Source organism: Sorex araneus, chromosome 2 (genome assembly GCF_027595985.1).
Source record: "Sorex araneus isolate mSorAra2 chromosome 2, mSorAra2.pri, whole genome shotgun sequence".
In the NCBI taxonomy this organism is placed as follows: domain Eukaryota; kingdom Metazoa; phylum Chordata; class Mammalia; order Eulipotyphla; family Soricidae; genus Sorex; species Sorex araneus.
Genome location: NC_073303.1, coordinates 346,736,384 through 347,313,099, shown reverse-complemented (window position 1 = coordinate 347,313,099; position 576,716 = coordinate 346,736,384). Strand labels below are relative to the sequence as shown.

The 576,716-nt window shown below is 46.1% G+C and overlaps 3 protein-coding genes across 54 annotated transcripts in view; 2 read left to right on the top strand and 1 right to left on the bottom strand.

The window, feature by feature from the left end:
* The window catches only part of CELF4 (CUGBP Elav-like family member 4), a 272,313-nt gene extending 66,697 nt beyond the window's left edge, over positions 1–205,616 (top strand). The window contains exons 2-15 of one of the 50 annotated variants that reach the window (XM_055125365.1): positions 11,031–11,113; positions 140,301–140,379; positions 179,146–179,274; positions 180,019–180,098; positions 180,409–180,567; positions 181,633–181,780; positions 183,830–183,979; positions 187,317–187,379; positions 188,756–188,839; positions 193,736–193,879; positions 194,435–194,534; positions 198,118–198,286; positions 201,225–201,312; positions 203,376–205,616. In XM_055125365.1, the coding sequence (XP_054981340.1) occupies positions 11,031–11,113; positions 140,301–140,379; positions 179,146–179,274; positions 180,019–180,098; positions 180,409–180,567; positions 181,633–181,780; positions 183,830–183,979; positions 187,317–187,379; positions 188,756–188,839; positions 193,736–193,879; positions 194,435–194,534; positions 198,118–198,286; positions 201,225–201,278 (1,442 nt within the window). In that variant the 3' untranslated portion in view covers positions 201,279–201,312; positions 203,376–205,616. Of the gene's footprint in view, positions 1–11,030; positions 11,114–140,300; positions 140,380–179,145; positions 179,275–180,018; positions 180,099–180,408; positions 180,568–181,632; positions 181,781–183,829; positions 183,980–187,316; positions 187,383–188,755; positions 188,840–193,735; positions 193,880–194,434; positions 194,535–197,598; positions 197,678–198,117; positions 198,287–201,224; positions 201,314–203,375 lie in introns of those variants that run through there. The other 49 variants (XM_055125368.1, XM_055125364.1, XM_055125376.1 and 46 more) reach the window with 49 other exon arrangements.
* Positions 205,617–228,538: 22,922 nt separating this feature from the next.
* Positions 228,539–541,192, bottom strand: KIAA1328 (KIAA1328 ortholog). 2 transcript variants are annotated; one of them, XM_055129540.1, is made up of 11 exons: positions 541,059–541,192; positions 532,555–532,590; positions 531,198–531,340; positions 523,750–523,844; positions 506,279–506,394; positions 431,365–431,492; positions 345,209–345,876; positions 337,268–337,375; positions 294,721–294,896; positions 279,420–279,528; positions 228,539–231,641 (listed from the first exon to the last, which is right to left on the bottom strand). In XM_055129540.1, exons 1-11 carry the CDS (start codon positions 541,114–541,116, stop codon positions 231,431–231,433), a joined length of 1,848 nt encoding a protein of 615 aa, XP_054985515.1. In that variant the 5' UTR covers positions 541,117–541,192; the 3' UTR covers positions 228,539–231,430. The 2 variants fall into 2 exon arrangements, with proteins under 2 accessions (XP_054985515.1, XP_004606143.2); XM_004606086.2 differs by lacking the exon at positions 337,268–337,375.
* Positions 541,193–541,317: 125 nt separating this feature from the next.
* On the top strand, positions 541,318–576,415 carry TPGS2 (tubulin polyglutamylase complex subunit 2). Of its 2 annotated transcripts, none has more exons than XM_004606085.3 (7): positions 541,318–541,711; positions 547,358–547,437; positions 560,337–560,424; positions 562,838–562,966; positions 571,123–571,236; positions 573,474–573,634; positions 575,447–576,415. In XM_004606085.3, exons 1-7 carry the CDS (start codon positions 541,624–541,626, stop codon positions 575,684–575,686), a joined length of 900 nt encoding a protein of 299 aa, XP_004606142.2. In that variant the 5' UTR covers positions 541,318–541,623; the 3' UTR covers positions 575,687–576,415. The 2 variants fall into 2 exon arrangements, with proteins under 2 accessions (XP_004606142.2, XP_054985000.1); XM_055129025.1 differs by having other exon boundaries at positions 547,267–547,437.
* Positions 576,416–576,716: the final 301 nt, after the last annotated feature.

Below are 576,716 nucleotides of genomic sequence, written 5' to 3'. Positions count from 1 at the left end.
TGCCAAACCCTTGGCTCTCAATTACAGAACTGAAGTTGCCAAGCAGGAAGTGGGGGGTTGGGAAGGGGATAAAGAGCAAGCTCCAAGTGTCCTTATGTCGTTTGGCTCATAGACATGTTGGTGGTAGTGAAGATACAGTAACTTAGCACATCAAAACCATAAGAAGTCACTGTAACTGGGGCTGGAGCGATAGCACAGTGGGTAGGGTATTTACCTTGCACGCGGCCGACCTGGGTTCGATTCCCAGCATCCCATATGGTTCCCTGAGCACCGCCAGGAGTAATTCCTGAGTGCAGAGCCAGGAGTAACCCCTGTGCATCGCTAGGTGTGCCCCCAAGAAAAAGCCAAAAAAAACACAGTAATTGTAACTACATTACAATGATTTGGGGGTCACATTCGGTAGTGCTCAGGGCTTAGTCCTAGTTCTGCACTCAGGAATCACTCCTGGTGGGAATCACTCCTGCGAGGCACCACATGTGGTGCTGGGTCAGCCACATGCAAATGTCCTGGCACTCTACTTATTTCTCTGCTACAGTGTTTTTTGTTTTTTGTTTTTTTATTTAATGTGACTGAGATCTCTGCCAAGGCTCAGCAGGTGGAGGGAGTAAGTCCCCGAGACCAGCACCCTCCTCATGTCTGCAGACTCCTTCCTGCCACAGCCCTCAGGCTAGATATTGCTAAATGCCTGTGATTGAACTCTCTTATTGATGCTGGGTGAAGCCCCACGCCCGGCCCGCAGAGTGGCTCCAGCAGCCGAGAGCAAGGGACACCCTCCACCGGAGCTGGACCATGGCTGGCCGGGACTGTGTGAGATTGTTTTTCTGCTTTTAAAAAGAAAATCACATTTTCCAAACATTGATCCTGCAATATGGGACTCCTGGCTATTGGTCTTTTCAAATAGCCTGTCTGGGATGCTGAGGTTGGAATTTCTTGGTTGGTGTGCTTCTATTTTGTGTGTGTGCTTTAAGTGAATTAGAGCCTGGTAGAAAGGAGCCGGAGGAGAAAGAGATGCGATTAATTCACCTCCCCTGCCAAGGCCTGGGAGCCCAGGTGTGCGTGCTCCCCTCCTCCCTCTGAGCCTATCACCCAGCACACATGGTAGGGGGAGCAAGAGGAGAGACGGTCTCCAGAACTGTGGTCCCAGAGGTGAGAGTAGCAGGCTAGTGGTGGAGTGAGTGCCTTGTGTGTGTGCAGACACTGGTACCTGGAGGGCTGGCGGGGACGAGAATCAGCATGATCTTGGGCACCGAGGATGACTTGTGGGATGAGGTATAAGATGGGGAGGGGGACAGAAGCAGAGGTGACAGGTACCTGTGTGATGGGGGGGGACTGAGACACGGGGACAGATACAGTTGCTGCCTTTCAACTGTGCTCGCTCCTTCCAGGGGAGAAAGGGGGCCAGATGGATGGACCTCCCTGGGCCTTCAGTAACATTATAAGGGTGAGAGCTGTTTCAGGGGGTCACCAAAGGCCGTATCAAACTGGGGGGCCAAAGAGCTACAGAGTCAATGAGGGGCTCCCCCTGGCTTCCCTCTACAAGTGCCAGAGACTTCTTCCTAAAAGAAAAAAAATCGCCCTGTTTTGATTTAGCGGCTCCAGTCAGGGGGATTCTGTGCAATGCAACAAGGAGTTCCTGTATCCCCCCTGGACCAACCCCAGCAAAGGACGGGACCCTCAGAAACTCAGGTCCTACCTGCGTCATCCCCACGCACAGAGACTGTGAGGATGCACAGTCCCCATCAGGGGGCAAGGGAGAGGCCAGGGTCCGATGGTGCCGGCGCTCAGGGAGGTAGCCTGCTTTCCAGACCGCGGGGACCATGGAGGAGCCCATCCACACACCCTGCCTGCACCCTGTCAATCCGAGCTTCATGACGCGTGGCCCTGTTGGAAGAAATTTAGAAAATAGGAAGCCCTTACTGACCCGCCCAGGCCAGCCGGAAGCACCCGCCGGCTTGTCACCTCTCACCATGTATGGTCCCCCAAGCACAGCCGGGGGTCACTCCCGAGTGCAGAGCCCCAGAGAACCCCGAGCACTGCTGGCCGTGAGTGAATGTCCTCTCACCCCCAAAAATAAGGGGTTCATTTTTCAGTCCTGGGATCCCCTGTGCTACAGAGGCCCCCAGGAACATTTCCAACCCAGTCTCCGCGGCTGTTAACCAATGATAAATCAATAAAACAGAAGACAAAATAAAATCTGTGCTGGAGGCTCAGATCCGGTCTCTGCAGAGGAGCCGGCAGCCAGCTTGGAGGCTGGAGAAGGCACCCCCCCAATGCAGTGGGGCTCAGATGCTTGAGGCCCAGTGGGGACCTCAAGGTCTCAGCAGGCCCCAGCTTGACTGCGCGGGGAGATGAGCTCCCCCCGGCACTCCTCCCCTAGGACACACCATTGGTGGAGGTAGAAGGGGAAGGGGGGTGGTGAGAGGAGCCAAACCCAGCCCATAGGTCTCCGTCCCACCATGGAGGCAGGTCACAGGTTCAGGGCCAGGGCCAGGATATGGAGCTCAGCTGCTCAGAGCCTGGTGCTCGGAGGGTGCAGAGCTGGGGCGTGACAGCCCGTGCCAGGTGAGAGCACCCATGAGAGAGAGGGAGCACTCCCCACTCTCCGGGGCCCCACGAGAGCTGACGGCCCAGAGAAGGGGTGCAGGCCTGATCTCTGGGCTGTCGGAACAGTGGCCAGCCAATGTGCCAACACAGCAGCACGGACCTATCCTGGGCGGGACCTTTTCTGGACCAGTCCTCACCTCCGGAGCCTCACGCAGGCCCCAGCTCCGGCTGGCTGAGGAGGACACTGCACGGGAAGGGGAGAGGCTGTGGCACTATCGGAGATTTCCAGCACCGAGGGTGGAGCCCAGGGGAATGGCAGGGAGAGACCCTTAGTCAAGGCTCCCTCTGGCCCCTCCATCCTCCCAGAAGACCAACTAGGGCCTTTAGACTCCACCTACGGGGCCCTGCCCCATGCCCAGAGTGGGAGACAGAGCAGTGGACGGCTCTCCCCTTTCCTTGGCAGGGCTGGAGAGATGGCACCCCTCCCTTGAGCTCTGGGCATCTTGCCCATGGTCACGGAGGGCAGGGGGCTGAGACAAGGATGAGATATTCATTCCCGTGAGCAGGGTTTGGTCCGCTGCAATCAGGAAATCCAAGTCCCTGGGCACCTGCTCTCCTCTGGCCTTTCCCCTTGTGACAGTGGACGCAGGACGGCAGAGCTGACCCCAGAGAAGGGCTCAGAGGGCCCCATTTATCCATGGTCCCCTCCTGCTGGTAACGCTTCCGACCACACCCCTGCTCCTCTTCTTCGAGGGGGTTCCTGCTGCCGTGGAGGGAATGTACTTCCCCAGGCCCCTCGCTCACTGGACCTCAGTGCACGGTCCTCCAGCTAAGGGCAGAGAACAGTCCAGAAACTCCTGCACTTCATCATGCCAGTCCTAGAGAAGGGGATCCTGCAGGAAGCAGCTCCTGGGGCAGAGCATTTAACGTGGGCAAACGCATAAATGCAAGTAGACAAAGACGCAGGTTCTAACAGCCAGCTGAGAGGACTCAGGGCTTTGAGAGATGTTGGGGGCTGTGCAGTCTGGGAGGACTTTCTGTAAGAGGCAAGACTCCTTCACTTCTTGAAGGATGCATGGACCTCAAATAAGGAAGGCAGGGGCTGGAGAGATAGTACTGTGGGTAGGGCACTTGCCTTATAAGCGGCTATCCCAGGTTTGATCCCCGGCATCCCATAGGATCCCCCAAGCCCACCAGGAGTGATCTCTGAGTGCAGAACTGGGATCAATCCCTGAGCCCTGACCAGTGTGGGCCCCCAGCCCCCCCTAAAAAAAGAGAGATGGGCCCCTGGGGGTGGGATGGGGCCTGCCATCTTCTCCCATTGTGCCCAGGCCCTGCTGTCTTTCTCAGGGATTAGATAGGGAGGCTCAGCTGGGGGTGGACCAGGGGCAGTGGCCACAGAGGGCCTGAGGATGGTGAGATCCTGGTGGCCTTCCCTGAAGGGCAGCTGGGTCATGGAGGTCAGTCTCGGGGCAGGAGGTGCCGCTCCGGGCAGGCCCGATGGTGAGAGATGGCCCAGAAGAGGAGGGCGACGTGCCCGGGCTGACTTCCCACGGGGAGGAGGAGGGCGTCTGCTCCCCCAAGGCCCCAGGGAGGCCTGCCTGCCCGCCCAGTGGGGACGGCGGCTGAATGAGGACACAGAGGTAGCCACAGACCCCTTCCTTTCCAGGGGGCTGGCCACCATCCCCGCACCCCCTTCCTCTCTCTGTCCACTCCCAGGGCCTGGCCCCAGCTCCCCCACGGTGGGACCCACATCTCTTTTGACATCTGCCAAGTGATTTTTTTTTTTTTTGCTTTTTGGGTCACACCCAGCGATGCACAGGGGTTACTCCTGGCTCTGCACTCAGGAATTACTCCTGGTGGTACTCGAGGGACCATATGGGATTCTGGGAATCGAACCCGGGTCGGCCGCGTGCAAGGCAAATGCCCCTACCCGCTGTGCTATCGCTCCAGCCCCTGCCAAGTGATTCTTAGGCGTATCCTGGCATGGAAACCCACGCGACAGAATGATGCTCCGAGGATGCAGCTCCAGGCGCTGTCTCGGCAGAACAACAGGCAGGCTGGGGTACAGGAGGCTCCCCTAAAATCACACTAAGGAGGCCCCGCCTTGGCGCTCAGGGCTGCCAGCTTGCTGGGTTTCCTGCTCCCTTCTCTTGCTTCCCCACCCCGTTCCCATACCCTGACTTCCCCCAGCCTCCTCGGGCCGGCTCCATGCAGGCCTTGAGCAGGGGATGTTTTATTAAGGCCCCGGCCTTCCTATCCTAGGACCCCCTTCCCCTGGCTGGTCCTGTGACCCAGTTAGAAGGAAGCCAAAGGCCGTCAGGGCTGGGAGCAGGGAACCATCAGGGTCTCTGCTCTGTGACAATGACACCCCAGGCTCCAGCACCCTTCCGGGCTGGGCAGAAAATTGCACTTTCTTCACTTCACAGTGACAGGGGCCCTTTATCCCGGCCCACGGGGGCTCCATACATTCCTGCCTTCTCTTCTGTGCAATTAATTCTGTTGTGCTCTGCTTCTCCCCCACCCCCTCCCCGGGAGAGGGGGAGGGCACCCTCCTCCCTCCCCAGGAATCAGCTCCCCACCCCCACCCCCACCCCTTCCAGGGCCGCCTGCCTGCTAAGCAAGGATGCTTGTGCCCGTCTCCACGCCAGCCTGGCTCTGCCCGCTCAGCCTTCCCTCACAGGGCCGTCATCCTGGTCACACCACAAGCCTTCCTTCCCCTCCCCCCCTCCTCCCGTCCCCAGTGCTCCCTGCAATCTCTCCAGGGCCCTAGTTCGTCCTGGTTTCCGTCCCCCACCCACATTAGCACTCGGAGCTTGGCCTTCATCTGAGAAGACAGTCAGCGCCCCCCCACAGTGTCTATTCAGACCGGAAACCGGTGCCTACAAGGGGCACAGAGCCTGGTGGGTGGGAAGGGCCGGATGTCAGTGCCAGGGTGTATGGGCAGGGGCCAGTGTCCAGCGTTCAGTGCAGAACTGAGTGCAGAGGAGAGGCGTGGGGGGGGGGGCCAGGCAATGCCCTGCTGACAGCAACATGCCAGTGTGACCCTCCCCCAAGCATGCCATTGGCCATTGCTCTGTCCCACTCCCACGACCCTTCTGCTCTGCCAGGTCCTGGTCCTCGTGGGCTCAACTGGCCGGTTCAGCAGAGGGGGCCGTGGAAAACGGCGACTCTGCTGGGCACGTGGCTGGAGGGAGCTGAGTTCAGCCCACTCCGAGGCTGTGCTCTCCTGCTCCCCAAGCCGGCCACGTGTCGCCAGCTGAGGAGGCGAACAGGATCCACCAGGGACCATGGGCTCAGGGAAAACTCACCGGGAAACTCACTCCTCAAAAATGGGCTGTGGGCCCGGCCCGCGTCCTCGGGGTTGTTTGGGGTCTTTTGTTCATTTGGTTTGGTTTACGTGGTGTCGGGATGGAACCCAGGTTGGCTCCGGCTCCTGCTTTGGTTTTTGCTTTAAAGATTGTTATTGATCAAACGTGCTGTCGCAGTCATGTTGCGTTATGGCATGGCCAAAGCTGCAGCAGGCGGACCTCATTGGAAACCAACATGCGGCTCAGCCACTTCCACCCCCCCTCCGCCCGCCCCCCCACCCTTGATATCTCACACTCCTCTTTCAGCAAAGATTTTCTTTTCTTTCAAACTCATTGTGAGTACATTCTGGGTCTAACTATGTCAAGCAAAACCCAAAGGAGGTCAAGGAAACGGCGCTAACTCCCAGCCCGCACTGTCCGGGCTCCCTCTTGGCACACAGGGAAAGGGGGGCCCCGCCCCACCTAGACCTTGCCTGTGGTATAAATGCAGGTTGCAGGGCCTGGAGAAGTCGCAGAGTTCATAGCCTGGGGTAGCCTCACGAGGCGCTTTGCACCCCATGTACCTTGGGGACCATTTCATTCTTTTTAATTGCTGCGAATTATTCCATGGGTTAAGAACAAGATCCTGGGTCCATTCCCAGCACTGCGTGTGGACACCTGAGCACTACCCCAGAGCGCAAAGCACGGAGACAACCCTTAGCTCAGCCAGTTTGCCCCCCAGAACCAACCTTCCCCCAAGAACCCAGTAAGTAAACACAATCATCCAGACGCCGAGGAAACTTCAGGTAGCACCTTTGCTCACTCTTCCACTCGGCCAGCCAGGTTAGCTTCGGGAGGGGAGCCTGGGAGACCGTCTCACCTGCTCTGTCCCAGCAACGGCTTCTTTCTGGGACCCTGGCCGGTGAGACTCTCTGCCACGCCCTGCAGCTCCCTGAGAGAATCCCTTCCCAGCCAGACTGTAGGTTCCCTGGGGGCTTCATAGTCTCTAGGGACCCCTCAGCGTATCCTGGGCGAGCAAAACTCGCAGACAAGCCACTGCCAAGCCCAGCCCATTCCCCAGGCGCCCAGGAGCCCAGGAGCGCTCCTCAGGGCTCTGGGGAGAGGAGGTGAGAGCAGCAGGAAGTCAAGGTGCTCTCGTGAGGACCCTGGGGAGAGACGGTGAGCAACAGGAAGTCAAGGCCAGCTTTCCTAAGGGTGGGAGCTGTGTGCAGGACTCTTGCCCTGAACATCAGGATCCAGGGTGAACCCGATGGGTAAGGCTTGGGGACTATCCTCTCCTGACCACCTTGACCCTCACCTCAGTCCCCTGGACTCCACGCTGCCTTCCTCATCCCAGGAGTAGCTGTGTTGCCTTCCTGGAGGAGGTGGCAGAACTACTCCTCTCTCAGAGAGCGCCCCCATACCCAGAGATGGACTGAGACAGGCTGGGGGTGTCCTCTGTCGGCCCCATAGAGGCTGCTCCCTGCCAGCCCTAGGGAATGGCACAGGCGAGAAATGGGTCCTGAGGAAGGCACCCGGAGGCCTGGCAGGGGAGGGTCTGTAGGTAGCGGGCCCCCTCTGGAATGGGACTCTGAGGGAGGGTAATCAATTGACTAGGGAGGGCATGACACTGAGAGAGTGGATCCAGGAGGCCTTGGGGACTAGAGCGTGCGCACACACACACCCGTGCCCTGCCCTGTGCAGAAGCCCAGAGTGCCCCAGTGGCTGCAGGGGGTCGGTCAGATGCCGGCAGGCTCTGAGCACTGGTTTGTGTCTTCCCCGAAGGAGCCAAAGTGTGCGAGTCACAGTCCCTCCCGGATGTGCGCTGGATTCCTGCTCCGGGCCCTGAGAGACCAAGCCCCCAGCTGGCCCCTGAGCTGGTCCAAGAAACAGGTGCCAGAGCAGGCAGGTGGCACGAAGGGACAGAGCACATGCTTTGCACGGAGGGCGGTGGGCAGGGTTCAGTCCCGACACTGTGTGACCCCCCTGCCACACCAGAAGTGGGTCCCCCAGCACCACCTGGTCTTGTTCAAAAGGAAACAATGAAAGTACTGCCGTCATCCTCCACACTTTCAAAAAGTTCCTGATGTCACCTTGCTTTTCTCACACTGGCATTTCCACCTGTGTCCTCAAACGGAAAGAAACCCAAAGCAGATTTCTGCTTCCTGTGGGCTCCCACTCAGCATGTTGGTCTGGGGCCAGCGCTGCACCCTGGCAACAGAGAGGGGGGTCCCCCTGAGTGCTTCCCAAGAAACAGGCTGCGTGTTCAGCAGGCCTCTCCTGCTCTTACGGGCTTGTGTGTGTTCCCTGAGGTTTTCTGGGCTTTGGGTATGACTGCAGGTATTTGGGGGTCTGAGAATGCTCAGAAGAGTTTCCAGCTCCTTGCATAGTGCCTGCATCCTTGCTTTAGGCTAGGTTTAAGTTCAAGCTTTAACTTCAAGTTTACAAAAGATTCAAAAAACAAAACCAAAAAAAAAAGGCTCTATTTCTGGGTGATGGGGGAAAACCTGTATTTAGTATTCCGAAGTCAAGGGTAAGCGGAGCCAGAGAGAACGAACAGCATACAGGACAAGGAGTCAGTGTATGAGTGTCTGGGGGGGGGGGGGGGTGGAGGTGGGGCGCAGTAAATCAGCGTCAGTGAGGGCTACAGTCCCACTTCTGCAGGAACCTGAAGGCAGTGAAACAGGCTGTGGGGCCGGAGGTCTAGCAGAGGAGGCCCCCAGGCAAGGTGCCACCAGCAAGTGAGTTTGAGGAAGCACAGAGAGGGTTGAGGCCACGGTAAAGATGCCAGGGAAGGCACACAGAATCTGGAGGTCTCTGGAAGATTCTGGTTCATGACGGAACAGAGCGAGGAGCCTAAACAACACCAACAGCAGCAAAGCCCGAACTCTCTGAAAGTCCTGGAAGTGCACAAAGCAACCGAGTCGAGTTTCTCCTGGAATCTTTGCTCTGTGCCACGAAATGTACGAGTCCTTTCCCACCCCTCTTTCCTCCTCCCTCCTTCCCCTCCCTTTTCTCCTCCCTCCGCCTCCTCCTTCCTCCTCTTCTTTCTCTCCTCCCCGACCCCTCCCTCTCCTGTTCCCCTTCCTCCCCTTCCTCCCTCTCCTCAGTTCCCTTCCTCCCCCTCCTCCTCCCTCTTCTGCTCCCCTTCCTCCCTCTCCACCTCCTCCCTCTCCTCTGTTCTCCCTCCTCCCCTCCCCTCCCTCTCCTGCTCCCTTTCCTCCCCTTCCTCCCTCTCCTCAGTTCTCTTCCTCCCCCTCCTCCTCCCTCTCCTGCTCCCCTTCCTCCCCTCCTCCTTCCCCCTGTCGCTGCCCTGACCTTGTCCCCAGCTGGCTTGCCTGCGTGCTGCCGAGACAGTGGCTGCCTCCCAGTTGCAGGCACAGGCTGAGGACAAGGCCAAGGGGGGACACAGGGAATGAGGCCCCGAGAGAGGCCGGCGGCAGCACGCTCGAGGACGTCACGGGGCCTCTGGCCGCTCTTCATTTCAGCCCCCCCCACCCCTCCCAGTCTCCATCAATAACCGTCACAGGACCAGGAGGGGTTGAACAGGAAGAGGCCGCTGCGGGGGTCTGGACAGGAGGCAGCAGCTCCTGGGGAAAGGCGGGGGGTCCCCGGGAGCAGAGAGGTTGCTGGGATTTCTGTCTCCCTGGGTTCTCCCCCTTGCTTCCTTCGCTCCACGTTTCTGTTCCCCTCACACACAGCTCCCGGTCCACCTTACTGACAGCAGGGAAAGGGCAGGACCAGGTTCAAAATGGCAAGAGGAGGGAATTTTCACGTGTTGGTGAAGGAGTTGCAGGGGTCACATGGTACCCCGAGAAGGTGGTGCTCAGCCGAAGCCCAGTGCAGGGCTGGTGTGGAAACTAGCTACCTGCCTCCTTCCTGGGCCTCAACCAGACTCAGCCACATAGGCACCACTCAGGAGAGGGCTAGCAAGTGGTCATGAGAATGACCATATGGCTCAGCTGCGGTGGTCAAGGAAGGAGGTGTATTGAGATGGGTCAGTGGAGTCAGGGAGGGCTGCCTGGAGGAGGAGGGGCTTGATTTGATTCTTGACACATGGATGGGGATTGACTGCTGTGGAGTGGGAGAAGCTGCAGGGCAGGTGAAGGCGCTTCTGAAGGAAGGAAGATATTGTGGGGAGGGGTCATGTCAGGTAGTCCAGGACAGAGGGAAGCGAGGAGATAACCAGGCCCCTACGCACTCTGCAGGCTGCTGTCCACTGCTGGGGGCCTCTGCAGGTGACCAGGGGCCCCTGCCCTGTATAGTGAGGACACTCCAGGTCTTTGCCTCAGCAAGTCGCAGGCGGGTGCCTGTGCTGTGCTGCCTTCAAGGGTCACAGAGCGCCTAACGGTCCAGATCTCTCAATGAGAGAACTGAGGTGGGATGGGGGAAGGCACGGCGCCCCAGGGGACTGGGCAGGACGGGGTTCAAACTTTATGGCCATACAGACAATAAAGGCCAGCTTGGCACAAGGGTGGGACAAGTCCCGTGCCTGAAAGGAGTGTCAAGATCGGGGTACACGTGAGCAGACCCTTCACTTTGTGGGGACGGCCTGGATGGGCACACGGAAGGGACCTTTATTCATAGGGTCTCTCCATCACCGCCGCCGGGCCAACCTCAGCCCTCTCTCGGTAGGGGCCAGAGGAAGAAACCTTGGCTAGGGACTGGAGCGATACCACAGCGGATAGGGCGTTTGCCTTGCACGCGGCTGAACCAGGTTTGATTCCCAGCATCCCATATGGTCCCCCGAGCACTGCCAGGAGTAACTCCTGAGTGCATGAGCCAGGAGTAATCCCTGTGCATTGCCGGGTGTGACCCAAAGAGCCAGAAAAAAGAAAAGAAAAAGAAACCTGGGGTGAGGGCCAAGAGCGCTGGGAGGCTGGGGCAGAACCGGGGTGAAGCTCACGTGCCAGGTAGGCGCGGGCAGGGCGGGGTGGGGGACACGAGAACGAGAGGGGGAACCTAAGAGACACGCAGGAGAGGGGACGGGCTGGGATGGGGACTCGGAGTGGGAGAGCATCACCGAAGCAGTCAAGTAGCCTCGGCAGGGACGCGCCCGGGGAGGGCGGCGACGGGGCGCGCACGGGAGGTGGGGCGCAGGGCCCGGGAGCTGGGGAGGAGTGGGGCGCGGCGGGGCGCGGCGGCGGCGGCGGCCGGGGGCGCCCCACTGACCCTTGCGCTTCTTCCCACCCGCAGGCTGCGCCTTCCTCACCTACTGCGAGCGTGAGTCAGCGCTGAAGGCCCAGAGCGCGCTGCACGAGCAGAAGACGCTGCCCGGGGTAAGTGGCGCCCGCCGGGGCGCGAGCGCGCGCCGCGCCGACAGGGGGCGACTCGGGGACGGGCCGGGGACGGGGACCCGCGCGCCCCACCCCGCGGCCACCGCACGCGACAGACGCCCCGGGCGGCCGGGCTGGACGGCGGCTCCGCCTGGCCGCGCAGCCCGCGCCCCGGGAAAGGCGCGCGGGGCCGGGCGGGAGCCGGGAGCAGCCGGTCCCCGTCGGGCTCCCCACCCCTCCGCCCACACCACCACGGCACGGGAGACTCCGCCGGCCGGTCCCGGGGCGCGGGGCGCGCGGGGCAGGACCGAGTGAGCTCAGCCGGGGTTATTTAAGGAGCCAGCCCGGCTCTTTGATAAACTAGCGCGCCTCCCCGGCACCCCCTGCTTTATGGCTCCTGCGCGGGGGAGAAGAGAATAATTTACGGCCCCCCTAACTGGGTGTGATATCAGCCCGGGCTATTATCGAGGCTAGTTCATCACCATAAAATAAGAAGCGTTCCTCGGGTCAAGGGTCTGCGCCGGCTCTCCGGGGGTTCCGAGAGACGGAGGGCGCGGGAGGGGAGGAGAGAGATATACGGCTCCCACGGCACCGAGAGATAAATGGAAAGAGGTGCGAGTTGGTGGGTATCATTTAAAGAACGCCTCCAAGTACCGTGTTGAAGCCTGGACCGTGGGCAGTGCGAGAAAGCACGAGTTTTTGATATGTACGCTCACCCGTGTGGACACACGCATGTTTACCTTCTTACCAAGCCAGCCGTGTGTAAACACGCGCCGCCTGGACGGGGCCCCACGCGGGAAAGGCGAAGCAGGGAGGCAGCAGACAAGAAAAGGTAGCTTTGCATCCGAGATCCGTCTCCAGCTTCGGGGTGGGAAGGACCTTCCATTAGGAAAACCTTTGTATTGCATTTTGAGTATTTGTGATTGCAAGGCGCAGGGCTGAGTCATCTTAATAACAGACCCTCGCATGCAAATGTATGGAAATCAGGTGCCCGCGCGAGGTTTGTGTGGCACTCAGCTCCAGCAAGGTGGCCGTTCCCCAGTTGGTTTTTCAGCGGCGAGATTACATGCACATATATTATAGTAATTACTTTCTGGGTGCCCTCTGTAGGATGGCAGAAATATGCTCCACGTCGCCCCATGCTATGTGTGAAGCATAAAGTCATATTGTAAAATAATCAAAGGCTTCTGAGAAAGGTTTGCGCTGATTAATAAAGTGTTTATGGTACTTTGTTTTGGGGGGAGATTGTGATAGATATTTCAGAGGCACCCAAATGGAATAGAAAATACCACATCGTTATGGGAGGCCCTTCATCAGCCCGAGAGAGATTGCTGGGGAGTTCTATGATAGCGAAGGGCTGGAAATTAAATGGGAAAGCAGCGAGGAGGGGGAGGGAAGGCTGAGAATTTGTGAAGGGGGAGAAGCCTGAGACGGCAGAATTTTAGTATCCAGTGTGGATTGTTCGGGATCTAACATTAACTTGTGGTTGTTTATTTTACATATAATAGAATAGCTAAATGATGGAGTGTATTAGTTCTTTAATAATTTATAGAAATACTTTGATGCTGCAGTAATTACATTAAAGGTCACATATCAAAGGTAATTTGGTTGAGCAGCTGTGATGGTTTCTCAGAAGCAATCAATACCACTGTCCGTGGTGCTGATCTCACCAAGGGGCCTGCCAGATTAAAGAAGGCTTATTACCAGGCAGAAAAGCCCAGGGGAAATCAGTAGCACATTGGAGCAAAGCGCCCGCCCCCCTTCCACCGATAATTAACACTGTTCCCCATAATCTGTGCTAATCCTTCATACTGGGAGATCCAGTGGCATTTTTCTGAAATCACAAAGACAACTTGGGCAAGTTTGGGAAAAGGACAAAAAAAGAAATGTGGCTGTGTGTTTGGGCAGGGGGGAGGGGGGAGGAGAGAGGCCAAGAGCAGGACTGAGGCAGAGCCAGAGTCCCCTCATGGTGCCTGGAACACCAGCCTGTCTTCAAAGGCCTCGCAGGGCAACTCTGAGTCTCAAAGGCCTCCGCTCTTGGGGCAGGCACAGCCCACGGGGGCGGAGAGGGGCAGGGAGAAAAGATGGGATTGTTGATTGAACCTACCAGGGCACGTGGTGCCCGCACACATTCACGGGATAGACAAATGAAACACAAAATGGCCCAATAAAATTCTGCTTTCAAGTGGAGTCATTTGGATTCCAGAAAGCAGAACTGGCATTATTAGTGTGGGCTGGTTCTCTCCTTTGAGAGCCGAGAAAGTGTGCCGCGAGCAAATGTGTGGACAGGACCGAGCAAAATGTTCTCATGCAATCAAATAAGAGCTGCTCCCTGCCAGCGAGGGAAGTGCTGGTGACCACCTCTTGGGTTGAGGTGCGGAGGGGAGTGGGGGGGGGGGTGCAGGGAGGGACCTCTTCTTGTCTGGGGTGACCACAGGATGTGCCCAGGTGAGCACACTCTAAACCTGACTAAAGAGAATGAAATTGAAAGCAGGACCCGGAATACTGGTCTCCTCAGTCATTTAGGCACTTTCCAGATTTCAGAATCCATTCAAATCAATCCATTCAAATCAGCCCCGCACTTTCTCACGGAGAGGGGAGCGGAGAGGGGAGAGGACAGCACAGCCAGCCCGGCTCTGCTTCCAAGTTACAGAGCCAGGGTGCTGGTGCCAGCAGGGAAAACAATCTCGTTGTTGCCTCTCTCCTATACACACACCCCCATGACCACCACCCAGACACCAACAACCAAATGACAGGAGCAGCTGCACCCTCTCACCACCCTTGCTGGGCAACCGAGAACAGGGTTCTGTCGGGATTGGGGGGGCAAGGAGAGGCCAGAGCACAATGCTGTGTGTGGGATCCAGAGGTCAGTGTTCTTGGAAACCAGCCTAACTGGAGTCCTTGGAGGGCCGATGGAGTCATCCCTGGGCCAGTTCACAAATGGATTCTCATTCTGGAGTTTGGCGTGATGGCAAGATGAGATCACTAAACCAGGAAGCCCCACTGGGGTTCTTCAGAGCAGTGTTTTCTGCCAGCCTCCCGGGCAGAGGGCTGCCTTTTTAACCCCTCGCCCCTTTCTCTATCTTTTCCTTTCCTTCTTGGTCCCCCACCTCTCTTTAGCCCACCCCGTCTCTTCTCCCTCTTCTCCTTTGCACCAACTTGAGGCATTTTCTCACTCCAACAAGCATTACCTCTGTCTGAGAGGGCACCATACCAGCCATTCTCAGGTGTAAGAAACACTGTGCCCCCTGCCCTCTTGAAGTTGTCCATCAACTTGGCATCAGAAGTCACACACTGCTCCACGCCAACACCAACGACAGCCCGTTAGTATCACATGGGAGGCCTGTTCTAGTGACAGTGAGTATTTACTACACAGTCGGTATCTGGCGGGCAGGCCCTGAGCATATTACCTTCATTTCTCATTCTGTCTCTACCCTATGAGGAATATGGGATGACATTCCTCCAGAAGAGACCCAAGTGTGGAGAGATTAAGGAGTGTGTCTCAGAGTCACACATTAAAGAAGTGTTCAAACGTGGATAAGCCCTGGACCTGCTCCCCAAACCCAGGGTACCCCCATCTCCTCCTCCCAGCATCACCAGTTGCTTTAGGAGCTTCGAGGGACCAGGATGAGTTGGGTGCAGGAGCTGATCTGAGGTTTTGTTCCATGAGGGGCCAGAGTTGGGAGGAGGCTCGAGGAGGTCAGATGGGAACCGCCTCTGTACCAGACGCTGTGAGGGCCCAACGAGTCTGGCCTGTGCCCCCAGGCCTCTGGGGAGAAGTCTGTTCGCTCATGCAGGCCCTGCTGCTTCTGCCCAGCTCCCCGGGCCTTTGGGATTCGGCTCTGCCAGGAAGAGCCCATCTGCTTCCAAGGTTAGAAAGATGGAGCCTCTGGGACAGGCTCAGGCGAGGGATAACCCAAGCCTAGCCGTGGCCAGCTCTGGGCTTGTCAGGAAGCAGAGAGGCCTCTCCACCTGGGCGGATGCAGAGGTGGGGATGCAGCTAGCAGGAGGTTGGTCCAGGGGCTGGGGAGAATCGGGAGTTGGGAGAACACTGACATTGCAATCCGCTACCCAAAGAGTGGGTTTTCTGGCCTCCCTCTGGCAGGCTGAGAACACAGAGCAAGGCAGCACCCTCTCTGCCTGTCCCCAAGTCCCATCCGCAGGGCCCCTTACATCACTGCCATCACACCTCACCCCTAGGCAACTCCTGAGGGTCCTGTGTGTGAAGAGGCTGCCTGAGCTTCTGGAGGGCCCCGGAAGGAGCATTTCTAAAAGATTTCAGCCCGGAGTGGGTCTTTCTTGGCTTCCTCCTGCTGTCTTTCTCCTCATCACTCCGCCTTCTCTACCTGTCTCTTTCCCTCTTTTCTCTTTACACCCCTTTCTTTCTCTAACTCTTGTCCATCTTATTTCCCTTCTTCTTTCAGTTTTCTCTTGGGCACTTCTTCTCCTCCTTCCGTCTCTCTTCACTCTTTGTCCTTCTGCCCGAACCATCTCTCTGGACCCCCGAGGAGGTGGTGCTGGGGCTTCCAGCCACTTTACTTGGGCCGCTCTGAGGGGTCCATCTCCCTCACTGACAGCCCTGCCGAGGAAGAATCCGTCGAGTTTTATGTACCACTGTAAAGATGAATGATAAGTAGAAAGGATGCAGGCAAGAACAAGATGAATAAATTATAAAGGGCAAATGATGACAAGACAGGGGTCCCCAGAGACAGTGATATGATAACAGAAACTAAAGACGAATTTATGATGGATGTCGTTAGCGTGTACGGAGGCTGTTAATTCTTCGGGGTAGTTTTACAACTTCTCGTGATTGGCGCAATCAGAGCATCTGGTTGCTGCATTTCCGCACTTTTCTGCCGTGAGCACCGTGCAGGTTTGTGCCTCGGCTCAGTGAGTGTGTGCCCCATCCATCCCCAGAGGAATCTCCTCTCCCAGCCTCACCCCAGCCCCGTGTCACCTTCCGGCGCTCTGGTTCAGATAGATGGGGGCGTCGAGTCAACTCCTGCCTACCTTCATTTCTCTGCTTCTTCTTCATGCTGAGGGCTGCATTTCTGTGGCTGTTATTACCGAGCACCCCAAAGTGGGTGACTGAAACCACAGACGCATTGTGTCTTGTGAATCTGGGGCTCTGAAACCCAACACTAAGAAGCCTGCAGGGGGTGGTTGCTTCTGAGGCTGGGGTGGGGAGCAGGAGGGGGGGGTGAGGAGAGGAATGGCTGTCTTTCCTTGTTGCTGGTGGCCTGGAGCTTCCTGCCTGGCAGGTGGTGTGCTCTTGCCTTCCTGCTGTCCTCTGCATGTGCCTTCGTGAGGGTCACTAGTCACAAGGGGCTCAGACCGCTATCATGACCTCATCTTAAGTCTGTTACCCACACAAGTATTTCAAATAAGGTCCCAGTCACAGGTGCTGCAGGTTAGAGGTTCACCATCTTGTGGGAAGAGGAGGGTATAGTTTAGCCCAAAGTCCTGAGAAATGGACACCCCTGGACTCTCACCCAGTGGGAAGCTCTCCAGTGGGTTTGAATCCTGAAGGACGAGTCCCACCACACACCCAGCACTCTCCCCTTCTTCCGGGCCGTTTCCTTCCTCCTGTGGGGAAAGAAAGGCCCCCAATTTCTCCAAGGGGTACTCTTCCTCTGACCTTCATGGCAGTGGCTCCCCACACTTTTCCCTGTCTACATGGTCTGACTCCTTTTCCCTGTCCACACTACCTGCCTGGCTTGGGAAGTATCCTCATTTGGGGCACAAGTGACTGTTGGCACCCAGAAGAACCAGCTGACCTGTACCCAGCAAAGCTCCCGGATGTGTCTGAGGACCTCTGTCCACTCCAAGGCCATCCAGGGAAGGACCAAGGGCTGAGGAGCTAAGAATCTTGCCCCGTATCCTTCCTGACCCTGGCAAGCATGTGGCCATGGGCTAGAGACTGTGCTGGGACCTCCTTGCACCCCATCTTTGGAAGTGTGGCAGGAGGTGATGGACAAAGTGCCTCTGGGAATCTTCTAGCCTGGATGATCTTTCCAATCCTGAGAGTCACAGACTTGGCCTTGCCCTCTGTATTCAGACATGAGATGAGGGGAGACGGTGGCTGCTGCTCTCACTGACCCCAGGGTCCAAGACGTGTCTCCCTACCCAGCCCACTCTGGGAGACCAGAGTGTGGGGAAGATACAGGCATGTTCCGCTTGTCTATCCTTAGCCCCAAACCTCTCTTCTTCCCAGCCTCCGCGCACCTCGTTCCCAGGAAGCTGGGCTGCCTTCTCAGCACTCGCGCTAGCCTGGCTTCAGTCACAGTCACCCCCAAGTCAGCAGCAGCAGCAGCTTTGACAGATAACAGACCCGTACAGAGCTGTCTCGTGGGCCAGGAGTTCCCAACCCCCAACAAGAGTGGGCCCCTCTCAGCCTGCTGATGAAGTTTGGGGGGGGCCAAGCGAGATGCAGAAGGCATCATTAAAGGCCCCCAGGTATTCATGGTGAGTGTCCAGGAGTTCAAATGAGACAAATCTCTTGAAAAAACCCAGGTCTCTTTGGGGAACTTCAGTCCACTCCCCCTTCCCCTCAAAAGCTTCTCACTGGGCCAGGCTTAGGACATAGAGCGGTAATGTTCATACGTCCTTCTCGACATCCCTTCACCTCCTTTCAGCACTCAGTTCTTATCCAGAGTGATCATTGCCAACTAACATTGTCAGGGTGGTCTCTTCTCTGTCTATACATGATAATCTTTCAGTACCTGTATTGCAAACTGGGGGTGGGTGGGTGGGGAAGAGAGAGAGTGAGAGAGAGAGAAAGAGAGAGAGAGAGAGAGAGAGAGAGAGAGAGAGAGAGAGAGAGAGAGAGAAGAGTGCTTGCTATAGAGGCAAGAGAAGGGAAGAGTGGTAGGAGGGAAATGGGGACATTGGTGGTAAGAAATGTCCACTGGTGAAGAGATGGGTATTGAAACATTGTGAACATTGTATGACTCTAACCCAACCATGAACAACTCTGTAACTGTACTTCACAGTGAGTCAATTAAAAAAAGACCTAAAACATAAAAAATTAAAAATAAATAAATAAATAAATAAAACACTGTATTAAAACACACACACACACACACACACACACACACACACACACATACACACACACACACACAAAACCACCAGAAGCCACCAGACTCAGAAAAGCAGCTGTAATTCTGTCATTCCCCCAGTTAGGACCCACGGCCTCCCCTCAGGCTCTGCTTTGCTCCTGTCACTGCTCAGGCTGGGGAGTTTCTGGTCCTTGGCGCTCATCTCCCCCGTATCTATCCTTCCAGTATCTATCCTTCCAGCGCCATTTCCCCCGTATCTATCCTTCCAGTCTGCACAGCATCGTTAACCCCACAGTTTCCTCTGGGGGGGTCCCAGAACCCCGGTCCCGCCGCATTCCAGTGCCTGCTCCTCTGCTTCCAAGGTGCCCTCTTCACTGGCCTCAGCATTTCTCGGGGCCCACCCAGATCGCATCCCCTGCGCCTCCTCTCCCACCAGCTTTCCTCTGTGCCTCCTGGATGTGTCTCGGCCTGTTCTCCCTGTCGGGTGATGCTGAAGATGAGGTCTGTCACTCCTGGCCGGGCTGGCTCAAAGGAGCCCCGTGGAAGGCGGCGTTTTGGCCTGGGCAGCGGGGCTGGCACCCGCGTGGATGTGTCAGGGCTGTGGCGCCTGCAGGGGAAGTTGAGGGGAAGCCCCAGGCGACCGGAGTGACCGTGCCCTGGTGAACCCCTCTGAGGGTCTTCAAGGTGTGAAGGGGCATGAGGCCGGGAAACAGAACACACACGTGAGCTCCTGCTGGTGCGGGAGGAACCATAGAGCAGAGACCCGGGCGTGAGCCTCTGACACAGAATGGGGGTGCTGCAGGGGGGCGTCGGGGATGGACAGCCTCGGGGCGCTGCTGGGGGTGCTCTGAAACTTTGTTCTTTGCTTCTTTACACAAGCACTGCCAAGAGAGAAGCCTGAGGCTCAGAGACGAGGGTTCAGGAGACCGCCACTCCAGGGGTATCTTGCTTCTGTTCAGTTCTTCAGGCGCAGGCACCCCCTCCTCCCTGAGGGTGCGAGGCTCCAGGCTGGGGTGAGCCCGGGTGAGCCCGGGGTGCCCGGCTCAGCCCAGCACAGACGAGGCTGAATGGGGCCCAGTATGCCGCTCCGCCCACGCCCCGTGTTCACAGCCTGGAGGAAGGACACCAACCAGCTGGCCTTTCTGGGCCTGCTTTTTTTTTTGGTTTTTTTTTTTTTTTTAATTCTGTGCTGGAAATGTGATGTGTGAGTCCGTCCCAAACAATCCCGTTTTTGCTGTGAATGTGCTTGTGGATTTGGCCGCCGTCAAACCCAGGGGCTCCGTGTTCACCCCAGGACAGTGCCCATACCCGGTGGTCAGATGTGGAGTTTCCTGCCATGATTGGGGGTGGCCAGAAGGGACTCCAGGGAGGGGTGGTAGGAAACCAGGAGGCGAGGGGACAGGGAGTTGGAGAAGGAGCAGCAAGAGAAAGTCTGAGAAGTCTGAGTTTTCCTCCCAGAGTAGAGGATGTGGCTGGGGATAAAATGGGACTTTCTGCCCTTCTGAAGCTCCCACATGTGGCCTGTAGGCATCTGTCCACTCGCGGGGTATGCACGAGTCACCTCCAGCATCCTGCCCACATCAGAGTGACATCAGATCCCAACAAGCCCTACTTCTCCCCTCCCATCTGCATCAGGGATGAGTGCCAAGCCCACCCCCTCTTCCAGGGAGCCCTTCTAGATGGCAGCCCCTCACTGACCTTTCCCTACAAAGTAATTTCAGCAGCCCTGGCTGGAGGGACAAACCCTGGCTGAAGTACAGGCTGAGAATGTGTGTAGAGAAGGCCACCAAGGACTTGTTAGGAATGCAGGTTTGGGCCCCACCTCCCATTGGCCAAGTCACATCCCTAAAACCATACCCCATTGCATTTTCATAGAATCCTGGAAGATGCAAATCCACAAAAGTCTGATACCCATTAGCCTAGCTTTCAGCTCAAAAAGTATTGCCTTATCTTCATTTTGAGTGTTCCCAGAAACCAACTCTGGACAAGCATTTGAGAGCCGGTTATTCCTCTGGACGGTGACACCTGAAGTCACAAGTGATAGTGAAAGAGAATGAAGGGTGAAGCATGAGAGCATGGTGCTTGGGCAGACCAGCTTCCACAGTGAGCACTGGAATCCCACTCAGAACTCCAGACCCAGTAGAGACCCCATTCCCCAGAGTCAGCCACCAAGGGTGACTGAATGCTTCCCACCAGCCTTGGCTTGAGGCTGTTCCCAGGGATCCTGACTCTTCTACATGGCTGAGCAGGATGGACTTCGTGACCAGATAAAAAACCCAGTGATGTGGGTGCTGGGGATTGCCCCTGCAACTGAGGAAGAGGGGAATGTGGACAGGGCACTGCTATAGATCTCTGGCTCTTGGCTCCCAGCTGGAAAAAAAGGAGGCAGATAATGGAATTCAGTGTCTCTAACCACCATGGCCACTGCCACACACCAAGTACAAACTGGAGCCTTCGCCTGATGCCTCACAAGCTTGCTCTCAGTGGTTGGTCAAGCCCACGACGCACAGTGCAAATGCGTGTGAGCAGAGCTACCTTAGGGATGAAGACCCTGGGGAAGGGCTTGCTCAAGCCTCTGAGCCCAGAGAGAGGGCCAGCTCTGTGCCCATGCTCCGCCCATCACAACCTGTGGGCAGGGAGCTCATCCTCTTCAGTTCCCATCCCCCCAAGGTCAAGACAGGGCTGCGACTCCTTGGAGATGAGGCATGATTGCTCGGCATGATCAGGGTGCCTTAAGAGGAGGTGGGCAGCCTGAGGATTGTTCAAACTTGGGCATGGAACAGAGTGAAACTCCAGCCCCAGCTCTGCTTGGAGCCTTGCAGTGCACCCTGGGAAAGCCACTCGTATCATGCAGGACCCTAGTTCCAGTGGTGACCCCAAAAGCTAAACACACAGGGGGCTGAAGAAATAGTTAAGGAGGTAAGGCACTTGCCTTGAATGTCACCAACCCTGATTCCACTCCTGATACTGCATATGGTCACCTGAACACTGCTGGGGTTCACTCCTGAGCACTGAGGCAGGAATAGCCCCTGAGCACTGCTGGGTGAGACCACAAAACAAAAAAAAACTATATAGACATATGTATACATGTATGTGTGTGTACAGTTATATGTGTACACACACACATTTGGCTGAGGTAACTTCAATATACAAAGCTTTGGTGTTTTGTTTTCCTTAGCTGAATTCTTCTTGGCTTTGGTTTTTTGCATATCACAGAGTATAGATCACCTGTACGCTGGGCAACATAACAATGTCAGCATTAGAGTCCCTTTCCTCAGCGGTATAAACTTGCTGCCCCAGCTCCATGCATCACATCCACAGTCAAGCAGAGAAAATCCAGCTGCTCTGATTTTGGATGATGATCGCCACGGGTTTCCCAGACACTCTGCCCGGTAGTCCTGTGTTTGTCCCATTGGCTGGAACTGGGTCATGTGACTACTGGAGCTGCAAGGGAGCTTGGGAAAGGGAATATCTTACCAAGAGTAAGGCTTGTGTCTGCCATCAACAGTACTGGGCTTCAGTGAGTGAAGATAAGGTCATGACTAACAGGTAGGAGCCATCGAGGCTGCCCCTCACCTCACGGAGATGAGGGGGCTGCCCACCAACTAGCTGGACATAGCAGTTGCCTGGCCCAACGCATGCAGCTGTCTTCTGCCCAGGTGCTGGCCCAGTGTTGCTGTGAGGAGGCTGAGTCCTGCTCTGCGCCAGTTCACATGTGTTCCTGAGATGCCACTTCCTGTGGCTGATTCAGCCGCTTTATTCAGCAATCAACAGGCTTCCCGGCAGGGCACGAAGGCTGCACCTCTGAGCTTCTGACTGTAGCTTTCTGGTGTGCACATGGTCCTGTGTCCCTGCATGTGGCATTGTGGGTGTTTTTGTTTGTTTATTTGCTTTTTCAATCACACCCGGCGATGCACAGGGGTTACTCCTGGCTCTGCACTCAGGAATTACACCTGGCGGTGCTCGGGGGACCATATGGGAAGCTGGAAATTGAACCTGGGTCGGCCGCATGCAAGGCAAATGCCCTTTCTGATGTGCCATTGCCCCAGCCCCGCATGTGGCATTGTTTAGAGGAGTCAGTGGCCACTGTGCCTGCAGACGGTGGCCCCTGCCCCCCATCCCACTGCGGTGCCCCCGCGCTCATTGTCTCACTGCTCCTTGCCCCAGGTGGATGCTTCCTGCAAAGGGCCCGGTTAGTCTGCAGGGGCAGTCAGGGTGACAGTTGACAACATGACCTTGCAGACACAGACATGCAGCCTGGCCTGGCCTGTGGCGAGGGGTGTGGGAAAGCAGGCGTGCCTGCGAGGCTCACCCTCCCCACCTGCTCCCTGTCACAGGGCTTGATTGACAACCCAGAAGGGAAGGGCTGGAGCTGCCGGCCTGAGGGCCTGGGCCGGCTGTGCTGCTCCCCCAGGGCCCGGCTGTCTGGAGACACAGTGAGACCCTTCACAGAGTGTTCCCTTCACAGAGTGTTCCTGCAGCCTGGGAGTCACCTGAGGGTGGGGGGGGGGGAACCACCATGTGGGCAATTCCCACAAAGGAGCAGACACCGGGATCCTGAGATTTTACTATTTTACTTGCTTCTCCAGCAGGGCATTTGCCTTGCATGCGGCTGACCCAGGTTCGATTCCTCCGTCCCTCTCAGAGAGGCCAGCAAGCTACCGAAAGTATCCCACCAACTCAGCAGAGCCTGGCAAGCTACCAGTGGTATATTCGATATGCCAAAAACAGTAACAACAAGTCTCACAACGGAGATGTTACTGGTGCCCGCTTGAGCAAATCGATGAGCAACGGGATGATAGTGTTACAGTGCAATGCTACTTGCTTCTCCATCCAAAAAGCCCCTTACAGACATTCCCTGGGCTCAGCCCTGGCCCCTGGCCTGTAAGGAATTCCCCAGCCTCTCTCCAGGAAAAGATCCTCAGGACACCCCTCTCCCACCCACCCCTCTCCAGCCCACCTTGCCTGTCTCAGACCCTCAGAGCTGAGAACACAAACCCCCTTGGGCCCGCTCTGAGCTGCGGGACTTGGGTGCCTCACTTCTCTGCACTTGGCTTCCCACTCCACCTGGATGCCAGTATCCCCTGGCATAAAAATACCTTTGTCCAGGTCTGCCCATGCCTATTGTGATGCATGCAAAGCGCCGGCCTTCTGGACCCTCTTGGAGGGTGAACTGGAGGGGGGGCGGGTGGGTGATTCTCTGCACGATGCCTGGGTCCCTTTGGAAACACAGTGGAGTCGGGTGCCACCCACAAGGCCTCTTGGCTGCAGAGCCCCGCACAGCTGGCCGCCGGGAGGGTGGCCCATGTATGGGAGCCACGTGTGAGAGTCCCCTGAGGCTAAGGTCCTTTCCCTGCAAGGAACGGCTGTGCTAGGAGAGTATGGTCCAGTGCCTCTGCTCTGCCCCCGAGAAGCCTGCTTCTTCCGTTTGCACATCCCACCCTCCACGCCCCCCCCCACTTACCTTCCTCCCCCAGCCCTGAAAGGGCAGCACTCCTGGAAGGCTGGGGAGGGGAGGCAGAAGATTGAAACCCCTAATCAGTGTGAGCAGAAGCAGGATCATGCCCGGCGCCCACGTGGTTTGAGATGGTCCAGGAGGCCCTTGAAGGCAGGGCGGGCGACCCAGGGATCCAAAATGAATATGCATCGGGCCTCAGCCGGCAGCCCCGACAGCTGGCAGCCAACAGCTGGGACCGCTCGGGTTCTCATTCCATCGCAAAGTGCTTCCTGCGCGCCCACCAGGAGCGCGGCCCTGTGCTAGGTGCTGCTTGGCAGGTGTGAGCCAGGAGAGGCCAAGGACCCCGCGGCCCCTGGGGGCTCTCCCTCCTGCAGAGGAGAGAAGATGTACATGGCAAGCAATTAGAGGACAATGAATTGAAACTTGGGACTGAAATTCGATGGCTGGGGGAATCTCGGCGCTGCAAGCTGCGTTTCCTAAGGTTTGTCCTCCCTACGCCTCCTCTGGGTCAGGGCAGGGGGCGCTGGTCTGGGAAGCACGGGTGGGATGTGACATCTGGCTAACCGCTTTCTGGTGCGTTGACAGCAGGCGCGCAGGAGAGAAGGAAGCCAGGCTGGGAGGGAGGGGGCCCACTGCTTGGTCTGCTCGCTTCAGAGCCTGTTGGGGTCTGGAGTTGGTGGAGGTTTGGGGCTTATGGTGGACAAGACCTTGAGTATTTCCCTGAGCAACGTGGTCTCTCTTCTTTTTATTTTTGTTTTGTTTTGTTTGCAGTTTTGGGGACACCTGGCAGTGCTCAGGACTTACTCCTGGCTCTTGGCAGGCTCAGGGAGCCACTCAAGGGGTGCCGGGGATCAAACTCAGGCCAATGGCATGCAAGGCAAATGCCCTACCCGCTGTACTACCTCTCCAGCCCCATCAACATGGGTCCTTGGAAGCCACTGAACCTCGGGGTGAGAAGCAACGTCAGGAGGGGTGGGTTTGTCAGTGCCCCGAGGGGCCCTGGGAGAGGAGTCGGGAGAGTGGCATCTTCCTCAGCCCCATTCCCAGCTTCTCCGGCCACAGCAGGGTCAGGCCATGGGGCTTCTCACCTGGCCCCCGGGAAATCCTGCGGAGGGATTTAGGGCAGTGTGGCTCCCCTGGGGCCCTAGAGACGTGAGGGAACTTGCTCCCCCACTGACAGCAGCAGCACTTGGAGCCTTCCCACCAGGAGGAGTGCACGGGGGAGCAGCTCACTCACGTGGCTGTACTCTGGACCTTCTAGACATCCAGTGACAGATGCTGAGAGGAAGATAGAGGTGCCTGCGTGAGCGTACACCTGCATGCAAAAATGCGCACACACAGAGACACATGAACATACATGCACATGCACATACATATACACACAGACACATGTATGCACACATAGACACGTGATCATACACAGACGCACTCAGACACATACGCACAGGCACACATGTACACACAGACATACACAGACACATGTGCAGACACATGTGTACACAGACACACATGCACACCCATACACAGACACACATGCATATATACACAGACATACACAAGCACAGACACACACACATGTGCATGTCATCGAGTCCAGGGGTGGCCTAGGAATCCATGTACCCCTTGGTGTGTTTCATTCTCCCACCTCCTTCCAGAACCCCGGTACACCCTTCTTATATCCGTCCAGCTTGGCCAGGATCTCGATACCTCCTCTCAAACCGGGAACTCTTCTCCCCACCACATCTCCTTCTCCAGGTTAGGGACCTCTCAAATCAAAGAGGGGTGGGATCTGAACAAGTCACATTCCCCCACTTTCTGCCGGGGAGATGTGGAAACCCAGAGGACCAGCAGCCTGTGAAACCCAGCCCCCACTGTTTGGGTCCATTCTCATCTGTGATGTGGCCTATACGTCCCAGAGTCCCTGTGACTGGGGGTCTGACACCCACCCTTGCTCCCGGGAGCTGGGGAAGACGCCTGCTCCCATTAGCTCCCATATGGGGGGTGTGCCCAGTGCAATTTCATTACCTTCGAGTAGGCAACCCGACAGTGCTTCCCAGTTAATGTCCTGCCAAGCCCGCTTTAATGAACAGATACAAAGCATGTGTAATTAGCAGGGGGTGGTGTGACTGTGAGTACTCATAAGCCACTTGCAAACACAATTCTCCTCAGTAGACAACAGATTTCTGCAGACGGCGATGCTGTTGACAGGATGTATTTGCTGATCTAAACTTTTTGCACCATAGATTTTACATGGACTGGCTTCTCTCAAAGTCCAAATTACTTTCTATCCTGACTTTACCAAGACGCCCACTGCCTGTGAGAATCCTGAGTGTCGCACAGATGGAAGAACCATGCAGTGGCACCCAGGCCCTCAAAGAAGCCTCCCCTGACACAGCGCCACTCTGCTCTCTAACGCCCCCCCCCCCCCGGGTTTCCTGGCACACTGGTCCTCATGGCGAAGTCCCTGAGAGGATTTCCCGTTGCTCACAGCCCTGTCTCAGACCCTTGTACCTTGGCATTGTCTTCTTTGTTTCATATGTACTGAGTGAGGGTAGGGCTGGGGAAATCCTTCAACTTTTCTAGGTGGGTGGGCAAGAACCTCATCCATCATCTGTCAGTTGCTGGGACACTCCCCGCTCCCCGCCCGCCACCACAGGTTTTAGTACGGCATCTTCGCCCATTCTTATGAAGCGACTTATCTGGGGGAACTTACTATTTTCTTTTAGGATAAACTAAGCTAATGCGATGTGCTTGTTTTAATTTGCGAGGTTAACTGATCTAATTATCTGCGGCGTTGAGTTAAATCCTTGTGCCTGGGCCGGCTGCAGGTGTGGGCTTTGAATCCTGCCAACAGGAAATCTCTTAAAACGAGCTGATCTAACACAGCGGGTCTGCTGGTATGAGGGATTTTTCTAATAATGCATGAATTTATTAACAGCCCAAGATAAACAGAGGGATGTATTTACGTTAAACAAATTCACAGGAATGAAGGAACTGTCTGCTGCTTCTTCCCCACCCCATCTATACATTCCCCAACTCCTGTCACTGTCTTGTCAGCCAGATTGCGTCCAGAACACCCCTACAGAGCCCCCAAGACTATAAGTAGATGCTCCTGCTGTCATGACACAAGCGGGTAGATGATGTTGCCGAAGGAGAGACCTGGAGTTTGGTTCACCCAGACTTCAAATGCCATTTGTTACCCGATCCAAAGAGTTGAGTCTTGGGAGGTGAGTGTGGGAATCCCTGCGAGCGGAATGGGTCATCCTGTCAATCTGGGACAGGAAGATGGTCCCAGAAATAAGTGTTTGGAACTGAGAGCTTCGAATGAGAGCCCCTCTCAATTTCTGGCATCCCCTATGGTCATCAAACACCACCAGGAGTAAGTCCTTAGTGCAGAGCTAGGAGTAACCCCAGAGCATCACTGGGTGTGGCCCAAAAAACCAAATGAGGGCCCCTTTGGGAAGGGGAGAGTGGAAGGGAGTCCAGGAAGGAGTGTCGAAAAGAGAGAAAAACTCTCCCTTCCTCCCTCTGAGGTGATTGGGCCATTGGTAGCACCAGCTTGGTACCAGGAGACAATCGTGGAGCAGGCAGGGGACATATGGGTGCACCATACACAGGGTCAGTCAGGAGGGGCTCCCCGCATTCCTCCTGCCCCTCTGCACTGGGAGCTGCCCCATTCACTGTCCACCTGGGGCTCCAGAGCCTTTCAGAACCGAGACACCAGCAGTGTGGAAGCAGGGAATGCTGACTCCAGCCCTCCCTCAGGGCGGGCAACAAGGCATGATGACATTTCCTTCTCCCTGGTGCTCAGACACCTTGATGACCCTCAGCTCTCAACCCTGACCTGTTTTCCCCAGGCTTTAAACCCTCACCCCTCCCTGTGAATGGTCCTGGGTGAGATCAACCTTGCAAAGGTGTGTATAGAATAAACACTTTAGCCAGTTGTATACACTAATGTACACAGGAGGCTGTACACACATACCGTTCATTCAAACACACAAGCCTGGGTGGCTGCATGCACACCACATACAAACAGCTGTATGCACTCATTATTCAAACACACACACACATACACACCCAGGGTTATGGTTCATGACATATGTCCACAACCAGATGCATGTGTGCACACACACACACACACACACGCACATACACACACAGAGGAAGATGAGTACACATGAGCACCATGTGTGCACACATCTGCATGCAGACACATACACACACAGATAGTTTTTATGCACTCACTATTCAAACACACACACACATTCATACCCCGGGGTTATGGTTCATAAGTCCACAACCAGATGCATGCACACACACAGGAAAATGAGCACACATGATCACCATGTATGCACACACCTGCATGCAGACACACACACACACGTGCACACACACGCACACGCACATGCTCCCACATTCTTTTTCAGGCTCCTTTGAAATGGAAAGAGAATGTGGCTCTGCAGGGACAGCTGAAGAGAGACTCTTGGTCTCTGATTTCCAGAGTAGTTTGGACAAGGTCCTCTGAAATGCATTAAAATGCTAATCACAGCATCTGTCTGAACCCCAGCAGCTGTGTGACTTGGGGGGGATTTGAAACAGAATGAATTCAAAAGCCTGAAGCCCCCCTTGCCTCTCCTCCCTCCTTTGTCTCTCCATGCCCCTCCCTGCTTGCCCTCCCCCACCCCGTCCCTCCCAGTGCAGGTCTCTCGGCTCTCTCTCCAGCCCACTGCAGTGGCTGGACTGTGCCTGACATCCCCCCCACCTCACCCCCTGGTGCCAACACACCATAGCAGAGCCCTTCCTCCAGCCAGCCCAGCCGGCCTCCCCTCAACCTCCCGAAGGGCTGCCCCAGGACCACCACCGTGCCAGGACGGGCAAAGCCAAATGCCAGAGCACCTGAGAAATGGCGTCTCCACTCCCGGACCCCACCGCTTCTTGTTCTGGCCAGGGACACAGGTTGCTGACATCTCCACAAGGGGGAAGGGGGGCAGAGCAGAGACTGTGGGTGCTGTCTCGGGATGCAGGTGAAACGTGTGTTCTGTGTCAGCCCGGGAGTAGGGCAGGCTCTGCTGCAGACCCTACACTCCATGGGACAGGGAACTCGGTCGGGGCAGGACTCCCTTCACTGACGCTCCATATACTCGAGCCAGAGCTGAGGTCCTTCCTCCGTCCCACTCCCAGCCACCAGCCCAGCTCCTGACCACCTCTCCCACCAACACCCGGACCCCAGGACACCCCCAGTGCTCCCTGCTCCATGCCACGGTCTCTGTGCTCTGACTTTCTGTCTTGCCTTCTGGGTGTTTGGTTATTCCACCCTCAGCTCAGACATCACCTCCTCCAGGAAGCCTTCCCCAGGCAGGATAAGGCTGCTCACAAGGTCCTGCTGTCTCCCCAGAAGCTTATGTGCACATGCACTTACCCAAATCCGAACAGTCTCCCAGCCTGTCCTTCACCCTGGAGGATTCGCTATCGGGGCTGGGGCTGTGCCCGTGGACCCAGACAGTGTCCGACCTGGATTGACCTGTTAACGTCTGCGTAGTTCTGACAACACAGATGTGAGGTGGGCGTGGACAGATGCTGTTCTGTGCCCCCCCCCCGCCCCCAGCAGTTATCCATACTGGACACCAGGACTGCGCACGGCCAGGCCCGTGTAAACCAGACCTCACAGGAGGCTCCAGGCGCCCACGCCCTTTCCCCCTCCCACCCTGGGAAGATCCAGGCTTCCTGCATACCACCATGGTCCCATTTTTCCTCTGAAGCATCAAACTGTCATTTCACTAAACACCATCTGGAGACTCCTGGCTCCAGCCCCTCACTTCTCCCAAACTCTTATTAATGTGACGGGTGTTTATTCCTTCTTCCTCCTCTTCCACTTCCTCCAGAACATCTCAGCTCCGTGCCCTACAGACATCCATCTTATCTTCGGGGAGCTCGGCTCCAGCTCCACTGGGGAGGGCGGCCGTCTCAGACTCGCCTTTCAGCCACTGACAGTGATAAAGAGCAGACAGACAGAGCAAGCGTGTGCCGGGCTGGGTCTTCCTCAAGCCCCGACCCAGCCCGCCTGGGAAGGGGCTGGCAGGAGGCAAGCTGGGGAAGGAATCTGCAGAAACTCGGTTGGCAGTGTCCACACTCCACCATGTTGGTGCTCCTGGAGCCCCTCCATCCTCCCTTGCCCCCTCAGGCTCCCCCAGCCCTACACAAATGCGACCTCCTGCCATTGCCTGCCTGTGTCTGCCCAAGCCCCAGAGCACTCCTCTCTTTGGGGTGAAGGGGGATTTGTGTCATGCCCAGGCGTGTGCAGGGATCACTCCTGGCAGTGCTCAGGGGTCTATTTGTGTTCAATCATGGGATTGAAGCTGTGCCTGCTGCGTGCAAGGCAAGTGCATTAACCACTGCACTTTGTCTGGCCCAACAAGGCAGCTCCCTCTTTTGCTCATCTCCCTTTTTCCATGCCTGCGCCCAGGCTGTGACTTCCGCCCATCGAGGCCTCCCATTAGCTGCTGGTGCTCGGAAGCTCAAGCCTTCCTTCTCCATGCAGCCTTCTCTGATTTCTCGGATGACCCTTCCCCTCCCAGCAACCTTCTGTGACTCTTGAGACATGGACCACCTGCCCTGCTCGGCACTCAGGCCCACACTATTTTCACAAATTGCACCTCCCAGGACAGGTATCATTCTCCTGGAGCCCCACCCCCACCCTTACCTGCCCCCCCAGGACCCCAGCCCAACACTGCAAACACCAGGGGACACAGTCGCTCCCTGTCATCTTGAAGCAGAGACTCCTACTGAGACTAACCCCCACTCTTCAGGGCACTCACCTCCCCCAACACTGACGTGGAGAGAGGCCCATCCGGGTCCCCGCCGTGGCTAGGCTGGCACTCCGAGGCCGGCCTGCTTCCCCTGGTAGAGCATTAAGCTAATGCGTGTTGTGTCTCATTAGTGGCGCTCTGTTTGTGCCAGGGCCAGGAAATTTGATGGGTAGTTGATTGGATATTCTGTTTATTTATGGCAGGAAAAGCATTCTTTATTGAGGACTGGGCAGCACATTTGTGTCCCTATGGCACTAAGATCCTCTGGCAATCATGCAATTATAAATTAAGACAAAATAAATAATATATAATAGGCCATAAAGAACGCATGCCTGGCCTTGGTAGAAAGAGCTCCCGAAGGCGGGCTAAGGCGTCTCCCCTGGGCTGGGCCCATAGATCCAGAGCACCCAAAGCTGAGCAGCAGCAGCAGCCAGGCCCCCATCTGGCTCACCAGTGGACCAAGGGGGTGCGTGTCCCCTGAGAGAGGACAGAAGGCACGCTGTGAAGGTGCCTGAGACCCGGCACTGAGAAGCCTGAGGCAGGCAGACAGGGGTCGCCGTGCCCAGCTGGTAGGTGAGGAAATCAGTGAGACCCTCAGAGGTGGACAATTTGCCCAGGCCTATGGCAAGCGCAGCTGTGCCCCAATACCCCATCCTGTGCCCCTCGACCCTTCACAGGATGGTCACGAGGGGGCCACACAGTGAGGCAGCTCCCAGAGACAAGTTGGGTGTTGGCAGCCCCGCCCGGGCGAGCTCAGAGCCAACATGGGGTTCCCTGTGACAACCCAGAGCAAACGCCCAGCCAGCTGCCGCCTTAGCCCCATGCCTGCCGTCCCTCTGGAGCCCCCCAGCCCACCCACCCACGTTTTGGAGTGGAGGCACAGTCTTGACTGGGGGGGAGGTGGCAGAGTGAAACATGCAATGTCACCACCTGTTGAGCTTGGGTGCAGGAGGCACAGAGAGAAGGTGGGGGGTGGCAGGGGGCGGCTCTGGGTGTGGCCTCCGCAGGGGCGGAGCCTGGGACTTACCTGAGCCCATAGGGAACCACCAGGCCCCCGGGAAAGCAGATCTGAGGTGCTCAGACCAAGGTGCTGGTACATTGTCATACTGACTCCACAGGGAACAGGTGCCAGCCAAGGGGGGGTCGTCACATCCCTCCGAACATGGCTGGGTTCGGAGGCCAGGAGCAGCCAGTCTGGTTACTGGCTGGTAAACACTCAGCTCTGCAGTGCTGGCCAGCCAGAATCCTGACTCTCCACATGAGGTAGGGACCAGGAGTCTGCCCAGGCACCCCACCACCTCACTTCAGGCTCCAGAGAACTCAGGCTGAGAGTGTCCAAGGGTGATGAGATTCTCTCAGAGCCTCAGGCTGAGGGCCTGGGGCACCAGAGAGGTACCCCCCACACACACACCCCTCACACATCAGGACATTCACACATGCCACATGCATGTCACCCAGCCACGCCCTTCTGCCGCCCCCTCTTGGCGACTCAGCTCACTCCTCTCTCTTGCCCTGCTCTTCCTCGTCATCCTCAGAAAGAGCTAATTGTCTCCCCCACAGCCCATACTTTCCAGAGGTTTATGCATGAAACTCATTATGCACCGCTAATTTGGAAGCTCCCAGCTTCTCCGTTAACCTTCCTCTGATTTGGGTTGTTCTGCTGAGTGGCATTGCTGTAAATATGCCATGGGGCCCGAGGGCTTATCCAAGAAGAGTACCCTGAGGTTGGGGTCAGGAGGAGGAGCCTACTACAGGAATCGGGGTATTTGGGGTAGCCAAGAGTGTAGGGTTTCCTTGGTGGAGGCTCTAGGGGGTGGGGAGCAAGGGAGGGCCCAGAGGGCCAAAGACCATACAAGGTAGGGAGGTCTCATTAGCACCCCCCCCTGCCCAACTCATGGACCCAAAGGGAAGGGGGGGAAAGATGATGGTAAATGTGGAGCAAGAGGGGAGGAGAAAATGCCAGAGGTTGGGGGAGGGGTGCCTGGGGTACTGGGTGGGTGTGAGCAGTGTGTGGGGCTGGGAAGGGGGCAAACGAGGCACTTCAAGAAGCGTCCTTCAGAGAAGGACCCCAGCCACCACCTGGGAAGAACCCCCCTTGGTAGGCTGCAGGAAAAGGGGGAGGGTCCTTAGTGGGTGTGTTGGCATCTGCTGGGCCAGGGCTCAGAGGTCCCCACACTGGCTTTATTTTCTCAGCCCCAGCTTGAAAACCATAATCACAGGGGACCAGGGGCTCTACTGTAGTCCTCCGTGGCTGCCCTGTAGGGACCCCCACGTCTCACATGACCCATGTTCTCGGGACACCTGTGTGTGTTCATGTCTCCCAGAGGTGAGAGGGACCTCCCCCAAGAGTGTCCAGAGTTCAGGCGCCGTGCCAAGAACAGGGGCTCCTCACATGGTGCGCCCTGTCACGGCATCCTCCCAAGCCTGGCCAGCCTCTCCCTGCTGCCATCTACTCCTTTCTCGGCACAAATATGGGGGCCCCGGCTGCTACCCCAACACGCAGGGGTAGATGTCAGTGCCTGCCTCCTCCACACCTGGGTGCTGGCGGTCCATCTTGGGCAGCTCAGTGGCCTCGGCCATGGCTGGGGTGTGGTCAGATCAGCCGAGAAACCAGAGGGGGCCCTGCACACTAGGCAGTGAGGCTTCCGGGCAAACAGGAGTGGGAGAAGAGAGGTACCCCTCACTCACAGGAATGGGCCTAGCTTTCTGCAGAAAGGGAGATGGGACTGAGTGTCCCAGGGGACCCCAGATACCCAGGAGGTCAGCAACCCTCTGTCCCCCTTTGTCTGCCTTAGACCTATAAGTAGAGGCAGCTCTGTGGGCCCAGGGACACAGACACAGGCAGCCAGTGGCCTGGTCACCCTGCATCCCTCACTCCCCTCCTGGACCCCACTTCCTCTGCAGTGACCGGAGTTCCCGTTTCCCTGTGGCTGGCCTCTCAGTTGCCCCCAGCCCTGCTCCGTGCTGGATGTGCCCATTGGTGACACGGATATACTTATGCTCATCCCCCGACCAGCCTTGGGGCCACATCCCCTCATTGGCTGAGCCTCCAGCTTCTTTCCTGCAACCACACCCAGGAGGAAGCGTCCCTGGGCTGGGGGAAGTACAGCACACACTGGCAGCTGAGCAGAATGATCAGGCCACCGGGGATGCTGCACTTCTCACCTCCTCCAGGGGCTCCTGAACCCCTCCCTGCCGGTGGGTATGGTGGGTGGCTCTTTCCTTCCAAACCACTCACTTCCTTCGAGTTCCACACTCAGGGGTTCTCAGACAGACTGTGGGGAGTGTTCAGGGTGTGCAGAAAATCTTGCACCTTCCTCTCTTGCCCTTCCCTGCACATGATGTGTTGGATTCAGTGGCATTTATTTCCTCCCCCTGCCGGGATCTGATCCATCCCCACCACCAACCTTGGAAGACCCATATCCCACATGGCAGCAACTTAGACTGTTCCTCCGTGTTGACTCAAGTTCTCCATGACTTGTCTAGGCTGCCGGGGAGGCAGGCCTCATGCTGAGCCATATTGACCAGCAAGCTGGGTAACCAATGCTGAGTAATGGTTCTGGTGGTAACCCGCGTTAGCAAATAGTTCCTATGATAATTGCAGCCTAATTTGTGTGTGTGTGCATATGAATTAGCATGCGTCTGTATGCCATTAGCACTCTGAATTATCTCCTGAGCTGCAGCTTTCACTTGTTGCCAGCCCTGTGGACAAAGCCAATAGTGTGACCGACCAAAGCTCGATTTCTTCTGAGAACAAAGAACAGAAAATGAGTTGGGTGAAAGGGAGGAAGCAAAGAATGTGTATCCAGCCTACTCTGCACTACCTCCACAAGCTCAAATGTCTGCCCATCCTCAGACATGGAAGCAGAAGGTCCAGCCCCCCCACTTAGTCATTGGTCCAGTGATTGGTGATGTCTGTGGTGTGGAGTCACCTTGAGCCATTGTGGGAGCTCCTGGAGTTTCTGGGGAAGAAAAGGGACAACTCAGAAGCTCCGGCCGTCAGAGCTCATTTCTTAGTTGATCTGTGGCAAGGAGCCTGTTCCATTTGCAATGTGTGCAGGTGCTGGGGGTGGAGGTGGAGGGGTTTTGAAGAACTGCTTATGTAAAGTAATTGCCTCCTGGTTGGGATTTTGTATCACAGACCAATCGAGAGCAGTCACCCGGAGTATTTAGATCTCTGCATGGATGCACTTGTGTCCAGAACCCGGAGCAGTGGTGAGGCCTAGGAAATTTTCTGCAGAAATGTCAGTGGCATCTAGTTCAGCTCCCTCTCCTCCATCCTGCCTGGCCAACACTGTCTGTCCATTGAGGATATGCACTACTAGGTTTCATAAGAAATACCAGGAACTGCTCTTTCATCTTCCTCCTGGCTTTCTAGGTCTTCCTATGTGAAGGCCAGCAAGGCAGTCAAACCCTGCCTGGTGAGGATGTGTGTATTTTGAAAGCTGTGCCTTCCATAAAACACTCCACTCAACTCAACACAAGGTACTTTTAGGGGAGGGATGGCAGGGCCCCCCAAGCAGTGCTCAGGAGGTTTGCAGACCCCTGATAGTGACTCTCAGCCAACTGGACTGGCTGTTCAATATAAGAACCCCAGGACATGGTGCTACACAGGCTGGAGTACGAGATGCCTAAAGGCAGCAGGATTCATCAGAGTATGTCAACATCAGTTGGGGTAATCTAGTACAATGTGAACCAAGACAGCCATAGTCTTGGTGGGTGCACATAAAACAGATGAAATCTGTCATCTGTCCTTCCAGGCCATGGTCACATGTGCAACTGCTTCCCAGGGCACAGAGTAGGGTTTGTGGGTGTCATCAACACCTTAACTCCACTCCTCATCCTTCCCCTACCAGCATGTCCCTTTCAAGAATTTCATTCATCTCTATGCATGTGGACACATCCTCATAAAGGAGAGACAGTAGACTAAAGCACACAAGATTTTACAGGGCCATCAGAGAAGGGTCTAAGTACCTGGCTGGAAGTTCAAGAGCTCAGCAAAGAAAATGGGACAGTGAGTTATATAGACCAGGACCAATGGGAATGAGGGAACTCAATGCATCTTGACTTTACAGAGGAACCTGATTCCGAGCATTGAGCCTGCCATTCTGAGGCCACACTAGGACTAGAGGGAATGTTGTGGAACCAGAACTCAGATGTCTTCTTGAAGAGATTCCGAAATTCAAACATGAAGGGAAAACAAAGCTTCAGAACCCTTCAGAACCCTTTGGTCTGAGCACCTGTCCTTGAAAATTCACCACTAGGCAGATAATCCAGGTACCAGACGTAGAATCAGACTGTCTCCCAGGGCTCTATCATCAAGGATGAACCCTGCACGCAATGTCAGACTTGCCAATAGCCCCAGGTGCTCCCACCAAGAGGAGCTTAGCAAACAATGAAGGTTCTGCAAGGCGAGCCAAACCCTGCAGACAGCAATAATCTTTGTGGATACTGACATGCTCAGCCTACAAAGCCAGCATCCGCTAAAGACAATATATATTATGCAGTTCCACGGCTAGTGAAGATTCTTCAAGCAAGAACTGACTCTGCAAACTGCAGGATCCACAGAATGCTCTAGGTTCCGCTCAGTTCAAGAAGCCATCATGAGTGTTATCAGGCCCTGTATACCCCAAGAAACTTTACAAGCAGCCGCAAGCTTTGCAGAGTTATGAGCTCTGCCTGCAATGCCCTGCTAGCCACAGACTCGACAAAGACTCTACACACAGCAACAGGCTCTGGAGCCAGTGACGTGCCCTTTAAGAGTCAGCAAACCGCAGCAGGCTTGGCACATGTCGATGGGCATGAGCTCCCCGAGTCATAGCCCGTGCTGCAGACTGCACCAAGCGCTGGGTCTTGGTCTCCAGGAATAGCAGGCTGAAGAAGGTGCCGTCCCCACCGAGAGAGCTCAAGCCTCTCCTGGCCAGGCCACGTGGCTCCTGTGTTGGTTCTCTCTGCAGCGGCGCAAAGCCAGTCTCTGACATGAGGTCACCTGAGTTCTGAGCGGACTCCCAGAGGCAGGGCGATCAGCGTATAATTTGAGAAGTCAGAGGAGGTGTAGCCTAAACTGGGTGTGGTGGTGGCGATCCAGGAGAGCTGCAGACTTCTGTCCCCCAGGGGGAAGCTTGGCCCTGGGGGGGGGGGGGCGGAAAGGACAGAGAAGCTGAGGCACTGTCACAGAGCAATCACCACACTCCATCAACCTTGGTGGTCAATAGGAAGGACCCTTGGCCAAAAGAACTCACTGCCAAGCCTGTCTTTGCTGCTTGAAATCCTACTGGACCACTGGCACTGCTGGGCTCACCGCAGAAAGCCTGTTAAAGTGCTATTGGTACCCACTCCTGCACTGCCTCACTCAGCCCCTTCTGTGTGACTCAGCCCTGGGTCCTCTGCCTGAGTTGGGGATGGAGCAGATGTCCTGGAGCAGAGTTCACGGTGTCCATGCATGCCTGGATCCTTGAGGCATGCAGTTATGCCTGCGAGGGCTGGAGTAGGACAAGAAGACAATTCTGGGTAGGGGTGGCATACAGAAGGGGGAGGATAATGGTGCATAATGCTGCCAGGGACAGAGACCCCAGGAGGGCTGGGGTCAGGCACTGGAACCACCTCCTGCGCATCTCCCAGGCTGATGGGCTGAGTGGAAGAAAGTGGGGTGGGGAGCAGGGCTGCAGGATGTGAGGTCTGCTCCCAGACCTTGTCAATAGCAGGAATCCTTGCTCGGTTAATTAATGAGTTATTCAGGCTGACCCTTGATCTCTGGAGCAAATCAAGGGCTTTATGTGGCTCCCATTAACTCCCGGAGTGTTCAGCAGCTGCCTGGGAGGTGGGTAGGTGAAAGCTTCCTCCCTTCCCCCAGCTCTCTGCCATTTCCTCAGCCCTGGGGATCGGGGTCCCAGAACCCCAGAACATGCCAGCCCCACCCTGGAAGAGACCTTCAGAAGGGGTGGCAGTGCCTTCAGGGAGACTGCTCAGAGGACGCAGGCTGGTGACAGGCAGTCTGAGGGTGGAAAAGAGGCATCTGAGAGCCAGACTCCCAATGCGGAGCCCAAGGAAGGGACTTCTGACTTGCTCTCTCGGCCAAGAGAGGCCACATGGGAGTGGAGCGTGCCTCTCCTCCCCCACTGCACCGGCCGTGTCTCCCCCCAGCAAACCCCAGGGAGAGCCACCCTGAGAGCCTGCCTCTCCTGACTGCATGTCTCCTGCTCACTTGGGTCTCCATATCCCCAAGAGCCTATAAGGGGCTGAGAAGAGACCCCATTTTGCCTTTGATCCAGGAGTCTCCCAGAACCAGAAGCTGGTAGCAGAGGCCCTCGTGACCTGGGAACATCCAGGAACTGAATGCTCACTTTGGTGAGAGGATTGCTGTCGCCTCCGGTTCCCCGTTATATGTGGGGGTGTAGAGTTTCTGGGACATGGCAAGCTGCCCGCCTGGGCCCCCTTGTAGAAAGAGAGAGCCTGACCCAGATACCTCATCCAACATCGCCGCTGCCCCTGGAACCCACCAGTGTTTGCCACTCCTGTCGCAGCTGTTGCCTCTTGAGTCGGTCAAGCTCCATGATGGAGTGTGGGTGTCTGGAGAGAAAGATGGGGGTGAGGTCTCAGAAAGAACCCAAAAGTCCCAGAGAGCTTCTCTGGAGAAGGAGAAGGCCCAGAACAGACCCGTGATGAGGGTGCAGACAGACCAGAAGGGACCAACTCAGAGGTGGAACCGGGTGCCCCAAGATGGTTAGAAGATCTCACTCCAGAGACCTTCAGGAAAAGGGTAAAGGCCTGCAGGGTGGGCACACAGAATCAACCTTCAGCACTCACTCACCACCTTTCACGGCTTTGGAGCTGAATGAGAGCTTCACTCATCAATCTAGGGAGGAGGCAGACTCCAAATAAGGCGGCTGTAAGAGTTGATGCGAAGACACGGTTGACTCTGGTGGGTCAGGGACAGCCTCTGCAAGGAAACAGAGCCATGTGTCCAGCTTGGAGCTGTGATCAGCCACACCATGAGGAGACGCCCCTGGCATCACTGTCTGTGGAGTCTGCATCTGCCCAGAATCCCTAACACTCTGGCACAAGAGGCTTTTGGGTGCTGTCCGTGGTCTTGATTCCTATGGTGCGCTGTCCGTGGTTCTGTTTCCTCTGTCAGAGGCGCTGTCTGCGGTCCTGCACGCTCTCGTAGCTGTCCGTGGTCCTGATTCCTCTGTCAGAGGCGCTGCTCTCGACGCTGTCCGTGGTCCTGATTCCTCTGGCGGAGGCGGCTGCTCCCAGCTGTCTGCTCTCCTCTGGTTCTAAGCACAGGTTCCAAAGGAGCAACAGTACAGTGTATAAAGCATTTGCCTGGCACCCAGAAGACCTGAATTCGATCCCCAGTATCCCACAGGGTCCTGTGAGTCCACCAGGAGTGATTTCTGACCACAGAGCCAGGAGTAAGACCCAAGCACGGCCAAGTGTCACCCCCAAAACAAAAACAGAAAAAGGGGGGCAAGGAAGGGGGAGTCCCAGACCTCACACATGTTCCCTTCTGCCAGGGCTGTGGCACTGGGGACAGTCTGGGTGTGTTAAAAAGGTTCCTTATCCCCCTTTCAAACACAGGGAACAGAAGGACAAGAATGTATGTGCTGGGGACCAGAACAATAGTACAGTGGGTAGGGTATTTGCCTTGCACGTGGCTGACCTGGGTTCAATCCCCAGCATCCCATCTGGTGCCCTAAGCACTGCCAGGAGTAATTCCTAGTGCAGAGCCAGGGTGTGACCCAAAAATCAAACAAACAAACAAACAAAAAGAGTGTATGTGCTGGAGCTGGACTAGAGAGAGGAGGAGGGAGGGAGGGAGAAGCAGCTGGGGGGGGGGGTCGGTGACGAAATTGGAGATCTCGCCCATAAGCACGCTCGGAGAAAATTCAATCCTGTGTCTCCAGACAAAGAAGAGGCAGGTTCGCTGGTGCCAGAATGCGATGCTCCCCCCGCCCCCCAGGTAGGCTTCATCCTTCAGAAGGTGTGAACAGGTAGGCCTGCGAGAGCCGCAGCTCCCCCGCTCCCTTCCCTAAATGCATTCAATCCATAAAACAGAACAAAAGCAGCTGCTGTTTAGGGAAATAAAAGGCTCTCCTATTAAAAATTCCAGAGATTTTGAGTGGAGAGGGAGAGAACTATAGACAAATGTAGATTTTTTTTCCCTCCCAAGTACCACTTAGCAATTCAAACCCTGGGCAGCCTTGGAGAGTTCTCACCCACAGGAGGGGAATGGGATGTATTTGCACAGGGATGGGTGCCTCGAGGGATTGGTTAGAAAACTGAGGCCACTCTCCTTCTTAGGAGCCTTAGCACATCCAGAAGCTGTTCCCTGTGCCTAGTAAAGAGAATATCATGTTGTTGGTTGACTCTTCCATTCCCAGGGCTAACCATGTGTCTTAAATACACACACACACCACCACCACCACCACCACCACTGTATATTTTTTTTTCTTAATTTATTTTGGTTTGGGGCCACACCAGGTGGTGTTCAGAGCTAACTCCTAGCTCTGTGTCAGGGATCATTCCTGGGAGGTGGCAGGGGCACTTGACAGACCATATGTGGTGCTGGGGATCAAACTGGGGAGTTGGAAGCATGGTAAGCAAAAAGCCCTACCTGCTGGACTGTTGCTCCAGCCCTAAAATATTCGTCTTTCACTATGTGACCAGCCTATAGTGGAGACAAATGAAGCCTGGTGCAGAAAGCTCAGGGCCCCTTTTCTGCCTGCACTGCTTTCTCTTGGTGGACAGTGGCACACTGGCTGGTCCACCATGGTGCAGGTAGGTTTACCAACATGACTGTGATGCCTGGCAGCACAGTCCTAGCCAGTACCTCGAGTATTGTGGGGCAAAGCTGGGGTGAAAGCGGGCGAGACTCAGCCACATCCTGCTCACCTCTGCAGGAGGCCTCCTGCCCGAAGACCCTCCCACCCAAGTGGATTGAATCTGCCCACTGGCAGGTGAGCCCTGCAGGTCGAACAGAGGTGCCCTGTTTTGCCCTGCCCCACCCTCTCCCTGCAGGTCTGATGCCTTTCTCGAAAGGGGCTCCCTCTAGTTTTCACCCAGGGTGAAAACTGACCTATGTACACACCAGCTGGAGCAAGAGTACAGCAGGTCAAGCTCTTTGCTAAGGAGGAGTGCTCCTGAGCACAGATCCAGGAGCAAGCCTCTTCTGGCCTGACCATGCTGCATTCCCCTATTTCCAGAACCCAGTAGGCAAATCTTGGCAAAGTTATTTCTGTGTGGATTTTTTTCCTGCCTCATTACCATCCTCCCTGTTGTGGTAGGTTTGTCTGAAGACAAAAGAAATAGGTTTGGCTGAAAAGATAGATGGAGAGGAAAACGGGGTGTGGGGGGTGGGGGGCTAGGGACTCCCAGAGACACTTTCAACCAATTCCAGCTAAGGCAGAGGCCAGCCTGAAGCACTGGGTTCTGGGTTCTGGGTTAGATTGCACAGGGGGTAGAGGTTGGAAGGAAGATGAGGGGGAGGTGTGGGAAGATCGTGATGCCACCTGGAGAAGGAAGATTTTCTATTTTTGTCCTATTTATCATTAGGAGAGAAGGTGGGGCAGAAGCGTGTATGGGCATTTCCTTTTAATAATGACTCTTGTTCTGACCACCCATGCAGGAATCCTTCTCTATTTGTCTGCACCACCCCCACATAAGCCCACCTGCCTCCTGCCCTTGGGACAGTGTTCCACCTCAGGACTCTGGCCCAGGAATGCTCCTCTGAGTGAAATGACCACTCTCTGTCCATCTCCAGTATCAGTCAGTTTTTTCTCTCCCCTGTCTGCAGCCCTAGAAGCCCCAGACTGGGCAGTGCCCCGAAGTCATGGGAAAGGCACTCTCAGGGGCAAGTTCTGGGCACACCACGGGGTCTCTGTAGATATGAGGCTCCTCTTGGCCTGAAGCCTGCCGGGGAATGGCGCGTGTGGGCAAGTGGTCGCCTTGGGCTAAGGGTTAGCTAGACACGGTCCAGCAGCCTGTTTCCTCCCAACTGGCCTTTGGGGTGCAGCCATCCACTCAGCAACTAGCATCCATGCACAGCAGAATGCCGCCGGCTTAGCAGAGGGCAGGAGGAGGCAGCAGAGCAGCGCCAACGAGGAATATTATTTCAGGAACAGAGGACAGGAGGAAGGGCAGCTGGGAGCAGAAGTGCCAGGTGCTGGGACTGCGTAGGAGAAACTGGACAGGGGAGATAGGGGAGGCTGGAGAGGTTGGACCCTCGAAGGGCCCGGAGGGTCTAGAAGAGACGTGCCTCAACATAACAGAGGAGACTTGCAGAGGCGGGAGATGCCAGCCTATGCCAGCCTCTGTGGCTGTGGGGACCTTCTTTGGGCATCTGTTGGGGTCTCAGCAGTGCAGAAGACAATGGGAATCCAGGCTGAGAGTTGCTGCTTTCTCCAGCCTCCACTTCTCTGTCAAAGAGAAGGGCACTTGGGCAGTGTCCAGTGAGCCTGGGGCCCCACCAACAGAGATGGATGCAGAAATCTTCTCCCCGGAACACAAGTGGTGGCCCCGTCACCCCTCAGACTGCATTTGGCCCAGGGAGGAGGTGCTGGAGCCTGGGAGTGGTAGAGCCGGGGCATAGGGCAGACATGTGCGTCTTCATCCTCTGCAGCCCCCCACCTGTGTGGCTCCCGAGAGCAATGGTGTATGTCTGATGGGCAGGTGACCCCCACCCTTTTGTGTGGTCTTCAGACTGGAGCTCAGGGACTGTGAGAACTGGACAGGGGCTCTCCTCGTCATCAGGGGCTGTGACAAGCACCGTGTTACTGGTCTAATGGCACGTGAGACAACAGCTCTTGGGCATGAAGGTGCTCTGGAGCCCAGCCAGAGATGGAGCCGTGGAGGCAGAGTCCCAGACTTGGCACAGGGCGGAAGATGGAGCCCTTCCTTACACAGGTGGCTCAGATGCTGAGGATGCAGGAGAAACCAGAAATTCTGGGACAGAGGGTCTGCGGGTCCTTCTGACCCAGCACACAAGCAGTCCAGTGCGTTTTCCCCTAGATAAGGATAAGGAGGTCTGAGGAACAGGGCTAGCGGCTGGGCTCCCCCGCCTGGTGCCTGATGGCTTCTTGGGGGTGTGCTGACCTGGGTGCTAAGTACAGCTGCCCTCCGGGAGACCCTGTCAAGAAGCACTGAGCTGTGAACACGGCTGCTGACCCAGCTTGGATTCCAGGGGAGAGTTTGGGGAGGAGGAGCTGGAAGCTGGGAAGTGCATGGACACCCCCCACCCCGCGCGCGCACACACACACACACACACACACACACACACACACACACACACACACACACACACACACACTTGCAACATGCATGTGCACATGCCTTCTCCCAGTAGCTGGCTCCCATGCCCATCCACAGAGGGCTCACCATGCCCACCCTGCTTTCAGCTGCAGGGGGCTGGGGGCTGCCTGGTGCTGCCGCCCCGCCCCCTGCAGTCTGGCCCTGGAATCCTTTACTTCCTGTGCCAGTAGCCGCTGCCCAGCTAACATCCTTACCTTGCATCCTGCCCCCACCACCCCTGCAGTGTCACTGTGTGTGAGGGTCCAGGCACAGCGGCGCTCCAGCCTGACCCCTCCTTCCCGACCTCCACCCAAACCCGGACGTTGCTGGTGACCCAGGACAGCTTTGTCTCTGCCTAGAGCTCTGTTTTGCACCCGACTCTGGAATGTCCCAAGGAGTGAGGCTGTACCTCAGGAAGGGTGGGGAGAGGAGAGAAGCAGCAGGGGGCTGAGGGAAGGGGGGCTGGGCCAGCCCCCAGCTCCTGCGTCCAGCCAGGGTTATGCGTGGGGCCAGCTCCCTGGCCAGCAAGGCTGTGCTGCCAGACCCGCCGGGGGAGATCTGGAGGGCAACATTCCAGCCACGGAGATCATCAGGGATCGCCATGGCAACGGGGGTGCAATTAAGGCCCGTTTCAGCTGGGAGCAGCTGTGCGCACTTTATCTGCCTTGAATAAGGAGGAGAAAAAACCTGGGGAGGGAAGGGGGCGGGGAGGCAGCGGGGAATGGCAGCCCTCGCAAGCCTCTTCCTGTGTGGAGAAAAGGGAGAGGGGGGGAGGAGAGGGGGAATCCAAAGGCCGCAGACAGCCGGACAGAGACAGGGACTGCAGGAGACAGAGACAGGGAGAGACAAAGATGGTCACCAGGCACACAGAGGCAGAGCGAGAACTAATTCAAGTCCAGAAAGAAAGAGGTAAGGGGAGACCCTCCCCAGCCCTTCTTAGAGGTGAATTGTTTCCCAGACACAATGAGTCTCTCAACACACATCATCACTCTCACTCACACGCACATACCCTGACACTGTCACACGCACACACATGCATGCATCCCGGCACACTCTTACACAGACTCACATACTTATCTTTACACTCACACAGACTCACACACCCTCTCACACAGACTCACATACGCTTCGCCTCACACACTCTCTCACACACACTGACACACATCACACACATACTCTCACACAGATTCGCACACATCCTAACACTCAGTCTCTCATGCACACATATACACTCACATGGACTTAGACACACCCTCATTCACACTCAAACACAATCTCTCACACATATCCTCACACTCTCACATACACATAAATCTCTCACACAGATTCTCACACACTCATACACATCCTTACACATATACACACAATCTAAAACACACAGCCAGGGCGCATATGCTGCCTGAGCCCATGTGCTGCTTGTGCCATGTGGCTGAGCACATGTGTCGCCCGCATCTCCCCCCTTGAGATGTGTACTTTCATGCTTTCGTGTCCAGTGCTAGGATGTGTGTAGAGCTTCCTCCACCCTTGGAGAAGCCCGCGTTCTCCCTTGAGCGCGTTACTCCTACTGGTTTTTCTTTTCCACTTATCCTTTCCCCCTTCCCTAAGACCTTCTAAATAAAATCTATTTACTTCAAAAAAAATAAAAAATAAAAAAAAATAATAAAAATAAAACACACAGCCAGGCTCTCACACTCACATCCTCACACACGCACGCTTTTTCATACACACACATCTCTCTCACACACATACTCTCACACATAACCTATCTCACACACACACATCTTTCACTCACACAGTCTGACACACTCACACACGCACTCTCTCACCAACACATCCAGAATTCATCCGGCCTCTGAACCGTTGCTTCTCTCTTGCCTACCTCTGTCCACTGCAAAGACGTCCACTCGCTGAGCTCCTGGTGCCTCCACCCCATGCCCAGGCAGCGGCAAACACTGTCCCTTTTACCCTAAAAAATCAGGACACTCCTTGAAATGAAGGACTCAGGGCCTTGCTGGTCCCTTCCTGGCTCAGTATTCAAATTCTTTCTTTACACCTGCTTTTTTGCGACGTGGTCTTCGCTTTTCCTCTCAGGGAGGTAGAGAATCCCACCCACCCTGAGGAGCACTGCAGTTGGCCTGGAGAAGGGGGCTGTTGAGCAGGCCCTGCCTGAGGAGGTGGGCTGAGTGGGCCGAGATGCATTTGGGGGGTGCCTCCAGCCTTGGGTTGTTGGGCTGCTTCCTCCAGCCCGCCCAGCACACGCCTTTGCACTGGCCACCCCCTGCCTAGAGCCTTCTTCTTCCAAGGAGCCCTTTCCCCAAACTTTTCAGTTCTCTCGTGGAGGCCTTCTCTGGGCATGGCATAAGAAATCCTTGTCCCCTGCCCCCTTCCCCACATCCGTTTCCCTGGTGCCCAGATCTGTGTGTCTTCCTCCTCCATGAGAATGTCTGTCCCCTGAGTGCAGAGACCTTGTGCTCTGTCCCTAAAACACATCTAATGCGCGGTCATGAGGGGCCGGGAGTGAGTCCCAGATGACTGAGTGGGTGGGTGGGTGGCCGGATTTCTGCCCCCCACCTGGAGCCACGCAGTCAACCCCCCTGAGAGTAGGAGATGAGCTTCCAGGAACCTCATTCCCCTTTCCTGGGCCCCACTTGGTCACTGCCCACCCTCCCTCCCCCTGTCCTCCCTGAAGCTCTGTCCCAGCCACATTGATTCACTTCGGGACACCCCACAGGGTCAGTACTCCCCAACTTGGCACTGAGCTCATGTCTTTGTTTGGTTTGGGGGTTTGTGCCACACCCAATGGTGCTCAGAGCTTACTCCTGCCTCTGCACTTAGCTACCATCTGGTGGGCTCAGGGGGGTCAGACAGACAGGGTGCTGGGGATAAAACCTGCGTGAGTTGTATGCGGGGCAAGTGCCATGCCACTAGACTACCTCTCTAGCCCTCTCTAGTGGCATTTCTTGACTAAGGGGACTGAATTCACATTCAGTCTCCCGTCTCCCCACTCCCCAGCCATTCCACACAGGCTGACTCAGCGCTGCTGCCCTCAGGAGGCCCGTGTCCCCCCCACCCCTCCCTCCCTCTGTGCGCAGAGAACATCACACATTCTTCCCCATGTCTTGAGATGATCTCCTTCCTCTCCTCTGGGAACTCCAAAAGTTCCAAGGCTCTCCTCCCTGAAACCCCCTTCTCAGCCCTAAACCCACATCTATTCTGTGGTCATTTTGGTGGCAGCTGGCTCAGCGAGCAGCTGTGGGGTGGTGGTCCCAGCCGACCACGTCCTCCCCACTCAGTTTCTTGGCCGCAGAGCAAAGGGGTGAGCTCTGACTAAGGGCTTGTGGGAGACATGACCCTTCCATGGGTCTCGTGAGTTGGGCATTGTCTGGGCATCCAGCAGACTGGTTGACTCTGGGTTTGATGGACTGATCATTGGTTATAGTTTGTGGGCCTCAAGGTGGCAGGCTGACATCCACGGGACAGTGTCACAGCCACGTAGCTGGACACATTCTGCAGAGCCAGTCCGGGCCCCCAGCTGAGCTCTCCACCCTAAGGAGTGGGGTGGCTGGGGCCGAGTGCGAGTGGGGACAGGGCACTCAGAGGCTGCCAGCCCCACACGGACGCTGAGGTGGCCGCATCTATTCCTGGTAGTGCCCTTGAAGGCGGTCAGAGCAGCTTGTGGCAGTTCCCGCCAGCCTCCCAGATGCCAGTGCCCTGCTGGGGTCCAGAGTCTGCTCAGAGCCAGTGCGGGGCAGGACGGGAGGGGACGGTTCCCCAGCCTGCACGGCCAGCCCACAACTTGGCCATCGTCCTGCGTGGGTGCTGACGGCAGAGGGGGGTACAAAGGAGACTCCGGACTTTTAAGGTAACACCAGTGGGAGGCCCAGCTGGGGTAGGCCGGCCTCACTGCAGCAAGGGCTGTGGGCATTCTGAAAGCTTCCGGGGCGGGGGGCTGAAGCCTCTAGCCCATCCAACTCAGCACCACCTGGATGCTGCCAGAGAAATCACCAGTCCTTGAGGCTGTCCCGGCCTTGTGCTCTGATCCCCACAGAGGCCTCACGGCCTCACATGACAGGGCTGGACCCTCTGGGCTGGAGGCGGGATGCAGCTCTGCAGAGATGCCACAGAGATGCTAACACGGAGTTTCTGAGTCAGCGAATGCAGCCCTGGCCCATCCCCAGGATGCCGGGGCCTTCCAGAAGGGCACTAAATCGTCGGGTGCAATTGAGGGGTGGTCTCCGTTGCATTAAAGAAGGGAGATATCCAGAGAGGTGGGGCACTGAGTGGTGCTTTTCCTGAAAAGGAGGTAGCGGTGGCCCTCTGTGGCGTCACCCCTTCTGGCTGCTCTGTGTTCAGCATTACTGCCCCCAACTGCTCTGCAGCGCCAAAATGTGCCAAGACCTGGGCTCTGAGGGAGCTGTTGTCTTACAGCAGGATTTAATGGGGGTTATTCTGGGGTGTTCCAGGGAGTCCCCAGGACTGGGAGGGGAGGTGGATGTACTTGTGTGTGGAAGCAGGAGACAGGGACCCCAAGAGTCCCGGCTTGTGCAGGATGAGTCCAGTGATGGGATGAGAGGTTGCTGAGTGAACAAGTGTCCCCCACCCAAAAAAAAAATGTTGAGTTGAGAAAACTGGTCCCAACATGAACAGCAGCACTGCCACAAATCTAGGAAGGCCACAGCGTAGAAGGAGGAAGGCTGGCAGCAACACCCTCCAGCCACCGTGGAAGCGGGAAGGGACAAACCTGCACAGAGACGAAAGCCATCAACCCAGTCCAAGAGCTGGCAAGGACAGGGGGCGGTGGGACTCACGGGAGCCCTGGGCGTGAGGGGCGGGGCTGCAAGGGGCGGGGCTGCAAGGGGCGGGGCGGGGGGGTTCTGGCCCTGCCCGTTGGCCACGCGGAGCTGTCCAGGCAAGTGGCCATCCTTCCCTGTTCATGTTGACAGAAGCACCTGGGGGTGCTCAGCGCCCACCTGGCTGCCTCACAGGGCTGTGGAGAGGCTCCCCAGCCCCCCACCTGCAGGAGGAAGGTGAGCACCCTGGGGTGGGGAGAGCCCAGGTGGGCGGGTCTGGTGATTGCCTCTGGGCATGTGTATATGCAGCCCCCACCCCAGCCCCAGTCTACCTGGCGTCATTTTCGCAGCCTCCACAGGACTGGCCTCCGCGTGATCACCAGCACCGGGTCTCCCGGCAGGAAGGGGAGTCCCTGTGCAGAAGCTCCTCCCGGGGCCACGCAGGGCTGACGTGACTGCACAGGCCGCAGGGTTCCCAAGGAGAGAGCAGCCCGGCAGCGATGAATGGGCTCGGTCCTGACCCCCAGCCTCACCCTGGTCTGTCCAGCTGGGGCTCCCCGAGTAGAGTCTCCGGGAGAGGGGTTGGGGGGCAGGGAGGAAACTGAGGCCGGCAGAGGGGCAGCGGCCTGCCAGCGATGCCTACATGGGCTGCAGAAAGACCCTGCGGGTGCTTCCCACAGCTTGTCACCTGACCCTCTGGAGGCCGGAGCCTCTCCAAGGCTTTAGGGCCTTTAACCAAGGGGACACAGCTTCCGAGGCACTTTCCCAGGATACACAGCCTCGGGGTACAGGGGACTTCTGTGCTCAGTTTTCCAGCTTGCCCGCATCCTTCTGGGGCAGCAAGCAGCTCTTGGGGGAGGACCCCAAGGGTCGACCTCAGTCACTGGGGACTAGCCCACCTTCCCGCACAGACTGAATGAGGGAGGGGGGACAGGACTCAACCTCCCGTGGGCCTGGGGAGCCGCTGACCTCTCCCGACCCAGCTCGTGGCTGTGTGTGGACATGTTTAGAAGTGACAGATGGCTGTAGTATTTGCATTATCCCTGCCACACACACACACACACACACACACACACACACACACACACACACACACACACATACACACACACTCCTGTCCACCAGGTGCCCAGGGCCTCATAACTTCACCTGGGCTCCTCCCATTCCTGTCTGGAGACTTCCCAGGAACATGACTGTAAATTGGAAGAAGGTGCTCAAAAGTTCTGGGTTCGAATCCCCTCGCCATCTTCTCCTGCCAGTAAATAGCAAGATTAATACCCACTTGGAAGGCTTGTTCCAAGGATGGAAGCCAGTGGAAGCGTGCTGAGGTGCGGGGAGGGAAGGAAAAGCTCCAGGAAGAGGAGGAGGCAGAGGAGGAGGAGGAGGAGGCGGGGGTGGAGGTGAGGATGGTGAGAGGGTGAGGGCGGGAGCGGCAGGCAGAGGCCCTGGGAGCAGAGCATGGAGAGCAGCCAGGTGTCCCGCCACCGCCACTCTCCGCCACTCTCCGTCTTCGAGCACTTTCACTCCCAGAGTGAGTCAGACTCCCCCTCCCACTTCCCTTCTTCCCAAGCGCAGTCCTGTGTGTCACCCCCACACCCTGTCTCTCTGCCCCCCTGGCTGCCCGTCTCCTATGTCTGTCACCCTCCCAGGAGTCTGTGCCCGCTTCTCTCTCCCTCCTCTCCACCCCAGCGCATCCCCAAGTATCTCCTTTGCTTAATCATGATCATCACCATATCCTTGTAACTCAGCCCTGGGCGGTCTAGCGGGAGCTGACCCCACACTCACACACACACACACACACACACACACACACACACACAGAGGCACACGCACGTGTGTGCGCGCGCGTGCGCACAGACACACACACATACACACGCGCCTAGATACCAGCACCGGCACCCCCTTCACTGTAGCCCCCAAACTCACCCGGGAACTGGCCCCCACCCATCCCATCCCTCATAAGCTTTTCCTGGCTCTGTGTGGCAGTGCCTCGGGAACTGGACCACCCAGCCCAGCCCTGCCCAGCTCAGGCTTGCCCTGGGCCCGGCTCAGCCGGTGTGAGAGGCAAGGGAGACTGTCATCCTCCAGGGCTTAGCCTGGCTTCCCAGAGCCTGCTGGTGCTGCCCGGCCTCCTGGCCTCTCCTCTCAGGCCTGTGTGTCTCTCCTAAGAGCCCCCAAGTTGGATTCACGCTGCACCCTCCCCCATTCTCTGGAGGCCAGGCCGGCAGGCTGGGTGTACCCTGCTGGCGCAGCCACCCACAGGGTGTGCCAACAGCGCCCTCTCCTGGAGGCTCGCTGTCTGGGGAAGAGCCCAGCTCTGCTTGCTTTGGGGACCAAACCTGCAGTGTCCAGGGAGGCTGCTGGAAGCCAGGCCGCACGCGGGCTCAGCTCGAGGGGTCCGGCACCGTCGAGGAGTGGGGAGCTGGACCTCGGGGCACAGTGGCACTGTTCGCCCAGCAGCGGCCCCTGGAAGCTCCCTCCTTCTCAGCATCCCCAGGGCAGGGACCCGTGTGCGTGGACTGGCCTTGCCGCCGTCCTACAGAACGGCAGCTTTGTTCACTACAGCCTCACCCGGGCTTCGGGGCTCTTGGGAGCCTGGAGCAAAAGAATGTGATATTCATCAGCAACCTTGCTACCCAGCACCCGGGACTCCCCCAACTCTCGGGGATTCCCTCAGACCCCCGCGTGCCCCGACCCCTGGCTCAGAGCATGCCCACAGCCCCTTCCTGGGCTCCAGCAGCATTCAGGCCGGAGGGGATGCAGGAACTCAAGAATACCTGAGCATAATCGGCTCCGGTCTCAGCCCTGGCCATGTGCTAACTCTCTCACCAGCGCAGTAAGGGGTTCATTTTACAGATGGGAACACTGAGGCAGAGAACAGCCATGGCACGGGCCCCACACCCCACCACCTACCTCCAGGCCACCTAGGGCAGAGCCTGAGGAGACTCAGGGATGTTTGGCAGTGGGTATCGTGGGGTCCACATCCAGCTACATAAATGTCTGCCTTCCAGCGTCTGGTTTAGGGCTTAGTCCTCCAAAAGGGGACTTGGTCTCTGGCTGGGCGAGCTGTGAAAGCTCAGGGGACTCCCATGCAGATGGGAGGCAGAGAACTTGGAATTCTGCCCATAGCCCCCATTCCCAGGCACCCCAGGGTGAGGCCTCACCACTGGCTCCCCACCCCCCTAAGGGACATCCAATCTGCTTTGGGCGGTGGGCCCAGGCCCTTTGTCTGCCCTCCTCGGTGCATTACGTGGGGTAGGGGGCTCCCCCAAATCCCCAAATCTTGCAGCATTTCACAAAAGCCCATTTCTCCCCAGTCCATCGCTTCCGGGCCGGGTTTGGGGTAAGGCGGGACAGGGCAGGGGGTAGTTGGCGGTCCCTCCCCCAACACTCACTGACTCAGGACCCCCCTGCCTGGCCACTTTTCTGCAAGCAGTCGCTTGGCTCCCGGCCGCCTTCCTCCACTTCCAGAAGCTGGAGAGGAGAGGAAGGAAATCCCAGAGGGCCGAGAAGTGGTGACCGCAGGGCCTTGTCTCCGGGGGACCCAAGTGTCCAGTGTGAACCCTCAGAATCCTCAGGGCCCACGTGGAGTGGAGGGTGTCGGGGCCGTCAGGGAACAGGGCTCGGTCTGGGAAGGCCGAGAGCAACGCCCCACGAGTGGGCTGGCCACGGAGGCCGCAGAGCCTGGGGGACCGGGCGGAACCGCAGAGCCTTGCAGGTTGGGGAGGACTGAGGCAGAGCCGCCTCCGAGGGCACAGTGTGCGGGAGCAGGAAAGGGGGCGAGTCTGGCGGCGCTGGGAGGGCGAGTTCTGGGGCCCCGCGGGTGCTCCTGGAGCCTCCATCCCTGGGCACGCAGCCCCCGCCGCCTTCTGCAGTCTGTGCTTCTGGCCGCTCCTCCGCTTCCTAACAAATGTCCACGGCACGATCTGGGATCCGGCTCCCGGGACTTGGATACGCTCCCGTGTCCGCCGACCTAATGCAACCTGGGTCTGCTTTCCTGGTCCCCGGCTTCCCCTCCCCTCCCGTCTCCACGTCGGGATGGGGGGGCGGGGGAGGAGGGCTTCTCCCAGCTCACAGAGGCAGCCAGGTTCCAGCCCCATATCCCGTGACCCTATGACTGGCAGCCAGCCACCACCCTCCCCACCCTTCCTGAGAAAGGTGCCCCCCTTACCCCCCCATTCCTTTCTTCCACCCTAAAGGGGCGCTTGGCCCACCCAGACATTCATTTGCAAATGGGCCATTTTCTGCTTCAAAAGGAAGATGATTTTGTGTTTTTCCCTGAGATCTCAGTTTTTCAGTATTCTCAAATGACCAGACGGAATCAATCTGAGTCTGACGCACGTGGAGTGGAGATTCTCCGCTCCCCCTTTATTTCTTTATGACAGGCCCCAGTGAGCAGAGCAGCGGGTGCAGACGGTGGCCCTGGCCCCAGGGAGGCTGGGCCTCTCCTGCCTTTGTTGTTGTTGTTGCTGTTGTTGTTGTTGTTGTTCCCTTGCCCTGAATGGCCACGCTGGTGTTTATCCCTCACGCCAGCCCCTCTGGTCGGTCACTCTTTCAAAGCCCCCGTGGAACTCCGTCTCTGGTCACAAACCTGACTTGCTGGGCCAGCCGTGTGACCAACCCCATGCTGAGTACGGGTGAGAGAGAAGCTCTGGAGAGAGGGCCCCAAGGAGCCTTTGCAGCTCAGACTTGGAGATCCACGTTCTGAGGAGGAGAACGTGAGTGAGTAGTGTAGCCAGGAGGGCTTCCTGAAGGACGAGGCCTTGCAGAGGCAGAGACTTCAGGGCTATATGTGCAGCAGAGGATGGGGAAAGGATTTGTCCGCCACTCCTTAACCCCCAGGTGAAACATATCCCCATCTGTTGCCTGTGTCCCTGACTTACCCCCAATTGGGTGACCTTATAAGATACAGAATGTTCCCCAAATCAAGCTGGCTCAGGATGACCACATCAGCTGCCCCATCACCCATAGGGGGTGGACCACAGTGCCTAGGCAAAGCCCGAGGCTCCCCCCACCCACCCCCTCCTTCCTAATGGCCCTCTGCCTGCAAATAATATCTTCCCAGCTCAACCATTAGCCATCTTCTTCATTTTTTTTTTTTCTTTTCTGGTTCTGGCCTTCACTAGGAAAACACCAACACGCCTGGCATCTGTGTGTGGTCTCCCAGCCCTCACCTGCCCCCTAATACAGTTTCTGTCCCGCCACCCCACTTGCCTTCCTTCTGCTGCCTTTTGGGAGGTGGGCGGAGCCAGCTCCCCGTTCAGCCTCTGGGACAGAAAAGCTCCACCAGACTGGGCCAGTGCTGTCAGGGGTTTCTTCCAGGACTGCCCCCACCTTCCCAGCCCCAGGGGAAGACCTTTCCTGCTCCGTCCCAAGCTTCCCTCCCGTGCACGTGCAGAATCTGGTCTGAGGGCACAGCGGAAAGCATCCGAATTGAGAAAGGGCAAAGGCAGCTCAGAGGAAGCCCCCACACTCTGGTGCTCCCCTGTCTGGGTGCCACTTTCCAAACCATCTCTGGTCCTGTAAACAAGCTCAGGAGGCCGGCAGGAAAGAAGGCTGGTCTCCCTTTGCAGGCAAAGCCCAGGGGCTTAGCAAGCTCCGCCCGCAGGCCTGGGAGGATCAGTGGGTGAAGAGCTAGCTGGGAGGGTGGGAGTCAGGTGATTCTGTATAGATGGGCTGGGGGGAGGGCAGGGAGGCAGAGGCAGGCGTTATGGGTAGGGGGATAGGTCAGTGGTTTTCATCTGCCAATTTGCCGCCATTTCCTTGGAGGAAAAGTTACTGTAGCCACAACCTGCTGTCCCTCGTGTTCGATGTAGCACGGTCAACGTGGCCTGGCCACACATTTCTGCAGTTGAAAGCCAGCGGAGGGAGGGAGTGGGTAGCTGGTTCTTTAGCGTTAGCCAGGTTGACAAAAGACTAGATGACTTCAGCCAGGGATGATATCCATCTCCTGGCCACTCCGGTAATCACCTGCCCCGTAGGAAGCAGTTAGTTGTATTTTAAATGAAGCCAGCCAGCGCCATTCACTAATTACTCCCTGCGGGTCTCACCTCCTCCCTGCAAGAGGATGGCTTCTCCTCTGTCTCTCCCATCACTCCCCGGCCGCCCCTGTAGCTTTGGAGCCGAAACTCAGGACATCTGTTCTGACAAGGAAGAAGCGCTCCTTCGACGGCGCAGGTGTAGTGAGAGCTGCCCAGGCTGGCGAGGTGAGCCTGGTGGCTGCCCCACGGGGCCCAGGACGATGCAGGCACCCCGCCCCAGCCAGCTCCGGCTGCCCTGGCGCTGTCTGCCCGGGGCCGAGCAGGAGGCAAGGACGCACCTGCCCTCCCTCCTCTGTTCTGGAGGATGTGCCCTCCCTGCTCCAGGGGGAGAGCGTGGCCTGGCCGCCCCTCCTCTCCTCCTGGTTGTTAGTTCCAGCACGTTCCTCCTTACCAAGCCCCCTCCCTCCCCCAGTCAAGGCCGCCCTGGAAACTCCACCGGGAGCATGTGCAGGACACCTTGGGTCTAATGTAAGATTTAATGGCCAGAGCTCCTCGGGTCCCTGCGTTAATACTCAGCCATCTCACTAGTGCTAACTGGACTGCGAGGCCTTGCTCGTGGCGGCCATCAGGACCTTGCTGCAGCTCGGAGTGGCAGGGATGGGTCACGCCCAGGGCCCTAGGTCAGCAGGTGACCGCTGAAGGCGTGATCATAGTAGCTCTTACAAGCCAGGAACCCGAGACAGGCACATAGAGGCAGGCGGCATGGTTCGTGGGGACTGGATGAACGAACAAGGGAACAAGTGAATGGGCCACTGTGGTGAGGGTTCCAGGGTTCTGGGGCATCCTTACTCCACGCTCCGCAAAGACAGAGCCCAGCCCAGCCCAGAGACCGGCTCCTGCAGCCTCCTACCCCAGAGTCTGTCACTCGGACCCCACAGAGGAGCCCTAGGGACTTGGGAATGCGGGTGCTGGGTAGAGAGCTTTCTGGAGAAGCTTGGAAGATGGCTCGAGGCTTACAGGGAGTCCAGCATGGTCTGGCTTCCTCCTCATTCCCAGGCCCATGCACTGGTCAAGAAAAACTTGAAGGGAGAAATTTGCACCACACACAAGAGAACATCAGGCCGGTGGAACATTGGCAGGACTGTGACAAGCAGAAGAAAGTGACACAGGCCTCAGGGGCTCCCAGTCATCTTCATGCACCCTAGGTACAAGTACACACACACACACACACACACACACATGCATAAGCACAGGTGTACACCCAGAGCATGCAAGCATGCGTGTATATACACACAGGTGCACACCCAGAAATGTGTTTACACATTCATATACATGTACATGCCCAGAGCATGTGTGTACACACATAGATATATACTCCAAGCATGTATGTATACATACATGTACAAACACACTCAGGCTTACACTCAGAGCATGCATGTATACATATGCACAAACATCTGCCCTCAGGTGCACAGAGAAGGTGCATGTTTATACCACAGGTGCACAACCAGAGCATGTGTGTTTATGCACACACATGTAGATGTACGCCCAGGGCATGTGTGTTTACATATGCAGATGCACACCCAGAGCATGTGTGTTTGAACACACATGTAGATGCACACACAAGGCATTTGTGTGTGCTCATGTGCCAGCATGCATGCACAGGTACAGGCATCATCAGTACAGGCCCGGGAAATTGCCTTAACATGGTCCTGCCTCAGTCTATGGCACCAAGGGGCAGGAGGAACTGTTCCCTGCCAGCCACGCTCTTCCAGAGGCCATTTTCGCGCCCCCTTCACCCATTGGGGTGAAGCCAAGCTACACTCCCTCTGGTGTTGCCGGCAACTGACCCCAACCAATCTCTGCTGCCTCCAGCCAGCGGCCCAACCTGCCCGAGCCCCTCGGCACCTGGGAGCCTGGGTCTGCTCTTCTGTCAGATGAAGGACAGGCTGGCACGTCCGGCCCCCGGCAGCTCCAGCCTCCAGGCTGCGGGGCTGGGGAGCTCTCAGGTGGAGGCAATTTCCCAGATCACTGAGCCCCACCTGGCCACCATTGTGTGGGGCCTCCCCTGGGCATTAGCCGTCTGGAAACACCGCCATCCATCTTTGTGAATATCTGGTTAAAACACTCACCTAATCCTAACCTAATCCTTTCAATTTGGGGAGAGAATTGAAGAAAAAAACGCAGGCAGTCGGAAGCCTGAATGCTAACAGATGGGTAAAAAGTATGTATAAATTACACCCGCTGCTGTCAATTCAAGCTCTCCAGATAAAGTGATATGAAAGGTGTTTCATTTATAGGGGAAATTAATTGCCAGCTGTATGACTGGATGGTGTGAAGAAACCAGAGCCCCACGACGCGCCCCATATATTTTTCCTGGCTGGATTCAGCACTTCCCAAGCCCGGTTCTCCCACTCCGTTCCAGGCCTAGGGCGGGGGCCAAAGAGGGTGGGTGCCAATCAACTCTCACCCTAACCTAACTGTTCACAAGGGGCATGCAGCCAGGGGACCTTAAGACACGGCAGAGCTAGCAGGTATCGGGAGCTGGGGACGGTCCCCTTGGCCCGAGTCGGCGGCACTGCGGGAAGAGAAGTGGTGGCCTAGCGCCCTGGAGCAAGTTCCCCTTCCTGGGAGGCCGACGTGGCGCTGATCCCATCCTGGGCCCACCCTAGGATCCATCTAACCAGCATCGCCCAACTGCCCCCTCCGAATCATCCCACACAGTAGGGAGGGTGTTAGGGGCCATGCCCTGAGAGTTCCCAGGGGGAGATGGGCATCTGCCAGAGCCCTGCAGCTCTTCCAGGGGTTCTTCATCTGTCCTGCTACAGTGGTGGGGGGAGGGGAGACCTCTGTAGGGGAGGGCCACTGCCAGGAGCCCTCTGGATGACTCCCTAGTCTCCAGCCCGAGCCCCCGGCCTGGGAAATTGCCCCTCGCCTTCCTGCTTTCCAGGCTTACTTGCTTTTCCTTCCTCCCTTATTTCCTTCCTTTTTTCTTCTTTCCTGCCTTCCTCTCTCCTTTCTTTCCTTCTTTCCTTCCTTCCTCCCTCCCTCCCTTCTTCCCTCCCTCCCTATATTCCTCCCTCCCTCCCTCCCTCCCTCCCTCTCTCCCTCCCTCCCTCCCTTCCTTCCTTCCTTCTTCCCTTCTTTCTCTTACCCTTTCCTTTTTCCTTCTTTTTTGTTCAAATTTTTATTCATTTATTCTTTCAGTCTCATTCTCTCTCCCTCCTCTTTTTTGCCTTCTCTTTTCTTTCTGTGCAGCTGCCCGTGTACGTCCAGGGTGTGTGTGTGTGTGTGTGTGTGTGTGTGTGTGTGTGTCGGGGAGGTGGGGGGTATCTCAAAGTGGCCCCAGCCTCGTGGCCTGAGCCCACTCTGCCAGCTGCACCCCAGCCCAGGGAAGGCTGAGTGGGAAGATTTCCATCCGGTCCACCCCCTTCCCAAGCATTTATCAAAACTATTAAGACAATGAGCTAATATTCTATTCAGATTTAAATAATAAATTAATCTACATGCTACTGAGGAGGCCTGAGAGAGACTTAATTATCTGGTGTACTTTAGGGTGGAAATGAAGGTTGGGGCCGTGCTGGGAATAGGCAAAGTGACAGTGTCATGACACCACGGGGGGCAGGTGGAGCCAGGCTCCTGAGCAGCAGGAGGCGGTGGGGAGGGGGGTCCCATCTCTTCGAGCATTCCCCCCTCAGACCCCCACCAGAATGTGACCTTCCCTCCCAGGGCCCTGAAAGCTGTTTCTCAAAACTGGACTTTCACAGCATGGACGATCCTTGGGGTTCCCTGAGGGCTGGGCCCAGTTCTCTCTGTGCCTCAGTGTCCCTGCAGGTAAATCGAGGGTGCCCCCGCCCCCCCCCATGTCCGGAGGGGCTGGAGGAGGAGCAGCAGCGGGAAGCGCCAGTTGAGGGGCTGCAGGGAGCCGGCAAGGAGGGGAGGCCACGGCTCCGCCCCCGCCCAGCCCACAGCGCCGGCCTGGGAGTGGAGCTTTCACACCTGCAGCCGCCGGCCCAGAAGGGACTATTTTCAGCCCAGCCGCTATAGCGACAGAGCTGTGAAGTCACTCCTCCCGCTCCAGCAACCCCTCCCAGCCCATCCCCCCAGCCCCAGACAGCAGCTGGGAGGGTCTCAATGGCCCCCTGCCCCGGCCCAGGGCTCTTCCTCCCATCTCCAGCCCTCTCCTGAGAGGCTGCATCCTCTCCTCTCTGTGCTGGGCCGTGTCCCGGAGATAGGGGTCCTGCTCTTTGGGGACACACCCTGGGATGGGCTAGAGTAGAGGGACAAGAACCAGGCTGTTAACTGGGTGTGTTGGGGGGGATGCCCAGGAGGGGCAGTGGGTGTGGCCGAGACCCCCCACCGAGGAGATCTGGAGCCTTTGTGGAGTTCCAGCCCCCCCCCATGGTGCTGCTAAGGACTTAGGAGTAGAGGGGGCTTCCTGACACCAGGAGAGCACCCCAACACCCACACTCTCACACATACTCACACACTCTCACTGTATACTGTCACACACACACACACACACTCTCTCTCTCTCTCTCTTACAGCTCTATCACACTCACACTCCCATCCCCACTCATATATTCTCACATGCACTGTCACACACTCTCACACTCTTACCATTCTCACACACTCATATACACTCACATGCACTCACACACACACACTTTTTTTTAAATCTATATTTATTTATTTTTTTATTGAATCACCATGAGATACAGTTGCAAAGCTTTCATGTTTGAGTTTCAGTCATACAATGATCGAACACCCATCCCTCCACCAGTGTACATTTTCCACCACCAGTGTCCCCAGTATCCCCCCATCCCACCCCTCCTCCTGCCTCTATGACAGACAGTTTCCCCTATACTCTCTAATTTTGGGCATTATGGTTTGCAATATAGATACTGAGAGGCTATCACGTTTGGTCCTTTATTTACTTTCAGCACACATCTCCCATCTCTAGCGATTTTTCCAACCATTATTGACTTAGTGATCCCTTCTCTATCCCAGCTGCCTTCTCCCACAGCTCATGAGGCAGACTTCCAACTATGGGGCAATATTCCTGACCCTGTCTCTATTGTTCTTGGGTGTCAGCCTCATATTATGTTATTTTATATTCCACAAATGAGTGCAGTCCTTCTATCTGTCCCTCTCTTTCTGACTCACTTCACTTAGCATGATACTCTTCGTGACCATCCACTTATAAGCAAATTTCATGACTTCATCTTTCCTAACTGCTGCATAGTATTCCATTGCATAGATGTACCAAAGTTTCTTTGACCAGTTGTCTGTTCTTAGGCACTCGGGTTGTTTCCAGATTCTGCCTATTGTGAGCAGTGCTGCAATGAACATACAGGTGCAGATGTCATTTCTACTGTGCTTTTTTACATCCTTGGGATATATTTCCAGAAGTGGTATTCCAGGGTCATATGGAAGCTCAATTTCTAGTTTTTGAAGGAATGCCCATATTGTTTTCCAAAAAAGCTGGACCAATCGGCATTCCCACCAACAATGAAAGAGAGTCTCTTTCTCCCCACATCTGCACCAGCAATGGTTGTTCTTGTTCTTTTTGATGTGTCCCAGTCTCTGTGGTGTCACACACACTCTTACCACTCATACACTCATACACACTCTCACACACCTATACACACTCATATACACTCACACACACTGTCACACATACACACACACTCTTACCATTCTCACACTTACACATATATACATACTCACATACTCTCACACATACTGTCACACATTCTCACATACATACTCTTGCAGCTGTCACATGTACACATTCATGTATACTCACACATTCTCACACACATACACTCTTATAGCTCTCACACACTCATAACACTCTTACCCATACACTCACACAGTGTCATACATACCCTCACTCATGTCACACTCTTACAACTGTCACACACACTTATCTACAAACACACTCATATATACCCACATGCACTATCACACATAATCTCACATATACACTCTTACTACTCTCAAATACTCATACACACACTCACATACATATACACGCTCATATACGCTCACACTTACATCACTGTCACACACATTTTCACTCACAGCTACAGCTCTCACCCACTCAAACACACTCACACATACACATTCATAATCTCAAACACTTTCACTCATGTACACATTCTTACAACCATCTCTCATGCAACTTGTACACACACTCTCACTCATACTATCACTCATATACACATTCTTATACACACTGTATCACACACACAAACACATACGCATGTCACTCACACTCTTATACTGTCTCTGTCTCTGTCTCTGTCTCTCTCTGTCTCACACACACATACACACACACTCACACACCCCACCCAGCCCTTGATTTCCTGTGCAAAGTGTGATTCTTATGACTTCCCACGGCTCATATGCTTCTCCTGGAGAAGGTTGTGCTGGCTTAATCCCCTCATCCCAGCTCAGCTACAAAGCATTGTGATTTAGCACCCCCAGAGGGATGCCGAGGGACTGAATCCTACAACTTGGAATGTAGTAAGAAGCAGCCTCCCCCTGGCCACACAAAATGGGGGCTGAGGGAGCCCCTCGTGGTCTTAATGAGGCAACTGGTTTACCACAGTTGTTCACGGCTGAAGGGAAAGAAGCATCATAGAGCAGGAAAATAAGACGGTGGCCCCTGGAAAGAAGCGCCTGCCCCACTGACAATAAAGAGTGCTGGTCTCATGGCCACTTGGGCATCTACGGTGTGGCGGGGAGTGGCATGGGTGGGGGGCAGGTGATGAATAGGGCACAGTCCCGGGAGACCCGAGGATGGAATGGGCCAGGTCTTGGGTCCTTCCCTCCTCTCGCTCACCCAGCCCCCGGTGCAGGGGGTGGGGCTGGTGTTGGAGGCTGGCTGTGCAGAGACGTGGGGGCCGCCTGGAGACACCTGCAGCTATAAAAAGCTACTGCCCCCACATTCAGACCAAGTGAGAGCTGATAGCGCAAGCGCCTGCCAAGATGGGCGTGGGGTAGGGGAGGCACAGACATGCACACACGTGCCCGGGACATCCTAGAGGAGGACGCGCTGAGGCTGACACAGGGTGAGCATCCCGGGTTACCCCAGGATCCTCAGCCAGGCCGCCCCCCCTCCCTGCTGAATCACCCCCACCTGCCCAGAGGGTGCTGGACCAGGCAGGGGTGCAATCCTGGGGGGCACTTTTGTTTGCTTTCTTAAAGAAAGTAGATTTCCAGGGATTCTGAGTAATTTTTATTTTCTGAAGAGGGGACATGGGGCCGAACAAGTGCAGGACCTTCTGTTCTAGATGCGTCCACAGCCTTTCACTTGCAAACCAGGCTAAGAAGCTGCGTTTGCCATCTGGGCTCAGTTGCTCCCTGTGCTGTGGGCTTCTGGCTGGCTTTGGGTTTTGCTTACAGCTCCAGCAGCCCTGAGCTGGCGGTCCTCTGCACACCACCCTCCCAGGCACCGGCCCTCCCACCCCAGGTGTGTGTGTTTGTGTGGGGTGGAGGCTGAGGCGGGGACCCACTGCAACGCTATTACAGTATTTGCATTTATATGAGGCACAGACCCCAAATCTCCGGTCTCTGGGTGCTTTTACAACCCTGTGTATACATAATTTATTTTTGTTGCTATTTAATCAGTCTCGGTGTTGAGATGAAAAGTTTCTGAGGGGCCCCAGGTTATTATGCAACTTTCAGTTCCAGCAGCACGGACCTCTCCAGTGAAGAGGTCCCGGCCACACTCAGTGGCAGAAGTGGGGGACAGGAGCCACAAAACAAGCCCAAGCTGGGGCCCAGGTGGCTGGGAGCAGGGGGCAACACCGAAGTCCAGCTATGAGGGGGTGGCCACGGTGAAAGTGGGGATCATCACATGCCCCCACATAGAACCAGGATATGACTCAGCAGTTGGTGCCTGCTTCGGCCCACCACCAACAATAGAAGAGAAAAGGATGTGGTCCTGGGAGGCCAGAGAGACAGAGCAGGGGCTTCAGTGATTACCTTGCATGTGGCTGACTCGTATTTGATCCCCAACAGCCTATCTGCCCCAGGATGGTCCCTGAGCACAGAGCCAGAATAAGCCGCGAGTACTGCCGGATGTAGCCTCCCCTAGCCCCCACCCCAAGAATGAGGTCTTGGGAGCCAGCAGCTGATGGGGACTGTTGATTTCAGAGTCTGGTGCCAGTGGGCAGGGCACGGGTGATGGATGCTCTGTGAGAGGCAGGAGGGCGAGGGAAGGAGGAGCACGCGTGGTGGCTTCCACAGAGATCAGTCCACAGTGATGAGCTTGTTCTGGCTTCCTGATGGGAGCTGGCCTGAGCGCCTCTGTGCATGGCTAGAGGGGAGCCCCAGGCTAACCCCGATCTCCACCTCCAACCGTTTGTGGAACATAGAGGGTTATAAATAAAGAACCAAACTGAGAGGGGTGAGGTGGAGTTTGGGCCTGTCATCTGGGGCGAGAAGAGAGCAGCCCTGGGAGGGAGGCACTGCCAGCTCAGAAGGGCCAGGGTGCACAGCCAACACACACACACGCGCGCACACACACACACACACACACACACACACACACACCTAATGCACATCTAGAGACAAAGACATACTGACTCATGCATGACTCACCCATATCATCACCAATGACCCAGGTACACATAGATACACACATACATAGGCAGGCACACACACACAAACGCACACACACAGAGTCACTCACACACAACTTTATCCATACAGTCACAGTCACACAATAGTCACATACTCTCACATGCTCTCCCTCACATACAAACACACACTCTCACAGTCACACTCACACATACACACTCATACTCACATGCATTCACACACTCAGATGTGCACACATGCGCGCACGCGCGCACACACACACACACACATACCTAGAGACAAAGACATACTGACTCGTGCACACCCCCCCAGATCACCACCAATGACCCAGGAACACAGATACACACACACACAGGCAGGCACACACACACACATATCGAATCACTCACACACAACCTCACATGTATAGTCAGTCACACAATAGTCACATACTCTCACACGCTCCCACTCACACACAATCACACACTCTCACAGTCACACACACATATGCTCACACTCACATGCACTCACATACTCAGATGCGGGCGCGTACATGCGGGCGCGTGCGTGCGTGCGTGCGCGCACGCACACACACACACACACACACATGCACTCACTCACTTATTCATCAACCTTTCCAGCCTTGGGCTCCCCTTGTGAGACTGGTCATGCCTCTAGAGGGGGTTTTCTTCCACCAGGAGAGGGACAGGAAGGGCAGAGGGGACCCAGGGACTCCCATGAGGGCAGAGTGACATGTCTCCCAGTGCCCAGGGTGTTCGGTGCTCCTCACAGGGCAGCCTGGAGCCCCTTGCGTGTGATGGGATGTGCTGGCACGAGTTTGGGGCTGGTGGTGCCACACACAGAGACACAGGGACTGAGGTCTCAGCAAACGTTTGCCAGGAGCCTCCGCTCTGCCCTGAAGCCCAGGGGACAGACAGGACAGTGGCGCCTGAGCCCTGCCAGCCACTGTCTGTGCTCAGCGTGCAGGTCAGCGGGACAGAAGTGGGAGGGAGAGTCGGCTGAGGCCTGGCCTCCGACATCACAGAGCCGGGAAGCCCAGACACGCTTCCTTCCCCAGTGACGCTGGAAACACAGGTGGAACCTCCCCGGGGGGGGGGTCTCCTTCAAACCCCCGGGCACCCCATAGCCCCCTCCAGCAGATCTTTCCTGGAGTGCAAGGCTAGAAGTTAGCTCAGGGCTCGAGAGGGGTCAAGGCGCTTAGTCTTGTACATGGCTGACCTGGGGTCCTCCGAGCCCCGCCAGGAGTGATCCCTGAGCACCACTGAGTGTGACCCTGTGACACCCTTGGAAACACATCACATACCCCTGGATGCACAGAAAAAAAAAACCCAGGGCCTCCCTGCTATCAGTCTGAGTCCCCCGAAGGACAAGATTCTGCTAGAGGAGGAGCCGGGCAGAGCAGGCCTGGGACAATGCTACCTTCCTTTCCCACCTCTCCCTGCCTTTGGCTCCTGGCCTAAGTGACCGCTGACCAGGTCCAAGTCCCCAGTCGCAGCCCCTCGGTCTGCATCCATGGGGACTCGGCCACTGGCCGTAGCTTTTCCTTTCCTCTCATCACCCTGATTATTCCCTGTTTAATTAAAATTTGTTTCAGCTAATAGGCCTTAAATTAGTATTTTCAAATATTGACATCTACAGGACCCTCATTCATTATTTTCGAAGGCTCTGGGGCTAATTACTTTATCACCCACCAATTAATTACTCATTCACTGGACAGGTAGCCACTGCCCCAGAACATGGATGGACATACACACAGTGGGTGAAGCTGTGCATACAACAGATGCACAGAGACATGTGTGTGCATATGCACATGTGAGCAGAAGCGTACTTGCACACGTGCACGCATACACACACACACACACACACACACACACACACACGGATTTCCCCAGGGCCTGCTGGAGTGTGCGTGTGTGAGTGGGAAGAGGTGAAGTGTCTCACTGTGCGGGCGTAGTGCCCGCCAGTCTGTGACCGGGATAGGGCATCTGCGGGCATGGTGCCCGGGGAGCAGCCACCCTGAGAGGAGATGCCGAGGGCTGAGCAAACCCCAAGGATGGCAGCCGAGAGAAATGGGGCCACAGAGAGAACCACTCAGGACCGGGTGGGGGCCAGGGGAGTACCCAGAGGCTAGAGGAAGGTGTTCAGAGTCAGGTCCACGTTAGCGTCCCTCACCACAGCCAGGGCAACAGGCAAGGCCCTCAGGTCCCCAGAGGAAGCCGGGCGGGGGGTGGGGGTCCGGCAATGGACAGCAGATACCCTGCAGCTGGCAGGCTGCTAGGGAGGCCCCAGGGATGCTCCTCTATCCTCACAAACGTGCCTCCCCACCCTCTCTCCCTCCTGGGCTTCTGGGCCTTTGAAGTAACCGGTGATGTATTGAGAATTCCACCCCCCACCAAGACCCCCCCCAAGCTGGTCCCTGGCAATCCTGGCCAGCGTGTGCAGAGGCTGCTGATGGGACTGAAGCATCACCCCAGTGAGCAGCTTCCGCCCCTTCTGGTCCCTGCTGAGCCCTCAGGGAACCGGTGCATCCGCAGCCACAACGCCAGGGGTTGGTTTGGGGTGTTTGGGTTTTTTTTTTTCTTCTTGTAAACAGTCTGAGTGATTGGGATTAAAGTCTCTGCAAGTTGCTGGTATGGCTTTTCAGGAGAGCTGAGTAATCCTCGGGGATTAAGGAAGCAGCCCTGCCCATTCTCCCACAGATGAATATCTGTCAGAGGCACTGACCTGGTAAAATAATGAATCTAATGTGCAGCAAACCGCGCCCAGCGGCAGGCACCGCCACGCGGCCTGGCGGATTGTTTTGCACGTGCCCTAATGAGACTTTTAAGGAAACAGGTCCCATTGTCTGCCCCCAGCCCCCCACACCTGGAACCTACCCGCTGGGGGTCTGCTCAGATGAAGGAAACGAGGCAGCCTGCCCTACTGGGTCCACTCAGGGAAGCCCCTGTCCCTGGGACCAGAGAGGTAGCTCAGGAGTAAGGCACTTCCCTCGCACGCTGCCAGCGCGGTTCCATCCCCAGCATCATGCCATAGGGAGTGATCCTTGAGCACAGACCCAGATCCAGCCCCCATGTGGTCCCCAAATGCAAGCTTTTGGGCGTGTCAGCAGCTCAGAGCTACATTGTGGCTTTCTCTAGTGCCTTCCTATAATAGCTCAGCCCCAATGCAGCCACTAACAAGGCTCTGAGTGACCCCTAGCCCCATTTCAGGGCTCTGTGACAGTCTGTCTCTCCACGGCCACCCAGCCTTAAGACCAGAGATGGTGTGGGAGGCTGGCATCAGTGTTATTGCACAAAGCACAGCGGGTATGGGTTCTAGAGAGGGTCCTGGTGTATCCTACGTCCACCAGGGGTCCACAGCTCTCAGTTGACTGAGGGTTCACTGCACACAGAGGTCTCCAGTCTTCTGCCTCTTGCCCAGAGGTGGCCACTCCATACTTATGGGGACACCTGGGGACAGGTCTGACAGCCTCGCTCTCAGGGGCTGCCCTCCTGGGGCTGGCAGGGGCAGGGCGGGCCGGATGGGGAGTGCTTCTCCAAGAGGCCAGGAGATGCAGAGCAGAGCAGAGAGACGGCCGAGGGGCTGTACCTCCAGGGCCCTCCCGCCTGCCTTCTACTGGCCACCGTCCCAGGAGGGGCCCTTGCCAGCTCTGGCCCTATATAGTCGAAGCATCAGGAGCGGGAACCAGCACTATGGCCAAGGGGCCCGTCTCTCCCAAGGTGGTGGATGGTGGAGCAGGCAGGAAGAGAAGACAGCTGCCCCCCTTCAGTCTCCCTAACTAGGCCGTGTCGCATGGCCCCTGGCCCCTCGGGGTGCCCCTTCCCGTGCCTTCCTTCTTCTGGCTGGAAGCTGAGACCCTGGTGCTCGAAGACCTCCTCCAGCCCCAGCTCTGGGCTCCAGACGCTTCTCCCCGGCTCTGCCAGGCTCTGCCCCTCTTTTAGAGCCTCATCCTGCCCCCCTAGATTCCCTCACCTCCTCCCCCCTCCCTCCGCTGGCCCCACAGTGCCCTCCCCCTTCCAGGACATTCTCTGCCCGGATGCCCTCATCTGGCCTGGTTGTGGGCTGCAGGATCAGATCCGATGCAGCTCCCGAGACCTGCTCGAGCCCTGCCCATCCCGGGGACCAGAGAAGGCAGGAAGAGCCAGGGGGAGAAACAATGTATCTCACTGCCCGAGCTGGGGCAGCTCCAACTTAGAGCCTTGTCTGTAGGTGAAGTTGGAGATGGAGGCCAGTTTCACTGAAGAATCCCCTCGGGAACCCGGACGGGGCTCTGCGTATGAAGAGCAGCTGCAAACAGCAGATACCCCTTACCCCAGGCTCAACGACGCCCCCACTCCTATGCCCCTACGTGTGCCCCACACAGAGCCTCGCTCCCAGTTGCCGCACCTAAGCACTTCCGCTCCCCCCTTTCCTGGCTGCCGCTGCTCCTTCCTCCAGCCTCCCTGCCCTGCTCCCCCACCTAGTCCTGAGGCTTGCAGGGATGACCTGGCCTTTTGGGTGGTGCACTTGGCGGGTGGAGGAGGGGTGCAGGGAGGGCTCCTCCTCTCTTCTGCTCATACCGTGTTTGATCTCCCTGTGCAGAAGACAGGAGAGTCAGGTGTGTGGGCTCAGGCTTGGCACGGCCTGGCCGCTCCTGCGGGGGTACCGCCCCTCCTCTCCACTCTCCTCGCAGGTGGAGGTGGGGGTGCTCCAAGTGCCCCCCAAGCCAGGGTCCTGCTCCTCACCGTGATCCTGAGGAAACCACCTCTACCCTAGACTCGGTTTCCCCTCCCGTCTGGCAGAGAGCCTCCTTTATGGCCCCGCGCGTGGCAAGTGAGCGTGAGGGATTGGAGTCAGACACGAAGGACCGGCTTTTGCCAATGAGAGCTGCTGAGGGCCAGGATCCAGGAATATCTTTTCTCCGTGTTTGCTCACACTCAGCCACTTACTAAAAAGGCACCAGCGTGGGTGACCGGAGGGAGGTGTGAGGATTGCCTTCCGCGGGGAGAATGGGGCCACGCGGACGGACGGGCGGACGCAACTGGGCGGGCGGGCTGGCATCAGCTGGTTGGCAGCTGGCACTTCCCAGGCTGCCGATGTCTGCCCTGGGCTGCCTGGCACTTCGTTGGCTCCGAGAGCCGGTGTTGGGCAGAGAGAGAGGAGGTCGACCTCTAGCCCCCTCCCGGCTGCTGCGCCTCCAACCCATTGATCACTCAGCTAGTTCCCACTGGGCACGGCCCCCACCCCCCACCCCCGGCCTCCGGAGGAGGGAGCGCACGGCCGGCCGGGCAGCAGGCGGCCAGGTCACTGTCTGGCTGCAGAGACATGACTCAGACGCATGACACCATCGCGAGCAGGGGGCGCCGTGAATCAGAGGAGGAGGGCCCCACGGCTGGCTCAGGCAGAGACGGGGATGGTGAAAGGGAGAAAGGAAGAAAGCTCTGCAGGGGTGTGTCGAGGAGGAGGGGAGCACCCTCTCTCCCCCGCAATTTAGGAAGGTGACAGATTCACGGGCTCTGGCAGCTGCTCCCAGCCCATGGGGGTGGAGAGGAGCACTGGCCTGGAGCCAGACCCCGTGAGCCTGGGTCAGCCCTGCGCTCCGGGCTTCCCGCCCAACCCCTGAGCCTCTCTCAAACTGGGGGTGCAAGGAAATCCCTAGCACCCGTCTACCATTTCTGGCCACTGCAGAGCTCTTGTCAGTCGGGTCAGGGTTGCGGGGAGAGGGCTAGGAAGAGGGGATGAGGTCAGCAGCAAAAGATCCAGCAGACAGATCATGCATTTGGACCGCATGTTGGAAAAAGGGGGTCAAGGAGATCATACAGGGATCAGGCTGTTTGACCCCGATTTGACCCCAGTATCCCATGGCCCCCCCACATGTTCTGGAGGCCTCTGAACATCCCCAGGGTGGCCCTTATTATCTCCAATACCGCAAGCCCTGAGCATTGAAATAACCCACTCCATTTGCCCCCAGGTTCCCTGAGCACTGCATGGAAGATCACCCCCCAAAAACTGTTAGAACAGAAGAGCATGAATCAGAAGGGCGGGAGTGGCCGAGATTGAAAGGGGCTTCCAGTTCCTCCCGCCCTCGTCCCCAGCTCCATGCTGTGCTCACACAGTCCCGCGCACCCACTCTCTCACCACCCTGGGGCTTAGGGACCCCACTGTCCACACGGACCCTCCCCTGAGGAGTGGAGAGTGGGTCTCAAGCCCACTCTGGTTCTCTCCAGTTGGCATGTGGAAGCTTCCTCAGGGTCCTTCTGCTTTAAGTCCTCTCCCCCCACCAGGAAGGGGCGCCTGAGCTGCCTTGCACCCCCCACCTCCCCCCACCAACCATAACCTGCACAGCAACTCAAGCTTCTCCAAGTGGGGCTTCCAGATGCATCTCCCCCAGACCTCCTCCCCAGGAAAGGGGGTTTTGGGGATCCCGCTGCAAAGGGAATGCCTAGGCAGGAGCCCCCAAAGAGCTCCCGGGACCCCAGCTCTCCACCTGCCTTTTCTTCCCAGGCTCGAGCTTGTCCTGACTCACTGTGGAACTGTGTTCCTGGAGGTGAACGCCCCCACCCAACTGGGGCTAGGCCCGCCCCCACCCATCCGTCTTGGCTGCGGCCACAGAGTTACTTCTGGAATCATTTTAAAGCAACGCAGCTTCATCACCAAGAAGTACAATTCATTTGTAAACCCATGTAATCAAACATGGGAAAGCAAAACCAATATTGATTAGCAATTAGCCTGTATGTTCCATCACATTGATTGAGCCCCACCGCCTGGTGCTGGCCTCCACACTAGGTGCTGGGGAAGGAGTGAGGAAGGAATGAGGAAAGTGAGGCTCCTGCATCCCAGGGGCTCACCGCCAGACCCCGGAGCTGCAACTGTGTCCAGGGAATTCCGCCAGCCCCTTCTCTCCACTCCTGTTCCAAGTGAACCAGCTCTCCCCGGATTAGCTTGAATCATACCTTGGGTCCTCCAAAAGGTTGTGTCGCGGCACCTGTCCGTTGCTCAGATAGAAACCCTAGCACTCAGGGAAGCCGCAGACTCACCGTAGGCATCCATTCTGTCTTTTCAAAGCTGTGCAGCATTAACACGTTCCTGAACCTCTCCAGTCCTTGGTTTCCACTCTAGAGACTTCAGTGGCCTTCCTGTCCAAGAAGTGCTTTGTGCTATATGTGTTTTTTTATTTAATTTGTTTCTTTTGGGGTTGCAGGGGTCCCATCTGGTGGCTACTTCCAACTCTGTGCTTTGGGGGCATTCCTGGTGGTTCCCATGGGAGCATGTGATGTTCTGGCTTAAACACGCAAAGCATGTGCTCAGACCTGTGAGCTGATCCGGAGAGCTGTGTCCAGCCCCTGCTTTCTTCCTAATCCTCACAGCAATCCCAGCAGCAGGCTGAATGTGTGTCATGTTCCTATTCGATTCTGGAAATGGGGAACATGCCGAATGAGAGGCTTGGATCGTGAAGTGGAAAGAAAGTGTGGGCGAAATGTCAGGCCTGAGGTGATGTCCTCGCCACCCTTTCCGGGGCTGGCACAGGGGCTCCCCAAGGTCTGTTTCACTTTGACAAGTCTGTGGCTCAAAGGAATTGGGGCTGGGGGTGAGGAAACCAGGTCCAGAAGGCGAGAAGGGGCCCACGGTCCCAGGAAAGAGCCCTGAGGTGCCAGGACAGAGCCGGGAGGCCCGAATGGCCGAGCCACACCGCAGAGTAATTAGATGTTTCGACAAATGTTCCCCCTCTGGTTTATTTATCTAGCAGTAATTACTGCCAGCTGAGCTGGGCTCTGGGTCTGTTCACTTCCCCAGCCACACGGCTGTCCTTCTGCCCTCCTGTCCGTGGGGATGAGATGAGAGAGAGCCCTGAGGGAACACAGCAGCGGGCCTCTGGGCAGACCACCTTGCCTTGAAGGAGAGAAGGGGAGATGAATTTATATCATGCCCCTAGTTGGTGGCCTTGGCAGACTATGGAGCACAGGAAGGGAAGAGTAGGACCCAGCCTTGCAACTGAGCATGGAGATGGAGGCTTTGGGAAGTTGGGCTCAGCCGACCCCCAAACATCCTGCCAACCAACCCCACAATTGCTGAGAGCCGAGAACTTCCCCTAGTCTGTGTGGGCAGGAGAACTTGGCTCTGGGTGGTCTTAGGAAGGGTCCTACTAGGCCCCAAGGGCCTGACTGTTCTCAGGAAATGCATAAGGTGGACTCGGCTGGTCCAAGACGTAGTCTTGGTTAGGGTTGGATTGGCCCCTCTGGCCCCTCTGGGGATGGCATCTGTCACCCCACCAGGGTACCACAAACTCTTCCTCATTTTTTTTTCTGGCGGGCTCTGGAGCTGGTCATTTTCCTGATAGGGGGATCCACCCAGACACTGCAGTGATCCCCTCTCTCACCACAGTGGGTGACTGGGGGCCTACGCACAGGTTACAAAGCGAGTAGACCCTACATGGCCAGTGCCAGCTTTGATTTTGGTCTGCTATACTTGCTGGGCAGGGCACTAGTGGGATTAATGGATGAATATATGGATGGATGGAGTGAAAACGTGTCCCCAGAAGAGTCTGTGAAGTGGGCAGGTGAAAGGGGGCAGAGTTCTGGGCATCTGCACTCGACAGAGTGGACTGCAGGGACAGTGTTCCCCAGACACACTGCTGTCCCTAGCATGCCCACCTAACTCACTTCTGAGCCCACCTGATTTCAGAACCTGCATTTCTACCTCTTCAGTCCCGCTGAGGCACCAGGGATTTGCAGGGTGAGGAGGAAGATGGGGAGGAAGACCAAACCTGATAGCAAGGCTGGGACACACTAAAGTCCCAGAACACTTGTTTCCTGCTGCTGGAGAAGACACAAGGGCCTCCTCGATGGGCTCCACAGTGTCCCCTGGGAGCCCCAGAATCCTCTGCGAAAGGCAGATAGCCAGGTCCGAGGGCGAGCTCCAATTCTTCCTTTTGAAAGAGCAGCCCAGGAGAGACGAAGCAAGTAGCAAGGCGTTCCGAGGACCCCAGGGCTATGGACACTCCCATTAAAACTGCTCGAGTGTGGTCCCACCTTGAGCTCAAGGCCGAGGAGCTCGGGGACAGGAACTGGAAGGCTGGGGAAGCTGATACAGGGAAGGGCTGGGGGTGAAAGGCGGTAGGCGCGTTGAACATGTAGTTTTGGAAGATAAAGCACTTGAACTGGACTTGATGGTTGAGAGGGTTTGCCTGGGAGTCAGAGAAGGGAAGATTTTCAGGCAAGAGCATGTCATTTGAGTCAGCCTAAATGGCAGGCAATACATTGAATGGATGCATGATTGGATGGATGGATGGATGGATGGATGGATGGATGGATGGATGGATGGATGGATGGATGGATGGATAAACAGCTGGCTGGCTGACATCATTTAGCCCCAACAAACCTCAGAAATCTGCAGTTCTCTGGTATGGGGTGTCTATGGTTTCATAATAGGGCTCTGAAGGGAAGTTATACCCTCCCTGTAATGCCCCCACACACACACACTGCCCTGCACCTTTATCTGTCCTTCCACTTTCCAAAAGAGACGGAAGAAATGAAGGTTAAATCTGGCTGCCGCCCCCTCCACGCCCCACCCGGGGCCCCACGTTCAGAGAAGAGTTAAGTGACAGAGCCTCGTTCTCCTGTATGAATTAATAATTGATTCGGTAACAAATCACTAATATTGCAGTAGTCGTGGCGAATAAGATAATGAATGTGTTCTGTCCAGGGACTGTCGTGTTGTGAGGATTCAGCTGAAATTATTCATAAATGTGCTACTTTTCCTCATCTCCAACTGCTGCTAGTTTAGCTCCTCTTTTTAATCTTCCCAACCTGTCACATTCGATGGTGGAAATCGTCAGGCCCTATATACAGCGGAATATTAAGGGGGACCTGCCTAGGAATTATGTCAGATTTCAATAGGTAATAGAAACAAAGTGCTTACAGCTCCCTTTATTCTTCTCTTGAACTTAAAGACAAACAAACTTTCTTCACGGGCTCTGGATCTCACGCTTAGAAAGAAGACTAGAGTTCCAGAGACTTGGATTGTGACTCCTGCTTTATCCCATGCTTGCTGTGCGACATTGGGCTGGACACTCAACCATCCTGGTCTGGACCAAACTACCCCTCTCTGAAAGAGAAGTGATTTCACTCTTGCTCCAGGGATAATGAGAGAGCAATGCCAGGTGGCAGGATCAAAAGTGCTTCATCCTGCCACAGTTTGGTGGAGCTTTCCCATCCTGCGGCCTGCCTACGTGCAGACGGCTCATTTCTCTTCTCTGCACACGCCATCCGGGTGCCCGCTCTGGCCTCTCCTTTTCTCCTTCCTTCTCCGTCTGGCCCATGAGCTACCGCATGCCTCCTGGCACCTTTCTAGAGTCAGCTGTCAATCACGTCCGTTCTTCTTCTAAGGCTTTCCCCACACTGACCTGCACAGCACACCGTCTTCCCTTACACATCATAGGCATCTCAAGAATGAAAATTCTTCTCCATCTTTGAGTCCACTCTGAAAGAAAGACATGGTGGTGGGCTGAATCCATCAGCAGGTGGGTGGAGGGATGGATGGATGAATCAAAGAATGAGAAACTGGACATGGGCATCAGAACATTCCCAACCAATGAGCTGGTAGCATCCCTGCCCTTTACCAGGCCTTTGGTGTTCGTCAGTCCTGCATCAGATTGGGAAGCAGGAGAGGAAGTGTCAAAGGGCTGATGGTGAGAATCCCTGGATCAGGAGTCCAGTGAGCAGATGGGGTTGGAGTGGAAGTAAAAGCATTACAGCTTAAGATGCAGCAATACAGCTTAAGACCCATTAAAATGAGTCTTCTGGGGGCTCCTAGACCTGCAAAAGAAAACTGATGGTACAGAAGTACAGACATTTAGCTCAACTACATGGCCGATTAAGAAGGTCCAGGTTTCAGGACCTCTGGGCCTCCTGACTATTGTTTTTCCACACACTGGAGGTCAACACACCTGGGGAAAGCTGAGCCCCTTTAGAGAGAAGAAGTGAAAGGCTGTGGGACCTGAGTGGGATAAAAAGGACTCATCACTAGGATAGGTGCTGATTCTGCCAAGAGATTGAGGGAAGTGAAAGGCAATCTTCAGAGCAGGCCAACCTCAGCGGGCTGGGAACATTCCTATGAGGGTCTATGGAGGCCATCTGAATTAGGACCCCAGACTAAAGAGAAACCAAGGAAACCTCCAACACAGGGTCAAAAGAGGGAAGAGAGGGACACAGAGAAGTGTAATGGGGACTGTCTCAGTAGCCCAGTTTTGGTCACCTGACTCCAATGCCTTAATCCCCAATGAAACCCCTTCCACACACCCAAAGCACAGGCTGATCCACAAAGCAAGCACACATAGTCCAGAGTCAATGCTGACTCTACCCTCTGACCCAAACACATATGTTCACTGACACAGGTGAGCCTGCAGAAGCACATAGAGCACATGTGTCTACACATGTGTGACGTACGCAAGAGAAGAAACACACCTAGCCCAAGCTTTGGTTCTGAGTAAGTTATTAAAAATGTAGACATCGCAGGCTCCCAGGGTCAATATGTTGTTTTTAAATTTAAACATGAATTTCCATTTCATTGAGCCTCCAGGGCTAACAAGATGTGCTGTGACAGGAGCAGCTAGCTGGAAAAGGCATGATTGAGGAGCGAGCCAATAATGTGTGTGCACAGTGTGGGCTGGGAGGGGAGTCTCCTTTGCCCAACATCCATGGCCTGCTATGAGCCTTGAGAAGGCAGAGTGTTTGTTCCACCCCACGGCACTGAGTGCTGACCCTATTCCAGAACTAAGGGAGTGCAGCATGAGAGGGGAAGTGACGTCAGGCATGGACCCGCCTTCCACGGTCTATGAAAACTCAGCTGACCTGGACTAAGCTTCAGAAGTGACAGCAAGGAGCAGAGTCCTGCCTCTGCCCAGGAAGTCTCCACTCTGAGTTCGGATGTGACTCCGTGCACCAGCCTAGAGGTTGTCTGTAAGCTCCCTCCATCCCTGTGTATCCCCAGACAGTGCCAGCACTCCCACTTCGAGGCACATTGCTTTTGCTCTCCCCTACCAGGCTGTAAGTGCTGTGAGAGAAGGAACATAACCGCCTTGCCCAGCAGTGGACCCCTGTAGGTGCTCAGTGAATGTGAGGGGAATGTGGATGGGAGCGAATTGAAATCAAAAGGCAGACTCGTGTGTCCTTTGTGGCTTTGCCCTTCCCCTCCCCTTGGCAGCCATGCATTTAGTTGGTTGACCAGTTGTCTTAGAATGAATGAATTAAGGCACTACTATGAGCAGCAAAGGAAGGGGGTGCCGGATGGGCAGGATGTGCTCATGGAGAGATAGAGAGGGAAAGGCATTTTTCTCTCGGCATGTCTGGCTGCTGGGCTGTGGAGAATCGGTGGCTGAGAGGGGAAGCCCTGGGCAGAGCCCCCACTGGTGTGAGGCAATGAAACAGCTGATGTGGCCCTGCTGGCTGTGAGCTAGAGCAGCTCCTCCTCCAGTTCCAGCTCTGGGCACCTTGGACCCCAGGGAGAATGCAGCCTCTAGCTAGGCTGTTCTCCCGGGTTTCAGGGAACATTTGGGCTGGGTTTGGCTAGACCTGGAAGGCTGGTGGATGCTCTAAGACCCAGATGGCTTTCCTACCCTAAATGTCAGTAGTTTCCAAAGTTCCTCACTCACCAGGAGGTTGGAATGAGGAGCAGGAAGGACAAGTGGAGGCCTTGTCTTCTGGGGATGGTGTGGCACATTTTGATATGCTAATATACACACTCTCTCACACTCTCATGGATACTCCGACACACACTCTCTCAGACACACACACTCCCACACACATACACTCTCACACACACTCAGGAACCACAGTTAATGTGGAGTAGGTTCTGTCAAACCCACACTCTTACAAATGTAGCCACACACATGGGGCTGGACCGATAGTTCAGCGGGTAGGTCATTTCCTTTGCATGTGGCCAACCCGGGTTCAATCCCCAGCAACCCATATGGTCCCCCCAAGCACCGCCAGGACTAATTCCTGAGTGCAGAGCCAGGAGTATCCCCTGAGCATCGCTGGGTGTGACCCAAAAAAGAAAACAAAACAAGGCAAAAAACACATATGTAGATACACATATATAAATACAAGCATATCTCTCACACTTGGGGAGAATCTTTCCCTCTCTCCTGACCTGATGCTTCCCTGTACACTCGAGCAATTTGGTGTGTGTGTGTGTGTGTGTGTGTGTGTGTGTGTGTGTGTGTGTGTGTGTGTGTGTGTGTGTATCTCACAGAGTGAGACTCCGGGAGCAGAGGGGGCAGCACCCCTGCTGGCCGGCTCCTGTCAGGCCAGAGACCAGCCACTTCCAGGGCCAGTCTACACACGTGTCCGCTGCTCTCTGCCTGCCCGTCCAGGCTAAACTAACTCTGCCCATACACAGTCCCACAGGGAGAATGAATGGCTGGGCACTATGGGGCCCTCACACACCACATCCACCCTGCCCAGGTGCATCAGGCTGGGATCCTCAGCGGGGAGGGTGCAGAGACAGAGCCCCCCTCCCCGGGCCCATGCTGGGGCTCCCACACAGTGCAACCAAGTGCAGCAGCGACCCGGGCCTCTCCTTGGGCTGTTAGTCTAAGGTCCAGGCAGTCCAGATAACGGTGGTAGGGGGCAAGGCCGTTGTCCCAGGCCCCACTCTGTCCCTTTAACCCAGCTCTGATTCCCCGGCGGTGGCAGCCCAGAGGGCACACTTTGCTCCCCTTGTCCGGGGAGTGGGAAGGAGACAGGGGAGAGAGATTAATTGGACCTGGAGCACGAGCCAGGCATTGAGTAAGCCGGGACTGGCAGGCAGGCAGGGCTGGGGGTGGGATGTCCACGGCTCGCCTCTCTTATCTCCTCTCTGTCCTTTCACTGTCACCCTGTCCCCAGCACCTCAGGTACATCTTGTCTTTGCCGGGAGGGGCCTTTCTGACCAGTCGACAAGGGCACGGTGGCCCTGGAGCCGTCTGCCTGTCTCACTCTCCGCCTGTCTCGCCCTCCTAAGCAGCCTGAGAGGAGCTTCCGGCAGAGGTGCGGGGCCTGAGGCAGGGGCCAGACCCCACAGGGCACAACCCACCACCAGGGCTGGACCGTGGCCAGGCCTGCTGTAGACTGAGGCCTGTTCCATCAGCAGGCCCCAGGTGTGGAGCCCGAGTCCCCGCTACCTCTGTCCCTTTGCTGTGCCCTGTTGTACCAGCCCTCCCGAGCTGTAGCCCCTCCCCGGACTTGCTAAATCTCCAGTGCGGATCGGGATGGGCCTCACCCTTGTCACCAGAGCGTCAGCAGGATGAATGGGGGAGAATGAGAGGAATGGGGAGAATCCGCGTGAAGACCTGGATCCCACCTAAGGGGACGGGGGTCTCACACACATGTGTTCTCCCGGGAAGGGACCAGCTGCCCCCCCCCCAAAAGGCCTCAGAGAGGCCCAGATGTCTCTGTTCTGAACTCTAGACTCACTCAGTTGGGCACCCACTGGGAACCAGCACATCCCCCGAGGGGAAGCCCCCACCCAACACCGTCCAGCCCCCAGCCTGACTGAAGGGCATTCAGCCAGGGGGCAATAGAGCCACCATTCAGGCTCTGAGGCACCCTTTTTCAGAGCCCAAGGGAAGGTGTCTGTTCACAGGGGAAATCGCACCCCAGAAAGCCGAGTGGCTCATACAACAGATCTGTGGTCAGCCCCATCCTCCTGCCTGCGCACACCAGGACGTCTGCAGTTCCCCTTCACTCCCCATCAGCCCCTTGGTGCTGTACTGGGGCTGCAGAGGCCGCATGGCACAGCCTTCCCCACCAGTCGTCTAGCCAGGACACGGCCCCTCGGGCTTCAGCAGAGCTTCTTGATCTCCTTCTGTGGCATCACCAGATCCCCCAACCTCTCCCCCATCCTCAGCAGCCAAGAGACAGTGGCCCTCTCTGAGCTGAGCCCAGAACTGGGGGTGCAGAAAAGGGGCCAGAGAGCAGAAAACAGTGTGGACCTGCTCCAAGAAGGGTGGACAGTGGAGCGTCACTAGCAAGGTCTGTGCTGGTCCGGAATGCAGGGGCTGTGTATGCCTGAAATGTTTCACAAGCCTGAATCCAGACTCACGTGGATTCACTCTGGCCCAGGGACTAATGACCTAAGTGTGTCAGCCCAGGTCCTCGGGACCCCTGGTCCTGATGCCCTTCTGAAGTGTCATTGGGAGGGGAGCCGTGAGCCCTATCACGCGGCCTCCCAACAGAGCAGGGGAGCCTGGGAATTCTGAGAAGGGCTCAGGGCGTCTTCCAAACTCTACCTCCACATCAAGAAATTGGGAAAGATTAAAGTGAGCTAGTGCTCCAGATTGCCAACCCTCTCCAGTCTAGCCCCCAGGGGGAGGGGTCCCCTAATCGGCTTTCCATTGGAAATGTGTTTTTCACCTGTGTGGGGAGCGCCAAGCAGCTGTTCTCGTGCTCCTTTGTCCCTGGAGATGTGGGCCCTCACAGCCCTCTGTGGGGCTTTCCTGAGAGAAAAGCGCATGGAAGGAAGTTTCTGGAAGGAAAGGCATTTTCACCGAATTCTTAACCAGGCAGGTGATAGCATTTAAGTGACTAGTCCTGCTTTGCCAGAGAAACAAGAGAGCCACATGTCTCCCGAAACCCACCAGTGTAAGAACTGAAGACGGGCAGCGGGACCTGGGTTCGGTCCCCAGCATCGCATATGGCCCCCTAAGACCCACCGAGAGTGATCCCTGAGTGTAGTGCCAGGAGTCAACACTGAGCACCAGCAGGCGTGGCCCAAAAACCTAAAAGAGAAAGGAAAAAGAACTGCATGAAGGAACTGGAACAAGGAAAGGAGAAAGTGGAGAAGAGGGAAGGGAGGTCAAGAAGCTAATGAACGTGCTGGAAGTCAGTGACTTTTTCAAATTCCACTTCCTGCTGTACCCCACTCACCTTCCCTCACTTCTGCTCCTTTCAGGCTAAATTTTGGCACACAGGTGGGGGTTGCGGGGGGCTCATGACAGTGCAACCAAGCTGGTAAAAACTCTTTTTCCTTGAAATCAATGTAAAAATATTCTGCGGTACAGAGCCGATTTGATTAAAAAGGGAAAAGGTTGCCTGAAATATGCCCAAAAAAAAAAAAATTGAGCTAATGGGAATCTCATTCATTATTTAATCTCCTGCTTATCAGAACAGGACCAAAATGGAATTCAATATGGCATATGCATGGTGTTGTCCTGGAGAGCAGACAGGAGGTAGGGAGCAGGAGGGAAAGATGGATAAAGACGGGCCATTTCGTTTCATATATTAAACGGGCGGCAGACTGGCATCAGATGAATAACCCGAGTGGACCCGTGAATCCCGGTAACCGTGTGCACGCGTGGGTACCCAGACCCACGCCCATGCCTGTGTATGCAGTTATCTGGTGTCCATCCTTCTGCAGAGCACTATGATTCATCAACTGCCCTGCTCCTGGACTGTATTAAATACAAATAAAACGCATCTCCTCAGCAGCAGCCCAGAAACACGGGGCCGGGAACGCCCGGCCACGCTGGGCCTTGCTCATTTGCACTGTGCCAGCAACCCCTGCCTGGTTGGAAAGGGAGCAGACGCCCCGTTACGCCCTCTCTGGAGGGATGTCGGGGGCAGGCTAACATCTGCCAAGACTCCCTCCATCCAGCGAGGGATCTAGCCATGCCTTTTGTCCCTGAGGCAACTCGAAAGACAGTAGCGAAGTCCCCATCAGGCTGGTGGGAGAAACTGAGTCACTAAGCTATGAGGAAACCAGCCTGGGTCCATGAACTCCCAAGGGGCAGACCTAGCCACCCCAAGATTGCTGTTCTTGCCCCTAAAACGCGCACGTTCCCCAAGGTGTATCCATGTGAGACAGACTCACTGCTTTGCCGGGAGGGAGGGCGAGTCAGGGAGGGTGAGTCCCTAGGCCAAATCCAGCGGTGGCGCAGCAGGAGCTCAAATCTGTTTCTTTACTCCCGCCTCTTTCACTAGCGGCCAGGCCACCTCCATCCTCTGCTTCTCCCCTCCCCGCTGTCCTGGCCTGCCCACATAGCCGCACCTTCCACTTCCCCTGTCGGGGCTGTATGCCACCTGCCGAGTATACAGCCTGGGGATCCAGTGGCTTCAGTGGATTCTCCCCCTTTCCTTGCCCCCCCTTCCCAGTCCCTAAGAGGGCACTGGGGCTGGGGGACTGTTCTCTCAACCTGCTCTCTAGCCTGGGGGACAAGATGGATCGGGAAGTTAGAGACAGTTTCCCCGCCAACGGGTACCTTCCAGGCTATGCATGTACGATTTATTTATCATACAGATCTACAAGGGGCCGCTGACCACTGACCCCCACACCTCACTCCCTCCTAGACCTAAAGCACATAACATCCAGCTCAGGTTAGAAGAGGAAGTGCCAAAGGTGGCAAAGAATTCTTCTAAAGGAACATGTAGGGTGTTTTGGTTTTTTACTAATGTGTTTTGGGTTTAGGGCTATACCCAGTGATGCTCAGGGCTTACTCCTGGCTCTGTATTCATGAATCACTCCTGGCAGGACTCGGAGGACCAGATGGGAAACTGGAGATAGAACCCAGGTTGGCTGCATGCAAGGCAAGTGCCTTAACCCACTATATTATCTCTCCAACCCAATGAATGTGTTTTCTTTCTTTTTTGCAAAGATGGTGTTTTGACTTTCAGAATACACCCAGTGATGCTCAGGAGTTATTCCTGGCTCTGCACTCAATAATTACTCCTGGCAGTGCTGGGGGACCATATGGGATGCCGGGGATCAAACCCAGGTTGGCTGCATACGAGGAAAGCGCCCTACCCATTATACTATTGTTCCCATCCAAGGTGTTTTTAATTCTCTTTCCCTTGTCATCATTGTCATCATCTTCATCGTCACTGTCATCATCATTGTCGTCATCTTCTTTGTCATCCTCATCATTGCTATTGTGTTGCACAATACTTGAGTCACAGTGCCTCTGCACTCTTGGTTGTGTGGTGGTACCTATGCACACTTGGTCATGGCACACTGGAGGCTGCACTTTGCTGTTGTACTGGGAGACCCCAATGGCAGTGCAAAAAAAGTTGGACTTTCAGCCTTACGCCAGACGGGCATGCACGGGCACTGGGCACTGAGCCACCACTGGGCCCAGGAATGTGCGTTTCAGTGACCAATCCTGCAATGTACATGCGTGTCTCTCCCCTCCATGCTGGCAGTGCCACCAACCACACCGGACTGGTATGTGGGAGCAGCATTTCAGGGGCTCTTGGGTGGTGACAGAATGGGCCTCGTTGTACCTGCTAACCTCTTCCCTCCCTTAAGGCAGCCAGAGATAGCTGTCATTTACTTGTCTTCTCTGAAATTCAGCTAGAGCTGCAGGAGAGTTTGGGAAGAGGGAAAGAGAGAAAGAGAGAAGGGAGGGAGGCAGGGAAAAAAGGGAAAGAAGGAGGGAAGGAAGGAAGGAGGGAAGGAAGGAAGGAGGGAAGGAAGGAAGGAAGGAAGGAAGGAAGGAAGGAAGGAAGGAAGGAAGGAAGGAAGGAAGGAAGGAAGGAAGGAAGGAAGTGAGAATGGAGGGAGGGAGGGAAGGAAGGAAGGAAGGAAGGAAGGAAGGAAGGAAGGAAGGAAGGAAGGAAGGAAGGAAGGAAGGAAGGAAGGAAGGAAGGAAGGAAGGAAGGAAGGAAGGGAGAATGGAGGGAGGGAGGGAGGGAGGGAGGGAGGGAGAGAGGGAGGGAGGGAGGGAAAAGGGCAACACACCACCTACAAAACAACTCAGCAAGGCTGTTTCTCCAGCAAACCTGAGTCTTATATCTTCTGTGACAAAAAAGATTTATAGCAATTTTTTATTAAAAAAGAGAGTGAGAGCGAGAGCTGCAGATAATCAGATCTGAGACGCAGAAAGGGGAGCGTGGGGGTGTTGTGCGTGTAAGTTATTTTAAAATATATGTTCAGTTCACGATGGATTTTTCCACTCTTGGCTGGAGGGGCAGAGCAGCCCCCCCCCCAACAAACCCCCAAAATACACACACACACACACACACACACACACACCTGAGACTTGGCCTAATGTGACAGAACTGATGTGTGAAGAAGAAAGATAGGATGGAGGGCCCGGCTTCCTGGGGCTCAGTGGGGCCCTCACCTGTCCCACACAGGCTCCGCCAGTCTCTGCCCACAGCCCCTCCTGCAACGCGCAACAACCCCTGCTGTGTTTCAGAGCAGGAGGGAGCATCGGGAGATAGTACAGGAGTCAGGCGCTTGCCTTGCTTGCCACTGACCCGGAAGTACCTCGCGTGGCTTCCCCAGCACCGCCAGGAGCAATCCCCGTGGAAGCATCCGGAGCAATAGAGAGGCTTCCTGCAGAGGCGCCAGAAACCAGGGCCTGCCCCGCCCCAGGTGACACTCTTGACTCCGTGTTCAACTAAGGGTGGTTATAAAGAGGAAGGCTCCGGCGCATTTGGGGATGGGGAGCTGGGCTCCCTCGACTGGGAGGGCGGGGAGAGTGACGCCATGGTCCCAGCTCTTGAGTCTTCTGAGTCTCCTTGCCCCTTGCTGCGTGGGGTAAAGACAGAAGCTGGGAGTAAAGAGATAGTGCAGGGGTGGAGGCACTTGTCCTGCCTGTGATTCCGTATCCAGCACCCCCTGGTCTCCAGTGTACTGCCAGGAGTGACCCCAAACACGGAGCCTGAGCACTGCCAGCTACGACCCCCAAACCACTACCGCCTCCCCCCCCCACCGACACACACACATACACGCAGTGTAGACAGAAATCCGTCTACACTGGTCAGTACCTGGTACGAAAGGGCCTGGGGTGGGCTTCTGGACACCAGCTGGGTGGGCCTGGGGCGGGGGGGGGGTGGGGGTGAGGGATCAGAACGGGCTGCCAGGTGGGCAGGAGTAGGGTGTTAGGTGCGTGGGCTGTGCCCCTACCTCAGAGCCTCTGCTGGGCGGGGGGAGAGGGGCAGCATTGTACGGTTACACCCTTCCCCTGTTCCGGGAAGGCGGCAAGGGACACAGGGGTGCAGGGGAGAGGCGGAGAAAGGGGAGAGAGGTGCGAGGTGCCTGCGGACACTGGTCGAGCGCACGCTGGGGCCTTCTGGGACAGGGGTGTCGAGTCAGGGCGAACAGAAGTGCACACGGTTGAGAGGATGGAGTCCAATAAATAGCTACGCAGCCCCCAGGAAAAGCCTGGTGCAGGGGGTGGGCAAAGGTGAAGCCCCAGATGAAGTGCTGATGGCCTTGTGTCAGCCACAGGGTCAGCGCCCAGGAAGACACGCGCCCGGCTGGCACAGCACTGCTCGGGCACCACCTCCCCAACCTCATTCTCTGTCCTCCAGAGCCACGGTGTGTGGGCTGAGATGGCTGCACCATCCGGGTGTGGAGGGGCGAGGCTGGCGGGGCCTGGACCTCCGGGGGTGAGGTCAGCTCCCACTCTGCCAGGCTCCATCCCTGCCTCTCCTCACCAGGCCCCTGCCCCCCGTCTTGGCCTGTTAATCTGAGGACAGATGCGTGGCTGCAGAGGGGCCCTGCCCAAGCCCCCCTCACCACCACAGCCCCCAGGGAGCTCTCTGGAACAGTGAGGAGTCAGCGGCAGACATTGCTGCTTCTCCCGGGATCCATGGAGCGACCCCTTGGAGCGGGCAGGGGTATGGCGAGGCCACATGGCGGCCCACAAGGTGGTGCCCACGAGATGCAGTGCCCGGCCCTGCCCAGGGGGTACTGGGCAGGAACAAGCCACAGGAGGCCCTGGGGAAGGAACGGGCAGGGTGGACAGTGGCCACAGTGCCACAGGAAAATGTTGGGGGTCTGACGCTGGCACCAAGGGCTCCACACCCGGCGAGGGGCCGTCTCAGAACAAGAAATGCGAATGGGGGCAAGTCTAGGGGACTGGAGCTGAGGCTATCTCAGAGGAGGGGGTGATTCCTCATTCTTTGTTTTGGGGGGGGGGGTGTTGGGGCCACACCTAGCGGTGCTCAGAGGTTACTCCTGGCTCTGCACTCAGGAATTACTATTGGCCATGCTCAAGGGAACATAGAGATGCTGAGGATCAAACTTAGGTCATCCACATGCAAGGCAAATGCCCACCCACTGAATTCTGCGCTGGCCCCAGTGGCCTGATTCTTGAAAGCAGCCCCCATCCTGAGGGCAAATGCTCTTCCATCCTGCTGTCCATCTGGTTGTTACACTCTCTGTCTCTCTCTGTCTCTGTCTCTGTCTCTGTCTCTCTCTCTCTCTCTCTCTCTCTCTCTCTCTCACACACACACACACTGGCACAGACTCACACACACTCACATACACTCTCACTCTCACACTACACACATTTTCTCTCTCACACAGTCTCTCACACACACTCACATACACTCTCTCACTCTCACACATACACACAGTCTCACACACACACTCACACACTCACATACACTCTCACTCTCACACATACTACACACATTTTCTCTCTCACACACAGTCTCTCACACACACTCACATACACTCTCTCACTCTCACACATACAGTCTCTCACACACACTCACACACACTCACTATCACACACTCATACACATTCTCTAACACACAGACACACTCACACACATTCATACACACTCTCACATACTCTCTCATACACATTCTCTCTCTGTCACACACACACACACACACACACACACACACACACACACACTGCGCTGACATGGCTGGAGTGTGTGCTATGGAAATGCCCGCTTGTGTCTCACTGCCCCACACTGCCCATGCCGGGCAGGACGGCGCAGCCTAGCCCCCCTGCCGCCCTGGCCTATGAGGTCCCCCACCAGGCCTGCCTCGGGCACAGGGTCCGGGCCAGCCCTCTTTCTCTCGGGGTCAGAGTCTTACATGGCAGCACGGGCCACGTCCCCTGGGTGAGCTGGGCGGCGGGAGCACTGCCCGGGCCTCTCCGGCCCTTCTCCTGGGCCTTGCAGATGTGGGGGAGGGGTGCGGAGAGCAGCCGGAGAGGGGGTGGCCTCGCCTTCACGGAGGGTGACTCCTTGCGTTATTTTTAAACATTCCGCTCATTTGCTAAATGAGGCTTTCGCTCCGGCTCCCTTTGAAGCCGCGGCTCCTCCCGCGGCGGGGGGCGGGGAGGCGGTGGCCTGACAGATGCTTAAGAAATTATGGGTGAAACTTGCTGACTCAGGCTCGAATTATTTGCTGTCCCGGGACTGTATTTAGTCCAATAAGCACTGCCGGCTGCCTCCCCTTCCTCCCCCTCCCTTCTCCCTCCTCCCTCCTCCCTCACCTTCCTTTTTCTTTGCTCTCTGCCTCCCCCCTCCACCCCTCTCCCTTCAGCTGTCTCAGCCCAAGCCTCTCCCTCCTCCTCCCCGCCCCCCTCGCCCCCCCCCGCCCCTCCCCGGCCCAGTAGCTGGCAAACCTGCCAGGAGAGAGGAGGCAGACGGCATCCCTCATGGCCCCCCTCGATTGGGGAGGGGGCTCCCCTCAGGAGAGGGGACCTGGACCATCCTGGACACTTCCTTGAACTTGGCGGGTGGAGGCAGGCCTCTAAGCTGGGGGGGGGGGGAGGGGGCAGGGGCAGGGTATCCGCCAAACAGGATCCTTTTGAATGCAGATGTTCCCTTTGATTTGAACTTGATCTACTTTCCGACTTATTCGGTGTCTTTTGCGCCTCCCCTCTGCCCACCCAGAGCCCGGGGCGGGCGGATGCTGGAGAGGAGACTAGGAAGGGACCTGCCAAGGGCCGAGACTGGTCCCCACCCGGGCAGCCCCTCCCCATCTTCCAGTTTAGACCCCAAGGTGCTGCGGGAGCCAGGGGTGGAGGGCTGGGGCGCCGGGACGCCCCCCAGGGAGGGGCCGCCAGGGCGGAGAGCCAGGCGTGCCTCCCGAGTGGGCCTGGGGAAGCGCGAGCATCCTGGGGCCCCGGTGCCGCTGCTCCACGTGGGCCACTTTAGACAGGGATGGTAATTAAACTCAGTGCAAATTAGAATGGTTCAAACCAAACACTTAAACACTCACCGTGGCAGCCTCCTCGCTCATTCCCGAGAAATCATTTGTTCCGGGGTCTCAGCACTCGAAGGAGCCGTTGTTTTTTTTTTTTTTCAGGAGGAGTTGCTGAGAAGGGAAAAGGAAGGAAGCCCAGCAACCAGGAGTCCCCAAAAATGGGGAGGTTTGTGGGGGCGGGCGCTGGGCCTGGAGAAGCCCAGTGACCTGCCCCCCCCCCCTCCCAGGGCACCAGCAAAGTTGGCGCTGCTGGTTAGGGATGGCGGGTGGGAGGAGTTTGCTTGGTGGTTGATTGGGAGTTGTTTGCTGGTTGGGTTTCATTTACTTGGTTGTGGTTTAGATGACTGTTGGTTGGTTTATTTCTGGTTTGGTTTTCTGTTCCCTGTTGGTTTTGTCCTCTGGAGCCAGGCAGAGGGAAGGGGCACACTGGGGGCGGGGCAGGGGGGCCTGCAGGTCTCAATTCAGCCACCTCAAAGCTAAGTCCAAGGTGCCTCATTCCTGTGCCCCTCCCAGGCTGGGTTACAGGCTGCAGCCCCTGGGAAGGGAAGGGACAGGCTTTTTCTGCCGCCATCCTTGGGCACGCATGGGTAGTGCCAGGGAACTCCCGGTCCATGGAGTGCCCCATGCTCACTGGGGGACAGGTTCCTGAGCTCTCGATGGCTGCTGTTCTGGGGAACCCGACAGCACTAGGTCTGTGACGAAGGATCAGGCAATGCCAGAGGGTCCGGCACCCGGCACCCTGCCCACCCTTTCCTGAGGCCTCCCCAAACACAGTGCGGGGGGCGGGGGGTCTCTCCCAAGGGGCCGCCCAGGACAGGCTACAGAGAGCTAACCACAGAGAAGGGGTCTCCATGGGTCTTGCAGGTCAGTGTTCAAGGAAAGAATGTTCTGGTAGCACCTTTTCCGTTTCCATCATTTTATTTTCTGTGAGAAGAAAAGTCCCCAAGACCCAACAGCTTCCCTGGGTGACACCCCTCAGACAGTCTGGGCCCAGCGTATACCCTCTGGGAGCCCAGCCGAGGCAGCCGAGAGAGGGTCCCTCTCTCTACCCGGCCCTGCCAGAGCTAGCCCAGGGCCCCGGCCAGGCCAGCACCGTGTCAAGATGGCCCAAGGCCTGCGGAGATCAAGCTGTTCCAACAATGAGACACAAATCAGCCGCCCTCAGCCCTGCCATTTGCCAGAACCAAATTCATGAGCCTCTGATAAATAATTCAGGCTTCTCCATCTGTGGAAAAGTTGGAATTGGCCTAATTTCTCTCATAAACAAAGAACATCATCTGCTCAGAACAGTAAAATAGACACCAGTCAAATTTTCTACAAAATATAGCCCAGCGCGCCTCATCCGTTTGGTGTCTGGAGCCGCCGAGGCCAGGCTGGCTGGGAGAAGTGGGTGCCCTGCGCGCGCGCGCGCCGCGGCGGGCGGATTGCGGGAGCCGGGCAGGTAGGCGGGTGGCGGGGCGGGCGGGAGCACGTGACTTGTGCCGGGCAGCCTGGGCAGAAGCTGCGAGGGCAGGCACCAGCCCCGTCCCTGGAAAGAGCCTGGCGACGGGTGTGCCCAGAACAGCCGGTAGGAGCGCTGTGTTACATGAACGTGACATGTGAATCGGTATTAAAGGCATATACACATGTAGTATCTGTAACTATCTATGGAAATGTATGTGTGTGCATTGTACACAGTAACACAGGTTAAAGTCTACATATGTATATGCACACATGAAATTTATTAGCGTATTTTGAAAGCGTTTCTGTATGCAGACACACATAACATGTATAATTTATATATACTTGAATACATAAGTGTTATGTACATGTACCTATAACATGTATATTATATATGTGTGAATATAGTAATATAAAAGTGAAGGCATATAATGCCTATTATAGTTGTGACTATACTACCTATGACTTATACGTATGTTAAACATGCATATATAATCCATGTGTATATAGTACATGTTCAGGTATCAAATACATACCTGTATTTCACAACGTAATCATTGAAGATTTCAGCCAATTTTTTTGCAAAAAAACTGGAGGATACCATTATATGAATATTTCTTTGAAAAATTATTTTTGTATTACTGAAAATCATTTATTACTAAACTATCTTTGGTACAGTAGTAGATGCATGGACTCCTATTGAAATGTAAGTTCAAAATACAGGCCTATGTAATATAAGTACCTTTATAATATGTGTATGTAAACTATGTATAATGTATTATGCACATGCTGCATAGTATTAGATGTGTGCATACCATATACACCTACACATGTAATAATATATTAACTCCATGCATATACGTAGTATTTAATATAAACAGTAAAATATTTATACCAGAAATTGACTCATGCCCACTGAGGGACTGGGCACCCACCCTGAGGTCCATGAGCGTATTCAGGAACCCCAGGCAGGAGCTGGCTCTCCAGTCTTTTTCTTCCTTCTTCCCTCTTTCTTCCCTCCTTCCCTCCCTCCTTCCCTCCCTCCCTCCCTCCCTCTCTCCCTCCCCCCTCCTTTTCTTTTCTTTTCTTTTCTTGTCTTTTCTTTTCTTTTTCTTTTGGTATCTGAGCCAAAATGGCAATGCTCAGGGCTTACTCTTGGCTCAGGGGACCATGTGGGACGCCTCAGATAGAGATGTGGTGAGCCACGTGCAAGCACTCTGCCCTCTGCCTTCTTTCTGCCCCCCTGCAGTGTTGAGGCAGGGTTGCTGCTTCCTCCAGGAAGCATCTGTTGGGCTTCCCTCCAGGCCAGTCACCAGTGGGAGGCGCAGTCACCTCCTGGTGGCTCGACCTGCACACACCTCCAGATCCCACCCCTCAGAGCAGTGTGCCCGCCCCCCAGCCTGGCATCACACTGGGGATTAGCTGAGTTTCTGAGTGGCAAACCATTCAGTGCAGCACCCCTGGCATCAGGCCAGGGGTGGAGGGGAAATGGGGACCTTCGCACAGGTGGGTCCTGACTGACCCTGACAGAGCACGCACATGTCAACGGTGGGTGTCTGCAGCGCACAGCTGGGACCCCGCTGGTCTCTGTCGCCCCAAAACCACAGTTCTTGGCGGGAACCAGCAGCGTGTGGTCAGGGTGGTGACCGTAAGCACAGGCCTGCTGGCCAGGCCACCGCACCTGGACAACCCCACAGCATGGAGGCGAAGGTCAGGGACAGAGTGTGCTCCCCTGGGACTCATCCTGCCTCTCTGCTCCTCCTGGGACCCGGGAGAGGGGGTGGGGGGCCCTGAGCGCCCGAGGGAAGAGCTGGAGGGAGCTGACGGCAGCCTCAGCAGCAGACCCGCCTGGGAATACCCCACCCCACCCCTGATCACAGCAAACAGCTGCCTCCCACTGACCCAGGCGGCTGCTTCCTCTGCACACGGCTCAGAAGCAGGCACCAGCCACGTGGGGGGCACACAACAGGAGTTCCAGAAGGAAGCATCCCCCAGCCCTGACCAGCCACCCACCCAGGATTCTCACTGGGTTTTTTTCTTGTTTTCTTTTTTTTTTGGGGGGGGGGGTCACTCCAGCGATGCTCAGGGGTTACTCCTGGCTCTGCACTCAGGACTCCTGGTAGTGCTTGAGGGACTATATAGGATGATGGGGATCGAACCCGGGTCAGCTGAGTGCAAGGCAAATGCACTACCTGCTGTACTATCGCTCCGGCCCCTCTCACTGTCCTCCTGGTCCTCTACACCCCAATCTGTGCGAGGAGAAACTTGGCCAGGCCGCTCTGCAGGGGAGAGTGGAGGAGAAGCTGTCCCTACCGCCCAGCGGGGGGCTGCAGCCCCCATCACGGGGCACTCCCTCTTCCCCAAGCTTCTGTCTGGGTGGGGCCCGGGGCCCCTTCACTGCTCCCTGCATGAAGGGCAGAGGCCAGAGGGGGTCTCTGTTTCCCTGCCCGAGCCCACCTTGTGTCAGGACAAAACACCCACCCGCCAGGGCTGTATGGGGTGTGGGGGGGCAGGTCAGATCAGCCCTGCAGGGTCGGAGAGAAAGCTCACGGGGTGCCAGCAGGGTCCCTGTGTACAGACACGGAGGGTGCCCTAAACCAGGACACCTTCTCACCCAGGTCCTGACTGCCTGGCTTGGTGGCAGGGTGGCATGGCCTAGAGAGGAGGTTCAGAGCACAGCCCTCCCTTTCCTGGTCTCGGAGAAGTTTCCAGAGCCCAGGCGGTGGCTTCCATGGGCAAACAGAAACCAAAGCCTGGGGCAGAGAAGCCAAAACCCAGGGCCGGCCCTGCGGCTTAGACGGGTAATTCCGGGGCCCGGGGACCAGGCTTTGCTCACCCCGGCACCGGGTTGGCCCCAGGGCCGGGCAAATCTTCCTCATGGGAGAGAAGGAGGGACCCGCCCAAATGGGGTTCTCCACATGGAGAGGGCGGGGCCTGGGGCTGCGTGCGCGGCTGGGAGCTGAGAGCTCCAGGGACAACCCCCGCCTGAGCTCTGAGCAGCGCTGCCCTGTCCACGGGGAGGGGGGAGGGGGGTGGGAGCGGGGAGGCGGGGTGGGGCCGCCTCACACAGCTCCCCAGCGGCTGCCAGCGCAGGAGTCGCCGGCACAGCTCCGATGAAGACATCCAGACGCAGGGCTGCATGTCCTGCGACGGAATCCTGGCACCGGCGACTTTAATTAAGAAAAACAAAAGGCATGAGCAGGGCGCACGTGCCGGAGACGCCCAGCGCGGGGGCGGGAAGGACGGTGCGCGGGCTCCCTGCAGGAGGGCCGCCTGGAACCTGGCGGGGCTCAACCCCCACTAGGAGAAGAACCCCTTCCCCTGTCCCGGGCTGGGCTGCCCCCAACTGCAGCCGCAGAGTGACCCCCGCCACACCAGCCTCTCCCCTCTAGCTCTCTGAGGGTGGCGGCCTTGGCACCACTGCCTCCCTTTCACCTGCTTCACTGAGCACCTACTAGACCCCGGCTCTGTGCAGAGTCTGGCGGTGCCAGCTTCTCATCTTCCCCCCCCTCGCCCCCCGCTGCGTGCTCCCCCCCCACGCCTGTAGGGGTGACTCACCCCATCCTCCCACGTGATCGTGTTTGTCTCTGGCACGTCCTCCAGCCGCTCACATCCGCCACCCTGAGGCATGGGCACCGCTGCCAACATACCCAGATGGGGAAAGGGCAGCGTCGCTCGGACCAGCACCGAGACTCCCGTCCTGCCTGCGCGCTTAGGGAGCGTTTGTGGAGCCTGGTGGTGAGGGGGGAGGGGGCCGTCTGGGCAGGGGCACCGGCAGGGTGTGCCCTGGAGCAGTGCCCGGCAATGGGAGACCAGTGCGGGGAGTGGAAGGGGGACGAGGAATTTCCAGGCCCACAAATTCTTGGTGCATTTTCCAGTTTAGCCCAATGGGCCGTTGCAGGGTGCCGAGGAAGGGTGTAGGGACCGCGTGACGTGGCTGGGGCGAGGGAAGGTTGGCGTCGCTGTGAACAGCAAGGGGGTCGGTCACCTGGCCTGGACCCACCGAGGCTTGGGCTGGCCCGGACAGATGTCAGGAGTGGAGGTGATCAGCAGGGCTTCTGTGAAGGCTGGACAGGGGCCGAGCCCCCCGCCCCAACCCCCGTGTGGCTCTTCCCTCCCCTCCCCTGGAATCTTGGCCGGGATGGCAAACTAAGTCTGGCCCTGGGGAGTGTCACTTGGGGTCCTTGCCCCCCGGCCCCAGCTGGACACCAGGCAACCCATTCTCTAGACAAATCTCCAGCGAGAGCCTACTGAGCGCCAAGCTGGGCACGGCCACAGGAAGGACTCAGATGCCCACGAGGGCCCCTGTGGGTGTCACCCCCTCCCCCAACGGGGCCCTGGACAGGCTCTGGTCTGGGCCATAGGAGTGCAGGGACGGTGGGAGGGGAGCTCCCCAAACCAGTCCCTGGCCAGACCCCAGGCCTGGGTTTGATCCCCAGCCCCTGCAAAAGAGAAACGTGGGCCGGAGAGATGGCACAGGGCAGAAGGCCTTGCACCCTGCCAACCCAGTGAGAGTCCTTGGCACCCCTGAGGTCATACCAGCACCCCCCAAGATAAAGAACCCCAAATGGAGCAGGAAGACCGCAGGGCGGCAGGAGTGGGCAGAGGAACGACCAGACACCCTCATCTCATTCCCCTGCCCTGGGCACTGCCCCTGCCCGGGAGACAGTGAACAGTCCTGAGATGAGGGGACCCACCAAGGCCGCCCAGAGACAGGAGGTGGGACCCAGACACAGGTGGAAACCCCCACAACATGGGCCTCAGGGGAGGTTGGGTAATCTGGATGACAGGGCGGGGATAGCTGAGCTTGGTCTCAGGCAAACTGAGGCCCTGGGCTGTGGGTCATGCCTGGGACAGTGGGGAAGGACGGAAAGCCTGGGACCAGCGGACAGACTCTGGAGAAGCATTAATGCGGGGGGAGCGGGGTCCCAGCAGGCCCAGAGGCTCCGGGTGAGCCGGGGTGGGGTGGGGACAGGGCCTGGGCTGGGGGCAGTGGACAGGAGATATTGGGGGGCCGGAGTAGAGGGAGTCGGCCAGCCTCTCAGCCCCGTGTCCACAGCGCTGTTGGGGCCGCCCGGCTGGCCGGGGCACCCTGGCAGGGCGTATTAAGACATCTGCGTCTCTAATGAAAAGTTCCGGTAGCAGGGCAAGGGAGAGGCACAAATCATTATGAATCAATTTCGCTCTGGCCGCCATCTGCCCAGCGTGCTCAGGGGGGAGTGGACAGCCCCAGGGGGAGCTGGCTTCTGCCGCTGGCTGGATCCTGGCTGCCCCCCCTCCCCAGGCAGCAGTAGCCCAGGACCCACCCGGCACTGGTCAGTTCCCCACGGGTCCCTGGGGGCAGGCAGGCGGGGGCGAAGGGAGGGCAAGGCTGCGGTGGCACTGAGTCAGAGACGGACAGGTGACCCCATTCCCCGCCCCTGACCCTCACCCCTGCGCGCCGCCCCCACCCGCACCCGCACCCTAGACCGGGCGGCGCAGGGCCCAGCTCCGCAGTGCGGGGACGCCGCCGCCGCCCGCCCGCCCCGTCCAGCCCAGCAGCTGCCGCGGCCGCAGCGGCGGGCCCCGGAGCCCAGCGGCACTTGTCGCGCGCGCCCCGCGGCCCCCGACAAGCTGGCAATTTGTTGTTGTTTGTCGAGTGCTTTTGTCATGCAAATCCCAGAGCCAGCCGCGGGCGCCCGGAGGAGGAGGGGGGGTGCCTTCTTCTTTTTTTTTCCCCTTCCCTTGGCCTTTGCAGTTGCAAATGTTGCTTAAAATTAGAAGGGGTGTGGCGGAGAGGGGGGCGGGGGTTGGGGGGGTTGAGGGGAGCGGGGCAGGGCGGGGGGAGAGAGGAGGAAGCGGCGCCCTTAAAGGAATATCATTAATTTAATATCACCCGCTCTTTCCATGCCTTCGTGGTGGCCAAGTTTGGGGGTGAGGGTGCTGGTTAGGGGGCGACAGATCTGCCTAGAGGGGCCTCCAGACAGACTCAGACTCTCCAAACCAGCCCCTGCAATGGAAGGCCCTTTCTTCCCCGCCCTGCCCCCAAGTCTGATGGGTTGGGGCCAGCTCCAGGAGTGCGGGTCGGGGTGCACCCCAGTTTGTTGGCCAAACCTTCCCTCCATGATCAGTGTCCCCCCAAGTCCAGGCTTGAATACACTGGCCTGAGCCAGGCACCGGTGGCCAGCCCCTGTGTTTGGGGGGGGGGTTGGTCCCCAAAGGGGGATTTTTGTGTCCTCTGATGGACAAGCAGGGGGCTAGTGCCTTCCGGGCGAGGCTGGGCATCCCTGGAAAGTGCCCCTACCCCCATCTTTGTGTAACATTTGGGTCACGTTGAGCTTCGGGGTTCGGAGAAGTCGTCAAAGATGGTGAACTCGGAGCGCCAGCCTCACTGCTCAGCCCGCTCGGATGGGAGTCGCCCCCCCCCCACCCCGGCATCCTGGAGCACAGGCTTTGCGGGCGGCCGGCCGAATTCCACCCTGGCCCCCAAGACAGCCCCAGGAAGGACTTTGAGCACAGAACTAGGAGTAGCCCCTGAAGGGTGTGGCAGGGGAAAGGACTGGAAATCCTTAGCAGGGTTACCTTGGGAGCCTGGCCACCTGCTCTCTGCACCCTCAGCCGAAGGAGAGAGGGGAGCCCTGCGGGCACAGTCCCCTGCGGGGCCCCTCACAGGCTCCTCCCACTCTGCTCTTCCCTTCCCCGAACAGCTTCCCCGGGGAAAGTGCTCAGGGGCGCTGGGTCAGGCAACCTGGGTCTCCTGGCCGCAGAGGCTGTGCATCTGCCGGGGAAGGGGGTGTCAGTGGATGTGTGGGTGTGCGTGCCTGTGTGTGTGTGAGCCTGTGTGTCTGTGCATATGCCTCTGTGTGTGTGCCTGCGAGCCTGTGTGTGCCTGTGTGTGTCTATGTATCCGTGTGTCTGTCTGTGTGTATGTGTGTGACTGTGTACTTATGTGTCTGTGTGTGCTTGTGTGTATGTGTATGTATGTGTGTGCCTATGTGTATTCCTGTGTGTATGCGTATGTGTGTGCCTGTGTGTATGCCTGTGTGTCTGTCTGTATGTGTGCCTGTGTTCCTCTGTGTGCCTGTGAGCCTGTGTGTGTATGTGTGTGAGCACTGCATGTGAGTATGGTGCATCTGTGTACTGTGCATTGTGCATGTGTATGCGTTGCATGTGAGCGTGCGTTGTGTGTGAGAGTGCCTTTCATGTGCGTGTGCGTGTGCATGTGAGTGTGTGTGTGTGTGTGTGTGTGTGTGTGTGTGTGCATGCGCATCCCCAGAGCAGACAGAGTGGGTGTGACTGGTAAATTGCAGGCTGGGCTTTTCATGCGCCTGGGTCCAGCCTTTGGGTACTCGGCGTTTCTGGGCAGTGGTCCCGGAGGGACAGCCTCCAGGTCACACCGGGTCACTTCCCCAGCCAGTGAGCACCAAGGAGCAGCGTGCTCCTGCTGGGAGAGAGGTGGGCCCTGGCCCTGCACCGACTCCCCCCACCCCCCTCTCCCCAGGTGGCTGGGAGGAGGCTGGCATCTGCAGCTGCGGAAAGGGGCAGCTTAGGGGCCAACTGCAGGCCCCAGGCTGACCGGAGGATGGCCGAGGGCCCCTCCCAGCACTCACCTGCGCGTCCCTGGGTGCAGCCAGGACTGGGGCCTGCAGGTCCAGCCATGGAAGCCCACCGAGCTCTGATGGGGAGGGGGCTGCTCTTCCTCCCGCTTGTGCCCCCGCATGGGGGTGGGGGCTGAGCAGACAGAGGCAAGTGAAGCCTCAGCCCCCCACAGAGGTGACCCGGGCTGAAGGGAAAGAGGCGCCCCCGGGGTCCCCTGGATCCCATTTCCGTGACCCAGTTCCAATTCCCTTCCGCTCTCAGTCACGGGGGGGGGGGGGGGGACCCGCCGTGCCCTGGATCTCTGGGTGGGCAGAGACGCCCCCAGCCCGCCCCCTCTCCTGACCCGCACGCCCCTCTCCCCCTCTCCCTGCGCCTGTCCCCATCCCTGTATCCAGGATCCCTCATCTGACAGCTGCAGTGAGGGAGCTCTCAGGTGTCCTGGGGTGGGGGGCAGTGTCTGGGCGAGCACGGGGGTGCCAGGGCCCGGTGGGGAGATGACCCCCTGCAAGTCCTGTCACCCTCACAGTGGGAACAGACATCCTTGGGCCCCCCCAGCTCAAAGGCAGCCAGGCCCCAAGGCCCCCCTGAGCTCCGAGCCAAGGGTTCCAGCAGCGCCCTGAGACCTTCGGATGGGAGAGGGGCGGGTTCACGGGCCGGGCCAGGCCCTGCCTGCAGGTGTGTGTTTCACGTGCCGGGACAGTGAAGGGAAATTTGGGGACCCAGCCCGGTCCCAGCACCTCCTGGAGGTGAGTGTGAATGAAAGCGCCGGGTGGGGGGGAGTCTCAGCCCACAGATGCTCTCCTGCCTCAGGCCCCCTCCCCAACCCACCGTCCCCTGCCCCCGCCTCGTGGCCGCCCAACTGCCTGGAGGAGACCAGACATGCCGGAGGCGGGCAGCCGCTGCAGTCCAGGCGACAGTGACAGCTGACAGAGTTACAAGGACGGGGACGGCAGGGAGGACGGGTGGCCGGCTCCCTCCGGCGGCCGCCCCCCTGCTCCATTCCATTAGGATTGATCAGGCTGGGTCAGGGGTCTGCTGGGCCTGCACCCGGCACCTGGAGCTCTCAGGATGACTGATGGCAGCGCCGCCAGCCTGTGCCCGCCCCGCCCCAGCCCTGTCCCTGTCCCTGTTCCCACTCGCTTCCTCCCAGGTCTCTTGTTCTGCCTCCTTCCTCCTTTCTTCCTCCCTCCCTTCTTCCTCCCTTCCTCCCTTCCTCCCTCCCTTTCTTCCTTCCTTCCTACCTTCCTTCCCTCCCTTCTTCCTCCCTTCCTTCCTTTCTACCTTCCTCCCTCCCTTCTTCCTTCCTTCTCTCCCTCCCTTCTTCCTTCTTCCTTCCTCCCTTCTTCCTTCCTTTTTTCCTTCCTTCCTTCCTCCCTTCTTTCCTTCTTTCTATTCTATCCTTCCCTACCTCCCTCCTTCCTCCTTTCCTTTCCTCTCTCCCTCCTTCCTTCATTCCTTCCTTCTCTCCTCCTTCCTTCCTTCTTTCCCTCATCCATCCATCCTTCCTTCCCTTCCTCCCTCTCTTCCTTCTCTCTATTCTATCCTTCTCTCCCTCTTTTCCTTTCTTCCTTCCTCCCTCCCCCTTCTTTTCCTTCCTTTCTTCCCTCCTTCCCTTCCTCCCACCCTCCCTTTTCTTCTCCCTCCCACTAGCCTTTCTTCCCTCCTCTCTCCCTTCCTCCTTCTCTCTTTCCTTCTTTTCTTTCTTCTCTGTCCATCCTTTCCTCCACTCTTCACTCCTTCCTTCCCTCATTCTTTTCTTTCTCCAGATTTCCTTCCTTCTCCACTCCTTCCTTCGCCTGTCCTTCCTTCCACTCTCCTTCTCCATCCTTTGTTCTTTCCATCCTTCTTTCCTAACTTCCTTTTTTCCCATCCTTCTTAACTTTCTAACTCCCTAACCCCCACCCGCCACCATGCTACCATCCTTCCCTGACTGACCCCATCCCCGCACCCCTGGCACCTAACCAAGGGCCCACCCAGCCTTGGGAGACTGAGCCCCAGGCTTGTACTTCAGAAGCTGCCCTCTAGGTGGCGCGAGAGGCCCTGTCCGAGCAAACCAGGACCAGCGGACTAGGCGGGGTGGGAATGACCGGGTGCTGCCCCACCCCACATCCCAGCTCTCCCCTGGGGTCTCTGTGAGCTGTCACAAGTATTAAAGACTGGGGCAAGGGAGAGTCACAGGGAGAAGCCTAGGCCCCCCAGGAACTGCCCCCCCTGACTTGTGGCGCCCCAGGCTTTGCCATGCAGAGGGTCTGGGGACCTGTCCATGGCCCACTTGGGGATGCCCCCTGGCCAGGAGTGCAGAGCTGGAGGCCTCGGGGCTGGCTGCAAGCCCACCCTGCCAGAGGAACGTACCAGGCACATGGGAGGACCCCCATGGGTCCCCGTGTGACCTCTCTCTCAGCTGCTCAGCATTGGGGTCCCCACGAAGCCATGCCCAGCCCCGGGGCGGATAAGCAGGCGTGATGGGCACACCGAGCACACATGGGCCCCTGAGGGCGGGGTGTCTGTGAGTGACCCGTGACCTGCCCGGAGCCCGGGGTGCGGCGTGCGTCTTTCTGCTGCCTTCTGAGCTCTGTGACGAGGAGAGGACCCAGCCCAGCCCCCTCCACACGCACTTTTAATCAATTTGGTGCTTTCTTGTCAAGAAGACAAGCTATTTGCTTCCTGAGAATCAGATGGTGATGGATGAAATATAGGGAATAATTAAATTAGCAGTGTAATGGTGGTGCAAACCTCAATTAAAAAAATATTTCCATTGTCGTAAAGTCGAGCCATAAATTTCAGAAGCCCCGTGTTCCTGTGGCCAGCGGTGCTCAGCTGCTAGCCTGGCTGCCTGGGGGTGCCCCCCCCCCACATAACCCCTTCGATGTCCCATCACATAGGAGCAGGGCGGCGTCATCCCACTTTTCCATGTATCCCCAAACTGACCATCAGGAGCTTGGGGGGAAGCTCCCCCCTTTCTTGCCAGCTCAGAATCAGGATGCTGAACGGTCCACAGGTGAGGGTGTTTGTGGGGGGTGGGGGTGCTCAAGAAAGTCCCCCACCACCAGAGGAAGCCATAGGCCCCCAGAAAATCCCTGTGCAGGACCATGGAATGGACAGGTGAATGGGTGGATGGTCTTCAGGCCAGGAAGGAGAATCCAGAAGCAGAGGGTGAGAGATGGCCTGGGGCCTATGGAGGCCCTGGGAAGCCCCCTACACCCACCCCCCGACACTACACACACACACATACACACACACACACACACACACACACACACACACACACACACTCTCCAGTAGGGCAGGCTGGCTGTCTCCTCTGACCACTCATGATGGTCTCAGTGTTACTATGATGCTGTGGTCCTATTACTAAGGGATGAGTGCCCCAGCCAGGGAGGAGGGCGGCACAGAGGGCAGGAGAGGAGCTCCTGGAAGAGGAGAGAAGGGAAGGGAGGTGAGATGGGAAGGCCCAAGAAGACAGGGCAAAGGGGGAACCTGCAAGGAGGACAGGGCTGAGCAGCAGCCAGTGGGTGGTCCCTTTGGGTGGGTGATTGCAGCCGCACCCCTACACCTGCCTAAGGCTGACCCAGGAGCCTGGTCCTCCCTCCCCTCCCTCCTCTTCAGCTGCCCCCAGACGAATGATTGCTCTAAGGGACAAGGGCAGTTCTGGCCTGACCCGGGGTGGAGAGGCAGGGGAGGGGTGAGCCGAGGGATCCTGGCTCCCCCCAAACCGGAGAGGCCCACCACCTCCTCACCCGCATCAGGTCTGCGCGATCCATTGTCCGCACTCGGACTGGGGGAGCCGGGCCTAGGGGTGGACGGACAGGTCAGGAGTGGGCCGGAGGGAACGGAGGGATGCCGGGAAAGCCGGGTGCCGAGATGGCGGATGGCGGGGTGCACTGGGCCCTCTGCCGACCCTGCTGGTGGGGGCCACGTCCACCCAGCAGCCCAGGCTTGGTGCTCACACTCCAACGTGGTTCTGAAGTGACTGGATCCCCGCCAGAGACTCCCAGCTCCCAGGTTTCCCCACGGACCCCAGGACCCCGGCAGCCAAAGGAACTTGGGGTTTAGGAAGCAGTTGGCTGAGCCCGGGACTGTGGCTCTGGGGGACTCAGGCTCCAGGAGCGGGGGGGGGGGGGTGTGTCTGAGTGAGGGGTCGGGACAGCCAGGGCTCAGCGGGTGTCTCAGGGACCCTGGCGCGAGGGCAGGAGCAGGCGAGCCCGAGTTTCTACTGAAGAACCTCACACAGCCTGTGGGCATCCGAGGGCACCCCAGGAACTCGGAGCCCCCGATCTCCTCAGGGGCACAAGGACCCGTGCTTGAGTCCGCTGGACTCTGAGATGCCCCAAGACGCCCCACGCCTGCCAGGCCCCCAGCACTGCCCAGCAGGAGGCAGCCGGCCTCTCTCCTGCAAAGAGAATTCCCAGGCCCCAGCGCCATCCACACCCAGAGCCGCCCGAACAACACAGAGAAGGAACGGACAGACGGACAGAGGCAGAAGGACGAAGGGCGGACAGGGCGAGTCCGCAGCAGGGGCGTCTGGGAAACCCCGGAGCGAAGTCGTTTAGGAAGGGAGGCGCTATTAGGCCCATAACAGTTAAAGATTATGGAGAACAGGATGGAATGGTACCTAGGTGGGTGGTTTTTTTTTATTCCTTTATGGGTTTGTTTTATAAGACTTTCCAATCTCCTGTTTAATGGCGCCATGTTCGAGTTAATTTAATTCAATCAAAAGTTCTATTTTGACTTTTTCTAAGGATAATGAGTGGGAAAGCGTGAGTTCTCTCCTGGTTAATGGTGTCATTGGTGACACCACATCAGGAGAGCGCAACGTCACCCATGACGATGCTGCCTCGCTCCCCTCCCCTCTGCACCGACCGGCTCCTCCCACCCGCCCTCCCCACACACCCTGCAGAGCCCCAGACCCGGCTTCCACCCTCGGGGCCAGCAGGTGAGGGCCATGTGTAGGGCTCAGTTAGTCTGGGTTCAGGAACCTTGCCTGCCTTCCTTCTTAGGGGGAGCCAAGTGCCTCCCACCCACAGCCCTGGTCACACACTCCCACACTCTTGCTTTCTCCTCCTGCATTCCCTCTTCCGGCAGTTCCTCCTCTGTGAAGGTGTCTTATCCTCTCTCTCTTGGCTTCCAGACCACTTACTTGGGCCATTTCAGTACATCAATACCTGGATGGTGTTTTTGCCACCTGCCTCATGCATGGGTCAGTCTCACTGAAGCACACATTTTCTTTTGTTTTAGGGGTTGAGGGGGGGAAGGTGGGTCGGTGGTACTTGGAACATGGAGCAGATAAAATAAGGTAGGAAAGTAAGAAAGATAGATAGATGCAGGCAGACCTTGCTTTATTGCACTTCACTTGATTACGCTTTGCAGATACGGCTATTTTGCAAATTGAATGTTTGTGGCAACCCTGCATTGATCGAGTCTTTCAATAGCATTTTTTCCCGAAAAACAGTTGATGATACTTAGCTTCTTTTTTTTTTTTAACAATAGAGTGTTTTTAATTAAGATATAGACATTGTTTTTGAGGCATAATGTTACCACAAGCTTAAGGGACTACAGAGTAAATAAAACTTGTACATGTACTGGAAAACCAAAAAAACTCTTTTGTGACTCATTAGGTTGGGATACTTGCTTTATTACCTGGTCTGGAACCAAACCCACGTTATCTCCAAGGCGTACCTCCAAGTCAGTAATTTACTGTCCGGGGCAAACAGGTCCAAAGTGGAAAGGGCATAGTAAGGCGTATATCACCACCTGGTGGTCATCCTCAGAATTGCAAGTTTAATTTCTTCGGCTTTCCAATGCCAATCCCTTGCGTCGAAATCAGTAAAGGCACAGCACCCCTTACCCTTGAGCCTGCGAGTATATATCTGGAAATAGCTGCCTGGCCATTCCACAGGCTTGTACAGAGGCAAAGGTGTCAACTTTTGGAGATCGCTGAGTATAGGCTGCACCCGGGTCATCTAGTCCTGGAGGGGGTCGTTGAAAGGAGATCTCGTGCAGGTAGAGACTGAAAACCCACCCCTGAAACAGGCCAAGCTTCTGGGGGCTGGCAAAGTGCCAGAGAAAACGCTTTCTGAACCGGAGGAGGGGAGGGCTGGACGCACAGGGCCGGGTTAAAGAACTAGCCCTGTGAGAACACGGCCTATCAGCAGGAAGGGACTGAGGGCGGCGGCGGGGGGGGGGGGGGGAACAGGGGTCACGTAGTTTCCTACCGCTACTGGCCTGTCTGTCCAAGGGGGTGGGCCCCAGCTGAGGCTGGGGAGGCTGCTGACCCTCTCGCTGTGCTGAAACTGCCTGAAACTGCTGAAACCCGTCAGGGTCACCATCCCTGGACTCTGAGTGGGGGGGTCGTGTTACTGTAGCAGAGATCCAGCATCCTGCTGACAAATATACGCAGGGCACAGAGGAAGGTTGGTCTGAAATGGATGGTTCTGGAATTAGCGGCACTGGGGTGGGGGGGGACCAGTCCAAGGCAGGGGACTGTGGGGAGGAGGACAGGGTTAGAACTGCTGCCCCAGGTGTACGGAGATGCTGTGCTCCAGGAGGAAGCGGGTGGGCCTCCAGCTGCTCCAGACAGCGTCAGTGGGAGTCAGCGGTCACTCCGGACAGTACTGTCCACACTGGTTTCCGCCATGGCTCTGCCCCTCCGGCCACCGGCCGCTCTCCGAGCCCAGGCTTCCGCAGCAGCCCTGGGGACCTCAGGACCCACCTTCACCCACACTGAGCGTGCTGAGTCTCCCGGATGCCTCTCAGTGCGTCCTGCGGGCTGGCTGAGGGGCCTCCCTCACCCCCTGGCCACCTGCGCCCACCCGCAGACCCCACTCCCAACCCCAGCACCCCCCTCTTCAGAGCGGAGTCCAGCCTGAAGACAGATATTAATGTGCAAATTAGCGCAACCCGACTGGGTCCAGATTGCCACTTAGAATTTGCATATTAATAAATGTTTTTGTGACAGCATTTAGCAGCTCAGAGAGGACAGAGAATCTCCCCTCCCCCACCCCCGTAAACAAGATAACAAGACTAGGGAAGCCAAACTTGTCCCTCCTCCGCCATCACCCAACCGCAGGGCGCCCTCCGCTCACGCCTCTCAGCATCTATCGCTCCACCCGTTCATCCACCCACCAATCCGTGCATCCATCTCTCTCAACCAACTACCTACCCAATGATCCATCCATGCATTCATCTATCCATGCATTGTCCATCCAACTGTCCGTCTCATTATCCATCTATCCCTACCCTCCATCCGTATCCCTCCATCCATTCATTTATCCCCCCACCCAGCTAGTCATCCTTCCCTCCCCACCCCCCATCCATCCCCCCACCTCTTTCTCTTTCATATCCCACGTGCTGCATCCAACCTTGAGCATCTCTGCTCCCTCTCACAAGTAGCCCAAGAGGAGGCCGGTCAAATGAGGACCCCTGGGAAAGCCTTGAGGTACAGCGGGAAGGAATGTGTCTGGGGACTCTAGTGCAGGAGGGGACAGTGCCCAAGCCCCCCAGACTGCGGGAGTGAGTTCTTTCTAGGGCTTTGCCTTCCTGAGCAGCAAGCAGGGAGGGCAAGCTTAGGAGCCAGCAAGGATGCGGCAGAGCCATGGGCTGGGACCCCCCCCTCCTCTGTGTCCCGGCCATCATTAGGGCTTCTCTGGGCCTGTTTCCTGGTCTCTGAAATATTAGTGCTGATGGTCAGCCCAGCCCTGTCCCGGGAGTATGGCGGGGACCACAGGCCAGAAGGGATGTGGAGTCTTGGAAAGGAAGGAGTAGGAGCAGGTTCCTCGAGGGGCTGTGTGGTACAGGTTTCTGTCTTATACACGGACCATCTGGAAATTACGGATTATGCATCCTGAGTTTTCCGCTGGCTGAGGATTGACTCTTCCTTCCCTACATAGACTGTTGGTTTTTTAAAATGTACTTATTTTGGGGGAGTTTGGGGGCATACCTGGCGATGTTCAGGGGCTATTCCTGTTTCTCTGCTTAGGAATTACACCGCTAGCGGCGGTGCTCAGGGGACCATAAGGGATGCCGAGGATCGAACCCAGGTTGGCTGCGTGCATGGCAAATGCTCTACCCACTGTACACTCCAGCCCCCTAGATCAGGATGTTTAAACTTGCATTCTCAGTACATGCACTACATTTTCTACCACGCATGCCCAATACTGTGCTCCCTTGTCCTTCAGGAAGACCCGAGAGGTCTTCCTCACGACCACAGTCGGCTTTTGGGAAGGTGGGTTGGTTCTGCTCTGCCTCAGGGCCCCCAGAGAGCTGGTCTGCTCTCATGATGGGATCCAGAGTCCCTAAAACCCCATAGTCTGGAGCCTCTGTGTGTGTGTGTGTGTATGTGTGTGTGTGTGTGCGCACGCGCGCGTGCACACCCTGTTTCCACACCAGCCAATGGCAGTGACCTGTCCCAGCGTGCGTGCTTCTGAGCAGGGGGCCAGGAAAAGCCGCGTGTCAGTGTTGTGAGCCAGCAGTGAGAACCCGGAGCTGGCTGCCCGTGAGCTAAGGGCACCGAATTTTCCATATGTGGCCGAACCTGTTTTGCATTTGTCGAGTCAATGAAGGGATTAATAAACCTTAGGGGCCTCCGTGACCTACTTCTTGCTTCTCTTGCATCGTAAGGGGGAGAAGGCTCGCCCGCTAGTGGTTGCTGTGTGTGCACACACACGTGTGTATGTGTGTGTATGTGTGTGCGCGCACGCGTGCTCTGTGTGTGTGCGTGCACGTTCCCCTCCTTTGCTGGGTCAGGAAGGAGCATCCCCGCACGTGCCCCTGCTCCTGTCCCCAGAGGGCCAAGTGGGAGAGCCCCCGACTCCATGACTGCCAGGGGATGAACCCACAGTGGGGCATGACCCCTTGGCGCTGGCGCAGACAAGTCCTCAAAGCCGTCTGTGCCTCGACTTTCCCATCTGTGAAATGAGACAGTAACCACCCGTCACTGTTGTCAATGCATGCCACTCACTTGGAGCTGTCCGTGTTGGCAGAGGACCTGCTCTCAGTGAATGAGGATGTTTTTAACCTGTAACTTTGCTGCCTGGTCGTTTTTAAGGACCCCCCACAATTTAAAGTAAAGAAAGGTTCTTTGGCGCTGTTACCTCTGGACCAAGTCCCTGGCTCCCAAAAGGTGCACCCCTTTCTCCAGGGGTCAGCCCCCACCGGTGATTTTTTTCTTTTATTCAGAATATTAATTTTATTTTAATATTTTATTATTATCCCCCCTTTTTGATTCACCATGAGCTACAGTTACAAAGCTTTCATGTTTGAGCTTCGGTCATACAATCATCAAACACCGATCCCTTCACCAGTGCACACTTTCCACCACCCAAATCCCCAGTTTCCCCCCACCCCCACCCCACCCCCGTCCCAACTCTTCCCCTGCCTGTGTGGCAGACAATTTCCCCCAAACTCTCTCTCTACTGTGGTTACATTCGATGTTCCGACAACCCGCACTGGTGAGCCACCGGGCTGTCTATTTAGAGCAAGAGCCTGGGGATGTGGCGCTGCGGGTCGAAGGGCTGTGCCCGGCCATGCTCAGGGCAAGGGGGCCCTTTTCACACCCCTGCTGGCCACTCGCGCCCCACCAGTGAGTCTCGTGGCCAGCTGGTGTGGCCGGGCGAGAAACTCAGGCCGAGGCTGGGCCGGGACAGAGTCTTCCTGTGAACTTCCTGACGGTTTCTCGACAGTGACGCCAGCAGGAGCGGAGGCCGGGGCCAGCAGGAGACTGAGGCCTCACCCGGCGGGGGTGGGTCAGGCAGGTGGGTCCCTCAAACCAGCAGATCAGCCTCAACACCCACCCCTCGAGCTCAGTTTGAAAATTGCTGTATCTGAGTCCCGGCCTGGCCTGCGGGAGAGACGGGCAGGAATGGGGCCCCCTCGCCTGCTGCTGGAAGACCCCCCATATCTGCCACCGTGTCCTTCGGCAGCCCCTCACTCTGGGGACCAGGGTCGCAGGGGTGCCCGTGGCTGAGGCCTGGAGAGGACTCCCCCATAACCCCCAGTTCATGCCGAGGCAGCAGAGGTCGCCACGGGGGGGTCGGTGAGGCGACAGCGGCAGGACGATGGTGGAGGAAGGCGGGTGGGATGGGGAAGGTGGGGGCGTCTCTCTCCGCACCTCCAGAATCTCTGCACTTCAGCACCACCAGCCCAGCCTCCAACCTGGTTCTGGAATCCAACACCAGCCCAAAGTGTCCTAGTAGTCGAGAGCCAACCTTGGCACATGAGGCTGCGGGTTCGATCCCTGGCACAGCCCTACGGGGGAGGCAACACCGGCTCTCTCGTGTGACCCTCAGTGACCCTCTGTGCGACCCCACCAGCTTCACAGGGAAGGGAGCGTCCAGCACGAGACTGGGCAGCCGAGGGCAGTGCCCCCCACCCCCCGCCCCGCACTGAACAGAACCTTTGCTGTCACTCATCAAAGAGCCCGGGCACGAAGCCTGGGACTCAGCAGCCCTTTGGGAGGGGGCACTGGGGCTCAGGGCTTAGTGCCCCATGAGCTCGCTCACCCCCATCCTCTGCACCCGGCATGGGGAGAGGCAGCCCAGCCCGGCTGTCCAGTGCTGCCCACGTGCCTGCTCTGACTGGGCACCCTCCCACCTTGAACCTTCAGGCCTCTATTTTTTGGTGGGTGGGGGTCACACTCAGCGATGCTCAGGGGTTACTCCTGGCTCTGCACTCAGGAATTGCTCCCTGCCGTGCTCAGGGGACCATATGGAATGCTGGGAATCGAACCCAGGTCGGCCACGTGCAAGGCAAACGCCCTCCCCACTGTGCTATTGCTCCAGCCCCGACCTTCAGGCCCCTTGAGGTCAGTCGTGGGGACACAGGAAGGGCCGAGTGATACTCCGGTGCGTGGGGCGATTGGTCTGCACCACGCCGACCAAGGATCCGTTCCCAGCACCCGTTAGCATCCCGCCCCCCTCGTCTCGTGACTGTTAGAATTTCTGCCGGGTGAGCAGACATTGAGGGTCTCTCCCAGCCACACGGGGATCCCTCGTCTTCCCTCCTGCTCATTCTGGAAGGTCCGTTTTGCCGGCTGGCCTGAGGGACCCTGGGGAGGTGGTGTGGTCTGGGCCGCTGTGGGCACAGCAGCTGCGGGGGGACCAAGAGTGCAGGAGGGCAGAGAGGAGGGAGGCTGACCAGTCCCCGGGGGGGGCCCACATGCCCACTGCCACCGCCGCTCACATCCAGCAGGGAGGTGAGACCGGGAGATCGAGATGGGCGGCAAGAGTGAGCCACAGGGAGGGACACTGAGGCAGATGGAGCCAGGGTGGGTGTAGAGCAGAGAGGAGGCAATGAGGAGGGGTCATAGGGAGGTTTCTCCAGGTTGGCCTCGAAGAATTCAAAGAACTGACTTGGGGACAGCTCCTGGGGTGCTCGCCAGGGGCTCCATGCACCCCCTCCCTCTCCCTCCCTCTCCCTCCCTCTCCCTCTCTCTCTCTCCCTCTCTTTCCCTCTCTCTCTCCCTCTCCCTGCCTCTCTCCCTTCTTACTCTCCCTCTCTCCCTCCCTCCTCTCTCTTCTCTCTCTCTCCTCTCTCTCTCTCTCTCTCTCTCTCTCTCTCTCTCTCTCTCTCTCTCACACACACACACACACACACACACAAAGGATTCATGGATCCTATGATGTCAGGAGTGTGGCGCCCTTTGTCTGACCCCCTGACCACCCCACCCGTGTGTGCTGGGGGCCCTGGCAGTGCCCCCTGTGCGTTCCCTTCCCCGAGAGCTCACAGACCCAATGGCCCTGTACCAGTGGGGTTTCCTAAGACCCTGGAAAGTAAGTGGCTGCCCCCAGTCCCGGTGGTGCTTAGCTGCCACCCTGGGGCTCTCTCTGCCGCGCCCTCCCCCCATTGATCTCCCTGAAATCACAATCAATGACAATCTTTGGGGGTGTGGTTGTGAGTAAGCCCCTTACTGTAGTGGGGACTCAGGGAAACGGGAAAGTCCTGGAATGTGCCCGAGTCCCCCTGGGCTCCCCCCACCGCCCCGAGACTGTGTGGTCACCCCACTGTACCCCCTGGGATCCCAGCAAGGGGTGCCCCATCCCCCCATGCCCCTCACAGGGGACAGCCTGGGTCAGGGTGCAGGGGGCTGGTCTCTAGCTCCTGGGGGTCTGGTGTGGAGAAGCCCCCCACCCCGCCCTGCTGCCGGCTCTCTGCTTGTTTCCTCCTGTCCAGCCCCCCAGCCCACCCCCTCCTCCCTCGCTGCCCCCCCACCACACCTCTCTTAAGCTGGGGAGCCCCTGCCCACGGGCCCTGCAGCCCACCTGCCTCCCCGGAGCCGGCTACACCCGTTTCCTGGGATCTACTCGCCCCTCCACGTGCGAGCCCCCTGTCTGCATCCAGCCACCTGTCCCCACAGACCTGGCTGGTCGGGGCTGCCTTCTACCCAGGAGCCTCTGCTCTCTGAGTTTTCTCTCTTGCCAGGCACCCCCAGGCTGTCCTTGTGCTGGTGACCCTCAGGGCCCCTGGACGGGGTGGGCGTCTGGACCCCAGAGTGCAGTGCTCAGCCCCAAGCCTCAGGGGTGCCAGAGGGCGGGACTGGGGCTTGTCCTGGTGGGCAGGGGGGACCGGGCACCAGGGGTGGCGGAGGAGGACGAACGAAGAGGGCTCTGTGGGCACCTCCTCGTTAAGAAACACCCCCTGCCTGCCCCATCTCTGTTCCCAGCTCACCTGTCCCGGGCTGGGCTCAGTGAAGGAAATTGATTACTTTCCGTTGTAATTAACATCTGGTCCCGGGGTCACATCCTTAGGATAATTTGTTACAGGAAAAGCGAAGGAACTAGCTACCAGGTAATAAGGTTCTTGTGGACCCAATTAAAGAGGCCTGTCCTCCAGACGGGGGGAGGGTGGGCCGAGGAGGCAGGAGGCTGGGCCGGGGACCTGGGGGGCAGGGGTGTGGCCTTGGAGGCAGATGTTTGAGGGGGGGTGGAGAGGGGCCCCTTTCCCTGCACACAGCCTCCCCGGTTCCATCCCCGGTGTCCCCTGAGGATGACCCCTGAGCACAGAGCAGGGAGGGAGCCCTGAGTACTGCCAGGTGGGATCCAAAAAGAGAGAGAAAGGAGGAAGCCACAGTTTCACACTCCACCCAGGTGCGGGCTGCAGTGCTTTGTGCAGCCTGGGGTCTGCATCCCCCCTTCTACCCTGGGCTCCGCCCGTCTGGGCCTCAGCTTCCACTTGCCTGGAGTTAGTGAGAACCAGCTGGGCCTCAGGGTACCACAGCTGGGTACCACAGTTGGGTCTCCGTGGGGAGACGGGAGGCCGGCCCTGAGGTGACCCAGCAGGGCGAGTATCCCGGGCTGACCCTCGAGCCAGCCGTGTTCATCGTGTTCATCCCCCCCTCCCTTGCAGAAGCTTGATCAACGTGCCCCCCCTGCCCTGCTCCCCCCGGAACCTACCGAAGTTATCTTTGCAATTCATTTGTTTGCCAGGCAGGCAGATTGATGGCAGGTATCTGTATAAATATTTACACTCTGCAGCAAGGAGGCTTTGGAGGTCACACATGCACACGCGTGCACGCACGCACGCACACGTGCAGACACACACTCAGCCCCCACCCAGACACAGCCAGCCCCGCCCCGCAGCCACCACTGCGGGGGGCTGTTCCTCTCCAGCAGACACGCAGCCCCGTGTCCCCCTGGGCTGGGTGCCCTGCACCTCCACAGCGGGCACCCACAGCCCCCCCGCTGGCCTGGCCCAAAGCAGCAGAGGGCCGTGAGGTCGGTGCTAGCTCAGCCCCTCTCTGACCGTGTCCCACTTCCTGGCGGGCACCCACCGCCTGCCAGGGGAGAGGGCACAGAGCCGTGGTCAGGAGATTCTCCACCAGGGACAGGTCCCTCCCAAGCACCGGATGCTTCTGGATGGACACCTGGGCATAAAGAGCCCTCTCCTGGGACTGGAGCGATAGCACAGCAGGTAGGGCATTTGGGTTCGATTCCCAGCATCCCATATGGTCCCCGAGCACCGATAGGAGTAATTCCTGAGTGTATGAGCCAGGAGTAACCCCCGTGCATTGCCGGGTGTGACCCAAAAAGCAAAAATAAATAAATAAATAAATAAATAAATAAACAAACAAGAACCCTCTTCTGCAGGGCTACAGGCCCAAGCACCCCTACCCCAGGTAGGCAGGCCCTGAAGGCAGAGATCTTGCCCCAGCCTGCCCTACCTGGCTGAGCAGAGGCTCACAGCCTCACCCCTGCTTTTAGGGGGCCCAGTCACTCTTGCAAGCTCGGGAGTGCCAGCGGCCGTACATTCACAAGGACCCAAGTTTGATCCCCGAGCTAGACCCTCCCCAACACTGGTTAAGGTGGTCCCGGTGCTGAAGCGTCAGGCCTAGGAGACTGGCTGGGTATTGCCGGGAGGGGTCCCTCGGTCCCTTGGGCACTGCCAGGATGCCCTCCCCACAATTAGCTGTTGTCCCTGTATATTATCCCGATAAATGTTAAGCTGGTCATTGATGTGTCGCTTTTAATTGTTTGAGAAAAGAAACGAGTGTTTAAAGAACCAGTCCATCCGTTCAGGCTGTGTGAGGCTACGGCAGGGAAGGGGGTGCCCGGGGTCTGGGCAGAGCTGGGGCTGGGGACTGTGGGGAGGGGGAGGGCCAGTGTCCAGAAGGACATGTCTGTGGCTCTGGGAGGACACACGCTCGCTGCCAGTGGATGCTGCTTCATCCATCCCTGCTCTTAGTGTTCGGTCAAAGCAGCGGCGTAGGTCACCCAGGCTGTCTGCATGCTCACGGCCGCTGTCCTGAGGAAGGGCTGAAGTGAGGACCCCTCACCTGCCCACCCGGGCACCTCACATTCGTCAGCCGGGCAGAGGCTAATGTCCAGCACAGTGCCCTGTGTGGATGGCCAACGGGCATTTCTTTCTCCTGCTCCCATCCCTTGGCCCTGTTCCAGCCCAGTCAGCCTGGGGAGGTGTAGCCACCTGCTGTGCCTCAGTTTACTGGCCTGTAAACTGGCAGCTCTCATCTCCACGCTCCTGAATCTTGGGGGAAATGGAGCAGGTCAATGCAGGGCAGCCCTCATCGGCCACACTGATCGCCCTTGCTATTATTGCAACGTTCTCTGTGCTGCTTCAGTTCCTCGAGGGTCTGTGTGCCCGCTGCCCGCCCCCTCATAGCTCTTCCATATGGTGGCTCAAGGACCGGAATGGGCTGGCTTGCCATCTGTGCATGAGGGGGACATACAGGCTCAGCCCGCCCTGCACGGGGCGGTCACCCACGGTAGTGGCCCGTCTGGGCGTGCCCCCCACCCCCTGTCATGTGGGAGTTTGCCAGGGAAGAGGAGCAGTCCCTGGTGGCCGTCCCTGGGTCGGTCCCCGCTCCGGCCCTCAGCGTGCCTCCCAGCCGCGGGCACACCTGGCCGTAAAGCAAACACTCCTGTCCTGAGCTTCCGGGTTCCACAGCCGGGTTTGGACCAAGCCCCAAAGCACATGGGAGAAGCTGGAGCAATAGCACAGCGGGTAGGGCGTTTGCCTTTCACGCGGCCAACCTGGGTTCAATCCCCAGCATCCCATATGGTCCCCCAAGCACTGCCAGGAGTAATTCCTGAGTACAGAGCCAGGAGCAACCCCTGAGCATCACTGGGTGTGACCCAAAAAGCAAAGGGGAAAGAAAAAAAAAAGCACATGGGAAAAGGAAGAGGAACTGTGTGGGCTGGGGGGGGGGCGGTCAGAACGCCTTCTCTCTGACCCCTAGGCCCTGTTCCTCCAGGGGCCTTGTTTAAGTGTTCCAGGGACCCCCCAGGCCAGCCCAAGCCATGGCACTGCTTGAAAAATCCCACCCCACAGACAGACTCTGTGTGGATTCCATCAGAGCCGACCCTTAGGTGACATCTTGGGGGACAGCAGAGGGTCCCAGTGGCCGTATCTCCCCACAGCCCAGCAGCAGTCATGTGATGCCCACCCTGGGTCACGTGTAGAGCAGCTCTGTGCCAGGTGGTGGGCAGTGCTCTGGGGGCCTGTGAAGGGTTGGCCGTCCCCATCCGGGCAGGTGCAGGCCGAGCTGCCCGCCAGAGACACTGCCCTCCAGTGAGACCCCTACAACCCCCCACTCCCACCCACCCCGACCAGCATCCTGGATGTCCGCTCAGACCCCAGGGTCCCACAGAGCCCCCCGGGACCTCGAGACTCATGCCGATTGAGTCAGCCTTTACGGGGATTTCTGTTTTGTTTCGGTTTGGGGTTTGAGCCACCCCCGGCGGTGCTCAGGGCTGAATCCTGGCTCTGGGCTTGGGATCACTCCAGAGCCCGGGTGGGGGCCAGGAGCGAAGCCACGCCATCAGCCCAGGCAGGGCAAACGCCTCAGCCACTGGGCTATCTTCTCGGCCACCAGTGGCCACGGGGCTGTGGGTTCCCTTGTTGAGGAGTGGCAGCTGACGGGAGTGAGGCCGCGGGGCCGAGGGTCTCCACCAGAGGGACCCCAGCGCCGGAGCAGAGAGGTGCCTCAGCCCCCCAGGGGTCTAGAAGAGACACATGCGAGTGGGAGGTTGGCCACAGTCCCCCAGAAGCCGGGCAGTGTCCTCACTGGCTGGCCCATCTGCATGAGTGGTGTCCTCTGGGGGAGGGGGGACAGAAGGCCCCCCCAGGCTCGGGTGTGATGATGAGACACCCGTTTCTCGGGCCTTCTGGCCCTGAGGTAGAGGCACTATCCTGGGAGCTGGCCCAGCCTCTGTCCTTGGTCCTGCCCACGTCCACTCCCAATTAGACGTGGCTGCCACACCGCGGTCAGGCGGGGCAGATTCTCCGAGGGCAAAGCAGAGCTGTAAAGGGACGGAGTAAGAAGGCGCAGACGCCCTGGGCTTGGGGAGGAGAGGGGCGCCGACCAGCATGGCCGGGTTCAGGCAGGAGAAACACGGGGCCAGCGCCGGGGGCTGAGACTGACTGCCAGCGCGCGCTAGCCGCTCTGTTCAAGGAACCAGCAAGGCGGAGGCCTGGGAGAAGTGACTGAAAAAACCGTCGTCACTCAAGGCCGGGCCAGGGAGACAGCACAGGGGGAGGGGGCCTGCCTGGCGTGAGGCTCGATGCCCAGCACCACCCAGGGCCCCCCAAGCACTGCCGGGAGTCGCCTGCCCGCTGAACAACAGCGGGTGTGGCCAGACCCGGTCAAGGAGCAGGCAGGTGCCCCACCGGAAGCTCCCAAGGCTGCGGGGAGACTGCCCAAGGCGGCTGCAGGGAAAGCTGCAAAGCTGCTCACTCCCGTTGACGGGAAGGGGGGAGCAGGGGGGCTCAGGACAACCTGAAGAGAACTGACCGCCTCCAGCCAGTGGGGTCGGTCAGCAGCTGGGAGGGCCGAGGGGCAGATGCTTGCAGGGGCCTAAGGAAGCTTTGCTAGGCCAGCCTCGCCCGGTCTGCCCTGTCCTTCCTCCCCAATCCAGGAATCTTCTTTGTTGGGGGGGCACACCCCAAAATGCTCAGGGGTTACTCCTGGCTCTGCACTCAGGAATTACTCCTGGCGGTGCTCAGGGGACCATATGGGATGCTGAGTTGGCTACGTGCAAGGCAAACGCCCTACCCGCTGTGCTATTGCTCCAGCCCCCCTGGAACCTTCTTGGGGGGACCAAGCCCCTGTATGGCCCCAGCAGCTGATGCACCGCGCCTGGCAGTGCCCCTGGGTGCCCCGGGCAGAGGGTGCGCCTTGGCCCATACAGGTGTGCAGGGCCAGCAGCGTGGGCCAGGTGGGGGTGGGGCTGTGTCGTGGGTGCAGGTTTGCTCCCTCTACACCAAGAGAGTCCCGACCCCTGGGCTCTGATTGGAAAAATGCCTCGGCTGGCTGAATGGGGTGGGGGGTGGCGGCGGACGGAGAAAGGGGGTGTCTTGTGGCAGAAAATTGGATTTGAAACCCGAGCAGGCCCCCAGGAAGGGAGCTGGACTGGGCAGGGGGAGAGAGGGGTGACCTCGCACCCGAGTGTGGGGCAGGGGGCCAGCCGCAGGGCAAACAGCTGCAGGCCAAGTGTCCGCACACAGGAGCCTCCGGGCTGAGGTCCGGGCAGGGAGGAGGAATGCGGGGACACGTGAAAAAAGGGGTCACGGGACACTGGGGTCTTCTGCAGCCCCCGGGGAAGCTGCACCCTCGCGGGCGGGGCCGAGGGACAGAGACGTGACCCCTGTCCCCCGATGGGCTGATGACGACGCCGCTGTGGCAGGAGCGGTCAGTGTCCCCACGCCCGGGTCGCAGCCTGTCTCTGTGCTCGAGGCGAGGCTAGAATCTCGTGCTCAGAGGCCCCCTCCATCCTTCCAGCCCCCTCTCCCAGCACGCGCCCCCCCGCCCCCCGCCCCCACCCGCTCGGTCTGTCTGGTGGGGCTGTAGGGGGAGCTAACAGCCAATTAACTGGCGTGGTTCGAAGGGCCGGGCGGGGAAGTGCTTGGTGACGCCAGGGCTGGCGTGGGGAGAGATGGATGAACTTTCCCACTTCCCCGGCGCCAGGAGCTGACAGTAAATATCAGAGGTAATGATATTGACTTTAAGGTATTATGGCTCCAAATGTCACTTGTGCTCTCGTTTGCTTTCTCTCTCTTAAGGAAAAAAAAAAGGCTCCCTGATTTGATTTGCATTTTTCCTCCTTCCTCGGCTTCCTCGTTCCTAGAGCAGAGATGAGGGGAACCTTCTAGCAACTCCTGCAGGGCCCCAGCCCCGAACCTGTAGGGAAGAGGCTGCTGTGGGGCCCTGACCTTCTGCACACCCCCCAGCACCCCAGCCCTGCCCCCACTCTGCCGGCTGCCGTGGGCACCCACCACAGGTCACCGCCTCACCCCGTCCCACTGCTTCCTTCCGGCCAGCCTTACCCACCCGCCTCACTGCCTGCACCCCAGCCTGTGACCCCACCCTGTGACTGGCCCCATGGGTGAAGGAGGACCCCAGTCTCCTGCACACCTTCTCTTGTCATGGGCCAGCCCTGAGACTAGAAATTTTGGCTCCAGGGTCCAGGGCGATAGCCTGGCAGGGAGGGCACTTGCCTTGCTCACGGCTGACTCAGGTTGGATCCCTGGAGCCCCTCATGGTCCCCCAGGGCACAGCCAGGAGTGACTCCTGAGTGCAGAGCCAGGAGAATCCTACAGAGGCAGCATTCCTGAATGCAGAGCACTGCCAACCCCTCCCGCCCCCGCCGGCAGGGACCTGAGTGAGCCTGAGTGTTACCTGGTGTGAACAAAACAGAAAGAAGGAAGGAAGGAAGGAAGGAAGGAAGGAAGGAAGGAAGGAAGGAAGGAAGGAAGGAAGGAAGGAAGGAAGGAAGGAAGGAAGGAAGGAAGGAAGGAAGGGAGGGAGGGAGGGAGGGAGGGAGGGAGGGAGGAAGAAGGGAGGGAGGAAGGGAGGGAGGAAGGTAAAAAGGAAGGGAGGAAGGGAGGAAGGAGGAAGGAAGGAAGGAAGGAAGGAAGGAAGGAAGGAAGGAAGGAAGGAAGGAAGGAAGGAAGGAAGGAAGGAAGGAAGGAAGGGAGGGAGGGAGGGAGGGAGGGAGGGAGGAAGGAAGAAGGGAGGGAGGAAGGGAGGGAGGAAGGTAAAAAGGAAGGGAGGAAGGAGGAAGGAAGGAAGGAAGGAAGGAAGGAAGGAAGGAAGGAAGGAAGGAAGGAAGGAAGGAAGGAAGGAAGGAAGGAAGGAAGGAAGGAAGGAAGGAAGGAAGGAAGAAGCTCACGGAGCTCGAGACGCTGCCTACTGTCCTGTCTCTCCACTGCTCACATGGGGTGTCCCAAGGCTTCAGCCCGTGTCCGTGCTGGGGCTGGTTTGAACCGTGTCCCCCCTTCCCGCTGCGCATCTCTGCGGGAACCCTCTCCTCTCTCCCTTGCTGGGCCGCGGCTCAATCACACGGGCCTCACTGTGGAAACAGAGGCAGGGGTGGTTGGGAATGGCCGCGCCAGCCTCCGCCCGCTCTTTATGGGCACTTGAGCCCCCTCCCGCCCCCCGTAACTAACAGCCCTGCTGCTGCTGCCCGAGGGCCAGGCCAGGGAGGGCTCCTGTCTGCCCAGTGCTCGCAGGAGCTGGTGTGGCCAGGAGGAGGCGGGCCAGGCTTCAGGAGGGGGCTGCAGAGTGGGCGCCCCCGGGCCCCAGGCCTCGCTGTCACATGTGCAATGGGCTCCGACAAGGAGAAGACGGCACTGCCTTGAGTCGTTGGCTGGGTCTGGCCTTTGGGTTCAGCTCTTTGGGTGCCAGGGATTGAACCCGAGTCTGCCACATGCTAGTGCCCTGCGGGCTATACTGTGACGCCACAAGCTTTTTGCTTCCTGGTTAGTTTCCCCTCCCCGTCCCTGGGCTGTCCCAGCTCGGGAACCTTCAGGGAATCTCAAGGGTCCCTGCCTGCGCCTCCTCCTCCCCGGGGGCCCTCAGCAGCATCTGCCTCCGCTCAGCTCTGCTTCTCGCCCCCCTGCCTTTCCCAGCAACCCCCCCCCACCCCCAGTCCTGTGGGACCCAGGAGGACCCTGTCCCCACCCGGCCTGTTTCACGGTCTCCCTGGATCCTTCGGCTGAGCCGCCAGGTGAGAGTCCCAGCCCGAACCCAGGCAGCCTTCTTCCTCCTCCTCCTCCTCCTCCTCCTCCTCCTCCTCCTTCCCCCTGGGGGGCTCTGGGGAGGGAGCGCCCAGGGTCGTCAGGGAGAGCTGAGGTGCCCCGGAGGGCTGGAGGCTGTGGGCACACAGGTAGTGCCCGCTGCCCCGTGCTGCCCCCTCCTGGGTCTGTGTGTGTGGGGGGAGGGTGCTCCTTCTCCAGCTGCAGCCCAGACCCTACCAGAGTCAACACTGAGGGTAAACAGTGTCTGTGGGAGCCGGCGGGGGGTCAGAGCAGAGGCTAAGAGGAGGGGTCAGCAGCTCCAGGGGCACCCAGAGTAAGTGTGAAGAAAGAGCCTGGGTCCCGGGCAGCTGCCCAGAACAAAGGAAGCAAGGGCTGAGCCGGACCCTCTCTTCCCTCACTCCCAGAACCGGGTGTCCCGGGATAGGGAGGGGCCAGAGTGCGGGAGGGGCCGAGGCAAGGCGGGGAGTGGCCGAGCAGACTCTGGGAACCTGCGCCTTCCGCCCACCCGGGCGGGCCTCCCTCTGCTGGCGCCCCCAGGCCCAGCCCTGAGCCTGCGCAGACCCACCCTGTGTTCTCTGAGCTGGCCTTGCCTTGCTGGTTTGCTCCCAGCTAGGCCCCGTCTGTCTGTGTCTGTCTGTCTCGTGCGGGTGGGTTCCCCCTTTCTGCCCGCGGGGATCTCCCTCCCCCACGGCCAGGCTGCTAGGGCCAGAATAAGCCCCCCCCCCCCAACTCCCGGCCCAGCCCCCTCAGCAAGCCCCGGAGGGTCTTGGCAGTGCAGGGCAGGGGTGGGCAGGGGGCTGAGACAGGTGGGGAGGAAGGAGCTGTTAGTTCCCCAAAGAGGACCAGAGGAGAGAGAGCAAGGACAGATGGACGGACTGACGATGGACGGATGGACGGACACAGGCTGTGGGAGAGGGGCTGCCCTGTGCTGCCCCCTGCCTGTGTGCCTCCTCCTCCTCCTCCTCCTCCTCCTCCTCCTCCTCCTCCTCCTCCTCCTCCAGTCTCGGGGCAGGAGCGAGTCCTCCAGGCCACCTGAGCCTGGCCAGACGCTGCAGGGCTGCGGCAGAGTGAGTCAGGAGGGCCGGGTGCAGGCAGCTGGGGCTGGCAATGAGCAGGACTCGGAGGGCAGCCGGGGTGCCAGTCCAGGACCTTTGGGGAGCTCAGGCGGCGGCAGGCAGGGCCCAAGAGGAATTTCTGGGGACCTGCAGGACCTTTGGGGTGAGGGGGTCGACGGGGGTGGTGGAGTGGGGGAGGGGGAGAGGGTCAGGACTGAATCCACCCGAGCTGTGACGACCCCAGGCACAGTGTGACTTGGCAGGAGAAGACCAGCTGGACATTCTGCTCTCTGTACCCTGACCACGCCCTGTCCCCCGCCCCCCTCCCCGGGACCTCAGCTCCTTCCCGGAGCCCCGTCTGCAGACTCCCGAAGGCAGGAGCAGGTCGGGCCTGGCCTTGACCCCAGCTGCCTCTGGGGAGCGAGCTCGGGCAACCCTGACTTGATTAACATTTAAATGCCAGGCAGAGGGAGGAGGAGGAGGAGGAGGAGAAGGAGGGGGAGGAGGGGGAGGAGGAGGAGGAAGAGGGGGAGGGGGAGGAGGGGGAGGAGGCGTGGCAGGGTGGAAACAAACAAGCCTAGGAGCTGTGTGAGGGTCCCCCAGATGTGAACTCAAAGATCCATGCAGATCCAGATCGGGGCGGGGAGGTGGGGGCCGAGGTGGCCACGAGGGCCAGAGAGGGTGTGGGTCAGCCTTCTCCCCTCCTCCAGGGCGGTCTCCTTCATTCACTCCCCCGTCCCGGTACCCACCAGACGCACCCTCTGACTCTATCCCCAGGCCCAGGAGGGTCTCCTTGCTCCTGGACTCAGGGTGTGCTCGCAGGCTGCTCGGAACCCCCCTTGGGCTCCCCCCTGCCCCCTGTCTTGGCGCTAATGGGCCCAGCCCCGGGCCAGGCCGAGCATCTCTGTCTCCGAGGGGAGTCCCGCTGAGCCCGCGCTGAGGCTTTAAAAGCCACTTGAGCAGGCCTTGATGAGCAGAGTGCTCTCCTGAGGACAGAGAGCTGGAACCCAGCATGGATCTGGGGGGCAATGGGCACCCACCGGGCGAGGCCGCCTCCCTGCTCGCCCCTCCCTGTACGCCTGACTATGGTGGGGGGTCCCGGTCACAGCTCAGAGCCAAGCAGGGGTACCCGGCAAGCTAAGGGGGCGGGTTGTATGTGCCGGCAGACTTCCTCCACGGCTTGGCGTACTGATGCAGTGGGAGCACTGTCCTGGGGAGTCCTTCCTGCATCCTGGAGGTGAAATATCCCCTGCGGGACGTTCCTGTCGGTTCCTGGGCCCTGCCAGCCCCGCAGAGCTTGACCAGTTTTATGGAACCAGCTTCTCTCTGCAGCTGCCCCAGGTGTGGGGTCTTAGGGCTGCTTCCAATCCCGGGTTGACTATTGTCACCCTGATACCTTCTCTTTGTTCTCGTGGACCTAGGGATCCTAGGCAAAGCCCCAGCCCGGCCCCTTGCACGGGTCCCAACTGAGCACTGGTTAGAGAGTCTGCTTCCACACATCATGGGCAGGGGGTTCCAGCAGCACCGTGCCCAGGGCTCCCGCCGAGGATGGCCGGCTGGCCTCTCGCAGCCACCTGCTCTGCTCCAAGTACTCCTGTTTGTTTGTGCGGCACAGCCAGCATCAGAGGGCGGGGTGAGCTGCTCCCAGGTTTGTGTTCCGGGGACCACGTAGGTGTTGGGGACCAAGCCCTCGGCTCCTGCCCAGCCCCCTCTGAGCATCTCACGGCCGCCCTCTAGTCAAAGTTGTTAAGCATTCTATGTATCTGATACCCCTGTGGTCTGTGTATGCGTGTGCGTGTGCGTGTGTGTGCACGTGTATGCATACATGTACCTCTGTGTGTGTGTGTTGGGGGAAGGGGTGCAGCTAAGTTGCTAATAATAATAACCAGAGCTGTGTGAGCACCAGCTGGGGGAGATTCAGGGCCCCGTGTGCCCTCCGGGTCTCCCCTCCCCCAGGAGGCCGTGTTCTTTGTTCTCCCATTCTGCACCTGGGATTAAGCTGGTGGAAGTGGGGGGGGGGGTGTTTGCTGCCCCCAGCGACAGGCTCAGGGCTGAGGGTCACTGGGCTGCTGTGGCCCAGGACCCACCGGGCAGCCCCAGGACTTACACAGGATCTGTCACCCTCCCCATGCACTTCTCTCTCGGGGCAGGGGGCAGCGGTCCTGGGGGCTGGGGTCTCGCAGTCTCCCAGCTCGCATTGCGGCTCCTCTGGAAAGTTCTGCCACCCCCTTAGGCTTGACTCAAATCCCTGTGACCCCCCCCCCCAGAGACATTTCAACCCAAAAAGTCTTCAAAGGGGCCAGCAAAGACAGCTCTTGGCAGGGACCATAAAGATAGCACAGTGGGTGGGTGTTTGCCTTGCACACAGCTGACCCGGGTTCGATCCCCGGAACCCGACCAGGTCCCCCAAGCCCACCAGCAGCGAGCTCTGAGCACTGCCGAGTGTGCCCGGCTCTCCAGAATATGGTAGCTGTGGGCAAGGCACTGTTCTGGCAGGTATGCCGCCCCGGGTCAGTGGCCAGCACCTCGGAGCAGCCCTCAGCACCCTCAGGATGACCCTGGGGGCCTCCTGCCATAAGCGCCAAGCCCTCAGGCCTCCCCACCAGGCAGAGACCTGCTGGGAATGCCCCCCTGACCGTGGAGGGTGGCCCCTGGTTTAAGAAGACACCAGGGGACCGGGAGATAGTCCTGCAACAGGGCGCTTGTCTTGCACCCCCGCAGATCCTGGTTTGAATCTCCACCAGCGTCACGTGGGGTCCCTGGTGAGCACCGAGCAGGAATCGCCCCTGAGCACTGCCAGGTGTGGCCCAAATACCTCCCCTCAGCCCCCGATGCGTCAGACCCGAGAAGCCGGGGAAAGGGAGGGGGAGCCTGAGTGGGGCCCAGCAACCGTGGAAAAGGTGCAGGACAGGGGGGTGTCCGTGGGGCTGGGGGAGGGGGGCACAAGATGGTGGTCATGCAGGGCGGCTGCAGGGAAGGCCTGAGCGCAGGATTTGTGGGTGGGGTCAGCCGCTGCTGACAGCTGACCCGGCGACCCCCCAGCCGGAGCAGGGGCCTGGCGTGAGCTGGAGGGGCCGGGGCAGAGCAGGCAGGGCAGGCCTCGGGGAGCTGTCCAGGGCCCCCCCCCCCCCCCCCCCCCCGCGCTAGAGCCCACAGCCAGGGTCAGGGGAAACAGGCAGTGAAGGGACCTGGTGGGCGTGGCCGGCCCCCCCCAGCCCCAGGCCCGCCTCCTCCTCCCCGCTGCACCTTTGTTCTGCCCGCAGCCCCCTTCTCTGTTCCATCCCCACCCCCAAATCTCTTTCCCTTCGCTGCCTGTCCCCTTTTGCCACTTTCCTTTCAATTACTCTAATACAGAGTCGAGGAATGCTTTATTATTCGGTGTCTTTATTAAATCAAGTTTTATGTTCCCTGTTTTTCATTTTTAAAGTGGCTGAGTGCCACACTATATTTTCCTATTAAGAAGCAAAATCTAAACAGAGTCGCTCGGCCGGCCCCAAGGTGCTGCTGTGTCCGTCGGTCAGTGTTTCCTCGAGAGAAAAGGGGAAGTCGGGGGCTCTCCTGAGCCTCCAGATGCCCCCAGAGAGCAAGGCAGGGGGTCTCAGGTCACCGGGGAAGAGTTCAGAGAGGCCCTGGGGGGCGGGGACTGAGCTGGCCCTGGACCCTGGTGGAGCTGGTCCCACTCGGGCGAGCTAGAGCAGGGTTGGCCCTGGCAGCCATCCAGCTCAGCTGAGCCTGGCATTTAGCCGTGTCACTTCCACAGGCCCCTGGAGGTCAGCCTCCTTCTGGGTCCCCGCTGGGGGAGGGAGGGTTGGCAGTGAGGGCAGGTTTTAGAAGCCATCTCTACCAGGAAGCCTGCCTGGGCTGACATCACCCACTCAGACTGTCCTTTCAGGCCTGTGTCTTCAGTTTCAGGTGGACAGTTCCTCAGAGGGACTGCGGCCACACACAGGCACAGGAGCCCCGAGGCCTCTGCCTCACATGATCCCGGAGGTCTCTGTCCCATGCACAAGAACATGCGCGTGGACATGAACACACATGCAGACACACGTGAGGGAGGCCTGAGGCCTCTGTCCCATGCACGTGAACATGCACGTGGACACGTGTGATCCCAGAAGCTTCTGTCCCATGCACATGAACATGCATGTGGACACATGTGATCCCAGAGGCCTCTGCACTGTGCATATGAACATGCATGTGGATGTACATGATCCCAGAGGCCTCTGCCCCATGCACATAAACATGCATGTGGACACACGTGATCCCAGAGGCCTCTGTCCCGTGCACCCACAATCTCATCTGAACAAGTGAGCCAGGCATCAGGGAAGCCTAAGGAGCCAGTCATCTTGCACAAGCCCAGCCTCGGGCGTCCTCCACTGAGGCCCCCCCCCCAGCCTCTCCCAGGCCTCTGGGAGGGCCCCGAAGTCTGTCAGGAGAGCCAGGTGGATCACAGCCCGCGTGCTGCCATCTGCCACCGGGACTGAAGTGCGGTGAGTTCCCTGCTCACAGGCCAGAGTGACGCCCTTCACAGAGCTGCACCCGGCACTGCGTCACAGCCCCGTTTGGGACCCTCCAGGCCCGCCACACCCCACCAAGGCCCCCCAAGCCCGATGCAGGTGCACAGCCTTACTCCGCACACCCTGATTCCTCCAGGAAGTGCGCTCAGCACTGGCCCCTCCTGAGCCTGCCCGACAGTGGCCGGTGACACGCCTGACCCCGTGTGAGCGTCTGGGAGGGCAGCGAGAGGGGCGCAGGACTGGGGTTGGCCCCTGCAGCCCCTCCCCAAAGGACGCAGGGCAGAGGGTGCGGGCTGACTCAGGAAAGACGTCTCTCAGGGCCCTGCTGCAAACCCAAACCTCCTCTGAAGCCGCCTTGTGCCAGACGCTGCTGCGTGGTCACAGAGCCCCGCCCTGAGGCGGGTGGCAGCGCCCACTTAGCCCCTGGCCTCGGGAAACACCGCCAGAGCTGCGCCTCGGCCTCTGGTCACTGCCAGAAAACTCGCCGCCCTGAAGTCTGGGCAGAGTGCAAACAGGCTCAGCCCCCTTCCAACCCCAACGTCCCTGATGCTGCCTCGGTGCTGTTGCCGTCACGCCTGGTCATCCCCTTGGATAGCTGCTGGTCACTCCTGCTCCAGTCCACCCACCCTGCCCACCCCTATCTTCTTTCCTTTTTTTTTCTTTTTGGTTTTTGAGTCACACCCAGCAGTGCCTGGAGAGGGAACCCAGACTTCTGCATGCCAAGCACGTGCTCTGCCCACTGAGCCATCTCTCTGGCCCCCAGGGCCCCTGGCAGGGGCTGCCCAGGACTGTCTCACCACAAACCCTCCCAGGAGGAACCTTCATGCTCCCTGCGCCCCCACCCTCCCACCCCCACCCAGGGGGGGCTTCATACCCCCAAGGAGTTTGGCTCTCAGACAGCACGTAACCAGTGTACCCCCGCCTCCCCAAGAATCTCTGACCTTGCTGACCCTGTCCTTGGCCTCATTCAGTCCTCCACAGCGTGATTGAGCCCAGCCCCACCTTTGTGTCCCCACCTCTGTCTTTCCTGGATCCCATGGGTCTCCCGACCCCCCATTCCAGCCATACCTCCTGGCCAGCACCTGCACCTGCCCCCACCCCCTTCTCCCCTGCCCACACCCAGGGTGACCAGGCGTGCCCCAGAGGAGGGCAGGTGTGCGCGGGCCCAGCTCCAGACGGACTCTGGGGATGGGTGGGGAGCTGGCGCCTTGCTTGAGTCACCCACGTCGCTACGGCCGGGCCGGGCAGCTGGAGCCGGAGTCTGCTCCAGGCTGAGGGGTGGGCGAGAGCAGGGGAAAGACCCCCAGGGCTCCTGGAACCCTCAACCCCCATGGCCACACCTGCAGGGCCTTGGGTGGGTCTTGGCTTCCTCCACTCGTCAGACCTGTGCCGCCGGAGGCCTCCCAGAGGATTCTAGAAGCCCTTCCCCACCCCACAGTTCAGGGACCCCCCCAACCCCTTCCAGCAGGGCCAGGGCCCTCCAGGGTGGGCAGTCCTCAGGCGTGTTGGGCACACAGGGACAGACGGGCAGACGGCCCATTCGGAGCCCTGGGCAGGGGCCGCGTGTCGGGGCCTGGGGTCCCAGAGGGAGGAGAGGGGAAGCGGAGGCCGCATGTACATAATGTGTATAAATGTATATAATAATCATTAGCAGCGATTCAGCTGTCTGCCGCTGGTTTGCAAGATAAATTGCATTAATCAACACGATGCCTTCAGAACTTTTGGCGAGCCGTTTCTTATGCTAATTGGGCCACTTAAAGTAGACTGTCATTGCACCAGGATCTCCGCTGTCAAGACAATTACTGGCATGTGCTAGCCCCTCCCCCAGCCCCCTTTCTCTCCCACCATCACCTTTTCTTTTATAAATATAATATTAATGAGACGCGCTATGCTAATTACCTGGCCAAAAATAAAAACCTTCCAAGCACGGGTGGGGTGGATGCGCAGGCGAGGATGTGACCCGGAGGACACGTGGGTCACCCGGAGGCCGCTGGTGAAGCTCCCTGGGCATGGGGGGGGGTGCTCCTGGGAGGAGAAGGGGTCCTGGACCCACCTTCCAGACCTCAGGGGTTCACCATCAACCTTGGAAGTGGAGAGTGCCAGAACCCAGGGCTCGGGCAGAGAAACCCTCCATCCCAGAGCAGACAGACAGAACTTTCTAGACTCTGGGACACCACAGTGCCCTTGAACGGCGACCCGCTTCCAGCCTGTCTCCCTCGCTCAGAGCAGTGACCGCAAGCTCACTACAGGACCGTGGGCAAGGCCACGTCCTCCGCCTGCCTGCCTGCGCCCGTGTCCGTGTCCACAAGGTCGGGGCGCTCCATGGCCCTCGCAGTGTGGGGGCTCTGACGGGCCGGGCAGTGGGGGGAACTGGGCAGTGCGCGGCAGTAAAGGCCGATCATCCGGAACACAGACTTGGGGTTCCCCTACGTGGGCGGGAAGGGGCGTGCCAGGAGCAGGGCAGAGGCAGTGGACAGAGACTTCCTGCGGGAACTCGGGGTCGGGGAGCGTCTCCGGATGAGGGGTGCAGAGAGAGGGGCGGGCACTGGCCCCGAGGAGCCTCATGCTTCCTGGGGCTCCTGCCCTGGGCACCGCACGGAGGGGACAGCTATGGGGGAGGACGGGCCATGGGCCCAGGACCGCTGTCACTTGTGGAGCATTTCCTGGGACACTGGGTCACTGGCATGAAGACAGTCCCCCACCCCGACCTGTTCTGCCACGGGGCCTCTGGCAGCTTGTTGAAGGGGGGGGGGTGTACCCATTGGCCCCTCCCCCCGCCACCCAGACTGGACTCTGTGTCTCTGGACACTGAAGTCTCCCAGCTCCGTCCTCCACGTGCCCCGTGGCCAGGGTCCCACACCAGGACCTGCAGATTCCCCTCCTTCCACCTGCACCCCTCCCCCTCATGGTGAACTCTGGCCCCCACCCCTCGTAGTTTGCCTCTGAGCTGCCCCCACCTCCCTTCCCACTCAGTCCAGGCGCGTGGCCCCGGCTGCTCTCCATCCTGCCTGGTGCATGAAAGGGCCGAGCGTCCATTGGGAAAGGCAGCAGGGGGTTCCTTCCCTGCCCATCCTGGAGGCAGTGGCCACCTCTTGTTCTCTGGCCTGGCCTGACGGATGGGTCCTGTGCAGAGCCCCTGGGCTCCAGGGCCGGGGTCTCCCTGGTCCTTGCCGGAGTCAGGGAGGGTCTCAGCCCCGGAAGTGACCCTGAAAGCCCACCCCCTGAGGCCCCTCCCTGGCTTTGTTCCCTGAAGTGTGTCTCCACACGCTCTCCCCCGGGCTGTGACCCCACCACGGCTCCCTGGTGACCCTCACTCACTGGCCACCTCCTGGTGTGCGAGAGACTCCTCGGGCCAGCGCAGGAGGGCAGGCTGGGTTTTAGGGCGGCCTCCCCATTCCCTGGGGGACCCCTCCCTCCCGGCTGCACGGGGCAGGGTGTGCCTGGGCTTCGCAGGGTGGGGAGTCCCTGCAGAGACGGCGAGGAAGGAGCCAGTGGTGGGTGGGAGACACGGCCGGGCCCAGGTGGGGTACCTGCGGCTGGGGAGGGGGCCAGGGAGGGAGCCACGAAGAGAAGCCAGGCTGCGAGGGGATGGGGAGGTGCTTCATAATTCAGGGCGGTTCATTAGGGTGGTTCCTGTGTCCATGTGTGAATGTGAGTGTGAGAGCATGTGTGTTTCTGCGTCTGTGTGAATGCTGGGTGTGAATGATTCTGTGAACCTGTCTGTGTGTGTGTGACAGTGTGAATGTTTGTGAGTGTGTGTGCACAGGTGTGGATGCCTGGCTGTGTGTAAGAACACGTGTGTGCGCTCCGGGGAATGTCACCTGACCCAGGTGAAGGCTGTCTGACCGTGCAGAGCAGACAAGGACAAGGAGACTGAGGCTTCTGGACTCTCTGAGGCTGGACAGGTCACATGTGTCAGAGGAGAGACGGGGCCCAGACCAAGGGCATGGAGGAAAGGGGGAGACAGGGCATGGGGGGCGCAGGGGTCCCACTTGGACAAGGAGACTTGGGGGGGGACTCCCTGTGGACTCTGCATTTTCCTTTCAGCCTATTTCATCAAGATTCTGCTCTAGCAGGTTCATTCCGCTCCTGCTTACGAGGTGGGTGACACCTATGGTGTCCTCAGATTCCCGTCCCCTCCCTTGGGTTCCCAGATATCCCCCAGGACGGATCCCCAAGGTTCTCAGGCTACTGCAGAGCCAGCCCAGCCCTAGCCGAGCGCTTGCTTCATGCCCCCGTCTGTGAAGCATGGTCCTCACGGGGGGACCCTCCAGCTCACAGCCCCCACAAGGCTCAGGGCAGCTGCTGGTCCCTGCTTGGCCCCTGTCTGCGCTGGGCTCCTGGTCAGCCCTGTCCTCCCTAGGCTCCTGGTCAGCGCCTGCCCACCCTGGGCTCCTAGTGTCCTCGGCCCCTCTCTGGACCCAGGGGTGCCCTGTCTCTGCCTTTTCCAGTATCCGAAGCCTGTTGCTCCTGGAGCAGCTCAGTCTGTACCAGCACACTCAGGGCCCCGGCGTCAGTGTGTACCTGGCCCCTGACCCCCGGGCCTGGCACTCCACCTCCCTGGGTCCTGCTAGAACAGGCTGCATTTCCAGCAAGTCACAGGACCCGCTGTCCCAGGGGATTCGGGGAGGGTGCACCCCAGCAGCACGGCCTGCTGGCTCACAGGCTGGGTAAAGGGGCCGCCCTGCTCGGCCGCCCTCCCCCTGCAGGCTGCGCTGTCTGAGTCCACGGCAGACCTGCGGGAGGGACGGGAAGGCGTTGGGGCGTGGACGGCCCGATGGGGTCTGTTCCAACGCCCGCACCCACCAGCTTGGTGGCACCCCTATGCCAAGGAGTGACGCCCACACACCGATCCACAGCTACACCCAGGTATGGGCCGGGCTCGGCTGTGCGCCGTGCCCTGGTGGCCTTGGCAAAGAGCAGCATCCCTGTGCACAGGCTACGTGGCCCCGCGTCCGTGCACACGCAGCGATACTGAGCCCGCCGTCGCTGCAGGGTCCTTCGTGTGCCTGCGCACTCCCCTGCAGGCACACAAACACGCTTCAGGAGCTGCGGGCCTGGACGGAGCACAAAGCAGAGCCCCGCGGCTGAGAAGCGGCCGCTCGGCTCCTTTAGCCTGCACCCGCGCGCCATCTGGTGGTTACAAGCAGAACTGCACCTTCCGAGGCTTCAGGCTTCTTGGTAGTTTCTGGAGTCACACCCAGAAAAAGACATCCCTGTGTGTGTGTGTGTGTGTGTGTGTGTGTGTGTGTGTGTGTGTGTGTGTGTGTGCGCGCGCGCGCACGCGCGTGACTGTGTCTGTGCCTGTGCCTGTGCCTTTGTCTGTGTGCACGCATGCACACACAAACACACACACACATACACACACACACACACACACGGACCCATGGTTCCTTCTTTAGCCCTGGGAGGAGGCGCCCCGCCGCTGTCTGCCTGGGTTCCCGCGTTCTCAGCGCCCAGGGTCTCTTTCTCCTGCACTCACCCACCCATGCCACACGGCTTCAGGATCTGCTTTCTTGGCTCACACAGACACATGATGCCCTGGGAACCAGGCAGGCAGGGGTCAGGACACGGGGGCCTCTCACATCCTCCGTCCTGTTATTACCCAAGGGGCTTCCAGCACTAATAGAAACCGTCACAGCCAGCCCCCACCCAGCGTGGGTGGGGGGCTCTCAGGTTCCTAGGCAGCTCCCCTGTGACTCCAGGCTGCAGGCGCTGTGACTGCAGAGGTGAGCCCCTCTGGGCTCGGCTGCAGAGATGGGCTCCTCCCTGGCTCCCCCAGGAGGGCTGGGCACCCCACAGGGCAGGGCATGGCAGGGTGGGAAGATGTGTGCCCTCGGTCCTGCCTGCTCTGCCTCTAGCCCACAGGGTTGGGGACAGCTCTGCGAGGAAGAGTCGAGGCAGCCTTCAGGGAGTGGCTAGGGACTTTGGCAGAGGGCAGGACTCAGGGACATGGGGAGGCTACTCTGTGTGTGTGCGTGCGTGTGTATGTGTGTGTGTGCAGGGCTCGGGGACGTGGGGAGGCTGCTCTATGTGCATGTGTGTGTCTGTATGTGTAGGACTCAGGGAGGTGAGGAAGCTGTTGTTTGTGTGTGTGCGTGTATGTGTGTGTGCAGGACTCTAGGACGTGGGGAAGCTACTCTGTGTGTGTGTGTGTGTGTGTGTATGTCTGTATGTGTAGGACTCAGGGAGGTGAGGAAGCTGTTGTTTGTGTGTGTGCGTGTATGTGTATGTGCAGGACTCCATGACGTGGGGAAGCTGCTCTATGTGCATATGTGCGTGTGTGTGTGTCGTCTGTGTGTGTAGGACTCAGGGAGGTGAGGAAGCTGGTGTGTGTGTGTGTGTGTGTGTGTGTGTGTGTGTGTGTATACACGTGTGAAGCATCTGTTCTTCTCTCCTCTCCTGTGTATAGACCTATACGGGGATGGAGAGGTGGCACAGGAGTTAGCATGCCACATGCAGTGGGCCCCCACTACGGCAGGCACTCGGGAAGGACAACCTGAGCCCTGAGGGGCCTGGGCCTGGGCTGCCGACGCCGTGGATGGAGGAGGTACACTCTGCGAGTCTGTCCCTTTTGTTATGGACACACTCTTCCCGATGAGCCATGGTCAGCTGGGCTCTCAGAGAACCTCAGACATCGGAACACCCTGCCCCCACCGGCCCAGGAGTGAATGAGACAGGCGGAGAGGGAGCTGAGCTGACCATGGGATCACTGCCCACCCCGGCATGGCACTGACTGGGCTGGGGAATGCTGCTAGACTGAACAAGGCAGGAGGCTGTTTCTCTGCGGACGCAGCTGCCCGCTGGGAAGCTGACCCACAGAGCCGGGGAATCTGCATCGCCCCCAGGATCTCCCCACTTGCCCTGGCACTACTCAAGAGAGCACGTGGACCCTAGCTCCGCACAAGGGGCTGTCCCCCTCTCAGAGGGTGCCCAGCCCAGCTGGAGAACCAGGTTGAGCACGGAAGGGGTGTACCCAGCAGGGCTGTGGACTGTATCTCCCGAGCCCTGGGCTTGTAGGAAAATGTTGCCAACCTCCACCGTGCCATGCGTGCTGCTCAGGGGGGGCAAATAGTGGGGCACCCAGAAGGCCAAGCCATCTCCACCAAGAGGGCCTTGGGCCCATAGGTGCCCGCACCCTGTCCCCATGCCACCCCCAGGCTGAGCTGGGCGAGCTGGACCTTCTTGACCCCACCCCCTTGCCCAGGCCAACCACACCCAGAGGCTAGACTATAGACCCAGACGCTCACACAGCTCCGTGCCCAGGCACATAGCATGCCCATACATGTCACACACCTGTCCAGCCACAAGGACCCACTATGCCAAGCCCGGAATAGGCAAAGCCCCCCGCCCCTCCAGCAGAGGGGGCGACCAGCACTCCTCCCCGTGCCGAGGGAGTGGCTTGGCCGCAGGGTAAAATTCATCATCATTATCCTAATATCATCTCCAGGCTCGACAGTGGCAGCCGCTAAAGAAAATACCAAGGCTTAACTCGGGGCAGGCGGGAGAGCGCGGCAGCAGATCGGGGGATGATTTATGACGGGAGCCAACGCAGGCATCACGCCGGGCCTGTCAGGTGGGGCTGCGCCTCCCGGGCCCGCCAGCCCCTTCCGCCTGCCTGGCAGACCACGAGGCCACCTGGGGGTATGGCCAGGGTCTCTGCCGGTCCCTGCTGCCAGTGGAGGGGCAGGACGTCCCTGAGAGGAAGTCAGAAGAGACGGTCAGGTTCAGCTCTGCCAAACGGGCTCTTGGGCCCACGGGTGCCTGCGCCCTGTCCTCAGTGCCACCCCCAGGCCAGAGACGTTTCACGTCCCTGAGGCCCAGCCCGAGTGGTCACTTAGCTCACGGTGGCAGGGCAGATGTGGGGGGCCTGGCGTGGGGGTGGAGAGTGCCTTGACTAGCTGGGGGGGAAGGGCCGGGCTTCCCCCGCAGACACACCCCCTGCCTGTTCAGCTCCCTCTACTCCCCCATTAGTGGGCGACTGAAATGAGGTGATGAGGATGCCGGGGTACTGATGGGGACAATCGGGTGATAGCGCCTGCATAGTGACATCAGGGTGGTAATAGTGTTTGGATTTGTTGTTGTTGTTGTTGCTTTGAGTATGGGGGGGCCACACCCAACAGTGTTCAGGGCTCACTCCTGGCTCTGCGCTCAGGAGCTGCTCCTGGCGGGCCTCGGGGGACCATATGGGATGCTGGGGATTGACTCGGGGTCGGCTGCGTGCAGGGCAAGTGCCTTCCCCGTGTGCTCTATCGCTCCCCGCCGCCCTCTCCTGGGGACAGCAGTGAAGGGAGTGTCCCGGACCTGGAACTGGGAGCAGGGTCCAGTACAGACGGGGTGGCGGGGAGTATCGGGGCACACTTTCATCTCCTTCACACCTCCCCTAGAGCTGAGCCGCGTCCAGAGAGCCATCTTCCTCCCTGCAGACGCATCGGGTGGCGTGGGATGGGGTGCGGGATGATACAGGACCGACTTCGAGGTGCCCCTCCAGGTCCTGTGGGTCTGGTGACACAGCAGGAATGGGGCAGGGCAGGGAGAACTCGGCTGTCAGGACACCTCACCTCGGCCCTCTGACAAGAGGAGGGAAGGGCACGGCTGGGGCACGCTGAGCCTGAACTGCCAGCAGCCAGGATCTGCCCGTGGGGGGTCTCAGGGCCCTGCACAGTCTCTGAGCTCGAGGGTCCAGGCAGGCCCTAGGCTGGGGAGAAGGTCTGAGCGGGGATCTGGCGCGCAGGGTACCCAGGGCTGCTCCTGCCTGCCTCCCTGGGGCTCTGCACCCACCCGGAACTGCCTGGAGGGTGGCGCGGTCCTTCTGGCGCTTTGTTCTGTAGGCCAGGCGCCTGGGCCTCCGTCCCTCCCGCGGTCTGGAGCAGGACCCAGCGTGGTGAGGCCCGGGGCAGGAGACGGGATGACGAGGAGACGGAGAGAAATGAATCAGGTCCAGGGCGCAGGGCCGGCCAGCGGGTCGGCCCGGGGGTCCGGGGTGACAGCGCTGGCATTTCGAAGGGCACTCCGGGGGCCAGTGGCCGCCTTGATGAGCCCTCCGGAGCTCGACAGACTTTCCAAACCTAATTAGTGTTTAATGGTCTGGAGAGACGCCACAGCCGCCGTCAGCGGCCGCACCACGCCGCCCGGCCCCGGATTCCTAATTAACCTTTAAGGGGATGATGGGCGGGCGGCCACCCCGGGAGCCCACGGCCAGGCCTGTGCGCATGCGCGAGGCCGAGGGGGGCCCAGAGATGCTCTGCAGGCTCCTTCCCACCCGGGCGCCTGCCCTCCGACCCCACCAGGGCACGGCAGGGTGGGCAGGAAGGAGAGAGCGAGGGAGGGTCATTGGCCTGGGTGGGGACAAGGGCCCCCAGGTGGGGATGGAGCTAAGGCAGGGGAGTCCCTGGGGTGTTTAGGAGCCAGACTGGTGGGGCAGGCTGGGTGTCACACACTGAGCACTGGCGTCGGGGCTGGGGATGAAGCGCAGGACCGTGAGGCCACAGAGAGAGCGAGCACAGAGCGGGCACGGCCCTAGGACAGAGCCCAGGATGCGGAGATGGGGGCGACAGCGGGGAGCGGGGCGGGGGAGAGAAGCAGCAGAGAGTCCTGCCCCCCAACACAGCCCACTCACACGTGCACATACACGCATACACAAACATACACACATGGACTCACAAACGCCCCCCACTCACTCCTGTAGCACAGGCTTCACCCACACGCGACACTCACTCCCGTTCTTGCACACCCAGTAGATGGCACCTGGGCCTGACCCATTCCACAGTGCCCGTGACCCAGAGCCCCCCAGGTCCAGGAGGAGGCCCGGATCGATGCTTATTAATGAAGCAACCCCGGAGATGGCTAATTGATGGCCACGCGCAGCTGCTGTCTGGGGTTTAACCTTATTCGTCATTTAGCCTGTTGGAGGCTGGAGAGCCGTGTTAATTAACGCCAGGAAGACAGACTTGGAGGAGCTGGCCTGGCGCCTCCTATTGGAAAAAAGAGGGGGGGCAGAGAGAGAGAGACAGACAGACAGAAACAGAGACAGAGACTAAGAGAGAGAGAGAGAGACTAAGAGACACAGAGTGAGAGAGAGAGAGAGAGAGAGAGAGAGAGAGAGAGAGAGAGAGAGAGATTAAATCTAAAGCCCACAGACAAAACAAATTCCGAAAAGCAAATGTCGGTGCCATTTCTGGGATGACTCAGGTTTGCGCCCGGCCCGCATAGGCGGCGCTGATGTGGAGATTAAGTGCGATTTCCTCTCGTTTGTCATTTACTTGCTCTGGGCTTTGTTTTTCCTGTGACTTGCCCAGGGACCCCTGTCTGCAGGCCTCAGAGGGAGTCCTGCGAGGGAGGGAGGGAGGTGCCAGGTGGGGCTGGAGGAGGGGGTGGGAAGGGAGCCCCCATTTCCTGGCCCTGAGGAGGGGGTGGGGGGGCTCGAGCTAGCAGAAAAGGGGCAGGGCTGGCAGAACGGGGACGCCAGCAGCCTCACCTGCAGGACCAGGAAGACAAAGGTGGCTGAGGAGTGAGGAGGCTCAGACCTGTGGCAGGCAGCCCCCCCACACCCTCTCTAGCTCCAGACACCCCACAGGCAGCACTGGGAAGGAGGGGGGCTTAGGAGGCAGCTGCCCGGAGGTGACCGAGGGGTACAGGAGGGAGCAGGGAGAGCAGATCCTTCTCTAGGTACCGGAGCGGATTTAGGACACCCCTGCTAGTCCCATGAAGCAAGGGGGAACCCTGAGTGTGTGAGCAGGTACCAAAGAGCACCCCGCAGAGCTGAGGTGCCTTGCCAGGCGCGTGTGACCGGGGCTGAGCCTTCATGCTTCTACATGCGTCAGAGGTGCACCCCTGGGAAAACAGCCTGACCCCCCCCTCTGGTGGTGTGCTGAGCTCCTGGAAAGGAGGAAGGAAGGAAGGAAGGAAGGAAGGAAGGAAGGAAGGAAGGAAGGAAGGAAGGAAGGAAGGAAGGAAGGAAGGAAGGAAGGAAGGAAGGAAGGAAGGAAGGAAGGGAGGGAGGAAAGAAGGGAAGGAGAAGGGAGGGAGGAAGGGAGGAAGGAAGGAAAGAAGGGAAGGAGAAGGGAGGGAGGAGCATGTGAGTAAACTCTGGCTCATGGAAGAGGCTTCAGTAACAGAGTGAGGGGATGGGAGATGAGCCATTTGGTGTCACTTGGGTTCACGGTCCCTGATAAAGGCCCCCCCATCTCCACCCTTTCCTCTTCTCCAGAGGCTGTCCAATGTTTTCATTTGGGAAGAGTCAAAAAAAAAAAAAAAAAAAAACAACCGGGGATTGGGGATACGGTTAGGAAACAATGAGATACAATGATACAATCCGCGGTTGCCCCGTGGGCGGGAGCAAGGCGGGGCGGGGGCGGGGAGCCTCGGGCGCTCCTGGCTGTTCTTTCTTAGGCCTGAGCAGGGTGAGGGGCCCCGCACGGTAGTGCAGGACGCGGAGCTGGGTGCCCCCGTGCAGACCTTCACCAGGCATGTTGTCTGAAGGGGTGAGCCGTCTGGGGGGAGACGGGCAGTCTCTGCCCTGGGTCCCTCTCAGTCGCTCCCCCCTCCCCCTTGTGTTCAGTCCCGCCCACCTCACCTGAAACACCCCTCAGGCCCGTGCCCCTCCCCCCTATTGCAATGGGAGAGAAAATAACAAGAGCCAAGTAGGGGGTCTCTCCCCTCCCCGGAGGATGGAGCAGCTCTGGGAAAGGACACCTCCTTTTGTGTCACAGTAAACTTAGATTCCAGGGAGCGGGCGGGCGGGATGAGTGAGGGGGGGGATGGAGTCTCTCTCTCTCTCTCTCTCTCTCTCTCTCTCTCTCTCTCTCTCTCTCTCTCTCTCTCTCTCTCCCCCCCCTCTCCCTCTTTCTCTCCCCCCCTCCCTCCCTCTTTCTCTCCCCCCCTCCCTCCCTCTTTCTCTCTCCCCCTCCCTCTCTCTCTCCCCATCCCCTCCCTCACTCTCTCCCTCCCTTTCCCCCTCTCTCTCTTTTCTTCCCCCCCCCTCCAGCCCACCAATAGCTCGGCAGGAGAGAACAGCCTGTTGCATAGCAACTGCCAGGGGCCTTTTTGCTGCCGGCCCTGTAAGGCGGCGCCTGCGCCTGCAAAGGGGCTTGGGGCAGGGTCTGCGTGCTGCCCCCTCCTCGCCAGTCCCTCAGCTCCCAGCCACACCGGCCCCTCCAGAGGACCAGCAGAGTCCACTCAGTGCCCCCAATCTACAGTGCCAAGATCTGACCACCCTGGCCCCCACCCCGATTCCAAATGCCCCCTGCATGGGCCTGGGGTGATAGCACAGTGGGTAGGGCAGCGTTTGCCTTGCACGCGACCGACCCGGGTTCGATTCCCAGCATCCCATAGGGGTCCCCTGAGCACCGCCAGGAGCAATTCTTGAGTGCATGAGCCAGGAGTAACTCCTGTGCAACGCCAGGTGTGACCCAAAAAGCCAAAAAAAAAAAAAACCACAAACCACCCCAAATGCCTCCTGCATAACTCTCTGAGTGGGCCTGGGACTGGGGACCCCCCCCCAATCAAGCACCACGCTGTAGACTTCAGTCCGTGGGGTGCCTCCTGGCCTCGGTCTTCCCAGATGGGGAGGACGAGGCCAGGTGCGAGGACAGTGACTGTCAGAAGCGATGGCCTTGGGGCTTCTCTGCCTCGCCCCGCCCCTGCTCATTCTCAACCACCCCAGTGGAATGTCCCTCCTGCCCCAAACTAATGGGCGACTCCAGGTTCAGGTCTCAGGTGCCCCTCCAGCCATGGGGCCCTCCTCAGTTTCCCGCCTGTGCCCTCCTGCCCACGATTCCGCCACAGACACCCTCGCCCCGCCCGCCTGCCCCACCGGTGCGTGCCCACCTGTGCGTGTTTCCTCTGGCTCCTCAGTGTGGGAGAGCGAAAAGACCCGAGGGCCAGGCGTGGAGTGTGGGCTAGGATCCCGGCTGCCCCACCCAGCTGAAGAATGTCCATACCTGCTCGAGTCCAGCTGCAAAGCCTCAGGCCAGGAGATCCCAGACCCTGCAACACAGGGGCTGACCCGAGGCTTTTTCCTACTTGGTTTCCAGAGCTCAGGGCTTACTCTGGGCTTACTCCAGGCGTCACTTCTGTTGGGACTAGGGGACCAAATGTGTGTGGTGCTGGGGTTCAAATCCAGGATGACTGTGTGCATGGCAAGCACCCTACCTCTCTGCTATCTCTCTCGCCTTTCTTTGTATTATTTGGGGGTTTTTCCTTTTTTGAGGGGACCTATGGTGGCAATGGAGTGGCTATTCCTGGCAGTGCTCTGGGAACCACGTTGTTAAGGGGTGATTAAAACAAAGCACCACTCCAGCCCGGTCAGCTGTCTCCCGGGATGGAGTTTTGTTTTTCCTTTGTTTTAGGGTCACACCTGCAGGTGCACAGGGCTGTGCTTGGGGGGTCCACTCCCACTGGAGCTTGGAGGGGCTCTACGATGTGAGGAATCATAGGGTCCTCAAACCCACCAGACTCGTGGCAGGTCGATGGAGGAGGGCCTGGGCACTCTGCGGTGGTCTGAAGGTGACGTCAAAAACTTTGCCTGAAGGGCTGACCTGAGATGTCCACCAGCCCTCTGGGGGCGATTGGCAGCTGGGCGCTGGCCAGTGTGGACGGGGAGTGGGGTGAAGAGCTGGGGGGGGGCTTGCCTCGGCTCCGTGTCCTGACCCAACAAGCATCAGATGGCCTCCCGGAGCGGGGAGTGGGAGCGGAACCAGATTTATTAAAAAATCTTATCTGGAGGGTTTGCATTTCAATGGGCTGTGGATTTGCATATTTTAACAATAACCTCGGCTTCTTCTGTCTGGTCTGCGCACGCTAGTTGGCCGACTGTCTCTCTAAACGATGATCGTGGCTTCAATAAACCTTCCTAATCCGGAGGAGCAACAGCACTTGGCTGCAGGAGGGAGGATTAGGGGCCCAGAAGCGCGCTGTCCGCTCCCTGCTGGTGACCACAAGTCGGGGCTCTGAGGTTCTGTGCCGTAGGGCAGGGAGGGGAGAAATGAATTGTGCATGAAACGAGCTGCCCCTGGGGACCAGAGCCATAGGACAGCTGATGAGGCACATGCCTTGCACAGGGCCGACCAGGGTTCGATCCCCAGCACCCCATATGGTCCCCTGAGCCCCACCAGAAGTGATTCCTGAGCACAGAGCCAGGAGTAAGCCCTGGGCATGACCCCCCACCCCAACAACAGAACCAAAAATAACCAAGCTGACCCTGAGGTGCGGAAGAGCTTTTGTTGGTCCATTTGGACATCTGCGGTACATGCCAGGGGCCATGCTGGATTCCGGGGGTGCCAGGGTGCAGTGGGGATAGAATAGGGGCGGGTGTGCTCTCAGAGAGAAGAGATAAATACTGAGTACATAAGCCCACACATTCGGGGTCACAATGGTCCACAGTAGTGCCAGGCAGGGACGGGCCAATGAAGGAACCGTGGGGAGCTCGGAGGAAGCCTCGTTTCTTTTCTTTCCTTTTTTTTTTTTTTTAATAATGTAGGAGTACTGCTATTTGTTCAGCCATTGATTACGCTGATTGAATTGGGCATGAACTCCCACATTACTTTTTATTTTATTGTATCACCGTGAGATAGAGTTACAAAGCTTTCATGTTTGAGATTCAGCCATACAATGATGGAACACCCATCCCTCCACCAGTGCACGTTTTCCACCACCCACATCCCAGTCCTCACCCTCCCTCTCTGGCAGACAATTTTCCCAGTACTCTCTCTCTAATTTTGGGCATTATGTTTTGCTCGAATTTTCCCTCCGCCATTCAAACCTACCTGCCAGGGGCAGATGCTAGGTAATATATTTTCCATTGCTCATTTTGAATATCATGAGAGCTCTCGTGGTCTCCATTGTAAATGTAAATTTCTAGATTGTATATGGTTGAGTTCCAGAAGGAAGCCTCATTTCTAAGGCAAGGACACAAGGTGGAAGCTAAAGGGGTGGTGGCAGCAGAGAAGGGAGCGAGGAGGTAGCACCCCCAGAAAACCTCCAGGTCTGTCTGGGGGGGTAGCACCTCCAAAAAACCTCCAGGTCAGTCCCTTGAGCCTGGCTGGTTAGGGGACTCCAGCTGGCGTCCCTGCTAACCTCTGGGTGTATCCTGGAGTCAGGACACTTATGGTCACCACAGACAGGACTCCTGCATTTCTACACCCTCCCCATGTCTCTGAACGGAATCATCTGTGATTTATTGGGGAGCTTAAACGGTGAATAGACATGCAGCAAACTCTGAAGAACGTGCTCCTTTGCTGCCCCCAGAGCTGTCTCCTCAGTTCAGTCAGGTGCCTTCTGCCCGAGGGGAGAGGAGTGTTCGCTGGCAGCCGACAGCGCGAGGGCTGGGGACGGAACGGAGTCAGGCCCTGCTCGGTTTTTCATTCCTTTCTTCCTTGTAATGTTGCCGAGAGCGGGGCAGGCGCCGGCAAGGGCAGCGTGACTGGAGAGCCCCCCCACCCCACCGGCCCCCGGGTGGCACTGGAGAACTCGCTGTCACTCTCCCTGCTCCTCCATTCCGGAGTCGGGCTCGCTTCTCTCTCCCGGCCACCTCGGGCACCCCCCAGGCACGAGCCTCAAACACAGAGCAGGAGACTCCCTTCATCCCGCCAGGAGGAGAGCGCCCGGTATTCGCGTTTAAAACTGGCAGCGCACAAAATAAAGATGAATGTTGGATTCTGTGCTAATTATTTAGAATTTCCGTTTGTCTTTACTTAACACAACAACCCGTCGCAAATTGGGGAAACACAAATGCGCGTGCGCAGACACACACACACACACACACACACACACACACAGATACACGTACACCACAGTAGCCTGTCAAGCAGGAGAGTGTGAGAAAGGAGGGGAAGGCCAGGCCCACATACTTTCTGGACCCGGCTTGTCTTGCCTGTCAGACAAGGAGCACTGAACGTTCTGTCTGTCTCTCCAGAATGTTCTGTCTGTCTCTCCAGAATGTTCTGTCTGATTCTCATGAGTGTTCTATCTCTCATGAGTGTTCTGTCTTTCTCTCTGGAACATTCTGTCTCTCTGGAGAGTTCTGTTATGTCTCTGGAATGTTCTGTCCTTCTGGAACTTTCTCTCCGTCTCTCCACAGAGACAGTGTCGCTGTTGCCTGAGCACATACACACCCAGTGTGTGAGACTGGCTGGAGAGACTGCCGTCCGCCTAGGTCCTCAGGGAGGCTATGGACAAATTGCAGGGAGGCCCGGAGGGGTGACGGTGCGGTGTGCAGGAGCGGGAGGTGGAGCAGGGAAGGAGGGGAGGGGGCCCCTCCGGAAACCAGAGGCCGAGGGAAGCCCGGCAGCCCAGCGTCTCCTCACTGCTTCCTGGCTCTGGGGATACCAGGGCCTTCTGGTGAGGGAAACCAGGTATCACTGGGGGCTCCCAACTCCTAGAACACGCTGGAAAGGACCCTTAGCTTAGCACACCCACCCTCCACTCCACTCCCCTCGGGAAGCCCCGACTCCACAGCCATCCGCAGAGGTCACAGGTGACCTCGCTGCCTGCCCACCGTTCTGGCTGGCCCCAGCCCTCCCCCAGGCACTCCTGGGCCAGGGGTCTGAGGGCAACTGAGGGCTTTAGCCCAGAGGCTGCTCGGCCTGTGCCCGGGGTACTTCACCCCCATCCCTGGCCAGAATGGCTCAGGTGTTGTTCGTGGGGTGTCTGAGTTGTCCCGAAAGCTCACGTGCGTCCACTCCAGGGAACTCGGCCCTGAGACGGGGACTGGGGAGGCAGTCCCGACCCGGAATCCAGACCCTGTGCTACTTCCTGGAGAAAGAAGTGTCTGGGCCTGTCGCCTGCCTGTCTGTCTGTCTCAGCGCACAGCCAGAGACACCCCATGTGAGGGGTTGAGGCCCGCGGAGAAGCCACGTTGGAAACAAGTGGGGGTGGAGGGGGTCAGTGAGGAGCGACAGGGACAGGGACCTTTCCCAGGCACTTGATTTCTAGGACAGCTCTGGCTCACTGTGAACCAGCACCCGGGAGCCTGAGGAGGCAGGTGGAGGGGGCCCGTGTGGAAGTGACCGCATGGCCCTCGGGGGCTGCGCTCCCAAGTGGATGTCCCCAGGGCTCTCGCCTGCACTGACTCAGGCAGGTGTCCGACTGGGAGGGACCCGGGACCCGGGGGTGCTCAGCACCCCAAAGTCCTGGCCAGCCGTCAGCACAGTGGGCAGCTGAGCAGCAGTGAAGCAGGTGGGGATGGTCCTGCTCTTGTCTGGGTGCTTAGGGGCCGGTAGCCTCCCTCTGCAAGCCGGTTCCACTCCGGTGGGCTGCTCTTGCCAGCCTGGGGGAGCTGCCCCCTTACAAAGTGACGAGGAGACACCAGACAGGAAAATGACTGTCACATAGACAAGAGCTCCGTGCTCACGAGCAGAATAGGAAGGAGGGGGCTGGGCCTGCGGGGGTTAACGCCATCCTGGGCTGGGGGCGCAGGATGGGGCAGGGGCCAGAAACCTGCAGACACCTGTGTGAGAGAGAAGGGGTCCATGGGAAAAGAGGAGATGGAGACAGGGGGGAAAGGAGCTGAGAGCAGGGCTGGTCCATCTGTCTGTCTGCCTGTCTGTCTGTCTGTCTGTTATCTGTCTGCCTGCTGGCCACAGGCCTCTCCTGGAGGAGCCACACTGGACAGACAGGTGAAGCCTTTGGACCAGCTCAATCATCGTATTTATTCTAATTGTATCGTAATCGTCCCCAAGGAGCCTGGTTCAAATGAGCTTGACATTATTAAAATTTTAATGCCCAGTTTTCATAGCTGAATGAATATTTAAAGGGTATGTCCCAGCTTAAATTATGATGATGAAGAAATTAATGGAATGTCTTGTTTAATGCATGGATATGTGTTGATGCAAAAAGTGGCAGAGATGGGAGGGGGAGGGGAAGGGGAGGCAGTGGCGAGGCGAGGGAAGCCCCCCACTACTGCTCACTGGGTGCAGAGCTGCACCCCCTCTCGAGGGCCAGGACCTGGGCTCCCCCTGCTGGGGCGGGGCTGGAGGCAGAAACAGTCAACAAGAGACAGTGAGAAGCATGATTTCCCCGACCGACGGTGACCCAGAGGTGGCAGGAGCTGCTCCTGACTGGGGAGGCGGCTCTGGGTCCCCAAGGCCTCTGGGGACAGACCCGGCACTGAAGCCCGTGGGCCTCCATGGGGGACCCTCAAAAGGTCAGTCAGCAGGGAGGGGGCTTTCACAGAGTGACGGGGATGATGGATGAGTGGACTGCACCTAAGCTGGACCTAGGGCACAGGGTCACCAGCTCCTGGGGACCCCCACTAGCGAGATTTCATTTGCCTGGTTTAATTTTCCACAGTAAACGGGACCCAGCACATCAGAAACAGCTCTAGACCCCCGCCCGCACCCCACCCCCCAGGCTTTGGCTTCTCCTTCTCTCTTCTATGTGGGAAAGGGAAAATTTTTCTGTGGGGTGTCGGGAAGGGCCCCTGGTGAGGAGCAGAGGCTGGACTGGGCTGTGGCTTCCTTGGCAGGGCGCAGGCCGGCCCGTGTGAGAGCCTGACTTTATCCCTGGCACTGTGTGGCCCCCACAATGATGAGAGCAAATAAAATAAAGACCATGGGGCTGGAGCAATAGCACAGCGGGCAGGGCGTTTGCCTTGCACGTGGCCGACCCGGGTTCCATTCCCAGCATCCCGTAGGGTACCGCCAGGAGTAATTCCTGAGTGCAGAGCCAGGAGTAACCCCTGTGCATTGCCGTATGTGACCCAAAAAGCAAACAAACAAACAAACAAACAAAAAAACCAAAAAGACCAAGCAGAGGCTTGGGCAGGGTACGAGACAGACACAGAAGGGTCTTGGGGGGTAGAAGGGACTGGGTTATGCGGAACAGAGAGTGCGAGGTGGGTATGGAAGAGGTCGTGCTGTTTGGTGCTATCCAAAGACCATGGCCTCAAACTCCCATTGCCAGGTGGACCCTCCCCACTCTGCTTACTCGCTGGCCATGCCTTCCCCTGGAGTCCCGCACGGAAGGGTCACTGACCATCTCGGCCAGCACTTGCCCATGCCTTCCCACCTGGATCCCAGAGCCTGAGCTCAAGCTTCTCGCCCCAGAGTGAGTGTGCACTCCTCGCCTCCTGGGATGCTGACGCCTGCCAGAGAATCAGGCCCCAGAGGGGACCACCAGAAGTGGGTCTGGCCAGCCCCAGGGGCTTGCAGACCACAGAGTGCTGCGGGTTTGAGGCAGTCTTGGAGAAAGGGGTGCTGCAGAGGGAAGGATGGTGGGGGAAGGGGGTTCCACGGGGCTTTGGGGAGCAAGCAAGAGAACCTGGCTCCCGCCTGCAGCCCCTCCCCCACAGCCAGAGGCTCACACGTGTGCCCCCTTAGCCCAAGCACTGGCGTCTGCGAGGCCACCACCCTCTCCTGCCCCTTCCTTCTCTCTGAGCACAGTTCTCCGTAACACAGCATCCTCCGGTCCCAGAGCTTATGGCAAGCACCTTCCGGTGCGTGGGGGGCGCATGGCAAACAGCGGTACCCGGCTGGCCAACCTCCGTGCAGGAGAAATCAGCAACCAAAGGTCATGGGTGCAGAGAAAGTCTGCGCCCGCATTTCCAGGCTCCTCCTGGTGCCCCACCACCTCGCCGGCGTCGTCGTCTCCACCTGCAAAACGGGGCTGCAGCGGCTTGCCCTGCCGGCCCCTCGGGGTCTGCGTTAGCGAGACAAATGCAATTGCAGTAAAGGATAAGGCAGGTGCCTGCCAGGCAGCAGCCCCAGCCGAGACATAAAGAACGGTTCCTTGGTGGGCTTCCTGCCATTCTTATTGCTTGAAATATCGTGGGAGCTGGGGCGGGCTGGCTCCGCCGGCCTCGGAGGACTGAGGCGGGCGCGCGCGGCTCGGAGTGCAGAGACCCCTAGTGGCCCGAAGGGGGCACTGCCACAGGTTGGGCCCAGGCAGCTCTTGGGGAGCCCCAGACCCAGCGGCCCATGCCCATGAGATGCCCCGGGTGCCCAGCCTGCCTGGGCCAATTGTCCTGGGCACCAGGACGAGCCAGAGGGGGTCCTGGGAACCTCTGAGACCCATGTGGCACAGTCTGACCACAGTCTGGGGGTGCCAACCTTGGGGTTTGCTGTTCCACCCCCAGGGAAAGGCCCCAGAAAGTAACAGGGCTTCGGGAGGAGTAAAAGGGCGAGGGGAGGGGGGAGCGTGTGTGGGCGTGGGCGTATCGGAGCCTCTGCCCCTCCCCCCTCTCTGACTCCCCTCTCCTGTGCTCTCTTGCAGATGAACCGGCCTATCCAGGTGAAGCCCGCGGACAGCGAGAGTCGAGGAGGTAGTAGCTGCCTGCGCCAGCCCCCTTCACGTGAGGGCCCAATTGTCTCTGCCCCCGCGTCCCGTCCCCCTCCCCAGCAGCGACCTGCCACGGGCTCTAGGGACAGCCACACATGTCTCCCCTCCCCTCCTCTCCTCTCCCCTCTCTCTCCTCTCCTACCCTCTCCCCTCTTTTTCCCTTCCCCCTTCCTCTATCCTCCTCTCCTCTCTTATCTTCTCCTCTCATCTCTTTTCCCCTCCCCCTCCTCTCCTTTCCCCTCCCTTTTCTCTCTCCTCCCCTCCCTCTCCTCTCCTCTCACCTCCTCTCCCCCCTCCCTTCCCCTCTCCTCTCCCTCTCCTTCTCTCCTCTCTCCTCCCACTACTCTCCTTTTCTCTCCTCTTGCCTCCTCTCCCCCTCTCCTCCCCTATCCTCTCCCTTTCCCTCTCCTTCTCTTCTCCCCTCCCTCTTGCTCTCCTCTCCTCTCCCCTCCATCTTGCTCTCCCCTCCCCTCCTCTCCCCTCCCCTCCCCTTCTCTCCTCTCCCCTTCCCTCCCCTCTCCTCTCCTCTCCTCTCCTCCCCTCCCTTCTCCTTTCCTTACCTCTCCTCTCTCATCCTTCCCCTCCCTCTTCTCTCCCCTGCCCTCCCCACTCTTGCATTCAGGGTGACTGGGGTGGGGGAAGCAGGGAGATCGGGGTGTGCCGGCTGTGGGGTTTGGTCTGTCCTGTGAGTAAGCCTAGTGCCTGTCTGTGTCCCCTCAAAGAGAGCACCCAGCTGTGTCATCGGGAAGCCTCTGCCATGGTGTGATGGGCCAGTTGCCGGGGAAGAGGGAAGGAAAGGGGCACTGCCCGGACGGTGCAGGCAGCAGGGGCTGGTCAGAGTCCTGCAGTGCAGAGGCCACCTGAGACCAAGGGGCTGGAGCGTGTCAGGAAGGGGGTGAGGAAGGGCCTCAGCCCACAAATGCTGCCTGGGGCCGCGCTCCCCGTCCACAGTGAGGAGACACCCCCAGCCACACGGAAGCTCCCTGAGGCCGGCTGTGGGTCCTCTTGCCAATGACACCCACACTGGGTCCTGACCTGACCCCCAGGCTGCCCCCTAGGCCCTCTGTCCCGGACCCTCACGCAGCCTGGCCCTGGGAAATTCCTCTCAGCCACCCCCCAGCCCCCATTGTATCAGAAAATCAACTGTGGAAGCAATTCTGAAATACAGAGTCTCCTGGTGGCTTCGGCGTTGACCCTGGGGCTGAAACAGCAGCTTTGGCTGCAGCAGCCCTGGGTTCAGTCCCCAGGGGGCGCCCTGAGCACTGCAGTGTGAGCACCAAAACAAAACCGAAAAATGAGCCTTACGGGGGGCGGGGTGTTGTAGCGAGCCCACAGTGGCCCTCCAAACCAGCCCCTGCCCTGGGCCCAGCGGGGCCCCACCCGGGAGTCCCCCGAACCCTGGCCTCAGAGCCCCTACTCAGATCCCACCCACAGAAACCCCACCAGAACCCCTTTCCGGAGCCTCTCCATGCCCCCATGCCCCCTCATGCCCCTCCATGCCCCCATGCCCCCTCCATGCCCCTCCATGCCTCCCTCCATGCCTCCCTCCATGCCTCCCTCCAGAGCCTGCTGCTCCCGGGGGCAGCAGGCTGCAGGGACACTTCCCTGGGGCTCTCCAAGTACCTCAGTGGGGATGGTCAGGGGAGGATGGGGAGGGGGTCACCCTGCTGGCCCGCCCCTTTCCAGCTTCCCTGAACCTTTTCTGAGCCAGAAGAGTCTGCCCACCTGGGGCGCCGGACCCACGTCTGAGAGAAGAGAGGGGGCACTGGTCCTCCTCAGCACAGCCAGCCTTGGGGCCCCCGGAGAACACAGCCTGCCTCGCCCGCACCCCTGCACACAGCAGGGCCAAACTGGACAGGCTCGGAGCTCAGACAGTGGGTGACCCTGTCCAAAAGGAGCCCTGCGGGGGCAACCAGAGATCTCAAAGGGACTTGCCGGTGGCCTAGGGGGACAGGAACACGGTGTGTTCCCACAGGGGGACCTGGACCAGGTGGGGGGAGGGGGAGTAGGGAACGTGAGGTTCCTGGGGCTGCGGGCGGGGCACGCGGTCGGACCCAGGGCTTGCTGAGTTCTGGCACCTCCCCGCTGCCTCCTCGCAGTCCTGCTCCTCCCCGTGGCCAACCTCAGCGTCTTTCTCCCATACATCTCCTGCCTTGACACTTGCCCCAAACCAGATTAATCAGCTCTTTTATTCTTCCTGCGGTAGAGGGGGGGGAGGCAAAGAGAGCGAAACCCAAGCATCTATCTATTAATTGCATATTCAATATTAAACACCGAGACCGCCCTGAGTCAGCACCACCGAGCTATTTAAAAAAAGAAAACAACAACAACAACCACCTTAATATCCAGCCAAGGGCCCCCTCCTGGGGGAGGGCTGGGCGGGAGGAGAGAGGGAACTCGGAGGAGAGAGACAGGAAGGCCAGGCGCGCAGGGGGGTTTGGAGAGTTGGAGCCAGAGCAGAGAGAGGGGCCAGGGAGGGAGGGCTGGTGGGCTGGTGAGGGGGCGAGGCAGGAGACATAGGTCACCTCAGAGGAGAGAAGAGGACAGGAAGCACCTGGACAGAGGAGGGCCCTGCAGGCAGAACCCTGATCTGGCGGCTCTGCCTTGCATGGGCTGACCTGGGTACGAGTGGCGGCACCCTACATGGTCCCCAAGCACCGCCGGGGGTGATTCCTGAGTGCAGAGCCAGGAGTAGTCCCAGAGGTTAAGTGTGGCCCTACAACCCTTGTCCCCACCCTTGTCATCAGAAACCACCTGTGGGGCAGATAGCAACAATGAGGAGGAGGATCTGCCTCGGTTCTCATCCAGCTTCTAGAAATCTCACACCCAAGTTACACACATGCCAAAGGCGTCAGCCGCTGTGCAAGTCCTGCCCAGCCCAGAGACACCTGCTGCCTGCTCGGGACCGGGTGCACGTGGGGTGGGCAGACAGGGAGCAGGAGGAGGAACGTTCCACCCCCCTCCCCCGCCTCACCCCAATGAAGGGAAGATATGCAGAGTCTCCTGGGGCTTCTGGAAGCCCCCATCCGCCCTCCCCAGGGGGTGTCCATGGGGGGTCATGTTGGGGCACGCTGGCAGAGGACGGGACAGGATCAGGCCCTGCCCACTCACCCTTCCACCCAGTCAGGCTCCCTCGGGCAAACCAACTGTGGGTCCTGGCAGTAGCCGGAAGGAGTCCAGCTGACTGCCTCCCAGAGGTGCCCTGGAGGACATTGGGTGAAGGGTAACAAACCCAAAGGCCTGAGGTCAGCCTGTAGGAGCAGGGGTGCATGAGAGGCAGGGAGGGGACTGAGACTTGTGTCTGTTCCTGGCCCCCCACCCTCCACCAGATGCCCAGACACACCCAGCTGCCCGCTGGTGGGGGATGGGGCAGTCCTGCCATCAGCCCCTGCCCCCTGAGAGTTTCTCTCCATCAGAAACCACCTGGGGGGCAGATAGTACAGTAGGTAGGGCATTTATTTGCCTTGCACATGACTGACAAGGGTTCGATCCCAGGCATCCCATATGGTCCTCCAAAGACCGCCAGAATGATTCCTGAGTGCAGAGCCAGGAGTAACCCCTGAGCATTGCCGGGTGTGACTCCCCCCCACCAAAACATAGAAGCACCCCTTCCTGCCTTTGAGGAGGCTGAGCTGAGGGGACCTCACCCATGCTGTGTGCCAAGGCGCCCCAAATGCAGTCACTCGTGTTCCTGCCCCAACATTCGCCACACACCACAGCCCCCGGATGAGCTCTCGACTTCATGCATGAGCCCAGACGGTGGTGGAAGAGAGGCAGAGAGGCCCTGCCCCGCCCCCCACCCCCAACCCTGGGAGCATGGGGGGGGCGGGCTGCACCCAGCTTCATTTCATCACCAGGAAATGACAGGAGAGCCCCAGCAAGGTGGCAGATGGGCCTGTTGGAAAAGCCAGAACCCCAGAGAGCTTTGAGGGGGGGCCTGGAACAGGGGCTTCGAGGTTGCTGTGGTGCCACAGGGGTGGGGGACACAGCTGGGACATGAGAGATGACACAGTATTTCTGCAGGACTCCCAGGACCCTCATGCGCCCCGGGGCCTGAGGGTGCAGACCAGGCCTAGCAGGCTCCCGGGGGGTCTTGATGCCCCGGCCGGCCTCCGGCTGGGGTGTGTGAGGCTGAGATGGGGAGAGTCACAGTCCCTCCCCGGCCCACCCAGGACCACACTCCCGAGTGCTCGTCAGGTTGGCAGTGAGGCCGCTGAGGGCCTGGGAGGAGCCGGGCGGAGGCCCCTGAGGCCCCCCCACCATTCCCCCCTGCTCTCCTGCACATCCGCAACCACAGCAGGGTCTGAGGGAGAGCAGAGAGGTGAGGGGAACAGCCTCAGGGAAGTCTCTCCACTGAGCGCCTACCTGGACTTGCCCTGGGAAGCTTCTAGAAGGGGACGGGACGTCTTTGTGAGTGCCCTGTGACCTCCCAGCCTTCCCAAGTCGTTCCTAAGTGCCTGGAACTGAAACTCCGCGGAGCAGGTTCCTTCTGCTCCATCACCCTCAGTTTCCAGGCCTGGGGGGCTGCACATTTGCCCCACCACCAGCTCACATCCCTCCCCCACGGTCTCAGGGAACCTGGAAAAGTCAGAGGCGTGTGCATGCGTGTGCCTGTGTGTATACACATGTGTGCATGTGGTACACATGCATGTGTATATGCATATGCATGTATATGTGCGTGTGTGCATGTGCATACATGCATGTGTATGCATGTGCAGGTATATGTGCATATGTGTGTGTCTGTGTGCACGTGTGTTCATGTGTGACAGTCAGTGAGTCACTCCGCTCCTCCTCGGTCCCCGAGGCAGATGCTGGCCCAGCCACTTAGCCGAGCATTCCCACCGTCCTTCTCTGCTCCCCGAGTTCATTTACCGGCATCGTCAGGGCGCCCGGCCCTTGCTGCGGCCAGCGCGGGTGTGGTGTGCCCGTGGTGTCCCGCTGTGCTGGCTAATGAGGTTGGACACGAGGCCCTGAGAACAGGCCGCGGCCTCCCCGAGGCCACGTTCCCCGCCATAAAGCCCTGGCGGAGCCCCTCCTCCGGGCCCCTCCACCATCTGCAGCTCTGTCGGTTCCTGCGGCTTTTTAAATCCTATTAAGTTGCTCCATTCTCCTCCGAGCATTATTTTATTTCTAAACAGACACAGGCTAAGTGCTAGTGGGGAGACCCTGGGGGGAGGGGCTGATAGAGAGCAGCTGAGTGGGGGGTGTGTGGGGGGCCAAGAACTGCTACGGAGGAGCCAGGAGACCACTGACCACCTCTCCTGACTCATCAGGACCCCCTTCCCGGCCCAGGCAGGCAGGCAGGCAGCTCAGCGAGTTCAGAGATGAGATGGGCATGAGAGCTGGTGTTGGTTTTCAAAAATTCACTGTACAGAGGGGCCCAATTTTTTCTTTTATTTTAGAAGCTAAACAAATGATTCCTCTGCAAAGCGCCTGGGGCCCTAGAAACCTCTGAGGCTTCTGCTGCGGAAGCCCCACACCCAGGCATAAGCGGGGGACGGGGTGGGGGACGGTAGACACAGAAGCTAAAGTCGGGGCTATAGTGCATCGAAGTCATCAGAAATTACACCGAGTCGCTAGGAAACAACGGTTTACAATTCTGTGGCGGGGCTGGAGAGAGCACCGAGGACAGACAGTCTGCCTTAGTCCCGGGCACCATGTAGAGTTCCCCGAGGGCCATCCCTGAGCACTGAGCCAGGAGTAAACCCCGAGCACTGCAAGTATGGCCTGAAAACCAAAACCAACCAGCCAAATGAAACCTCACCACCACCACCACCACCACCACCATGAAGACTCTCTAGAGGCCCAGACACGTGTACGCTCCTGGGGTTCCACACGTCCAGCTGGCCACACCCTCTCTTGGGTCATGCCCAGCCTGGCACCTGCACCTCCACCCTCAGCAAGAGCCCCTCCACCTCCGCCCAGACCCTTATAGGTGTCAGGAAGCTCCCACCTGCCCTCTCAGCTGTGCAGACCCCTCTGGGGGGCCCTGCCTGAGAGTCCCCAGAATAAGGGGTGCTAAACCTCACCTGAGTCCAGAGTGCCGCTTGAGAAGACCCTTTTTCAGACTCCCTAGAGTGGTCACCTGAAAGGGCAGATGGTTCTCCTGCTCGCCCCGGGACCCCTAGAGCTGGGTATCTCCATGGTCCCCTGTTACTGTGTCCGCAGGAATGATGGGAGCGTTTCTCTGTCCCTCTCACTGGCTCCTTTATCCCCCCAGACACAGCTCCCAGGGCCCGCTGTGATCTGGGGGAGCAGGGGGGTCAGAGGCTGGGGTCGGGGTGCAAACTCTTGGTCAGGACCTGGGCACCCCAGCAGCCTCTGTGCCCACCCACTCACCCCTCTTTGTGGCATTCTGAGAAATGCTCGAGCACCCCGAGGCCTCTCTCCCCCTCCTGCTGTAGCGGTACGGAGACCCCATTTCCTCAGCCTGCCCTGTCTTGCTCCCTCTGGAATTTCTGGAGCCGAAGATATTAACATTTTCCCCTTTGAACACCAGCCGAAGCCTAGGCCCCCAAAGGTCTTCCGGGTACTTGAATCCTCGTGTTATCGTAGGCTGATGCTTTAGAAACAACATGGAAGACAGACAGACAGACGGCAGGCAGCAGTGGAGCGCAGGCAGCAGCCTGGACCAGTGGCCCCCTTGGGGAAGGGCTGGGGGGGGGGGCTAGGCGCCTCCTGGTCAGGCCTCTGGGGCTGGGCTTTGGGAAGGACAGGAAGTCCTGCCCCACGTCTGACCACAATCCCTCCCACTTCAAGTTAAGCTTTTCCAACTCTAAGGGTCTCTAGGTCAGGAATTTAAATTTTATTTTCTTTTTATTTGATTTGGGTTTGGTTGCCATACTTGGCTGTACTCGGGACTCTGATCACTCCTGGCAGTGCTCTGGGCTTCCATCTGCCCCATGCAAGGCAAAGCACCTTTACCCCTGTACTACCTCTCCAGTCTTTTAAAAATGCTTTCATCTCTTTATTTATTCTGTTTTTTGTTTGTTTGTTTCTTTGTTTTTTCTTTGTTTCTTTTGGCCACATCCAGTGGTGCTGAGGGCTCATTACTGGCTCTGTGCTCAGGGATCACTCATGGTGGTAATCAGGAGGACCATATACAGTGCCAGGGATAAACACCCCTTCCCGCTCTCGGCCAGGCAAGCACCTCATCCGTTGTAGTATCTCTCAGGGCCTGATCATCATCATCATCATCATCGTGCTTTTAAACCACAGGCTCATGGCCACGAACCGGCCCTCCCCCGTATGAAAAAAGGAAAACTCTCCAGGCTAGATCATGGTGTAAGATTCCCCCAGCCCTGAGACCTTAATCTCCATATCTCTGTTCCTTCTGACTCAGGACTTCAAAGAATATTGTCTCCTTTCTTCCCCGTGCCCTGTAAAAAAAGAAAAAGCAAAAAAAAAAAAAAAAGAATGTTTAAAATCCAGGAAGCCTCGGCTGGTTTAGACAATTGCACCCCACCAGCAGCTGTGAAGATGCTCTTTGTGGTAGGGGGGAGGTGGTGGGATGGATCCCTGGGGAGGCCCCTGCAGGGGCTCATGGGAGTGGGGGGGACAGGCACACATTATAAATACTTCGGTAATCCTGCCATAGGTGCGAAATTATAATTAACTGCAAGCCTGCTGGGTTTAAATGGACTTGGGGTTTTTCAGCTGGGGGAAGGGGTGTTGATTGATCTGCATTTTGTTTTTGAGGGTGTTTTTTTTTTTTTCAAATCCATTCCGCAAGTTAACTTGAGGCTCGAGGCTCCTCGCCAAATTCCCTCTGGCCCCGGCTAATTTAGCAAAGGATTGTTTCAGGGGAAATGGGATATTAATCATTGCAAATGGGCTCCTGGATGATATTTAAAAGCTGCCTCGCGTGTGCCCAGGCTGAAGGGGCTGGTGACAGGAGCAGGAATGACTGAGAGAGGGAGCCGTAACCATCCCGGCACTGTACAGGCGGGAGGGGGACCCCACTTCCTCAGGAGACGGGAGAGGAGAGAGAATATCCCCGGCACTCGTCCTGGGACCAGCCTGATGCCCACATGGGCATGGTGAGACTGTCCTGGGGGAGGGGGCGAGGGCGCGGCTGGGGAGGTGGCACGGAGCCCCCAGAGAGTTCCTTCGGAAGGGGGTTTGGAGAGAGGCAGGCGAGACCACCCCACACGGGAAAATGAGCTGAAGTGGACAAGTGGAGGCTTCCCAGAGGCCAGACTGACGATCTTATTTGTGGCGAGAAAGGCAAGCTAGGGGAGCACTGATTTCCAGAGAGGGCTTCGACCGGATGCATTAGGACAAATGATGACAGCGTCCAAGACTCTGGGGCAGGCAGCCATGGGTTAGACATGGGCCTTTGATGGGCGAGAGCGATAGGACAGCGGGTAGGGTAGCCACTTGCACATCGCTGGCCCAGTTTCAATTCCCGGCATTCCGTATGGTCCCCCCGAGCACAGCCAGGAGAGATTTCTGAGTGCAGAGCCACGTGTAACCCCTGAGTATTGCCACCTGTGGCCCCCAAGCAAAACATAAAAAAGGTGGGGCTTTGGAAATAGGTACTAGGGGTATGCACCAGATGGGGGGAGCATCTGGTCCTGTGGTGGTGCAGTGGGGGACAGGCAGGGTGATCGGCAGGGAGGGCTGAACAGACACTCCGATGCACTGACTCCGAATGCCCTGCACCTCCCTCATGGCTGTCTTGGCTCCTTTGATGGCAAGCCACTTAGTGACTTGTCCTGCAGCTGCCCAGGTCACCCTATTCTTAGGGCCCAATCAAGAGGCCACGGGGGAGGCCCTGAGGACACAGAGGACAAGGTGCAAATAGGCTGGAAGCACAGGATAAGGGGAAGGCACTTACTTGCCTGCCACCCGTCTGGGTTTAGTCTCCCAAACGGTTCCCCCAAGTCCTCTCAAGAGTGATCCCTGAGTGCAAAGCCAGGAGTCAGCCCTGAGCACCACTGGGTGTGGCGAGTAACCACAACCCTGCACCCCCCCCCCCCCGAGGAAAAGTGCAAACAGAAGTCATCTTATTGGGGACCAGAGCTGTACCGGGAATGATGAGGGATGGAAGCAGGAAGACTTCCTGAAGGAGGGGGTTATTGGGAGGCCAAGATTACCAGGAAGCGAGTAGACAGTCTCCCAGCATGGAGGCAGAGGCAGGCCGGGCCATGCTGGGGCGTCTTCGAGGCCATGACAGCGTGTGGAGTGCGTGCGGCTGGAGAGGAGGGGAGGGCGCTGGTCAGGAGGAAGACCAGGTCTGCTTCCCGCTCCGCCCTCGCCCCTCCTGCCTTTCTCTCCTCAGGCTCCAGCCAAGTTCACCTCGGGGACAGTCCAGTCATCTCTGCACTGGGCGGGGCGGGAGAGGCAGGAGCAAAGGAGCGGCGGGGTTGGGGAGAGTCAGGCGGTGTGTGTGCCAGGGGATGACAGGGACTCCTGAGGACTCGAGAGCATCAGGGTGGAGGAGAAGACAGGCTCAGGGGGACCCCCACTGGTTTCCCACTGGGAAGGCCCCGACCCCTCTCCAAGCTCAGGCCTTTTCCTGACCAGAAGTTGCCCCACTGCTATGAGACTGCACAAGGAAACCCGCTTTGGGGAGCACGACCACCCTGCGGCTCCTGGACACAGTCCCCGCCTGCACCCACAGCCCCCCGCCCACCCAGCACCCACCCAGTCTGCCAGAGGGTCCCACCGGACTGCGGCCCGCAGCCTGGCCACGCGTGTCCCCCATGGGAACCTTCCCCAGGGCCCTCTGCCGGCCCACCAGCAGCCTCTCTTCCCTCTCCTCACCCCTCACAAGCGGGGTGGGGGGGCCCAGACAGGGGGCAGAGGTGGGCAGCCAGGTGGGGGCCCCTGACATTGGCATTCTCCTTGCCGCGCGTCTTAATAATTTAATGGCTATTAGCGGGGCGCGGCGGTGGCGGGGGAGGGGCCGCAGGGGGAAGATTTATAGAGAGAATTCACTCCAGGTTGGGGTTTTGTCTTCCTCTGTTTTCCTGGCATTTATCATGCATGTTTTAATTTGGATCGGAGAGTTGCTACCATCTGGCCATTATCGCAAAGAAATATTCATTTTCGCTGAGTGACACGAGCCCCATTCATCACGGGGCGCGCTGATTGCCCCCCGAGTGTGGCTCTGCGCCTTCTCCTTCATTTCTGAGGAACCTTGAGCTTGGGGCAAGTCCGAGGTGTGGGGGGGGCGGACAGGTGGGCAGCTGCCCCTGACCTCCCATGGATGGACAGGGTGGGTGGGGCAGTCCTCTGTGCCTCCACAGCCCGGCCACTTTCCTCCCCTCTCCTGGAGTGGGGGGGGCGGTAATCCCGGGACACCCCTCACCCAAGTCTCTCCCATCAGCTTTGTAAGGGCGACTCCCCTCCCCCCCCCCCCCCGCCTGCTCTGTCCCCGTCTACCCTCGAGCCCTAGAGCCAGACTGCAGTGGCGAGGGTGCCCTTGGCCCTACCCCAGGCTCCTTGTCATCCTGCTCATGGCATGCAGTTCCCAGAGCAGCTTCTTCCCAGACCCTTGCCTGGGCCACCTCAGGTCACAGCCGCGTGGGGTCGGGAAGGGCGTCTGCAGGCTCTGCTCACCTAGGGGGGCCCTCAGGGTGGGGCCGCCAGCAAGAGGTGCATCTGTGCCCCTGGGACACTGGCACCGTGTCACCGCTGCAGCCACCCACGCTCACGGCAGCTCATCGGGGGTATTTGGAGGTCTGGCAGAATAGCGGCCTGGGCCCTCCCTTGCCGGGGTTTTCGTCCACGCGAGAAGCCGGTGGCCAGGGCTGAAGACCAAATCGATTCCACAAATGAGAAAGGGGGCAAGAGCCCTTTGACTCCATTTTCTCTTTATTATTCTCTGGCGTGTGGACCACGCCCGGCGATGCTCAGGGCTGACTCGGGGCTCAGCACTCAGGGTGGCTCAACTTTCCCAGCTGTGCCGTCTCTTCCTCCCTGAGTCCGTCGTAGATGAAGAGTGGGGTCCCCGGGAATGTGTGGGTGCTGGATGGCCACTCCGTGGGGCCAGATGTCCACCTCTGCCCCCATGCTAGACCCTCCCAGGAGAAACGTGGGTGTCAGGGATGGCTCTAGGGGGAGACGCGCACTTTGGCAGGGCGGGAATCAGGAGGCGACTTTTCATCCTCCAACAGCCTCTTCCCAGCCTGGCCAGAATCCTGGGCCGCTAGCTCATTTTTAAGAAAGTTGGGGTCACACTCCGCAGCCCCCACTAGGACCCAGATGGGGCCGACTTAGGCCCTGTAAAGAAAGGAACACCTGGGGGAGCTCCGCTGCTTCTCGCTCCACCAGAGAAGGACACCCACAGTCCCAACACCCGCTGTGTACTCGTCACGCCCCAAAGAATGTGGTGACTCGCACAGTTCTGGGCCACAGGGCTTTGCTGGCCGGGCCCCAGACAAACACAGCCACCAGGAGACGGAAGGAGGGCTCGTGGTGGGGTGTGTTCCAAACCCTAGGTCAGGCAGCGGTGAGCGAGGTTCCTGCTATCCACCTGGTTGAGTCTGGTTGTGGGGGCCAGCCCCCCAGAAGCCACCACTGCATGGTTCTGCACAACTCGTGAGTGCCAGTGTGACAGCTCCTGGTGCGGGTGTGACAGCTCCTGGTGTGGGTGTAGCAGCTCCTGGTATGGGTGTGACAGCTCCTGGTGTGGGTGTAGCAGCTCCTGGTATGGGTGTGACAGCTCCTGGTGTGGGTGTAGCATCTCCTGGTATGGGTGTGACAACTCCTGGTATGGGTGTGACAGCTCCTGGTGTGGGTGTGGCAGCTCCTTGTACGGGTGTGACAGCTCCTGGGTTGGGGTCTGACAGCTCCTGGGTGGGATCTGACAGCTCCTGGGTGGGATCTGACAGCTCCTGGTGCGGGTGTGACAGCTCCTGGTTTGGGGTCTGACAGCTCCTGGTTGGGATCTGACAGCTCCTGGGTGGGTGTGACAGCTCCAGGGTGGGTGTGGTAGCTCCTGGGTTGGGGTCTGGTAGCTCCTGGTTGGGGTCTGACAGCTCCTGGGTGGGTGTGACAGCTCCTGGTGCGGGTGTGACAGCTCCTGGGTTGGGGTCTGGTAGCTCCTGGTTGGGATCTGACAGCTCCTGGTGCGGGTGTGACAGCTCCTGGGTTGGGGTCTGACAGCTCCTGGGTGGGTCTGACAGCTCCTGGTGTGGGTGTGACAGCTCCTGGGTGGGTGTGATAGCTCCTGGGTTGGGGTCTGGTAGCTCCTGGTTGGGGTCTGGTAGCTCCTGGTGTGGGTGTGGCAGCTCCTGGTGCGGGTGTGACAGCTCCTGGTGTGGGTCTGACAGCTCCTGGTTGGGGTCTGGTAGCTCCTGGTGTGGGTGTGGCAGCTCCTGGTACAGGTGTGACAGCTCCTGGGTTGGGGTCTGACAGCTCCTGGTTGGGGTCTGGTAGCTCCTGGTGTGGTGAGGCAGCCAGGGCCGAGGCTGACGTGGTGGGATCACCAGCTTGGGGATGGGGTGTCCCTGGGAAGGAGTCAGAAGTCCAGGTGCCTCGTTGTGGGTCTGGAAAATCCTGAGAGCGTTGAGGAGGAGGTGGCCTTGGTGAGGATGGGAGCCCGGCTTTCTAGGCTGGGGACCCCCCGCCTGGCCGCAGCCCTCCTCCTCCTCTTTGCTGGGTCCTGGCACTTGTCAAGCTAAGTTAGCTTCCTCCTCACCTCCTCCTCCTCCTCCTCCTCCTGCCCACCTTTCCTCCTCCTCCTCCTCCTCCTCCTCCTCCTCCTCCTCCTCCTCCTGCCCCCCCTCCTCCTCTTCCTTCTCCTCCTCTCCCTTCTTCTCCTCTACTTCTCCTCCACTTCTCCCTCCTCCTCTTTCTCCTTTCCCTCCTCCTCTCCTTCTTCCTCTCTCCCTCCTCCTTCTTCTTTTCCTCCTCCTCCGCCTCTTCCTCCTCATCCTCCACATCCTCCTCCTTCCCCTCTCTCTCTTCCTCCTTCTACTTCTCCTTCTCCTTCTCCCCCACCTCCCTTTCTGCAGCCAGGTTGCAGGAGTGGGTCCCACCCCCTAGTAAAAGGCAGGAGAACTGCTGTAGGGATGCCCAGCCCCCTCCCTCCCCCCCTGCGCTGCCCCCCTCTGGGAGCTCATTTGGTGACACCAGCAGCTCTGAAACATCTGCTGCTCCAGCCCAGGCCCACATTTGAATGAATGACCCGATGTGGTGGCAGCCTGTTATTAATGGCTGCAGTTTTATAAGCTGCGTTAGTTTAACAACACCCTCGCCCGCCGCTTCCCAGGATTTTTACATTCCACCTCTTCCCCTCCTGCTGCCTCCCCCCATCCGAAAGAGTTGCCAGGACACTAGCCTCTGGCCAGGCCATGGCCTCAGCCACTGTCTCCCAACACCTGGGACCAGCACACCAGCACACTAGCACCCCTGGCCTGTCCAGGCCTTGCCGCTGGACAATGTCAGCTCTCGGACTCAACCCTAGGGCCTAGGGAGGGAGCTCTGAGGGCTCCTTCCCACGCTGGGGCAGAGGAGCTGAGGGCTGGGGAGGTGTGCAGAACAAGGATCAGACAGATTGTGCTTCCTCACACCGCTGCCTGGACTCTGCTGCTGGACTGGCCACAGCATCAGGCGGCCACATCTTTCATTGCTGTTCTCTCTCTTGGCTTTAAATTCTCGAATGGTCTTTCCAAGCCTCTCCTGGCCCCAACACCTCCTCCGTGAAGCCCTCCCAGATCCCCCCTGGAAGGCTCTCTCTGCTCTTCTCTGCTGTCCTCTGTCACAGAACCCCTGGTGCCTGGTCAGAACTTTTCTGGAACATTCCTGGGTTTATTAACAGTAGCGACTCACTCGGGCAGGCATGTGGCTTCAACAAGTTTGTGTTCCAGAGCCAGGAGGGCTTTCTGCAGAGGAGGGGGGCACGCTGGGAGGGAGGGGGCCAGAGGTGGGGTAGGGTGCTACTTGGGAATAAAGGGTGGAAAAGGTTGAGGCCACTGGGCCAGCACAGAGGGGAGGGCACTTGCCTTGCACACGGCTGACTGGGGTTCGATCCCAGGCATCCCTTGTGATTCCCCGAGCACCACCAGGAGTGATTCCTGAGTGCAGAGCCAGGAATAATCCTTGAGTTCCTCTGGGTGTGGCCCAAAAACCAAAAAGAAAAGAAAAGCAAAAAAGAAAGAGAGAGCAGGAAGGAAGGAAGGAAGGAAGGAAGGAAGGAAGGAAGGAAGGAAGGAAGGAAGGAAGGAAGGAAACGAAAGAAAATATGAGATCTAGTAAGCAGTGTGGTCACCTTCTCAGTCTTGTCCCCAAAATCTAAATCACATTGCAGCTAAGAGGTGCAGAGATGGGGTCAGGATACCCCCAAGGGCTGGAGCGCGTGCTTCGTACGCAGGAAGCTCTGATTCAATCCCTGAGCACTGCCAGGTATGCTTGGTTCATACCCAAAAAGCAACAAAACCCCAAGTGCAAAGATGCAGTCCCTTTGCCAGCTCAGCTGGGAGCAAACCCCACTGGGGAGCGCACTGCCCCCCACCCTCCCTGCAGGAGAGGTGTTGGGAAGGTTTGAGGGACCAGTAGCGGGGAGGGCCCAGGGGGAGAATCCGGAAGAAGAGCCAGGGGTGTGTCGGTGGCTAAAAACTCCAGTCTTGCTGGCGTGAGGCTAGGAGTTGGATCCCTGGGAACCCCCACAGGAGCCGAGCAAGTGTGGAGTTGCTGCTATGGAGTGAGTGTGTGGTCTCCCGGGACGGCTGGCTGAGTGCAAGCCCGTCAGTGCACATGTGTGAGCCCAGGTGAGCACCCCGACCTAGCCACTGTGACCGCAGGTCACCCCGGGGGAAGAGGCAGCAACAGACAGGAAAGGGAGGAGAGTCTCTTGAAGTTGGGGGGGCGCCATGAGAGGGTGAGGGCAGACTCTCAGGCGACCGCTGTCTGGGGGGCCTGAGCCCCGGGAGCCCCGATACTGTATGCCGAGAGAGGTCTTGGGGGACCCTTTCATGCCACACCAAATTGAACTGCTGGATAGTTAGTTCACTGTTCTGGGGACCCAGAGGCCACCCTGAGACTGGATCTAAAGAAAGGATACGCCTCCCCCATCCCCCCACCCCGAGATCCTTGCACTCCCATTAGGGCTGATACGACTGTGGGACTCTGCCTTTGCCGGAGAACCCCACCATTATAACATAATTACTGCTGAAGATGACCTTTAAAATATATTTTAAATTCAAAATGTCTTTAAACCCTTCACTGAGCACCATTTTTCAATTTCAACGACTGTTTTCCCTTTTTGGGAGGGGGCGGGGAAGGAGGAGTAGAAAGCGGAGGAAGGGTACCGGGTATGTACCCATGGCGCCCAGCCTGCGCCCCAGGAGGGGGGAGGAAGGAGATGCCTGAGCCAGAGCAGATCCCTCCTTCCTCACCGTCTCCAGCCTGAGGAGGGGGCAATGGGGGGGGGGTGCGGTGGGGTGGAGCTCTGACTGCCTCCACCCTGCAGTCTGGCTCTCTCTCGGGACGCTGGACTTAGCTCAGAGCTGAGGAAGGCCCCTGCACCTGCCCAGCCAGACTGGCCCGTCCCTCCCCACCGCCCTCAGTCCCCAGAAGGGAGGAGAGACAGCCCGGCAGCTCCCCATCCCTCCCCGCTCTGCTCCCCGACAGCTCTGTGCCTCTCTGGCAGCTCTTGCCGCTCCCGACCCCTCTAGAGGCAGAACAAGGGAAGAGCGGGGCTTGCAGGCGGCCACTGAGGCTGGCCTCCTCTCTTCTATGTCATGCATCCCGTTGTGTGGTCATCTAAAGAGAAGCATGCTCCCCATAATCAAGAAAGTGATGCTTTTGCTTGAACTCAGCAGATCACGTGTCTACCAATGAGGCAATGGGGTTCAAAGGGCCTACATGACTTGCCCACAATCACACCAAACTTAAATGGAAGCAACTGGGTTAAAAGCCGGAAGATTGTCAGTCTGAAGTCTTGGCTCTTAGACCCATCTTTCTCCAAGGTCTTCCCCGCCACAAAGCCCAGATCAAAGCTGCTTCCTCCAGAAGTGCACCCCTGCTTATCCCTGACCCCGCCTGTTCCCAAAATAAGTGTGTGTGCACATGCGTGTGTAAGCATGTGTATATGTATGTTCATGTATGTAGATGCCTGTATGTGTATGTGTGTATAGGTATGTATATGTATATGTATGGGTATATGTACATGCATGGATGTATGTACATGTGTGGGCATATGTACATGTATGGACGTGTGTACATGTGTGGTGTATGTACATGTATGGATGTATGTACATGTGTGGGTGCATGTATGTGGGTGGGTGTATGTACATGTGTGGGTGCATGTACGTGGGTGTATGTACATGTGTGGGTGCATGTATGTGGGTGTGTATATGTATATGTGTGGTATACACATGTATATATGTATGTGCATGTGTGTGTGTGTACGCACACTCCTCAATTAGATCATGAGTTCCAAGGGTCAGAGATAACCTCCCGCACCCACCTCCCTGCAGGTCCTTCCCAGAGGCAGGCGTGGTCAGGGAAAGGGGGAGGGTAACCCCCACTTCCCACACCCGCAGCCCCGCTCCTCCTGCCCCTGCCCGGGGCCTAGCGCCAGTGGGGGCTCTGGTCAGTGGTGTTGAGGGCCTCGGAGCAGCAGAGCAGGCAGACGTGCCCGCCAGAGAGACACCCGCTCCGTGATGTATAGTAATAGGAGAACGCATCATTTCCCACACCGTGTCATAAATATCATATTTATAACATCAATTAAGTGCCGGCGACTTAAATCATTTGTAATAGAGATACAGCCACTCAATGAACCATTAGCAGCGCCAGCAGCGCCTTCTCCCCCCTGGCAGGGACAGCAGAGAGCAGAGGGTCCCCTCCCGGGGCCCCTGGGGAGGGGAGTGCAGGCTAGGGGCACTGCTCCCCGAGGGAGAGCACACCTGGGGCTCCCGGGGGCCCGCCCCCTAGAAACTGCCCTGATGGGTGGAGGCTGTGCCCCCGAGTGGGCTGTGTGGGAAAACTGGGGATCCACAGCTGCAGTAGCAGCAGCGCCTGCGAGGGTGCCTTGCCGTGGGGTCAGGACAGAGCCGAGCACTCAGGCAGGAAGGCGGGTTGTGAGGGCCCAGGCTGGCGGGAGCCCCCGAGGAGAGGGCAAGTCTGCAAGCTTGCTCCTGCACCCCCCAACGTCCAGCTCCCGCTCTGGACCTGAGCTCTGGCCTTTCCACCCCCCACCCCTGCTCCCCGCTGCCTGCCTCTGCAGCCTGGTGTCCCCTTGTCCAGTCCTGCTCCCGGCCCTGCCTCCATCAGCCTCTCCCTCACCCTGGCCCCAGCCCCGAGGCTGCTTCCTTCGCTGGTGGCCCCCACACTGCCACCCCTGCTTACCTAGCGGAGATTCTCAGCATGGCCCCGAGAAGGTGCATCTAGAGGGGAGGACGGGGCCAGAGTGATATAGCATAGCAGGCAGGGCGTTTGCCTTGCACATGGCCAACCCAGGTTGGTCCCTGGCATGCAGCATGGTCCCCTAATCACGGCCCGGAGTAATTCTTGAGTGCAGAGCCAGGGGTCACCCCTGAGCACCACCAAGTGTGTCTAAAAAAGGAAAAAGTATATTTCTTTTTTATTTAAAAAAAAAAAAAAGGGAAGAGGGTATTGGATGGGGAGGTCAAAGGCGCTCAGAAGCACAGGTCTGGCCCGCTTCCAGAAATCCGCCATCGACCAGAGAAACACAGTGGAGGGAACGGAATTGTGAGAGTAACGGGAGCTTCCGTTGCCATGGGAACATATCTGTAAATACTTAACTGCAAACATTAAGTGACACACGAGGCAGGCAGCGAGGGCTGGAGCCACCGAGCCCAGGGGCGCTGCCTTTGCTGGCTGGCCCTTCCCCCTTCCTCCGGCCTCTCTGCCCCCTTCCCCTTTCCAGGGGTGTGTATTGGGGGCGGGGCCACACCCGCAGCACTGGGCGTATTCCTGGCTCTGTGCTCAGGGGTCCCTCCTGTCAGTCCTGGGGGGTCCGTACGTGATACTGGGGATTGAGCCTGGGTTGGACCACATGCAAGTGAAGAGCCCGCCCACCGTGCTCGCTCCAGACACGAACCCCCCCCCCCCCGCCTGTTCACCCCCTCCCTCCCTCCTCTTGGCCACAGGCCACAAAGTGGGCTGAGTGGGCTGGTTCCAAGTGTCTCCAGAGCCCCAGGTTTTGCCTCTGGCCCCTCCCTGGCCCTGTCTGTCCATCCTCTTCCCTCCCCCTCACCACTCCTGAGGGGTCTGTGTGACTAGCCACTGCCCGACACCAGGGGGTCAAGGCTGCAGTCCCTGGTCCTGCCTGACCTCGCCACATGGCTGGGTGTGACCCGCCAGCTCTGAGTCCCACGGAGCCTGAGCAGCGCCAGGCAGGAGCAGGAACTGTGACCTGTTGGCCAAATGTCACCAGGAGCGGGCCCTGGGCTCCCTGGACACTGCTCGGACCCCCCAAACTCACAGGGACCCGGATGTCTGCCTCCAGGCAGCTGTGACCTGGCTTGCCCCTTGCTCTCCGCCGGGCCCCTGCGCTGCCCTTGGTCAGAATGTCCCAGACTGGCCTCTGCCGGGCTCCTAGACAGGCCAGCCTTGGCTGTGGCTCCCTGAGTGTCGGGGGAGGGGGCAAAGGGGGCTGGAAGGGGTCCCCCCAGGCCCCCCCATGTAGCCTGGCACTGTCTCCCGCTCAGGATGGAACCAGGGTGAGCCCCTTAACCTCTCTTCTATTTCCCAGAGATAGGTGGGGGCATGGCCTGGCTGCCATGCAGGGGTGCCAGGACAGATGAGAGGCGACTTGTAGGCAAGGAAGGGTCAGGGGTCAGTGCATGAGGGACGGAGTAAAGCATGTGGCAGGGACCAGCGTGGCGCTGTTCTGGAGGTGACAGAGGGGGCCCTTGTGCCTCCTTGGGCTATTTTACACACATCCTCGGTTGTGCAAAACAGGACCCACACGTGGTCTCCCTGAGTTCCTACCCTCTGGGTCTCTCAGCCTAACTCTAGTGCGGCCCTCCAGTCCCCGGCCTGTGTGTGAAACTAAGTCTAGCAGCCCCCGCCCCTTCCCTGCAGTCCTGGCCCTTTCCCGGCCCCGGAATTCTGGATCCTGACCCTCCAAGGGCCTAGAGAATGGGGTGCTGGTTCAGGAGCCAGGGGCCCCAGGGGCGGGGGTGGCGGGGACAGACCACAGACATTTTGCTGCACGAATGAGTACATTACGTCTGGAGTCCTAGAACCAGCAACTGCAGGAAAGTCAGAACACCGGGTGCTGTGGGGAGGCCGGGAGGCTGCCCACAAAGGGCCGTGAGGGAACCTTCTGGAGAAGAAGCTCTCCTACATCTTGGTCGGGGGTGTAGTGTACAACACATACGTGTTTGCATTGTCAGCATTCGCTAAGCCATGCACTTAAGATGTGTATACATTTCACCGGCGGCCAGTCAGTTTTATGTTAAGGGGAGAGACAGAGACGGCAAGATCTGGGCCGGAGAGAGGGCGGGCACAGGAAGGAAGGCTTGACTTGCATGTGGCTGTGGCAGCCACGACCCAAGTTGGAATCCCCGCCATCACGGATGGTCCCCTTGAGTACCACCCAGGGTTACTTCCAAGCTCAGAATCAAAAATAGCCCCTGAACACTGCTGGGTGTGCAACCCCCCCCCCCAAAAAAAAGGGCCAAAGGAAGAGGATATATCTGAGAAAGAATGGGGGTCGGGGGCTGTGGGGTCAGCAGCGTGAGGTCACCTGCCTTGTAGGGTGTGTGGCCGCAGTAGGTGGGATGGATAAAGCGACGCATTTCTGATTGGGGCAGGCGATTAACAGCTGCAGTGCCTGGTGCGTGGGAGAACTGGGGGTACCCGGGACCAAGCCTGGGGCTCCTGCAGTAAAGCCTGCACTAGGATTAGGGTTAGGGTTAGGGTTAGGGTTAGGGTTTGAGCCACCTTTGAGCCACCTTCCCGGGCCTGATTCTGCATATGTATATATTTTTTTGGTTTGTTTTTCTTCCTTTGGGTTTTGGTTTTGGCCCACACCCAGTGGCTCTCAGGGCTCACTCCTGGCTCTGTGCTCAGGCCTCTCTCCTGGTGGGGCTGGGGGGACCATATGGCATGTCAGGGATGGAATCAAGTGAGCCACTTGCAAAGCAAATGCCATACTGCTGCACTGTCTCTCTGGCCCCGAATTCTGCACTTTGAATAAGAATTCTGCGGCGGGTAATGCTTACCTAGAGTGACAGAGGTGATGGAGGCCTGTTGGTGGGATTCGAGACTCCTTGACAGGCGGTGGGTTCAGGGCACCCAGTGCCCTGGAACCTCTCCTATGGGAATGGGCCAACATGGTGTACTCAGAGAGGAGACAGCGATGATCCTTCCCTCCCAGCTGCACCTGCTCCACCCCCAACTCCGGGCTGCCTGGCCTCTGATCTCCTGGCTCCCGACCCGACCCCCGACCCTCTCGCTGCTGACCTCACCCTCTGGTCCAAGCCAAATTATTGCTGGTTTCATTTTGGTGTTTTTCTGGCCCTGCTTAGCAGAGGCCTTGCAGGAAAGGCGGAGGGATGTCCTGCCCCGTTCTGCGGCCACTGTTTCAAGGTGAGGAGGCTCTTCCCAGATCGCCGGCTTAGCCCTGGAGCCCCAGCCCATCCGTCTCCCAGGAGAAGGGAGAAAGGCTCCCTTGGGGCCACTAGGAGGGCGCAGAGACCAGCCAGCCCCTGGGCAGGGTCTTGGTATAGGTGGACCAGCCCCCAAGGGCTCCCACGGAGGGGGGTCACACCAGCTTTCAGGATGGGGCAAGATGAAGAGCGGTGGCAGGGGAGACAGTTGGAAATGAGGGCACCTTACACCGCCGCGTGCCAGGGCAGCTCAGGGGTTGCCAGTTTTCCTGGATGAATTATTAAGTGCTCCCTTTCCACCGAGCAAAGCTGCCAATTTGGACGCTAAATTATGTCATCACCACAGGAGAAGCAAACAGAAAAGAAAGCTGCGCGGCAAAGCCAAGAGGAGGCATGGGCAGGGGTGGGGGGAGGTGGCTTCTTGCAGGGGCAAGGGGCGTGCAGGGGCTGAGGCTCGGGGAAGGAGCCAGCAGGGAGGAGAGAGACAGAGAGATGGGGCCTGCGGGGGACCCCTGAGCCAAGGGCTTCAGGGCTCCTCATATCCCCACCGTCTCACCAGGCCACTGCTGGATCTTGGTACCACACTTGCATGTCCACATTTTGGTTTTGCTTCATTTGAGACAAACTGTTGAGAATCAAGTCCTGCCCCCCTGCCTGGGAAGCCGTCATGAAGCCCCAAGACACGCAGGCACCCGCGCTGAGAAAGGAGAGGCCAGTGAGCCTTCTCCTTCTGATGCCAGAAGCTGAGAAGCCCAGATACACCCCGATGCTCTGAGGGTCCGCCCTTGGCTCCTCCTTACAACATGGGTAACCTCCTGTTCGTCACTTCCTTCATCTGGACATCACCAAGGCCGTCAGACATCTCTGATGGCGGGTGCATTGCAGGAACCCCACACACAGATGCTGCCCCTTCCCCTCCCTGGAGCACCCCCTGCCCTGCAGGTCCTGGGCCTTCTCGGCTCCGAGCATCTGCTTCCTGTGCCTGTCATGCTTACTGGGTTCCTGGCACGGAGTTCCGGGAGCACTGTTGTCTAGATCACTCCCCGCCCCCAAAGTATGGCCCTTTCAGCCTATTAGCTACCCCATCCCAAACTGGGTTCAGGTGTCTTTGAGAATTTTCAAGTGTAAGGCTGGAGAGACGGTGGGTGCAGCAGTTAAGGTTGTCAGCCTTGCACAGGGCCCAGCCCAGTTTGACCACCCCACATGGGTGTGATGTCTTTTATGGTCTCCTGAGCGCCCCCTGGGGGCAGAGAGCAGTGGGGCTGTCACTGACCATGGCAGGCCACTGGGGAAGCCCTGAAGAAGGTGGGCAAGGGTCCTCCTCCTGGAGCCTCCAAAGAACTCGAGGCCCAGGGAGATGGCTCAGTGTGCCCTGTGCATGCTCTGCACGCGGGAGGTCTGAGTTCATCTCCTGACACTGAATGGTGCCCTGAGCACTGCTGAGAGTGAGCCTTGAGTATCACCAAGTGTGCCCCCCACCAGAAAAGTTTTTTAAAACCACAGCCTTGCGTATGTCTTGATTTTTTTGTGTGGGGGCCACACCTGGCGATGCTCAGGGGTTCCTCCTGCCCTCTTCACTCAGGAATCACTCCAGGTGGTGCTTGGGAGACTGTATGAGATGCCAGGAATCAAACTGTTTGGCTTCGTGCATGGCAAATGCCCTACCTTCTGTACTATTTCTCCAGCCACTGTACAGTGGATTCTTTTGTGTGTGGTGGGGGAGGGGGTCATACCTGGTCATGCTCAGAGGTTACGTCTGGCTTTGCACTCAGGAATTACTCCTGGGTGGTGTTCGGGGGATGCCAGGGATCAAACTCGGGTCAGCCGTGTACAAGGCAGACACCCTCCCTGATGTACTATCACTCCGACCCCTGTTGTGTGCTTTTGTTTTGGAGTCACATCCAGCCATGCTCAGGGCTCACTCTTAGCTCTGGGCTCAGGGGGCCTTATGGGGTGATGGGGATCAAACCCAGGTCACCCACATGCAAGGCAAGTGCCCTAGCTATTATACTATTTCTCTGGCCCCCACACCTTGGTTTTAAGTCTCCATCCTCCAGGACAGGGTGCAGGGGGCGGGATTCGATTTCTGTCTCACTCGATGCCTCGGGTTGTGGACTCTGGTGTGGTGGCCCGGAGGAGTCTGGGACAGAGGGAAACCCTTCCCCTCACCCCATCACACTTCCTGGCTGTCCACCGGAGCTGTCCCGGTTCTGTCTGCGCAAGGGTTAAAGGCCACGTGAAGAGGAGTTAGAAATCCCAGCACATCTATCTTAGTAAGCTTCATTACAGCCCGCCAGTTGAGACTAATGACTAATTTATTGTATAAAATACCAGCCGTATACTTTTTTATTTTGTTAATTAATTATCTCAAACAAAGGTGAAATTTATAAAAAGTGCCCAGATCCGGCACACACTGTAAAATCACCTTGCAGCCGGAGATGGAATTATTACTAATATGGGATCAAATTATTACTGTATTGACTTAGTTACTTTATGACTCTGTAATGGATTTCTTCATTATTTTCTCGGGATTGTGGCATTCATGATTGCATTAAAGTCTGTTAATCTATGCAAATATCATTAGGCACCGCTAATAACCAGGCAACTTCCCTCCATCTCAGGGAATGTTCTAAGTGCTGGGCCTGTGTGGGTCACTTCAGGGAAAAGGTAGTGGGGCCAGGGGGTGACTTTTTCCTGGGGATTTCTCTTTTGCAAACGCAGCCCTGCCCCAGGAAGAAGGGGTGACCATCTGCTGGGGTCATTTAGGACCTCTGGAAGGTCTCTTTGCCCCCCTCCGCACAGTCCCCCTTCTTAGGTGTCCTGCCTTGCAAGCATAAATCCCTGTTTCTTGGAAGTAAGGCCTTCAACCGCACTGCTCAGGTGTTGGGAGATAGAGCAGCGTTAGGGCAATACAAGGCATGCACCTGGCGGGTTCACTCCCTGGCACCACAGACCCTCCCCCCGCGATGATCAGGGGGGAGCCCTAGAGGCTCCTGAGCACCACCCGGTTGCCAGGTTAAAGCTCGGCAGGGTCTGAGCAGCACTGCTTCCACTGGTCCTTGCATCAAACCACCATCCTGGCAGGTCCAGTATTGCCAGGAGTGGCCCCAGGTGCCCTGAGCTCCATTTGGGAACTCTGCTCTACTCTCATTTAAAAAAATCACACTGTTCGGCCCTGGAGCAATAGCACAGCAGGTAGGGTGTTTGTCTTGCACACGGCCGACCCAGGTTCAATTCCCAGCATCCCATATGGTCCCCTGAGCACCGCCAGGGGTAATTCCTGAGCACAGAGCCAGGAGTAACCCCTGTGCATGGCTGGGTGTGACCCAAAAAGCAAAAAAAAAAAAAAAAAATCACACTGTTCAAGGTGTTCAAGGGTTGAGGTCTGCTGGTGGGCCAAGGGGCTGGTCTGTTTGTATAAGGGTTAGGGCAAGGGCTGGGTCTAAAGTGGCTGAGTAGAGTGGGGACGCCCAAGGCCCTGGAGGCATGAGAGGGGTGATGTAGGAGATGTGGAGGAGTAGGAGATATGCCCCTGAGCAGAGAACCCTGGGAAAGCCTCAGTTCCCTCCCAGTGCCCGCAGAGGTGGTGGGAGCAGGGCGAGCCCAGTCCCAGCCCTCATCACGCCCGGGCTCCAGGCCGGCTCCTGCGTCACCTGTGCTGAGAGGAGGCTCCAACCTCGCCCGGTGGGGGCTGCAGAGAGTCCCGCATGTGGCTCCCCTCTCCCCATCAGAGCTGGCAGCCTGAGCCCACCTGCCCCCACATGGGTTACAGTCACTGGGGGACCCCAGCCAGCAGGCCCTGGGCCAGGCACACCCACCAGGCATGCCCACCAGGGAGGAGCCAGGAACCGCCCTTCCAGGCTGACTCACAGCTCCCCTCCGGGGCCGGTGACGTGAGGGCTTGCAGGTGAGGTGGCACCAGCCCCAGGAAGTGCTCTGCAGAGTCCCCTCCAAGCGTCCCCGCTGCCCTCCCAGAAACAGCAGGCCCAGACTTTTCAAGGTTAAGAAGCCGCTTATAACATCAAAAATTCATTAGCGCCACCCACCCCCCCTCCACACACACACACCTTGACAGATGTTTTACTTTGAGTATCCATTGTTTGAGAGAACGCAGAACGGCAATGAGCTGCCTTGGATTCAGCGGAGCTTTTAAATGAATTGGTACTTTTAAAGTCACAACAGCATCGACGCACATTAAGAAAATAGTCACATCTCCCTGGGACTGGAGTGTTTCTGATGCAGTCAGCAGACAAAACTTCTGGGGTCTGGGACCCCAAGGTCAGATGGCAACACTACCCCGAGGTGTAAGGAGGGTAAGGGGCTGGGGGGGGCATGGGGAACTGAGGCTGACAGCCATTATCACCCCCTTCTCCCCCAGTTCCTCTCCCTCCATCAAGGCCCTCTGCCCCTTCTTCCTCATCCTTAAGCCTGGTTTCAGGGCCTCACTCCTTGCTGGGGCTGTCGCACCGCACACTTTCTACGGCTTAAGTCCGCCTGGACCCACTTAGGAAGGGTCAGCATGCTGGAAAGGGTCAGCAGGCAGGAGTCACCTGTCCAACCCAGCCTGCCCCTGTCAGAATTCTCTCCCACCCTCCCACCCTCTTAGTTCTGCCCCTTCCTTTCCTCCTCTGTCTCTCCTTTCCCCTTCTCAGGAACTTCAGTCCAAATGCTGAAATCCCTGTGATCCTTGAGGACATTTTTCAGGCCCAGAGCATTGGTTCTGAAGTGAACAGGACTGCTGCATTTCTAAAGCCTCACTGCAGGGGGCAGTGCTGAGTCCAAGGACTCAGCCCCAACTGATGGGGTCCGGCTCCAGGGCAGGCACCAGGGAAGCGTGTTCCATGAACACACACACACACAGCTGTCAGAGGTTCCTGCTAGCAGCCCAGCCCACTGTATCCTCTCACTGCTCACCAGGCTGAGCCTCTCAGCCTCTCTGAGCTTCAGGTCACCAACTGATCTGTGCAACAAGGACGTGATCTCCCATTGCAGCCTGGTGGTGAGAAGCGGGCAGCGTGGGTGGAAGTGCCCAGTTGGGACCTTGAGAAGGGCAGCTGGCAGCACCCCGTGCAGAACGGGAGCACTGCTGGGGTACTCTAACTAGCAAGCTGGGCATACCTTCATTCCAGCCACACCTGCTCCAGACTGGGGGAGGGGCACCATGCTCCCCTCAAGTGCAGGGGGGCGCTGGGGGGGGGCAGAGGTTTGCTTCTGGTTCTCAGAACCCAGTTCTACACCAAATAGGCGCTTGAGTCGGGGGCACTCTACTTTCTCTCCTCTGCGCCTCTACTTCCGGGTCCCTTCCTAGCTCCGCCCACCCTGCCCATCCCCCAAAGAGGGCGATAGGACAGCTTGTCCCGGGCGGGGGGGGGGGGTGGGGGGCACGGGGTGAACTCTTGGTGCTTCACCGTGGGGTCCCCCTGAGCCCAGGCTGCCCTGCTCTGCCCCTCTCCGGCCACCACCTGGCTGGCTCGTTGCAGGTCCGAGCGTGGGGGCCTCGTCCCGAGCTCAGTCCTCAGCTTTGTGTCTCTGGCGTAGTTCCTCTGCACCCCTTCTGTGCCCCGACCATGCGCCTCGTGGCTGAAGGAGCCCCCAACTGGCAGGTAGCGTCCCCACGCACGAAAGGCCCCCTCTTGGCTGCTTTGCAAACTGAACTTCACCAGACCACATTGTCACTTGGAGAAAGAAGCCCAGGGCACCCACCGGGAGCAGGGCTCTCTGTCCCCAGCCACACCCCAGCCACTCACCTGCTTCCGTCCCCCTGGATCCTTAGTCCTCCCCAGGATTCTGCTGCTCCCCCTGCTCCTGCTCTCATTGGTCCTGAGAAAGAACAAGGTCGTGCAGATTGAGTCGCCCTGGCCACACCCCAGCCCCCCAGAGCTGGGGAATAGTCCGGGGTGGGTGGGGGCTGTGGGGGCCTGCTGCGAGCTGATGCTGAGAGCTAGACTCCCTACTCTGGATGAGCTCTGGGAGCTCCAGTACGTTTCTACTGGCTCTGTGCCTTAGTTTCTGCATCTGTGAAATGGGGGTGACCACGGCACCCACCCCCTCATAAATTAAAGTGGCAAGTGCTCAGAAGGAGTCCACTGGATTGTCCTACCTGACAGAGCATGGATCTTCACACGTCCTCGGGGCTTGACACCTGCCCTCTTAGTGTGAGGGCCAGGTTGGGAGGCAGGAGAAGGGACCACCCTACTCCAAGGATGAGTCTGCTCTGTGGGGCTGGAGGGCACGCACTTGACCTTGGAGGAGTTTGTGGCTGTAGGGGAGATGGGCAGGCAGGAAATCCTCATCACGTAAGGAAGCGTTCAGGAGGTGACCCCAAGTAATCTACAGACTCAGGGAAGCATCCGAGAGAAGAGTCAGGAGTCCATGGAAACCAGTCCTCCCACCACTACATTAGCTACAAACACACAGAGAACAGGAAGTGTCAGAGACCTGAGCTGGAGGAGACACTGGTTGGAAACAGATCTGGAGCAGAGCAGGGGCCCCTGGCTCTTCGGGGAGCCAGCAGCAGCGGGCGGGGTAGCCACAGCTGCTCCTCTGACCCTTGACGTTGAGCCCAGGCTGTCGGGAGTCCTTAAAACATCTTGGCCATCCATCTATCCGTCCATTCACATTTACCGATCCCGGCTTGTGTACCGTCGATCATAAATCTTCTTTCTGCAATCATTTATCTCTCATCTGTGTATCTATCTATCATCCAACATTTAATCTGGATATCTAGCATCTATTAATCATGTCTGCCATCAATCCATCTCTGAGTCTGTCTGTAACCCATTAGCAGTCAAGAGTTAACATGGTGTGTACTTAAGCACGGCCTTCCTGAGTTCCCTGGGAAAGGGGTGAGGACGGGGTGGGTCAGGTAGCAGTGACTCCAGGCGTCCCCGTGCCTAGTGCCAAGGTGGACAGGAAGGAAACTGGGTGGCTGCTGAGAGACACGTGGGACTGTCGTAGAGGGCAGGTACATGATGGGACCCAGGAGGCAGGAGAGGAAGAAGCCTGCTTGTGCTCTTGTAGGGTCCAGCCTCGGCTCTCCCACATGGCTTCCCCAAAGGAGCAGGCCCTCTCTCGGCCGACTCTGAGGGGTGGGGTGCCCACCTCAAGAATGAGGGTAGCGATGGGTGCTACTCCCTGCCCCCTGCCCCCAGACATATGCTCCAGCGGCTCAAAACTCCGCAGGCACGCCAAGGGCCAGAGAAGTTGTGCTGAAGGAGAGAGGACAGGGACATGTGGCCCATTTCCCAGGCCTGCCACCTGCTGCTCTCACCTTGGGAGCTTTCGAGCACAAAAATAGAAGCGCTAATGACTCCAGACCCCCTACATTTCAGGGGCAGGGGCCCCAAGTTTTGTTTTGTTCTATTTTGTTGGCTTTTGGCTCCTATCCGGCAGTGCTCAGGGTTTACTCCTGGCTCTGTGCTCAGCTCTCATTCCTGGCCAGGCTTGGGGACCATACAGGGTGCCGGGGACCTCACCTGCGTTAGCCACGTGCGAGGCCAGCACCCTGCCAGCCCTAGTCTCTCTCCGGCCCAGCCCTCTGCCAGAGCAGAGATGCCATCATTTCTTCCTCCTCCCGTGAAGGTGCTCTGGGAAGAGAGGAACAGCTCTCGGGTCAGGATGAGGCCTTTGAGCAGAAGTGGGCTCCCAGGAAGGTGCATGCAGGCTGCTTTTGCGCCTGGCATGGGGGCTGGGAGGACTCCTACCAGGGTGCTCAGGAAGCGCCTTCCCCACCTGGTCACACCAGGTCTCCACAGCCCCAAGGTCACCAGAGATGGCAACGCAGTGTCTGAGGAGGGGGCAGGGCTGCAGAGTCTCAGCCTTGGGGCTCCAGGGGTCAACCCAGCCCAGGCAGACCCGGTAGCCAGATGCTTGGGTGCTCGCAGTGCCCAGGGAGAGGGACACCAATCCCTGGGCCCAAGGGGCAGGAGGTGGGGGCTGCTCCCTGCAGTGTGGCTCTAGCTGTGGCAGGGAGCGGACACAGGCTGGACCCTGCAGGCCCGCTCTGTCCGTGGGACCGTGTGGCTGGGCCGGGGCTCAAGGTTAAGTAGCAAATGTGGTGGGGGAGCATCTGCGGGCGTGTATACCCTCCAGCCAGGCCGCTCTGCTAACCCGCTCTCACGAAGCATGACTTGCTCCTGGGGACCACCCAGGCCTGCCCACCCCTCACAGAAGCCTCCCCGCCCCGGCTGGAAGAGAGCCCTGCTTTGTCTGTCTCCTTGAGAAGCGAGGACAAACGGGCCATAATTTATGCTCCCACATGATATAAAGGAAAAAAGGCCCCATTATGCTATAAATTATCCTGTGATGGGTGAAATGCTGGCGCGCACACCAGACGCCGGCAGAAACCCCATTAGACAACAGGGCCGGGCCGCCGAGAAGTCCCCACAGAACTCGGCCGTCTGTCGTGCGCCGCGCGCCCGGGCGGGATAATGCACCAGATCAAATGCATAATCAGTTACCTGGAGCGACGCCGCGGCCAGCTCCCACCTCTGCGAAAGGTGACTTCTACCTAGTACGCCCCAGACACCCGCGGGAGGTGTGGGGCCCGCTCGCAGGCCCCACAAGGAAGAGAAGCCGCAGCCGCTGGACTCCGGTCCTGCCCTGCCTCAGCCCCCCTTCCTTCGAGATCCCGGAGCTGGACAGTGAAGGGCCTGAGGGGAGGGGGCCCTCCCCAGGTTCCAGTCCAGCCTCCCAAGCTGATGGTCCCCAGGAAACAGAGGCATGTCGGGCCCCTGGCCAGTTCTGGGAGACAAGGGACTCCACAAGGGGCCCTGCCTTGGGGTCTGGTTTCCAGTGTGAGATGAGCCCGGGTGGATAGTACAGCGGGTATTAGGGCGTCTGCCTTGCGTGCAGCTGACCCAGGTTCGATTCCTGGCACCCCATATGGTTCTCCAAGCACTGCCAGGAGTGATTCCTGGGGGCAGAGCCAGGAGTGACCCCCTGAACATTGTTGGGTGTGGTTCCTCCCCCGCAAAAAAAAAATAACCCCCACAGATTAGCCCAAGGGTGATACCTGCTGTGGTAGACAGAGAGCTTCAGTTCCCTGCACACCTGCAACATAGCCAGGCTTTAGGGAGAGGGAAGAGTCGATTGGGGGGGGGGGCGCTGTGAGGCTCTCTTGGGGTGTTTGGGTGACCCCAGTAATCCACAGAGCCTGTTCCCTCGGGACTGTGCTACATGTGCCCCACCATTTGGAATCAAAGCCCTGGCCCTGGCAGAGCAGTGGCGCAGAGGACAGGTTCGTCACTGCTCTGTGCCTCAGTTTCTTCACCTGTACCTCTGTTAATGTCTGCTAAGGCTAGGCGGGAGGCAGTGTTCGAGAAATGAGAGCCATTCTGATGTTTACTTTTTTCTTGTGCTGGGTGGCACAAGAAACACCCCAGCAGTGTTCAGGGGTTACTCCTGGCTCTGTGCTCAGGGACCACTCCTGATAGTCCTCATGGGACCATATAAGATGCCAGGGATCAAACCCAGGCTGCCCACATGCAAGGCAAATAAATGCCGTACCCGCTGCGCTATTACTCCAGCCCCACTCTTGTGTATCACCCCCAACTGAGTGGGTGTGGTTTGTAGCCACAGACGGGGGTGCTCCAAGGCCTGGGGAGAAAGGGGGTTTGGCAGTGCTGTCTGAAGCCTCGGGGAATACAGAATGTGGTGCTTGGGTTCACAGGCGCTCGTTTCAAAAGCATCAGGTGCCATTGCCACGAGATGGTCCCGGAGTGCATTTGGGCCAGAAGTACCCACAGGGCTGTGCGTGGGGGAGTGAGGCAGAGAGAGGGGAGGGCGTGGTAGGCGGGGAGAGTGGGCCGGACCAGGAGCAAGACCAGGGCTGAATCCAGGAGGGGTTTTAGTTACAGGGATAGGAGGAGGAGAAACCATGTGCGTGTGTATTTAAGTGTGTGTGTATGTGCATGAGTGTGTGAGTGTATGTGTGTGAGCATATGTGTGTGAGAGCATGTGTGTGAGTGTGTATGTATGTGAGCATGTGTGTGAGCGTGTGAGTGTATGTGTGTGTGTGTGTGTGTGTGTGTGGTGTGTATGTGGGCGTGTGCCACACTCATGCACATGATGCTTCTGACCTCGAGTGCCTGTCCCTTACCTTCTGCACCTGGCAGACTCTGCCCATGAATCCTTTCGGACCCACCTTTCAGGGCTCACACCTTTTCCATACCCGACACCCAGTGCCCACAGACAGAGCTCACCCTGCAGCTGTGCACTGTAACTGTGACTGGTGGCCACTCCTCCCAAGGAGACACTCACATTGGGCTTCCTGAGGCTTCTCCGAGGTCAGCAGAGTCTCCCTGTCCCCTCCGGGGGCCAGGCCCACAGGCCCAGCATGGCACCACACCCAGTGCTCACGGAGCAAGAGGGCTCATTCATTCTCATGTCAGCAACTCTTTGCTCAACTTCTCACCACCACAGTCTCTTTTTTTTCACTTTTGGTTCACACCTGGTGGCTTAGAGGACCATGAGTGCCAAGGATCAACCCTCGGGGCACTGCGTGCAAAGTGGGTGTGCACTCATCCCTGGGCCCTCAACCTCCACTACTCTCCCCACCCCCACCTTCCCCAGCGTCAGGCGCTGAGCACTGGGCAGTGAGTGGCCCAGACTCAATCTCGGCAGGCCAGGGTGCTGGCGCTGGGGAACGGAGGCAGAAAACTAGCCAGCAGAGGTGATGATGCACGTCGTGGAAGATGTCACGGAATGCCAAGGCTAAACAGCATGAGGGCAGAGGCCCCTGAGAGTATGACACTGGACGTGAGGCTTGTAGGGGCTGTTGAAAGTTCTGTGTCCATGACTAGCAAGAGCCCTGGGCCAGGTGTGTGTGTGTGTGTGTGTGTGTGTGTGTGTATGTGTGTGTGTGTGTGAGAGAGAGAGAGAGAGAGATGCTCCTGAGGTGGCACAGAGGCGGGTGTATCTGCAGGGCTCAGGGACATGTGAAGTTGTGGACCCCGCACAGGCCACTACAAGACTGGAGGGGTGGAGGCACCCTGTAGGGTTTGATGGACAGGCTCTACCTGGGAGTAGCAGCAGCTGGGTGGGAGGTAAGGGGCCCAGGTGGTGTCAGGATTCAGCCAGAAGGCGGCTCTCAGGATGTGGCCCAGGGTGCAGTGGCTGAGGGGGGCTGGCCATGGTTCTGGGGCGTCAGTCTGGAGAAGAGCTGCAGCTGTCGAGAGGAAGCCCCATCCCGGAGGTCGCCGCCCACCTCTCCCGCAGCAGCCTTGCGTGGGGCTTGAGGTCCCCTTCAGCCTTCTTCCCCGGAGGGGAGCCTGCATCCTGGAACCCGCCGTGATGCTGCGACAGCTTGTGCTCTGGGGACAGATGCTGTCCAGCTCCGGACCGAGCTATTTCACTGGAGACCCTGTAGCCTGCCTGAGTCTTTGGTGGGCAGCAAACCTGCTCACACGAATTGCAGAGGGAGCCAAAGCCAGAACCTGGGTCCTGGGGTGCAGGTGGTGCTGGAGCCAGCCCGTGCTCCCTCCCCCCACCACGGGGAGGGCAGCCGTGGGGTACAGAGACTCCAGCCAGGTTCCTGCTCACGGTTACATGCGAGTTCTCTGGGAGGGGCTCCCCAGCAGGCCAGTTGCTGGAGCTAGGGAGGCCATGTGGTGCCAGGGACCAAGCCCTCACTTGGAAGGCAGGTCTGCGCGCTCTTCCCCCCTAGGGCTGCTCGACCAGGTCTAAAGGGGAGGCAGAGGGGCTGGAGCGATAGCACAGCAGGTAGGGCGTTTGCCTTGCACGCGGCCGACCCGGGTTCAATTCCCAGCATCCCATATGGTCCCCCGAGCACCACCAGAAGTAATTCCTGAGTGCATGAGCCAGGGGTAACCCCTGTGCATCGCCGGGTATGACCCCAAAAGGCAAAATAAATAAATAAACAAACAAACAAACAAATAAATAAATAAACAGGAGGCAGAAGCCGCCTCCCAATTCAGGTTGGGGCCAGCAACCTCAAAAGGAGCATAGATTTAGATCCTCGTGGCCAGTTGGTTCCTACGTAACCCTTAGGGGCCACAGGAAATTGCCAGATCTGAACCCGGAGAGTCTGGGGCATGTTTGTGGGGCTTTTTCACTTTGTGAAAAATGGCTCTCCTTTAGGGTTAATCCAGGTAGACCTCCTCGAGGAGGCCAGAGAGCATCTCGGCATTTCCCCCAAGCTCATGGTCAAGGTGATGCAGAGGAAAGCCTGGTTTCTCACTGCAGCCCAGCAGGCGTGGCTTAGTTATGTCAGGCTCCGTGTCCTCACCACACCCTGGAGTGTGCCCCATCCCACCAGCCAACCAACCAGTGGGTGAGCTGTAGTTATGACCCTTCCCCCTGATGCCCTGGGTGTTTCCCCTTCTACTGTCGGCCCCACTGTCCGAGAGGAAGTGGGACCAAGGGGACATTCTCACTGCATAGGATCGGGGGAACCAAGATCCTCTCTAGGGAGATCAGATGTCATCAGATATCAGATGTCACCGAGCATAGACTGGACAAAGTCCCTTGAGAGTCTCAGAGAGTTTAGCGGGTCACATGGCTCCTGGGGGCTCCAGGCACTGCCAGCAGCACTGGGGCAGGTAACCTGGGAACTCGGGGCTCTAGTTGCCCATCCACAGGTGTTCCAGGGCAGGTGAGAAACCCTCCTGCATCCCTGTGTGTCGGGCATTTCTCCCCAGCCCCATACTGCTCCCCGGCCCTCACTGACCTGGCCTTGCTTCTCCCATGAGCTGCCTCATCACCCCTGGGTCTTTGAACAACGCTTCTGCCCAACCCCACCCCGAGGTCTCCGTGTCATTCACTCCCCATCCTGGCCCCGGGTTCCCCTCTTCCCCGACCCTCCCTCAACAGCTGGAGGGGAAAGCACAGTAAAAGTCTATTGCAGCCATAAAAGGCATTAACCATCTGAGCACGCGGCCACAGTGCCCCAGCAGCCGTCTATCCTTAAGCAGGAAATATTGTTTAATGTCGATGGTAATGAGCGAATCAAATTTTGAAAATTAAACCGGAATTGGAACATTAGTGCCAGGGTGATGGCATTCCGTGAGTCAAGTGGCGGTGGTGCCATCAGCATCCTCCTCCTCCAGGGGCCCATTCACCCCACAAGATGCTTCCTGCCAGCCTTGGGGGTCCCTAAAGGCACTGCTGCCCTCAAGTGTGCCCCATAGGGAACTCAGCGTGCCAGTCCCTCTGGTTTCTGTTTGTCTGAGCTGACAAACATGTTTAAAATGCAGATCTTGGGGTGGGAGCGATAGCACAGCGGGTGGGGTGTTCACCTTGCATGTGGCTGACCCGGGTTCGATTCCCAGCATCCCATATGGTCCTGCACAGCCAGGAGTAACCCCTGTGCATCTCTAGGGTGACCCAAATAGCAATAAATAAATAAAGTCTAATCTCTCATAAAAAAATTTTAAAAAAATAAAATGCAGATCTCTCCTGGGGTTGGTGTGTGTGTGTGTGTGTGTGGTCAGGGCTGATAGATAGCCAGTAAGGTGCTTTTCTTGCATGGGGCAGAGCCCTGTAGAATCCCACACAGAGTTCCCAAGCATAGTTAGTCTGCAGTCTGGAGTGATCCCCAAGCACAGAGCCAAGCCCTAAGCATAGCCGAATGTGACCAGAACAGCAAAGAAACAGACAAACTAAAAAGCACAGCCTAGGCTGGAGAGAGTGCAGGAGAAAAGGCTCTTTTTTTGCATGAGTTCCCTGCACGGATAGGTTATCTGCTTCTATCTCTGGCACTTAACAGGGCCCCCTAAGCACCACCAGGGGTCGCTCCTGAGCACAGAGCCAGGAATAGCCCCTGTGAGCATTGCTTAATTTCCCACCTCCATATAAATAAACAAACAAATAAAGTGCAAGTTCTGCCAGCCAGAACCTCTCGTGGCCCTGAATGAGTAGATGAGTAGAAGAGCCCCTAGTGCTGAGATCAGAGAAAGTGGAAGACACCTGGGGTCTCCCAGAAGGCATCACCCTACCATTGTAATTCCGTGAGCTTGGCCTTAGAGCAAGGTTCTGGGGGCACGCAAAATACTGCCGAGACCTGAGGAGTGGCAGGTGTGTGTGTGGGTGAGGGCACGAGCAGGCAAGAGGCGGCTGGAAACGGCAGTCAGACTCCTCCGGCCCCAGCGCATAAACCACCAGCCGGGGATCTTTCCCGTGCCCCAGCCTTTGCTCAAATCCTGGGGCGGGCCTGGACCCCCACCTGCACCTGTGCCCATCCCATGTGATTCCAGCCCACCTTTTCCCAGAAGCCTTCAGGGTGGCGACCACCTTTCCCTTCTGCCCCCCTTCATAACTTCTACTTGTGACTGCCTGCCTGGCTGTGAGTCTTCTTCCCGGGCTGTCTCGGCCCAGGGTTTGAGGTTCCTCCCGCCTGTACCCCCCATTCAGGACCTGCATGAAGATCAACAATGGAGCCAGGGAGCACTCCCAGTCTCTCCAGCATCCATCCGCTTGCCTCATCCCTCGGGCAGGCAGGCTGTGGTCCGTGGCGATTGGGCCTAGCCCAGGCGGCAGACGCAGCATGGAGGGTTGGTAAACGGAGTCATTCAGTTTCCCCAGCAGTCACATAGTTGTCATCAGATGCAGAACGCCTCCAGTGGTCCCAGCGGTTGCCTCATAAGGCTTGGGGACAGGGAGCCCCCGGAGCAAGCGACACAGGGGGAACACAGGGGAAATTGGTCTACTTCTGCAGCCTGAGACTGATCTACCCCCAAAGAGGGAGGCTGGAGCCAGCCAGCGAGCGAGAACTTGAGGGCTGAGAGCATGCAGGAGGCCAGGGGCAACCCTGAGCACTGCAGGATGGGACCCCCACAGACCAAAAACAAAACACAGCAGGGAAAGGCAGGGGGGGGGGGTGTGCATGGCCAAACCAGAGACTGGCAAACGGAGGGGGAGTGACGATCCCTTGGCCTGGAGAGAGGCCCCGCTTCTGTCGGGCACCTCCATTCCTGGGGCAGGGTTCCATGCAGCAACTCTTGCAAGCCTGGCGCCCACCAGGAAGAGGCGTTAGTGTGTCTCCCAGTGGATGGAGCTGAAAGCAGTTCTAGAGCAGGAAGGCAGCGAGCTGGCTGGGGGAGGAGTCTGCTTGTGACTGCCTGGCTGTCACCTGAAAGGCAAGACCTAGAATTACTCCCCACAGCCAACCAGCAATAAGAGAGAAGGAAGAAACATCCATTCGGGAGGCGGGAGCTGCCTTGAACGCAGAGAGGCAAGCCAGGGAGGGGGTGTCGCTTCCCTGGGGAAACCCAACAGGCAGGAGACAGACCTGGGCCCCTTCGTGTTGGCAACATGCTGCGTGTTTGGGACGTATTTTTGGAAGAACCACGAGCTCAAGACCACCTCGCTGAGAAGTGGGGGTGCCCAGACTTTAGGGGAGGGAGAGACGGCATTAGAAAAAGACCCAGGAAAGGGAAGTGGCTGGAGAGAGAGGAGAGGCACGCGGGGATGAATTTTAATGTAATCAGAAAGCTGTCATGCTAATAAAGGAATATATTCCGACGTCAGGAGAGAAGCTCCGAGCTGCTGTGCCGGCATTTAAATCAGGCTCAGGCGGAGGAGGGGCCTTGTCTTTTCTTCCTTTTTCTCGCCCAGGGAGGAGAACTTTTAAACGGGAGGGCAAGGGATTAGCAGGCAGCCTTTGCTCCTTTGTTTTTCTGCTGGGGGGAGGAAGACCTCCAGGGAGCTGAGTTTCTGTGTCTCCTGGAAGTTGGTCAGAGTTCACCGTGTCCAGGGTAACAAAGTGGTTGCCATTCTGGGAGTGAAGCACAAGGTCCTGCCCGCACCTGCCCTCTCCTGTCCAGCAAAATTCTCTGCTCTTGCCTTCGATTTCTTCCTCCTCCAAGGCCTCCAGCATTTTCCCGCTCTTAGTATCATTCTGGACTGGAGTGATAGCACAGCGGGTAGGGCATTTGCCTTGCCAATCCGCGGCCAACCCGGGTTCGATTCCTCCATCCCTCTCAGAGAGCCCGGCAAGCTACTGAGAGTATCCCGCCCACATGGCAGAGCCTGGCAAACTACCCGTGGCATATTTGATATGCCAAAAATAGTAAGATGTCTCATAATGGAGACGTTACTAGTGCCCGCTAGAGCAAATCGATGAAAAACGGGAGGACAGTGCGACAGTACTACAGTACCTTTCCAGTACCATCTCCTCCTGCTCTCTTTTCCTTCCTCTTGGTTGCCCAGTCTCTGCTCCCCAGTCCAGGGGCGGCCATTGGTGAGCCTGCAGAGGGGGTGAGGGTGTTCCCAGCCTCTCTTGCCGAGGCCAGGATTCCACACTGGACTGTGAGGGCTGGGTAGGTGGTGGGCTGGGCTCCAGGCTCTGGAGCTGGCAGTGAGGTGTGGAAGGGATGAGAGAGTAAAGTCCCTGGGGGCCTGAAGCAATAGCACAATGCTTGTCTTGCACCCGGCCGGTCTGAAATTGATCCCCAGCATCCCATAGGGTTCCCTGAGCGACACCAGGAGTGATTCCTGAGCGCAGGGCCAGGAGTAACCCTGCGCATTGCCAGGTGTGACCCAAAAAAATCAAAACACAAAACAAAAACCAGAGTGGAATCCCAGACAAGCTCATGGTGGAGAATCTGCATAGGTCCTGGCCAGTGGTTCGAGGGGCTCCACAGGGCGATGGGTAGGGTTCCCAAAGGTGAGGACATGGGTGCGGGGGTCTGTGACAGGAGTACAGGATCTGATCTGAGGGGTCCCTTTCCTTTGCTCTAGATGCCAAGAAAACCCCTCAGCTATTGCTGTGAACTCTCTGGCCCTGTGGGAAAGGGTGGGGTATCGCCTGCCCTGGATTCAGAGGAATGTGGTCACCCATGGCCTTCTCTGCAGCCTTGGCTGTGTCATTTCAGTCACCCTGGGTCCTGGTTCCAGCTACAGTGCTGCTGCCTGAACAGTTAGCACCAAACGGAGTGGTGCACAACCACCATTCGTTATGCTTACAGATTCCCTGGTTCGGGAATTTAGACAAGGCGCAGCATGTCTGTGCTCTAGACATGGGCTGGCCTTGGCTGGGGGCCAGAACCCCCAAGGACTCATTCTCTCTCTGGTGCTGCTTGTCAGCTGGGGCTCTGGGTTGTTGTCCATGTGGGCTCTCCGTGGGGGCGTCTTCACCGCATGGTGGTGGCGGTTGGCTTCCCTGTGACAGCATCAAGGGCAGTGCAAGCTGATCATTGCCACCTTGGAAAGCTGGCTGGTGTCTCCCACTCTTGATTGGTTAGAACAGGCAGAAACCCCGCTCATTTTCAAAGCCCTCCCCTGTGGAACCGGTGAGAGTCACAGAGGAATCAAAGTTTGCAGGTTGGGAAATCTTATAGTCACCAGTAAGTGGGTAATAGACTCATACGGCTCAGTGTGACTCCTGTTCCTCTAAACACACAGCTGACTGGGGTCAGCAAACCACCTGGTGCCCAACAAACGTGGCAAAGGCTGCCCAGAAGCCCAATTTCGGTAACAGTCTCCTCCACACTGCCCAGAAATTGAATTTTGCAGCCCGAACAGCAAGAGCAAGAAGAGGGCTGCCAGATAGAGGAATAAACATGAGACAGACAGAAGGTGTGTCGTGGGAATGGCATAAGACACTCATTCTCTGATTCCATAGCTCTCCACTCAGAACCTGCTGTGCTAGGTACTGCTGGTCCAGCAGGGTGACCTGTCTCCCTCCCCTGAGGGGCTAATGGGGAGAGGAGAGCTAGACAGAACTAAATATCCCGGCACAGCAGTAGATCTTTGACAATTATCTTTGACAAACATGAGCCACTGGAATGAGGACCGTGAGAATAAACAAAAGATTAAAAGGTGTGCTTTGTGGAGGAAGCAGCGGAGCCAAGAGAGGGATTCAGTCTGGGGATGTGGTGGGCGGCCCAGGCAGAGCTCAGCCTATGCCAAGGTCCTGTGGCAGACCTGCCCTGAGTGAACTGCTTTTGGCATCAGTGGGTAAAAGTGGCCGAGGACCACTGTGAGTCGGGCAGTGTCGCTGCAGTCCAGCTCCCGCTTGACAAAACCCCTCTCACCTTGCACTCTGGCTTTGCCCTCTCCCGGCCCAAGACCCGCGCCCAGTCGTCCCTACCCCTCTAGAAATGCCCGACTCCATCCCATTCCCGCACCACCCGCTCCCTTCTGGCCCCCAGCGTCTCCACGCCCAGTCTAGCCCAGCTCCTCCCTCTGCCTCTTCCCCCACCCCGTCTGTCCGTCCGTCCACCGGTCTGTCCTCGCGTCGCCCGACCCCCGGCCCCGGTAAGCATCTCCTAATTTTGTTCCAGAAGATAGAAAACTCTTCGTGGGCATGCTCAACAAGCAGCAGTCTGAGGACGACGTGCGCCGCCTCTTCGAAGCCTTTGGAAACATCGAAGAGTGCACCATCCTGCGTGGGCCCGACGGCAACAGCAAGGGTGCGCGGGGCGGGGCGGGGCGGGGCGGGGCGGGGCGAGGCTTGTCGAAGGTCCCGGGCGCGAGGGGAGGGGCTTTCGGGCGGGGCTGCGGGGCGGAGCGTGCGAAAGGGGCGTGGCTGTTAGGTAGGAGGCGGGGCATGCAGCAAGGGGCGGGGATTACAAGGTGGGGCCGCGGGGCGGAAGCACGTGAAGGGGCGTGGCTGTGGGTGAGGGTTGAAGCCTGACGAAGGGGCGGGCTTAAAGGGGCGGGGCTTACACGGAGGGGCGTTCAGGGCCACGGCGGTTGGCTGACAGGCGGGGCCTGCTGACGGGGCGGACTGAAGGGGCGGGGCCGACGGGGCGGGCCGCGCGGCGGAGCGTGTGAGGGGGCGGGGCTATGAGCGGAGGGGCGGGGCCGTCGGCCGCGCGCCAGGCTGCGGGCGGGGTCTAAGGCGGCTGGAAAAGGCCCGACGTCTGAGCCGGGGTCCGATGCTGCCCGGGAGTGAACTGTAGGGCCTGGCGGTAAGAAAAGGCTTTGATTCATACTCAGTCCGGGAAACATAGGGTGCTTTCCAGTCCCCGGCGCCTGTCCTGGTCTTTCTCTGTGTCTCTGTTCTCGGTGTCTCTCTGCCTCACCCGTCCTGCTCTCATCTGGGACGCCTCCTCTCCCCTGGGACCCGCCCGGGCCCTGCGTCGCCGTCCCCGCGCCTTTCTGACCTTGCTCCGGGCCCTCGGGTCGTGGCTGAGCCTCTCCCGTCCCCCCAGGGTGCGCCTTTGTGAAGTACTCCTCCCACGCCGAGGCGCAAGCGGCCATCAACGCTTTGCACGGCAGCCAGACCATGCCGGTGAGTGAGGGAGGCGGGCTGGGATCCCCCCCCCTCCCCACGCCCCTCGCTGGCGCGGGTCCGGCCCGCACTTCCAACCCGGGTCTGCCGGAGAGGCACGCATGCACTCTCCCCCAAAGACATTGAGCCTAGACGTGTCGTGAAACCGGCTCCGGGGTCACCCTGAGCGCCAAGGGCCCTGTGCAGGTGTCAGTGCCCTTCCCCACCCCCATCCCACCCCCCAGAGCGCCCCCATGCAGAGGGAGAGGTCCAGGCGGGCTCGGACAGCTGGGAGCCCTGGCGGCTGGCCCAGGCAGATGTGCCTCACCAGCTGTCGGGGCTGCAGGGAGCTTCATCAAGTCTGGTGGTCAAGTTCGCCGACACTGACAAGGAGCGCACCATGCGGCGAATGCAGCAGATGGCCGGCCAGATGGGCATGTTCAACCCCATGGCCATCCCCTTCGGGGCCTATGGAGCCTACGCACAGGCAGTAAGTGGGGGTAGTAAGTGGGGGCGCAGTGGGGGGGTGGGAGGGGGCACCCACTCCCCTGCTCACTCCCGCACAGAGCAGAAGCACCTAACTGAGGTGAGCCCTGCACCTGACCCAGAAATTACGCTCCTGCCCTGGGCAGCAATGAGATTACAGAGTGGAGGTGAAAGAGGGCTGGGTCAGTCCTGAGGGGGCTGCCAGGAGGAGGTGGGCGATTGGCCCGTAGGCAGGGGAGGGACCTTGAGCATTGCCCCTGCTAGATCCTGGAGAGCACAGGTATCTCGGTATCCAGTTGTCACTCTCCTCTCCTTGCCCCTGCTCAGGGAAGGCTGATGGCAGGCCTTGTGTGCTGTGGCAGGGGCTTTGAGATGCCCCAAGGCCCCAACTCCCACAGGTCAGCAGGCTCACTGATCAGATCTTCCACATCAGCCTGACCTCTTGGTTTACAGCCGTGGACCCCATGGGGACACTGGAACAGGCCAAAGTTCTTTCCTTTTTATTTAGCGTTTGTTTTGTAAAATGCAAGTTCTTTCTCTGCCTTTCTTCAGCGTTGTCCCAACTTGTCAAGGTTTAACAGTCTCCCCAGCTCCCACTCACCCTTGTGAGCTCATGGGAAGTGCTCTGGGTTCTAGTTCCGACTCTCCTGTCTCCTTCTCTGCAAAGCCACCAAACAAAGAGCGTTTGGTACAGAGACCCCTTCGAAGTGGGTTTATAGAGGTCTGTTCACCTGTGTGTCTTTATTAATGACAGGCCTTTCATGAAACCGATTGGCACCCAGGAAACCAGACCCCTTCCCCACCCCCTGCAACAGCTTTTACGTCCCAACAGCCCAATTACCACTTTTGAATAACACAGTTTCCTATACCAGAGTGGAGGGTGGTCTCTGCAAGCAACTGGGGCCTCACGGGGCAGGAGCGGGCCAGGCAGCAGGACTCCCGGGGGTGGGACTGGGAGATAATTCTGAGCTTCCTGGGGCCCAGGGCCTGGGACCGGAGCCCTCTGGTGGTGGTGGGGGGCTGGCCCTTGTGGAGGCGTGTGATATTTTTTCCACTCCCTCTGCCCCAGCTGATGCAGCAGCAAGCGGCACTAATGGCGTCGGTCGCGCAGGGCGGCTACCTGAACCCCATGGCTGCCTTCGCCGCCGCCCAGATGCAGCAGATGGCGGCCCTCAACATGAATGGCCTGGCGGCTGCACCCATGACCCCAACCTCAGGTGAGCCAGGAGCTTCGCACACCAAGGCCTGCTCTCGAAGGAGAGCACCCAGCCTACCAGTGGACTAATCTGTGCATTCGGTTTCTGGTTCCGAGCAGAGACCTGGTTCTTGTCTGGCAGGTTACCTCCAAAATATTCTAATCCCTGGGGCTGGAGAGACAGTACTGGAGGGAAAGCACTTGCCTTGCGCATGGCTGCATTAGCCGCAATCCTGGTTCAAATCCCCAGCACCACTAGAGGTCCCGGTGCCAAGAATAGCCCCTTGAACATCGCAGGATGTGCTACTTCCCCCACTGCAGAATAGAACAAAGCGATGTTCTATTGCTGGAATGTTGAGCCCTGGAAACCCACGGGAAGATGGGAGGGGGTCCCATGCAGTTCCCGTTGGGATTCCAGGGTGGTGAGAAATTCACTCCCTTATATGGTCATGCCATAGATAATTCACCTCAGTCTCTGATAGAACTCTCTGGAAAGAAATCAACATGAAAACATCTTTTGCTGAGGTCCAGGAAGAGAAGAATCTTCTCTATTTTCAACCTCATTTGCTTCCTGGCCCCAGTACAGGAGGGACCCCTTCAGTGAAGCCCCTCTAGACTCACTGGCTCTTTCCAAGATGATTATCCAACAGGCATACTTCTCTTTGATCATTGCAGGGGTCATCGAGTGAAGCGGGGTGGGGGAGTGTGGAAATGGCTGTGCACAAAGCATGGTTTTCATTGGATCGTGACTACTATCTAGTCCAGTGATTCTCAACTGGAGGCAGTGTGACAGCCCTCACCAGAATTCTGACTGTGTCCAGAGACATTTATCTGGCTATGTCCAGTGATAGTCCAGGGAGGGAGGTGCCACTAGGATCTGGTGGGTTCAGGCTCCCTTTAACCCCCCTGCAGTGTCCAAGAGAGCTCCCTACCACAAGGGACTGTCTGACTCCACACCTTTGAGTCTAAGAGTTGAGAAACCCTTGTCCTAGACCACCGGCCCTGTCCCCAAGCTTCCCTAGCTCTCTGCACAGTGCCATAATAGCAGCCTGCCTGACCTCCAGGGTCTATTCTTGGCCAGCTAAGAGCCACACAGAAATGTACCCACAACAAATCTAGATCCAACTTGCATACTACTCCCCAGCTCTCGTGCCTAGTTTAGGGACACTCGTGAACCCACGCGAGTTTTAGGTCCTTGTCCATAGAGAGCATCTGCTTTCTCCGGGAAGACAAAGGGCTGTGGCCACCTCTGTGGCCTCAGTATAGTCCCCAGGCCTGTACACTTGGGTTCTATCCACCTGACTTCAGGAGTAAACGGGGTCTTGTAATCAGGCCTCAGTTTACCTTCCTTCCGGTGGTCACTTCTGCTCAGCTGGAGGTCACTTCTGCTGCTCTCCTAGGGAGGAGTAGGGCTGAGCCTGGACTCCGCAAAGGTTCTTCCTTTTCAGTAAAAGGCAGCGCCGGAGTTAAGACTTTCTCCACCCAACAGGCCAAACTCCTTTGTGAGGAGGCGGTCAGCCTTCAGTGATCCACACAGGAGAGCAGAGCCAGCAGAGGAGCAAACTGTAGGCGGCCCCCAAAGGCCCGTCCATAATGGGAAAGCAAGAACCACTGACACCAATCTGAATAAGGACAAATGTGGTCCAAGTTAAGGGCATAGAGAATAATCTATACCAGCATTTTTTGACCTTTTTTGGGTAGACTTATATACTATATTATTGTCCACAGAATGGCCAGGTTATAACCAAGGCCAGTGTCTTTCAGCCTGACTACACCTGCAGGACAGCACCAGTCTGTGGAGCAGTGGTTTAAGAACACTGGTCTATATATTGTAGATCCAAGGTCAGTTGGACATCCCCATCCCCCTGACCACTGACCTAGGCTTGGCCTCAAGGGTGGGTACTATTGGTAGGTGCAGTTACACTTGCAGGGAGAGTCACGATGCGATGGGTTGGTTTGCCTGTTTTGTGTCAGTCCTGGGGTGCTGGGTCTGACTTTGAGCTTTTGACCTTCCTCACCTTTGTTCTGCTTGCTCCCCTCCTCCTCTACCCTCTTCACCTCTGGAACCAAGGTGGCAGCACCCCTCCGGGCATCACTGCACCAGCCGTGCCTAGCATCCCGTCCCCCATTGGGGTGAACGGCTTCACTGGCCTCCCCCCGCAGGCCAACGGGCAACCTGCTGCGGAAGCTGTGTTTGCCAATGGCATCCACCCCTACCCAGGTAAGCACATGAGGTGGCCCTTCCTCTGTCCATTCTGCTCCTGCCCTCGCTACTTCAGCTGGGAATGTGTAGTGTGGCCCCCTGTGTCTTGGTAGGACCCATAATGAGAGCACAGAGAGCCATCCTCTTGCCCTCCCTGATGCCACAGAGAAGACCAAACTCCCGTCCCTGGGGAGGGGCAAGTCTGCCGGGAGAGAAAGGATCCTTTTCTGCCATTCTGCCGGGAGAGAAAGGGCCAAAAAGAAAAGAAGAGAGCAGTTGTACAACCAGGCAGAGGATAGTAACTACAAGTTAATTTCCTTTTTTCAGTTTTTGGCTTTTAGGGTTACACCCAGCAGTGTAACACCCAGGGGTTGCTCCTGGTTCTGCACTCAGGAATTACTCCTGGCGGTGCTCTGGGGACTGTATAAGATGTAGGGGATTGAACCCAGGTCTGCCGCCTGCAACGCAAACACCCAACCCGATGTACTGTCGCTCTGGTCCCACTGCAAATGAATTGAGTGTGAGTCGGACCCATCACAGGTGAAGGCACTGAAGCTAAAGGGGTAGTCCTGTGGAGAGCTAAGGAGAAAAGACTCAGGAAGAGATGGTCTTTTAGTGGGCAGGAGCCAAGCAGGTCCCTTGGTGACATAGCCTTGTTCAGTACCACGGACAGCTCCAGGGCTTCCTGACTGCCTGAGGAAGCAAGAAGCCTGTTGCTGACTCACCTTGGTTCAGGAAAGTCACGGAGGTAACCCCTGAGCTAGAGCCAGCCCTGATTCACCCCGTTCTCTCGGCGTTAGCCATGCTCTTTGGCGAGGGCGAATCTCTCGTTGGTCTTGAGGAGGAAGGACAGACAGAGCTGTACCTTAGGCCAAAGCCCTTGAGCCAGGGGCTGTGGAGTAAAGCCGCCAAGAAAGCCGTTCTCCTCAGCGGGCACACGGTGCAATGACAGAGTCCCCGTAAGCACGGGGAAGTGCACAGGCTACTGGAGAGCGGACATAAGCTGTGCCCCGGAAGCCAGGGCACACAAGGGCAGGATGTGGACATAAGCTGTGCCCCGGAAGCCAGTGCACACAAGGGCAGGATGCGCGCTAAGAAGGAAGGCTGCCCACAATCAGGCCATTGCAGGGAGGCTAGAGATGCTTGAGGAAGAGCCTCTCAGGAGACTTAGTGGGGAGGCAGCGGAAAGGTGGGTCTGACAGTGGGGGATGGAGCACAGAGGCAAGAGGGGCCTGCCTGGTGGGACAAGGAGGATAAGGAGCTGCCCCCCCCTCAGCCAGAGCTGTGCTCTCCACTGGTGCTTATCGATGTGCACCCAGATTTTGTAAACCACAGGAGTTTGACTTCAGGGTCTCCAGAGAGTCCCAGATGTGAGGAGAACCCCCAAGCCCCCCCAGAAGCAGAGATGCCCAGAGGACAAGTTCCTGATGTTGGTCGTAGGGTGCTGCTTGCCCTTGTCCCTTGCTCACCCCACAGCTCACCCCTCAGAGAGGCCCGGAGCATCTGGGGGTGGAAGGATAAAGCCCTCCAGGGGGGCAGTGGGCACTGGAGGCAGGGGAGGGACTCTCAAGCTGGAGGCGGGGGAGACCCCGGCATTCTCCAGCCCGGGGCTCCTCCCTGCCAGCCTCCTGAGTTGGGAGATAGAGTCCCTGGCACATCTGGGTGGTTTTATCCCCCCTGCACTCCCCGCCCACCCACCCCAGCCCTCTTCTGCCCACAAGCCCATCTGGAGCTCTGGATTTTGACAAACCTGTTCCTTTCCCACCCCCACTAGCATCTGTGAACTATTTCCCTCTCAGAATTTGGAAATGTTTCGCTCCCCCCCCATTTGTAACAATCTGCCACATCCCATAAACAATTCTCTGCCAGAGCAGGAGGGAGGGAGGCAGGGAAGGAGGGAGGGAGGGGAGGAAAGGAGAAAAGTAGTACATTAAAAAAAATTAATTTACCATCTTTAAATGCGGAGTTTGGAGCTGCCGTAATGAGCGAGATCCTTCAAAATGTTCTCTCTCTGGCAGTTACTAATGAGGTCATTAAGCAGGGGTCTCCGAAAGGGTTCTCTCCACTCTCGAGCCCCAGGGAGCTTCTCTCTTCTCTCCCAGGTCCGCAGGACCGGGTCCAGCACACAGTGTGGCCACGAGGGTCACATGGACCCTTGCAGAGATATTCAGGCCACTTACTCCCACAGTCCTGATGGTGCAGTGCTTGCTGGGCACCGTGCTGGGCATGTGGGGACAGTTGGCACCGGGCAGAAGACTATGATACCTTTTTCTGATTTGTGTCAACGCCTGAGATGACTGTGCAGCCAGGAAGGCCAAGAGGGCAGCCGGACAGGGCTCTCCATCTGGTGTGTGATGGTGGAGGCACTAGGAGAGAGGGGTTAGGAGAGAGAGACGCCCCATTCCCTGCTGGGCACCCAGGCTCTTGTCCCGCAGAGTCCAGGCACAAAGGGACCTGCTCCATGGCCAGTGCGTCTGCTCTGCAGTTGCCCACTTGGAGCAGAACCCCTTGGGCCCGTCTTCCCTGCTCGGGTCTGGCTGTCTCGCATCACCTGTGCCTCTCTGCGTTTTCCCTGGCTGCTCTGAGACCCGGGGGCTGTTGTTCGTGGCAGGTTACTGAGAAAGTCCCGGCTGAGCACTCTTGCAGTGTGGGAATTTTTCCTGGTCTCTAAGCCTCCTTGCTTGGCTCTGCAGTGCGCTGGCCCGGCCCGGCCCGGCCCACGAGGCAGATAGACTCTGGCGGTTCTCATTATGCCCTGCTTGTCCAGTTCACCCACCTGTGCCCACAGCAAAGGAGGCAGAAGCCGACTTGCCTGGGCGCCTTCTGTCTCTGGACCTCCCCTTCCTCTCCGGCTCCCCCCCCCCCGCCCCCTCAGGCCTCGCTCTATGGCCAAGGGTGTCGCCAGTATGGCCGAGCTGAATGCAGAAGACCTCATGTCCTGTGCTTTCTCCTTAAGGAGGAAGGGGGTCCTTCTCTTTGAGTAGCTGTGGGTGAGGGGGGCTGTGAGGACCAGCAAGGGCCTTTCTCCCACCCAGTGTGGATCTGTCCCTGATTTCTGGCAATGGGTGAGGGGAAGACCACCCTCCTGCTGCCTCCATTTCCCTGCACCTGAGGCCCTCCCTGCTGTCTTCCCGGCTCTTCCCAGCCTGGGCGAGCTGCACCCCGCACCTCCCATCCAGGGGGACACCTTTCCCCCCTGGCCTGGCTAGAGACGGGGAAGCCCCGGGAGGGTTTGAGCACCTGGAGATGTGGCACCTCAGGTCGTCAGCACGGCAGCCTTTCCGTGGGCACGGTGTCGGGGGAGGGCTGGTTCAGGTGGGCACCACTGACCTCTGCCCCGTTGGCTCCCCCGCAGCGCAGAGCCCCACCGCGGCGGACCCCCTGCAGCAGGCCTACGCTGGAGTGCAGCAGTATGCAGGTCGTTAGTACCCACGGGTCCCGCCCGGACAGGGGACAGGGGACAGAGGGAGGGCCGGGCGGGGGGAGGGGCTCCACCAGCTGCCATCTCTGCAGGCCTCCTGTGCTGAGGCCCTGGGCCCTGGGGGTGGGGGGTGGCCAGCCAGGCGGACTGAGCTCAGAGCTCACCCTGCAGCTCTGCACTTTGAGGCCGGGTTTGCCCTCCCCGGGGCTCCCCCCAGGGCCAGGGTGCATCCCACCACTCACCCGATGGTGCGGTCAGACCTGGGCAGCACAGAAGCCCAGGGTGGGGTGTGGAGGAAACCCAGGAGGGGAAACAGTTTCCCTGCCTGCTCCCCCAGCCACCCACAGGCTGGGGTGATGGGAGCCCGTGGGCGGGGAATGGGGGCAGGAAAGACAGTGTGGAGGCAGCAGATGGCCCTGGTCACAGGGGGAAGAAGGGAGCCCCACAGGCTGTCAGCCACACTGCCGCCCTCTCTTCCCCTGCTAGGAAACACACATCCGTACCGCATGCACACGTGCATAGCTGGGTGGCAGGCACATGTCCATAGATAGGGGACACACAGATATTCACACCAATGCCCATCACGGCCCCGCTGGCCACTGCCATCTCCGTCCTCGCTGTTTGCAAAGGCCATCGATGTCTCCCTGACCCCTGAAGCTGAAGACTGTCCCTCCCCCCCCCCACCCCGCTTATTCCCTAGGGAGCGGGTCAGACCCAGGAGGTGGCCTTGGCCCACTTCTGACCCTTCCCAATTGTACACAGAAAACCTCAGGTGGGTCCAGCTCAGCCCTCTGTCCCTGCAGCCCTCCCTCTGGCAGGGTCCTCGGGACCAGGCCCACCACTTGGTGACTCCCTCCCTCCCACCCTGCACCAGCCAAGTGCCAGTGAGGGCCGGGGAGCCAGGCAGTGAACCTCAGAAGGGAGTGGGGCTTCACAGTGCCGTGGACATCCTGGGCAGGGCAGGGCCACCGATGTTTTTAGTGACCTGGTATTAGTCACACACATGCCCAGCCTGTTGTTTCAGATTAAACACACACACTTATGTATGCACATACACACACATTTTCATTTTCCTTCACTGTTACACACTCACCTCATCTTCACTGGGTGCTTTTCCTTCACTGTTACACACACACACACACACACACACACACACACGCATGCACACGCACACGCACGCACACTGTGTGCCTTTCCTTTACTGCTCCTGAGATGTGGCTTGTGCTGCAGTGCCGGGCGGACCCGTGCCATTGACTGCTCTGCTTTTCCTGCTGCGCACTGACAGTTCTCTCTTTCTTCCTGCCTCTCACCGTGTCTCTCTCCGTGTGGCTGTCGCCGTCTCTCGCTCTTGCCTCTTCTCTTTGGCCCTCCAGCCGCCGCCTACCCTGCTGCCTATGGTCAGATAAGCCAGGCCTTCCCTCAGCCGCCTCCAATGATCCCCCAGCAACAGAGAGAAGGTGAGTCTGCGAGCCGGGGCGCCCACGCCCCTCCCCACCCCCTCTCTCTTCACGGAGCTGCTCTCCTGGGCCTGGGGCGGGCTGTGGCCTTGGGGAAGTGACCACCCTGGTGAGCTGTGCTGAGGGTGAGGAAAGATGGCAGGGTCCTGAGGGGCAGTGCGTTCCTAGCCTGGAGCTCTGCAGAGCAAAGCCGTGGGTGGGCAGGCGGAGGGGCCCGGGAGAGGTGAATCCTGAGGGTTTCCCCCGCTTGCATGGATAAGATTGGCCAATGCAGAGAGAAGGAAGGAGGCATGCTTTGGGCTGGTAGGCAGTTAGACCAGCGGCTTGTGGACAGGAAGACACAGTGGTCCCAGGGCAGGGCTGAGTGCAGGGACTGCCCCAGAGCAGGCCTAGTGGAAGAAGGGCACGCGAAGCCATGGCCAGGGGCCTGCCGTGAATAGGGTAGGGCAGGCCAGTGGGACTCAGGCCAGGGAGGCTCATAAAGGCCTTCATGACGCCCCCAGTCAGACCCCAGAGATCCTCAGGCACTGGCCAGGCCAGCTCACCCTGGGAGACTCATGGTCTGTCCACAGAGAACTTGTTTTGAGGGGCTCCTGTGGTCTCCAGATAGCTATGGCCGACCCTCCGGAGGCAGTGAGGTCATTCAGTTGAGGAGAGACCCTAAGAGGTCAGCTGGCTGGACACGTGCTGAGGGCCCGGCCGAGCAAGTCCTTCCGGGTCCGATGCCTGGGCCTTCTCTTCCCCCAGCCCTGGTGTCCTTGCTTACGAGGTGAGGCCAGTGGCACCTTCCCCAGGAACCTGTGAAGGCCATGCTGGCTCAGGTGTGCCCCTCTGCGTGGATTTCCTGCCATGCGTGTGGCCCTCTCTTTACTAACTGGGCACCTGCCAAAGCTGTCCCAGAGGCTGTCTGGCCCCCTGCGCCTGCACTGGGTAGCTCCTGAGATCTCTACTACCCCATGCCCCGGGGAGGAGCCCGGAAGGGGCGCACAGGCCTGGGATCTGGAGTCTCCAGGAGTCTGTCCTAGGCCCAGATGAGCCATGCCCACAGTCCTTCCTCCTTTCTGGGGGTGGGGTTGCCACTTGCAGTCAGTCCACCCAGTGCCAGGGTTTGAATAGACAGCCCCTACGAGCAATGCCTTGCAGCTGCTGGAGCCTGCCCCCCGACATTCCATTGGGCTTCCGACTGATAACCCTAATTCTGAGCATTCCGAATCACTCAGCCTGTGGGATCAAGGTACTCAGCCCTGATACACACAAAGAAACACACACACACACACAGAGCTCCCCTGTCCCCCCCCCACACACACTCAGAGCTCTTAGCCACACACACACACACACACACACCCACACACACACACACACAAACATACTAAGAGCTCTCAGCCCTGCCACATACATAGACACATACACACAGAGGTCTTAGCCCTGCCACATATGCACACACAAACACACACACATACACTCAGGGCTCTTAGCCCTGCCACACACACACACACACACATATATACACACTCTCAGAGCTCTCAGCCCTGCCACATATACACACACACACACACACTCAAGGCTCTTAAAGCTCTGCCACATACACACACACACACATATACACTCAAGGCTCTTAGCTCTGCCATACACACACTGAGGGTTCTTAGCCCTGTCACACACATATTACACACACACATACTCAGAGCTCTCAGCCCTGCCATGTACACACACACACACATATACACACATACAACTCAGGGCTCTTAGCCCTGCCACACACACACACACACACACATGCACACATACAAACACACTAAGAGCTCTCAGCTCTGCCACACACACCACACACACATACACTCAGAGCTCTCAGTTCTGCCACATACACACACACACACACAAATGCACTCAGAGCTCTCAGTCCTGCCACATACACACACACACACACACAAATGCACTCAGAGCTCTCAGCCCTACCACATACACACACATATGCACACACACACACATACTCAGGGCTCTTAGCCCTCACACACATACACAAACATAGAGCTCCCAGCCTTGCCACATATATCCCACATACACACACACACTCAGAGCTCTCAGCCCTGCCCCCCCGCCCCCACACACACAGGGCTGTCAGCCCTGCCATATACACACAGGCTCTTAGCCCTGCTACACACATCTCTCTCTCTCTCTCTCTCTCTCTCTCTCTCTCTCTCTCTCTCTCTTTCTCTCTCTCTCTCTCTCTCTCTCTCACACACACACACACACACACTGAGGGCCCTTAGCCCTGCCACACACATATCACACCCCCCCCCAGGGCTCTTAGCTCTGACACACACACACACACACACACACACACACACACACACACACACACACACCTCTCTCCAGGCCAGTGCTACTCCAGTGAACACACAAGACTGGCCCTACCAATCGCCTTAAACGCTGCCCCCCATGCTCCTTTTGGCCTCTGAGCTGCTGCAGTCCTTCCCCCCCGCCCCCCACCCTCCACGTGCCCCAAGTCTAGACCAGACCCTGGGAGGTTTCCCACGGGTGCCCCCATGGTCCCTGACTGCAGTGCCCGTGTGGATGCATCACCTGGGGAGGAGAGCTTGGGTGGGGGACCATCGGCTGAGATGCCCACAAAGCCACAGCACACGCAAGGGGGAGGCGAGCTGGCAGGGGTCCCCAGGCAGGCTTGGGGGGCTCTGAAGGAGGAGGTCTCAGCACTTAGAGATGGGGCGATAGGGGTGGCTGGGGGCAGAGCAGAGGCGGGTGCTGTCCAGCAGGAGGTGAACCTGGGCCTGGAGGACTGGCTGAGGGTGGTGGGTGCCTGGCCAAGCTGGGTCCACAGCGTTGCCACGGCACAGCCAAGATGGAAGGCCGGATTCCTGCACCCAGGGCTGGCCGCTGGGCTGGAGAACCTTCTCTGGTCTCTGCGCTGGGCCTAATGGCACGCTACCCCGAAGTCTGCTGTGCCCCTCACAGTGTGGCCCACCTCTCAGACTCCCGAGCCCACTGTCCTTGGTGCCCAGGGAGGCCGCGGGGTGGGGTGGTCACCGAGGCCCCTCTGGGCCTCCAGCTCCCGGTCACCTTCTCTCCGGAGGCTGGGTGGGAGCTGTGGGCTGCAAAGGCAGGGGTGTGGCCGGGCCTTGGGAGCCAGAGGAGACGACACGCAGCCTCCCTCGCTGTTGGGGTGAGGGGGGCAGGTGGTAGGCCAGGGCAGGGACGCCCCTCTTACAGGATGCGGCAGATGCTGCCCTCGGGGCTCTCGTGCCTTCAGAGCAAACCCCATCACGCTGCTCGAAGAACTTGACCTTGGAACAGGGCCCCAGGTTCAAAACAGGATCAGCCTGGGCCAGGCGAGACGGAGGGTGCTGGCCGAGTCTGTCCAGCCCAGCTGGAAATGAAAGCAAGCGCAGAGGAAGCGACTCACACCCAGAGTTTGAGGAGTGGATTCAGGAGCACCCATGGGAGAGGGCCTTAGGAGAATCAAGGCAGAGGGCGGCTTCCTGGCAACCTTAGGGGACGCATCTACTTAGGGTCACGTTCCCAGAGCATGGCCCCGGGGCACCCGGCCGGTTGGAGTGGCCTGGAGAGGGAAGGGTCTCCGGAACTTGGCGGGGTCCAGTAGTGGGGCCCCTGGGAGTGGGTGAGTGAGCGTGCTTGCGCCGGTTCTGAACGCGCCGCCGTCAACTGGCAGTGGGCCTGGACCAGCAAGGGGCAAGTGGCATAGGCCAGCGGAGTCTCGACTGTGGCTGTGAACCCAGGGGTGGAGGTAGAGGTGGCGGAAGGAGGAGAGTAAGGGCCAAGGAGAGGAAAGAAAGGCAGAACGCAGAGCGCGCCCTTTGCTCTGGACCAGGGAGCCGGCAGGGGCCGGCTATGGAAGCCTTAAGGCGCACCGGCCGGCAGCCAGGCCTCCCAGCCGTCCTTCTCGGAGCTCCTTCACCTCCCACAGCCTCTGAGGAGGCATTTCCCCCGGTGGCCCCCCAGACAGAAACCACCACTGGCAGGAACACAGGTCCGAGGCCGTGGGTGCCACAGTCTGAGGTAGCAGGAGAGAGACCTGTGTCTCAGAGAGATTTCCCTCTCAGAGTTGACACGGAGCGTCTCGGTCTTCGGCAAAGAAAAATATCAACATTGGCTCTTGGGAAGCCCAGAAACTCCCAGTCCCCACAGCATTGGGGGTACCGAGGTGATGACAGACTGGTAGAGAGCCGGAGGCAGGTGACCTGGGCCCGTCCCCCGATTTGGTGTGTGACTTTAGGCAGGTGACCTAGCCTCTCTGGGCCTCCGTGTTTTCATCTGTCAAGTGGCGGGTGACAGCCGTCCTGGGCGTCGCACCGTGGGGGGGCTCTCCCGGCCCGGGCTGGCTGCTGTCCTGGCTGATGGCTGTGCCTTCTGCAGAGCCCCTCTTCGGAGGGTGAACCTTGGCGTCTGCCTTCAAGAGCCGGGCCGAGTGTGAGGTTGAGGGCAGGGGAGAGTGAGGCCACAGGGCACCAGATGGGGCTGTAGGCCGGGTGGGGGGAGGGTGGGCCTGGCCTGCTAGGACGCTTCTCACCAGGGGCAGAAGGGGGCCACCTCATTTCCATGGCACCACAGAGCCTGGCTTCCTCCCACCCACTCATCGGCTCCATTCCCAGCGTGGCCAGGCACCCCGTGGCAGGCCCCTTTTGCAGAAAAGGCCCCCGAGGCACAGAGAGGTTCCGTGACTTGCCCCAAGGGCAGGGCTCAGCGGCGCCCACTCTCCCGTGGCTGCCTTGGATCTTGGATGAGGACCCCCCTCCCCTCCTAACCTTGCCCCCCACCCTCCCCTGCTGCTGCTGCCTAACTCGCTCACCTCTCCTCTGTCTCTCTCTTCCCCCTCCCCCCGCCATCCCTCCCCCGCCCCACCCCCTCCCCTCACCGCAGGGCCCGAGGGCTGTAACCTGTTCATCTACCATCTGCCCCAGGAGTTTGGGGACGCTGAGCTGATGCAGATGTTCCTCCCTTTCGGTAATGTCATCTCCTCGAAAGTGTTTGTGGATCGGGCGACTAACCAAAGTAGATGCTTTGGTGGGTAAAGATAACACACCAACTAGCTTCACCTAGGACAGGGCGGATTTGGCACCAGTTTTACCAGTGTCCAGTGTCCAGCTGCTTTTCCTCTGCCCCCTCCCATCGCCCCTGCCCCTTCCCCACCCGGGTGCTCCCGAGGGCCCAGCCTCCTCCTCACCCCTTCTCACTCCCACTGTGCTTTTGGCTTCTTAGCGTTCCCTTTCCACTCCACCTACTCCCCACCCGCCCACCTCGCAGCCCAAGAGTGAGGTTCCTCTCCCCAGAAGGAGAAGGGGGGTGGTGGCCCTGGCAGGGTGGCGGGGGCAGGGAGCAGCTCAGCCACACCCATTCTCCCAGGGCTCTCTTTTCTCCTGAGCGGAGTGATCGCTCCAAGCCCCGCCTGAGCCTGGGTTACGCCCCGCCCAGGCCCCTCCCCCCGCCTGCCCCCTCCCCCCCTCCCCGCTGCTCTGCCCACCTCTCAGCCCTGCCCCTGCCCCCTTCTCTGTCCGCCCCACTCTCTGCTCCCCTCCCGCTGCCATCCAAAGAACCCTCCCTCCCTCTCCACCCCCTCAGGCCACCAGAGTCACCTTGGTGAGGAGTCAGAAAGAGGAAGCCGGTCCTCAGGAAGGCTCAGCCCCAACTCAGCTGCGAAACAAGCTGCCCTGCAGAGCAGGTCTGCCAGGCCCCGAGAGTGAGCGCGAGGGAGGCAGGCGGCCGTGTGGGGACGGGGCAGGAAGGGACAGTGGACAGGGTTAGGGGGGCTGGGGGGAGACAGGCCATGGTCCGCGAATGAGGAGGCAGGAGAGAGGGGAGTCGAGCAGAGCCCAGCGGTGAGGGAGGGTCTGTGCGGGAGGGGCCCCTGAGGACGCCTCTAGGAAGGGAGAGGGGACTAGGGAGCAGCCAAGCGAGCTGTTAGATCCCGTCCCAATCACAGTTGGCTGAGGAGTTCTGCTGAACCGCGGGGGCGTTCCTGGTGTAAGTATGTCCCGAATGTTTCGTGCAAGATTTGGGATATACTCATACTGAAAAGCTGTTCCTTATTTGTCTGAAGTTTCTGTTCCACTGGACCCCTGGGTTCTGGCCGGCCGGAAGCCCACCTCACTTCCCCACCTCTCTCCCACTTCCTCTGAAGTCCCCAGAGAGCCCCAAGGAGACCCTCCCCCCACCTGAATCAGTCAAGCCGTGCAGCACCCCCAGGCACAGAACAGGTGCCTCCTTCACCCAGGTCACCACTGGGAGGTGCTGTAGGGGTGAGGGCTCCAGAGCACTTGTGACGGAGGTTCTGGTTTGCAGAACCACTCTCCAGGACCCTGAGCACCTTCCAGGCAGCAAGTCACCTGAGCCACACCTGTCTCCTTGGGTAGGGGACAGCAAAGCCAAAGGCAGAGCTGTGCCCCGAGCCTAGTTAGCGATGTGTGTGAAAACACAGCACCAGCTGTGTCTGCTCTCTGCAGGGCCCCCGGGTCTTCACCCACACGAGAAGCTGCCTGTACCCCAGCAAACTCCCCTGCCGGCCAGGCTGTGTCCTGCGGCACCCCTGGTGCCCCGGCATAGGAGGCTCCTGAGTTGGCCAGACTCCCCCATCCCTGAGCTCATTTCAGTTCTTGAGTGGGGAAAGGCCTGGCCCGTCTGTTTCTAGAAACCACCCCCTGTTCCCGCCCACTCTGGCTCTTCCAAAACACACGTCTCGTGAGACACCTGCTGGTCCCCCCCAAAGTCAGGCTCCCTGCCTGCCGCCTGGGCCAGCCCCGCTGCTCAGGCCCCCCGGCTTTGTCTCCCAGCATGTTCACACTCCCAGAGGCCTGGTGGTGAAAACCCGCTCCCCCCACTCACTCACGGGCACACTCCAAGCTTCAGTGTCCTTCTGTCAGCCTGAAGTGGGTGCATCAGCTGTCATCCCTCGTTGGAGGGTTGCTGTGGGGGTCACGACAGCTGGTGTTTGTGAGGGACTTGGCCCGAGAGAGCCCTGAGGAGGAAGTGCCATTGTCCCCTTTATTCATGAGAGAACAGGATGCATGGCCATCTACAGGTCCCTGAGTGAAAGGGAACCGCATCTCAGTGTGCTTGCTGAGGTGCCTCTGGGGAGAGTGCTAGGTCGGGGGCTTGCTTACCTTTCTCCAGGGTGGCGTTCCTGGGAAAGGTAAATGTGGGGAGTGACGCCTAGGCGTGGGCCCTCCTCCAGCTACTCGATAGCTGAACAGTGAGGAGGGACAGGGCCCCAGAGCCTGGCATTCTTGCCAGTGCCCAGGGCTTTCTGGAGACTGGACTTGCCCACTTCCTCCTCCAGGCCCGCTCCCCTGCACCCTGCATGGTATCTGGTGCCCTTTCTTCCTCACACACAGTGCCTCTAGCTCCTTTTCTTTTCACCCACCCCCTCAGTAAGTGGTGTTTCCTGTCAGACACAGGCTTAGCAGGAAGAGAGCCTAGTTCAGCCCCTCACCTTCCTCTGGGGAGACCAGTGTAACGGACACATGGTTCCCCTATCTGGAAACCCCCTTTGCTCTGCCACTGCCTGTGAACTTGATCCAGGGAAAAGAGGGGCCAGGAGGGGTTGAGAGGGGATGGAAGGATGACCCGTGCACATCTGTCTCTCTCCCAGGGACAGTTCCACCTCTCCCTCCCCCGCAGTGTGGCACCTGATTAGTATAGATGCAGGGCTTGTGTGCCCTGGCCTGGGAGCTTTGCTCCTGTACTGGCCTCGGAGGAAAGAGGCCCAGAGCCAGAGGGAGGCAATGGCTGAGCTGCAGGGCAGGTGCGGTCATTTGGCAAACAGACACCACATGGGGAGAGTGAGGAACAGGGCACATGACAGTTGACCAAGAAAACAGCTTCTACTTTCCTGGAGTCTGTACGTCTGTCCCTTGTGTATTATTGGCCATTTGGGGGACAAACACTGCAAATAAGGCTTGTTTGCAGGATGGCCCCGGGAACCGCGCCAAGCTTAGTTTTGTGTCTTTTGCAGGAGTTCACACCATTTTACAGGAGGAAAGGGGCTCCCAAGTCAGATGAATTCCAGGAAAGTCTAGGTTAAACAAAACTTAAAGATTTGTCTACTGAAGAACCTGGGGGGGGGGCGCATTTTTTTTGTGAGATTGTGGTTTTAGCCGTGGGAGTGGGTTGGCCCTACCCCTGTTACCCCTGCGTGACCACAGAAACCCCCTCTTCACGGAGCAGTTGAGGAACCACTGGTGTGAGGGTCAGCCTCTGCAAGGAGAGGCAGTCCAAGTTCCCAAATCCCGTCAGGGGAACCTGACCCTTCCCTGGGAGCGTGTTCCCAGCTCCCACCGAATCCACCTCAGCGTTAGACTGGAAGGACTTAGAAGAGGGAGAGCCAGTCAGATTTGCTGCGAGGCTGGGATGCTGCCAGAGCTCGGGGCAAAAGGAAGGGCGCGCTTGCTGCTGTCCATGGTACTTGGAGAAGGCGCTCGCCGCGTGCATGGGTTTTGCAGCGTGCTGCGCGCTGAGTGCGGCCCCTGAGCCTGGCATTCCAGCGCAGCGCTGGGGAGGGGCTCCGGGGACTGGGGTTCCTGCGAGTGGGGGTGGGGTGGGGGCGGGGGCTGGGGTTCCTGCGAGTCTTTCTGGATTGGCGCCTCCACCCGGGGCCTGGCTGGAGGGGGGCGGAGGGGCCGCGAGGTCGGGGACAGTGGGGGGGTGGCCGGCGGCAACAGGCGGCGGCGGCGTTTCTCCGTGGGGCCTCCCCTCCCGCCCCCTCGCATTCCTCTCTCTCCCCTCCCCAGGCCGGCACCCCGTGCCCTCGCGCTGCCAGGCCCCCTCCTGTCAGGGAGGACAGTGTCCAATAAACTCCTCCGCCCGCAGGTGTGTCCGCCCGCTCCCGCCCAGGAGAGGGCCTCGGTGCCGGGGCCGGCCGGGGTGGGGGGGCGGGCGCCGCTCGGAGCCCCGCTGGGGGACTTGGCGCCGCCTCAAGCCGAGGTGTAGCCGGGCAGCAGGGGAGGCCCGGCGGGTGGGCGCGGCGCCGGAGCCTCCGCCACGTCCCCGCCCGGGAGGGGCGCGCGGGCGGGCCGGGGGGCGGGGCGTGCGGCCGGGGCGGGGCCCGAGGGGAGGAGCCTCGGGCCCCGCCCCCGCCTGGAGGCGAGGCCGGGGGCGGGGCCAGACGGGGTGGAGCCTCGAGGCCCCGCCCCCGCCCGGAGGCGCGGCGGGCGCGCGGGGCGGGGCCTCGCTGCGCCCCGCCCCCGGCCTGCTCCCCGCCGGGGCGGCCCCGTGGAAACCCAGGCCCGCGTCCCCTCGTGTCTCGCCAGGCTTCGTGAGCTTCGACAACCCGGCCAGCGCGCAGACCGCCATCCAGGCCATGAACGGCTTCCAGATCGGCATGAAGAGGCTCAAGGTGCAGCTGAAGCGGCCCAAAGACGCCAATCGCCCGTACTGAGCGCCGGGGGTGTCCCCCGGGGGAGACCAGGACTCACACAGGTAACGAGGGTTGACGGGGCTTGGGTACGGGGAGGTGGTCGGGGGCCGGGGCGACGTTGGGGGCGAGGACGCTGGACGGACCCGCCGCCGCCTCCTCCTTCCCGGGGCACCCTGGTCTAGACCCTCACTAGTGTCCTGGACCCGCTGGGCTGGGCTCCACCAGCTCCTTTCGTCCAGGGCTGGGCCAGGGCCAGGCGCAAAGCTGTGGTCCTGGGGCTAGGGGAGTGAGGGATCCGTGGCTCTGGGCCTGTGCCTCCTGGTCTGCACTGTTGGCCCGTTGGCCAGAAAGCCCTGGGGTGAGCAGATGGCCAGTGCTGGGGGCGGAGGCGAGCTGTAAGCCACGGACAGGGGCCTATTCCCCAGCACCCCTCACCGCCTGCAGGTCCCCTGCGGTCCAGAGACCCCACGCACCTCTTTAGAACCCCGCCACCCCTCCAGCTCCCCGTAGCTCAGTCTGGTGAGGAGGGACAGGATTTTTTTTGTTTAAACTTTGGCACAATTGCTGCGATTTCTTTAGCCACGGCCCAATATGAGGCACCGGAGGCATGCGCAGGCGCCAAGGCAAGGGAACCTTCTGGGGAAGGAAAAGGGAAGGGAGGGCAGCAGGAGGTGTAGAGGAGTCAGAAGTAGAACCCGGGGGCGTTAGAAGCTGGGGAGACACAGGCATCTTGGGCCTTTTCCAGCTGGCCGAGTCCCAGCATCCCTGGCCCTGGTGCTCTGGAGTGATCATGCTTCAGCATCCGGTGGGGCAGGGACCAGGCGAGGCCGGGAGGGGGTGTTTCAGGGGCACCTCAGTGGCTGGAGGGGGCAGGGGTATGGCCTGGTGGGAGTGAGCGGCTCCTCCTGCAGGACCTGGGCTCTGGGCAATTTGTGTATCTCGAGGATCGCAGCCCTCACGGCCTACCTGGCCCTGAGGTCTGGTGTGGGGACCACATGTGCCCATGAGGTGTGAGGGGTCTGAGACCAGGAAGAGCTTGAGAGGAGGGGAGGGGGCTAAGAGAAGGGGGGCTTTGCAAGCCAGTCCCAGGGAATGTCTTGAGAAGTGGAGGCTGTTGGGCCTGCAGCAGAGGAGGAGATGGGCAGCAGGGATAATCCCCGCCCCCCCCCCCCGAAAGGGTGTGGGCTGGGAGAAGGGGGGAGAGTGGCACGGTGGGCGCTGCCCCTCTGCCACTGGCAGGGACCCAGCAGCACCTCCAGGCCCTTGGGGTGAGATCCTGAGAGTCTGGGGGCACGGGCGAGCATGTGGGTGAGAGGAGGGTCCTTCCCCAGACAGCTTTCAGGAGGGGTCTGTGACGGTGCACCTAGTGCCCAGAGTGATGCCAAGTCGGGAGTGGATCAAGGTGCCCAGTTGGGGTGCAGTGGGTGCTTGTGGGGTGCTGGGATTGGGGCAGAAGGGCCCTCGGTCGCAGTTGCTGTTGGCACTGCCCTCATTCTTAGGCCTTTACTTGAAGTGCTCCCCTGTCCCTAGTGCCTGTCCTGGCTTGAAAATGCGGGCGGGGTCTGTCTGGCCTTATGAGTCTGTGCCTGGCAGGGTATGGGTGAGGGCAGATGCTGTCGGCAGCACAGAAACCCCAGCTGGGACAGGTGGGGCAGAAGGGCAGAGGCAGAGCTGCAGGCTGGGTCGGGCAGTGGCTCCAGTGTCTGCCCGCAGGCCTCCTGCCGGGCTCCCCGAAGGAGACAGCTGGGGGGCAAGGGAGCATGGGCACTGGTGCTCCAGGGGAGCAAGGCTGGGGCACCCCCAAATCCCAAGGGTTGGGCCAAAGACACGGCAGGAGGAGGTGCACTGAGAGCGACTCTAAGTGGACTAGCCATGACTGCATGTGGCCACTGCCACTCAGAGAGGGGTGTGGGGCTGAAGGCAGAGCAGAAGTGACCCAGGGTGGCCGAGGTCAGGGACCTAGGGCCTTTGCAGAGTGGCCTCTAGGGCACCCCAGAGCGGCCCCCAGAGCGGCCGGACATTCTTGAGGCTTCACTACAGGCTCCCTCGGGAGCAAAGTCGGGGGTTGTGTGGCAGGAGCCCCTTCCTTTGGAGTTCCTGACCTTGGTGCCCCTGACCCAATTGGAATTTGGAAGCTGTTAGTGTTACATGGCTCCAGGGAAGGAGGGGTGAGGCCCAGTGGAAGGATCTGGTGGGTGCTCCCAGGAGGGCAGCAGGGAGGGGGCGGAGGGGAGTGGTGCCATGAGAGGGGAGCATTTTCTGGGTTCACCCATGGAGATAGCGGTCACCTTAGCTGCCTCGTGCCACCCCAGTAGGTACTATCACCCCCTGCCCGAACCACAGCAGGCCGGGGAGGTGAGGAGAGCTGGGGTGGGGGCAGAGGGCAGGGGTCAGGGATGGGGGCAGAGACAGAAGGAATCCAGGGTGGCGGAAAGCAGAGTGCCCGCTCCCAGGTCAGCGTGCAGCCCTGGTGGTCTCGAGGGCTGCTTGTATTTTTCCGGCCCCCCTGCCAGACTTCCCGTGCCCCTCCCCTTCCCAACGCATGATGGATGCCCTTAGTGGCCCCGCGCGAGGTTCTGCTGTTCACAGTGTAGTGCGTGTCTGCATAAACAGCCGTGTGCGTATGTGTGTGCGTGTTCTGTGCCCACGTCCGTTGTCCGCCGGCTTCTTCCATCCTTGAGTTCCTTTTCAGTTCTCTTATGATTTCACTGCTGTTCTCCCATCAGAGCTTTTAGACTGATGCTGTGGTCTGGTGCTGTATAACGATTTTTCCTTTTTTAATTTTGTTTTTAACTTCTGCCTTGTCCTTCTTCACCCTGCACCCGACTCTCCCTGCCCACCCCCCTCCCCACACTCCCTGACCCCTCCCCCCACGTGCCCTGCCCCTTCCTCCCCACCCCCCACACTCTCTTTCTCTCTCTCTCTCTCTACATATATAAATATATATATATAAATCTTTTCTTCTTTTGTCATTCAATCAAATTCCAACAACCCAACCAGGGCCAGTCAAATCCACCACAGTCTCGCGCTGAGCTAGGAATAAAGTTCACGTAATCACATGAGAGTGGAGAAAACAGTCCCCCCATCCGTAAGTTCAAATCAACTCAAAGTTCACAGTGTGACATGATGGCGTCATGTAACAAGGCTAAGAATCGGTTGCATGACAATTGCCGTCAAGTTTCGTGGAGGTGCTGTGATTGGAGCGTTTTTCTTGGATGTTGTATCAGTTGATGATCGGCCAGTCATGATCACACGTGCATTTTCTTGACTTTTGTGCTGCCACGATCTTTTTTGCTGTGCTCATTTTCGTTTCGTTCTTGGTGCTTGCAGTGGTTTTACTTTCTGTTGTTTGGTTTTTCTTGTTCAGCGTTTTTTTTTTTTTTAAATGCTTCTCTAGATGTCACGTAGAGAAAAAAAAAAAGAACAAAAAATTAGTAAAAATAAAAAAAAAATGAATTCCTGAATTAACCGAACCTGGGATCATGTAACTGTACAAAACATTATTGTTTTTTCTTAAAAAATAAGGAAAATCTCTTAAAAATATCTATGCGTGGTTGATTTTACTTGCACTTAAAATATTGTGATTTTATTTTTTTCTAGAAATTTGGGGGCCTTTTTCAATTGACACTTTTCTAGGTCTGGTCTTTTTCCAGTTAGGCTATTTTAAATCTCACTTTAAAAGGAAAAAACAAAACCAAAAAAAAAAATCAAATTTCTTACAGTAAAGAGAATGATTTTTTAAAAATTCTAAATAAAAAAAAAATACAGAATACAAAGCCAGAGGCCTCTGCAAGAGAGCCCAGTAGCAATTATAAGGTTTGTATCATATCCACTTCTGCTAAATTGAATGTGGGGTGGGCAGACGGGGGGCTGGGGGTTTGGGAGGGCTTTTTGGTTGGTTTGGGGAAAACAAAAAACAAAACAGTTCTGAAAAAAGCAAAATGCACCTTTTTGTTTACAACTGAAAAAGGGTCCTTGACAAGTGTTTTTTTTTTTTTTAATTTTATTATGATTTTCTTTGGTGTTGTAATTGTTTAGACTGCTGTGTACGGTTTGCTGTTTGTTGAATCAACAGTGTGAAAAACCTGCCAGCATGGATTGAAACGCATGACGTGGTCCCCGCCAGCCAGGGGCTTTTGCAGTTCTAACTCTCTTGATGTAATCAGTCACCCCCATGTATAAGTGGAAGCTGCTTGCAAGAATGGAGATGAGTCTCATTTGTTAATTCACAATGATTAAGCATTCTCCTTCTGATTCTAGTCAGATCATGATTTTTTTTTCCTTAAAAACAAAACACCAACCCCCCTCCCCCCAAAAAAACAAACAAAAGAACCCCAACCCCACCCACCATTCAAAACAAAAATCTAGAACTGAGTTAATTTCTGTTTGACGATGAAACCCATTCTAACTTCTTTTAGGTTCTCCTATCCAGTACCTCGAAGTTCTGAATTTCCTCTAAAATTCCCTGGCATGTATGAGAAAACTATGTGTGTGTGTGTGTATGTGTGTATCTATGCATATACATACACACATATCCATGTATATCCACATATGTGCAGGTGAATCTATTCTACACATATATCCAGATATACATATATATACATAGCCTCGCAAATAGTTATTGACCCCGGGGAAGAAGCGGGTGGCTGGGAACGGGGCGAGAATTTTGCAAAATTCCTGTCTTGGCTCTGTGGTCCTTTTTTTTTTTTCCTCCAGCTGGGGGAGGGGTGGGTGGGGCTGGTCGATTATCCCCTATCCTGTTTGCTAGGCTTCTGTATACATATTGTATCTGGGCTAGCTCCCTGAGAGATCAGTTTAATGATCAGCCCACGGTCCCAAATTCTTCCCTGAACTCCGAAGGCGCCCTTGCCCACAAGCCTCTGCCCCACAGCTTGGCCTCAGCCCAGCCACCACACGAGAGCTCCCCGTGGCTTCCCAATGCGGAGTAGAAGAGCCGATGTCCTTTTTGACACATCATGATCATGACTAATTCTCATGCTGGTCTCTCCCCTCCCTCCCACCATCCCCCAGAGATTCTCCCACCCCCCCCACCCCCCCAGCGCCCCCGCCCGAGGCAGGTGCCTTTTGGTGTTTGGATGCATTTCATGTTTCCTCTCTTGGCTTAATCTACCCTGATTTTCTTCATTTTAGGGCAGGATGCTGAATGGGCTACATTAAAAAATCAAACCTCTCTCTCTCTCTATTTATAAATGAGAACTGTTGGATGACACCTTTGACATATCAGCCAATATCAATCAAGCTGAAGACTCCAGACACTCTCTGTGACTGTAACATTTCTTGAAGGAAAGTATAGCGTCTGCGGAGTTCAGAGGGCACGTGTTTGGGGGGAAAAATACATATGACATAAAGAAGAAGAAGAAGATGATGATGATGATGATGATGATGATGATGATGATGATGATGAAGAAAAACAAAACAACACAACACACAAAAGGCAACTTTTAAACAAAATAACTTGCGACCAGATGGGGAGGCTGACGGACTGGGAGCTGGGAAGAGACGCTGCTTACCGATCCCTGGGGCTCTGCAGCCCATGGGCGCCTGCGGCAGGCTGGGGCAAGCGGTGTGACGGGGCCTGGTCCCCAGGGGGCGGCTGGGAGGCCGCCGGGAGCATCTCTATCTGTCATTCCTTTAGCTATTTAGGGACCAAAGGACCAAACTTTTTATTGCAGATGTGTAGCTCTATGTCAAATAGAGGGGGGACGGAGGAGAACCTCCTTCCTGCCTTATGGCTGTTCCTGGAACAGCTTAGAGCGATTCTATGAAAATAAAATGTAATTAAAAAAATTAAAAAAAAAACAAAAAAATACAAAAACGAAAAAAGGGAAAAAAAATAATGCTTCAATGCTTTTAAAACAGCAAGATAATAGTTCTTTGATACTTTGAGAGGCGCTTTGATTACCCTCACTCAAGTCTATGACACTTTCCTATGGTTTTCTGTATTATATGTCTGGATGGAGCTGTTGGATGAACAAATTGGTGGATATTTGGGGAAAGCAACAAAAATATTACAACTCACTAACCGTGAAGTGGGAGGAAAACAGGAGGGGAACAAAAGGACTTCTGAGGCAAGATGATTGTTGTGAAAAGTCTGTAAATGCTTCTCTTTCCCCCTCTTAAAATCATAATAGTTGTACAGAATTTTAAAAAGGAAAAGTTTAAAATACCTATATCATAGAAGAAAAATTAGAGGAAAGCAAAAAATAAAAAAATAAAAAATAAAAAGGAAAAAAAAAAACTATAGAAGTTAGCGTTACTGCTAAAATCCCAGATGTTGTAGGACTGTACTTTTGTAGAGTTTAGACTGAGCATCAATCCCTTCTCCCTGCGAGTGTTGTCGGACGCCGTCGTCCCCGAGGGCCAGGCTGGACTGGCCGCCCCTGCCTGGTAAGGCCGCGCCGTCTGTCCGTCCGTCTGTCCAGCCGCAGGAAGGGCCACCGCCTCCACCCTCGCTTCGCTCCGGGAGCTGCGCCCGCCCTGCAAGCCCTGACACCTTCGCTTCTCTCGCCTTCCGCGCTTGCTCCAGAGACTTTCCGGGCAAGGGAGACCTGGGAACTTTCATCTCAAAACAACACACACACACACAAAAACCTTAAACAAGAGAGAGAAACAAACAAACAATCTTTGAAGAATTTCTGAAACTGTTTACAAGGAATTTTGAAAAACAGGGATGTTTAAATGATGCCGGCTCTGTTTTTCTGTAAATAAATTTGCATATTTTGTAGGACTTTTAATTGTAATGATAGAGAAAAAAAAACAAGGAAAACTATTTAATGAAAGCACGATATTTATCTTTGGTAAATGACTTTAGAGCAGTTAAAAAAAAAGACATTGCTTAAAAAAACTCAGAATCAGAAAAAAAACACTGACTTATTTAAGAACACATATATTTTAAAGTATAACATATTTATTATAATTTATCCTCACCGTTGGGAAGACTTGCTTTGGCGTTCGGCCGATGCCCACTCACGGACGTCATTTCATCTGGAGGCTGGGACACTCGGGCCATCTTTATCTTTTTTGCTTCTCAAGAAAAACTCTCGACTTCCTCTCAGGCCTCCTGACTTGCCTTTCTTTCTATTTTGTTTCGGTTTGATATATGGTTTTTTTTTTTTGGTTCATTATTACTTTTTAAATTTTCATTTTCTTTTCTCTTGGCTCCTCCTTTTAGGATGTCCAGATGTTGTAAAAAAAAAAAAAACAAAAAACAAAAAAAACAAAAAACAAAACACCAAGACGCCACCACAAAGCTGCAGTTCAGTCTGACTGCTCTTTTCACACTCAACTCCCTAAAACTCCTTGTAACCTGTAACTATTGGATGACGCTTTCTCCAGCTTAGCCCTAAATAAAGCACAGTTTAAAACAAACAAGCACACACACAGGCCTCTTCTTCAGGGCTGTGTGCTGCTCGGGCATGTGTTGTGTAGAATGTTGCGCGTACCTGGGGGGTAGGGGGGGGGTGGGCAGGGCACTGTATGTCCGGAAGTAACTTTGGCCTTTCCCTGGGGGTGGGGGGGATACTCTTGCTTGGCAATCTGGGCCCCCCTGCTCCCAAGCAAAATTTGTGGAGCACTGCCCAGGAGGTGACAGTGTTATGCTGATCATAATGAGATAGCCAGGACACTGAAGAGGAGTGGGACAGAAGTGGACTTCATGGCAGTGGACCCAGGGATTGTGTTGGATAGTGGGCTTCTAACCCATTGCACCCCTGATGGTAACACTGACGTTGCATTTGTACTCTAAAACAGCATTCAGAAGCAACAGATGTCAATGCCAAGTGTAGCAACTGCTGGTTACGTTATCTATAGTTTAAACACAGCATCTTTGCCCGCACTTTCTGGTAAAATACAAGAAAACAGGACCTGGTTGCAGCCTTGTATCAAGCAGGCAGCAGTGTGTTTTCATAGCTCCGGGTTAGGGTCTACCTAGCCTGTTGTTTAGTGCCGAGCCCATGGTCCGTACGGATAATCCAGACATCCTGGGAACTTGATGCTTCTCAGCCTTAGCCTTTTACTGGCCCCGCCACATGTGGCTTTTGCTTCTAAGTAATCTAATCACTTTCTATTGCAATTGGCACATAAGAGGAGAGTATGAGGAAGGCCCGTTCCACGCGAGATGGCTCCTCAAGGCCAGTACTGGGCAAAGGCTTCGGTGCAGGCCCATAGTTTGAGTTCCCGGGCAGGATGGGCCCATGTTCCCCCTTTTCAGAGCAGAAACCAAGGCTTCCTGAGCTGAGCTGGGGTGGGGGTGAGGTGCTGCAAATTCACAAGGAGCAAGGGAGGGAGGGAGCGGCAGCGGGAACCCCAGTAGTGGAAGAAGCGTGAGGACATAGCCCCCCATACGGGCCACCCTTTGCCCTGCGCCTTCTGCTGTGTTGAGTGGAAGGGAGAAATGTGCAGGTGACGCCCTCAGAGCCGGGGGTCTGGTGCATGGGGAGGAAAGGGCCCAGCCTGGGCAGTGTGGTTCACCCCTTCATGCCTCCCTCCCGGCTGAAATCTTGCGGACCAGAGGAGAGGAAGGGCCTGGATGGCGTGAGGAGGGCCATGGCCTTGAGGCGAGAGTCCAGACAGAAGCACACCAGCCACTGGTCCCCTCAGTCCTCTCTCTCTTCCCCCCTCCGGCCCACAGTCTCATTTAAGAACCAGCCTTAGAATGTTCGCTATTTTTATCGAGTATTTGGATTTTTTTAATTCCCCTATTTAATGATCTTTACGATCCTGTAACTTATAGAAGCTCCCCTGTTCTTTCATTTACTCTAGTAGAACATCTGGAGCGATAGCACAGCAGGTAAGGTGTTTGCCTTGCATGTAGCCGACCCAGGTTCGATTCCCCCACCCCACTTGGAGAGCCCGGCAAGCTACCGAGAGTATCCCGTCCGCACGGCAGAGACTGGCAAGCTACCCGTGGCATATTGGATATGCCATAAACAGTAACAACAAGTCTCACAACGGAGATGTTACTGGTGCCTGCTCGAGCAAATCGATGAACAATTGAATGACGGGGGGGCGGGGGGTGGCGAGGAGCCATAGTATAGAGGGTAGGGCGTTTGCCTTGCACCCTGGATCCCAGGCATCCCATAGGGTCCCCTGAGCACCGCCAGGAGGGATTCCTGAGTGCAGAGCCAGAAGGAACCCCTGAGCATCACCGGATGTGACCAAAAAAGAAAAAAAAAATTAGATTCCCAGAAGGGTTTTCATCCCCCTCCAGAAGAGAAGAGTGCAGGTAGGGGCAGAGACGCTGTGGGGGTTCAGGCCCCGGTCATGGGGACAGGGGCCTTGTTCTGACTGTGCCACCTCCTCCAGCAGAGTAGGGGGGTCACCTGGGCCCTCACTGGTCTCTGAGGCAGGAGTGACGCAGAACACAGGCCCCATTTAGTGGGATGCCTGCACCCCACCGCCCCTCCAGTTCCCCCACATCTCTGCAGGTCAGGGGCTGCTTCCAGGTCAGTGTCTCCCTGCGGGAAGGAGTGCTGGGCCTCAGACTCTGACCCAGATAAGACCCGCCTTGTCCCCTAGAGGAACCTGCCCTGAGTAGTCTGAGGAAAGGAAAGGTGTTTTTGAACGAATTCTCTGGGGGCCATTCAAAGCCACAGCTTCTGGTGGAGATTTGCAACCAAAAGCCACTGAGTCCAGCCTCAGCCTTTCTGCGTGCCACTAGCCCGCCCAGCCTCCCCGGCTCACCCCAGCCCCATCTCCCCCACCGTGCACGGTGCACCCACCCCAGCCACGAGCTCTGGCACACGCTTTAGGCGCTGGGAGCTGCCCCAAGGAGCTGGGCTCTGAGGTGCGTGGGTCAGTTTTGCCCGTCCAGGCTGGGTCCTGCCTTTCTCAGTAACCATGGCCTGGAGGTGTCTCTGCCTGACTCTACAACAGGCCTTCCCTGTAAAGCACTCAGCAGCCCACTAAGGGGTGGTCTGCACGTTAGAGAGAGAGGAAGACTTGTTGGTTGAGGGGTCCTGCCTCCCATCCATCACCCCCTGGTTTTGAAGCCCTGCTCTGCATTGATACTTAAGAAAACCCAGGGCACAATTTGCACTCATTCCTGCTTCTACCTCCTGTTAGTGTTCTACGGGCAGAGCTTGAATCCTGCTCAGCACCTCTAGTGCCAGGACACTTCAGTTTGACAAAGGCTCTTCGACCGATGGCCCCAGGTACTTCCCCACCCACCAGCCTGGATTTCAGTGACGCTCTTTGGAACTCACCTCTGTGATTGGCGCCAGCATTTCCCTCAGTGGGTGGGGTGTGGACAGGCAGTGTGCAGTGTGGATATCTGTGGCTGCCCTCGGTCCCCTTCCTGTGAGACCGGAGTCGGCCTCTCCCAGCCCCCCAGTCACTAGCAGCGCTTTCTGCACTTTATCCGTGCCCCCCCCACCGCCCGGACTCCTGCCTTTCCTCATGTCCTTTGCTCTTCCCTCCTTCCTGTGTGCAGCTCAGGTGGAAAGAGTCTGTGGACCGAAACATTTCAGATAAGACCTTCCTTCCTTCCTGGTTCTTAGGAAGACGCTTTCCTGACTCGGCCTATTCGGCACCGGGTTTCACCCCCTCCCACACACCCAAGCACCAGGAAGTGAGGCACTGACACCCCAGTGTCTCCAGCCCTGCACTAGGGCCTCTCAGTCCTGCACACACAACACACACACGCATAACACACACCACACACAACACATATACAACACACACATCACACTCAATACACATCACACAACACACACATACACAACACACACATACCCAACACACACACATACACACAACACATATACCGTGCACACCGCACACATACACACAACATAACACAACACATACACAACACAGACACAACACAGACCACACACCACACGTGCACACCACACAACACACATATACACACAACACACAGAAACACATACAACACACATCACATACAACACATACACACATCACACACATACACAACACGCACATACACACAACACATATACAACACACAAACACACAACACACAGCACACAGACAAACATATACAACACATATACCACATACAGCTACACACAACACACACACTACACACATACACAATACATGTACACACAACACATATACCACACACCACCACACACACAAACATACAACACACACAAACACACACAACACATATACCACACCATAACACAATACATACAACACACACATACACACCACACACATATACACACCAAATACACAAAACACACACACCGCACATAACACACACCCCAGTACTTCCCAGCAGGTCATCTGCAGGGCCAGTCTGGATTCCAGGGCCCCAAGCACAGAGCTTCCCCGCCACAGTGAGCCAGCTAGGAGACATCTGGACAGCGGGCTGAGGTGACAGCCTCACGCTTGGCTGTGAATTTGTCTGTCTCCTGAAATAGAATCCACCCCCAGCTGAGAATTATTAGCTACCATCGGTGTCCCAGCTTCAACAGCTGCTCGTCCCAGCCGGGGTAGCCAGGCAGTGTGGAGTCTGCCTGCACGAGTGAATGAGTGAAAAGGAAGGAAGGTAAAAAACAAGCGGGCAGACACCCGGAGACTCGTTCCAAAGAAGTAGGTGTATTAGAAAAGCGTTTAAGTAATAATAGCACGTTTGGAACAAGTGTCGAGCCAACACCCCCTCTCTCTGAGAGGAGGGTTTGTAAGTATAAATGTCCTTCTAGCTTCCCCTGCTGCCCTCGTGACGCCCTTCCTTATTCCCACAAAGCCACCTCTGGTGACAGTCGCACAGGTGCCTTGGTCTCTGGATTCAGACACTCGCAGATATCCCAGGGATTTGCTAGTGAGGGCCACACTCTCCCCCCCCCTAACCCCGTACCCTGCCCGCAGGCAAACTAACTCATCTCCGAAGGCCTGAAGCATTAAGTGCCTGTCGGCGCTCAACCCTTGGTGCAGGCTGATGGACGGAGGGTCTAGTGCATCACATGGAAAAGGCAGGGACTTCCGCTTTGGCCAGGGAATGCGAACTCCACTTTCTTCAGTGCCTGTGTCCTTTTAGGAAGGTTCCTTAACTTCTCTGGGCCTTAATTGATTTGGCCCCAGTATGGGGATGATGACGCAGCACTCTTATGTGAAGTGGGGAGTAAGGAGGGCCCAGTCATGCACGGCCTCATGCCGCCACAAGGAGTCCAAGATGCCTCTCGAATGCACCGTCCGTCCGAGAGAAGAGTCGGCCCTGTGCCTGTCCTCTGCCCGTTGCTTTGTTCCAGCTCGAGCTTGACATCAGATCACAGACCTGGCGCTGACAGCTTAGGGCTCTCGCTGCTCACGTTTTCCCAGGGCCCCTAAAGAGCTGAAGCCCCTTTCCCCTCCTCCCAAGAGCATTCCCGGTCTGGCCTTCGCAATGCTCTGCTGCCCTCCGGCACCTGATTCTCATGGCCTCAGGCTGCCCCTAAATTTAGTCCCTGTGATCAAACATGGCAGCTGGCGTTGGGAACAGGCAACTTCCTCACATCTCAAAATTCGACGAATACAAAAAATTCTCTCTTGAGAAATCTCCCTCTGACCCCTGAATCCACAGGCTAGTACTTACTCTAGAGACTGGCCATTTGGTCAGTTCTTGCTGACCCTGTTCTTGTGTAGGGGTGGGGTGGGCGGGCATCAGGAACTCAGCCCTCTTCTCATTTTTCAATGGGGAGAACCCATACCAGGTCGGCCTGTTAAGACCCTCAAGAGAAGATCAGAACCTGGGGGGTTGAACTCAGGACCCCACTGGCCGGAGAGAGCTTGAGGTCCCTCTCAAGGCAGCTCCTGCCTCGGACTCTTGTCATTTCTGAGGTAACTGCTCTGTGAAGAGCGGCTTCCTTTGTCCTCTTCCCTTGTTCTGACATTCCTGATCCAGGGATAGCCAGGGCTGCTGTGCAGAGGGGAGAAGGGCTTTCGGGCTGGGGGTTGGGGGGTCCTTGCAGAGATGCCCCGGGGCTGTGTGCAAAGTGTGGTCCTGGTCTCTTGCTGTGTGTCTCCCTGTTGTGAGAACCCCGCTCAGCCTCTGCCCGCTCTCACACTCTTCCTTCCTCCTCCCACAGCCGAATGGTAGCACTGTAGCACTGTCATCCCCATTGTTCATCAATTTGCTCAAGCAGGCACCAGTAATGTCTCCATTGTGAGACTTGTTGTTATTGTTTTTGGCATATTAAATACGCCACAGGTAGCTTGCCAGGCTCTGCCGTGTGGACGGGATACTCTTGGTAGCTTGCCGGGCTCTCCAAGAGGGACGGAGGAATCTAACCCAGGTCGGCTGCATGCTAGGCAAACACCCTATCCTCTGTGCTATCACTCCAGCACAGCTGAATGGTATCTGTGAGAAATAACCTCATCAAAGACACAGTGGTTGCGATCCCCTCTCTTGGCCCCTCCTCTGCTAGCTAGAACGGGGCCCTTCCAGGCAAATGGCTGGTGTATGCCCCAGCACTGCTAGTGAGTTTATGATTCTTCGCCTACAAGCAAGCGCAGGTCCTGGCCACAGGAGCGAGGGCAGAGAGAGAGAGAGAGAGAGAGAGAGAGAGAGAGAGAGAGAGAGAGAGAGAGAGAGAGAGAGAGAGAGAGAGAGAGAGAGAGAGAGAGAGAGAGTGAACATAGCCCAAGTAAGCTTTCACTATAACCAGGACTGGAAGTGGACATACAAATGATTGCACATCTTAGCTGCCACGCCCAGTCCTGAAAGTGGCAGGTCTCTCTTGCCCGGGACCTCCTAAGTGAGCCTGGAGGTCGCTCTACGCTGCTTCTCCATGACTCCGTGAAAGGAAATGTGAGGCTCATGGGCATGTGCTTAGCATGCTGGAAGCCCGGTTTGGTCCCTGGCACCACCTGGTGCTCCGAATGCCACAGGGCCCTGGTCCCTTCAGCAACACCCTGGGGTTGTCTCCGTGCTTCGCTGGGTGTGACCCAACACTGGGAACAAAAGGGAGTACACGGGGCGTGCCCCACTAGCTGGGGTATGGAGACCCCTCTGGTGCCAGGTCTCCGTGTGTGTTGTCTTTGCCTTCTGCTCCTTCTCCTCTTGGGGCGCAGCACTGGAGGCCTGTGGGCTTGGGGGTCAAGTGGAGGCAGAGAGGTCAGTGGACTTGGGTGCTGCCAGATCTGTCTCCCTCCCACTCTCCCCTGGGGGTCCAGAGAAGGGCTTCCGCTGTGGAAGGAGCCACTGCAGGTGAGAGAGGTGGGCTCCGGCTGGGGAGGGAAGGCCAGAGGCCTTGGCCGGAAGGAGGAGAACCTTGCACTGAGGGCTGGAGAGCAAGCAGGGCTTCCGGAGGCCCAGGGGGTGGGCGCAGAGGAACAGAGGACAGACCCAGGGTCTGGAGGATGGCAAGGGGCAGGAAGTAGGAAGGAGGAGGCACAGCTCTGTGTGTGTGTGTGTGTGTGTGTGTGTGTGTGTGTGCGCGCGTGCGCGTGCGTGTGGGTGGGAGGGGGGGCGCTGTCCATTCACTGTCATTCAGATATGCCCTGTGCTTCCCAGACCCAGCCCAGCTCGCCTGCCCCACAGCCCAGACTTATAGACAGGCTCGTGGGGTATCCTAAAGGCACGCAGAGAGTGGCAGAGGTGGGGGCTGGCAGTGTGACCCGCGTGGTGTCAAGTTCATCCTTGGACTCCGTGTCGTCTCCCCAGGCCTCAAGCAAGGACCCGGTGAGAACACAGAGGAACGGCCGGGGCTGTCCAGAGAGCTCCTCTCCCAGGCAGCCGGCAGGGGCGGCTTAGGAGGTGGCCAATCGGAGGAGGGGGCGGCGGGCAGAGGGGGCGCCGTGAGTGTTGGGCGCGTGAGAACCACGCCGTGCCACCTGGTGTACTCCGCTTCACCTGCAGGGGGCGCTCTCGCTGCCGTGCCCTGCAGACGGGGCGCCGTCAGGGGCAGCTGGCCCAAGGCACTTCAGGGAGGTGTGCAGTGCCCGAGCGCTGAATGTTCTTCCTGGCACAGAGACGCTGCTCGACAACGCGGGACGGGGTGGAATGAACCAGAAGAGGGGCCGGGTGGGAGGGTGGGAGGGGCGGTGGGCCCCCCAAGCTTGGCCCAAGCTCTGACCAGGGTGGGCAAAGCCAGGTGGTGACGTCCTCCACGTCCCCGGGAAGGCCCCGGGAAGACTGGCATTCGCTCAGGGTCGCCCGGGCGCGTCCTAACTCGGATCACCTTAGTCCAGGCCCCTGTGGCCTCGGCGTGTCCCTGGTGTGGCTGAGCGTGCACCTGCCTTCGGGCTTTAGCGAGACTGGGCAGCTGGCTTCGGCCTCCTGCTGATGTTCACTGCAGAGAGAGTGAGCGCTGTGGGGGCCCCCCGGCCCCGTGCTGAGTCTCATGACTCCCTACCTTGCTGGTGGCCTGGCGACAGAAATGAGTCTCTCCTTTCCCAGTCTCTGTCAGCTTGGGTCAGAGAGGGCGGGCTCTGCCCAGCTCGAGACCAGTGACTTACATGGTACATGCGGGAGAATTGGCGATTGAGGCTAAAGCTAGTGGTAAAAGGCAACAAGAAATTATATTTACCATCGTACACCACCTCCCCACCCAAGGCACGGACACATTACCAGGGGGTTGTGAAAATTCTCCCCGTATCAGGAAACCAAACCTTTTTGTTTTCTCTCCCTCTCATTTCTTCTCTTCCTCCTTCTCATTGACTTCCTCTAAGAATTCTCTTCTTCCTTCTGTTTGTCTTTTTCCTTCCTTCTCTCCTTCTCTTCCGCTTTCTTTTCTTCCTTCCTTTCATCCTCCCTCCTCATTTTCTGCTCTTCCTTCCTTTTTTCTCTGCTTCTCTTTCTCTTCCTTCTTCCTCCTCTTCCCTCGCCCTCCTCCTCCTTCCTTCTGTTATCCAATAATTAATAGAATACAGCCATACAAAACCAGCCCTTCCCCCTCTCCCATTAGCCCTGCTCAACCTCCCTGATTGAGGACATGGGTCTGGGGGAGAAGTTAATGCCACAGGAAGGAAATGAAAAGTGACTCAGAAAGATACGCCTCCAAAGAAAGAGAAATAAACTCAACCCCCTCCTATCCGCTCTGTCAAGGGTCCGTTCTGTTCCCCAACTGCCCGGGAGCAAAGCAAATGTGGTCGTTGTGTCTGCCTATTCTCTCAGAGTTGGTCTGGAATCACACCGTGAGGCTGCAGGGTGCTGGGGGTGAAGAACCACCGAGGAATTAATTGCTCCAGGAACCAAAGAAAAAACTGTCGTGGGGCCCCTGGCTCGATGCACTGCCAGCTAAAGGGTACCACGTGAATGTAATTCTAAGCAAAACTCAGACACATCCTGATTGGGGGAAATTCTACCAAGTAAACAGCCTGCGCTCAGGTAAGCAGACAGGGAACCTAAACAGAACTTGTGCTCTTGATTGGATCCTGGGCCTGAATGGTGTTTCCTTTGTCAAAAAAAGAATCTCAGGGGCTGGAGTGATAGCACAGCAGGTAGAGCATTTGCCTTGCACGTGGCTGACCTGGGTTCGAATCCCAGCATCCCATATGGTCCCCTGAGCACCGCCAGGAGTAATTCCTGAGTGCATGAGCCAGAAGTGACCCCTGAGCATCGCCAGGTGTGACCCAAAAAGCAATAAATAAATAAATAAATAAAATAAAAAAAAAGAATCTCAGAAGAAAGGAAAGTTAGGAGTGTTCGTGAGGCAAAGTTTATACCAGGGTGTGGATTTTCCAGGATGAGGCCCCGTTTCTGTTAATTTCCCGAGTTTGGTCCTGGTGCTGTGGGTTTTTCGGATATGCAAGCCAAGCTCCTTGGGGAGAGGAGAGTATGTCTGCGATTTACTCTCAAATACCTCAGCAGACCAGTAATAAGTGTTTGCATCTGTGTGAGAAAGTGGATGATGAAGCAAATGGTTTGAAACACTGACATCTGGGCAGTGTGGTGGAGGCCATGCAGGATTTGGGTGGGTGTTATTTCTACAATGCTTTTGTAAGTCTGGCTTCAAAATAAAACTTTCCGGCAAAAAAAAGTACCACGTGTGAGCATCAGCTGGGTAAACCAGGGGGCTGCCAGCCCCCCACAGGGGCACTGCCAGGCTTGGCTGCCCGCTCTCTCCCCTCTCCCATTATCCCCCCCCCCAAAAAAAAGTGCTGGGTAACCTTCAAGGAGAAACTCTCAGACATGGACACGGGTGTGACATCTTCTTGCTGGGAACCCGTGTGTTCTGTCCCCTGATGCCTGGGGGCACGTGTCCCTGTACCTTCTCTCCTGTACTTCCCGGGGGGCAACCTGTCTGGTGAAATGAGACCACCGCCACCTCCAGTTCTGAAGAGAAAGGCGATATTGGAGAATAGCGGGGAGTGGAGATGGGGGAGGTAGAGAAGGAAAGTGGACCCCGACTCAGGGGCCCCCCACGTGGCGATGGCTCTAGACTCTGTCTGCTTCCGATGAGCTCCAAGTTGGGGGTGAAGAGTCAGGACCATGGGACAATGAGTGCGATGGTGGCCTGGGCTAAGAAGGGAGCATCTGACAGGGTCCCCACTGTTGGGGGGAGGCAGCCAGGATGTGGGAAACACACTGAGGCTGCCGGGAGAGGCGGGGAGCAGGGCTGAGGTGCTGAGGGCTGCGGTCAGCAGCAGGGGCTAGTGACAGAGCTGCCCACAGTGCCCAGTTTCCTCACCCCTAGGCTCCAGGCCCTGGGCCAGCCTTCAGATGTGATGGGAGCACCAGGATGTGTGCCCGCTGGGCACAGATGTCCCTTCCTAGCCCCCAAGAGATGGCGGGGCCTGGTGGATCTGTGGCCATCCTGACTGCATTCCCGGTGCTGGCAAGGGCCTCAAACAGCTGTGGTGGGGGACCAAGACTTGGGTTCCGGTCTCTGGAGAGCATGTGGCCACTGTGGACTTCTGCTGGACTTCGGAATGTGAGCAGGATCCGTCCGGGGTGCGGCCGCCCTGCTCTCCCTGTGCTACGGCTCCCTTCCAACACCAGGCCAGTGTCCCTGCTGATGGACGGGTCACTCTGCCGCCCCTCCCTGCTGCTCCCCAGGCGTCTGTTGTCCTGGCAGTTCAGGAAGGTCTCCTGGCCTTGACCAGCACTGTGTGCACTGCCAGAATTGCTCCCGGGGCTGGAGAGACAGTCCAGCAGGGAGGACACTTGCCTCGCATGCAGCCAATGCAGGTTCGATCCCCGCCACTACTTACGGTTCCCGGAGCACTGCCAGGGGTGATCCTTCAGCAAAGAGTAAGGAAGAAGCCCTGAGTACCACTGGGTGTGGCCCCCAAACTAACAGGGGGCGGTGCGCAGGGGCATGTGCCTGGTCAGGGGGAGGCCCTGAGTGTGATGGGCACCACATCCTGTCCCTGCCCTCATGCCAGCCGACAAGGATGAGCACCCTGAGCCTGGCATAGGGCCCTGTCCTGATGCTTCAGCGTCCACTGGAAACCAGTGAGCCCTGGGCTGCCTGGATTTTAGCCTTGAGTCACTTGTGCAGTGAGGGGGGAGCTGCAGGCCCACAGATGCTTGATTACCTCCTGGGAACCACTTTTCATTCTCAATGGAGCCCCCTGGCCCCCAACCCCAGTTCCCAGCCTCCCCAGAACAGGGCAAAGGGGGATGATGCAGCTGCTATTCGCCAAAGACACACAGTCTGGATCGAATCACAGGGAGACATCAACAAGCACAAACTGGGGGAGAGTCCCCCAAACGAGTGGTCTGCTCTGAGCGAAGAGGAGAGGGGGTCCCGGGCCCTGGAGGTGCTTCTTTGGTTTGGATGGATCCTAGAGAATAGGAAGCTCAGGGTGGCCTGTCCCCAGGAAATGTGGGTTCGGGTTTCTATTGTGTTATGTGGAAGGCCACGAGCATCCCTGGCCCCATCTCTGCTTTGAGGTGCCGGGAGATTTGGGGGACACCCTCCCAGTCAGACTTCCTCTGCTGTGGTGGCACACTCAGCACCTCTCTTTGGGGGAGGAGTTCTGGGTGGGGGCTCCCCTTCTCCACCCCCCCCCACCCCTCAGCCCTGATAAACGTGATGCATCTCCTCTGATGATTCTCCCGGTTGATAGAGTAAGTCGTGTCACTCGGAGAAGAAATACATAATGGTGTATTAGAGGACTCGTGGATCTCCTCATTCATGCTTAGAAAAAAATTTATTACATTGTAAGAAAGTCTGAATAGCACGCATTTATTATAATGATTTAACACTTCTGCACTTGAGTTAAAAATGCCCCACTATAAATAACTGTCCCTGGAAAACATAGCAAATTTACGCAGTTTACCATTTCCCAGTGTTATATAAATCCAACAGGCTTAAATCAACTCCTGCTGGAAGGAGGCGGCAGGGCACCGGGGCTGTGAGGCTGAGGGGACAGTGACAGTGGCTGGAGCAGAGGCACCAGCAAGACCCACCTTAGATGGGGCGGCGTGAAGCAGCGGACCAGGAGGGGGACACAACTGCTGAGGATAGGAGACCTCACCACGGGCAGTGGGCAGGACTGGGACATGGGCTGTGTCCTGGTGCCAACGGGTGCCAGCCACGCCTACAGACAGGAGGGGGCGGGCGCCGGCCTGGTCTCCCCGCCGCCAGGCACCCCTTGTCCTTTCTCACAAAGGCCAGTGCTGCTTTTCTGGGTTCTCTCAGCTCCTCCTCTGCTCCACTGGCCTCTCGCCAAGCCTCCCACTCGGGGACAAGCCGGCTTCCCCCTTCCTGCGCCCTGGATTAGATCAGAGTCGCAGGCACCAGACCTGTGGGGGAGGAAGGAATTCTCACCTCCTTGCTCATCCATCACCTAGTAGATGGGGGTCTCTGAGGCTCAGGGGCCAGAAGCAACTCCCCTCGATGTGTACAGCTCACGGTGGCCACCTGGGTGGCTTCCAGGGTGTCCACATGTCATCCCACTCACCATTGGGTGCAAGACGGTGGCCCGCAGAGCACTGGGCCAGGACTCCCCAGAGAAAGGCTGGAGTGCAGAGAGGCCGTGGGGGTGCGGGGTGAGGGGGGGCTGAGGACAGCAGGGAAGGGCACAGGGGAGATGTCAGGAAACGTTAGGAAGCCGTGAAAGCAGGGACAGGCTGAGAGCCGGCTTGGGAAAACCCACTCGAAAGATAAAGAGAGGCAGGACAAGGCAGAGAAGAGAAGGGTGGGTAAGAGGAGGAGGAGGAGAGGGGGTGTGGGAGACGCCAAGTGAGACCCAGGTACTACTGACATTTGGGATTGTTCCTCTCCCCTCCCTCTATGACAACAAAGATTAACAAGTGGAAAGGAGGGGAGGTAAGGGGGGAGGGAGGTTAGATGCTGAGGTCTGTGTGTCCCTTGTACTCTAAGTACAGTGAACATCTTAGGACATTGCTGTCTTTGTGAGAAAGGGATTGCAGAGGGAAGCATGGCAGCCTTCCCAAGCCCCAGTGTCCCCAAAGCCCCCCAGGGCTGGGAGAGAGCTGCAGGCAGCCTTGGGTAGCCCCGAGGACTGGCATCTGAGCATGGGGGTGCTTCACTTCCCCCCACCTCCCAGTTTAATGGCTAAACAGCCTCACCCGAGGCAGGACGATCTGGTGCCCCCCACTCCACCGGGCTGAGGCTCCAGCTCCTAGGACACACCACCAGGCACCGTCGGCCAGTTTTACATCAGAACTGAGATTTACTCGAGAGCTGGATCGTCTTAGCCTTTCTGAGTCTGAAGGAGAAACCGAACCTTTCTCCAGCACCTGACAGTGCCACAGAAAATGCTGGTTTTTCAAGCCAGACCATGAGCGGGTGGCCACAGAGGGCGGGATGGCCTCACTTGCCTGCAGAATGTGTGACTGTTGTGGCCCCGGATGCTCTCGCTGTGTACATAAAACTGCTGTGAAATGACAAAAGCAAAAAACTAAAAAAAAAACAACCAAAAAAACCAAAAACCCTGCCCGTCTTCACCTGGTAATAGTGACAGCTGGTCTCCACTGTGCCGGGACTCATGCTAAGCTCTGGGGCATTAGTGTTGAGTGAGACTCACCCTCCTCTAGCCTCTGGTCTAGGCAGGGCTCAGATAAAAATGTGAGATGGTGGGTATACTGGGGCTTTTGGTGGTGGAAAATGTGCACCGGTGAAGGGACGGGTGGTTTCATCATTGTATGACCGAGACTTAAACCCGAAAGCTTTCTAACTGTTCTCACGGCGATTCAATAAATAAATTTATTTAAAAAAATGTTTCCAGAGGCTAGATCAATAATAGTACAGCAGGTAGGGCACTGAATTTGCAAACAGTCAACCTGGGTTCAATCCCCAGCATCTCATATCCTGAGCACTGCCAGGAGTGATTCCTAAGTACAGAGTCAGGGGTAAGCCCTGAGCACTGTTGGGTGTGGCACCCCTAAATGTTTTCACTGACAATATGTAGAATAAAGTAAGTTTTTATTTAAAAAAAAAGGCAACCCTAGTGCAGTGAGAACTGGGATAAAGGATGCACAAAGGACCAAGAAGGCTCACGGGAAGGTCAGGAGCATTCACACTTCTCCAGCGACTCACGGGGGCTCATAGAGGAATGAAGACAGAGTTGGAAAGAGCAAAGAGCAGGTGCTAGGGACCTAAAGCCTGCAGTGAGCCCAATCATAAGAACCTTGGACACTATGGAAGCCTAGAGTCTGGCTAAAGGGCATGGGGACCCGATCTCCTTAATCCGGTGTGACCCACAAGAGCTCCCTGCATGCAAAACAACAACAACGGCAGGTCACCTCACTGAGTGCTGATTCATTTCATGTGGATCACTCCAGGGGCATGAGTGCGGTAACCTTCATAATCCCCAGCGCCATGGGCTCTGTTTTGATCCCCGTTTAAAGACAAGCATGAGGCAGAGGCAGAGTGCCAAGGGCAAACCCGGTCCACCTGGCAGGAAGCCCATCAGGAGCCTGGAGAGGTACAGGAGTGGGAGTGGCAGAGAAGTGGGCAGGTGGAGAAACAGCAGGACTGGACGCCACCTGGAGCCTGCAAGGGAAGGAATAAATGTTGGTCCTCCTAGCTCCGGTTTCTGAGTCTGAATTCATTACTCGCTAGCAGATGTTCTGTTATGTCTTATTGAGCTCATTTTCATTACTGGTGCAAAAGATAACACCATTGAATTTTAGGTGAGCATAGATGGATGCCCTGCTTCATTCCATAAAGATCTGAGCTATCTTACAAGGAAGACCCATATGATGAAATGATTCTTTTTTTAAGCATGAAAAGAGATTCCATCTCATAAGGAATGAGTAAGATGGCACAAAGCCCAGCAGAGGGTGAGGTACACATAATGCGCAGGAATATTTTGGTTTCCTGGTGCCTACTAGTAAACCACTCCACACTCCCATCTCTTCCTCCCTCCTTCCCTTACGTCTATTGTTGTGTGTGTGTGTGTGTGTGTGTGTGGTGGGGGGCTGAACCCAGGGTCTCACAAGCCAAGTGCACTACCACTGAGTTACATCCCTGTCCCCAAGCCCACACTCTGTAGCTCCTCTTTCAGGACAGGGTCTGAAAGGGTTTCCACCCTTTTTTCCCCAGCTATCACGCCAGGCTGTACCTCATGATGACATTACTTTTGACTTCCCTCTCGATTTCTTCCTGTCCATGAATTTGTCCTCTGATGTTAACAGCAACCCCCCTGACTTCTGCATCCCAAGAAGCTTTGTCGAGACTCCATGTTGCAAAAATTCATATAACTATGTTCTTGTATAGATTTACCTGCCCAGTCTTATGAAGCACAGATTTGTTGTGTAAGAAAATATACTAACAACCTGCGGTGACCCTCCTGCAATGACCAAAATGATCACAACTTGATATAGAGATTTCCAGTTCAAGAGAAAGAAGTACTACTGCAGTTGGCCTGTGCCAGTTTTCTCTACAGATGAGTACAATTTCCATCAGTTTTTTTTAAATGAAATCATAAAAATGGCTCACAACTTACTAGTAATACCCTAGGGACCTCTGCTGGAAATGAAGAGTCTTTAATCAAGTGTGGAGCTTTCTAATCAGAAAAAGGGAATGCTTTGTAGTTAGTTTGGCCTTTGCCTCTCCTCTGAGATCCTGGTCTTTTTCCTTTCACAGATTTCTGAAAGAAACAGTTCTGTTCACTCTCTTCCAGGCTCCCAGAAGCTGGCTTTGGGACACACTTTGCATCACCTGAGTCTCCATCATTCCTTAGCCAGTCTAGCAACCAGGGCCCGTGGCTACCTTTTCTTCTTTCAGAGCACTTTTATGAGGCTTAACTCACAGAGTACTCAATACACCATTTTAAAGTGTACAGCTCAGTGTTTGTTCTTAGATACCCACAATTATGCTTCCATTGCGACAACAACTTTTAGGACTTCTCTCTTCAACCCCGAGAAACCCCATACCATTTGGGGTCACCTTCCACTGCCCCCAGCATACTCCAGTTCCTACTCTCCCACACCCTGGCCTATCTGGGCAACTGTTAATTCATGGACCTTTGTCTCTACTGATCTGCTTATCTAGAACAGAATTCTGAAGCCTCTCGGTGGACTGGCAGGTGGCTGAAAGCCAGAGCTCTAGACATTTCATGTATAGGATGACACCGTATGTGATCTTTTGTGATTGGGTTCTTTCATTTAGAAGAATGCTCCGCTTTATCTAGGCATCATAGAATGTGCTTCATTCCTTTTGGTTGCCATATAATCTTCCGTGGTGTGTGTGTGTGTGTGTGTGTGTGTGTGTGTGTGTGTGTGTGTGTGCGCGCGCGCGCTACCTTTTATCCATTAGATGTTAGGTCATTTGGAGCACTTTCACTTTTTAAAATTATCATTAATAATGCTGCTTATCCTTTTGGGGATGTGAGCAACTATTTTTGATTTCTCTTGGGTCTACAACTATAGGGGTAGAGTTTTTGGGTAATAAGGTCACTAGTTTGGGACAAGCTAAAACAGCAGCACCATTTTATTCTCACCAGTAGTAGAGGCATTCATGACACGTGCCTCAAAAATCTTCCCTCTTGTTAATCATTTTTATGATAGTCACTTACGTTACATATGTGTATGTGTGCATCTGGCACATCACCCTCTTAACTCTCCCCACTCCTCCTTCATATCTCCTTCCTCACCTCTTGCTCATTTATTTATTCCCCCAATGTCTTACTACTTATCTTTACAATTAGTGGCAATTCTATTTATGGTGCCTATTCTCTAATTTGGACTGGAGCGATAGCACAGCAGGTAGGGTGTTTGCCTTGCACGTGGCCGACCCGGGTTCGATTCCTCCGTTCCTCATGGAGAGCCCAGCAAGCTACTGAGAGTATCCCTCCCACACGGCAGAGCCTGGCAAGCTACCCGTGGTGTATTCAATATGCCAAAAACAGTAACATGTCTCACAGTGGAGACGTTACTGGTGCCTGCTTGAGCAAATTGATGAACAACAGGACGACAGTGCTATTCTTAATGAGAGGCTCATGTAAGTGATGCATTTGAGGGTTTTCTTTCTGTCAATCTCTTTTGAAAAAATGGAGGGGGGGCACTGCTAGTGATACCTGGGGCCCATAAGATGCCAGGGATTGAACCTCAGCCTCCCACATACAAACTGGGCTCCAGCCCTTGAAATCAGCTTATTGGTCCCTCCACCTGAGTATCTATCTGAGGTGAGAAAGATTCTAGGTGCATCCAACTCTTCTTCAGATGTGTCATCACCTGAGTCACACTTGGCAGGAAGTTAGAAAGTTTGATGGCAGCAACATAGCAATGCTCTACTTCTATTCGGTAAGAGTTGTAAAGACAACACAAGAGGTGACAAGTGGAGTGTGGTGACAAATGTCAGCATCTCATCTGCCCTGTGGCAACAGCTTTATAGCAGTTGGTGTCACTGTATAAAATGTTACCTTCTGAAATCAGCATGAGAAGGTCTTATAGTGTTGACTGGTCAAGATCGAGACAGCACTAGTTCCAGATGCACTCACCAGCCACCTCATTTAGTGGGCTGAGACACACTTAACCATCCTAAGATCTCTTATCAATAATATGGAGATTCTGTCATTTTTTTAAAATCAGGTGCTCATTTTTCAGTAAAGAACTGATTTACAAAGTTATTGACAGCTGCATTTTAGACACAAGAGTATTTCAACACCAATCCTATCACCAGTGTCAACTTCCTTCCACCAGTGTTCCCATATTTCCTCCCCACCCCACCCCACTCCCACCTCATTCCCTATCTGTCAATTTGAGAGGCATGTTACAAAGCTTCAGTGGGTGCAGCTTTAGATCGCATATGTTTTCAGTTTTGTTGAGGCTGTGCTTTGGATATATGGCTATATTACTCTTCCAAACACCAGTATAACTGAAGTCCTGGTATCTGTTGACCCATTACTTCCTGTTTCCTTCCACAACCCCCTTGGTTTCTTTCTTTATCTGTCCCCTCTCTGAACACTGGACACAAGGGTGATCTCAGCATCCCCCTTTTACTGTAGTACATTTTCTCATCCTGTATTCTGTATACCACAGGTAAGAGATCATCCTGTCTGTCTTTCTTCTTCTGGCTTACCTTACTCAACATGATACCTTCTAGGTCTAACCACAGACTGCAGCAAATTGCATGATTTCATCATTCCTTGCAGCTGCATAGTATTCCACTGTGTATAAATACCACCTCTTCATAATTCATTCATCTGTTGTTGTACACCTGGGTTGATTCCATATCTTAGCTATTGTACTGAGTCTAGTAATCAATAATGATCTGCATGTGTCCTTTTGAGAGTGTTTTTATGTCCTGGGTGTGGCCCAAAAGCAAACACAATTCTGGCACATAATTGTTTATGTGCTCCTGAAAGAGAGCAATGCAGAGTCTCTCTAGCCTGCTCGCCTGGCTGTCTTTCCTCGGGCTCCTCGGAGGGGGTGGGCTTTAGTTTCCCTCCCTGCCCCTAGCAGAGTGGCTGAAGACTTCCAGAGCCTAGCCACAGCCATGCTCAAGGCCCTTCTCCACACATTCGGACGAGCCTCATGCATGAAGGAACCGGCAGAGGAACCCAGGTGTGTGGGACCCGGGGCTGAGACCTCCAAGCCTGCTCAGATTGGGACTGGGCCTTTTCCACCCAGATTCTCCATCTTCCAGTAGCTAGGCAGTCACACCTAGGGACTGCCACCGGCGCCATGTAATCCCACCAACGGCCAACATCTAGAGACTATAAAACCAAGCTCCTAGATGCAGGCGGCCACTTCACAGCTGTGCGACATCTGATAGCCTAGTTCTCCCTCTGGGAGAGCCTGGCAAGCTATCGAGAGTTTCCTGCCCATATGGGAGAGCCTCGAAAACTCCCCATACCGTATTTATATGCCAAAACAAGTAACAATGATGGGTATCATTCCCCTGACCCCGAAAGAGCCTCCAATGTGACACCATTGGAAAGGACGAGTAAAGAGAGGCTTCTAAAATCTCAGGGCTAGGCTAAGGAATGGAGACGTTACTGAGACTGATCGAGAAATTCGACGATCAATGGGATGATGATGATGATGATAACTGTTTAAGGTTGCTGTGTGTATTAATGTATCTACAGATGAACTTAACTCTTAGTAGGAACTCAACACATACTTTTCTACCCTTCCTTATTCCATCCCCTCTAATGGGCCTGATACAATGACTAGGAAGGTATTTCTAAACAAGTGATTTCAAAATAGTTTGCTGTTTTTTAATTGCCTAAACTTCCTGACATTTAATCTTTTTAATAGTTTGGTCCCAACTTCTCTCAGACTATTTCCCCGTTTTCTTCTACAGCACCTCAGCTATTAGCCTGTCCCCGCTCACCATCCTTTCAAAACACATCTGACCATTTTTTTTTTTGTTAAGGAACACTCGAGTCCTGCCCTCTTCCATCCTCCAGTCCCTTGCACACTCTGCTTTACTCTTTCAAAGCTTTCTTTTCTCCTCTCAGAAAGGCTAAAGAAATACAGGCTAGAAATTTACTATTATGAAACCAGAGCACTTACAGCCTGCTACTAATAATTAGAAATTTTACTGTGATGGCTCAGTAAATTTATTATTTAAAAATTATTAATTTTGCTTTGGGGCCATACTTGGCAGTACTCAAGGATCACTTCTGGTTGTACTCAGATGTGAGTTCAAAATGTGGATGTGCAAAGCATGGTACATTCGGTGGCCGAGAACTGCCTCCCTGGCCTCCCCAGCAGAGGAACAAAGGGATGGGGGGACCACAGACTGGTCAAAATGGCCCATTCAGTGCAGAGCTATTAGCATACTTATAGCACATCTGAGAGGGTTCGAGTTATAGAACTGCACGAAGGTGTGATCGATCATTTACAGAGGTAAAGCATTTCGGCAGAGGAGATTTTCTTGGGGGAATTAACTCCTCAAGGAGACATTGTCTCCCAGGGACATCTATATTGCTTTTCTCTTTCCCTTTAGTTGTACATATTAAACAACTAAGTTTACTTCTTATTAATACTTGCAGTTATTTGGATAAATACAGTTAAGAGATATAGATTTCAAAACTTAGATCTCTGGGCACTGAGGGCAAGCCCTCTGGGGTTTACTATAAATCCCAGACTAGGTCCTCAGGCCGATTCAGCTTGTCCTTCCCACAGAGGTCCTGTCTCTTAAGTCATAAGAGCGTGCATCCAGACTGTGCTTATACGCTTTCTAGACTGTCCCATTTTGATGCCAGGATAGCTTTGCTGCTCGTTCCGGGTCCATCCAAGTCCTGTGGTAAGACCCCCCTTTTTGGGGTGTTAGGAACTACTGCAACTGAAGCCTGAGTCAAGTAATTATGACAGATACTTAGGAGTAGATATATTTGAGTTAAACAGCTCCCAAATATTAGGAGCACAGCATTAACTCTCTGTGTTTAAGCAAAGAACACTGCTCTTTAGTAAAATATGCAAAGTTATAGAGGAAATAGAAAAGTAATAAATTCCCTTCAAATACAAAGTACAGAGTCACCTAAGTAACCAAGCTTGTCTTGGGGAATTGGAAAGCACAAAGGAAAGGTTAAAGATAAACTTGGGGTATTAGGGATGCTCATAAGAGCATTGTAAACTTATCTGGAAGGAGGAAAAGGGGCAATTCACTGATGAAGCCTAGAGCACTTAGGGTTAATATCCAACACTCAGAGGACTATATGCAGTGTCAGGGACCAAATGTGTGTTGTTCCCATGCAAGGCAAGCATTTCTTTGGCTCCTACCAATTTTTTTTAAAAGCATGAATCTTTGTCACCTATTCAGTATTTTAAGTTCTCTGAGGAGTAATGATAGCTATCAACAGTTGAGTACCTTGTAGGGGCTGGAGCAATAGCACAGCAGGTAGGGCGTTTGCCTTGCACGCGGCCGACTTGGGTTCGAATCCCAGCATCCCATATGGTCCCCTGAGCACCGCCAGGGGTAATTCCTGAGTGCAAAGCCAGGAGTAACCCCTGTGCATCGTCAGGTGTGACCCAAAAAGCAAAAAAAAAAAATAGTTGAGTACCTTGTATACGTACCAGATATTGCCCCAAGGTCCTTCACAAACCATCTCATTGAATTTTATGCTACAACCATCCTAGGAGAGATCCATTATCATCTCCACAGACTAAGAAACTTAGGTTCAGGGTGATTGAGATAATTCAGCTTGTAAGCAGTATAACGGAGATATTTCCCAAGGTCTATATGGTTCCATAGCTCATGCTATAAACTGTTTCCCTAATGGTATCAGCATCTAACACAATGCTAAGGCCAAGGGAGGCACCAATGGGCTAAGAGCACAGATGGAGTCTGAGGACAAGTTTTAGCTCTTAGCAAGTTATGGGAAAAGTAGTTGGCAATACGTGGTTTATTCCTACTGGACTCCAAGAACCAATCAACAAGCTTTACCAGTTTATCTACCCCCTTCCCTACCCAGTTGAAGATAGGCATCACCCTCTTTGAACACTGTATTTTCAGAAGTATTAACTCTAGCAGTCTTTATTTCGAGAACACAGTCACATCTACTGCGCCAAGGGTGAGACTGGTTTCTTTCCCCCAGCGATAACCTTCCCATGGCTTTCTCCTCCATGGGCACAAATAAATTCCGGAGGGTGACATCTATCATGGAGCTCCCTGATCTAAGTACTAAGCCCTTAGGAGAGAATATGTTGCATTTTTGCTCATCTTGGCTAAGGTCCTCTGTGAAAGCTCATCTCTGACAGATGGTGGTAGAAAATTCAATTCTAGTTGATATTCTTAAAAATGTCCACTGTGGGGCCAGAGACATAGTACAGTGGGTAAGGCACTTATGTTGCAAGTGGCTAACCCATGTTTGATCTCCAACTTTACATGTGGTCCCTGAACCCACCAGAAGTGATCCCTGAACACAGAGCCAAAAGTAATTCCTGAGCACAGTTGGGTGTGGTCCGACACTGCCCACTCCTCCCCAAAATGATTCAAGATAAGTACTGTAGTGGATAAGGGACATGTGCTAGCCAGACCTGACACTGAAGGCACAAGGGAGCTCAGATAAGTGGCTCCAAAATCCATCCCAACCCCAGAATTCTGTGCTCTGAAAGGTGGTGGTGGTGGTGGTGGTGTGTGTGGGGCAGTGGATAAGTGGGAAAGGAGAGAAAAGTTCAGAAGCATTTTCTTTAGGTGTTTATGTGTGTGAGATGCACAGGAAGAAAACAATAGCCATGAAGTCATGAGTTTGTGAGATCAAAGGTCATGCTTGTGACTGCAGTGATGGAAACTTAGGGCTGAGGAACTACTTCTTGACAAGTAGCTGGTTACTTGTTTATGAAACTGGTTCTCCAGAAGCCCGGCCATTCCTCCCCTAAGTAGTGCCCCACTCATTTTCAGCCTTGTTCCTGGGTGCCAGGGTAACCTTAGGAGAGCTGAGGGGGAACTTAAGTCATTCCAGTTTTAACTTGAGAGCTGGTTGAATGATACTTCTCTCTCTGAGGGGCAGCTGCAGAATCTCCTCAGATGGAGGTGCCAGGTGGGCTGGCACACAGGAAGGCAGAACAGGGTCTCCAATCTTAGACGCATCTCCAGGTGTGATGTCAGAATTGGGCATTTCCAGAACTCAAGGTCTCACTGTCCATAATCCCCGTGATAACAGCATGTGACGGTCAATAGCAGGGCCATCTTGACTGCTGTGATATTCCTTCCTGGCTGAGCAGTTTTGAGGAGGCACATGAAGAGGACTCAGAAAAATGAACTCTCATACCAGTCACCTAGTGGGCATTCCATCTTGACAAAGCTGTGTGTGTGTGTGTGTGTGTGTGGAGGGAGCTGGAGTCAATCAAGGAAAACAAGCAGAATGCAGCCTGCCATTTGCTTCCTTCCAGTGAGCCCCAAGCACCTACTGCTTTAACAAGTTCTGAGGGAAAGAACATTTCGATGAGCCAGGGCTCCACTTTGGCCTTCATGCTGTGCCCCACTGATCAGATGAGGGGGTTCAAAAGACAATTTTATATCCAAACCACACGGGGGAAATCAGTCATAATTTATTAGCTGAAAATCTCACATGCGCACATGTAATGACAGTTGGCCACATGACTAATCCTACCCAGTGAGATGAGGCTGACACATGAGCTCAGAGGAATACACGGGAGCTGCTATCTCCCCAAAACTGTGAGTCACGTGACCTGCCCCAGCTCTGAGCAGAAATCTCTCCCATGAACCATGGTGCTGGGAGCAGGGCTCAGTAGAAGGAGTGGTTTTGCAGGAGAGAGCCCCGTGTGCCACAGGGCATATGGAGCACCCTAGGATGTTCCACCCTGGAAGTCACTTTGAAATAAACACAAGTGTGGCTCCAGGAGGGTGTCTCAGCAAATGTCACTCCTTGGTCAACTTTGCCTTTCTAATTTAAGCTCTTTGGGCCCTACATGGGGAGCTTTAGTGGGCATCGTTTGTCCCTTTCCATTTTTGTACACACTGATTGTTATACTCCCTCTACCACTGAGAGAACGCTGTATGGCAGGGTGGGTCATGCAGCACTATCACTGGTATTCCCCATATGTGTGTAGAGTTGCTGCCGCTGGCCAGGCAAACCCTCACCAGTGCTAGGAGGATCAGCACAAAGTCCTTTTCTTAGGAAGTTCAATGACAATGAGGTGAAGTCTGCAGACTACAATAGCTTCAAGGCATGGGAATATATATATATATATATATATATATGTATATATATGTATATGTTCATATATGTGAATATGTAGATTCAAGTAAGAAATAGATTAAAATAGATTAGAAATAGATTTTAAAAAATTAACATACATTGTTCAATTCATAACCAAAACAATAGATGGTGCACAAACTCACTTCGTATTGCTCTGCTGAAAACCTCTCTTTACCCTTTCAACTGCTCATTCAGGCGGAAGGAAAAAAGTAGTCAAATTCCATTCTGAGGCATAGAAGCCTCCAGTAATCTTTCCCTAAGCCCCATTTACTCCTTGAAAGGCAAACAAGCCTCCTGAGAGATCATCATCATCATCTTCTTGTCTTCCTGTGGGAAGTGAGGGTACTGGGCGAGGGTGGAGGACGGGGATGGTCCAAGGGAGCAGGATGCTTTTCAGGTAATAATGATACAGGAAGCAAGGAAAAGTGGGTTTCAGAAACCCAACTTCAAAATGACCCATTTTAACGACATCAAAGAAACCTTTACTTTCCTGAGAAATGGGATTGAACTGATCCAGTTTCTTTCACAAGGATAAGCTTTAAAAAGAAATTGTAATGATTTTCCAACTATTAAGTGAACACATACAACTAGTTAGGTCTGGCATTACATCTGTATTTCCCAGAGGAAGAATGTGGCATTAGCAGGCTCCTTCCTCTCTCCTCCAAAGAACGAAAAGAGCAAAGTGAAGGGAGATTGGATAGAGGAAGAAGGACATCAGCTTGAAGAGATAATGCTGAGATTTAGCCAGACAATGAAGCTCTGTGGGAAGGCATCTGACAGCTGAAATAAATTAGTAAAGAAAAAATAAATAAAAAAATAAAAATAAATTGGTAAAGAATTCAGGAAAACCACGCAGCTTACTAAGTACAGGCTGCCCTGGGTTGTCTTGACGTTGTCTACTGACAGTCTTGACCACATTTGAAACCTAGGGTTGGTGGAAGAGAGACATGAAACAAGCAACACCCTCCAGATCAAAATCATGGGAATTCCATGTCTGGAAATTCCCTGGCTTCTGTGGACCGGGGCTCCAAGAGCACACAGTATGTTGAAGGGACCATCTCAAGAGCACTTTGGGAGGAAAGAGAGAGCATGAGGCCTCCAGCGAGCTTCCCTCACAGGCTTCCTGTGATGGCACCAAGTGAGGTCCTGTGGGAAAGTAGGGGTGCAGGGGCGGACGCTTGGCAGCAGCCGGGCATAATCTGGCAAGCGGAGGTGGTTCTTTGGGGTAATGAGTCAGTGGCCCTGGGCAGACCACATGCGAGGCCTGGCCAGTCCAGGGTCTGTCTTCCTCCTGGGGTCTAAGTGGGGATCGGGAAGGGCTCCCAGCTCATAGCAGCTGGATGCTCCTTTCCTAGTGCTCGGACTCAATTAGGGGGCATTCCCCGGGGTGAATAAAATAGACATGTGGGTCAACAAAAACACTGAGCATTGGCTTTTATTCATCCCCAGGTACACAAGGGAGTGTGGGAACAGCATTTCAGCCTTGTTCCTCCACTGTTTCTCTCTATGGAAACCCCTCTCCTGTGCTAGTTACTGCTGGTTCCAGGGCTCGGTAGTGCTCCCTCTCTAGCTCACTGCACCCTCAGTTAAGGGACCCGCCGCTGCCAGGCTGACTCACAGATGGCTGGCAGCGTCAGCTGTGAAGGCAGGGCACTTCGGTGACTCCAGCATTGACAATTATACTGCGATCATCATTACAACTAGAGGGCAGAGGTGTGAGCAGCGTGAAAGAAGGGTTTATCTCCTTGAAACTACTTGTTATAAAGAGACTATGTTTAAATTAAGAGGATCTTTCGGTGGAAAGTTTTTCTCGGGTACAAGAGAGAATCAACTTTTCCCAACAAAAGAATGAGAAGGAAAACACTCTCGAAATGAGGGTGGAGATCCAATGCTCACTGCTTTGCAGGGGGAAAAGTGTGTCCTCTGTCTGCTGTGTCCGTTTTCTACACCCTGCTTGGCTACAAAAGATACTGGTTCTACACCCACTACCTTTAAAATGGAATTCACTGATTGGTCTGTTTAAACACACCCTGGGTGGTAGAATGATTTTATATTCAATGTATAACAGGATGCTAGTGAGCTAGGTTCCTGTACAGGAGAGAGAAATCCTCTATAATCAAATAATTTAAAATACTAGATCAGTATATTAAAAAGAAACAAAACATATTTCTGATGGAAGTTTTGCAGCATACGCTTCAGTGTCAAATAAAAAAAATGTCTTTCAGAATTTGGTTCTCCTCCAGGTCTTCAGAGGTCCTGATGGTCCCCCTCTTGCTCCAGGATGATTTCACAGGGCTGAGTTGGCAGGTGCTGCGATGCCAGGCCCCGGCTTCTCTGGAGGGACGCGGCTGGAGTTTGGCGGCAGGTGTTGGGCTCAGAGACTGAACCAAATCCAACAGAGACGTCTCATACCTGCAAGACACACAGCATAGACTGATTGATGAGGTCAGGGGGACAGCAGGCTGCAAGGAACACAGGAAGAGGGTTGCTCGGGGTAGGGGTCCGTTCATGAATCATAACAGGTGCCAGAGGACCTTTTAGTGGAAACATCAGAGTCTAAGTCACTTGCTGTGAATCCTCTTTTTTTAAAACTATTTTTTTTGGGACCACCCCTAGCAGTGCTCAGGGCTTACTCTTGGCTCTGCACTCAGGGATCATTCCTGTTGGACTCAGGAAACCATACGAAGTGATGAGGATCCAACCTTGTTCACTTGTGTGCAGGGCAAGTGCGCCTTACTGCTACGCTATTGTCTGGCTCATCTCTCTTTTGACCTCTGGAAGGGGCACAGTAATGATAATAGCAAAGATTGAAATGAGTAGCAGCAAACTGACTTCAGGCTTACTGTCAGGCATTGTTATGGTTTGTTGTTTGTTTGGGGGCTGCATCTGGCAGTGCTCAAGGCTTAGTCCTGACTCTGAGCTCAGGGATCACTTCTGGTGGGGTTAGGGGGACCATACGGAGTGCTGGGGATCAAATCCAGGTTGACTATGTGCAAGGTAAGAGCTCTTCCTGCTGTACTATCTCTCTGGCCCCCTGTTCTTATGGTTTATATATATCTAACCCTTTAAATGAGTGGTTTTCAACGTCTGGTCCACAGACTATAGCTGCTCTGAAGGACTGAAAAACTATTCTCCAATAACCCTCGAAGGCTGGTGCTCTACCACTCTCATTCTATCATCCCCTCTTCTTCCCCTCCTCCCCCACACCCAGCAGTGTTCAGGGCTTACTCCTGTGTGGTGCTCAGGGAGACTATTTGCAGTGCTAGGAGTTGAACTGGCATTAGCAGTGTGCCACACAAGTGCCTGAACTCTCACACCGTCTCTCCTGCTCCTCATTCCATTCTATCATAAACATGAGGAAACCGACACCATCTGACACAAAGTTAATTACATGGCAGAGTCAGGATTTGAACCCAGATAGTCTGTCGCCAGCACTATTATCCAGGATACTAAAATGGTCTTTTGATGTGTGCAGCTAGAAATACTAGGTTTGAATCTCTACTCAAGCACTTGCAAGCTGTGTGATACTGGGAAAATTATTCAATATCTCGGTTCAGTTTCTCATACATAAGGATCTAACAGAACTCTTGTTAAATTAAAGGAATCAGTTGGCATAAATTTACATAATAAATATTCAATTAATGCTAGTTCCTTCCTGCTCTCTTACTCCCACTTTCTCTAGAATCTGGGAGAAATCCTCATCTGAATCTATAAAGAGATTCTCTCCAAAGAGAGACTGCCTTGGTGTCTAGCATTTTTATCAAAAAGAGTACGCTTGGAACAGCTTTCAGAGAAACTAATTAAGGTCTACAACTACCTCAGTTCCATGGCCCATTTGATGCGTTTCCAGGATGGAAAGCCAAAGGCGGACATGTATCTGCCTCCAAATCCATTCTTAAGGGATCGACTTATTTCCACACTTCCATCATGAAGCCTTAAGCAGCATATGCAGCTTGTGTACAGGCATAGGGCACTGCATTTGGTTTAACGTCAATTGTCAGCATCTCAAAATTCATAATGGTCTTACCTGTGACCTTGGGTTTTGTATGTAAAGTCTGGTGAGACATCGGAGCCAGACACTGAGCAAGAGCAGAGGGAGCCATGCAGGGCAGTATGTGTGGATGCAAAGCTGTTTGCTTTCCTAGTGGACGTGCTTATGCCAGAAGCAGTCTTAGGGTGCTTCTGGGAGTTGGAAGGGGAGGGCAAGTTGGCGGACCAGGGACCTAGGTTCAGATTGGTGATGGTGAAGGTGGCAGTTGTACTGTAAAAAGCTGTGAGGAGGGTTCTGGGAGGCTGACTTCATTATCTTCCCAGAGACCATTTTCAAAGCAAAAATAATACTCCTTTTGCCTGAGCACTAGAATGTGAACCACTAATGTTTAGGCAGTAAATGTTAGTAAATTATTACAAAATAAAAGCAGACACACGGATACTGCAATAAGGCATTAATTAAAGAGATATTAGAATTTTCCAGAGTTTTTAAATCTTGGATTTTAAAACTGCAATATTGCAAAGCAAATATCTACAGTAAAAGAAATAAAAATAAAGTGTAAGGATTATTGTGATTGATGGCTGATAATATTTTCATAAGCACCTTCAAATGAAGCAGTTAATGAAGAATACAGTTTCTAAAATAAAGCTTAAAGTTCCTTTAAAGTTTAAAAATTAATTTTTTGTTACTGAAGATACAGCAATAAAAATCAAAACCAGGCATCTGGAATCACATGCAATCATGAAGTGCTTCTTGGTTTTATGTAGGATTGCTGTAAGCTACAAGACATCCCAGAGAAACATTAATGTGATGCTGTATAAATTCATATTTAAAATGAAATTCTGGGAATAAGGGATTTACCTGACTTGTAGCTCATGAAATGGACTATGGTTTCCTGAGTACCGCTAGGAATGAACCCTGAGCACAGACAGAGTCAGAAGTAAGTCCTGAGTATAGCTAGGATGGCTCAAATCTCACTCACCCAAAGTCAAAAAACAACAAAGTGTTGCTGACCGCATAAAGAAGAAAAAAACCTGTAGCTTAAGTGGGAATATAATTGAATGCACTGCTATGAAAAACAGTATGAAGGTTCCTGAAAAAATTAAGAACAGAAATAACTTATAATCCAGCTATTTCACGACAGGCTACTTATTTGAAGAAGACAGAAACACAAGTATTAATATACACTATTATACCATGTTCATCAAAGCATTATTTCTAAGAGACTAATGTGGAAAACAACCTAAGTGACTACTGAGGGTAAAATGAATAGAGAGGATGTGGCAAATAAAGAATGGGTTATTACTCCACTATTAAAAAGGATAACATTTTGCCCTCAAGGTCCAACATGGATGGACCTTGAGGGTGTTACATTAAATACGTCAGATGGGGGGCCGGAGCGATAGCACAGCGGGTAGGGCGTTTGCCTTGCACGCGGCCGACCCGGGTTCGATCCCCGGCATCCCATATGGTCCCCCAAGCACCGCCAGGAGTAATTCCTGAGTGTAAAGCCAGGAGTAACCCCTGAGCATCGCTGGGTTGTGACCCAAAAAGCAAAAAAAAAAAAAAAAAAAAAAGTCAGATGGGAAAAGACAAGCCGGTATGGACTATGAGGAAACAAAATGAACACACAAAATCAAACCAAGCAGAATCAGAGGGAGATTGGTGGTTACTAGAGAGGAAGAGGGCTAGTGGGTGAAATGAGTAGAAAGAGTCAACTGTGTGGCGATGAAACTAGTCGTTTCAGTTTTTAAAACCCATGATAGTAAAATATAATGAAAAGTATGAACTCGGAGGTACACCCTGTTTCCAAACATAAATTAAGAATTAAAATGAAAACAGCCGCAGTCTGCTAATCTGCTTAAAAAGGCACAGATTGTTGGAAACTAGGCTTCTGGTGGTGATGATGATGCATGCAGTGCAGACGACGTTAAATCATAGTGCTGTGCACCTGCCACTTATAAACCAATGCCACCGCAATACAAATTTATTAAAAACTCTATCACAATGTTGTCAAAACCTAGAAAAAATTCCTAACAGCTCCAGTGTCACTTGCATCAGCAAATTCTTCTTAAAATTAAAAATTACCCAAAATTATGCACGATCTTTCATTTGCCAAGAGTGACTGATTTCCTTTTAATTATATCACTTAAAGTTGCTAGAAGTATACGTTTTGATGATCTAATAAATGAATTTGGAGAAAAGTGAAGCAGAAAGATCAAGTTGTTACTTACTAGCTTGGTAACTTTAAAAAGTATTATTTATTACACACAATTATAACATACAATTTTTTCTATCTCTAGGCTTATTACTCACTGTCACTATTCTTGGTTATGTTTCACAAGTGTCTTCTTAGAGAAAAATGCTTTTGTGTATTTCAGTGCCTTTCATGTAGTTTTTCATCCAATATTTTGAACACTTTCTGCACATTTTCATTTTGCGCACGTTTTTCAAGTTATGTCACTGGCTCTGCCCTCAAGTTCTAGCAAGGTTAGATGATTATCTCAGGTATGCTTAATACTGTATTACACTAGGTATAAGAATTGAAGGTCTGTGGTGGGCAAGACCTCAGATTTCAGTGGCACCTCATAGTTAATTTCATTCAATAAGATGATTAATAGAACAAACTATAATGAGAATTAATAGTGAAGACAAAATCATTTACAAACATATTAATGAATGGATCTGTTTTTGCACTTTCTTCCAAAAGCAGTTGTTTACTTTTTGGCTCTGGGCCACACCCGGTGGTGCTTAGGGCTTACTGCTGGCTCTGTGCTCAGGGTGTTGTGAATCAAACCTAGCCCTACTGCATGAAAGGCGTACTATCTCTCAGTAGTACACATCTGTCTAGTGTACCATCTCTCCACTGCACCAGTTTCTTAAAAATGTATTTTGAATAGCTAGTAATTAAAAAATTTCTAATATATCTCAAATATTTTTCAAAATATTATGCATTCACATATTTTTATTCCCCTTCAACAGGAGGATCGCTATTCATATTCCTTTGAGTCTATATTTTAATTATTCGTTTGGTGCTAAAGATCAAACTCAAGACCTCATACATACGAAGCATGAATTCTACCACTAAGCTACATATCTGGCATAGTTGTATAAAATACTGTTTTTTTTGTTTGATTTTGGGCCACATACAGCTGTGCTTGGAGGTTACTCCTGGCTCTGCACTGAGATCACTTCTTGTGGTAATCGGGGGAACTCTATGGGGTTTTGGGAGCAAACGTGGGTTGGAGTGTGCAAGGCAAATACCCTACCTGCTGTACAACCTCTCTTAAATATTTTCTTTTGGGGCTAAAAAATAGTACAGTAAAGTGCTTGCATGCTGCTGACAAAGGTTCAGTCATCAGCAACGCATGTGGCCCCCTGAGGAAGTAGTGGATGTGATTCCTGAGCACAGCCAGGTGGGTCCAAAAAAACCAAAACCAAAACCAAACCCCCCTAAAAAAAACCAATCCCTTACTTTTTTTTGGGGGGGGGGGGTTCACACCCGGTGATGCACAGGCTCATGCACTCAGGAATTACTTCTGGCGGTGCTTGGGGAACCATATGGGATGCTGGGAATTGAACCCGGGTCACCCACGTGCAAGGCAAATGCCCTACCCACTGTGCCATCACACCAGCCCCAAAAACAATCCTTTAAAACTTTCTATTTCACTTAATACACTGGGGTATTTTTCTATACAGACTGTTATATTTCTTTAAATGGTTTCTTAATTCTTTGCCTCTTGGATGCGCTCTAATTTGTTTAGACAATCCCCTATTAAAGAATAGATAAGGTTCAAGGTCTTTTGAGATGAAATAAACTCTTGTCTATTATTTCTTTCTTCTTTCCATTCAATGATCAAAGAGTATTCCCTGCCTCAATCCATTACAGGTTGGCAACAATACTACTGTCTTGATTATAGTCTCTGGTTTCTGTCTCTTTACGCCCAGTCCTCTCCCTGTTCCCACTCCCTGCACATCTATCTGAAGCTCCTGCTCTGTTCTATTTGAGTCCTGTACGTCCTTTATCTTCTATTTTAACTGAAATTTGGCTTCCTCTACATTCTTCTCAGTAGGGATTCTTTTGTTTTGTTTTGGAGGGGGGGTCACACCCAGCAATGCTCAGGGGTTACTCCTGTCTCTGTGCTCAGGAATCACATTCCTGGTGGGCACTGGGGGACCATAGGATGCTGGGGAGCGAACATGGGTCAGCTGTGTGCAAGGCAAACACCTCACCTGCTGTACTTTCTCTCCAGCCTTCAGTAGGAACTGTTTATAATATCAACATATTTCTAAACATTTCAGGTTCAAGATACTTCCATTCTGGACATCTGACTATTATTCCCTTAGTGTTTCATTAAATCCCTCTTGTTTTGAGCACCCTGACATCTATATTAACAATCCTTACACCATCTCTTAATTAACTCACCTGCAATCACTACGAGAGTAACACTTGATTCTTCCCCTTCAATTAAACTCTTACCATCACTGATACCAATGTTAATGTCACATAAATGGCACTCAACCGACACAAACTTCTGTTCTTTTTATTACTGATATTATTACTTTATTGAAGTTACATTGGTTTATAAGTATAAATGTTTGCAGTTGAAGGTATAATGTTACCACATCAGTCACCCAAAATATCAATATTCCTTCTCTATAGTTCATCAGACCTTCTCTACCCTTTCAAAAATAACCTTAGTTCTGCAGTTATAGTTTAAGGATTTGTTTTCAATGGACTATTACTCTCTTGCTTTGTACTTGACATACCACACACAAATGAGATCATGTGGTATTTTTCTCCTGATTTATTTCTCATAACATGATACACTCCAGTTTCATGCATGTTGTAGCAGAAGATAAGATTTCATCTTTTCTGAAATATTGTAGTTACCTGCAACTTGGATAGAATTGGATGAATCTTGTTAAAGTGAGTTGGAAGGAAGAGGACAAGTATTGGATCTTCTCGTTCATATGAGTGTTTCAAGAATGAAAGCCAGGGAAAACAAACCCTGAGATTCTACCTAGAGAATATGATATAGGCAGGTAGACAGGGAAAGGCCCTTGGCAATGAAACTTAGGTCAATGGAACTTCTGGGAGAAAAATCTTAAGACTGATCCACACCATGGATATAGAAAACAGACCTGATAAGACCTTCAGCCGACCCTGAGGAGGTTGGACCCTTCCCTATGAAGTTCCTCAAATCCTTGGACCTCTCCTTTAATCTGATTAAAATGTGATCCAGCCCCAAGAAGACTCTAGAACTTCTGGATCAAGAAAACCTGATAAGAGCCTATAAAAGACACCTTGAATAAAGGAAGGGCGAGCATGTGCTGCCTGAGCCCATATGCTGCTTGTGCCCGCGTGGCCGAGCACATGTGATGCCTGAGCACATGTGTTGCCCGAATCTCCCCTCTTGAGATGTGTACTTTCATGCTTTCCTTTCCAATGCTGGGATGTGTAGGGGCTCTCTCTGCCCTTGGAGAAGCCTAGGTTCTCTCTTGAGCTTGTTAGCGCGTTACTCACTCACTCTCTCTCTCTCTCTCTCTCTCTCTCTCTCTCTCTCTCTCTCTCTCTTTCCCTCCACACTCTCAAAAAAACCCTCCAAGTAAAATCTGTTTTACTTCACTGCTTGTCTACTCCTGAAACTCTTTTCTATGAGTGAGACAAGAACCCAGTAACCCTGGGTCCTGGGTGGCAGAGGCGGATCGGGAGAAAGTGACCGTCTTTCTTCTCCCGATTTAAGTGAGCCACCCATGGGGTCCACCTACGTCAAATTGTGTCTGCTAAGTGGAGTGGGGGAGAGCAAAGGGGAAGCAAGAACAACCTAGGGACAATGGTGGAAGGATACTAGTGAAGTGGTGGTGGCTATGCCTCAGTAATACAGATATATTTGGGGGGCCACAGCCAGCTGTGCTCAGGGGTCACTCCTAGCTCTTCATTTAGGGATCACTCCTGGTGGTGCTCAGGGGATGATGCTGGGGATTGACCCTGGGTTGGTCACATTAAGACAAATGCACTACCTGCTATACTATTGCTCTGACCTATACAAATTAGTAATATTGTATGTCTAAAACAGTAGTAATACCATTATAAATCATGATCATGGTATCACTGTCATCCTGTTGATCATCGATTTGCTCGAGCAGGTGCCAGTAATGTCTTCAATCGTCCTACTCCTGAGATTTTAGCAGCCTCTCTTTACTCGTTCTTCCCAGTGGTGCCGGATTGAAGGCTCTTTCAGGGTAAGGGGAGTGAGACCCATCATTGTTACTGGTTTTGTCATAGTGAATATGCCATGGGGAGCTTGACAGGCTCTGCTGTGTGGGCAGGATACTCTTGGTAGCTTGCCGGGTTTTCTGAGAGGGAGAACTAGGCTATAAGCGGTCACACAGCTGCGTGCTTCTGGGGCCTTAGTTTTATTAGTCTCTGAATCTTGGCTGTTGATGGGATTACATGGGGGTGGGGGCTGGGGGGAGTTTGTGGGTGTGGCTGCCAAGCTACTGGAAAATGGGGGATCTGGGTGGAGGAGGCCCAGTCTCCATCTGAACAGGCTTGGAGATCTCAGCCCTGGGTCCTGCACACCTGGGCTCATCTTCATGAGTGAGGCTCATCTGAATGTGTGGAGAGTGACCTTGAGCACAACTGTGGCTGGGTTCCGGAGGTTTGGCTGCTGGGACTCTGCTCGGGGTGGGGAGGGAAACTCAACTCGGCCCCCTCCGAGGAGCCCCGGTGAAGACAGCCAGATATAAGGGCAAGAGACTCTGACATAAAACATGATAACTCATTTTTTTCTTTTTTAAATAGGTGAATAGTATTTCATTGTATATTTACATCACATCTCTATCTACTCCATTATGGATTGTTTTCAAGTCTTGGCTGTTGTTGGATAACACTGGGTTGTCCTTACTACTCCCACTGGGAGTTAAAGGTTTATTGAGCCACTCCCACACAGTGTAACTAAGGCACACCCAGTTCCATCAAGCACTAATAATCCTGTATTGCTTTTCTCTTTTCTTTATGTCATTTGCATGGTTTACTTAATAATGTCCCTTTTGTATAGACACAGGAAGACAGTTCATGCTATGCTTTGTAACATGGGAATTAACTGACTCCAAAATAAATTTACTCTTGGGCATCCATATTTACTTAACTTAAACCTCAGCTGCCCTTAGTTCCTAGCACTGCAGAAGAAGTATCCCGACGAGGGACTGGATGGACCCAGCACGTAATACTTAACTATAAGTTAAGAGCATGGCCATGGAGAAACTCTGTCAGGACCCAAAAAGAAGTAACTCAATAAAGACCCTGCTGGTCTTTATTCAGTTAGGAAAGACTAACCTAACTGGCCTGAGGGCTATGGTCTGGAATATATAGTGAGATGTCCCTAGGAAGAGCCAAACTTTAAGCTTAATATATCTCTTACCGTGTTCATACAAAATGACATTGCTAGAAATATTATAAGAAGTAAATTTACTGTGACTGTCTAAATGGATTACTAGCTGAGGAAAAAAGAAAGCAATACATCCTGGATGGAATCCTGCCCTTGAGCAGATCTCCTAGTATCTGGAGTGTTGAATCCTCCATGAGATTTTGTCCTTGAGTTAATCTCCTGAAGGAGAGGCTTTACATCTCTTTGTTGTTATGATAATGTTCAACTCCACCTTTGTATCCCCACCCTTCACAATTTCTATATAACTATGCTGTAAGGGGTGAGAGGGAAGGAGATGTAGAATACACTGAAGCCTAGACATTGGGGGACCAGATGCTGAGGACTAGATTCTGAAGACAAAACGCTGAGGACAAGAAGGTTGATGTCTAGACGTTGAAAACTAGAAGAGAATGGAGAGTTTGGGACTTTAAGGTCTTCGAGGACTAGGAGAACCAGATGATGACGATAACTGGAAGTAGAGGACTATGAGACTATGATGATACGAGGAAGAAGACATAACGAGGGAGAGGACTTTGAGGTCTATGAGGAGACTAGGATAACGGAACTCTGATGACTGGGACTATGACCAAAACTACAACTACGACTGTGCCATAAAGGGAGAGATGGGATGATGCCGGGGATGAGAGAGAAATAAACCGACTACTGACCAGCCTGTGGCCTGGTTCCTGTTTCTCCGTTCCCCCGTCCTTGCCCGTAGTCTGGCCTGGGGAGGCGGCTCTCCACCACCGAACTCTAGAGTTCCCTATACGGGCCCACTGCACCTTTTTTCTTTATTTGGAAACTTATAGGCTGTTGTAAATAGTTGCAATGAACATAGGTACACATGTTTCTTTATGGAATAGTGGTTTTATTTGAATAGATACATAGGAGTGGAATAGCTGGATCATATGGTAAATCTATTTTGAAGTTTTTGAGAAATTCCTTTAATTTTTTTTTCTTTTCCAATTCCTGTGGCTATAAATTCCAATGCAACATGGAAAAATAGTGATGAGAGTCGTTTTCCTTGTCCAACACCACTTTTCCTTTCTCAATTTAATGCTCGTGGCTCCTCTGACTTTAATTCCTTGCCTTCTCATGTCACAGATTTTCTCAACCAGCTTTTCCCATAGTGATATTCTTTGATTTACAGTAGCACTGTAGCACTGTTGTCCCGTTGTTCATCGATTTGCTCGAGCAGGCACCAGTAACGTCTCCATTGTGAGACTTGTTATTGCTGTTTTTGGCATATCTAATACACCACGGGTAGCTTACCAGGCTCTTCCGTTTGGGTGGGATACTCTCGGTAGCTTGCCGGGCTCTCCGAGAGGGACGGAGGAATCAAACCCAGGTCGGCTGTGTGCAAGGCAAATGCCTTACCCGCAGTTAAAATGCTTTTTTTCCAAATTAAAATCATTCAAACATCCCACACTTCCTGATCCCTATATCTTCCTCAGGGTCTATGCTCAGGGTCACTCCTTGGTGGTGCTTGAGGGACCATGCTATGCCAGGGGATCAAACCTGGGCCTCCAGCTCGCACAGCATGCACTCAGCCTGCTGAACTCTCTCTGGTTCCAGTTTCTCCTTTTATGTGGAAAGGAACCAATTAAAGAAAAGCTGTAGGATACAAAGTTAATATGCGAAAGCCAATTGCAATTATCTGCAATTAAAAAGTGGAATTTGAACTGAAAACAAATACCATTTATGTTGGTACCCCCATAGAATGAAAGAGTTCTTAATCTAAGGCAATACTTGCATCTGTAAAAGAGGATAAATATAAATCTCTGATAAATGACGCTGAAGGAAATTAATGATGGAGAGATGCTGCATGCTCATGGATTAGGAGACTCCATCTAATCAACTTTTCTTCCCAATTTCATCTATTCAAGGCAATACCAATAAAAAGATTCAATGCAATGCCAGTAAAAAATACTGTGGATATCAGCAAAACTATTCTAAGCTTAAACTGAGATAAAATAGCCAATGCAACATTGAAGGAAATGAACACAACTGGAGTGCTGATATTGCCCTGGCAGAAATGGAAAACAGTATGGAATATAAAAAGAGGACAGAATAGAGATCCCAGAAATAGATGTACATAAAGACAATTAACTCACTTTTGACAAAGAAAACGCAATGGAATAAAGTTTTTATTTCCTTAAGACAAAAACAATGAAAATTGTTTATTTGTAAGAGGAGTCCAGTTTGTGCCATCTTAATATATATAGCACAGGAGTAGAAAAGAGTCATTCAGTCTAAGACAGAGCTCACCACCTCCTAGATAGTAAGCCCGTCTCCACATCCAGAGACATCACAACCAATCTCCATTATATTGTGGAGAAATAAACAGTATCACCTGAGTAACATTCTTAAAGAACAATTAAACTTTCACTTAAAGAAACCTCTAGATCGAATTGTTGATTCACACAAAATACTACATACAGAGAAATGAGTTATGTTAAATTACATAAATTATGTAATATTCATCCAAGTCCTAGAATATGTGAAAATATGTAATACAAATGACTTAGCTACTTCAAAAAATAATTGACATTACAGAAGAAGGGAAAAAGATGGTTGCTTTTCCCTCCCACCCTGAGCAGAGCCTTGACAGTTGAGGACCTCTGGAACCCAGCCATGACCATGCTCAGGGCCACTCTCCACACGTTCGGACAAGCTTCACGCATGGGGGAGCTGGTGGAGGAACCCAGGTGTGCGGGACCCAGGGCCGAGATCTCCAAGGCTGCTCGGATTGGGAGTGGATCTCTTCCACCCAGATCCCCCATTTTCCAGTAGCTAGGAAGTCACACCCAGAGACTGGCCCCGGTGCTGTGTAATCCCATCAACAGCCAACATCCAGAGACTATAAAGCCAAGTTCCTGGAAGCGCACGGCCGCACTCGACATCTAATAGCTTAGTTCTCCCTCTTGGAGAACCTGACAAACTACTGAGAGTCTATTGCCCACTTGGGAGAGCCTGGCAAGCTCCCCGTGGCGTATTCATATCCAAAATACAGTAACAGATATATACATCTCTCTTGGAGAGCCCAGCAAGCTACCAAGAGTACCCCGCCCACACGGTAGAGCCTGGCAAGTTACTTGTGGCGTATTCGATATGCCAAAAATGTTAACAATAGGTCTCATTCCCCTGACCCTGAAAGATCCTCCAATCGTTGGGAAAGACGAGTAAGGAGAGGCTGCTAAAATCTCAGGGCTGAGTGTAACAGAGATGTTACTGGTGCCCGCTCGAGTCAATCGACGAACAACGGGATGACAGTGATACAAAAGAGGGGAAACCTGCTGGAGACTAAAAAGATTTAGCAGATGACCAACTGAATGAAGTATATAGGTTTAAACTGAATAATGTTTTGAAAATACCAATGATATGTGTGTGTATATCTGAAATAAACTAGGAGAACTGAACATGGATGGAAGGATAAGATAACATTAAGGAACTGTGCTTTTTCTGGGTATAATAATGGTACTGAGGTTATGTTTTATCAGAAACAGTTACATATGGGTAAAATGACAAGATGTCTGAGGTTGAGGAAGAGGCGGAGGGAACAATGAAGATCGCTGAAACTTGGTAAACCATGTGTCTTTTACATAGCCTCTACTTTTTTTTTCTTTTGTTTTTTTAGGTCACATCCAGTGATGCTCAGGGGTTACTCCTGGCTCTGTGCTCAGGAATTACTCCTGGTGGTGCTTGGGGCACTGTATGGGCTGCAGGGGATTGAACCCAAGTCGGCTGCATGCAAGGCAAACACCTTACCTACTGTACTATCACTCCGCCCTAACACTGCCTCTACTTTTGTGGGTATTTGAAAACAGTATAAAATTGAAAAGAAACCCTGCTTTGACCCAAACCCCCTTTATGTTTCTTTCTGCAGCAGGGGTTTGAAACTGTAGGAATCACTCCTTCTCCAAGTCCTTCCTTCTCATTCCATGTGCAATTTCTTCTTGCTTAAGATGACCAAATCCATTTTGGCAAATCTAGTGGACATTTCAATTCTTTCGGCCTTGAAGGCTCATCGTACAGGCCTGACCTTCCAGAAACGCTTTTCTCTCTGTTCTTGGCTTCCATGATATCCCAGCCTCTGATGTTTCTCCTCGTCACTCCTTAGTAGAACTGGCTTTTTTCTCTCTTATTTGGCTTCAAAAGAATGGCATTCTTTAGTATTTAGGCCAGAAGTCTCTTCTCTCATCAGCATTTCTCCTCTTACTTTTCATTACTTTGAGGTGATCTTAGTTATCTAATAATTCTGTGAAAATTCTCAAATGTATTGTTCTTAGACCAAATTCCCAAATCCAGTCCTCTATTAGGCGCCTCCATTTTGCTGTTTGGTAGCAGCTTAAATTTCACTTTCCCTAAAGTTTTCATCTTTTGTGTATAGTAACCCCCCCCCCCACCTTAAATCTAATCCTTCCTCCTGCTTTCGCTTTTCAACAGCTCCTTTATTGACTCTATTGCCAAAGGTAAAAATTTCAGAGTTATCCGTGATGCTGTTCTCTCTTCACTACCTCTCTCCTACAGATCTTAATTTTACTTCCTAAACATATTATGGTTTTGATTGTTCCTATTTCATTCCAACCCTGGGCTATCAGGTATAACCCTTCCTCATTTGTGTTACCGCAACTGCAATTTTTCAATCATTTCCCAATTTTCTTCTCTCTTCCTCACATAATCAGAATGAAATTTTACAAACTCTAAATGAATCATCAATCCCATTCAGGGACATCCCCTTGCACTTATTGTACAAAAGAGCTAACAAGGGCGGTGTGATGGTTAATTCTGTCAAATTAGCTGGGGATATACTGTGTAGTTGTTAGGACAAACACTAGTCTATGTATTGCTGTGAAAATGTTCTTTGGATGTGATTAACATTTATAATCAGTTGATGCAAAGAGAGCAAATTATCCCTTAATGTATGTGGGCTTTCATAATAAAGACCGAAGTTTTCTAAGGGAGAGGAATTTTGCCTTTAGACTGCAACATAGATATTCTGCCTGAGTTCCACTCTGCCAGCACCCACAAATCATGAGCCAGTTCCTTAATCTCCCTTCACCTCCATAGCTTCATGCCTATTTTCCTCCAGGATAACCATATACAAAAACCTACAACAATTTGACAGAACCCTGAGAAATACTGCCCACAATACAATGAATGTCCTGCCCACTGCCTGACTCTCTTCTTTCATGTGATTTGGTTTCATTCATGGCAATTCATTTACTATGGTCTTTCTGGTTTTGGAAGGGAAAGTTATTTCCTGCATAAAAACTTCGTATTTGCTATTTCCTTGCCTCTTTCCTCAATTTCTTTCTCTTTCTTACCATTCTTCCATCTCTCTCTCTCTCATCTTCACTTTTTACTATATAAGAGAAAATATGGTATTTACACATAATTTAGAATAATACAATAAATACTTGAGTATCAAACATGCCTACTTTTTTTTTCTGGATAACTACCATTTATCCTTCTAGAGAGCAACTGAAACAATGTTATTTCAAAACAGCCTTCCGTAGCCTTACTATCTAAATTGCTTGCCCCATTATTTTTTCTAATAATCTGCCCTATTCCTTCATAGTTTTTAATCACAACTTGTAATTACTTATTTGGAGGGTTTGTTTAATGCCTCTCTCCTTCATGCCACTAGATATAATACAGAACAAAAAAGTGCAGCCTTAATGTTAATTACTCAATATCCATAAAGTTGAATATTATTTTTAAAATAGTTTCTATACGAACAATATTACTTAGCAAATAAAGCTATTTTGAACAATCATGTAGATTAAAGTGTTGCAATTGTTCAAAGAGGTCTATATTCATTATAAAAATTCAAGCACACAGAATTATACAAAGAAAATTTAATGTGTCTTCAATAGTTTCTTATCCAAATCTATCCATTACTGTTACCTGCATAGCTATTAGCAGTTTAGTATATTACTAAAAAGAGTCTAAATATTTTTAGTATAATTATTATATGTACAAATGTACACATACAAGTACATATACATAAACACATGTATTAAAGAACTTATGACCCAGGATCCAAGCTCAAGTATCTAGTGTCTGTTTTTGATGCCAAGAACTGAACCCAGGGCCACACACATGGAAGGTAAGTAACTCTACTACTGTATGCTGCCCCCTAAAAAGTTAAATTGAGTCATTCTTATGTAACATATCTATGATCTGCTTTTTCACTTAAGAAGTCTTTGGATATTGTTCCACAATGGTGTGTAAAGAGCTATCTGATTCCTGTAAACACAGCAGTGTTCTAGTTTATAGATGTGCCACTGCTCTAATTTTAAAGAATCTCCATAGTGTTTATTGTCTTATTCTAGCTAAATTTTGTATTTTAGCATTTCTGTTCTGTTATCTTAAGGTAAAAATCAACATTTGGTCATTAGTGTTGATTTAAGGGCAATTTTCTTCAAAACATTTCCTTTAAAGTATGCTTTTCTTGAACTTCCTTTGTAACACATTCACAAAAGATAATGTCAACGTAACTTGCTTCAATGAGCAGAAATAAAACACAAGACACAGTGAAGGGTTCAGGAAATCTCAGATAACATAGTTCAAATAGGTTTTCTTTTTACCATGCCATAATCTAGCCAGGTTCAGAAAGATTTTCCTTTCTAAGATATTGAATTTAGATAGGCATCAGTGATCACCATATGATAGCACTAATTTTCTCACATCCTTGCCAACCATCCTGGAGAGCTCAAGTATCATTTTGACACAAGGAGCAGAGAAGTGAGGAGCAACAGATTCTCCTCTGACTTTGTACTGCTATTCATTTGGTACTTCCAGTGATTGGCTGTGATTCTTTTGTTTTCACCTTTGGGAAACTCTAAAGTTAGTAATGTACTGGGTTGGGACTACAGCAAGATCCCAGGGCCAGAGAGATAGTACAGAGGATAGGGAATTTGTCTTGCAAGAGGTGTAACTCGATTAGATTCTGTAGGCTCTATGATCCTCTGAGCCTGGCCAGGAGTGATTCCTGAGTGCTGAGTCAAAAGCAAGTCCTTACAGATGTGCTAGGGTGTGGCTCTCAACCAACCAACCAACCAACCAACCAACCAACCAACCAACCAACCAACACAAAAAGAAAAGGAAAGTGGATTCCTCTCAGTCTGCTGCTGCCCCACATGCAGGCTTGGGGACCCACCAGTTACTGTCGATTTAAATTCCTACAATCCAGGTACACAGATTGGACCTGGAATCCACCCTCTCTGCCTTGTGCTGCCTGGGAAAAGTTAGCTCCAGCCTCCGAGGACCAAGTGGGCAATTATTATTGCTATTGTACTGCACTCAGCTGACACACTTTTAAGAGTAGGTGGAAAACCACAGGGTCTTATTTTGGTGCCACCAAATATCTTATTTTGGACATCCCCATAAAAATCCTGGCAACTGGGGCTGGAGTAATAGTATAGTGGGAAGGGTATTTGCCTTGCAGGCGGCTGACCTGAGTTCAACCCCAGCATTCCTATAGTCTCCCAAGCACTGCCAGGAGTAGTGCAGAGACAGGAGTAACCCCTGAGCATTGCTAGGTGTGACCCAAACAGAAAAAAAAATCCTGGAAACTAAAAGGGAGGAAATAAATCTATATCTTGCTGTGCCAAGAAATACTTTTACAAGGTAATAGAAATAGTCTGAATAACAAGGGCATAAACAGTAGCCTGCGAGAGTAAAACAGTGACTTAGGTCAGTACTCAAGATAATCAGGGTCTAGAGCTCTCTGTTAGGACCCATAAAATCCTAAGAACAATCGGAAAGCCAAGGAATTCAGCTGCATTGGCACAGAGGGACAGAAATCCAAGTAAGTTCTCAAATTCCTCAAACTTCTCAAACCTGGACAAGGATGACCTCAAACCAACATTCCATGTAATGACAACGGAAATTAAGCACTCTCTGGAAGAGAAATACAATGAATTCAAAGAAGAACTCATTCTGAAAAATTGATTTTAAGGATGAAAGAATCCTTGCACAAAAACTGAAGGAGCTAAAGAACATAACAGCAAGCCACTGCAACTGAATTCTGAATGCAGAGAGTTGTACCCAGTCTCTGGAGGAAGGCTTCTGTACAGATTCAAGAGGCCCAAAGAGTAGAACTGTAGCACTGTCACTGTAGCACTGTCATCCCGTTGTTCATCGATTTGCTTGAGCGGGCACCAGTAATGTCTCCATTGTGAGACTTGCTGTTACTGTTTTTGGCATATCAAATATGCCACAGGTAGCTTGCCAGGCTCTGCCGTGCAGGTGGTATATTCTCAGTAGCTTGATGGGCTCTCGGAGAGGGACGGAGGAATTGAACCCGGGTTTGCCACATGCAAGGAAAATGCCCTATCCGCAAAAGTACCAAATAAAAAAGATTCAAACAGAGCAACACCAGGATCCTCATTCACTGCTGGTGGGAGTGTTGACTGGTCCAGCCTTTTGGGAAGACAATATGGACATCTCTCAAAAAACTTAGGAATTCAGTTTCCACATGATCTGGCAATTCCTGGGAACAGTCCAAAAGACTATTAGTCCAAAAGACATGCAGAAGACTCCTGCACCCCTGCACTCCTATGTTCATTGCAGCATTGTTCACAATAGCCAGAATCTGGAGAAAACCCAAGTGCCCAAGACCGATGACTGCATACAGAAATTATGGTACATACACACAATGGACTACTTGGCAATAAGAAAAGATGAAGTCATGCAGTTTGCTGCTACATAGATGGATCTGGAGAAAATAATGCTGAGTGGAATGAGTCAGAAGAAGAGGGACAGACATAGAATGATCTCACTCATATGTGGGATAAAAAAAATACAGTAAGGGATTAGCTAATGCTCAAGTTTGATTCACAGCATTATACAATCTCCCAAGCACTCCATAGTGTGACCCACAAACAAAAAAAATGGTGACTCAGTAAATTTTATAGGGCTCACCAGAACTCTACCAAGTATTTATTATAATAGGTTCAATTAGTATTATTCACAAAAATTACACTGCAAATAAGCCAAACACCACTCACTGGCTACTACATTAAGGTAAATCCCAAAAGTAGGACACCACAGTGACTTAAATCACACGCAGTTCTACAGTGCACACAGTTATATACATACCCAACACTACACAGCATAATTAGCTTTGAAAAGATACAGAAGCTAGTTGTGGTTACATGAAAGGGGGGTATCTGGTTACTGTTTATAGAGATTATTGGATTATAAATAAAATTTAAAAATAAAATAATAAAATCTGACCCTAGCTGACAGATAAGGGGTTATTTACACGTATTTATTCCATTTAATGTGAACAATCATACATTATGCTAAATGTATCATACTATCTTTTAAAAATTATGAATTCTGATGAAGAGAATTTTTTCATGTGCCTTTTAGCCATTTGTATTTCTTCCTTGAGAAAGTTTCTGTTCATTTTTTCACCCCATTTTCTGATGGGGTTGGATGTTTGCTTCTTGTAGAGTTCAACCAGTGCCTTATATACCCTTGATATCAATCCCTTCTCAGATGGGTATTGGGTGAATATTCTTTCCCATTCTGTAGATTGCCTTTGTATTCTGGTCACTGTATCTTTTGCAGTGCAGAACCTTTTTAGTTTAATATGGTCCCATTTGTTTATCTCTGTTTCCACTTGGCTGCTCAGTTGTGTGTCATCTTTGAAGATACCGTTAGCTTCAATATCATGGAGCGTTTTGCTGATCTTGTCTTCAATGTACCTTATGGATTGTGGTCTAATGTTGAGGTCTTTAATCCATTTTGATCTGACTTTTGTGCATGGTGTTAGGTCGAGGTCTAAGCCCATTTTTTTTGCATGTATTGTCCCGTTATGCCAGCACCATTTGTTAAAGAGGCTTTCCTTGCTCTGCTTCACATTTCTTGCTCCCTTATCAAAGATTAGATGATCATACATTTGGGGTTGTATGCAGGGATATTCCACCCTGTTCCATTGGTCTGCAGCTCTGCCTTTGTTCCAGTACCAAGCTGTTTTAATTGTTACCGCTTTGTAGTAGAGTTTGAGGTTGGGGACGGTGATGCCTCCCATTGTCTTTTCCCCAAGAATTGCTTTAGTTATTCATGGACGTTTATTGTTCCATATGAATTTCAGGAGTATCTGATTCATTTCTTTGAAGAATTTCATGGGTATCCTTATAGGGATCACATGGAATCTGTATAGTATAGTGCTTTGGGGAGTATTGCCATTTTGACAATGCTAAGTCTTCCTATCCATCAGCAGGGAATATGTTTCCATTTCCTCATGTCCTCTTATTTCTTCATCACTAATCATCAGGGAGATGCAGATCACCTCACACCACACAGAGACTGGCTCACATCCAAAAGAACAAAAGCAACCGCTACTGGCGTGGATGTGAGGAGAAAGGGATCTTCCTACACTGCTAGTAGGAATGCCGACTGGTTCAGCTCTTTTGGAAAACAATATGGTCACTTCTCAAAAAATTAGAAATTGAGCTCCCATTTAACCCAGCAATATCACTTCTGGGAATATATCCTGGAGAGGCAAAAAGTATAGTCGAAATGACATCTGCACTTGTATGTTCATTGCAGCACTGTTTACAATAGCCAGAATCTGGAAAAAACCCAAATGCCCAAGAACAGATGACTAGTTAAAGAAACTTTGGTACATCTACACAATGGAATACTATGCAGCTGTCAGAAAACATGAAGTCATGCACTTTGATATAAGTGGATCAACATGGAAAGTATCATGCTATGTGAAATGAGTCAGAAAGAAAGAGACAGACATAGAAAAATTGCACTAATTTGTAGAATATAAAACAACAGAAAGGGAGACTAACACCCAAGGATAGTAGAGATAAGTACCAGGAGGTTTGCTCCATGGCTTGGAAGCCAGCCTCACATGCTGGGGGAAAAGGCAGCTCAGATAGAGAAGGGAACACCAACTAAAGTGTGGTGGAGGATCCGCTCGGGATGGGAGAGGCAGGCTGAAAGCAGACTTTAGACTGAACATAATAGCCACCCAGTATCTCCATTGCAAACCACAACACCCAAAAGGAGAGAGAGAACAAAAGGGAATGCCCTGCTACAGGGGTGGGGTGGGGCGGGGGGGATGGGGGGTGGGAGGGATGCTGGGGCCATTGGTGGAGGAGAATGGGCACTGGTGGAGGGATGGGTACTCAAGCATTGTATGACTGTAACACAAGCATGAAAATCTGTAACTATACCCTCACGGTGACTCATTAATAAAAAAATTAAAAATTAAAAAAATTATGAATTCTGAAAAACACTTGGCTCCAACAGGGAGGGACTGTAGATCTGCATCAATTTCCCTCCTGGCCACTAGTTCTGAAGGAAATTGTCATACAAAGGTATTCCCATTAATAGAAACAGCTTTCTGAGTAAATATTACTCAGTCTTCAACAATGTCCACCAATCAAGGTGGTTGGACTTTGGGAAGTTATGCGAAAGACTATTATCATGTAAAATATGCAGTAGATCTTAGAGATTTTTATATGAGAATAAAATCTGATAATTTGTGCAACTATAAGAATTACAAGAATTTCTTTTGTCACTGTAGCATGGATTACATATAAATTAAGAAAATTTACCACCCCTGAACCCCATGTCTGGACTTTTAAGTAATTGAAAAATTGAGATATCAATTATTTTCTAGCATCTGAACCATTTTGTAAAATTATTATGTTAGATAATGGCCACTTAATAAAATGAGCACTTTTCTGTGGAATTATAAGTTAGTACTAATTATGAATTAAAGCCTAATTTTATATGGCTGGAGGCTAGCACGCCAAGTGAAATTTATGGATCCCAATCTTGGTTATCTTGAGAGAAAAGCACTGTTAGACAGCCTGCAGTCAAAGGTGGTTACCTGCTAAGAACCAGCAGAAAAAGCAGTAAGCTGACTGCCAGAGAACATAATGGAAACTTGAGAATGTATAACCCAAACCAAAAGAAGTGCTTGTCTTGTAAATTCAACTAGACCGCAACGATGTGAGGTTACCCTGTTTATCAGCGTGCACTTTAGAAAGTTCAGGGCAAGTATAGATATGCATTCATTCCATTTTATGCTACACATTATTGAAAACACGTTTTTATAACATAAATAATTCATTGGTGCACTGTTTGAAATTTAAGATTACGAAACTGAGTGGTAGTGTTTTATTTTATGACTGTTTGTACTTTCAAAGAGAAGCACAATATAGATAGATGGACTTTATAACCTTTATATGAACCTATTAGGGAGAACAATCCAGGAGGAAAGAACCCTCCACTCTCCCCACACATACTCAATTTCCCTGTGTGCGCACCAGAGGCTGTTTGACTTGGGCTCAAGAGGAAAACCAGGTGCTGCGGGGAGAGGCTCTGGAGGCCAAGTGGTTCCGCTTGCTCTCAGCGCCTTAGCTGAAACTCAGAACAGAACTGATTGAAGTTCTTTGGAAAGAAGAGGCATACGTTCTTCCTATTTAAGAAAGCAGATTACACCCCTTCATTTTCTGCTTAATAAAGTAATAAAAGCCAGCCCTTTGGATCCGGCTGCGGAGCGAGCATGATGGAAGAGCCCAAGGGAGCGCCCTTGGACTTCAGGCAGCCCACTGAACTAATTCCGGCATGGGACCAGAGACCCCACAGTGCGCTGAAACGGTGGGACTCGGGCATCCCCCAATTCTCTTAACCTGTCTCTCTCTCTCAACTCCTCCCTCCTGAACACAGCGCAGGACTTCTCCATCTTATGAGCACCATAAAAGGGTAAAAGTTTGTAGTGATGTTATTTCTGGTTGTACTTTCCCTGGACTTTATACAGAAACCCAAAACTGCGCGGCCGCTGCCGCGGCCGTGCAACCTAAGGTCATCTTAGCATCAGCAATATGTAATGGTTCGCTTTTAATGGGTCGGACTTTTGTGGGAGATCCTAACAAGAATAGTAAGTCTGTTGCTGAAATATTGAAGGCAATCAAAACGGTAGCCATCTCTCTAGACTAAACTAAGCTATATCCCCACGCCAGCTGAGAAGAAATTTTCTTCTTTCTCGGGAAGAAACGTGGCGTGTCGTCAAAGCAAACAGACCTGGTGGCGTGGGAATGGGATATAAGGGGAAAAATAATGTACATGGAACAGTGGGACGCTGGTGGAGTCTCGAGCCGGAGCCGATACCAGCGCAAGACCTTCGGTTCCAGAAACTGCTTCCAGACACTCTACTAGTCTATCAACTAAGCCAGAGCCCCACGTCTGCTGATGACGGGAAATAACCATCCTTTCCGTTTTTTTTTTTTTCCCCTTGTCAGGCAGCGTGGTGATTACTAAACAGGCGTCAACTCGGTGGCGTGGGGCAAGGGGGAAAAAGAAAAGTTATGCAACAAACAGCGGGACTTAATATCTCTATATTCTTAGCAGTGGAGAACTATCAAATGCCTCCTTGGCAATAGGACTGCTTTTCTTTTTTGGGGGAAACCCCAACAACGGTAGTGAGTTGTGTGTTGAAACATGGAATGTAATCGAGATAAGGCATAAACGAAGTGAAACTTATCAAGTACAAGGGTGGGGACTGGGGAGGTGGGAGGGGGCGGCAGGTATATTGGGGGGGTTGGTGATGGAGGATGGGCACTGGTGAAGGGAAGGGTGTTTGAGAATTGTATAACCGACATAATCCTGAGAACTATGTAACCCTCCACATGGTGATTCAATAAAATTTAAAAAAAAATAAATAAAAATAAAAATAAAAAAAATAATAATTAACTATAAAAAAAATAAAGTAATAAAAGCCAGAAAGAGAGCAAAACTCATCAAAATACAGAAACTACTGGTTGTGCAGTTAAAGAGCCCCAGCAGCCCCAAACCTCCAAAACCCAATTGCTGCCATGCTCATGGCCCATCTTCACAGGATCAGGATGAGCATGAGAATTAATCTGCTGAAAAACTCCGGTATGCAGGTTTTGTGACCAAAATCTCTAGGCACGCATGGAATCAGGAATGGGCAACCTCCCCCTATCTCCCTGGTCTTCTGGGAGCCTGGCAGTCATGCCCAGGAACTGCTTCTGGGCACCATATAAGCTCATTAATGGCCATGATCCAGAGACTCACAGATAAATCTCAGAAGAGAGCCACAAGCTGCAGAGATGCCTCCGGACCCCAAAGTCACCATCCAAGTTAAAAACTGAACTCCAGCTGTATCACCCTATTTAAAATTTTGGAATTCCTGAAGCAGCATCTCATACTCTATGCCACTGATGTACCAAGAGTAGCACACCACATCTGGTGGGATATGGGGTGTAAAGCAGAAGGCAACAGATCTCGATTCTATATATATATATATATATATATATATATATATATATGTATATATGTGTGTGTGTGTGTATACACACATATACATATATACATATATTAGCACACAAGATTAAACCTGCAACATATACAATGTCCCAGAGTGAGATAAAACAATCTTCATATCTTTTTGGATCATTTTTAGCAGATTATTCATAGCAAGCAATACAAAATAAATTATTTAGGATCTGCCTTTAGGGCAGGCTTGGGTTGTGGTAGGAAAATTTGAAATAATGGTGGTGGTAATGGTGGTGGGATTGGTGTTAGAATATTGAATGCAATAAATTATTGTGAATAACCTTATAAAAATTAAAAAAAGGAATCTCAATTGACAACAGTCTATGGCAATTTGGACGAAAATTAGAGATGGGGGAACATTTTGCCTTTGGGGGGAATAAAGCTAACAATAAAGAACATGTATTCTGAAAACTGCAACTCACCATCTCTCCTATTAAATGCAAAGTGGAATACCTCTGAAGTGACTAATATGTATCAAATGCAGGCCATATCAAATTGGTATTACAGAAACCAGGATGTTCTCCCAATGACTATGCCTCTGATATAGATCATAGTAAAAACCATGATCAGAGAAAACAAATGTTCTCCCTTTGATACTGGGAGGAAGGGATAAGGGGGAAAAATGTTAAAACTGTATCAGATTTACTGGTCTTACTTTCTTTAATAGGTTTTAGTGATGCTAGGAAACTTAGAATAATTAAATAGACAGGGATAAAATTTCAGAAGGGAAGTAAAAAGTTGAAAAAAACATTTAGCTAAATAGAGTGGAAATATTTCATTCATAAACATTGTAGAATAAAAAAACAGAAATTGATGGGGAAAGACACCAGAGTTTTAACATTACCAAGATGAGGAACCCACTAGAGTTTCTCCCATTGTTTTGGTAGTAAGGAACACCCCAATAGATCAAATATCTATCCCAACTTGGAAGGTTTTAGAAAATAAAATGACAAAGAAAACATTAATGAATTGGTTACTGAAACACAAGAGGGGTCAATAAGAAAGAATGAATTTAATGCAAACTGATGGGGATGCAGGTTCTCCTGACTCACTGCAGCTGGTATTGAGCCACCTAGTAAACTAGTAATTGAACCTGACATCTCTGGTTTAGGTAAAAACCAATGCCATATGGAAGTGGTAAAAAAGTAAATAAATGGGGGCATGGAAAGTTAAAAACCAAATATTGTTTTGGTGTTTTGAGAGAGGCTCAAAGCAAGAAAATAATATTCTCTGTTCCTTCCAGGCTCAAAATCTCGATGTCTAGAAGGTAAACAACATAGTTGTTAGAGCTGCCTCTGCTTCTGAAAACGGACAGAGTCCAACGGCAACCAGCAAATCTCAGAGGCCTCTTCCAGAAAACACCTTTATCCTAAATTACTCCGAAGGAGGAAGATTCCATTTGACCACTCTTTCTCTACAAAAAAAAATGTTCTGATGATATGATTTAATGTCAGTACTAACGTTCTCTTTGTTGTCAGTAATGGTGTTTTTTTTTTAAAAAGTGATCTTGGGGGACTGGGAAGAAAGCTCAAAGGGCGGGAGCTATGTACGTGGAGTGCCGGGTCTGGTCTTGGGCACTGCACTGCCCTACATCATCAGCACAGCACCACACTGCAGTTCGGAGCGCTGAATCCTCAGGCCTGCAGAGCTGGCACAAGTACTGCCGGGAGAGACTATGCCTCGGATATAGATCATAGTAAAAGACATGATCAGAGTACACTTAAATGTTCTCCCTTTGTTACTCTGACACTGGGAGGAAGGGATAAGGGGAAAATTTTTAAAAATGTCAAAAACTATATCTGATTTACTGGTCTTCCTTTCTTTAATAGGATTTAGTGATGCTAGGAAATTTAGAATTAACTGCTGGGGAGCCCGAGCTCAATACCCTGGCCCCAGTCTTATTGCTTTTTTTTTTTTTTAATATTCAAACACTGAAAGATGCCCTGTGTCTAAACCAGAAGATTCATGTTAATCTTAACTAATGAAACAGAACTAAGAACAATGTTAACTAGGGGTCTTTCCCTCTTTTTTTTTTATCTTTTTCTCTCTTTATAAGCTCTACATCTCCATGTAGAAAACTGTTAGCTGGAAATAATTTTTATTTTCCTTTAATATCAGCTTTTTTGCCAAGTCATTTTTTAAAAAAATCTAAATCAAACATAACAGGGATTTTACTTTTTTTTTTTTTAATGAGACAGCAGGAGTGGAGAAAGCACCAGACACTGTGATATCTGCAGGGTGTAAAATGAAAATTTTCACGTTGACACAAAAGATGCCCACAAATAAGGATACAAGACTACAGCCCTAGCAGGAAACTTTATTGTCTGAATAAAAGTCAATGCCATGTAATCTACAGGGTTTTGAGGGGCGGTGGTGGTGGGTGGGGCACACCTGACAATGCTCAAGGGTTACTCCTGTCTCTGCACCAGAAGTAACTGCATTCTGCACTTTTTCCTGGTGATATCTGGGGGACCAAATGAGATACTGGGGATTGAACCTGGGTCAACCGCCGACCCGCTGTACTATCAGGCCCCATGACCTACAATTTATATGCCAGTAGAAACAATTTGCTGTTTACAAAGTATTTCTATCCACAGGGAGATGATAAAGAATTGGGGCAAGCTGTGGTGAAGCATAAACTTGCTGAAGGGGGCAGGTCTGGTAAAGGTGCTGGATGCCAGGCAGGGGTCACTGCGGCTCTGGCTGGGGCGGGTCATCTCCCAGGCCCACAGCTGCCCCACAGACTAACTTTCCCCTGTCCAGCACACCCATGGCGCCTACTGGTTCCAGGACCAGTACGGGTGGTACACACAGGCTTAGTGCTGCCACTAATTTGGTCCTTTGTAAATCTGTGTTAATATCCACCCCGACGATGAAAGAACACCAGAACATTAACCATAATCTGATTCTCAGCATCCCATATGGTCCCCCGAACATTGCCAGGAGTATTTCCTGAGTGCTAATCCTTGAGCACTGCCATGTGTGCCTCAAAAGCAAAATGAGAGAGTGAGAGGAAGAGAGAGAGATAGACTGAGAGAGAGAGAGAGAGAGAGGGAGGGAGGGAGAGAGAGAGAGAGGGAGAGCGAGAAGAAAGAAGCTAAGTCCTGGTGGAGAGATAGTACATTGCTCTTGCATGCATCTGTCAGTCAGGTTTGATCTGCTTCCTGAGCACAGGGTCAGAAATAAGCCCTGAAATAAATTAAAACAAAAAAAAGGAGGACTTGAGAGTCAGTACAGCAGATAGGGCACTTTATACATATCCTGCCCATGGCCAGCCTGAGTTCAATCCCTGGCACCCCATATGGCGCCCCTGAGTCCTGATAGGAGTGATCCTTGAGCAGAGAGCCAGGAGTAAGCCCTGAGCACAGCTGGGTGTGGGGGGATGAAGGAAGAGGGAAAAGACAAGGTGATGGGAGGAAAGGGGAGAAGATTGGAGAGGGGGAGGGGGAGGAGGAGAAGGAAGAGGAGAGGATGATGACAATAGGCCTAATATTCCTTCCTCAGCATCTCTGGTTTCTATATTGGTGCTTATAACTGCCCCAGCTGAGTTACCTGGAACCCCAGCAAGAAGAAAACCCCAAGGTACAAGTCCTAGCATCCTTTATTTACTTACTGCACTACATTAAAAGAGACAATCCTACCAGCAAGGAATTCCCTTATCTTTCCTATTATGTAGTATTATTTAATATGACTATTTATTCAGCATATTTTTTAACTTCTAAAATCTAGAAAAAAAATCTTTATCAATGTTAAGAAGCAATATTAAAAAGTCTTCTGTAAAATGCAATTGTAGACAAAATTTGTTTGCATTTTCCTTTATAACTGGGGTATACCTAATTCTTTTGGCTCTATTAACTGCCTCTGATTTTTAAGAACAAGTTCTGTGACAGATAGTTTCCTTGAAATCGGGTCCCTATTTAATTTAATTAATTTATATATTTTTGATTTGGGGCTATATATTTTCCCCAAGAAAATATGTGACCAAGAAATGGCCTCTCAAGTGTAAAAGTATGGATGACTATCCCCGTGCCACCCAGGGGTTTTCAGCCAACCAAATTAATCATCTTTTAAGATTTGGAGATGAGTGCCAAGCACGATGAGCTTTCAATCTCAGTAGTATCATACTTTGATATGTACTCACAACAGAAAGAAAATCAATAAAAGGCTTGACAAGTAAACGGGTAATGCACTGACCAATTACTCTTGAACTTTAAGATGAACTTAAAATCTTCCTTTCATGGGGAACATTAGGATATATACATCAAGTGATTCATTCATATTCTTAAAAAATCACAGAAAAGACATTTTGTGGTAACATGGGTCCAAAAGTCTTAAGGAAAATGAAAAGAACAAAATGAGTTTATTTCCTTCCACTATTTATAAATAACTTTTAAATGTGTGTCTCCTACTTTTTTAAGGGAGGGTAAACTGATAAAAAGCTACAGAGAATACAAAAAGTTAAAGTGAATCGCAAATGAGAAATAAAGACAAAGTTGGCTGAAAGAAATAAAAAAGAACTAATCTTTTAGAGGGGAGGGCAAGAGCCATTAGTATGAAAAGCAAATCATGAAAAATGTTAGTTTATTAAAAGTTGTATATGCAAATATATTTAAAAATATATACAGTGTACAAACATATCCAGTTGAGCTGAAAATACACTTGTCAATGACCAATAATTATATTATTATTAGCCTTATCCACTGCAGGTGTTCTTGCTGAGAAAAATCTTTGATTTATTCAGTGAATTCTCGGTATCATCAAGCATAATACTGACACAGGGAAAAATTAGAAACTTTTTCAATGTGGGGGAAAAACTCAAGAGTTTTATCTTTTTTGTTGTTGTTTGTTTTGGTAGGGGGGAGGCACAGTCAGCCGGCAGTGCTCAGGGCTTGCTCCTGGCTCTGTGCTCAGTGATCACTACTGGTGGGCTTGGGGGACCACAGAGGATTCGGGGATTGAACCCGGATCAGTCATACCCACTTGTACAAAGCAAGTGCCCTACCCACTGTGCTATCTCTCCAGCTCCAAGAGTTTTAGCTTTTTCTCTTTAATTTGATGTTCTCCCTAAAGTGAAACTTGATGGTTCCAGACAGGATTTCATTTGGACATTAAAAATGTAAAAGACCTTCAGCTAACACTTGTTGCAGAGCAGAATCTCAGAAGGTGTAAATTGTACCTGGTCTTTGTTGACTGGAGGTCAGAGGGTGGCAAGGAGTTACTCCCTACTGTGATGTGGATGGCATGGTTCTACATGTGCTCACTCACCCAACATTTCTAAGCTACTGCGCAACACCCACAAGCAGACAATTTAAACCAGCTGATTCTAATATCAGTAATTTATTTTTAGCAGACACTCTGTTTTGGTGGTGGTGGGGAACACCCAGTGGTGCTCAGGAGTTATTCCTAACTATGCACTCAGGAATTACTACTGGCCATGCTAGTGAACATACAATTCCCAGTATGGGATGCTGGGAATTGAAGCCAGGTTGCCAGGCAAGTGCCCTATCAACTGCCTATCTCTCTGGGCCCCGCTACCCCAGTAATTTATTATAAAAAATTCAGTTTTCATTATTTTATTTCCCAAAGATGTAAGCTACTCTTAAAATGAACATATGTATGTTCACTTTTCCTATCTATAAGGTAAGGATAGGCAGAATATGGAAGGCTGGAAAACTACAAGGCCAAGTGATCATGAAACTTTGCTTTGCTACCAGTAAGCTGCAGACAGGATGTCTCCGGGGTCTCTATTATAATCCTAATGCCCTTTTCTCAAAGTCACGTATCTTGTGCCAGGATTTTAATTTGAGAAAGCCAAAATGACAAATCAGTTACAGTCCAGACCAGAGGTTTTAGAAGTTCTCTGATAAGGCTGCACATGAGATAATGGAATGATAAGGGAAGACAATTGTGAGACATTATCTAAGTAATCAAATTTCAATGCAAAGGACATGTAGAAACTGCTCACAAGTTTAGATTCTGGTGTTATCCCACCTGGAAATCTTCTGCAAGCCTTTAGCATTTCTTATAAAAAAAAAACATTTAAAAGAAATGTTTTCCAGTTATTACAAAATGTGCAAAATCTTCAAGATGATAAAAAGGTAAGGATATTTTGTGAAGTAATAGGAGCATAACTAAATATATAATCTTGTAACAAACTACTGTCATTGTAGATTTGGAGAAGACAATAATGGAAAGTAGTTGTCCACAGAATGCCATGAACTAGTGAATTTAAAAGGAAACTTTGTGATCATTCATTCATTCATATATATTTATCAATTACAATGAGCCAAGCCCTGATTAAGACAGGAAATAGCCATGGGTATAATAGAAAAAAATATCCTTGTCCTTTTGATGCCAAAGGAATGGAGGTAGAGTCTTGGGAACTTTGGTGGTGGGGTACAGTAATTTTGTACATCAAAATCATAAATATTAACTGTTATAACCATGTTACCCAAACTATTAAAAAATAACCTCACAAGAAGACATTTTGAGAAAAACCTCCTTGCTCTTCCTCTCATTTATATTCTGTGAGGTTCAAGAGGTTAGAATGATAGATAATAAATCATGGGTCAATATTAGCACTTAATATGTGATAATAAGCATTGAATAAACTTTCATCAACAATATGTCTTAGTGAATAGTCCCCAGTTTTGATAATTCAGATTAGTAATTGGAGTTCTTCATGAGCTTCTAATAATTTTTACATTGTAAGATTATTGATTCAGTTAGATAATTACATGGGAAGAGTGTGACAATGGCTGAAAGAAAACTGAAAATTGAAAATTGAAAAATTGAAAATTGAAGGAAAATTAGAAAGAAAATTGGAAATATGGGAGGGGGGAAGAGAAGGGGAGATATTGCATTACCTGATTCAGATTATACTAAAAACGATTATAATCAAACATATAAAGACAGACTTTTAAACCAATGGGATAGAAATAATGATTGAGATAAATTCTCAGATCTGTGGACAGTGAATCTATGACAAAAGGAGTATAATCTATGAAGTGGAACAAGAAAAGCCTGAAAAAATAGTGCTGGAAAAACTGAATCATTACATTGCAAAATAAAACAAAAACAAAAACTTGAACCATATGTCAAACCATTAAAAAGTTAACTTAAGAGTGGATGATAGACCTGGAGATTAAGTCAGATTCCATAAGATCCACAAATTAAAAAAAGAAAACAGGGACTGGAGTGATAGCACAGCGGGTAGGGTGTTTGCTTGCACACGGCTGACCCAGGTTCTCGACCCATATGGTCTCTCAAGTACTGCCAGGAGTAATTCCTGAGGGCAGAGTCAGCAATAACCCCTGTGTATCTCTGGGTGTGACCCAAAAAGAAAAAAAAAAGAAAACATAGGCATAAGTCCCCAAAATATGGTTATCAGAGATGCATTCAAATGATGACTCTAGAATGAAAAACAGAAAATTCAAAACAGACAAACAGGTCTACATCAAATTAAAAAGCTTTTAAATGGCAAAAGAAACTGGCTAAAGTAAAAAATACCCCATTGAGTGGTAGAGAAGGTAGAGATGTAAAATAAAAGGCAAATATTCAAGATATATAAAACATTCAAAAAGCTTAATTGCAAGAAACCAACAGTTTCATCAAAAATAGGAAGAGGAGCTGGAGTGATAGTACAGGAGTATAGAATACTTGCCTTACATGTAGGAGAACTGGGTTTGAGCTCTGGAATCCCAGACAGATGGTCCTCACTGCTGGCCAGGAGTGATCCTTGAGCACAGAGGCAGGACCAAGCCCTGAGTACCAGGAGATGTGATCTAACCCCTCCTTGCCCAACAACCCCTCCCCTAAAAGAGGGGAGAGTGATGAACAGACACGTTCCCAAAGACAGACAGACAGAGGGACAATGGAGAGTGGGCATCCAAAAGTGTTGTCACTTATTATCAGAGAAATGCAAGTCAAATCAAGGAGATATTATCTCACACTATTGAGAATAGCATATATCAAAAAGACTAGGAACAACCAATGTTGGCAGGGAGATGGTGAAACAGGAACTCTCATTTACTGTCGGTGGGAATGTTGTGTGTTAAGCCTTTTAGGAAAACAGTATGGAGAGTCTTCGAACAAGAATAGGACTCCATTATAACCTAGTTATTCCAGAAGATATGTGAACACCTTTGTTCACTGCAGCACTTAGTGTAATAGACCAGTACTGCAGCACTTAGTTCAATGACAGAGGAATGGGTAAAGAAGTTGTGGTATAGAGACATAACGGAATACTGTACAGGGGTAAGATGGATAAAACATGCGATTTGATACAATGTGGACTGAACCTGAGGGTATAGTGTTGGGTAAAATATGGGGGAACAGGACAAAGACTGGATGATCTAATCACCTTTATTATAGAGAGACAAAACAAGGAGTTAGTATAGAAAAATGACAAACCCTTAGTCTTGGACTATAAACCTCAGATTACTAAGCAGTCGGGGGAAGTGTGTGGTGGGGGTAATGAAGAGGTGGGCCAGAAGTAATGAAAATATGCTGGTGGAGGGTCTTGGATCCTCTGGTGGTGGTTGGGTGCAGCAAGTCTGCATTTTAATACCATAAATGTTAACACGTTGTAACCATGAAACCTGCCACATAATAACAGAAAGGTAAAAAGAAAATTCCCAAGGGAAAGGAAAAGGCCTGGGGAAGGAAGATTGTGTGTGCGGGTTAGGGCTGGGAGGGGTGCAGCTCCAGTCCAGGGGCTTCCAGTGGGGTTTCTTAGCCCCTGTCCAGCAGAGTCGACTGGAAAGGTACCAAAGCCATTGCGGCTGCCCATCCCTGGCAACTCTGATTCTATTAATCTGGGGTGACGCCTACAAATAGGCATTTCCACAGATTCATCAGTGATGGCCGTTTGCAGACTGACTTCTTTTTTAAAAAAATTAATTATTTTTTTAATTTTAATTTTTTTAATTAGTGAATCACTGTAAGACAAAGTTACAAACTTACAGGTTTTCATGCTTACTTTTCAGTCATACAATGATCAAGTACCCATCTCTCCACCAGTGCCCATTTTCCACCACCAATGATCCCAGCATCCTGCCCACCATCCCCACCCTGTCCCCTTCACCCCACCCTGCTTCTGTGGCAGGGCATTCCTATTTGCCCACTCTCTCTTTTTGGGTGTTGTGGTTTGCTACAAAGGTATTAAGTAGGCAAGGTATTAAGTTCAGGTATTAAGTTCAGTCTATAGGCAGACTGACTTCTGAGCCACTGCTCTGAAGGGAATAAAAATCTTTCAGAATTTTTACAAAGGGTTAATAATGAGGAAGAGAGCCATTACTGACAATCTGTGAGGTCTGGGGGGAGAAGCAAGTCCTGCGAACACCTAACTCTTTCATCTAGCCCAGAATTTTCACTTTCCATCCTCCTCTACTACTAAGAACAAAAAATGGAGGGAACATCCCAGGAGATGGGTTAGAAGATGCTGAGAACACGGTGTTAGGAGACTTGCTAACCGCGGGGCTACTGACCTTGGTAGAGCACTGTCATGGGGTGCCTTGGCAAAGGGGTCAGTACTGTGCACTTGCACTGTTTGAGGTGCCCAAACCAGACAGACTCACTATTCAGATCAAAGGAGGGGGTTAACATTGAGTGCACAATACAGCACTAAATTCAGCACTTTAATCCCCTCAGAAAATTTGCCAGATAATTATTAATGTCGGCATTTTCACAGGAGGATCAGGTGTAGAGAGACACAGTAACAGGCATGGGTGCCAATAGGCTGACATGGTGGATCTGAACTTCCCCATGGCCTGTCTGTAACCTTTTGTCAGGGAACACATAGAGTAGAGTATTATAATCGCAAGGTCCAAGTCTTAGTTCTGTTCCTTACTGTATGTGTGGCCTGAGAAGTTCTATGTGGCAATCATTCCTTGGTCTTAGACCAGTGCTATGCTAAGAACTTTATGTTAACTATCTCGTGTAATCATCCTGAGGTATATTATCTCCACATTAAAGAATAAGTAAAATGATTCATTCCAAACCACACAGCTAGTATTCAAACTTAGGTCTCCAAACCCAGGTATTATAAAGATTACACCCAGGCCCTGTCTGTTCTATAATTGCCACTTAAGCTTCAGTTTTTCATAACTGTGGGGATTGCATTAGGTAACACATGTAATGGAATTTTTATAAAGGCATTAAGGTGCCTAGAACAGTAAATGACATTCAACATATGTTTTTTTAATATTGAAGTTAAGAAATTTGGTGAGTTAGAACAAACAAGTCTAAAATAGTTCATGAGGTTAAAACCATGAATTGATGATAGCAGGAACCGGCATGACTAAACAGCTATCACTAGTCATAATATTTTTCAGTGTTCTGAAAATACCTTTCAGAACAAATAAATAACATTCATATCATATGTTCCCAGGGTAAATGGGTTTTTTGCAAGTACCTGGATCTATAGAATGTAAACATTTAAAATGGGTTTACCTCCTGTAAATATGTTCTTTTTGTAAGCTTGTGTTTTAAAATTTATGTAAGTAATACATTTTTATAGAAATACAGTATGAATGACTAAATAGCTATGTTCTTGTATCTAGAATTTAAGAAAAATTTCCTGAAGCAATGGACTAGAAATCAATGTGACAACATACATTTTGCCCACGCAGTATTTTTTTTTCTCTGCAGTAGAATGTCTTGACAAGCATCTCAAGTTGAATTCAATTCCTGGAATTATGCTCTCTTTATTATTTCTACTTTTTCTTATATACTAATACTATGTATGCAAGAAGGATGGATGATAATATGTGATGTGGCTTTTAACAGTGAGAATTACGGAACAGTTAAATATCATGAGTTAATTAACAGCAACATCTTTTCATCAAACACATAAGAGTTTTCACACATTCAACTATTCTTGGCAGTAATGTATCTGCAAAAAGGGAATTCTAAGTTATCAACTGCAATGGCTGGCTTTTCACCCTCTTGCCCGCCTGATTAAATATTAAAGACACAGTCACAATTAAATGCACACAAATAAATGCACACAATTACTTCCCCCCCTTCTGGGAGCCTCTCAGGTGGTGCTCTGGGGGCCCAGGTCACTACGGGCAACTCCTGGCCAAGCTGGCCAGGGTTTCAGTGTGAGTCTGAGGATCGGGTTTCTCATCCCTGTGGTTCTGGGATTACCTGGGCTATGCTGGGGGTGCCCAGGGCTTGCAGGACCATACTGTGGGTATGGTCTGGGAATTACAGGGATGCACCCAGAGATGTTTGGGGGACTACGCAGTTCTGGGGATTGAAATGAGGTCAGTCCACAGCCATACCTCCCCGAGCGAATGCGCTTGATCTCATCTGAAATGAGGTCAATGCATGCAAGGTCTGGGGCTTGACCTCAGTTTTATTTTTCCAGGTCACATATTCATATTTTACTTTGCATATTCAACATGTTCTTTTCTGAAATATTCAGATTATTCCTTGATGTCAACATTTGGTGTGCATCATTTTATTAGGTCTTGCTTTGTTAATTATGATACTCTCATAATAAAATTTTGTATGCCTGTAAACTAATGATGATGCAAGCTATTCAGTCAGTGACCCATAGTTTAGGAAGTTGCTATGAAAAAAACTATGAAGAAATCCCATAAAATATTTTGAAACTCAGGTTTTCTTTTCAAAATATTGGTTCTGTTGTTTTGCTTGTTTTGCTTTTGGGTCACATCCAGCAGTGTTCAGTGCTGGCTTACTTCTAGCTCTGTGCTCAGGGATCAGTTTTGGCAGTGCACAGGAGACTATATGTGGAGCCAGGAATTGAACCTTGGTGGGCCACATGCAAGGTAAGAGTCTTATCTGCTGTCATGTCTTTCCAGCTCTTGAAACTCAGCTTTAATAGTGATTTTTAAAAAGCTTTATAGAATGTGCATAAACATACATTATAAATGGATATCTTTGTGCTACACAACATGCCTGGCACACCTGAATAATGGGCCTGTAGTGACGGGAGCCTGCACTGTCATATATGAGGAGAGTCATGTCTGCTACTTAAATGTTCTGCACAGATTCCAGTAGTGTCTGTGGCTTCCAGTTTAAGGACTGGGTTTTTTTGTTTGTTTTTGGGCCACTCCTGATTGTGTTCAGGGCTTAGTCCTGGCTCTGAAGGTCTGCTCCTGGTGGGGTTGGGGAGGGGGGTCTATATGGGATAACAGGGATCGAACCCAGGTCAGCTGCATGCAGATGGGGCAAAGGAAATGCCCCATCTGCTGTACTACTACTTTGACCTCTATGATGGGGCTTTTAGTTGGGAAAACAACACATTGTTATGTGTTAAGTATGGAAGGGAACATAGCAGAGTACCTAAATATTTGTGTGATTGAATAGGAGAGAGAAAAATCTGATCCACAAAAAGATTTTGCTATAGTTAGAATTTGGGGCATAAATGTAACAAAGTGTTGCAGTTCGGCTGTTGTGAGTAATGAACCATAGTTCCTTCCCCTTCTCTGTATGACCATGTTTTCTTCCTGTCAGGTTATAAATGCCAACTGTAAAATTTGTCTGCTTCCTACTTTAAATCAGAACTGTATGGGTTTGGTGCGTGTACCACAGAACGAAATCCAACTTTCAGGCAGTGTGAGAAAAAGCAAAGCGCTGAAACTTGTTGATTGGAAGAGTTCCACTCAGGTTGACTTTTCTGCTCCTTACTGGGTGAGCTTCTACAGTGTCAGTTCTCTCCATATCAAAACAGGGCTCGGGTGCGATTCAAAGAAGATAAAGGACATTAAGAGGCAGTCTGTCAACTCTCAAGTACAAGGCTAAGTATTGTGAATGAGTAATTACAAATTTCAGCATTTTCGTTTTGTTATTGGTAAAATAGAAACAGGTTTTCTGTTTAGGTTTTGAGTCCCCTGCTACTGTCTGTCAGTCCAGAATATTGTGACTGGAGATGCAGCTGATATCTACTACAAACTAGGGATAGCGTATTTATACAATGTTCCCATCTCTGCAATCTAAATGGGTTACTGGTAATGTGATGAGGTAAACTGAAATAGTGCCTGAATTGCCAGAGTTTGGATAAAGACTTATTTTACAACTCCAGAGAATAAGAGGGACAAAATATAGAAAACTTGGCCTTTTTCATGGCACAGCAAAAGATCAAGATACCATGATCAGTTGCGCTAGTACTTTAAAGGTTCTGCCATCATCTCAGAAGCTTGAAACAAGTGGACTGTCATATCAAAGTATTTAAGGTAAAAATGAAGATTACACGCAATGTCCTTTAAAAAAACATGCGTAAGTGTAGAGTATGATGTTTTTATATACACAAAGTGAAATTACTGGTCAAACTACTTGATACAGCCATCTCTAAATAGTTGGAATTTTTTGGTGGTGACAGCACCTGACATCTACTCTCTTAGCGAATTTTCAACAGTCAATCTAGCATAACTATAATTTATATAGTCATCATCATTCTGAACATCAGTCCCTAGACTTACTCATCTTACATAATGTCAACTTTGTATCCCTGGAACACTTCCCTCTGCACTCCTTCTACCTACCACCCAAGATGTTTCTTGTTTTGTTTTTATATTTTGGCTAAATAATATCCCATAATTTACTCATATTTCATGGACTTAGGCTGCTCTTATATCATAGTTAATGTGAATAATGCTGCAGTGAATGTGGGAATGAGCACATATTATGTCTTTAAGATACCGATTTAATTTCCTTTGGGTAGTCTCAAAAGGTGGAATTTTGCCGAATCACATGGTAATTTTACTTTTAATTAATAAAAAAACTCCACACCATTTTATATAATACTACTTAATATTCATACCAATAATGTATAAGTATTCTCTTGTCTTTACTTCCTTGGCAACACTTCTTACCTTTTATCTTTTTGGTAATAATCAGCTTAACAAGAGTGAGGGAATATCTAATTGTGGTTTGGATTTGCATTTTCCCTAGTGATTAATGGTGTTAAATACTTTTTATGTAATTACTGACCACCTTATTGTCTTTATTTATTTTTTTTGGACACTGTTGGACATTTATTCATGATAAAGATTTCAACAAAATATTACGGAAAGAAGTTCTCTCAACACAATAAAGGCCACGCATATAAAGCCCACATAAAGACAATTCATAAGACATTAAAATCATGATCAATGGGGGAAAAAGCCCTTAAAGTTTCTGCCTAGGTATCAGGAGGAGGTAAGGACGACCAATTTCACCACTTCCATTCAACAAAGTTAACTGGATCTGCAAGCAATAAAACAGAAAGAAAAACAAAACAAAACAAAAGCATGCAAATTAAGGAAGAAGTAATGGTATTTCTGAGAATGACTTAATTATTTATGTACATGACCCTAATGAAACCCACCAAAAACTGTTTCAACTAATGAATGAATTCAGTAAAATTTCAGGTACATAATCAACATACAAAACTCAATTGTGTATCTTTATGACAATAGACATGTCTGACAATGATCATTGGAAATGATCACTCTGGACAAGAACTGAGTGATGAAAGTAGTAAAAGGGTGTACATGATAATATTTCAGTACCTGTATCATAGTGGTCCCCAAGGGGAGGCTATATGAATAAGAGGGAGGAAGGGAGAAAAGAGCCTGCCATAGAGTCAGGCTGGCAGGAGAGGGGGTAGGGGGGGAAATTGAACACATAGTGGTGGAAAATATACACTAGTGAAGGCATGGGTGTTCAAACATTGAATGACTAATATCCAATCAAGAACAACTTTGTAACTATGTATCTCACAGTGATTCATTATAAAAACAAACAACTGTCAAAAAAGAAAATTAAGGAAAATAATCTTATTTACAACAGCATAAAAATTAAATACTTAGAAATAAATCTAGGGCTGGAGCGATAGCACAGTGGGTAGGGCGTTTGCCTTGCACGTGGCCGACCCAGGTTCGAATCCCAGCATCCCATATGGTTCCCTGAGCACCGCCAGGAGTAACTCCCAGGTGTGTCCCAAGAAGCAAAATTAAAAAAACAAAAAACAAACAAACTAAAAAAAAAAGAAATAAATCTAACCAAGGAGGTGAAAGAACTGTATAGTGAAAACTTATAAAAATTGATAGAAAAATTAAAGATACAACCAAAGAAACTATTCAGTGTGCATGGATTAGAAAAATCAGTATTATTAAAATGTCCATATTTGCTGAAAATAAATATGGATATATTATATAATAGGATATACAAATTCAACAAATCACATTACCATAATTCCAATAGTTTGTTTTTTTTTTTTTTTTTTTTTGCTTTTTGGATCACACCCGGCGATGCTCAGGGTTTTTACTCCTGGCTCTGCACTCAGGAATTACTCCTGGCGGTGCTCAGGGGACCATATGGGATGCTGAGAATTGAACCCGGGTCCACCGCGTGCAAGGCAAACGCCCTACCTGCTGTGCTATTACTCCAGCCCCCCCAATAGCATTATTTATTTATTTTAATTTTGATTTCTATATTTTATTAATTTTTTTATTAGTTTATTTTTAATTAGAGAGTCATCGTGAGGGTACAGTTACAGATCCATACATCTTTGTGCTCATGTTTCCCCCATACAAAGTTCGATAACCCATCCCTTCACCAGTGCCCATTCTCCACCACCAGTAAACCCAACATCCCTCCCCCCTCCCGAGTCCCGTCTCCCCCCACCCCACCCTGCCACTATGGCAGGGTATTCCCTTTTGTTCTCTCTCTCTGATTAGGTGTTGTGGTTTGCAATAAAGGTGTTGAGTGGCCATTGTGTTCAGTCTCTAGTCTGTATTCGGCCCACATCACCCTTCCCCCACATGACCTCCAACCACATTTTACTTGGTGGTCCCTTCCCTGAGTTACCCAGAATGAGAGACCAGCCTCCAAGCCATGGAGACAACCTCCTGGTACTTATTTCTACTATTCTTGGGCGTTAGTCTCCTACTCTGCTATTCTATATTCCACAGATGAGTGCAATCTTTCTATGTCTGTCTCTCTCTTTCTGACTCATTTCACTTAGCATGATACTTTCCATGTTGATCCACTTATATGCAAACGTCATGACCTCATTTTTTCTAACAGCTGCATAGTATTCCATTGTATAGATGTACCAGAGTTTCTTCAACCAGTCATCTGTTCTAGGGCACTCGGGTTTTTTCCAGATTCTGGCTATTGTAAACAGTGCTGCGGTGAATATATAAGTGCATATGTCTCTTCGACTATACTTTTTGGCTTTTCTGGGATATAATCCCAGCAGTGGTATTGCTGGGTCAAAAGGGAGCTCAACCTCTAGTTTTTTGAGAATCGTCCATACTGTTTTCCAAAAGGGCTGAACTAGCCGGCATTCCCACCAGCAGTGTAGAAGGGTCCCTTTCTCCCCACATCCTCTCCAACAGCGGTTGCTTTTGTTCTTTTGGATGTGTGCTAGTCTCTGTGGTGTGAGGTGGTATGTCATGGTTGTTTTGATCTGCATCTCTCTGACGATTAGTGATGTAGAGCACTTTTTCATGTGCCTTTTGGCCATTCGTATCTCTTCCTTGGTAAAGTTTCTGTTCATTTCTTCGCCCCATTTTTTGATGGGGTTGGATGTTTTCTTCTTGTAGAGTTCAACCAGTGCTTTATAATACCATTGATATTAACCCCTTATCTGATCGGTATTGTGTAAATATCCTTTCCCATTCTGTGGATAGTCTTTGTATTCTGGTCACTGTATCTTTTGCGGTGCAGAAGCTTTTTAGTTTAATGTAGTCCCATTTGTTGATCTCTGTTTTTACTAGATTGTTTAGTTCCGTGTCATCTTTGAAGATACCTTTATCTTCAATATCGTAGAGGGTTTTGCCGAACTTGTCTTCAATGTACCTTATGGTTTGTGGTCTGATGTTGAGGTCTTTAATCCATTTTGATCTGACTTTTGTGCATGGTATCAGGTCGAGTTCTAAGCCCATTTTTTTGCATGTGGTTGTCCAGTTGTGCCAGCACCATTTGTTAAAGAGGCTTTCCTTGCTCCACTTCACATCTCTTGCTCCTTTATCAAAGATTAGATGATCATACATTTGAGGTTGTGTGTGGGGATATTCCACCCTGTTCCATTGGTCTACAGCTCTGCCTTTGTTCCAGTACCATGCTGTTTTAATTGTTACCGCTTTGTAGTAGAGTTTAAGGTTGGGGAGGGTGATGCCTCCCATCATCTTTTTCCCAAGAATTGTTTTAGCTATCCATGGGCGTTTATTGTTCCATATAAATTTCAGGATTGCTTGCTCCGCTTCTTTGAAGAATGCCATGGGTATCCCTATAGGGATCGCGTTAAATCTGTATAATGCTTTTGGGAGTCCAATAGCATTTTTTAAACAGTGATTAAAAACATCTTAAAATTTGTGTGAAAAATATTCTAGATAACCAAACTAATTTTTTTCTTTTTGGGTCACACCCGGAAATGTAAAGGGGTTACTCCTGGCTCTGCACTCAGGAATTACCCCTGGCTGTGCTCAGGGGACCATATAGGATGCTGGGAATTGAACTTGGGTCTGCCGTGTACCCTGTACTATCGCTCCAGCCTCACCAAACTAATTTTGAGGAAGAACGAAATTGTAGGTATCTCAGTTTCTAATTACAAACAATTACAATTCTATAGTAATTAAAATAGTACATTATTGGAACCAAACTAATGGAATGAAATGGAGAGTCCAGAAATAAAGTTAAACATAAATGGTCAAGTAATATTTAATAGAGCAATACACTATAGGGAAGACTAAGAACTTCAATAAATGGCTTTTTGAAAATTGAAGAGTCACTTCAAAAGTACAGGACTGGATCCTAATACAATGAACAAAAATCAACTAAAAATGAATTACAGACTGACCTTTAAATCATAACCTGTAAAACTCCTATAAGAAAGCACAAGGGAAAAACACTTAAATTTGGCCTGTGAAATGAATTTTTGAATGAAACACCCAAAGTTCAGGTAGCAGATGCCAAAATAACTTGTATTACATTAAACCAAAATGCTTCTACACAGCAAAGGAAACAATATAAAGAAAAGGCTGTTGAAGAAAAGCAATAAATATCTGGAAATCACATATCTGATAAAGGGTTAATATCCAAAAGTATATGACACCCTCATAGCTTATGAGCAAAAAAAGTCAAAAAAAAACAATTAAAAACTGGGTGAAATATTCAAAGCAGACAGTTCCTCTGAACAGAAAAATGCTATCCTTGAGGCTGAGAGACAGTACAGGAGGTTGCTTGCTTTGCTTGAGGCCAAACCAATTTGAATCCACAGGACTGCATCTGGGTCTCTAGAGCATGGACAAGAAATACCCCTGAGCACAGAGCCAGGAATATCTCCTTTGTACTGCTAGTTGTGGCCCCAAACCAAAGCAAACCAACCAACCAACTAAGCGAACAAAAAATACTGACTCCAAGAAAGAGAAATTTAAGCAAGGTACTTGGATGCTTTCAAGGTCTGGCAGAGTGTGTTGTCAGGGGTTCAACATTCTAAACCCCTTCAATTTCAGCATCACTGAGTGTTGTTGGGAAGTGGGCTTCCAAAGCTTCCTTCAAGCTGTGCAAGTTCCTACTTGTTTGGGAGCACAACTGGACACAGGTAACTGCACTCCAAGCTCAGCAAGATGTACACTTAAAGGAATAAGGCCTTAAAGCATAAATTTAACTTCAAAAAAGAAAATCCCTCAAATATGCTATGAAGCCCTCCAGAGCATATCCTTAAATGTTTTCATCCCCTCACCTCCAACAACAATAAAGCTCTATGAAATCACACAGTCCAAATCACCTAAAAAAAATCATGCCGAACTCAATTATGTGCTGCAGTATAAAAACTGAGTCTCTTTGAAATAAAGCTAGAGAGGTGAGTAGTAACTCTGTAGCACTGACGTCCCATTGTTCATCGATTTGCTTGAGCGGGTACCAGGAACGTCTCCATTGTGGGACTTGTTGTTACTGTTTTTGGCATATCGAATATGCCACGGGTAGCTTGCCAGGCTCTGCCGTGCAGGCGGGTTACTCTGGGTAGCTTGCTGGGCTCTCTGAGAGGGATGAAGGAATTGAGCCCGGGTCGGCTGTGTGCAAGGCAAACACCCTACCCGCTGCGCTATCGCTCCAGTCCAGAGAGGTGAGTAGTACTGCTCAGAAATAGACCAACTCCAGTTTTAGTTGCAAAAAATTTACTAATTGGGTCTGATCTAGTGAGATCTGACCTTCTCTTTTCAGCTGTCGCATACAAAAAGAGGGTTACAGTATTCTACGACTTCTTATGAATTATGGCAAAAGAGAGAGGCGGGTCTAAGAAACAGTTTACTTCAGGAACCAAGAATGCATGGTATTTTGCTCTGTATCAGTTTGGAATAATCATCAATATGTTGTCATATGGCTGAAATATAGAAATAAATCTGACTAATATTTAAAAAGTGACAAGACTTCTATTTGATTAAACAATTCAAGAAAATCTTTTCTTCATTTTAATATAAAATGTGTTAGATCTATATACCCCATAGAAAGATAGCAACATACACAAGGATATAGAGTTGTAATGAACCCTTTTCTACGCAAAATCTGAAATAAAAGATTTGAAGATCCAAAGCAACATTAATGCAAATATCTGCCTATTGCAAGTATACTTTTTGATTAAATTGGCATACATCAAGTACAATTAGAAAGGTTATTTATAACGAAGAAATACATAATTCTGCATCTTAATGGGGATGACAATTACAGCTGATGCTTGCTAATTAACATTACTTCTTTTGCTTTGGGTATCAGATACTTCCTGTATGACTGTTATTGTTGGCATGGACTTAATTCTGGAAGACACAAAAGGGTTAATTCTCATTCACTCTAGTGCTCCTAACGGATTCATTGGTAACCTCTGGCTTCCTGTTGGAGAGCAGCCGATTAGGCAGAATCACTTAACTCTGACTCAGTGTCCTGACAGGAAAAGGATTTGTTCACTTTTTGAGCAAAGATGCCCCTACCCACCAAATATCCAGAATGACAGGGAGAAAAGCTCCTTTAGTTCTCTCCAGGTGGTATGATCTGTGGGGACAGTGACTGTTCCAGCCAGAAAGAAATCTATGACACCACTTAGTTCAGAGGAGCTACTGGCCACAGGACTACTGTTCTACTCTCGTGGAGGCTCAGGGATGTGTGAAAAATGCTGGAAGTCAGAAGTGAGATGGAGAAAAAGTAGTATTGCAGCTCTAAGCACAGAAAGCTACAAAGTTCTCCTTGCTTATGCTGTAAATGACGTATTTATTTTGTTAGCATGAGATAGAAGGATATTTTACATACAAAGGTGCCCAGCTAAAATCAGGATAAGTGATATTAATGTCCTATGGTCAGTATTATTGAACCTCGAAAGCAATAAACTTTATGAGTCAATAAATATTACATTTGCAACATAGTTAACATTCCTTTACTGTCTCTAGCACTTATTACATATTGTAACCGCAAGTCTACAATACATTATTCATATTTGGGGTGTCACCAAGTGATGGATTGCTGTAGGAGAGGCTGTCCTTTAAATAAATCAACAAATAAAAATGCAAATGTTAACATTTTCAGCCACAACTTTTTCCATCTTGAATGGGGAATGAAAATTCCACACTATATTGACAGGCAGCAGAGAGTACAATTAACAACCCTCACTGTGAATGAGAAAGATGACTTTGCCACGCCTGGTTTTATCACTTGCACTGGAATGAGCCAGGACTCTTCTAGGTGGTAGCACTTTCCAGAGAACAAAGGAAATCCTGTCCCCCATAGGCATCTGCCCCACCCTAGTCCTCCTTCGAAAATCTTGGAAATTCTTGAGATTTAGGAGGCAGGAAAAGGGTTGCCCTGGTGTTCAAAGGTTTATTGGAATAAAGAACTGACTTTTTTTTTTCTCCTTGAGATTTTTTTTCCTCCCTAGGGGTTGTGTGCAATTAAAAAGTGGTCTATAAATATGCCTTTTTTGACATGTTGAAATAAAAATAATACAAATAATCCTGATTCCAAATTCTGGAAAGTGAACACCATGCCTTCCTGATAAGCATTTTCATACTGTTATTTTGCTATTTTTTACTTTAACGCTGCACTTTATTAACAGGCCTCTACTATGCTTTAGTGCATTTCTAAGGGTAAAAATCTGATGTTCTACAAATTGCTTTATTGAGCAAAGTGCTCATTATTTAAAAAGCTTCTGATAATTTCTATTTAGCTGATCTGCAATATTGAAAATGAACAGATAAAGAATAATTTTTTAAAGGCCTATAAATATGAGTCTTCACAGCAATTTTAGCTTAACCTTGTAAAACTATGAAGTTGATATGGTCCATCGAAAAAATGTGTGCTGAGGCTGTTCTACTAAACCCTGACTGAGGAAACATTTTCTTTTTATTTTTTTTTTCATGCTTTTCTCTGAATTGAAATTACAATCATCAAAAACACATTAAGGTAGCAGTAAAGATCTTATTTTAATCTTCAACAATAGGAAAATTCATTAAGATAAAGAATTCGTCTTTCCATGTGACTCCTCTAAAGAAATCACTTCTGGAGTGTGAGGATGGATCCTCTGGCCCATCAGTTCTTCAGAAAAACTATTCATTGTGGGTTGCAACATGGAATGAAGTAAACTAGTTAAAATTTGTTTTGACTGAAAGGGACCTCTGAAATAGGAAGGCCGTCAAGGCCGGATACTACAGTTTTTAGGGTTACGGACACTGGAGTTTACAGTGCGACTTTACCTCTTACTAGCTATGTGGCTTTAGACAGGACAACCTCTCTGAGCCTTCTTGCCCGAATTTTTGAAACGAGGAAAGTAGTATCAACTTGCATGGCTGTACGTTTTACAATTAGTAAATTTTAAACGAAATTTAAAAAATCAGTATAGGTAGTATCTCACAAGGCTGTGACAAAGCTCACACAATGCATCAAAGGGGCACGGCACTGTGCTGGGCTCACCCCAGATGCTTGATGGATGACAGCCATTATTATTCTCTCTGCTAGAGTCAATTCCCAACTGTTCTTGAAACTTACGCAAAAAACCCCCCACAACTATATTCATTTCATAAACAGCAAGCAATTTTATTTATGTATTTAACTAATTAATTTAGGAGGTCTTGGGGAGGTTGCACCTGAGGTGCTCGGGGCTTGCTCGTGGCTCTGTGCTTAAGGATCACTGCTGGCAGTGCTCCGAGGACCATATTCTGTGCTGGGGACTGAAGAACGGTCAGCTGTATGTAGGTAAGGCAAGTGCATTAACCCCTGTGTCATCTCTCCGGCCCTCCTTCTAGATGTCTATTTCCCTATGGTTGGCAAATCTTGTTTAAAAAACAGTTTATGTGTGTGTTTGTGCTGGGAATCAAACTTAGGGTCTCCTACATGTGAAGCATGTGCTCTAATGTTGAGCCACACCCCAGGTTCTTACTTTATTTCCACATGGCATTTCTTTTTTTTAAAAAAAATCTGTTATACTTTAGGAAGTTACAATAATGTTAAAATGTACAGTACTGATACACAAAAATGATTACACCTCACCACCACCAGGTGCCCACAGCTCTCTACCATGTCCCTATTTCTCTTCTAGTCTGCTCGTCTTTTCTCCGTCTCTCCACTGTTTGGTAATTGGTCCTGTATTCTAATGTCAAGGGTTTGTTCAATTTCTTCTAAGTTCTTAATTTGACTCTATATTCCACAGACGAGTGAGATCTTGACATCTCTCCTCCCTCTTACTTACTTTGCTTAATAAGATACCCTCCTATTCCATCCAGTTGCAGCAAACTACATGACTTCATCTTTTCTTTACAGCTGCATCTATTCCAGTTGTACATACATTACAGTTCTTGGTCCATTCAACTTTTGGATTGCTTCCTTATTCTGGCGATTGCATTAAGTGCTATAATGAACTTAGGTATGCATGTATCTTTTGAAATTAATGCTTTTGCTGAGATTTGAAACCACAAAGTGAAATTGTTGAGTCATAGAAGAGTTCAAGTCTTACATTTTTGAAAAATCTCCACACTTCTATATAAGCTGACCCAGACAACAATGCCACATTGCCACTGACCGTGAAAGGTGGTTCCTTCTACCACATCTTTGCTATCACTGGTTGTTTTCAATATTTTTGGTATGTCTCATTCTCATTACTGAGATTACACCTTACTGTTTCTCCATTTCCCTAAAAATGAGAGACAATGAACACTTTTTCATACGCCTACTAGCCATGAGTATGTCTTCGAGGAAGTGTCTGTTCTTATACTCTTACCCACTTTCTGATGGAGTTATTAGATTTTCTGCTGTTAATCTTTGTGAGAAGCAGCTGGTCATTTATGAGTTTAAATAATAAGATCCCAAAGAAAATATAAATCAAGCCCTTTGATGGTGTTAATATATTCATCCTAAAACTATAATACAGGAATTGGATAGGAGAATTTTTTGTTGCCGTGGAGGGGACACTCAGTAGTGGGTCATTCAGTGCCAGGGATCAAACCCAGGGCCTCACACACAAAAGATACGTGCTCTACCAATGAAGCCACATCTCTAGCCCCTAGAAGTAAGACACTTTAGCAATATGTATTCTTTTGACTCCAGACAAGTTTTTGTTTGTTTTGGTTTCTAGGCCATACTCAGTTTTTCTCAGGGCTCACTCCCGGCTTTGTGCTCAGGGATCACTCACTCCTGGCAGTACCCTGGAGACCATATGCCATGTTGGGGATCTCCACTGGGTTGGCCAATTTCAAGGCAAGTGCTGCACTATTCTGTAGGCCTCAGACTCCTTAGAGGGTGATTAAACTGCTGACTCTTTTAAGTACTGAAGAGATAGTTCCAAGAGCTGGAGTGCAGGCTTTGTGTGAAGGAGGCCTGGGTTTGATCCCTGGCACTGCATGGTCCCTGAGCACTGCCATGAGAAACCCTCTAGTACAGAGCTGGGAGTGGCTCTGGAGCACTGCTGGGTGAGGACCCAAACAAATCAACAAGGTGTATTAACTTTTTAAATGTTAATAAGAGCATGTTGAGAGCCCATGAACTGTAGTAAGGGGTTAAGGCACTTACCGTCCATGCAACTATCCCTGGTTCTATCCCTGGCACAGAAACAGGGTCCCCCAAGCACTGCCAGGAGGGATCTCTGAGCACAGAGCCAGGATTAAGCCCTGAATATTGTAGGTTATGGCCCCCCAAAACCCTAAAAACTATGATACAAAACCCACTGTAATTTTAATATATTGATTAATTTCTGTTAAATTTATGGCATACACATATAAGCATTCTGTGATAAATTAGGAAGGACCAACTGCTGAGTAGATTTTCTCATTATATATTTTAACCGGACCAAATCTAGATACTTCCACGTAAGGGTCTCTCCCCTGAGTAAGATCCATTAAGAATTGTCATGTTTTTACCATTTTTAATTAAACAAAGTTCAGTAAATGCTTTTCTCTGGAGAATGTGAAGCAAAGAACCCCCGAGGCTTACCTGGCGGTGTCCGGTTTGAATGATGATGTGGTTGTGGTTACAAATTCCTTTTGGCTTCCTGTTCTTATAGGAGACGTGGACGCATCTTTTCTAACTCCTATCATTGTCTCTGTAGGAACAACAAAGGAAGTAATTTGGGCATTCCAGAAAAAGAAAATAAAAAAAAATTCCAGACTGAGTAACATATTAGATATTTTAGGAATCCCCAAGAATAAAAGAACTGAAACAATGGCAGATGGAAAGCTCAGTGAATTGGTGTGGTTGTGTAAACATCAGCAATTACAAAGGCTTTATGTTTAAAGTATGCTTTTAAAAGTAATTTGTGTAATAGCAGGCTAACCAGAGATTCTGTTTTCAAACCTGATGGCCTGTCATACTCCTGCTGGTTTTGTTTACTGTAAAACTGCCCAAGGAAGTAAGCGAGATAGTATAGGGGTCCAGGCAGAGATGCCATGCATGCAGCTAATCCTGGTTTGATCACCAGCATCAAGAGTTCTCCTGAGCACCATTTTGGAGGCTCCCCTCCCACTCCCTGCAGCCTGTCCCCCCTCCCAAGTCAATTATTTAATTTTGTGTTTTGTCCTGGGGTCATACCTGCCGGTGCTCAGAGCTCATTCCTAGCTCTAGCTTCAGGGATCATTCCTGGCAGGGCTCAGGGGATCATATATGTATGGCGCTGGAGATCAAATTTGGGTCATCTGCATGCAAGGGAAGCACCATCCCCACTGTGCTGTCTCTCTAACCCCTATTATGTTTATTCTCTTTATCTATCATGATTTTTCTCCTCCTTGACAGATTAGAAAATTCCACCATATTCCGTCCACAAATCTCCTAAACTAATTTTTCTCCCCAAATTTTCAAGGCAGAGATCTTAAATACTTATCTTTTCTCTTTTCCTTCATTTCTCCTCCACACCCTCTCATCCCTCTTCTTTTTTCTTTCCTGTGTGCTATGGCTTATGGCACATAGAAAAGGCTCCGCTCATGCAGGTCATGAGCAACATCCAAACCCCTGGATTTTTTTTTCACTTGCTCCTTTTTGTTTTAAAAACTCTACACCAGGCTAAAACAAATGTGTCATTGGGGGTGAGGGGGTGGTAGGAGGGAAACTGAGGATTTGGTGGTGGGAAATATACACTGGTTAAAGGGATGGGTGTTGGAACACTGTTTGACTGAAACCCAATCATGAATAGCTTTGTGATGGTCTATCTTATTGTGATTCAATTAAAACAAAAAGGTCTCATAGAATTGGAAAAGATCCTTAACTAACCATTTATTCTAGGACTGATTTGGTCTCTGCTCTTTTCCTACAGTGTTTAGTTGATATTAACTTTTTTGAATAAAAAGATGTGGAAAAGTTATTTACCTAATACCCATCTGATAAGGGGTTATAATCAGACACATATAAGGCACTGGCAGAACTTTACAAAAAGAAAATATCCAACCCCATCAAAAAATGGGGAGAAGAAATGAGCAGAAACTTCTTCAAGAAAGAAATATAAATGGCCAAAAGGCACATGAAAAATGTTCTACATTGCTAATCCTCAGGGAGATGCAAATCAAAACAACAATCAGATATCATCTCACACCACAGAGACTAGCACACATCCAAAAGAACAAGAACAACCAGTGCTGGCATGGATGCAGGGAGAAAGGACTCTCATTCATTGTTGGTGGGAATGCGGACTGTTACAGCCTTTCTGGAAAACAATATAGTCATTTCTCAAAAAACTACAAATTGAGTTCCTACTTGACTGAGTAATACCACTTCTGGGAATATACCCTGGGGGCCCAAAAACACACAGCAGAAACACCATCTGCACTCCTATGTTCATTGCAGCACTATTCACCATAGCCAAAATCTGGAAACAACCTGAGTGCCTGAGAACAGACAAGTGGATAAAGAAACTATGGTGTATCTACACAATGGGGTACTACACAGCCAACAGGAAAAAAATCATAGTCATGAAACTTGCTTATAAATGGATGGACATGCAGAGTATCATGCTGGGTGAAATGAGTCAAGAGGAGAGAGACAGACATAGAATGATTGCACGCATTCATAGGACATAAAAAAGTGTAATATGAGACTAATACCCACAGAGAGTAGAAACAAGGGCCAGGAGAACTGGTTGGAAGGAACCAGTTCCATGGATGGAAGCTTGCCACAAGTGGAAGGGGTGGGGGAGGGCAGTTAGATTAGAGAAGGGACCACTATGACAGTGATAGTTGGAAATGATCACTCTAGACAAGAACTGAGGGATATACATGATTTCCTTTCAGCACCTGACTTGCAAACCAGAAGGAGACAGAGAGAGAGAGAGAGAGAGAGAGAGAGAGAGAGAGAGAGAGAGAGAGAGAGAGAATGCCTGCCATAGAAGCAGGCTGAGGCAGGTGTGGAGACAGTTGGGGAATGTGGCAAAGAGAAACTGGGGACATTGGTGGTGGAAAATGTACAGTGGTGAAGGGATGGGTATTGGAATAGTCTATGATAACTGTGTATCTCTTGTTGATTAAAAAACCCCACAAAAATTAAAAAACTTTTAAACATGATATGAAGGAACATATGATTGTTTATAATGGCAATGTACTGAAATCCTTGCCTGTCTTTTTGGGGAAGAGAATAGGGATTTAAAAAAAAAAAAGATGTGGATGCATCTTTTCCGGACAGAAAAATATTATAGTTTTGCTTTCCAATGATTTCTAATAACAATGTTCTCATTTTTAATATTATTTTCAAAACAACACAACATATCCCTATCTTTTTCTTAGAAAACTATAAAAATTATATTCACAATTTTATTCTGGAAATTGTGGTTCCTGGAAAACTGTTCCGTAGGCAGTTTAAATAGGTTATTTGGAAAGATTCACTATTTCTTTGAAAAAATGGTAAATATTCAAGTCACATGAATAGGGCTTTGGCATACTGTGATACCAGACTTTTAAAAATGCTAACATTACAGTATGTTAACTCTAGACATGGCACAATTTAGGTATGACCAGAGAAAATTAGGCCTAGAGAAGATAAGACTTTAGACTGTATAAATTAGCATAAGAACAATCAAAATTATGGAATAAAAACAATCCATGGTATTCAAATATATATCACATCAATATTATTGATCATTATATCGACTGATATATCATTATATTAATATTATATCACTCTCTATTATTTATTAATTTTTATTTATTTTTTTGCTTTTTGGGTCACACCTGGCAATGCACAGGGGTTACTCCTGGCTTTGCACTCAGGAATTACTCCTGGCAGTGCTCAGGGCACCATATGGGATGCTGGGAATCGACCCTGGGTCGGTCGCGTGCAAGGCAAACCTACCCGCTGTGCTATCTCTCCAGCCCCATTCTCTATTATTTAAAGACGTAAAGCTGGTAATCTAAATGTACAACTCAGTCCTATTTATATATACAGCTTTGGAAGCATCAACCCAAACAATGAAAAGTTTGAAAGGACTGAGGGAGATAAAGACAATGAGATATTCTGAACAAGCTGGTAAAGAATCATAAATAGCCCAGGTGGCATAAGAAATAATACAATTAACAGAAAAAGTATACTTAGTAAGTGCCTGCTACTGTTGGATACCTTTCCCAACTATCATATATTCTTTAACAGTTTTGCAACAGCTTCATTGAGATGTGATTTGAATCCCATAAAATTCACCCAACTTAAGGGTACAGTTTGACAAATAGTAGTAAATTCATAGTTATGAAAGCATGTTACAATCTAGTAAATTACCTCCCCCTCATTACTTCCTTCTTTATTTTCAATGTCCAATCTCAGAATAGTTCCTCAGTGCACAGTTTCTTTATGCCCGTTTGGAGTCAATCCCTTCCCCCAGTTGGGTCGGCCCCATTTCCCTCTAGCTGTTTCTATAGTTTTGCTTCTTTAAAGAAATTAGTTATATCTGGTCTCATAAAAACCCTCTGCAATAGATAATGTTTTTCATGTTTAATTTACAGATAAGAAAAACAAAACCCATAAAGGGATTTATACCTTTCCCAGGGTTACACCACTTTAAGTGATGGAGTCAGAATTCAGGTTCATACATTCTGATTCCAGAATTTTCACCATTATGCTCTATTGTCCTAATAAATAACATGAAAAATCTGAGGAATTAAGAAATGGAAACGATCACATCTGTCTATAGGATTAGAGAAGATATGATTCGGGAGATAGAATTTTGATAGCAAGAAATAAGGAAAGTAGAATTAGCTAAAGCATGAAATTAACTCCTCCCCAAGGCTAAATAGTTAATGCATCCAGGAAATATTTATTGAGAATCACTATGTCCTTATATCCTTCAAATCACTTTTCATGCATTGTCTCATTAATCCTTATGGCAGTCCTTAAATTGTACTATTGTCCTCATTTTAGAGATAAGGAAGTGGGAACTCTGAAAAGGTCAAGCAGCATGTCCAGTATCACATGGTTAGGAAGAACAAGGCTAGGTTCTGAATGCAATAAAGGTCTATTTGAGTCTTACTGTAAAATATTCAACCGCATTTTAGCAGGCCTCAAATATAATACAAAATAGCAACAACAATAATCAAAAATAAAAAAGCATATTGGCCTTTGGAGCGATGACTCTTGTGGCAGAATTTAGAACAGAGTAAACAGAGAGAGTAGAGGCCGATAACACAGATCACTAATATTGCCATGGTCAGGAGAGTCCTGGGTATTAAAAGGGGAAATGAAAATGGATCTAAAAGCAGCTAAGGGTGAGTTGAGAGGGAAGAAGAAATGTCTGTAAGATTAAATGCAAATGTCTGTTTATTCATTATCACTGAAAATACAAATATTAGTGTTTTTTTTTTCCTGTTTTGATGCTTCTGTCTAAAGACTGGTTGAAGCAACTGACATTTAAAGGGGTACTTCAAGGAAGACATTTTATCAGAGGTTCCAGGAACTATTCTATCCAGGATGTAATGCAGGAACATTTTTAGTCCTTTAAAATTGTAGGCACAAATTTGTGTGCATAAGTGCTCGTTCATTTTTCTAGATAAAAGGGTGATACTTTTCATCAAACTCTGAAAGGCTATGAAACACCACCTACGGTTAAGAATGATTACTCTAGGAGCCAAATATTCAAACCACAGAGTCAACAGCATTGAAACCAAGAGACCTGAACTTTTAACAACCAAACTTAGAGAGATGCCTGTCAAAGGGGCAGGCTGTGGGGGTCGGGAGGGGTAGGGATCCTGGGAACACTGGTGGGGAGGAACATTGGTGGTGTGATCAATGTGTCATATGCCAAAAAAATCAAATATGAATATATGTGCATATGTAAATCACAGTGCTTTAATAAAAAAAAGTGGAAAGAAAATCTAAAAAATGACTACTCTTTAGAGTAAGTTTCTTTTTATGTAACCTCAATTCTCTAAGTTCTATTATGTATTAAAATTCCAGAATTTTACATACCATCTTCTAACATCTATAAAACTTTGTTTAACATTAAATATACCAACAATTGCATAGGTCATAGTTATGCATATCACAAAGCTAAATGTCCCCCCCCCACACACAGAGTCATACACATATTTTAAAAATACAAGTCCTGGTAAATATTATCCACTAGGGAGAGAAAATTCATGAACAGGTATGTAATTCTCTATTTTTTCTGTTTTGTTTTTGGGCCACACCCAGCAGTGTTCAGAGATCACTCCTGGCTCTGTGCTCAGGGATCACTCCTGGAGAAGGTCAGGAGCCGTATGTGGTACCATGAATTGAACCACTGTAGGCCACGTGCAAGGCAAGCACCCTACCTGCTATGCCACCTATCTGGTCCTTTAAAAAAATTTAGGGGGCTTTCCAACTGGTATTTAGGGGGCTTGGGGGCACCTCCCAATGGTTTTCCAATACCTGAACTGATAGTTCAATGCGAGGGTCTAGGATGCAGCTCTGCTCAGGTCCTGAAGTGCCAGGTATTACCTGGGCCTCCCCAGTAGTGCTTGGAGACATCCGGGGCCACCCCTGGAAGTGCTTTGGGGCCTCTATGACTGTACCTGGTGGCACCCAGGGGACCTGGGCATAGACCTGCTGAGAACAGAACTGAGATTGGCTCCATGTAAAGCATGTGCCTTAACCCTGTGTCTCTGGCCCCAAATATATGTTTATGAATATATCATAGGGGCATATATATGTGTCTAAATACAATTACGTGTACAAATGGTTTTACATACATAAATTAAACTAACATAATGGATTTTATTATATTTACATATCTGGATTTTATAAAACATAGATCTATATATGTTCTGTAGAGGTTCTACAGCCATTCAAAAATCAGTATCTTGGGATAAAGGTAACTTCTCAGTGTTCAGTGTTTAAGAAAACTTTGTTTCTGAGTTCTCTGATTTATTTTGCAACTTAAAAATAGCCGAGTTAGGGGCCAGAGAGATAGTAAAGGACGTAAGGCGCCTGCCTTGCCTGGAGCCAACCCCTGCTCGAATCCCAAGCAGTACTACATGCATACGGTTCCCAGAGCAATGCCTGGAGTGACCCTAAGTGCAGAGCCAGGAGTAAGCCCCGAGCACTAGCAGGTGAACACCACCAACCCCACTTCCTACCCCTCCCCTAAAGATGAACTCTATGATAACTTTAATTTTATGAATAAACGATAAATTCCAGTATCAAAAACTCTTTCCCAAAACGAGAAACATCAGTAATATTGACCACTATCATTCCTGATTGCCATTTCTTCTCACCTCAAGGAGGCAGTTACTCTCATGATCATTCCCTTTTTATTCCTTATAGCTTGTAACAAAAAAAAAAACGGTCTGGTTTTGCTGCTTTTGAACTTTTATAAAAATAGAAACATATATTCATTTGGAGACCTTTTTTGGCTCAATATTGTACCTGTAAGATTTATCTGCAGGCATTTATAAAGCAAGTTTGTTTTGATATACTGTATTAGACAGTATACTAGCATTTAGAATTTTAGTCTTTTTCTTGAGTTAAAAATGATTCCCCCTGGGGCTGGAGCAATAGTACAGTGGGTAGGGTGTCTGTCTTGCATTTGGCTGACCTGAGTTCGATTCCTGGCATCCCATATGTCCCCTGAGTACCGTCAGAAGTAATTCCTGAGTGCAGAGCCAGAAGTAGCCCTTGAGTATTGCCGGATGTGACTCAAACAAACAAACAAAATTCCCCATTCTTTTTTGGTAGCTGTGCTGACTAGAGGTCACATACCCTGGCTGGTGGTACTGGCACTGGCTCGTGCTGGAGACGGTGCACTTTTACTGTGTTTTGAATGTGGTTGGGGTAGCACTTCCCAGGGGTTGAGGATGTACACGTTGGACGCATGCACACTTCGTGGTGCTATGCTGGACACTGCATACCTGTGGCGCTGGGGACCCCAACAGCAGCGCTGCTGAGAATAGAGCTCGTGGCCTACCTGGCCTCAGGTGGGAAGCTGAGCTGTGCTTTTGGCCCCTGAGCTGCCATGGGTAGACATTTCGAGGGCTTCTAAATGGGGCTGCAATTCATTAGACTTGAGCTGTAAGGACAAAATGCTGTGGTGGCAGAGGGTGCTAGTTATCCACCCAAATCCACTGTCCTCACTTTCCGAGAGGTACACAGCTACATTTTAATTCCCAGTCTCCTGCATACTTGTGTGTTTTCACAAAACTAGTGGACATTCTATGTGTCACACTTCAGCCTATAAAAGCCTATGTGAAGTACGACTCCATACCTGCAATAATGTGACTTATTAATATCATTGTCATTTAGATGATCAAAGTGTATTTCTCATACATATTGAGTCTTCATCCTCACTTCCCCTGCTCAGGCTCACGGTTTCCAAAAGATCTCGAATTGAATTGTTCTGACTCTTTAAAGTGTCTATTGTTATGTTAATGAAGATAACTTTGGGAAAACACCTGAGGATGGTGGCAACGGACCAACTAATTAGAAAGGGGAGAACTGTCAAAGAAGAGAGACTGGAAGTTGAGTTCTGTTGCCAAATGGCCAATGACTTAATCCATCACTCTTTGTCCTGACACCCACATAAAATCCCAAGGAAATATGACCACAGTGTTTTTGGGTACTTTGGAGATCTGGGCAGAATGGATTGCTTGGGAGGGTAGAGCAACTCTCTACCTACTTCCCATATGTCATCCTATGCATCTCTTCCAACGGGCTGTTTTGATTTATATGTTTAGTAAATTCTTTGTAACAGATCAGTGACCTCGTGATTGAATGGGTTTCCTGAGTTGCGTGAGTTGGCCTAGCAAATTAAATCACAGCTGAGGAGGAGGTTGTGAGAATCTCACTTCAGAGCGGGTCAGGAGCAGTCTGAGGAGGGGGCAGTTTGCAGCTGAAGCAGAGGGCTGTTTTTGAGAGACAGACTGACGACAGAGAGATTCTGAGGAATTGGTGTGAGAATTAAGCTGATTTCTTGGGTATCCTGCTAGTGTGGGGGAAATATACCTACAACTGTTAGAATTTGGTTTACGCATCCTAGAGCATTATCTCCTCACTCTTTCCTGAGTTGCTACAGCAGGCCCAGCAAGTAGTTTCCTGTGAAGTGTCAGAGTGAAAGAACAAAGGCTTTGTGGATCATCCAGCAACTGCCACAGCTATTCAACATGGCGTTTGGAGCCTGGAAGGAGGCATAGACCAGTTGTGTAAAAACAGAGGTGGTTGTATTTCAATGCAACTTTGTTTTTAAAAACAAACAGTGGGTTGAATTTGGCCAGGGGCCAAGTTTGTCATCCTTCAAGGTGATCTTGAAAGGCAGAATATGGCAGAGCCATCATTCTTGGGAGTAGAGCCAGGGTCAAGCTGAACCCTTACCACTGGATCATTACAGAAAGAAGAAACATGTTTTAAGCCAGGTTTCCCTTTAATCAGTCAAACTGTTACTATATTTTAGCCTATCCGAACTGGATACAACTGTATGAATGGTTTTGTAGGTTAATCACAGTGAGTCTGAAATCCTCTCTAAACATTCTGAAATTGCTGGGATACAGAGTATTTGTTCTTTGTGTTCAGTAATGGATCACAAACTGCTTCTAAAGTGATTATGTGATTTTTCACTTTGACCAGCACACACACATTCCTGGTATTTTAGCCTTACTAACACAAGAATGGTAACGAAAACACAAGTTATCACAATTTGTGGAAGGAAGCAAAGCAATGTTTAGACCAGTGTTTCTCAAAATGGACAATACTGCGCCCCCCACGGCCCCCGGCCAGGAAGCCCTCCCCTGGGAGCCAGAGCTGCGGTTGCAGGCTTTGACTTAAGATTAAAAATAAAAGGCCAAATTAGTACAAAATAAATAAGAATAAGAAAACAAAAATAATGACAATAATTAAAGGTTGTAGAAATCCTTGTATGTGTGAATTGTTTTTCACTATGGTTTTGGATTTGAATTTCTCTAATGATTAGTATGCTGTACATAATTTCAAGTACCTATTAATCATTGTGTACCTTCTTAAGAGACATATAAATTCATTTGCCCAGTTTTAATTGGATTGTTTGACTTTTGTTATTGAGTTGCAAGTTCTTATATATTCTGGATATATGCTACATGATTTGTAAATGTTTATCATGTTTTTTTGGGTTGTCTCTTCATACTACTGATAGTGCTCTTTCATACATATAACAAAAATCTTTAATTTTCAAGAAGTTCTATTGATTTTTGCTTGTAGTGTAATATCTAAAAACCATTGCCTAATCCAAGATTATGAGGTCATGAGGATATACACAAACACATACTTAATATAATTGTGAGCAGAAATTTATATTTATATGAATGCATATGTTTATACAGAAAAATACATATATATTTTCCATTATATATATCTATAGGCCAGTACCCCACAGTTTTGATTACTATTGCTTTGTAGTACACTTTGATGTAAAATATGACTATCTGGGAACAGGGTAGCACTATAGCACTGTCGTCCCATGTCCCATTGTTCATCAGTTTGCTCGAGAGCGGGCACTAGTAACTCTCTCCATTGTGAGACTTTTTGTTACTGTTTTTGGCATATCGAATACACCACACGTAGCTTGCCAGGTTCTGCCGTGAGGGCGGGATACTCTTGGTAGCTTGCTGGGCTTCCAGTTGCTCCAATAGGATCACCAGAGAATATTATTTCTGTTGTTTTTTGATTTTTTTGCCACACCCAGTGTTGCTCAGGGATTGCTCCTGATGGGACTCAGGGGACCATATACAAGCATCCTACTTCAAAAAAAAAATAGCAAGCATTTTACCTGTTGCATTATTGCTCTGACCCTAATTTGGAGACAGGGTCTTTAAAGAAATGATAAGAATTAGACAAGGTCACATGATAGGCTGTAATCTAATATGACTCTTTCCTTATAAGAGAGGGAGGCATACTGGAGATACATTTTATCATGAAACAGTCATTGTGATGACAGTACAATAGCAGCTCTTCGTAAGTCAACGTTAAAGAGTCTGGTGGGGACTGAGCAGAAAGGAACACGAGGGTACTTTCATGAATATAGCAAAGTACCATATTTTAATTAGGTGATAGTCACAGGAATAAATGTAAACTTTACATATATCAAAGTTTATCAAACTGTACATGAAGAGCTGTCCAATTTTATGGTAGCACTGTAGCACTGTTGTCCCGTTGTTCATCGATTTGGCGAGTGGGCACCAGTAACGTCTCACAATGGAGACAATTTTATGGTACATAAAATTAATCTCAAGTAGAAAAAAGAAAACAAATGAACCCCCACAGTCATCTTGACTTGCAAGGCAGTGCCGTTTTTAAGAGCACACTCATACTGATTTGACATTACCAATGAGTCACCACAAGGACTTTGAATGTCGTGCACACACATCTCTTACATCACTAAATCACTGCAGATAATAAGGTACAAAGGTTTGATTAGATGTAGAAAAATGGGGCAAGGACATACAAACAAAAATTAATCCATTCAACCAAATATATAATGAGGTGCATCATAGGAGATGTTGCAGGCAGAGAGACTGGGGGACCTTGGGAAAAACATTGTCTGGAACCTAAACTAATCCAGAGGTATGAAGACCTTTGAGACCCAGGACCCATTTGAGGAGACCACCTGAAAGATGCAGAATTCCAGGCCCAGCGCGTGGCTGGAGCTCCAGGGGGAGAGACTCCACTGCTGACAGAAAGGCCAAGCTAAGAATCACAAAAGAAGTCCACAGCTCTAAGCTCTCACCCTTAGCAAGCACCTTAGCAACATTTTTGGGGTCGGGGAGGCATTTTCTCATTCTGGGGAAATGGCCCACATTCCTGCTGCCTGAGTACTTTAGGGTGCATTTCCCCATTCTAAGGAAACAGCCCCATCTACTTGCTTCTCCAAGCCGGAGAAGCCTGTATTGTGTTTTTTCTCCCTTGAACATGGATCCCCCTCATTCTTTCCTTTCACAGTTCTCCAAGCAAATTTCCCTAATAAACTCAATTTACTTCACTATTTGTCTCTTTCTGAAATTCTGATGTGAGGTAAGGGGGCCTGGAAAAACCTGGGTAGAACTAGGGGTTGACTTTCCTGCAAAGAGCAAGTCATCGCTCACGCCTGGGTTCCATGGCTCCCTGAGAAATCAGGAGGAACTCAGCACAAGTGGACCCAGGTGTGGTCTGACATCCACCTCGTGGGGCTGGTGAGACGTAGAATTTGCACTGTTGGGGGCTCATCACAGACTCACCAGTCCTAGGTTCCCCACACACGTCCCTGGGTGAGCAAAGTAGATAGACAGGGGAGATCAGTAGGTTCCTTTTTCTGCTGTCACATCCTCCCACCCCCAATTCACATCCCCCAACCCTGGTTCCTAGGCGCTGAGTCAGCTCTCCCATAGATCACCTATGTACTTGTGGGTTATAAAGGGCACTCTTGTGATTCTAAGCATAGGTTCACTTAAAGGAATCAGAAAATTTTTCTTTCACTTCCGATGACTCCATAATAATCTTCCAGTGAAAGAAAAATGTGTTTGGCAACCCCCTCCCCTGGGGAGCCTCAAGTAAGAAATAGTTGTGATAAATGATATAACTTAAAAAAAGAACAAACCCCAAAGCAGAATGAAGGGCACGGTGAATACTATCAGGCAAATCCAATTTTTTTAGGGTGAGTTTCTTGCAAACTACATTTTTTTTGGGGACAAAGGTTGATGGAAAAGGAAAAAAACATGGGAAGGATACACTGGTGGAGGAGAATGGGCACTGGTGGAGGGATGGGTAAACGATCACTGTATGACTGAAACGCAAACACGGAAGTTCGTAAGTTTGTAACTGTACCTCAAGGTGATTCACTAATAAAAATTTTTTTATAAAGAAAAGAAAAGAAAAGAAACAAATTGAAAATAGTTCTAAATGCGGTAGGGGATGCTAGAATGCCTCAGTGGTCACCGTACTTAGGAATCGGCATTGCCAACCCCCTGAGATCTAACATTTCAGTTCTGTAACATGTGCTCAGTGGCCTGAAAGCTTCTGTTAGCCAGTCAGCACAACAACAACAACAAAATGCCTTATCTGTGAGGGGTCTTATAAAAAAGTAATCAATGATTGCTTCTTTGGAAGAAGGAAGGGTTCTTGCAAGCAAGGTGCATGTGACGAAAAACACCATCATGCAGGGAGGAGAAAGAGGAATAGAGACAGAGTATTTCCTGATTTATGTTCTTGACTCAAATTTAGATTTTCTTAAGCCATGTCCTCCTTGTTCCACTAAGCTAATGAAAGCAACTAAAATAGAACACCTTCAGCACTGATGAGTGAAGAATAATTTCGAGTGTAATTCTGACTGCACAGATGTTTTGTGATCATGAGGCTGTTTCTTGAGACAGAAATCAGGTCTTTTGTGTATGTGTAGTATAGAAACTGATAGTATGGCAAGGAGGGCAGAGAAGGCAAAGAAGGACTGGGTCTGCAGTCAATGTCCTACGTGGGTGGTCCTCAATGATTCACGGACAATGGAAGAATAGAAGAATGTAAAATGCAAGTGAAAATATTTACACGTGCAAAAGGTGAGGGGAAGCACATAGGAGGCACAAAATGAAGACGTGCCACTTAGTTAGGTAATGAGTACTAGTACCCTGGCTTTATGATAAACAGGATGCCACGCATACTTTGCAAAGTCTGTCTCCCACAGGGTTGGGTGTCACAGCAAATGCCAATGCAGTCACTGCCCAGAGTTGTCATCTGCAGCTCTCTAATAAGCAGAGAGACTCAGAGAGGCAACCAACATGGTGTTTCATAACCCCTCTGGTTCCTTTGTAACATGGTTTTCCAATGGCTTCACCACAAAAGAAAATACAAGAGAACCTTTCTAATGAGCTGGAGATATTCACAGGAATATCTTAACTCTTTTCTTAAAACTTCTTTAAAAAGTCCCATTTTTCCCCACTGCAAAGCTTCAACTTCCCCTGCTACCAGCACCCACCCTCTTGCCCCCATCCCCCACCCCCAGAAGGAAGGACAAAAAAACTAAAGAAAAAAATAAAAACCATGAGTGAAAACTGTTCCTGAAAACTTTGCAGAACTGTAACAGCTTTCTCTCGGTTAAATTGATTGGTATAGCAACATTATAAAATGACTATTAGGATTCATTGTGCACAACAGAAAGTGCTGAAATGTCAGCAGACTATACAGCAGAAAGTAATGGGTTCTGAACCCCTGTTAGTCAAAAATGATTTTGCTTCAAATTAGAAATTGATTTTTTTTGGACACAAGCCCTTTCCAGGCTTCCGGCTTCTGTAGCTTGGCCTGGGAGAGATTAACCTCCACCATTGCAAGGGCTGGCCTGATGATACCTTCCTCAAAGTGCCTTTTCAATTGCAGCTTTCTAATGTGGGCTGTGGTCTTAACCAATAACACAAGTTATTTGTCCCTCTGCTATTACACCGTATTTTTCTCATTTTGCCATTTTATTTTTGTGCTGACACACAACACAAATTTGTTGACAAGTAAGAGAAGACTATGTTATGCCTTGCAATGTATCCCCCATACCAATTTTGGCTGGTTCTTCGCTCTCAAAATGCAATGACTAGGAAGAAAGGAGCCAAGTAAGAGTTCCCTGTGACTAAAGGACTAACAGACAATCACAAAGATTCGGTCACACAAGTCTCCACCAACTGTTTTGTTTCTGCTCCAGAAACAAAGAGATGTTCAACAAAGAAAACAATTAAGTAATATAATGATTAAGCTTTACATTGTCCTGAAATAATGAAGGGCTGCAGAACTTTATGTTGAACAAAACGAATTTTTCATTTTGTTTCAAAATGTGGATAGTCTCCCTTATGACATTTGGACAAATTATCCTCTCTCAATTAAACAATTTCCAAGAGAAAATTTCTAGATTAATAACAATTAATCCCAAAACCAAGAAGCTGGCAACTGATGAGGAAAGGCATGGAGATTATTCTTAGATACTTGCTAGGTAATCTCATAAGGAACCGCCAATTCTCAAATAAGTAAATCTTTTTAGAGTGTCTAGAGAGATTATGACAAATAATACCCAAAGCAGAGAGGTGGTAGCCCATTTCAAAAAGAAACAAGTAACATGGAAATCAGGGCAAGTAGTTATAAGCAGAAAAGTGCTTGGAAAGAGTGTGAACAGAAGGGTACCCAGACTATTTTTGTCCTTTGTAGCTGGTACACATCTTCTGTCTAACTCAGCTTCAATGTCCTTCCCCTTAATGATTCCAGGAGACATTAAGCCAAAAGCCACTTCAGAAACAAAAGGGAAACACAATGAAATTCCACAGTGAAATGTGACTGTTTAACTTAACATTTTACAGTTATTTATAATTGATTTCTTTTAAAATACCACTGGCATATAAAATATGAAGGATTACTGACACTTAAAAGACTGCTAGGCAACATGCTGCAGACTTATGACATTTTGTTTTAGCAAAAATGTACAATTAACCATGACTTTCCCATCCATCCCATACTTTCAATTAATTGAGAATTAATTGGAGTTGTTAGAGTTTACTTTCCCATAGAGATTTATGTTCAGTTTCTTGTCTTCCTTACTTACTCTGAATGTTATTTTCTGTCTATGATCATACTTACTGCTGAAAAATTCTTAGTTTGCTCCCTGCAAAAAGAAGAACAAGTGGAATAGCTTCTCATAATATTCTAAGGAAAAAAATGATGTATTTCATTGATCTACTAGATGTGCCACCTATGGCCTGGTGAGCACATGTTCGTTTGCAACACTTACCTTTAGCTAATAGTTGGGGGAAATCACCAGAATTCATGACTGAGGCTACCAATAAAGACCTGCCCTCTACTAGATACTAATTTTGCCTCTTGCAGATACTAGATTTACCTCTTTGAGGTTGATCTTTTTTTGGACATGTCCACGAGGCATCATCTTCTACTTGTGACTGAAACCCAACGGTCTTCTTTTCCTTTTTACTGTCTCCGCTGTTTATGGAGTCTTGGTACTTCCTGATAGATGGTGATGTTCCAAGAAGCCAGTCATCATTTTTTGAAGTCAGTAAGCTGAAAAGAACAAACATGAATGGGCTTAGAGAGCACAGAAGGAGATGCCAAAAGCATACAAATTAAATGTGAATCAAATGTAATATATGACAAAAATTAGTAAATAAAAATAAAACCAACGACTAATCCTTTTTTTCCTTATTTTTCACTGGAGTATAATTTAAATAAAAATTTGCTGAAAGTTTAATTTGTGTTCCATCATAACAATTTTGGAGAAGAAATTTTCTTTTCCTCAAAAATCTTTTATTTGAAGTTGTGGAAATGAGGCTTAGACATACAAAACCTTTAATAGTCATAGAGTATGACTAAGAACCAGAATATCTGTAGAAATAAAAGGTAAGCTAAAATAAGATTTACAGAACAAAAATGTTCCCAAGTACTAAAAATGAATGGTAGGAATTAAAACATCACCTGTTTGCTTTAAAATGTGTTTCTTCTTCTCAATTTTTGTAGCATTTTTTTTAATGTATACAAAGCATGTGGAAGAAATAACCTATGTCCTCATAATATTTCATTATTGTCAATAAAGCAAATATAGAGTAAAAGACATTTTTATTTATTTATTTTTTTTTTTGCTTTTTTTTTTTTTTTTTGCCTTTTGGGTCACACCTGGCGATGCACAGGGGTTACTCCTGGCTCTGCACTCAGGAATTACCCCTGGCGGTGCTCAGGGGACCATATGGGATGCTGGGAATCAAAGCCGGGTCGGCCTCGTGCAAGGCAAACGCCCTACCCGCTGTGCTATTGCTCCAGCCCCCAGAGTAAAAGACATTTTAATTAAAATAAACATCTCTCTCTCTTTGTGGCTTTTGGGCCCTACCCGGCAGTACTCAGAGCTTACTCCTGGCTGTGCATGAGGGATCATTTGGGGTGCTAGGTTCCAGGTTGGCTTTGTGCAAGGCAAGTGCCCTATCCATTGTACTATTGCTCTGAACCCTAACACATTTTCTCACATAACACTTTATTTAGATAAAGGTGTTACGCTACATACCCCAAAATATTTCACCATCTCTCTGTTTCTGTTTAAATTCACCACAGACTCATGACAATTTGGTTATGTTCCCCATGTCTATCAACAATATGAAAATTAAAGTGAAGAATAAGCGGTTATTCAAAAGTATGATTCTAAAAAAAAATCAAGTTAGATGTCTCACACATCCCCAGGAGCAAAGATGGTCTCTGTCCAGGAATAAGTTGAAAGAGAATTACTAGATTTGTTAATAAATCTCAGGTGGCCCTTACCATGGTTCAAATCACATAAACTAATGGCACTAGGCTTCTAGTCGGACCTGATGAGAATATTCAGTAATGTTTACTCACACCATGTAGGATTACATAGCCTCAGGTAGTTTAGGTTTATTGGGTTACTCCCGTTACAGTGCTCCCATTCCTCTTTGTTTATTTGTAACTTCTTTCTTAGTGTTCGGTTGATTTGTAAATATTGTTTTTCTCTTCTCCTTGAGTCCTTTGCATAGTTTATTCAGAGCCATGTCCTTTTTGTATGGACACAGGAAGACTTAGCAAATGCCATGCTTTTGTAAACTGGGAGTCATTTGACTCTACATCATATTTTCCTCTGGGCATCTGTTCTCTCGACCTAAGCCTCAGCTGCCCTTACTTCCTAGCACCCCCAAAAGCAGGGTCCTGCTGAGGGACGAGACGGACCCAGGGCAAGAGGTGAGTTGTGTGCTACCCTGGCATCGAGATGGGCCTGGCCAAAGTGCCTAATGCTTAAGTATAAGTTAAGAGCTTGATCATGACAACATTATACATTATTAACAAAAATGAACAATTAAATGACCATTCAGGGTGCTGTAAAGAAACAAAATTATTACGGGTATGGCTTTAGATGGGCATAATATAATGTATTAAGTTGATACTCTTGGAAACAATGATTTCTCAGGACCCAAGGGTCAGTTTCCCATGTGTACTCCCTAGTGAAGTGTATTTTCACTTTTCTGTCATAATTTCTATTGAGGGTACAGAAAAATAAGAAGAAAACTATTTCACTGTGAGTAAAAGATAAATCTCCTTATTCTGAATCTTTTGAACCAAGGCAAATACAATAACTATATTTCTTCTTGTTATTGTTGAAAAGTTAATGTGACCGAAACTTTAGGCTTTCCTAAAATGTTCTCATTCTCCACTCAATTAAGCTCCTAACATAAGCTAATATTCATTATTCCTAACACCAATTGTTTGAGATTCTTTATTCAATTTTACATAAAGGCTTTTCTGTACCTTTATTATAACCCCCACTATATTATAACCCCCACTCCTATAAAAACAGATTTCTCACTTCCCTACAATAAAGATGATTACATAAAAATTGCTTTGCATTTATTTCTATGCTTACCTTTCACTATTCCTTTAGTAATGTCTCAAAGAAAACCACATTTTCTTATGTTATGCTCAATATAATTCTGACTCATGTCATCTTTGACTATGGTTTATCTATCACACATCTTTGTGTGATTTACAAACTATCTCTCAACTAGATTTTCCCGTGAGGTATGCAAATAATATAAGAAGTTCTATTAAAAAAAATCAAACCCTAAACCTAAAGTCAAAACCTTTTCATATAATTGGAAAATATAATATTCAGTGTCAGTGAAGGTATGGGTACAGTAGCATTTAAGATTTAAAATTAGCAGAACTGGAGAGTAGTAGTTGAATGTGAACGAGGCAGAAAAAGATTTAGAGAATTGTTGGAAGAATTCTGTGTAGATAAAGGATCAATGGAGGGAAAAATAAATATAATTTGAGGTATCTGAAAAGTGTCTAGAAAGATATTTCAAGAAATCAAAGGGTTTAATTGCTAAGAAGCTTCTATGCTAGGTGCTGACCGACCAGTCTTGCGGGGTGACAGACAGAACTGAGGAAATGTTTTCTTGATGGAGGAGGTGGTAAATTTCTGTGAATTAAAAAATGGATACTCAGGAGCGAGGTGAAGGTCTAGAAAAATTCACTGATGAATTTTTTACACTGATGAAAGTGCAACAATGAAACTTAGAAATAGGGGCTGGGGAGATGGCTCAAAGTGTTGGAGCACATGTGTTACATGAGCAAGCCCCCATAGAAGTTCAATATTTAATCGCGGGCACTCCATGGTATCCTGAACATACAAAGCCAAAATGAAGGAACAAAAAGACCAAGACCAAGAAAAATTACTGTTCTGCAATATTGAGGGCCTACTAGGATTGGAAATCATACATTTTTTATTAGGGTCAGGTATATGTATGTAGAAGCAGATAAGGCAAGGCCAGCATTTTATTGGGAGAACAAAGCAGGTGTACCCGGCCCATCTTCCTGTCTTCCACTCCCCCAACCTTCCAAAAGAACAAAGAGAGGATGAAGGAAATAAAGCGAAATAAAGCGTACTGATAATAGAAGAGTTAAGGTCAACTACTTCATTAGAATGTAGGTGTACAAGAAAATGGACGTCGGGGGGGTGGGTGATGGGGAGAGGATTGACTGGCTGACAGATAAAATGAGAAGTGAAGGATTTAGATGACTCTTTAGGATAAAATAAGAACAAAATAAGGGCCAGAGCACAATAGTACAGCAGGTAGGGTGCTTGCCTTGCAATTGGCAGCCCCAGGTTCAATCCCCCAACCTGCCAGGAGTGATCCCTGTGCCAAGAGTAAGTCCTGAGTACAGCCAGGTGTGGCTCCAAAACAAACAAACAAACAATAACAACAAAAATAGACGAAACAAGACATAAAATTTCTTTAACAAATCCATATAGTAGAATGAGGATATGAACAAGCTGTAGGGGAAGATGCTGGACAACAGAGATAGGATCAAGGATTTTGCTCATCGCAGTAGGTGACAGAGAGCAAGTTCCATATGGGCACAGGATAATGTTGCTGAAGAGAATTGGAGGGAACTGTGCAAGAGAAACACTCTATCCATGGTAATGCACAGACCAACCACATGGATATTGGAATCCTGAAGAGACAAGGGCACATGGTGTCTTGAGGAAAAGTAGGTGACTCTGAGTGGAAATCAAATTCCCAGTGGGTTAATAATGGAAGACAAGAAAGGAAGGGATGGATTTCAGTACGACTGATTATACTGAAAGTCACATAAAGAAGTTAAGCCAGAGAGTAGATAGAGGTTAGAATGAGAAGAAAAGTCTGGCACTGAATTTCTGTTCTTTACTAGATATGATAGAATGAATAGTCTTTACAATAGTCCTGTCAGAAAACATGGCAATTTGGGGGAGGGAATTTTTTTTTATGTGTAACAGAAAATCTAAACTTGTTTATTTTTGCCATTATGAACAGAAAATTACTTAAAAGCATCTGAAAATTTACATGCTTCATTACAATTTATTTTACAGACTTACAAACTTGCATAATTATGTTTCAGTCATACAATGTTCAAGTACCGATTCCTCCACCCATGCCCATTCTCCACCACCAATGTTTCCAGTATCCATCCCGCCACCTCGACCCCTTCGCCCCCACCCTCCTGCCTCTGTGGCAGGCACATTCTCTCTTACTCTCTCCCTTCTTTTGGGTGTTTTGGTTTGCAAAAGATACTAAGTGGTCATCATGTTTGGTCCATAGTCTACTTTCAGGACGCATGTACCATCCCAAGTGAGCCCTCTAACCATCATTTACTTAGTGGTCCCTTCAGCTGGGAATTTTGGAGAGATATTCTGACCTGTTCACATATCAAAATTAACTGGGAAGTTTAAAAAAGCAACAAATTTAGTCTCACCTGTAGAAGATGAATTAATCAGCCCTCCATCACTATGCTGCACTCATCTCAGTCTCTTTCTTCCTTTTGATTTTTTTAAAACTCAGGATGTGATTCCTCTGAGGATGGCAAGAGAAAACACACATACATACACACATATACATGTATACGGTATATGTATATGTGTGTGTGTATATATCACTGTGTCACTGTCATCTTGTTGCTCACTGATTTGCTCGAGCAGGCACCAGTAACATCTCCATTGTGAGACTTGTTACTGTTTTTTGCATATCGAATACACCACGGGTAGCTTGCCAGGCTCTGCCACGTGGGTGAGATACTCTGGGAAGCTTGCCGGGCTCTCCGATAGGGATGGAGGAATCGAACCCTGGTCTGCTGCGTGCAAGGCAAACGCCCTACCACTGTATTATCGCTCCAGCCCATATATATATATATGTATGTATATACACACATATATTCATATCCACATCTTGGAAAAAAAGAACTTATGTTACTATCTCCAATTCCAACACGGTTCCAACCAAATCAACATGGTTCATTTTAATTTTCTCCTGTTCTATATGTCTCTCCAGTCCAACAGTGAAAAATAAAGTGACTATCACTTTCCTTAATGTAGTTTTTACTTAGTCCTCTTGTATGGAAATAATATTCTCTAATCGCTGTTATCATCTTTACTTTCACCATCATGATCAAATAACTACCATCATCTGCAGCTCTAGGGTATTTCTGCCAATATATACCCATCTGAACTCTCTCCCCACTCACTAGGCCCGGGCCAGGCTATGTCTGCTGTAAGGACCCTCTCATTCCTTTCTGGCTGCATGATTGCCTGTGGAGTGACCACGTGCTACCCTTTCTCATCTTTTTAAAATCCTAATTTCTTTTCAATAGCTACTGCCCCAACAACACAAGCTCTGAAATTTTTTTTCTTTTTTGGGTCACAGATGCTGAGGGTCCTTATGTTCCTGGAGTGAGCAGACGCCATTGGGCTACACTAGCACATGATAGGGACAAATGAAGACATTACCGGTGCCTACTCGAACAATCTGATGAACAAGGGGATAACAGTGAAACAGTGATACAGTGAACATGTTAGAATTTGAGTCTTGTGTACTAAGATATATATATGTATATACATATACATATATGATATATAATTGTATAATGTATATATATTTATGTGGACTGGAGCTATAGTACAGTGGGTAGGGCGTTTGCCTTGTACGCAGCCAACCCAGGTTCGATTCCTCCGTCCCTCTCAGAGAGCCTGGCAAGCTACCGAGAGTATCGCACCCACACGGCAGAGCCTGGCAAGCTACCCATAGCATATTCAATATGCCAAAAACAGTAACAACAAGTCTCACAATGAGACATTACTGGTACCTACTAGAGCAAATGGATGAACAATGGGACGACGGTGCTATGGTACCTGGCGATGCACAGGGGTTACTTCTGGCTCATGCACTCAGGAATTACTCCTGGTGGTGCTCAGGGGACCATATGGGATGCTATAAATTGAACCCGGGTCGGCTGTGTGCAAGGCAAATGCCCTACCCACTGTGCTATCTCTCCAGCTCCCAAGCTCTGAAACTTCTTGCCATGGCATTTCCATTATGAATCAAGCTCTAGTACCCCATAATAAAATTAGTTTGGGGATTAAATAGGTTGAGAACAAAGGTTAGTTTTTTTTTTCTTGTCTATGTCTAGTATATCCACCATTATTTGTTTAAAAGACTTTCCTTTCTACCCAAGTGTTTGGCATCTTTGTTAAAAAGCAATTAAATATGAGCGAGGAGGGCTATTTCTGGACTGTTCTATTGATCTACTTATCCATCTTTTTTTTTAAGATCTAAGATCAAACCTAAGTATTTATTCATCTTAACATGAATACCAATGTGTATTGATTTCATAACCTTACTTGTGAATTTCAGGATGGAAAGAAGTAAATGCTACATAGATAGCCAACAAGGTACCCTTAAGTGGTTATAAAATGTCAAATAAGAGATATATTATGAAAAAAAATGCCATAGATGAAGAAATGTTTGTTGCAATTAAAGTGGTATATTACCTAAGATAATGTAAATTTCAAATACATATGCATCTAAAAATATATGCAAAAAAAACAGATAAAAGTAAAGGAAAAGTTGGAAGTTTACAATTATATCTCCAGGTTTTAGCATCTCTTCATTACCAATTGATAGGAAAAAAGAAAAATTTAGTAGGCTACAAAAATGAAATATACTGCTAATCAATTTAATTGACATATATAAAACATTATACTTAACAACAAGTTTACACTTTTAAAAGTGCACATGGAATACTAACCACGATAGACAGTATAAAATTGTGCCATAAACCAAATTTTATTTCTAAAGAATGAAAGCTTACAGAATATATAATCATATTGGTGGGTTATTTAAAAAATAAATAAGATACTTAAAAATATCAAGCATTTGGAAATTATGTAATATACTTTTAAATAATTCATAGGTTCAAAATATCTCAAGAAAAACTGTTACACTAAAATAATGAGACAAAAGACAACACAACAAAAAGTTGAGGAATATAGAAGTAGTGTTTAAAGGGAAAATGATTTAAATACTTCTAACTGAAAATTTTAAAATCAATGATACATTTCACCTTATGAAATGAGAAAAACAGGAACAAAGGAAGGAAACAAACAAAGGAGAAATCTGAGAATTAAGGAAATGATACAAACTCATAGGTAGGCCCATTTATAAAAGGGAAAACTCAATTGACAAGTCACAGGAATCAGAGAGTATCCCCACAGATCTGAGGTAGTGAAAGAACATTATGGCTATTTCCTGAACAACTGCATGCCATTGTAGTCAATCACCGAGTGTGTGAATGAGATATATATGCTTTTTAAAACTATAATTTGGTAAAGCTGACTCAAGAAGTCACATGAACAGAAATAGCCCCATGTCTATTAAAGAAATTGGTTTTATAATAAAACATCACATAAAGAAAGTAAACTAGATATTTTAACTGGTAAATTTTATCATATTTTAAAAATATTACAAATTTCATTCAAAATTTTACCCCATGAAAGAAGGAATACTTCTCATGTTATTGTGGTGATACCCAAACCCAACTATTTTTACAATAATAAAATATTACAAACTAATACTCTTCATTAACATTAATATAAGAATCCTCAACAAGGTGTTAGAAAATCAATCTAGCAATCACAATATAAAAGATACTATATTGTGAGGCTGGAGAGAGAGTATGATGGCTAAGGTGCTTGCTTTGCAGTGTCTGACCTAGGCTTGACCACAAATGGTTCCTGGGTCCGTTAGAAATGGTTCCTAAGCACAGAGTCAGTAGTAAACTCTGAGCACAGGTGGCTGTAACCCCAAACCCTGAAAGATAAAATAGATACTATATCACGGTCAAATGGGTATTTTTCCAAAATGAAAAGCTTAATATTAAAAAAAATCCATATCCATCATCACATTGAAAGAATAAATGTATCGATACATTAAAATTGAATGTATCAATACATTTGATTGTATGGATAAATGCAGAAAAAATATTGACAAAAGTCTGATTACAAAACTCAGTAAACTAGAAATAAAGGTGAATTTACTTCAATATGATAAAAGGTATCCTACCAAAATCTATTTTAAAATTAGATTTATTGGTGACTTACTAAATGTCTTTTCCTTGAGAACAAAGCAAGGCTGTCTTATTCAACCACCTCTGAGCAATAAGACAAGAAAGAGAAACAAAGGAGTCAAGCTTAGGGAGGCAAAAGCTGTTATTATTCAGAAGGTGTGTGTGAACTTGAAATCCTAAGGAATCTGTAGAAATAAATCTTTTTAGAAGAAATGCTTTTAGCAAGAGTGAACTTTACAAGACATTAAAAAAATGAACGCTTTGTAATCCAACAGTTATACATTGACAATAGAGTCAATACAAATTATATAAGATAGTTACACTGAAAACTACATATTGTTACTGAGGCAAATTTTATATAGGGGTACCTATATAAAAATGTAGATATACCATATTCAATGATTACAAAGCAGTATTAGTAAGAAAATCAATTCTCAAACTGATCTAGTCATAATACCACTTTCCTAATAGAAAGTGATGAACTTAACACCGAATATAAAAAGAAAAAAAAACCCTTGGATAACGAAAAGAATTTTAAAAAGAAAAACAGTCATAATCCTGCTTTTAAGATTTACTATAAAGTTGCAAAATTAAAAGTGAATCACATTGACTTGAGTGGGTATACAGACAAAAGGATAGAGATAAATATGTGCATATGCAGGTCTGTATGTGGGTTCACATCCTAGTAACATCTGAAGATGTATCAAGCAATTTAATGATGAAAATGCTTATAATGAAGGTCTGTATCCAAAATAAACAAATAATTCTACATGGAGTAATTGGGTTATTTAGCCAATTAAAGTTGGTTAAAGGATTTAACTTTTATTAATATGTACATGAATATATAATAAAATTGAAAAAAAATTGCTCATCATGATTAGTACTCAAGTCAGACAACCACAAGCTTTTCAGGATTGTTTTCTAACGACACCCTGTAGAGTATTTTGAGCCAAGTGCAATGAAGGTCCCAGGGGCTGGAAAGATCTTGCCCTTTTTCACTCTTCCTTTAATCAAATAAGAAGTGATCATTTCTCAAGCTCTTGTTCTTTTCCTAATCAAAGAAGCAATCACTGTACCCTTTCCTGGCCTAGAAGAAAGCTGTTCGGAAATGTGTAACTTTGTAAATATGTCCTCTCTATCTCAGAATCTTTTCTGTACTAAGAACAGAGACCATCCCTGCTTCTTGTTATGTGAAAACTCTTCTTCCTCTATCCGTAACACTGTGGCCCTCAATGACAGATTTACAAACCTTGTCTTTTTTTTTTTAATTTTGTTTTTTGCAGAATTTGGGATATACATAATCATGGCTACCTGGGGAAATAAATTGAAAGTTTTTTTTTCTTTTCCTAACCTGATGTTATTTTGATTACTTGTCCAGCCAGACAAGAACACAGAGGGGTGGGTATATTTCCTAGGACCTCAACATTAGTCACCAGAGAGCTTTAAAATAAAACGAAGATACCAGTTCATGTCAACCAAAATAGTTTAAAAAATAATCTTAACAATAGTAATCCTTTGCTTGCAGTTATGTGAAACAAACACAACTCTGATACTTTACTAGTGGGGTTGTAAAATAGAGCTTTAGGAAATGATTTGAAGTTTCACAAATAGTTAAAAGTAAATATAGTAGTGCATGATGCAGTCATTTCACTCCTAGATATTGAAGAAGAAGAAAACAGTGCCAGATAGAATCATAGAGTGGGTAGGGCACTTGACCTTCATACAGTTGACCTGGGTTTCATCCCCAGCACCCCATATGGTCCACCGAGCCCTGCCAGGAGTGATCCCTGAGCTCGTTCAGAGCCAGGAGTAAGTTCTGAATACCACTGGGTGTGACCACAAAAACAAAAACAGAAACAGAAGCAGAAAAAGAAAACATGTCTACTAAAAGATTTATACACAAATGTGTACAGTATTCTTTTTTCCCTGGGTCCATTTTACCCGTGGAAAAAATTTAAATGTCCATTCACAAGTTAACCGATAATCTAATCATGGTACATACAATGAATAATTTTTGGGAATAAAAAATGAGCAGACTAATGAAACATATAGTGACATGCATAAACAACAGGTGAGTAAATAAAGAAATTGTGATATATATATACATTAATGAGGTTCACTTAGTTTTAAGATCTGAAATCATGCAGTCTGTCTCTATGTGGACAGAATCGGAGGGTATCATGCTGAGTGAAATCAGAAGGTACGGACAAATACAGATTGATCTATTTCATATATAAAGAAAAAAGGAAGCAAATGACATACGGCCATTGGTAACAGACTTAGAGTGTTGGCTTACAGAACTGAGTTTGCCAAAGGGTAAGGCCAGATAGGGTGAGAGGGGAGGGATTTTGAGACATACGTGATGGGTAATGGTGGTGGATGTAGTGCTAGAACATTATATGCCTGAAAGTTTATTATTAACAGTACAGCAAATTACAGTGCCTAAGCTAAAATTGAAAAAAAAATCTCAAAACATTAGTAAGCAAAATATACCAGTTACATGCATAAAATATAATACTTATATAAAGATTCAGAATAAGCAAAATTATCTTAAATAATAGAAATTAGATCATCTATTGCCTGATTCACTGGGATATGTGGGAAATTCAAGGTGGCACAGTGTATTTTCTGGGGTGATGAGAATTTTATCAGTTGGAGTATTATTTTGTTAAAATGTCAAGTTTGTGTGCATTTTACTAAATATAAATTATATTTCAATAGAGCTATTAAAAGCAAAGTGGAAAATACAAAAAGTAATAAACTTTTAAATATGAAATGCAATGAACTTAGATGTAGAAATAATTTCAAAATTATATTGACCCATTCACTGACTTTGTATCCAATCATTCACTGTATAAGGCACCAGAAACTCAAAACCTAATTAACTGGCAGATGACCAATGTTTATCACTTAATACAGCCCAGGTAAAATGTGCACAAAATTCTTTGCAGGATTACAACTAATGTAGAACACCATTCACTGGTAACATAAAATTATTAGGAATAGTTTCAATGATTCTCATTTAGCATCTGTTGGAGCTGTCAAAGTGATGGTAAATGATCAAAAATCAAGATATCAGAAGAGGCTAAAACTCATGGTATTTTGGGCTGCCATGCTGTGTAAGTCACTTAAGTCATAGGTAAGTTATGAAGTTTTATTGAGCTCTATCTCTATAAATTAACACCATAAAATACTAGAGATGAAGCACTGAGCAGGATGGGAAAAGGAAAAACACTCAATTCTTCAAGCACAATAAAATTCTAATAAGTCAAAGCCCTCTGAACTTTTCAATTTTGTTCAAATCTTCTATCGCGATAGTCTTTCTGAGAGCTTGAATGGCAAATTTTAAATGTCATTCAAGACCAACTGAATACCACTTGTATTTGCATTCCTTAAAAAGTAGAAAAACATTAACCTTTTGTTTTATTGAATTAAAATGCCATGGAAATGCTGATGTAGTCTTGGGAGACTGGAATACTTTTACAAAGAAGAATAGCTGTCATTTATTAAACACAAAGAACAATTACTTGATAGGATGCCTTCTGACAAAAAGCAGATTGGTATTCTCCTCATAGAAAAGGCATTATAAAAAAATCTAGCCCAGACCTCTGAGATTTGAATAATTTAAAGCTGCATTTGGTGCAATTTGAATTTTTCTTTAGGGAGGCAAAGTTAAATACCTTTAATTTGTTCTAATTATTTCAAATTTGCAAGTTAATTATGGCTGATCATTAAATAACAAAAAGGACTATCGTCTCCACAGAGTTTTACCTCCTACCCTCTGCATTACTTAAGCTAGATTTTAGTATGCATGAATTAACTTTCTAAATAATCACACGGTTTGACTAAATGGCTCAGTAAAATGAGCTCTGATCCTCAGAATAAGCATTAATGGACATTAGAAATGCTATTGGGACTCATGTTACTTACATTATAAGTATTTTTAATGGGGCCTTATTTACTAATCTTTATGTACTGCTCAAGTTAGAACACCATATAGATACATTATTCTGCTTTAGTGCAGGAAAAGTCCAATCTCGGAGACAATAAAAATAAATGTCCATTTAACACCAACTAAATTCATTTTGAAATTAATGCAGGGATGTGATGATGGATTTTAATTTGGTTTATCCGTTCATCACAATGAATCAATCTAGCAAAAATAGTCTGCTTGATCTGTAAATGGAATATTATGGATCTGCTGATGTGCTTAGTTATTCAAGTAGCAAAAGGAGGTCCAATGAGCTAACATTTAAATTCCACCTGCTACTTTGAAAGAAAGAAATCATGATTTCTTGTGTTGTGAGTTTCTAGATATTTCTGCACATACTTGGCTACCAATAAATATGAAGCCAGATGGCACATAACCTCACTGCTTAGAACTCAACCACTTTTTAAAACATCCATTAAATTTTCATATCCCCAGAAATAAACCTGTCACTGAACAAAATACTGCAAAACCAAAGAATCTGAAGAGTAAGATTCCAATAAGTCTATATACTGTCATATCTATCAATATAAAATTTATTTATAGATATCCAATAAATATCACCTGAGCATATGCTATTTGTCAGTTCTGTGTTGTGGCATGAAGATACAGAAAGAGATTATCTTTATAGTGATCTTTAAATGTTTACAGGTAAATAAGAAGAGAACAGCTCAACAATAAATACATATGTAGAGATAGTATGATACAGTACATAAAAAGTGCTCTAGAAGGCTGATGAATGTAACAGAAAATTTGCAGGGAAAGGGAGGGATTCATAGCAGAATTCCTCAAAATGTTCATAACAGGGTCTCCAAGATATATCATTTTGACATGTGTATTATTTGATGTCAGATCAACAAATACCTGTAGGTTCCCTAGAAACTTTTTCAATTTTCCATAGCCACCTAGAACACTAAGGCAAGGCAAATATCTATCTACAAAGTATCTGGTCTTCAGCATAAATCTCCCTTCTCTTTCCTAGAAGTCTGAGACACCTATCCCAATATATATAATACATTTTTCTCAGTAGCTTTGGAATCTTCATTTCCATGACAATTATGCATGCGTACATAATGAGGTATTTTAAAAAAATCTCCCATTAATATATCTGATGCTAATTTAATACATACATCAGTCCTAGAAGAACCTAGATAGATAATGGGGAAATTTTTCTCTTCCACCCATGAAAGGGTAAGGTTAAAAAAAGATATAGGAGGTCTGGAGAAGGAGAGTACAAGAGGTAAGGCACTTGGCTTGCATGCCTCCACTTTGGCCGACCCTGGTTTGATCCTGGGCAGCACATATGGTCACCAGCACTGCATGCTGTTTTCTGGGTGCCACCAGGGGTCATTCCTGAGTACAGAGCCAGGTACAGTTCCTGAACACTGCTGAGTGTGACTTTTCCATCTCCAATAAAGGAACGATGGTTGATTTTTTGCACAATGCAAAACACATCATGTGGTTCGCAAAACCAAAGAATTTGAAGGTAAGATTCCAATAAGTCCATATACTGCCATATCTATCAATACAAAATTTATTTCCAGATATCCAAAAAATATTATCTGAGCACATGTTATTTGTCAGCTGTGTTGTGGCATGAAGATACAGAAAGAGAATAATGTATCTATATGGTATTCTAACTTGAGCAGTACATAAGGATGTTCCAAAGAGAAGGTGTTTATTATAGCCTAGTAAGGTGTTTAGTTATGGGACCACGTTAAATCCCTTGGAAGTCCTGGAGAGAATAATGGTCTCTAGAAGACCATAGAGACATAAATAACATAGAAATCTATGATGTAAGAAGGAGTGGAGTCTGACCTTAAGGGGGAGTTAAGACAATATAATAGTTTAGAAATCAGCTTTGGTGTCAGCAAAACTAGGTACTTTATAGCTATTTTTAAGCTCTGACAGATGTGACTTTTATTTTATTGTTATATGTAGATAGTGTGGTTATGACAGCTACATTTATGGTTTGGATGCTCATAATTGCTGCACATTCCCACCACAAAACTGAAATGTGACTTCTTAAGCAAGCTGCTGATCCTCTTTGGTTCATTTTCTCAATAAAATTGTTTTTCAGTAATAAAATGCAACTCAGGGGGGTCTGTTGTGAGGATTAAATAAAATAAATACAATATGCAAAAGAATGCCTTAGCATAAAATCACTACCTAAATGCTAGCTTCTATTATAATAATTTTACTTTACTATTACATGAAATACTATTAAAGACAGCATCATATCTAATGCATAGTAAGTATTCAATATTTACTATAGTCTAGCTGACTTGATGGATGGTATAATTGCTTAGAATTGTAAAGAACAAATAGGTTACTGGGGTAAGGGAAAAGATAACTGGTCTGCAGCTGAAAACCTTGAATTTGAGAGACCTGTATGCAAATCATTTGGAGTCGACAATACCATAATGTGTTTACAAGAACAGGTTTAGAACTCAGGAGAGAAAAGCTGGGGTCTGAGATAAGATTCTACAGCTATCAGCACAGAGATATAATCTGGTCACGAAAATGAACTAAATTCCTACAAAGAGATTTCTATTGGGAAAACAGGATGGAACTGCCAATATTTAAATAGTAGGTAGAAGCAAAGGAAACAGTAAAATCCTCTGGGGTGGGGGGAAACAAAAGTCAACAGGGAGTTATCTCCAGCAGAGAGATAAATAGAGAATGAGTAGTGTCCAAAAATCCCCAGAGAAATGATAGATATTAAAAAGATTAGCTTGTCACTTGCTATTGAGAAGTCAAGCAAAATGAAGATTAAAAAGAAGCAAAAAGATTTGGGAATTAGGATATTTGTGGCTGTGGAGAACATGGTTTTAGTTGAGTAAGACAGCAGAAAAGGAATAAATAGAAGATCAGGAAGTGAAAGCAAAGAAAATACATTATGTTCTCTGGAGAACTTTGGAGAGGAAGGGAGGGAGTGACTCAATGACAAGGTTTTGTTGTTTTAAGGAGAAGGTGATTAAAAGAGGTACTGATGCACTGAAATTATTGGAAAACTGGAAGACAATGCGAAATAGAAGACATTTGGTATCTCTGGGACTTCAAAGCAATCAAGTCTGTCAGGCACCTCAAAATAAAAATTATGGAGAGAGGCCAGGGTGTCACATAAAGATGTGTCATCCACCAAATAAAAATTAGGAACCTCATTTTTAGTAAAGATGTCATTTAATCTTAATTTTCTCCTTCATCAAATGGAATGTAGTCAGAATTTCATTCATCAAACCTTTACTTTTTAATTTTAATTTTTCCCAGAAGTAACTAAGGAAGAAATTAGAGAATGATGACAAAGCTAAGCTACATAAAATCTTGTTCTGTAGTCATTACTAAACCACCTAAGTAAGAGTTCTGTTGCTCAAATCCTAGAAATGACTTCAGAATTCTCTATGGTCTTCATTAAGAATAGCTTTCTAAGTCAACTAATACATATTCAATGTAAAATAAGAAAATGTGAATTTCAAAATGTAAGAAAATGTTATCAGTCCAAAAGATGAAAATATCAGTTCAATATAAGCAGCACAGGCATAAACAAAATAAAAAGATTATTCACAAGACCATCAATTTTCTAAATGTAAAGAACATGCCCTACTTTTTTCTTAATCTCCAGAAATGCTTTCCACAGGGATGTAAACAGAGAAGAGGTCCAACATACACACACCGAAAAAAAATTATTTTAGTTCAGAAGGCATTTGTGGGAATAAAATAGAATTCTGACCGAGTGAACTGTTACCGCTTTGCTATATTATGGACATACACGATCATTCTTAAATCTATAATCTCCATTTGAATTTTATCAAATCCTAGGTTTATAATGCCTTAAAAATGTGATATGAGATAGTATGAGAATATATTTATGGTATATCCAAAAGCATCTTCAAATATAAGTAACATGTATATTGTTTTACTGTTTGTTTGTTTAGGGATTCCAGGAATCAAACTCATGGCCGTACACAAGCAAGTCATGTGTTCTTTCACTTGCACCACATCACTGGACCATGAAGCATGCATGTAGTATAAAATTTTAGAACCATGCTTAATACAATCCATGACACCAGAGACCTACAAATTTCTTGGCCAAAAGTCCTAATAGTGGGGCTGGAATGATAGCACAGCAGGTAGGGCGTTTGCCATGCATGTGGCTGACCCTGGTTCAATTCCCAGCATCCTATATGGTCCCCTGAGCACTGCCAGGAGTAATTTCTGAGTTCATAAGCCAGGAATAACCCCTGTGCATTGCAGGGGTTAAAAAGAAAAAAAATCTTAATAGTGGTCACAGGCTGTTGTTGAAAATCTCCTTAAAGAAAATTAAGTCTAATGGCCAATCAACGTACAGGTAGAGAGTTACATAAGATTCAAGGTGAGAAACAGCCCATGTTTCTGCTCTCTCTAAAGCAAGGATTCTGTGGTGACGTGCAAGGGTGTAAGAAATATTTTCTTAATAATGTAAAGATACGGGGGCTGGAGTAATAGCACAGCGGGTAGGGCGCTTGCCTTGCACGCGGCCGACCCGGGTTCGATTCCCAGCATCCCATATGGTCCCCTGAGCACCGCCAGGAGTGATTCCTGAGTGCAGAGCCAGGAGCAACCCCTGTGCATCGCCAGGTGTGACCCAAAAAGCAAAAAAAAAAAAATGCAAAGATGCTAGTTGTCTAGTTTACTTTTGTTATTCTCATTATTATACAGTGACATTTTTCCATGAGGTACATATGTGTTACCACAGCAAATTGAACACAAATATTAGTATTCAGCTGTCTTCCATTAATCTGATATTAGAGATATTTTGAAATGCAAACCAACAATACTCTTCCTCACTGAATATTTTTTGCTTTGGAAACTAGCTTTTCCTACAAATGTATTTATATAAAAATAGATACAAAATAGTTTCATCACCCTAAAAAATCCTTCCTTTAGTAATCCTATGTAGTCACATCTGTGGCCATCCGTAATCTCTATCAACAACTTTTATATTCTCTATCATTATAGCTTTGTTTTTTCCTGAAATCCATATAAATACAGCCAAACATGATGCAATTATTTTTTTTACACTGCCTTCTTTACCTCTAAGTTGCTGCATGTATCAAGGGTTCTTCTTTCTGAGTAGTAGTCCATAATATGCATTTTCATTTATTTATCCACTCACCCACATTCCAGATTTTGACTACTGAAAATCAAGTTACTGTGAATAGTCCAGTATTAAAGGAAATTCCTAAATTTGAGCCAGAGAGAGATAAATTACATCTTCGTTCTTCTACTTTAATGGTATGTTTGAAGACTCAGCCAATTTCTGCATCTCAACAAAAGTTTCTGTGACCACTTTAAAAAAATATATATTACCCAGACCTTTTTCCTCTCTGGGGGAGACCAGATATATTCTCTCTTGAACATAGCAATTTTTTATTCTCTCTGTCTCTCTCTCTGTGTCTCTCTCTGTCCCTCCACTTTTCTCTAAGTAACATTTCTCTTTATTTAATAAAAACAACTTTATTAAAGGGGCGGAGTGATAGTACAGTTGAAGGGTGCTAGCTCCTGGTTTGATCCCTGGCACCACATATTCTATCCCCCAGGCCTGCCAGGAGTGATTCCTGAGTGCAAAGCTAGGAATAAACTCAAAGTACAGCTGGTTTTGGCCCCCAAACAAAACAAAACAAAACAAAAAGAAAGTGACTATTACTCCACTAAAAATAGTAAAAACAAAAATAAATTAAAATGATCCAAAGGTCTTAGGAGCAGACTGTACTATTCACATGGAAGAATACTTATTCCCCAGTTAGTGAAGAAGAGTCAATGTAGCCTTCAAATGGACTTGGGAATTTATGAGGTTGCATTTCAACAAGGCATTTTCCCTCTCTCTATTCGGAGGCTCATATTAATCTCATATGATCAACAAGCGTCACTAAAGCAACATTCTCATTCACTGGCATTAACCGAATTATGTGCTGGCTGAGTAAAACGAATGACATCAAGGGGACATCAAGGAGCTTCCTATTCTTGAATCAACTCAAAGACTCGCCCTCTTGTGCTTTGATTATTAAACAGGGTAAGGACAACCAAGCTGCTGAAAGTAAGACAGAGTCAATAAGACTTCTATGAAGATCCTGGGCATACCAGCATGCCCACTGGATCTTTCATGTTTCCATACACCCAATCTAACCATAAATATACACACTCACCATTCTCTACTGCAAGTCCTGGCTCACAGCCATTGACTGCAGACAGCTTTGGGCAAATGAATAGCAATTCTGAAAGTCAGTTTTTTTAATCTAGTGGACTCTATTCACAGAACCATCATACACCGAAATAAATGGGAATGTAAAAGAAAAGTGGGCAAAAAGAAGAGAAAGTATTTTAGAGGGATTAAAAAAAAAACAAAAACACCCACTTAGCAGGACCCATAATTAGAGCAGCCAGCTTTGAGTTATAAAATCATGTATTTCCTAATTATTTACATGAGCCATGCTCTGGCACCCATTTGACCCACAACCTGCCAACAGTATGAAAAGCCCCAGTGTATAAAGATAAAATGCAACCCTAAAATACCCCAGTGTGACTTGTTTAAAGGAAATTAATCATGCTACCTTAAAGTTTACAGTTATATATGAGTAACACAAAGACAGTCCTTTGTTTTTTTCTTTCTCAAATAATGTTTGTTGCTATTGGCATTACTGTATAGTTACTAAAAGAACCACAGTTTTTCAGTTTTTCAAAATGGATCTCTTGTTGAGTTGTGCTTTTTGGGGAAGGTTCTGTGCCTGTGTACACAGTGCCATGCTGGGCTGCTGTGGAGAAAAGTAAGAGGCAGGAGCAAGGAACTGCTAAGTGTGAGTGGATAATAACCACTCAGCCATGGAAAACAAATCACGACAACACAGGATGTCTATTCCGTTCGTTCATTTAGAGGTGCAAATTTCTCCCATACTGCTCAAAGGCTCTGCAAATAAAGAGTCAAAAGATCAGCAACCACGGTTCAAAAGGTTGGCTTTAGACAGCCGGACTTAGACATCTTTGGCACATACCTGCTCTGGAAAGAGCAATTTTGACACTACTTTGTATCTCCAGTGGCCATAAGAATATTCAAAAACCTATTTGCTAAAGATAAGGACAGCATAATTATCATAAAATGTTTACTGAACATCAGTTACAACAGTTCATGTAAAGAATTCATGTAAATTAATTCATACAATAAGCACAATTTAAGCATAAAAAGGATTTTGTTTAGATGGTCTCAAACTAGATAGTAATAGAACCTTCAGCGAGCATCCTGAAAATACAGATTGTTAGGCCCCATCATAGCAACTGTGATTTAAAGGTTTGGGTAATATGTCCTACATTTCTTTTTTTAAAATTTCTTCTGTAACACAGATCCAATTTACATAAGAGGATTAGATAATATCTATAGATACCCTTTAGACTTGTTGTTACTGTTTTTGGCATATCGAATATAAGTCTCACAATGGAGATGCTACTGGTGCCCACTCGAGCAAATTGATGAGCAACGGGATCACAGTGACAGTGACAGTGACCCTTTAGACACTTTTAGTTGCAAGTTACAATGTGTGTATATGTGTGTATGATTCCCAAGTAATTCTCAAAGGGTCACTCTGACTCTTAGTTAACTGAGCTGGTGACCTGGTTCAATGCTAGGGCATAAGGATGACATGCTGCCATGGTCTTTTAGTGTCACCAGGATCAAACCAGAGGTTATTGGGGGCCATGAAGACCATACTTGTACATTCTCAGGGGGCTACATGGTGTCAGAGATTGAAGGAGGGTTAGGTATACCCAAGGCATGCGCCCTAATCTCTGTTCTATATACCAGGCCCCTATTTTCATTTTTAACTATAGAGTCACCTTCCTCTACAAGATAATTCATATTTTCACCAGCTATGTAGTTTTTCATTTTTCCTTGTAGCTCAATCAATATGGGTGTTACCACTCTTTAATTCTGCCAATACGAAAGATGAGAAGTGATAGTTGACTGCAGTTTCCTTGATGAATATGAAGCCAGTTAGCTAAGCATCTAGAGATAGATTATTCTAGGTAGAGGAAGCCAAATATAAAAGCACTAAAATGCAAACAAACTTAGCACATTCAAGGAATCAAAAGTTCACATTGTTCTTTGGATATCCTGAGCAATGAGACAGCAGCATATAATGAGGTCAGAGACATATGCAAGGATCATATACTTAAGGAGATGTATATAAAAACTGGAGTTTAGATTTGTATTTTAAGTTGGAAGTTATTGAAGAATGTTAAACAGAAGTTTTATATAAATTTTGACACACCTTTAAAATGTTACTACTTCTGTCAAGGACAAATTATAGGAATTTTAAACGGATACAAGTAGCAGGTAAATGCAATAATCTGGATGGAAATGGTGATGATACCACTAGAATGATATTAATGGATTGAAGAGAAGATGACAGAAAGTGTTTAGTTTTGGAAGTAGGGTCAAGAAGACTTATGAGTGGACTGAATATGAAGGGTGAAGGAAGGTTTCTGCAATATTTGTCAAGTGACATGGTGTAAATTTATTTGAGATAGGTAGTAAGAAATGTAAAAACTAGGTTTTTCAAACATTCATCTTTATTACTTTAGTGGCAATTTTAGGAGAAATTAGTAATCACTATTACTAATCTTCTTTCTTGTCTTATAAATTATCTTATAATTAAAAATCATGTCTGGAATTAATATCTAGTTTATTGGCATATAAAAGTCATTTCTGTTTTTATTTTAAATTAATCCATACAGTTTTGGCCTCTTTAGCCTACACTGTTTTCACAATCTTTGAGGTTACTACAAAAGCTTTACTAGTCTGATCCACTGAAACTTTTACAATGCTGATAGAATTAAATTTATACATCTTTATAATATGCTTATATGAAATAATATATAATATATATTTATATATAATATTATACATAATATAAAACAATATGATATATAATATATTGTGCTTACGGTCGGAGCAATAGCACAGCGGGTAGGGAGTTCGCCTTGCACACGGCTAACCAGGGTTTGATTCCTCTGTCCCTCTCGGAGAGCCCAGAAAGCTCCTGAGAGTATCCCACCCATATGGCAGAGCCTGGCAAGCTACCTGTGGTGTATTCAATATTTCATAAACAGTAACAACAAGTCTCACAATGGAGATGTTACTGGTGGCTGCTCGAGCAAATCAATGAACAACGGGATGACAGTGCTACAATAATAACTAGTTTTATATAATACTATTGAAGCTACAGAACATCTGGGAGAAGAATTACCATCATCCAAGGACTTCACATCTATCTTGGGGGAAAGAATGCATTTTCAATGACATGTGGGACAGTTGTATCATATTAGGCAGAATTATGATTTATTCATTATTTGGAAATTATTAGTTAAGGAGATTTATATGAATGCCAAGTTGACATGGTGGTGGTCTGTCATGTCAACTTGGTTTCACTACAGTTCTCAGTTAATCAAACAATAACCTCAGTGCTACTATTGAAGATGTATTACAAACATGATTACAAATCCAGAGATCCTTAGGTAATTTGGATGGGCTGATTCAATTTCCTTCCTCTCCCTCCCTCCCTCCCTCCCTCTCTCCCTCCCTCCCTCCCTCCCTCCCTCCCTCTCTTTCTCTCTTTCTTTCTCCTTCCCTCCTTCCCTCCCTTCTTTCTCTTTCCTTCCTTCTTTCTCCTTCCTTCCTTCCTTCCTTCCTTCCTTCCTTCCTTCCTTCCTTCCTTCCTTCCTTCCTTCCTTCCTTCCTTCCTTCCTTCTTTCTTTCTTTCTTTCTTTCTTTCTTTCTTTCTTTCTTTCTTTCTTTCTTTCTTTCTTTCTTTCTTTCTTTCTTTCTTTCTTCACATCTGGCAGTGCTTATGCCTAACTCTAGTTCTGTGCTCAGGGATCACTCCTAGAGGGGCTTGGCGGACAATACATGGTGCCAGGGGTCAAATCCAAGTCAGAGGTATGCAAGTCAAGTGCCCTATCCATTGTATTATTGCTCCGGCTTCCAATTCAATTTTTTGAAAAGTCTTGAAAGAACTGAAGTTTCTCCAAAAAAAAAAAAAAGATGAAAGACCCTATTACTGATTGCAGCTTCAGATGGTACCAGCTCTTTAATTCAGTCTACTTAATGGTCTTCAGACAGCCTCATGGAAGCCAATTCTCTGCAATGTCTCACAGTAAATATTCCCCACTGGTTCTGTTTCTCTAGTTGACCCTGACTAATACAATCCTTTACCATGCCATGCGATATAAAGAAGAAAAACTCTCTTTCTATCAAAAAGCCCAGGACTCAGGCTCAAAGATTAAGAATTAAAGCTTGCACACACTTAACTAAAGGAGAGAATGCCAAAGAGCAAAGTTTTGCAGAAATCAATCTTCTTTATTACAGGAGCAATGTGCAAAACAAATGAGCTAAGTTCAATATAAATTTCCCTGTAGATTATCAACATTAGTGCTGTTTCATATATGATAGTTTTTTTGAGACCGGTATCCACCTCCAACAAACCAACATGGGCTAATCAAGATCACAACCACATTCTCAGATACTCTATGATCAAACAGTATGCTCAGAAAGTCATTATTTCTATCCATCTTATTTTCAAGGAAACCTCCAGTAATCCTCTCTACCAGGAAGTCCATACAATCATATTTATAATAAATTAAAAAACTTAGTTTTTAAACTTGTGTTTAAGAGATTTATTTTTTCTCCATGTATTCAACTGCTATAAATCAAAGTTCATTTTTAGCTATATCCAAGCTGTTATGAAAGCCAACTGAACCTGTTGCTAAATAAAAATAAAAACCTATTATGACATCTAAAATTTTTATATTCTTTCAGAGAAAAATATAAGGATGTCTGATAATAAGAATAAAGAAACTAGCATAATAATCACTAGACTTAACCTTGCTGTCTCCATTCTTTTATAGGCCTATAGAAACATTAGGTGCCAATGTGATGTTTTTACTAGTAAGATTTTTGGCTTTCATCTAGTCTGTCTTAGATCTTCTCCCCACTGCAAAACAACTTATGTACAAATACCTCAGTTGAATAAATGAAACACAGCAATATATTAACAAATTCTTTTCACAGAAAAACCTTATGGAATTGTACAAAGAAAAAAGGAACTACAATATGGGATATTTTATCAATTAGATCAAAATATTTGTAGCAATATCTGTTGAATCCAAAGGATTCAACCAAAGATTTGATGTGACAAGTTAGTAGTTGTAGTTGTAAGAGTAAGTGTAACCTCTATTTATTGGAGTTTGCAAAACAATGCTAGAAAAGAAAAACAGAAATCCATTTAAGACTACTATTTCTCTCCTGGAAACAAGGTCTACTACAGAAGATACCACCTCTTTTCCAAACTTCGACAAGAACCCACATGTTTCAGACTGCAACAGGACATGAAGCCATTATTGAAAAACAAATAAATTTTGCTTTCACTCCAAATAAATCTGGGAATGAGGTTAACAAAGCAAGCTGACTCAGTGTCAAAGAAATGTCCAATTTTCCAAGTCCACTGACATTGTTGGCTCGGGAGAAAATCATCTTCACAAAGATTTGTGAAAGTGCATTAAGAGCAAAGGTGAAAACCATCACTCTCTACCCACTTGTGTGAGAGAGAAGAAGCATAAACATTTATATAATTTATCATTTAGCTTCTTGTATTCAGCCAATGGTAGAAGTGCTATCCTTCAGGAAATTTCTCTGATTTCTATGGATAATGTTCTCTGACTAATACCCTCTTACACATAAATCAAACACTGGGAAAATGCTATGCAGCTAAATAATCTAATATCCATCCATGCACTGCCATTTTATAAAATATTTATCTTGTAAATTCATTGTGTACTAAGATGACAAATCTAATTTAAAAATTATCCAGAGCCAAGAACATGTAGCATTACACATAATGAAGTTAATTATTAAAGTATCCTATGCCATATACAAGGGAATGGTACCCATTTAAATGGACTTGTAACTAGTTTACAGTTGTGCAATCTTCATGAAAATCTAATTGCAAAATAGTCCCAACATCCTTAAAAGAAACTTCCTGATGATTTGTAGTTGCTGTTCATTTCTAGACCAGATAATCACCAATTTACTTCTTTTAACTACACATATGCCTCTTGCTGGACAACCCGTTTAAATGGAAAGGCATGTCATCTTTCATGATGACTTTTCAGTTAGTATGTTTTGAAAATTCATCCTTGTTGCTGCATATATTAATGGTTTTTTTTTTTTTGGTTTTGGAATCACACCTGCTATTGTAGGGGAGTCATTCCAAACTCTGCTCAGAGGTCACTCACTGTGATGCTCAGGTAATCATATGGTGTGGGATTGAATCTCAGCTCCCACAGGTAAACCAAGTACTCCAGTCCTCTGAGTCACCTATTTGGCCTCTGCTTTTCTTCCCCCTCCCAATATTTCATTGTATGACATTTTATTAACACATTCACTAATTGTATGACATTCTGTTTATCCATTTGCTACTTACTATACATTTTTGTTGTTTATATTTTTTGGCTACCATAAGTATGCTGCTATTAACAATCTTCATGTGAATGCATGTTATCTACAAGTAGAACTGCTGGCTCATATGGTTATTTTATACTTATGTGATGATTTTACTATCTATCAAAGGATAAAGGATCTAAAAACATTTATTTATTGGTTTAGCTTTTTGGGTCACACCTGGAGATGCTCAAGGGTTACAACTGGCTCTGCATTCAGGAATTACTCATGGCGGTGCTGGGGGGAGCATATGGGATGCTGGGAATTGAACCCGGGCTGACCGAGTGCAAGGCAAATATTTAAATGTGAGAAAGTACTAAGGACCAAACAGCTTTCTATATGACAGCTTAAAAGAACTTGGGGGAGAAGACTAGGAAAATCAACATCCAATTCCTGAAAATTTTTTCTCTTTTGACTATTTAACATTAGATAACATTTTTCTCATTTTACTTTAGTTTTTTTTTTTTAATTCTAAAATGTTTTTGAATCCAGTTTTACCAAAGATTTCAGTCTGTAGACAATAGTGATCCCTGCAGCAGAAGAAAATGTTCTTTAAAGAAATGCACGGGTTACCCTTTAGTTTAAAAGGTCATCTATGGGTTAGAAGGAGACAGAAATGAAGTTAGAAGGTAGGTGGAGTTAATCTTCAAGGGAGTTGTTGGGCCACTTACCATTGATCGTGAAAAATAGCTGTAAAGTGATGTCACCAAATGACCAACAAAGTGAGTCTAGCAGTTTACATTCCTGTCAGCAGTGTATTAACGTTTTTAATTTGCTACAATTTATTAATTTCAAATGCTTTATTTTTGTTTTAATTATCTGAATCAACTGGCAAGATTTTTACATATGAATTGGTTCTCTGGGTTCACTCTTCTGAGAATTCCCTATTACGAGAACTTTACATTATCAATTTTAGGAAATTTCCATATTATGGATATAATACTTCTTTTTTTTTCTTTAAAATTTTTTAAATTTTATTGAATCACCGTGAGATAGTTACAAGCTTCCATGTTTGATTACAATCTCACAATGACCGAACACCCAACCCTCCACCAGTGCACATTCCCCACCACCAATATTCCCTGTATCCCCCTCTTTCCCACCCTTCGCCTGCCTATATGGCAGACAATATTCCCCATACTCTCTCTCTACTTTTGAGCATTATAGCTTGCAACACAGACACTGAGAGGTCATCATGTTTGGTCCATTATCTACTTTCAGCATGCATCTCCCATCCCAACTGTTTCCTCCAGCCATCATTTTCTTAGTAATCCCTTCTCTAGTCCATTTGCCTTCTCCCCTCTGCTCATGAAGCAGTCTTCCAGCTATGGAGGAATCCCCTGGCCCTTGTATCTACTGTTCTTGGGGTCAGCCTCATGTGATGCTACCCTACACTCCACAAATGAGTGAAGTCCCTCTATGTCTGTCCCTCTCTTTGACTCATTTCACTTAGCATGATACTCTCCATGTTTAAGTCCTGGCCATAGCAGTTAGACAAGAAAAAGATATCAAGGGCATACAGATAGGAAAGGAAGAGATCAAGTTATTACTATTTGCAGATGGCAGATGATATGATACTATACTTGGAAAACCCTAAAGACTCTACAGAAAAGCTCCTAGAAACAATAAGTCGATATAGTAAAGTGGCAGGCTACAAAATCAACACCTAGAAGTCAATGGCTTTCTTATATACAAATAATGAAAGAGAAGATATAATACTTCTTTTTATCAACATTTAATAACTTCTCCTATACCTCCCCACAAATCACAACCCTACTTGATATATTACCTCCCTTCATACTTTACGAAGGAGACTGAGGTTTCAAACATTTGCTATGCTGACAGAGAGACAGCCCAATGGATTGAGCACAAAGCCAGGAATAGCCCTGAGCCCACCAGGAGTGCTGCCTGTCACATCGCTCAAGCTGGGAGTAAACACCAGTACTGTCAGGGGTAGGCTATCCCAAAACAAATAAAACTATTACACAAATATTTTAGAGCCTATTACATGCTGAAGATATAATTTCCATAACTTATAGATGATACAATATATCATATAAAATTAAACAATTATGATTCTTGCACTCATGAAATTCAAAGCTGTGTAGTAGTTTATGGGAGTTCAGACTACTGAATGAAGAGAGATATGCTTATCGAAAGCAAAGTTCTTTCAGGAAGAATATATAACTTCTCATTGAAGGAAGGTAATATGAGGGGAGAACAGGATTAAGAGTGTTAACAGCAGCTATAATATGATGTACGCATTTTAGAAGCTAAAGATGATCAAAGACAATCTAGCTGGAATACAGGATGAGGGAAGAGAATTAAAATCAAACCAGGAGAACAGAAAGGCACTAAATGTTAGGGTTAAAAACGCTTAAATTTTAAGTAAAATGGAGGAAGGGGTCACTTAATATTTAAGAAGAAAGGTGGTATTACATGAGATGTCTTTATTATTTTTTTTTTAATTTTGGGACACACCTGGTGGTGCTCAGGGTTTACTCCTGGCTCTATGCTTAGAGATCACTCCTAGCAGGACTCAGGGGACCATGGGGTGCAGGGGATTGAACCTGGGTCAGGGTGTGATAGGAAAGTGCCCTACCCACTGCACTATCTCTCCAGCCCTGTTTATTCTTCTGGTCAAACTAAAGCATATTGTACTTACTGCTGTATTCCATACATACTTTACTAAGTCTCTTTTCTTCTCCCATCTAAAACAAACATACACACACACACACACACACACACACACACAGAAAAAATTCTTAGCCTATCAAAATTCTATTCTCTCCAATAAGACTTTTTCTAAAACCCTTTGTTTTCTTTAATAACCTCTGTGTTCAACAGAGATGATGAATATTGTATGTTTGCATTTTACCATTATTAAAATACCTAAGGGAGCTCTAGTGGTACAGAATGTGTAGGTGTGAGGACCTAAGTTCAGTCTCTGACACTGCAAAGCATCCTCTCTCACTGGGCAACTCCTTCCTTTGTGATACAGGAGCATGTATCATGAGACTGAGCACCAAACCACTGGAAGATCTCAGAGAGTGGTCTTGGCTCCTGGCACCCTTCTCATTCCAGTTAAGTGTTTGAAGAAAGGGGCTTCTCTATACCTCTTGTTCTACTAAGCAAGGTACACACACACACACACACACACACACACACACACATATATACGTATATATATACGTGTGTGTATATATTTATATTTAACATTTTCAAAATGACTTAGTATAAGGTGAAAATACAAAAATGGTCAGATTTTTAGAAATCTGCAGAATTATGAAAGTAATGTTAATTTGTGAGGGTCATCTTTGCATAGCCAACAGAAATGTTGAACTAAAAAATAAGCTCGAGAACCTATAAGCAATCAAAGTTGCTTGTGACTTTTTAAGTCATTACCATCTTTCATGTGATAATTATCTTCCAATGGTTTAGCTCAGCTGTGCCCTACTATTTGCTCTTATTTGTCATTAAAGCCACACATATTATTTATTCTCATTCCATAGCACTTGTGCAGGAAAGCAGCAATGTAAGCTCCCTTGCCTGTGATTCTTCCCACAGATAATAGAAAATAAATTGCAATTAGATTTTGGTAATTGTATATAATTAACTCAAAACGAGCTGTTAATTATAAAAAATATGTTTTTCACTTCCTCATTATCTCACTTATTTTAGTTCCAAATTCTTAATGCCTCACTTGAGTAAGTTTAATATTTTAAAAACACAGAGTATTTTTAATACTAGGATAATTTAAATTTCTAAATAAACAAAATTTAACTTAAAATTAAATTTTATCTTGGGAATTTACTGGCAAAATCAAAAAGTCTGCAAGGCAGAAAGAAGGTCATTTCCTACAACAGTTTTTTTTTTTAAATCATATTTTCTATAAGCAGAAGGCATTCTATTTAAATAATTTTACAAAGTCTGCTCAAGGTTGTGCAGTAGTCTCTTAATCCATCTCTACTTATTCCTGGGGTTAGTGGAGAAAAGATAATTTCCATAGCCAAATGTATCAAAGAGGAAAATGAACCTGTTGCCTTTACTTCTTTTTATTTCACATTAGATTACGTATTTTAAGGACTATTGAATGAGAATTCTTTATTTTCCAATTTTTGTCAGACTTTGAAAGCTGTTACCAGTTTCTTCAAACTCACAAAATGTTAATATTTTGAAAGATCTATGGTCTTATCAAAGGCATATTAGGAATTTGTGTGTGTGTGTGTGTGTGTGTGTGTCTGTGTATATATGTGTATGTGTGGGTGTGTTTAAAGAAGTGCATAGCCTAACCTTACTTTTGTTATATCTACTCAAATTTAGGACATGCATTCTAGATGCATGTAAGCTTTAAAAATATGTTTAATATATCTTAGGCTAGAGCACTAGTTTCCAAAGCATTAACTATACCTATCTGAATAGCAGCGATGAAAACTTCTAGAAACCACAAGTGGGAGTACGAATTGTTACAAAACTGTAAAGAAAACTGGCATGCAATATCAGTACTTACAATGATAAATTATATCAAGATATCCTTATGTAAAATTAGTGCTGACCTACCAATTTTATTCTTTGAAATACATTCTAGAAAACAAAAACATAGAGATAAAAATTATAGTGCACAGATAAAACAAGCTTAGGGTTCTTATAGAAGAAAAGGACATATTAGAAAGAATATGCTTTCAGAAATTCTAACACTAAAACTTCAAAAGGTTGGGTGGGAGGGACCCTGGGGCCATCGGTGGAGGAGAATGGACAAGTGGTGTAGGGATGGGTACTCGAGTACTGTATGACTGTACCACAAGCATGAAACTCTGTAACTGTACCCTCACGGTGACTTCTTAATAAAAAAAAATTAAAAAAAACTTCAAAGGGTTAAAAACTTTAAGAAATATCTAGAAATGACAAAATGAGGGCCAGGGAGATAGTACAGAAGAGGGTGCTTATTTTTTAGGAAGTTGACCTGGCTTTGATCCCTGCCACTGGATAAGGTTCACCAAGTGCCCCCAGGAGTGGTGTACAGAACCAGGAGTAGGATCTGAGAACAACTGGGTATGCCACTAAAAGAAAGAAAAAAATATATGAATAAGAAAAGAAATAATAGAAATACAGGTCATTCCAAAAGATTAAAATATAATTAAATTCTGGGGAAATTCTTTTTTGCTTGTTTTGTGACCATACCCAGTAATATTTTGTTTGTTTGGGGGCCATATTTAGGGTTGACTCCTGGTGGTGCTTAAGGGACCATGCATTGGCAGGGATGAAACTCGGATGGACTATATGCAAGACAAACACATGCCCCCTGTATTATCTCTCTCTTGTCCCTCTCAAAAGTAATTAAAAAAATGGTTACAAAGATAATTTTCCAAAATTGAAGGAAGTTTCTCAATTGAAAAAACTCACTAACTAATAAGTAGTGTATCACTGTATCACTGTCATCCCATTGCTTATCAATTAGTATTAGTACATGAAGAATTGGTCACATAAAAAAGATAGAAACTAGAGCTGGAGTGATAGTACAGTTGGTAAGGTGCTTGCCTTTCACGAGGATAACTGAGTTTGATCCCTGGCACCACATATGGTGCCCAAGCCCAGCCAGGAGGGATCCCTGAGTACAGATCCAGAAATAAGTCCTGAACACTTCTGGGTATGGCCCAAAAACTAACAAAAAAGAATAAAGACCCTTGCCACAGAACTAAACTTAATGGCCACACCAGAAAACTAGAAGAAAATAAAGCCTTGATGAGGAAAAAATTAACAACCAAGAATTCTATATCTAGCTAAACTATGTGTCAAATGTAAAGAGAAATTTTCCAGAGGCTCAAGTCTCAAAATAATAGGTCATTAATCTATTCAAAGAGCTAATTCACAATGAATAAAAAACTAATTGGGGATAATATGTGTTTCAGAAAAATGAAATATAACTCAGAGGTGTAAATGAAATTAACAAGATAGCAGATAAGGAAAATTTCAGAATGAACTTTATAGACTAACCACTATTCCATGAATTAATGCTGGTCCACAGAAATTTCCTGCCAAACTGAAAAAAGCTACTGCCACTTAATACATGGTATATCTGGATAAAATTTTATTTTTATTATAGCATATTTAAAAACTAGAGGTAAGGGAGATGGCATAAAAGGATGGAGTGGAGACTGAACAACTAAACTAGAAGTGATACAAGGATTCAGTGGAGGATCTTCCGCACTTTGGATGTAGCAACTGTGTACCTCAAAATATGAATGTTAAAACTATTGTAACTATGTTACCTAAACTAGAGTAATACTTAATATTTTTAAAAAGGGGATAAAAGACTTCATGATATTTTCCTCAATGATTCAACTTTAAAAACAATGATAGGGGCTGGAGAAATAGCATAGTGGGTAGGGCATTTGCCTTGCATGCAGCCAACCAGAATTTGCTCCCAGCATCCCATATGGTCCCCAGCACCGCCAGGAGTAATTCCTGAGTGCATGAGCCAGGACTATCCCCTATGCATTGCCAGGTGTGACCCAAAGAGCAAACAAAAATAAAAAGGTAAATAAGAGAAAAAATAAACAATTACATTAAATTAAATAACTGAGACTAAAAATATATTAAAATAAAATTCTGTATCACTGTACTACTGTCATCCCATTGTTCACCGATTTGCTCGAGTGGGCACCAGTAATATCTCCATTGTGAGACTTGTTACTGCTTTTGGCATATCGAGTACGCCACGGGTAGCTTGCCAGGCTCTGCCGTGCAGGCAGGATACTCTTGGTAGCTTGCCAGGCTCTCCAAGGGGGACGGAGGAATCAAACACGGGTTGGCCGTATGCAAAGCAAATGCCCTACCTGCTGTGCTGTTGCTCCAGCACAACAAGAAACAAAAATACATTAAACTAAAAAGTTCTGCACTACAAAAGAAACTATCACTAATACAATAATATAATCTACTGAATGGAGAAAATTTTGCACTCCATACATCAAAAAGATATAGAAAGAACTCATAAAACTCAACAACAACAGCAACAACCAATCTCGTTTAAAAATGGGGCAATGAAGCACATTAATGGCCATGATTCAGATGCACAAATGAATCTTAGAAGAGAGCAGCATGCTGCAGAGATGTCTCCCCACCCTGTGCCAGCCTGATTTCACCGGGGCACCTTGGTGGTGGGCAGGTGTGTTCTTCCACTTACCCCAAAAGAATCCTGGCAGCCTCAAACCTCCAGAGCCAATTGCTGCCATGCTCATGGCCGAACTTCACAAGCTCACCCCCAGCCCGCCAAGCATGAGACTGAATCGCTCAAACACCCAGGTATGTGGGACTTGTAACTGAAATCTCCAGGCTTCTGGAGTAGGGAATGGGCCACCACCTCCCATCTCACTGTGCTTCTGCTTTCCTGGCAGTCACACCCATGAACTGCCTCTGGTCGCCATTTAAGTGCATTAACGGCCATGATCCAGGCAAACACATGGATCTTACAAATGACTCTCGGAAGAGAGCAGCATACTGCAGAGATGCCTCTGGACCCCCAAATCACCATCCAGTTAAAAAAAAAACTCCAATTCTAACACCCTATTGAAAATTTTTAGAATTATAAAAGTATGGGTCTGTGAAGGTGGCCAAGTGACATCTCATACAATTATGCTACTGATATACCCAGAGTAGCACACCACATTTGATGAGGTGTAAGGCAGAAGACAACCAATCTTATATATACATTAGCTCACAAGACTCAAACATGCTAATGATCTCTAATACAGGGGCTTAATGGCTCCAAGCTGAGACACAACAATTTTCACACGCTTTCCTCTAAGGAAACCTTTTTGGATCCTTTTTAGTTAATTATTCATAACAAGCAATACAAAATAAATTATTTAGCATCTGCCTTTGGGGCAGGCTTGGGCAGTGGTGGGAAAACTTGAAATAATGGTAGTGAGAAGGTGTAATGATGGTGGGACTGGTGCTGAAATATTGAATGTAATCAATTACTGTAAACAACACTTTGAAAATTAAAAAAAATGGGGCAAACTGGTTGGAGAAATAGTTATAAAGGTGAAGCACTTGCCTTGTTTGTGACCAACACTAATTCTATTGCTGGCATCGCATACTGTCTCCTGAACACTGCCAGGAGTCACTTTTGAGCACAGAGCCAAGAATAGCCCCTGAGCACAACCATTTGTGTGCCCTTGTCACACCCTGTAGGTGGGAAGAAGAGTTGAAAGATCATTCTTCAAAGAAGATAACAGCTTACAGGCACATAAAAATGCTCATCATCAATGATTTGGGATATGTAAATAAAAAAGTATATTGGTAATCAAAAAAATGTTAGACATAACATGTCCTGGAGAGGACTATAAAAAGGAATGTGATCTTAATTATGATTTTTAATTTTAAAAAGAACCCTCACTTAGTGGAAATATAAAGTGGCCTGTTCTCATGGGAAACAGTATAGGAATTTCTCAAAATATAAAAAAAGAGCTACCATATGATCCAGCAATTCTATTCCAAGCTATCTATCCAACATCCATAAAAACACTGATTTAAATATACAGGTGCACTCCTATGTTAACTGGAATACTATTGTCATGATGGAAATTTATGATATATATCTTTGATTGTGTAATTGGTTTATAGCATGTACTCTTCTAAAGAGATGATTTTGCTTGTGGGTGGAAAGTTTTAAAAGATGCCCACCCTGTCTACACTTAGGATGAATTTCCCTGTTCCAAGGTACGAAAAAGTTGATATTAGGAAACTCCCTGTGCCCATACTGTTAAGGTGCCATGAGGTGGGTATACGCCTACATTGCTTGAGCATGAAGTAAAGTGTAGGATAACATAGCCTCAGTAGTTTAGGTTTATTGGGTTACTCCCGTTACAGTGCTCCTATTCCTCTTTGTTTATTTGTAGCTTCTTTCTTAGTGTTCTGTTGACTTGTAAATAATGTTTTTCTCTTCTCCTTGAGTCCTTTGCATAGTTTATTCATAGCAAGTCCTTTTTGTATGGACACAGGAAGACTTAAATGTTATGCTTTTGTAACCTGGGAGTCATTTGACTCTACATGATATTTTCCTCCAGGGCATCTGTTCTCTTGACCTAAGCCTCAGCTGCCCTTACTTCCTAGCATCCCCAAAGCAGGGTTCCCGACCTGGGACCAGAAGGACCCAGGGCAAGCAGTGAGTTGTGTGCTACCCTGGCATCGAGATGGGCCTGGCCAAAGTGCCTAATGCTTAACTATAAGTTAAGAGCTTGATCATGGACAAATGCTGTCATGATCCAAACAGTGATAACTAGATTTGGACCCTGCTAGGGTGAGGAATGATTAATCTGGCCTTAGTGCTGTGGTCTGAGCCTGTGGCAAGATGTTGCCAGGAGAACTGCCTTGCAAGCCTCAATGTATCCCTTGCTATGTCCATACAAAAATAACTAGTATTAAGATGTTAATAAGTTCCTGGACTAAGGAAAAGAAAAAAACCTTAAGAGTGAGGAAGGGCTTTGGAGTGCCCTGCCCTCAGGAAGGGCTTTCTTATGTTGATTTTGCTACCTGGCTGGTTGTAGCCTAGAGGGCAAGGTGGGAGAGACAAGGAGGAGGAGAGAGAGAAGCGAGGAAGAAGCGGCAGTTGATCCAGAGAGAGGCCGGAGCTGGGAGTGCGGGAGATGAGAAAGATGGAAGATTGAATAAACGGTAACTAATCAGCAACCAGCTTGGTCCTCGTTCTTCCTTGGCCTGTCCTTGACCACCGGCCATCCCGATCCAGTACACACACTGTGGTTCCAGGGCACCGAACGCGGGCGGTGAGACAGAGCCGCCGGGAGAGCCCGCGAGTGCACTCGCCTCTTGGCGAGCTTTAGTTTTTTACAGTAAAGTATTGATAGGCTTGCAGTAATGCCCTATAAAAATATATGTTTGGACCAATATATGTCTAAGGTTTCAGGTGGTTACTTAGTGTAGACCCACCATTCTGATCAACCAGTGTAAGGAAAGATTTCCTTGCTCTTCCGTCATAGACTGTCACCATGTGCTTGATTAAGTGAACACATGTTATGACACTATATACAATAGCCACAATCTGGAAACAATCCAAGTGGCCAATGACAGAGAAGTAGATAAAGACTTGGTATAAATATTTAATGAAATACTACTCAATTTTAAGATTAGGGGTTGGGGCAACAGTATAGCGGGGAGGGTGCTTGCTTTGCTTGCGGCTGACCCAGGTTCAATCCCTGGTATCCCATATAGTCCCCTGAGAACCGCCAGGAGTAATTCTGAGTGCAGAACCAGGAGTAGCCCCTGAGTATCGCTGGGTGTGATCCCCACCACAGCCACACCGCAAAAAAGAAAAGACTGAATCTTTTCTTTTACCATGTCATGTGTTAAACTGCAGGACTTCATGATAAGCAAAGTAAGTCTGAGGAAAAAGAGACACACCAGATGATCCTACTCATAGGTAGCATATAAAGAAACCAAGAAAGGGAAGTGAAAATATCTAATTTTCTAAGTATATAAAAATCTAAGTGAAAACAACGCTGTGGACTCTGGTCACAGAACTGAGGTCACTTAGCCTGAAAGGGATCAATTGACCACAATGGAGCCGTGCTGACACGGGGGTGGTAGGGAGGTATAGTTAACATTATACCCCTAAGATCATATTTGCTTTTTACATTCTTGGAAACCAGTGCTATCTCAAAAAGATTTTACAGACAAAAGGAAAACAAACAAAAATCTAGAGTATGGGAGCCTCTGGTTTGATCCCTGGATCAACTCTGGGAGGTAAAAAAAACACAAATTAACAAAATCTAATACACAAAACGCCATTCCAAAAAAAAAAAAAGGCTTTTATTCTGCCCTAGCTCCTATAAAGTATTTTTATTTTAACCAGTTCACAGACATGAAAAGGTTGAAAACTATTGTTCTAGATGGCAATATCAGAGTATATGGATTTCGTTTTAGAGAAATGCTAAGGAGGAATTCAGGATGTATGTTTTCTTTTTTTATATTATTGTTTTTGTTTTGGGGCCCAAAGTGGCTGTGCTCGGAGCATTTTCCTGGCTCTGAGCTCAGGGATTTCCTAGTGGTACATGGGGGACCCTATGTGGTACTGCGGATTTAACCTGTGTCAGTTGTATGAAGGGAAGCAAGTGCCTTTCCCAGTTTACTATTTCTCCAGTCCAGAATAAAAATCTTAAAAAATGTAAAATGAGGAGCTGGCGAAATGGTATGATAGGTAAAGTACTTGTCTTGCATGAAGCTGAATCAGATTCAATCCCCAGCACCCCAAATGGTCCCTGGAGTCCTGCCAGGAATAATCCTTGAGTGCAGAGCTAAGAGTAAGCCCTGAGTACAGCCAGTTTCGGGCAGGGATTAAAAAAAAAAAAAGAAATTAAAAAAAAAATAAATGAAGGGAAAAAACCAACAAATGAAAATAAAGAGACACAGAATAGCTGACATCCTGAATAAATTATCCTTTTTGGATAAGTTTGTGATTATTAAGGCAGAAGAACTTAAATTTCAGGGCCAGAGTAATAGTACAGTGGGGAGGGCATTTGCCTTGCATGTTTGCATTGCACATGGCTGACCTGGGTTCAATTCCCAGCATCCGATATGGTCCCCCAAGCAATACCAGGAGTAATTCCTGAGTGCAGAGCCAGGAGTAATCTGAGAATTACCAGGTGTGACCCAAAAAGCAAAACAACAACAACAACAAAAAACACTTGAATTTCATTAGGCTGTAAATTTCTTGTTTTGTTTAAAAATTTTTAAAAGTTGTTCACATAATTGACTACATTCAGTATTACAATATTCAATATTGCAATACCAATCCCATGTTTCAAGCATGCAACATTCCAACATTCTAATCCCGCCAATATTACAACTTACCACCACTATTTTGAATTTTCCCACCACCACCAAGGCTGTCCCAAAGGCAGATTATAAATAATTTACTTTGTACTGCTGGTTATGAATAATCCACTAAAAATGATCCCAAAAGTTTCTTCAGAGGAAAGTATGTGAAGATTGCTGTATCTCACCCTAAAGCCATTAAGCTCTTGTATAAGAGAGTACTAACATGTTGTTACTGGTTGAGCCTTGAATGCTAATATATGTATGCTATATATGCTGGCAAGCTACCTGTGGTGTATTCATTATGCCAAAAACAGTAACAAGTCTCACCATGGAGACATTACTGGTGCCCGCTCGAGCAAATCGATGAACAACAGGATGACAGTGCTACAGTGCACATATGCTATATATGCTTGAGATTGGTTGTCTTCTATTTATATCCCATCAAATGTGGTGTGTTACTCTTGTTAGTCAGTGTGTAGAGTATGAAATATCATTGCCATGTGCTCCAGGAATTCAAAAATTTTAAATAGGGTGATACAGCTGGAATTAAATTTTTAACTGGATGATGACTTAGGGTCCAGAGGCATCTCTGCAGCTTGTTGCTCTCTTTTAAATTCTCAAATTAAACATTCGAGTTAATTAGGGCTGGAGCCATAGTATAATGGATGGGGCACTTGCTTTGCATGTGGCCTACCCAGGTTCAATCCCTGGCATCCTATATTATTCCCTGAGCACCACCAGGCATGATCCCTAAGCACAGAGCCAGGAGTAAGCCTTGAGCACTGCCAGATGTGGCTACACCCCCCAAAAAAAACTAAAAAATATTTGTGTGAATTAACAAATGAATGAGTAAACAGAAAATTAAAGGAGGAATTTCTAGATAAAGTAGTTACATACACATTAAATTTTAAAATTACACAATAAGATGACCTAACTATGCACAATTATCTAACACAGGTAGATAATAACAGATTACGTGGGTCTGTACTGAACTGTAATGCATGCTTGACTACAGTAGAAACAAAGCACAAAGATAAATAGTAGCAAGTCAGAAAATGACAGATATTATATGTTTTCACTTAATATGAGGTATGTAGAAAAAACAGGCTTACACAGAAAGTTGAATGGCAGCTGCCAGGAGCTGGGAGGAAGGGGAAGTGCAGAGCAGGTATCTAGTTAGAGTCTCAGTTTTGCAGGGACAATGTCAAAACTGTGATGTGAGCATATTTATTTATTTATTTATTTATTTTGCTTTTTGGGTCACACCCTGCGATGCACAGGGGTCACTCCTGGCTCATGCACTCAGGAATCACCCCGGCAGTGCTCAGGGGACCATATGGGATGCTGGGATTTGAACCCGGGTTGGCCGAGTGCAAGGCAAACGCCCTACCCAACTGTGCTATTGCTCCAGCCCCCCATGATGTGAGCATATTTAATACGATTGAACTGTACACTAAAAATAAAGTTGAGAGGGAGATTATGTTTTTCACCATAATGGTGTCGAAGTCAGAATTCTCTTTGGTCACACCTGGTGGTGCTCAGGACTTACTCCTGGCTCTGCTCTCAGTGATCACTCCTGGCTGGCTGAGGGGACCATATAAGATGCCAGGGATCAAACCTGTGTTGGTCACATGCAAAGCAAGTGTCTTACTTGCCGGACTATCTCTCTGGTTCCTGAAGTTGGAATTTTTTAATTAAAAAAATGAATTTTAGGCACTGAGATTACATACATTTTACCATTATTTTAAGATAAATTATGATGAAATGGTGCCGAAGACAGAATTTGTTTTTTTTTTAATTTTAGGTACTGTGATTTACAATCATGCTAACACTAGAGTTTCAAGCATGCAACATTCCAAAGCCAAACCCACCACCAGAGTATCCCCCTCCCTCGATCAACCCCCTGCCAACCCTCAACCATGGTAATGTACCAGTTCTTTCGACTCTGCTGTCTTTGGCCATCTGACTCTCTACATTCCACTTTTGAGAAAGGTTATTCTGCATCTGTCTCCTTCTGACTTACTGAGTTAGAACTCTTGGGTTCTGTTTCTGATAATGAATTAGTAGCTCCAACAGGACCAACCCTGATTCCAGTAACAACCATTAATTCAGAGAAAAGAAAACCTTTAATATAATGAAGCATAGTCCAAAATAGGCAGAAGAGGCAAAAGGTTAAGAGCATTTGAAAGAAAATAAAGGTGGCAGTGTTCTCTTTTATTACTATTTTAATAAATAATTTTGTTAAAATTATTATTTTATTAATAGTTTTTAGCTTATGGGAAGATTTAAACAGAGGATAAAATTTAGGTTGGTTAAAGCACTTGAAAATGGAAAGAAAGGGCTGGAGCAAAAGCACAGCAGGTAGGGCATTTGCCTTGCAAGCGGCCAACCCAGGTTTGATTCCCAGCATCCCATATGGTCCCCTGAGCACCGCCAGGAGTAATTCCTGAGTACAGAGCCAGGAGTAAAGGAGTAACCCCTGTGCATCACCGGGTGTGACCCAAAATGAAAAAAAAAACAAACAAACCAGAAAAACAAAAACGAAAATGGAAAGAAATCCAGCAATAAGAGGAAGAGGATATTACAAGTTCTATGTAATATCCCTGTCCTTTTATAGCTAACACAACACATTAACCGTGCAGACTCATACATGAGAGTTAACAATATAAAACTAGTAGTCATTTTCATGACTGCCTATTCCAAAACAATGAAGAGCTTGGAGTTTGCTAATCCAAAATATTAACACTGATCAGAGGACTGTATTTCTCAATTCCAGAGTTATCACAATAACCAGAATACAACACAAAATTACCTGACATAGAAGGAAACATATTATACTAAAAATTGTTCATCAGTGGATGAACCCTAAAATTATCCCTGTGTTAGAACTAGCACATAAGTATTTTAAAGAAAAAAATGCCTATAAAAATATGATAGTGCAGGAAAGCAATTTCCCATCCCAAAACATATCGTTGGCAAAAGAATAATTTCAAGAAAGGGGACCTATACGCATACTTAAAATTGCCTTTGAAAGAGATATTTACATTGTAAACATCTTTTTTAAAAGCCTTACTTTACCTCTGAATCAGGATTTAAATGAGCATACTTTTGTTTTATTGCACCTTCTTTGGTAACTTTCTTAACAGATCTTTAGTTGCTTCTTTCCAGTGTTTTCCACATTAGCTAAATTTACTTCAAGTTTGCTTCTGGAGACTTGTGGCCTCTTCTATGAATAGGGGAGGTATATCATATATATGAATTTACCCCTGCTATTACTCATTAACTATTCTGGTTCTTGTTTGACTTATTGCCTAGCCGCTGAAGAAGGGTATAGTATAATTTCTTCCACAGCTTTACAATAGTAAACTTAAACAGAGAAACAAACAATGGAGATTAAAGTGGAGATTACAGAACTAAAAAAAAAATCTAGCATACATAAGAAAACAATTGGACTTAACAGCTAATTAGAAACAGGAGAGATGATAAAACACGAAGGCAAATTAGTTGAAATGTTCAAAATAAAGGGTTTTATTTGAACAGAATCTGGAAATTGTGGGATAATAGTTAAGGGTCTAATATGCTAATATGTATCATTAACCCTAAGGGAGAGTAGAGAGAAAATACTGGAAAAAAATAATGGTGAGAAACACTGAAAACTCTTGAAAATCAAGCAGAGAGGTTGATAGGGGGAACTTGGCAACGAGTTTCTTGGGAAGTCCTCAAACCAAGATGTCCTCTAAAGGAGTTACTGTCATCAGGCCATAAAGTAGACAGAAGTATGAAGGATGGCCTCTTTTTGAGGCTGTGGAAACTAAGGCCTGATAAGACTCTAACAGGTCCCAGCCCAGGTAAGGCTGAATGCTCTGGGAAGAGAAATTACAGCAGGAATGAGCAGCTGTGATAAGAATATGAAAGATCACCAAAACTTCAAAGCCCTGTTACAATATCCTGATAATTCTATGTGTGAATGAGAATTCCAGGCTACGGCAATTTCGAGAACATCCATATATAACCACTTACCAAAAGCTACTCAGGGCTTTCTCCCCTCTAGGGAAGCCTGAATGAGTTACACTCTTTCTTGCTCTCTCCTCTGAGTTTCTAAATAAAAATATTTTACTTACTATTCATCTCCTTGTGAGTTTCTTTTTCCCTGTGAGGGTAAATGATGAACCTGTGCAACCTCCGCAGAGGTTAAGATTGACTGACTCTGCCATCCTTACTCCAGCCTGAGTCACAGCTCCCTGAAAAGCAGCTGGTGGCAAACAAATGTCCCAAGGTGGAGCTTGATGGTCACTGAATGAGGTTGGTGCGGGGCACTAGTGTCCAGGCCATGCAGGTGCTTATGTCAGACTAACCCCTCCACACATATCCCCACAAGACCTTCTTCTCCCTCTCCAGAAGTAGGTAAAGATCAAGTAAAAACATTAACTACAGAAATATTCCGTAAGCCATATTTTATCATTTCTAAGCCCTGTATTATCCAACAGCAGACAAATAAATATTTCATAGTTGTTATACAGTATTTGTTGAATCAATTTAATATAAAGCATTTGATGGCATCAGAATTTATACCATAAAAAAGGCAACAAGCAAATTTCTCCCTAAGTATAATTCCTATTACTCAATATAGAAAATCTTAGTATAAAAGAGTGAAAGGAGGAAAAGACTCAAAGAATTGTCTGTGAATGGCAGGATTATAAATGATTTTTACTTCTTAATACTTTTCTATATTTTTTAAAATGTTGTAATTATGAGGTAGGCAAGACATGTAGAGTACCCCTTGGTGGTAAATTTCAGAGTTCTATAAAGCCAAGAAATGTGGGAGGAGATAAAAAATCATGACACCAAGAAGTGTTTGAATAGATGACATATACTGCTAAAAGGAATATCTTACTGCTATTTCAGGACAAAGATCAGACCTTGTCAAGGAGATCACCAGGGCTGAAAGTCTTTACATGTCCCTAGCCATGACCCTTAGTCCAAGCTGAGGCAAACTGGGAAAAAACAAAAAACAAAAAACAACCCTGTATCATGAGTTTTGGAAAGCAACTTGAGCCTTTCATTCTGGAGTCCCCCAGACTTCTCGGCACTCTATTCTATTCTCACATCCCAACAGGAACTCTTATACTTTGGAGATGCTTCTGCCTTGTTTTAGCATGTTAGATTCCGTTCCCTTTGAGGCTCTTTCTTTCTTTGGAAAAAACCCACATTCTCCTTAGAATTAGTGTCCTTTCTCAATAAAAACCATTTAACTTCACTTCTACTACCCTGGACATTCTTTTCTGCAATATAGACCAAGAACTGAAAACTGGAACAGACTGATTCTCTTGTGAAAAGCATGATCTGACTTCAGTCCGTGCACCACAGATCCTGGCCTAAAAATGTACATGGCAGGAACCAGTTTTCAGTGTGAAGGTCAAGTGGGTTTCAGGTGTAGCTTGAAGGCAGCCTTGGTGAGCTGGTGGTATGAGCATACTGTGTGCAAGCTTGCACAGACATACCAGTCTCATTTCCCAGGGCACACACCCCACTGACTACCAGCAAGAGTGTATTTACACAATCAGAAAAAGGGATCCACTCATATGGAGCTACAAACATAAGTCAAGTGTGTCTGCAGTGTCTATACCACACATATTCTTGCCTTAGCTCGGTTACCTTCGTCCAGAGTCACTCCCATTCATATTCATATTGAGCTCCCGAGGCTTAGTGAACTCTTTCTCAGCAACCTGATCTCTTGGCTTGTAAGCAGTCTGTGTTCTTAACCTGGAAAAAGAAATTTTTAAAATACCGAATACTGTGAAACTTAAGAAGTGGATCGGTAACCCTTGGGAGATCATGCTTTCCCAACTAGGTTCCCAGTTATGCCACAAACGTTAAGGAAAATCAATACAAATCAACTTAACAGGAAGTCCAATCATTAATAGAGAAGTGGGGGAAAAACTGAGCCGACTAGAATACCATTTCTAATCTCAATACTATAGATGATCTAGAGGGTTTTTAAGTCTCTAGAAATTTAAATCTTCTCCTTATCGCCTATGAAGCAAGTGTTATTTTGTTCACGAGCTTACGCGTGACCTTCCCTCTGGTGCTGGAGGACACCAGGGCTGGAGAGGCGGGCATGGGCTTGGGTCTCTGAAGCTATCTCCGCAGCCCTCATCAAGTGTGTTCTGATGACTAGAGTCCATTCTAGTAACAAGGACCACTATACCTGCCCAACATATCCATGAGAGGGTGACACCAACTTCTTACACTGATTCTCAAATAGTGGGGCAACATCTCGCTGAAAAGCAGAGTTTCTCTAGGCTACAGGTACAACCCATTGTCCAGCAAAGAACTGGAATACATTCTATTCAGAAATACTAATGTCGTCCACCCTCAATTTTCTAAGAGTGTAAGAAAGTTAAGAAGTTAGGTGACTTCCGGGAGCCTGGCAATTGTGCCCAAGATCTGCCTCTGGTGCCATATAAGGTCACTGACTGGCCATGATCCAGAGACTAATAACTCTCGGAAGAAACCAATAAGCTGCAGAGATGCCTCCGACCCCAAAGTCACCATCCAGTTAACAATCCAGCTATATCACCCGATTTAAAATTTTAGAATTCCTGGAGCACTCAGCGGCACAACATCTCATCGTCTATACCATCGATATACCAAAGCAGCACACAGTGGATAGGGTGTAATATTAGGTAGGAGGCAACCAATTTCAATTAAAAAAATACTAGCACACAAGTTTCAACCTATAACAACATATCAGTAATCTCTTGAGTAATCATTAATCAGTAATCTCAAGAGCTCAATGGCTATAGGGTGAGAAACAACAATCTTTACACTTTCTTCTAAGGAAACCCTTTTTGATAATTTTTAAAGATTTATAACTGTCACTGTCACTATCCATCCCGTTGCTCATCGATTTGCTCGAGCGGGCACCAGTAACGTCTCCATTTTGAGACTTGTTACTGTTTTTGGCATATCAAATATGCCACGGGTAGCTTGCCAGGCTCTGCCATGTGGGCGAGACACTCTCGGTAGTTTGCCAGGCTCTCCGAGAGGGGTGGAGAAATTGAACCCAGGTTGGCCGCGTGCAAGGCAAATGCCCTACCACTGTGCTATCACTCCAGCCCAAACAATTCAAAATAAATTATTTAGGGCCTGCTAGTTGGGGCAGGCCTGGGAGGTGGTTGGGAAAACCCAAAATAATGGTGTTGGTAAGGTATAATGGTGGTTGGGATTGGTGTTGGAATATGTAATATAATAAGTTATTGTGACCAACCTTATAAAAATAAATTAAATAAAAAAATGAAAACTTAACTGTTTTATATTTAGATAGTGACAGACCTAGGATTGAAATCCAGGAAATTTATCAAAGAGCTACTGTTCCAAATAGTCTTGACAGTTCATATCAGTTATTTTATTTTAGTTTTTGGTTTTGGGCCACACCTGGCAGTGCTCAGAGGTTGCCTCTGCACTCAGGGATTGTTCCTAGCAATGTGAAGGGGACCATATAGGGTGCCAGGGATTGTACCTGCTGTACTCTCTCTGACCCCCATATGAGTTATGATACACTACTGATATTTCCATTGTTTCAAGATTTAAAATATGCCATTATGCATGAGGAAATAAAAACATAAAAATTGAAAAAAAAGAAGTTAGGTGAAGTTCTTTTTACTAGGTTTAGATGGAAAATTAATCACTGCTATTAAACAGGTGGCCCTTATTACCCATTTTCTCAGTTCATTAGATTTGTTTTCCGATTCACTTTTAGAAATAAAGGGTAAAAGTCTATTCTATAGCTATGAAATAAACCATGAAGATGTGTAAACATGCCATTAAACCAGTACTATTATTTATATCATTATCAAAAGACATTCTTCACAACTGGAACTAAACATGCACAATGACAGAGAGAAGTATGTAGATTGATTGCCCTCTAGGAATTGGAAGTTTGAGAATATGTGGTGGTCATATTTAACAGGTAGGTAAATGCAGATGTAACCAAGAGATTATGAAACGAGAATGAGAAAACAACAGTGACAGTCATGGCAGCAGGAGCCTTTGCAGCAGCACTGGCAATGACAGCAGCTATCACTGAACAAATAAAATCTCTTTATACATACTATCTCACTGATCCTTATAATGTGTACACACACACACACACACACACACACACACACCTCACATTTTAAATAGCGATGACAGGATTTTTAAACCCAATGAAGGATAAAGTACACGTATCACAGCAAATTCTAAGGGTGGAAGACAAAAGAGAATATAATTAGCTAGGACTTTTAGTCATCGTATATATACTCCTTTGCTCTATAAAGGAGTTAAGGTCATCCTTAACACCATCAGATAAAGTATTTCTAAATAAGTCCTCTTTGATCAATCTGGAAAGGATCAACAGAAGTAATATCCATTTGAATGTCTAGCTTTTATCGGCTATTATATAACAGCAAGATGGCAGAATGAATGATTAATTTCAATTGAAATAAATCTTAGGATCATGTCAAATTCATTCCAAAATGACAGACCACTCTCAAAGTCTAAATAAGTAACTCTGAGCTACTCATTTGGATATCATTTATAGATTGCCTTTACACTATTTCTCCTGAACATCCTGAGCACTATAAAAATTCCTTGTACGTAGCAGATATTAACTCATTAATTTAATTGAAGTGGGATTCCTCAAGACATTAAAATTGACAAGTACAATAAAGAGATACAGAAGCTTAAATTACATATAAATTGGAGCAAGATTATATATAATAAACTTGTGATATGATTAACTGTTTTTTATTAATAATTCCATAAAGGTTTTGTACAGAGTCGGATGCTTAATAAATGTTAGCTGAAACAAAAACTACATTGAATTACAGAGATTACACATTAAACAAACAATATGGTATTTATTTTGCATATTCTTAATAACCAGAAATTGGGTGATAAAGACTTGGATATAAAAACTTTAAGCACTGAGAGTTGAACTACACTGTAATGAAATATAAGAAGTAAATAAATAGTGAAGAGGAACAGAGATCTTTAAAATTTGAAGAAAACACATCTAGAATAAAAGAACAATGACTGGTATACTGGGAAAATCTCCAGGAGACAAACTTGCCTTTCGGAAAGAATGATTATTTGAGAGCAAAAAGGAAGAAATGAATAGAGATTCCACATTACAAAAAAAGACAGAAATGACCCCAACAATACAAACGCTTTGAAAAACTGAATGAGAAAACAAAATCTACTGAGAACTTAGTTGTTACTTTGTTTACCATTTTTTGGTTTGAGATTGTGTGGTGGGAATCTAACCCAGGGAACTCAGACATGCAAGCTGGGCCCTGTTTGGAGCCATACCACACCCTGCTTTTATTATTAGTTTTTAAAATTCAGAAGTGGCACAGTAAACACAGATCATATGATTCACTTGAAATAGATATTCTTTGTCTATGACAATGAAATTTTAATGTGCAGAAGGTTGAATTTCAGATAACTCTAAGTAATAAAATTATACATGGGTAAGTAAACATTCCAGCACACCAAAATCTGTATGACACAGTGAAATAATGTTTGGAAAGAAAAAGAGATAGTACTAAATACTTACAGAAGACAGGAAGAAAAGTCTCAAATCAATAATCTAAGTCCCAACCTTGAGAAATTCAGAAAACGGAGAGATAAATCTAAAGCTAGCAGGAGCCGAAAAAGAAATGAATGAAACAAATGAGACCAAAACCAGATGAAGACAGCACACACACACACACACACACACACACACACACACACACACACACACACCCCACTACAAATCAATACTGATGCAAAAATTAAAAATGTTCGTAAATAGATCTTAGCAATATATAAAATGGTTTATACACTATGTAAATTACATAAAGAGCTCTTAATTTACCTAAAAGGATTGACAGAAGAAAAATACGTCATTAGGTTCAACATCACTAGCAATTAAGGAAGTATTAAGTAGACCACAATGAAATATTACTTCACACAAACCGAAACAAGTAAAATAAATATCTGTGACAATACCAAGTGCTGATGAGGATGTGGAGTGCTGGGAGCCATGTATTTTTAATGACATGTAGGTCAGCTACATATGTATTTAGATTTCTTAAATGCAAATGATACACCAAATATGCACCTTCCATATGATCCAGCAACCATAATACTTTTTTGGGCGAGGGGCTCTCCAGTGGTGTTCAGGAATCTGAGGAGCCCCACTGCCAAATCCAGACCTACTGAGTCAATGTTTCAATGCAAGGTTCCTACATGCTGGGGATTATATGAGCACCTGTTGGAGCTGGGGCCTTCCAGATCCTCACTGAGCAGGACTCTGATGCCTGGTGATGCTCAGGGGTCCACATCGTAGACAGGATTGTTCTATATATCTGCTATAGCTGTCTCCCAACCTCATTATTTTCATTTGTTGGAATTAAAAACTCAGTCCAGAGAAAAGCTTATACAGTATGGGGTGCTGCAGGGGTCAACTGGGGGAACAGCTGGGGTCGCAGATGAACTCCCGTGCCTACCCTGCCAGAGGCCCCTTGATTTCCCAGTGGTGACTCCCCTCAATACATCCTCAAACGGTGGACACAACGTCCAGTCACTGTCAAAAACAATACTTCGGGGACCATTGAGCAAGCTAATTGACAGCCAGAACACCTTGTTTGACTGCCTGTGGGCTTGTGCTTGTCCTCCTGGAAGGTGTTCATCCATTGCTCTCCTTTCTTTCTTAAGGAATAGAAACCTAAACCAGATTGCAATAAATGAATCTCCCTGCAGAGGGTCCTCGAGCCATTGATGGTCTTTGTCTGTCTTGTCTTGGTCTTATCGTTTGTCTTATCTTTTCATACAGGCTCTGACTACTCATCCTCCTTCTAAGGGCTCTCCTCCTTCCCTTTCTGTGCCAACAGGTGGGGTTGTCTGGCTCTCTTGCTGGTTCTGTGGATCCAACATGTCAGAATGACAATATGGAAAAATATACACAGCATTTTTATTTATAAAAGACAAAAAACTGTAAAAAAAACTAGCTTCCAAAAGATGAATGTGATACAATTTATCATATATGTCTACATCACAGAATCCTACTCAGCAATCTAATCGCATAGTATATGCAACCGTCTAAATAGATCTCAACAACATTATACTGAGCGAAAAAAAAAATCAAAAGCTTAAATTCGCTTATACACTATTAAAATGACAAAATTATAGAAATAGGCCAAGGACTAATTATTGGTTCCAGGGCTTACTGAGGCCAGAAGATGGTGGCAAATATCCAAGAGGGAAGTGGAAAGGAAATAGTGGTGGTGATGAAACAGGTCTATATTTTATTGTGCTGGTGGTTTCACAAATCTACATATATGACAAAATGGCACAGAACAAAACACATATGACCAATGTTAATTTATTGGTTTTGATATTGATTATAGTTATCTAAGATACAGGCATGGTGGAAACTGGGCGAAGGGTATATGGGAGCTCGCTATGCTATTTTTGTAGCTTCCTGATAATTTATAAATGAATCTATTAGCAATTAACATTGTTAGTCTGGTGTTACTCTTTTAACAATTATTTTTATTTATTTATTTTAACAATTATTTTTAAATAAAAAGTTTAAAATAATCTCTGTGAATATAGGCATGTATATCTAGAAATTAAACATATGCAAAACTTACTTAAAATTTGTGTTTCATATAAGATAGGATGATGAAGAGAACAATACTTCGTAATCATTAGGTAGCATTATTTGAATATAAAACGTTCATGAACATGACACTTTGTCCTAATCCTAAAATTATCCATTTTCTCCTGTAGTCTATGCTTTCTTTAAAGACATATTTTATTCATTTTTATATTCTACAAACCTAAAACTATTCTTCCCACATGATGGGCATTCAGTAAAAGCTTGCTGAATGAAGTCCTTAAGTGGGACAACAAATTAATGATTTGGGTCATAAAATGGAAGTAACATTTTGGCTTTTGATCACAATTTTGTAAGAGTCTTTATTTTCAGTTATTTTAGCAGCCTATAGGTGTTGGCAGTGAAACCACGGGATGGTTTGATCACAAAGGCAGAGGAAATGGAAGACTACTTCTCATCCAAAAGAATTACACTGAAGGAAAAAATGCCCAGGTGAAACTTTCAAGGATATCATTTTTTTTTATTGAGTCATTGTGAGATAGAATTACAAAATTGTTCTGCACTGTGTTTCAGTCATATAATGTTCCAACACCCTTCCTTCCACCAGTGTAATTTCTCACCACCAGTGTCCCCAGTTTCCCTTCCACCCCTTCAAGCCACCTCCGACCCCAACCTGCCTCTATGACAATCACCTTTCTTACCTCTCTTTCTCTTTCTCTAATTTTAGGCATTATAGTTGGCTTTACAGATTCTAAAAGGTTATTGTGTAGGATATCAGATTTTTAAAAATATTAGGCAGATCTGCAAGTGAAAGAAAACTAACACCAAGAAATGAAAGTACTTAACATAGTATTACATATCTTTATAAGATGCATGTAACTAACAAAAATGTGTAAATGACAGAAATGATAAATTTTTTTCAAGGAGGAAATAGTAGAAATGCATATGTATATACATATAAATTAGTACTAAATGCTTGAATAAATCAAGATAACAAACTAAATGAAATTTCATAAAAACTGACTATGGAAGGGGCCAGAGAGCTAGTCCAGGGGTTAAAGCATATGCTTTTCAGATGCCCCCGGTTTGCTCCTTGGTACCACAACGTCCCCCATCCATCTCTGGGTGTAGTCCCGGAAGTCCCCAGGCACAGTCAGTTATTACCCTGGGGCTCCTGAGCACTGTGGCTTGTGGAGAAGCTGGGAAGGGGGGATGACTTCTTAAGCACAACTTTGGAAACTGCCTCCACCACCACCCTGCAAGTTGGTTATCAAACAAGTCATGATTCATGATCAAGAGATTTTTTTCTTTTTGGAAGGGGGTTTGGGCCACACCTGGCAATGCTCAGGGTTTACTCTTGGGCTGTCAATCAGGGATCACTCCTGGCAGTGTTTGGGGGACCTTATGCGGTACTGGGGATCGAACCTGGGTCAACTGCATGCAAGGCAAAGGCCTACTGACTGTACTATCTCTTTGACCCCCAGAAGAGATTATTTAAACTTAGAAGGCTCCAGATTTTTTTTGACATTTTACATTATCGTTGAGAGATATAAATACAGACTGATAGCAGCTAATTGCAGTTCATCACATTTTCATTCCACATCCCGAAATCCCAAGGTTTACTTTTATTCTCTATGATGACATGAAACAGCAAGGGATTTTGTGTAACGGTAATACCAACTAAAATATTGTCCTGGGAATCTTACAAAAATTACACTGAACTGAAAAGAAGTAGATGTTACAAGCTCGGATTTTGGAAAATTAGGTAAACTATCAGGACTTCGAAAGGCAACAACAGAATTTATGTGTAACTACAGCTATGATCCTGAGCCAGCTGAGATCCCAGGAAACCTCTGTTTCTACACATCTGTTACAGTAACAAAAACAATCATTTACACTGTGTTCTGCAAGGTATGGGCATGGCTCAAAGAACAGACAGGACTCACCAATTGTAATCAAGTCGAGACTGATAAAGCTGCTGCTGCTTCAGGAGGAGTTTTGTCTCCTGTTGAGATAACAAATGCTGAAGGCGCTCCTTTTCGATTTCCAGCTCCATTTTCTGAAGCATAAGTTGGTGTCTCCTATCTTCTGAGAGCTGCTTCTTTACATCTGTTTCATGACTCTGGAGTGCCTCTTGGCCACGCATCAGAAATTTCCAAGAAAGCCCACAAGAAGTGCATAAATCCAGATGTGTCTTGGAATATGGAGAAGCGGTATCGGTAGGATGGCTCTCAAGGACATGATCTGCAGTTTCAGAAAATTTATGACCATAGCACTGATTAGAAAGAGTATGCTTAAGGTGTGGGCCGTCCTTCATTACCAATTCTTCTGGTGAATCCTTCTCTGTGAGGGCTTCATCTGTTTTTTTCACCCGGGCCCCATAACTACATGTCCTGGTCTCTGATGGCACCCTGGCTAGCTTCTCTTTGGGACAATGAAGGATTGATGGTTTCACAGAACTATTCCTCAACTCCATAAGGGTTTCTGAAGATGAGTCCTGGTTTGCAGACTTGGGCCTCTGCTGGTTTTGGTAGATCTGTGGTTTGGCAACACTCAAGTAGGAACTATTCAGTTCCAAGGATGTAGATTGGAGAGTACTTTTCCTACTGGATACCTAAAAGGAACCAAAAGATCATTTTGTCAAGTAAGAGTACAAAGAATTGAGTTGACCCCTTATCTTTTTAGAAATTAATGACCTGCTTAACAAAATGAAGCTGCTGTTTTATCTTCTTTAATAATAAAGATACTTTACCCATAGTTAAGCAGGTATGCAACACAAAGCAAATTCATTTTCAATGTATAATATACATGTCAGGAAATCCGTAAGAATGAGTAAAAAGAGTGTTGCTATGTGTTGCTTATGTAAAATTTTAAGAGGTCCTGGGTGAGTACTGGTAGATGAAAGTGGTAACTCCTGTGGTAGATGTGCTACTGGGATGATGTATGCATGAAACTATCATTACAAAGTATTAGAAATCATGGTGCCTTAATGAAAATGAAAAAAATAAAAGATTTCAACTGTCTTGTAAAAGAGGTTTACATAAAACCAAGTTTGAAAAGAGGCAATAGCATTAAATGCTTTTATCTTAAAATATTTACTTTTGAATGCTGAGCCAAGAAATCCATTCAGTCACCTAAAATATCCTTTGATTGCCCATTACACAGCATGAGATTTGATATAAAACATTTCACCTAATAGTGAATAGGATGTTAGTTACTACTAGAAATCTGATGAGTTTTTATAAAGATCTTTACAGCACACAGATAAAAACAACCATTTTCAACAAAATATGATTCTAATCAAAGGCAGTTATTTAAATACAGAATGTATTTAATTTTAGCTACAAACATAAGTGATTTTTCAATTAAGTGTTCAAGTGGTTATAGTCTGACAGAACTCAGGAAGAAACGGTTGTGAATCACCCTGAACAGCCCAATAGAATGAGCTTTCCTCAAGTTTCTGTCTCGAGCTGTTTTTCCATCAGAGAGCAAATTTATTTTCTATCAGTGATTCTCAAACCTTAGCATGTATCAGAAGCATCTGTAGGACTGGTGGAATATAAACTTTTGGGTTTCAACCTCAGAGTTTCCAATCAAGTAAGTCTGGAGCAGAGTCAGAGAATCTGCATTTTAAACAAGCTCTCGCTGATGCTGACGTGCTCATCCGAATCACATTATCAGAGCAACTGCTCTTACCATGGAATATCTGACATTCTCCCATGTCTTTTTTTTCTTTTCAGATGTGGGAAGTACACCTAGCAGTGCTCAGGACTTACTCCTGGCTCTGCATGCAGGGATCACACTTGGCGGTGCTCAGGGTACTATAGGGGGTGCCAGGGATAGAACTGGGGTGGCCAAAAGCCCTACCTGTTGTGCTATTACTCCAGCCCTCTCCTGTGTTCTTGTAAGGACTATTTTGATTACCATTTGAGTTGGTAAAACTGGATAATCTCATCTCAAGTTCCTTAATCGTATCTGCAGGGTCTCCTGTCAGGTAAAGTTCCCTGTGTCAAATGTAAGTGGCAAACACAGGTTCTAGGAAGTAGGACACAAACATATTTGGAGGCTCCATCAGTCAACCACACATTCTTTTACTCTTCAAAATTCTCATCCACCCCTGAGGAGTTTGAAATGCTTACCTCACCCACCCTTACATTCTTTTAAAGAACTAATTCTTAAATAGTTGTGATGGCTGTCAACTCTAGAAATAGAAAGGATAACTGAGATTCCAAGGAAGTGTGGAAAATCCAAATAATTTACTTTGTAATAGTTGAAAATGATGGACTGGTGAAAAGTGTCAGCAGAAATAGAAGTGTCATGTTTATTTTGTGATGATTAAAGAATGTTATTACAGTGATTACTGAGATATGAACCAAGTTTCGAAAGCAATATTAAAGAATTTCCATTTAAATGATGTCACATCTGGAGACAATACTTGGTCACCTTCAAAGACGACGTGCAATGCTGTGTACTGATGGGATTCTGCACAGGTGACACTAAACAGATGACGGGTTACAGAAAAGAAAGATCCAATGGCAAAATACACATAATGAATTACCTACACCTAGAAGAAAACTCTACATCAATTTACCCTACTCTTAACTTCCACAGCACTTACTGTCAACACTTAATATTTATTAAGGTTTTTATGGCAGACTATCATTTTATAGAATTATAATTTTTTGTTTTGTTTTTTGTTTTCTTTTTTGCTTTTTGGGTCACACCCGGCTATGCTCAGGGGTTACTCCTGGCTCTGCACTCAGGAATTACTCCTGGCGGTGCTTGGGGGACCATATGGGATGCTGGGAATCAAACCCAGGTCGGCCGCGTGCAAGGCAAACGCCCTACCCACTGTGCTATTACTCCAGCCCCCTAGAATTATAATTTTTAAATGGTGCAAAAATGAAGGCCTAGAAACACACACTGTAATATCTTTTCATAAAATAAAACTAAAAAAAATAAAACTAAACCAAATAGAAAAATTAAAATTTAATTTAAAATACCAAACCAACTCAAATTCAGAAAATTAAATCAAAACTTGTTTTACATGATTTTGAATCAGTGTTATTACTAGCATAACAATAGAAAGAATGCCTATTTTATTTTACATTCTCATTTTGGTTCCTTGACATCATTTATATAGTGGGATAGGATATGGTAATTAAAAATTTAATTTTATTATAGTTCAGGTAACATGGTTACAGTAACATTAACATTTCTGGTACTGGTTTACAAATTTACCTCACCTCACCACCACTATTGTGCTAAAGATCTTGCAATGATGTCCTTTGTTATTTCTAGTCCACTTTTTAATTTTCTGCATCCCTGCATCCCACTCCCCACCCTTCCCTCTTATCTGGTATTATGAATTATATAATCCAGAGACAAGACTTTGTCATCATTTGATACTGTATATTCCACTTTTTGTATCTCTACAGACCATAGATAAGTGAGATCATCTAGCATTTGTCCTTTTTCCTCTTACTTCATTTAACTTGGTGCCAGCCAGTTTCACCCAATCTGCTGCAAAATATGTGTCCAACAGGCATATGAAAAATTGTTCATTGTCACCAGTATCAGGGAAATGCAAATTAAAATGACATTTTATAAAAATGAGAAGAACATATAACAAAAAGATTGGCTACAACCAGAATTGGCAGGAATGTGATTAAAAAAAAGGCGTCCCCATTCACTGTTGGTGGAAACGTTGTCTGGTTCAGTCTCTGTGGAAAATCATATGGAGATTGTCTTTAAAAAATTAAGAATCGAGCTTTTTCTTTTTTCTTTTTTAGATCATATCCGGTGATGCACAGGGAATACTCCTGGCAGTGCTTGGGGGACCACCTGGGATGCTGGATATTGAATCCAGGTCAGCTTTGTGCAAGGCAAATGCCCTACCAGCTGTGCTATTGCTCCAGCCCCAGAATTGAGCTTCTTATGAGCTGGTGATTCCACTTCTTAGCATTTAACCAACAAACACAAAAGCATTAATTTGAAAAGCTACAGGCACACCTTTGCAGAAATGAGCACAATAGGCAAAATTTGGAAACAACCCAGAATGTTCAATGATAGAGGAATGGATAAAGGAGTTGTCATATACACAACACAATGGAATACTATGTAGCCATACAGATACACTAACTTAAATGAAAGCGAGTATTAAAGTACTCACAAATATCAGGGGTTTATAGTACTTGTAAATTATTTTTTGGTAGCTAACTTTTGATGTTTTTAATTTTTTTAAATGATTTTGAGAAGTAGAACAACTGATTTTGATGCATTCTTTGCTCAAAGAGAACACTATCAGGTAGAATTCTATGATGGTCTTTAAGATTCCCATATCCCTATACTCATCTTTGTTTGATCTCGTCTCAAGAGTGGCTTGTACCAGTGAGTATTAAGGCATATCAATCCTGTGACTATAAGGTAAAGGGAACTTTACAGCTGTAACTAACATTTCTACTCAACTGACACTGAGTTAATGAAATGGAAGAATACTTTGAGTGGTTCATGCCTAGGCAGTCAAACCCTTTAGAACACCTGATGCTCTCTCTCTCCAAGGTCAAAAATTCTCCTGCTGACCTTGAATAAAAGAGGAGTCATACTTGGGGAGGCCAACAGAGGGAGTAATGTGGCAAATATCTCGATATGACAAGTAGCTCTGGATACTTGCCACCAATCTCCAACCAAGAGTTACCAAGAAAATAGCATATCAATTATTTAGATGCATGAAGTGACACTGTACCAACAAACACACAAGCATGGATAAGGATCCAGAACCCCAGATTAAAACAACAACTTGCCAGCCCAGCTGGCACCTTGACTACAACCTTCTCAGGACCCTGAAAAAAATTAAAATTTGTGACACTTATGATTCATCTGTGACATAGTAAATGTGTGCTGCTTTTGTCTATTTGTTTTGTTTTTTCAGTCACACCCTGCAGTATTCAGAGGTCATAAACTGGAGGTGCTTAGGAGATCATGTGGTACTGGGGCAAGAAGCCAGGCTTCCAGCATGCAACACATGCACACTTTCTCTCCTTATGTCATCACCAGACACCATAAATGTTTGCTCTTGCAATTGTGGTAAGTTTGTAGTAATTTATTACACAGCGATGAAAAACTAACTGCACATTATTCAATTTACCAGAGCCTCAAGTTGATCATTAGTAAAACAGGAATAGGTGGTAAGATAGTGAACAGTTACTGAAGTTCTCAAAAATGCTAATTTTAATAGGGGCTGGAACAATTACACAGCGGCTAGGGCATTTCCCTTGCACGCGGCCGACCCAGGTTCGATTCCCAGCATCCCATATGGTCCCCTAAGTACCGCCAGGGGTAATTCCTGAGTGCATGAGCCAGGAGTAACCCCTGTGCATCGCCGGGTATGATCCAAAAAGAAAAAAAAATGCTAATTTTAAGTGTTCTAATTACAAGGAAAAAAACATTTACCCAAATTTCTTTCTAGTATAAAGGAAATTTATGCATGTGTGTGTGCATATGTGATTCTCAAGGGCTGTTGAGTCACTATAGATTATGGGTGAGTGTGACTCTCAAGGGTGGCTGAGTTACAACAGGTTCTCTCAAAACTATGTTCTAAAGAGAATGATTTCAAATATCTACCTTTATTTTTCTACAGTGAGGTTTACAAGTTGGGTCAGAGCGTAGTTATTTGAGATAAAAGATTCCTCATTTTCCCCCTTTATATGCAAAATGTCAGTCTTAGGGGCAAGAGAGAGAGAGAGAGTACAGCAGGTATGGTGGCTGCTTTGCTTGAAGCCAACTTAGGTTTGCATTGCACAGGGCCCCCTGAGCACCACCAGGAGTAATCTCTGAGCACAGAGCCAGCCAACAGTAAGTCCTGAGCACTACTGGTGTGACCCCCCAAAACAAGCAAATGAGATGATGTTGTTCTTACACTAATATCCTACACTGTCTCTTATGATTGTGATGATTAAATAAAAATTCATACAAACTGTCTTAGATAGTGTTTAATATTAAGTTTGCATGCATAATGTTTCCTAATTACCATTAACACTTTCTTTGATAAGTCTTTGACATTTTTTTTTAAAGTCTAGAGCATGTTTATTTCTCTAAATGGATAGCAGTAAATTTTTGCTCATAGAACATTCTCAGTAATTATGAGATGACTGCATACATTTGGTAGCACTGTAGCACTGTCATCCTGTTGTTCATTGATTTGCTCGAGCGGGCACCAGTAACGTCTCCATTGTGAGACTTGTTGTTACTGTTTTTGGCATATCAAATATGCCACGGGTAGCTTGCCAGGCTCTACATGTGGTAGAAAAATTAAATTGTGTTATAGGATCTAGTAACTAATGAAAAAAGAATCTATGATAAGGATGAATCACATGTTACTGAAAGAAAGAGACGAAATGGAAAACAGTTTTTAAGAGTCTAATATAAGAAATTAAGTTATTGTGTAAGTGGAGTTAAAACAAATACTGCCTTTGGGACAGATGGAAGTCACAATGGATGTGAAAGAAACATATGTGTTTTTCTTTATAGAGCTGCTTCATAATTCTATGTGATATTTACAAATATAACTTCTCCTAATTAATGTTTAAACTAACAACAAACCCCAAGCTGCTGCTTCTGACATATGGGCCCAATATAATTTTTTAGATATACTACACTAACTGAGAAACCAAAAGTTATTTAAAAATGGAGGCATACTATATATGTAAGAAAACGCACAGATCTAAGTGTATACCTTGATGAATTTTACATATGCATATATCGATGTAATCATCATGCAGATGATTAAAGAACAGTTCCATTATGACAGAAAGACTCCAGGTGCTCCCTCTCATCAATACTACCTTCTCATGCTCCTGGGTAACCACTACTCTAACTTCTTTGGCAACATACTTATGTTGCCTATTTTGAACTTCATTGAAATGGAATCACACAGTATGCTCACATAACATGTCCTATTTTTTGCATTTATTTTTTTAGTGTTTTAATAAAAAACAATTTATTATTATTATCTTTTAATTTATTGATTTTTTAATTAGCGAGTCACAGTGAGGGTACAGTTACAGATTCACACATTTTCGTGCTTTTTTAACCCTCAATTTTTGCATTTATTTTTAAATCTTAGCATATGGGCTTCAATTTCTTTTTATGTTAATCAATAACTCACTATTTTGTATTGCTGCATAGTACTTTATTTTATCAATACAACAAGATTTTTAAAAAGTTCATTGTCTTATTGCATTAGGGCTATTCTGGTACAATTTTAAAAAACATGTAGACATTTATTTCTGTTGGGCAAAGGATAGGAATGTGTTCGGTTTTATTTGAAACAGCTGATCAGATCTCCAAAGTGAATCTTCTATTTTAGACTCCAACCAGCAAAGGAAAAGAGTCATATTCACATTAACACTTGATAGCGTAAATATTTTTAATTTTAGTTCATTCTGACATATGAGTAGTTAAAGATTAGCTATAATTTTAAATTCCCTGGTATATAATTATGCTGCACATGTTTATTGGACATTTGTATTTCTTTTTTTGTGAAGTGATTGTTGAAATTATTACCTTAGAAAAATCCTATTTTTCAAATTTATATTTCATTTAAAAATATTTATTTTTAAAATTTAATTTTTTTTGTTTTGAGATCATACCCAGCTGTTCTCAGGCTTATCTGTGCACTCTGTGCCCCAGAGTTCCTCCTGGCAGCGTTGACAGTGCTGTCTGTCGTGCTGGGGACAGAATACAGACTGGCCTAACATAAGCCAAGTGCCTTACCTGCTGTAAGCCCCCAAAACTTTCACAGGACTCAAGAAATTAAAGATGTAGGTAAGAGGATCCCTCTTATATTTTTGATAATTATTTTTGATGAATCTACTTCTAAAAGGTCACCTTCATTGACCACTGAACATCTTGTAACTGACTATTTTGAACTAAAAGTTTATTACATACTAAGTTAACAGTACTATGTTTTTAAACTAATTTGTAACAACTCTGTACTGTAGCTACCTGTTGCGATATGCCAAAAACAGTAACAAGTCTCATGGGTGCCCACTCGAGCAAACTGATGAACAACAGGATGACAGTGCTACTAATTTACAGATGAGAAAATGAACTTAAAAAAATCATGGAACTTGTCTCACACTTATACTGCAGATATTCATTACTGCATGCTATAGCCTTTCTTTAAAACTGTATTCATTGTGGTTGGAGAGATAATACAGCAGACAGTTTGCTTTGCATGTGGCTGGACTGTTCAATGCCCAAGACCCCATATAACCCCCTGAGTAACACAAAGTGATCACTGAGCGTAGAGCCAGGAGTAAGCCAGGTGTGGTCCAGCGATCCAAAGAAACAAAAACTCAGCAATAACAAAAAACGTATGCATTATGAGACACATTCAATGTAGAAAACTGCACAACACAAGTCTCATCAACACAGTGAAGAGTCACAAATGCCCACCAGATCAGCATCAGCATCTAGGAGACAGAGCATACTACCTCGACACAGAAAACAACTCATGGACTATGCAAACATTACTTTCTCTATTCTCCTGCCAGGGGAAAAGCCCATCCTTAATTTTATGGGAATCACTTCTTTGCTTTACCTTTTCCCTGATAAAATATTTGTACTAGAATTCAGTTGAACCTGCTTTTTTAAAGGTATAAATCAAATCATTGCATACAACATTTCGTATGACTTCTTTCAAGTCAGTGTTTGTTAAGTGGCAATGAATGTGGATGTAATTTATTCACTTTAAATAGGTAATAGTGAGGCCAGTAATGATTTATTTGAAAGATCAGTTAGTAAAATGTCGAACTTTGCTGTCCATATGGTTTCTGACATGCATAATTAGGTAGTTTTGCTTTTGTAGTATGAAAGCAAGACTAAATAAATGAATATTCCAGTAAAATCTTCATGAACAAAGAAATGTGAATCACATAATTTTCCCATTCCATAAATATTCTTTTTTCTTAATATTTAAAAAGGTTAAAAACTATTTTTAGCTCATGGATTGTACAAAACCATGCAATGACTAAATTGAGTTTGCCAACTGAATTTGACGACTATGTTGAGTGTGCTTCCAATTAAGAATTCTATGAATATGCTAAGATGTGCTCGAAACCCAATAAGCAAACTGAACAATATGACTTGCGTTATGGTATCTATTTACATACTGTCTGTGTGATGGAAATGAGTTGGCTGGAATGCTTGATCATAAATGAATAGAACACTAGCACAAAAGCATGCAGAAGAATGCACTTAGGCAGGAAAAACTACATTTTGCAAACTAAAATAATTAGACAATCTAAGAATCTTATCAGGAAAATTGAGTTATAAATGGTAGCATATTAGGGTTTATTTTCTACAAAAGGCATCATATAATAATTGACTACACCTTTTTTGTACTGGTCTCTGTCTGTTTTTGTGCCATACTTGGTTGTGCTCAAAGCTTGCTCCTGGCTCTGTGATTAAAGATCACTTCTGGCATAGACTGGAGAACATATATGGTGTTGGAGATCAAACATGGGTCAGCTATGTTCAGGGCAAGAGACCCACTGTCTGTACTATCTCCCTGTCCCTCTTGTCTACATCCTAGAACTACAAAGTGAGGAAATAAAGCCAACAACTTTGTATGGTATGTCATGGATTGCCATGGGATTTATAGTATGAAAGGAATATAAGAAAAAATGCAGGTATTTTTGGTTTGACAGAGTTAGAACATAAAATTTGTTAACTTGGCTTGACAGGCTTAATGAATAGATTGTAAAATAACACAAGTGAGAAAAGAATAAGTTTTAAAATTGTGGGATTTCACTTAGCTCCATGGAAGAATTTTCTAATATTTTAGGTTGATAAATCTCTGGTTTTCTAGGTTTTCTGAATCTTTAAGATACTTTGTAAAAATAATCTTTTAAAAAAGAGTTCAGGGGCTGGAGTGATAGCACAGCGGGCAGGGCATTTGCCTTGCACACAGCCAACCCGGGTTCGACCCCCAGCATTCCATATGGTCCCTGGAGCACCGCCAGGAGTCATTCCTGAGTGCGAAGCCAGGAGTAACCCCTGTGCATCGCCAGGTTTGACCCCAAAAAGAAAAAAAGATTTCATAGAAAATAAAGATGCCTTTGATATAAACATGAATGATATAACTAATCTTTTGGTTATTGTTTTTTGGGCCATACCTAATGATGCTCAGGAGTTACTCCTGGCTCTGCACTAGGATCACTCCTGGTAGGAAAACAGGGACCATATATGGTGCTGGGGGCTGAATCTGGGTCAACTGTGTGCGAAGTAACTGCCCTATCCACTATACTATCATTCTGGCCCATAGTGTTGTAAACATGTATGCATGCAAATACACATTATGTAAAATACATTTATCAATAAACACTCAAAAGATCACATTCTCCTCCAAGGCTAGTCCAGAGCGCTCCTGTATTTTCACACATTAAAAAGATAAGTGCAGTACTGCTTTGTGAAAAACCGTAACAAGTAAACAATGATAATTTATAAGTTTCTGCAGCTTATCATTTTTACATAAGGCCTAGCCAATTTCTGCTATAGACCATAAGAAAAGAGGTGAACTAAATTATAGCAATTATTTCTTGCAATGAGCTGTTATTTACTTTGCAAGATGAGGAAGCAATTACTCACAATGCATTTATGAGTTGTTAACCACAGTTGTCAATACTACCAATAGGTTTTACTGGTATTCATTTCTCTGGTGGTAAATAATAATTTACTACTCTGGCAAGCACCCTATTAACAATTTTTATATTTCTGTTGATATACTTGTACGAATAAAATCTCAGCTTTATAACACCAAAATATTCCCCTCTGTTCTTTTGAGAAGTCACAATAAAAGCCTAGATAAGTAATTCTAAGTCCAAACCACTGTATTGGGGGCAGGTCACTACATTACCCCAAATGTTTGGAGTTAATGTGTAATAAGGCAGAGAAAGAGATGTTGAATTTTTGTGTCTGAACTCACACAGACCAGTTGTCAAAATGATAGAATCTAGGTAATGCAACAGCTGCACTGTATGGTCTGCCAAATTCTCATCCCAAATAAATGTTCAATCTCCCTAGTGCAATTAACTCTCCTATACTGGCAGATTTTGCTAGAAGATCATCAAGGTAGATTACTTTCCGGCATTATGAACTAAATACTTACAGGTGTGATATCATCAGTTATAACTTACAAACTTTTGCATTTAGCAAGACATGCAGGCAAATGAATCATCTAATTTATGAATTATTTATAAGAAATTCACAGCATGCTCCTGGCGTCATCCATGGCCTTTTCCAGGTCATATGACACCAATTAGAGCTGAATTTTAAATTATTCAATAACCTGAACTCTCTTGTCATTTAACATATAGATATCAATGCGGTAAACAAGTTAAATCTAATGGGCCCTAGAGGTTTAGGCTTCTCCACTACTCAGCAGTTGAAGCTGTAGGCTATCAATGGAAGAGAAAAATAACTAATCTGAACAGTCAAATGCATTTGCAAGATTCTAATAACCTATTCTAGTTCCTGTAGGGAGTATAGCACAATTTAGAAATATTGAATCTAAAAGACATTAAAGTAAATAATTATGAGATTTAAAAGACTATAGGTACATAATAATGCCGAAATGATGGGATGCTAGCAACAGATACAAAAAGGCCATACCAACTATTAAAATATGTAAACCACAGGCCTGTCAGATTTTTTAATAGTAACTCACAGGCTTGGAAAAAGGCTAACCCCCTTTAACCGAGACAGTATCTCCTGAAAGTTGAAATAAACTGGGTTGCTCTAAAAATGAAAAGAGCATGAAATAATTGACAGTATATGTGACTTGAGGTCAAAAGACCTTGATTAGAATTCCAATACTGCTATTTGGGAGTCTAGGGTTTTGTTTTTTTACAAGACACTTTATCTCTTAGAGAGTTAAGATAGTTTTATAACAAGGGGGTTGGAGTTGACGATCCCTATAGTTTATGCTATCTTTAAAAGCTGAAAATCCCAATGATTGGATTGTTGTACCTTAGAAAATGAAAGGAATGAGTTAGACAAAAAAATTATACAGATCAGTAAACTTTCAGCTATTAGCGAACAGTTCTATTGCAAAATTATGAAATATCCTTTGGTTCTGTTTCTGCTGGCAAATTCTATATTGTAATAAAAATACAGCCTTATACTGAATAAACAAATTAGCATCTTAATTTTTGTATCTGGTCACTAAATCTGAAAAGAGATGCAAATGACGACTGATTCAGATAAATATATTGTGAGAATAATCCTAAATATTTTGATGGGTTTTGAAAGGAAAATCACTCACCACAGAAATACATAACAGTGGCACTGATTCAAATTGCTTTCAACCAGGGCCAGAGTGATAGTAACAAAGAGTAAGACACTTGCCTTGCACTCAGCCACCCAGTTCAATTCCTGGCACCCCAAATTGGTCCCTTGAGTCCCACCAGATGTGATCCCTGAGTGTAGAGCCAGAAGTAAGCACTAAGCACCGCTGGGTACGGCCTCAAAACAACAGAAAAACTGGTTTGACAGATGAATGTAGTAGCTAAAATAAGCAAAGCAAAACAAAAAACCATCTTTATGTAGTCTTCTAAATCCATCAGAACAAATAGACAAATAAGACTAGGTTTTAATTATCTAATAAGACTCAGCATCGAATCCCAGATGATAGCAGCTCGCCGGAGATTTCTTCAGACCCACGCCAAGCCAGTTTCACCAGGGCACCTCAGATGGAGCGGGTGTCCCAGCTCCGCCCACTCCAGATGAACCCCCAGCAGCCACAAACTCCCAGAAGAAAATCCCAGGTACACAAACTCCAGGCCACATGGCGGCAGCAGGGAAGGGCTGTCCCTTCTCATACCCTGGTCCCCTCCAGGTCCTGGCTGTCACAACCACGAACTGCCACTGGACCATATTTAAGCCTGTCACTGGCCTTCATTAGAGACTCCCAAAAAAATCTCAAAATGGATTAGCCCGCTACAGAGATGTCTCTGGATCCCAATCATTTACAATTTTAAAATTCCAGGAGCACACTGCTGCTTTTGCGGCTCTGTGACCTCTCATGATATTCCTAATAAGCGATCACTGTATCATTATCAATCTGTTGTTTATTGATTTACTCGAGCAGGCACTGGTAACGTCTCTATTTCACTCAACCCTGAGATTTTAGCAGCCTCTCTTAACTCGGCTTTCCCAACGATTGGAGGCTCTTTCAGGGTCAGGGGAATGAGACCTATCATTACTGCTTTTGGCATATCGAATATGCCATTGGCAGCTTGCCAGGCTCTGCCGTGCGGGCGGGATACTCTCAGTAGCTTGCTGGGCTCCCCGAGAGGGATGTATATATCTGTTACTGTATTTGGAATATGAATATGCGATGAGGAGCTTGCCAGGCTCTCCGAGTGGGCAACAGATTATCCAAGAGGGAGAACTAGGCTATTAGATGTCATGCGGCTGTGATGCTTCTGGGAGCTTGGTTTTATAGTCTCTGGATGTTGGCTGTTGATGGGATTACATGGCACCGGGGGCAGTTTCTGGGTGTGACCACCTAGCTACTGGAAAATGGGGGATCTGGGTAGAAGAGGCCCAGTCCCAACCCGAGCAGCCTTGGAGATCTCGGCCCCGGATCCTGCACACCTGGGTTCCTCTGCTGGTTCCTTCATGCGTGAGGCTCATCCGAACGTGTGGAGAGTGGCCTTGAGCATGGCCGTGGCTGGGTTCCGGAGGTCTTTAACTATTAATAAGTAATAGAAAACAAGTTATCTAGCATCTGCTTTGGCAGATGGTGGGAAAATTCAAAATAATGGTGGTGGCAAGGTGTCATGGTGGTGAGATTGGTATTGAAATATTGAATGTAATTAATGAATGTTAACAACCTTATGAAAATAAAATTTAAAAATTTAAAATATAGAAAAATTAAAATATTAATATATTTATTTGATGTTGTTATTTAATAAAATATAAATAATAATATTGAAATATTAAAATAAATAAACTTAAAAATTAATGACAATATAGACAATTCTCAAAAAATTAGAAATTGATCTCCCATTTGACGCAGCAATACCACTCCTGGGAATATATCCTGGAGATGCAAAAAAGTAGAAATGACATCTGCATTTGTATGTTCATTGCAGCACTGTTTACAATACCCAAAATCTGGAAAAAAACAGAGTGCCCAAACACAGAGGACTAGTTAAAGAAACTTTGGTACATCTACACAATAGAATACTATGCAGCTGTTAGAAAAGATGAAGTCATGAAATTTGCATATAAGTGGATCAACATGGAAAGTATAGTGTTAAGTGAAATGAGTCAGAAAGAGACAGACATAGAAAGATCACACTCATCTGTGGAATATAAAATAACAGAGTGGGAGACTAACGCCCAAGAATTGTAGAGATAAGAATCAGGAGGTCTGGCCCACAGGTTGGAAACTGGCCTCACATGCTGGGGGAAAAGGCAGCTCAGATAGAGAAGGGAACACCAAGTAGAGGATGTTGGGAAGACCCATTCGGGTTGGAAGATGTGAACTAAAAGTAGACTACACACCGAATATGAAGGCCACTCAATACTTCTATTGCAAACTACAACACCCTAAAGGAGAAATAACAAAAGGGAATGCTCTGCCACAGAGGCGGGATAGGGTGGGGGTGGTGGGGGATGGGGTGAGGGTGGTGAGAGGGATACTGGGATCATTGGTGGAGGTGAATGGGCACTGGTGGAGGGATGGGTAAACGATAACTGTATGACTAAAATGCAAACACAAAATTTCATAAGTTTGTAACTATATCACAGTGATTCTCTAATAAAAAATTTTAAAAAAATTAATGAATTATCTAATAATAATTAGGAAGGTGAAATAACACTATAGGGAAAATGAGATAAAGACAAACTACAAATGATGAGGATAATATACATGGATACAAAATGGAAATAAAAATACTGAATAACAAAGCTAATTGACACTTGGTTTTAAGGATGTAGCAAAAAAATGATTGATAGGAGTAGCACAGTGGTAAGGGGTTTGCCTTGCACGTGGCCAACCCGGGTTCGATTCCTTCACCCCTCTCGGAGAGCCTGGCAATCTACTGAGAGTATCTTGCTCAAATAGCAGAGCCTGGCAAGCTACCCGTGGTGTATTCAATATACCAAAAAATAAAGTAACAAGTCTCAAAATGGAGACATTACTGGTACCTGCTCAAGCAAATCGATGAGCAACAGGATGACAGTGTGATACAGTGATGCAGTCACCTTCGTGTCACTCTCTTCAGTTTACGTTTTCTAAGCATATCCTAGGGCTCTAAAAGAGATCTCATTGCCAGATCAATGCTCACTCTTCTCTGTCCCTCTAGGAATATTCTGGTTAAGATGGGTGGATGTTTCAGTACAACCAAAAGTAGAGAAGAAAACTTGCTGTGTGAAACCAGGAACATTTTAATACAGAATTCTTAATATATATTCTAGAAAACTTAAATGTTAATACTATTTGAATGTGACCAACTTTCCCTAAAGGGTAGATGAGTATTTAGAATGCATTTATGTAGCTGAGTGATGGGGAAAAGGATTTATGTTGTACTTTCCAAACTAGGCTGTGAAAATTTTAAAAAAAGTGTCTTGCAAAAAGCATTTAAGAAATGCCAAGAAGGATAAGCTAGAGTCAACTTGCAGAGAAATAGGAAAAAGGAAAACCAAAGTATTGCTTATTATAAGATTTCCTAAAATAAATCATTGCACTTTTACTAAAGATTAGAATTCTGTTTTGTTTTGGGGCCACACCTGGTGGTGTACAGGGCTTAATCCTGGCTCTGTGCTCAGGGTCCATTCCTGGTGGGCTTGTGAGACGAAATAAGAAGGCTGGGCAAGTGCCCTGCCCACTGTACTATCTCTCTGGCCCAAAGCCTTGAGTTTTCTATATTAGCTTTTCCCTACATAACTGGCTGCAGGCCAGAAACATAATATGGAGGAAGCCTAATGAGAAGCATTTCTGAAAGCTCAGGGAACTACCAAATCAGAGATTGAAAGCGACCTTCGGAGGGATAAGCCCTTCCTCAGTTGCTCAAGACTTTTTAGAACTCCTAATCCCTGAGTTATATAGTGAAAATCCTGACTTTTAAATTTAACAGTTGCTTATTAGCTAGTTTATTGTCGAAAAAAACTCTGAGCAGTTCATTTAGAAATTAATTAAAGGGGCTGGACAGTGAGTAGAGCATTTGCCTTGCATGCAGCCAACCCAGGTTTGATCCCTGGCATCCCATACGGTCCCCCGAACAATGCCAGGAGTAATTCCTGAGTGCAGAGCCAGGAGTAATCCCTGAACATCACTGGTGTCACCCAAAAAGCAAAAAAAATAATAATAATAACAATTAATTTAAAATAAAAGAAGTGCTGCAATTTCCTTGCAATGAAATGTTCTTTCTACTCTTCACTGTCCTGCTTCCATGTGTCGACTAGCTACCACCATTTCCTCCCACTGAGGGTTCCACACTCACCCTGCTCAAAATAGCTTCACCCAAGAAGAATCTCAGGATACTTCCATCTTTTTCATTTCACGGAGCGATAGCACAGCGGTAGGGCATTTGCCTTGCACATGGCCGATCTGGGTTCAATTTCTCCATCCCTCTCGGAGAGCACAGCAAGCTACCAAGAGTATCCTGTCCACAGGGCAGAGCCTGGCAAGCTACCGGTGGTGATATGCCAAAAACAGTAACAAGTCTCACAATGGAGATGTTACTGGTGCCCACTTGAGCAAATCGATTAACAAGGGGACAACAGTGCTACAGTGCTAATCCATAATAAACTAGTTTCATATCTCCAGGTGCACATAATTACTCTATTAGAAACTGCAAACTCATCGAGGTCAGACACCACCGAAGTGATCATGACTCTTGATCACTGCTAAATTTCACACAGTAAATATTAGGTTTCCACTAAATAATAATTTCACATAGTTTGGTCCGTCATCAGTACACTGTTTAAACCTGAGGGCAGGGGCAATATTACCTTCAACTTCATATTTCTGTGATACCTGTATTTCTTAATATAAAGTTTCTTAATTCAGTAAAGATCTGTTGAAAGTACTAAAGTGCTGAAAGCAAGAGCTTAGACAGCTGCACAGTCTAACTTGCATCTTAAAGAATTTAATAGTAAACCAAAGTATATTTTACTTTTTTGCAGGATTTACTTTTTCTATAAGAGGCTTTGACAAATTGGTATTTAAAAGTTAATTAAAAAACTCTTTAAATGCAGAGAAAATTTTATTGCACAGGAGCAATAAAAATAGGGATCAAGATGCTTATTTAGCCTGGACATGTGAAATGGTAAATTGAAGGATGATTTTTTGCTCTGAGATGTTAATTTAAAGCAGATCATTTATTATTTTCTAAAATGTTCAATGCAAAGGTTGTAAAAAAGAAACTCTATTTAAAAACTTGAAAACATATGCACTATATCAATCTGGAGTAGGGATAAGCAAACAGATTATAAGATGTAATTCCTGAATAAAAGGCAACTATTTCAGTGTAGTTTAGAAAGTCCGTATCTGAGTTGTCTTGAATACTGTCGGTTTTAACACTATCTTGAAAAGGTGGATTTTATTCAGTGTGAGTAAAAGAGATGAGGCTTAACATCACGCATTTCATTTTTGCTTATGCACTGTTATTTTCCTAAAACATAATGCTCCATAATATCACACACATATGCATAAAAAGTTGCACTGAGCTGAACTGAGCCAGGCAGGAATTTACAAAAAGCACATCCCTGAAATAAGCTCCCCACATGCGCCATACTCAAAGCTGTGTTTTTTTTTTTAATCCTTTCACACTGTGACCTTTTCAAAATGAGGAAATGTCCAATCAACATTCGCCAAATATTGCTAAGCATCCTGCTTCAAAAATATCAAGAGGTATATGCAGAAGGGAAATTTCCAGTTCTGAAGAGAAGTTTGAAATAAAGTCTTTTGAAACAAACAAATGAATGTGCTATCTCTTGAACAATCAGTATAAAGGAATGTTGAGGACCATCAAAGACAATATGCAAAAATGAAGAGTCTATGTTTAACATAATTTCAAGTGTGGCTAAGTCGATAAGAACATGGACGAAAGAAATAAAATAAATGGAAAGACTGACCAGAATTTGGATTTAACACCAAACAGCAAAATAGCAGGCATCAGTCTTTTCACAATCAACAAGAAAGCACTACAAAAACCTTAAATGTAAATCAGCAAAAACTGCAAGAGAGGCTCACTTCTAGACAGAGAAGGCTGGCTGAGTGTTTTTGAACATTCCTTCACTGTGTGGCAAGACAGAGAATGAGGATGAGAAGTTACAAAAGAATGCTAGCACTTATAAGATAACTGACGGCTACAATTAAAATTTCAATTTTGATGCATACCTCAAAAGATATACTTCAAATGTAGGAAATATGGGACTTAAGAACAAAAGATTACTTATACTGAAAGCTACAATTAAAATATCAATTTTGATGCATGCTTCAAAAGATATATATTTCAAATGTAGGAAATATGGGAATCATAACAAAAGATTCCTTAAGTGAATATCTAGTGCCAGTTCTCAACTCAGGTTACTGACCACACCTAGACCTATCTGGCTACAACTTTTGCATTTCAGATAACCCCATTTCTGCCACTTAATAATTCACAAGCTGCATTCTTAAAATACACATTCCAAGTAAAATTAGGCTCTGTTTCAACATGATCTAGCATATTTATTGTATTATCTATGTAGTCCCTTTAAAAAATTTGATGCACCATGATTTACATACTATTCATATAACATTTCACCACCACACCCTCCATTGGTGTCCACTCTCCTACCACTGTCTCAGGGTTCCCTCCCAACCAACCTCTCCCTTACACCTACCACCTTGGTAAGCTTACCAAGCTTAAGTCTGTTAAACTTGATAAGTTTAACTCTGTAAACTAGTTCTCAGGTTCTGCCATCTTCGACCATTTCTTATTTTCATACTGTATTTGTTTATATCCTGTATTTACTTATTGTATTTGTAAAGAGCAGCAGTGTTGGCCGATGTGGCAGAAGCTGGGAAAAGTATTTGCAATGCTCGTCTGTCCTTCGCCAACTACAAGACCAAGATGATTGCCCTCCGACGTCCTGATGGATCTATCACACCTTCCAAAGGGCAATGGAGAGGATTATTCATGACTTCTACTCGGATCTCTTCGATAGCCACATCCACCTGCCCACATACCAAATTCCACAGGATGGATATGTCCTTCTCAACGTCCTCCCTTCCGAAATCCGACACGTCATTTCGTCAGCATCAGGTCTAGACAAGGTCAGACCTGAACACCTGAAGAATCTGCTGCCAGTACTCATCAATACACTGGCTCGGCTCTTCACATGCTACCTGTCCAAATGAAAGGTTCTGTCCCCGTGGAAAACCAGCAGGACTGTTCTGCTGTACAAGAGGGAGACATCCGAGGTATCGCCAACTATCGCCCAATCTGCCTGTTGTCTGTCGTCTACAAGTTGTTCACTCGAGTCATCTTGAATAGAATAGGTAGAATATTCTACGAAGACGAAGGAGAACCATGCAAGCAAGCCGGGTTCCAAAAAGGATTCAGCACGATCCACAATATCCACATGGTGACCAAGCTCATTGAGGTTTCACGAGAGTTCAAGATGCCGCTCTGTCATTGATTTAAAGAAGGCCTTTGATTCTCTTGAGACTGAAGCGGTCATTGAAGCCCTCACCAAACACAGGGCATTCAAACTCATTACATCAGGATCCTCTGCGAGCTGTATTATGGATTCACCACCAGGATCTCACCATTCTACAAGGAAGTAATCATCGCCAGAAAGAGAGGGGTTTGGCAGGGTGATACATTTCACTGAAACTCTTCAGTCCCACCCTCAAGAATGTCATGCAATGACTGGAATGGGAAGAAATGGGAGTGAAGATAGACAGTCGGCAACTACACCAACCCTGCTTCACTGATGATATCGTTCTAGTAACACCAAACATTAGCCAAGCGGCACAAATACTGGTCAACTTCGACCAAGAGTGTGGAAAGGTCGAATTGCAGCTGAACCTCAATAAGACGATATTCATGAAAAACAAACAAGTCCCTGATGTTCCATTTGCTCTCAATGGAGTGAACATCTCCTAAAGCAGCAGCTACGTGTACCTGGGTCGAGAACTCAACATGAGGAATGACTTGTGCCAGAACTGCGCAGGAGGAAGAGAGCAGCGTGGAACGCCTTCAAGAGCATTGAAGAAGTTGTTAAGAGGACAAAGAACCTCTGACTCCAGGCACATCTTTTCAACTCTATCGTTCTTCCTGCACTAACATACACCTCAAAGACCTGGGCCCTATGAAAACAGGATGAGAACGCTATTTGGGTATCCCAAAGAGGAATCAAAAGAGCTATGCTTGGGAATATCACATTTTACTCAAGTGAGAGAAAGAATCCAGAGTTCCAATCTCTGTCGACGATCATGAATCAGGGATGCTATGTTGTTTGCCAAGGTGTCGAAAATCAGATGGGCTGGACACGTAATGCAATTTAGAGATGACCGCTGGACTGTTACTGACTGAATTCCACAGGATGTCAAAAGACTGCGTGGCTGCCCACCTATGACATGGTCAGACTTTGTCAAAACCCTGAATGAATGATTTAAGGCTCTTCGTGTTCCTGGAATGAGCAGATACTATTGGGCTACACTAGCACACGAGAGGGATGAATGGAGATGTTATTGGCACCCGCAAGAGCAAATTTTTACATCCTGTATTTACATACTGTATTTGTTTACATGATATGGACCATTCTATATCTGTCCCTCCCCTTTTTGTTGACTTCACTCAACATGATGCTCTCCAGTTCCATGCATGTAGAGTCAAAATGCAAGACTGTTATTTCTTAGTAGTGGTAGTACCCCATTATGTATATATAACCACACTTTCTTTATGCTGTCACCTATTCTTAGACACTCAGTTGCTTCTAGATTTTGGTTATTGTTAAGAGTGGACACAGGACACAGGAGAGCAAATACATTTACAAAATAGTGATTTGGTGTAGATGCTGAAAGAACTCCTGGGCTGTATGGAACTTCAATTCTTAGTTTTTGGAGAAGAGTGCATATTTGTTTATTTATTTATTTATTTTGCTTTTTGGGTCACACCTGGCGATGCACAGGGGTTACTCCTGGCTCTGCACTCAGGAATTACCACTGGCCGTGCTCAGGGGACCATATGGGATGCTAGGATTTGAACCGGGGTCGGCCGCGTGCAAGGCAAATGCCCTACCCGCTGTGCTATCTCTCCAGCCACTGCATATTGTTTTTGAGTGGCTAAGCCAGTTCACACTCCCACTAACAGTGGATGAGATGAGGCTCTGGAGAAATAGGACAGTGGTCAGGATGTTTGCTTTACAGTGGCCAACCTGCTGGGTTCAATCCCCGGTAGCCCATATGGTCCTCTGAGTCCCCACCAGGAACGATCCCTGAGTACAGAGTCAGGAGTAAGTCCTGAGCCCTGCTGGGTATGGCCTAAAACCCTTTTAATAACAAGAACTCAAAAAAAAACCCCTCACTGGACAAGGATTCTTTTTCCCCATCTAGGTACTCATTTTCACCATTTAACTTGTATACATCTATGCTACTAATTTTAATAGGGTTTTTTTGGGAAGTGTTTTATGTTTTCATGTGCTATATTATTGAATTCCATTTTCCTTCATATAATAAAAGTACACACTCTTCTTGCTCATGCAACACAGGTACATCATTCTTTTAAATTATCTCTGGCCCAGAGAATTCTCATTTGACTAATAGCCAAGAATACCCTCAAGCTGACCAGAGGGAATTTATACTCAGATCCTATAAGGCCCAGAAGTTCTAAACAAAAACCCAAGCAGATGCACCAAGACTAATAAAAATGGCAAAAAAAATTCAAAAGATCAGGCTGAAACCTAAAAGAGGCAGTAGAAAAGCAGAGTCATATGTACGAGAACTCCCATAAGATTACAAACAGTTTCCTCTCTCAGGTCAGAATAGAGTAGCTTGATATATGTAAAGTGCAGAAAGAAAAAAACCTCCAAAAGAGAATATGCTGAGCATTTTTTGACAACTCCTAAAGGAAATCATTGCCAGTAAACTGGCTCCAAGTTTTCTAACAAAAAATTAAACACCACTTGAAAGTAGTACGATACCTTTAAAAACAATAAAATATGGAAATAGTAAAATAACTTTAAAAATAATATTGGAGATAATAGTAATGGACCTTTATTCTCAAGTTCACAAATTATTTTCTTTCTTGCTCCAGTTTAGGGAATTTAAAATTTCAAATATAGCATTTTTAAAATTTCTAAAATGTATATTTGGCTCCTTAAAAATTATTTGTCTGTTAAAATACATTTTTACACATTTCAGGTTACCTATTTTCTCTAAGTTAAGTTTCATAGCTTATATAGATTTCAAGGGATAGGTTAATCTCATCCAAGTTTTTGAATTTATGCTCATGTGGTTACTTACGATCCTTTAATACTGATAGAGGGGAACAGTGAGATCTTCATTTGCATTTGTGATATTGATAACTTTACTCATTTTCTTTGTTTCCTTTTTTATCAAGCTTACTGGGCATATAAAAGTTGTTTTACTGATTTCCTCTTTTGTGTTTTCAATTTTGTTGATTTTTGCTCCTGAATGTTCGATTTTATTCTTCTGCCTAAAATGGGGATTACAGTATCCTTCCTTCCTAGATCCTTGAGGTAGAATCTTAAAAATTTTTAATTATATATTCCTAATTTTATTCTTATTATATTTAACATAGAATTATATTGAGAAGAGACAGTCATAGGGAAAAATAATTTTAAGAGCAATACAGTCAGTCCCTCAAGTAATTTTTTTTTAGTTGAATCACCATAAGATACATAGTCAAGTTCTTCATTATTGGATTTCAGTCATACAATGTTCCAACACCCATACCTTCACCAGTGTTCATTTTCCACCATTAATGTCCCCAGTTTTCCTCCTGCCAACACTCTCTTCCCTTTCTCCATATCCCCACCAGTCTACTTCTACAGCGGGCACTTTGCTTCTCTCTCTCTCTCACTCTCTCTCTCTCTCTCTCTCTCTCTCAAAATGGATTTTAAAACATATAAGCATGACACTATCTATTTTTTCCTAAAAACTTTGTACAAGATATTTTAAAATATTTTCTAATTCCTTTTAGAAACATTTTTCCTCTTTTATCCACTGAAAAGAAAAGAAGTATGTTGTTTAATATCTAGTCAGAAAATTCTGTTACTTTTGTCATTAATTGGCAGATTAACTCTTTAAACAGCTGAAGAATTTACTTTGTATTAATTGAATTCTTTAAAAAAAAAGCCATAGGGACTTTGGCTTCACAGTTAACCACAGTTTTAAGATTTCACAAATATTAAGGACTAATAGGATTTAGGTGTTTTAGTCTATTAATAATCTGGAGAAGGAAGAAATATGGGTCTAGACAAACAAGATATACACACAAAAAACATAAGTATAGGACACAGTAGGACTGGAGCAATAGCACAGCTGGTAGGGCGTTTGCCTTGCATGTGGCTGACACGGGTTTGATTCCTCCGTCCGCTTGGAGAGCCCGGCAAGCTACCGAGAGTATCCCACCTGCACAGCAGAGCCTGGCAAGCTCCCTGTGGCATATTTGATATGCCAAAAACAGTATCAACAAGTCTCACAATGGAGACATTATTGGTGCTCACTTGAGCAAATTGATGAACAATGGGACGACAGTGCTACAGTGCATAGGACACAGTACATATATAAATTTCAACTTTTTTTTTGTAACCTGTACAGTGTCAAATCCACAGAATTATACAGCATATGTGGGCTAGGTCCCCACCTATAGGCCTTCCCTTTTATAAAATGCAATGTGATCTTTCTAAAAATGGATAGAAATCAAAACTGTCCTTCCCAATAGGCAGAATAATTTAAGAAATTTTATTTTTAAACAAAAGCACATTGCATAACTTTAAATCGATTAGTTGTTGCCACAGAGGTCATCAAATGTACAAAGCAATTTAAAAGCACTTGTACAATTTTTATTATTTTTTGTGATTGTCACAGTTTGGGCTATACTTGTGGTGCTTAAGGCTTATTCTCTGTGCTTAGAGGTCACTCCTGGCAGTGCTCAGGAAATCATATGTGTCTGGGGTTAACACCAGTCATCAGCATGTATGGCAAGAGCTTTATCACTGGCTATCTCGCTGGACTAATTACTTAAGTTTTATTGGATTACACTACATTTGTAGCTTTAAATTAAAAAAATATGTGTATATATATATATATATATATATATATAGTTTTAGCAAACTAACATGGCTTGGAAATGAGATTTTAATAATATAATGTCCCTTTCCTCCTATAGTGGTTCTTGAATGTTTTACTGTTACAAGTTCATAGGAAAAGTACTTAGTTCCTGATGTAGGAATACGAAAGACCTGTGAGTAGGCATTCTGATAAAACACAAAGATCCATCCATATGCATCCTATCCGTAATAGACACACTTTCGATTCACACAGACAACTTAAAGGGAAAAAAATACCATACAAATAGTAAGTATGAGAGAACTGAAGTGGCAATATCATATTTTAAGCCACATCTGTTACTGGAGATGAAGAGAAACACCTCATAATGGCACAGTGGTCAATACATAAGAAAAAGTATTGATTAAGTATATAGTAATTTTATAATGAGGACTTAAGACCCATCAATCAAAAACTCACAAAACTGAAGGCAAAACAGAAAATTCAATATTAACAAGTAGGAGGCTTTAATATCCTATTTTCGATGTTTGATGGAGCAACTAAACAAAAAAAAAATCAAGAAAGACATTTAGAAAACTTCACAGTATCAACCAACTTGACCTGTTATCTATGGAACACTCCATTTAATGAGAATTGTGTATATATTCTTATTAAGAACACATGAAATATTCTTAAGGGCAATAAAAAAATCTGAGTAAACTTCAGTTTTAGACTGAAATCACATCGCTTCTCGGCCTTTTGGCTAAGATCAAGTGTAGACTGAAATCACATAAAATACAGTTCTCATATACAATAAATTTAAAACATAAAAAAATTGGGAATTGTTTTGGAATTTACATATTTGAAGATCAATAGCCATGTCAAAATCATGAATCAAAAAACATATCGATACATATTATTACCATAATTATGTTGTTATATGGCAAAAGAAAAGATAATTTGGAAAGGCCTAGCCTAATAATGAGAGTATTTTATAAGGAAAGATTACCTCCAGTAGAAGGGATATTAAAAAGATCTAAAAAATGAGAACAATCTAATATACTCTTTCTGCCTTGAAGATGTAAAAAGTTGGCCTACCAATGACTTATTAAAATGATATGCAATTTAAAAATCCTCCACAATCAGCTAGAAAGTGGGTTCTCTCCTGAGCAACCCAGTAAGAATTCACCTCAGTAGACACCTTTACTTGTGGAACGCTGAGCATAGAACCAAATCAAGCTCAACAAAAGACTTCTGAGATAATAAAGAAGTATCTTAAGGCACTGAATTTATATTAGTTTGTTATATAACAATAAAAGCTAATGGAGTCCATAACAAATAAACTGAAAACTAATTTCACAAAGAAAAAGTCAGGCACAGATGGCTTCACTGTTAATACTATCAAATGTTAAAAAGTAAACACAACACACACATTTCCAGAAAACATAGGGAATGCTTATTAATACATTCTGTGAAATTAGCACTATTACAAACACTAGACAAAATGTCACAAGAAAATCTTGGGCCAGTCTTCCTAGGAATTTACACCTAAAAATCATCAGCAAAAGATTAGTAAATCAAATCTCAACATAAGATTATTCATATGACAAAGCAAGATTTACTCTAAAGGTTAGTTTACATTAAAAGTCAATTTACTTAATGTAACTTATTAGTAAAATGAAGAACAAAAAGCCAGAACTACAAGATCATCTCAGCAGAAGCTTATGAAGCAATCAAGAAAATTCAACATCATTCACAAAAAAAGATGCACAACAACAGGGGAAGAAATTTTCTCAACTTATTTAAGAGTCATTAAAATTTTACACCTTCAGGTTTCACTTAATAGATTTAATGGTATTAAATGAATATTTTCCCTTAAGATCAAAAACAAGAATGTCATTCACTTTAATGTTTTACTAAAACTTCTAGTTAAAACAGCAAGAGCAAGAGAGAGAGAGAGAGAGAGAGAGAGAGAGAGAGAGAGAGAGAGAGAGAAGAGGAGAGGGAGTACAGAGACAGAGATAGGAAAACATATGAAAAGAAAATAAAAGTGCTCATAATTCATGGATGCCATGATCCTTTGCTTTCCAAGTACTAAGGAATCTATTAAAAAAACCCAGAAAACTACTGGAGTAATAAGCTCATCAAAGTCACAAGATACAAGTCAATACACAAACATCTGCATTTCCATATACTAGCAATAAACAATCTAAAAATGAAATTAAGAAGACAATTACATATATAGTAGCATCGAAAACAACACATTTTGTAATAAATTTGAAGCACAGATATGCACTGAAAATTACAAACACTAATGAGAAAAATTTTATAACATCTGAGATTATAGTCAGACAATTCCATGTCCATGAATTATAGAACTCAGTTTCATTGGTAATTCTCTAATCTAAGATTCAGAGCAGTCCTTAAAAAAAAAAAATCTGAGCAGATTCTGACAGGGAAAACAAGTCATGCTTAAATTTTATGTAGAAATTTGTCAAGGTCCTCAAGGAGTCAAAAAAAAAAACTATGAGGAATGATTCCAGTTGGATAATTTACACTTTTTTTAAAAAAATTGAAATTTATAGTCAGATAGCCATTCATTATCAGTTAGTACTCAACAAAAATGCTAAGTAATCTTACTAAGCATTTGGAGGAATGATTAGTCCTTGCAGTAATTTTTGCCACTTACTAGATACAAACAAAAAAGAAAAAGAACGAATGCCTTCACCACATAATGCACACAAAAATTACTCCCTAATAGAACAGAATCTAAATATAAGAGCTAAAACTAGGGACAGGAGTGATAGCACAACGGGTAGGGCTTTTGCCTTGCACGAGTCTGACCCGGGTTCGATTCCCAGCATCCCATATGGTTCCCCAAGCACTGCCAGGAGTAATTCCTGAGTGCAGAGCCAGGAGTAACCCCTGTGCATTGCCGGGTGTGACCCAAAAAACAAAACAAAACAAAACAAAAAAAGAAATAAATAAAATAAAATAAAATAAAAAGAGCTAGATCTATTAAAGTTCATTAGATATCTAGAAGGAAATGTAGGTGAAAATCTTTCTCTGTGAGTTTGGTAAATATTTTTAAGATATTACTTAAAAAGTATTTTATTGCAGTTTATAAATTTTAGTTCAGGGGCTTGAGTGATAATACAGGGGATAGGGCATCTGCCTTGCATGAGACTGACTTGGGTTTGATTCCCGGCATCCCAGATGGTTCCCTGAGTACCACCAGGAGTAATTCCTGAGTTCAAAGCCAGGAGTAAGCCCTAAGCATCGCTGGGTGTGACACAACAACAACAACAACAACAACAACAACAACAAAATATATATAGAGAGAGAGAAGAGAGAGAGAGAAATTTTAGTTCACCTAAATAAAAACTATATTTTAAAAAAAGGATAAGGTACAGGCTAGGAGAAATTATAAGCCAATCATTTTTCTGATAAAATACTAAATTTAAATACACACACACACACACACACACACACACACATATATATATATATATATATAACTTGTAATAATTAACCCAATAGAAAAAAAAGTTCAATACTTGGGAAAAAATATAGGCATTTTACTAATGAAGATGAATGGATAATGAACATATGAAAAGATGTTTATCATCATTAGTCATTAGGAAGATTAAGGTGATTAGCATTTTAAACAAAAAAGCACTTTACACCTACTTATAATGGTGACAGTAAAACATACTGATAAAAGTAGATTTAAAGAAACTATCATTTATATACACAGCTGGTGGGAATGTTAAATGGTGTATCTTTCTTTGAAAGAGTTCGGCAATTTCTTTAAACATTAAACTTATCACACAGACTAATAATTTCTCTCTTGGTACCTGATCAAAGGAAAAATGAAAACATATGTATATACAAACACTAGCACACAAATCTTCATAGCAACATTATTTATAACAGTCTCAAACTGGAGAAAAGTATCGATTGCCTGGTGTATTTTTAAACAAATGATGGCTTATTAATAAAAAGGAATACTCAGCAAAAAGGAGATGTACGTGTTATAACAAAAATGAAACTTTAAAATGATGCTAAGGGAAAAATATAAAATGACTAATTTATGTGAAATATCAAAAAAAGACAAAAAGGTTATTAATGGTTATTGAGACCAAAAGGATATTAATGGTTATCTAGGGTTGAGGATAGGAATTAGGGATGATTGTAACCGAACATGTGTGAACCTTCCTGGGTAATCAAAGTGTTTTAAAACTGGGTTGTGGGATTGTTGCACAAACCTAGAAGTTTCTAAAATCTCAATGATTTGTACAAGTAATATAGGTAAATTTTATAATAAAATAACATCGATTCATTAAGAGTTAGATAGTGAATTCCACACATGAAGAGTCATCAGTGAATGTTAAGAATCTGTTCCAAAGATAACCCATATTGTAATGGGAAAAGAAAAGTAAATAAATTATATGATTATTTCTAAGGAGTATATGGACAATAAAAGTACAGCTATTTGAGATGAAAAATGGGGTGAATGACAGAGCTAAGTAAACCCTTAGAGCACTGGATTAAATTCTCAGGGTTTCAGCCCTCATTGTAAGATCCCTTCTGCTTTGGTAGACAACCTGCCATTAGGAAGGGGAATTCTGTTTCATCTTATTATGGATGGAACTTCAGAGCCAATCTAGCTGAGCATCCATTAATCTTGGAGGAGATTTACTGCACAAAGTACTATGCACCCAGGACAATATATAAACAGTCTGTGGAAAACAGCTGGAAACAGATAAACACAAGTAATCCAAATGAGTTAGATTTTTTTTTTTTACCATTGAGGGTGAGTGATAATGAAAATTCAAATGAAAAATTACTGTAACAATATTTATATGACTTCTTTCTTGGGGGGAGGGGAGAGGAGCGCCAAGTATCCTTAGGCATCTTGGGCATCACTCCTGGCTTTACTTGGCCAGACAGGCTGGGTGGCTGAATGCCAGACCCTTGTAGTCCAGCACAAACTATTTCTCATTGTTTTATTCCCCCCTACACCTTGTACTTCTCTCCTCTCCTTATTGAGTCATTAATGGGATTTCAGCATTTTAAACAAAGAAAGCACTTTATTTTAAACTTCTGATATTACTTCAGATAAAACTGTCTACTTGTTCTACTTTTTGTATTCCAGTTAATTTCACTCAGTGTATTCTTTATACCCAGCATCTGTGATGAAAGAACATTTTGTGCTCTCTGAGCTCTTTTGGATCTCTTCCCCTGTTTTTAAGTTTTGTTAGGATGGCTCTTCTCGGTTCTTTGTGTATGTGGATTTCCCCCTTCAACTGCATATCTTTAAATTTGTTTGCAGAATTTTTTTGCTCATGCATCTGGGATTGCTTCTTTTCCTTTCCTGAATGTGGTACCATAGCGTGAATGTACTAGTTTTTGATGTGCTTTTAATGGCTGTAACAAGGGACGGGTACAGGGGAGTGAAGGCTGAAGTCTGATTTATCACCAATGCTATTAGTGGTGGAAGAGGAACAGCCCAGTGGGAGAATTTCATGTAGCCTCTCTACCTCGATGATTGCTAAGGACTGTTAGTATCCTACATGTCTGTTTTACAGTTCTCAGGCTCCAGTCTAAGACCTGATTGTTACATCATTCTCTAAAGTTTGGTCTAACTGTTGCTAGATTAAGACACTAACTTTATTTTTTTTTTTTTTTGCTTTGTTTTGATTCTTGCTTCCTTTTAGAGTGGGTGCCTGCAAGCTCAGTTTCAGCCCACAGCACAGGTTTTCACTCTTTTCTAGAAGGTCACTGGAGTTTTATTTACACAATTTTTGTTTTTCCCAGGTGGGTCAGATCTGTCAAGAGAAATGACAGTTCGTGCATGCTGCTTTATATTAATTTTTCTGGTCAGTACTCCCTTGTGGGCACAACCACCCATCTTCAGATAAATGGATGCATGTACTTCTTGGGAAAACTGGGGTGAGAGCTGAAGTTTTTCTGAAAATAAAGATTTCCTTTACTTTAGAAGGGATCTTTTCTTGCCAATAGCTATTCTATTATTTCCCCAGAAGTCTCTCTTGGTCAACTTCATGCTGCCATTTATAACAAATTATGGTCAAATTCTTTGAAATAATAGAGAACAAAACTTGACTAAAAACAGGAGAGAATCTTAATACTTCTCTGGCAATGAAAGAACTTAAAGTAGTAAAAATGACACATTATCACAAAAAATTCCATTCTACATTAATTCAGCAAGAAATTATGTGAATCACTATATAAATATATGAAACTGGGAAACAGGAAAAAAATTGATTTCTTTTATTAAGCCTGAACTATTCTAAGAACAAAACCAGATCAATTACTAGAAAAAGAAAATAATTGATAAATATCCCTCATAAACATAGAAAGAAGACAAGAAAGAAGCAAAAAAGAGAATGAGGTAAATGATCAGTTGGTTTTTTGTCAGAATCCGCTGCCAGTTGCCACAATCATGGTAGCTATAGTTAATTGAACTCAATGAGGTTCACTGGTTAATTATAGACAAACCCAAAAGGAATATTCCTTCAGAAATGTATTTAAAGACACTGAAGCAGGGCTAAAAAAGATAGAACTAGAATTGTTTACTGCTATCTTATGCTTCTCTTCGATGTAGATTTTAAGCAGTTTCCAATTGGTACAAAAGATGAGAATCACCTGCATTTAAATTGCAAGGAGAAAAATTTTAAAATTGCAAAGATAGTATGAATGTTTATAAAGTGTTAACTATGGTGTTCAACAGTAATTAAGAATTCATATATTTACTACTGAAATACAGTACTGAAGTAACATGCTTAAAATTTTGTCCTGATGAGCAAATGAGGTAAAACGAAAACTTCACCTTGAGCCAACAGAATATACATGGTTTAGACTTTCACAGACACCCTTCCACTATAACTCATAGTCCAACAACTTAATAATTGAGTGAAAGCAAAAACAGTAAGGCAACATCTCTATTTCTTACATGGGAAGATCAAAGTTTCAAAGTGTCAGAAGTAAATAAAAGAGTAATCTTATGTCTCTGGAAGGTCTCCAATTCCTTAAATTCAAGTCAGGAAATAGCTTTTTAAAGTCAGACATTAGAATGACTGCACTATTTGTGGAATATAAAATAATACACTATGACACTAACACCCAAGGACAGTAGAGACAAGGGCTAGGAAGATTGCTCCATGGTTGGAAACCTGACTCATGAACTGGGGGAGAAGGCAGCTGGAATAGAGAAGGGATCACTAAGTTAATGATGGTTGGACAAATCGATCAGGATGGGAGATGTGTGTTGAAAGTAGATAAAGGACAAAATGTGATAGCCTCTCAGTATCTGAATTGAAAACCATAATGTCCAAAAGTAGAGAGAGAGTATGGGGGAAATTGTCTGCCACAGAGGCAGGGAGAGGGTTAGGATTGGGGGAGGGGGATACTGGGAACACTGGTGGTGGAAAATGTGCACTGGTGGAGGGATGGAATGGGTGTTCAATCATTGTATGACTGAAACTCAAACATTAAAGCTTTGTAACTGTAGCTCATGGTGATTCAATTTAAAAAAGTTAGAAAGATAGCTTTTTAAGAAAAAATATCTATAAGGTTCTTTAAAAAATTTTTTTCACTGAAAAACATATGCAAGTCAACATCCAAAGTACATTAATCACTGCACTGTGTTATGACTAGCAGTCTTCTTCTAAGGCACGTCGCTATGTGAAAAGGAAGAAAAAATGACTTGCCAGCCTATTCAGTGGATCTCCTAAAACTGCAGTGCTAACCTGAGACTTAAGTCACCTTTGATTTCAAAGCCATCATTCTAAAATTCAATAAAAAGTATGGTAGGTGGCTGAGGGTCTAAATTAATAGTCTAATACCAGTAAATTCTCATTATATGAGTTTTGAGACATTAAAATCTATAGCTTCCTCATCTCAGTATTGCTATTTTTAAAAATTCTCTACTCATTTGAAATATTACATTAAGAAACTTTTTTTTACTTTGCTTTTTGGGTCACACCCGGCGATGCACAGAGATCACTCCTGGCTCTGCACTCAGGAATCACCCCTGGCGGTGCTCAGGGGACCATATAGGATGCTGGGAATCGAACCCAGGTTGGCCAAGTGCAAGGCAAATGCCCTATCTGCTGTGCTATCACTTCAACCCCACATTAAGAAACTTCACCATCAGATGATAAGCTGGCAATTCTTACACTCTTCATCAACAGTGTCATCAACAGCTTAGTCCTTAAAAAGTCCTTCCTGAAGCAGATGGAATAGAGAAGGGATCACTAAGAAAATGATGGCTAGAAGAATCAATTGGGATGGGAGATGCATGCTGAAAGTGGATAATGGACCAAACATGATGACCTCTCAGTGTCTGTGTTGCAAGCTATAATGCCCCAAAGTAGAGAGAGAGTATGGGGAATATTGTCTGCCTTAGAGGCAGGGGTAGGGTGGGAAAGGGGGGTATACCCAGGATACTGGTGGTGGGGAATGTGCACTGGTGGAGGGATGGGTGTTTGATCACTGTAAGACTGTAACCCAAACATGAAAGCTTGTAACTATCTCATGGTGATTCAACAAAATTTAAAAAATTAAAAAAAAATCCTTCCTGATCTCAATTACATGAGCTCACACGCATGGGGGCTCCTACCAAGTCAAGTGATAACTAAATTTTCAACTGAGAAAAATCTTTACAGGGACTGGGGAGACAGTACAGTGGGTAGGGTGCAGGTTTGATTCCTGACATCCATATAGTCCCTGAGCCCACCAGAAACTGATTCCTGAACACAGAGCCAGAAGTAATAGGGTACTTGCCCTGCATACAGCCAATTGGGTTTGATCCCGGCACAGTGTATGGTCCCTTAAGTGGTACCAGAAGTGATCAGTGAGCAAAATCCAGGAGTAAGCTTTGAGAACGAGGTATAGCTCCCTCACTCCCCCAACCCTAAAAATAAAACCAGAAAGGAAGACAGGAAGGGAGGGAGGGAGGGACGGAAGGAGAGGAAGGAAGGAAGGAAGGAAGGAAGGAAGGAAGGAAGGAAGGAAGGAAGGAAGGAAGGAAGGAAGGAAGGAAGGAAGGAAGGAAGGAAAGAAGGAATAGAGGGAGGGAAGGAGGGAGAGAGGGAGGGAGGGAGGGAGGGAGAGAAGGAAGGAAGGAAGGGTGGGTGGGTTTTAGGAAGATTGGGAGATGTGGCTCAGAAGAGCACAGGTTTTGCATGAGAGGAAACATGTTAAATGCACAACAATGGTAAAAAAACAAAACATGTTTCTTTTAAGTAACATTCATTCTGACAACTAGAGCTGGTGACTTACAAAAAACTATCTTCTTAACATCACAACAAAGAACTCCCACTGAAAAGTCCTTAGGAGCTGTGAAATACCATCTCTAGAGTCAGAACTAGGTAGTTGTGCCAAGGACATTTTTCCTCCTTAAAAAGAAAAGTTTCTCATACAATAGGTTTCATTACTGGAATGTATTGATTGAAACTGGTTTCATTGCCACTAATGTTCTGCTTAATTTTAAAGATAACATAATATTGAACAGAATAATGTGTTCTATTAATAACATTTTATTGAAATAGTAAACTGATTTATTGCATTTGTTTGTCCAAATAAGCATCCAGATCATTTGCTATAAATCTTCTTGAGTCTAAACAGAAGGCTGAGATGCAAGTTGATAAAAATAAAAAGTTATCATAAAACATAATGAAAAATCCAATTAGAAAATCAAATAGTGCAGTGCCCAGCTTCATGCTTTGTTTAGGGTCTGAAGCTTGCAATGAAGATGAAAGAGCTGCTCTAGTTTACTTAAAATGGCTACTGTGAGTCTTCATTTGGGAGAACTATAAAAATAATTAAAATCTGTTAAAGGAAATCTAGTCATTTAGATTCTGGGGCAAATGACTCTAATCTACTGCTTGTATACTTCAAAACAAAAGACTCATATTTTTAATTTAAAAATACCTTTTAAATGGGACCTGATTTTGTGGGGATGAGAGAAGGCATCACTTAACACAGAGTAGTTTTCCTGAAACTCTGCTCGCTGAACTGCATCTGATTACACCTCAAAAAATAAGCCAAACGGGGGGAAAATAAGAAGTAAAGAAAAAAGAAAGATATATATTCATAACCAAACAAAAATCTGCCCCAGTTTTTTCATTAAATCTACTCAAACCCCCCTTTTTGGGTTTGATTTGGGCTACTACATCCCTACAGTGAGTAAGGATCACTCCTGGCTCTGTGCTCAGAGATCGTGCCTGGCAGGGGTTGGGGGTATTGGAGATCAAACAAGGATCAGCTGAGTGCAAGGCAAGAGCCCTGCCCACTGAACTATCTCTCCAGCTCCCAGACCCATTTTTGTATATATTTTTATAGTTAGAGTAGTATGGTTATACATCAACTATTTTTCTGTAGCTGATACCTAAAACAATATCATTACACTAATTCTTTACGATGATCCATTTATAAATGTGAAACAATGTGAAGTGGAGCAAGGAAAACCTCTTTAACAAATGGTGCTGGCACAACTGGACAACCACATGCAAAAGAATGGGCTTAGATCTTGACCTGACACCATGCACAAAAGTCAGATCAAAATGGATTAAAGACCTCAACATTAGACCACAATCCATAAGGTACATTGAAGACAAGGTTGGCAAAACCCTCCACGATATTGAAGTTAACGGTATCTTCAAAGATGACATGCAACTGATCAACCAAGTGGAAACAGAGATAAACAAATGGGACTATATTAAACTAAGATGCTTCTGTACTGCAAAAGACACAGTGACCAGAATACAAAGACAATCTACAGAATGGGAAAGGATATTCGCCCAATACCCCTCTAATAAGGGGTTGATATCAAGGGTATATAAAGCACTGGTTGAACTCTACAAGAAGAAAACATCCAACCCAATCAGAAAATGGGGCGAAGAAACGAACAGAAACTTTTCCAAAGAAGAGATACGAATGGCCAAAAGGCACATGAAAAAATGCTCTGCATCACTAATCATCAGAGAGATGCAGATCAAAACAACTATGAGATACCACCTCACACCACAGAGACTGGCACACATCCAAAAGAACAAAAGCAACCGCTGTTGGAGGGGATGTGGGGAGAAAGGGACCCTTCTACACTGCTGCTGGGAATGCCGACTGGTTCAGCCCTTTTGGAAAACAATATGGACGATTCTCAAAAAATTAGAAATTGAGCTCCCATTCGACCCAGCAATACCACTTCTGAGAATATATCCCGGAGAGGCAAAAAGTATAGTCGAAATGACATCTGCACATGTATGTTCATCACAGCACTGTTTACAATAGCCAGAACCTGGAAAAAACCCGAGTGCCCAAGAACAGATGACTGGTTAAAGAAACTTTGGTAAATCTATACAATGGAATACTATGCAGCTGTTAGAAAAGATGAAGTCATGAATTTTGCATATAAGTGGATCAACATGGAAAGTAAGTGAAATGAGTCAGAAAGAGAGAGACAGACATAGAAAGATTGTGCTCATCTGTGGAATGTAAAATAACAGAGTAGGAGACTAACACCCAAGAATAGTAGAAATAAGTACCAAAAGGTTGGCTCCATGGCTTGGAAACTGGCCTCACATGCTGGGGGTAAAGGCAGTTCAGATAGAGGAGGGAAGATCAAGTAAGCTCTGGTTGGAGGACCTGCTCAGGAGGGGAGATGCATGCTGAAAGTAGACTATAGATCGAACACTATGGCCACTCAATACCCCTATTGCGGACCACAACACCCAAAAGGAGAGAGAGAGAGAGAACAAAAGGGAATGCCCTGCCACAGAGGCAGGTAGGGAGGTGTGGGGGGAGGGGGGCTGGGATTGGGAGGTGCGAGGGTTACTGGGTTCACTGGTGGTAGAGAATGGACACTGGTAGAGGAAGGGGTGCTCGAACATTGTATGAGGGAAACACAAGTATGAAAATGTGAAAATCTGTTACTGTACCCTCATGGTGACTCACTAATAAATAAATAAATAAATAAATTAATTAATTAAAGAAAAAGAATCATACTAAAAAAAAAACAGAGCAAAAACTAGAGAATCTTTGCACACGTCTGAAAATTGTGATTCCTTTATCTTTCTGCTTTGTGTCAGCTAAGCTTATTAGGAATATTTAATATTTTGGTCATAGAAGTGAATTATATATTTATTATAATATTCCCAGATTAAAACTTGAAAAAAATGTAAATGGAAATTCAAAAATTGTAGAGGTTTCAAAATTTTCTGCTGAAAGAGGAATTTATTTGCAAGGTACCCACATCCCACTGCTCTTGGTAGACTCTTCATTGCTATGTTGAGAGAAATTGGAAATCTTTGACTCTCCATCCTCTAGAACCCCCTTGCGCTTTTTGTGTGTGTGTGTGTGTGTGTGTGTGTGTGTGTATTACTTGAAATTATACAGCATTTAAGTTTGTTTTGATTTCTTTATATATTTCATAAATAAATTTGCAATTGCAGTGTAAAAAAAACCGTGAAACAATATTTGGACTTTATAGTCAAGGTATGAAGTTATTTGTGACTATTTCCATATAAACTTTATTACTTATTTGTAGTTAAGTTGCTTCAAAATGAAAAATGCCAAACATTTCTGAATACTTTAGAAAAATTTTTGCTTCCTTAACCTCAATCTGTGATCTGGTTAAAATTCTGTAGACTTCCTTTCTAGAAAGTCAAACAAATATATATGAAATCGGGGCTGGAGTGATAGCACAGCGGGTAGGGCATTTGCCTTACACTTGGCCGACCCGGGTTCAAATCCCAGTATCTCATATGGTCCCCTTAGCACCGCCAGGAGTAATTCCGGGTGTGACCCTAAAAGCAAAAAAAAAAAAAAAAAAAAAAAAAAACAACCAACAAATATATATGAAATCTATTGAGACTGATCTTTTTCACTTTGTATAGTGCATTTGAGATCCATGGATTTAGTATGTTTCTTCTTTCTCCTTTCATTGAGAAGCGCCATTTGGATTTTCTGTTTTTAGTAATATGAATAAAGCCACTAAAAGAAATTCATATGTAGGTTTTTCATATGAATATAGGTTTTATTTAACTTGAGTAAAAAATTCCACTTTGACATAGGTAAGAATGGGCACAGTGAAGGTAGTAATAAATAGCAGGAGTCAGAATGTACTTAAAAGGAAGAAAAGATTAGACTTGGTGATAAACTGAATCTGAGGATGAGAGAGAGATCTATCGATTATGATTCCAAAGACTTTTCACCCCCCTCATCCTCCCTAGAAACAGAAAAACCAGTAAATGTACACATTTACTGAACAGACAGATAAGGGAGCTTGAGAGAGTTAGCAAGGAGATCAAGAGTTCAATTTCAATCATGCTACATTTGTGTTAGTGGATAGATCAAGAATATGTTTACAGTTAGCTTCTGTTTACTTGATTGAAGTCTTTAGGTTGGAATTTATAGTTTTACTACTGTAAAATTACCAGTAATAGTAAGGAGCCATAATAGAGGGTTTTGATGGTATTTTCATCCAAAAAATTCTTAGTGAGAATCAAGCTGCTATAGGTATCAGTGAATCCCATATTCTTACGTCCCATAAATGGCTATTTTGGTGTCTGAATAATTTAGGTGCATATGGCATTGTTCTATGACAACTAGAACAAGCATGTTTATAGCAAAGAAATACAATTTTCTTGAGAGCATGAGACAATTTCATAGACTTTTTAGGTTGACTTTTCTTTCTTTTAAAAAATTCCGTTAATTATTGTTATGTCTCCATCCTCATCTCAGAACAACTTTCATTTCTTAACTCTCAGTGTGATATATTAGCAGTCAAACTATCATTTTAATTGAGTTCCAAGGATGGACAATTGAGATCTAAGGCTAGACATGGTGTTTTAGCGATGATGTTGCCATATAATAAGAAAAGGAACCCAGAGAGCTCAACATTATCTTTCATTCCTTTACAGTGTATACACTTCTTGCCTCCATCAACTTTCCTTTAGTGGATCCACAACCCCAGGCAATATAGACATAATACAGATAAATTCCCAAGTGATTCACACAAACTGCATTTATAATGGAAATTGAAGGGACCAAATTCTAGCACCAGAATGAAATATATTGTCAGTGACTGAAAAGTGCCTCATTAAAGAATCTTACAAAATGGTATAAACTCCTTTTAAGATACTCCTAGTCCCTCAAGAACTATTGAAAGGCAAATATAGGCCAGTAACCCAATTATGATGGTTTGCTAGTATTTGTATTCCTCTGCTTACCAAGTATACTTCTTTCAAAACACTTCCTTGCCCAGATTATATCATGGCAAGCTTCTCCTTATTCTTTCACTGTGCTATACATCTTCATAAATATATTTTAGCTGTACTAATCTTTGTGACTACTTCTAAACAAATACCATTGATTAGGACATGTATAGAGGAAGAGAAATCCATGAGTATACACAAATTAGGTGTTTTTTTCTTTTTTTAAAAAATTTATTCATTTTTAATTAGTGAATCACCTTGAGGGTACAGTTACAGATTTATACACTTTTGTGCTTATACTTCCCTCATACAAAGTTCGGGAACCCATCCCTTCACCAGTGCCCATTCTCCACCACCAGTAAACCCAGCATCCCTCCCAGGGTACCCTCCCCAATCCCATCTCCCCCCACCCCACCCTGCCACTGTGGCAGGGCATTCCCTTCTGTTCTCTCTCTCTATTTAGCTGCTACGGCCCGCAATAAAGGTGTTGAGTGGCCACTGTGCTCAGTCTCTGGCCCTCATTCAGCCCACAACTCCCTTCCCCCGCATGGCCTTCGACTACATTATATTTGGTGATCCCTTCTCTGAGTTGCCCTTTCCCCAGAATGTGAGGCCAGCCTCCACGCCATGGAGTCAACCTCCTGGTATTTATTTCTATAGTTCTTGGGTGTTAGTCTCCCACTCTGTTATTCTATATACCATAGATGAGTGCAATCTTTCTATGTCTGTCTCTCTCTTTCTGACTCATTTCACTCAGCATGAAACTTTTCATGCCGATCCACTTAAATACAAAATTCATGACCTCCTTTTTTCTAACAGCTGCATAGTATTCCATTGTATAGATGTACCAAAGTTTCCTCAACCAGTCATCCGTTCTGGGGCATTCGGGTTTTTTCCAGATTCTGGCTATTGTAAACAGTGCTGCGATGAACATACATGTGCAGATGTCATTTCAACTATACTTTTTTGCCTCTCTGGGATATATTCCCAGCAGTGGTATTGCTGGGTCAAATGGGAGTTCAATATCTAATTTTTTGAGAATCGTCCATATTGTTTTCCAAAAGGGCTGAACCAGTCGGCATTCCCACCAGCAGTGTAGAAGGGTCCCTTTCTCCCCACATCCCCTCCAACAGCGGTTGCTTTTGTTCTTTTGGATGTGTGCTAGTCTCTGTGGTGTGAGGTGGTATCTCGTGCTTGTGTTGATCTGCATCTCTCTGATGATTAGTGATGTAGAGCACTTTTTCATGTGCCTTTTGGCCATTCATATTTCTTCATTGGTAAAGTTTCTGTTCATTTCTTCGCCCCATTTTTTGATGGGGTTGGATGTGTTTTTCTTGTAGAGTTCAACCAGTGCTTTATATACCATTGATATCAACCCCTTATCTGATGGGTATTGTGTAAATATTCTTTCCCATTCTGTGGATAGTCTTTGTATTCTGGTCACTGTATCTTTTGCGGTGCAGAAGCTTTTTAGTTTAATGTAGTCCCATTTGTTGATCTCTGTTTTTACTAGATTGCTTAGTTCCGTGTCATCTTTGAAGATACCTTTATCTTTAATATCGTGGAGGGTTTTGCCGACCTTGTCTTCAATGTACCTTATGGTTTGTGGTCTAATGTTGAGGTCTTTAATCCATTTTGATCTGACTTTTGTGCATGGTGTTAGGTCAAGGTCTAAACCCATTTTTTTGCATGTGGTTGTCCAGTTGTGCCAGCACCATTTGTTAAAGAGGCTTTCCTTGCTCCACTTCACATCTCTTGCTCCCTTATCAAAGATTAGATGATCATACATTTGGGGTTGTGTGTAGGGATATTCCACCCTGTTCCATTGGTCTACAGCTCTGCCTTTGTTCCAGTACCATGCTGTTTTAATTGTTACTGCTTTGTAGTAAAGTTTGAGGTTGGGGAGGGTGATGCCTCCCATTGTCTTTTTCCCAAGAATTGTTTTAGCTATCCTTGGACGTTTGTTGTTCCTTATGAATTTTAGGATTGCTTGATCCATTTCTTTGAAGAATGTCATGGGTATCCTTATAGGGATCGCGTTGAATCTGTATAATGCTTTGGGGAGTATTGCCATTTTGACAACATTGATTCTCCCTATCCACGAGCAGGGTATATGTTTCCATTTCCTCATGTCCTCTTTGATTTCATGGAGTAGCGTTTTGTAGTTTTCTTTGTAGAGGTCTTTTACTTCCTTGGTTAAGCTGATTCCGAGGTACTTGATTTTCTGGGGCACGATTGTGAATGGGATTGCTTTTTTCATGTCCCTTTCCTCTGCCTCATTGCTTGCATATATGAAGGCCATGGATTTTTGGGTATTGATTTTGTAGCCTGCAACTTTATTGTATAAGTCTATTGTTTCTAAGACTTTCTTAGTAGAGGCTTTAGGCTTCTCTAGATATAGTATCATATCGTCTACAAATAGAGTTTGATTTCTTCCTTTCCTATCTGGATGCCCTTAATCTCTTTTTCTTGTCTAATAGCTATCGCAAGTACTTCCAGTACTATATTGAAGAGGAGTGGTGAGAGTGGGCATCCTTGTCTTGTGCCCGATCTCAGAGGAAAGGCCCTTAGTTTTTCCCCGTTGAGGATAATGCTTGCCGTAGGCTTGTGATAGATGGCTTCGACTATCTTGAGGAAAGTTCCTCCAAACCCCATTTTGGCGAGGGTTTTCATCATGAAAGGATGTTGGATCTTGTCAAATGCTTTCTCTGCATCTATTGATATGATCATATGGTTTTTTTCTTTACTTTTGTTGATATGCTAGATTATGTTGATTGATTTCCGAATGTTAAACCATCCTTGCATCCCCGGGATGAATCCCACTTGGTCATGGTGTATGATCTTTTTGATGAGTTGTTGGATCCTATTTGCTAGTATTTTGTTGAGGATCTTCGCATCGGTGTTCATCACGTATATTGGTCTGTAATTTTCTTTCTTAGTGGTGTCTTTGTTTGCTTTTGGTATTAGGGAGATATGTGTTTCATAGAAACTGGGAGAGTTCCTGTTTTTTCAATTTCCTGGAAAAGTTTGAGGAAAACAGGCAACAGGTCTTCTTTAAATGTTTGGAAGAATTCGCCAGTGAAACCATCTGGGCCTGGGCTTTTGTTTTTGGGGAGGTTTTTGATTACAGTTTCAATTTCCTTAACATTGATGGGTCTATTCAGGTATTCCAAGTCTTCTTTCTTCAGTGTTGGGAGATTGTAGGAATCAAGGAATCCATCCATTTCTTTTAGGTTCTCCTTTTTTGTGGCGTATAGACCTTCATAGTAGTCTCTAATGATCTTTTGAATCTCACTGGTTTCTGTTATGATGTCCCCCTTTTCATTTCTGATTCGATTTATTAGAGTTTTCTCTCTTTCTTTCTTTGTGAGTCTTGCTAGCGGTTTATCAATCTTATTTATTTTCTCAAAGAACCAGCTCTTTGTTTCATTGATCTTTCGGATTGTTTTTTTGGTTTCGATGTCATTAATTTCTGCTCTAATTTTTATTATTTCTTTCCTTCGGTCTGGTTTGGGTTCCTTTTCTAAGGTCTTGAGTCGTGAAGTCAAGCTATCTATGTGGGCCCTTTCTTCCTTCCTGAGGAATGCTTGGAGAGCTATAAATTTTCCCCTTAACACGGCTTTAGCTGCGTCCCATAGGTTTTGGTAGCTCGTGTCTTCATTCTCATTTGTTTCTAAGTATTTTTTGATTTCTTCCTTGATTTCCTTCCTGACCCACTCATTGTTCAACATTGAATTGTTTAATTTCCAGGTGTTTGATTTGATTTTCCGTATTTGTGAGTGGTTAGCTTCTATCTTCAGCGTATCGTGATCTGAAAAGATGGTTGATACAATTTCTATTTTTCCGATTCTATTGAGGTATGTTTTGGGGCCCAGTACATGGTCTATTTTAGAAAAAGTTCCGTGTGCACTAGAAAAGAATGTGTATTCTTTCTTTTGGGGGTGTAAAGCCCTATATAGGTCTATTAGGCCTCTCTCTTCAATCTCTTCTTTCAGAGTCAGTGTTTCCTTGTTGAGTTTTGTTCTTGTCGATCTATCTAGAGGTGATAAGGCTGTATTGAAGTCTCCAACTACTATTGTGCTGTTAGTGATGTCCTCTTTGAAGTCTGTTAGGAGTTGTTTTAAATATTTAGCCGATCATTCATTAGGAACATATACGTTTAAGAGTATGATTTCTTCCTGCTGTACATATCCCTTGATAAACAGAAAATGACCTTCGCTGTCCCTTTTGATCTTTTTCATCCTGAAATCTATGTTGTCGGATACCAGGATGGCCACTCCAGCTTTTTTAAGGGGGTTGTTTGCTTGCAGGATTGTTTTCCATCCTTTGACTTTGAGTCTATGTTTACTCTGTTGTTCAGGTGTTTCTTGCAGGCAGCAGAATGTTGGGTTTAATTTCCGGATCCATTTTGCCACTCTGTGTCTCTTGATAGGTGCATTTAGGCCATTGACACTGAGAGAGATTATTGTGATGGGGTTTTGTGTCATCTTTCTGTGGGATTTGTTGTTCTTATAGGGCTCCTCCTTGTCTTACAGTAGCCCCTTTAGACCTTCTTTCAAGATTGGTTTTGAGTCTATGAAGTTCCTGAGCTGTTGTTTATCCGAGAAATAGTGTATGGTTCCTTTGAGTTTGAGTGAGAGTTTAGCTGGATAAAGTATTCTTGGTGAGGCATTCATTTCGTTGAGTTTTTTCACTATGTCCCACCATTGTCTCCGGGCTCGGAGGGTTTCTTCTGACAGGTCAGCTGTAAATCTGAGGGGTGCTCCTTTGTATGTGATTTCCTTCTTTGACCTTGCTGCTTGCAGAATTGTGTCTCTATCCATGGCATCCATCATTCTGACTATGATATGCCTTGGAGTCTTTTTATTCGGGTCTCTTTTTGCTGGTACTCTTCGGACTCCTTGTATCTGGATGCCTGCCTTCTCCAGCTCTGGGAATTTCTTAGCAATGATGTCTTTGACTGTGTTTTTTTCATTGGGGTTACTTCCCTGTGGTTCTGGTACTCCAATGATTCTTATGTTGTTCCTCTTGAAGTCATCCCCCAGGGCTCTGATTCGCTCTATAGCCATTTTGAGGTCTTTGGTCATGATTTGTTGTTGTCTATAAGCTTTGTGCAGAGGTCTTCCAGGTCGCTGATTCTGTCTTCGGCTGTAGTCATTCTACTGTTGAGGGCATCTAGTGAGATTTTTATTTCATCTACCGATTCCTTTATTTGTGAGACTTCCGTTCGTAGGTTTGAAATTTCTGCTCTCATTTCTTCCTGGATTTTCTTGGTAGACCGTTCCAGCACTTCATTCATCTCCTCCCTTAATTTATTGGATGTCTGTTCCATATTTGCTTGGAGGAGGTCGACTCTCCTGCAGATTTCCTCTCTGAATTGTTTATCTGAGAGGTCGTAGATGTGAGTAGCCCCTGTTGATGTTTCTGGTATCTTTTCTTCCCCCTCTTTTTGCGGAGGGGATTTTCGCTGCTTCATATTGTTACGGAAGTATAGAGTTGGAACTTTGTAGTTATTTATTCCTTTTCCTTCTTGTGGAAAGAAGGGGCTCCGATTGTGCTAAACTTCCCTTATTCACTAACAGCTTTTATAGTGTCAGACTAAGCTAATGGCTATTTTGCGTAAGTGTTTGAGATCGCAAAAGTGAATTTTCAAAGAAATACACAGTACCGATTGAGCTGAGGTACCAAAGAATAACTGCAGCCGCGTTAGCAGACGCCGCTCTGACAGCAGGCCACGCCCACTTTGAGACCACGCCCACTAAGACACAGGCCACGCCCCCAGTGTCTTCCTGTTGAAGGGGGGGACGGGAGGGCATGGCCGAGGGATGGTCCTCGTACCTGATGGACGTGCGCAGTTACAAAGCCGGTTTGGGAGACGGGGTGCGCAGGGCGCGCGGGGAGCGGTTTTCTTTTTCTTATATTGAGTCAACTGGAGGGACGTGCCTTGAGGATTTTATAGCAGCAAGCAGCCATTGGAGACTTCAGTATTTCTCTCTTTTCGTTTAAATATATACTTCCTAGCATTCACTAAAAAAGTGGTTACCCACTGGTGAAGGGATGGGTTCTTGAACTTTGTATGGGGAAAACATGAGCACAAAAATGTATAAATCTGTAACTGTACCCTCACGGTGATTCACTAATTAAAAATAAATAAATTATATATAAAAAGGTGGTTACCAACCTCTAGTATCAGATCTGTTGACTTCTTGACCTTTGACCTTGGGACTAGATGATCTTATTAAAGCATTAACCAGATGATTCTTTGAATACAGTGTCAAAGAAACATCCAGTAAAAGTGAGACACAAGCTGTACTCTATTGATCCAAGTATCAAACTCTAGACTTTTTTCTCGTGAAAATCTGCCAATATTCAACTACTTATATACATGACTTTAGACTTACTTCTCAATTCACTTTTTTGTAAAATGATAAAGACAGGGGCCAAAGAAATAATACAGGGGTTAAGGCATTTGCCCTGCATGTGATTAATCCCGGTTTGATCTTTTATCCTCTATGCATCACCAGGTACCATAGGGTCCAAAAATGCTTTGTCGGGCTGGAGAGAGCACAGCGGGTAGGGCATTTGCCTTGCATGCAGCTGACCCGGGTTCGATTCCCAGCATCCCATATGGTCCCCTGAGCACCACCAGGAGTAATTCCTGAGTGCATTAGCCAGGAGTAACCCCTGAGCATCGCCAGGTGTGACCCAAAAAGCAAAAATAAAATAGTGCTTTGTTCTTGAGCTTTTGCACTGAATTTCTGATTATGTGGGTGCTCAAAGAAATGGGTTCTTGACTAAGCAAAACTTGGGACCCTGACACACACACACACACACAAATACATACATGCACACACACACACGCACACACACAACCCCTAAAAATTAGAAAGTCAGTATCCATAAGCCTTTCTATATCTATGTCTCCTCTATACTACCCAATGAACCTTTCCAGCAGTCTGGGGATCATCAAGGCTACACCAGAGATACCCTGGACGCCATGGGGGTGCCAAGGATTGAACATGGAGCGACAGGGCTGTCATTCCAGATATGTGCTCTAAACTTGTGAACTACCTCCTCTGTCCTCAGGGTTCATTTTTAAAGAACTACATTACCCTTTTCATAGTCTCAAAGTTATAGCATTTGCATTCTTCTCAGAAACTGAGATAGTGTATTAAATTCTTTGTTTATAGAGTTATTCTGAAGAAAATCTACAATCATATAAGTATGTAATTGCCAAAGCAATGTGGAGTTGAAAAGTAAGATGTCAAGCTTTCTTTCAGTTACTAAACCAAATATCTGAAAGCGAATATCCTGAGCCTAAATGCCAATGGCATAGGCTTTCCAACACTCAACCCCTCAGAATCAGGTCTCATGGTTCATTTTGAACCATGGCTCTGTCTGTCTGTCTGCCTGTCTGTCTCTCTCTCTCTCTGTGTATGTTCAGCTTTTCATTTTTACTATGTTCTGTTACTTCTTTTTTCCAGCTGATAGAAATACTTGCTGCTCCCTCCATCAGGCATTCACACCCAGCTTCTCACGTCGCTGATTTCTGTTATTTGAGGCCCCAGCTCAAGTGTTAACTCCTCACTGAAGAATCACAACTCTCTAATCATTTTATTTGTAGAAACTTAACAGTTAAACACTGATTTCATCCTAAGTAGCTTCTTTTCCAGAACTGTTGCATCGCTATACACCCACCAAAATAAAGAGTTGAGGAAAGAGAAAGCATACAACACTTAGGAAACAGTGGAAATAAGCCAAAGGTAAAGTGTGAGGAAAGGCTGCAAACAGCCACAACTCCATCTGAACCACTGCCTCACACCAATCCCCAGTGTAAGCCTAGATGAATTGTAAACCTGCATGTGAAAGAATAAATTACAAAACATGTATAAGACCGGAGACAAAGCTCAGCATTTGTGTACGAGAAGTAACCCTATGGTAGTTATACCAGTGACCCCTGAAACAACTAGTCTTCCTCCAATAGTCATCTCTGCTTGAAACTAATTTGGAGCAATAACTTTAATCCACAACTTTATCACGTGTAGGTCAAATCTGAAAGAAACTTGGCAACTTCATTCTTAAACCTTTGCCTCCAAGTCAGATGCCTACCTACTTAGGGCCAGGGAAACAGTTTAAGCGGTAGCGCATTCTTAGTGAGGGGGAGACCGAGTTTGATCCCACCACGATACGTCACTCCCACACCAAAACCATGAGGTGTGGCCCAGCACTTCAGGGCATGAGCATTCAATGGCTAGGTCTTGCCAACCCTGACCTACGTATAAAAAGTCTAGCTAGATAATCCCAGGGACAAGCTGCATGAGAAGCCCTGAGTCAGCATGGAAAATCAGAGATAGGGCTTGTCACCACCTCCGTAGTTAACTTGTCCATTACAAGCATACCTGTGAATGCCCAGACGGAAGATAACCATCCAGCTGCACTCACATAGCTTGTCGGTTGCTTTAAGTTTTGTGGTTTAAGCAGTAAAAGGTGTTTGATACTGAACATTACTGCTATCACCTGAACATTATTGCATATTACAATGCAAAGGTAGCAAAGGTAGTCACTGTCATCATCAAAATCATTATAAGATTTTCTTTCAACATTCATACACCTGAAATTTGCCAATATCTACCACTTATAATTCTTTTACTATTCTTTGTGCACTCATGTCCACTTAGAGAATTTACACTTAAAGAAACATATGTGTATGGATTCCACATACATGTATTTTTATATAATACATATAGTATACATAATATATATGGATTTCATTGCAGAATTCTTTGTAACAGGAAAAAAGAAAAGAAATCAAATATGTATTAAGAAATCGACTGAAGAAATTATGGAATTTTCACAAGCTAACACAGTACATATAAAGGGTGCTATTAAGATGACAAGGATTCTCCTAGAAAGTACCAGGTACATATTACTAATAAAAAATATATGTGATGCACTCAGCAGTGAAGAATCCTGGCCGGCAGGCACCACAATGCCGGAGAATGCTCCAGACCCCAGACCAAGCCGATTACACCAGGATGCCCCAACTGGAGCAGGTGTAGTCTCCCACCTTCTCCAGATGGAATCCCAGCGACCATGAGCTTCTACAAACATGGGTCCAGTATGTGGGGACAAGGACTATTTCTCCAAACCATGCTGCTGCTTATGCCGCCGCGTGACCTTTCCTGATACACAAAAAACCACGCAGGAATGGCTCCTCCGCCCCTGAATGGCCATGATCCCTGAGGCACAAAGACTAATCTCGGAATGCAGTAGCTGCTGACAGAGATACTTATGGACTGTGAACTAAGCTGCGGCCTGGTGCCGCCCTGGGAGGGGAAAGGTTCTTGTTCCTTGGCATTTTCCCCTTTACGGCAGCATGGTGACTGCCATCTTTCAGAGCCAACTGGATAGAGAGGTAGGAGTTTGCAGCGATGAGGCACATTGGAAATCTCACAATGGGTGGGGGGGGGGTGGAACCGGCCCTGCTCCCCACCCAGATGAGACCCTGAGTGGCAGCTCACAAACAGCTCCTCTGCTCCTGAACGGCCAATCCCAGAGGCACACAAAACAATCTTGGAACGCAGCAGCTGCTGGCAATAATACCTCTGGACTTAATTACTAAAATACCAGAATTCCAAAACCGCACGGCCGCTACATCATATGCTCTTCATTATTAGCAATAGAAAACAAATTATCTAATGATGCCTTTTCAGCAGGTCTGATTGTTGGGGGAAAATTCCAAATAATAATAGTGGGTTTTCTGTCGAAAATGGAATGTAATCAAAGTAAAGAGAGAGTAAAGTGAAAATCATCTGCCACACAGGAAGGGTGGGATGTGGGAGGCGGGTCATACTGTGGTTCTTGGTGGTAGAACATGTGCACTGGTGAAGGGATGGGTGTTTGATCATTGTATGACTGAGACTTAAACCTGAAAGCTTTGTAACTGTTCTCATGATGATTCAATTAAAAAAAGAAAAGAAAAGAAAAAAAGTATATGCAGTAATAACCCCACTCTAAAGCATTATATTTTGTCTGGAGAGATCAGGAGATACCTCAAAGGGGTGGAGCATTTGCACAATGCTTTACACAAACACAGCCCCAAGCTGGATCCTCATCTCCCTTCCCCCACACTCAGCGGCTTTAGCCCTCCCCTGGCCTCCAAGCACCCATCACCGGCCTAAGCACTGAACTGTGAGTACCATACTGCCAGGCCCAATATCACAGGCTCTGATACAGGATTCCTGAGCACTGCTGTGACTCCTGCCACCCCCCCCCCAAAAAAAATAATAATGAATCTATAGAGAAAACTCTGTAGTCTAGAGCTAACTAGCTGCTTCTGAAGGTGAACACAGAGAACTTTGAATTAATATGGCACTTATTTTTTAATCGTTTGAGTATTACAAGACCATTATTAGTTTAAAATAAAAACAAACAATAAACCACCCTTAAAAGTGTTAAGCTAACAACCAGACATCTTCTAAAAATATAGCCCTGTCTACCCCGGCTGGTGTTCACAATGACTTAATACTAATCACCCCAGCTACTCTGGGAGTTCCTGGGGCTGAACTTCTCTTCTTAATGACTTTAAAAAAGCAAAGAGCCATGTTTCGATGGGAATAAAAGCCAAACATTTCTGAAAAACAATTGGGGTGGAGGCTTCTGTTAGTTCCTCTAGATTTAGTCATGATCGTCCCCCAGGGCCCTATCTAAGAGCGAAGATGGACCATATCTCAACTTAGGCAGCACTTCTCATGAATCCAAATAACTGCTGAACACGCGATTCATTTTATAAACAGCTGCTTTTCCTTGTTGTTCGACCATCTAAACAGGGGTGGTGACAAAAAAAATTTCTTCTTTGGAAATGAAAAAGCCCATTTGCCAATATTAACTTTGGTGTCAAAGCACTCAATTCTCATAAATATACTACATACCTCAGGACTGACAGAAATAAAAACCGAGGTGATGATAGCTAACTTGGAATGGCAGTTCAGGCTGAATGTTACAATCACAAATAATAAATAACACAACAAACATAAGGGCATTCCCAAACTTTCTTTTTGGAAGGGTTACATCAGAATTTTCTACACAATTTTGATAAATATCAATTAAATCAATAACAACAATTGGGAAGCTGCCATATGGTAGTATATATGTTTGTACAAACATGTGTATACATATATACATATATAAGGTATAGTTCTGTTTGTTTTATATTTATGAATTTTTAAATTTGGGGCCATACCTGGTGGTGTTTGGCTCTTCACTCAGAGATAATTCTTGGTAGGATTGGGAGACCGTATGAGGTGCTGGGGACTGAACCCAGTTTTGCAATATGCAAGGCACATGACCTACCAGCTGTACTATGCTTGGCCCCCATTTTACATTTATGAATTCATTCCTGAAAGATACGCTGAGGCATATTTATTACAGTTCTTCCTTTTGCAGATGAAGTAACTGAGGCTCACCTATACCTCACTGTGAGACTGACCAAGGTAACAATAAGTGGTAGAATTTAGTGCATAGGAATGCAAGCATTATGGTTGTAAAAATTCATGTTAAGACTTATATTTCAGAAGAAATTTTTGAGAATAATAAATAGAAAATAACATTGCCTGCCACAACTCCATCAGGGTTGGAAAAGCCAAACTCTTTATCAAACTCATGATATAAATTTAGATTTCTAGAGGCAATGCTTGAGAGTTTCAATTTTTTCACATCTCCAGCAGGGTAAGTTTAAATTATGACCAATAGTCAAATTTTCTAATTACCATGTGGTAATATATTATTGTGGGTTTTAATGTTTTTTCCTTGATAATTAATGACACTGAGCAAATAAGCATGTGTTTGCCATCTGTACATCTTTTCTTCTGAAATATTTTGTTCAAATCATTTTTAATATTGCATTAATTCAATAATTTGGATTCTGAGTTTTGCAAATTCTCACATGTTCTGGATAAATCATTTATCATATATTCATATTCCCATTTTTTCTCAATAATATCTTTTCATTCTTTTAACAGAGTTTTTAGGTAAAATAACAAATTTTATTTAATTTCTGAAATTTTTTTTTCTCCTTTGTTGCCCTTTTGTTGCTGTAGCTTAGAACTTTAAAACTAATACAAGATTACAAGATTTTCTTTTTTTTTCTTCCAGAAGTTTCATAGTCTGAGATAGTTACATAAAACTATATCACAGTTATATTACACCATATAGTTATATTATATCAGAACTATGTTGCATATGTAGTTCTTTTAAATCTATGATTTTTTTTTTTTTGCATTTGTGGGCAGAGGTATAGTTCCAAGGTCATTTCATTTGCCTTAGGGTTTGCAACTATGAAATGAACTTTGTGAGTATCCACTGTTGAACAGACTATTCTTCTTATAGCTAGTGCCCTTTGTACCTCTGCCAAAACAGCATACATATTTGTTTGGGTCCACCACTATAGATTCTCTATTCTATTTCATTGATCAATTTGTTTACCTTTAGCCAATACTGGAATGTAGGGTTATAATAAAACTTACAAGCAGAGAGAGTCAGAGAGAGTTAGCCTTCTGAGTGTCTTCTTTTCAACATTGCTCTGACTATTCCAGGGCTTAATATTTTTGATATGAATTTTACAATCAACTTACTGATTTATTTTTAAAAAATTCTTGCTAGGATTCTAACTGGATGACATAGAATCATTATGTAGCTTTGGAGTACTGCTAACTTTATTAAGTCTTTTGACCCATACACATGAACTGCTATTTTATTTTTTGGATGTTTTAAATTTCACTCAGCAATAATTTGAAGTTTTCAGAATGTAGTACTTCTGATATTGTCACGTTACATTCTACATATCATATTTTAAAAATTGTATTTAAACATTTTAATTTACAATTGGACCAGAGCGATAGCACAGCGGGTAGGGCGTTTTGCCTTGCACGCGGCTGACCCAGGTTCCATTCTTCCATCCCTCTCAGAGAACCCAGCAAGATACTGAGAGTATCCCGCCCGCACGGCAGAGCCTGGCAATACCCGTGGTGTATTCGATATGCCAAAAACAGTAACAACAAGTCTCACAATGGAGAATTTACTGGTGCCTGCTCAAGCAAATCAATGAACAACGGGAAGACAATGCTACAGTGCTATATTGAAATTGCATCCTGCAACTTTGTGAAACCCACTTATTAATTCAAATAGCATTTTTGGCAGATTCTAGTAGACTGATATAAATGACCATGCTTCTTAGGAATACAGACAATTTTACCATTTCCTGCCTGATTTATGTCTTTTTTCTTTCAGTAGTCTAAATATGATGTTGAATAGATGTGATAAGGTGGCACATCACTGTATTATTCCAAGTCTTAGGATTTTCACAGATGTTCTGTATTAGTTTGAGAAAACACCTTAAAATTTTCAAATTGTGGGGCTGGAGCGATAGTACAGCGGGTAGGACATTCGCCTTGCATGTGGCTGACCCAGGTTTGAGTCTCAGCATCCCATGTGGCCCCCTGAGCACTGCCAGGAGTAATTCCCAAGTGCAAAGCCAGGAGTAACCCCTGTGCACTGCTGGTTGCTTTTTTGCAAAAAGCAAAAACAAAACAAAACAAAACAAAAAACCCACAAAAATTTCAAATTGTTGACAATTTTACCAAGTATAGGTGTGTTAAATTTTGTACAAAAAAAAAAAATTACAACTACTGAGATTCTATACCTGTATTCTTAGGATGAACTCCAGTAAAAAGGAAATATTGTATCATAAAATTTTTTTAATTTGTTAAAATTGCGCTCAGAATTTTTGTATTTATTAATGTTTGTTTAGTAGGGATATTCAAAGGATATAATTAATATTAATATCAGGGTAATGGTGGTTATATAGAATGAGTTGGAAATCATTCTGTTTGCACTGATTTTCTGGATGACTTTATAAAGAATTAGTAGCACCGTAGCACTGTCATCCTGTTGTTTATCCATTTGCTCGAGCGGGCACCAGTAATGTCTCCATTGTGAGATTTGTTGTTACTGTTTTTGGCATATCGAATACACCACGGGTATTGCCAGGCTCTGCTGTGCGGGCAGGATACTCTCGGTATCTTGCTGGGCTCTCGGAGAGGGACGGAGGAATGGAACCTGGGTCGGCCGAGTGCAAGGCAAATGCCCTACCCGCTGTACTATCGCTCCAGTGAAGATATTCAACCAAAGAAATCTGTTGAATGTTCTGCAGGCCTGATTTCTTTGATTTCTCTTTTTAAATTCTGAATTCACTTCACAGTGGTGCTTATTTTAGAAAAAAAAGTTTATAACTTACTTTGAGAATTATAAACATTGTGTAAGATATACAGTAAACAGAGTGATAAATTTATGAATCTGAGCATTAAAAAACTATTGGAGCCAGAGAGATAGCTTGCTGGATTGAGTGAATGGCTTTGTATATGGGAGGCCTGGATTTGGATCCCAGCACCCCATGGTTATCTGAACACCAATGGAAGTGACCCCTAAGAAGAAAGTTGGGAGTAGCCTCTGAGAATCACTGGATACGGCCCAAACACAAGCAAACAAGCCAGTACCTTCACTGATCTTGAAGAATAAAAGCTACCAACACACTGACCTAACCAGATAGCACAGTGTTATAACAATGACAGACTTTACTGATATACAGTGAAAGAAAAAAGAATGGCACTTTAGGGCTAAATGCTGCTGCATTTGGGGAAGCACACAGTTGATTTTTACGATTGTGTTTCCTTCTAACCTATTCTGAACCTTAGATGTTGCTGCCATCGCTAGTACATTTATATCTGACTGGTTAAACACCACCACTATCACTCTTTTAAAAAAGCTATTAAAGTAACTGGGAAGGTACCATACTCCAGAGGAGTATTTATCAGAGTTTCCTTTTAATCAATAGGCCATTTGAAATAAAATAAATTTACTTAGCTAGGCAGAAATAATTCAGATGGCCTGGGAGATTAAGATCATATAACAACACAAGTCAAGCATTGAGCTCCAAATCCTAAATTAGTCTGACTTCTCACCTCTGAGATTTGGCCCTGCTCACTATTAAGATTTGGCAATCACAAAAGTTAGAGCTGGAAGGAACCTTCAATAATATCAAGTCTATTCACATGTTTGAAAAGAGACTTAATATACTCTCCTGTGACATTTAAAATAGAGTATCTTGCATTATTTTCTTATCCATCCAACTGTCTTTCTTCTCCACTCCATTATCTCCACTGTTTTTATGTTAAAATAAATCATTAAAAGAGAAGCCATATCTTAATCAGAGGAACTCATTAGAAAAGGAAATCCTGCATATACTTTTGAGTTTGGTGGCTAATATCATTAAATCTATCAAATTAATATTGCAATAATTATAAGTTTACATTGCTATGGGAAAATTTACTGGGTTTGATTTATTACTATCAACATTAAAATGATAATAGAAAGGCAATAATACATGCAACACATAACAGATTCTTTCTGAAAAGGACAGATTTTACTCAGAGCTTGTCAAACCTAGTTCATCTCTTTAATTAGTCAACTTAAAGATTATGGAAATTTATAAACATCTCATATCCAGGCCATTAATCCAGGCCACAATTCCAGAACTGCATTGTCCAAAGTGGTGGTCACGTGCTAACTACGACTATGAAAGTGTATTCAGTTTATCAGTCATATTTCATCACAGGTAGTTATACTGAATAGAACTGTAGGATAACAGTTGGTTTGCCCTTCCTCCCTGGCCGCTGGGAGCTTGTGTTTATTGATTGCCCTCCAGCCTGTCAATTACCTTTGTCTCCTGATCAGACTCTGACTTGTAAATATTGTCTTTCTCTTCTCCTTAATGTCCTTTGCATGGTTATTATTTCAGAGCAGTTGCTTTTTGTATAGTTACAGAAAGACAGTTAAAAAGACAAGCCTGTGGCTTGGGAGTTGATTGACTCCAGATAATATACCTCCTGGACATCTGCTCTCTTAAGTCTCAGTTGCCCTAACTTCCTAGATTCCCAAAATCAGGTTCCCGATGAGGGACTGGATGGACCCAGGGCAAGTGGTGAGCGATGAGCTACCCTGACATTGAAATGGGCCTGGCCAAAGTGCCCTAATGCTTACTATAAGTTAAGAGCTTGGTCATGGACAAATTCTGTCATGAACCAAAAGTACTAATTAGATTTGGACCCTACTGGGGTTAGGAATGATTGATCCAGCCTGAGCACTGTAGTCTGAGTCTGTGATAAGATGTCCCCAGGAGAGTCATCCTACAATCCTAAAAGTATCTATTACTATGTCCGTACGGAATGGTAAATATTAGGAGAATTAAAGATGCTAATTAAGTTGCAGGTCTAAGAAAAGGAGAAACAGACCTAAAGGCTGTTCTGCCCTTGTGGGCTGCAGGTGGCTGAGAAGTCTGGAAAAATAATTTTGATCACGCTTCCTGTGGGGAGGCATGGAGAGAGGATAAAAAAGAGTGGCTGTGGGGAGAAAGGGGAATTGTTAGAAGAAAGGAATTGTTAAAAGAAAAGGATTAATGGATGGATGGACTGATGGATTGATTGAAGCAGACAGAGATAGAGGAGACAGATACAGCATGAAGAAAAAATTGCATGGTTAGACAGAAACACACACACACACACACACGGGGTGTGTGTGGCTGGAGATAGACAAGAGACTGAATAAATGGCAACTAATAAGCAACCAGCTTGGCCCTCAATCTTCCTTCGTCGGTCCAAGACTACAGCCTTCCTGGGTGGAGAAGAGGCTCATGAGCACCGAATGCCGGCGGCGAGAGAGTCGCCCAGAGAGCCCGCGAACATCCTTTAACGTGTAATCCCCACGCTCATGAGGGGCTTATACAGCCCTGTGGCACGAGCACGGCATTTGTTTTTACATAGAGCTGTTCTAGATGTTTTGATAATAGGGTAATTTGATTCACAACTGCTAGAGCGATAGCACAGTGGTAGGGCGTTTGCCTTGCATGCAGCTGACCCGGGTTCGATTCTCCGCCCCTCTCAGAGAGCCCAAAAAGCTACCAAGAGTATCTTGTCCTCATGGCAGAGCCTGGCAAACTACCAATGGCGTATTCGATATGCCAAAAACAGTAACAACAAGTCTCACAATGGAGATGTTACTGGTGCCCGCTCGAGCAAATCGATGAGCAACGGGATGACAGTGACAGTGACAGTGATTCACAACAGATTGCTCAGGCTCTTTCTGTTTTGCATATATTTTATGATATGCCTAATACGGAAGCTTTATTAGAAGAGAGAGAATAAACATGAATTAAATCAGTATATAAAAATTATAGGCGTAGGGGCTGGAGTGATAGAACAGCGGGTAGGGCATTTCCATGTATGTGGCCAACCCAAGTTCGATCTCTGGCATCCCATATGGTCCACCAAGCACCCAGGAGTAATTCCTGAGTGCAGAGCCAGGAGTAACACCTGAGCATTGCTGGGTGTGACCCAAAAAGCAAAAAAAAAAAAAAAAAAATTCTAGGCATAAAAAGAAAACAGAATATTTAAATTAGCCACATGACCCCAAAATTTAATATTTCTCTAAAAGAATCAAGCCCATTAAGTCTATATGAAGGAGATAAAAATATTTTTTAAGTTTCTTTATTCCTTTAATTTGGAAACTATCAAAGAATTGAGTAAAGGTGTTTCAAAGGTGTAAACATGGACTGGAGCACAGGCTTTGCATGCAACAATTGCTGATTCAATAGGGCCCCCTACCCACACCACCAAGAGCAAGTCCTGAACACACACCCAGGAATACCTGCACACTGCCAGATATGGCCCCAAACAAAAACAACAAAAGATATTAACCCTTTCAGTTAAAAGATAAAGTTTTGAGTTTGTAATGTACAATATGGTGACTATAGGTATCATTTCTGTATTAAATAATTGAAGGGACTGGAGCGATAGCACAGCGGGTAGGGCTTTTGCCTTGCACGCAGCCGACCCGGGTTCGATTCCCAGTATCCCATTTGGTCCCCCAAGCACTGCCAGGAGTAATTCCTGAGTGCATGAGCCAGGAATAACCCCTGTGCATTGCTGGATGTGAACCAAAAAAAATTAAATAAATTAAAAAATAATAATAAATAATTGAAAGCTGCTAAGAGTAGGGACTTTAAAAACAAATGACTGTAGAGTCTCGGGCCGGGGCCGATATGGCTCATGCTTGGCTGAGATTCGACCCGGGTGGCCACTGTTTTGTGTGGCCGCTTTGCTGCTGATCGACCAAGATCCTGAGGCCAGCTAGACTACTTTTGGTCTCAGCAAGTGCTTGCAGCCATGTCTCTAGACTGAAGCAAGCCATAGTCTCTGCCGGCTGAGGAGGGAAAATATCCTTCTTTCTCAATTTTTTTTTTCGCTTTTCTGGGAGAAGTGGCATGGCGTCCACCATATTATGAGGACTATTAAGCAGGTATGAACTTGGTGGTACGGGAAGGAGGGAAAAAAATAGTGTTATGAACTTGAAACAGTGGGACTCTTGGGCAGTCTCGGGCCGGGGCCGATACCAACTCGTGCTCCACCGAGACTCGACCTGGGTGGCCGTGCTTTTGTGCGGGCCCTTTGCTGCTTATTGACCAAGATCCGGAGGCCAGCTACACTACTTTTGGTCCCAGCAGTGCTTGCAGCTATGTCTCTAGACAGTGAACTAAGCCATTGCCCCATGCTGCCCCAGGAAGGGAAATGATGCAATTTCTAATATAAATCTCCCTGGACTTAATTACTGAAAACTAAAATACAGAAATCCTATATCTCTTCATTCTCAGCAATGGAAAACTAATTATCAAATGCTTCCTTCTCAGTAGGGCTGTTTTTTTTTTGGGGGGGGACTCCAACAACAACAGTGAGTTTTGTGTTGAAATATGGAATGTAATCAAGGTAAAGAGAAAATGAAGTGAAATTTATCAGTTATGCAGAGGGGTGTGGGGGTGGGGGTGAGAGGTATACTGGGGTTTTTGGTGGTGGAATATGGGCACTGGTGAAGGGACGGGTGTTTGAGCATTGTATAACTGAGACATAAGCCTGAGAACTCTGTAACTTTCCACATGGTGATTCAATTAAAAAAAAAAAAGACTGTATTAAGGAAAATGAGAGGATGGAGCAAAAAGAGCCCAGTAAAGAAATCACATCCAGAATATAAATGCAGGAGACCCTAGAATAGAGTAGCTAAGAAAAGACGATCTTTAAAGGTCTCATTATAAGAGAAAAAGTACTATGTGATGTGGAAGGCTTCAACTAAACTTACTGTAATACATTATTTCATAACATACTCTAGTCATCATGATATACACCTTAAACCTGCAATATTCTGTCAGCTGTAATTCAATAAATTGGAGGAAAATGAGCAATGAAGAAAAAAGAAAATGAGCAAGAGAAAACAAAAATTAAACAATGTGGTTATAAAAGCTAAAGCTAAGTATATATATATATATATATATATATATATATATATATATTTGCTTTTTGGGTCACACCCAGCAATGCACAGGGGTCACTCCTGGCTCATGCACTCAGGAGTCACCCCTGGCAGTGCTCAGGGTACCATATGGAATGCTGGGATTTGAACCCGGGTCGGCCACGTGCAAGGCAAACGCCCTACCCGCTGTGCTATCACTCTAGCCCCAAAAGCTAAGTATATTAACACTCATATGCCCTTTACCCAGATACAAGTCTTTCATAATATATACCATTTTATTTTTTGTTATTACTTTTTTGGTGGCAACTTTTTATCAACTTATCTACATATAGGTCAATCAATAAAGTCTTCAGGCTCAAAATACTTGAGCCCAATATCTGCCATGGGTAATTCTTAAGAAGCCAGTTGTTTTTTTTTAATTAACAGAAGTAATAAAAATCTGAATCAAGATTCCTGTGACTATTTTATGATCTGCACATTTAGGCATTGGCACACATGCATAAGTTGGAAAACAACTGAGAGAATCTTTTCCAAGGTTTCAAAATTAATTTGCAACTTTACTTTACCAGATGATCTTTTGTAAGTAAGACTCTCCTTTCTCTTCCACTTACCCATAAGTGTGTTATGTTATGTATACATGCATCTATCACTAATGCAGACTCATGGATTTTCATTCTTCCCCATAATGTGAAATCTGTTAATGTTCTTATTAGCTTTTTAAAATGTGAGTTCCCAGTTATTTAGTATAAAGTAAGTTCTTATTAAGATATTTCCGAGTGATAGCACAGCGGTAGGGCGTTCGCCTTTCACGGGGCTGACCTGGGTTCCATTCCTCCGCCCCTCTCAGAGAGCCCGGCAAGGTACAGAGAGTATCAAGCCCCCACGGCAGAGCCTGGCAAGCTACCCGTGGCGTATTGGATATGCCAAAAACAGTAACAATAAGTCTCACAATGAGAGACGTTACCGGTGTCCGCTCAAACAAATCAAAGAGCAACGAAATGACAGTGACAGTGACAGTGACATTATTTAAAAATAAAGTGATGACTGGCTAAAAAATAACTGGTTGAATATGATAAAAAGTGGAGAAAGGGAAGAAAAGAACGAGGGGAACATACAGACTTTAGGATACAGACAACATGGCCATCAGACTTATGAAAGAAAAGTGCCAGGAATGAAAAGAGTCACAGGATTTCCAGGTACGACTGCTAACCACAAGTGGAAACATGATGTTTTATACTTTGCCTTTACTGTTCCTGTTACTTCCACCTCCACCAACATTACAACTAATTACGACTACTATTTGGAAAGTTCTGGCAACTAAACCCAGGGTCTCAAACATACAAGGCAAGTTTCCTACTACTGAGCCGTATCTCTGGCCATGTTATTATACTGATTGTACCAGGGATCAAACTGAGGTCCTCAAGCACATAAGGCAAGCATTTTACTGCTGAGTTATATACTCAGCTCTAACTTTATTTTTTGAATAATGATCTTAATTTGAGAAAATATACAACTAATGAATTAAGCTTCTGCACATGAAAATTTCTGAGAAACCAAGATACAAATAAAAGTGGGACTAAAATAAATGGAAAAGATTGACAAAAATGGCATCATTGGCTGAACACTGATAAAATTAAGACTATAGTTCAATATAAACAGTTGATTATATCTTCTTTTATAAATTACTAACTCCACAATGACCTATTTTTTTCCTCACAAAGTGAAAAACTCACCCTCTCACTTCTAATAGCCAGAGTTGTAAAGGTGATATCTCAACAGTTGATTTAAAACTGCAGAAAAGGGCAAATTTGTCATTAAATAACTCCCCTTCTGAAAGATAAAGAAAAGAATGAGAAGACAACAGCTTAAGCATGTAAAAATTGAGAAATATTTTCCAGCTGCATATGTTGAAGATAACAATCACAGAAATTAATTTGTTTCAGAATATGGAATCTTTTAGTCAGAAAGATTTTTATAGCAAAAAACAAACTTACTCAAAAATCTTCTGAAGGGGTTTGTGAGGTACATGTATAACTTAAGACAAATGTCATATAACAAATCTTGAGACAGAAGGACTTTGTTGGTGGTAAAAGAGGGAGAGAAAAAGGTTGGGGAAGCAGCAGGAGGACGAATGGAAAAATAACAAGTTAGAATTGAAAATATCTTAGAGTTTTTCTCTTTCAAGTTCTCTCTTTTCTAATTCTTTAGAAATTAAATGGTTTTCCCGTGTGAATTAGAGAAAGAGTGAAAATTAGATCCATAAATTTGATTTCCACCAAGTATTTGAAATATAATAGAGTGGTGACCCATGATTACAAACAAAGGTCAGGTCTGAGTCTTTACTGCCACTGGCTTATTTTATTGATATAGACAAAAGTCACGCAATTTCACAAACACTTTGAAATAAATTCATTGGCAGTGTAAGAAAAATGGGTAACAGATTTCTATGAGTAGATACTAGAGTAGCATTAGCAGCTATAAGGGAATGTTAAAAAGTTCCCCCCAAAGAATCCCAAAATAAAAAAGGCAAAATATATAGAACCAGTGAGAACTTATTAATTAATTGCATACAAGAAATAAAATTATAAATAGTGCTGGTGCTAAATATAAAAATATCCCTTTTTTAGGTGTTAGGAAAGTTTTCGTTATAGTCTAGGTATGATGGTCACAACTGTGTTAAAATCAATGGTACTGATGTTATTACACCCCATCACTACTAAGGTGGCCCCACTCTCCACTGCCATCCCTATGTCACCACTGATCCCATCTTCATTCCCTATCTCTTTGTATAAACTGCAGAGCTCATCACAACATCAGGGTTATGGAAACTACTCATGTGATCAATGACAGGTGAGAAGATTAATAAGTTGTGGTATCTAGACCATAGATTTTTGTTTCAAGCTATTAATGCCTTGCTATTGTCTCATACATTCAGCCCATCCTGCTTCCTAAAGGCATCTGTCCCGAGGACGTAGGATCTTGCACTTTTCCTCTAAAAGCTGAGCAGTTTGTGGTTTGACCTTTCTTCTACCTATCTTTTATCACCTTTTCCAATGACAAAGACATAGCATGAGCAGTCTGATTCCCCCCCGCCCCGGTTTTTGGAATTGAACCCAGAGCCTTGCAAGGCAAGTGCTCAACCACCAAGCTAGCTTTTGTTAGCTTTTAACCAGAGAAGCTTAGAAACCAAACAGTCTAGAATTGTAGGTAAACTCAGTTTTTCTCCTTTATATTGAATTTTAAAAGTTTCTCACAAATTCTGGAGAAAAGTTTAAATATAAATAGGTGATTTATATTTTCCCAGAAATTATTTTTCACTTTGAATTTTCAATCAGCTGTAACTCTAGAAGATTAGTTCTAATGAAATACTTCTTGATGAAGTGCAATTTATTAATTTTTAGTTTATGAATCATATTTTGGGCATTAGTATTAGGAAATGCTTGCTTAACTAGAAATCTTTTTTTAATAAGTGTTTTTTGGAGTGCCTAAAATTTTTCACCTAGGAATCAACTTAACAAAGGAGGTTGAAGATTCATTTAGTGAAAAGTTGAATTCTCTACTGAAAGAAATAAAAGAAGACACAAGGAAATGGAATGACATTCCTTCTTCATGGATTGGAAGAATCAATATTGTTAAAATGACTATCATACCTAAAGTGTTTTATAAACTCTATGCAATCCCCATCCAGATTCCTCAGAAATTCTTCAAGGTTATTGAACAAACACTTCTAAAATTTGTATGAAATATGAAAGTCCCAGAACAGTCAAAGAAATCCTGAGAAAGATAGGAGGCATTGACTACCAGACTTTAACCTAACCTGAAAAGATACAGTAATGAAAACTGGATGGTACTGGAATGAAGACTAACAGAGCAATAAAACAGAATTGAGAATCCAGACATAAACTCTCAGATATGGACAGTTCATCTACAATAAAAGGGAAAAATGCACGAAGACATTCCAAAACTGCTACTGGCAAATATCATCCAGGAGTTATGAAGATTAGTTTAATAAACAGTTATTACTGGCTACACATGACCACAATCTCCAGTCCCTGTCACAAACTGTGGTGCCACATCAACAACACAACACTGAAACTGAACCCTGGGCTAGAGATGGGCCCGCTAGACCTTGATGGATAAACTAATCCTACATGGATTAGTCATTAGACCATGCTGTCATTCAGGTGCACACATACCAGAACCACATGCACCAGTCCAATTTTGCAAATATTTAAGAAAATCTCACAAGGCATCTGTGACTGCCAGAAATTTAGCAGCCTGATATCCCAAATAGGAGCACTTGGAACCTGACACTCCATGCTGAGCTCCCTCCCACAAAGCACCAGGAATAACACAAAAGTGAAGAAATTCAGTTGTGTGAGTAAATGTGGACAGAAATCCAGGAAAGACCTCAGGAATATCAAAACTCTGTATGCTTCAGAGCAACAATTCTCTTGATGTTCACTGAACTGAGGAAATCACTAGAAAAGAAATTGAGCAAACTCAAAGATTAAGACTGATGGAAAAATCACTCACACATAAGCTAAATAATATAGTAAATAGTAAATAGTATAGTAAATATAGTAAACAGCTAAAGAATATAGTAGCTGGGCTCAATAGCAGAATGGAAGAAGCAAAAAACTGAATCAATGATCCTGAAGACGAGGCACACAACATCATCAGTAAAGAAGAAGTGATATAAAAGACATTAAGGAAAAAAATTAAAAATTAAGATATTTAAGGAACAATAGCAAGAGGAATGACCTTTGAACCACAGGAATTCCAGAAGGAAAGCAAAGAAAGAAGAGGAAAGAATATGGCTGGTGGGAGAATAGCTGAGAATCTCCCTGGACTGAGAAGTGAAACTTGTACAGAAACAAGAGTGAGAAAAACAAAATATTCCCAAACAGACCACCCAGACACACTGAAACCAGGAGACAAGCAAAGCCTGAAAGAAGCAACATAACAGTCACATCGGATGTCTTAACTGAAACTCTAAGTGAGAAGGAAACAAAATGATGTATTCAAATTACAAGCTGAAGTGAACCTCCAACCAAGAATCTTGCAGGATTATTACTCCGATTTACGGAGATACAAACATTATCAGACAAACAACAGCTGAAGACATTTGTTGTATCTAAACCATTTCTGCAAGGAATACTGAACGGTATCCTATGAAAAAATAAATGTTCAAAGGCAAAAACCATCAAAATCTTCATAAAAAATTGGCAACAAATTATTCATTGCAGTAATTTTCTCTAAATAAAAAATGAACTGAATTCTATTAAAAGGCACAGATGGTTGTATGGATTAGAAAACAAAATCTGACTTCTTGCTGCTTATAAGAGATACACTTGAATTCTAATGATAAATGCTAGCTCAGAGTGAAAGGTTGAAAGTCAATAATATAAGCTAGTGGTAGACTGAAAGAGCAGAGGCAACCATACCAGTATTAGACCAAACAACATTCAAGTTAAAGAAAGTAGTATGAAACAAAATGGAAATTACAAACTGAAGAGATCAATAGGTAAACAGGATTTATAGCAATCAAAAAGAAGAGGCAGAATCCAAAAATACATTGAGGAAAACGTAAGTAGAATGTTCTAGGATATGCACTTTAGAGGTGTTCAATGATCTGTTTTGGCAAAGAAAACAGAAATAAAAATAAACAAATCAGACTACACCAACCTAACAAATGTTTGCTTAGCAGGGGAACTTGGGCTAAAATCAAAGGTGGCAAGGTGAGTACATCAAAGCCATAAATGTTAACACTACAATAACCATGTTAAATGATAATGGAGGCCAAGATGTGATCCCGGGGACCACACGTGTGCGGCCTCCCCGCAGCTGTACAAGCATGATTCCAGAGGCCAACTAAATTACTTTTGGTACTGGCAGCTCCTTGTAGAATGTCTCCAGACTGAGAACTAAGCCGAGGCCCCATGCCTGCCCAGGAGGGGAAAGGTTTTTCTCTCTCGCCTTTTTCCTTGGGGAGGGGGGAGGCGTGGCGACCGCCATATTATGAGAACCACTAATGAGAGATACAAGGTTGCAATGATCCAATTTCTGGAAGAAATTTCCCTAGACTTAGTTGCTAAAATACAGAAACCCAAAACCTCATTTCTCTTCACAGCTGGTCTGACTCTAGTGGGGAAATCCTAACAATAATAGTGAGTTTTTTTAATCACTGTATCACTGTCATCCCGTTGCTCATTGGGACAGTGGTAGCAGGTTACTAATACTCTGGTTCTGAGGGTAGTAAGTAGCAACGTAACCATAAAACAATCACTTATCACTGTATCACTGTCATCCCGTTGCTCATTGATTTGTTCGAGCGGGCACCAGTAACATCTCCATTGTGAGACTTGTCGTTACTGTTTTTGGCATATCGAATATGCCACGGGTAGCTTGCCAGGCTCTGCCATGTGAGCGGGATATTCTCGGTAGCTTTCTGGGCTATCCAAGAGGAATGGAAGAATGGAACCCGGGTTGGCCGTGTGCAAGGCAAATGTCCTACCCACTGTGCTATCGCTCTAGCCCATAAACAAAATAAATAAGTGTGTTCTTCTGAAGGTTCATGGCTTACAGGTTTAGGTTTTATGTTTCAATTTAGGTATAACTTACTATATGAGTAGGTCTAATCTGGGTTGTAATATTCATTCTACTCCGCTGGTATACTTGTTTAACTTCACCACTGTCTTGATAACTACTGCTCTAAGTGTTTTTTATATAATCCTTTGCATTCAACCTAAACTTCAGAATTAGTAGTCACTTTTTAAAAGTTTGTTAAAATTTTACTTTCGTGTTGAATCACTAGGTCAATTTTGGTAAAATATATGAACGCTATTGGTTTTCTGATGCATAAATTCTATCACCATGTACTTATGTGTTTACTAAACTTTTTTGCAGAATATTTGTCTAGGCAGAGGTATCATTTATCCCTAAGTATTCCATGTATTTTAATACTATTACAGAACTGCATGTAGCAGTGAAAAATTTTGTTGCAATATTTTATACAATACTTGCTTTATATTTTTATTTTACAAAATTTACCAAACTAACCATCTTTTAAAATTATTTATTTTACTAAGGTAACGGGCTGGAGCGATAGCACAGCGGTTGGGCGTTCGCCTTTCACGCAGCTGACCCGACCCATGTTCGATTGCTCCGCCCCTCTCGGAGAGCCCCGGCAAGCTAGCGAGAGTATGGAGCCTGCACGGCAGAGCCTGGCAAGCTACCCGTGCGTATTGGATATGCCAAAAACAGTAACAATAAGTCTCTCAATGAGAGACGTTACTGGTGCCCGCTCAAACATATCGATGAGCAACGGGATGACAGTGATACTAAGGTAACACTGGCTTACAAGAGTAGAAATTTTTATATAGTTTAGGGATTACCTACCCCTGCACCACATTTTAGGTGTAATGTTTTTTAAGTAATGCTGTGTAACCATCCTAATAAAACTGGCTTTTTTCCCCTGGAAATACTCGTTGCTCTATAATATGTTTAGTTTTAAATAACGACTGATATTCCTTGATAGATAAATTTTCCTCCATTTTATTTTTGTGCTTTTCATTCACTAATCTGCTTATATCCATGGTTTACAATTTTAACTATTAGAAAAATCAAGAATAATAGTCTTCTATTTGTTTTCCTAAACACATTTGGAAACTTCAGCTTTGTATATTTGGCGGGGGGTTGGGGGGTCACACCCAGCGATGCTCAGGGGTTTCTGGCTCTGCACTCAGGAGTTACTCCTGGCGGTGTTCAGGGGATCACACAGGATACCGAGGATTGAATTCGGGTTGGCCGAGTGCAAGGTAAACACCCTACCCGCTGTACTATCGCTCCGACCCCTCAGCTACGTATTTGACATAAAAGTTACGTTCAGGGAACAGAGAAAAATGATACTAATGAAAGAGACCGTAATGAGCCTGCCACTACTGTAACACTGAAATTCATACTGATAAGGCTTCACTAAGGTGACTGATGAGCTGGGTGAATCCTAGCAGGAATTCCTGTGCCTTTCCCACAATCTCTCTTCCTCAAGTTCTGCGATAATCTCCTGAACTAAACTCTGTGACATTAGTTAAACCTGTCTCACAACCTACTCATGTTCCTTTCCTCTTTCTGGCTTATTCTGTCTTTCATACCATGTATCTTTGCTGTTTTAAAAATAAATTTTAATATTCTTCTTGGACCGCATTTTCTTCTTCCTGGCTTTTTTCTTCTTTCATACCATGTATCCTGCTATCTTTAGTATAATTTTTTTTTCTTGGACTACACTGGGCAGTGTTTAGGAGTTACTCCCGGCTCTGTGCTCACTGTTAGAAATTGTACTCTAATATTATTAGTGGATTCAGCCATGAGTCTTCACAATTGCTTTATCACAAAGCACCTGTAATTATTTGAAACTTGAAAAAATTTCATTTACTTTATTAGGTAGTCTATTAGATTGCCTATTAGACAACCTCAAGAGATTGTTAAATCTACCTGGGCAGGATCTGTACACACGACACTCAGAACAGCGAACACATAATGTGCTCAATAAACATTTGTAAAATAAATAATTCCATCTTTACTTATGTGTGCCAATTATCTTTCTCCCCTATTATATAATAACTCATTAGTCAGTGAAATAAATATCAAAATTCCTATCAGTAGACATTATTTATTATTACTCTAACAATGGGATCAATAAAATAATGTATGAAACTCAAAATGACATTAATTTGCAAACAACAAATGAGCCAGCAAAGATTCAAACAAAATGTTAACAATTATGTGAAGAAATAATTTAGTGTTTATTGTTTTCTCAGGCATGACCTATCAAATTTTCGGTAGTATCTAATACAAACATGTCTATATTTCTACCCAAAGGGAAGGGAAAGTATTAAGACTTAAGTTTGATCAATGGTTCTGTTTAGAAAGAATCCTGGTGGATGCCAGATTAATATAAATATAGGACAGAAGAGGTGCCTGTCTCCCTTTTGCACTTAGACTTCCTGCTGCAATGTGTTGACCTTAACTCTGCCTAGCCCAGTATTATGACTAATGCAGCTATTTATATTCATTGCAATCAATAGAACTGGTCCTAGTTCTACTCTGCTAGGAATTGGAGGGGAGAGAGAGAGGAAGGGGAGGGAGAGGGAGGGAGAGGGAGAGAGGGAGAGAATAAAAAAGGGAGAGGAGAAGGAGAGGGAGGGGGAGAGAAGGAAAGAGGAAGAAGGAGAGGGAGAGGAAGAAGGGTAGGAAGAGGGGGGAGAGAGGAGGGAGGGAAGGAAAGTGCCTGCCATAGAGGCAGGCTGGGAGGAGGGCAGCAGGAGGGAAACTGGGATCATTGGTGGTGGGAAATGTACACTGACGGAGGGATGGGTGTTGGATCACTGTGTACCTCACAGTGACTCAATTAAAAAACAACAAAAAATTTTAAAAAATTAAAAAGTAAATATTCTTGCACAGTGGGGGTGTGGGGAAAGAAAGAGCTGGTCCTAGTTCAATAATTAGTGACTCAAGAGTAAAAATTATCAATAATTTGATGAATACAATCTGTTTCTTTTTAATTATGGTCAAAGCCCAAACAAAATTTACCACCTTAACCACAGTATTAGCTAAATGCACATTTTAAACAAAACTCTGAACTATTGCACCTTGCAAAATAAAAATTATTCCTCCATTAAAAAATAATGTTTCCCGGTCCCTAATCCCCAAATCATTGCAACCTCCATTCTATTAGCTGTTTCTAAAAGTTTGACTGTTAATATACCTCATCTGAGTGGAATCATGAATGGAATAATGGAGTGTTGAGGCAATCTGCTTAGTAGTATTTTCTTTGCTATCATATTATCCTTACAACAGATGGCGCAATTTTTAGAGCCAGAGTTCACTTGTTTAAATCAGCAAAATACACAACCTTTGGGTCTAGGATTAAATACCAAGGTCAAACAGTAGATAGATGAACAAAAAAATCTAGACTTAAAATAGTGGCTATTGTATCCCAACCAAATCTAAAATAGAGGACTTTTACATAGAGTCTCTGGTTTGAAAAATATTTGTGGAATTTCTAAGTATAGAAATCTAATTTACCTAATCACCTTAAAACAATGTATGAAGAAAATAAATACCTATAACACTATTTCAGTTTTCAACTCTTGTAAGATTTGCAATACATCACCAAATACAACTATTGTTCAACTCAGTCTGATTTAAGAATCCGGTGAAAGTATGTATCACTTTCAGCTAAAATGTAAAGAGACTTATTTAAAAATTTTTTTATTTAGCTTTTTTATTAGGGAATTATCATGAGATACAGTTACAGACTTATGAACTTTCGTGTTTGCATTTCAGTCATACAGTTATCGTTTACCCATCCCTCCACCAGTGCCCATTCTCCTCCACCAATGTTCCCAGTATCCCTCTCACCACCCCGACCCCATCCCCTACCACCCCACCCTGCAACCTCAGCAGGGCATTCCCTTTTGTTCTCTCTCCTTTTGGGTGTTGTAGTTTGCAAAAGAGGTACTGAGTAGCCTTCAATGTTCGGTCTATAATCTACTTTCGGCACACATCTTTCAACCCGAATGGGTCCTCCCAACATCCTCTACTTGGTGTTCCCTTCCCTACCTCAGCTGCCTTTTCCCCCAGCATGTGAGGCCAGTTTCCAAGCTGTGGGGCAGACTTCCTGGTCCTAATCTCTACTACCCTTGGGTGTTAGTCTCCCACTCTATTACTTTATATTCCACAGATGAGTGCGATCTTTCTATGTCTGTCTCTCTCTTTCTAACTCATTTCACTTAACATGATACTTTCCATGTTGATCCACTTATATGCAAATTTCATTACTTCATCTTTCTGACAGCTGCATAGTATTCCATTGTGTAGATGTACCAAAGTTTCTTTAACCTGTCATCTGTTTTTGGGCACTCCATTTTTTCACAGATTTTGGCTATTGTAAACAGTGCTGCAATGAACATACAAATGCAGATGTCATTTCTACTGTACCTTTTTGCCCTTTTTGCCTCTCCGGGATATATTCCCAGGAGTTGTATTGCTGGGTCAAATGGGAGCTCAATTTCTAATTTTTTGAGAATCGTCCATATTGTTTTCCAAAACAATATGAACCAGACGAACCAGTCTCCATTCCCACCAGCAGTGAAGGAGAGTCCCTTTCTCCCCACATCTGAGCCAACACTAGTTGCTTTTGTTCTTTTGGATGTGGGCCAAGGAGACTTATTTTTTCTCTTATACTGGTAATAACTGATCTACAATAATTTGTGTAGTTTTATAAAGTAAGAGGTCATAAACAATAAGATAACATAAAAATCATATTTGAAAAGTAAAATACTGCATTATTGGTGATAATAGTAATAACCCTTTCTGGGAGCAGGGAGATAGCTTTAAATAAGCAGGAACCTTAAGTTGATCCTTGGCACATGGCCCAATGGGCACCACAGGATATATCCCAGGGCCCGCAGCAACAAATAGTGTTATGTGCTGCACGCAACCCAGGTATGAACACACAATTCTTATTTATTCGTTGTATTCTCTTGAATGGTTTCCCCAATTTTTGGACATCTTCCATTAGTATAGAGTATTTGTTATATGGATTAATCACTACCAGTGCATTACTAATTAAATTCTATAAAATTGATAGTTCACATTAGCGTTCACTCTCTGTATCTTTGTGTATCCAGTCTCAAGGGTTTTAACAAATACTCTACCTATTCATCCTATTTCCCTTCTCCTTGATACTGGCAACCACTGACCTTTTTACTTTGGGTATAGTTTTGCCTTTGCCCTATAACTTGACTTATAATCTCTTGCGGTAAAATAATTTAGCTTTTCCAGACAAGATAACACATTGAGTTGAAATCAGTGAATGTGACCAAGTATTCGGGCTTTTCATGTTCTTTATTAGATTTACCTTCAATTAGATGCCAGATAAGTTTCTGTTCTAATAAATAGTATTCTCAATAGTAGTATCTCTCAAGGATGTATTCTTTATATGTGTCTTCCTGCAATAATAGTTTAAATTATGTCACTCTGAACTTACTTTTAAAGTAAGACAACAGTTGAGAAGCAAAATTTGATGTACTGATCTCAATTATTTGATTGATCATGTTGGTGGTGGTGGCTGATAGAGGAAGGCATACAACTACCCTTCTGATTTAACTTATAGTTCACAGTGCACAAAAATTCAATAGACAGCCATCTTATTATTCAAAATTTATCCCATCCTATATGCTATCAATAGAAGTTTGCCTGGATCCTAGAATCTAATCATTATGATTCATACCATTGTTCCACACTCCAAATAAATCTATGTCAAAACAAATCCTACAAACACTTTGAATATTAATTATATATAGAATCTTTGTGATATACTTGATATATTACACCACATGTATAAAGTTCACCCATCTGTCAAGCATACCTGTTCCTATGCTATTTTCCTTAGCTATTAAAAGCATATATTTCACTTGACTATTTTACATTTATGATTATAATTTTTTCTATCATGGCACAAGAACCATACAAACTAGAGCAATACAAACTATATAGTCTAGACAGATTTTGTACAGGGAAACATCAGAGGTTTCCAAGGGCAAAGCTTCTCTTATCATTAGAGAAGCATTATCCTCCCAAGCGCTGAAGTTGACAGTATAATAGTACAGTCAACCAGAGGAGCACAATGAGCTTTAGAGTTTGGGTTTTTATTGATTTCCTTTGGACAGTGGTGTCCATCATCATATGCATATACACATACATATACACTTTATATAAACATACATATTCATAAATTTTACTTATCTTTTGGTTGAGTACTTATTTATAACATTGTGAAAGTACTAGTTTATAACATTATGTACACAACATTAAGTAACATTATAAATCAACATCTGTATGCGACATTGTTTGCCAGCAAATGTCTAGTGTCTATCCTACAAATGTCTAGTATCTAGTTGTCTATCCTACAAATGACCCATTTTGCCTAAATTACTTCCTCCTTTTTCCATTCCTTCTGGTAAGTATATTTTGTGTTTGAAGACTAAGTTTTTTTTTTTCAGGGGGGTGGGTCACACAGGTTGTTCTCAGGGCTTACTCCTAGCTCTGTGCTCTGGGGGAGCTTAGGGGACTATATGCAGTGCTGGGGATTTAAACTGGGTCAGAAGTGAGGAGGGCTTCTGACCCATTGAACTATTTCTTTTTAGGTTGACTGTTCATTTATCTTCCACATGAGGAAAATCACCTGTTTTCTATCTCCCACTTATTTTACTAAGTATAATATTGTCCATCTCTTCTGTGTCACTGCAAATAGCAGGTTTCTTCTTTTTTAAAATAGTGTTTCATTACATATGTTTGTATATATATGTATACATACAGATATATGTATATACACACATCTTCATCTGATTTTCTGCTGATGAGCACTTAGGTTATTTGTATTATGAATAATGATGGCATAAACACATGGATGAAATAAGTTTACAAATTAGTGTTTCTGTATTTTGGGGAAAGGGCTTTCAAGCAATGTGGAAGGGGCTTAGGAGGAATTTCCAGTGCTACCTGGCCTCGTTGTATGGGCATAATGGGCTTGAAGATACAGTGCTTCTCTATCTCAGTGGTGCTGGGGGCCACTACAGCCACCCCCAGCAGTGTTCAGGGGACATGATGACCATACTGGTGGTGACAAGGGGGTCATGTAGTTCTAAGGATCAAATCTGAAACCTCACACATGCAGGACATGCACCCCAGTCTTACAAGATTTTTTAAACAAATCTTCATAAATGTATACAATTTACTTGTTTACTGCGGGTACAGCTAAAATAGATATTATTAAAATAGATATAGGAAGCAACAGACATGAAATTTACCAGATTATTTAGAATGGTTTCAATATGGCTTCAAAAAATAAAGTTTCTAGCACCCTTCCAAAATAACTATTTGTAGTTATTGAGCCTTGGAATTTTTAGAAATTTTTTTCTTTATTAAGGATTAATTTTTTCCCATTAAAGTAAAATTTCCAAGCACTGCTGGGGTGGCCCTGATGTCCAGCACCACACAGACCAGCTCTACATCCTCTGCCCCTAGCACTGAACTGCTGACCCGGGTGACTGCTTGGGAGGTCTAACCCCCCTACCCGCACCCCAAACCCGTTATCTTCTTTATGTGAATGCAATACTGGTTACACTTATTTTCAATAAGGGTAAATGATACACTGTGATAAGTGTTCAAGTTCAGGTGACCTCTGAAATAGGGATTAAAAAAAAGCCAAACAGACAAGGTGGTAAGGCAGTACTTGCCTTGCATGTGGTTGACTCCAGTTCAATCCCAGGCACCACATATGCACCCTGATCACCACTAAGACTGATCCCTGAACACAGATCCAGGAGTAAGACCTGAGCACTGCAGAGGTCAAAAGTGGGGAGAATAAAAAAACACCTTATCTATTGAAAAAAAAACTGGTGTTAATAGAGATCATTACCTAAAATCAGATCTCATAAAATGTGATGGATGTTGAAATCAAGTTTTAATTTAATTATTTTGCATGGTATAAAAGGTCTAAAATTATCTATTTGTGCAAATATCCACCAATACTATTAATGCTTATTAAAACATTATTCTTTTTTCCTTGAACTGCCTTAACACTTTGTTGAAAATCAATTGGCCATAATTGTTAGATTCATTTCTGAATTCACAATTCAGTTTCATTGATCTATATGTCCATCATTATGGCAGGGTAACATTGTCTTGAATATTATACGTATTAGGTTTTTATTTCTGTAGAACAAATAAAGTGTTATGGTTTAAAATTACTCAGACTCCTTAGCCCATTATTTCTGTAGGTAAGAAATCCAAGCAGCCTGGCAGGTTCTCTGCTTAGTTTCTCACAAGCCTGAAATCAAGTTGTCAACTGGACTGGGCTCTAATATGGAATATCTCGAGAAGGGTCCTGCTTCCAAGTCATTTAGGTTGTTGACACAATACCACTCCTCATGGTTTTTGTACTGACATTTCTGTTTTCTTGCTTTTGGTAAAGATTATTCTTAGTAACTGTACCCCTTTATTTTCAAAGCCTTCCTGGGTTTCAAATCTCTCTCTTCCACTTTTGTTCTCTGTTTTGCTCATGTAATTAGGTTAGGCACACCTAGATGATCACATGGCTCTCCACATTCAAGGGTATGTAGGGTTCAAAAAATCACAAATAAAAAAATACTATGTAGTGGGGCCTCTGATGATGTAATCTATAATAAACATGTACATGTACTGGGATCTTTACCCCCCATCATTATTTCCTGGACAGCAACTATATCAGTATTAAAATATTAGATATTATAAATAAACTAGAAATAATTTGGAAGGATCTGAATCGATTATACATATATCATGCCATGTTATATGAGATGTGTATCTGTAGATTTTGACCCGGGAGAAAGGACTTAGGAATCAACCCCCTGCAGATACAACTGTACATCAGTTAAAGAGTGAAACCATCCACAAGGGGATAAAGGTCATGGGTGCCCTGTTAAAATTCTACTATTAAACTGTAACTTTATTTTTTTCTTTTTTTTTCCTTTTTGGGTCACACCTGGTGATGCACAGGGGTTACTCCTGGCTCTGCATTCAGAAATTACCCCTGGCAGTGCTCAGGGGACCATATGGGATGCTGGGATTCGAACTCGGGTTGGCCGAGTGCAAGGCAAACACCCTACCCGCTGTGGTACTGCTCCAGCCCCTAAACTTTAACTTTAGAGTCAACTTTAAATTAGAAAATTTCACTTTTTGGGAAGTCTGTTCTTATTCTTTTGCATTTCCAAATAAATTTCAGGATCAACTTACCAGTTTTTTTGCAAAAAAAATGGTTAAAACATGCTGGAAATATGATGGAATGCATCCAATCCTTATAAGATCAATTTTAAAAAGAACTGCCATTTAAACAATACTGCTTCATGTAATCCATGACATTTGAATGTGTTTCCATTTATTTAGATGATTACTTATATCAACCATGCTTGGCATTTTCAGTGTGCAAATTTTGAACTACTTTTCTTAAATATGTTCATTTTTAATTATTCTTTAGCAGTAGACAGAAATCAAATTGATTTTCCGCTATTGATACTATACTCATACTCTGAATCTTTGCTTCTTATCATTTCTATTAATTTGAATTTTTTTGGCCATACCCAGCAGTGCTCAGGGCTTACTCCTGCCTCTGTGCTCAGGGATCACCCCTAGGGATGCTCAGGGGGCCAGATATGGTGTTAAGAACATAACTGGGATCCGCCACATTCATAAGACTTGAACTGCTGTATTATCTCTTTGGCCCTGTTACCACTTCTCTGTGTATGTGTGTACAAATCCCTTAGGGTTTTCTGCATAGATGGTCATATAATTTGCAAATAACAGTTTCAGTCAAATAATTTACAACTGGTTCCAAAGTGTAACTCCATTTTCTCCTTCTTCCTGTGTAAACATATATACAGAAATGTACATACATATATATAAACATAGCATCCTATGTTTTATAAGCTCATCAGTAGTTTTATATTGTTTACTTTTTTCTAAATTAAAATATTTTTCTAAATTATTTTAAAATGTGAAATATACAACTGCCTTTAACATGTCTATTTCTTTTGGGGGAGTTAGCCTCTCATGGGATGTTCAGGAGTCTCAGGTCAAAGTCACAGCAAATCTCAGCTAGCCGGATCTGAGGTTCATTGCAAGGGCCTGAGAATGCAGAGCTGCTCAGGTGGGGAGGGAACCAGGATTGGCCATCCGCAAGACACACACCTTCATCCCTGTGCTATTTCTCCATGGCCACAACAACTCTACTTGTGTGAATCTGAGTCATTGTCTTGTATCATTTTTTGTGTTTAAAGACACAAGACGTGTTGTTAATGAACAGATCTGCATTAATATTTACTGTGAGGTAGGTGTGCTAGCAATAAATTCAGTCTTTATCTAGAAGTGTCTTGGTGTCACCTACGTTTCTGAGGAATAATTCTGAGTGCAGGGTTGGTTTGATTTTCAGTCTCTATCAATATGCTGTCTTTTTTCATTGTTTCTGATGAGACGTTGGAAGGTAATCACATTCTATCAATACACACTGTATACCATGAGGATCTTAGTAGTATATTTGAGCTAGGTATTTTATTATCACTATCCAAAGAGCACTGTTTTTGGCATACAGAATACACCACGGGTAGCTTGCTAGGCTCTGCTGTGCAGGAGGGATACTCTCGGTAGCTTGCTGGGCTCTCTGAGAGGGGCAGAGGAATCAAACCTGGGTTGGTCAAGTGCAAGGCAAACACCCTGCCCACTGTGCTATCGCTCCAACAGTACAACAAGTCTCACAATGGAGACATTACTGGTGCCCGCTCGAGCAAATAGGTGAGCAATGGAATGACAGTGATACAGTGACAGTGATCCAAAGAGCACAAAATCATTTTTGATTTTTTTTTGTCAGTTAGAAATATGTGACCTTTCTGGATCTGGACTGCCAATAAAGTCTGGGTAAAGTTGTTTCTTCTTACAACAATCTCAAAGACAGTTTTTTTTTTTTTAGGCATGCTAAAATTAGAGTAAAAATAGTAAGGAGCATCATTATGATGTGACTGCATGTTAAATTAAAAACCTGACCAAAAGAATACATGCAAGTAGAGAATAGCAAGTCATCCCAAGACAGTGTGGCCCTATGCACTCCATAATGTTTTTTATAAAACAAAAGTATAAACACAATAACAACAGAAATCACCAGTACAAATTAAGCATGTGCTCAACAATAATCTTTAATGCGCTTAAGATTCCTGCCCAGTTCTCATTAAGACATTACTTATCCCAGGATACACAATCACAAGAAAAAGAAAAGGTTTCTCTTCCTCTGCTTTTTGGCTTCCTAAAGTGATGCCCAGGGAATCCAGAATGCACTCCTGGTTATACTTAGCCAACCGGGCTTGCAATTCAACACAAGGGTCCAAGAATGTGGTAGTGTTGGGCTCTGCTGTGCTGGGGACTACCACAGCCACCCAGGTCACCCCAGACCACGTCCAGCAGTGCCGGAGGCCCCAGAGCTACACCCAGAGATACTCAAGAAGTCAAGGATCAAATCTGGGTGAGGTGCATGCCAGGCCTATGCCCTAACTGCCGTACTATCTCCCAGACCCTGAAAAAGTTTCTTTAAAAGACAGCTTACCAGATCAGAACATTAGGGATTCAATAATACTAAGTGCCTGTGGCTAAAGTAAGATGGCTTTTATCTGTTTTACAGCAAATGGAGAAATCTCAAGAAGTTACCAGTTTCATCTTTTTTTATATTTACATGCCAAAAAGTGAAGCATTAAGTCAAATAGTAAGGTATGTTTAAAAGCAACATTTTCATACTACAGTGGGAAATGCTATTCAAAATGTAGCTTGGAGTCTTTTTTTTTTATTTTATAAAAAGGATACTGAGCAAATACTGTAACATTTCTAAAAAGAGATAATCTATTAAAAAATACTAAATAGAAACAAGTTGAAATTCAGATTCCCACAAAAATCACTCAATTGTGATAAGAAAAGCACTCAAACAGGGTTATAGATTCTCTCATACTCAAGAACAAGGTTGAACTGTGGAATGAATGAACAGATTCTTTTCTTCTGTGGTGCCAGGGAATTGGGGTGGGGGAAGATTTGCAAGTGCAAAGCATTGATTCTCCCACAGAGCTACAGCTTCAAGACTAAAAGAACTGTGTATGTTAAGAAACTGGAATAACAGACAGACACCAGTGAAATATCTCAATCTAAATAGAGCAAGAGAAGAGCCCTTCTAGAATTCACAATGGAGAACTTATAATGCTGAATGAATTACAAATTGAATGTAGAATGCATTCATCTTTAAGGGAAAGCAAGAAAGAGAAGGGGGTGGAAAACAGAGGGAAATTTTACCTTGTAAATGGAGCAATTTCCTTTCAAGGAAATGGCAGAAGTTGAAAGAGCTAGTGTTCTGAAGATCAGGGAATTTAAAAATACTATAAGCAAAACCTATAATATGCAGTTTGAGCCATATGGCAACCAACATAAAGAAACTGAACGAGTCTCTCAAAGTCAAATGAATGCCTCATAAAAAATGAACTGCTGCCATCTTCAACAAAATCTGGAGATGAGTTTTTAAAAATACTTATTCTGAAAGCTTGGAAGTTTTATGTTTACCTTACACTGTGGCTACTCAAAGGAAAAGAAAAAGATTTTTCATTATTTCTAGTATAACTGTGCTCCTGTCTCCAAAAACCTGTGTGTCAGAAGAACCAAATTGGGTTAGTCATAGAAATAAGAACATATAAAGCAAAATTTAAAAATTCTTAGCCACCTTAAGCTTTTCCTGTCTCTTTTTTCCCCAATAAACTAGGGAGCCAGAATGTGTTCATATTTGATTTGCCAACTTGCTAGCTGCATGAACTGCGTAAGTCACTGATTTTCTTTGTCTAAGGTTCCTTTTCTAAAACAGAGGTAATAGCCTCACTGGGTTATTGTGATGACTAAATGATTTAATGTATCCTTAGAGCTGAAAACAGTACCTGGCATACTGCATGTATTACATAACATTAAATAATTGTTATTATTAAGCCTATTTTAGACTGACTTTATAAAGTATAATACAACTGTCTTTTTAAAGAAGCTGGAAAGGGTCAGGAGAAAAATACCATGATTAGGATGCATAAGCCTAACCTAATTTGATTCCTGGTACCACCTGGTCCCTCAGCATTGTGTGCATGAAGGCTCTGGAGCAGAGCCAGAAATGAGTCTAGGGTCCCCAGCATCACGGGGTGGCCCCAAGCAACTCTGACACCTCAAGGTCTTACACTGAATTGCAAGTTGGGGTCAGACTTGGTAGGGCCAGGGCTTCCTAAGCACCACTTGGGAACTCCCAACTCCCCTAAAATATTTTTTAAAAAATAAAAAAAGGGCTTGATTAGGTTGACAGATGAATACATAATAATTATACAAGAATAAGATGGTGGTAAGACAGAGATGACTACAGAAAGAGTTTTCATTGTGAGCATATAAATATGACACTTAAGTTTACTAATCTTCCTATCCTCCTTTAGAATCTGTCAGTATTCACACTGACAGGAAGAAAATGTTAGTTAACCCCCCTCAAAAAAAAACCAAAAGAAAAAACCCAAAAAAATAGATTTACTCAACCCCCATGAGAAAAGAAGAGGTTCTGACTTGACTCAGCTAAGAGAAGCCTGTTACAAAGAACAAACCAAGTAACACAAAAACAATGTCCACTTGGTTTTCAAGAAGAAACTTATTTTCTCTCTTGAGGTTCAAATGGCAGAGTCTATAAGTGGCCTTTAATTTTCAATTGCATTTTCACTGGCTCTAAGACATAATTTAAAATTCGATCACCAGGTATTTCCTGAAAACACGGCTAAAATTTTTTCTGAAGTCAAAATGAAAACTCCAAAGTATCTTATATTCTGAGAGTATATTCTCTTCATACACTTGACCAACAGTTTTATTCTAGCACTTACATTTTTTAAAATTAATGCCTCTGATTATTATGGTTAAGGAATATAATGTTAACTATGATTAGTCCCATGTGGACCCTTCAAAAATACTAGCTTAAACATAAAACACTGTAGAATAACATTGGTTTGTCTTTTCTGCCTTGCTGCAGGGTGCTTATGTTTATTGGGTTACTCTTATCACAGTGCTCCCATTCCTCTGTTTATTTGTAACTTCTTTCTCTGTGCTCTGTTGACTTGTAAATAGTGTTTTTCTCTTCTTCTTAAGTCCTTTGTACAGTTAATTCAGAGCAATGTCCTTTTTGTATGGACACAGGAAGACAGTTAATGCTATGCTATTGTAACTTGGGAGTTAATGGACTCTCAATGATATTTACCTCCTGGGCATCTGTTCTATTGATTTATGCCTCAGTTTCCCTAACTTCCTAGCACCCCCAAAAGCGGGGTCCCGATGAGGGACTGGACGGACCAAGGGCAAGCAGTGAGCTATGTGCTACCCTGGCATCGAGATCGGCCTGGCCAAAGTGCCATAATGCTTAACTATAAGTTAAGAGCATGGTCATGAACAAATTCTGTCATGATCCAAACAATTAATAACTAGATTCGGAACCTGCTAGAGTTAGGAATGATTAATCTGGCCTGAGCACTGTAGTCTGAGTTTGAGGCAAGATGTTCCCAGGAGAGCTGCCCTACAAGCCTCAATGTATCTCTTACTGTATCCATACAAAAATCACTAATATTGGGCCGGCACGCCGACCCCAAGTGCTGCAGCTGTTCTGTCTTCCGGCCCAGGTGTGTGACGTCCCCTCGACCCGCCCTTCCGCGACCCAGCCTGCTCCTCAGCCCCAAGCATCCCAGGCTTCCCTCCCCTCCAGACTGCTGGCCAAGGGCCGGCAGGGTGACCCCAAGTACCGCAGCTGTTCTGTCTTCCGGCCCAGGTGTGTGATGTCCCCTCGACCTGCCCTTCCGCGACCCAGCCTGCTCCTCGGCCCCGAACACCCCAGGCTTCCCTCCCTTCCGGACTGCCAGCCGAAGTGCCTGGCACACCATCCCCAACCCCTTGACCTGCTGTCGGGTTGTGGGAAAGGGGTGTGGCCTAATCATCAGGGGGTGTGGCCTAATCGTAAGGGGCGTGGTCTAGGCAAAGTGGGCGTGGCCTTTTTCTGGCTTTGAAGGAAGAAATAGAAGAGAGAGGGCTAATAGATCTATACAGGGCTTTATATCCCTCAAAAAAGGAATACACATTCTTTTCCAGTGCACATGGAACATTTTCCACAATAGACCATGCGCTGGGCACACAGCATACCTCAGCAGAATCAACAAGATAGACACTGTACCTGCTATCTTTTCAGACCATGATGTGCTGAAGATAGAAGTTAATCATGGACAGATGCAGAAAACCAAATCAAACACCTGGAAATTAAATAGCTCGATGTTGAACAATGAGTGGGTCAGGAAAGAAATCAAGGAAGAAATCAAAAGGTACCTGGAAACAAATGAGAATGAAGACACGGGCTACCAGAACCTGTGGGACGCAGCTAAAGCCATATTAAGGGGAAAATTTATAGCTCTGCAAGCATATCTCAGGAAGGAAGAAAGGGCCCACATAAATAACTTGACTTCACAGCTCAAGACCTTAGAAAAGGGCCAACAAAAGGAGCCCAAACCAGGCAGAAGGAAAGAGATAATAAAACTTAGAGCAGAAATTAACGACATGGAAACCCAAAAGACAATCCGAAAGATCAATGAAACCAAGAGCTGGTTCTTCGAGAAAATAAACAAGATTGATAAATCACTAGCAAGACTCACAAAGAAAGAGAGAGAGGGAACCCTTATGAGCCGAATCAGAAATGAAAAGGGGGACATCCCAACAGAAACCAATGAAATTCAAAAGATCATCAGAGACTACTTTGAAAATCTGTATGCTACGAAACAAGAGAACCTAGAAGAAATGGATAAATTCCTTTACTCCTATAATCTCCCAAGGCTGAACCAAGAAGACCTGGAGTACCTGAATAGTCCAATTAACATGAAGGAAATTGAAATGGTAATCAAAAGTCTTCCCAAAAACAAAAGCCCAGATGCAGAAGGATTCACTATCGAGTTCTTCCAAACATTTAAAGAGGACTTATTGCCAGTCCTTCTCAAGCATTTCCAGGAAATTGAAGAAACAGAAACCCTCCCAAACAGTTTCTATGAGGCTCATATCTCCCTAATATCAAAAGCAAACAAAGACACCACAAAAAAAGAAAACTACAGGCCAATATCCCTGATGAACACAGATGCGAAGATTCTCAACAAAATATTAGCAAATAGAATTTAACAACTCATCAAAAAGATCATACACCATGACCAAGTGGGATTCATCCCAGGGATGCAAGGATGGTTTAACATCCGGAAATCAATCAATATAATCCATCATAGCAACAAAAGAAAAGATAAAAATCATATAATCATATTAATAGATGCAGAGAAAGCATTTGACAAGATCCAGCACCCGTTTATGATGAAAACGCTCGCCAAAATGGGTATAGAAGGGACCTTCCTCAATACAGTCAAAGCCGTTTATCACAAGCCTAAGGCAAGCATCGTCCTCAATGGGGAAAAACTAAGAGCCTTCCCTCTGAAAACAGAGATGAGACAAGGATGCCCACTCTCTCCACTTCTGTTCAATATAGTACTGGAAGTACTTGCAATAGCGATTAGGTAAGAAAAAGATATTAAGGGCATTCAGGTAGGAAAGGAAGAAATCAAGCTCTCACTATTTGCAGATGATATGATACTATACCTAGAGAACCCTAAAACCGCTAGAAACAATAGACTCATATAGTAAAGTTGCAGGCTATAGAATCAATATCCAAAAGTCCATGGCTTTCCTATATGCAAATAATGAGAGAGAAGAAAGTGACATGAGAAAAGCAATCCCGTTCACAATTGCGCCTCAAAAAATCAAGTACCTCGGAATAAGCTAAACAAAGGAGATAAAGGACTTGTATAATGAAAACTACAAAATGCTACTTTAGGAAATAAAAGAGGACACGAGGAAATGGAAAGACATCCCCTGCTCATGGATTGGAAGAATTAATATTGTCAAAATGGCAATTCTCCCCAAAGCATTGTACGAATTCAATGTGATCCCTATAGGGATACCCTTGACATTCTTCAAAGAAATGGAGCAAGCGCTCCTGAAATTCATATGAAACAATAAGCCCCCACGAATAGCTAAAGCAATTCTTGGGAAAAAGAAAATGGGAGGAACCAACCTCCCCAACTTCCAACTCTACTACAAAGCAGTAGTCATTAAAACAGCATGGTACTGGAACAAAGGCAGACCTGCAGACCAATGGAACAGGGTGGAATACTCTGACACACCCCCCAAATATATGATCATCTAATCTTTGATAAGGGAGCAAGAAATGTGAAGTGGAGCAAGGAAAGCATGTTTAACAAATTGTGCTGGCAAAACTGGACAGCTACATGCAAAAAAATGGGCTTAGACCTCCACCTATCACCATGTACAAAAGTCTGATCAAAATGGATTAAAGACCTCAACATCAGACCAGAATCCCTAAGGTACATTGAAGACAAGGTCGGCAAAACCCTCCACAAGATCGAAGACAACGATATCTTCAAAGTGGACACGCCACTGGCCAAGCAAGTGAAAACAGAGATAAATAAATGGGACTATCTCAAACTAAGAAGCTTCTGCACCTCAACAGAAACAGTGACCAAAATACAAAGACAATCTACAAAACGGGAAAGGATATTTACGCAGTACCCATCCGATAAAGGGTTGATAACAAGGATATACAATGCACTGGTTGAACTCCACAAGAAGAAAACTGCCAACCCGATCAAAAAATGGGGTGATGAAATGAACAGAAACTTTCCCAAAGAAGAAATCCAAATGGCTGAGAGGCACATGGGAAAATGTTCAACATCACTAATCATCAGGGATATGCAGATCAACAATGAGATATCATCTCACTCCACAGAGACTGGCCCACATCCCAAAAAACAAAAGCAACCGGTGTTGGCGTGGATGTGGGGAGAAAGGGACTCTCCTTCCCTGCTGGTGGGAATGCCGACTGGTTCAGCTCTTTTGGAAAACAATATGGACGATTCTCAAAAAGTTAGAAACTGAGCTTCCATTTGACCCAGCAATATATCCCGGAGAGGCAAAAAGGTAGAGTAGAGATGACATCTGCACTTCTATGTTCATAGCCATAATATGGAAAAAAAAAAACCAGAGTGCCCAAAAACAGATGACTGGCTAAAGAAACTCTGGTATATCTACACAATGGAATACTACGTAGCTGTCAGAAAACATGAAGTCATGAAATTTGCATATAAGTGGATCAACATGGAAAGTATCATGCTGAGTGAAATGAGTCAGAAAAAAAGAGACAGACATAGAAAGATTGCACTCATATGTGGAATATAAAATAGCTGAGAGGTACAAGCTTACAATGTTGCAATTTCTGGCAGATATTTCTCTGGACTTCGTTACTAAAATACTAAAATACAGAAATCCAAAACCGTGCGGCTGCTAGTGCAGACTCTTGACCTCATATCTCTTCATTCTCAGCAATGGAAAACAAATTATCAAATGCTTTCTTTTCAGCAGGCCGACTTTAGGGGGGAGAAACTCCAAATCAATAATAGTGAGTTTTTTGTTGAAATATTGAATGTAATCAAAGTAAAGTGAAAGTAAAGTGAAATTTACCAGTTACACAGGCGGGGTGGGGGGCTGGGGAGGTGGGGGGGTATACTGTGATTCTTGGTGGTGGAATATGTGCACTGGTGAAGGGATGGGTGTTCGAGCATTGTATAACTGAGACTTAAACCTGAAAGATTTGTAACTTTCCACATGGTGATTCAATAAAATAATAAATTTTTTAAAATCACTAATATTAAGATGTTAATTAAGATATAGAAGAAAAAAAATAACCCTAAGTGGTGTTTCTCCCCATGAGCCTCATGGGCAGTCAGGAAGAGCTTTCTTATGTTGATTTTGCTACCAGGTAGAGTGTTGTCCCAGAGTGTGAGGGTGGAGAGACAAGGCATGGAGAGAGAGAGAGTTGGAGGAGTTGGGAGAGAGAGCAGGGAACAAGATGAAGTGCAGAGAGATTAGTGGGAGTCAGGAGACGGGAATGAGGAGCAGTGTGAGGCTAGAATGGGGGGCTCAGAGAGACTGGAACAGGCGTGTGGGGAGAATGGGATAAACAGCATCTGATCAACCAACTGGCTTGGCCCTTGTTTCCTCCTCCATCTGCCCCATGGCACGGGCCACCCTTGCTGGGCAAGCAGCGAGGGGGAGAGCCATCGGGGCTTCCCTGGCCGCCCTGGAGATTATACCTGAGATAGCTTATTTTTCTCACTGTTTCAGATGCAGGATGACAAAGGGTTAGGCCTCTAAATTAATTAAATGTTTTAGTGTCTGCTAGTGATTATTTCTTGGGTCTTAGTCCACATCCTTTAAGATTGGCCATTGAAAGGCCTCTTCCCTCCCATATCCTTGGCCAAATGAGTTGTTCTTCATTTTTGCCCTCTAACACACTATGTCATAGAGGGGAAGAAAGGAAATGCAAAAATCAAAGGCTAGCAGTCTAACCCCTCTGTTACATTTTTCTCTAGTTTGCACAAGAAAAAAAAAACAGGTAATAGGTACCTTAAAATCCACCCAGCACTATTATGAGTAGCAGGGAATATTCATACAATGAAGATTAGATGCTACCTTCCTCAGCCTCATTTTATAGCCTAGGTTTTCAGAAAACAAAGACACAAAAGAAAATATTTCAAATTAGAGTGCAAGCAAACCATTGATACTTTGGCCATTTTATATAAATGCTATGACTTCAAAGAAAAAATAATTTGATCAATTTCAGTTATATATTCTAGCACATTTCTAATTAAAAAAATTTCTTTTAACTTTTCCATATGTCAAAGCCATAGATTCATAATTGAACATTTCTTAGCCAAAACTCTTAACCTATCTGAGAATGTTGTCCCTAGGTTATATAAGTGTTTTGTTTGTTTCTTTCTTTTTGGGGCCATACCCAGCGATGCACAGGGGTTACTCCTGGCTCTGCACTCAGGAATTATCCCTTATGGTGCTCAGGGGACCATATGGGATGCTGGGAATTGAACCCAGGTCGGTCACGTGCAAGGCAAACACCCCCCCTACCCACTGTGCTGTCACTCCAGCCCCAACTGTGGTGTTTTATAAGTGTTGCAACAAAACTTTAAGGTTTGATCCATTAGGATCCCATACTACAAAAAGCAGGAAGATAATACTTTAGAACATTATCCAGGCCTTAATATTTAATATGAATGGCTCAAATCCTATAGCCTGGTTTTGGTTTCTTTTTCACTTTCTTCCTTTCTCCTTCCTTCCTTCCTCCCTTGTTTTCTCCCTCTCAGTGTTTTAATATTTAAGGCTTATCTTCAGCCATTTGAAAATTTAAATGCATGGGGCAAAATGAGCAAAAAGGTATGTCTTTAGAACTTTACAACTCTGTATAACAACAGAGTTCTGAACACACAATTATACAATGTCATTTGATCATATGTATATAAATGTTTATATACAATATTACATATATATTTATATAATTATTACATAATCTCCTCATCAGCAACCCTCCAGAACTCACAGCTGCTTCTCCCAAAAGGGGGCATAAAATGAGGCCCCTATAACCATATGCCACCAGACTCCATACCAGGCTGTTTTCACTTGCGGCTCCCTAGAGGAGGGGTGGGTGAGAATTCTCCCTGCCCCAAGGGACCCAGCCTCAGCAGCCGACCTCCACTACTCAACCGTCGCCACACTCCAGGCCGCTTTCCACATGCCCGGGCCAAGCCTCACATGAGTGAACATACTGCTTTGTGGCCGCGCAATACATCATCATAGAGGAAAATAAATGTATATTCCTCTTGGAGAGCCTGGCAAGCTACCGAGAGTATCCTGCCTGCACAGCAGAGCCTGGCAAGCTCCTAGTGGTGTAATCAATATGCCCCAAACAGTAACAATAACAGGTCTCATTCCCCTGAACCTGAAAGAAACCTCCAATCGTTGGGAAAGACAAGTAAGGAGAGGCTGCTAAAATCTCAGGCCTGCTGCCAATGGAGACGTTACTGGTGCCCGCTCGAGTAAATCGAATAACAATGGGATGACAGTGATACAGTGATTACATATATGCAAACATAAAATCATGCAAAATATTACAATTCTTTCCAACTGTACCTTATAAGTTGTCAAGTTACACCTACTATTTGGAAGTGTAAATATTACATAGGAAATGCTTAAGAACATTTTCCATAAAAACAATGAGTAACAAACATCCCAGTTGATCTTCATTAAGCAACAGAGCTGTAAGTTTTTTTTATGATTCCTGCTGTGTTTTTATATAATCGGGAGCTTCCTCACTGACCCACAGTCTGCTCCAAGTAATCATTCCTAACCTCAGGACCTCAGGAGAAGAATAAAAGAAAAGAGGGAAGCTGAAGACACCAACTCAAAACACACGCTTTTTTCACATATAAGACAAATTATATACTTTCACAAAATAAAGGCAAAAGACTTGTGACATATTTCTGGTCCATTGAAGAGAAGAAAAGGTTAGAATAAAGATGCTTACCTGTTGTTCCTGCACTCTTGCAGTACCAAGTTCGGAGAGAGACATGGTGAGTTTCTCCTGCTGTTCTGATAGATATTTCTGATACAGGCTCAGAAGTTCTTGGCATTCTATATATTGTAGCTGAAGAGGTACGATTGCAAATTAAGGGAAAAAAACTAATAAGTTGATTCAACCTACATCCATTAGTTCTGTTTTTCCAGCAAACAAAATAAAGGCAAATAAGGCAACAATATTTGGTCATAATGTAGCTAAGTGTAATCTTCAGATGGATATAGTATATGTATCCCTCTTCCAATGATTATTTAATTTAAAAAATAGCAACATTATCCCTTTAAAAGAGAAATTTCTCTCAAATATTTGACTGAATAAAGAAAAACAAAGTTTATTACACAGATACAGATATATGCAAGAGTTTGCAATCAAACCTCTACCTCACACCACACCAATTCAAAATGGATCATTGACTTAATCATAAGATCTAAAAATGAAACTCATAAATCTTTTTTTGTGTGCATGTTTTTGTTCTTATTTGGGGCAACCAGAAGAACTCAGGGCTTATTCCTGGCTCTATCCTCAGGGTGGAGAGATTGAATCCAGATAAGCCATGTGCAAGGGAAGCACCCTACCAGCTGTCCTATCGCTCCTGTCCCATAAAAGAAAATCTTTGTGAACCCCAGCAGGATTGGTAATTAAACAGTACATGTCAAAAATCCAAGTATGAATATCTTTGTAACTCATGGTGCTTTAATTAAGTAAAATTTTTGGGGAAAAGTGAATCTGTGAATTTGTTTTTGTGCTACACACCTGGCAATACTCATATGATATTCTTGGCTCTGCACTCAGTAACTTTTTTCTGGTGGTGCTCAGGGGACTATATTGGACACCAGTAACTGAACCCAGATCAGTTGCATACAAGGTTAGTGCCCTACCTGCTGTATTATTTCTCTAAAGCCAAATCTTCGTGAACTTGGATTAGGCCATGGTTACCTACAAGCCAGCATTCAAAGAATAAGTAAATAAAATGGACCTTAAAAAGAAAAACTTTATACTTCAAGGAACATTAAGTAATTGAAAACAACCTTCAGAAGGAAAAAATCTGCAAATCATACATATAAGAAAATATATTTGTGAAATTATGCGATCAGACGCCCCTACCCAGGACTCAATGATTAAAAAACTAATATATTTAGTAAAAATGAACAACGGACTTGAATAGATGTTTCCAAAAGAAATTACAAAGAGAAGCGGGAAAGAGAGGCAGGGGTTAAGGCCTTTAGATGTGCACACAGTCAACCCTTGTTTGATCCCTGGCACCACAAAAGGTCCTCAGAGCAGCAGCAGGAGTGATCTCTGAGAAGTCATGAGTTATAGTTTTGCATTTACTGGGATGCCTATAATAAAAACAGCAATGACAAAGATGCAGAGAAATTAGAACCATCTTAATTGGTGCCTATATAAAATTTACGGTATTAAGAAAAAAAAGACAAAGCTCAAAACACACAACTATATATATGAACAAAAGAATAAAAAATTTATGTCCACACAAAAACTTATATGCATGTTTGGAGATTACACATAACAATGAGAAAGTGAAAATAACCCAACTCACAATTAGTGCCTCAGGAAAGCACCTGGGAATGAGCATAATAGACAAAGTAAAAGACTTATACAAAGAAAACTATAAATCACTACTAAAAGAGGACACAAAAAAGGACCAAAGAGGACATGAGGACATGTAAATACGTTACCTGCTCCTGTACTAGAAGGATTAAATTTACATGGTCAAAATGACAATCTTGCCAAAGCACTATACAGATTAAGTGCAGTTCCAATAAAAATACTCATAACTTTTTTTTTTAAAAGACACTGATAAAAAGCTGCTGAAATTTATATGGAATAGTACTCCACCCCTCCCCACCCAGTAGACAGAGCAACTCTAGGTAATAAGAAGATGGTAGTCATTTTTTTCCCCAACTGTACTATAAGCTGTAGTAATCAAAACAGTGGGCTACTGGAGTAAGAAAAGATTTTCAGACCAATGGGGTAAAAGGGAGAGTCCAGAGACAAATCCTTGGGGATATGGACAGTTAATCTTCAATAAAGGAGCAAAACATGAAGTGGACCAAGAAAAGCCTCATCAACAAATGGTGCTGGGAAAACTCGTCAGTCACATGTGAAAAAATGAATCCAGACCTCTTTCTAACACCATGCACAAAAGTCAAGTCAAAATAATTGAAATCTGATGTTAGACCTGAATCCATAAAATGAGAAGTCTATGAGAAGTCTATGAGAAGTCTAAAACATATGTATATAGAGAGATTACTCATAACAATGAAAAAAGTGAAAACCACAATCTAATTCACAATTGTGAAATTTGAAGAAATTTGAGAAGTTAAGTAGAGCACTCCAAGACATTGAAGCTGGAGGTATCTTCAATGATCTATTGGCCAAGTAAATGGAAGCAAAGATAAACTAAAGGAAGCATATCAAACTAAGAAACTTCTGCACTGCAAAAGAAACAACTAGAATATAAAGAAACCTCACAAACTGGAGAAAATATTTATCCATAACTCAACTGAGAAAGGGTTAATATCCAAGATATAAAAAGCACTGGGAAAATTTTACAAGGAAAAATAAACATCAAAACATGGCAGAAAGAGATGAACAGAATCTTCCTTATGGAAGATATACAGATGGTTGAAAGATTTATGAAAAAAATGCACTGCATTACTTATCAGGGAAATGTAAGTCAAAACATAATGAGGTATCATCTCACACCGGTGATATTGGCACACATTACAATAAAAACAACCACTGCTGGTGGGAATGTGGGGGAAAAAAGAGACTGTCATTCACTGCTGGTGGGAATGTCAACTGGCCCAGCTCTCTGGGAAAACAATATGGATTTCTGGGCATCTACACCAAGAGCAGAAAATTCTATTCACAAAAGACATTTGCAATTCTATGTTCACTGTAGCATTATTCCCAATAGCCTAAATCTGAAAACAACCCAAATATAGAGAACAGATGACTGGATAAGAAAATATGGTACATACACACAATGGAATACTACTCAGCTATAAGAAAACATGAGATAAAGCAATTTGCTCGTATGTGTATAGATTTGGAGAGCATCACTCTGAGTGAAGTGAGTCAAAAGGAGACGCAGAGACACAGAATGATCTTTCTCGTACGTGTGATATGAAGAAACAAAGCAGGAGATAAGGCAACAGAAATGAAAAACTGATCTTTAGTAGGAAGCTCACCATAAGGAAAGGAAAGGAAAGGAAAGGAAAGGAAAGGAAAGGAAAGGAAAGGAAAGGAAAGGAAAGGAGGGAAGAGAATGGGGGGAGGGGCAGCACTAGGACAATGGTGGAGCAAAGTGTATACTCTGGGGCAGAGTGTGGTGTTGGATTCTGTTGTGCATGCAACCCTATTATTAAAACAGTATTGTAAGCCACGATGTCCAAAATAAAAAACCCATTTTAAAACAACCAAATGTACAACAAGTAAACTAATAAATAAAATATGGTATATCTGAGGCCAGCAAGATAGAATAGGTAGCAAAGCATTTGTTGTACACGGTGCTTCAGTAGCAATGACCCTGTTCAAATCCCCAGCACAACCTATGGTCTCCTGAGTACCACCAGTGCTCACTCCTGAGCAGAGCCAAGAATAGACCCTGAGCATCACTGTGTGTGACTCAAACACCCTTCTTCACCCCAGTCCCCTGCCAAACATCAAATTGACTGTTTATCAGAATCTTAATAAAAAATAGTCTTCACAAAATAAAATTAAATGTAGTACATTTACTAATATATTATCACTTGCTGATAAAAAGTCAAACTACTGCAATACTTTACACTATGAACAGACTTTGAATACATTATGCTAAAGGTAGCAGAAAAAAATCTACATTATATAATTCATAAAACTGTTATTTCTTGTTTTTCAAATAATCATACCTACCTGGATCAGGAAAGACAATACAATGGGGAAGGTGCTTGTTTTGCATGGGGCTGACCCAGGTTCAATCCCTAGCACCCTATATGGTCCCCCAAAATGCTCAGGGGTGATCCCAGGGCACAGATCCAGGAGTAAGCCCTAAACAGAGCTAATCAGAGCCCCAGTCAAAACCAAAACAAACAGCAAACATAAATAACCACATCTACCAATAAACTAGGAGAGAGACAGTTAGAAGTATAACAGAGAACATGTAAGAGTAACATTCATCCATATCTACTTTCTGGTGTAGTCTTCAGTATTCTGAAGCACATATTACATTAGAAAACCTCAACGAAAAATGTCCAGAATAGCAAATGCATACATATAGAACACACATTAAAAGTGGTTGTCAAGAGCTGGGGCAGGGATATATGAAGCCAATGTTATGGGTATGGGTTTTGGGGTAAGATAATGAATATGTATTGGGAATTAGATATTTGTACTTACAGAATCTGTAGTATGCTCAAAAGCATTTAACAGTATACCTGAAAAGGGTGAATTTCATAATATGTGAATGTCTTAATGAAACTGTTATCAAAAAGAGCAAAGTAGAGATGAAGATAATGTGCCAATAAAATGAATGAATAATTTACATATTAAAATTAACTATTAAACGCAAAAGATTATAATTATATTTTGGTTGTTTGATCTGTTCTGCTAAATGGGAAACTGATGACTCATCAATGAAAGTACCATCAAAAAATTCTCTTCCCCTATTCCTCCTGACATTTCGTACAGTCCACTATGAAGAACTTAGCAGCCTAACTTGTGTACTTTCCTACAGATTCTCAAAACTTTCAAAGAAGCTGGAAAGGTCACCAAGTTGTGTAGGTTAGGTATCTATCAGACAAGGAAATCTATCAGAGTTCTGTCCTTTCTTATCATGGTGGCAATTTCTTCTGTTTTTTGTTTGTCTGTTTTTAACTTGGGGGCCATACCCACCAGTGCCTAGTACTAACCCCTAGTTCTGCACTCTGGGATCTTGGAGAGGATCAGGGCACCATAAATGGTGCCATAAGTGGAACCATATGATGGCCACAAGCAAGGCAAGCGCCTACCTATGCTACCTTCTTTCTGGCCCCTCGGGTTCACTTTTTCGGATCATTTTTTAAGTATCGCTATTACACTGCATTTGCCATACCACTGGCATAAAAATTACTATCCAGTGAGATTATTCTGTAAAAACACTTTTACAACAGGTCATCATGATTAAGGGTGGGAACAGAATTTCTTAAATGTCAGAAGTGGTGATTGGTTTCAGTATTCCTTAACATTTTCACAACCTAATCATTGCTTCTGGGCAGATTCCTGTTCTAATAACTTTTGCCAATCATGACTGCATAAATAACTGATTACTTCATTATTCTCATTATTAACCTTTAATAAAAAAAAAGGAGTCAGAGATGGCTTATAAAAGAGGAGCTTGTTCAAAATAAAAGGATGGGTGGCTAAGCTCAGAGAACACATTAATTAGAAGAGCTTGTTGAATACTCAGCATCTTAAAGAGAACAACAGTGACAACAATAGAATGAACAGAGGTCCTAATAAGCTAATGTGTTTTCAAAGTCACTATGTATCAGATCAGGATGGTTTTACATTTTCATGCTTTTTGTCAGTGAACTCCAGAAACTGAATTGATTTGTGGTGGCCCCCAAAGCATCTGCCAGCTGTAAAGTATATTAAAAAATATTTTAAATTTATTTCTAGCTGTTACCATAGGCAGTAATGTTTGTCGTAGGTGAACATATTAGCCTGAACACAAAATATAAATTTTGCTCTGGAAAAAGTCAGAACAATTATACAGCCTAAGAGTTAAATGTCAGGATTTGAAGGCAAATTATAGGCAAATCCATTTAAATACATGCTACGTGACAAAATATTAAAAACAGTCAGTCCAATTCTTTATACATTTTTTATATGTCTTGATTTACAATAGTTTTGAAATTTCCCTATTTTGCTCAAAAATTTGGAATATACACCCCCACAAAATAGCCATTTCCTTTATTTGCCTTATATAGAAAAGACATCAGTCCTGTATCCGGAGAAAAACTACTTTATGTTAAGAAAACGTTGCTCAAATACCCTCTTATTTGGAGAAAAGCATAATGAGAAAGAAGCCATATTTAACTCAATCCTAGCCAAAAGACACAAAAGAATGCAACAAATACAGAAAATCAAACTTAGTGTGTATGTCAAACCATTACGTGACTCTTAAGACAATGTACTCCAAATATCATTTAAGAACTGAAATAGCAGTCATCACAACCTCATCAAAGAAAGAAAATCTTTAAAACATAAACACAAATTGGTATTAAGCAGATCACATCAAAACCTAAACATCAAATTAATGAACTGAAATGGCTGCTGAAAATGGTAATTTTGCAAAGCTTAAAACCTTGACTCCAAAACGCATTAATAAAACTAATGATGATCAAAGCAGAATGAAGATGGAGATGAAAGAATAAAAATTCCATGTGGAGGTAGAAGGAGAAGATTAGAGACAGGATTCACTGCTAATAGGATACCAAAGTAGAAAAAACTTGTTGTAAACTGAAAAAACTCCCCTGGCACACCAGATACCACCCCATCACCCCTCTCCACCCTTACCTCAAATAACTGGGGCATGTGGATCTGGCACTTAGTAATCCTCATCTAATACAGAACCAAAGTGGGGGAGTCTCTGGAAGCCGAGAAAAGGGAGAATCAGTATTCTTTTAAATTTTCTTTTTTATTTTTTCAGCCATGATTCCTTGAAAATGGCTGCTTCTCATTCTTAGGAAAAATACAAAGTGAGTTTGTAGTATCATACTATGCTATAAAAAGAAAAAAAGCAGTATTCAATGTCAAATTGATGAAGACTGTAAAAAGAAACATGAGCTAGCTTGAAGGGGACTCGAGGCACCTCTGATAAAATCTGAGAATGAAAACAGCAAATTAAATCAAAATCCCCACTAGCTCATAGTGATACTTCAAAAGGAGAGAAAAGAGTAGGAGGTAAAAAGAGAAGACTTCTTTATGCAAAAAATGTTACCAATGTTTAGAAAGAAGATCAATTGTCTTCTGCAGGGAGAGGGCTTTAGGTTACTCCTGGCAGTGCTCAGGTGTTACTCCTAGTTCTGTGCTCAGGAATCACCTGGCAGTGCTTGGGGGACCGTATAGGGGGGCTTGGTTTTTTTTTTTTTTTTGCTTTTTGGGTCACACCCGGCGATGCACAGGGGTTACTCCTGGCTCTGCACTCAGGAATTATCCCTGGCGGTGCTCAGGGGACCATATGGGATGCTGGGAGTCGAACCTGGGTCAGCCGCGTGCAAGGCAGACACCCTACCCGCTGTGCTATTGCTCCAGCCCCGGGGTGCTTGGTTTTGAGTCTATGAAGTTCCTGAGTTGTTTATCTGCAAAACAGTGTATCTTTCCTTCGAGTTTGAATGAGAGTTTGGCTGGATAAAGTATTCTTGGTGAAGCGTTCATTTCATTGAGTTTTTTCACTATATCCCACCACTGCCTTCGGGCGTGGAGGGTTTCCTCCGATAGGTCTGCTGTGAATCTAAGGGGTGCTCCTTTGAATGTGATTTCCTTCTTCGACTTTGCTGCTTGCAGTATTGTGTCTCTATCCATGATGTCCATCATCCTAACTATGATATGTCTTAGAGTTTTTGGATAGCTAGAATGATACTCAGGGACATAGGTGATAAACACTGGGATGTAACAAGAAATTGCTTGGTATTTGGAAAATATCTGCGGCCGCTGGCTCAAAAGAAGGCCACGCCCTTTTGTTGAGGCCACGCCCACTGCTGGGATGTGACTGGGTGCCCAGCAGGAAGGAGCAAACCAGAGCAGCAGCGGAGCTGGTGGGTGGCGAAGGGGTAGATGGGTGGTGCTCAGGCAGGGTGGGAGTCAGGGAGTCTAGGGGTGCTTGGGATCAAACCCAGTTAGCCACATGTCAGACAAGTACCCTGCCTGCTACACAATCATTTTGGGACCAAGGAATAATCAATTATTTTTTTAATCACCAGGTAAGAATGAAATGATCTCCAATGTAAAAATAACTAATTCAGAAAAGGATCATTAAAAAATACTGAAAGCAGTAGGTGAAAGATTAATAAAATATCTTTAATAATATTCCCATAAAACATCAAGATTACTTCAGCAAAAATGAAAATTTACCTTTATATTTTGAAATTTGGCACTGATCATCAACAAAATTAATCTATGATTAATGGTGAAAATCCAGAAATTATGTATCTCTAAACATGTGAGGTAGGCAACATTTCCTATAAAATATTCTTGCCAAACCACAACAGCTAACTAGAGAGAGAGAACAGAAGGGAATGCCCTGCCACAGTGGCAGGGCGGGGTGGGGGGAGATGGGATCGGGGAGGGTGGGAGGGATGCTGGGTTTACTGGTGGTGGAGAATGGGCACTGGTGAAGGGATGGGTTCCCGAACTTTGTATGAGGGAAGCATAAGCACAAAAGTGTATAAATCTGTAACTGTACCCTCACGGTGATTCACTAATTAAAAATAAATAAATTAAAAAAATATTCTTGCCAAATATTATTAACCAGATTCAAATTAAATCTGTAGACTGAACTCCCACTCAAAAGGAATTAGAATAAAAGAACAAGTTAAATTATGCCATGATGAAACAATCAGATAAATCTAGGATGTTCAAAAGTATGCAAAGCACTTAGCCTGAACTGTTCAAAATTTGAGTGCTATATACCAAAGGAATGGAGTAAAAGCCTATCAAAGATCAAGAAATCAAAGAAATAACAAAATGCAACATAGGAAATATGACTGACACTAGAGTTCAGAGTGAGTAAAAGCTGGGAATTTAATATATTCCTGGGACAAATGAAAATATATTCAAAACACTGACAGTGTGGAATGACTGAAAAATTTCATAGGTATCACTAAAGGAAAATATCCTTATTTATAGGAAACGAGTCTGATATACATCGGCAGGGCAGATGACACCTTCCACTTAAAATGGCTCAGAAGTAGAGATGGTTTTATAAAATTGAGTAAACTCATATAAATAGATTCACATATAAATTCCTTTTATAAATCTACTTCCTTTTATAAATTTATATAAAAAGGAAATTTATGGTTGTAGATATAACTTGGTGACAGAGTGCTCATCCTGCATGTGTGATGCCCTAAATTTGATGCCTATCCAGCACAGCAAACAACAAAAACCCCAACATATTTATGACTAGATATATTTATACACAAATATATATGAATTATATATAAGTGATTTAGATATGTATATATATATATATGAGGAGCAAAGCTAATAGAGCAAATTATCAACAATTATGCAATCTAGGTAGCAGGCAGATGATGGCTTACTGTAGTACTCTTCAAATTTTGTAAATATTTAAAAATCTGTCATAATAAGCAGTTATACGTTTTAAAAAATTTTGTTTGTGGCTTCTGTGTTTCTTTCTTTCTACTAATAGTCTTGTCTTCCTAGTCCCACTGCAAGTTATTCTATAAAAAACAGAACCCTAACACATCATATTAAGTTTCTAAGAGTTCTGTACACTTTCATATGTCCACAGTCACCAAATCAGGAGACAAACTTTTAGTATTATCTGATAATATACTAATTAGAATTTTCCTTAGTGTCAGGAATAAGCACATCAAGGAATTTAAAAAGACCAATTAAATAAAAGTCCTGTCAAGGTTTCTTTGAGCTAAACACCATATAAGCATAAGCAGTAAGACTGCAATGATAGGAGTAAATAAAAAGCACAGATGTAGACAGCAGCCTACATCTCAGCCTCTTGAATGAGATCTTTATTCTGGTGCTTTGCAAGGATGTGAGGCTGGACAAGTAACTTTGCTGCTATTCTCAGCTGTGGACAATAAAATCTATCTCGCCAACTATGAAAAAACTGAGATAATAAATGAGAACTTAGCATAGTGCATTGCACAAGGCATATACTCAACAGAAGTTTAAAACAGACATTAAAGAGATGAGAGAAGATTCCGTGTGAATGTGGAGTAAGGGCAACATGTACATGCTCGTAGTGGGAACACTCCAGCAGCCATACTCGTGTACTCACGCACACTAAAGAAACACAGCAGGAAGGCTCCTAAAAAATAAAAATGGAACCACCACATGATTTGGCAAGCAATTCTACTACTTTCAGAACCCATCCCATACCGAAGGAAATAAAATTACTCCCCTGTTGAGATATCTACACCCCCACATTGACCGCTGCATTCTTTATAGTTACTAAACAGGGAAACACACTACCATCAGAAGAATGGGTTTAAAAAGTCATAGACACACAGCAGAATAATATTCAGACTTTAGAAAAGGTAGAGAGAGGGCTGGAGAGGCAGTGCAGTGGGGATGGAGTTTGCCTTGCTTAAGGCCAACCTGGATTTGATCTCTGACATCCTACGTGCTACCCTGAGCTTTGTCAGGAATGATCCCTTAAAGAAGAGCCAGGAGTAAGCCCTGAGCACTATCAGTGTGACCCAAAAACTTAAAATAAAATCCCAAGTTTTGAGACGTGGGTTTGTGTAGCATAACATGGGGTTTGTTCTTTTAGCCTTGCTGCAGGGAACTTAGTTTACCTTAAAGCAATGTCCTTTCTGTATGGACACAGGAAGACAGTTAATAATATGCTTTGTAACTTGGGAGCTGATTGACTCTAATAATATTTACTCCCGGGCATCTGCTTACTCAACTCAGTTGCCCTTAGTTCCTAGTACCCCAAAAGCAGGGTTGCGACAAGGGACAGAATGGACCCATGGCAAGCTGTGAGCTACCCTGGCATCAAAATGGGCCAGGCCAAAGTGCTACAATACTCAACTATAAGTTGAGAGCATGGTCATAGACAAATGCTGTCAAGATCCAAAAGTAACGATGAGACTAGAACCCTGCTGGGGTTAGGAAGACTAACCTGGCCTGAGGACTCTGGTCTGGAATATATAGTGAATGTCCTCAGGAAGAACCAAACTGATATATCAGTTTGGTTCTTCCTGAGGACATTCACTATCTATATCAGACTGATATATAACCAGATATATATATATCTGGTTATATATATATCTATATCTATATATATATGGTTATATATATATCTGGTTATATATATCAGTCTGATATATATATCAGACTGATATATATATCAGACTGATATATAACCAGTCTGATATATCTCTTACTGTGCTCATACAGAATGACATTGCTAGAAATATTAAAAGTAATTTACTATAACTATTTAAGCAGATTACTAGCTGAGGAAGGAAGGGACACACCCTGATACATCCTTGTTTGGACCCCACCCTTGAACAGATCTCCTAGTAATCTCCTTAGATGAGGTTTTGTTAATCTCTTCCAGAAATGGTCTTACCCTTCTTTGTTGATTTGTTAATGTTAAACCCACCTTTGTATTACTGCTCTATGTAATTTGCTACATAAACTAAGACTGTGGGGAAGATGGGGAGACAGAAGAAGAAGACGAGAGACAGAAGAAGGCAGGGGAGACAGAAGAAGACAACAAGGGAGACAGAAGAAGAAGACAGAAGACACAGACAGAAGAAGACACAGAAAGGTCGGAAGAGACCAGAGGAGAGACTACAGAGACACAGAAGAGAGCACAGCGGCAGACACAGAAGCAGTGCACAAGGAGGAGCCATCCCGATCCATCCGGTACACACACAGTGGCACGAGGACACTGAACTCGAGCGAGGACACTGAACTCGAGCAGCGCATGTGAGAGAGAGCTGCCCCAAGTGTCCTCGGACAACAGAACAACACCACACATCATTGCGTCTCCCCTTCCCTCGGGTGCCGCCCTTCTGATTTTTTACAGGTTTGGATTAGAGATAGGCTCAGGAAGTAGGGCAGAGTTTTCAGAGAGGAGTATGGGGTTCGGGTTTGTGTATCACCCCCAACTTAAAGTTGAGGGGGATATAAAGGGCAAAGTGGAACACTGAATGGTAAAAGACAGACTAAACTCTTAGCAGTAAGTTTAATGGCCTACAATAAAATGCTGATTTTCTATGATGAATACCTGAAACATATAACACTGTAATATAATACTCAATGAATATCTTTTTTTCTTTTGGGGCTACATCTGGCAGTGCTATGGGCTTACTTTTGGCTCTGCCATCACGGAGCAGTTCTGGTAGGCTCAGGAGATAATATGGGGTGCCAGGGATCAAACCTGGGTCAGCCCCATGTAAAGAAGCTGCTGTAATATTGCTCTGTTTCTGAAAAAATCAGTCTTTAAAACAGAGAAGGGCTCCCATATGCAATCACATGCAATGAAATTTGATGCTAAGTGAAGGAAACATCTTCTAAGGAAGACAAATACAGCATTATCTCATTTAGTTATGAATGTAAAACATCTGACTGGTGCCATAGATATACTATAGGACACTTGTCTTGCATGCAGCCAACATTGGTTCGATTGTAGGCACTGCTTACAGTCCCAAAGTCCAACCAGAAACGATCCCTGAGTACAGAGCCAGGTGTAATACCCAAGAACCAGTTGGTGTGCCCCAAATACCCAAACACAAAATAAGCTAGAAACAAGTAATACCTGATAGAAACAGTACACTGATGGTTGCTAGTGGCTTGAAATGTGGGAAATGGGTGATGGTGATCAAAGGATACAGACTCCCAGTTCTGAGATGAGTAAGCTCTAGGGACCTTCATGAAAGCACTGTTTTATAGTTAATGGTACCACACCATATACTTGAAATACTTGGAAATAGCCAACAGCAATTTATGAAGAAAAATAGTTTTTTTATTCAAACTTATTTAGAAAGATATGAGGGGAGAGAGAAAGAACAGAGACCTTTCCAGAGTGGAAACAGTCAAGCAAAGAAACACTGAGACAAACAAGCAAGATACGTGTTCAAGGGAGAACATGGGTTTGAAGAGCTAGCGCCAAGCGAGAGCTTCAATAGTTTCATCACACATACACACACTCACACACACTCACGTACACTCACACACACACAATCATGTGAGCTAAAGGATATTTTTAACTAATCTCATTTTAGTAATCATTTTAAATATATATCAGCTTACCATGTTTTACATCTTAAATTTACACATTTTATGTCATATACATCTCAACTGAAAATATGACAATACAGGTCTTAAAATGATTTAAATAAATGAAGATAACATGTTCTAGGAAAGACTTTTATTCACAGGCTACAGTGGATATTTTTAAGTTGGGTAGACCACATATGACCACAGGGGAGAGTCAGGAAGAATTTCAGAGAGGATGTAATCCTGAAAATAAATTCTGAAAAACAAGTAAATAGATGTGCTACTATGTAGAGTGAGGAATGCTCCCGGCCGAGGAAATCATCAGGAGCTAAGTTAAAAGACAACAACAACAACAACAACAACATAGACAATAAGCAAACTGCTAAGACGTTGGCTGGATGGTTAATTAGCCATAAGTAGGTGCGGTAGGGGGGAGTATGAGTGAACAGCTTGCAGAAATAAATCAGACCATATATCGAATGTTTGGATTTTACTTCTATATATTTCACTGATGTTTTATGGTCAATACACATTTTATGAAGATACCTCTGGTAAGGAGGTAAAGACAGACCAGAGTGTTCAGGATTTCAATCAATGAGACCAGTTACAAGAGATAGGATCTGACTTTCCACATGGTGAATTAATAAAAGAATTAAAAAAAAAACACAAAAAAAAACAAGAGATAGGATCTGAACTGAAGTAATATTTATAAGAATTAAGAGGGTTTGGCAGTTCAAAAAGGGAAATTTATGACAATTAGGCATCCTTTATATTTCTAGCATACAACATATACTTCAAATATGCTGTAGTAGTGAATAAAGAAATAGAAAGGGGCATTTATTGAGTTCATATTTGCCTTAGGCTTGGAGCACACACAAAAAGAGCACACACAAAAAAGCAATAACAAGAAGACCCTGTGGTCTTTAAATCAACCAACAGGAAAACCAAAATCTTTATTAAAAATTCTAAATTGTGGGGGTGGAGTGATAGCACAGCGAGTAGGGCATTTGCCTTGCACGCGGCCGACCTGGGTTTGATTCCCAACATCCCATTTGGTCGCCTGAGCACAGCCAGGGGTAATTCCTGAGTGCAGAGCCAGGAGTGACCCCTGAGCATCGTTGGGTGTGACCCAAAAAGCAAAAAAAAAAAATTCTAAATTGTATAATCCTCCTAAGATTTTCCCACCATGAAGTAAATATACTTTCTGACCATGTCATTCACTTACCTTACAATCATTCCCTTTTCTCCCCATTTCAAAAGAAAGTATATACTATTTTGAGATAAACACTGAGGCCCAAAATTATATACCTAATTTGGTATTCAATGATAATAACTTCAATTGAAAACTGTTGGTAAAGAAAAACCAAGATAAAGAATCAGTAGAACTAGAAATTAATTTCTTATGAATGCTTATACCCTTTTATTAAATTGTGATCTATGCTAGAGTACAATCCATTGATACAAGACAAAATTTTCTATCTAATTAAAAAAGAAATTTATGGCAAACAATGCTACGAAAAATGCTTTCAATTTCTTGATGACAGTAATCTGTTAGGGAACAAACAAATCTCTAAAACAAGCACGGGAGGGGGCTGGAGCGATAGCACAGCGGGTAGGGCGTTTGCCTTGCACACGGGTGACCCGGGTTAGATTCTGAGCATCCCACATGGTTCCCCAAGCACTGCCAGGAGTTATTCCTGAGTGCAGAGCCAGGAGTTAACCCCTGTGCATTGCCGGGTGTGACCCAAAAAGCAAAAACACAAACAAAAACAAAAAAACAAGTATGGGAAAACCAAAGTCCTGGACACTTACAAAGGGGAAGAAGAAACAAGTACTTTACCTAGTCTTTTCTGGATCCTGCAACCAAGACAAAATATATGAACCATGAAAAGATACCAATTAGACTATTTAACTGAGTTTATAAAGAGTTTTCTAAGCATTATCGTCCCTACCTTACTTCTTGCAGTCACTAAATAAAATAGAGTAGAAAAATAGACTTATAGTTGAAATGCCTTGGATTCTACCTTATGTTCAGGTCATCAGCCCCTAAGATTTTTCAGAAAACTAGCCAGGGACTCTCCAGCCTATTTCTTTAAAATTTAAAATGAAGGATACTAACTTCAAATTTTTAAATATAGATATCCTTAAAATCATGCTATCAACATGCCAGATTGTTGGGAATTTTTATTTCTCTATATTTGTCACATATTATTCTATAGATAACACTTGCAAGCATTTGTGGCATATAATTAAAGATCAGGTTGTTCAAACACTTCTATTGAAGGTTAAGCATGTTCTTTTGCTTCTAACCTGCTGACAAATTTATTGTTTGTTTCAAAGTTGTGCATTGCAGCTAAACACAAAGGAGAAGCATAGGGAAGATGCTTTAGATCAGTCCAGCCTTTTTGTGAATTACAGGAGTTACTCAAGAATTGCAGAAGAGGCAGTTACAACGTCTCCCCCACTCGAAATTAATTTATAAAGTGAACTGTAACAACAAATAACCGTGGAAATTTTCCAATTTCTAAAAGGGTCATTCTTGGGGCTGGAGCAATATCACAGTGGGTAGGGCGTTTGCCTTGCACCTGGCCAACCCAAGTTCGATTTCCAGAATCCCATATGGTCCCCTGAGCACCACCAGGGTTTAGTTCCTGAGTGAAGAGCCAGGAGTAGCCCCTGTGCATCGCCGGGTGTGACCCAAAAAGGAAAAAAAAAAGGTCATTCCTAACAACAGAGTCCTAAACACGGCCTGCAGCTCTCTGGCCTGTGAGTTCTGTGCCTAACACTTCATGAAACAGAGCTAAATGCTAGGCTGCAGTCTACTAGCTCAAGCCATGAAGAATTTGATAAAAATGTCTTAGAAAGAAGTCTTCTCATTCTGTTCCCTATCTTCAAGGAGAAGTGTTTACCTATTTAAATTACCCTCCATGAACCATAAGTATCAATATATATGATACTCTTCTCTCTTCATACTTTCATAATTGTCTACTTGAACCAGTTTCGTTGCTAAGTGAGACCATTCATTTCAGAGTGGAAATGTAAACTCATTAAGAAGTACATTAATTTTCTCTTTATGAAATTAAATAATCTAGTGATTTTTTTTTCACATAGTTCATCTTTCAGCTCACCAAATTTTGCACTTGCCACTTTTTCCCTTTAAGAAAGTCCTCAACAGAATTCTTTTTTCTGAGTCAGATATCACCACCACGTCGCAAAATTAAATGTTTTTTTAACCAGGACCTGGTAGTAGAATTGAAATATTTAAAGATGCAATGGTTACTAATCTCCACTAGGTAAAAGGGCAATCTGAGTGCTTGATACTATCGTATTACTATCATCAAAAGAGAAAAAACTTGGAGCTCTATTATGAGTCTCATATAAAAATATGTTTGTGTTTGCTCAGGGATCTCTCCTGAATCCATATGTAGCACTGGGATCAAACTTAGGTGGGTGGCATGCAAGGCAAGTGCCTCAACCCCAATACTCTCTCTGGCCCTACAAATAATTTTGTAGCACAGAATGGAAAACAAGTTACCTTAGGTTACTCTGCTAAGTGAGCTGAGATTTGGTTAAAGTCCTAGAACCACTAGTCCACTATCTTAAAAAGTAATATGTACAGGGGCCGGAGCGATAGCACATCAGGTAGGGCATTTGCCTTGCACATGGCCGACCCGGGTTCGATCCCCGGCATCCCATATGGTCCCCCAAGCACTGCCAGGAGTAATTCCTGAGTGCAAAACCAGGAGTAACCCTTGAGCATCGCTGGGTGTGACCCAAAAAGCAAAAAAAAAAAGTAATATGTACAGAAATTACTGTGAGTCTTATTAGAAGACTTGAAAGCAATCACCTCTCAAAATTAATTAATTAATTAATCAAAATTAATCCAAGTAACCATATGTTATATATTATTTTAAAACACTTTCCTTCCAGGGGCAGAAAGTTAGCACAGTGGGTGGAGCACTTGCCTTGACAGCTGACCCAGGGCTCAATCCAGATGGTCCACTGAGCACTACAATGAGTGATTCCTGAGTGAAGAGCCAGGAATAATCTCTGAGAATCACCAGGTATGGCCCCAAAACAAAACAAAGCAAAACAAAACCGAAAAACTTTCCTTCCAGGGGTTGGAGCGATAGCTTAGAGGGTAGGGCGTTTGCCTTGCATGTGGCCGACCTGGGTTCAATTTCCAGTATCTCATATGGTCCCCTAAGCACCTCTAGGAGTGCAGAGTGCAGGAGTAACCCCTGAGTGCAGAGCCAGAAGTAACCCCTGAGCATTGCCAGATATGACCCAAAAAGCAGGACCCAAAATAACTTTCCTTCCTGGGTACCAGTAGGAGGAAGCCCACCTCCTTCCTTCATGAGGAAGTGTAATACATGATCTGATTCCTGTACCTCCCCTGCCACTTTTTGTTGTTTTTGGACCACAAGCAGTCGTTGTCAGGGATCACTCTCAGCTCTGTCCTGAGGGATCGCTCCTTTCCGTGCTCAAGAGACCACAAGTGAGACTGAATTGCGGTTGAATGCATGCAAAGCAAGCAACCAAATCCCTGTGCTATCTCTCTGGCTCACTCCCCTTTTAATTTATTCTTACAGTATGATGTTGAGTACAGTATTCTTAGAGTATGAGGTTTTTCTCATTTTAGTTAAATTTTTCTTTTTTGTTTTGGAAAAAAGCACATAGAAAATAAAATATGACAGATGAAATAGCCCATTTTTTCCTTTGCAAGAAAGAAGCAGTCTAGATTTAAAAGCAGTATAATGTCTATTGTGGCAGACTACTGAAGTAGTAACAATTAGCAATTACCGGTAGGACTTGAGAATTCATACTGGGAAAAGACCTTATGGGAAAAGATAAACCACAAACCACACTTTTTTTTTCTTTTCTAGTTCCAAAGAGATATCCATCCTCTCTCTACCTGGCCTAAGCATACTTTGAGATTTGAGTTTACAGTATAATTTCTGAATTCAGTTTAACAATGCCAGACCATTTGCTATGGGAATGGGGAACATCACGCTCACCAGAACTGCATTCACGTTTAAATAAAGTATGAAGATATGATCTAACATAGTAATTCTATGTAAAGATCAAGCACTTTCCATAAAATAGTGTTCATTACTAAAGTGTAAAAGGAGAATTCTTATAGAATGGAATCACATCTAACATTTTAAGGTTAAATTGGAAAATAGTACTAGGAATATCTATTTCCTGTCTCTTTGAAATGACTGAGGCTGCTACTCAGAAATGTAAATTATTGCTAAGAGAAAAATTAAGTAACTTCCATGTGCAGGTTTATTATCTAAATTCAGCAAAGTGCTGCAAAGACTGAACATAATAAAGCATTTTATGAATAATTTTACTTCAATAGTTCCAAATGTAATTGAACTTATGTAGAATGTTTAGCAGAATATTCTAAAACTTAGTAAAGAACCAGACTATTTGCTTGACCCTCCACTAGAGAAATGTCCAGAACATTCAAGAAAATGGTTTCAAAGAATCATTAAAATCAAAGAGTTAGATCTAGCCATACTATTTTAACGTTTAACATTCTTGGCTACTAGATAAATTAATCCAAGCAGTCATACTTAAAAGGCCAATCCCTGGGGTCTATAGCCATATTTACACCTATATGTGCTGCAAAGAGATTCTGAACCATAGTAAAATTCAATAAAAATCATCTAAATAGGTAAAATCAATAATTTATATTTTATTTTTGATGATTATGGTTGAAAGCAATTTTTTTAGAAAGAAGTGTTTTATATGTAGTTCTATTTAGTGGAGACTTTCTTGAAAAGTCAGTTTTAAATCAATTCACCCATGTCTACACTAGAAAAGGGAAAATACCTTCTTTTGGACAAAGATAGATATATAAAAACAGTAGGTTGTAATCAGTAAGTAATGTTAATGTCAGAAAAAAATTTAAAAAGAAACAAGTGAAATAAGTATAGCAGTATTTCTGATCCCAGATAAGATAGGATCAGAAATATAATTTTTCATATTACACTAAATATGAATTTTGTTTTTATATAACCAGCTTAAAACACTGGTTATATTAAAACAAAAATAAGAAAATAGAAAGATAGAGAAAGTGGTAGACTGGTTAATGACCTTAGAACCTGGGGTCTATCCAACAGTGACTTGCTATGCTTACCTAGTATATATGGTTTAAGCCTCATACGGAAGCAGTACCTGGGCTGAGTGTCAGATTAGTAACCAACGAAGAAATGTCAATGAACACAAACAAAAACCAATCAACCAATGAAACACAGACACACAAAGAACAACAAACAATTCAAACCCAAATTAAGTAATTTTTCACTTACAGAAAGGAAAAAGGAAGGCAAAGGAAAGAAAAAGCCTAGCAAGGCAGCAAATTTTTAGACAAGAACCAGCTATTTCAGTCAAACACCACTGAAACCTCACCCCATCAGGAAAGGCTAAGTGAGGCGCCTAGGCTTACTGGTGTCCTTCTACCTGGCCTCTCTTGACTGGTACTGGTATCAGAAAAAAGAGGAGAAAGGTTTCCAAGACTTTAATTTTGGGGACTATACCTGTTGGTATAGACTTACTCCTGGCTCTGTGCTCAGGGATCACTCCTGGGGGGCTCAGGCGACCACATGGGGTACCAGGGCTCAAACTCCCCCATGTGACCTATCTGCTGTACTATCACTCCAGTCCATGGGAGTGGAGACTTGAACCTCTATCTGAAGGTAATGACTTCCCTCTCTGCTCCTTCCCCTAATAACTACTAGAAACAAGCTTCATAGGGAGCCTGGACTTCCATTCCCATCCAGCTTTACTAAAGTATCCAACCCTGAAGAATTTCATGACCTCTCAACAGTAATTAGAGAAGGCCCTGCCCCATTCAAGCAGAGCTGTGTCAGTTGTTTTTGAGGGAGCTTAGTTACTACCCCGACCCACAACTTACAAGGTGCCCACCTCCCCTCTTATTGTCACAGGAGAAGCAGGAATACTGAAATTCCATTCCCACGTAGAAGCGGCGAGGCAGAACCTCTTGCTTCCATACTGGTGTTTTCAAAAAAAGATCAACTAAAAGATATTATTTCAGTAAGATTGCATACCATAATACTCAACGTGTCTAAAATAAAATTAAAAATCACTTGCCAATCCAAGAGCTAGGACTATCTCATTTTAAGAAAAATAAACAGATGTCAATGCGTAAATGACACAGATGTTGAAATTATAAGAATTTTAAAGCAACCATCATGAATTGCTTCAATAAGCAATTATAAACATGCTTTAGAAAAATAAATAGAATCTCAGCAAAGAAATAGAAAACATAAAAAAGTTTCAAACAGAAATTTCAGAACTAAAAAACAGAATAACCAGAAGAAAAGGTTCAGTGGAAACAGAAAACATAGGAAAGAATTGATGAAAGTGGATATAGAGCATACATACAACCTAAACAACAAAGAAAAAATAGACTGACAAAGAAAATGAACCAAGTTAGGGACCTGTGCACCATAATAAAAAATTCAGCAATCACATCACTGGAGTTCCAGAAACAGCAGAAAAACTAACAAAAGCAAATGGCCAAAACGTCCCCAAATTTGGCACAAGACACAAATCTATAGATTTAAGAAGATAAGCAATCTTCAAACAGAATCAACCCAAATAATTTCATGAAAAGAAATATTATAAACTGGAAACTAGACAAAAATCTGAACTAGAGAGTAGTAGTTTAAAGTGATTTATTTGGGGCCGGAATGATAGTACAGTGGGGAGGGCTTTTTCTTTGCACGAAGCTGACCAGGGTTTAATACCTGGCATCCCATATGCTCTTACCCTGCCTCCCCAAAGCATCGAGAAATTCCTGAGTGCAGTCTGAAGTAACCCTTGAGCATGACTGGGTGTGACTCAAAAAGCAAAAAATAAATAAATAAAACTTTTTAAAAAAATTAAGTGACTTATTTGAAGAAAGTAGGGAGTGTGAATTCAGACTAGATTTTCATCAGAAAAGATGGGGTCCTAAAGAAGTGGCACATTTCTCTAAGCTGAAAAGAAAGAACTGTAATCCTGTGAATTCTACATCCAGTAAAAATACCCTTGAGAAGTGAAAAAATAAAGAAGATCTCAAATAAAGGTCAGAGAAGAGAAATTACCGCTGTTGCTAAAAATCTATCTAAAAGAATGGTGAAAGATTCGCTAAGTAGGAAGGAAATGATGAAGGGAAGAATTTGGAATACTGAGAAGGAAGAACAGAAAGAATACATATTTGGAAAAACAGACTTCCTCCATGAATTTTCATAGTTGAAAATATAAGTTGTCTGATACAAGTTAAGAAAAAATGCACAACGAAACAATGAGAAAGTAATGGCTTAAGCAACTGCATCTGAAAGTAAAAATTTCCTCATTTTGAAGGCTAGCCTATTTCAATGAAAAGGCAGATGATCACAAGAACTTGTTAAATATCCCCAGCTTTCTCACAATTTTCATTTCAACACATCATTCCCTCAGGTCTTGGCAATCAATAAATGTTGAATGAATGTGTGAAGAATGGATCCTTTCTAACACAAACTTCCCCATCTGTGTTCCTGAGTTCATCCTCATCTATATCATTCAGGACAATGTCTTATAAATTATTCTTTCTCATATCTTAATAGCTTTTGGCTCTTTACCATAAGCCTTCAACCAAGGGCTCTTATGAAAAGGCTTCCTCAAATAACTTTCTTCTTAAGCTGCCAACATCTCTTTCTGTTCCCCATCATTATCAAAACTTGAAAAGATTAATCTATATTCATTTTCTCTACTTCATCACTTCCATTTAATTTCTGGCTCAATACAATATTGAGTCACTTTATTTATACTGTATACTTGACAACTATCCTCTATTTTAATAGTAATAGCTAAATATACCAACCTGATTTGGGGCTTTATTCTCCTTATTGACCACTTTCTCATTCTTTAAAAGGATCTCTGCTCCAGCTTTCTGAGTAACTGCTCCATTCTGCTTTTCCTTACTGATTACTCTTTTTAAAACTTCTTTCATTTCCCTTCCTACCCACCATTAAGTGCAGATATTCCCTGAGATATTATCCTAGAACCTTTTATTCCCAAAGCTTCACTGACATATATGTACTGGTTATCTACTTTTTACTCCACCTCCCTTTTTCTTTTGGTTTGTTTTTGAGCCACACCCAGCTATGCTCAAAGTTTACTCCTGGCTCTGTATTGAGGGAATCCCTCCTGGCAGAGGTTGGGGGACCCAATGTGGTGCCAAGGACCACCCAGGTTTGGTAATGTGCAAGCCAAGTGCCCTACTTGCTGAAGGATCTCTCTGGCCCCCAACCTCCTTTACTGTTTAGAAAAGCAATCAGAGGTTCCTTAGCAAGTTTGTGTTACAAATGTAATTATTACCCATATTATCCACAGAGTATGTGCATATGTGGTTCAAAAACATAAAACAATTGCTAGACATCCAATTGCTCCACTAGCTTGCAGTACTTTCAAACCATAATGTTGGGATTTTACATTTTAAATAATGAAACTTAATGCTCAAAAAATGTTGCAATTTCCCATTGTTTAGAGGATCATCAGAATGCTGAATGATGTCACTTTATTGCTAAGAAAGTGCTAATAATACATGACAGTTTCGTTCAAAGGAAACATATAATTTACTTTACTAGAAATTAGTTCTTGACTTGATTACCCTTTGAAGTGACTCCAAAATGACATAGGTATAAAACAAATGTATTAAGTTAGGGTTACTGATATACAATACAAAATATATTCAAACTGAATAAAATTAAGGTCTATGCTAACCATGTAAAGAAAGTTCTTGAAGGCAACAAACAGAATGTGAGAACTGGTCTACAGAACTGAGCTTACCACAGCAGTGGGATGGGGGTAGGAGTGAGGGGACATACAGATAAAGGTGAAGAGAGAGGACACTCTGGTGGACAGGATGGTGTTGGGGCACTGGATGCAAAAAAAGTATCCTTTACAGTACGGTGAATCACGTTGCTTCTGCTACAATTTTTTTAAAAATCTAAGTGTAATATGAGGAGGGAGAATTAAGAACCTGTAATATCAAGATGAATTAAGTATTAAAAAGAAAAACAAAGAAAATGTCTTTTTCTCCAATTAGCATCAAGATTATAGTAATATCCCTTTTTAAACACTCAAATGAATTATTTTCCATTTATATTATGCTGATTGTATAATTACTTTTAATTATAAAATGACTTAAAAGCAATGAAAACTAAATAACTACTGATACTTATAATGACATATTTATACTATAAGAATAAAGATTACAAGCACTACATTACCAAATTTAACATTTTCTATGATAAAAGAGGTTATTTATCTCTTCCTCCCAATTCAGGTAATCGCTCTGAAATACAGACACCATGTAGGATGATAAACTATGTTTAAAATTATGCTGATCACCACCTGAGTAGGTATTAATGTTGAGCCAGGAAATATCTAAAAGGGCTTCATAATAAAATCACCGGATACTTACAGAAATATTATCAAAAAAATTTTAGTCCCTCTATTCAGGCTAAACAATTCCTTTTAGCAAATAAACCTAAATTTTTAGGTTAGGCAAGGTACTATTTATTGAACACTCCCTTTGAACTTGTGAAGGCCAAAGAAACAGTAGTAGGGAGTAAGAGGCAAGCTTCAGGGGGCCTGAGCCTGGGACGGTCCCCGACCAGCATGGTGTGCTGTGGAGGCGCCTGAGCACGCGCAGGGCGCAGGCACCCGGCACCCCCCGGCGCTGCAGAGCCCAAGCAGCCCATCGTCATCATCTGATCCTCACCCTGGCCTGCAGCCCTAGGGATGGAGCCGTGGGCCCTCTCGCGCTGCCCGTACGGCTCCCAGAGCAAATGAAGCCGGTGTCCTGCACAACTTTTTCTTGGTACATGGTCATCTCCTTCTGTTCAAGGGATTTTGTAAGAATGCCAATGGCTCAAGGACACCTGTGAGTAGTGAGTGGTCTGTGCTGCGCTGTCCCAAATCCTGAGGAGGTTCTGGGAAGCGAATCTACTTCGATATCATTTTTCAGGATGCCTCCTGAAACAAAATTTGGGAATTTTCTGTCTTAAGGAAATGGCATGAAATTTTAAAATTTATGTACTTGTCAATCCAAGTGTCAGTGAAATCTCCCTTTTTAATAAGCAGTGGGCGTCATGATAATAAAGCTGAAAACATTCACTTTCCAGAATACAGATATAATCTGTCAGTTATATCTGTCCAATTTCTATTATGCACAAGAGATCGATTAAAAATATAATACAAGCTCCACTGGGTGGCACAAGACTAAGCTACAGGAAGGGTTACTCCTACTAAAAATTACTCTGAATTTTGTTTTCTCATTTAAAAATATATTTAGATTACTGAATTAAAACAAATAAAAGTAACACTGCATAATTTAGCTGTCGTTTTGTACCAAATTGCTTATAACTGTAACCATAAAATGATAATAATCTGCCATATGTGCAGCTGCGAAACTAAGAAAAGCACTGGTCAGTGTTGCTGTGAAATGTGAACCTACAACTCCCCCTGGTGTCCATGGAGCTGAATTGCAGTAAAATAAAAAGTTCAGTTAGCTGCTAAAACGTTAGGTTTAAAAATATATTCCTTTCAGTGCATTTAATGTGTCCAGAAATAAGTTGAGCATAATGTGACTACTTTACATGAGAAATACCAGATTTAGTAAAAATGGCACCTATCTTTCCCAAGACAAGTAGGAATATGTAAAATCCATGCCCACACTCCTTACCTCAAATATCTACCAGTTACTTTGTGACCAGTTTACCCTCCATTATAGCTACCCTGACCCACATAAGTATTAAAACTTTCTAATATTATAACATTCCTTCCTTCACCATTTTACTATTCATAAGCCATGATGCCTTTAGTGTTGGTTTTCACAAGCATATTTGGGGTTCTTTCAAGGTAGTGTCCTATTGACTATAGTATTTATGCATTTCTTACTTAATACGTGTCAGTCAAGTTTTGTCAGCCTTATTAGTTTACTTTCTAAAAAAGTTTCACAGACACAGTTTGAGTGGTGTGGACTTAATACGTGTCAGTCAAGTTTTGTCAGCCTTATTAGTTTACTTTCTAAAAAAGTTTCACAGACACAGTTTGAGTGGTGTGGCTCCTAAGCCTGCTTTCCAGGAACTCTCACCGGTTTTGAGGGACATGGCTTGAGGAAAGCATCCTGTATCTCTCTCTAACAGAACTGGGGGTTTGGGTGACAGTTCAAGAGCTGGAGCACGAGCTGTGTATGGCCCCGAGGACCCAGCACTGATGGGACACAGCAGCACCCACTGCTGGCCCAGCACTGAGCTTTCAGGCCTGCACTGTAGGCCATGTACCTCCAAGTGGCCCCAGGCCCTGAGTAACACTGGGAAATTTGTATTAAAAATATGAACACTTGTACATATATACCAGTGTGTGTGTAAGCCAAATTTAATGCCTCTACTAAATTTGTATATATAACATAAGCAATTATAAACAAATATCTAAATTTTGCAGTGTTAAAACTTTTATTTATTCCCATGGCAGTGTTACTATAACTACATTTTTCTATCTCCTTTTAGAAAGATTCTCTTTTCAGTTATAAATCTTTAAAGAATTTAGGAGTGAAAATTATACATACTTACATAGCCACTTTTCCCAGACAGCAATAATCACATCAAATAGTTTGTGCATCTGCTCTAATTTGACAACAAAATTCTTAACAGATGTCTGAGGTAAGAAAAGGTCCAACTGGTGTTTAGAAAAAAAGTCAGGATGAGTTCCTGTTTTGTGGTAACATGTCATTCCAAACTCGAGTTAGTCAAAAAGTTGTGTAAGAAAAATAAGAGTTGATCTTAACAATGTCAAACGCAGTTTCTTATAGCCTTTTTTTTCTGAAAATTGTCCTCATTACATAAAGAAATAAAACATTGAGAATTCATAATCTTTCACTTAGTTACCTTAATCTACTATATCACAATCAAGAAGCTTTGTCAAATATATACCTATGTTATTAGAGTACAATGCAGTGTTAAACAATTTATCTGCACTGGGTTTAACCTTTCCACACTCTGAACTTACTATATGTAGAAAAGTACTTGCTGCCAGGCAGGAAGACTAGAAATGTGGCCCATGGACAATAGTGCTGATTTCATCTGGGGATGTGTAAGAAATGCAAAATCCTAGGACCTCGTTCTCCAGTTGAGTGCAAGCCAACATTTTATTTTACTTAATGGGTTTTGGGGCCATATCAAGAGATTATTCCTGGCTCTGGTGCCCTTGGCAGTGCTCAGGGGAGCATACATGCAATGCCAGGGATCAAGTCAGGCTTGGCCACAGGAAAGCAAATGCCCTTACTCCTGTACTATTTCTGTGGGTCCCTCCAGTCTGTTTATCAAGCAGCCCAGTGATGATGTGCATATTAAAGGCTGAAAGTACTGGTTTAAAATATTATGATGAATTTCAAACCCACTTTTGCCCTTCATATATTTCTATGAAAGTTCAGAAAAACTGCTTTCCTGCCGCTAAATTAATAGCTCTCTTATTGACGGATTAACTGCAAAATTTTTTAAATGTTTGTTGTTATGTTGTCAGTCTTTCTAACTAACCTTCTTTCAACACAATCTCTTTGAATCAAAATGGGAAAGAATGGATCACAAGCCATATCTGGGATAAAATTAATTAATACAACCAGCTACTAATTCTAACAGAGACAGCATTTTATATACAGTTATATATAAAATGTAAGAAAAGTTTTCCATACATAAAAGCTAAACGTGGGGCTGGAGTGATAGCACAGTGTGTAGGGCGTTTGCCTTGCATGAGGCCGACCTGGGTTCGATTCCCAGCATCCCATGTGGTCTCCTGAACACCGCCAAGGGTGATTCCTGAGTGTAAAACCAGGAGTAACCCCTGTGCATCGCCGGGTGTGACCCAAAAAGCAAAAAATAAATAATAAATAAATAAATAAATAAATAAATGCACAAACAAAAAATAAAAGCCAAACATACATTTGTACAATGAGAGCCTAGCAATTCGTGCTTATACTCACTTGCATTGGACATATTTCATTAAATTATCAACTTAAAAAACAGTTAATGTTTCCTTCCCCAATTGTATATACAAATATCAAATTGAGTGTGCTGATTACAATGAATTAAAACCTATAAAGTAAGAAGTTTAACAATAGTACATTTGGTGTACTGTAACTAAATTTAATTGAAAATATTAATATTATTACTACATGCCAATTTCTATGCAATCTGAAATATCAAGAACCTAGGAATTACCTGGAAAAAATAATCCCTGTTCTCCCAAGTCTCTGACCTCCTAATATGCACACACATGGTTCACACATGACAAGGTTAGCTGTGAGGGCTCATTAAATGGAGGAAATGCTGAGAGATATATCCTTCCTTATCCTTTCTTCGGGACTACTGATCTTTTTTTACTGAAAGATTTTTAAACATTATGTAAATTTAAGATATGCAAGCAGCACGCTGATTTGACACATGTATATATTGTAATATGCTAACCATTATGGCAATAGTCAGTTTTAGATATTTAGCTCCTCTATCATGTCACATAATGATTATTTCCTTATTGTGAGAACAATTTAAAGTGTGTTAGGAAGTTTCATAATTATAATAAAATATCGTCACATTTATACTGTGCGTTAGATCCCCAGGACCAAGTTACTACTAATAGGAAGTTTTCCTTTCTTCAATTTTTATGGAGGCACCATGAATCTACAGTACTGTTAATGATAGAGTTTCATACATATAATGTTGTATTATCAGAGCTTTCAAGAAACTGAATTTAGAGGCATCTTCCTAAATCCATGAATGTATATGCTGAAGAATACTTAGGATGAATCTCCACTTAAACATAGAGAGTAAAACAAGAACAAGAAAACACTAACAGCAAATCGAAACATATCTAAGATATCCAACAACCAACTACATGGCTATTAAAAACAAACAGCAGTGCAAAAATTCCAAAAAGTAATTTTTTCCTAACTGGGAGGACCACTATGCTTTTACTTTACTTACAAAGATGTAAAATCTTGAACTGAAATGTTGTAATTCTGAAACTGGTATTAAAGACCAGAATCAGAAGACAGCATGCTAAATAATCAAGCTGCCAAGTGGATAAAGACCAAAAAGGATAACCAATCGAGACCCGTTTGGTTAGATGATTCGTACCTAACATCAGCAAACATTTTGTACGGAGGGTCATATGTGATTTCAAGTTTTGTGTAACTCTTATGGTGTCCCAGAACTAAACACTCTGCAGCTGAGCGTGTAAGCGGTCCCAGACCAATCACGACCATTTATCACAATTTTATTTATAATTCTGCGACTAGAGTGCATAAGTAGCCACAGGTAATCATGGCTTTGGACCATTTTGGTTCAATTTATTCCTAGGATTTCATTTTTCTAACACAATTGTAAGTATACTGTTTTCTTAATTTTCCTTTATGATAGTTTGCTATTCATGTATATAAGGGCAATTGAGTTTTGAGTTACTGATTTTTTTTTATTTTTATTTATTTTATTTATTATGCATTTTGGGTCACACCCAGCAATGCACAGGGGATACTCCTGGCTCATGCACTCAGGAGTTACTCCTGGCAGTGCTCGGAGGACCATATGAGATGCTGGGAATCGAACCCCTGTCGGCCGCGTGCAAGGCAAATGCCCTATCCGCTGTGCTATTGCTCCAGCCCGAGTTACTGATTTTGTATCCTTCAACTTTACTGTAATTACTTATTCGTTCTAATAGGATTTGGGTGGACTCTGTAATCATTTCTATATACAGTGATATTCTATGTGCAAACTGATAAATTTTACTTTTTTTTCAATCTGGATTATTTATTTATTTATTGGCTAATTGTCAGACTAGGTCTTCCAGTAGAAAATTATTTCTTAATTTTGCGAACTATTCAAAGTTCTGAAGGACAACTCTTGGGAAAAGAAGAGGCTAAAATAATACATTCTGTACTCAATAAGTACTTTAATAATTGGCCTAACTTGGTTTTCAAGAGTTAAACTCTCTTAAAACCAGTCCCAGTGATCTTAAAGACCACTTATTGACAGAGACCAAGTGATTCTCATTAATCTTTGCCTCTCTCTCTCTCTCTCTCTCTCTATATATATATATATATACCCACACATATATATGTTATATATTCTATATTTATAGACATATGTGTGTACATATATATAACATATTTATGTGTGTATATATATATATATAAAACTTCAAGATGGTTACAGCCATAACCTTTCTTATTCTTGGCTGAGCAGCTATGGAAGCTGGCAAACTATTCAGGTCAAATTTGACTATAGGTCAATCCAGGCTACTTCCTATATTTGTAAAAAAAGTTGAATCAAAATTTTGATAAGGGATTAAGAACAAAAAAAAGCAAATGGATAATATCTTCAACAAATGGTTGAAGGGCAATGGACAGCCATATGAAAATGAGTGAAATTGGACTCTTTAGTGGAGAGGGTGCAGGGTTTGATCTCCAGTGCTGCATGTGGCCTCTTGAGCCCCACCAGGAGTGATCCCTGAGTGCAGAGCCTGGAGAAGCCCTGAGTACAGTCAGATATGCTCCTCCAATGAAACAACAACAAAAACCAAAGCAAAATAGATTAAAGACTTGAACATAAGACCAAAAACCGCAAAACTGCTAGAAGAAAATATAGGATAGGCTCCCTGATGCTGGTTTTAACCATAATTTTTTAGACTTCACACCAAATGTTCTCACAGACATACACTCAAAGATGAGGTGATTGGAAGTACAGGGAATTCTCTCATAAAGTATGCACATGTTAAATGTCTTAAACTGATTCATTATGCCTAAGTAAAGCTGGAAAAAAAACAATGTGCTAAATATCTTACAATTTATTTATTATGCCTCAGTAAAGCTGGGGGAAAAAAGCCAACAATTTCCTTTCAAAAGGTAAAAATTACTCTCACAAAGATGATCTGAAGGAAGCACTGAAAGAAACTGTCAATTAAGAGACTCAAACAGAGGAAATAACAGAAGAAAAAAGAGGGGAGGATGTGAGGTGTGAATAAGAGAAAGATAAAACGAGATATTTCAAGAAACAGATCTTCAGTCCATTATCTATTTTCTTTAGAAAGTGAGTCAGTCAGCTGTGAATGGGATTTAGGCTGATTTCATGCTTTGCCTATTGGGAACAATACAGCACATCATTAGTCCTATATGTGAGATGGATGCAAATATAATTAGAGATAAAGGTAACAAAAACATTGGGAGAAAAAGAGTCTCTCCTCCTCCGGGTGACTCTAGTTCAAAGCTTGAAAACAAACCAGCCACTTTAAAAAACCATTTTAGAACAAATATTTGTAAATTGTTACTTAAATATCATTTCGTTTGACTCCTTGTCTCCAAATTCTAAATTTTCTTGTAGTCTCTACCTTGGAAGACAACCACTGCCTATCATGATCAGCTGATAGATTTGGTTAACAATCCTTATGGAGGATGAGGAGGAAGACTCACTCTTCCGGGTCATTCCACTCAATTTTAAACATAGCAGTGAGAGATCTATCCTACCAACTGGTAGGGAGATAAAACAGATCTTGAAGTGTTTCAGAAAGCTCCTATAGGGTTGAACCATGAGATTTTGGGCTGTATTAGCATAGTTTTTTTTCCCTTTGGATCTTTGGTAAAGCTAGGAAAAATGATTCTTCATTGTGGGTAGAAACATGACTATCAATGGAAAAGAGGGTTAGAATTCCAATTAAAAAATGTCTTTCTCAAACAGAAATGAGTAAAAACAGCAATTAGGAAAATCTTGTAAAGGCTGAACAAAAAAGGAATAAGGACAATTTATTCATTCATTTTATCACCAATCTAGAAGGTAAACAAAAGTGGCCAAATGAAAGAATCTCTACTTTTTGTTTGTACTTATTTTTAAATCTTCCAATTTTGATTAAATTCCAGATGCTCTATTATTGATTCAGAAGTCTGTCCTTATAATGACAAAAAGACCTAAGCATGAAAAGTATAGCATATATAGGCTAAATGCTAGAAAGCTGAAAATTCAATAGTAAGTGTACCTGCATCAGTTTATATTGATAAAATTCAAGTCTAACTTCAATATTATAATGTTTTCATCTTCTTTTTTTAAAATTTATTTATTTTTAATTAGTGAATCACCGTGAGGGTACAGTTACAGATTTATACATTTTTGTGCTCATGTTTCCCTCATACAAAGTTCGAGAACCCATCCCTTCACCAGTGCCCACTCTCCACCACCAGTAAACCCAGCATCCCTCCCACCTCCCCAGTCCCATCTCCCCCCACCCCACCCTACCACTGTGGCAGGGTATTACCTTTTGTTCTCTCTCTCTAATTAGGTGTTGTGGTCTGCAATAAGGGTGTTGAGTAGCCATTGTGTTTGGTCTCTAGTCTACATTCAGCACGCATCACCCTTCCCCTGCATGGCCTCTGACCACTTTTTACTTGGTGTTCCCTTCTCTGAGTTGCCCTCTCCCCAGAATGTGAGGCCAGCCTCCAAGCCATGGAATCAAGCTCCTGGAATTTATTTCTACCATTCTTGGGTGTTAGCCTCCTACTCTGTTATTCTATATCCCACAGATGAGTGCAATCTTTCTATGTCAGTGTCTCTCTCTTTCTGACTCATTTCACTTAGCATGATACTTTCCATGCTGATCCACTTATATGCAAAATTCATGACCTCATTTTTCCTAACAGCTGCATAGTATTCCATTGTATAGATGTACCAAAGTTTCTTCAACCAGTCATCTGTTCTAGGGCACTCGGGTTTTTTCCAGATTCTGGCTACTGTAAACAGTGCTGCGATGAACATATAAGTGCAGATGTCATTTCTACTATACTTTTTTGCTTCTCTGGGATATGTTCCCAGAAGTGGTATTGCTGGGTCAAATGGGAGTTCAACTTCTAATTTCTTGAGAATCGTCCATATTGTTTTCCAAAAGGGCCGAACCAGTCGGCATTCCCACCAGCAGTGTAGAAGGGTCCCTTTCTCCCCACATCCTCTCCAGCAGTGGTTGCTTTTGTTCTTTTGGATGTGTGCTAGTCTCTGTGGTGTGAGGTGGTATCTCATGGTTGTTTTGATCTGCATCTCCCTGATGATTAGTGATGTAGAGCACTTTTTCATGTGCCTTTTGGCCTGTTTTCATCTTCTATTCTGTATGCAGGAGCAGGCAGTTCAGAGCAACTTAGGTTCCTTTCTTAGAGAAAATGCTTCAGAATATGTTACAAAGTTATTTTCCCATGTTCACAGTTTAGTGTCCCCATTTTAGAGCTTTAGGTAATTGTATAAATTAATTAAAGAACATCAGCAAAATCTGAAATTTTTTCCTATACAAGTTTTTTCTATATAAATCTAAGTATTGACTGTTGGAAATGTTTATGGTTAGCTGTGTCATAAGAACATCAGAAACTTACTTTCAATAAAACTTATTGATATCATATGTACATAGGTGTTCACGTACCTTTTCAAATTAATGTTTTGTTTTTGTTTCTGTTTTTTTAATTTAAGGGGTATGTGCCAAGATGGCCTTCACGGCCATGAGACCTCTTATAGCCTAGTTCTCCCTCTCAGAGAACCTGGCAAGGTACCGAGAGCATCCTGCCCGAAAGGCAGAGCCTGGCAAGCTCTCCATGGTGTAGCCAATATGCCAAAAGTAGCAACAATGATGGGTCTCATTCCCTTTACCCTGAAAGTGCCTCCAATGCGGCACCGCTGGGAAGAACAAGTAAAGAGAGGCTGCCAAATCTCAGGGCTAGGACAAATGAAGACATTACTGGCACCCACTCGAGCAAATCGATGATTGAGGGAATTACAGTGATACTTTCCTTAATTTCTCTTGAAGGTATGAAAAAACACTAATAGGGTCAGCCAGATAATGAATATAAAGTAGAAAACGCATTATATTTTAGTGCATATGGTTTAATTATTTTATTGCTGATGTTTCTACAGTATGAATAAGTTTTCTGCAATATAATATGTAATGTGGAAGTCTGTAAAGCAAAAAATTCTTGGGGACCATATAAATGCATAAATGAACTGTTAAATGCTAAAGCAAAGACAGCTCAAAAAATGAAGTTAAGCAACCTTCAAAAGTTTCCATCAAAAATAAGAGCAAAATGAATTATTGATCACTTTAGTTCAGATTAAAATAAAAGTTGGAGAATTAATAATTCAAACTTTTAAAAGTCAGGGGAAAATAAATCCTTGACTACTACAGGGCTAAGCTACCTCAAGAGTGAGGTAAATCAGAAGTAGTCTTTTTACTACTTGCAAAGAAAAAGGTCAGGAAATAGTCTTAACAAATCCAAACCCCAGTCAAAGGGCTTCATTATTTAGGTTTTTTTTTTTTTTTTTCAATCCATTTGTTTCACTGCACTGAAGTTAAAAGAAATGGTGACAGTCTCCATGACTGCCCTGTTTCAGGAAATACTCAACTAATGAAAGAATAGACTGAATGACATACAGACATTACTTGATAGCAAAAATTGGACAGGATTATGAAGTTTAGGGCACAAATTTTGAAAAGAAAGCTTTCTTCTTTAAATACAATTTATGAGAGTTGCCAGGGAATTGTGTAAAATTACTGATAACAATCAAGCTATACTATAGTGTGTTCATTTTTAGTGGCATATGGTTTATTCATCTTATGTTTAAAATAGAAAGAAAAATTAAGGCAAAATGAGCAACCATTGCTTTTGTATGATTTAATCAAACAGTAGAACACTAATTATGGAGTGGATTCTATACATGCAGAGCACGGTAGGGAGTCCTGTCTCTTCTAACACTACAGAATCAAAGCATCTTCATGAACAACTAATCTCATTATACAGCACACTGTATAGCATCATTCTGTGGTACTCAAAAGAATTATCATGCTCCTAAATCCTTGATTTAACATTCCTACTACTATTAGTAAAATTATTGGGGGGGGGCGTGTTGAGAGATAATTCAAAGGCTGGAGTACATGCTTTGTAAGCAGGAGGCTTAGGTTGGATCTCCAGCTCTGCATGGACCATGGACCTCCAAGCACTTCTGGTGTTGACCCCTTGTACTGATTCAGGAGCAGGCCCCGAGCAGCATCCCCCTAGTCCCCGCAAATGTTTTTTGTATTAAGGCTATTTTATTTGGAAAAATATAAAGGGAGAGAGAAAATGTTGCAGATTGTGATGCAGGCAGCAAAGACTGCACCAAAAATACTTATATTTTGAGAGGCCCAAAGACATGGCTCATAGAGAGCACCTACTTACATGGTCGAGCACTAGGCTTTGAGTCAATACCTAGCAGTGCCCCACATCATTTAGTGTGATCCCCAGCACCACAATGGAGTGTTCAAGTCTCACACAGCAGTATGAACTTAAAAACTATTACTACTATCACACTCAAAATTAGAAAATGTTATTCTAAATTATTGCTTCTCTGCATGAACTTTTAAATTGTGTGTAAAGATATATCACAATTAGAAAAAAGATGGTCTCAAGAGCAAATTACTCCCACACTAAGAATGAAGAGCGAGATAATGTGTGGAATATGTTTTGGGAAGTCCATTATTATTCAAGTCACATGACAATCAGGTAAGCTGAATTCCAAAGGGTGACAGTTCTCTCTAAAGAGGTGAAGACACAGAACCCAGAAGTAGATTTTAAAAACAAAGGAAGGAAGAAAGGGGGGAGGGGGATCAACAGGTGAGATTTTGGACCTGATTCAAGTCTGAGTGTGGGTGTGTGTGCATCTTACACATCCCAAGAGCTCCAGGCAGAGAAGAGTTTGCTTTTACTCACTGAACTTCTTCCCCAGGCCCCAACCAGGGGCTTTTAAGAAATAATGGGGACAAAACAAGAGGCCTAAGAAAGTCGTGTCTGTGGTGCCTGTGCACAGAATCACCAGAACTCCTGAATATCTCTCCCACTGCAAGCAAAAGCTGCAAGAAGTCCAGGGAGATCCCTGCCCTGCGTATTCCCAGAGACTACATGTGATACATATTAACTGCAAACCAAACCTGCGAGCATTCTGGAACGCACTCTAAGTACAAGATAGCAGAAAACTTCCTACCAGAAAGAGAGTAAAGTCTAGTGCACTGAAGATGTCTAAACAATGGAAGCAGAATCAAATTCAACTCTAGACTAGAATGAGCCAAAGCAAGCAGTAGCTGGCTGAAGAGGCGCTTGACTCTAGGATGAACGCCGAGCTCAGCTGCTTCTTGTTCTTAACCACATGATATGCCTGTTAGTACATAAAAACAGTTTTAAAATCACTCTTTTGGCAACTTCAATGGTAGCAGAATAGATATAGCAGGAAATAAAGAACTTGAAAATAAGGCAACAGAAATTATCCAAAATGAAACTAAAAAAAAATTTTTAAATGGGACATCTCATATCTCTGGTAGCATATAAAACTTGCATAACCAGAGTCCCAGGGAGATGATAAAGAAGGGCAGAAGGAATATCGGGATGTTTAAAAAAATTTTTCCAAAATTAATAAAATACAGTAAGACTAAGCTCAAAGAACTTCAGAGCGAGTTCTCATTCTTTCCTCTCCCTCTCCCTCTATTCTTATTCTCTAATTCTGTCTTTGTCTTCTTTTGGGGTGCAGGGTGAATAGGATGAAATAAAAAGAAAAATGGGTGATCCCCAATTCCTACTAAAACCACAAATATGCCTGGTACACTATGTGCCATCCGAAATCTTATCTCTAGAGGCCAAGGAAACAGATATGCCAAAGTAAGAATTTTCAAATCTATCTGGGTTCGACTATAATTTCTCATTCTCAGATAAGTTTTTCTTTGTCTAATAAGCTAGATCCCAGAAAACTCTATTTTTGAATAAGGAGCTTACCTCAAAGTAAAATGAACATAAGAATTCCTAGGAAACCCCAAACCCAGATGACCTACACTCAGAATCTATTAAAGCTAAAGGTTAAGACAATGACAAAAACAGTCATTTTAAGAGGGGGAAAAACTCAGAGAACCTCTACAATAATAAAGATCTATCAAAGACTTCATACTTTAATAATCACCAGAAGCATATATTCAGTCCTGAATTTTATTCTGGAGACTCATAATTGAGTCTGTTTTCAAGTGCTCAAAATGAAAGTCAGTTTTTTTTTCTCTTTTTTTAAAACCCGATTTTCTTCCTGTAGGTTCTATCCCATCTACTGATATTCCCTGCTCAGAAATCAGGGTGAACCAGATTGTCCGTTCCCACAACAAATCTACACATTTATTCTAACTCTAAATAACTGTCAAGTCTGTTGCCTTTTAATTCTGCCTCTGGCTTAGTTCAGTCCATTGTACCTTTTTCATTTAGACTGATTTGTTAAAGTGTTTCTAAATAATAATTATAATAATAATTTTACCCTTTCAATCTTGTACTGTGCTGCCAGAAAGACTTTAAAGACAGAATTTAGATCAACTCACTAGCCCCTTCCTTCAATAATCAAAACCAAACTTTCTCCTTTTTCTATTCCAACTGATATCCTACATGTAAGTCCAAACACCTTTCTCATCCAAGATACTCAAAAGTATTAACTCTTACCGTTTCAATATCATTTCCTTCCACCATACCCTTGCAATTTCCATCTCACTACTTCAATTTAACTTACAGGACATCACACTCCTGATAATTCCGAAACACATTATGACAATTCTATCCAACAGAACTCTGTGGAACAATATAAAGCTCCATAACCATTCTCTATGGCAACAGTCACATGAGAGTAATTTGAAACTAAAAATATGGATGTGATTAGGAATTAAATATGTATTTACTGTTTTCAATTCTAATTGTCATATGTAGCTAGAGCTTACCATATTAAATATCTCTTTATGTGTCTAGAATGGGGGCTGGAGCAATAGCACAGCGGATAGGACGTTTGCCTTGAATGGGGCTGACCCGGGTTTGATTCTTCCACCCCTCTTGGAGAGCCCAGCAAACTACCAAGAGTATCTCGCCCTCACAGCAAAGCCTGGCAAGCTACCCATAGTGTATTCGATATGCCAAAAACAGTAACAACAAGTCTCACAATGGAGACATTACTGGTGCCCGCTCGAGCAAATTGATGAGCAATGGGATGAGAATGATATAGTGACAGTGTCTAGAATATTTCCTTCTTTCAACCTTTACTTGCTGATGGGGTCATTTTCTTTTTGGTATTTTTTTTTTCTTGGCGAATGGGGCCACCGGCAGTGCTATGAAATGCAAGGGACTGAAGCCAGGTGGCCACATCCAAGGCAAGTGCCCTCCCTCCTCATGCTATTTCTCCAAGCCCCCAGGTAATTTTCTATTTATCTTTCAAGTCTCATTTCACTCAGTTGTCCTATACAAAGTCTTCTTTGTCCCTATTAAATCCTACAACTTGTGGTTAAAATGTCCATTTATCATATTGCCATGATTATAATTTTATTTATTTTTTGAGACACATTTGGCAGTGCTCAAGACTGATTCCTGGCTCTCTACTTAGGATCTTCCTGGCAGTGCTCAGGAACCATATGTGGTGCAGAGAATCAAACCTGAGTTGGCCATGTGAAAAGTAAGTGTCCTATCCACTGTACTATCTCTCTGGCCCCCATAGTGTAATCATTTATTCAATATTTACTACATGTGTTAAATACTATGTAAGGCAATGGTTCAAAAATTACAATTTTGCACTAGGAAATGAATTGCTTATTAAGACAAAGAACTATAAAATGGTGCCAGAGGTACTGTACTTAAAGTATCTTCCAATACTATTTTCTGAACAATGCCATGCTCATTGGTATCTGTGCTTTTTCACATGCTTTTCTTTTGTCTGGCATTCTCTTTTATCTACTATAAGTTGACTAATTCCTTTGAGCTTTATTATTTAGATTAAGAGTCAATTCCTCTGGAAAGTCTCCTTGATCCCTAGTTAATCTTTCCTCTGCTCTCCGTAATCTTACACTGCAAATATCTCTATCATAGACTTAGCACTATATTACAATATCTTTACTTGTTTATTTCCCCTATACAGTGCTTAAGACGATCTGTAGTACTAGACACTCAAACACTTTGCAAACTATGTGGCTACATATAAAGAGATTAACAACATTATTCCTACCTTCACTTCTGCTGATAACATATATCGCACTAAATTTTCACCTGAGACATATAGACAAATTTTCATTTACTTCTTTAAGCATAAAAAGATAGATTATGTAAGACCTGCATGCAATTAAACTGGTCACATTTGAAGTTTATTGATTATATCCAAAAAACTACCTGAGCCTTGTCCCGAGTCCCTGCCTCTTCAGGGGACCAAAACCTACAAGGAAAAAAAGTTTTTAAGCATTCTGAATCCAAGTTCAAGAAATGTCATATATGGTACACTGATACCAGTACAATTACCTAGCACTATTTTAATCTTGCACTGCCTCTCTTCACATCAAAATAGATAATGATTATTTCAGTACGCATTTTATAACTTTGGCTACATATGCTCAGAGGGTCTTAAATATTTTTCAGAGTCTCACAGAGTAAAACCAAAGTTACTCAAAAACGAATAAAATGCTATCTCCTCTTATTCTACTCTCCACAAGTCATATTTAAATATGTAATAAGATAAAACAACAGAAAAAGTCCACAAGGTTAATAAGTGTACCAACAGGAAAAATATTTGTTGCAAGAATCATAAATCAATTTATTATCCTCTAACATGCTGAGGAGATTCTTTCCTACTTATGGCTGGCATTGACATTTGTAAAGAAGGAATGTTGAATTTTGTCACCTGATTTTTCCTTCATCTAATTTTTTTGGTTTTGGCAAATTTGGTGAATTACACAGCAATTTTCTTCCCTGTCCCATTCTGCCTTCTCTTCCTTTTGTTGCCATTGTTCCCGGATGACCAGGGAGGCAAACATTTGGATGTGATGTTTTGGGGGGCTCCACACTTCAGGTGCATTGCTTGTGCACACCAGACTGTGAGCTAAAGACCAGCAAGGCCTAACTGTGGTACCCGAGGTCTCAGCAATTATAGGGATGGGGCTTGGTTTGTGGGTGGGTTGGAAGGCAGGGATGGAACTTTCCAGTCTCATACCTGCAAGGCTGGTGCTTTCATCTACTGAGTCCTTCGGCCTCTCATTGATTTCCAAGTGTTAAACTGGTCTTGGAGTCTAGAAGAACACTGGTCATTATATATTATTTTCCACATCTTTTAAATTTTGTTCACAAATATCCTATTGAAAATTATTGTTTATATTAACACATGGATATCTGATACTTGATATTCATTTTTTTAAATACTGAATAGCTCCAGGTGTGTATGAGTGTGTGCCTCTGTGTGTATGGTATATATGAGCTTTGAATTCAGGCTATTTGCATGTGAGGATGCACACCACCACCGAGCCATAGCCTCAGCCAGGGCAGTCAGGTTTACGGGGAACCCTCTTCAATTTTTAGAAAGTAGTCTGAGTAGGATTGTGGGCAGATTTTAGAGTGTTTTGCTCTGATCACGCCCATTCCCAGAAGGAATTTGGTGACTGATAATTTTTTTTTCTTCCCTAAAATAAATGTTTTGATAAAAAAAAAAACACCTTTCTGAATGGTTAAAAGCCCTAAGCCGCATCATATTGGTTTCTGCTTGTCACATTCAGTGTCCCCTAATTAATTCTGCCAATTTTCCTTTTCTCCCTTGCACCTAAAACTGCTATGCATCCTTCACCTATTTCTAGTTCCCTCCAGGTGGGGGGTGCGGGGGCCGGGGGCGGTGCTGCCCACTCTGAGAAACGGAATTTCTAAAAGATGATTTTATTTTTAGAGCAAGTTTAGATTTATAGAAAAATTGACCAGGAAATACAGCTACTACATGGAATGCCTTCCCCCTCCCCAGATAGTCTCCCATATTATTCACGTCTTGAATTAGGGTTTATTAGTTTATTATCTGGGTTATAATAAAAGCAAAATGTCATATATCCATCATTAGATCACAATATCACAAAGAAAGTTTCCACTGCCCTAAAAAAATCCTCTCTGCTCCACTTAATCATCCCACCATCTTCTCCTACCACCCTAGATTCCTGGCAACCACTGATATTTTACCTGCTTCTGTAGTTTTGTTTCAGAACATCATGTACTTGGAACTGTACAGTATCTACTTTTTTCAGATTGACTTCTTTCACTTAGCAATGTGTAGTTAAAGTTCCATGACGCCTCTTATGGGGCTTAATAGTTAAATTCTTTTATCACTAAATAATATTTCGTTGTATGGGTATACCACAATCTGTTAACTTGTTTACTTATTGAGACATATCTTGGCAGCTTTCAAGTTCTCGCAAATGAATACAACTGGTATGAGCTTTTGTGTACAGGTTTATGTGTGGATATGTTTTCAATTCATTTGGCTAACTGGCAAGGAGTGTGACTGCTGAATCATATTTTAAGCTATGCTCAGTTTTATAAAAAACTACCAAACTTTTTTGCAAGTGACTCTTGTGAAAACCCTCTTGAAGAGGTTTTAATTTTTTTTAAATACAGTTTTTTTCTTTCGTAGTTTATAATTTCCATTTTGTATCTTAAAACTTATCAAATCCTAGGCTATCTAGATTTTCCCTCCATTTTTTACATAAATTCATAATTTTGGAATTTTATATTTAAGTCTATGTCCACTTCTAGTTCATTTTTACCCAAAAAAAAGCAGTCTATAGTTAAATGAATGTCTTTGCATGTGGATGCTGTGGACACTCAGACTGAAAGAGACAAAAAAGAAATGTGCAAATAGATCAGGTGAGGATTTTATTCCAGGAAGTAGGGTTACAGACGGGACATGCCAAGGGAATGGTTATCCAAAATAAGTTACATATACCAAAATTTAAAAAGCAAGCTAAATATGCAATAATCAATTGTTAAGTATTTTGAGGTACATCTATATATTGAATGCTAGAGGCGCAAGACTCCTGCTCTTGGAGCAGTCTGTAAAATATCTCCCAAATAATTTCAAGAAAAACACTTCCAAACTAAATAGAGGATAAAACCCTAGAGTACTCAGGTTCTCTTTCACCCAATATCCGGATTTTCAATGAAATATAACCAACCTATCTCACTAAATTGCTACTGACATCCAAAAAGCATTTCCTTTTATAAAGCCACTCAAAAGCACAAGAAATTCTTTCTGAAAGTCCCAAATTACACATTTTTAGTTATAGCCAATTCATTCATAGGCCAACTTATTTGATTTCAAGCAATCAAAAAAGCATCTAAGTGTTAGCGTCAGGATTATTACTGCAATTACTTTTTATTGCCCGTTGTCATTTGTGGAGAATCAGTGCAGGGGTCCTTTACAAACTGGGCATAGTTCCTAACCCTGTGGCTTCGGCCCACAGTCAGGAAGCCAAAAACAGGCCTTCCAACCCCAGGTTATTTCCCTCTCCCCCGTAGGGTGAGAAACAGGACAGAGATTTCTTAAACTGTAAGTTTTCTCGCCCTGATTTGTCTTACAAGGTGCCATGCTGAGACCACAGGTCACAGCCTGGACCATCCTCAGCACCAGAAATCTAAAGGCCACCTGCAGAGTAGCCATTCCGAAGAACTGGCCTTGATGTCCTCTCTCTTGGTCGGGGTTTATTTCCCTACAGATATGAAGGTATCTGTCACATGATGGTTTCTTCATGACTGATTTCCCAAGATTTCAAGGATGATGCTAACCCCAAATTAGCATCATCACTGCATCACTGTCATCCCATTGTTCGTTGATTTACTCAACTGGGCCAGTAACATCTCTATTCCTCCCAGCCCTGAGATTTTAGCAGCCTCTCCTTACTTGTCTTTTCCAACGATTGGTGGCTCTTTTAGGGTCAAGGGGAATGAAACCTATCATTACTGTTTTTTTTGGCATATCAAATATGCCTACTAGCTTGCCAGGCTCTGCCCATGCGGGATTAAAATAAAAAATGATACAGAAGAAATATTTCAGACTTTGCATCTCTGAAAATGTGTTCTCAATCACCTTAACAAGTGACTGGGAGCCTTATAAAGGGAGCACTGGGTAGGAAACCATGATCTTCAGACAATTAGGGGAATTGTCCTACCATCCATCCACTGTTCTTCAAAACATACTTTAGTTTCTTTTATTACTCTGAGGATACCAATTATACATAGTGCTTTCAAAGTCTCTTGCACATTGGAATCTCTCAGGATCTCCTATATTTCCATATTCCCATCACTCCTTGTTGTCTGTTTTTTTCCTTAAATACCTGTTCATATGTTTGTCCAATAATAATTAATGAAAAAAATAAAATGCTGACTGAAACCCTAACATAGATGAGTGTACTCTGTTGACTTCAGGAATCCAGAAGATCCAGGTATTTATTTAGGAGAAGTCAAATGCAGACTCTACTAAGATCAGATGGGACTCTAACTTAAAAACTGTGACTAAAGATAAGACTTACTGGGCCAACAGATAGTACAGCAAGTAAAGCACATTATACATCTTAAACTAATCTAACGTTACATGTTAATTACCTCTCAATAATTCTAGAACTATAATTACCCATACCTCTGGAAGGTATTACCCATACCTCTGGAAGGTATAAATATGGTTTTCAGAATATCGAGAAGTCAAAATAACTGAGAAAAGATGTAAAAAGGGTAAAAGAGAAAGGAAATTTGGGATTGAAACTAAACTTGTTCCAGTTTAGCAGAGTGATGACGATCTTCAACATTCACTTATTTCAGTTACATATTTTTTTCTTTTTTGAGGAGGAACTCTTTAGGGAGTGCTCTCAGGACTCTAGCACCAACTTCCCGAATACTGAGTCAGATAATCAGTGCTAGGGACCCTCAATGCAGCAATATCCAGAGACCTTAAGAATTACACAAAGCCGGACTGGGGAACGGGAGGAAAAGGCAGTGGCGGGGATTCAACTCAAGTCCTCAGGTCCTTGTTCTGAGAAGGCCTCCCTAGCCCATGAGTCATCTCCCATCCAACTTTCAGTTCTTTGTAACAGCTTTGAATATAATAAATAAAAATTTTGATGCATAAAGAGTTCAACTTCTAGATTTCCTCATATAGTGCTCTTTGGCTTATAAATTTATCAATAATGTCTTAGAACTGGAGCTGTAAGTCCAACAGGGCTTTTCCTTCATTCTCTTAAGAAATGGTCACTACTAGGGAAATACAATTTTAAAAAATCTTTTTGCTGACCCAAAAAAGCAACATGGAAACTTATCATTCATCCAGGACTTCGGGAGAGGGAAGAAGAAGAATGAACAAGTGGAAAATGCTAAAAACATCAAGTGAATGCCAGATTCTATTGTGGCTTACAAAATTATACTACCCACAAGGTGGTGGACTCCCAAACCATGAAGTTAATATAAAGCCTGGTCCAAAGCCACTGAAATGTTACCACTGTCACTGTACCACTGTCATCCCGTTATTCATTGATTTCTGCTTGAGCGGGCACCAGTAATGTCTCCACTGTGAGACTTGTTGTTACTGTTTTGGGCATATGGAATAAACCACGGGTAGCTTGCCAGGCTTTGATGCATAGGCGGGATACTCTTGGTAGCTTGTCGGGCTCTCCAAGAGAGACACTGAAATGTTAATGGCCTTAAATACTTGAAGCTGCTGAGTGAGAGCAAGAGAAAGAGAGAGCGAGAGAAAAGAGAGACAGAGACAGAGAGACAGAGACAGAGAGAATGTGTATTCAGAATGGAACTGAAAATGGGAATTTAATTAAAAATTATACATAAAAACAATTTTTAAAAGAAATAAAGCCTCAAATATTAAAAATTTAAATTACTGATAAAAACAGCACATCAACTCCATGTTTGGCTGAAGGAGGCAGGCTGGCAGACAACTTAAATATGGAATTCGGTGATGGTATCTGTGACCATATGGAGGGTGAAAAGAAAAGAAAGCCATGCCTGTCCACTAAAGAATCATATGATCAGGAGGTACCATATAGCAGACAAACATTTAAGACACAGCAAACAAAGACAACTGGACAAAATCTAAGAATGGTGTCAGATACCACCTATCTTACTAAAATCTATGCAATCTTATACCTCTGAAATATGCTAATAATAAGCATTTTGATAAAAATGCTAATAAAGGAAAATGAGTACTAGGAGTCTCAGAATATAAATGCAAGTATAACCTGGGATCCTATAAAAATCCTGTAAGAAAAGGATCCTGGAAGATTTTGAAAAAGGAAAGAATTGAACAGTCAAGTCACACAAAAGTTCTAAGTTGTACCTGAAAGTACAAATATACCTAGAATTTCACTCAACCTGAATCACCAAGAAACTCTTTTAAAACCATAAAAAGAAAAAATTGTCTTTTTCAGGAGCTTCTACTTTATCCCCTGAAGAATGACTGGGACAAAAACTTCTCTCCTCAGAGAGAGATAGAGAACAAATTGGAATGCCCTGCCACAGAGGTGGGGTGGGGTGGGGAGGTGGGACGGGGGGGGGGGTGGGAAGAACACTGGGTTCATTGGTGGTAGAGAATGGACACTGGTGGAGGGATGGGCTCTCGAACATTGCATGAGGGAAAACAAGCATGAAAAGGTGTGAATCTGTAACTGTACCCTCACTGTGACTCACTAATTAAAAAACAAATAAATTATTAAAAAAACTTCTCTCCTGATTTATAATTGCAAATAATTATGAAGTGAACAAAATAACTGTTCAGGTGATGAACTAAAAAACAACTTAAGATTATACTAGGAGAGAAAAGTTTACAAAGTTAGGTCAGCCCTACTGTGCCCAGCCTACTGTTTAAATGAAATTGCCAAGACACAGTACACTAAGAGGAAATCCAAACAGCACTTAGAACCTGTTTTTTTTTTTTTTTGGGGGGGGGGTCACACCTGGCGATGCACAGGGGTTATTCCTGGCTCTGCACTCAGGAATCACTCCTGGCAGTACTCAGGGGACCATATGGGATGCTGGGAATCGAACCCGGGGTGGCCGTGTGCAAGGCAAATGCCCTATCCGCTGTGCTATTGCTCCAGCCCCAGAACCTGGCATTTTATATCATGTAGAAATTAACCTAAAGGGAAAGCCAGGAAGGAAAGTACCAGAGAAGACACTTAACAGAGAAAGCTCTGGGGATTTAACAAGGTATAGAGCCTTTAGCTGAATGCTAACCTGCATATTTATGAAGTGAAAACATATAGTCAGTGAAGGAATCGCTGAAAACAGAACAATGAGGAGTTGCCAGATGTGTTTGTATAGAGATGAAAATGGGCAGCACTCTCTCCAGAATTAAGTAATAATACACATGGTATTGGATAGACATACTCAGAGATATACTTAATGTTTAAAAAAAAAAAGACTAACAGCAATAGGGATGTGCTCTAATAGAACTAACAGCAATAGGGCTTACAGGGATGTGCTCTAATAAAGATACAAAGTGTAATTCAAAAGTACACATTGATTTCAGATAACGTATTAGTTTCTGAACAAAGAACAAAACTCTTTAAAATCTACATAAAGTAAAATATTAGATCAAGGCTCACAAGGTAGAGTATAAATGTCATTGTACAAGTTGAACCACATTAAGTAGGCCTTCATATTTTGAAGTAAACACTATACTCCCAAGACTACAGCCACCATTAAACAATAATGTAAAGCAGTAGAGCTAAAATTCCTGGAAAGAAACTAGGTTAAGGGAAGTGAACCAAAAAGAAAAAAAGACAAAATACCGGATGATCTCACATATACACAGAGTTTAACAAAAGAAAGCAAAGAATGAAACACAAAATACCTGATGATCTCACGCATACATGGAGTTTAACAAAAGAAAGCAGGGGATGAGAAATTCCCCAATGAAAATAAACCCTAGGTATGGCCAAGAGAACTGTGATGAGAAAATGCTAAGGGGAGCCAGACAGGAAGGACATCCTCGGGATAATGGAGAAGAGATCTCAGCAGGGTGGTGGAGGGCATGGTGTAGCAGCACTAAAAGTACAAAGTAGTATTGGTACTATAGTAAAAACAATAAAATTTTTAAATAAATAAAATTACAATAGAGGAATTAATATGCTTACTATTCTACACAAGTCAGAAGGCCTCTCAAAGTCAAAATACAAAATACAATGGAATGCAAGATATAAATCCAACTAGATCAATTAAATAAATGTAATGGACTAATAGCACTCGTGATTAAAATACAGAAATTCTCAGACTGTATGAAGATACAATATCCAACTATATTACTATACTTAAAGAGACACACTAGAAATAAAAGTAATGATAGATTTCAATTATGAAGGAAAAATAGGACTGGAGCAGTGGATAGGGCGTTTGTCGACCAGGTTTGATTCCTCCATCCCTCTCAGAGAGCCTGGCAAGCTACTGAGAATATCTTGCCCACATGGCAGAGCCTGGCAAGCTACCCATGGCATATTCGATATGCCAAAAACAGTAACAAGTCTCACAATGGAGACGTTACTGGTGTCCACTCGAGCAAATCGATGAGCAACGGGATGACAGTGATACACTGAGATAGGGCACATCATATAAAGAGTAAGCATGAGAGAATTGTGACTTATATTAGTATCAAATCAGACAGATTTTCAGATAAATGTTACTATGCTTATACATGGAAATTTTACAATACTAAAAACCATGCATACACAAAACATTAAAATATATATATATATATCTAGTAACAGTTTCAAATGACACCAAATACTTTGATCCAACTGACATTTAGAAGACTATTCCAAGGATTGTATAAACATACATTCTTTTAAAGTATATGGTCCCCTGAGCACCGCCAGGAGTGGTTCCTGAGTGCAGAGCCAGGAGTAACCCCTGTGCATCACCAGGTGTGACCCCCCAAAATAAATAAATAAATAAATAAATAAAGTAACATAGAATGTTCATCAAGATAAATAACATTAAAGCTACAAGTCTTATTAATTTTAAAAGACTAGAATTATACAGTATGTTCTCAAAGTAAAACGGAATTAAGTTAGAAATCAATAACATACTTCTAAATTGTGTCAAAATATAAAAGCATATTTTGAAATTAATAACACAAATAAAATATTTCACAATATGTAGAATGCCCAGATCCCCTATTTTCCAATAGCTAGGCGGTCACACCCCAAAACTGACACCGCCCCCCGCCCCACCCACAATCCCATTAACGGCCAATATCCAGAGACTATAAAACCAAGCTTCTGGAAGAGAGCGACGTAGAGTCTCTTGCACCCATGCCTGGCTGTCTACACCGGGGCTCCTCCAAGGGAGTGGGTTGAGTTTCCCTCCCCGCTTTGCAGCCGCATGACATCTTATAGCCTAATTCTCCCCTTAAAGAACCTGGCAAGCTACTGAGAGTTTCGTGCCCAAATGGGAGAGCCTGGCAAGTTCCCCATGGTGTTTTAATATGCCAAAACCAGTAACAATGGTGGGTTTCATTCCCCTGTCCCTGAAAGAGCCTCCAATGCAGCACCTTTGGGAAGGATGAGTAAAGAGAGGCTTCTAAAATCTCAGGGCTAGGACAAATGGAGACGTTACTGAGACCACTTGAGAAAATCGACGATCAATGGGATGATGATGATGATGATGATGATGATGATGATGATGATTATGATGATGATGATGATGCTGTAGAATGCCAGTGCCAGATAAGCTCCTCATTGGCCACTGTCCAGAAAGCATGACTGCTTCTCCCAGAAGGGAGCATAAAATGAGGCCCCATAATCATGCCACCGGACTCTGTGCCAGAGTGTTTTTACTCGGGTCACCCCAGAGGGGGGCAGGTAAGAGCCTTCCCCACCCCAACGGACCCAGACCCAGCAGCTGACCTCCATAACCCAACTGCCTCCACACTCCAGGCCGCTTTCCACATGCTCAGGCCAAGCTTCACGAATGAGTAAACATATTCCTAGACTGACACATCATAAGACACTCCCTACTCATTTTCCATAATTACCACATCATATTTGATTGGAGGCAAGATGGTGCTGATGCCGCCTGAACCCCTCGCACTCTCCCGAACTCAGCTCACCATCTCGCCTTAGACAATACGCGGCTCAGCATGTCAGGCATGGAACTCTACACGTGATCCCTGCTGGAACTCTACACGTGATTCCTGATGGACATCACTGGATGTTTTGCAAGATTCGGACAGAATGGTGTCGGCAGGGCATGGAAAAACCATGGCAGTGGCCACAGCGTCGCTGCCTGTCCTGGCCAGCCGAGTTGCAGTGCAATCAGACATAGAGACGTGGCAGCAGTACGCACAGTGGCTCATTCACTGTGGGGTGCTGTCAGCCAACCACGGGGTCACCTGGGACTTGGTGCAGGTGTTTGACCTGGCACAGGCCCTCCATGATAGGGTCTGCTTTGCCAGTTGCTCAACAACCTCCGGGCGCACTCCATCAACCTTAAGGAGATCAACCTGAGGCCTCAGATGTCCCAGTGCTGCCCAGAGACATAGGCAGGTGCTTGCTTGTCAGTGTGTAGATCACTGCAACATGCCAGTTGACCAAAAGCTTACATTCGGTAGACTGGAAACAACTGTAAAAGCGATGAGAGGCATCCCCAAAAGCCTCCATCCCTCTTGAAGAGCCTGACAAGCTACTGAGAGTATCCCGCCCGAATGGCAGAGCCTGGCAAGCTACCCGTGGCGTACTCATTAAGCCAAAAACAGTAACGATGACGGTCCTCATTCCCCTGATTCTGAAAGAGCCTCCAATACGCCATCAGGCCACACTAGCATGTGGCAGGGATGAATGAAGACGTTACTGGTGCCCGCTTGAGCAAATCGATGAACAATGGGATGGCAGTGATACAGTGATACAGTGATGTAGAATGCAGCTAAATCAAAGCTTAGAGGAATACTTCTTTTTTTTTTTTTTTTTTTTTTTGCTTTTTGGGTCACACCCGGCGATGCACAGGGGTTACTCCTGGCTTTACACTCAGGAATCACCCTTGGCGGTGCTCAGGAGACCATATGGGATGCTGGGAATCGAACCCGGGTCGGCCGCGTGCAAGGCAAACGCCCTACCCGCTGTGCTATCACTCCAGCCCCTTAGAGGAATACTTCTAAGTGCTTAAGTTTGAATGAAGAAAAGTTTAAAAATTGATTAGTTGATTAAGCCTAAAGTATTGAAGAAAGAGAAATAAAGACAGAAATCAAGACTATAGACTACTGAGGCTGGAGCAACACTGCAGCAAATAGGGCACTTGCCTAGTATTTGGCTGGCCCAGGTCTGATTCCTGGCAATCCCCTATAGTCCCCTGAGTGTCTCCAGGAGCAATCCTTGAGCAATGAGCCAAGAGTAAGCCCTAAGCAATGCCAGGTGTGGCCCCAACACAAACAATATAGAAAACTGATAGGAAGGAAAATTTAAACTGTCCCCCAAACGTTTGCTTTTTAAATATTTAAATTGTCACTGTCACTGTCATCCCATTGTTCGTCAATTTACTCAAGCGGGCACCAGTAACGTCTCTATTCCTCTCAGCCCTGAGATTTTATTTATTTTTTATTTTTTTGCTTTTTGGGTCACACCCAGCAATGCACAGGGGTCACTCCTGGCTCTGCACTCAGGAATCACCCCTGGCGGTGCTCAGGGGACCATATGGGATGCTGGGGATCGAACCCGGGTCGGCCGCGTGCAAGGCAAACGTCCTACCCGCTGTTCTATCACTCCAGCCCAAGCCCTGAGATTTTAATAGCCTCTCATTACTCGTCTTTCCCAACAATTGGAGGCTCTTTCAGGGTCAGGGGAATGAGACCTATCGTTACTGTTTTTTGCATATCGAATACGCCACGAGTAGCTTGCCAGGTTCTGTCTGTGATTTAAATTGATAATACTAAAAACAGTAACAAGTCTCACAATGGATATGTTACTGGTGCCCACTCGAGCAAATCGATGAACAAAGGGACAACAGTGCTACAGTGCTACAATACTTTTGAAAGATAAACAGAAAAGAAATGCACTAGTTACAATAAAAAATAAAATAAAAAGAATAGCCATTGTAAATGTTATTCAAGTTAACAAGAAAATAAGAATTTCACATCCTAAATAAGTGAGATTGTTTGGGACACACTTCTAAGTGTACATAATAATTTAAACCAAGTTATAAAAACTCTAGGTAGACAGATACTAAAAATATCAAGATACTTGAAGTTAACAAAATAGGAGGGATGTTACCAATTAGAAGAGGGACTACGGATTGAAATTCCTGTTCTTATAGATTTTTACTGAGCAGAAAAATAATTATTTTTTGTTAAATCAAAGAATAGAATGCAGATAATAATAGATGTAAAAAAACTAAGATCACCATCTACCGAGCTCATCCAGACTCCTCCCTGGCAGTGAGGTGGGGACACTGATAGAGAACTGGAGGGATACACCTCCAGACTACCACAGCATCACAGGGAAACAGCACAGATCCCCACCAAGAGGAGTGGATAAAGAAAAGAGCCCTGAGATCTCAATGAGGGATATACACATACATAATTTCTCTGATAAAGAACTCAGAGATGAAATGAGAGGGTGGTTAATGAACTCAAACAGTGGAACAGATATCCAATAAAATACAGGAGACTATGAAAGAAACAGTGGATTGGACAATAAAATACAAGAGGAAGTGAGAGTAGAAATAAGAAAATTACAAAGAGAAATGTCAATAATAAAAAAAATTGGGTAGATGAAATAAAAAAACAAAACAAACCTCAGTGGGTTCCTTCAACAGTAGAATGACAATAGCCAAAGACAGAATCAGTGAGCTTGAAGATGTACTGCAGAAAGCATACTGGCAACAACAGGAGATGGAAAAAGACCTCAAAACAGCACAAGGGTGGGTAAGAGACATAAAGGATGAATTCAAGAGGAACAATATAAGATTCATTAGAGTCCCAGAGGGATAGAAAGGCAACCCCGATGTAGTAAAAGCTAAAGACATTATTGACGAGAAATTCCCAGAGCTAGAGAATGCAGGCATCCAGATCTAAGAAGCCCGAAGGGTACCAGCTAAATGAGATCCTAATAAAAAGACTCTGAAACCTATCATAATCAGAATGATGAATACCACAGAGAAACAATACTGCAAGCAGCAAGATCAAAGAACAAAATCACATACAAAGGGACATCCTTTAGATTTACAGCAGACTTAGCAAAAAAACCCTCCCGGCCCGAAGACAGTGGTGGGTATAGTGAAAAAACTCACTGTCATCCCGTTGCTCATCGATTTGTTCGAGCGGGCACCAGTAACGTCTCTCATGGAGAGACTTATTGTCACTGTTTTTGGCATATCCAATATGCACGGGTAGCTTGCCATGCTCTGTCGTGTGGGCGAGATACTCTCGGTAGCTTGCCGGGCTCTCCGAGAGGGGTGGAGGAATCGAACACGGGTCGGCCGAGTGAAAGGCAAAAGCCCAACCGCTGTGCTATCACTCCAGCCCTAGTGAAAAAACTCACCTCAATAAAATAAAAAAGATAGAAATTGCATCAACTACCTTTTCAGACCACGATGCACTGAAAATATAAGTTAAATACACAGAGAAACGGAGAATCAAACCACACAACTGGAAATTAAACAGCTCATTGCTGAAAAACCAGTGGGTTAGAGAGGAAATCAAAGAAGAAATCAGAAGATTCCTGGAAACAAATGAGAATGAGGACATGTGCTACCTGAAATTGTGAGACACAGTTAATGCAGTGTTAGGAGGAAAGTTCGTATCTCTGCAAGAGTTCAACAGGAAGAAAGGAAGTTCCTGACTTCACAGCTCTTAGAAAAAGACCAACAAAAAGAGCCCAAAAGAGGCAGAAGAAAAGAAATAATAAAACTTAAACTTAAAGCAGAATCAAAAAGCTGGAGTTCCAAAAAACAATCGAAAAGATCAATGAAACCAAGAGCTGTTTCTTTGAAAAAATAAACAAGATCAATAAACCACTAGCAAGACAGACAAAGAAAGAGACACAGAGAGAACCCTAATAAACCAAATCAGAAATGAAAAGGGGGCATCACAATAGAAACCACAGAAATTCAAAAGACCATCAAAGCTTACTTTGACAGTCTGTATGACACAAAGCAAGAAAATCTAGAAGAATGGATAAATTTCTGGATTCCTATAACCTCCCAAGACTGAACTAAGAAGACTTGGAATACCCAAAAAGACCCAAAACTATCAAGAAAATTGAAATGGTAATCAGGTCTTCCCAAAAACAAAGCCCAGGTCTAGATGGACTCTCTAGTGAATTCTTCCAGTCCATTTCAAGCTTTTTCAGGAAACTGAAGAGTCAGAAACACTCCTAAACAGTTTCTATGAGGCACATATCACCCTGACACCAAAAGCAGGCAAAGACCACAAAACAAAAAGAAAATTACAGGTTGATATCCCTGAAGAATACAGATGCAAACATCCTCAGCAAAATATTAGCAAATAGAATCTAACACCTCATCAAAAAGACCATACACCACGACCATTGATCCTATTTCATATTGTAAAATTAGATTTTCATTAGAATATTTAGGAATCTTGAAAAACATTCATAAGGGACTTAAAAGATACCTGTGTTTTCCATGATACGCAGGTGGGATTCATCACAGGGATGCAAGGGTAGTTAACATTTGCAGTCAATCAACATAATTCATCATATCAATAAAAGAAAAGATAAAAACCATATGATCATATCAATAGATGCAGAGAAAGCATTTGACAAGATTCAGTACCTGTTCATGATCAAAATTCTAAACAAAATGGAAGTTGAAGGAACTTTTCCTCAAAATAATCAAAGCCATCTACCACAAGCCCACAGCAACTATTATTCTCATTGGGGAAAAACTAAAAGCCTTCCCTTTAAGATCAGGGACAAGACAAGGCTGCCTACTCTTGCCACTTCTACTCAAACAGTACTGGAAGTACTTGCCATAATAGTCAGGAAAGAAAAAGACATAACATTTAGAAAAGAAAGAGAAATAAGGGCATCCAGATAGGAAAGGAAGAAATCAAGCTCTCATTATTTGCAGATGACATGACACTATATTTAGAGAACCTTAAAGCTTCTACCAAAAAGCTCCTAGAAACAATAGATCTGTATAGTAAAGTGGCAGGTTACAAAATCAATACCCAAAAGTCCATGACTTTCCTATACTCAAATAATGAAAGGGAAGAAAGTGGCATGAAAAAAAAACAATCCTGTTCACAATCATAGCTCAGAAAATCAAGTATCTCAGAATCAGGTTAACAAGGAGGTAAAGGATCTGTACAAAGAAAACTACAAAATACTACTTCAGGAAATAAAAGAGAACCTTAAGAAATGGAGATACATTCCCTGCTCATGGATTGGGAGAATTAACATTGTCAAAATGGCAATACTCGTAAAAGCATTATACAGATTCAATGCAGTCCCTATAAGGATACCCATGACATTTTTCAAAGAAATTTATCAAACACTCCCGAAATTCATATGGAGCAGTAAAACCCCATGAATTGTTAAGGCAATCTTTGGAAAAAAGAAGATGGGAGGCATCACTTTCCCCAATTTCAAACTGTACTACAAAGTAGTAGTAATTAAAACAGCATGGTATTGGAATAAAGACAGACCTACAGACCAATGGGATACAGTGACATATACCCTCAAATATATGGTCACTTAATCTTTGATAAAGGAGCAAGAAATCTGAAGTGGAGCAACGAAAGCTTCTTTAACAAGTGGTGCTGGGAAAACTGACAGCTGCATACAAAAAAAAAAAAAAGGAGTCAGACCTATCTAACACCACCCGAAAAAGTCAAATAAAAATGGATTAAAGACCTCAACATTAGACCTGAATCCATAAGGTATATGGAAAAAATGTAGGCAAAACCCTTTCACAATACTGAAACCAAAGGTACCTTCAAAGAGGAGACATCACTGACCAAGCAAGTGGAAGCAAAGGTAAACAAATGGAATTACATTAAACTAAGAAACTTCTGCACCTCAAAGAAACAGTGACCAAGATACAAAGATGGCCCACAAAATGGGAAAGGTTATTCACCCAATGCCCTTCTGATAAGGGGTTAATATAAAAGATATACAAAACACTGGCAGAACTTTACAAGAAAAAAAAAATCCAACCCCATCAAAAAATGGGGAGAAGAGATAAAGAGAAACTTCCTCAAGGAAGAAATGCAAATGGCCAAAAGGTACATGAAAAAATGCTCATTATCCCTAATACTCAGGGAGATGCAAATAAAAAACAATGAGATATCATCTCACACACTGGCACACATCAAAATGACAAAAACAACCAGTGCTGGTGTAGATGTGGGGAGAAAGGGACTCTCCTTCATTGTTGTTGGGAATGCCAACTGATTCAGCCTTTTGGGAAAACAATATAGACATTCCTCAAAAAATAGAAATTGAGAGAACTGGAGCAATAGCACAGCAGGTGGGGCATTTGCCATGCATGTGACCAACCCAGGTTCGATTCCCAGCATCCCATATGGTCCCCTGAGCATTGCCAGGAGTGATTCCTGAGTGCAGAGACAGGATTAACCCCTGAGCATCACTGGGTATGACCCAAAAAGCAGAAAAAAAACTTAGAAAGTGAGCTCCCATTTGACCCAGCAATACTACTTCTGAAAATATACTCAGGGAACCCAAAAAAAAAACACAGCAAAACACCATCTGCACTCCTATGTTCATTGCAACACTATTCACAACAGCCAGAATCTGGAAGCAGCCTGAATACCTGAGAATAAATAAATGGATAAAGAAACTATGGCATATCTACACAATGGAATATTACGCAGCAGTTAGGATAAATGAAGTCATAAAATTTGTTTATAAATGGACATGGAGAATATCACGCTGAGTGAAATGAATCAGGAGAGGACAGATACAGAATGACTGTATTCATTTGTGGTATATAAAAATATATATTAGAAGAATATTCAAGGCCAGGTAAAACAAGGGCTAGGAGAACTGGTCAATAGTTGAAATCTATCACAAGCATGTGTGAAGCAGAGGGTAGGTAAGATAGAGAAGAGACCAGTATAATAATAGTGGGAAATGATAACACTGTACAAGAACTGACTGTCAAAAGTAGGTAAGCAATATATACAACAACCTTTCAGTAACTGTACTGCAAACCACAATGCCAGAAGAGGGGCAGGTGGGGGGGAGAGAGAGAGAGACAGAGAGAGAGACACAGAGAGGAGAGGCCTGCCGTAGAGGCAAGCTAGAGGGGAGGAGGTGATAGGAGGGAAACTGGGGACAATGGTGCTGGGAAATGCACACTGGTGAAGGGATGGGTGTTAGAACACTGTATGACTGAAACTAATCATGAACAGCTTTGTAAGGGAAAAAAGAAATAGATATAGAGTAGAAATAAATTGTACAGAGCATAAAAAACCAAAAATCAAACAAAAAACTAATTAGATAATGGTAGATGTGAAAAAGACTTGGAAAGAGTATTCTAGGAAGGAGGAGAAAAATTAAAAATTGAAACAAAGATTTCTACTACTGTATAATCTTGGAAAAACGTGTGCTGTTTGAATTTAGTCAAAATGAAGTTCTAAGCTCCTTAAAGGAATATAAAAGGGTATAAACTATCTACAATGTATTACTCACAGTATACAAGAAATAATCCAAAATTATAAAAAGCATTATTCAAAAAGACACCATGTGGAAAGTTACAAAGCTTTCAGGTTTAAGTCTCAGTTATACAATGCTCAAACAACCATCCCTTCACCAGTGCACATATTCCACCACCAAGAATCACGATATACCTCCCCCCTTCCCCCCACCTCCCCAGCCCCCCACCCCGCATGTGTAACTGGTAAATTTCACTTTACTTTCACTTTACTTTGATTACATTCAATATTTCAACAAAAAATTCACTATTATTGATTTGGAGTTTCTCCCCCCTAAAGTCGATCTGCTGAAAAGAAAGCATTTGGTAATTTGTTTTCCATTGCTGAGAATGAAGAGATATGAGATCAGGAGGCCGCACTAGCAGCAGCATAGTTTTGGATGTATTCTTACTATGCAAAGATGGCATCAGTTGGTTATATTTAATCAGAAAAACCCAAATGGCATATATATTAAATTGTAATTATATTCCTGCTGATATTAATAATTACATACCCTTCCTTATGTTACTGAATTTTTAACCCTCAAAAACATTTATTATTTGCCATTAATAATTTCACTTCATTTTTAGGTGAGCTTAAATATCAACACAATAAAAATCACAACTTTAAACAAATGTGATGTAAATAGATATGTGACAGGAGGTATAAATGTTGTATAAACACTAAAGAAACAAATAGTTGAAGCATTTGCTCTGTATTTCAGGAAAAATTCCATTTCCTATCTCAAAAAAATAAAGGGGCTGGAGTGATAGCACAGCGGGTAGGGCGTTTGCCTTGCACGCGGCCGACCCAGGTTCGAATCCCAGCATCCCATATGGTCCCCTGAGCACCGCCAGGGGTGATTCCTGAGTGCATGAGCCAGGAGTGACCCCTGTGCATCGCCGGGTGTGACCCAAAAAGCAAAAAAAAAAAAAATCAAAAAAATAAAAGACATCCTATTCATCAAAAAAAAAAGAAAAAGACAAGAATGATCCTAAAGCAAACCATGTATCAGAACTAACTTAGAGATTAATATAGCTATTCAGCAATGTTCAAATGAACAAATAGATAAATATGCACTTATTTTTGTATACAAAAGTTACAAAATTGGAGGGCCTGATATAGTACAGGGATTAAGACATTTGCCTTGCATGTGGCTAAAGTCAATTCAATGCCCAGCACTGCTTACAGTTCTCTGAGTACCACCAAGAGTGATCCCTGAGCACATAAAAGAGTAAGCCCTGAGCATGGTCAGCTGTGCCTAAACAACCACCCTCCATTACAAAATAGGTATTTTATTTTTTCCTGCCCTCCCCTAAAATGGTTATTTTAGAATGAAAAACTTCAATATCTGAAATGAAGCAGAGAGTCTCTTGCCTGCATGCCTGGCTGTCTTCCCCGAGGCCCCTCAAAGGGGATGGGCTCCAGCTTCCCTCCCCACCCCAAGCAGAGCTCCCGGCGGCCAAAAACCGCCAGAACCTAGCTACAGCCATGCTTGAGGCCCCTCTCCATATGTTTGGACGGGCCTCATGCATGAAGGTACCGGCAGAGGAACCCAGGTGTGTGTAATCCCATCAATGGCCAACATCCAGAGACTTAAAAGCCCAGAAGCAAAGCGGCCGCGCATTTCTTGTAGCCTACTTCTCCCTCAGGGAGAAACTGGCAAGCTTCTGAGAGTTTCCTGCCCACATGGGACAGCCTTGCAAGCTTCCCATGGTGTATTCATATGCTAACTCCAGTAACAAGCTGGATCCCATTCCCCTGACCCTGAAAGAGTCTCCAGTGCGAGATCATTGGGAGGGCCGAGTTGAGAAAGACTTCTAAGATCTCAGGGAAAAGACGAATGGAGAGATTACTGAGCCTGCTCGAGAAATCGATGATTACGGGATTTCGTGATCGTGATCTGAAATGAAATATTCACTTTATTTTAAAAAGGGCTGGTGCACAGCAGATAGGGATTTCATGCAACCAACCCGGGTTCGATTCCTCCATCCCTCTTGGAGAGCCCGGCAAGCTACTGAGAGTATCCGGCCTCTATGGCAAAGCCTGGCAAGTTACCCATGGCATATTGGATATGCCAAAATTAGTAACAAGTCTCACAATGGAGACGCTGCTGGTTCCCGCTGAAGCAAATCAATGAGCAATGGAATGGCAGTGACAGTGATACAGTGATTTTAAAAAGCATGTCAGAGATATCAGAAGAATTAAATCAAGAATTACATATTGATGTAACAGTTAATATGAGCAGAAAAAAAACAGATTTTTAATGATTGAGAGTCAATGAATCCTAAAATAGTAGGAGGCAAACATATATGCAAGATTGAAGTCATAGATGTAAATAGTGAAAGGTTAGAAAACTAAAAACAAAAAGTCTAACGTTTTCCGAATAGTTGAAAAATATCAGTGCATATGTCAGAAAACCTGTTGAACCCCAGAAGAAAAGGAAATCACACCCAGATATATCAAACTTCTTTGGGAAAAAAGCACAAGGAAAATAACAGTACATTGCAAGTAACAAATGGTATGAAAAACTTGAAGACTGGAAGAAAGTATCACTGTATCACTGTCATCCCATTGCTCACTGATTTGCTTGAGCGGGCACCAGTAATGTTTCCATTGTGAGACTTGTTGTTACTGTTTTTGGCATATCGAATATGCCACGGGTAGCTTGCCAGGCTCTGCCATGTGGGTGAGATGCTCTCAGTAGCTTGCCGGGCTCTTCGAGAGAGACGAAGGAATCAAATCCGGGTCAGCGTCGTGCAAGGCAAACTCCCTACCTGCTATGCTATCGCTCCAGCAGGATAACATATTTTAAACACTGAAAAAAAAAAAAGAAATACAACATATTACTCTTGACAAACTCTCTGGCAACACAGATCAAGAAGAAACTCCTTGAAAAAGCACAACAAAAACTGAAACAAGGCAAATAAGAAAATACAAATAGCCTTTAATCTATCAAAGAAAGCTTCACTGATAAATTCTAAGATGAAAGGAATAGAGCCAGAGCAATAGCATATACGGCCGAGCCTGGCAAGCTACCCATGGCATATTTGATATGCCAAAAACAGTAACAACAAGTCTCACAATGGAGACGTTACTGGTGCCCGCTCGAGTAAATCGATGAACAACGGGACAACAGTGCAGTTATTTAATCAGTAAACATGCTGAATATCTTCACTTTTTTAATGCTTTCCTTCCATTTATATGCTCTTTCCTAGAGATCTGTAAGATTTAGGATAGGTAACTTTATAATATGGTACCTTAGCTTCCGAACATTTCAAGATAAAGGAAAATGTGCTCCAGATTATGATGGTAGGACTTTTCTGAATTTTTTCTGAAGTAGGATATAGAATTCAGGTACAAAAGGTAGTTTCCCTGAACCCAGAGAAAAGCTCATTCTTAACAAAGCTCCCCGTAGCATATTCAATATGCCAAAAACAGTAACAAGCCTCACAATGGAGACGTTACTGGTGCCCGCTCAAGCAAATTGATGAGCAATGGGATAACAGTGACAACAGTGATACAGTGAAATCTTATGACCCCAAAATATGATACTGACAATATGTATTCTGGAAAGCAGTAGAATTAATGTGTTCTGTGGGTAAAGAATAAAAACATTAGCTTTAGAGTTTTGATAAATATGTATGTGAAAACATATATGTGGGTAACAAGTTAAAAAACACAAAAAATACAGAGCTTTTCTCAGGCAAAAAATATTTAAAAATACATACCACATACTGTGTATGTATAAGAAATTAATAAAAAATTTTAAAGTAACAGGAATATCTCCCAATAGTGAGTTGAGGAAGATTAATTTCTTTTGTTTGCAGTGATGATAATGAAAACTATGGTAGCATGGAAAACTGACAACAGCATGAATAAATAAAAGGGAAGAAAATGCTTGAACTAAAGAGGAGACCTGATTTAGGCTAAGATGACTATATAATATGGAGTTGGCTGAAATAAAGACAAATCCAGGGCTGAAATAAATTTTTAAAAGCCAATGAGCTATTTCAAACTGAAAAATTATTTTTATACTCTTTACAATATTGTGTACCTTTTATGTATCTAATGGAAATATTCTAACACATAGCTGCCAATATGTTAAATACTACCACTTAAACATTAATATTTGCAGGAATACTTGGTATTTAGAAGCAATTACCTAAAGCAAGAAAGTACTTGTTTGTATATACATACAATTAGCAAATTATCTTATATTTAAGCAAATTATCTAAAGAAAATACATGTATGTGTATATATGTTCACGTAATGATATAATGCAAAAAATATGTAATCTTTAAAAAAATTTTCATCTGTAAAACAACTACATCTTTTGTATGAAAGGGCAGGACAAACCAGAAAGAGGCTGAGTTTTAGAGACAAATAACTGATCCAAATCCATGACTCTATACCAAATTTGACTGTCCTTGAAAAAGTTACAGAAACTGTTTTTTTCTGAGCTGTAACCATGAAGCGATATATAGAGACACTATTCTTTTCCATCAAATTCTTTCCCACCTAATTTATTCTTATTACTGTAGTTAATCTTGCTACAAGGCTATAAAAGAGCCATACTACACTTCCCCCTCCCTTCAAAGTCACATCATAAAAATAACTAAATATATTAGTATCAATCCAGGAGTATTACACAGCATTTACAATCCTCTTAGAGACAAATAAATTGTATACCAATTCAGTGTATACAAAATTAAAAAGATTTTTTTTAAGTTTGTAAAAGATAAAATGCTTCCAAAAGATGAAATAACTGGAGAGATATCACCTTATTGTGCTCCTTAAAAACGGTCAGAGCTCCCACCCAAATCATTTCAGTGAACATACACTGTATCACTATCATCCCATTGTTCGTTGATTTACTTGAGCAGGCACCAGTAACATCTCTATTCCTCTCAGCCCTAATTTAGCAGCCTCTCCTTACTCATCTTTCCCAACGATTGGAGGCTCTTTCAGGGTCAGGGGAATGAGACTTATGATTACTGTTTTTGGCATATCGAATATGCCATGGGTAGCTTTCCAGGCTCTGCCCGTGTAGGCGGATACTCGTGGTAGCTCACCGGGCTTTCCAAAAGGTATGTATATATTGTCATCTCATTGATCAATGATTTATGATTGAGCAAATCATTGATCAACAGGATGATTGATTTATGATTTGAACATACACTACTAAATAAAAATTTAGTTTTTATTTACCACTTCAAAGAAGATTAAAGGAAAAATGCATTAGATACACAAAAGGTATTAAGTGTTAGCATGCATTTCATTGTTGGCAAAACAATGTAAAAACCTTTGAGAGGAAAATTTCTACAAATTTCTCATGCTGATAACCAGTGATAAAGTTTAAAAAAAGGAAAAAATATGCACTAGAATATGCTAGAGTTTTACAAAGTAAGACTGATTTGAAGACACCAATTGAAAGCTTCAGAATACATAGTGCTGTTTTTTGTTTCAAGCATATCATAAAATTTTAGAAAATAATATTAGATGAAGATTAGATAAATTAATACAGATTTCAAACAAGATATAAAAATGTAAGTTTATCAATCAGAATTTATTCTGCTGAGTATAGCACTAGATAAAGCAGAAAGTTAAAGAGAACATATTTTAAATGAGTTTGAACTCCAGAGCCTCAATGTAGTTTAATAAATAACATGCACTGTAAATAACATACACTACTTCAGATAATGTACATTCATGTATAAATGCCATAAAATATTTGCCAAAGAAATATAACCCTTGACTTAGATTAGAAGTATAGATGGGCAGGGGAAGCCATTTCCAAGGTGTTAAAAACAAATATAAATTGTGCAAAAACTCAACATAATGACCAAAATATATTTGTCTTGCTGAATAACACTCACAACATGATTTTACTGCAAATACACACGTACATATAAGTGCTTGTGTGTATGAATGAATACATATTATTTGATTTATATTTGGAACTTAAAAAACTGAAAGATGAACAATATTTTGGTTGGCCTAGTATAGTGCCATTACTTCAATGAAATATTTTCTATTACTACAGAATAGTCCATAATATTCATGTATCATTTTCTAAATAATGAAAAATAGATTTAAGATTTTTAAGTGAACAAGACCCTAATTATCAAGAATTTTCCAGGCTCCTTCTAGGTCCTCAAGTCCCAGCAAAAATCATGATTTGAGGAAAGGTTAGCAAGTACATAATTGCATTTATCTCCAGAGACTGGAGAATTTTAAGAGTAATTACTGTCCTAACAAGCAATGGAAATATGCAGTGAAAAAAATCAAAGAACCTAAATGAAAAGTTTCCTTGAACAGATGAGAAGCAGTGAATGTCACAGTCTCTGGGGCTTTGTGAAACAGGTGGTGTTCGGACATTACCCAGTGCATGGGATTCATTCTTTAGACCTTTCATCATTTTGAAAAAGGAGTTGGATATTTCCCATGGATGTCCAAATAAACATGACAAATAGATACTATGCTCCCAATTTGTTGCACTGTATAAAAAAGTCTAGGATTTTTAACTTTATATTTAAAAAGAAACTTCTAAAACCTAATAGAGAATTATTTTACCCTAGTAAGTCCAAAACTTGTAAACAAGTCACTTCCACACCTCCTTTGCTGTCTTGAAGATAGCTAATAAAATTCTATAGCAACAGCAGAGATACTTAGGGGCAAGTTTCTGGATTAAATATCTTGACACTGTAAGAGGAAACAGGCAGTGTACAAGGGTACAGTGGGTAGGGCTCTTGGCTTGAATATGGCCAACCCAGGTTGATCCCCGGCTCCCCATATGATTTTGCAAGCCTGAATCAATTGTGATCCCCCCAAATACAAAAGACTGAACAAGCAGATAAAATTCCCTTTTACCCTAAGCCTCTTTCTAATAAAGGAAGAAACTTTAAAGGGAGGGAGAAATTAAGTGCTATTTTTTGGTGACAAGGGAATCTGTTTCTAATTCTGCAGTAAAATGCACCCACCAAAAATTGTTGCTGATAAATTTAATCATAGTTTTATAAACTGCCGGATTACTGATTTGCCTATAATTATTATTGAGGCTGTATTTTCAGAACTTTAAGACATTTTTTATGCATAGTATCTGGCAACAATATATCGAAAAAGACATTCTCTCTAGATGTAAGGGCATGACCAGTTCAGAGATCCCACCACTATAAAAAGTACTTTGCATAGAGAAAATTCATATGGGTAAAATGAAACTTCTTTATGATATTTCTTTCCTAGTAATTACCTAAAGAGCAAGATAAATATTCACAAAAATTTCAGTTGCCTCCTACCTGTTAAGCCAAATAGCATTTTCTATCCAGGTAATTCTTTATACCATATTTACATCTGTAAATCTAACCCTATTTTGGTAAGGAATATGGGGCAAGAACCCCTCTTAAAGCTGCTTCATTACCCTTTTGTGCCTTTTTACCAATCTTGTATTTAGAATTTGGCAGAGTAAACTCTGGAACTTGTTTAGAGTTAAGAGTAAGTCAATGTTACCTTGAGCAATATCTGAGTTATTCATATGCTGATATGAAAAGGTCACCACTAAAGACCACAAGACAGTGGCTTCATTGGTGGATACTAAAGAAACCTGAATCAGCTCTCACAACAATTCTTCAATTAGCTGCTCTTGGTTAAGTTTTTTGACACCTGATTAGCAACATTGACAAAAGCATCCACAAATGCATTCAGTAAAATATTACCAGAGGTTCTCAAACCTGTTTGGCCTACCTTTTTTAAAGAAAAAAAATAATACTCAGCAAATCCTTGAAAATCCTCTGAAAATCCATCTTTTATAAGCAAACAGAAAGATAACCCCGACTGCACCTTAGCCTAATCACCACTCTGAACCATTTCTGGATTCAGAGAGGTAAGGGGTGGAGGGTCCGGGGGGTAGAGGACTGTATCAGTCAATTGGGGAAAAACTAAGTTTTGCAATAGGTGCTAGGTACATACAGATAAACAAAAGGCAGAGTTTCCACTAAACCTGTCCCTCCATATTTGTTACACTTCCCTCACTTGACATGTTCTTGGCCTCACATCACCTACCCAGTACTCATTCCACAGCGAATATTTTCCAAATGCATATAGGAAACCTAGAGCATCAATATAACAGCTTCTTCCACAAGGTATTACAACCCAGGTTAAGATACTAAAGGAAGAACATATAGAGAATACTTTCTGGACCAATACTGGGGACTGACAGGTTCAACTGTACTGAAAAACTTGGATCCAAGAACAATATTTAAGAATATAAGCAGCAAGATCTGTAGTAAGGCTCAACTCTTTCAAGACAACAAAACCAACCCTAGTCAGGTAGATGGCTATTTATAATGAAGTATTTTGAAGAGGAAATCAGATTATAATATTTAACCCTGGAAGTTTTAATTCATAAACCTCTTTATATGGAAACAGACTCTATATCTAAAAGTGCAGTTGTTTTTTTTATTTCCTTTGCCATTTGGGGGATGGAAAAGCAACCCTGATTTGTATATTAAAGCACAAGCATCTGTCCTACTGATGATATTCTAGGGAAGCACATTAGCATAAAATTTAACGATGTCAAATAAGTGGATGTGAAATAGGGACTGCGTAAAGACACTATTTCCAAGGCTGACAGAAACATCACTGTTTAGAAATGCAAATGAAACCATTATGTTCAATAATTATATGAAAATATGAACAGTTCAGCATGTTTTCCAGCCCTGATGGCGGTTAATGGGATGTACGCTTATGTAAATAACTACTATTAAAGCTAATGCTGAAAAAAACTAATAAATTCATACTAAAGCAACTGATTTAGTATGCTTTTAAACCCCAGCAGTGCTCACTTATTAGAAAAGAGTGCATTATTATGTTTAGAACTCATTACTGCTACAAGTCACTGCAACTCCATCAATTACCATGCATTAATGAAAATGGGACACATACAAAAAAATTATTGCCTCTCAGCAGTTTTCTTTAAAGACAAAATCTAGGGGTATTACCATCTTGGGGCCTTGTAGGGAACTTACCAACGCTATAATCTTTATTACTAAAACAGTACTCCCAGAACTATCACCTTAGGGTATTTTGATCATAAGGAAAGCTGATCTTTATATAAAAACATCAACACTTTACAAGATTGACCATTTAGCATCAATGAAAAAAATTTTAACACTTTAACAGCATTAAAAAAATACTCTATGAACATATATGTAGCATTGGTTTTTTTTTTAAAGGGACATTAAAAAATGAAAATATACAGTATAATCATAGTAGTATAAAGGATAAATGATTTCATTTTAAGATATTGACATAAGGTAAATTCTATCCAGTTCTACATATCTATCTTAATAATTTCTCTAGAACTAAGAAAGATTTTAAAGAATAAACCTGAAATTTTTTTCTTGGCTGTAAGACAAACTTTATGATATATTAAATATTTAGTAGAAGATATTAGCAGCTACAAAATTCTTGTTGTTTAAAATTCAAGTTTAGCTAGCATCTAGCATCCAGGAATTGCTGACAAAGTAAGAATGCAAATATAGAAATGCCTTTGCTCTCACCCTACTTATGTCAACTTTCACAATTTATTCTGTTTCTCTAACATATGTAATTAAACTGATCCTTCATCCTTTCTTAGCATGCAGGAAAATAGAAAAAACACTTCAGCACCTACAAAATATGAAAAATATTTGCCAACAATCATGCATGCTCTTGTTTTGTTTTACATACACACATTTTCTATACATTATGACCATGTGTTTATTTTAAATAATTATTTGTGACATCACTTCAATCATTTGCAGTTTTACCTCTCAAATATTTACTCATATCCCAAGAACCTTCTCCTGCAATTCTGATATACTATCACTAGGTGGTGATGAAGTGTGATGATGGTGCAGTTCTGATCAAGCAACTGGGGCTCATTCATCTAAAAGGTATACTCTGACTACATACTCAGTAAAGTATTGGATTATAAGTGTACAACAGAATATAAGACAAAAATTATCCTGTAAGAAAAACATACAATAAATACATAATGTAATGCCAAGTGTTATGAACAATCACTGCTCATTTAAACAAAAAAATTCTCTTTGTAAACTAGAAATAAAAGAGAAAACTGCATTTCGTAAGACATACCTGTCAAAAACCTAGCATAAAGTACATATTTTACCCTAAGATAAAGATAAGACAAAGATGCTTTTGCTCATATCTACTACACAATAAGTATCTAACTGGTTACTATTATAATAAGACAAGAAAAATAAGACATAATAATTAGAAAGAACTTTAATTGTTTTTATTTGCAGATGACATACTTTCACACAAGAATCTGATACTTAAAACAACTAGTAAAATTAAGAGAGAATTTAGCAAGGTTAAAAGATATAAAATCAGTATGTCAAAGCTGATCTCATTTCCAAATTCAACTACTGAAAACTGGAATTAAAACTAAATTGAGACTTCCCACTTCGCCGCGCCCGCCGCTCCAGTATGACCGAGGAGGACAAGGGAGCTGCTTTGGACACCAGAAGCCCACTGAACAACTTGCAGTATGTGAACTGAGCGTTTCCGCTAGTCCGCCCCTGCGGGGGCCCAGTATTTCTCTAGGTTTTCCCATCTTATGAGCACCATAAAAGGGTAAAAGATTGTAGCGATAGAATTTCAGGCAGAATTTTCCCTGGACTTTATACAGAAACCCAAAACCGCGCGGCCACTGCCGTGGCAGCGCGACCTAATATCATCTAATCATCAGCAATATGAAATGGTTCCTTTATAACGGGTCGGACTTTGGTGGGAAACCCTAACAAGAATAGTAAGTTTTTTGTTGAAATATTGAAGGCAACCAAAGTGGTAGCCATCTCTCTAGATTGAGCTAAGCCATATACCCATGCCAGCTGAGAAGAAATATCCTTCTTTCTTGGGAAGAAACGCGGCGTGGCGTTAACCATAGTATGATGTCCATTAAGTTGACACGGACCTGGTGGCATGGGAATGGGATACAAGGGAATAAAGTATTATGTACATGGAACAGCGGGACGCTGGTGGAATCTCGAGCCGGGGCCGATACCAGCGCACTACTTTTGGTTCCAGAAACTGCAGACTTTCTACCTGACTATCAACTAAGCCAGAGCCCCACGCTGGCTGATGACGGGAAATAACCATCTTTTTCGGTGTTTTTTCCCTTAGACAGCGTGGTGAATACTAAACAGGCGTGAACTTGGTGGCGCGGGACGAGGGGGAAAAAAATAGAAAAGTTATGTAACAAACAGCGGGACTTAATATCTCTACATTCTCAGCAATGGAGAACTATCAAATGATTCCTTGACAATAGGACTGTCTTTTTCTTTTTGGGGGGAAACCCCAGCAACAATAGCGAGTTATGTGTTGAAACATAGAATGTAACCAAGATAAAGCGTAAACGAAGTGAAACTTATCACTTACAAGGGCGGGGACGGGGGGGGGCGGGAGAGGACGGGAGGTATACTGGGGTGGTTGGTGATGGAATAGGGGCACTGGTGAAGGGAAGGGTGTTTGAGTATTGTATAACTGACATAATCCCGAGAACTATGTAACCCTCCACATGGTGATACAATAAAATTTAAAAAAATTAAAATAAAATAAAATAAAAATAGAATTCTACAGCATTTTAATTATCCTTTTACATTATTATGTAGAACATATAATAAAAACAGTTATAAATTTCACTCATATAAAAAAAAAACCTAAATTGAGATAAGATATTTTTAAATGAACAGACTCCTTTCGACTTACAATGTGCACAAGATGGCTGACACCTGCAATGCCAGGACAGAAAAAGTCTGGCTTCCTAACAGGTATGGAGTCATGGGGCCACTGTGATAGTACAGTGGGCAGGGCGCTTGCTTTGCACAGAGCCAACACGAGTTCCATCCTTGGCTCCTAATATAGTTAGTACCTGAGTCTGCCAGGAGTAACTCTGAGCACAGAGGATTCAGCCCTAAACATTGCCAGGTGTGGCCCAAAAACCAGTAATGAGGGGGAAAGAAAAAAAAAGCTATGAGTCATATCTTTCACACGAAAAAGAAGTCCACAGTGGTTAGGGCATTTGCCTTGCACGCGGCCAACCTGTGTTCGATTCTTTCGCCCCTCTCGGAGAGTCTGGCAAGCTACTGAGAGTATGGAGCCTGCACGGCAGAGCCTGGCAAGCTACCCGTGCATATTGGATATTGGATATGCCAAAAACAGTAACAATAAGTCTTTCAATGAGAGACATTACTGGTGCCCACTCGATGAGCAATGGGATCCCTCTAGGAGAGCCCTGCAAGCTACTGAGAGTATCTTGCCCATATGGCAGAGCCTGGCAAGCTACCCGTGGCCTATTCGATATGCCAAAGCAGTAACAACAAGTCTCACAATGGAGACATTACTGTTGCCCGCTCGAGCAAATCGATGAAAACAGGACAACAGTGCTACAGTGCTATTTTAATTAGTTCTACGTTAGCATTTCTTGTTAAATTATCAGGCGCCGACTCATACAGCATTGGCGACCAGCTTCTTGGCTCTGCTTCCAGGTATCTGCCTTGAGTTCTGAGTTTTGCCCAAGCAGCACAGGATGTGCAGATTCCTCAGCACTCCCCACCTAGTTTCTCTTCGCAACAAGTTCTATGAAAACTGGCTTAACATTCCCCCCCCCTCCACAAAGACTCTTCCTCTTACAATCAAAACATATCCTTTTCCAAAAACTATGCTAAAACATAGTTACTGTTTATGTAACAGAAGCATAAGTGAAGACTAAAGATAAAAGAAAATCTTCAAACAGACGATGGCTTCTGATATAAAACATTTGGAAGTTCATCACATTATCTACAGATATTGTACACTATAATTTAAAAATGAAACCATATAGTTTTTTCAGAACTTCATAGTTAAAAAAATTTCATTTTAACTGATTTGACCACCTTATATATTAAATAGTTCAGATAGTAACATTTTTATATAGGCTGAAGTGAAAGGTCATTATTTAATTTAAAGGCCGAATTAAACCAAGATTTCATATTTTATGACTATAATACTTTTTCAATAATGTTGCAATATTCTTGTTATATCACACATTGAGATGACATCTATGAGATATCCAATTTCCAATTAATTAAAAATTTACAAAAAGAATTTTTCATATGATTAGCTTTTTGGTTTAGTAAGGACAAAATGGTTGCCTTAGCAGCATAAAACACTTCATTGCCATCTTGAATTACTATATAGCATTACATGAATATACTTTAAATGCTGTGATTTTTCTAAATGATTACACTTACCATCATACTAAAACCTCCTCTCTTCTAATGACTCTAGACTGAATAACTAGTCCTTGTGCTTTTAGCACACTTACGTGTTAGATTACTAATGTGAGATAAAAATGGCTATTTGACAACTCTTAACTGCATTCAACTAATAACAATTCTCTTTTGTCACCATATCAAAGGCTCTCTTCTCTATTGGCAAATTTTCTACAGTATATTTCTCAATAGGTAAATTGATGCTTCAAACTTCCTTTCTGTTCACTTTAGCCCTCTTATCTTTGCTCCTTCTTGCAACTTTAATTGCGATTGTCAGTTTTTATATAGAGAAATATCTTAAAGGAACAGTCAAAAAATAAAACACACACCATTTAATCATTTGAAAACAGGACTATCTGAAACAAAATTAGTTTTATCTTTAGATACTTTTTAATTTTAGATATAGTAATTTAGAAAACCAAGTATTGATGAAGATAGTTTTGAAACAAGAAAATCTCTAGAATATTCTACATATACATATACATATATACATGCACAATATATAAATGTTACATTTTTTATTGTATTAGGGGAGCCACACCCTGTAGGGGCAATCCCCTCTGTGCTCAAGGGTGATCCTGATGGTACTCAGGACGATATGTGGTGCCAGGGTTTTGAACTAGGCCTGGCCACAGCATATCTCTGACCCTACATATTTACAGTATTCTTTAAACTAATTCTGAATAAAAGCACTTTACAGTATAAAATGTTTAAAACTCTGCAGACCAAATTTACGTTCCATATAACAGAGATAAATTTTAATTATAAGGCTAGAAAAATAAGTGCCGTTCACTGTTGCAGAAATAACATATAGAAATACATTTGGTATCAAAAGATTTCACCGTTAAATTTGTAATGGGCTATATATATTACTTCACACTTATATTTATTTGTATTATAATGGAGAAGAAAATCTGCCTTGGGGATAGAGTAATAGTTCAAATGGCTGTGTGCTGAGAGTAGCCCTGGTTTGATCCCTGAGCACTATTAAGACTGACCCAGAGCACAGAGCTAGGAGTAGCCCCTGAGCATCTCTGGGTGTTATTTGAAAAATAAAAGCAAACAAAAATTAAAAGAATATCTGCCTCACAGAACCAAGTACTGTGAAGAATGTTAAGTAAAAGTATTCAGTAAATTGGTGACCAATAAATAAATTAAAATGCCTTAATAGTATAAGTACTAAAAACTATGGTAAAAGTAATTCAATATTACCTATCATCATTATAAATGTTAGCTATTAAACTCATTTAATAGAGGATATTCTTCAGATATATCTACATTAATAAAATTTTAGGCTGCTCTGCATTTTCAGTTCTGTAATTTTTAATAACTTGCCTGTCAATTCTCCCCTTTTGGTTTCAGTATTCTCACAGCGGTCCTGTGCCCAACTTTTAATTTTTATGCTTCTAATGTGCAAGAAACTTACACACTAGTCACCATATTATGAGGGTTTTTTTTTTCTGATACGATAGCCTCAGCAATTCTCATGTGAGAAAAGTGCATATATACAGGAGAAAGACGCAGGTAGAGTCTAGGTTCATCAAACTTCCTGCCATTGTAAATGGTATACCTATTAACACAGTTTAATTCTCTTGGGGGGAAAAGCCTTCTTTATTCAAAGACTAAAAATTACCAAGAAATTTTATGTTTTAATAATAAGTTCTCTATTTACTGCAAGAACAAATCTTTCAAAAACCTAATAAAAACATGTAAAATATAATTTTTATTACTAAAAACTGGCAAATGTGCACATAGTTGATCAATAAATCAAGTTACTAAAACTTACAGAACAAAAACCTTATCAAGTTAGTACAGCATATCTTTAAAATGCCAAGTATCATAATTAATGTACTTCCTCACAGAAATATTAAAATGAACCTAAATGATATGATTCATGATTATGAAAATTCAAATCATTAATTTATGATACAGAAGTGTAGCAGTAGTTAAAATTATATTATTTTAAATTATAGTTTTGCTTTACATTTCTAAGTTTTATAAAATTTTATGTGCTATATAATCAAGTATATTACCTTTTGGCAGGTTTATGCTGGTAAATGAAATTTATACCTTAAGAATTCTACTTGGAATAAAAAAAATCATATAGGTCACTGTTTTGTAATTCTGACTTCTTTTCTCCCTTATTTGACAAATTTCATAAATAATATCTATCTTTTGGTGATTCTGGGAAAATTATTATAACTAAACCAATTATTTAATTAATACTAAACAATTTTGTTATTATATAATCTAATATTTTTTACAATCTTCTTCAAAATTATAAAATAAATAATTAAGTCAAATCCTATCATACCACATCTAAATTAGGTATAACTATGCCAAGTCCAGGATCTGTAAACTTTTTCAACAGATGGTCAAGTTGTAAATATTTCAATTGATCCATACCGAAGTCTATTTGTTTTATCTACTCAACCAGCAGTTGTAGTGCAAAAGCATGCATATGCAGAAATTAATGGGATGGCAGGATGTAGCTGACACCTTACTGGATTTGGCCCATGGTTCTATTTCTCTGATCCCCAGCAAAATCACAGGGGAAACAGGAAAACCTGTGTTAATATAATGGTCCAAAGCATTTTAATATTTAACTTGGTAGAAGAAACCATTTGCAGACAAGCTGAATTTAGACTACATTATATATTCAATTCAATACTATATAAAATTACTTTTGACCCGGGGAATAGTAACTATAATAATCCTCTGAAATTTGATTTCACCTTTCCAGGTAACACATTTTATTCCAGCATATCGTCAAGTGAACTGTGGTTAGGCTTTCTAATTGTCTGCTTCCTCCCTTTTTCACCTTACTTTCTCAGATCATCTAAACTTTCTCAGCTCATAACACAGCAGGTTCTTGAATAACTCATACTGTTTAACAATGTTTCCTTAGAACTCAGATAAAGGGGCTGGAGAGATAGTACAGGGGTAGGGCACTTGCACATAGCTGACCTGAGTCCAATCCCTGGTACCCAACGTGGTACCCTGAGCCCACCAGGAATGATCCTGGAGCTCAGAGCCAGGAGTAAACCCTGAGCACAACTGAATGTGATATAAAAAATTTTAAATGAAACAAACAAGAAACTCAGATAAAAAGCTCCAGCCCACAGTGAACAAAACAAAGTTATTCAAAGACCTACTTTTGCTTAGTCATAATGTCTAAGAACTTATTGTTGAGGTATTAGATTCAATACCACCCCCACCCCCATACCTGCCCCAGCCAAAAAAACAAGGGGGGGCGCTAAAGTATCATTACATCCTTCCTCTGTAAGGATGATTTTCATTTTTCCATTTCTGCTATAAGCAGAGTTGGAGGCCTGCTTAATCTGCAGTCCCTTCTTCCTGCTGCGTTTGTCAGCCTTTCTGCAGCTTAGCACTGTCACGTAATAAAGTTTGGACATTGGCTATCTTAGACTGTTGAAAGGGAGATGCCCTGTGAAATATTTTATTATTTTTAGAGAAAAAATAGTCATCACTGACAGGACAGGAGCTTTCCTTTCCCTTACCACTCTATTTTAATGCAATTTTGAGTATTAGAACTGGAACAACCATTTTGCAGCCTAAATTTCTGCCACCATTGGAAAATGCAAAGAAAACTATAGACAAGCCAGCACTCAAAAACTTAAAGCCAATGGACAGATGCCAGAGATTTCATACATGAAGTCACACACTGTGCATTTTTGTCACAAATAAAATCATTCTTGGGCTATTGATGTAGCTCAGTGGTGGAGCACTTGCCTATGTATATGATCTAGATATGATCATCCCCAGTACCAAAGTAAAAAAAAATTTTTAAAAACTCTTAGGCCCCACAAGCAGCAATTTAAAAAATATGCTCACAGACTCCACTCCCACCTCACTGAACATTATAGGACCCCATTACCCGTAGCCCTCACTTCAGCCTAGTTTCACCAGTCACCTTGTTGCTTCCCCAACAGAGCAGGGGCAGACCTGCCCCAAGTCTTTGCACTGGCTCCTAACAAAAACATTCCTAACTTTTCTCTTTTTTTTGGCCTTTTTTGGGGTCACACCTGACGATGCACAGGGGTTACTCCTGGCTCTGCACTCAGGAATTACCCCTGGCAGAGCTGAGAGGACCATATGGGATGCTGGGAATTGAATCCGGGTCAGCCGCATGCAAGGCAATAGCCCTACTTGCTGTACTATCACTATTCCTAATTGTTCTTGAAAGGAACTAGGGTCCTTAATCGCTAATCCTTGTAAGAAGTGAAAAAACAAAATTGGGTGGTTCAATTTGCTGTGAATTCAGACTAGCAGAGTACTACTTTAACCCAGAGAAAATATTAGAAAGAAAATCACAAAAGAGAGTCTAGCTTGAAAGCTGACAATCCAAGGCAATGAAGTCAAAGGCAGCAGACAAGACACAAGATGAGTATTTAAATGCTAAAGAAATATAGAGGGGGTAAACTTGAAAAACTACTACTTCACAACTATGGGGCAAATAAGTCTTAGGAATATTCTGCTCAGCAAATCAAGTATGAGAATTTCAAGTATGTGAATTTCTAATCAGGCACTTCCTGTGTTTGAAAAAAGTTCAGAACTCATTTTTTACAGTTGTATTTCTGTCCCTTTTGTTTCCAAGAAAATTAACTTGTCTTTAAAATTCTATTTCCCTGGTATTCACAAAGATATAATTAGTGGCAAAATAGGATCTTTTTTCTGAAATAGTTTTATTTATGGAATATTGGGAGGGAGAGATAAGGAGAGAGAGACAGAGACAGAGAGAGAGAAAGAGAGACAGAGAGAGAGAAAGAAAGAGACAGAGAGACAGAGAGAGCGTGCACAAAATGTGCTCAAGAGAGAATGTGGGTTTCTCCAGAAGGGAGAGTTGAGAGAGCCCATGATGTTAAAGAAATAAATTATACTCCCCAAGTTAAGATGTGGGCAACCCTGCAATGGAGATGTGCCAATACATGATCATTTTTAAAACCTGAAGAATCCAAAACAATTATTAACAACTGACGTTACAAACAATGGCTACTTCAACAATTCACATTCTAGTTTAACAGATTCATCACTCTAACTTGGAGATAGTCACTGCTCTTTTGCATCAATACCACTGCCAAAAATACAAGTAATTTTACATATCCAAAATATGCCTCAGAAACATGCTCATTTTAACTCATTAAAGTAAAATTCTTTAAGTTAAAACACCAGTTTTTATTTTACTTTCTTTAAAAATATTAACATATGCACATATAGCCATGAATATGCATCCCAGCATGCATATACTACACATACACACACACACACACACACCACACCACACCACCACCCCCCTCCCCATTCTAGTTATGAACCCAGAAGTGTTCTTTTCCAAGAGAATAGCTTTATTTTTTAGGCTATAGTATATACACCTATCAATTATAACAACAACAAAACAGAATGGATTTCTCCCCCTAATTAACATTTCAGAGTAGAATTTATTAGAAGTGTCAAAATTTTAGCTAGAAAGAATTCAGAGAGTAGTGCCAGGGTAGTATCTGCAGTGATTCCGAGGGGCATACGGTATACCCTGTACACCATTAACAGACTGAGTACTAAACCTTCAGGCCCCTAGCACTTTGCCGAGTCAGGCCTGGAGCGCATGAACCCCTAAAAACTGCTAGGAAGGCACTTAACGTAAAAAAAACAAATAACAGAGTTTTCAGCTGAATTAAAGTAGTAGGACAGAGTTTAATAAAGTTCCAACACTACATCATTAAAGCTCAAATTTCTGTCTTTTTTAGTTGACAAATATAGGATCTGCAGTATAATAGCAGCAGAACAGCTGGGTGGCCGTATCAAGCACAAAGCAAGCAATAGCACATGCTGTTTCATGTTGTTTTGATTGCCTACAAAATGGAAGCCCATGCAGATTTATTCCGTTGTAAATTAGAAAAATTATTTCTCTGAAGTTTACATCTCAGAGTAAAACTTTCTGCATGTTACAAAAGAGGACTTTTAAAAAAAGGATATCTTCCCTTTCTTTGATGATCAGTTCATTCTGTTCTTCCAACTGCCTTATCTTCTTCTCAAATGATTCCTGTTCAGCTTTGAGTCGTTCTTCTGTCACTTCCTTTTCCTCACTCACTCTGCAAGCACAAAAAATGGCAAAGGAAATGTCTATTAAGATAAAGTAAAAAGTATGCTGACTTCAGGGAACTGCTTTATTTTTGGTTTTGTATTTAGGGTCATACCCAGTGGTGCTCAGGGCTTACTCCATCTCTGTAATCAGAGCTCACTCCTGGATGATCTCAGCACCATATGAGTGCTGGGATCAAACCCAAATCGACTGCGTGAAAGTCAAATGCCCTAACCACTGTATTAACACTTCAGTCCTGTTTTATTTTTAAAACAACACTTCTTAAGGCATCTTTCTAATAGCACATGCACGTTGATTTTATATCAACAATGCTTCTAATCATCACAAATACCTTAAGCATGGACATAGTTAGCTTCTCAACTGTAATCCAGGTAAGAAAAAAAATTTTTTAGAGGGATAGCTTTTTTGTTTTGTCTTGGGGCACACCAGGCTGGGCTCAGGGTTTACTACCGGCTCTGCCCACAAGGACCTCTCCTGCCAGGGTGTGAGGGACCACATGGGGTGCCAGGATTGAGCCCAGGTTTGCCATGTCCAAGGGTAATGCCCTACCTGCTGTATTATTGCTCCAGCTCCCGAGAGAGCATTTTTGAGGCATGATCATTTTATATATCTCATCTTTTTCACTAAATATAAGCAATTTTATTCCTTTTTTTGCTACAGATGTCCTGCATTCTCATAATCATATAATTAAGTAGATCAGAATAGAAAGATGGCATTAACACAATAAGGGTTTTCATTACATTTATTTTTAGACAACCCCCCCAAATTTCTAAGGTTCTAAATATCTTTAATGTTCAACTCATTTCTACTATAAAGAATAGCTTTTTTTTTTTTTTTTTTTTTTTTTGCTTTTCAGGTCACAACCGGCAATGCTCAGGGGTTACTCCTGGCTCTGCACTCAGGAATCACTCTTGGAGGTGCTCAGGGGGCCATATGGGATGCTGGGAATCAAACCCGGATCGGCTGCATGCAAGGCAAATGCACTACCCGCTGTGCTATCACTCCAGCCCCCAAAATAGCTTATCTTTAGTGTTTAACTCTGAAGCGTATTCCAACCCCCTTTCTATTAAAAAGAATCATTTCTGAAGAGAAAAAAAATCTCAAAAATGATTTCTGACCAAGTAAAATAATCCTCAAAAATAAACACAAATAATGTCACAACTTAAAATGACAGCATGTATTTATTTATATAAGTTTTAGGGCCAAACTCAATGGAGCTTAGAGACCCTTAAATGGTACTGGGGATCAAACTGTAGTCAACCAAGTGTGAGGCAAGTGTCTTAACCCATCTCTGACTATCTCTCTGACCCCATAATACTTACTTTAATGTTAGATGTTAGTCTGTGAACAAAAGAGTTATCGCTGAATTTCTGTTATTGGTATTTATCTAAAAGGTCACATTACAGCATCCTACAAGGTCAGTTACCCTGTAAGTGAAATCCACAGGAAATCCAAAATTTCTTGAGCTCCCAAATTTACTTTCCCACAGTTCCCAATTCGGAATAATATGAATTCTACAGCCTTTCTTTTGTTGCTACCACTGATGGGGGGCGTTAAAATCAACACAATTAAAGAATGAGTAGTAGAACTGTTCATTCTTAAGAGTTGATTATACACTGCCTTTGAAATAATTTAAGTGCAAGTGCATGGCATATAGTATTGTTCAAAAAATTAATATATTTCTTCTTACTCATCATGACAGTCACATTAACCCCTATCAGGTTTATGAATAAACCAAGGGTCTTCTAAGAGGATAATCTCTAAAACTGATACAATTATAAGGAACTCAGGAAAATGAACAAAGAATAAATATGTATATCTTAAGAGGACAGTCTGATAAATATTATCCTGCTTTCCTTACTGCCATCTCTTTATAGTATCGTCTCTTTTCTTCTTGTTACTCAATCACACTTGTACTAATATCCTTCACAGCAATTCCTCGCAGCCTCTACTTTTATTTTTAAATCATCAGTAACTTGAGCAATTATTTACACTAATTGCTCAGCTTCAGATTTTATTTCTGAATTATTTGTCAAGAATATGTTCCAGAATAAGTAACGTGCCCCCGCCCCCCCCCCATTGTAAATCAAAAGGCCTTATAAAGCTGCTGATGTTTGCAAAGTCTGCTTTTATTGGTCATCACTACTCAACACCTATTGAAAAAAAAAAAAAAGGTGAGATCATTTAAAAAGTGACCAAAAGATTATTTCTCAGCCTTTTTTGGTACGATAAACTGCAGTACCTGTTCTTAACCGTTGAAAGTGTTCTTTTCAACTCAAGTTCTATAATTCAGCTCAAGTTCTATAATTCTTTTCAGCTCAAGTTCTGTAATTTATATCATTATACCAGATTATCATGATACTGCATGTACATACTTTATACTACATAAATAAGAAGTTATCAAATATTTAGTCAAGCTAAAGTTATAATATTCTTTTCTCTGCAAAAGTTATTGCCCTATTATGCCCCCGAGTAAATGTTAATAATAAGAGAAATAGGGCTGGAGCGATAGCACAGTGGTAGGGCATTTGCCTTGCACGCGGCTGACCCGGGTTCGATTCCTCCGCCCTTCTCAGAGAGCCCGGCAAGCTACGAAGAGTTATCTTGCCCCATAGTAGAGCCTGACAAGCTACCCGTGGCATATGTGATATGTCAAAAACAGTAACAAGTCTCAAGATGGAGAAGTTACTGGTACCCGCTCGAGCAAATTGATAAGCAACGGGATGACAGTGATACAGTGAATAAGAGAAATATAAAAGATGCAAAACGTAAAGCTTAGGAATGCAGCTCTTCGCATGCATAAGTGAGGCCTTGGATTCATACTCTGGCACTACACACACACACACACACACACACACACACACACACACACACTCAAATAAAATTTAACTGCTTCTAAAAAGATGCGAAATTTAGCTTCAGGATGGATAGTGCAAAATGTCTGAAGTAATAAATTTAGGGGTTTTCATAAAATAAACACTGCTATTATGAACCTTGAGAAAATAAAAACTATTCGAGTGATGAAATATATAACTGAAAGCCTTTATGTATGTTTGTTTGTCTTTTATTTGCTTTTTGGGTCACACCTGGTGATACTCAGGGCTGACTCCTGGCTCTGCACTCAAGAATCACTCCTAGCAGTGCTCGGGTGACCATGTGGGATGCTGGGAATCGAACCCGGGTTGGCCGCATGCAAGGCAAATGCCCTGCCTGCTGTACAATCGCTCCAACCCCAAAAGCCTTTATGGTTTGATAGCTAAATCTTAAGACAAAAAGAAGGGAATCCACAAGTAGATAAGGCAAAATTTATTTTCCTATGCCCATTAAAAGTATTTCTTGAATGCTAAATATAGGAAAAAATATCACACTAACTAGACTTAGTTATAGAATATTTAAAAGGAACCTAAGAATGGATGTCGATGGTTTCAGTCACATTCATTTAAGTAATAAAATATAAGGAATTGTCGTTTCAACAACTAATGCTCCAAACTCATAAAATGACAAACTTACCTTAACATTAAATCCAAATACAAAGATCATTTCTAGTCTACCAGCTCAGAACACAGTTACTAACAATACTGCCTTTGTCGAACTTGAAAGAGATCCATGAAAATACCAGGCATCACTCAAGATAAACCAAAATCTACAGTGATCTTTCCTTTAGTCTTACACTGTTCTGTGTAGAAAACAAAACCCATTCTTTTCAAAATTTAGTTTCTGGGGAATGTTTTAAAAATCTGTTGCTACATTATTCAAGCAATGTTTTGTAAAAAAAAATCTTTTCTTTATATTGCTATAATTAGACTACCCTTGAGCAATTATTATACTCTAGGAAGCTATAAAATTAACGAGCTATATTAGGCACAAAGGGCAACATTTCTTCTACAGGCATATCTAAAGCCATGCATGGCTTCTTTGTGGCCTATTAGTTATAGCTAATATGAGCAAGTATATTAATGTAGCCATTAAATGCAGAGGCCCTTCATTAAAACCACCTTAAGATTTGATGTTCACTCTGAAGTCTGTCTTCTTTTTAAATTTATGTTCCATATTATTTCCCAAAAGGCATATGTACAAGAAAATATCTGGTATCATGATTCATATTTTTCATCAAAACAGTTCTTATGCCACAAAGTAATAATATTAATTAAAAAAAGACCTAATCCTCTATCTCATTTAGCAAATAGCAACAAGTTAATTAACAAAATGAGAAACTAAAGACAGAAAAGAGAAACACTTAACTGATAGGATAAAAAACAGCTAAAACTCTCAATGAGAGTCCCAGCATGGGCTTGTGAATTATACACAAGGATAGCCTGTTGGTAAAGAAATCAGCATTATCATTATTTATTTAATGTTTCAGAATACTTCTTTAAAAATTCCTCAATGGGCTGGAGAAAAATCTGAGCAGGCTAAGCTAATACTCTGCATGCAGGACAGTCAGGTTCCATCCCTGGCACTGGATGGCAACCCCCAGCACCCTGAATACCAAGCAGCAGAGTAGCTTCTAAGTACTGCCAGGAGTAGTCCAACGAAATGAAACAAAACAAATCCTCACAGTGTTGGCCAAGGAAAGATGTCACAAAACTGGGTGCAGGAGCTTTCCATGCAGGAATCCCTTTCACATGCCACAATCCCTGGAATTTCATGATCTTCCTATGTACTGATGGAAACTACCCCTGAGCACCAAGCCATAGGATGTTTCAAAAAAAAAATCCTCAAATTGTACTCCCCTATGACAACAAAATAGAACCTATAATCTCAGAGCTGGATAACTGGAACAAAAACGGTGCTGGAAGTACTAAATCTCTTTTATTTCATCTTTTAAGTATTTCTACTAGTTCCATTTAATGTTTCTATAAACAAAACTTTTACTGCATAAAACTTTCCCAAACACATCTAAATTTGTTAGTAAAACTTACATGTGTCCCAAATATTTACTTCCTGACTTTACAAGCCTCTGTTCTTCCAGACTTGAATGGATAATTTTACACTAATGTGAAAATTAAAGTCAAGCCAGGAAGGTTTCTATTCCAAAATCATTTTACAAATTACAGCGACCCAATCGTCAACATCAATTTCTTTCCACATATTTATACTGCATTTGAGATTAGATAAACTAGTTGCATTTCATGTCATGGGCTTTGTGGGTAAGATCTAGAGAAGGAAGATACAGATTTCATACTATCTAACAAACATAAATGTAGATACTGTTTTTAAGAAATGCATGGTGAAAAAGAAGGCTTTCATAAGCAAATATTTCAGCGAAGTCATATCCATGCTCTCCATAATCTTAACATTTAGCTATTTTAAAATAGTGTCCAAAGAAACTATTTAAAGAACACAAGTATTTTAAGAAGTCTTTCATAGGAATCTATCAAAAGATCGCTAAAAACTACAGATAAAATATCTTCAACAAATCTATAGCAAGCAGAGTTCAGGAACATAAAAAGGTGTCATATACCATGAGCAACAGGAATTTGTTCCAGGAATAAAAAGTTAATTCAACAAGGGAGGGGGGAAGAGAGAAAAAAAATTAGAGAGAGAGAGAGAGAGAAGAGCAGGTAGAGAATTTACCTTGCACTTAGCTGAATCTGTTTCAATCCCTCACACCCCGTTATAAGTGATCCATGAGCACAGAGGCAGGAGTAAGCCCTGAGCATCACTGGGCATGGCCCAGATGTTTTAAAAACATGTTGGTTCAACAGTCCACAAATCAAATAATGTTATAAACTGTACTAGTAAAATAAAGAACAAAAAGTCACATGATCATCTAAACCATTGTTCCCTAAAATAAATGATACTGCCTCTTAGGAGGTACTGACCAATGAGGGGGCTGGGAGTGGGGAGGGGTTGGAGGCTCAGATGCAATTGGACAGTGTTTCATTACTGTTTATTTAGATTGTTTAGAATGTTCTAAAATTGTGAAGCTGAACGCCCAGGTTTATAAACTTATTTTAAAAAATTAAACTGTGTACTATATTCCTACGAAGGAATGACTATCTTTCCCTTGAATAAAAGTCTGAGTCTCAGTGAAATAAATTTAAATAAAGGGAGGATCCAATAGGTCATACCCACATCGCTGGGTGTGATCCAAATCACCACATCCATTATGTGATTTCCTTCATGCTAAGTAATTAAGATATCAAAAATGAATACATGAGGTAAAATTAGATATACAGTGAAGTGATGAAAAGTTTTAAAGAACCCTAAAACTAAAACATGTTTCCCTAAGGAAAAAGTGTAAGAGGTAGTATAATATATGTTGTCTTTTACTTTCTTATTTCAATTAACGTAATCAATCACCTCACATTTTATCAGTTTTTTCTCAAATGGCACAATTTTATCTTATTTTTTCTTTTTTCTTTTTTTTTGGTTTTGGGACCAGACCCAGCAATGCTCAGGAATTACTTCTGGTTCTGCATTCAGGGATCACTCCTGCTAGGCTTTGTGGATTATATGCAATGCTGGGGATCAGGTTGGCAGCATGAAAGGCAAATGCCCTACCTGCTGCACAATCACTTCCAGCCCCACAATTTTAAGTTTTTAATGAAAAGAAATGTATTCCATTGAGTATATATAATATAGCTTCTTTAGTCACTATTCTTTTAACATTAGTACCACAATTCCAAGAATTACACTATCATTCATTTTGTTAAAATTGGTCGAGCTTTGACAGCTGAGAAGAAATGTTTGAAAAAATATATCATTAAAAGATAATCTGAAGCATACTACACCTGAAAGAGTTCAAAAAGAAGTAGTTTGGGACTCCCCATGAAGAGCTCTACATATGGGAGTGACTTACAAAGAGAAGATAAAATTAAAGCAATGACAATTATTTCCTTAAGTGTAGCTTACTTACAAAAGTTTAGGTGTTTGTGACTAGCTAACCTATGTTTTGTTTGGGAGCACACCTGGATCTTAGTGCTCAGGGGGCCACATCTGGTAATGCTTGAGGTACCTATATGCAATGCCGACATTTAAACCAGGATCATAACAGTTGCATGCCAGTACCTTAACCTTTGAACTATCTCTCTGGCCCTTAAGTTATGGGGTATTTGTGTGTGTGTGTGTGTGTGTGTGTAAAAGGGAGGGGGAAGAGAGAGGGGGGAGAGAGAGATGGGGGAGAGAGAGAGGAGAAAGAGAGAGAAAGAGAGAGAGAGAGAGACAGAGTATAGGAAAGAGGAAAAAGAGGAATCAGGGCTGTACCTGGCTGTACTCAGGGCTTACTCCTGGCTCTGCACTGAGGGATCACTCCTGACAGGGCTATAACCAGGGTATGTGGGGACCACAATGCAGTTCTAAGGATCAAGCCAGAGTTTGTTCATGAAAAGCAAGCATCTTACCCTCTACTATCCCTCTGGTCCTAAGTTATGATTTTTAAAACTATTTTAAATTTATTGAGGTAACAACGGTTATAGATACATTTTAGGGGCTATAGTGATACAATGCTGTACTCCCTAAAGTGTCAAGAAACCTCTGCCACTACAAGATTCCTCCCTTATACTCAAGCCTCCTCAGGTAAATTCAGTTTCGACTCTTAAGAGTCTTAAGGATTTGTTTTTAGTGAACACTGCCTATTCCCTTGTGTTTTTTTCGTATACTACCTATTTGTGAGAACACCCAGGATTTGACTCTCCTTCTGACTCTCCTTCTGACTGTCCATGACACCCTGAAGTTTTAGTCATATTACAGCAAAATTCAAGACTTCTTCTCTCATAGTTGAGCGGTACTCCATTATGATTATAAGCACAACTTACTTATTCATTAATCTGTTGCTGGACTTGATTGTTTTCAGATCTAGGCTATGGTAAATAATGCTGCAAAAAACACTCTGAGGTAGAACAGAGGGTGTCAGCAGGTTTTAATAATAGCTTTAATATTTGCATAATTGCAAGTACATGAAAATTATGAGGAAATATATAAGGTGGACAAAGATATGATTTCTAGTCTGCACAAGAACAAAAGTAAAGCACCACTCAATATTAGAATTACCTTTGCTGTCTTGGATTAATCAATTCATTTTAAAACCACCAAATAAAAAATTGGCACAACATATTATCACAAAAAAATAAGATCACTTGGCAAAAAAGATCATAACAATCAAAACTGAAAATTAGTATAATGAGCATAAACACTTCTAGTTATAAAGAATTAACTTATGAATACTTAAATCTCAAATGTGGCATTTCATGCCAAACTTTCAACTTTGAGGCAACAACCCAAAATATTTAGCCTTAAAAAATTTCTGTTAATCTCTGTTCTGCACTCTTCCTTTTGCTCACTGACTCTTTCTATAGAATCTAGGTTGAAAAGTTAAAGAAATTTGAATCCATTAGCATGAGAGGCATATGAAAAACAAAAACAAGAAAGCCCAAACAGTAATGAGGTGCCAGAGAGATGGCTTAAGGACTGAGATGCAACTCACAGAACCACATCGTCCAAGAACATCTAGTATAACCCCTCCAGCATATTAAAATTTTATGAAAGTAACAAATACATATCAGAACCCAGGGATTAAAAAGTAAAACCTGTATAAAAAAAAATCTTTATTAAATGCTACATCTGTGGACTTTCAACTTTTTCATAACCAAAATGTGGCCTTGCCTTAATTCTGAGGAGAACCAGCAGAGCTTTAAGAGATTACTGCATTCATGTGTTACTGTGCAGTTTCCAGAGGTCATGCATAAGAAAAATGCTATGGGAGAATTAACCTGTTTTATTTATTTATTTATTTTTGTACTTTTTGGGTCACACCCAGCGATGCTCAGGGGTTACTCCTGGCGGTGCTTGGGGAACCATATGGGATGCCGGGGATCGAACCCGGGTCGGCCACGTGAAAGGCGAATGCCCTACCCGCTGTGCTATCGCTCCAGCCTCAGAATTAACCTGTTACAGGAAGTAGAGATGATCTGTCCAGAATTAAGAACTGTTGAGTGAACTCACCCAAAACACAATAATTGAATGTAGATCTTAGACTAGACACCCTGAAAATGAATTTTGGTTTGCCAGTGTCAAATTACCATTAAAGTCCAGAGAATATCTTTTCTACTTATAACAAGTTATAATAACCCTTATCTTTTTGGGGTCAGGGAGAGAGCTCAAAGGGCTAGCATGCATGCTTTTATGTAGAAGGCCTGGGTTGGATCTCTGACACTACATGGTCTTCCAAGCACTGATAATAGTGATGTTTGGTGGGAGTGGCTGGGGGAGCCCCAAAACAAACAAAAATTTCCTTATCTTATCTTAAAATTTCCATATAACCCATCATTTAAAATGCACATCCCTCAAAATTCACAAGTGAAAAAAACTGTCATAAAAAAAGTAAAGTCTAATTCTCATGTTGTACTACAATGTACATTTAATCATGACAAGAAAGTCACAACTGGTTTTTAAAAAGACCAGAATAAATATAAAAGAATCATGATCTACTCATTTTATAATGTGGAACTAATGATACTACATCTTCTATTTCTCTTCTGATAAATGTCAAGTAGGAACAGCAAAATGTCCTCTGGGAAAAATCAGAGTATCTGAGCCTAAAAACGAACCCTATCCTCAAATGAATTAGTACACACTGATTCACTGGGGAAGCATGCATAATATGACAATAGAGGAATAGGATGTAAAATATAAAATAGTTGCTTTCTCTAAAGGTTGCTTGGAATATAGCTCAAATACATCAAAAGCTGCAATTGTGGCCAAGATCATGTTAAGGCTTTTTCCCTTTTAAGACTAAGTTATAGAATAGTTTGTTCACCGGGCTGTGATACTTCTCTTGAAAACCCTCTGTGGAAAAAAAGTGCATACATTAAGGACTGACACCATTTTTCAGCACAAATTACAATATTTGGCAAAGTCACTCATTTTTCAAGTTCCCATAAATGACACCACATTTTCCCATTTATGTAAACAATTCATTACTTTTCCTGTAAAAGACTTCCTAAGGTCACTTAATTCAGCAGTCTTGAACAACAATAAAATCTCTCTATCCTAATAGCATCAAGAAAGATTAATCAATATTCCCCATATTCTTCTGCAAATAAAAAGCAATGTCAGATACCTAATATCAAGTCATCTCTTAACACTCTTTCCTACAAGCTAAATAACTCATAATGCTCCTAATCTATCTTTGGGGTAGCTATTCTTAATTAGCCTGCATATTTTTTTCTTCTTTTATTTTTTGAAGCCACACCTGGCAGTACTCAGATTTACTCATGGCTCTGCTCAGGGATCACGCCACAGGGGATCATATGTGATGCCAGGGATTAAAACTAGGCCAGCCACGTGCAAGGCAGGTCCATTGGACTATCACTCTGCCCTTTATATCGAATTTCCAATGAACAGGTTCATAAACCAAGAGAACTCTTAAAACCAGTAATATTTAATAATATTCTATTAATGTATCTTTCATTATTCTCCATTTATTCAAAAGTCTATTAGCTTTTAAAAACTCATATATCAGGCAAGTGAAGCAAAACACAAAAACATCACTTTAGTGTTATTTTATATCTGATGAATTGGAAAGTATTTATAATTATAACATAATGTGTTTATTCATGAAAAAGTACATATAAATATCCTTTACTCAAGGAGAGTAAATTAACTTTCATCTTCTAAAATGGAAGTTGCGGTGGCAAACTACAATAGGGAATTAAAGTTCCCACCTCGGTCCTTATAGGGTAAGGACTCTCTGCAATTAAAGAACAGCAGCAGAAATGGGCAATTTGTTATATACAGGTTACGGAAAACAGACATAATAAGAAAAGTAGAAACCAAGTTGATCCATGCAGTCAAGAGCTCTACTTTTAGGGCTAGGGAGACAGCCTGCTGCCCAGACCCAAGCAGTACTAGGGGCAGCCCTGGTCCTGAGCCACACAGCATTACTCAGTTCAACCACAGAACCAGCAGGTCAACCTGAGCATTGCTGGGACTGAGCTCAACCAACCATGTACTGCTAGGGAGTGCCCTGCCCAAAACTAGAGTTACAATTATAAACAGTTTTTCACAAACACTCGTAAAACATTTAACTAAGATCAACTATAACTTTAGCCATAAAACAAACCTCACAATAATTCTAAAAACTGTCCTCTGAATACAAAGGAAACAAACTAGAAATCAGTACTTGAAAGATAAAAGTGTTTCAAAATACCTGGAAAGTATACAAGATACTTTTACATGATCGATAGTAAAGAAGTTTCAAAGAAAAAATTTAAATACTGAATGAAAATTAAAATAAATATGTGGAATGTATTTAAAATTAAGAGATGAGAAGGGTATATATAGCACTGTGCTTACATTAAGAGGTATGGTCTCTAAATTCATACTTAAAAAACAAAATGGAATAAAATAAATAAAATGGAATAAAACAAAAAAGAGGAAGGGCATAACAGAGATTAGGCAAAAATCAATGAAGCTGAAATTAGGAAAAATGGGGGGAAATCAATGTTTATAGAAAACGGGTTCTTAGAAAAAAATTAAAATCAATAGATTAGGAAGACTAGTAAAGATTTTTTAAAAAGGAAGTTAAAAATCGCATGTCAAAAATAAAATCGTAGTCTGTAAAAGACTAAGAAAATAATGAACAACTTTGTGTTCATGTTACAAGTTAGAATAGAACAATTCTCAAAACCCAAAAGGTTTTAAATCTGAAATATGACTTGAGATTTCAAAAATTTCAATTAATCTTGTAGCCATTAAATAGAGTTCATTGAATTGAAGCCTTTTATAAATAAATTGAAGCCCTCTAATTGAAGCCCTTTATAAATAAATTTTCAGTGATTTCACCATATAATTCTATCAAATAATTTTAAAATAACACCAATTTTAATAATTTCTTCCAGAAACCAGTGCCATTATTAAAATATTGTCACTGTCACTGTCATCCCGTTGCTCATCAATTTGTTTGAGGGGGCACCAGTAACGTCTCTCATTGAGAGACTTATTGTTACTGTTTTTGGCATATCCAATATCCAATACACATGGGTAGCTTGCCAGGCTCTGCCGCGTGGGCTCGATACTCTCAATAGCTTGCCGGGCTCTCCGAGAGGGGCAGCAGTTGGGCATTCGCCTTTCATGTGGCCAACTGGAGTTTGATTAAAATATTATAATAATTATACTATATATTTACATACATATTATATAATATTGTAAGGCTAATATTAGAGTAACATTAAAGAGTAAAAAACAAAAATATAGGCCAACACCTCTCATAAACCAAAAATTTTTGCCTTTTTTATAATAAAGAACTGTGATATTTCTAATAAAGAGATGGGTATTGAACATTCTATGACTGAAACCTAATATTGAACAACTTTGTAACTGTGTATCTCATGGTGACTGAATTTTTTTTAAAGTTCAAAATAAATAAAGAACTGTGATTTACAAAGTTATTGATAGTTGAGTTTTAGGCATATAATATCTCAGTACCAATCCCACCACCAGTGTTAATTTCCCTCCACTACTGTTCCCATATTCCTTCCCCACCCCAACCTCCGTCCCTTCCCCACCTGTCAACTTAACAGGAACATTACAAAGTTTCAGTGGCTGCAGCTTAGATCTCATATTTTCAGTTTCAACATAAAAATTTTTATAAAAATGATATAAAATAAAATGTAAAATGATATAAAATAAAGTATAGCAATGTAAAAGCAATTATAATAAGCAAGATTCATTACAGGAAGCAAGGCAGGTTGAACATTCAAAGATCAACAAAAGTGGTAGTCTACCATATCAACAACTAAAGAAAACTCATAGGATCATATTAATACACATTAAAATGACAAAATTTAGCATATAATCCATCTGCTTTTTGTAACAGCTCCTAAAACTTTAGTGAGAAATTACCAAAATATCTATAGCTAATACGTAATTATGATAGGAAGTATGCTTACTATTAAAATAATGAGAATAGTAAAGTATACTTTACTTTAGGATTCTCTCAACCTTTCTATTTACAAACAAGGCAAAATAAACAGAGCGCTTTACAAATAAACATTGTAAAGAAAATAATAAAATTGTCCCTAGTTTTGCAAATAATATGACTGTCATTATCCCAGAGAATCAATAGTAAAGCTCCTAAAATTAGTGAATTCAGTTAAGGTTGCAGGAATCAAGAGTAACATACAAATTCCAATTATATTTCTATACCTAAAAACAAACATAAAACCTAAAATTGAGGGGTCAGAATCAATAGAACAATGGGTAGGGTGTTTGTCTTGCACGCAGTTGATTCAGATTTGATCCCCAGCACTGCAGGTGGTCCCACAAGCCCACCAGGAGTGATCCCTAAGCACAAAGACAGGAGTAAGCCCTTTGTACGACCAAAGACCAAATGTGCCCTTCTGACCACCCCCCCCCACACACAAAAAAAACCCAAACCCAAAATTAAAAATAAAATGCCAGGCTGAAGCGATAGCACAGCAGGTAAGGTGTTTGCCTTGCACTTGGCCATTCCGGGTTCAATACAGCCATGTCCTAAAACAATTACCTTCAATCAAGAAACTACTCAGAAGCTATCGTTTTGCTAGAAAGCAGATTCTTAGAAACAAAATAATATACTAAAATATTTCAAATTTGAGGTATTCTCAAAGTCTGGAAACTGAAATAAGAATAGATAAGTCTGGACAATAATAGCAAATTAATATAAGTGCTAATAATATATTCTAAATGACATTAAAATATGTGATAAAGATAACAAAAGTCATCTGTGTGGTAAAAGACAACCTCTAGAGAAAAACAGTACTGAGTATAATAAATGTTTCCCTAATAAAGAACACATTTTTATTTTTTTATTTTTTTTTAATAATTTATTTATTTTTAATTAGAGAATCACCGTGAGGGTACAGTTACAGATTTATACACTTTTGTGCTTATACTTCCCTCATACAAAGTTTGGGAACCCATCCCTTCACCAGTGCCCATTCTCCACCACCCGTAAACCCGGCGTCCCTCCCACCCTCCCCAATCCCATCTCCCCCCCACCCCACCCTGCCACTGTGGCAGGGCATTCCCTTCTGTTCTCTCTCTCGAATTAACTGTTGTGGTTTGCAATAAAGGTGTTGAGTGGCCTCTGTGCTCAGTCTCTAGCCCTCATTCAGCCCGCAACTCCCTTCCCCCACATGGCCTTCAACTACAATGTAGTTGGTGATCGCTTCTCTGAGTTGCCCTTTCCCCGGAACGTGAGGCCAGCCGTGAAGCCATGGGGTCAACCTCCTGGTACTTATTTCTACAGTTCTTGGGTATTAGTCTCCCACTCTGATATTCTATATACCATAGATGAGTGCAGTCTTTCTATGTCTGTCTCTCTCTTTCTGACTCATTTCACTCAGCATGAAACTTTTCATGCCCATCCACTTAACTACAAAATTCTTGACTTCCTTTTTTCTAACAGCTGCATAGTATTCCATTGTATAGATGTACCAAAGTTTCCTCAACCAGTCATCCGTTTTGGGGCATTCGGGTTTTTTCCAGATTCTGGCTATTGTAAACAGTGCTGCGATGAACATACATGTGCAGATGTTGTTTCGATTGTACTTTTTTGCCTCTCTGGGATATATTCCCAGCAGTGGTATTGCTGGGTCAAATGGGAGCTCAACCTCTAGTTTTCTGAGAATCGTCCAAATTGTTTTCCAGAAGGGCTGAGCCAGTCGGCATTCCCACCAGCAGTGTAGAAGGGTCCCTTTCTCCCCACATCCTCTCCAACAGCGGTTGCTTTTGTTCTTTTGGATGTGTGCCAGTCTCTGTGGTGTGAGGTGGTATCTCATGGTTGTTTTGATCTGCATCTCTCTGATGATTAGTGATGCAGAGCACTTTTTCATGTGCCTTTTGGCCATTCGTATTTCTTCCTTGGTAAAGTTTCTGTTCAGTTCTTCGCCCCATTTTTTGATGGGGTTGGATGTTTTCTTTTTGTAGAGTTCAACCAGTGCTTTATATACCATTGATATCAACCCCTTATCTGATGGGTATTGTGTAAATATCCTTTCCCATTCTGTGGATAGTCTTTGTATTCTGGTCACTGTATATCTTGCGGTGCAGAAGCTTTTTAGTTTAATGTAGTCCCATTTGTTGATCTCTGTTTTTACTAGATTGCTTAGTTCCGTGTCACGTTTGAAGATACCTTTATCTTCAATATCGTGGAGGGTTTCGCCGACCTTGTCTTCAATGTACCTTATGGTTTGTGGTCTAATGTTGAGGTCTTTAATCCATTTTGATCTGACTTTTGTGCATGGTGTCAGGTCAAGGTCTAAACCCATTTTTTTGCATGTGGTTGTCCAGTTGTGCCAGCACCATTTGTTAAAGAGGCTTTCCTTGCTCCACTTCACATCTCTTGCTCCCTTATCAAAGATTAGATGATCATACATTTGGGGTTGTGTGTAGGGATATTCCACCCTGTTCCATTGGTCTACGGCTCTGCCTTTGTTCCAGTACCATGCTGTTTTAATTGTTACTGCTTTGTAGTAAAGATTGAGGTTGGGGAGGGTGATGCCTCCCATCATCTTTTTCCCAAGAATTGTTTTAGCTATCCTTGGACGTTTGTTATTCCATATGAATTTTAGGATTGCTTGATCCATTTCTTTGAAGAATGTCATGGGTATACTTATAGGGATCGTATTGAATCTGTATAATGCTTTAGGGAGTATTGCCATTTTGACAACATTGATTCTCCCTATCCACGAGCAGGGTATATGTTTCCATTTCCTCATGTCCTCTTTGATTTCATGGAGTAGCGTTTTGCAGTTTTCTTTGTAAAGGTCTTTTACTTCCTTGGTTAAGCTGATTCCGAGGTACTTGATTTTCTGGGGCACGATTGTGAATGGGATTGCTTTTTTCATGTTCCTTTCCTCTGCCTCATTGTTTGCATATATGAAGGCCATGGATTTTGGGGTATTGATTTTGTAGCCTGCAACTTTACTGTATAAGTCTATTGTTTCTAAGAGTTTCTTAGTAGAGGTTTTAGGCTTCTCTAGATATAGTATCATGTCGTCTGCAAATAGTGAGAGTTTGATTTCTTCCTTTCCTATCTGGATGCCCTTAATCTCTTTTTCTTGTCTAATAGCTATCGCAAGTACTTCCAGTACTATATTGAAGAGGAGTGGTGAGAGTGGGCATCCTTGTCTTGTGCCCGATCTCAGAGGAAAGGCCCTTAGTTTTTCCCCGTTGAGGATAATGCTTGCCGTAGGCTTGTGATAGATGGCTTCGACTATCTTGAGGAAAGTTCCTCCAAACCCCATTTTGGCGAGGGTTTTCATCATGAAAGGATGTTGGATCTTGTCGAATGCTTTCTCTGCATCTATTGATATGATCATATGGTTTTTGTCTTTACTTTTGTTGATATGCTGGATTATGTTGATTGATTTCCGAATGTTAAACCATCCTTGCATCCCTGGGATGAATCCCACTTGGTCGTGATGTATGATCTTTTTGATGAGTTGTTGGATCCTATTTGCTAGTATTTTGTTGAGGATCTTCGCATCGGTGAGAACACATTTTTAAATTAATGTATGCATGCTGCATATGAGAGTCCCAGGTTCAGGTTCAGTCCTTGGCATTTCATGGTTCCCCCATCACCAGCATCATGAGCAACGCCCAAGCACCAAGCTGGCAGCAGTTCTCAGGCACTGCGAGATATGGCCCCCAGATTTACACGTGCGTGTGTATTTATATGTGTGTATATATGTATATATATTTGTGTGTTTTTATGTGATATATGACATATATAGATTATGCTACATATTATATATTAATGCTTATACTAACAAAGAAATTATACATTAGATATGCATCATACATATCACTAATAAATTGAAATAGTACACCCAAATGTCTAAGAACTGTAATTTCCCCCAAATTCAAAATCCCTTATTTGAAAGCATCTAGAAGAAAACAGTATGTGACATTATTGTGATAGAGTATAATAAAATGTTTTCTGTTAAGCTACTAAAGCAAACAAATGCTAGCAGTAACTCTTATCTATAACATCAACCTACATCAACAGCTAAGTTTCAAATTTTTCTCTCTTCATAGATGACTACTTTAAATATTAGCAGAAGATACTGAAAACCTTTGCAATGCAATAGCACCAAAAACGTGGGAGATCAATTACATATGAAAATAAAAATGTATACAGGAGAATGGTTTGTTCTTATATTTACTTCATCATCATCATCACTATTATTATTTTGCTTCTTTTTAGAACTACAAAATATATTTTTTCTAAACGTCCTTGATTTCATAAAATCAATTATATCAAAACATATTTATAATTTTCTAGTTTGAAAAAGTTGCCTTTCATACCAGCCCAGATTTCCTTTTTCTTTTCTTTTCCTTTTTTTTTCTGTCTCACCTGGCCAGTTCTTTAATTAAGTTTGCAATGCGTCTTTTGTCTTCAAGACATAAATCCTTCAGTGATGCACTCTTTATTCCTCTCCTGCAAAAATTCTACAAGAAACAGACAAAAACACCATTTGGTCAACTTATACTAAACATGTTTTAAGATCTTTTAAGTTCTCTTAAAGTAAGCACAGGAGGTAAGGTATCTTAGTTACCTTTGTTCTAGTGGATCATTTTACCTGTTTCATTCAAACCTACTGATAATATCCATAAACTACTAAGGAAATTATTCTGTCCACAGGAGCCCTTATAGGATTTACACAGAACAACACATAAAATAAATTCAGGCAAGGAATTCCCTTTCATCACTATCAAGAAATATTAAAGATAAAACTTTCCCTTGTGGAATATCATAGAAAAAAAGTCCTACAGGAACAAGAAAGTTTTCTAACATAACAGCTACCACATATAAAACTATACTATGCTGACAGCAGAGGTACCAACTTTTTAGTTTTTAATATATTCTGAGGTTTATTTCAAAGGCTACCAGATAGAAAAAATAATAGATAGCTAAAACAAACATCTAGTGCTTACTACATGACAGAAATATTACAAGTTGCTTACTTTAATCCAGTTTAGTTTCACAACATTACTATGGTGGTTATTACTTCTAGTTTACAGTGAGGATACATATATTGGCTGAATTATACAATGAAGTAGTAGAATTATACAAAGTAGAATTATACAAAGAAGTAGAAGATTGAAATAAAGGTTTCTGTCTCTTGTACTATAAAAAAACGTTCCCCTAGTATATGAATGCGGCTGGAGCGATAGCACAGCAGGTAGGGTGTTTGCCTTTCATGCAGTCGACCTGGGTTCAATTCCTCCATCCCTCTCGGAGAGCCTGGCAAGCTACTGAGAGTATCTCGCCCGCACGGCAGAGCCTGGCAAGCTACCCGCGGTGTATCTGATATGCCAAAAACAGTAACAAGTCTCACAATGGAGACGTTACTGGGTTACTGGTGCCCGCTTGAGCAAATTGATGAGCAATGGGATGACAGTGATACAGTATATGAATATTATTAAGAAAGGTCTTGAGAGCTATGGAATTCAACGAGCTATATGGTACATGCAACATGGAGAAGAATGTTTCCTTGCATATATCCAAGTCTCTGTGCAAGCACAGACTAAATCCTTAGCATTTGTACAACTACAGAAAACCCAGGCCCGTTAATTCAGGTAACCAAGAAAAATCCAGAACCCTGAAAATACTTACAATCAAAGACAGGAAAGAGAACAGAGAAAATTAACTAGGAAAAGGGAGCTAGAAGAAAAGTTTGGCTTTAAAAATGAAAGAAAAGTTTGGTGTTAGATAAGAAAAGATGTCTGAAAGATATTCAAGCAAAAATGTTGTAGTAAGGGGCTGGAGCAATAGCACAGCGGGTAGGGCATTTGTCTTGCACGAGGCCGACCCGGGTTCGATTCCTAGCATCCCATATGGTCCCCTGAGCACCGCCAGGAGTGAATCCTGAGTGCAGAGCCAGGAGCAACCCCTGTGCATCGCCAGGTGTGACCAAAAAGCCAAAAAAAAAAATTGTTGTAGCAAGTAGCTGGAAATATGAGTCTGACTCAGAAAACAGGCAAAACCATAAAATTTAGCCATACTGTATTACAGATGAGACATGAGGATATTTCGTTTTTTGTTAAATTAACTAAAACTAGTTAAAGAAAATAATTTTTGAATTATTTTTTACAATAGCACAAATGTTATTATTTCATACTTGCAGTGTTACTGTGCCATACTCTTCACCAGAGTGCCAAGATCCCTCCATCATTATCCCAATGTCTCTTAACTTGGCATCCCCAAACCAGTTATATTGGCGATATCTCAGAGTTGGTTTCCACTGGGGATTTTTCTAATCCCTTGCTTTTTCTATACAAATGAATGAGATTTGTCTTTTTCTGACTCATTTCCTCTTAGCATGACTTCTAATTACATCTAATTTGTAGCAAGGTACAACATTTCATCTTTTCTCAAATCTGAGTAGTACTCTATTGCGTAAATATACAATTCCTTTATCTACTGAACTGTCCAAGGGCATATGGATTGTTTCCAAATCTTGGTTATTGTGAGTAATACAGCACTGAATGTAGGCATGCATATGTTCTTTGGAATTAATGTTTTGTTCTTGAATGGGATAGATGCTCAGGAATGAAATTTCAGGAACTGTACTTTATAGTACAGTGTAATCCCATTTATTTCTGCTTTTGTTTTGTCAATGAGATCATATCATTAAAAATTACACTGAGAGAGAAACTGAAACTGGGGGCACTGGTGGGGGGATAGGTGTTGGAAATCTGTATTCCTGAAACCTAATCATGAACAGCTTTGTAAGCAGTAATTTAATTTAAAAAAATTCTTAAAAAAAGAAAGAAAGAAAAGAAAATCACTCTAAGGTCAAGATCTTAGAAAGTCCTGCCTATGTTTTCTTCAATGTAAAGACAAGTTTAATGTCAAAGTCTTTCAGCCATTTTAAATTGCCTTTATATACAGTAAGAAATAGGAGTCCAATTTCATTTTTTTAATGTGGCTATCCTGTTTTTCCAGTACCAGTTGTAGAAGTGGGTACTCTTCTTGCTCCACTTCACACACCTAGCTTTAATCATAAATTAGCTATCTATATATCTGAGAGTATCTCTGAGTTCTCAATTCTAGACTATTGATCTGACAGACTTTGTCCTAGTACCATGTTGTTTGAATTATTATGGCTGTGTTAAAGTCTGGATACAAGGCCTTCCAACTTCTTAGAACTGCTTTGGGTTACTCTGGGAGTGTTATGGTTCCATACCAATGTTACAAGAATTTGTCTATGTCCTTGAAAAATGCCATGGGAATTGCATCGCATCAGTATATTACCTTTGGCTAAGATGATCACTTGATTGATGTTGATGTTGATTCTTCCAGTCCATGAATAAGAACTATCTTTACAGGGGCTGGAGCGATAGCACAGCGGGTAGGGTGTTTGCCTTGGACGTGGCCTACCCTAGTTCGATTCCCAGCATCCCATATGGCCCTCCCAGCACTGCCAGGAGTAATATCTGAGTGCAAAACCAGGAGTAACCCCTGAGCATTGCCAGGTGTGACCCAAAAAGCAAAAAGAAAAAGAAGTATCTTTCCATTTCCTTCTATCTCTTTTTATTCAGAACTACTTCACAAATTTCAATATATTTTCACCTCCTATTAATTTTTTCTAGATATTTAAGTTTATATTCTATTATACATAGAAGTTTTTTAAAAATTTCTTTATCTTCTGCATTGTAGTTTACAAAAAGAATTAATTTCCATGCACTGATTTTGTAGTCTGCTCCTTTCTGTATATTTATTGTTTCTAGGAGCTTTTTATGGAGTCTTTATGGTATTCTATTTACAGTGCCATGTCATCTAAAAATAGTGAGAGACTGATTTCTTTAGCAGTGTGAGTTCCTTTGATTTCTCTTTCCTACTTGGTTATAAAGATTTCCAAGACTACATTGAATAGCAGCAGTAAAACTAATCATTTTGTCTTGTCTGACCTTAAAAAAGGTTTTCAGTTTGACTCATTAAGAACAATGTTAGCCATAGGTAGATTGCATATAACCTTTACAATATTGAGATACATTCCTTCAATCCCATTTTGTTGGGGGTTTCATTGTAAAGAGGTGTTAAATTTTGTCCAATGCTTTTCATGAATCTACTGAGATAACATGATTTTTGCTTTCCCTTTCATTAATGTGGTATATCACATTAATCAATTTATATATACCAAATTATCTTTGTTACCTGGAGACAAATTCCACTAAATCATTGTGTATGGAGTGTTTACATATACTAATCACTATATTTGACATGCTAGGATTTTGCTAAGAATCTTGCATTAATTTTTATCAGGATTTCCTCTGAAGTTTGCTTTTTTTAGTAATGTCCCTTTCAGCTTTTGAAATCAATATCTCTCTCAGCTTTTGAAATGAGTTTCATAAAAAAACTGTTGGGGAGATTCTTGCTTCTTCCTGGAAGAGCTTGAAAAGGATGGCTCATATAATTCTCTTTGAAGGTTTGGAAGAACTCATTAGTGAACCCAGCTAGCCCTGGGTTTTTGTTCTTAAGATCTCTGATAGCTCTCAACCTCCTTGTTAGTAAAAGGTCTGTCCAAGAATTCTATTTCCTCCTGACTCTAGAAATCTAACAATTCCTAGTTTCACCAACTCACTGGTGTAAAGTTGTTCAAAGTAATCTCACATGACAGAAATGTCTGTTGTAATTTCTCCCTTTTCATTCCTGATCCAATTTATATGCATATCTCTATTTTCCTTTTGTGAGTCCAGCCCATGGCATGCCAATTTTACTAATTTTTTTTTCAAAAAGCCAACTCTTAGGTTTCACTTGAGTTTTTGTACTGTTTTTATTGATATATGTTCAGATTTGTGCTTCCTTCATGGTTCTTTTCCTGGTTTCTTCAGGTATGAGGGTAGGAAAACAATCTGCACCTGTTCTTGTTTTCTGACAGACACTTATAGTGCTATGAACTATAGTTCAGAAAGACACCTATAGCGCTATGAATCTCATATTATGGTTTTTGCTGTGTCCCATAAATACCTGTAGTTTATGTTTTCATTCTCATTTGTATCTTTGAGTTCTATTCTTACTTCCTCTTTGACCCAAGTGTTGTAGCTTTTCCCAGACTTCTCTTTGTTGTTTTTAACTCTGAAGTTAATCTGAGAGGACACCTGCTTTTAAAGGACCACATTAATCTGAGAGGACACTTAATAATGATTTCCATTTTCTTTATATGATGGAGACTTGCTTTGTGTCTCAGCATATGGTCTATCCTAGACAATTATCCATGAATACTGAGATGTTTACTCAGCTTTGGGGGATGTTGTCTATTAAGGTCTATTTCTTTCTCTAAGACTATTTTATGAGGTTGATCTACCCACGGCTGAGACCTCCAAGTCTGCTTGGATCGGGATTGGGCCTCTTCCACCCAGATTCCCCATCTTCCAATAGCTAGGAGGTCACACCCAGGAACTGCCCTGCACCGTGTAATCCCACCAAATGGCCAACATCCAGAGACTATAAAGCCAAGCTCACAGAAAACATCTTATGGCCTAGTTCTCCCTCTGGGAGAGCCTGACAAGCTACTGAGAATTTCCTGCCCACGTGGGAGAGCCCTGCAAACTCCCCATGGCGTATTCATATGCCAAAACCAGTAACAATGATGGGTCTCATTCCCCTGACCCTGAAAGAGCCTCCAATGCGGCACCATTGGAAAGAACGAGTAAAGAGAGGCTTCTAAAATCTCAGGACTAGGACGAATGCAGACATTACTGAGACCGCTTGAGAAATTCGACAATCAACAGGATGATGATGATGATGATGATGATCTACCCAATGGCAAGTGTATAGTATTAAAATCTCCTACTAGCATTGTATTACTGTAGATAATTTTCTTCAGGCTCACTAATACCTTTTTTAACATATTTTGCTGCTCCTTTGTTTGGTGCATTATGTCAGTGAGTTAAGTTTTCTTGGTGGATCATTCCTGTCTTTTCTTATCTTCTTCAAACTGAAGATGTACTGTTACTGTTGTTACTGTTTTTGGCATATCAAATACGCCACAGGTAGCTTGCCAGGCTCTGCCATTTGGGCAGGATACTCTTGGTAGCTTGCCGGGCTCTCTGAGAGGGGTGGAGGAATTGAACCCAGGTCGGCCGCTTGCAAGGCAAATGCCCTACCTGCTACACTATTGCTCCAGCCCATCCAAAGATGAATTTGTTTAGTATAAGAATGGTCATCCTCATTTTTTTTTAGCTTGTTATCCTATATGACTTCTCTAGTCTTTTACTTTTGAGTCTGTGTTATGAGGGTTCGAGGGCATCATACATAAGCAGCAGAAGGTTGGGTTCATTTTTCTGATCCATCCAGTCACTCTGTGCCTTCTGACTGGCAAAGTTCAGGTCAATGACATTAAACAAAAATATTAAAATTTTTTAAAAATTGTTATCTTTCTGTATGGATTCTGGACATTTGTGGAGTCTTTTGTTTCTTTGACCTTTCATATGAGACCATTTAGTAGATCTGGCTTCACCAAGTTAGTGACCAAGAATTTCTTTAGCTGTCAGTGAAGGTTTTACTGCACAATCAAATTTTGAATATTAATGTCACTGAAAGAAATATTCTTGTTCCTTAAGTGTGCTGGATATATCATAACATTCTCTTCTACCCTGCAGAGTCCCATTTGAAAGATATACTGTGATTTTTATGGGGCTCCTTTAGAGGTAATTTTTTGGTTTATTCTTGCTGCTTTCCAGATAATATATCTTTAGGATATTTCCATTTGATGTTTTATTTTTCGGTTTTTTGGTTGAGAATTTCTACATCTATAACATTGGGCATGTTGGCCTGCAGTTGTTTTTAGTATGTGATGTTCTTGATATAAAGTTAATATTGGTCTCATAGAACATATTAGGAAATATATCTTTTCTGACTTTTTAAAAAGACTCAGGTAACAGATGCCAAACCCAAACTTAAATTCTAACTGTGAAGACAAAATATTAAAAGAGTAAAATAAGTGGTGAGAGAAAATATGTGCTAAAGTTACTAACTTTTCAGAGTAATTTTACTCATTACTCATTAGATTATGGTCTTTATGGTATCTTCTAAGTAATTAATTTATTTTAATAGAATGTCTTGCTTATGATTAACAAAAGTCACATAAAGAAATAATGAAGCCAACAGTCATTATGATTCACTAACTCTATACAAATAAAAATGTGTACTTTTCCCTGTCTTTTTATTGCTTTTGTTTTTGGAATATACTTGGTGGTACTCAGTGGCTTCTCCTCGTTCTGCACTCAGCAATCACTCCTGACAGGCTCAGGGGATCATATGGGATATTAGGAACTAAACCCAGATGGACTATATGCAAGGCAAGAGACTGACCCACTGTACTATCTCTCTGGCCCCAAATAACATTTTCTTAACTAATGTTTAAAGCGAGGTACTTTAAAGTAAAAACTGAGTAATTTAGATACTTTCTATTTAGACAAGCATCAACAAAGCACCCTAGAGGTCTCTGTAATTTTTAAGAATACTTGTGATCATCTGACATTTTTTCAGTGGATTTTTTTTTTTTTTTTTTTGGTTTTTGGGTCACACCTGGCGATGCACAGGGGTTACTCCTGGCTCTGCACTCAGGAATCACCCCCGGCGGTGCTCAGGGGACCATATGGGATGCTGGGATTTGAACCCGGGTCGGCCGCGTGCAAGGCAAACGCCCTACCCGCTATGCTATCACTCCAGCCCCTTTCAGTAGATTTTTTACCTTAAACGACAAATACCAGTTATCTGTCAGCACAGAAAAATCAGTTATTGATCAGATTATAAAAATTTAAATATAAGAAAGAAACAAAGAGATTACTAACCTGTTCATCTACTGAATCACCTGCACCTTTTAAAGATTCCGTGGAGACGGAAGCAGCAGTCACCCCAGAACTCTTAACTTTAACATTAGCTTTTGGACTCATCGACTTGTGCCTTGACTTGATGTTTCCCTCTGTAGAAATTCCTAAGGATTTCCACCAAAAAATATTTCAAAATTGTATCTTCTTATTTTCTTAGGCCCTGTCCTCTCCCATTATTTTTCTTTCTAGACATCTTATGGTTTATGGACTATAACAGAGAAAACTATAAATTTCATTTAGGCTCTCAGTAAATAATCATAAAAAAGATCGTTCTGACAACATTAAAGATTCAACTTAAATATTTCTGAAAGGTACGTTGTAACTATTCACAAGTCTAATTAAAATAAATAAATTAAAACATGCCTTTTTTATTTTAACTTAGGAGTAATATCTTATTTTTCACATAATTATGGTACCCAAAGGGTTCCGATTTTCTTCTCTAGTAACAACTAGTAATCCTTAACAAGTCTATGACCTTACCAAGAAATTTCCATACCTTATTAATTATATTATTATAATTATTAAATTATTCAGAATAAAAATTTAATAATTTAATAATTATTAAATTATTCAGAATAAAAATAAGACTTTTCTGTTTTGTTTGGAAACCACACCTGACAGAGCTCAGGGGTTACTCCTGCCTCCATGCTCAGGGATCACTCCCACCAGTGCTCAAAGGACCACATGCAGTGCCAGAATGAAAGTAATGTTGACCATGTGCAAAGCAAGCACTTAACCCCTGTACTATCTCTCTGGCTCGTTGGTTCTTTATAGATAAATAAAGTATTCTCCAATGTCAGCAAAAGTTGACTTACCCAGCCAGTCCCTAGGGTAAGGTAGTATTTCTATTTAAAATGTTATTATAGTTTAACAGATTACAAGTGTTCAACTTTATGATATTGATGTACAAAGTTTCTGTACACCACCCCACTGAAGTGCCCACAATATTTTCCCCTCTCCCAATGTCAACTCTGTTCTGATCTTTCTTCCTCTCCACCCATCCCTCATTATTTGCTAACTGGCAAAATGGTTTTGTGGCATGCTATTACCTCCTTTAGCCATCCCCACGTATTTCAGACCTGTACCTATGCCTTCTCTTTACTTCCAAACAGCCTACTTATTCTCCACACCTAGCTTCCCAAACTGGCACTCATATCTATAATCATGTGTAGTAATTCAAATATTAAAGGGTCATGACAAATATTTTATGAAGTTAGGTTCTACTAACCATTATACCTAGAAATTTGTCCCAAGGATTTTTTTCTCCTTACATTTAAATGAAAAGGAAGCTTACAAAAGTAACATCAAAATATCATACCTGGAACATATACTATTGATTGTTCTTCATCAGAAACTATGTAGAAATACATGAAGGAAAATACTAGAAAAGAATGTTCAATATTCAGTACTTACTACAATAGTCAAGATAAGGAAACAATCAAATGTCCAACTACAAATGAATGGATCAAGAAGTTGGGGTATATTTACACAACTGTAAATGTAAGTTGTAAGAAAGGGTGAAATCATGCAGTTTGGCCCTACATAGATGGAACTAATGGGTATCATGCTGGGAAAAGGACAGATACAGAATGATGATCTCATATATAAAGAAACACATTACATGATCAAATGATCAATAAATGGCCAAAGGAAACAGATCTGGAGAGTTGGGCCATAGAATCGAGTCTGGAAAAGTATGGGAGGGTCCTTTCACTGGCGGAAGGAAGCAGGGGGCACTCTGGTAGTGAGTTTGGTGTTGAAAGTATTGTGTATGAAGCTATCAGTAACAGTATTTTATATATAGTACTTCAATAAAATAAAAATCTTACCCCCAAAATGTCCAATATTCAAATGCTATTTCTATCCTGCACTTCTGTAATTCATAATTTTGTCTAACCCAAAATTTACATTAGCCTTTTAAAACAAAATTAGAAAAACAATTCAATTGAATAAAATTAATCACTGTATTACTGTCATCCCATTGTTCATCGATTTACTCGAGCGGGCACCAGTAACATCTCCATTTGTCCCAGCCCCGAGAGTTTAGCAGACTCTCCTTACTCATTTTTCCCAACTATTGGAGGCTCTTTTCAGGGTCAGGGGAATGAGACCTGTTATTGTTACTGTATTTGGCATATCGAATACGCCATGGGGAGCTTGCCAGGCTTCCGTGTGGGAGGGATACTCTCAGTAACTTGCCGGGCTCTCAGATATATATATATATATATATATATATATATATATATATATATCCCTTTATGCTGATGTGTCCAGGAATATGTTCACTCATGTGTGAGGCTCGGCCTGATCGTGTGGAAAGCTGCCTGGAGCATGGCAGCGATGGGGTAGTGGAGGTCAGCTTCTGGGGCTGGGTCCCTTAGGGCGAGGAGGGCTCTTACCCTATAAATAAAATTAATATTTTTTAAAAATTCATCTTACATTTTATGTATCTTAAATTTTTTTCTATTTAGGCACTGATATTGCCAATATTGATTTACAATATTGGTAATGGCAGGATTTTATGCAAAAACCATTCCAACAACACACTCTCCACCAGAGTGTCAGCTTTCCTCCGCCATCTCCCAATGTGTCCCCCACCTCCAAATCCCTTACTCCCCTGCTACTGTAATATACTTCCGGTAAAAGAGCAACAATTATATTTTTTGTGAAAAGTTTTGAATACTTTGTTTCATAAAATTACTATCCATGCCTATTTCCAAGGCAGACTGTTAGGTTCCTTTCACTGATTTTCATTTTGTAAGTAAAGAGGTACATACTCTTGTTTGCTTACTACTGAAAAACTGACACATTATTTTTGGCATAAATAATTTTTAAATGAGCTTTAGCTTTGAAAAACAAATTATCTGAGGGTAAATCAATCATATAAACACAAAAGCAATTTTTAATCTTCGGCAGTGCATTCATAAAATGTCTCAGATTCCCACTATTTAAGAAGCAGAGGAAATCTAAAGAAATATTCTAAATTTCAAAAGGAAAAGTGATAAAAAGGCTAAAATCATATTACTATTGAACCTGTATCGCAAAACCATACTGCCCATAAAGAAGAGAGAGAGTGTGAGAAAGTGAGAAAAGAGTCTGCATGGAGAAAGGCTGGGGTGGTGGGGAAAGTGGTGGTGGGAAATATGACTGACTGCACTCATCTGTGGAATACAAAATAGCATAATATGAGACTAACACAGAAAAACAGTAGAGATAAGGGCCAGGAAGATCACACCGTGGTTTGGAAGCCGACCCCACAAGCTGGGGGAAAAGACTGTTAGAATGGAGAAGGAAGCATTAAGTAAATGATGATTGGAAGGATCGCCCACGATAGGAGATGTGCGCTGAAAATAGACCAAGGACCAAACACAATGACCTCTTAGTATCTGTATTGCAAATCATAATGTCCAAAATTAGAGAGAAAGAAAGACTGTACCTGCCAGAGTGGCAAGGAGTGGGGTAGGGTGGGGGTCATGGGTGGAACACTCGGAACAATGGTGGTGGGAAATGTGCACTGATGGAGGAATGGGTGCTCCAGCATTGTTTGATTGTAAAGCAATCTTGCAAGTCTGTAACCATCTCAGTGTGATCCAATAAAACTTCTTAAAAAAAAAACACACAATCATGAACAACTTTGCAACTGTGTATCTCATGGTGATTCAATTTAAAAAAAAGGGGGGGCTCTCAGACCCCTCAGACCTGTGTGCACCTTTAGATCTAGAGTCACTGCTAGGGCTGGGACCCGCTGTTGTTGAGAGCATTTAAGAAAATTTAAGTGTTTACATAATTATGTATCTAACTTTACATTTAGTAATTAAATGTTTTGGGACTCAAAAAATTTTTTTAAAAAATAAATAAGGGGGGGGTGGCTGGAGCAATAGCATAGCAGGTAGGACATTTGCCTTGCACGAGGCAGACCCGGTTCGATTCCCATTATCCCATATAGTCCCCTGAGCACCACCAGGTGTAATTCCTGAGTGCAGAGCCAGAAGTAACCCCTGTGCATTGCCAGGTGTGACCCAAAAAAAGCAAAAACAAAACAAAACAAAAACCTACTACTGAAAGAAAAACAATAAAATAGCAAAACTTTTTATCCAGGAACAAAATTTTATTGAGAACTATATCTATATCCAGACTAGCTTACAACTCTCTAGAACACTTACAGAAAGGATGAATCTATAAATAATTTTATCCAAAGATCCAGAAAGTTCCAAAATTTTCTATTTATTTATAAAACAATTTTTCCCCAAAGTTTCTAGACTGTTTCTCAACTACTTCCTTGCTAAGAAATACAGGTTAAAAATGATTTTAATAACATTCTAAAAGTCCATTTCAGGGGTCTGGAGTACAGAAGGTAGGCATACTTGCCTGACATGTGGCTGACCCAGGTTAGATAGATCCCTGGCACCCCATATGGCATATGAGTCCTTCTGAGTTCTGTCAGGTCTGATCCCTGAGAGGAATGTCAGAAGAAAACCCTTAACACTACTCAATGTGGCTCCATAAAACAAAATTAAAAAAAAAATCTATTTCAGCTTAGGATCTACTCTTGTTATGTGTTTTCAGAGAATGTTGATTGGAAATTTAAAATCTCTTAAACATTGAGGTTCAAAATTAGAAAATTTTTAAAAGCATACATTATAAGTAAACAAAAGTATTAGGTTCCACAACTGCAAAGAAAATGATATACACTTGAAAGACTCCAAGTTCCCTGTTAAAACAATCTAAATTTAAACAAAAAAAGCAAAACAAAACCTTCCCCAGCGTGAGTGACTGGAAATTCCATTCCCCACCTGCCCAGGCCAAAAGCATGGGAGTTCTTTTTTTATTCCTATTTTCATCATAATTCATACTCTGAAAAATCTTACTGACTCCACCTTTAAAATATATCTGCAGTCCAACCACTTATCAATGGTATCATCAACACTATTACTTTGATCCGGGTCACCTTTTCCTTTCACCAGGATTACTACAATAACCTTGAACTGATCTCTTATTTAGGGGGCATGAGCCTTGAATATCTCATTCTGTACACAATAGTAAAAATTATCTTTTCCTTTTTTTTTCTTTTTTTTCTTTTTAGGATACCACTCGGCAATGCTCAGGGGTTACTCCTGGCTCTGCACTCAGGAATTATTCCTAGCGGTGCTCAGGGGGCCATATGGGATGCTGGGGATCAAACCCAGGTCAGCTGCATGCAAGGCAAATGCCCTCCCCGCTGTACTACTTCTCTGGCTCTGATCTTTTTTCTTTTAAGAAAGAAAACCAAAAAAACTGATTTGACTTTATTTTTGTGGTATACCCTGCAGTGCTCACAGTTTATTCCTAACTTTGTGCTCAGGGATCACTCCTGGTGGGATCAGGGGACACATGGGGTGCCAGGTACTGAACCTGAGTCAGTTGCATGCAAGCACCCTATCCACCATACTTTAGCACTAGCTCCTCAAAATAATCTTTTAAAAACACGTCGTTTCTAATTTATGTGACAAGTCAAAGTATTTACAGGGGGGCCGGAGCGATAGTACAGGGGGTAGGGCATTTGCCTTGCACGCGGCCGACCCGGGTTCGATCCCCGGCATCCCATATGGTCCCCCAAGCACCGCCTGGAGTAATTCCTGAGTGCAAAGCCAGGAGTAACCCTGAGCATCGCTGGGTGTGACCCAAAAAGCAAAAAAAAAAAAAAAGTATTTACAGGGATCTAAAATGCTTGAGATCTTGTCTTTCCACTCTAAAAAAGACATGTTTCCACTCTGACCTCATATCCTATTATTTACCTCATGTATTCCTGGCTTCTTTACCATGGCTTATGAGTTATACACAAGCTCCTTATCAGAGTTTTGGCATTTATAAATTCTTTCACCCAAGTACCTTCACGAATCACTCCTTTACATCCTTTATGATGATGATCTTATGTCACCCTCCAATGGAGGTAGAATTCTCCCTTTCCTTCCTGCAACTATCCATACTCTCAATACCTTACCCCCCCCCCACACACACACAATACACACCCCATCATAATGGATATCCTTTTCATGTCTTACTTTTCTCCAAAGAACCTAAAATATTAAAACAGGTATGATATATCCTATTTACTTTTGACTTCATCTCATTTCACTAAAATACTGAGAGGAATATTTTAAGTACGGGGAGGGTTTTTTTCTTGTTTTGGTCAATGACGTATTGCCAAGCATCCAAGAATCTCTTATAGAAAACCATCTGTGATATAGTTAATTTGACATTCACTTAATTTTGTGTATCACTGTCTAACAACTTTCATTGTTGCCTTTCTCCTTTTATTCTATTAAAATATACAGGCAAATAGGGACACAGTAATATCAGGAAGTGATTCTTGAGCATAGAGCCAGGGTAAGATGAGCACTATCAGGTGTGCCAAAAACTTAAATACACACACACACACACACACACACACACACACACACACACACACACACACTCTCAAACACACATGGTGAGAGTCTAAGCTCATTTGTAACACCCATGTTAAATTTCTTTTCAAAGTGAAAAAAGCCACCAAAAAATATTAGTAACACTGACCTCAATAAAAGTTTGAAAAATATCTGAAATTACCTCGATCCAATGTAAAAGATTTTTTGTAATCTATCTTTATCACATTATCTTAAGAATATAAATATTTAATTCCTTCGAATAGAGATTTCTAACAATCATGTATTTCATGAGAAAGTCAAGAGATATCACTATATATATTAATATATATAACAATATATATCAAACATATTTGAACTTTGTATCAGGTTATATGAACCACCTTAGTTCTACTTTGGTTTCGTAGGCTGCACCTCAATAATGCAAATGCACCACATTACAAAAGGATCCTCAATCATTAATGATAGTACCAATCTATTCAAATACCCAGAATAAAATAAAGGACAAAAAACGTAGGGAAAAAACTATACCTACCCAGTATAAAGAAAAAAAAAAACCCAAATGAGTACTAGATACTCTAAATTTTTGAGACACCAGCAATAAGTGTATATAATTATTGACTACAATGACTTTCCTAGAGAGTATTTTAATATCAACATAAAGTCTATTTTAATTGAATATTCAATGGCAGAGGTTACAGTTATTTAATGCTTTCTCATTTGCTTGATTTTGGAGTCACACCTGGCAGAGTTCAGGTCTTATTTCTGCTCAGGGAACACTCTATGCAGTGGCAAGAATTGATCACAGGTTGCCCAAGTGCAAAATAAGTGCCTACCTGCTGAACTAGCTCTCCAATCCTACTTAATGTTGGCACTAGGTCCCTTATAGTTTATATTTTATTCATATTTGTTTATATTGGTTAATATCAAGTTACCATTACTATTAAGGATCACATACTTGACAGCATTTAAGCAATCAAATGTAGATACTGCAGAAATACTAACTTTCGATAGTACCAGGAACTATAATGAAAAAAAGTAGTTTACAAAAGGGATATGTCACTCGCATATATATGTATATATATATGTATGTGTGTATATGTGTACATAAAACTCCACACATGACAACATGGTACACTGTTTACACACTAGGTACAAAGACATACCTTGTGTAAAACAGTACTGCTGAATCACTATGTAGAGGAGATGTGAAACTCATAAGAACAACAGTTTAAAAAGAAAGGTCACATTCTTCAGATACAAATGATCTGTCTTCACATGATGAAAATTTAGACACTGGGAAATTCCTTAACCACTTCTCTATTTAAGAAGAACAAAGCAATGACACTTTTTTAATAGTGTGAAAAGAATGCCAGATAATAAATACTACAGCTTATCTGTTAAAAGTTCTATTGAAAAAGCTTTTGGGTAGTTTGGTAAATCATCTATATGATGAGAAAAAAAATCAAGAGTCAAAGACACATGATTACATCAATGATTACTATCTTTGTGCTTTTTAGTAAAGATTGGTAACAGAGTTACATTGACACGGTTTATTTATACATTCTTCTGAGGGTGGATGTTAATTCTTCTTGTGGACTACGCTGGGCAACCAGGTGACTCTACTAACCCTGTAAATCTTTTTACACATCTGAATTTCTATAACATATAGTCCACATTTTCCCCATAAACTTTTAGTTCACTTTCAAGTGGAAGGTGCGTATTTTATATTAATTTTAAGAGTGAGGGAGAGTGCACAAGAAAAGGAAAGATACGGGATTTCTACTTTAAGAACGGTATGAGAAGACTGCAGGAATAAATGAGCAAAGGCCTGTAAGACTAAGAATTAGGTCCAGTTCACACATACACCTGAAAATTTATTAATTCCACTACAACAAAATGCCCCTTCCCCAGCATAACATCCTCTTTTACTGTACATCAGAACAAAATCTCATCGGTCCTAAGGAAAGTTAAGGAATTGTAACCAAAACTACATAGGTAGTTATAAAAAGCACACTGAAGTGGGACATTACAAATGAAAAACCTTCAAATAGCTCCTGTCACCAAAGTCCATAATTACAGAGCCAGAGAGTTGGTCATAAGAAAAAATTCAACCTAACTTTCGGATGTCCTAATTCAGCCCAGTTGGCAATACACACATTCTCTTCGCATGCCTACTAATAGGTAAATGGTGTGGGGAAAGATTAATTTGCACAGCCCACTAACGAGTACTCATCCAGTGTACCGCATAATTTTGTTTCATTCTTACCAAACTATCAAGAGACCAGAGGCAATTATGTTTAGAAAACTCATGGCCCTTAAACACTGAGCAGCATAAACGACAAAAAAAAAAAAAAAGCAAAACAGTTAATCCCAGGGAGTCAGTAAAAGAAACCGACAATAAAATTTTGTGAGTTTCACTGAGCTCCACGCAGCTAGCGCAAAGGAAGCGACCCGACTTCTTAAGTTTTCCTGAGCGCCAGGTAGAAGAACGTGCAAAGAATTCGGTCCAGTGGACCGAACAGCAGGCCTCCAACAATGCAATCACCAATGCAGGCAAAGAGGAGGATGAGCCCCAGCAGGCCCCCCAACACCGACTGCGTCCCTGTCCTGCAACACTCCTCTCCCAGGAACACGAAGTAAAGAATAAGCGGGAGCAAAGCGCGGGCCGGAACACACCCCCAAGCTCCGGGAAAGGACGACGCGAGGTGTCATTCTCATCACTAGATCAGCATCAGTACCGGGGGGGGGGGGGGAAGGGGGGAGGGGCGTGGAGGGGGAAGAAACCCCCGCCGCTGCGTGGCCCTGAAACAATCCCGGAACTTCACACTGACTGGCTCTGACTGTACCAAGCGACAAGTCCTCACGGTTTCCAAGCGCTCGTGTCTTACTCCTCCCAGACCGGGTCGCGGCGTCAGCCAAGCCGCACGCGGTGCGTCTCTGGAAACTCTGGCCAGCCAGAGACATCATCGGCCCCGGCGGGTCTTCTAAGTCCGACACTGTCCAGACTCGCTCCAAGTGCGACCCTCCCCGGAAGCCCAAGCAAACAGGCTGTGGGGTCCGGCCAACACCCTTTTCTCCTCCCCTCGCGCCTCAGGTCAGGCTCGATGGGCCGGGGATCCCCGGCACAGGCAAGGGTCTACCGAGGGGCCGCGCCGCGCTGGTGAACATCTCTGGAGAGGGCACCCGCCCCCCGACGATGCCACCTAATAACCCCGAAGCGGGAGCGGTGCTGGGGGGAATGGCATCCCCGAGGCAGCGGCGGCCCGCCAGCACGGCCCCGCCCCCCGCCCCGGGATGAGCGCCGCGTTTTTCCGCTCCGCTGAGGCGGTCCCACGCGGACACTCGCCGCCGGGCTGCCCCCACCCACGGCAGCGGGACGGGCGCCGGCGCCCCCTGCCCGGCGGGCAAAGGATACGGTCCCGGGTCCAGAACGCCGCCGCGCCCCGGCGGGAGGGGCCCGCCGCGGCCGCCATCTTGAAACAACCGCCACTCGGGGCGTAGCGCCGCGGCCGCCACGCCCCGTCCTTCAGAGCCGGCCCCCATTGGCCGTCCGGTGCCGAGGCCCGCCCCCGCCTGCAGGTCCGGCCTCGGCTGGCCGGGAAGGGCCACGCCCCGTCCTCCAGAGCCGGTCCCCATTGGCCGTCGGGAGCCGAGGCCCGCCCCCGCCTGCGAGTCCGGCCTCGGCGGGCCGGGAAGGGCCAGGCTGAGGTGCCGCAGTGTCGGGGCAACGCGGCGTCGGGCGCTCGCCGAGACCTCGGGGACGGGTGCCCGGCGGGGCTGCCGCTCCGCGCTCTTCCCCGCATCTCCCCGTCGCCGGGCTTTCAGGCGCCGAGCTGTCGGGCGCCGTGCACTACAACTCCCGGCATGCCGTGAACCTGACGGCCGAGGCGCCCAAGCGACGTCCGGGCCACCTGCCCGGCCTGCTCTCCCGCCGCCTCTCGGCCGCCGTGCTGACCGCGCGCGGGACGGCCGCGCGGGCCATGGAGGAGCCGCCGGACCAGCCGCTGGGCGCCTGCACCAGCAAACCGCACCTGGAGAAGCTCACCCTGGGCATCACCCGCATCCTCGGTGAGTGCGAAGGGCGCGGGGCGCCGGGGCCAGAGGGGCGGCGGCGCGTCGGAACCGCGGCTCGCACGCCGGGAGGCGTCGCTACTGGGAATTCCGTCGCGGAGAGGCGGGTGCGGGACTGGGCCCACCCAGGTCCCCTTCCCCCTCCCGCGCCCCTCCTTGAGCGTTACGGAGCAGAACCTGGAAGCCCTGAGCTCCCTCCCCAATCCCCACCGAGTGCCCAGCACCGAATCCTGGAAAGACGTGGAGGGACGTTTGACAGCTGAGCGGTTGGGTCTCACCGGGAGGCATTTTTTTTTTTTTAATTAAGCCCTTCTTCTAAGAAGAGAGATGGGGAGATGGGACCCTTCATGTAAGAGAGGAAAGATGGGGAAGCGGGGACCCTTCATCGAAGAGGAGAGATGGGGTGGTGGGGACCCTTCATCTAAGACAGGAGAGATAGAAAGTGGGTAGCCGTCATGTAAGAGAGGAGAGATGGGAAGTGGGGACCCTTCATCTCAGGAGAGATGGGGACCCTTAATCTAAGACAGGCAAGATGGGAAGTGGGGACCCTTCATCTAAGACAGGAGCGATGAGGAGGTGGGGATCCTTCATCGAGGTGGGGAGGTGAGGACCCTTCATCTAAGCCAAGAGAGATGGGAAAGGGGGACCCTTCACCTCAGAGAGGAGAGATGGAAAGATGGGGACCCTTCTTCAAAGAGGAGAGATGGGGAAGTGGGGGCCCTTCACCGAAGGGGAGAGATGGGGACTCTTCATCTCAGAGGACCGTTCATTGAAGAGAAGAGAGATGGGAGGTAGGACCTTTCATCGAAGACAGGAGGGATGGGCAGGTGGGGATCCTAGGTCTGGGAGAGGAGAGATGTGGGGGGGTCTATTGAGAGTGTTAAAGCAGCCCATCACCTTCCAGGGCCTACACGCTTGCTCATGAAGTTGTTCATGGGGACTCTTGGTCCATGTTTGCCTTTCATCAGACCTTCCCTTTGTAGCCATCACTGTTTTGGGGCCACACCCAGCTGTACTCAGGACTTACTCTTGACTCGGCGCTCAGAGATCACTCCTGGTGAGGTCTTAGGGGACCACATGGGGTGACTGGTCTATCATGTGCAAAGCCCAAAGCCACCACTGTCTTAGCAGGGCCACAAAGAAGAAAGCATAAACCATGCCACACTCGTGTGCAGAAAAAAAAAAAATCCAAACACAAGGAGGCTGCAGTGGGCGGTATTCAGCAAGGGCTTGCCGCTCAGACAGAGCAACCAGGTGTTTGCAGCCCTGATCTAGGGTTTAAGGTGTGTTTCACAGGAGAAGATGCTAGATTTAGATAGACAAGTGCAGGGGAGGGCATGGTTATAGCCACAAAAGCAAGGAGGAGAAAGGTCTAAGCAGGCGGGTAGCCCCTGATCTTGCCTTCCATTGCAATTAGAAACAAGTCCAGACCCAGAATACCTTACGCTCTTGCCCTCATCTTTTTCTCACCTTATTTTCACTCTGCTGCTAGCACAGTGGCCTCTTAGTTCTAGCATAAATTCATTGAACATGTTCCCTCTTAGAGCTTTTGCAATTTTCCATACCCTCCCCAGAAAATTAACATCCTTTAGATGTCTCTCCCATTCTGATCTCTAGTTAAATACTGCACTGCACTATAGCACTGTCATTCCATTGTTCATCGATTTGCTCGAGTGGGCACCAGTAACGTCTCCATTGTGAGACTTGTTACTGTTCTTGGCATATCAAATACGCCACGGGTAGCTTGCCAGCCTCTGCCGTGCGGGTGGGATACTCTCGGTAGCTTGCCGGACTTTCTGAGAGAGACGGAGGAATTGAACCCAGGTCGTCTGTGTACAAGGCAAATGCCCTACCTGCCGTGCTATCGCTCCCACCCTCTAGTCCACTTTTCTCCTCTTATGACCTTAAATTACCTTCTCTGAATATAGTTCTATAATAACACTTCCCTATCACTCTTTCCTTATCCTGTGTTATTTTTATACTGAGGGCACTTTTACTACTTGAAAAATGTCTTTATTTACTTATTTATTTGTTTGATTACCATAACACACTCACACAATCTCCTTTCCTTCCCTTTGTTGTTCTTTGTTGTATGCACTGTGTCAGCCATTTGATTGTGGTACTCACACACGTTTCAGTTGGTAGGTGACGCACTGGATGCAGTTGTGGGAGGGGCTGGTACACAGATCACACACTTGAGGCATCGAGGATCGTACCAGCAGAGCCAGGGACCGCCCAGTGGGCCTGTGGTGAGGCTGGAGCTCACGCACTCTTGAAACAAGGCAGGTGCTTGAGCACTCAGTCACATCCCTGGGTCCTGTTTGGTTGCTTCCTGCGGACAGGAGCTTGGTCTTGTTTTTTCCTGTACAGGTCACCTGTAGCTAAACTAGGCATTGTGCTTGATATCAATAAGTTGTCATATCAGTGGGGAAAAGAATTGATTCCGCTCTATGTAAGTTTGCATATTATCCCCTTGTCACAGGAGGTGCGGAATTGCAGAATACCTGGGTTCCTCCAGGTATTCTGGTTTCCTTCCACACCCCAAAAATACTCATATTAAGCTCCTTGGTGTGTTCTAAGTGTGTGTGTGTGTCCTCAGATGGAAGAACATCTTATTTAGGCCTGGTTCCCACCTTGCATCCTCAGCTGCTCAGACACCAACTACCAGTGACCCTGAACTAGTATAAGCAGATTGGAAAAGTGAAATAACGACTGTTTAATAGTAGAAATGTTTCTAGTCTTTATTTGAAAGTTTGGTGTTCTGTGACCAGAAATAAAATACGCTGTAGGAATTTAACTCAGACATTGAAATACAAAAAAATAAAGAGGGAGGAAGAAATGATAAAGATAAATCTTCAGAGATAATGCCTCAAGTTCTCGAAGTGTGGAAGAACAAATAATTTATGAAATCAAAAGAATTATACTAAGATCAGACCTTCAAAACCAAAGTTCAAAACAAGGCCACAATAGAACCCCATTTTAAGAGCATTTAATGAAAAGAACCAAGGATTTTATCTTCAGCAAGCTATCAAATAAAAGAAATTAAGTAATTCTACACTCATGAGCCCTTCCAGAGGAGTCTAGTAGAAGATTGTTTTGCCATTCAAGTATAAGTTAGGATGAATTCAGCAAAAAGACTAATGGTTGTGAGCACCATTTACTCACAGACACTTACGCACAAAATCTACATATATTCCTATTTTTTTAAAAGATATTTTAAAAGGCTAAAACAGGGTGCGATGAAGAGTAAAAGATTAAGGCACTGTTATCTGATAAAACAAAAAGCGCATTTTAAAAGGATGTAGGTATAAAGGTAGCTATTGTGATTGGCAGGATTCTAAAATGACTTTCATGTTCCTATGTAAACTTTTACTCTTGAGAATGGGCTTGATATGTGAATATGACAGGTATCGTTCTATTGCTTAAATTGAAGCTTCTTAAACTGTCCGTCACAATCCCATATGGAATTATGTAACTGAATATGGAGATGGCAAACAATTTGGCAACAGTATCAGATTTCTGAATATTCAACAACCAAAAATTAATTCAAAATCAGACATATAATGAACCTGAGGTGTTTCTAGCAGCGCTCAACCATGTTGCATTACTTGACTACAGCCTTGTTTCTGTGCACACCTCAGACACATGCCTTTGCCTCGGGTCCTGCCAGAAACAAACCCTTTGACTCAGGAATACCGGTGCTGTGAAAGGTCGTGTTACCATACACACAGTTTCTTGCACTTAAAGAAATATACATAGTTGTATAATTTTAGAAAGTAAAGACAGTATTTCCCTTGCACCATTCCCCAGCATGCATCAAGTTAGTATATGTTTGGATTAGATTATAATGTTTGAAGTTTTAAACATTTGCTGCTACAAAGGGTGGAGAGGTCAGGGGTTAGAGTATCTTGTGGAAGGCCCATGTTTGAACCCTGGCACTGTACGGTCTCCCAGCACTTCAGGAGCTGATGAGCTGTCATAATCCCTGCTGCTTTTAAAATGTTAGAATTAATACTTCTTGGGGGAATCCCTAGTATGGGGGTGAAATTCATAAAATTCCTTTATCAAATGATATAATTTCCAGAAGAATTTCTGAAACTAGTGATGACCAGTTACAGCTGATCGATCAGGTTAAGGGCAGGCCTAAATTTGCAATTCAGTTACTTGAAACTATTTCTTATATGGCACAGTTACTTAATGTAAGATGCGCTCATGAATGAGGAATTGTTTTATTGCCTTTGAATAGTCATTCAGGAAGGGAAAATACATGTCTTTTGTTCATTTTCTTTTAACTTGGTTACAGTAGTGTTAACATTTATGTTTTTGATGTACATTAGGACTTTCACCACCATCAGAGTGCCTGGCCCTCTACACTGTGGTCTTTTATCACTTCCAATATAACTCCAGTGCCATCGCTCCCCACACTGTGTAGTAATCTTAGTTTTGGAGTCCAAGGCAAGGTGTTTTTATTGTTCTATTACTGTCAGTTCCTGAGTGAGATCATTTTTGAGATTTAAGGGAGAGTTGGTCCTCCCTCTAAGTTTGGTTCTCCAGAAGATTTGGATTTAGTTTGTGATGACTCAGGTACCTGAGAGAGAAAAAGGGAAATTTCAAATTCATGACTGGCACAAGTCTTCTTACCATTGGTCGGAGCAGTCACAGACCAACCACAGACTCAAAGAGGTAGAAAAAGAGACTTCATCATTCAGTAAACAAGAAAGGGTAGAGTTTCCATTCGTAGCATGTCTCACAGTTAATGAATGAAGACTGCTGGGTTGGAAGGCCCAAGTTAGAGGTCTTCATTCATTATTTTGTTTGAAACTTGTCTATGCTTGTTTCTCCCAGCCAGGCAACTCACAGATGCTCGTCATTTGTCACAGAGGCCGGAAAATATGTACTACTACTTAGGGTCTTGGGGCAGGGTGGCTACACGTAAGTGGAGGGGATGGAAGGGGCTCTTATAATCTATTGTATTTCCACTCAAGTGACTTCTCTTTTTTAGTTTTTTTTTTTTGGGGGGGGGACACATCCAGCAGCATTCAGAGGTAATTCTCGAGCCAGTGCTTGGGGGTCACTCGTGGTGCCGGGGATCAAAGCTGGCTCTCCCTCACACAGCATGCACTCTAGCCTTATCCCATAGTGATGGGAAAACAGAAAAAAGATGATTGGGAGACTTTTTTTGTTTCAAATATTTTGAAATACACTTTTTTCTCAGTGTGTTTTCAGATGGAATCCAGTTTTCAGGTTAACCTAGGTTCTGGGACTTGGACCTCCCAGTCCTCATAGAATGTAAGACTGCAAGTACCATTCTTACTCCTTTCCCTTTTGTGTAGATATTTAAGATGTTCAGCATAAAATCACTGAATCTAAAATCTCTGATCTTTGTGTGTAATCTTAATGACTGGGCAACGAATAAATATAGGATATTTCTGGTATACCTGATGGCCAAATAGAAGGAATGTCTTTTCTGTTAGGTAGACTGCATGGTCCTAGGTTTGGGGCCCTAGGTTCTAGGCTACTCACCCATTTTTTTTCTCCTGCTTTTATCACAGGGGTAATAAATGATAATCAAAGGAATGTGATATTCCTAGAGAATTAATCAACAATGAGCTATACTGGTCCAATTGACTCTCTCTTCTCCAGAATCTTCCCCAGGTGTGACAGAGGTGACCATAACAGATAAACCACCAGCCGAACGTCATATGATTTCTTCATGGGAACAAGTAAGTATTGCCTGGTCAGATGTTCATCTCTCTGCATTGAGAAGTCAACTTAAATACCCTTTTAAAGAGAAGATCTCCTTAACTCTGGCCCCAGTTGCCTTCAAGTTTGACTTCACCCGTTTCTGATCAGCTCATTAAACACTTACATTCTGTACCATTTCCCTGGCAAGAAATATTTCCTCTGAGCCCTACTTTCATAGGGAGGCAATGGAACATTTGAAGCTCTCTACAATAAAATAGAGAATTTAAGAAAGGAAAAGTTAAATATTTATATATGGACTGGTCACAATATGTTTTAAGTGTTGCAGAGAAGTTCTGATCAGATCACTAGTGCCTCCCAGATCTTTTCTGAATCTTTCATTCATAACTCAGTAAAAGTTTAAGCTTCTAAAATAGCCAAGCATTTTGTTTGGTGTTGAGGTCCAAGTAGAAGTCCAAAAAAAGAAGCAATTCCTTTTTTATTGGATCTTACTAACTAAAACAACTAAAACTCAGGGCAAGTCTAATTGCAGAGCAGACTAAGTACCATGACAGAGAATAAAGGAAGCATTGTCAAGGGGTCTGACCTGGTCTGGAGTTTGGAAATAATCTTTCCTAGAGAAGTAAGAGAACCTGTTAGACAGATCTTGGAAGAAAAGACTATGGAAAGTCGTGTGATGGGAAGGATTGCAGTCTCCATGTAGCTGGAGCACAGGGAAGCATGGGGCCGAGGGTGACGAGGACCAGCACATGCAGGACTCCTTAAATCATCAGTAGTTTCTTTTTTCTCTTGGGAACAAATAGGGAATAGATTGCTCTTTAGGAAAAATCACCATGACTGGGGCTGGAGTGATAGCACAGCGGGTGGGGCGTTTGCCTTGAACGCGGCCGACCCAGGTTCAAATCCCAGCATCCCATATGGTCCCCTGAGCACCGCCAGGAGTAATTCCTAAGTGCAGAGCCAGGAGTAACCCCTGTGAATCGCCGGGTGTGACCCAAAAACAAACAAACAAAAAAAATCACCATGACTGACTGATAGCAAATGAATTTGACCAGGAGAAGAAATTACTCTTATGTATCTTTGTTGTTGGTGAGGAACCTGAGGCTCAAAGCAGTTCAAGAATTTGCCTTGAGCCACATAGTTACTAAGTGGCAGGGCCTGAAATTGAGCCCTGTGTTGCCCTCTTTCTGCTTTTTAGACTGCCCCCTTCTAAAGGAGGGTTACTCTGGTCGTCTTACACAGGTCAGCCAGGTAACCCACGGGTCTGTTATGTGAATGTTCAGTGCTTGCCTGCTAGACTCCTTCCCTGGGCAGAACTAGCAGTAGCTTCTCTGGAATCTCAGGAACTTGGAGTTGTGTTTTTCTCCTGGCTCCTATCTTACCAATACCCTAGTATTCTCCTGTGCTCATTCAGCTATGCCTTCATTTCAGTGATCCTTAAAGGATAACTGTGAAATAATGTCTGCCATTACAGAGAACTGTGTGGGGCCAGAGGGGGACCCTGGGGTTTCCCCCACTGGTTGGATGAGAGGTGATGGCACAAAAATGCCTTTCCTGTGATGGGACCTCATTGAGGCTATGTCATGGTATGTCATTTTTTTTAATGAATTGATAATACCTAAATTATAGAAGACAATACCTTCTATCTTATACCAGCTACTCCCCAGAACTCTTCATGGTGACTTTTTAATTTCTCCCCGTTTTGGAAAAAAAAATGTTTTAAAATAAATTTATAATTTTCTGTTTGTACATGTTTGATTTGTTCATGTGTTTTATATACCAGCCTACACACAGTCATGTAAAAGGTAAGGAGGGATCACAAGTGGAAAGTTTAAGAAGCTGTGATCTGTCTGATCTGGACCAGAGAGATAGTACAGCAAACAGGGCACTTGCCTGGCACACTGTCAACCTGGGTTTAATCCCTTGCACCCCATATGGTCCCCCAAACCCCACCAGGAGTGATTCCTAAGCACAGCCAAGAATAAGCCCTATAGGTGGCTGGGAGGGAAAAAAGCCCCAAAAGCAGCTGTTCTAGTCTAGAGCAGTGTTTCCAGTGGAGAGTGCTTTTGAAAGGTAGACTTCTCGAGGGTTGGGGGGGGAGTTGCTGAGGGACCTGCTGTTTGTAAACGAGTATCCTATAGAGCATACCTTCCGGGGCTGCTTCTGAGGGCTACAGACTGTGTTGGGTCTCACTGGGATCTTACCTGCCACCTGAACGATTCGAACTTATTGTGTGCCCCCTAGCTTAGATTGACATATAGAAGAATGCAATTTAGTGCTCGATTAGTTACCATTCAGGATCTGAAGGGACAAGCATGAAAAAAAAAATAAATTTTTTTTAACTGTTCATCAACAAAACATTTTCTTTGAATATATTCTGCTGCTGGGAAACTTTGTGAAAGCACCTAGAATAAGAAGATAAATTATTTGGAATTTTCCACTGATTCCATGAAGTATCTGAGATATCATTGCAATAATATATGCTGTTAACTTGGGGCCAGAAGGATAGTACAGTGGGTAGGGTATTTGCCTTGCATGTGGCAACCTGGGTTTGGCCTGCAGGATCCCATATGGTCCCCCAAGTTGGGGGTGTGGTCCAAAAACAAACTTCCTTTATAAATATGTGGGGGTGTGAGAGTACATATATTCATATTACATGTATATACATATGTGTGTGTATATACATATATGTATGCCATATCTAAAGTACAAATAGTATCTGGGGCTGGAGTGACAGCACAGTGGGTAGAGCGTTTGCCTTGTATGCAGACGACCCAGGTTTGATTCCCAGCATCCCATATGGTCCCCTGAGCACTGCCAGGAGTGATTCCTGAGTGCAGAGCCAGGAGTAACCAACCCCTGAGCATCGCTGGGTGTGACCCAGAAATAATAAATAAATGAATGAATGAAAAATAAATAAATAAAGTACAAGTAGTATCAGGAGTTTAGACCATGATTTAGAGTTTAGAGCAAGATTTTGGCTTTTTAAAAGATTTTCGTTTATTTGAAGGACTCCCAAGCAATGCTCAGGTTCTGGGGGCCACTCCTGGTGATTCTTGGCCAGCCAGGCCAATGGTTCGAGTATTATCCAAGTAAGTGATGCTCCTCTAGTCTTATGGTGCTGGGGATCACCCCACCCACCACTGTGGAACTCAGGAGTTTCCTGGGCTACACTCAGCAGTGCTCAGGACCCTTCAGGTGATGCACATAGTGATACCCAGGGAACCATGTGGTTCCTGGGATCAAATGGGAGTCAGCCACATGCTGTCTTTCGAGGCCCTTGTGTGAATAGGGACAAACCCCAGCTACACTCAGGGTCTCTAGGGTCACCCCATTTGGTTACATCTGAACTTTGGACCTCACACATGCTCAACTTATGCTATCACACCTGTACTATATCCCTAGCTCAAGACTTAGTTTGTTTTTTGTTTTTATTTCAATCACTGTGAGACAGTCACAAAGCTTTCATGATTGAGTTTCAGTCATACAATGATCAAACACCCATCCCTCCACCAGTGCGCATTTCCACCTCCAGTGTCCCCAGTATCCCTCTACCACCCCCACTCCATCCCAGCCCTGCCTCTGTGGTAAGCACCTTCCTTCTTACCCTCTACTTTGGGGCATCCTGGTTTGCAATACAGATACTGAGAGGCCATCATGTTTGGTCCTTAGTCTACTTTCAGCACACATTTCCCATCCCGTGCAATCCCTCCAATTATCATTGATTTAGTGATCCCTTCTCCATCCCAAGTGCCTTCTTCCTCAGCACATGAGGCAGGCTTCCAGACAGTGGAGCAATGCTCCTGGCCCTCGACAAGACTTAGTTTTTACATAATACTTTTTCTCATGAAACAACATAGTCACTGTAGAAAACTTGGAAGATATATCAAAAAATAAAACGGAAGAAAAAATTATCATTCCATTTTAAAATAACCACTATTGCAGTTAGGATATAAGAAGGACCAGTTTGACAATAATAGTTGGAAATGATCACTTTGGACAAGAACTGAGTGTTGAAAGTGGTAAAGGGATATACTGATAACCTTTCAGTATCTATTGCAAACAGTAATGTCCAAGGGGAGAGAAAGACGACATTGCGGTTGGGAAGTGTACACCAGTGAAGGGTGGGAACATTACATGATTCAAATTCAATCATGAACAACTTCATAAGTATTTCTTATTGTGATTCATTTTATATTGTTTGGTCCTCAGTCTACTTTCAGCACACATTTTTTAAATTGTAAATTTAAAAACATAACTACCGATATATAATTTTAGTTGTGTGGATGGGTAGAAGGTATGAATTGTTTTGGGAACACCTCAAGACCATGGATGAGGAGTAGTGCATTCTCCTTGAAATAACAAATTTACTAACACTGCACATTTTTCTGTGGCTAGAGAGAATTACAAAGACTCATTAAGCACCACCACCAATTAATAGGTTTTACATAAATTTTGGTATAATTTAAAAGTCAAAATAGAGGTAATAGTTTCTGCTGTTTTGAAGGCCTACTTTTGTCATTTAAGCAGAGGAGGAAAAACACTTTGAGCTGGTCTGAAAATCTTCCACCGCTCTTCCTCAACCAGAGGGTTACTGAAAAGCAGGTTTCCACAGGAGCAGACTTGACAGCTCAAGGCCTGTGTCTGCTACAGAAGTGTCTGTAACAGAGAAGCAGGAGGGTCCACAGACTGAGAGGCCCCACTTCTCTCCAGGATTAGCCTGATCCCTCTCTCCTTGGGCAGACCCAGTAAGGGTACAACCACTGTGCTAGCCAGTTGCACAAATAGCCAGATAATATAGACCCTCCGTGTCGAGGCCCACTATCCGCCAGGGCAGGCCGCTGGGAAGCTCACTGCTATAAGGCTTCAAGGAAAACAGCCTGAAGTCGATGTCTTAGGCCAGTTTTAGGCCCTTGTCTAAGTAAGTAATATAACTGCTCTTACTTAGCTCATCTGTGAAGTAACTGGCTGGAAATCAGTGTCATTGAAAGGCCCATCCAGGTCCCATATTTCATGACACTTTGATGCGAATGCAGGACTGAGAAGACTGAAAACTAAAACCTGCATGGCTGGTACCTGCTGTGGTGTCGTAAGGTTAGAGGAAAAAGTAAATGACCTCATCTCATTTTGATGTTTTATCCTTTTTTTTTTCTATTCTCTAAAAGGCATTTTAAATCTGCCTAGTTTAGTGCAGCTTTCTGATTCATGTTCACTGTGCTTGCTACCTGCCTTTGTAATAGTGGTAGTTAGTGAGACCTAATGTCTGCTCCGAGCTCTTCATCTTTCCGGCACTGGGAAAGCATCTGCTCTTAATTCTTACAGCACCCTGGTGTCAGGAGAGTTCTATTATTATAAAGCATTTCAGTGACATTTTGTAGTTGCCGAAGGCTATACAATTCTTGATTGGTTAGACTCTCCGATCCCTAGACAAAAATCCAATTTACTGATGGCGAATCTATGGCCCGTGGAGACCAAATAATTTGGCAGAATATTCTAACTCATTTAGCTTCACTTTTTCTACAGTCTAAAGAGTGGGTTCTGGACCTCACAAGTCACTGCTGGGGGGTTGCTGAAAGCATCTCTGGCAGACAAGGTCAGCAGCACCAGCGTGTCTCCAGGGCGCCTTCTTCAAGTCTTTTACTTCCACCCTCACAGTGGCGCCTCCTGGAGGTCCCCCCTATCTTCTGAAGTCCAAAACAAAGGTGGAAACTTTCAGCTTTGTCTCTCTAGCCAGCATGTTAAAAATAAGTAAAATCAAGGATCTGCAGATGGTTTCTTTAAAGAATCACTTAGGGGTTAGAGCGATAGTGTAAGGGTAAGGCGCTTGCTTTGCATGCAGCTGACTCTGGTTCATTTCCTGTGACAGCTCGTGGTCCTCTGAGCACTGCCAAGAGTGATCCCTGAGCACAGCCGAGCGTGGCCAAACCCTCCCACAGCCCAATATTATAGTAAATAATTCAAGTACTGTGACTTTCATAGTTTCTTTCTCATCTTTGCTATTACAGTACTGAAAGTGATTAGGGCCAGTATGGAATGCTTGGACACGACTGGTTTCACTTAAACAAAAGGCACAGAACAGGTGGCAAAAAAGAGGTGTCCAGTGGCCCATGGTCTGTTAACACATGGACCAAATTAATACCCCCTTCATTCATCCTCACATGTGATTCTTTCACAGCCCTTTCTCCAGTGCCTTTTTATAGGCAGCACTCTAACAAAGTCACAGGGGAGTTTTCATTGTTAGTAAATTCTCTTCATGCCACTTGTCTTGATTTCTTCCTTTTAACCACTCCCTTATCTAGCTAGCTCTCTTCTCTCTCAGATTCTATAATATCACCTCTGATTTTTTTCCTCTACATTTGACTGTCCCTTCTTATATATTCCCCTATAACTCTCACATCTGTACCTATTACTTATCTTTTGGGGTGGGGGAGAGGGGTGAGCACACCTAGCAATGCTTAGGGGCCGGTCACTCCTGGCTCTGTGCTCAGGAATTATTCCTGGTGGTACTCAGGGCATCATACGGGATTCCGGAACTGGACAGGGTCAGCTATGTGCAGGGCAAGCACCCTACCCACTGTACTACTCTGTATTATCTACTATACTGTCTCTCTGGCTTTACAGCTGTTACTTTTTTTTTCCTTATAAATTGGGAAAGTGACTTGAGGAAATGTGATATTAAGTAAAATTAGCCTTAACAAATGAGATGAGTATGTCTGGAGGTGGACTGAGGTGACTATTTCTGGTGCTTGGTATAGTATTTATTTCTTTATTAATATATAAATGAGTGATAATGATCAAGTGTTTCCAAGGTTACCCAAGTGTTCACATAAACTGTCTCTAATTCCAGTTCTGAGATTGAGATTACCACAACCACTATTTGTAAAGCAAAGAGATTTAGGTGCAAAGGCTCCTTGGACTAATGTCCCCCAACTGTAAAATCCTGGTGACTATTAAGCATTGCTTAGTTAGTATTGCTGTACCAAAACTTGTCTTGACTAGTGTCTGCCATGCACAGTTTCATCAAGATATTTTGGTACCCTAGACAGACCAATGCTTATATATTTTTTCATTATGCCCTTTTAAAAGGAGACTGATATAGAAAGGATTTGGAAAAATATATGGTACCTTTCCTGATTTTCATTTGAAAAATTTGTTATTATAATACTATGGTTTACAAAGTTATTTATAATACAGCTTTTTCAGGCGTACAATGTCCTTCCCACAGCTCCCCGAGCCTGCCCACTTAGCAGGCACATAAAAATTTTGCTTTGTATTGTTTGCTACAACAAAATGACATAGAATTAACAAAAAAATAGATCAGTAAGTCAACTTGTGATGATTGATGGCTTTATCTTACAATGGTCATTGTGGTCATTGTGCGATAAAGTCATTGTCTGAGAATGAGCCAGTAGGTACTGGGTAAGCCTTCTGTGTTAATGTTTTTGCTCATGGAGCTTGGTGGATTTTTTATGCAAGTTCCCCATCAAATTTGTTGTATGGGATGCCAGGGATTGAACCGGAATCAACTGCATGCAAGACAAGTGCCCTCCCTGCTGTACATTTGCTCTTAGACTTTTTTTTAAAAAAATAATAAACTTAGTTTATGTGGTACTTTGTATGTTTCTATTAGTGTTTGGAAAGCATTAAATGTATGCTTTCGATTTTTTTCCCCTGATTTCATGAACTTTGAATAATGTCCAAATTATGTACAAACAATGTACAAAATTATTCCAGAAGGTCTATCTTGGTTGAAATATGTATCATAATAAACATTATCATCACTAGGACTGAAATTTTGTAGCCTATCTTTAAGCTAAGCTGCGAACTCTAGCCCTTAACTGGGACTTTAGAATCCTGACTGTGAACAGTAGTTTTTTTTTTGTTTTACCGCTAGGTGGCACTAGGAACCAAAAATCCCAGTACATGCAAATCTTGCAGCATGGTAGATGAGGCAGTAATTTTATTAAAACACAGATTTTTATAGTCCTCCTGACCTGGGGGTGGGATAAAGACATTCTGCATGCACTATTTTCCTCTGTAAAAACATATAATAGGTTTTTCCATATAGGAGGCCTTGGGAAAATCTAATTCCAAATAACTTAGTAAGATAATAATTCTACAGCCCAAAGAATCAAGAGATTCCTCAGGTTGTCATGCAAAGGTGAGACTGGGAACTAGATGGTAAAGAGAGAAAAAGCAAAACCTGGTTATTAGAATGCGTAGTTTAAAGCCAGGGATGTAACTCAGTGTAGAGTGCTTGCCTTACATGTGTGAGCATCTGGGTTCAATCCCCAACATTGCAAAACAAAGCAAAAAGAACAACAGCAAAAAAGAAAACAAAACCACGATGCATGTTTAAGTTTTTATAACACAAAACATTAAACCTGTTTTATTAAAATAACTTTTCCTTTTAATCATCTTAAACCATTGCTTAAAAATCCCTGCAAACTTGAAAGTTGCTTCTCACCTATAGTCCTTAATAATGCCATGCCCTAAAATCCTAAGTACCTAAGCTTACTATGCACACTCTCTCCTGCTTTCAGTTTTTTATAGACAGACTCAATGAGAGATTATTCTTGAACTGGAATTCAGAGTTAAGAGATGTATTCAAGGTCACTCAGCTAGAGGCCAACTTTGAAAATAAACTCAGAGTGCCCCGCTACCCTCTTTTCTACATATTGGGTGTCTGAAACTGACTGATGCTGTGACCTAAAGCAAACTTATTAATAAGCAATGTTCAAGGGCACAGAGAGAGAGTGCAGTAGTGGATAGTTCATTAGAAACTAGCCCCAGGATACTAACAGCACACTGTCTATTTTTTTTTCTGGGATATTTTTAGTTTCTATGTCTTGCATTTAAGACTTTGGTTTTGAGTTGATTTTGTGTAGAAAGATAGGGGCCCAACTTTCCCAACTGCTTGTAAAGAGACTTTCCTCTCTGCAATGCTGCTATGTAGCTCCTTTGTTATATATTAATCATGTGTGTGGCTTTTCTCTGGGCTTTCTCGTTTCGTTAATCTGTGTGCCTTGTTTTACCTTAATGCCATTTTCTTTTGATTATTATAGATTGAAATTGTGAAGGATGAGTCCTCTAGCTTTTTTTGTCCTTGATCTTGTTTTGGTTATTTGGGGTCTTTGTGAATAACCATATAGATTTCCTTATGTCATTCTTTGAAAAAACTGCCTTGATAGGAATTGTATTGAGTAAATGTTTTAAATGGATTCTTCTTATCTACACATTCAGAATATCATTTGTGTCTTGAATAGCTTGGTCAGATTTATTCCTGGGTATTTTATTCTTCCTGATCTAATGACAAATGGGATTTTAAAGAAATTTCTCCTTCTGAGCCAGAGATAGTACAAGAGTTAAGATGCCTGTCTTGCATGTGGCAAATCTCGGTCCCCCAATACCACATGGTCCCCTAAGCACTGCTGGGAACAGCCTCACAGAGTAGCTCCTAAACACTGCCAGGTGTGGCCCAAAAATAAAATTTTTTTAATTAAAAAAATCTGATAGTTTCTAATTTATTTTTCTTATATAGTTGCTCTAAGACTTTCAGTAATACGTTGGATTGATGTGGTGAAAGTGATCATGCTTATCTTGTTCCTGATCTTACATTTAAAGCTTTCAGCTTCAAAGCATTGATTGTAATATAACTTGTGAACTTGTCACATGTTCATTTAAAGCACGTTCCCTTTGTACATACTTTGTGGAGAGATTTTATTATAAATGGTGGTTGAATTTTGTCAATGCCTTTTCCTCCTCTATGAGATGCAGATTTGATTTTTATTTTTCATATTGTTAATAAAGTATGATAATTGATTTACAAATGCTAGACCATCCATGCATCCTGGAATTAACTCCACTTGATAATTGTATAATCTTCTAATACATTATTGGATTTGGAACTTTGGGGGGAGGGTATCTTAGTCATCAGGAATATTGGCCCATAGTATTATTTTCTTGTGGCATCATGACTATTTTTGGTATCAGGATAATGCTGACCTGATACAATATTTTTGGAAGTATTGTCTTTTTCATTTGTCTTTTTTTGGAAGTGCTGAAAGGGTTGGAGTTAATTCTTTTAATATTTGATAGAATACACAAGTAGTGTCTGATCTAGAGTTTTATTTGTTGGGTGTTTTTTATTTGATCAGTGTGATTCAATCTCTGTGGTAGTAATTGGATTGGTCTGTTCAAATTCTATTTTTTCACATTGTTTTAAGAGATTTTTAGGGATTTACCCATTTCTTCTCAGTTGTGCAGTTTGTTAACTTATGATCATAATACTTAAAATTCCTTGTATATCTGGAGTATCGATTTTATAGATCCTCTCCCCTTTTTTGGTGAATCTAGCTAAAGATCTATTTTGTTCATCTTTTCCAAAGAAAAAGGGCCTCAGTTTTATTGGCCTTTTCATTTTCTCTTTGTCTCTTTCATTTATCTTGATTCTGGTCTTTATTTTCCTTCTTGATTTTATTCATTTTATATTTTCTTGAGTTGTAAAATTAGGTTAATTGAGGTTTTTTTTTTTTTTTTTTTTTTTTTGCTTTTTGGGTCACACCCAGCGATGCTCAAGGGTTACTCCTGGCTCTGCACTCAGGAATTGCTCCTGGCAGTGCTTGGGGGACCATATGGGATGCCGGGGATCAAACCCGGGTCGGCAGTGTGCAAGGCAAATGCCCTACCCGCTGTGCTATCGCTCAGGCCCCAATTGAGGTATTTCTTATTTCTTGATATAGATGTTATGGATAAGAGCTTCCGACTTGAATTGCATTTGCTATATCCCATATGTTTGGGTTTATATAATGAATGGGGTGGGGGCCGCACACTTTTGAAGGAAAGCAAGCACTTTCTCTTCAGTTAGGAGAACGGTGGCTTTCCTCTTCTACCTGCCCGATACCCCATTGTCCTCAAATCAGAATAATCTGCACAGCAGAGCCAGAGGTCTTGAGATCAACTCTTGACAGTCCTGGGGTGATCTATTTATTTATTTTTGGTTCACATTCAGCAATGCCTGGTTCTGTGCTCAAGGATCACTCCTCACAGGGCTCAGGGGACATACGTGGTGTCCAGGATGGACTCTGGTCAGCCATTTGCAAGACCAGCACCCTATCCACATAGTACCTTACTCACATGCTACCTTTCTAGACCAAGATGGAATGCTTTGTACATGCTGTGCAAATCCAGTATTTCCTCAGCAACTCTCCAAATGATCTGTCCATTCGGAAAGGATATTGAATCCTTTACTATTATCACATCACTGTGTGTTTCTTTGTTTAAATTTGTTAGTATTCGTTTTATATATTCTAGTGCTTGTATTTTGGGTGCATAAAAATTTAGGTGTTATATCCTTCTGTTGTATTACATAATGACTTTGTCTCTTTTAGCCTATTTTATTTGAACAGTAGCCACCAAGCTGCCCCTGAGATTCATGTCATTCATGCAACATGGGGACTTGACCCTGCCACCCAAGTTACCAGGAAGCCATGGTTTTAGGCAGGAGCAGGGATTTGCTTTTGCAGGAAAAAAGAAGTCAGTCCTGACCTCTGCACAAGTGTCCCTAGTTTGTTGTCTACTCAGAAGTAGAATACAAATGAGAATTTCAGAAGTAAATAAATCGTGAAGCAAAGATGTTTGATTAAGAGTATAGGGAAAGGGAGTCAATTATTAAAATTAACGTTGATGTATTATCATACATGAAATTACAAAGTGTTTGGCTGACATACGACAAAGACTTAATACACTGGCTGAATAAGAAAGTGCATGTTTTTTAACTTGATCTTTATTTCTGAGGTTGGAGCCACTCTTGGTGAGAGAAAATGCAAGCTAGGAGTGAGAAATTCCTGGTATGAGGAAGCTGGAGAGATAGTACAAGGGTTAAGGCTAAGCTAGCCTTGCATACAGCCAGCCCTCATTTGATTCCGGCACTGCATATGGTTCTCTAGCACCTTGGGAGTAAGCCCTGAACACTGACAAGTATAGCCTAAACACCAGCCCCACCCCCCACTAAAGAACCTTCCACCCCAAAATAGAAATTTATGGTATGGGGGGCCAGAGCTATAATACAACAGAATAGGGCATGTGCCTTGCACGTGGCCAGTTCTGGTTTGATACCTGGCATCACATATGGTTCCTCAAGCCCACCAGAAGTGATCCCTTAGTGCAGAGCCAGGAGTAAACTCTGAATGCTGCTGGTGTGGCCAGAAACAAAAACAAAAAAAAAAATTCACGATTTGAGTTTTGTTAAGTGGCCATTTGACCCTGGTCTTTTTTTTTTTTTTTTAATTGAATCACCTTGAGATACACAGTCACAAAACTGTTCACAGTTAGGTTTCAGTCATACAGTGTTCCAATATCCATTCCTTCACCAGTGTACGTTTCCCATCACCAGTGTCCCCAGTTTCCCTCCTGCCTAATCCCCCACCACCCCAGCCTGTCTCCAGGGCAGGCACTTTCCTTTTTTCTTTCTCTTTTCTTTCTCTTTCCTTTTGGGCATTATGGTTTGCAGTACAAATATTGAGAGGTTATCATGTTTGTTCCTTTACCTACTTTCAGCACGCAATTCTTACCCAGAGTGATCATTTCTAAACTATCTTTGTCATAGTTTTGACCCTATGACAAAAGGTCTTTATGGCCAGGTCTGTTCATGGAGTAATATCTTGGGTTAGAAAGCTGAAACCATAGGACGTAAGTCAAAAGAAGAGAATTGTTTTCTTTTATGATTGACTCAAAAAAAAAATCCCTGAAAATGCATCTCCTCTCTGTCCAGTTTTATTCCACAGTTGTACAGATAATTGTCAGCCTTCCCATTTGGGAGATCTGAAAGATGGTATACAGTGCTTCTGGTTGCTTGGAGGCTGAGCCCAAAGGCCCCATTCCCAGCCCTGAGTAACACTCAGCTGCTTTATGATTCTAGAAAAATAGCTGCCTCCTGCCAGAAGATGTGAAGAATTTTTACCTTATGACCAATGGCTTCCACATGACATGGAGTGTGAAAGTTGACGGTGAGTTAGCATCCTTGCTGTGTGGAAATGTTTCCCAGCTGAAGGGCTGGGTGAAAGAGCCTTTAGGACAGAGTCTCTGAATTTGGATGATTTCCAAGGGTTTTCCTATCGCCACGGGTTTTCCATGGGTAGCTTGGAAGAGCCTGGCAAGCTACCCGTGGCGTAATCGATATGCCAAAAACAGTAACAGCAATGGTCCTCATTCCCCTGACTCTGAAAGAGCCCCCAATACGCCATCAGGCTACACTAGCACGCCACAGGGACGAATGGAGACATTACTGGCGCCCGCTCAAGCAAATTGATGAACAAGGGGATGTCACTGTGACTCTTTCACTAAGCTAACAATAACAATAAAATTTCCCCATCGAATCACTCACCACCGCCAATGCCAGAGTCTCGTCTGTATTTAATTAGAAACTTAACCTTCAGAGGCTTCCTTTTGGAACACAGTGAAGCCTTCATTACTCAAAATTCCTGACCCACCTTAAACCTAAAACTTCTGAAGAGGCTGCCCTGACCTTAGGGTGAACTGCCTCAAATGCCCCTGTAATTCCCACCATGCTGATGACACCTGGGCCTTGATGCTCACACCACAGCCTTTACTTCGTTCCACACATCACAACCTAAGTTATCAGCCACTTTCATTTTTTGCAGGGTTCATGTTAAGTGTGTCTAGGTCAGAAATTTGTGTGCAAATGTAAAGACTAATACATGCCAGAAATGGCCAGAAAAGACAGTGCTGCACATTTAATGGAAGATTCCAGTCAGACCCTAAGATAGAAAGCCCTTATCTCATCCCTAGATTCCGCCCCTTCCCTGGCAGGTCTTGTTGCCCTCCAGACGCCATAGACCCTGGGACTCTAACCGCCTCTTCAGACCTACTTGGGCCTATAAGAAGCGCCTTGCCCCTCCTTGGACTATTCCTGAGAATGGACAAGCTTCTGTTGCACAGCAAATATGAAGAATGATTTATCCTTATTGCCTCTTGCTACTGAGTCCCTTTTGGGGGTATTCCCAAAGCCTCCCTCTTCCTCTCTCTTAGCTGGCTAGAGGCAATTCTTTTAAAAGATTATTACTGAAATTTTAATATGATCTTTTATCCTAAAATCCTTTCTGCCAGTGGTCTAGAAACTGTCCTTATTGATAGTATCAGAAACCCTCCTCTGTAGCATGGCCTTTGGAACCTGGGTATCAGAGTGGACAGAGCCGGACATTCATATTCTCCCTTGCCCATATCAGGGAAACCACAAGCTTCCTTTGATAGAGCCTTCACAGCCCACTCTCTAGTTGTATCCACAGCACTGTGCCCATTCTTTATCGGGTAGCTAAGAGAAATGAGTGACAGTGGACGGCAGAGGCAGTTTCTGCTATTTACCTCTCTAAGCTGTCTTTTCTTTCTGACATTCCATGGTCTCTACACCAGCTACTTCCCCTTTCCCTTTGTTCCTGGCTCTTCTCCTGGCCAGGGTCACACATGCCTAGTTGAAGTGCTCTCATGCTTAGTTGCTGTGCTCACAGATACTGACTATGACCAGAAATCACATACCCTGTTACAACACAAAGGGTCTCAGACAGAGCTATTAGGCTATGTTCAGGGTATGTGACCATGTTCAGGGTATGTTTAGGGTTCTAGGGCTCAAACTCACAACCTCATGCTTGCACACTAGGTGCTTTTAGCCACTGAGTCATTTCCTGGCTCCATACTAGCTGTTTTATTACCTTCAACATTTTCTGGGCTTTTCAGCTCTTCTATTTCTGGTCTTTGTATGCCATACCATGTTAAATATCCTGTATTATATTACAAGAATCCTTCCTACAAATTAGAAAAACTCACAATCTGTTTTTATTTATACCCTAATCACAAAAGACAAGAACCAAGCAAAAAGACTATCGAGTTCTCATCATTGAGAGAGGAGATAGGTTCCATTGAGAAACGTCTAACAAGGGGCTGGAGCGATAGCACAGCAGGTAGGGCGTTTGCCTTGCACGCGTCTGAGCAGGGTTCAATTCCCAGCATCCCATATGGTCCCCTGAGCACCACCAGGAGTAATTCCTGAGTGCATGAGCCAGGAGTAACCCCTGTGCATCGCTGGGTGTGACCCAAAAAGGAAAAAAGTGTTAATGAGAAACATCTAACAAAAGAAGATCAGTTAATAAAGCTATTACTCCTATGGAAAGCATAAGTGTTTTTGCAAAGGAAAGAGCAACCAAAGACATTTTTAAGTCCTTTATTTTCCCTGAGAAAATTGGTAGTTTAGGGTATGTAGTGCATTGATGCACTGATCCTCTTTCCACTTATCATTTGATTGCTCAGCCTAGAATCAAACAATAGGTCACTCAAGCAGAACCATTATGATGACCCTGGTAACTAAGTTGTTTCTCTTGGTAATTCTCTTTTTTAATGTTTCTCTAGAGCACTGCATTCCACTGGGCAACATGACAATTAACAGCCTCTCAAAACTGACTCAACTCAACCATTCTTCCATGTATTCACTTCCTAATGCACCAACTCTGGCCGACCTGGAGGATGATTTGCAAGAAGGTACCTGACAGAAACTGCTTTGACTTAGAAATCAACTTGTTTTATAAAACATTGAAAATCTTGAGAAAGACATTGTGGTATGAGCATTTTGAACCTCCAAACCAGACCTTTCCCCTTAGAACCATGGAATTAAGTAATTTTCATGAAAACCTACCAGATGTGGGATACTTGGTTTGCTTCCAGCATCCACTCATGGCCTGATAGCACATAATGATTTCTTGACAAATGAGTGAATGTCATAGATTAAGATATACTCAACATTTCAGTATCATACTGTGTCAGGGAACACGGCAGCCTAAGTGCAGCACCTTTCCAGATTCTTTGCTGTGTCTTACTGAAGTAACTCGTAAGTCATATGACTGCCAAAAACTCTACACAACAAAGTAGAAGTTAGTTCTACTAACTTCATGTTAGTTCTTCATGCACAGTTCTCTTTGGTGGCCTGTGACTTAATTACATTACTTAGACTTAGTTATAATACAAAATGTAGTTTATTTTTCTCTTAACAAGAAATATGACGCAAAGCTTATGTAGATACTTAAGAAAATCAACGATAAATTCTCTCTCTGACTTTTGGCTGCACCTGCCTTTGGGTATAATTCTTATCCTCACAGTTGAGGAATGTGGGCTCTACCTCCAAGCTTCAACTCTGTGTTCTAGGCAGAAGAGCTAAAGATAACCATCATTCCTTCTCACCCCCACCCCCCACACACGCACACAACCCCACCTCCCTCCAAAAAGGCAGTAGCTGTCTTTGGCAGAATTTCTCCCTTTTTATCAGTATAACAACAGTTTTCTCAAACGCCTTTTCTAGTAGCCGTAGGCAAAGAACTAAGTCAGAGGCTAGCATAGCTGCAAGTGATGTAGTTCCGCAGTGTTGCCTCCTCAGATAGATCTGGAGTCTGTTACCTCCTTGCAGTAAACTGAAGTCCCAGCAGAGAGAACTAGTAGAAAGATTTTCCCCTTCAGCTGGGGAAACAAATGAACAGCTCTGAAGGAGCCAAGGAGCAAAGAGAAGTTGGAATCCTCAGGGGTGGGAAAGAAGTTGGATTTGCTTCATATGGATGTGCAGGAGCATCCTTCTAACCCTTCAAAGGTGAGGAAGTTGTTAAATAAGCAGACTGGGCTGGAGAGAGCTCACAGGGCTGCATGCAGACTTGCATGTGGGAGACCAGAGTTCAATCCCCAGTGCCATATGATCCACTGAGCACTGAGTGGAATACCCCCTTAGCACTGCTGGATATCCCAAACTGAAAGTAAGCAAAAATATTTTAAATATTTGCACTGAGTTTTCTGAGTTTGACTTAAAACCAAGCTCCAGGAAGCGAGCAGCCACTTTCTTATAACCTAGTTCTCCCTCTAGGAGAACCTGGCAAGCTACCGAGAGTTTCCTGCCCACATGGGAGAGCCTTGCAAACTCCCCATGGTGTATTCATATGACAAAACAAGTAACAATGCTGGGTCTCATTCCCCTGACCCTGAAAGAGCCTCCAATGCGCCATTGTTGGGAAGGACGAGTAAGGAGAGGCTTCTAAAATCTCAAGGCTAGGACAAATGGAGACGTTACTGAGGCAGCTCGTAAAATTTAACGATCAACGGGATGATGATGATGATGATGATGATGATGATGATATGATGATGATGATGCACTGAGTTTTCAGTGCCCTTAAACCTATAAGATTAGTTAACAGGAAGAGTTTGTAAGAATCTCTGCAAAAGACCAAGCTCAGCTTAGAGTCCACATTCTCCTACGTAACCAAAGAAATAAGAAACACTTGGCCTTCTAGCATATGCTGGTTTTGTGCTACCTTAGGATCATTCAGCTGCTTCATTAATCTAAACAGACTTACACCTAAACAGCAGTCCGAAAGGGAACAATCAGGAAGAAATATAGTAACAACAGAGAACAGAAAATGGAGATGAAACCCTTAATTAAAAATAACAATAAGGACATTTAAAACATCACAGAGAACTCCTTAGAGAAATCAGACTCTCGAACAATTGTCTTTATGAATGGGAGAATATAAATACTGAGTCCTGCTTGAACAAATACCTGGAAGCATGGGTAAAATAAATTTAAAAGTGATAAATTATGAGGGAAAATTTAGGAGGGGTAAAAGAAGGGAGAAAATAGATCCACAAAATCAAACACTGGAAGTATAGATGTCCCAGAATGACAAAAAGACAATAAATTAGCAACTAGTAAAAAATATTTTTGAGAATCGTCCATACTGTTTTCCAAAAGGGCTGAACTAGCCGGCATTCCCACCAGCAGTGTAGAAGGGTCCCTTTCTCCCCACATCCTCTCCAACAGCGGTTGCTTTTGTTCTTTTGGATGTGTGCCAGTCTCTGTGGTGTGAGGTGGTATCTCATGGTTGTTTTGATCTGCATCTCTCTGATGATTAGTGATGCAGAGCACTTTTTCATGTGCCTTTTGGCCATTCGTATTTCTTCCTTGGTAAAGTTTCTGTTCATTTCGTCGCCCCATTTTTTGATGGGGTTGGATGTTTTCTTTTTGTAGAGTTCAACCAGTGCTTTATATACCATTGATATCAACCCCTTATCTGATGGGTATTGTGTAAATATCCTTTCCCATTCTGTGGATAGTCTTTGTATTCTAGTCACTGTATCTCTTGCGGTGCAGAAGCTTTTTAGTTTAATGTAGTCCCATTTGTTGATCTCTGTTTTTACTAGATTGCTTAGTTCCGTGTCACCTTTGAAGATACCTTTATCTTCAATATCGTGGAGGGTTTCGCCGACCTTGTCTTCAATGTACCTTATGGTTTGTGGTCTAATGTTGAGGTCTTTAATCCATTTTGATCTGACTTTTGTGCATGGTGTCAGGTCAAGGTCTAAACCCATTTTTTTGCATGTGGTTGTCCAGTTGTGCCAGCACCATTTGCTCCCATTTGACCCAGCAATACCACTGCTGGGAATATATCCCAGAGAGGCAAAAAAGTACAATCGAAACAACATCTGCACATGTATGTTCATCGCAGCACTGTTTACAATAGCCAGAATCTGGAAAAAACCCGAATGCCCCAAAACGGATGACTGGTTGAGGAAACTTTGGTACATCTATACAATGGAATACTATGCAGCTGTTAGAAAAAAGGAAGTCAAGAATTTTGTAGTTAAGTGGATGGGCATGAAAAGTTTCATGCTGAGTGAAATGAGTCAGAAAGAGAGAGACAGACATAGAAAGACTGCACTCATCTATGGTATATAGAATATCAGAGTGGGAGACTAATACCCAAGAACCGTAGAAATAAGTACCAGGAGGTTGACCCCATGGCTTCGCGGCTGGCCTCACGTTCCGGGGAAAGGGCAACTCAGAGAAGCGATCACCAACTACATTGTAGTTGAAGGCCATGTGGGGGAAGGGAGTTGCGGGCTGAATGAGGACTAGAGACTGAGCACAGCGGCCACTCAACACCTTTATTGCAAACCACAACAGCTAATTAGAGAGAGAGAACAGAAGGGAATGCCCTGCCACAGTGGCAGGGTGGGGTGGGGGGGAGATGGGATTGGGGAGGGTGGGAGGGACGCCGGGTTTACGGGTGGTGGAGAATGGGCACTGGTGAAGGGATGGGTTCCCGAACTTTGTATGAGGGAAGTATAAGCACAAAAGTGTATAAATCTGTAACTGTACCCTCACGGTGATTCTCTAATTAAAAATAAATAAATTATAAAAAAATATATATTTTTGCAGGGGCTGGAGCAATAGCACAGCGGGTAGGGCATTTGCATTTCATGCGGCCGACCCAGGTTTGAATCCCTGCATCCCATATGGTCCCCTGAGCACTGCCAGGAGTAATTCCTGAGTGCATGAGCCAGGAGTAACCCCTGTGCATCGCCGGGTGTGACCCAAAAACCAAAAAAAAAAAAAAAAAAAGATCTTTGCAATCTTTGCAAATTGAAATGATTCTCTTTGAACTCAAATTTCATGATAAAATACACATGTAAGTATTGCACTGGGGAACAATTAACAAGAAAAATTTAAACTTGGATCAGACTTTTTACTTGTAGTAGTGGATATTGGAAGGTAGTGAGAAAGCAAGTACGAATTACTGAAAAAGAAAGTAAAAATCAACAATCCTGTATATAAACACACCTCTCATGTTTCAGGTATTAAAGTGTATGTAAAACTTGGATGACATAAGCACGCTAACCAAATGAAACCAAACGGAGACCACACATGAAAAGGGAAGAAAAGAAGAGATTAGCAAACCTCCTTAAAGAATTTGTGTGTTGAAAATTAAATCTTAATTGAGGATGAGTTTTACTACTTTTACATAAGAATTCTTGGAGGAGTCAGAGAGTGCAATGGGCTGAACTCATGCTTCACATGCAGGAGACCCCGGTTTGATCCCCAGCACCCCCTGGTCCCCGAGCACCACCGGGTGTGTCCCAAAACCAAAAACACAAAGAAAGAGATAAAGCAAAGAATACTTTTATTAATTTGAGAGGAAGTAGAGGGGCCACGTGTAGTGTTCAGGAGCTCCTCTTAGCTCTGTGCTTGAGGGTTGCTCCCGGCAGTGCTTGGGGGACCATGCAAACTCCGGACTCCTGCACAGCGTGTGATTAGCTTATTGAGCTAGTGTGCCTGCTCTCTCTCACTCTCTTTTTTTTTTTCTCCTTTAGTTTTAGGGCCACATCCAGTTGGCTTTTTGCTCAGGAGTCATTTGGTGCTGGGGATTATATGTGGTGCTAGGGATCAAACCTGGGTCAGCCGTGTGCAAGGCAAGCACCCTACCTTTTGTAGTATCTCTGCCCCCATCGGGAAAGGAAATTTTAAACAGACTATACAATTTCAGCCAAACCCCAATGGGAGGTGAGATACAATGTGATACATTGTGCCCCCCCACCATTCATGTGTTGAAGTACTAACCCTTGAACATGATCTTACTTAGAAATAGAATCATTACTGATGTAATTAATCGAGAGAGGACTGAACTAGGAGGCCTCTGATCCAGAATCCCTAATTTCTATATAGAGCAAATTTAAAGACTGATGGACTTAGAAAGCACATCTGAAGATAAAAGCTGAGATCAGGATGGTGCTATGCTATGCACAGTGCCAAAAGTTTGTAGGAAACCACCAGAAACTAGGGGAGAGGCATGGAATCGGTCCTTCCCCATCACCCTCAAAAGCAGCCTCCTCTGCTGACGCCTTCACTTGGATGTCTTGATACTGATACCGAGACTTTGTTGGAGTCATTCCGTTTGTGTTATCGCAGCTCTAAACTCTACAATACAGTGTGCCATAGGACTCCTTTTTATATATACTGTGGGACAAAGAAGAAAAGAAGCAAATCGGAAATGATTAAAAAAAAAAGTTGAAGTTAGAGCTTACTGTGGGGGAGAAATAGAGTGCACCTTGGGGAAGGGACAGTCTCTAGGCTTACCAGTTGTCCTGTGTCCCATTTTACTAAGAATGTAGTGGCTAGTTTGTTTTATGTCAATTTCCATGAGTCAAAACTCCAGCTGCAGAGCAGGTATGACTCAGTACACCAGCCTTACATGTGTGAGGCCCTGGATTCGATCAGGTACAGATTAGCAGGGACTTCTGCTTAGGGCAGTGTGAGGCTAAAAGCCAGGTGTCAGCTATATGTGATCTCATCTGAGGCACAGTGGCCTCTTCCGAGCTCACCATAGTTCATAGTTCGTTTCATTCGGTTTCTTGCAGGTGCAGGACTCGTACCTTTCCTTGCTGGCTGTTGGCCCAGGGTCAGTCCGTCAGCTGTGCTCAGGTTTTAGCCACAAGACCCTCTCACAACGTGACTGTATTACTTCTTCGAAGCCAGCAGGAAAATTCCTTTCCAGTCTGCTACAATAGTCATTAAAAAGCTCCGTTATACTCTGGTTTCTCTTCAGATTGCATAAATCTTTTGCCTTTTTAAAAAGCTCCATTAAAATCTCCAGTCTCATATAGGAAGTGTTGAGACCTAAAATTATTAAATAGAACATGAAGAGGTATACAATAAAATAGAGCAATAATAATAAATGTGCTGGGATTGAATTTTCCTTTTTTAAAAACAAAGACTCAAATTGATACTTTTTTTAAAACCCCAAGGTTTATTTACATTTTTTCCCCTAGAATCATTCTTAAAATGAATGTGACTCTTCCAGTAACGGCAGGTTATTCAGAGTAGCCTTAAAATATTGCTTAAAAAAATAGTGAAAATAGTCATAAAATAACATAGAAAATAACTAGAAAATACTCAGAAGCACAACACTGTTAACAAGACTCTGCATAAATAACGGCAACAGGGAGACCCACTGGTACTGCCAAGAGTGATGACACACCAGAACATAAGAGCATTATAGCTGAAAATAGCAGCATCATGACTGGTGCATTGCTAAGGAGATAGAAGGATAAATTGGAATACATGACTCCCATAGTCTTTCAGGCAGCCATTAAAAAAGAATTAATTAGTTACTCCGTATGTCTTAGAGGGTGTGATACACAGCAGAGTATTACTGCTTTAAAAGCAAGATTCGGGTGCCAGATAGTACAGCAGTTAGGGCGTTTGCCTTGTATGTGACTGATCCTGTTTCAATCCCCAGCACCCCGTAATATCCCCAAACATCACCAGGAGTAACTTCTGAGTGCAGAGCCAGGAGTAACCCCTGAGCATTGCCAGGTGAGATCCAAAAACTAGAAAACAATCTTTAAAATTTTTTTTTAAAAGCAAGATTCAGATCAAGAGTTTCATAGTCCATTTTATACAATTAAAAAATAAAGATTAAAGTGTAAATGTATATACCTATTTGTCTGACTAGGACTATTTGAAATCAAGAATATAATAAACGGGCAGGGGAAAGCGCCTTTTTTAATTTAAAAATGTATGCATTTATATAAATTGTATGTGACTATATGTAAATCAGACATAACAATCATTATTTTTATATACCTGTTTTATCCAGCTTCCTAGTTTTGTAAGCTCTACCCCAACCTTTATTGCATAAAAATTATAATGAAAGAAGAAGGGAGAAAATTTCTGATGCTTGTCTTTCAAATAATTTATCATTTTTCTGTTTCTCCATAATACTGGTACATAGGTAGGTGTAGGTAACTGAACTAGTCTTAGGGTTAGTTATAATTAATAGTGACATCAATATTATAATATATATTCTAGACTTTACTGCATAATGATTGTAATGAAAGAAGGAGAATATTTCTGATGCTTGTATTTCTTTTTTACTTTTTTTTTTTCTGCTTTTTGGGTCATACCCGGTGATGCACAGGGGTTACTCCTGGCTCTGCACTCAGGAATTACTCCTGGAGGTGCTCAGGGGACCATATGGGATGCTGGGAATCGAACCCGGGTCAGCCGCGTGCAAAGCAAACGCCTTACCTGCTGTGCTATTGCTCCAGCCCCTTCTGATGCTTGTATTTCAAAGAATTTATCATTTTTCTGTTTCTCCATAATATTGGTACATAGATATGTGTAGATAACTGAACTGGTCTTAGGGTTAGTTATAATTAATAGTGACATCAGTATTATAAGTATGTTTTAGAAGAGGAAAAGTATTCTAATAAAAATTTTATAAAATGTTATAAATGTGGGCAAAGCAATTATGGGTTGGAAGAGACTACATCAACATCAGAACATTCAGATTATTCTACTTTATGTACAACTTCAGTCCCACTCTGAAGCTCCTTTTGTGGAACTGCAGAGATAGTTCAAAGGCTCGAGCACATATTTTATTTTTCATGTGGAGGCTCCAGTCTCTATCTCCAGGACCACACAGTCTCCAGCACACCCCTGGATGTGGTTCTGGTGGCGCCCAGCAGCACCAGACTTAAGTATCCCTGCATATCTGCATCACAGGGCCTGAGCATCTGGTCTGAGAATTACTAGGAGGGGCCCCTGGGCCACATCCCTCAAGCACTGCTTGGCAACCTCCTCCACCTCTCAAAAAAAAAAAAAAATGGTCTCTTTCTCATACCAACTCTCCCAAGATACTATGGCAATGTGTTAGTGTTTGGGAAGCTTTGACAGGAAATCTGGGGTACAGATAATATCCAGGACATTTAAAATAATGTAAGAAATAAGGATTTCTCCATATGTTTTAATTGCAGCAAAGCTGAATATGTATATAGTTAAGTTGAGTATATTTGAACATTGCTATTAACTTCTGGGTTTGCAGCCAGTGAGAACCAGCCAGAGAAGCCTCACTTTGATTCTCGCAGCGTGATATTTGAGCTCGATCCTTGCAATGGGAATGGGAAGGTTTGCCTTGTCTACAAAAGAGGGAAACCAGGTAAGTATAATTGGCAGCCATGGTCCTGTACTTTGGCTTGACTTGGCTCGATTTGTTCAGCCAGGACTCAGAAGGCACATTCATCCCTGCCGCCCGAGATGGGCTGTTTAGTTTCTCCTAGGTGCCAAGACCCAGAATATCCCTAGTCCTCTCCGAGCAATCCCCATGCCACTTTCTTGACTGTGTTTCAGCTGTCTCCATCTGTGAATTAATATAGAATAGTCTATGGAATAGGATGATCGATGAGTCAAAAAAGAAATAGCCATTCTGTTTCAAGATTCTTCCAGCAGGGTCTCTCATTCTGGGTAACTCAGGGAAGGGACCACCAAGTAAAATGTGGTTGGAGGTCATGTGGGGGAAGGGTGATGCGGGCCGAATACAGACTAGAGACTGAACACAATGGCCACTCAACACCTTTATTGCAAACCACAACACCTAATCAGAGAGAGAGAACAAAAGGGAATTCCCTGCCATAGTGGCAGGGTGGGGTGGGGGGAGACGGGACTGGGGAGGGTGGGAGGGATGCTGGGTTTACTGGTGGTGGAGAATGGGCACTGGTGAAGGGATGGGTTATCGAACTTTGTATGGGGGAAACATGAGTACAAAGATGTATGGATCTGTAACTGTACCCTCACGATGACTCTCTAATTAAAAATAAACTAATAAAAAAAAAAAGATTCTTCCAGCAGGCTCTTACATTAGAAAAGCATTCAAGAAAAAGCATCTTATGTACTTATTTGTCTGATTAATAGCAATAAAAGTCATACCACTTATTCCATTTAAGACACTAGAAATCAAGAGAACAAAACCCCTGGTTCTTTGAGCATTGGCTAGTCCTGGTCCTCTAATATCTATTCAGACCTGGGCTTAGGGACTGGAACCACAGAGCTAAAGTAGCTTTCTTCCTGCTTGAAGTGAAAAGTTATACCAGGATTGAACTTTGTGGAAGGAAAGAACATTTTAGCTGGGAGAATTTTTTGTGCAGTTTGTGAGTTGCATCTCAAAGCATGGGCTTTAGATAAGGGAGAGGGTGTCTAGTGAAGTTAATAGACAGAGGCAAAGAGACATAGGTAAAAGCCATGCCATGGGAAAATTCAGTTGACTTGGAAGGAATTACATACAGTTTCAGTTTACTGGATTATGAGCTGGATCTGTTAGGGAGTAACAGGTGAAGCCAGAAAGCCAGTTGTTCCTGTCCATGCAGTTTTAAAACCCAAGTGAAGGTAGAACCAAAGCGATGGTACAGTGGGTAGGGCATTTGCCTTGCACTCAGCCAACCCCAGGTTCGATCCTCAACATCTCACATGATTCCCCGAGCACCACCAGGAGTAATTCCTGAGTACAGAGCCAGGAGTAACCCCTGAGCATCACAAGGTGTGACCCAAAAAGCGGGGGAAAAAAAAAAACAAAACATGTGGAGTTTGGGTATAAAGTGAAGGGTCAAGGGGTGTGTGTGTGTTTGGTTTTTTGGTTTTTTTGGTTTGTTTTTTTGTTTTTGTTTTTGCAGAAGAATGGCAAAGATTAAAATTCCATATGTGACCATGAACTCTTCTGGAAGAGACTAGAGCCACTCGGTAGATATTCAAGCCCCAGACAGAGTAGAACAGGCCCACAGTAGTGAACCAGAAGATGCAAGTATGAGGCAGGAATGGACGGGTTAATCTCCACTTCAGTTTGAGGAAGCCATCACACTGTAAAAGGCCAGCACTCCCTGGAAAGGAAGCTGCTCTTGGGCTTGGGGGTTCTCAGTGCTTTTCTGATTCCTGACTGAGACCTCTCTAGGAAAGCGGCAGCCACTGCCTTACCCACAGAGAACGAAAGCTACTAGGTCACCTAAATGCACAGATGGCCAAACCCAGCCCAGGTTAGTCAACAGTTTGAAAATAAAAACCAGATAAATCAGAAATAGTGGCCACTGCAGAACACAGTTGAGAAGTTGAAAGGAAATAAAATTTATTTATATTTCATATCCTCTCTATTGGATTTATGATTGTTTGGGGGCCACATAGTAGTGCTCAGGGCTTTTACCCAGCTCTACATTCAGGGATCACTACTGAAAGGCTCAGGGAACCATACGGGGTGCTGGGGATTGATGCCGGGTCTGCCACATATAGGGCAAGTGCCCTAACCAATGTACTATCTCTCCAGCCCTCTGCTAGATTATTTTAAACCATGCGTATGTCTGTTTTCCTAGTAAGAGGAAATTTGTCACATCGCTTTTTTCTTTGCAATTTCAGCATTGCCGCATGACACTGAGATCTGGTTCCTGGACAGAGCATTATACTGGCATTTTCTCACAGATTCCTTTACTGCCTACTACCGTCTGCTCATAACCCACCTGGGCCTGCCCCAGTGGCAGTATGCTTTCACCAACTATGGCATTAGTCCACAGGCCAAGGTAAGAGAGCAATAGCTATCATCTCAGACTGGAATCTCTCAGAATCTCCTGAGGAAGGGTTTGAATTGCAGACACCTAGCTTTGCAGTTAATTTAATTGATATAATTTAATTCAAGGGATCTGGGGCTGAGGGCAAGAATCTAGATTTCTAATGAATATCGCAGGAGTTTCAATGTAGGTGGACGACTTTACTCTATATAGTACCTCCTAAACTTGACTGAGCCTCAGAGTTACCTAGGAGTTATATTTCTAATTAAATTTTGCTGAGAACTTGATTGATTTTGGATAGTTAGGACAGGTACGTGGTCAACAAGCCATTCTCTTATTCCGCAATTCCCTGCCTCCTAGTGCACTTTTCCACAAGAAACCACTGTCAGCATCTCTTGTGCTCGTCCCAGCACTCCTGCATAGAAAACATATCTTCATACTATATTCTTGGTCCCTTTTTCTAGATCACAAGTGCCAATTTACTACTCACATGGTTCTATACCTTGAACGTTACTCATCATATTCCATTTTGGAGTTCATTTCCTATTAGCACATAGAGAGCTGTCCTTTTAATACATTTTCTCTTCCTTTTTGATTGTTTTTATTATTGTTGGGTCAAACCTGGTGGAGCTCAGAGGTCACTCCTGGTGGGCTTGGGAGACCGCATGGGATGCCAGTGATTGATTCTGGGTCAGCTGTGTGCAAGGCATATGCCCTACTCGCTATTCTGTCTCTTCAGCCCCTTAATTTCCTATAATGGTACCTCACTGATAGAACAGATCTGGGCTCCATTTCAAGAACATAGATGAAATATTGTGTAATAAACTTGAACTTTTGCCTGGGTGGTGATAAATTAGGGACCTGGGTGGTGAATGGTCGATAAAAGTGATGCTCTCAGCTGCCCAGAAGGGAAGAGATGCAGAAAGCTGGTCTGTTGTCATCTTCCCTAGAAGAGGTCAATGCCAAATCCTCCTGATGACCAGTGACTAGTTTAAGTCAGAACAAAAAGAAGGACATTGTCTCTTGATATCAGGTTTGTGACTTAGCATCCAAGCTCAGGGCTCATTTGGTCCTAAAGAAGATTTACTCACAATTTTAAATGTGATTCTACGTTCATTTTAAAGGTTCTGAGACCTCATAAAGCAGTCCCTTGCATGTAAAAGGAGGTGCTAATAGTGTCATCTCTTGAATGTAAAAGAAGATGCTAATAGCTAAAACTGCCTAGAAATAGGCAGTTTTCATGAAGTGTTCATTATTTTTGCCTCACCACCTGAGTCTCCACTCCAGAGCATAATCAGTGGTCTTTAAATTGTGCCCCATTTGCCATAAGAGTGTATTGGGGGCTAAGGGAAGTTAGGATAGAGAAGGGATCAGCATGACAGTAATAGTTGGAAATGATCATTTTGGACAGGAACTGAGTGTTAAAAGTAGGTAAAGGGATAAACCTGATAACCTTTCATTATACAAAAAAATCTGTATTGCAAACCATAAGGCCCAGGGAGCAGGAGGGAAGAGAGAGGGAGAGGGGGAGGGGGGGAGGGAAAGGAAAGTGCAAACCATAAGGCCTGGGGAGGGGGGAGGGGAAGAGGAGAAAGAGAGAAGTGCCTGCCATAGTGTTGGGGGGGGGGGCTTAGAGTACAGGAGGGAAACTGCGACCATTGGTCCATTGTGGTGGGAAAAGTACACTGGTGAAGGGATGATGTTGAACATTATCTGACTGAAATCCAATCATGAACAAATTTATAAATGTGTTTCACCATGATTCAATTTAAAAAAATTTTTAATAAATAAATTGTGCCCATTTTTCCCAATTCTACCTTACAGCAATGGTTCAACATGTATAAGCCCATGGCCTACCACACAAGCCTACTCACAGAGGAGAACGACTTCTTTGTGAACAAGCTGGATCCTAGCAAAGTGTTCAAGAGCAAGAATAAGACCTTGGTCCCCAAGAAGAAAGGGCCTGTTCAGCCCACCAGTGCTCCCAAAGGGCCCCCAGGTCCTGTCTCCACCTCCAAAGCTTCCTCTGGCACTGGCGGCTCTGGAAATGCCGTCCGGAAATGAGCGCCCCCACATCCAGCCCTCCACAGCCCACTGTGATCATTTCCATGCACTGATGGCCCAGGTATGGGTCGGGCCTCATATTCTACACGTGGACCCACAGCCATCTGAGAGATCAGGATCCTAAGCTGTACTCTGGGCGTGGCCAGGAGTTGGAGGGCACATCGGCCTTCCCCCAGAGTCCTTCCATCGTACTCCTAAGCAGCGAGTCACGTCACACCCTCTGCCCCCAGAAACTATGGAGAAATTCAGATCTCGTTTCTGTAGCTTTAACAAAATATCTTGTTTAAGATCTTTTAAAGAGTTTTCCTCTTTCTATACCCAACCACCTACCTTCAACAGTGACTAAAGAAGTCTTCCAAAGAAAAGGCTGGTTTTGACCCACAGGGCAGTAGAACAGCTCTGTTTAATTGCTAGCCATTAGCCATGCATGGTGGTTTAGTGGTATTTTGACTATTCACAGGGCAAGTGGAGTCTGTCTATGACGGTTCAGAGAGAATGGAACAATTGAAAGTTCTCTTATTTAGAGCTGCATCTGAATATTTTCACACTTTTTCCAGATTAATAATTTTTGTTAGAATATGGTAAACCTTTTGTTTCACAATTTCCATGAAAACTCTTGAAGATATGATTTTATGTTTATACCCTCAACAAACACATCTTTTACTCGTTTCTTTTTATAGTTGCCTGTAATTTCTCCTCTTTGATTTCTTATAAAGTTTCTTGCTTTTGGCTTCGTGTTGTGACGCATGTACTTTTGCCAAATTTAAAGAGTTTTTTTTTTTCTGTTAACCATTAAAACACACACTCCCAAGCATTGCTTTGTACAGTTCTTCATGAAGAGCTTTGATGAAACCATCACTGTTGACAACTGCTTTCCACCTGCTCTGCCTACTCACAGCAGACTGGCAGAAAAGAGAGGGATGAAGTTGTCAAGGATAATAGTCTTGAAATTTAGTCTTCCAAAAGTGGGGTGTTTTTTTATTTTGGTTTTGGTTTTGGTTTTGGTTTTGTTTTTCCTGGCCAGAACTGA

Excerpts from the sequence above, each read along its gene's own strand:
- TPGS2 (XM_004606085.3), top strand. The coding sequence starts at position 541,624 with ATGGAGGAGCCGCCGGACCAGCCGCTGGGCGCCTGCACCAGCAAACCG. Across the intron at positions 541,712-547,357 it reads GGGCATCACCCGCATCCTCG|AATCTTCCCCAGGTGTGACA; the intron begins GTGAGTGCGAAG and ends TCTCTTCTCCAG. Across the intron at positions 547,438-560,336 it reads TGATTTCTTCATGGGAACAA|AAAAATAGCTGCCTCCTGCC; the intron begins GTAAGTATTGCC and ends TTATGATTCTAG.
- KIAA1328 (XM_055129540.1), bottom strand. The coding sequence starts at position 541,116 with ATGGCGGCCGCGGCGGGCCCCTCCCGCCGGGGCGCGGCGGCGTTCTGG. Across the intron at positions 531,341-532,554 it reads ATCAATAGTATATGTTCCAG|GAATTTCTACAGAGGGAAAC; the intron begins GTATGATATTTT and ends GGAAATCCTTAG. Across the intron at positions 431,493-506,278 it reads GATCATCAAAGAAAGGGAAG|CTCTTCAGCTACAATATATA; the intron begins ATATCCTTTTTT and ends TTGCAATCGTAC.